This window comes from Capra hircus, chromosome 21 (genome assembly GCF_001704415.2).
Source record: "Capra hircus breed San Clemente chromosome 21, ASM170441v1, whole genome shotgun sequence".
Taxonomy (NCBI): domain Eukaryota; kingdom Metazoa; phylum Chordata; class Mammalia; order Artiodactyla; family Bovidae; genus Capra; species Capra hircus.
Genome location: NC_030828.1, coordinates 66,174,266 through 66,748,414, shown reverse-complemented (window position 1 = coordinate 66,748,414; position 574,149 = coordinate 66,174,266). Strand labels below are relative to the sequence as shown.

Sequence of the window (574,149 nt, the reverse complement as noted above, 5' to 3'; positions counted from 1 at the left end):
TGCTGGAACCCCGAGTGTGCTTGTTCTCCAGCTGCAGAGGTGGGGCCTCGCTCTCTAGACTCTGTCTGCAGCAGCGCCCCTGCTCGGGCCACTTGCTGAGAGGACACAGCTCCCTGAGTTCAACCAGGAGAACCCAAGATGGCTGTCGTCCCCCCAGCAACCATGTGGAGGTGGCGGGTCAGCCTCGGCCAGCCCTGCGCACAGACCGCTGGGCTCTGACTGGAACCGCGGTCACCAGAGGCGCTCCCCTCTCGGCGGCACGGGGTGCTTTCCCTTCTGCTCCCAAGCCTTGGGTGTCCTTTCCTGCCTGTCAGAAGCCTTAATGGCTGCCGCTGCTCCTCACACCAGGGCCCGGGCTCCAAGGCCTCTGTGCATCTGCTCATCTCCCAGGTCCCCCGGGCCGGCTCGGGCCGCACTCCCACCTCCTGCCTCAAGCTATGCTGGGGTCTTTTTAGGACTTTGCCAGAAATTCTCTAGGCTGGACCATTTTTTTTTTTTTTGGCTCTTTTAACACAAATAACAAGGTAGAAGTTTCAAAGACCCGTCAGAGGGGTTTTCTACAACTCGCCGTGCTCTCCACCAAAGCGGTGCCAAGCAGCAATGCAGGATGAAGACTCAGGTACGGCCGTGGCTGAGCCCCCTGCTGGGCAGTGAGGACCTGCTCCCTGTCTTCTCCCCGCTTCCTCCCCGCTTCTTTCTCTTCTCCAACCTTCTGAGCAGTTCTGGACCCCCTGCTTTGGGGAGTTGGAGGGCGCTGCAGCACAAAGTTTGCCCCGAAGCAGGAAACCGCTTTGGGGGGCGAGCGTTCCGTCCTCTGCAGTTACGGCCGCTGGGCAGCAGTGACGGACAGCGAGGCTGGCCAATCACAGCGCTCCTCACTGCATTTCAAAGGCTGAGCTCTCTGTTCCCTATGGCAACGTGGGACAACAAGCTGACACCATTTCTGGACAAAGAAATTTCTCGCAGGAATTTATGTAGCATTACATGTTCTGTTTGCTGCATTTCTGGGAGCAGTGCACACAGGATATTGGAGTGACTCACTTAAGTACAATGGCTCAGAAGCCATTCCTGTTTTTCTTCTGACAGAAGGGGAAAGTGCCCACTGGTTAGTGTTAGGGTTCTAAAGGGGTTTCCTCAGACCCTCCCGGACAATCAGACCCGCAAGGGACAGCTCCCCACTCAAAGGCCGGTGGCCGGTGGGTCTGATTGGACTGAAATGTGCTGGCAGCTTCTCCCACTCAAACGCCTGGGCACCTCGCAAAATAAAAAACCGTTAAACTAATTGTTCAGACAAGTGTCTTCCAAACTTTTGAATGCGATTCACTTTACAAACCGGTTGTGTGTAACGTGTGCATTTATATACACACACATATACACATATATGTAGCAGATGCTTCACCTCAAACATGTATTCCGATATTTTCTATTTCATTCATTTATTAATGCTGGTTTTGACTGTCCCAACTCATCGTGGGTTCATGGCCTGAAGCTTGAAAATACTACATTAGATTAAAAGAGCTGCTGAAGATGGTGAAGTGGCCTGGGGTTTGGGGTGGTCATCATGGGAAGGCACCCCTCTTCTTCCTGCTCTATCACACATTTGCTCTGCAGTGTGGGGCTGCAAAGCCAAGGACCCCCGTCCCCCTTCTCCCGCCCAGTCCTGTCCTTGAAGTAGGCCCTGGCTAACATCAGAGGTGCACCAGCAAAGAAGCAGGCTGCCAGTGCCCCTTCTCTGGACAAGGACTGCCAAAAACAAATGCAAAGGAAATGGGGCCTGGAGAGGCCCAGGAGGCCTAAGCGGGGTATGCAAACACCGCCATGGGTTTCGTGCAAGTGATGAGACAAAGGGAAGGCAAGGTGGGAGGTTTGGGTAACTGGCCACAGAAGGTTTTAATTTCCTCTCAATTCTGTGGGCCTCTTGGGGATGAAGTTGTCCTTATTTTAGGGAAACCTGTTTTGGGATTTGTGTGCACAACTGTACACACATCACCACCACCACCATCTCTGGCTCCTCCCCCCAGTCCTTCAGGAGAACATGAGTTCCAGGTAAGGCCAGCCTCCCACAGGAAGCCTTGATCAGAACCCCCTACTCAGACTTCGCTTCTGAAAAACAGACTCAACTCCACCAAGAAAAGGGGTTTTTGTTACTGCAGACCTCACAGGAGACAGGGAAGAGGGTTTGTATCAAGGTCACACAGCAAAGTCCCAAAACCCACAGAAGTACAGTGCCAGCCTTCAGTCCCACTCAGAGACTCCACCTGTCTTTGTGATCACCGTTCCTCTCCTCCATCCAGGGTTGGGGGGCTCCTCATAGCCTCTGTGTTACCCCACACACACACAACAACTCAGCTCTGGCCTTAGCTGGCAGACCTCGCTCAGCAAACAAAACTCAGTGGTTCCTGGAGCCGCCCCCTCTGGGCACTCAGCTCCACAGTGAGCGGTGCTCCCCACACACACATTAGAAATGAGGAGGGAGAAGATGACTGGGTCCAAATCCAGTGTTGGATTAATGAGATAAACGGTCTGAAGAGTACAAGGATTCTAAACCATCAGAAATGCAATATGCCATCTCCTTAGGAATAAAGGCATCTCTCAAGGCTGGTGACAGCAAGCCTGAAATGTCACATGCTGCTGGATCAAGACAGCTTGTTCCACCTTTGCCTGGTCCTTCCGTTCGTGTGGTCAAGACCTGCTTGCTGAGCGTGACCCCTGCTCGCCTCTCTTCTAGCATGAAACCAATTACGTGCTTGTCCTTTGGGAGTTTACCTTCTAGCAGGTGGAGACCAAGCAAACAAATCACAAGCAAATCTGTAACAGGAGGGAAAGAGGGAGGCCTGGAGCAGCTGGTCAGGGGTCCTGAGGGATCAGGGGCCATTTGAGTGCAGGCCCGAGGGCAGAGAGGAGGGTGCCCTGTGAGTATGGGTGGGGAGAGCATCCAGACAGAGGGAACAGCATAGGCAGACACCCTGAGGTCAGCAAGGCCTGGGGAGACCAGTGTGGCCTGAGCCAGTGAGAAGGAGAGTCACAGAGGATGTGGGGGTTCCAGTGAGGAGAGTCACAGAGGATGGGGGTGAGCGCAGGGGTGAGGAGGCAGGGCCATGTGGGGTCATCAACAGGACCTTGGTTTTGCTCCAAGATGGGGGCCACTGTGAAGTTTGATGGATAACGTGTTCTATCCAAACGAATCCTGTAGCTGATCTTATTTTATTGTCCTTCAGCACCCGGCAAATCCAAACAGCGGGGCATGACTTGGCTGTGGGGTGAACAAGGTCACAGCCGAGGATACTCGGCCCTGGCGATGGCGCACACTGGTGTGAGCCCGCAACTGGAGCGCTGGAGGGGGTGGGGAGCCCTGGGACCCAGTGGCCCACATCCGGGACTCTTCCAAAGAAATAAGACCACACACAGGAGACTGCTAGGCACCTCCCACCTTCAAAGCCAAAGAGAGGGAGTGGGCCCTTTTCCGCCAGCCAGCAGGGCGATGCGCAGAGCCCAGGCAAGGCTCCGAGTGCGTTTGCTACTGGATGGGGGCGAGGACCCACGGCCCATTGCCTGGAGCCGGGGTTCCAGCCACAGCCCCGCTGTCCCCACAGAGCAGCCTTTGCAGAGCGGCTCTCAGTGGCCGAGTCCCGTGGTTGTCACCTCGGGCCCCATGGCTGCCTGTGCTCACCTGCTCCCCCCGCACTGGCCTCCAGGGAACCTCGTGGACCCAGGCAGATTCAGCCCAGGGCCTCGGCCCACACCACTCCCTTGGCCCAGAATGCTCCCCTCAGCTAGCTACAGGATTTACTGTCTCTTCCTTTGGGTCAGAGCCAGCTGTGAGGATTCTAGATGAAAGATTTGTCTCCGGGGCTTACCACAGTGTACCTCCAAATGCCCCCTGGCCCGACACGGTGGAAAGAGGCCAGGGACCAGCTCCCCAGATATCCTAGTGATGAGTTCCCTTGGAAAGGTGAACGGGAGGAATTCATTCAAGCAGGAGAATTCAAGACCAGGAATCGAAAAAGCAGAACTCAACTCATGACTAACTGATGTTAGGAAAGCACTTTTTACCTCCCTGCCCCCGGGTTTCCCCTTTTGTAGAGCGGAAATGTGATGGCCTGCCCGACCCCAGGGGGCTTTGAGAAAGCGCCTGGTGCCAGTGGGGACCCTGTGGCCAGCGTGTCCCTGGGAGAGACCACGGTACCCCGAAGGGAGGCAGGGGCTGTATTTCCGATGCTGTTGCTTTTATTACAGGTAAAGGGTGCATCCGGCTTTCCCAGAGCCGGAGGGATTGTTCTAATCTCAGGTGTCCACGATCAGTTGCCAGGAATAAAGATGAAATGCTCCGTTGTTTTTCAGGGATGTTATTAATGCTTTCCCATCACACTTTGCCAGCCCTTTGTGTGATGTTAAACTGATGACAAACTTCCCTGTCAATTCCCTGAAAAGGATTTTCTGAGGGACTGGTCCTCAGACCCACAGAGTGGATACAACAAGCTGTCAAAATTGCGCTAACCCCTTTACGGGAGAGGTGGTGTTTCTCAAACTGCAGTTTGCAATCTATTAATTGGTTGAAAAATCAGTTGAGTGGGTGTGACCAGTATCTTTTTTAAAAAATGAGATAAAATAAAAATAGGAAATAGCAAAACGCTTCACGCTTACTAGGTGTGAGTGACTCGGATCAGTGTAGTTCTGTGAACTTTGGTTTTTTGTTCTGCATGGGTATACACAACTAAGCTGGGCTGTCTTGAGGTAAAACGTATTTCTTGCTGTGGGTTCTGGAGCAGACGTTTGAAAAGCCGCCATGCTAATGGAGTCACGGCTCGGGGGTCTTGTTTAAAAGTTATTTTCCTCGTTACCTGCTGACATCTGTTTTGTGTGTCCTGCCAATTGGAACTTCCACCTGCTCTGGGTGAAATACTCAAAATTAGTACAGTTTGAGTTAATGAGGTTTGTTATATTAAGCAAAATAAACAACGGTGCGGTTGAACTCGCATGCATCCTCCTGAAGATTCCTGAGTGGAGGATGCTGGGCCCACTTCTCCACAAGTGACTTCTCCATGTCACTGCCAGAGGCTTCGGTCCACTTGGCCAAAGTGGTTTCCTTGCTCTTTCCCTGGTGGAAAGCCCTGGGCAGCCCTTAAAACATGTGACTAAGGGAAGCGAAGCATGAATGGACGGATGAATGAATCATTGGCGCTGCCCCAGGCTGAATCATTCCTGTCCGCTCCATGTACGTCATTTCACTTCATCAGCGAGTCCCCAGGTAGGACTCTGGCCTGAGGATGGACGCAGGGCTGGGGCCAACTCCAGGTCTCCACACAGGAAAGGTTTATGGTGTGGTCAGCTGTCTAGAGGAGCGTCCGAGGGACTTGTCCTGAATCCTCACTGTTGGAACAAGCACGAGTCCTTTATTTACCATGTGGATTTGGGGTAGGCCTGGGGCTGTTGGAGACTGGGGCATCTTTGGCCCCCCTTTGGCCTCACCACTGAGTGTGGACTCAGAAGAAACCCGAGCCCTCTCCTCCCCGCTACCAGGCTCATAAGGAATCCACTCTAGAACCCTGTGGACTTCAGGTTCCGGGGAGCTGCCATGATGACCAGTTCTGACTTTGTTCTTTCTTCCCAGGTTGTGTCTGGGGCGGCCCAGTTTACTTGAGTCTTGTGATTCACTTGAAATCTGTGATTACAAAGTCAACAAAAACTAGAGTTCCCAAACTGAGGGGGTGTTTTCAGGCCAGAAGCATAAACTGAGGCCACTGGTGGGTGAGCCGGTGTGGAGGAATGTGTCCGGCCTGTCCTTCCACGATGGCAACTGGGATTTCTGGAGGCTGGAAGGATCTGCTTGGTCCTATAACTGTCACATCTCCTCCGAGCTGGGGAACAGGGACGAAAGGAGCAGCAGATTCATAAATTTAGGTTCCTCTTACACCTCTAGCTAATCAGTTGTTCTAAGATGCTAATTTCCATGAGTGATTTGCAACGTAGGTGATTTTTCATAACTACCAAGTGTGAATTTCCCTCTATTTTTCAACGTGGACCCAAATAAGCTCATTTCACAGGGGGAATCTAACTGTACTACGTGTGTACAGTCTCGGGGTTTAAGTAAAAATTCGTTTCTTTGTAATTAGCAGGCTTCCTAAATAACCCTGCTTTATCAGTATAACGAGAGTTTGCAGCGTGCCAGCTGGATTGTCCTCCTGAAGGTGGCGAGGAGAGGCAGAGCTGGCTTAAGGAGCCCTGAGGACATGACTGAAGGGACAGGACGGGCGTCCCCGGGCTCTCTCCTGACCCTGGGGCCCGTCCCTGCACCTCCCAGGTGGTGTTCTAGGGGATAATAATAGGCACCCGCCGGCTTAAGTCAGTGGGTTCACATGAGACCGGAGGCCCCGGTGGAAGCGAGGCCTGTGGGGGCGGGGGGCACTTGGGCACCGAAGCTGGGGCGGCTGCCCCGGTGGCTCTGTGACAGGAAACGGCCTTTCCTCCCTTGCTGTTTCTTTTTGAGTGTGAGGCAAACTACAAAATTCCCCCACAGATGGTTAAGGAACCAAAATCGGACACTCTCACTCGCCTGGGGGGATTTTACTCAAGGGACCACTTGACTCTGCAACTCCGAATGCAGAAGCTGGGACTCAGAGCACAGGCTGCTCTGGGCAGCCTCTTCCAGGCTCCCCAGAAAGGCCCCTTGGACCCGGGGCCTCGCTCTGACCCCGAGCTCTCGGGAAGTAATTTGAATAGGCAGGGGTCTGTGTGAAGTTGCTAGTTAGGTGATGGGACTCAGGCAGACGTAACATCTGTTGATTCCCCAAAGAAAATAAAAATTAGGAAAGGATTAAGGAAAACTCCCCAGTTTGTCCAGAGCCTTGATTCCACTTTTCACCACCATTTTTAAGGATAAAAGAGATTGATTTTGCCCCAGGATCAGAAAAAATAACCTCCATCTATGTATCTCTATAGCCATTACTTCATCCATTCAGACACTGTGGCATTCACTGGACAGTTGGGGTTTGCCCAAGCCCGGTCCACCTGTAAACCCCCAAAAGCTGCCCAGCCCGGGGCCCAGGGGCACTGCAGCTGCCCATCCTGTGAGCCCCACTAATGTGGCTGGTATCTGCCTTGGAAGGCATCTCCCCTACTCTCCTCTTTTTTAACCTCACTCTGCCTGAGCTTTGACTCCCTGGGATGGACCTGGACACGGGGCAGCCATGAACTCGCTGAATTTGTCTTCAGAATTGTGTGTTCTGAGGTTTTTTCCCCTGGTCAAGGACCCAGCTGTCACCATATTGTCAAAAGACCTGAAACCCCAATAATGCAATAGTATCTCTGACATTTGCCCAGAAAAACAAGACATTCTAAATTCACAACTCCTGATACCTTTTGTAATCAGGCAAAATCCAGTAACATCGTTTAGCTACACACGTAGAAGTCAGTTAGCATCCTTTCAAAAGCGCTGGAATTTTTTCCAAGCCATTCCCTGCCACTCACAACCCCTCATCATACCTTCCTATTGAATGCCCTGCCCTCACCATCTCCACCTCCCTCCCTCTTCCTCCTCTCCCCCACTCTGTCCCCCCCATGCCCACCTCTCTCCCCCGACCCTTCCTCCGTCCACCACTTTCCACCTCCTGGGTGGTGAAGGGTGTCATTCAGCCCCAGACCCAGCTGTTAAGCAAAGGCTGAAGAGAAGGCAGGCTCCGTGGGCTGGGAACAGAAGCCAACACCTCTAGATTGCATCGTAACCCCAAAAGCCGCAACCCCAGGATCCACGTCTTTCCTGGCCCTGCCGGCTCTCCTAGTCCTCGAAGACTCTAGGTCCTCCTGTCTTGCAGAGCTGCCCTCCCAGAGCTGCACATCTATTCTAACAGGATGGAAGGCGACCCGCAGGCGCAGAGCAAGTCCAAACAAATTCCAGTTCCTTTGGAAATGGCTGCTTGCAGAGTTCCCGATAGAGAAGATCTTTAACCAGCCCTTACCACCATCCCTTCTGCTGGGCAACCACAGAGGCACCTACTGTTCTGGAAGTTCCTCTCCTGCTTCGCCTAGTGGAAAGGAGGTTAGAGGGGCAGAAGGGCTTGCCGGAGACTAGGAGGATCCGTCTGACCAGAGGGCCCTGAGGTGTAGGAACTTGCACCAATATCCAGGTGCTTTGAGAGGCTCTGGGGACAGAAAGACAAATGAGATAAAAAAGCCACACACATGGCTTCCCAGGTGGTCCACTGGTTAAGACTATGTATTAATATTTCCAAGGCAGGGAGCATGCGTTTGATCCCTGTTTGTGGAACTAAGATCCCACATACCGCATGGTATGGAATGACAAATGGTGCTAGAAAACCTGAATATCTCTTTGCAAAAACAAGCAAAAAAAAACAAAATAGCAACACCACACACACACACACACACACACACACACACAAGTTTGGACACAACACCTCAAGTCCTGGGGACGCCCCTCCTTATCTGTGTTCTCCACTATCTAAGATAGGTGCATCAAAAATTAGATCAAAATGTAGGGGCTCAGCAACATTGTTAACCGACTATGCGTGTGTCAAATGTTAGTTGCTACAGTCATGTCCAACTTTTGTGACCTATGGACCGTAGCCCACCAGGCTCCTCTGTCCACAGAATTCTCTAGGCAAGAATATTGGAGTGGGTAGCCCATTCTCTTCTCCAGGGGATCTTCCTAACCCAGGGGTCGAACCTGAGTCTCCTGCATTGCAGACAGATTCTTCACCATCTGAGCCATCATAGTCCAATGCAAAACAAAGAGTTTAACTTTTAGAAGTAGGAGCTTAGACCACAACGATCATCTTATTATCTCTCAAGGTTCCTGTGGGTCAGGAATCCAGGAAAGGTTTAGCTGGGTAGGGTCTCTCTCAGGCACAGTCAGATAATAGCAGAGGTGAACAGGGTGGGGCTGGCGGGTTGGGCTTCCCCAGAACACAGCAGCCTGGGGGCAGCTGGGCGGGAGGAGAGCTTCAGCCAAGAGCAGTCAACAGGGCCTGCGTGGCCCCTGCTAGCCTTCCACTGGAAGTCACACACTGTCACTTCTGCTGTTCCCTGTGATTCCAGGCAAGTCGCCAGCCTGCCCAGTTTCAGGGGAGGGGACACAGACCCCACCTCTCAACAGGAAGAGCATCCAGGGCACACCGTGGAGACACATGTGGGACAGGAAGTGTCGCTGGACCAGCCTGGAAATGCCTTCAGCACAGCCGGGTTCCCTGGAAGCAGCGCTGGAGAGGGATTTGGGGGCGTGTGGTCTGCTGTGGTTCAGTCGCTCAGTCGTGTCCAACTCTCCGTGACCCCATGGCCTGCAGCACGCCAGGCTTCCCTGTCCTTCACCATCGCCCAGAGCTTGCTCAGACTCATGTCCATTGAGTCAGATGTCATCCAACCATCTCATCCTCTGTCTCTCCTTTCTTCTGCCCTCAATCTTTCCCAGCATCAGGGTTCTTCCAAGGTCAAAGTATTAGAGCTTCAGCTTCTGCATCAGTCCTTCCAATGAATATTCAGAGTTGATCTCCTTTAGGATTGACAGGTTTGATCTCCATGCTGTTCAAGGGACTCTCAAGTGTCTTCTCCAACACCACAGTTCAAAAGTATTTATTCTTTGGTGCTCAGCCTTCTTTACAGTCCAACTCTCACATCCATACATGACTACTGGAAAAACCATAGCTTTGACTAGACAGACCTTTGCTGGCAAAGTGATGTCTTTGCTTTTTAATACACTGTCTAGGTTTGTCATAGCTTTTCTTCCAAGGAAAAGCATCTTTTAATTTCATGGCTATAGTCACCATCCACAGTGATTTTGGAGTTCAAGAAAATGAAATCTGTCACTGCTTCGTTTTTCCCCATCCATTTGCCACGAAGTGATGGGACCAAATGGACAATGATCTTAGTTTTTTGAATGTTGAGTTTTAAGCCAGCTTTTTCATTCTACTCTTTCACCTTCATCAAGAGGCTCTTTAGCTCCTCTTCACTTTCTGCCATTAAAGTAATACCATCTGCATATCTGAGGTTGTTGATATTTCTCCCAGCAATCTTGATTCCAGCTTGTAATTCATCCAGTCTGGCATTTTTACTCTATATAGAAGTTAACTAAGCAGGGTGACAATATACAGCCTTGTAGTATTCCTTTCCCAATTTTGAATCAGCATCTGCTTTCAATAAAAACCTGAGAAGGGAGGGAGGGAAGGAAGGAGAGAGTGGGAGGGAAGGGGAAAGAGCCCAGCACGGGTGTGGGTCAGGTGCAGTCTGACTCCAGACTGGTGCCCGGTGGGCTTGGGAGCACAAATGACACCACAGCTACCTGCTCCCTGCAGAAAGGGGGCCAGCCTTTTGTACCCTCACCCAGGCAGAGAGGAGGGATATAAACTGGGGGTGTGATTCTCATGAGCTGAGAGGAGAAGGCAGCTGGATTCCGGGCCAGCACTCACAGCAGCTGGGGAATTGATGTGTCGGCCTGTGAAGCTGGTCTGGGGGCTCTGTGCTAGTCTGCAGAATGACTGCAAGTTCCGCCTATCCTTGCATTCATGCCCTTCTCTTTCGATCAACAAGAGTCTGTTTCCTCCTCCTTAAGTCTGGGTTTGGCCATGGGACTAGCTTTGGCCAATGAGACATTAGTAAACCTGATGCATGCAGAGGCTTGAAAAGTGCTTGTGCAGGGGCCTTCCTGGTGGTCTAGGGGTTAGGACTCTGCATTTCCAACCCAATGGGAGTGGGTTCAATTCCTGACCCCCCACGGGAACTAAGATCCCACATGCTAAGAAAATGTTTTTTTAAAAAATTAGAACATATTGTCTCCTTTTTTAAAAAGTGCTTGTGTATGTATTGGTTTATGCTCTCCTATGGCACTTGGAACCTTAAGACTATGGGAACAAATCCAAGCCAACTCCCAAGAAACCACATAGAAGGGAACCAAGGCATTCTAACCAATAGCTTTCATCTGCCTTCAGCTGCCAGAAATGTGTGTCAGGCCACCCTGAATCAGGCAGCCTCAGTGGGCCATATGAGTCAGCCCAGGCAAGACCAGTAGAACCGCTCAGCTGAGCCCAGCCCAAATTGCCAACTCGCAGAATCAAAGTGTTATAAATGCTTGTTATTTGAAGAGATTAAGTTTCTCAATTGTTTCCCACACATCAAAGCTGACTAATATAGGCACCAATGGTGTCCACTACAGAAATCTAGCTTCCCTAAAGGCTTGCTGACCCCCTATAATTGCAGGGAGGGAGAAAAAGAGGCACTTTCTCCTGGGTCTGGTCCTGGACCTCTAACTCTGGCACGCTACTCACACTGACCTGCAGAGTGAGTCAAAGACCAAGGCTATTCCCTGCATAGCCAGAGGCCACCGCCCCATAAATGAAACCTGGCCAAGCTGGAGGTGTGGGGGCACTAAGGATCCTGGAGGTATGTAGGAACAAGCCCTCAAGGAATTCCCAGAGTAATGATCTCCAAGCCCTTACTTTTTGCCCTTAGGTCTCTGACCTCTGAGGCCCCAAATTTGGGATCCAGGTAAAAGTCAGGGTCACTGGGTCATCTTTCCAGTTGCCACGGCTTCAAATTAGATCCAGGGAGCTTTGTCAGCAGGTTTGGGAAATGCCAAGCTGTCCCTTGCAAAAGATTTTTTGGGTCTCTTGGATAAGGATTTCAATATTAAACGTTAAGATTTTGCTATGATTAAATTCTCACTGGGCACAAGGAAAGAGCTATAACTACATTTCAATGTAGCATTTGAAGGGATTTAGTGATTTTCCATTAATTTTTTTTTAAATGTCAAGGGTATATATCTTTCTTCGAGGACTCAGCCTATGGCAAATTTCAGATTTAAAAAGACCCAGCGATGGACTTACAAGACCAAGAAGGGGAGGCGAAAATCTACAATTCAAAAATTATGAAGCCACTAAGTTTTCAGTTAATTCAAAAATCATCTCGGTGGAAAATTTTGTAAGCTTTCCATGCATAATCAAAGAGATCTGGTTTGGAATCGCAACGGAAATGAACCATTGTAAGAGCTTGCTTTCTGACTCAAATGATCAACCTCAGATCAAAGGCGCTGGTGAATGAGCAGATCTCATTACTGAGAACCCAAACGAAGGACCCCGGTGACGCTATAACAAGGAGACAGGTCAGGCCCTCTCCCTCCCCTTCCCGGCCTCTCCCTCCCCCAGCCCTGCCTCGCCACCAAGAACATATGCAGAAGGTTCAGTCTTCAATTTTATGGAGCAATGAGATCTGTAGTAAATATTTATTAGCTACTTAGTAAATACAATTAGAATTCTGGCAGCGCTTGGCAGGGCTATTTTATTAGAATTAGCTAAGGTTTACTTGCAAGTCTAAATGGATACCACAGAGCAAAGCGGTGAAGACATGAACGTGCAAATAAGAAATTGGTGCTGATCGCAGCAGGAGGGCAGGGTCTTCCTGTCTCTGGGAGGAAAGGGCCTGGTCAGGGAGCCCATGCCAGGGCAGAAGTCCACCTCTGCGGCCTTCTATACCCTCTGCGGGCGGGCACCTTCATCTCTCCCTAGCACAGTGTCCGGGGAGAAGTGGGCCTGCAGGTTACCCTCTCAGGGCAGGGCTGGGAGCATCTGCTCCAGAACACAGATGGCTGAGATCTGCCCAAGGTTCCAGAGCCCCCAGATGGCGCAGCCCAAACCACAACCTCCTAACTCCCACTCCAGTGCTCGGAACACTCTGAGCCCGCTCGCTAACCCTTAAATAACCATGTGCTTCCACCTCGGAAAAAGGACTCTCACCCATGACACCACTCCTGGGTGCCTACTCTAGAGGAATAAGAACTTCTGTTCTCAGCAGCATTCATCACAGTAGCCAAAAGCCAGAGACAGCCCCATGCCCGGCAGCTGATGACTGGTAAACGCAGCGTGCTGTGGCCACGCCACCGGCTACGGGTAAGAGGAACAAAGCACTGTCACCTGCTCTACATGCACAAGCTTGACATCACCACGTTAAGTGGAAGACGGCCAGACACAAAGACCTATGTGCTGTCGGAGTCCGGTATATAAATGTCCAGAATCGGCCAGTCTACAGAAAGTAACCCAGTGGTTGCCTGGGGCTGGAGGCAGGGAAACGGGCGACCACTGAGCCTGAGTGGTTTCTTCTGGGGGTAATGAACTTGTTCTAAAATTGAGTGTGGTGATGGCTGCACAACCTTGCAAATATACCAACAACCACTGAACTGCACACTTCAAAAGAGTGAATTGTATGGTATGCAAATTACATTCAATTTTTTAGAAAGGACTTTCGCTGGACGGGCATGGGTGACACTGTGAGCTCCCGGTCCAATCCCGGCTCCCCTACTGACCAGCTGTGGAGCTTTGGGTGATTTATCTCGGCCTCTGCCCTCCGGTCTCCCCGGCTCTGGAGCTGCCGAGGTGATCAAGTGAGCCACCTGGGGAGCTGGGCTTGGGACCAGCAGGGCTTTTAAACAAGGCGGCCTCAGGAAACACTCAATGGAGGTCCTTCCAGTTTCTAGAAGTTTCTAGAAAGAATTTTCTCCTCCCTCAGGGACCTCAGACTGACCTCAACCTTGGCAGAGCACAGCTCCATCTGAGAGTTTTGTCACAACAAGGTACAAGTGGCTTTGATGACAGCCTTCGGCAGAACAAGCCCAGGGATCTGTATTCCAGACCCCATGGGCCCACCTCCCTGACAGAGCCCACCTTTGCACTGTAGTCCAAGCCCTGCCCTGGGTGCCTCAGAAGTAACTGCTGATTGGCTAAGCCCATGATTATCCTAGCCAATGATTGGTGTAGCACAGAGCACATGACCCAATCCTAGCCAATGAGATGGGGGAGGCTGGCTTCTGAGGAATACTGAGAGAAGTTTCTTGGCTGATAAGCAACAGAGAGCAGAGATGACTTGTTTCCTTCTTCTGTTGGTTGGGGCTGCAGGTGACACAGTCATCTCAGCCACTTTGCAGCCACCTGAGTATGTCAGGGCAAAAGCTGGAGAATGGCCCTTCAAGATGCCACCGTGGGGGACTCCCTGTGTAGTCCAGTGGTTAAGAATCCGCCTTCCACTGCAGGGGACCTGGGTTCGATCCCTGGTCGGAGAGATAAGATGCCCCATGCAGGGTGTGGGTGTGGTGGGGGGCAACTAAGCCCTCGAGCCACTACTACTGAACCTGCATACCGCAGTAGAGAGGAGCCTGCACCCTGCAACGAAAGGTCCCGTGTGCTGCAACTACGTCCCAACACAGCAATAAGTAAATATTTTTTAAAATAAAATAAAGTGAAAAGCGAACTAAGTCCCAACACAGCAATAAATAAATAAATAAATAAATTTTTTATAAAATAAAAATAAAGTGAAAGGTGCAAGTCACTCAGTTGTGTCCCACTCTTTGTAACACATGGACTATATAGTCCATGGAATTCTCCAGGCCAGAATACTGGAGTGAGTAGCCTTTCCCTTCTCCAGGGGATCTTCCCAACCCAGGGATCAAACCCAGGACTCCCTCATTTGAGGCAAAGTCTTTACCAACTGAGCTATCAGGGAAGCCCGGATAAAAATAAAATGATATATTAAAAAAAAAAAAAACATGCCACTGTGGGGTGAATTGGTCAGCACAGAGCTGCTCTCCCTGGGAAAGGACACATGGCTCTCCTTGTTGTTTAATTCAGTTGGATCTGTAGCTGAAGTGTCCCAGCTGATAGTGTGTGAGGCGCAGAGGACCCCAGCCTGTAATGACGAGGGGTGATTTCGCTGGTACAGGGCGTCTCGTCTCACCAGAGTGACCGCCAGTAGGCATATTTTCCCAATAGATTTCTAACTAAGCCACCAGGTTGTTCTCTCCTGGAGTCACGTGCTTTTCTCTCCAGGGCATGGCTGCAGAGAGTGTATTTCTTCTTCTATGATGGATAGGTGTGCTGGGCTCTAGGACTAGTTGCTAGAAGAGAAAAATGACGCCTTGCTTATGTACGAACTTCGCCATTCACTTGAAGTTTTCTCTGTGTGTCTGATCCTTGACCCTAAAATAGAGAGGATATCAACCCCGCTGATGCTGTGACCTAGGACTCTTCTCAGAGGTACCCTGAGAGGCTGGAGCCGGCATCACATGCTTCTTCCTGGCTCAGGGAGGAGCTGCCAGGAGAAAGCTCCCATAAGGCCTTGGAGAGATGCTTGCTCCAGCCTGCAGCTTGGGGTCCCCTTTAGGAGACTGTGGTCTTGCAGACCCCGGTCTGTCCTGGAGGTCAGGAGGCTGGGGCCAGCTTCACCTCTACCTCAGTTTCTCCTGTTGACCAAAAGGCCTGGAGGATTTCCATCCCCCTCCTATCACAGGTGTGCTATGCTTCCACCGTGATGGTGGCAGGTGGCGGGAGCAACGAAGGGCCACTCTCGGAAGAGCCCATTCATTCGTTCGTTCATTCATCCTGTGACATGAGCTCGATTCCTCAGGCTCCACAAAGGCAGCAATGGTTCAACTGCTTCTCCAGACCAGCTGGGGCCGTCCAGACTCAGAAAGAGGGGAGAGGTCTTCAGGCAGTGAACCCAAGGCGGGCTGGGGCGGAAAGACACCAAAGTGCCGTGCACTCTGGACACGGAGGAGCGGCAGGGACACCCCTGGGGCGTCACCGGCTGTGCTGGGAAGGGTCAGAGCGGCTCTGAATCCTACCTGTGGGCTCCGGGCACAGGCCAATGAAAGAAAGAGGGGCAGGATGCTCGAATCTCTGGACAGAGTGTAGACTGAGGCGGCCCCGGGGCGGGCTGCTGTGACCAAGCAGGCCTGGGGCCTGCTGAGGGTCTGCCGCGAGCAGGCGGGAGGGCGGGGCTGATGTGAGGTGGGCTGAGGCTCTGTAGGCAACAGGACTTGGTGACCACCTGGCCATCGAGGGAGGAGTCGAGGTGGACGCTGAGGCTTCGAGGGCTCTGGCCTGGGGGCCTGGGGCGGGGGTGCAGGAAGAGTGGGTCTGGGGAGGGCGGGCGGCACGACCTTGCTCATGGGCAGTTTGAGGCTCCCGTCCCATGTCCTGGGGAGACCCGAGGGAGCTGTGGGGCAGCAGGGGTGCTGGAGCTCAGGGCTGGGGGCGGTGGACGTGCAGACGGGGCCCCGCAGTGGAGGAAATGCACCCACAGGGCCCCAGCCAGGCGGTCCTTCTCGGCAGGGAGCCTGGTGGACCAAGGCTGAGTCCTGGCCTCGCTTGGCTCTCGTGAGCTTGAACACCTCAGAGGACGAGGGGAGAGTCAGGAGAGCGAGAAGGCGGCCTCGGTGATAGACATCGCCCGTGGACACTCATCGTTTAATTTAGGGTGGTAAAAATCACTCAGACTGAATTTCTCCCCGAGGTGCTGGAACTCCCCACTTTTAGAACGGGGTTAGCTCCAGCAAGAGCGAGGCGAAGCCAGCTCTCTGGGAGACCGTCCAGGTCTCCTCCAGGCTGGCTGGCTCCATCCTGGCCTCCGTCTCCCCGTGACCCATCGCGATCGTCAGACCTGCTCCCTCCTGCGATGTTGCCCATGGAGCAGCCCTCACCCTTGAACCTGAGGCCCCAGGTGAGACAATGAGCCTCTGCCACTTTCAAGCCCCTGCTCCCCGCTTGCTCCTGCCTCCAAAACCGAGCTTCCTCTCCAAGCCTCCAGCAGAGATTTATAAAGATTTAATAGCCGAGGGCTGTAATGAGAGCTTAGATTATTAAGACCTCACTTCTCTTTGAAAATATCTCATGAAGTATTCTCTTAAATAATTAAAACTAAATTCCACCTATCAAAATAAATGAAAAGGCATGTTTGGCTCCAGGTGTCCTCGAGTGACTTCTCAGGCCACCAGCTCTCTTCTGTGGACTCTGTCCCCAGAGGAATTGGCTTAGAGTCCTGGCCTTTCTAAATCCATCCTCTCCTTCTCTCAGGCCTGGGTTGTCCACAAGGACAGTGGCCAAGTTACTGACCTTCCCAATATGCCGCCATTCTGAAGATAGTCAGGTCCAAAAAAATCATGCCAACATCAGATGTTGACGCCAATTGGCCAATCCTAAAATAAGGATTTATATATATATTCTGAGAATGCAGTTTTAGGAGGTGGAATTCAACCTCACTGGATGCCAGCGAGCACATCACCTCCAAAAGCCAAGAGCTTGGGCCACTCAGGCTCTCATGCCCAGGGCCAGCGATGCCCTGCAGAGCCCTGATCTGGAAAACCAGGCGCTGCCGCTTTATGCAGTCTGCCGGCTGGGCCCTCCCAGCATCCCCACAGCCCCGCAGCTCAGTCCTCCCGAAACCACCGCAGACACGTTACTCGGCTCATGAACTCACAGAGTGAGTCCAGACGCCGGAGTGGCTAATTAAAGAGCTCTGGGGGCTGTGTCTGTCTCTGAGGGGTGGACATATAAAAGCAAATAAGACACAGTCTTCCCTGGTGGCTCAGCCGTAAAGAATCCACCTGCCAATGCAGGAGCCGCAGGAGACTCGGGTTCGATCCTTGGGTCGGGAAGATCCCCTGGGGGAGGGCATGGCAACCTACTCCAGTATTCTTGCCTGGAGAATCCCATGGACAGAGGAGCCCGGCGTGCTATAGTTCGTGGGGTCGCAGACAGCCAGACACGACTGAAGCGACTTAGCACACATGCTTTACCTTGAAAGGGCTTTGCTTTAGCGAGGAAGGAGCCAACATGTGCACAGTGCGGTCAGTACAGGTGGGGGACCCAGGGCTCAGGGCCTGGGGTCATCGAGTGGGGCTCCCCAGTAGAGGGGAGGCCTGAGCAGAGTGAGCTGGCTGAGGGGTCCAGGCAGGGGGCCTGGCAGAAGCAAGAGCTGGAGGGGGCACAGGTGGGGGAGGCCCGGGTGCACCCCAGCAAGGAGGGGCCTGTTCGGACGTATGCTGATGGGCATCCTGGAGAGTCCCTTGGGGGCCCCATGGGGGCTGGACCAGAAGATCGGGGCAGATGGAATGGGGGAGCAGGTTCGGGGCAGCACAGGACCACGAGCAAAAGGTTCGGTTTAGGGAGGTGTCGGAGGCAGACGGGCTGGGGGCTGGCGAGCCAGGTGATGTTCCGGATGGCGGCTTGGATGGCTGGATTGATGGGGGTGCCACCCGCTGAAATGGGGGCCTGGGAGAAGTCACGGACCTTGCGAGAAGGGCTGGGCAGGGGCCGGTGATGGGAAACAGCAGAAAAGCGAGTTTCCAGGACAGCGTGGTTAGTCATCCAGAGGTGCCCCTCCCAGGACCCGCAGGGTTCAGGCTCCGTGCAGGCGGGGCCACGTGGCCCATTAGCACCCGCAGCCCTGCAGCACACAGACCGGAGACTTCCACCAGATGACCTCCCCGCCCCGAGCGGAGGTAAAATCACCTATCAGACAGAGTGAGACCCTCCAGGAATGCCCAGGGGCCCGGAGGCTTTTCGGAGGTGAAGCCTGGCTGAGCCTGGAGCGGGGAGATCCCTGGAGGAGGGGGAGGGCCTGTGGGGAGAAACCCAGAGGTTGTCCGTGGGCAATGCTCACATGAGCCAAACTGCCCTGTTAAATGAGCACCTGAGCCAGATGCTTCCCAGCAAGAACAGGACGAGGACGGCAGGAACATTTCCGTGGCGGCCCTGTGTGTGAACCACACAAGGTCAGAGGTCTGAGCAGGTACCTTTCTCAGTGCAGACATCTGAGACCCGTACACGGCAAAGGGACGTGCTCTAACTGATCAGTGTGGTCTGATGGCTTTCCTTTGGGTGCTCTGAAGGGCCCTGGGGAAGGGGTGTCCCCTTCCAAATCGTGCTTGGGGGTCATGAGGGACAGTCCGGCCACAGGTGCACTTGCCAAAGGGGAGGGTCCAGAAGACCTTGGATAAAACTACTGCTCCCGAGCGAGTGTGGGGACCGGAGCCCACCGGGCAGGCAGCCCTGGGAAGGGAGGAGGTGCGGCCGGGCTGGAGGAGCCAGGACTGTGCGGGGCCTCGGCAGGATGGAGGTTGTCTGCGCAGAGGCAGAGAGGGGGGCCTGGGCCTGGGCCCTGCATGGTAGGGGGGACAGGGAAGGGACGGTTCTGCTGAGAGCGAGGAGATCAAGGCGCGAGAACATCTGGCTGCTGACTCCAGAGGGTCCCCAGGTGGCTTTGACCTCCAGCCCACATGTGACCCAGGAAGCAGGCCAGGTACAGCTTAGGGCCCATCAATCTCTGAAGTTATGAGAACGTTCCACTGACAGAACATGCAGGCCAGTTTTTCTGTGAAATAATCTAGGGGTGTTTATTGTAAGAGTAGGGGCATGCTTATTCCTTGGAAGAAAAGTTATGACCAACCTAGACAGCATATTAAAAAGCAGAGACATTACTTTGCCAACAAAGGTCCATCTAGTCAAAGCTATGGTTTTTCCAGTAGTTACATACGGATGTGAGAGTTGGACTATAAGGGAAGCTGAGTGCCAAAGAATTGATGCTTTTGAACTGTGGTGTTGGAGAAGACTCTTGAGAGTCCCTTGGACTGCAAGGAGATCCAACCAATCCATCCTAAAGGAGATCAGTCCTGGGTGTTCATTGGAAGGACTGATGCTGAAGCTGAAACTCCAATACTTTGGCCAGCTGATGTGAAGAACTGACTCATTTGAAAAGATCCTGATGCTGGAAAAGATTGAAGGCAGGAGGAAAAGGGGGTGACAGAGGATGAGATGGTTGGATTGCATCACCGACTCAATGGACATGAGTTTGGGTGGACTCTGGGAGTTGGTGACGGGCAGGGAGGCCTGGCGGTCGCGGAGTCAGACATGACTTAGCGACTGAATTGGACTGAACTGAGGGGTGTGCCTCACTGACTGCACTTTGCAGATGCTGTAGTTTTACAAATGGGAGGTTTGTGGCCACTCTGCCTCAGGCAGGCCTGCTGGCACCATTCTGCCAACAGCGTTTGCTCACCTCGCGTGTCTGTGTCACAGTTTTGCTAATTCTTGAAATAGTTCAGGCTTCTCATTATCATTTGATTGGTGACCTGTGCCCAGTGGTCTTCACTGTGACTCCCCTTAGGCTCAGACGATGTGGTAGAACTTTTTAGCAATAAAGTGTTTTTTAATTGCGGCATGTACTTCTTTTAGACATAATGCTATTTATTGCTCCATATTAACAGATCACACCTAAGTGTGAACATGACTTCTATATGCACTTGGGAACCAGGGAATTCACGTGAGTCCCTTCATGATGGCATTTGCGTTACGGTTGTGGTCTGGGACGGAACCCGCAGTATCTCAGATCTCTCTGGATGATTTTTGTCTGTGGGTCTCAGTGAAGTTATTTTCATCTTGAGTTGGGAGAAAAGCCATGAGGCTCAATTTTCCTAACTTGTCCCTGGGTTAAAAGAAGCCTCCCGGGACCTCCCTGGGGGCCCAGTGCAGGGGGCCTCGGTCCCATCCCTGGTCAGGGAACTGGATTCCACGTGCTGCAGCCAGGACCTGGAGCGGCCATATAAACATTTAAAAAAAGAACTCTCCCCAAACCCTAGGTGTGCACTGGTTGCTCACCCTGGCTCCCAACCCCATCGACCCCTTGGGGCTCCCCAACTCCCCTCCCACCTCAGCCGGTACCCCACCCTCCAGCCCTGTCCCCAGTCTCTGGAGAAGGAAGATGCGGCCGTCGGTGGTGACCTCAGCCTTGGCCCAGCTGGCTCTTCCCGATTCAAACCCTTGTGGGGAAGGAGGAGCGTGGTGAGGGACCAGGAGGGGACATGGGAGCCCCTGAGCGTGGCTCCCAGAGAAGCCATAACGTGCATCTGAAAAGGAAGCGCCTCTGCCCCGTGGACACCATTAATAATGATAAAAAAGTAATAGGAGGCTGCCCTTCCCCTGCTGCTGGGCCCAGCTCTCTGAGCGCACCTCAGAGTCACCTCACTTGATCCTCACTGCCGCCCCACAGGAGCTTGCATCGTCTCTGTTTTAGAGAGGAGAACGATGAGGCCCAGAGTGGGGAGGTAACCCACCCAGGGTCACACAGCACCTGAACCCTGGAGCGGAGATCTGAGTGCAGCCGCGGAAGCCCGGGCCTCCCGCCTTCCACATCACCAGCGGCCCCAGCAATGAGCCGAGCTCAAGGGCAAGCTCACGGCTCAGCAGGCACACACAGCATCAAAGATGCTTTGAGATGGGCTTGGCCTGTCTCCCCAGCCCCTAACGGCCCCACAGCGGGCTCCTGGGGTCTCAGTGGCTGCACGTGGGAGCCCTCCATGAGTCCTGCCCTCCCAGCCCCCCGACTCCTCTCCCAGTCTGGGCGTGGGTGTAGCTGCACTGGGATGTCTGTCCTCCTCTGAGCGGGTCACCCCGTGACCTCTTCCTTGTTTCTGCTCATGGGAGACCAGGTTCCGGGGAGTCTCTGAGTCCTGGGCAGGCAGCTCCCCGCAGAGCCCGTTCTATGAGGTCCTGGTGCTGAAAAGCAAAGGGCTTTGCTGATCTTTAGCTCTCCGGGCGTTTGTAGAAGCAGACCTCCTTGTCAGCATCACGGTGTTCTTTTCCAGGGCCAGGCCCCAAGGCCCAGATCTGACGTGTTCTCTGGGTGTCCCTGTCCTGAACCCCAATTTCGTCACAGCCCTGGTGGACAGTGCTGGGTGAGGCCAGGTCCTATGTTAGGCCCGCCCCGGCTGGTCACAGATTTCTGGCCCCAGGGGTCATAGGTTTCTCAGAAGCCAGGGCGACCACCCTGCCCCTCCCAGTAGAAAGTGTTAACCCCCCCAGGGGTGACCCTCAACCAACTGGACCGGAAGCCACTGGATAAACACCAGCCTCCCCTCCTTCTGACCAGCCATCCCGAGGCGTGTGATACACACTTTCTGGGCGTCCACAGCAGCCTGAGCCTCGGGAGCCCCTGGGACAACAGGGCCTTCTCTCTGCCTGCAGGTTGCCCCCGCCTCCCGGGATCCCCTGGACAGAACTGCTTGCTCCCAAGCTCTTTTTCAACTTCTGCTTCCCAGGCACTCACTGCGCACTGGGACCTCTCTGAGCCCCAACCTCCTCACCCACAAGGGGGCATAAAAGATCGCAGGCCACCTCGGGAGGTCAGACAACTGATCCCAGTGTGGCCTGGGCTGTGACCACATGGCACCGGGCCCTGCAATCTCCAGGGCAAGACACAGAAGCTGAGAAATGTCCTAACGCGGAGTCTCGCCCTTGGTACTTGTGGATGCCTGGTGTATTCTTATTTGTTGATTGTTGGTGTAATTTTTGTAGATTTGCTGATTATCATTTGTTGATTCCAGGTCTGCACAGCCACAAATATTCACGTATCTCCAACCAAGTTCCCTGCTGTTTGCCAGCTCATTCAAGCAAACCCCAGAACATCCTAACTACACGCTCGCCCCCCGGAACGTGGACAGGAGAGGGCCCCTCCCCCGCTCGCTCTGGGAGAACACGCGCCGATTAGTGGGAAAGCTGTTGCCAGCGGGTAAGCAGCTCACAGAGAGGTCAGCTCCGGCCAGCTCCGCGCATTCAGAAAGCCGACCGAAGTGGAGGGGCCCCACTCAATGGGAGCCGCTGAGGCTTTGGGATGGGCTTCCCTGATAGCTCAGTTGGTAAAGAATCTACCTGCAATGCAGGAGACCCCAGTTTGATTCCTGGGTTGGAAAGATCCCCGGAGAAGGGAATAGCTACCCACTCTAGTATTCTGGCCTGGAGAAGTCCATGGACTACATAGTCCATGGGGTCACAGAGAGTCAGACACGACTGAACAACTTTCACTTTAACCCCGGGCAGCCACACACCTCACTGCTTCCCCTCCCCTGGGTCCAGCCCCTGGGACTGGCACCTACCAGTTGCCACCTGGGTTGTCGCGATAAATCGTGACACGCCAGCATGCCAAGGAGGGTGTGCAGAATGGGTGATAGCTAACGCCATCCCTATGGAGGCCCGACACAGCTGCTTACGGTGGGCAGGGTACACGGGTGTGGCGGTTAGCAGCGTGAAAAGCGGGCAGCTGGCGCACAGGGCCCTGAGTTGTTTTTTAATTAATTAATCGATTGATTAGTTTCGGCCGTGCTGGGTCTTGGTAGCTGTATGTGGATGTTTCTCGAGTTGCGTCCAGCAGGAGCTCCTCTCTGGTGCAGCATGAAGGCGTCTCACTGCGGTAGTTTCTCTAGTTGTGGAGCACGGGCTTCAGGAGTCGTGGCTCCAGGCTCTAGAGCACAGCATCTTAGTAGCCCCGTGGCATCCCGGATCACCCCAGACCAGGGACTGAGCCTGGGTCCCCTGGATTCTTTACCGCAGAGCCCCTAGGGAAGCCCTTCTGCTCTTTTTTTTAAGATTGTATTTTTTTATGGGTTTTAATTTTGTTATCTATTTTTAGCCACGTTTTGTGTGTGGCATGTGGAACTTCCCTGACCAGGCATAGAACCCATGCCCCTGGAGTGGAAACAGAGCTTTAACCACTGGTTCAGCAGGGAAGTCCCAGCCCTGCTTCTTTCACAGCGACTCTGCCACAGGTCCGGCTCTGTGGCACTTGCAGCCTTGCGGTGCAGCCTGGTCCAGACGCTGGCTGGGCCCTGATGCCCAGCTCTGCAGAAGAAATCGCTGACCTGGGAGCTGGGGGACGCAGGGCACATTGCTGCTGCGGGCAGAGAGGTCTCTGGGGCCCAGAGAGGCTGGGACAGTGTTTACAGCAGCCTCAGAGCCCAAGGTGCTAAAAATAGCTGGGGCCTTGCCCCTGAACCCACTCCTCCTGGCCGCCCGGCAGGTGGTAGGACAGGAATAGACCCCCAGCATGGTGGACACAGGCTGCTGGCACCTCACGGGGTGGGGGGTCACCCTCCAGTTGCGGCAGAGGAGAAGCCTAGCGGTGGTACCCCAGATCCGGGAGCTGAGCTGCAGCGGGGACGAGGGAGGGGGGATCGGGCCCTCGTCCTGCAGGGCCGCGGAGGCAGGCAGTTCCCACTAAGTGTTTTCCAAGGATGGGCGGAGGAAGGGCCCTCTCCCTGTCCACGATCTGGGGCGAGTGCGCAGGCAAAACATTCTGGGGTTTGCCTGAATGAGCCAGCAAACAGCAGGGAACGTGGTTTGCAATACGTGAACATTTGCGGCTGTGCGGACCTGGAATCAACAGACGATAATGACGGGACAGGCCCTGCAGCTTGAGGCCAAGCACAGCCCCAAAGCGGAGCCAGCGCTGGGGGTCCTGGCTGTGTGAGACGGGGGCATTTGCACCCTTGGGGTGCACCTCCTCACCTGCCCTCGGGGACCATGAGCCTGTCCTCACAGGGGGATGGGGATGGGAATGGGGGACTGCAGGGAGCGGGCAGCCCTGCCTGGCACCCGGCTCAGGGCTCAAGGGAGGACCCAGTCTCCTGCGGGCGACGTTTCTCTGGCCAGGGTGGGAAAGGTGGACATGAGCTGGGCATAAGCACTCTGTTCCCAGCGCAGAGGAGACGGACGCCGGGCCCCCACCCAGCCTGCCTGGGGTCCCCGCCCCGCTGATAAGAATAAGCTACCACTGGACAGCGTTCCCATCCAGAACTTCTGAAAAGTGACACGTTCTGGAGGTTAAAATGGTTTGATCACCAAAATACAGCAGCCAGGGCGCCAGACGTCCGGGCTGGAGGGCCAGCCTGCAGTCTTTGCCGTTCAGCTCATGTCTTCAAAATACCGCACCCTGGGACTATTCCCGGCGTGGCCAGAGGGCAGCCTGGCTCCCCAGCTTGGGTTTGGAGCGCTGCAGGGCCTGGCACCTGGGAGCTGGGACAGGTACGCGGCCAGGGCAGGGCGTGGGGTGGGGTGCTGACCCCTGGCCCATCACCAGGAAGTGCAGATTTGGGGTCAGGAGAATTCCACGTGCCCCCTGGAGAAGCTGATGACTCGCAAGGCTAATCTGGGCTTTGAGAGGGTGCCCATAGCACAGCCCTGTCCCCACGAGACCGCCGCCCTCCCTCCAGGTGGCAAATCCACCATCACACACCCGCGTCCCCGTGCAGCCGGTGGTCATGCGGGAAGCTCCCTGCACCGGGCAAGCTGCCTGCAGCAGGGGGCACAGGCCCGAGCTGCAGCCAGCAGGCATTGGCTCCCTTTCTGCAGCAGACCCTGGCCAGGACAGAGGGACAAACAGGCTGGAGGGGTGGGGACAAGTGGCGGCCCCCTGCCTCCGGGGCCTCCCAGAAGGGCCTGGCCCTCACAGAGGGCCTCCTGCCAGCAGGCACTTCAGGCGATGGAGCTGGTCCGTCTGGGCCCCAGGAAGACAGTCACCCCCGCAGTCCCGAGCGGACCAAGCAAACAGCCCTCCCCGCCTCCCCTGCCCTGGCCGAAGCCTCCTGAGCAGACAGACAGGGGCCAGCTCTGCCCCTGGGCACTGCGTGTACGCTTGGCCGCTGTCAGGAAGCATTTGTCTAGGCTCAGGGATCAGTGCTGGGCAGCACCCGTCTCTCACAGCCCACTCGAGACTGCTGTCACTGTCTGCCTCCTCGCCTGCGGCTTGGGACACCCCAACAGGCCGCTGCCCTGCTGGTGGGAGCCGGGTGGGCATCCCTGTGAGGCCCAGGCATTCCCCAGGACCCAGCCCTCAACCCCTCTCCTGCCCAGCTTGGCCCCTCGCCTTGAGTCCCTGCCAGCTCTCCCAGCCTGCTTCCCAGGGTGGAAGGAGGAGGAGAGGAGCGACCTCCCACCCCTGTGCACCGTCCACCCTCTTCCACTGAAGACCCCTCCCCCGGGGATCCCGCCTCACGCCTGAGCCACCACCTGCATGCCCAGGACCCAGGCTGCAAAGGCTGATGGTCCAGGCGGGACGGGGGGCCCTCAGGGGCACAGGGGCAGGGTCCAGGAGTACAGCAGCCCCCAGGAGGGGGCACAGGGAACAACGGGCACCTGGCTTTCACCAAAGGCCTCTCCCCTCAGCGTTTGGGGCTGCCGCCCGCAGCTGATGCCCCTCAAGTGTGGGCTGAGGGCAGGACAGGGATTCGCTCCAGACTTCTCCTGGGGTCCCTGTGCCTGCGCCCCCCGGAGAGCTGCCACAGTGGCTTCTGGGGGACTTCGCACCCCAATCCCGCTTGGGGGTCCTGGGGACAGCAAGGGCCCCAAAGGCACCGTGTGCCCCTCCCCATCCATCCCCTACACGGTGCCTCCAAGGGTGCTTCTGGAAGTTCCTGGAGCCCAAGGTTTCAGTGGGTTCATCCCGCAGCCAGGCAGCCCCCCCCGAGGCCTGTGTCCACCATGTGGGCCTCAGGCACCCTCCCCAAGGAGCCGGGTAGGGCAGTGTCTCTGCCGAAACCACGTCCAGCAGGCGCCACCCCTCCTACCTGCCGCCCCGGTGCTGAGCTGCTTCACCACCGCCCGAGGGCCCTTCCAGAACCAGCCTCCCCCCAGGTATGGAGGAGAAGCCCCCATCCTGGCAGCTCCTTCTCCCAGACCTGGGGTGAAGGGGCATGCCTGCCGCTACTGTCCAAACCCTTGCCCAGGCCGGCGCCCAGGGGCTCAGGCATGGGGCTGGGTTCCAGGCCAGGGGCCCTCAGCGGAAGAGGGTGGACAGCGCACGGGGGGCTCCTATGGACCCTCCCTCCGTCTTCCACCAGGACCTCTCCTGGGAAGCAGACGCCCTCCCTGGCCAGCCATGGAGACCCAGCGGGCTTCTGCCCATCCAGGCTGCATCTACCCGGCCCCAGAGCACTGATGGTCCCAGAGACTGGGGTCCTTAGAGGCCCAGAGAGGACCCCGTCCTGACAGGGGGCGGCAGGGAGGGAGGGCCCCAGCAGGGGCCCTGGAAGGACCCGGCCTGGGCTGAAATCCCGCCTCAGCACTTGCTGCTGCTGGGCTCTCCAAACTCCGGTCTCAGTAACAAGTGGGAGGAACAATGGCTGTTGGAGGACGAAGGCCTGGAGGGTGACTCACCGGGCACGGTGCAGGCTCCGGGGGGTGGGGGTGGGGGGGCATGCTCAGAGGATGGGCTGGGGCGGGTGGCAGGGAGAGCCAGGGCTGGGAGGCGGCAGGACCCAGGTGGCCATGGCTCCAAGCCCAGGGGCTGGTCTCAGTGGCCGGGGTGGGTGCAGCCTGCGGGGTTGCTGCCCAGGAGCCAAGGCAGCCAGGTCCCCGTGGAGGTGCTTAGGTCGCGATGTAGGTAGGGGCAGTTGCCAGCAGCAGGGCCTCCTGGCCGGGTTCTCAGCCCCTTGCAGGTTCTGTGGACTTCCCAATCCTCTTCCCGGAGTCCTCTGTCACTTCCATACCCAGCCGTTCTCAGGATGCTGAGACAGGGGTTCAAGTCTCCAGCTGCGATTACAGACCCGCCTCCGCCCTCTCATCAGATTTTGTGTCCCATGTTTGGAAGCTGCTTTCAGGTGCATAACCGCTTACAACTTTACGTCTTCCTGATGAACTGACCCTTTCATCAGTAAGAATTGTCCCTCTTTGCCTCTAATAATATGCTTTGCCTTAGAATCTATTTTGTGTGATATGAACACAATCTCTCTAGCTTTCCTAGGGTGCTTGCAAGGTACAGGCGTACCCACGTTATTGTGCTTTGCAGATATTGGAATTTTTACAAATTGAAGGTTTGTGGCAACATAGTATTGTCAGATGATGGTTAGCTTTTTTTGGGGGGGCAATAAGGCACTGTCAATTCAGGTATGTACACTGTATTTTAGATAATGCTATTGCACAGTTAATAGATTAGTGTAGTGTAAATACGACTTCTTTCCCCAAAACTTTAAACCATTTTATTTTGTATCGGGGTATATCTGATTACCAATGTTGTAGTAGTTTCAGGTGAACAGGTAGGGGACTCAGCCATACATATGCATGTATCCGTTCTTCCCCAAAACCCCCCTCCCATCCAAGCTGGCACCAAACATCGAGTAGCCCCACGTGCTATGCAATAGGCCCTTGTTGGTTGTGCTGTTCTTCGTTGCTCAGTAGTGTCCAACTCTTTGCGGCCTGTGGACTGCAGTTCACCAGGCTCCTCTGTCCATGGGGATTCTCTAGGCAAGAATACTGGAGTGGGTTGTCATTCCCTTCTCCAGGGGATCTTCCCAACTCAGGGATCAAACCCAGGTCTCCTGCATTGCAGGCAGATTCTTTACCATCTGAGCCACCAGGGGTAGCCCCCTTGTTGGTTATCTATTTTGAATGGATAACCACTCCCAAACTCCCTAACTAACCCTTCCCCCAGTAAAGACCACTTCCATCTGCCCAGGGAAATAAAAACTTCCCATGATTTGCTTTACTGGGATATTTGTTTCATTGCAGTTGATCTGGAATTGAACCCACAGTATCTCTGAGGTCAGTCTGTATCTCCTTTTCCACACTCTTACTTACTGCCCATCTGTGTTTTTGTGTATAAAGTGTGTCTCTTGTAGACAGCACAAAGTTGAAACTTGCTTTTTTATCTAGTTCAGTTCAGTCACTCAGTCGTGTCCAACTCTTTGTGACCCCACGAACCACAGCACACCAGGTCTCCCTATCTATCACCAACTGCCGGAGTCTACCCAAACCCATGTCCATTGAGTCGGTCATCCCCTTCTCCTCCTGCCCTCAATCTTTCCCAGCATCAGGGTCTTTTCAAATGAGTCAGCTCTTCACATCAGGTGGCCAAAGTATTGGAGTTTCAGCTTCAACATCAGTCCTTCCAATGAACACCCAGGGCTGATCTCCTTTAGGATGGATTGGTTGGATTTCCTTGCAGTCCAAGGGACTCTCAACAATCTTCTCCAACACCACAGTTCAAAAGCATCAATTCTTCAGCACTCAGCTTTCTTTATGGTCCAACCCTCACATCCATACATGACCAGTGGAAAAGCTATAGCCTTGACTAGACAGACCTTTGTTGACAAAGTAATGTCTCTGCTTTTGAATATGCTATCTAGGTTGGTCATAACTTTCCATCCAAGGAGTAAGCGTCTTTTAATTTCATGGCTGCAATCACCATCTGCAGTGATTTTGGAGCCCCAAAAAATAAAGTCTGACACTGTTTCCCCATCTATTTGCCATGAAGTGATGGGACCAGATCCCACAGTCTTCATTTTTTGAACGTTGAGTTTTCAGCCAGCTTTTTCACTCACCTCTTTCACTTTCATCAACAGGCTTTTTAGCTCCTCTTCACTTTCTGCCATAAGGGTGGTGTCATCTGCATATCTGAGGTTGATACTCCTCCCAGCAATCTTGATTCCAGCTTGTGCTTCTTCCAGCCCAGCGTTTCTCATGATGTACTCTGCATAGAAGTAAATAAGCAGGGTGACAATATACAGCTTTGACATACTCCTTTTCCTATTTGGAACCAGTCTGTTGCTCCATGTCCAGTTCTAACTGTTGCTTCCTGACCTGTATATAGGTTTCTCAAGAGGCAGGTCAGGTGGTCCGGTATCCCCATCTCCTTCAGAATTTTCCACAGTTTATTGTGATCCACACAGTCAAAGGCTTTGGCATAGTCAATAAAGCAGAAATAGATGTTTTTCCGGGATTCTCTTGCTTTTTCCATGATCCAGCGGATGTTGGCAATTTGATCTCTGGTTCCTCTGCCTTTTCTAAAACCAGCTTGAACATCTGGAAGTTCACGGTTCACGTATTGCTGAAGCCTGGCTTGGAGAATTTTGAACATCATTAGCGTGTGAAATGAGTGCAATTGTGTGGTAGTTTGAGCATTCTTTGGCATTGCGTTTCTTTGGGATTGGAATGAAAACTGACCTTTTCCAGTCCTGTGGCCACTGCTGAGTTTTCCAAACTTGCTGGCATATTGACTGCAGCACTTTCACAGCATTAGCTTTCAGGAATTGAAATAGCTCAAAGGAGGAGCCTGGTAGGCTGCAGTCCATGGGGTCGTGGAAGGTTGGACACGACTGAGTGACTTCACTTTCATGCATTGGAGAAGGAAATGGCAACCCACTCCAGTGTTCTTGCCTGGAGAATCCCAGGGATGGGGGAGCCTATGGGGTCACACAGAGTCGGACACAACTGAAGTGACTTAGCAGCAGCAGTAGCAGCAACTGGAATTCCATCACCTCCACTAGCTTTGTTCATAACGATGCTTCCGAAGGCCCACTTGACTTCACATTCCAGGATGTCTGGCTCTAGGTGAGTGTGAGTGATCACACCATCATAATTATCTGGGTCGTGAAGATCTTTTTTGTACAGTTCGTCTGTGTATTCTTGCCACCTTTTCTTAATATCTTCTGCTTCTGTTAGGTCCATACCATTTCTGTCCTTTATTGAGCCCATTTTTACATGAAATGTTCCCTTGGTATCTCTATTTTTCTTGAAGAGATCTGTAGTCTTTCCCATTCTATTGTTTTCCTCTATTTCTTTGCATTGATCTAGTGCAATAGTACATACATTGTAATTGGAGTTTTATTCCATCTCCAAAGAATTTCAGTTGCAGTTAGGTTAGGTTTAGGTCTGTTATCTTGCTACTTATCTCTTTTGGTTCCTCTTTCTAGTCCTTCTTTTGTGTTAATACAGTATTTCTTCGAATCCCATAATTTTCCTATTGGATTTCCAGCTGTCTTTGCATATGCAATCAGTGATTGCTCTAGAGATGGAGTACACATTTTAATGTGTCCCCGTCTGCATGGGATTGGTATTGGATTCCTTCAGGTAAAACACAACCACATGCCTCTCTATTCACGCCACCATCCATATCGCATTTATGTCATAACACAACAGTGCATATGAAAGAAGTGAAAGTTGTTCAGTTGTGTCCAACACTTTGCGACCCCATGGACAATACAGTCCCTGGAATTCTCCAGGCCAGGATACTGGAGTGGAAAAAAAAAGAATACTGGAGTGGGTAGCCTGTTCCCTTCTCCAGGGGATCTTCCCAAGCCAGGAATCAAACCCAGGTCTCCTGCATTGCAGGCGGATTCTTTAGCAGCTGAGCTATCAGGGAAGCCCAGACTGTGTATAATATCTCTAAAAGGAATTAAGAGGGATTTCCTTGGTAGTCCACGAGTTAAAACTCTGTGCTCCCAATGCAGGGGGCCCAGGTTCAAACCTTGGTCAGGGAACTAGATCCCACGTGTGACAACTAAGATTTCACACACCATAACTAGAAGATTCCACCTGCCGCAACTAAGACCGGTGCAACCAAAAAAATACATTTGTAAAGAAAGGAATTTAGAAAAGCGGACATCATACAGTGTGCCAGGGGCTTCCCTGGTGGATTAAGAATCCACCTGCCAGTGATGGGGACACAGGTTCACTCCCTGGTCCAGGAAGATTACACGTGTTGAGAGGCAACGAAGCCCGTGGGCCAAAACTGTTGAGCTCGTGCTGTAGAGCCTGCAAGTCACAACTAGAGAAAACCCACGTGTAGCAATGGAGACCCAGCACAGCCGAAAAAAAAAAGTGTGTGGGGGGGCGTGCCAGTTACCAGTTTGTTGGCTCTCAGCTCCACGTGTACCCACCTTTGCCCTGCTTTGTGGAACTGGCGCTGATCACAGGAAGCTCTCTTGCCTGCTGGACGATGCTAGGTTTTGTCAATAGAGGGCACAGGAGGGCCACCGCAGGGCCAGTCAGCCACAGCTCCTCCCCTCGGGCCCGGGGCTTTCATCCCCTGGTGGTGGAGCCGCCAGCAGCTGGCAGGAGGCCCACCGGGCTCCCTGGCCACTGTGGTCACTGCCTAGGACCCAGCTTCAGCCGGCATTGTTCTGCTTCTTCACCACTGCCGGCTGCACATGCCACAGAGGTCTGAAGCTCAGCCTTGTGGCAGTGGTGGTGGGGGGGCATCCCACCTTCTCAATTTATCCCCGAGCCGTTTTCCGCATTTGTATTCCTGTAATCCTTCAAGTTCTCTTTACCCATCTCTTTGTTGCCATTGTTTAGTTGCTAAGTCGTGTCTGACTCTTACGACCCCCATGGACTATAGCCCACCAAGCTCCTCTGTCCATGGGATTTCCCGGGCAAGAAGACTGCAGTGGGTTGCCATTCCCTTCTCCAGATCTTCCCGACCCAGGGATTGAACCCAAATCTCTTGTGTCTCCTGCATTGGCAGGTGGATTCTTTACCACTGAGCCACCTGGGAGGCCCGAACCATCTCTTACCAATCTGTAATTCTGTATTCAAAGCTCTCTGTTCAGATTGTGAGTGGTTTCTGTCTTCTGCCTGGATGCTGACTGGTAGATCTAGCCATTCACTCATATTTACCACTCCCAGCGCCGCCCATGCTGACCCGTAGCTCAGAGGTGTCATCTGAGGTCATTTCCGTTTACCCTGAACAACTTGCTTTAGCATTTCTCACGGTGGAGATCTGCTTTGTGACATATTTCCTCAATTTTTGTTTGCAGAAAAGTGTCCTCATTTTGCCTCCACTTTGATAGTTTGAAACTTCAGCACCTTGAATATGATATTCCAAAATTTTCGGGCTTGTTTTTTTCTGTTGAGAAGTCAGCTGTCAGCCGGAGAACTGTTCCATATAACCTGTTGTTTTTCTCTCACTGCATTTAAGATTTTCTCCTTTAGCTTTAGCTTTTGGCAGTTAGACTATGATGTTCCAAGGACTGTTTTTACCTGCTTTAGGTTCAGTAAGATTCTTGGGTCTTCAATGTTTTCCACAAAATTTTGGCTGGTTTCACCTTTATTTCTTTAAAAACATCACCTGTCCCTCTCCCCACTTCCTTTCCTTCTAAGACAATTACATGCATGTCAGCTCCTTCATATTGCCCCCACATCCGAGGCTCTGTTCATCTTTCTTCTTTTTTCTCTTCATTTTTAGGGTTAATTCTTATTGATCTGGAAGTCCACTCATTCTTCTGCCATCTCTAATCTGCCATTCAAACCATCCAAAAAACCCCACAAATTTCTAATTTCACTTTGCATACTGTTTGGCTCTTGAAATTCCATTTTTAATAGTTTTTAACTATTGAGTTTTCCTACCTGTTCACTAATTAAAATAACTAACTTTAATTATTGATACATATTTATAACAGGTGTTTTGAAGTCTTTGCTAAATTCAATATCCAAATCCACCTGGAGTCAATTTCTACTGTTTTTTTTTTTTTTCTCCTGACAGTGAATGATATCGTCCCAATTCTTTGCATGTCTAACTTTTGGTTGAAAATTAGACATTTTAGACAACATATTGTAGTGTCTCTAGATTTTGTCGTGTTCTAAGCATGATTGTTTCGCTACTGTTATTGTTCTAGAGGGAAGTTAATTTGCCTATATTCACACTGAAATCTGTCTCCCAAGGGAGGGTGCGGCAGCTGGTCTCTTGTAGGCACAGCTTTTCTTTCCCTGTTCCGCTGGGGATACTCCCCTCTGCCTGCATAGTCTGGCCATCAGTCAAGGATCTCAGTAAACTTGACACTCAGAAGCTTACCCTCTGTGGCTTCCTTCCTTCTGAGCATTCCCTCCGAAATTCTCCGCTTCCTCCCAGCACCCGGTTATATCCTCTGACATCTCAAGTGTACGGCTACAGCTTTCTACCACTTATGCTGTACATAGTTAGGGAATGCAGTCAGATAAAAAGCAGTAAACTCGCAAATATCATCTAGTGTAGCTGCCTTCTAAGAGTAGACAGATTCCTGCCTGTTTTTCACTGAGTCTGCAGCACACGCGTAGAACTGTGCTCAGCCAGGGATTTGAGCCGCAGGCTGACTCAGATTTTTGGTGTCATCCCTTCTGTGGTTCTCTCACATCCAGAGGCTTGCCCGGGTTTTCTTTTGGCTCTGAACTCTGTTCTCTGCTGCTTGAGGTTGACAGGCATGTGGCGTTCTGCGTGTTCTCCTCCGCTATGGCAAAGGGCACTGGGCAGCAGCATCAGGGGGAAAACACACTCTCGATTCTTAGCTCTTGTGGTTGTTAAATTTTCAGGAAGAATATGCCTCTCGTTTCTGTCTGCTTTGGGGTGCTTTGCAGTTCTTTTTAGTATGTATTTATTTATCGACTGTGCTGGGCCTTCGTGGCTGTGCAGGCTCTTTCTTTAGTCGCAGCGAGTGGGGGCTTCTCACTGCGGTGGCTTCTCTTGCTGTGGAGCGCGGGCTCTAGGGCGCGCAGGCTCAGTAGCTGTGGCTCCCGGGCTGTAGGGCGCGCAGGCTCAGCAGCTGCGGTCCCGGCTCTGGAGCGCAGGCTCAGTAGCTGTGGTGCACGTGCTCAGCTGCTCCACTGCATGTGGGCTCTTCCTGCATCAGGAATCGAACCTGTGTCTCCTGCATCGACAGGTGGATTCTTTACCACTGAGCCACCAGGGAAGCTCTCCAGTTCTTTTAAATAGTTGGCATGTATTTGTTTTAGTATTTTGCTCAAATTTTATCATAGTTATATGCAGGTCAGGCGGCCTGACCACTTCACTCCACCATCAGACTGGAAGTCTTTAATACTTGCAGTGGTAAAAAACGTGTAACATAAAATTTACCTTCTTAACCACTTAGATGTGTACAGTTCAGTGGTGTGAAGTACATTCACATTAACCATCACCAACCATCTCCAGAACTCTTTTCACCTTGCAAAATCCAAACAGTATACCCATGAAACAAATACCCTCTCCCCTCCAGCACCCGGAAGCCAGCATTTCACCGTCTGTCTCCGAATTTGCCTATTCTCCACACCTCATGTAAACGGAATCATATAGTATTTTTCTCTTTGTGGCTTATTTGACTTAGCATAAGGTCCTTGTAATAGACTGAATGTTTGTGTCCCCACAAAACCCTTATTTTGATACAAGGTGGTGGTATTTGGAGGTGGGGCCTTTGGCAGGTAGGTAATTAGGTTGTGAGGGTAGAGCCCTTATGAATGAGATTAGTGCTCTTACAAGACATTTCAGGAGGACATTTTTGAGGACACAGCAAAGATAGCTGTCTAGAAACCAGGAACAAGGTCTTCATCAAAAACCAAATCAGATGATGCCTGGATCTTGGATCTCCCAGCTTCCAGGGCTGTGAGAAATACATTTTTTTTATTAGCTCCCCAGTTCGTTATTTTGCTATTAGCAAGCCAAGTGGACTAAGACAGTCCTCAAGGTACTTCCACACTGTAGTGCATCTCAGATCCCCTTTGAGGCTGAACAGTATTCACTTGACACATTTGTGTATCCATTCGTCTGTCAAAGGACGCTGGGTTGCTCCCACTTTCTAGCTCTCGTGAATGGCGCTGTCATAAACACGGGTGTACAAATAGTTCTTCAAGACCTTCCTTTCAATTCTTTGGACATATTTCCGGAAGCGGAATTACTGGGTCAAATGATAATTCTATCTTTAACTTTCGAAGGAACCCAATTCTATCTTTAACTTTCTAAAGCCCTTCTAAGAACTCCCTTCTTTTGCTTAATTTGGCCAGTGTGTTCCCGTCACTAGCAAACATGAGTCCTGCAGATGCGCACCGTCGGGCCAGCCTGTGGCATGCTCACTAGGATGACAAGTCAGAAGACTGCAGACTGCCAGGCTCCCTGGAAACTAGAGCCAGAGGTAGAAGCTCTTTATCAGTAAGTGCAAGGCAAGGAAAGTGAGGAATAAAGAAAGCAGCAAGAGCAAATTTAAGAAGGTGCAGGGGTTTCCCTGGTGGCTCAGATGATAAAGAATCTGCCTGCAGTGCAGGAGATCCAGATTCATTCCCTGGCTTGGGAAGATCACTCACTCCCGTATTCTTGCCTGGAGAATTCCATGGACAGAAGAGCCTGGTGGGCTACAGTTCGCAGGGTCAGAAGCGACCAGCACTTTCACTTCCACTTCTGAACCAGCCATAGCTTCAGGACAAACTGATTTGTTCAACCTCATGATACATTGTCAGTGAGGCTGTATGAAGCTATACATCTCCGCAGAGTCCAGGGTGTGAGGGAGAAGAATTAATAGGCTGAGTCCAGCATCCTCTATGGCTGGAGTTCGGGGAGGGCATCAACGCCTGTCACAGTGCCGTGGCTACCGAGAAGATCCTACTGTGTTTGGTACTTCAGCAGCAGCAGGAAGTCTCTGGGCCGGAGGCAAGGGGTTCAGAGTCTGGCTATGAGGTGAAGCGTTACTGGAGTCTCTGCCGCTGCAGCACACCCGAGTCCGTGATCACGGTGGCAAACAAGCTGATACCAGAATTACAGAGCAGAGCGTGCAGGCAGGTCTAGGGTGACGTGTAAAGTGAATGTGGGATGGGGTGGAGGAAGGGCACACACAGTCAGTTATAAGGCGGATAAGTTCTGAGGATCCAACGCGCAGCATGGCGACGATCCTACAGTAGTACTGTATCGTGGGGCTTCCATGGTGGTCTAGTGGTCAGGAGCTCTCCTTGCAGTGCTGGGGACTCAGGTTTGATCCCTGGCCGGGGAACTAAAATCCCACCTGCTGCAGAGCAACGAGGCTCTCAAGCCACAGTGAAGATCTGACACAGCCAAAAATTGGTGAACAAATACTCTACTGTATACTTGAAATTTGTTAAAAGTAGATCTTAAATGTTCTCACCGTACATCTTGACAATATCGAGCCTTCCAATCCATGAACATGGGATGTCCTTTAATTTCTTGCAGCAACCTTCTGTAGTTGCCAGTGTACAAACCTATTCTTTCCTTGGTTAAATTTATTGCTCAGTATTTTATTGTTTTTTAAAGCCACTAGAAATGGAATTGTTTTCTTAATTTCCTTATCAGATTGTTCAGTTAGTGTATAAAAAGTATAGACCGATTTTCATGTGATTTTTTTATCCTGGCACTTTGCTGCATTTATTGGTTTTAAGTTCCTTTGTGGAATCTTTAGGATTTTTTACATATAAGATCATATCATTCATGAACAGAGATTATGTCACTTCTTCCTGTCCAATTTGGATGCCTCTTATTATACTTTTTCTCGCCTAATTGCTCTGGTGAGGACATCCAGTACTACACTGGTGAAAGCAGGCATCCTTGCCTTCTTCCTGATCTTAAAGGAGGCACTTTCACTCTTTCACCACTGAACATGACGTTCACTCACGTATGGCCTTTGTTATGCTCAACCCTTTGCCTTCTGGACTCTGGTGTTTCTCATGAGAAATCTGCTCATTATCTTACTGAGGATCCCACGTGTGTGCAGAGTTGCTTTTCTCTTCTCTTGCTGCTTTCCAGATTCTCTTGGCTTTTGACAGTCATTATAACATGTTTTTGTGTGGGTCTCTGACTTTATCTTACCTGGAGCTCATTGAGATTCTTGTATGTTTATATTTGTATCTTTCATAAAACTTGGGAAGTTCTTGGCCATTATTTTTTCAAATATCCTCTCTGCTCCTTTCTTTTTTGCCTGGGACTCTCAGTGTGTACAGAAGGTGGTTGCAAAGCTTCTCCATAGGGTGGCAGGATGTTCAACAACAAGAGAAAGCACAGGCTGATGCTCACGTTATGACTGCTAAGGTTCTGTGGGGTGAAGCAAGTCCATGAGTAAGAAGAGTTGGGGTGAGTGACAGTGTGTGGTGAGGATACTCGGAGATGTGACTCACTGGGGCCACTCCTCCAAGTCTTTCCTACCAGCGAAGTCAGGGAAAAGGGGTCATCAGGCTCACCTCTGTGGTCAGGGCCAGACAAGGGCAGAATTATGTCCCAGTGCTCCTGTGAAAAGGGCTGACGGAAGCCCGGGCCTCACGGTGCTGCTGGGCAGGATTCACCGGGCACCACCAGGCCCTGGGCCCAGAGCCCCAGGCTACAGAGGAGCCAAAGATCACCCCCCGGGAGACCTCCATGGCTGGGCGGCCTGAAATGGGACACGGTGGGGAAATTTCCAGAGTCCTCTCTGGACAGCCTGGTGCCATGGGAGGAGGTGGGGGTACCCAGGCCTTAGTTGAGGAGGTCAGCTGGACATCAGGTCCAGTCAGCTCTGGGCACTATGCAGGTTCAGGGGCAGGTGTGCGGTGACCAGCAGGGCATCCAAAACCAACTGCTGTGATGACGGCAGCGTGAAACCGGGATCCGTTCTAGAGACGAGCGGCCCTGGAGACATGAGTTCCCTTGCAGGAAGAGAGAGTGCCCATGGCCAGCATTGGCAAGGGCTAAAGGCGGGAAAGGACACTCTAGAACTGGCCCTGGGGCCTGGACTCAAGATGGGGAGCTGAACCGTGCTTGCTGGCAATGGGGGAGCTCAGAATGGGCCCGGCCTTGGGGGCAGCCAAACTGAAGAGAGCCCCCCTCACCTTTCGCACAGCAGTTCGGCCACCTGGCGGCCACAGCAGCAGGCCTGGCGAGGAGCGGTCTCAAGGCACGCCCACCAGCTGCCGGCTGAGTGACCCTGTGCCCGTGCTGCAGCGCTCTGGCCTCGGCTCCTGCAGACACAGGGGTGGGGGTCGGCGTGCACCTCCTTCACAGTACAGTGTTCCCGAGCCTCGGAGCAGGGACGGCCAGGGACCAGCAGTGCCAGCGAGCTGTCTAGGATAGAGGGTACACAAGAAAATGGCTCCAGGGATTTTTCTAATTCTGAACATACTAATTACAGGCACTGCCCGTACAAATGCTACAGGGGAATATGTGGGCACGGAGGTGCCTTGTCAGTAAGTTCCCGTCTGGTAAGAGAGCGCCACCAAAACCACTGGAGAGCCACTGGTCTAGGGGTAGGGCTGGAGGTGGGAATTTGGGAAGAGAAATGAGGGCTCCGTCTGAAGGCCCATGAACTGTGAAACACTTGGTTCATCCCCTGCTCGCAGGAGACGAGGCGACACACACTCCTGAGAAAACTGGTCTTTGTGGAAGGGAAGGGTGAACCTTCTGTGGGGCATCTCCTCTCTGCAGGCCCCTGAGCTGGACCAAGCCGTCTCTACGCACTGCCTCGGCTAAGTCAGACGGCTATCGTCCCTGCTTCACTGATGAGGCGGCTGAGGGGGCAACTGAGGCCATGTCCCAGGGCCTAAGGAGGAGGCCACACAGTAGAGCAGAGCCTCTGGTGTGTCCAGCCCCAACTCAGGCCCTTTCTGCTCATTTAACTTGGGAAGACATTCTTTTCCCAGTCTTGGTCTCCCATAAGACCAGGATGGTAGGCCCTTTGTGTGAGGCTGCCATGAGCGTTACATCAAGCAAAACATGTTTGGTCCCTGGAGGCCAAGGCCATCTTCAACAAATCAAGCAATTAATAGTAAAAACCACAAATAATTTCCCATTCATGATTATGCAGAATATAAGAGCTACTTGCTACTAGATTTACTTTTCAATCAGTTAAGTGTCACGAGCCACCATCCGCCAAATAACTTCATTCCATGAAGAGTCTTGGCAGGAGGACAAGGCGCCCCCTCTGGCAACGCCTGTCCTCAGGCAGGACATTGGCCTGAGGCCTGGGGTCACGAGCAGCTGCCCAATCCAGAGGCTGGGGAATCCCTGACAGAAACCATAGCTGGAGAGCCACGTGCCAGCGTTCAGCCCTACCCTGTCCTCTGACCCTGACAGCCAAGGGGCAGCCTTCAGGAGGGAATCTGTGTGCGGTGCCTGCAGGTAACTTGGCTGCTCCCCATCTCCAAGCAGCAGCGACATTCACCAGCCTCAGCGTTGAGTGGGGACCTAGACTGAGGACAGGGATCACCGTGGAGCCACAGGAAGTTCCAACACCCTCCAGTGGGTGGCGAGGAAACAGGCCCGTCTCACATAAACCACGGGGTCTGCAGGGACACCAGGCCAGCTGTCACGCCTTCAACTGTCACCTCCTCAGGGATGCCTTCCAAGAATGCCCCAGGTGGGACGATCTCTCCCCACGGCCCACTTGGATTTGAGAAGCACTGCCTGTGGCGTCTCGGCTGGAAGGTGTCTGTGGAGCGTCTCCGGTCAGGATTCTTGGTCAGCTGGCACGGTGCGTGTGGCACCTTACCGGGGCGGGGCGGCGATAGTGCACGGGGACGGAGGACCAGAAAACCAGGCTGCACAGAGCGCTCTCCAACCTCATTCCTAATGTATCAGCACCAGACCTTTAATTCCAGTTCATTTTTTCCTCAGTCCTTGGGCAATTAAAAAAAGGCAAACAGCTTGAGAAAGAAGCAAAGGGCCCAGAAAACCCCAAACCTCTCAGCTCATCCGTCTCTGGATGCCCAGGAACCAGCAGCCACCAAGTCCCCCTCCCCTCTGGGGGCGGCCATCACAGACCACAATGGGGCCTTTCATCCTGCACACAAGGGCCAGCAGGCGCTCATTCTTCTTCGTCAACGTGCTGACATCACAGCTCTTTATTCCACAAGCCTATTATCGCCAATTGTGGGCACAGAGATGACTATGACAGTCTTGGATCTCATGAAAAGCTTATGAAACACCTTGGATCAAAACGTTTAATTATCACAGAGTTAGGAAGGGCACAGGGCAACAGGTTGCCTCCTTCACGGCTGATGGAAAGAGAGACTGCTACAACCCCTCTGGGAGAAACACACCACCATGTGTCAAGTGTCAAAGTGAACCGATTTCTGGACTCAAATTCCAGTCTTAGATATTTATCCCCACAACTACACTTGCCTGTAGGCAAAATGACATAGGCTGGCTCCAGTCTTCTGATATCACGATTCTTCACTGACTATCAAATGACACAGTTTAAGTAAACAGTTACTGTCGTAACTGGATACCATGAAACCAGTGCAGAGAAATGAAGCAACTTCCTCTCCATGGGTTGGTGTAGCGGACTACGGTATCACTATGTGAGGTAAGAACAGTATACACACTACAGTCCGCCTCTGCATGCACCTGTGGACGGGGAGCCCATGGACAGGGAGGGCTGACTGCACCCTGCTACAGGGGCAGCTCGAGTATCCTTGGATCCTGGTGTCTGTGGTGTCCAAGAACCGATCCCCCACATACTGACAGAGAGACGACTGCACGTTATCTGCATGGAAATGTATGTGACACGTGCAAGTGAGCATGCATGCTTGTACACCTGCTGATACGCTCTCAGAGGAGGCGCGGAAGGGGCGGGTGGCTGGAGGCCACAGGCGGGGAGCTTACGTCCCACTGTCTGCCTTTTGTAACAAGCATGCTGGTTACCTATTCAAAAGAAGAGCAAACGTAAAGCCACTTCTTTGTGGTACAGTACGAAGAGGAAGTGCAGAGACATGTAAGTGGCAGAGGCCCTGAGACTGGTTCCTCTGCTGAAGGTGGAGCCCTGAGCTGTGGGTCAGGACTTCAGGGCCCTGTAGGGGGGTGTGGCGTTGTTTCTGAGAAAAGCAGAGATTGGCCCTGCAGTAGGCATGTGATGTGGCTTAAGACAGAATGAAGGGCTTTTCTGGAATGAACGAGCTTTTCTGGAAGGCAGAGGGAGTGTTTTAAGCAGGAAAGGGCCCTGATTATGGCTGGGAGATGCAGGGTGAGAGCGAGCAGGAAAAGAGGCATGTTAGGGTTAAGATGAATCCGGAGCGAGAGCATCAGCTCAGGACACTGGGAGGGGCCTCAGCTGTCACGGGACGTAGTAATGGAGGAAGGCCCTCAAGCTGGGGGTCAGAGGCAGGCGACACCATGTTTCTAGTTTGATGAGCTTGGACACAGCAGTGCCACACACGGAGGAGGAGAACTCAGAGAGCGCAGTGAGGAGGGGGAACCTCATCAGAAGCCCAAACAGCCCTCACCGGGCCCACCCCAGCTGCCAACGTGGCCTCCTCTGTCCCTGCCGCACACCCTCTCAGTCTCCTGGAGGAAAGCCCGGCCCTGGCCTTGGCACTGGCTCCCTCTGGGTCTGGACCGGAGTCACCTCCAGAGACATGTGCTGACGTCTCTGAGCCTCTGAGCTCCTTTCCCAGGGGCCACCCCTGGCAGCACCGCACACACGCTCCGCAGACACTCAGCACAGTGACTGCATCTGCCAGGCAAGGGCCTCTGGGAAGCGTCACGCAAAACCCATTCACTAAGGGAAGTCGCCACACAGAGCGAGCCCACCTGTGTGTTTTACATGTTGTGTGAGGCAAGGCTGATTTTTATACAAGTGTTATCTAGCCAAATCCTACATTCTGGCTAAAAAGGACCACAGAGATGGTCACTGGGCACTCACAGAGGTCCTCATGTGATTCAGAGAGGCACTGAGACCTGGGCCATGTCCACTGGGCTGACCAGACGCAACACAGGCAGTCATCTCGCCTCTTCTCTCCCACAGTCCCGTGTCTGTGCTAAGGCCGGCAGCCATGCGTCAAAGCCCACTGGAGCCGAAAAACCATTAACAGGAAAAAAATTCCTCTCATCAAACCTATACATTTAAGTCCTCAACTATCACAAACGTAACAAATTCATGTCCACTGATTTGATCCCAACTGTAGGATCATCATATATTATAAAATAAAAAATGTAGTTCAAGTAGATCTAAGGGTTAAAAACAAAAGCACCCCAGCCATGTGCTCCCACAGTGCACAGGGAATGGACGCTTTCAGAAACCCAGAGGCCCCAGGCAAGAGGCAGGGAAAACCCACTTGGTGTCAGTCAGGGTGGGCTGCTGCTTTGAGGGAGCCTGGAGGGTCAGAACAGTCTTTTGTTTCATATTTTATTACATCAATGGCTTGAAAATTTTTATTTAACTTCAGCAAATATTGGAAATAGAAAAATGAATTCTGCAGAATTTCACAAATAAATCTTTCAGTCTCTACTAACAAATGTTATCATTCGATGGCTAAGCAATTATAATGCTATGAACATTCACCACAATGAATGTGCTGAAATAGAAAACAGGCAAAAAGAGACATTAAAATATTACTTACAACGCATTATTACAACATATTTTCTTTAAAATTCCAACATGGATTTTTATCACTTCAAAAGATATACAGCATTTCCATTATATTTGCAAACTTAACCTTATACATCTTTTAAAATCTTGAAAAAATTTTTAAGCAATCTAAAAAGCACTTAGCAAAGTTGGTAAGTCTACGTAATGGAATACCATCTGCTCCAGTACAGACTCGAGTTCCGGAGAAGGGCTGTAAACACTCATTACCATACAACATGCGTAGGCTGTACTGACCTTCCTTCGCTGGACTGTGACGTTACTGCAGTTGTGCTTCACTCTAAGGAGGGAACGCTGCAGAGGTCCGGGGAGTGGCAGAGAGAGGGTTTGTTTTGAGCATTGCACAAGATCACTAGATTCAAATTAGCTAACCACCTCGAGTCAACTTGAGATAAAGTCTCACTTGATATCACAAGCTTGAATCCGGGGTCACTCAGTTTACATCAGGCTAGACAAGAAACGAGGCTCTCGGGTGAGCTGGCTTCATCCGACCTTTGCTCATATAAGCAGGGATCCAGTTAGTGTAATGCACTATTTGGCTTATTTTTGGTATGCAATTATACCAATAGTACAATCTGATAATCAGAAAGACAAAAATAGGGCATAGTTGAAATTAAAGTGACAACGAGCACACTTAGAGTGGCGTGTGGCAACAGTCAGCTTTCCAAATTCAACTACGTTTTCTTTTTCATTTTTTGATCGGAGGTTTACGACCATCAAAGGATCTGGCAGGTTAAAAACTATCCAAAGCCATCTTGAGGAACTGATGTTTGGTGGGCGTGGACGCACTGAGACGACGTGGGGAGGCGGGGTCTACACTAACCTCGGGGTCCGGCCGACTCCGGCGCTGCTGCCCCACGGCTCCCCACTTAGCAGGAGCAGGCAGGGCTGCTTCCTGCTTACAGAGCGATCCTACAGAATCCATCACTGTTTCAGACCAGTCAAAACAATATTCAAGTAACAAGGTGTTCAAATGAGTAAGTGAAAAAATGTTTACCTAACACTTTACACATCTACATAAAATTAAATAAAACAAACTTTTAATGCATATGCAATACAATTTATATCTTTCAGGATTTCTAAACTAAAAGGTAAACTATCATTTGCTTCAATGGTACTATATTTTGCACAATAACTTATACTTAGGAGAAATTTTCCACAAAAAATATATATAATTATGACATTCACATTGATAGTTTTTAAGAAGACAAACCTTAAGTGAACACTGCATCTGAAGCAGCAGTCACCATGGACCCTTACACACCCAAACACAACCTGCTGACGCACCCGAGTCTTGGTATGTTAAAAAGGGTCGTCCCATAAATAAGACCAAACCACTTCACTTCTAAAGGGAAGTGATTTCTTGCATTTACAACATCATTGCAAAGACAGTGTAATGAAACAGTTTAAAACACAGTGCTATCTTATGCATGAAACTACAACGAAGGCAGTCAGGCAAAGACAACTATCTTTTTTCCTTCTAGCAAATGAAAACCACACCCCCCTTTCCCTTGGCGAGAAAGCCAAAACCCAGTGGCCACAATGGCAAGTACACCAGCACCATGACTCTTCGGGACTGGAGACCACCTGTCACCAGGAGCCGGGTCAGGGGATGTCTGAGCACAGACGGGCCTGGCACTGCCGGTGTGCCCGCCGCGCAGCGCAGACCAGCACCAGCCCTGAAGCACTGCCAAGCGGGACAGACTCTTGAGGGAAGGAGCCTGGGGGTGAAGAGAGGAAGCACAACTGGCAGACAGACCGCTGCAGCGAGGTGCCCACTGCTTCTCTAACGAGCAAGGAGGTCTGGAGAAGAGGCCAGGTGCAGCGGGAGCCTCCAGGCCTACTGTACCCTTTCAGCAACGTGCAAAACTCCTGTCACCTCTTGCCCGTGTTTTCCTGCCATGTTCCAATTAGGCGGCAGGCTCACGACAAAAACAAAACAGGCCCTGCACAGTGACCACTGTTACTGTGCTGCCCGCCTTGGAGGCTCTTCCTCACCAGCCCTCACGTGACCAACAGACACTGTGTGCAGGGACAGGTAGGTGATGGGCGCCGGGAAAGTCCCGCCTCACTCCCTTTCTGATAACCTTTCTCCAGATTTCAAAAAAAGAAGTACAATTCCAAACATTCTAGGTGTCTTGCTGACCCTCTTCCTAAAGAGAAAATCAGCTGACTTAAAAAAAAAAAAAAAGCAAGGTGCATGGGAGTCAAAACAACAAATTTTAATTGCATATTTCAAATTCTTAAGAATTCTGTTTATGCCTTAAAGCATCCGGAATTTTTTTCTTTTTGGTATTGAAAGCACAAAAAATACTTCATTGATGCAAAAACCAACAAAAAAAAGCTCCTTCCACATATTTAGTGCAGACTGAACCGACCACGGGCCAGGGAATGGGGCACACCAGGAGGCACAGCGCAGTCTACCCTAAGCCCCTTCACAGGCCCACAGCCTGGCAAGAGAATAAAAGTGATTCTGGAAGTTTTAGAACATTTGTTAAATATCTGTACTTGTTCCCAGCCCAACCAAAAGGCATCACACACCCCTTTGCAGATGGTTTCTTCCCACCTGGACTCACTAGAACCAGTGACCGAACACGCCCCTGCCTGTTCTATAACATCGAGGGGGCGGTGCTTGCACGGCCAGCATGTGACAGAGAAGAGGCGACATGGAGAGAGGGGCAAGAGGCCAGGTGTCCCAAGAGGACAGCGCCCGAAGAGCACAGAGCCTTGACAGAGCCGCCGCCAGCCGGCCGCAGGCCCATATCACCGCCCCACGTGACATCGAGCATCCGCACTCTGTCAAGCACCTGCAGCAAGGCCTCCCCGTCTCCTCATCTCAGTGATGTCATCTTTGGCAAGCAATCAACTTTAAAGAAGAAATAAGACACTGAAACAGAAAAGAGGGTTGAAAACATGGTTGCCAAAAGGAGAAGGCACCAATTCCCAATGTACAAGCACCAGGTACAGTGTATGGACACTCTTGGAGCTCGGGGCGGGGAGGGGAAAGAGAAGACGGGGCGGCGCCCATCCTGGGGTGATGATGCTGAAGGCAGCGAGTGCTGGGGTCCACGATCCTCCAAGGACAGTGCAGAGAATGAGCTTTCTACCACACGGGCAGGGAGAAGGGAGAGATTTAAGCCAAGTGAATTTATAAACCATAATTATACCTACATTGAGGGAAAGGGGAGCTGTATCAAGCTGTTTGGCACTATAAAGGTTATGACGCAGTCTGCCAATATGCGGTGGTTTCTGAAGAAGCATGATATCACTTAGGTGGATGCCTCAGAAAAGAACAAAGGAAACTTCCCAGAAGGCCAACGGGTCACAGTTACTCTGAAAATTACATTATGCACAAAGTAGGGACTGCAGGCCATGCAGGAACAGAGTCGCACCTCCGAGTGACTCCTTGTTCCGAAGCCGCCAATGGGGAAGAGCTGCCGTAGGTGGGCCGGGGCTCCATGGGGGCGGCGGGCCCCAGCGTCGCAGAAGCGTGCAGGCCACAGGATCCCCGCACTGAGGCGGAGTGAGAGACACAGAGAGCTCTCGGGGAAGCGGCCCCGCACGAGGAACGAGCGAAGAATTAAGGCAGGTGTAGCCCAGGACTGCGAGTGTGTGCCTTTTTGGTAATAGCTGCTTGTCCACAGAGCTGTGATGCGGATGGCTGGGTGAAGTCTGGAGGTACCTGAATCCTGGAAAATGCAGGCGTCCACACCAAGCGCTCAAGCCACCAGAGTGTCTCAGGAGGCAGATGAGTATCTGACATCAAGAACAGAAGCAGCCTGAGCAAGGAGGAAACAGAGAAACACAGACAGGTCACCAGAACGCGCTGCTGACTCTGGTCTGGGGCAGCCCCCCTACCCTCTCCAGCCCCACAGCTCCCAGGCCAGGGTGCAGAGGTGGAGGCTGTGCCAGGCCACGTGGGCAGGCCTCCATGGCCACGTGCCCTATGAACTGTGCACCCGGGGTGAGTTAGCAGGGTCCTAGTCAGCAGCAGGTGCCCAACACCACGGTCCACCTCACAGGGTTAAGGGGCCCGCACAGGGCCTTCAGGTACCCTGCTGGGAGTCCCAGCACCCACGCTGGTTAGCAGACAGCTGCAACATAAAGGCTGTAGCTTCTTATAAACTTCACAGGCCTTTCTAATTCTCTACTCTCATTTTTAAAGACTGACTGCTGGACCTAGGCCTCAAGATCACTGAGGGTCTCAGAGCTTGCTGCTCCCCCATGGTGTCTTATTTCTAAGGAAACAGCCAAACTTAAGAGTCCAAAATCTGAAAACAGCTGTGCCTTCAGGTGAAACCCCAATTTATGAGAACTGTTACTAGTGAAATCAATTTCTCCTTAATAGTAATACACTCAATCGCTCTACACTTTTAAGTGAGAATGTTTACCTCCAAACCAGTCACCTCAGCGTCATTCCACGCCTTTCTGACACCTCCCCGGACTCCATCTGTGCCCGGCCCTCCCCGGAAAACCCTGAGTCTCACACGCTCAACCCTCGTGGGTTACTCTCCCTCCTCAGCTCCAAAGGAAGAAAGCCCACAGCTGACAGATGACCATGAACTTCTCAAATCTGCCTGCGCTGCATAAACAGGTAAGACCCGCGGGCAGGCTGGACACCAGCAGACATCTTTCTGAGCTGCTGGACTCCACAGGAATGGAGAAATTACAAGCACACTAAGTTCTGAGCACTGATCAGACAGACAATTAGCTAGTTCCCTTAGGCCCTTGGTGGACACAGAGAAGCAGCTGGTCCTTACAGATTAATTTCCTCCTTCTATGGGCTAACACAGAGACTGGAAAACCAGGGTGGCAAAGCAGGAGGCCTGGTGCCTTAAGAAGCATAAGAAGAAAGGGACTAAAGAAAAGGAAGGACAGACCTTCTGGGCTAGCAAGACAGGAGGAAACATCAGCTGACAGATTAAGCCAATCAACGGATCAGGTCTAGGAAAATGATGACTCTGCGTCCTCAACCTGTGAGCAAATTTTTCATGCTAATTCTCTGGGGCCGGCTATGATGAAATCTGAAGCGGAAAGAGATCTGAGTTTCCTCTCATTTCTGCTTCATGAGCCTTAAGTCAGAAAACAGACCTGGAAGAAAGCTTTCATTCTCCAAGTTCTAATGGCCCTTCCCCAGTAATCATCATGTTCTCAATGCTTCCTAAACTGAGTCCAGGACTTCAGGGAAGGTAATCTGATGTTGAAGGGGTAACTAGCTGTCAGATAAAGTCACTGCCCCAAGATAAAAACACCCCTTTTGCCTCTGTGCTGTCCCGTCCGTGGGCAGGCTGGGCTGGGTGGGTGTGAGTCAAGGACCACTGCACTGCCAGCACTAGAGACTGAACACGACTGCAGACATTTTCTGGGAGCAAAGTCTAAGCAGTCTAAGGAAATTGGTGTGCTTCTGAAACGGCCTCTTCTGACAGGTGTAGATGCCTCAAGGCCCTTTCTAAGCAGTCTAAGGAAATTGGTGTGCTTCTGAAACCGCCTCTTCTGACAGGTGTAGATGCCTCAAGGCCCTTTCTGAAACTGGCATATGGACGTGGAGGGGTGGGGGTGGCTGGCAGTGCCATGCTCTCAGGGCACCCTCCTCACAAGGCTCATGCACGCACAGGTTGGGGGCCTCAAAGTTCTGCAGCCAGGCTCTGGGAGCAAAGAGTCACAAGACAACACAGAAGAAGTAACTTCAAGTCTTTCCTGCCTCGTTTGGGAAAGATTTTGATGATAAAAGTAATGAGCAAATTAATCCTCACATTAGAATTCTCCAGGCCAGAATACTGGGGTGGGTAGACTTTCCCTTCTCTGGGGATCTTCCCAACCCAGGGATCGAACCCAGGTCTCCGCGGATTCTTTACCAGCTGAGCCACAAAGGAAGCCCAAGAATACTGGAGTGGGTAGCCTGTTCCCTTCTCCAGGGAAACTTCCTGATCCAGGAATCGAACCCAGGTCTCCTGCATTGCAGGTAGATTTTTTACCACCTGAGCTATCAGGGAAGCCCACCATATCAGTGAGCAAATGCAAAAATAAGTGGATGGTGTGCACTCCCACCCCCTAGCCCTACACACTGTCTGTGGGGAAGGGTGAGCATGCAGGGGGCAGCCCCCTGCCGCAGGAGGCAGGCAGGCAGCAGACAGACCCTGCAGCCTCAGCAATCTCCCCTCAATCTCTGCCGACTGGGCCAGTGGACTCAGTGCCACCACCCAGGAGGTCACAAGAATGTTAGTTCCACTCTGGAAATGCCAAGTAACCCAAGACCTAGGCTTGTCCCCATCAGTCCTTTACCCACTGGCCCCCCAACAGCAGCCAGGCTGGAGGTGTGGCCGCAGAGACGCACCAGGAACCTGCAGACACCCCTGTAAGCTCACACACCTCACAGGGGACGACACACAGCTCACATGACTGAACTCTCCCGATCCCCAAGGCACTTCTAACTTACCGTTTCAGGGCCAAGTGGTTACTGTATTTAAGGAAATACTGGTAATGTGAAATATTCTGTGGCTAGAGAAAGTAGGGTGGACTTAAGAATTTGTCCAGGAATTCAAACGTGAATACGTACACAGTGACCAAGAAGTGACTAAAGCCAACATATATTACAGCATTTACAGGTAAAAGTCATTACTGACACAGCTGAAGCCTAAATCTATTTCTACAGCTGGAAAAGGTCATCAGTGAAGAAAGTAACTGGAGGTCGAGCATGAATCCCGCAGAGACCAGCTGCTTCAGACTCACCTCGTCGTCCTCCTCAGGCATCTTGATGGAGCTGTCTGGGGACTTGACAGGTTTCTGGCTGCTGGGACCATTCTCTTCTTTCCCGTGCTCTGCCTCCCATTCTTGTAAAACTTCATCTATGTTGAAGCGGCGTCGATAATTTACAAAAAAGTTTTTCACTTGCACCACTGATTTGTTCCCAATCACATCTGAGATGGCCTGGAAATCTCGGCCGTATTTCCTGATGGCTAAGGATGGAAGAAAGCGTCTTTTTCAATACAAGAGAAAAATAATAAAACACACTCACACACACACTTGAGACTCACCCCTGACCCAGATAAGGTAGCACGGGGGCTCCTAACAGCAGACACCATGCTAGCGTAGAAGCCGACAGGAAGAGCGGCACGGCGGTCTGCGTGAGAGCCCGGCCGCAGCCTGCGTGGCCTGCCGTGCTCAGTCTGCGCCTTCTCACCGCACGCCGCAGGGCGTGACTGAGGCCGCCCAGCAGCCATCCTGCGCTGTGGGCATTCCACACAGGCCTTTCCAGGCTCCCAGGACTAGAACACCTCCAACCGTACAGCCCTAACCCTCACTCTGTCCTTTCTGACTATTCAGAACCCAACAAGCAGCTGCTAAAATGAAATATGCCTTGAGACACTGAGACTTCTAGATTAATTTTTACATCTTGTGAGACATGGGAAAGGAAAAAAGCAAAGCCCAAAGGGAATGCAGAAATTCAGCTAATATGATGCCTACCAGAAGGATGTCAGCTCACAGGAGTCTGTTAAAGGTGAGCAATGTGCTGAGAGCAGGCTGGGGCACAACTGCCTCCGGAGGCGACTGCTCTGCTTAAGCTCTCTGTTTATAAGCAGAGCTTCTAAGTTTATAAGTACAAGCTTCTTGTTTATAAGTACAAGCTTCCTACCTTGTACGGCGAGCAGCTGCTCTTCCGTGGTCCAGCGGGCGTTGCATTTCTGAATGACCTGGACATCCAAATGAGTCCTGTTAGCACACTACATTTAGGCACGGGCGTGTCCTTATGAGGATTAATCAATCTTATATCAGAATGTTAACATCAACTAGGGTTATAATAAATGATGTCTATATCTTTCCTTCTAGAAGATGTGTACTGAAGACACAGATAGTAAATTCTTAAACACATAAACTTGGGTGTGACTTCAAAGATGGTATTTACATAATCTTACCTCTGGAAGTCGGTATGGTTCTATTCCACCATCAAGTTTTTCTTTTAGAGCACTGTTCGTCTGTTTAATATTCTGAATCTAAGAGAAACAAGATTCTCATTTTAAAAATGAAAGACTTTTATAAAGGTATGAAAAGAAAACAAAACTATGAAAGTTAAAAGAAACAAAAAGCCAAGAGGAAAGCAGTTTCTGGTCTATATGACAGCCCCAAATACAAGGCCCCTATCACATCCTTTGAGAGCAGCTAACTATTAATAGATGTTTTAATTAACTTGCTGAGGGCAACAAACAAGGAACAAACAAGGAAGGGATGGTGGTAAGAAGGTTCCTGCACACACAATCCTAATCCAATAGCTCGTTAACAGGTGCCCATCTGGACAACAGAAGGTACAATCTGAGTCTGACACCGACCCAGCGCCTGTGCCTCCACCACAGAGTGGAGCTGAGGGAGCAGAGCAGGCAGAGTGAAGGCAGAAGCCCGCCCTTCAGACTTCTTTAATGGGGAGAGGAAAAAAGCTATTTTTCCACGAGCCTAATTTTGAGCAACTGTAACTTCCTAATTTTCTCACAAATTATCTTTTCCACATTCTTGCTTTGATTCGGTGGACCTAATCTTTCACTGAGCTTGCCTAATCAAAAGAAAGACACAACAGGACAAACCATTCCATCAATTCAGGCCTGCTCCTTAATTCTGCTTGGACTCCTGAGCAAGCTGGGTCACAGATGGGGCCCTTTTCACTCCGCTCTAGGCAGAGGGGAATTTCTGTGCCAAGCACCAGGGGAACTCTGGCCCCAGCACTTTCATTCTTGAGTATCACTTGAGCAAATAAGAAAGCAAGCAGAGGAACAGGTTCATTTTTCCAAGGGAAACACCAAAAACATTTTGTGAGCAGAAAGTGCCCTAGGCAAATGAAGAAAAGCAGCACTCTCAGAGCCAGGGAAGAGGTGGGAGATGAGTAGAGATACTGTCATATGGGCACTGCTAATACTTGTCTCTCTAAACCTTTTCATACTTATACAATTTTCAAAAATCCCACTTTCAACTACTTACATTTCACTGATTTCCAGTTTCACAGATCCTTTCCTCCTGTGTTTTACTTCTCAAAGGTTTAAAGGCATCGGGCAGGTGGGGGAGGAATACAGGAAAGACTTTTCGATGCTACGGGACCAGCAGGCAAGTAAATAAGACCAGCACTCCTAAGGACCAGAACCGACCCTGTATGCCTTTAGTAAGGGCCTCACAGTCTACCCGCCATGCAGCCCACTCCAAATCTTTTGATAACAATGCCACATCAGACCACAAAAACAACTGAAAAGAAAAATACTGGAAACACGCACAGAACTCACTCTACAGTAAAAGCCATAAACTAGGACCATGCTTTACTGAAATTTGCTTTAGTTTATTTTGAAAAGGTATATAAATCAGAAGAAAATACCCCAAACTTACTCAGAGTAAGTAATTCCAAGCTCTCAGACCAGCATTAGTTAATAGAACACTCTCTGATAATAAAGAGCAAAATATTAGATTCTTCTCAGACTTTGCAGTTACCAACAAACCACAAAATACTGCAAGGCACTCAGATTATGTTGCCTGAATTCTGAAAATGAAACCCAGAAACTTCCAACATGCAATGAGCAAATTCTCAAGTCAGGGGTCATAATACCCCATGTTTCCCCCTCTCCTCAGGCACTCCAGTTACTCTATTCATTCTAGCTATATGTTTATAATATATGATACAAAGCTGAGAGAGTACGTGAGATCTATTTATCTATCTATATTGCACTGAGATTAAGTGATATGTATCTTCCAAGGAGACCAATCTGTTTAGGAATCACATGCATCTTCTAAAATCAGTGGATAAAAAAGCATAGACATTAAATGGGTGGCTACAAGGTAAAATATCCACAAGTTCTGAACTAAAAGTTAGCTCAATATTCTCATTTACCTACAGGCCTTCTTCTAATCATTTGTGTTTACTTATAAGTGTAAGAATAGGGGTTGGTTGACAGAATTATGCCAACTGGAAAGGAAGCCAGAGTGGCAACCAGCTAGATAAGACAGAGGATAAGAAAGTAACCAGCATGAAAAAAAGAACCAAACAAAGCAGTCCACTTGGCTTGGGGTCTTACCGAGGGCTCCTGGCTGAACACAACTTTCTTTTTCCTGCTTTACTGCGTATTTAGAGATTCTTCTCTAACGTCAGACCTTTTCATTCCCTCCACCCAGCAAGTCCTGATGCAACAGGGAGTGTCTGTTGGCTAACCTGTCCCCAGTCCCCATCTCACTTGTATCTTTGACAGCAACTGAGGATCTCCTTGGAGCTAGGAGGAGCTGGGCTGCAGAGCCCTGGTGCATAAAACATCTAGGAGGTTCTGAGGAGGCAAGAGCTTTTCCTGCTGAAAGGGACAGAAGGATCAGCTCCGCTCCCCCTCCCTCTTCTTACTGCCCTGAACACAGGCACAAAGGTGATGAAATGGCTTCTGCAGTGCCCAGCATGAGGCCACAAGCAAGATGAAAACCCTAGAAGCTAAGGATGCAGGAAATTCTGAAAGAATCTGGGGACTCTGAGAGCAGCACTGAGCAGAGGAACTAACCAGCAACCACTGATGTTGGAATTTCTTGCTATTTTATAAGAATAAAAAAGAAACAAACAGCTCACTCTTTGAGACATTGTTAGTCACGTCTTCTGTTACCATCAGACGAATGTGTCCCAGACATAGGACCAGATGTGGGGGTGCCCAGAACACAAGGCCTACCACGTGACTGACCACCATGGAAGTCTGGGAGTGCAGCTGGCAGCAAAGCTAAAGGCTGCAGAAAGCAAACAACTGGCCTCATCTCCCAGTAACTGAAGACTCTGAGAATTCACTCTTTAGTAATGTCAACTCTGGGCAGCTACTTTCAAATAAAACATTCTTGCTCTTGATCCTGGCTCTGAAAACTGAAGGCTCTCTATCTACCAGTAACAGCTCTGTGGGAAAGGGTCTCATACCTTTTCCATGTTGATACTGCACAGCACACATCAGAAACTCACCTGGCCGTGGGACTGAAGCCCCGGGAGAGGGAGAGGAAATGCAGAGGGGAGCCCGGCCCTAACCAGACAGCCTGCCCCTCCGACACACAGTGTACAAGTCCTCATGCATCCTGTACCATCGGGCAGACAAGGATGAATTTCCTTGTTTGAGAAGAGGCCCAGAAAGATTAACTGATTCTCCTAAGATTAGAATACAGCTCTGCCAGCGGCTGGGACAGATAGCCAAGCCCGTGAGTCCGTGGGGCTGGCTCGGCCCTGGGTTGTGCACCTCCTGCACCAGAGGACAGACAGGCCACAGAGCAGGCCGCCCTGCTCTTCTCGTCTCGTCCAAGCGGCGAGAACTGCCAGTCCCTAGTTCACCTTGAAGTCAGGGTGGGGGTCGGGGGAGATGACTAAGGCAAGGACAACACTGGGCCACTCGGCTGATTTCTCAGTTTGACTTCTATGCAAAATCAGACCAAAAGGATGAGTCATTTCCCACACGAGGCACAAATAATCAGGAAAGGATTCATTTTAGAAGCACTATTCTTTACAAGAGCACCAAAAAAGTACCAAACATGTAGGAGTAACTCCAATAAAAGAAACAGAAGACTTGTTCCCATCAAGAACTACAAAATTTTGGAAGAAACAAGATCACAGAAGTGCGGGGACAAATCATGTTCATGGGTGAGAAGATGTTAACTCTCTATCTTGATCTATAGATTCAACAGCATCCCCTCTAGGAAAATTACTTTTCTGGAAATTGAGAAGGTGATTCTAAGTTTTATATGGAAACACAAGGGCAGGGATCCATGACACATTGGAAGACTCCCCTACCACGAAGCGCCATTTATAATCTGTGTATCATCAGGACCATGCGATGCCGGTGAAGAAAGGAGAAACCCAACTCCAGATCTGACCCATACACCCGATGGACACTAGATTTAAAACAAAGGTCCCACGGCCTTCTAACAGGAAGAGGGCAGTCTTTAATGAATAGTGCTTGGTAAACTAGATATTCATGTGGAAAAAAACAAACAAACAACCCCACACATAACAACAAAGAAAAACATTCCAGGTAAACTGAAGATCAAAACGCAAAACAAAGCTTTTAACACAGTGCCTCATGACCTCAGGAAGGGTTCCTAACAGAACTTGAGAGTACCCACCACACAAGACAAGAACAAGATTCTGGACCACCTCAAAACTAAGAGCATCAGTTCATCAAAGATACCACTGGGAGGGGCTGGGGGCAGTTCAGTGGCTAAGACTCCATACTCCCAATGAAGGGGGTACAGGTTCGACCCCTGGTCAGGGAACTAGATCCCACAGCCGCACCTAAGAATTTGCATGCCACAACCAAGACCTGGTGCAGCCAAATAAACAAATACTAGGGAAAAAAAAAGGTGCCACTAAGTGCGTAAAAAGGCAGGCCTCCAAATGGGAACGTGAGACAACCCCCTGCCAGCCCCGTAATTCCACAACGTGGGCACAACAGAGTGGTGGGGGGAGGCGCTGCTGGTGTCCAGTGGGTGGAAGCCAAAGCTGCTGCTAAATGTCCTACAAGACACACAACAACTCCCCACAAAAAGAGTTATCTGGCCCAAAAAGTCAGCTGTGCTTCAATTAGGAAATCCTGCCAGGGTGCAACCAACACTCACACAAAGTGACACAAGCAGCCTGGGAGACAGTTCTCTAGCGCTGGATGTGTGCACGCTCAACAACCTGGCAGCTGTACTCTGAGGGGTGTCTCCAACAAGCATACACACACAACGCACCAACAGGCACATAGACCACGTTCCTATCAGTACCCAGTGACAGGCAACAAGGGGAGACAGTCCAAACTCAAAGCAAAACAGGAGCAGGGACAAAGGGGAGATGAACAGGGTGCCCGAGACCACGTTCCAGGTCTTGACCAGAAAGAGGCTATGTGGGTGTGTTCATGTAATGAACATCACTGAGATCTGTACCTAGATCGATACGGATATGTAAAATTTCAATTTCATGATTAAGTTAGGAGAAAAAAAAAATCAACGGGCCCAAGATCCTCTGCCCAATTCCTTAGAAACAGAACACTCCTCTGAGATTTGTGAAGCAAGTGAGCAGCGAGAGCACAGCTGCAGCGCAGGGCACTCTTCACCAGGATGGGATGCACGGCACCTGTCGTTTGATCGACACCAGCTCCAGGTCCAGTTGTCTCAGCACCGTGGTAGCAGCAGTGGCATTGGCAGAAACAGCCTCCACGTCTTCTTGGGAAAGAAACATTCCTTTTGGAGGTTTCCTTTTTGCTCTATTTTTAGCTTGAGTACTATGTTTTTCCTTTTTGATCTGAGGAATCGTCTCAGTAGGGGGCACCTGCATGGTACACATATTTGATAAATGAGAAAGTGAAAAAATTAAAATGTCAAATGAACAGCAATAAGCGTATTTTAACATGGCTCCAAACAATCTAAGACAAATACCACGCCATATCAAAATAAGCATCCACAAATGCTAAAACACAGTTAACAGACAAAGAACACTCGCTAAACAAACAACTCAGAGTGGGCTCTACTTCCTTCCTTTATTCTATAAACCTCTGACTAGAAGCATTCCCAGCTTCTGGGAGAATACAGGGAAGAAAAATAACCCGTGCTCCCTCCTGGTGAGCTGTGTATATACGAATAGGGAATGATTTCATCCTAACAGTCCCCAGCAATGTAGACAGACATATGGCCACAGAAAGAAAAAAAAAATGGTTCAGCACATGTATAAGGATCCATTTAGATTCCTTAAATCTTGATAGTAGGTTATAAAAATAAACACTTCAATATGAAACTTGTTTATATACCCCTTTTTGAGATGACACACTTTCCATGGCATGTAACCTGCTTCAAAAACTATAAGCTGTCATTCAGAAATGTGTGACTGCTGCTTATTTTTTAAAATGCTCTTTCTAAAACCAAAACCTTTGGAAATGAAATGTACTCACATGTTGGCAAGGAAAGGACAACATCCTATTGGTAACCATTTTAACAAGAAGTTTAGGTTAACTGATCATAATACCTTGTTAGTCTATTAACACTGGCTGGTAAAGCTGAAAATACCTTCAAGCTTGTTGCTTCCCATTTTAAGACAGATAAAAAGACCATGCAGACTGTAACGGTAGCAGTAAGCTCTCAAACAAGCGGTAATACACAACACATAAGAGTCTGAATCAGCAATAACCTGTGTTCTATAATGGCACAGTGCCGGTCACCTACTAACCAAGTCTGTTTTCATACATTTTAGCACGTTAAGAAGCTAAGAAACTAAATAAGAAACTAACCATTTTTCTTTTCAAATCAGAGATTTTGCTATGTAAGTAAGAATTATAGAAATTAATATAAAACCAAGCCTCTTCTCTTTCATTTAAAATGTTCCACTGAAGAACCTAATAAATAACAATGCATCAAAAACAAAGCTTACTAAAAACTGCAAATTCAATTTGATTTCACAAACAATGTAATTTAACTAATCCTTAAAACGATCTGGGCACTCATAGATCACTGGTGAGAGTGCCATCCAGAAAGTATGACCAGTTTCCTATTTGATAATAATATACCATGCCAAAAGAAGTCTTAAGATCTAGAATATTTTGACTCAATAGTTCTACTTCCAGAAATTAATTCTAATGGAAAAAATTAAGTGCACAAATATGTAGTTATGTACCAGATTTCAGCATTAATTATAGGGAAAAAGACTGTTGAAAATTTGTATTTTCAATTATAAAAGATTTGTATGACAGAATAACAAACATACTGCTATGCATACAAATATATTCGATACAAAAATACATCCAGGATTAGCAGTAGCATTCCTCAAGAAACTGGAAACAGTGTTGCCATGTGGTCCAGTGACCCCTGGACCCCTGGTGGGCTACAGTCCGCTCCTGGGCATATATAAGGACAAATCTGTAATCCGAAAAATACATGCAGCCCTCTCTTCACAGCAGCACTGTTCACAACAGACGAGACATGGAGACAACCCAAGTGTCCACTGACAAGACGAAGGGATAAAAAAAGATGTGGTACGTATGTGCTGGAATCACTGCCTTGTCACAGTGACGGGCTTGTCTAACTCAGTGAAGCTACCAGCCAGGCTGTGCAGGGCCACCCAAGACGGACGGGTCACAGCAGAGTTCTGACAAAATGTGGAAGAGGGAACGGCAAACCACCACCACCCCAGTATACTAGCCACGAGAACCTCACGAACTGTATAAAAAGGCAAACAGACGTGACACCAAAAGATGAGCCCCCAGGTCGGAAGGTGTCCAATGTGCTACTGGGGAAGAGCGGAAGACAGCTCCTCAGCCATAAGAAGGAAACAACGCTATCTGCCACAACACGAATGCAACGAGAGAGGATCATACCAAGTGAAGCAATACAGAGAAGGACAAGCATCACATGATTTCTCTTATATGTGAAATCTAAAACAGAACACATACGACCTTATCTACGAAACAAACAGAATCACATACAGAACAGACTTGTGGTTGCTGGAGGGAGAGGGGGTTGGATTAGGAGTTTGGGACTAGCAGAGACAAGCTATTATATATTTAATGCAAAAACATGGTCCTATTATATATATAGCACAGGGAACTATATAACATGGCAACCCACTCCAGTATTCTTGCTTGGAGAACCCATGGACAGAGAAGCCTGGCGGGCTACAGCCCATGGGGTGGCAAAGGGTCAGGCGTGACTGAGATGACTGAGCATGCGCACATGCACGCTTTGCACAGAAGCCCCTCTGGGAAGAGTCACCAAAATGTTGATGGCGGGTGCGTGCGCAGTCACTTCAGTCGTGGCTGACTCTGCATCCCCGGACTCTTCGCATCCCCATGGGCTGTAGCCCACCAGGCTCCTGTGTCCATGGGATTCTCTATGAAAGAATACTGGATGGGTTGCCATTTTTCCCTCCAGGGAATCTCCCTGACCCAGGGATTAACGCCACGCCTCCGGCACTGGTAGGTTTCCCTGGTGACTCAGCTGGTAAAGATCTGCCTGCGGTGTAGGAGACCCTGGGTCAGATTCCTGGGTCGGAAAGATCCGCTGGAGAAGGGACAGGCTACCCACTCCAGTATTCTTGGGTGTCCCTTGTGGCTCAGTTGGTAAAGAATCCGCCTGCAATGCTAGAGACCTGGGTTTGATCCCTGGGTTGGGAAGATCCCCCGGAGAAGGGAAAGGCTGCCCACTCCAGTAATCTGGCCTGGAGAATTCTGTGGACTGTATAGTCCATGGGGTCACCTGAGCAACTTTCACTTTCACTCCTGCATTGGCAGGCGGCTTCTTTACCCAAGACCTGATAAAGGTTGATGATTATTACAAACCATTTTCATTTTTTCCCTTTTGTTTAGCTGTATTTCCTACATATCTATAAAAAAGCATTTATTTCTGGTATATTTTTAGTTTAGGTATGTCTAGACTCTTGTTTTTTTCATACTTCAGTACCTTCTGAGACAGAGAAACTTTTAGATTTTAATGAAACAACAGACACTTATTTGAATACATGTACAAGTAATACCAACGCTGGGATTCCACACTCCAGCCTGAATGGGACTCCAGGGGACGGACACCAGGGGGCTTGGGACCTCTGCCCAGGTGGTGGGGGCCGCACCAGGGACTGCCTGCAGGCACGTATATATTGTGGGGGTTTCCACTGGGCCACAGTGACAAGGCCTGATGTCCTCAGAGGGTCCTCACGGATCCTACATGTGCTTTGTTCAGTTATGAATCAGCGAAAGAATCCAAGTTTATCACCCTCATTTCAAAGGCTAAGATCACCCAGACACCCCATTATTCTCAGTGAACAGTTTATAATAAATAAATGCTATAAATATACCCCCCAAAGTCATATATAATTGTGGGGGTTTGTGGGCCTCTTGAATCCACAGACTAAAAACCTCTGGCATCATGGTTTTTAAAACGTGAGAGATTAAAGCTTCTCCATGACCCAGAGGGCATAGGCCCCGGGCGCCCACAGGAGGAAGGAGCCCCAAGGCCAAAAGGAGGGCAAGAGGCCCCTTTCTAACCTTCTGAGTGAGTGCCCAGCAAAGAGGACAGTGAGGACTGCTACCCTACAGAAAACCTCTCATTAATGCCATCTTCCCCTTTAAGGCTTCCTTTCTTATATTTCTTGGCAAACAAAACTCTTAAGTTCTATAAAGCAAGGTTCAGTTCAGTTCAGTCACTCAGTCATGTCTGACTCTTTGTGACCCCATGAATCGCAGCACGCCAGGCCTCCCTGTCCATCACCAACTCCCGGAGTTCACCCATACTCATGTCCATCGAGTCAGTGATGCCATCCAGCCATCTCATCCTCTGTCGTCCCCTTCTCCTCCTGTCCCCAATCCCTCCCAGCATCAGTCTTTTCCAATGAGTCAACTCTTTGCATGAGGTGACCACAGTATTAAGAGTTTCAGCTTTAGCATCAGTCCTTCCAAAGAAATCCCAGGGCTGATCTTCTTTAGAATGGACTGGTTGGATCTCCTTGCAGTCCAAGGGACTCTCAAGAGTCTTCTCCAACACCACAGTTCAAAAGCATCAATTCTTCGGAGCTCAGCTTTCTTCACAGTCCAACTCTCACATCCATACATGACCACTGGAAAAACCATAGCCTTGACTAGACGGACTTTTGTTGGAAAAGTAATGGCTCTGCTTTTGAATATGCTGTCTAGGCTGGTCATAACTTTCCTTCCAAGGAGTAAGTATCTTTTAATTTCATGGCTGCAGTCACCATCTGCAGTGATTTGGGAGCCCCAAAAATAAAGTCTGACACTTTCCACTGTTTCCCCATCTATTTCCCATGAAGTGATGGGACCAGATGCCATGATCTTAGTTTTCTGAATGTTGAGCTTTAAGCCAACTTTTTCACTCTCCTCTTTCACTTTCATCAAGAGGCTTTTTAGTTCCTCTTCACTTTCTGCCATAAGGGTGGTGTCATCTGCATATCTGAGGTTATTGATAATATTGTTTAAAAACTCATACATACCATGATATCTCTTGAAAGTGAAAGTGAAGTCGCTCAGTCATGTCCAACTCTTTGCGACCCCATGGACTGTAGCCTGCCAGGCTCCTCTGTCCATGGGATTTTCCAGGCAAGAATACTGGAGTGGGCTGCCATTTCCTTCTCCATGGCATCTTCCCAACCCAGGGATCGAACCTGGGTCTCCCGCATTGTAGGCAGACGCTTTTACCGTCTGAGCCACCAGGGAAGTCTCCTACATGGCACTTAATATATTAAGTAGACTAAGGAAAAAGAATGCTTTACTTTGAAACTAGTAAATGAAATTTATTTGCCTTAATAATACTAGGGGAAAAAATACCTCCTTTTTGCTTTCCTTGTTTTGATCAATCTCCATGTCAATGGGGTTATTTCCATTTGTTTCTTCCAGTTCATCCTCACTGGAAGACAAAAACAAGTTACTGAAAGATTATTTTGTGCTAATTCTATTTAATATACAAATATAAGCAAGAAATTGATTTAATATAAAATAGTATATGTTTTCAGAATGTTGAGAAAAATGTTTTTACAATTCAAATAAAATATCAACTCCATAGTTCTTTTAGTCTAAATGATTAAAAAAGCTATTGAAATAGGTTTCTATCTCCCAAACCAAGCCTAGAACACTGTCACTTTATATTTGTAAAGTGTTTTCTCTCAACTGAAAATATCAAATTTAAGACTTTAATTCTCCTTAATTATCTAGTAGAGGACCAGGACATGATCATTAGATATAACTGAGAAATTATTCAAGAACACAGGCTCATGATATTGGGAATAAATTCACCCACAAGTAAAATCTCATTTTCATGTCCCATCTGTGTTCCCACAGCTACACAATTCTGAGAACTGGAGGTTTCCGGTGGCCTGAAAAACTCAAAGTGAACTTCAAAAAGAATGCTCACACCGATACGGTGCTTCAAATGCTTTTGTTTATATTCTTCCATGAAGTATTGGCAAAAAAAAAAAAGCTCTGTCGGGGGTAGGAGCTTTACAAAAATTGAGCATGACAGCCCCCAGAGGCCAGACACCTGCCTTGTCTGCCCGCAGCTAAAGTCAGCTGAGCAGGGCTGGTGGCACCGCACTCAGGGCTTTGAGTGCCAACACCCCTTGTCTCAGGGGCCCACCCCGGTGGGATGTCCACCAGCACCCCGTCCTCTCTTGCCCAGGCCTGCACTGTAAGCAGTTCTGGCTGAGGAAGGCGCTGAGAGGAGAAAGGGCTGGGGGTGGAGGGGATTCTCCCCGGCCCTGCCATTCCCTTCACAGGCAGGTCCCGCCAGAAAGTCAGCCGTCTCCTGGGGTCTTCCAGGGCCTGTGTTCCTCCTCTGTCTGCTTCCTGATGGTGGTGCAGGCGCACAGGGCAGACGGGAGCAGCCTTAGGCGGACAGAAAGTGAGAACCTGGGCATGTTCGCCAAACCGTTATGGTTCCACCCTCAAGGATGACAAACCCCAATCTTTCTTTTTTAGATTTAATTCTGATTTCAACTTAGCAAACTGCACCTGTTTGTAGTAATAGATTTATTTCACAAATGGTGAATTAAACCTAAGGTATAATAAAAACAAAAAATGTTAATCAAAAGTTGCTAACACTAAAAACAAATTCAATAGTTTGCTGCTTTTCTTTGGCTACAGAGAGTACTGATCCATAAACAGACCCACTGGTTACACGTGATACAGACCAAACAATACGCAGACTGTCAAGGTCAGCAATTTCACAGAATCTTACAGCTGGAAAGAGCTCTGCAGATGCTCTTCACATTGCTCTCATTTTATACTTGTGCCCAGACCTTAGAATTCTCCAGAAGTGACACCCGATTATCAACTTGTCCCCACACGTCATTCCTTTCATTTGAAATCATAGAACACTCTCCTGAGACAGGGCCATGAAGGCCATAGAGTTTATTTTATTGCTTCATTTTATTTTTGCATTGTCAATTTATAAAAGTAATATATTATAGAAAACATAATTTTTAAAAGCCACCTATATTCCTAGCAACACAAAACTCATTCTGTGTCTTGCCTTCAGACCTGAGGAGACAGAGGCCTGGGAATGAGTGCATGGACCCCCCCAGCAGGCCTCTTACTGAGACCAGAACCCACTTCCGTGGGCAAGCACAGGCTGCCTCCACGCCTCTGCTGCACGAAAGGCTGAGGGCATGGTGTCTCAGGTGTGTCCTGCACACTGAGCTGTCCTTAAGACTAAGCTCCTTATAAAGAAGTCATAAAGGGAACCCCTTCCAGCGCTCTCGCTCACGTACACAGAACAGATGGTCGATAAAGGGAGGAAGGAAATCTAAACTGCAGATTTTTAACAAATCAGACATAAAAACATGTCAGCTGAATCTTGCAGAAGTACATGAGTGAATTTCAACCCCGGAAGTAAGAGATTCCTTTTTGCTAAAGGAGACACCCCTAAGGGGAAGAGAGGAATGTGTGGGCAAGTTCACTCACTGTGACTGCAGAATGCTGAGGAAAGATGCCTTCAGAACGTAACACCCTGAACGCAGCTCATCTGTTTAAATTTTGGGTCCACTCTGAAGGCCCTGGGGAAACTGGTCCCTCTCCCTTTCCTCTGTGTGTCCACCTGCTCCTAGAGACGCCGGGGCCGTCAGAGCTCCCCAGACGGCTGGGATACCACCCATGCCTACTGACCTCTCTTCCCGCTCACGCTTCTGTCTCCGAGCGTGGCGGTCCATCACGCTGGTTTTAGTCCTCGTCTTCTTCCAGGAGTAGTAGAACTTCACCAGACTTGCTATAGATTTATCAGGAAGCTGGACAGAAGAGATGAGCTGGTTCAGGTTTAATCTTTAAAGATCAAATGTGTGTACATATATTTCATAAGGATCACGCTCACATATTCAGAAATGTCATAAGTCACAGTCATTTTTCTCTGAATTCATAGAAGAACCCTCATCGACAGAGTTTCAAATGACTGAAGTTTTGACTCCAAGTGAAACTTGGCCCATGAAAGACTGCAGAGTCAGTTTAAGGTGAATCAGGGTTTTCAGACCGCTGAAGCTTCTAACATAATTTCTAGGTTGTTTTTGTGACCGTCAATTAGTGTTCATGGTAGGAGTCCACCAAATACCATTCTAAAATGTGAGAGATCAGCAGAACTCCTCAGGGAAACAGTGCCTCCAACGCCACGCCTCACCCACTCACCATCAGAGACCCTTTCTCTCAAGACAGAGAGAACTCTAGGCAGTCCTGACCCAAGAGCTGGGCTGGGGGGCTATCAAGCAGGGAGGTGCAGGGAAATGTTGCCCACCCAACAGCTCCCACTGCACCAAACACAGGACCTTTCACACTGGAGGAGGGCAGCCCTACTGGGGCACTGGAGGGGGACAGGGGGCTGGCGCGCACACACAGTGGTCTCACCTACTCACCATTTGTTGGATTCTATGAAAAGTTTTCCCGTGAAAACTAAAGGCTTGCTCAAACAAGACTTTATCTTCCACAGTCCACTCATCTGGGAAGGGGGTAAAGTTGGGCAAATCAGCCAATGATTTTTCAATATTATGCTTATGCCAAAAGAGCATCCCAAGAGCCTAGAAAAATAGTATCAGTGAAATTTTTAGACCAACAATGTGACTAAAACATCGTGGAAATGAGGCTGGCAAAGGGGAGCACATTGTACACCTTGACAAACACACATGGGAACTCACAGACAATGCCGCTGCGTGCCCCTCTGTGCACTAACTCGTTTATCTCAGGCCCTACAAGGTAAGTCCCCCTCTCCTCATGACTCAGACTGGAATACAGGGGCCTGTGAAACCCAGTCTGATGGTCACAGTGGACAATGGCAGAAGCAGTGGGCTCTGGAATCTGCTCTTATAAAAGGGTCACACTCTAGTGCCAGTGGACATGAAAAGAGGAAGTGACTCAAAGAGCACGCCACTGTTTTTCTTTGGCCAAAAAGTTCAAATATAAGAGTTTTGCTTTTCAGCTCAGAAAGGAAAAAAAATACAAATGAGTAAGGAACAAAGTAGAAACAAGAGAATTCAGGAATACTCTTCTACGAAAACTCCCTGTAATTCTACTTTAAAGTGGAAATAATCATACTTTGGGAGACCAAAATCCTTACAAATTTCATACAAGTGCACTTAGCAGTCACCCAATAATGGTTACACTTTCTAAACAAAATGAAAAATTCATAATTTCTAAGCAGCTTTGTGAGGTTCAAGAGCAGGTTTTGGAGAAAGAGACATACATTTCTTGCTTCAAAAGATTCTGTAACTCCCTTCTTATAACTGGCTTCCCTAACAGTTCTACCAGGTAAAATAACCAAAATTGAGGCCATGGCAAAAAGAAAGGGTCCACGTCTATGTAACCAAAATTAGTGGTATCCTTGGGCATTAGGGTAAATGAAAAAAAATTATTTACAGGCTGTAAAATCTATATCAATACAAAGGAAAGTATTAATCTAACAAGGTGATAATCTGAAATAACTGTCACTAAAAATAAGGCTGAAATAAGATATCACGCTTCTGGAGAAAAATTAATCTTGTGGATTTCTCATTAATTGGCTCCAAACAATTCTTAACACCTGAGTAAAATTTTACAACCTGAAAAATGATTCAAAACAATCAAAACAGGTCTGAGTAGATTTGAGTGTGACAACATGCATCAGGAAACCACAAGAACAAGAAACAAACCATACATTCCAGTAAGAAAGCACTGTGCCCAAGTACCCACTGAGAGCCGCTGCTGACCTGGGCAGCGAGGACCGGCGGAGCCCACAGACGCCCCTCCAGGCCAAGGGTCTCTACTGCTTGTCTCAGGCAGTAACAAGTGGATCAGAGCCCCTGTAGCACTGCCAGTAACCACCAGGCATGGCGATGAGGAAACCACGCTGCCTAACACACAGAGCACGAGACACCTGACAGGTGAGCTATGAAACCCATTTTGAACAACAACAAAATCCCACCGTTACCTGCTCCATGTTGTACCCATGCTTCTCTTTGGCAATGGCGATGTATTCATCCACTGAAAAACAAGACAGGAGGCCGTGAACAAGAGCAGGCGGGCACGGTCTATGGGCACCAGAACCGGTACTAATTACATACTTCAGGCTGCCACGCGTGAGGATGAAGACGAAGGCAAGACCGGAGTGAAGCAGAGCCACACAGTGTCACCTCGTTCCGGATCTTACACGCACAGTCTCACAGAGAAGTGGCGGAACGAATAAATACAGCACTTATTTCTGGATGCTGAGGTTATGAGACTGGTTTTCCCTTTTTTTAAAATAAGGTTCTACTTAAATTTTCTTTTCTTTTTTTTTTTTTACTTAAATTTTCTATGATAAGCAAACATTACTTTGGCACTTGAAAACATAATTATTTATAAATAAAAAGAAATATGAAATGGGGGTTTATTCTCAGACGCAAGAGCAAGCAACCTACTTTCATGATAAAGAAAATCTCGGCAATAAACCACAGGAACAGCACCGAGTACTTGCTCTCCAAGTCCGGCACAAGGTGGCTAGCGCCAGCGCGCACTCACGAAAGGAGCTCGAGGAGACTGCCGGGCTCACACTCCCTCAGCTGCCACCCAAGGAGGGCCCACATCCTCGCTACACCTCCCAGGCTTTCTCCCGGAACAGGAAGAGACCACTAACCAACAGCACCTCCTCATGCTCCTGTGTGACTCTCCTTACCAACTACAATAGCAAGACAAACTCAGAAAGGAAAACGCAGGTGGCACAGAATTGCAGGAAACAAACATGCACTCCTTCCAGCCCTAAGACCCTTCCCTCAGATCTCACTTTCCAGGGGCAATGACCAGACTCGCGCTGAGGGGACAGAGCGAGCAGAAGACGCCTGAGAGCCAGAGCGCCTGGTCTCAGCTGCGATCAGCCACACCGCACCAGCCTCCCTAACTGCAGTAAAGCTGACCACCCAGTAGGAAACAGAAATCAACTCTGAGAATGAATTCAAGCTCATTAGCATATATTCTAATACCAGGGGGGATTTTTTTTCTACTGACAAAAGACCCAATTTAATTCAGACAGTAACTACATATAGTGCATTTTAATAGTAAGGCACTAACTTTCTGTTTTTTTACATCTAATATACTCACAAACTGACTGGCTACTCCACTCAGAGTAGAGTAAAACTCCCATCTACCTGAGAGTCAGTAAATGATAAAAGCCCTTGTTTGTCCCCAAAGTTGAAACTGGTGATTTTTCAATTGGGGGCTGAAATGTTTCAAAGTATGTCCCTTGCTTATTACTTCACAACAGGGTAAATTATGCCAAATAACAGAAAAATGATGGAAAGTTCTTTAAAAAGAAAAAAAAAAAGGTCTTGAAAAGTAAGGTTGCTAAAGCAGGTGGCTGCATGCCTGCCTGAGAGAAGCCTAAATGCTGCCCGAGGCACCCTAGACCCCAGGGATGGACCTCAGGTCAGAGGACAAAAGCCAGGTAATGAGATGTGCTCAAGTCAAGAACACGTGAGAGGAAGAGAGAAAAACAAACTACAGTCAACTGAGGGTCAGCCCTGGAGGTCTGCTTTATGGGTTCCTTCTTTTTATAAATATCTGCTGAATGAACAATAAACGCACCTCAAGCTTCTGCTATATAGTCTCTGCAAGCATACAGGTTTCCAGAAGCTATTATTTACCTTAACAGAGTACGGAATGTGTGGTGTGTGCACACATTCGGGCATGTGATCCCCAGTCAGTCCTACGATCTTTAGACAAGTACACCCACAGGCCGGCTGTGATGCAGGAGCCCTAGGGAGCCTGCCCTGCCCACCCTCTCAGGGCAGAGCCACAGTCTGCTACAAAAGTAACAGAGTCCACTACAATGGTCCCCACCGTTTCTGATCAGATTTCCCTAAAAACATTACAAGGGAAACAAAAGCTTCCTTTAGATGCTTTTTCTATCTTTATCTGTTCTTTTGTTTTTATATAAAAAATTAACTGGTGGTAGGACCAGTAAAACAGACTAAAACAGTGGATCCCAGCTGCTGCTGCTAAATGTAGATATAACATTTGCCATGTTGTACACAGATTGCTGGGAGAAATACCAACAACCTCAGATATGCAGGTGATACCACTCTAATGGCAGAAAGTGAAGAGGAACTCAAGAGCCTCTTGATGAAGGTGAAAGAAGAGAATGAAAAAGATGGCTTGAAACTCAACAAGCAAAAAACTAAGATAATGGCAACCAGTTCTATCACTTCATGGCAAAAAGAAGGGGGAAAAGTGGAAATAGTAACAAGTTTTCTTTTCTTAGGTTCCAAAATCACTGCAGATGATGACTATAGCCATGAAATTAAAAGACACTTGCTCCTTGGAAGGAAAGTTATGATAAACCCAGACAGCGTATTAAAAAGCAGAGATATCACTTTGCCACCAAAGGTGTGCATAGTCAAAGCTATGGTTTTTCCAGTAGTCATGTATGGATGTGAGAGTTGGACCATAAACAAGGCTGAGCACCGAAGAATTGATGCTTTTAAACTGTGGTGCTGGAGAAGATTCTTGAGAGTCCCTTGGACTGCAAGAAGATCAAACCAGTCAATCCTAAAGGAAATTAACCCTGAATACTCATTGGAAGGACTGATGCTGAAGCTCCAATACTTTGGCCACCTGATACGAAAAGCCGACTCATTGAAAAAGATCCTGATGCTGGGAAAGACTAAAGGCAAAAGGAGAAGCAGGTGACAGAGGATGAGATGGTTGGATGGCATCACCGAGTCAGCGGACATGAGTTTGAGCCAGCTCCGGGAGACGGAGAAGGACTGAGAAGCCTGGCATGCCTCAGTTCATCAGGTCGCAGAGTCGGACATGACTTAGCAACTGAGCAACAACAACAAACAGCAAATGGTGGCTTTTTAAGTCATATCTTTTAGGTGTTCTTAGAGATCACCCTCAGGACTCAAACCTAAAGCAAAGGAAGAAAGACCTGTATCACAGCTACTGAAGTGACATCACCTGCCCTTGAAGGTTCGAAGAAATAAGTTAACATACGGGGGACCTTGCAGCTTAGAAAAGGATTACCGTCTAATATCTGCCAGTGAAAACCCAGTTTTTCATTCTTTTCATTGTCCCCCTGCCCAGTGTTCAATAAAGGTTAGACAAACATCTGCTGAATGAACGCTAGCGTACTGTGATATGTACTATGTTAACATTTTAGGTTCTTTTACTAGCAAGGTGAAAGGCAGCACCTATCATCAAAAAGGCTACAGATAACAAATGTTGGAGAGAGTGTGGAGCAAAGTGCACCCTCCTGCACTGCTGGTGGGATGGAAACTGGTGCAGCCGCTAGGGAGAACAGTGTGGAGGCTGTTACCACAGAACACGAGATCCCACTCCTGCACACACGTTGGAAAAGACAGAGGCCCCGACATTCACAGGAGCACTGTTCACAAAAGCCAAGACACGGGACCAACCCACGTGCTCACTAACAGGGGGCTTAAGGAGATGCGGTGCATCTGTACGAGGGACTGCTGCTCAGGCATGAAAAAGAATGGAATGCTGCCATCTGCAGCAACACGGATGAACCTAGAGATTATTACACCAAACGAAAGGCCAATATTATATATCATGTATATGCGGAATCTGAAAAATAGTACAAATCAATCTATACACAAAACAAACTGGCTCACAGACACAGAAAACAAACCTATGGTTACTGAAGGAGAGAGGGAAGGGGTAGATAAACTAGGAGCATGGGATTAACAGATACCAACCACCACACACAATAAGACAAGTAACGAGGATTTACTGTATAGCACAGAGGATTATATTTAGTATCTTGTAATAAGTTATAAAGGAAAATAATCTGAATATATATATATATAAACCTGAACCACTTTGCTCTTCACCTGAAATTAACACAATACTGTAAATTAACTATACCTTAACTAAAAGAAAGAAAGGGAAGTAAAGAGAGGCAGCACAGGTTAGGTATGGGGTCAGAAAGACTCAGGTCAAATCTTGGCTCTGCCTGTTGATAAAATGCGTTCGTATCCAGTGGTGCCTGACAAGCACTGTATTTAAGACTGTGCTACCCTCAGCAACTTGCTCACACCAGCAGAGCTAGGTTATCCCGTAACTGAAAACTACACCACGGAGGGAAGGCCTCCTTGTCCCCTGCTACTCAAAGAGCGCTCTGGACCAGCGTAAATTCAGCACAGCCACAGGCACAGACAGTGCTGTGACAGGCCTTGTCTCCCCTGCTTGCCCTCTCTGAGCCGTCCCCAGCCCTCGTTCCCTTTCATCAGCGGTGGACAGGGACCCCTACCTCAGCTTCTGCGCTCTCAAGGCCCTCCCCACCACCTGCCTGGCTGCTTTACACAGCCTGCCAGGAGCTGTTGGCAGTTCATGAAAAAAATGGAACATTTTTTAAAACCTCTCGCACGGCTTTCTTAAGTAAAAATGAGCTTTCAATCTCAGAAGACAAAATTGACTCCCACCTGCTCCTATGAAAAACAAAGGATGACTGGATATTTGAGGTGGGGGACAAAGATGAAACAAGGGAAACAAGAAAAGTACCAGCTGCCTGAGACAAAGAACACAGGGGGGGTGGGGGTGGGGACATTCCCAGCACTTTCTATTATCTGGCAACAATAATCTTGATTTTGTCTCTAGAAGATTAAAGGTTAACCAGAGTTCATCCCAATCTGGGGCAAACAGCCACTGCAGGCAGAGTGATTGACTGAGTGTGATCAGGTTGACGAGCAAGGTCCACGGGGCTTAGGGAAAGGCCCAGGCTCTGCCCCCACCAGTCTTCCCCAGTGCACTCGGGACAGGACCGGGGTCATGGGCGAGCTACAGGCAGACTTGCCTTGTGCAGCTTAGCTGACACTCTAATCTATCATCAGAAGTAGGAGACTCAAACACAGCGTTAAGTGTATTCTGCTTTAAAAACAATCCTATCATTGCATAATGCCGTGTTTTTAAAAACTTGAAAGCTCCTACAGAAACAGCCAGGAAGAATGGTCTAATCTCAAATCGTGATGGATGCATCACTCTAATTGTTTAAAGAACTACACAGACTACACAAACCGTGCCTTTTTCGACAACAACTTACCATTATGCATAGCACAACTGAATGAGTTGTTTGGGGGGTAACATCATTTAAAGGTAGAATGTGTGTGAGATTCAACAAGAAAATGTACAAAATTTAACCGAGCTTAGTCAAACATTTACTGAACTACCCTCACTACGTACAGAACACCGCATTAAACAGCAGGCCAAATACAAAAGAAAGACGATTTCCTGCAGTGCCGTGACCCAACACACAGGTGGCAGAGGAGAACACGAATGCGCGCGGCAGCAAGTGCAGTCGCAGGGCAGCCTGAGAAGGCAGTGCCGCTGCTGACGGCCACTCAAGAGAAACTTCCTGAAGACTCAACAGCGGTTCAGTTCAGTTTAGATGTTCAGTCGTGTCCGACTCTTTGCGACTCCATGGAGCTGTACTGATTAACAAAAGTCACTAACGTCTGAGAATCGGCTACATGCGGGCCACTGGTCTAAGCTCTTTACGAGGCTTCTCTTTTTAATCCTCTCCAATAATTCTACTATCACTCCCATCCACAAACGAAGACATTGAGGTGCAGAGAGGTTAGGTCACTTGGCCAGGGTCACACAGCTGGTAAAGGCAGAGACAGGACTCTTGTATCAATGCACCCCCAGTGTTTGGCCCCAGGACCCATCAAGTTAAACCTCGGTTAGCAATCCTCTCTCCTGAGTAAGGGAGACAGGAGAAGCTCACTTCAGATAAGGACAGCTCCATGGCAGAGAATGCTGAGCAAGGCAGCAACACAGTCTATTCCGTTTGAATGGAGTCAAGAAAACAAAACTGTGGTTGATGAAGGAAGTGACGGAGTCAGAAGCTAACAGACAGATGACTGCCTTGAGCAAAGCTTCATAGGTTTCTATATTCATGTTCTAACTTGATGATCTGAACGCTCCCAGTACCATTAGTAAGAATCTCAAATTCGACTGCAAAACTGGGAAGAATGCAGAAGAAAACTGCCACAGTAACCTTAACTCACCCTTCCCTCCCCAGATACTGCAGCGACTTGGAATACTTGTGATCCTGCACAGTCTATGCAGAGCAAGAGGCTGACACCTTTGCTGAGGACAAACCCATAGCCCTAGGACAGCTGTAAAGTTTTTATCATCATATTTTCTATAGCTTCAGGTGCTGCAAAGGAAATACGGTACCACTTTCTCTCTCGTAACTCAAAAACAGCATGCTAAAGTTTTCTTCAAGAATATGATAACAAATATTGTGGCATCTCCTTGAGCTATTAAAATAAGAAATGAATCATCACCATAACTCGCTGAGAATCAAAATGAGCTTGAATCGGTTAGGTAAAGCAATTGTGCCACCTGGTGGGCACAGACATCACTACAACATTTCAATGATCCCTGTGATATCTCGAGGTGGGAGTAGTGGGCTGAGACTCAGCCAGAGACTCAGTCAGGCTATGATGAAAGCACCAGTCCCTCCTTGTCAGGGATAAAATATGCTTCCTTTATGACAATGCCATTTCTTAATGTAGTTTTGTTAAAAGCCCACTTTAGAGAAAAAGTTCCCCCCACCCTCTGCACCCAAGTAAACACTACAAATCCAGCCCAATCTCACAGACAATCTCATCAAGCGAAATAAGAAACACGAGCACCTCACTAAGCCACACACAGTGGCATCCAACCTCGAGCATCTATTCCTACCTGGTCCACCCAGAATCAGCAGACATGACTCTGGACACATCCTCCCCCACCTCAGTGCCACAGGGCCCTCCTCTAAGAGTAGGCAGGCCATCACGCCTTCCAGGGCTAACCATTTAACTGTTAGATTTACACTTGCTTGTGTGTTGCATTAAATTTTTTTCCAATAAAAAGATAAGTGCACTCCTCCCCGTTTACTCTACTACTCACACACAAAGGCATATGCCTATTCTCTGTTGTAGAAACTGATCATCACTGGAATGAAGGACATTTAGTTGTGACTAATCAAAATAACCAGCCTTCTCCTTAAACATGGCCCAAGCCTGTGGCAAGGAGCAAGATGCACACAGTGGCAACTCGCCTGCTAGCCGCCTGCACCCCGTCACAGCACATCAGCACCTGACGGCCACAGCCCCAAGGCAGCTGTGCCCTCAAGCCTGTCCTGTCCACTCTCGGGAGCTGCTCTGCGCACACAAGCTGAGGAAGGAACCACGCTCACAAGGTCTGCATCTTCCTCAATTAAAGGCAACCTTTCCTGACATTAAAAGAGGGAGAAAAAGACTAACCCTTGACTCACCTATAATCTCACAATGAACTACAGTGCAAACAGCCCTGGATGATGAGTAAGAGCCCTTAAGTTTCTATCAGGAACTTGCAGCTAAGTCCATTTCATCATTTGTCAAATAAGAAGTATTTTTATAAATTCTCTGTACAATAATATACATATACATAAATACTCAGAGGCACCGACTCAGTCCCTGAACACCACCAGAGCCATGTTCTATTTCAGTAGTTTCCAATCCTGACTGATAAGAACTGTCTGACAAACATCTTTAGAATACTGACTCAGGTTCCACCCTGTTTTGTAATGTATGTGTATAAATATGTATGTGTGTTCATGTTTATGAACATATATGTGTGTGCATGGATGTATACGTATACTTTATGCATATATAGAGCTTCTAGTAAAGTATGATGTGTGTAGAGAAAAGCACATATGTAAGGATACAGCTAGGTTCATTTTCAGGAGATGAATACACTCAGATCAAAGAAAGAATCCAATATACTCTTGATGTTATGGGTTTGTTTTTATAATGATCCCAGGTGACTATGATCAATCAATGAATTAGAGAATAACACTGATGTGTAAAGAACAGTTCCCATTTTAATGTGACAGAAACCACCTCAATGAGCCCAAACATTTAAACAATTACACCAATATCAGAACTACAAAAATGAGGAGAAATGTGCTTTTTATGTTACTGTAAAATGAAGTTTCTAAATTTGTGAGTTGTGAATTTTAATCATGTGAAAGAATTTCCTCTCAAGCCTCCAGCTGAGGGGTTATGAACAGGGGAGAAAGGTGGAACAAGGGAAAGGAAGATCAGACAGTATGGTCTCTACAGTGTGGTCAAGAAGGGGCCCCCCCAGGGACACTTCAGCCATTCCCAGGAGGAGGGGAGGGGACAGCACCATGTAGAACTCAGCAAGAGAGATGCGGACAAGGGGAGCGGGCTCTGGTTGCGTCCAGAGGGCAGAGGTGGGCTCAGACCCCAGGGTACCTAGTGGCAACTGTCAGGTCTTCTGACTTCAATTTACAGTCATCTAGAAAGTTGTGAATAGAGACCCTGACACATTTACTATATATTTCTGTGAAAGTTTAGGCATTTACTACATACCTGTGAAACTTTCACTCATAATATAATTTTGAAAATGGGTACTGAAGTCAAATGACTTAATACAGAAATAACTTTTTATATGCAGGTCCAAGGACGGTTCTCATCCCCTAAAAGCTAAAACTTACTTTAAAATCCCTAATTTGACATGATTTTCAGTTCTATATGTCTACCTGTTGAAAGCGTTAATTTTTTTCTTTAAAGTTCGGACAGGTGATTTCCAGTTTCTCTCACTGTCCGACGTCCAGATTCCATTATGGGACCGAACCGTCATTTGTGCCTTTGCCCCCTAAATATCATGTCATCACTTAATCATGTAATTCGCTACAATAGTGTTTATAATAATGCCCACATGCCATTGTTCTCATCTATGCTACTTGGACTTACCCACATTTCCTCTACATGAAATGCGTCTCTGCACCTTTTCTAGGCATACTCCAGAGGTTGCATCCCTCCTTAAGGAAGTTTTACTTAGACACACCCAAAAGCAACTGTGTAATATCAGTAATACTTTAAACTTTTTGGTTTATTAAATCAGACAGCACACCAAGGGAGACCTGTGTGATAAGAGCTCAAACCAGAAATCTAGACCAACCTTGGCTACTAACTAGCTGAGGGACCCTAAACATTTGACCTAACTTCTCCAGATCCCAGGTTTTTGCAACTAAAAGGAAACAGTTGGACTAAAGGAAATACATATAAATGATCTGTTTACATTTCATGGCCCCCCTCTTTGTGCATCAGAATATAAACTTCCTGAATCCCTCCCTCCAGGTACCTACCAAGCATACAAGACCGCTCAATAAAAATGTGAAGGAAATCAATTCTCACTGAATAAACACAAATTCGATATAACTCTAACTGAGATCCTTTTGGAGGAAATGTGCTTTTTAAAAAATAAGAATAAAAATATAAAAAGAAAAGACTAAATTATGGTGCACCCATACTTGTTAGTTTCAGTTCAGTTCAGTTCAGTCGCTCAGTCATGTCCGACTCTTCATGACCCCATGAACTGCAGCATGCCAGGCCTCCCTGTCCATCACCAACTCCTGGAATTCACCCAAACTCATGTCCATCCAGTCAGTGATGCCATCCAGCCATCTCATCCTCTGTCGTCCCCTTCTCCTCCTGCCCCCAATCCATCCCAGCATCAGAGTCTTTTCCAATGAGTCAACTCTTCACATCAGGTGGCCAAAGTATTGGAGTTTCAGCTTCAGTATCAGTCCTTCCAATGAACACCCAGGACTGATCTCCTTTAGGATGGACTGGTTGGATCTCCTTGCAGTCCAAGGGACTCTCAAGAGTCTTCTCCAACACCACAGTTCAAAAGTATCAATTCTTCAGCAATCAGCTTTCTTCACAGTCCAACTCTCACATCCATACATGACCACTGGACAAACCATAGCCTTGACTAGACGGACCTTTGTTGGCAAAGTAATATCTGCTTTTCAATATACTATCTAGGTTGGTCATAACTTTCTCTCCAAGGAGTAAGCGTTTTTTAATTTCATGGCTGCAATCACGATCTGCAGTGATTTTGGAGCCCCAAAAAATAAAGTCCGACACTGTTTCCACTATTTCCCCATCTATTTCCCATAAAACTAAATAATTGTAAATATATTCAAACAGAACAAAGTCCCAGATAATATTGTTAACAGAAAACTGCTAAACAGCTCATATATGTGATTTAAAAATCATACACTTATTAATATGCATAAACATACTAGGAAAAGTATATAGATATATAGTAAATAGTAATTATAAGAGAGCTTAATTGTCTACATTATACATTCTATATTGTTCAAAATTTCTACAACAGCACTTATTTTTATAACCACAAAATAATTGTGTAAACTTGCAGTAACCCTAAGAGGAAGAACTCTAAGCAGTTACTTATGAAGAAAGAAACCAACACAGAGAAAGCCAGTGATCTACAGACATCCTTACACATGGGGACATCTCTGCACTTCTAGTAGATGTCCCCAGTCTCCTGCTTCTACATAAAATCAGAATCAACTGTTGGACAATCAAGATTTCCACTTTCCTTCAAAATAAATGAGAAAGACAAAAAGAGACTTCTTTTTTGTCTATATACTGGGAGGGAGAGAAGCTGAGGGGGAAATGACAGATGGTAAAGAGAACAAATTATGTATATTTGTCCCCATTGACACTATAGTTACATTTTAGTTATGATTAGATGACTACTCAAAGAGTGTGATCCCCAAAGCTCCACAAGTGGAACCTAACTGACACCATGGATTACACTCACATCCTCACACTTGGGCAGTTAAGCAAACTCTCATGGATCCACAATTCCACTCCTAAGGATGTATCTTCAGTTCAGTTCAGTTCAGTCGCTCAGTCGTGTCTGACTCTTTGCGACCCCCTGAATCGCAGCACGCCAGGCCTCCCTGTCCATCACCATCTCCCAGAGTTCACTCAGACTCACGTCCATCGAGTCAGTGATGCCATCCAGCCATCTCATCCTCTGTCGTCCCCTTCTCCTGCCCCCAATCCCTCCCAGCATCAGAGTCTTTTCCAATGAGTCAACTCTTCGCATGAGGTATCTTACAAAATACTAAAAACACAACAATGGCAACAAAAGAGAACAAAGCTCTATGATTCAGTTTTTCACCATCACCTTCTTTTACAATAGCAACAAATTAGAAACAATCTAAATTTTAAAGAGAATGGTTAAATACCCAATACATTCATATGATAAAATATTCAACATTATTTTAAATGTTCACCAGGGGTCCAACAAGGTGACAAAGGCAAGTCACTGTTTAGGAAGATAATATGCACTCACACACAGAGAAATCCATCACCTCACTTACAAAAACATGCACAGAGGGAAAAAGGGACTGGGAAAACATCCCAAAATGTTTACCAACAGTTATCTCTGGGTAATGAAGCGATAGGTGAGGTGAACTGTTTCTTCTTCATACTCTTCTGTGTCTTCTGAACTTTCAATAATATATAAATATTACTTTTAGATTAGTTTAAGAGTTAAAGTTTTAATCAACAGTATCAGGACTTACATTAAAGCTGCAAATTTATTTTAGGCAATACCACTGTTTAAAAATCCATTACTGTTCATATTCTGTTCTTTACGTCTAAGTCTAGGAAAAACAAGCTAATATTAAAATTAAATTCTGACTCCCAGGATTTTCAAAGGTAATACAATAACAGCAAGAGTTAGTACATAAAATCTTCAGTGCAATAACAGCAGGAAGCAACTGGAATGAAGAGGGGGCTGAGACCTGATGCCTGTGACCTGAGGGACACATTGGGAGCACCAGCTAGGGTGAAGATCAGCAACACAGACACTCCCGGCGCCACTACTGATGCTCTGTGTTCACAGCCTCTTTAAATTGTGGAATGCCATCTGTAACATGGGGACAAAAAAGTCCTCTTCCGTTACAGTAAAGACTGACTGATACAAGAATATGGAAAAACATTTTAGTCCAATGCTCAACAAATGCTCAACATTTTTAATGTTTAGTTCTGGACATCATAATTTAAGAGGGGCACTGTGACTAAATAGAATATACCCAGCTGTGCAACAGAGATGAAAAAAAACTCCAAAACTGAAGCAAGAGGAAACCCTGGAGGCCACCAGGCAGAGTTAGCTTGGACAGGGACAGCAAAGGTGGCACGAAAACTGAGCACCTAAGACCCAAAGGAAGCAAACTTACTCAGCAGAGATCAGAAAACAAAGCTTAAAAATTACATGGACACAGATTTTCAGCTCTGTTAGAAGCAACATATTTGAGCAAATGATCAAAGGGATAAAGCCAACAGGAAATACGAAAAAGGACTTCCTTCCCCAGCACAGCAGGGGCATCAGAAACACCAATACACTTCCTTCTGCTCTTCCTTTTTCCATGATAAACTCATCAAGCAGTAGCCTGATGGAGGCAAAACTAAGATACTCTAAAAATCAGATTAGATTTGAGATTACTTTATTCTTGCTAAATTTAGCATTACTAAGAGCAGTTGAATTTCCTGTGCTCCACAGAGGGTACTGTGTTTTTAAAAAAGATCCTTTTTGGTCAAAATTAAACGTTTCTTTACCATATGAGCTCTCTGCATCTTAAACGTGCAAACATGCGTGTCACTTGTGTAAGAGGGGTACATTCAATGTGCATCACCTCTAACTCTTACATGATGGAGGAAACCTGCTGACACCGACTGTAAAGCACAACCTGGGAAATTCCGGTCGAAGCCTGAGAGCACAGCCTTCATTCACAATTCAAGTTTCCTGACCAACACTTACCACTGATGTTTTCTAAGCCCTAACACATTTTAGAGCATTGATTCTTATCCGATTTCTTTCAAAGAGCCCTTGAAAACCCCAGTTTTCTCCAGGAAAACATATATAAACCCCACCCCCCAAAAAAGGCATGTGATTTCTGAGTTCACAAATCCCCATAAATTCCATCCATGGACAACCCCACACACACTGAATAATTCTCAAAGAGGGGAATTTAGAGTTTTTTCTGTCTTTAAAGCTACGACAAAAACAAAAACTTTGAAAACAGCAAAGACTTATGGCAATATATCAAATATAAAATTATTCTTGCCTGATCATCTGAGCAGAGGGGACAGAAAAAGTGAAAAGGCAAAGTTGGGAAATACAATTAATCTCACTCTAGGATCCCCATCCCTTAAAAGAAACCCCAAAGTAGCTCAGAATATTCATGCTCCCAAAATGTAAACACGAAAGAGCCAAGCTCTGCCTCTGACCAGGCCGAATCGTACATCATGAAATCTGTTTTCAATAAACGCATGTGCCTGCTGTAATCCTTCCACTAAGGAATCTGTTCAACTCTTCATCTTTACAGATCTATAAATTCCCAGCTGAAGGAGTTATACACTGAATTATCATTTTCTTTCCACTCTGAACCTTTCCTCCTAGTTACTTCAGAATATTAGCTACTTCCGCATTTTACATATAAAGTAAATCATGAAACCATACTTTAAGAATCTTTAAATCATTATGACAGGATACAACAAAGAACATATTTTCAGATTCTTCAAATTACTTACTTAAAAAATGTAAAATAAATGTACTATATCTAGAGACTTTTAGCTACAAAGGTAACTCTAAAAGTTTGGAGTAAATAAGAAAGATGGAAGATAAAAGTACTTTAAAACTTACATTTTGCTTCTGATAGATTTTGATTAGGTGACCAGACCAGCATTCCAAGATTGTCTCGTTCTTGACTGCGTTTTGCTAGTTTGGCTTGGGAGAAATAAAAAAAGAAAATTCTTATTAAAAATTTAGCAGACATACTACCACCACCACTCTGGTCTGTTTTAAAACCTCAGAAGATGATGACATCACCCAGTCTACTGAAATCTGCCCCAATGGAACCTGCGCATTTAACATGGGCAGGTGTAGGGGGAGTCCTGAAGTTTGCTGAAACATTTCTGCTTCCAAGTCTTTTTCTACCTAAACTTCTATTTATGTAACAAGCACATATGAGGTAGGTGTGACTGCTATTCTCATTTGTGAGGTGAGGAAACAAACAGGTCACTCAGCCGCTGGGAGGCAGACCTGGCTGAGCTCACGCTCAGCCGGGACGGCTACGGCGCCTAAGGGTTAGTCACCACCAACTGAGATGCTCCGCGCCCAGACGGGGACACAGAGAATGGAAGCTGATGCAGCATGGGAAGCTGCATGTGGCAAGCTGTTCAAGGATTCTTTTCAAACTATGAATTTTTCACGTGCGCTTTGAATAACCTTACCCTTTACTGTCATTAGCGTATTGGTTATTTTAGTGATTTGACAGCAGGAATTCAAAAATTCTTTTAACAACTTTAAGAAAGAACATTATGTATGTGTTTAGTTGCTCAGCGTCCAACTCTTAGCGAGCCCATGGACTGCAGCCCACCAGGCTCTTCTGTCCATGGGGATTCTTCAGGCAAGAATACTTGAGTGGGTTGCCATGCTCTCCTAAATGGGACCTTCCCAACCCAGGGATTAAAGTCACGTCTCCAGCACTGCAGGCAGGTTCTTTACCGACTGAGCCACCAGGGAAGCTTTTTAGAAAGAATAACCAACCATTTAAAAAGATTTAAATGGAAAGGAAATATGTGAAGTGCATTCAAATTCTTAAAAATCTGTGATACAAAACAGTAGGTCAAAAGGTATACAAATGACATGTACAACTGGACTGACCACAAACAACAGTCAAAAATTAAGATGTTATCTTCAGAAGGTACAAAAGACTCAAGAGACAAGAGGCTCACTAATCAGTCTTTAGACTGATTTAGATCCAAACTCATTCATTCTAAAGACATTCTCTTACTTTACCTTTTTTTCTTTAAATAAATTCCTCTGAAACATGATGAAAGTTTTGCAATCTACTTCCAGAAAAAAATTCAACTTAAACACACACACCAATATAAACATACTTTTATAAAATTTACCAAGCCCTGTTTAAGAATTCCTGCTTTTATGAAGTTGCCAGATCTTTTGATCTTATCTTTTATATAAATTTGTATAACAACGTATTCTAGATTTTAATGAATTTATGCACTTTTGCTAAAATCTGTGTGGCAGCTACTTTAAAGAAAACTGATGGAATGGTGGGAAGGCAAGACTATGATGAACAAGGCAAGATTAAAGGTGGAATTTACCTGCTGGGTAGGAACAGGGTGTAATGAACAGGGACACTGGAGTATGATAAAAGATGGGAGTGACTGCTTTTAAGTCACTTATTTATATGGTTTTTAAATATGGTTCTGACTTTTAGAACAATGTTAAGGCTACACAAAATCTAAAAGTAAACATAAAGTCAACAAATACTCGTGTGAGGATGGACCAGACATGGAATACAGGCTTTCGGTATTTCAAATAAAAATCCAAAGTCAAAACAGAAATAAAAGAATCCACATTGAGAAAGCAGAATTAAAACTGTTTTTATTCATAGATGACATGATCACCTGTGTAGAAAATCTACTGTACCTACAAAAAGTTGTTAGAATGAATGAGTTTCGGCAAAGTTGCAGGAAACAAGTTGTTTCAACTCAATTTCTATATATGTGTGTAATCAAAAATCAAAATCAAAGAATACCCCTATTTAGTTGATAGATGTGATAGACATGGGCTTCCCTGCCTGCAGTGCAGAAGACCGGGTTTTGATCCCTGGGTTGGGAAGATCCCCTGGAGAAGGAAACGGCAACGCACTCTAGTATTGCCTGGAAAATCCCCTGGAGAGAGGAGCCTGGCAGGTTACAGTCCATGGGGTTACAAGAGTCGGACACGACTGAGCGACTTCACTTTCACTTTGGGCTTTCCTTGTGACTCAGATGGTAAAGAATCTTCCTGCAATGCAGGAGACTCGGGTTTGATTTCTGGGTGGGGAAGATCCTCTGGAGAAGGGAATGGCAACACTTGCCTGGAGAAATCCATGGACAAAAAGAGCCTGAAGGGCTACAGTCCAGGGGGTCAAAAAGGTTTGGACACGAATGAGTGACTAACACGTCAGAGTGAAGACAAACACTGAAAACTGCTAAATATTTGAGAGAAACTAAAACTAAAGATCTAAGTAAATAAAAAGATATATCATGTATATGGATCAAAAAACTCAAATATTATTAAGATAGCACTCTCCCCAAAGTGCTCTATAGATTCAACACAATCCCATCAAAATCCCAGTATACCTTTTTGTAGAAATTGACAAACATTCTAAAATTCCTGCAGGAATGTAAAGAACCTAAAATAGCCACAACTACTTTAAAAAAACAGCAAAGCTGGAAAACATATACAGTCTGAACTGAACTAATTATGAAGACTCAGTAATCAAGACAGTGTGGTATTGGCACATAGAGAAAGAAATGGAATAGAATGGAGTCCAAAAACAGAACCCCTTATATAGGATCAATAGATTTTCCACAAAGGTGTAAAGGTAAAATTCAATGGAGAAAAATAATCTTTTAAACAAATAATGCCTGAACAAATGGATATTCATACTTAGAAAAATTAATAGATCTAATCTTACTCATATACAAAAATTTGTTCAAGACTAAATATAAACCCCCAATTATAAAACTTGTAAAAAATATTTTTGATTTTAGGTTTAGAGAGATCTTATTAGATAAACATCCAAAAGCACAATCCATAAAAGAAAAAAGTTTATAAACTGGATTCATCAAAGGTAACAACTTATTTTCAAATACTACTAAAGGGATAAAAGCCAAGCCAAAGACTAAGAGAAAATAATTATAAACCACATATCTGATAGAGACTTGTATCCAGAATATATAAAGAACTCTCTCAAGACTGAACAATAAGAAAAACCTCAACTGTCAAGAAATGGGCAAAACATCTGAATAAATACCAAAGAAATGGATGGCAAACACATGGAAAGGCATTAAACACCAACAGTCAGTAGAGAAAGACAAAACCACATGAGACGTCACAACATACCTACTACAAAGTATAAAGTTAAGAAGACTGACAATGCCCACAGTTGGGCCATAATGTAGAGAAATCAGAACTCTCCTAAGCTGCTGGCGGAAGTGTGAAATGGTACTATCCCTTTGGGGGAAAGCCCAGCAAACTTCCTAAAACTGCAGTATATCCATTTAAAGGAATAAGCCTCAGCAATAAAAAGGAATGAACTATTCAGGCACACGGTATGAACGAATCTCAGAAGAATCCTGCTGAGAGAAAGTGTTACAGACACAGAAGGGGAGGTGAGAAAGGATTCTGAGGTGCTCGACAGAAACTGGTGCTTACCAGTAAGAACCAACGGGTTTTAGTGTCCACAGACGTACATATGTGTGCATACATAAATACATTACTGATCCCGGTTTGTCCACCTCAAGACTAGACACAATGACAACCTAGTAAGAAAATGAGCACATCTAGCTGTCAAATCTTGGTCTCTAACTACCATTCTACAATAAAGGAAACTAGATCTCCATAGGATAATGGTTGACTCTAGGCCTAGGAGGGCTAGGACAGGAAAAGTGTAAGAGAACCTGGAATATTCTGTTATGCCAGGAGGTAGCATGCACGCTCAGTCACTTCAGTGTATGACTCTCGCAACCCCACGGATCTTAGCCCGCCAGGCTCCTCTGTCCACGGGATTTTCCTCACAAGAACACTGGAGTGTGTTGTCATTTCCTCCTCTTCCCCACCCAGGGATCCAGCCTGTGTCTCCTGCATCTCCCGCACTGCAGGAAAATTCTCTACTGCTGAGTCACTGGGGAATCCCAAGCGCTAGCAGAGTGCTCAAGAATGATGGAATCTATCTACCACGGATCGAATCTGCAATAATCTGAGCAAAATAAATGATCATAATAAAATAATAATCCATAAATCATGAAGTAATAATGATCTATGAGTTCATACTGACACAGACAAATGGACAGCATAAAGGCAAATGAGGCCACAACAGCCTGAAGCTGGATAACTTCCACCACTCTGCTTTAAGACTCACTATATAAAAGTACAGTATTCAAGGCAGTATGGTATTGGTAAACGAGGCACACAGATCAATGGAACAGATGGCAGACCAGAAATAAACCCATATAAATACGGTCAACTGATTTGAAACAAAGATGCAAAAGCAACTCAATGGAGAAAGGGTATCCTTTTCAACAAAGGGTACTTTAATAATCGGAAGGACTTCCTTGGTGGTCCAGTGGTCAAGACTGCGCTTCCACTGCAGAGGGCGCGGGTTTGATCCTAGATCAGGAACTAAGATCCCACATGGTGTGTGGTGTGACCAAGAAGTATTTTTTTTTAATGGATCTCTATATGCAAAAGAAGTGAAACTCGACCTATACCTCATACCTTACAGAAATTCAATTCAAAATGGATCTTAAATATAAACCGACTCTGTGCGACCCTGTGGACTGTTCCCCACCAGGCTCCTCCATCCATGGGATTCTCCAGGCAAGAGTACTGGAGTGGGTTGCCATTTCCTTCTCCAGGGGATCTTCCCGACTTAGGGATCGAACCCTGGTCTCCTGCACTGCAGGCAGACACTTTACCCTCTGAGCCACCAGGGAAGCCCTTTCAAATATAAAGGTAAAATCTAAAGCTACAAATCTTTTAGGAAAAAACATGAGAAAATCTTCATGAACTTGATTAAGGAAAGCATTCTTAGATATAACACCAAAAGCACAATCCATAAAAGTTAAAAACAATAAACTGAGCTTAATAAAAACTCAGACTGTGAGAGAACATCTGTGAAGCATGGCACCAGACAAGGACTTGTACCCAGATCATAGAAAAGACATTTAAAACACGATAGTAAGAAAATAACCCAACTTTAAAAATGGGCAAAAGATTTAACAACTGTTTCACCAAAGATGGCACATAAGCACATGAAAAGCAACATCATTAGCCATTAGGGAAATGCAAACTAAAGCCACGATGAGAAACCAGTGTATAACCATTAGCACTTCTAAAATAAAAGAGATAGATAATACCAAGTACCGATAAGAATAAGGAGCAACTGAAGCTTTCTGACAGTGCTGGGATTGGTGCAAAATGATAAAATCACTCAAGAAAAGTTCTGCAGCTTTAATCAGATACAACTGTATTTAACGAGTGACTCAACAATTCTATCTCCCTACAGAGTTAACATACATGCATGCATGTTAAGTTGCTTCAGTCGTGTCTGAATCTGTGTGATCCTATAGACTGTAGCCTGCCAGGCTCCTCTATCCATGGGATTCTCCAGGGAAGAATACTTAAGTGGGTTGCCATTCCCTTCTCCAGGGAGAGTTAATATATGTTCACAATAAAACCTGCACACAATGGCTTACAATTCACAACTGTCAAAGACTGGGGAAGAAACCCAAATGTCCTTCAAAAAGTAAAAGGTTAAACAAGCTGGAAAGGTTAAACACAGAGCAATACTACCTAGCATTCAAAATACATGAACTACTGATAGAGCAGCAACGCGGCCATACCTCAAAAGCTTACATACTGTGTAATTCCATCTATGTGACATTCTGGGATAGGTGAAAACTATAAAGGTAGGGAAGGAACAGAAGGAAGGCTAAGAGTTGTGTGAGGTAATGTTCTGAGGAGATGGAACTGTTCTGTATCCCAGCTGCAGGGGTGGCTACATGAAACTACACAGGCCCTGATACTCACAAATACGGACGCCAAATACCAGTCCATTACCAGTCCATTTCGCTGTATGCAATCTGAATACAGATACAGTGAAAAGAAAGCAGTGCCATTCATTTCTGGACAGACACTGATATCTGCTGAAGGTGTTAACAACTCTGCAGCTGCTCTCTTTTGTTCAGTAGAGCTTTTATTGAAGTGTCATTGATGTACAAGATTTTTATAAGTTACAGTTGTACAACACAGTGATTCACAACATTCTCCTCATTTAAAGTTGATTACCAAGTGTTAAAAACCTTCCCTACCTGGAGGGAAGCTGAAGAAAGACAAGGAAACTGAAATTATCAGTTGCCATCAAGGGAATTCGCACTGCCAGTGGGAATGTACATCGGTACAACTGCTTCAGGGAAAGCTGGCAATGTATGAAGCATACTCTGCAACCCAGCAACCCATTTCTAGATATAATACATGTATCAGTTGCAATGCTTTTCAAAGTGCAAGTTAGGCCAATTTACTGATTGGGTCCTAACCAGCATTTAACAAAAAAAAAGAAGAATAGAAAACACCAGCATATTTTTCAAAGCTTTTAAGTACCTGCCTAGAGATTTCTTAACACAGGTGTCAACTGGGCTGGTTGTAACACCAGGCATGGAATCCAGCGTTAATCTAGGCGCTATAGCTTTGGCCATATGAGCTGACATTAAGTAAGGAAGAAACCCTCCATCCTGTGGGTGTGTTTTGTCTAATCACTGAAAGGCCTTATGGGGAAAACTTGAGATTTCTCTGCCTCAACACTGAGCCTCAGCTTCCTCCTGCAAGACCTGCCCTACAAAGTTCACACGTGCTGGGCATCCACGATCACAGAAGTCAATACCATAAAATAATGTCTACACACTCACCCACACACCACTGCTTCTGTTTCTCTGGAGAATTCTAACATGGATGGTCATTACAACACTGTTTACAGTGCTATAATGTGGCAAAATCTTCAAAGTCCATCCACAGGAACTGGCTGAATCACAGTATAGATATCCAAAGGGACCAAGCACAGAAAAGAAAGGAGTCGAGTGGTTCTTCAAAAGCCTGAACAGAGTCACCGTAACTCAGCAATTCCATTCCTAGGTGTACAGCCCAGAGAAAGGAAAACGTGAAAGTGAAAAGTGGAAGTGTCAGTTGCTCAGTCATGTTCAACTCTTTGTGACACCATCCATGGACTGTAGCCCGCCAGGGTCGTCTGTCCATGGAACTCTCCAGGCCAGAATACTGGAGTGGGTAACCAGTGTGTAGCCACATAAAAACTTGTATACAAACTTTCACAGCACTATTCATAACAGCCATAAGGTGGAAACCATCCAAATGTACATCAACTGATGAATGAATAAGCAAAATTTAGTCTATGTATATGATGGACTACTATACTGCCATAAGCAAGAATGAAGTATTGATCCATGTTTAGTATAGATTCAACCTGAAATCATATTGAAAGTGAAAGCAGTCTGTCACAAAAAAAACATAGTATACAATTCCATCTATATGAATGTCCAGAGTAGGCAATTCTATAGACAGAAAGTGAGTGGTTGCTAGTGGGGGTGGGGTGGAGCGACTGTTACTGGGCAGAGCGTCTCTTCACAGGGCAGCAAGAAGGGTCTAAAACTGAGTAGAGAAGGTTGCACAATCCTGTGAACACCCTGAAAACCACAGATTTGTACATTTTAAACAACTAAATTGTACATTTTGTGAATATCTTAATAAAGCCATTATTTTAAAAGTGAGAAAACTTGTTTCTAGCCTAAGTATTTTTTTAATGAGTAAATGAATTAAAATGTAAAAATATCAAACCAGAGATAAGAAAAACCACCTCGTAAATTTAAACAGTGGATAAATCCCAGAAAAGAAGTGGGGGCACTGGAGTGAGAGGAAAAAATGAAATTTGTGCTTTTTGTTCCACATACTTTCTTATTGTTTGGATTCTCTTCATAAGAATGCATTCAAGTAATACATGATTAAATTCTCTTTTACAAAAGAAAAGAGAATTCATTTAAAACTTACAGAGAATTATTTCATGATTGCAATTTTATGTCTCTTATGTTGCTCATTTCCTAAAAACTGGAAAACCTGCACAGATTACTTAAAAAAGAAAACTAAGTATGTTTCCAAAATTAAAGAATTTAGACCTTTCATGGGGAAACCCACTGCAATGGAATAAAGGCAAGCAAAGCCTCACTAAGTTTCAGGAAACGCCGTCTCACTCAGTTTTCTCGTGTAATCACAGGGAGGCACATAGTGCCTAAAAATGTGGGCAACAAACAAACAACTTGAAAAACCTACAACCTATTTCTTGTTTACTCTCCTTGACCAGCAGGAGGAAAACAATTTTAAGCTAACTTTCCTTGAGGATTAGCCTCTCAGACTGCCACGATAAAAATAAACTCAAAGAGGACAAATACTCAACAAAACACTGTATGCAACAGTTTGCAGACACTGGACTTCAGATACTGCAATTAACAAACACAGAATTATAAACACATATGGAATGCTTAAAGAAACAGAAGTGGGAATCACAGAAATGAGTAAGCAACAAAAGAGCAAACACAAAGACATGTATAACAATGACAGCCCAAAACCAAAAGCACAAAAGTAAAAATAAATAAGTGGGACTACATCAAAATAAAAGCAAAGGCATTTATCAGCAAAATGAAAAGGCAACCTATTGAAAACCACTGAATCAAAAGAGAAAATACTTGCAAATTTTGGGAGAAAATACTTGCAAAGCATATATCTGATAAGTGACTAATATACAAAATAAAAAAGAACTCATACAACTTCACAGCAAAAAAAAAAAATTCAATTTAAAAATGAGCCGAAGATTCAATTAGACAGCTTTCCAAAGAAGATATATAGGTGGCCAACACGTACATTAAAAAAAAAAAAAGCTCAACATTATTAATCATCAGGGACATGCTATGAGGTGTTACCTGGCACCTGTTAGAATGGCTATTATGAAAAAAGACAAGAAACAACAAGCATTGGTAAGAAGGTGGAGAAAAGGCACACTGTCAGTGGCAATGTAAACTGGTATGGAGGTTCCTCAAAACTTAAAAATAAAGCTATCATATGATCCAGCAATCCCACTTGTCTGAAGAAAAGGAAAGCACTAGGTCAGAAAGATGCACGCACCTCAGCGCTCACAGCAGCACTGGATGCAGCAGCCAGTGCTGGCAACAACCTCAGTGGGCGTCCGTGGGTAAAAGAATGGACACAGGGATACTAGTCAACTATGAAAATGAAACGCTGCCATCTGGGACGGTCTGGGTGGGTCCCGAGGGCAGCACTTAAGGAAAGCATGGCAGAGACAAACACCACATGAGCTCACTGATGTGGAATCTGGAAAAGCTCAGACACAGAAAACAGCAGTGCTTACCAGGGGTGGAGGGCGGAACGGGGTGATATCATGCGGGGAAGATCAAAAGGTGCGAACTTTCAGTGCTAGAATGAATAAACCATGGGGATGTAATGAACAGCATAGTGACTATAATAACACTGTCCTACAAAAAATAAACTCAAAATGATTGAAAGACCTAAATATAAGACATGACACCATAAAACTCCTAGAACACAGGCAAAAAACTCTCTGACATAAATTCATGCCAATATTTTCTTATATCGGTCTCCTAAGGCAAAAGAAATAAAAGCAAAAATAAACAAATGAAACTTAATTAAACCTAAAAGCTTCTGCACAGCAAAGAACACCATCAGTGAAACAAAGAGACAACCTACGGAAAGGAAGAAAATATTTGTAAATGATATGATCAACAAAGAGTTAAGATCCAAAACACACAAACAGTTCACACAATTCAACATCAAATAAAGAACCCACTCAAAAAATGGGCAGAAGATCTAAACAGACATTTGTGCAAAGCAGACATACAGAAGGTCAAGAGGCACATGAAAAGATGCTTAGCATTGCTAATTATTAGAGAAATGCAAATCAAAAGTACAACAAGGTATCAACTCAAACCACTAAGAATGGCCATAATCAAAAAGTCTACAAATGATAAACACAGATGAGGGTGTGAAAACAGAGAACCTTCCTACACTTCCTGCAGCTGCTCTGAAAAACAGTATGGAGGCTCCTTAGAAAGCAAAAAATAGGACTTCCCTGGCATTCCACTGGTTAAAACTCCATGCTTCCAACGCAAGTCGCAAGGGTCAGGGAACTAGGATCCCGTATGCTATGTGGTACAATAAAAAAAAAAAAAAAAGAGAGCGCTACCAGATGATCCAGCAATGCCACTCCTGGACATAAATCCAGAAAAGATGAAAATTCAAAAAGATACATGCACCCCAATGTTCACAGCAGCACTATTTATAATAGCCAAGACATGAGAACAACCCAAGTGCCCATAGACAGATGACCGCCTTAAGAAGATGCAATGTGTATACAAATCAGTTCAGTTCAGTCACTCAGTTGTGTCTGACTCTTTGCAACCCCTAGACTGCAGCACACCAGGCTTCCCTCTTCATCACCAACTCCCGGAGCTTGTACAAACTCATGTCCATTGAGTTGGTGATGCCATCCAGCCATCTCATCCTCTGTCGTCCCCTTCTCCTCCCGCCTTCAATCTTTCCCAGTATCAGGGTCTTTTCAAATGAGTCAGTTCTTCACATCAGGTGGCCAAAGTACTGGAGCTTCAGCTTCAGCATTAGTCCTTCCAATGAATATTCAGGACTGATTTCCCTTAGGATTGACTGGTTGGATCTCCTTGCAGTCCAAGAGACTCTCAAGAGTCTTCTCCAATACCACAGTTCAAAAGCATCAACTCTTTGGCACTCAGGTTTATGTTCCAACTCTCACATCCATACATGACTGCTGGAAAAACCATAGCTTCGACTAGACAGACCTTTGTCGGCAAAGTAATGTCTCTGCCTGTTAATATGTTGTCTAGGTTGGCCATAGCTTTTCTTCCAAGGAGTCAAGTGTCTTTTAATTTCATGGCTGCCGTCACCATCTGCAGTGATTTTTGAAGCCCAAGAACACTGTTTCCACTGTTTCTCCATCTGTTTGCCATGAAGTGATGGGACCGGACGCCACGATCTTAGTTTCCTGAATGTTGAGCTTTAAGCCAACTTTTTCACTCTCCTCTTTCACTTTCATCAAGAGGCTTTTTAGTTCCTCTTCACTTTCTGCCGTAAGGGTGGTGTCATCTGCATATCTGAGGTTATTGATATTTCTCCGGGCAATCTTGATTCCAGCTTGTGCTTCATCCATTTCATATGTGTATACATATAAACACACACTATAGAATATTACTCACGCATAAAAAAAGAATCAAATATTGCCATTTGTGGCAACATGGACAGACCTAGAGAATGTTACACTTAGTGAAGTAATGCAGGAAAAAAACATTTTATGGTATTACTTAAATATGAAATTTAAAAAATAATAAAAATCAATCTATATACAAAGCAGAAACAGATTCACAAACATAGAAAACAAACATACTAAAAGGGAAAAGGGGAGACGATAAATTAGAAACATGGGGCTAACATAAAATCTACAATCTACTATACATAAAATAGGTAAGCAACAATGAGTTACTGTATAGCACAGGGAATTATGGGGTTTCCCTGGTGGCTCAGATGGTAAAGAATCTGCCTGCAATGCAGGAGACCTGGGTCGATCCCTGGATCGGGAAGATCCACTGGAGCAAAGAATGGCTACTCACTCCAGTATTCTTGCCTGGAGAATTCCATAGACAGAGGAGCCTGGGGGGTTCAGTCCATGGGGTCACAAAGAGTCAGACATGACTGAGTGACTAACACTTTCACTTTCATTTGGGGAATTATATTCACTATCTGGTAATAAACTACAAAGGAAAATAATCTGGAAAAAATAGATACAGGACTTTCCTGGTGGTCCAGTAGTTAACAATCCAGCTGACAATTCAGGGCTCACAGATTTGACCCCTGGTTGGGGAAGATCCCACATGCCAGAGAGCAACAAAACCCATACCCCCACAACTACTGAGCTCCCATGCCACAGCTACTGAAGCCAGGTTCCCCTAGACCCTATACTCCACAAAAAAAGAAAAGTCACCACAGTGGGCAGCTCACATACTGCAGCAAAGAGCAGCCCTCGTTTGCCCCAGCTAAGGGCTCTCCTGGTGGCTCAGTCAGTAAAGACTTCACTTGCAAAGCCAGAGACCCGGGTTTGATCCCTGGGTTGGGAAGATTCCCCTGGAGGAGGGCACGGCGATCTACTCCAGTATTCTTGCCTGGAGAACCCTCATGGAGAGAGGAGCCTGGGGGGCTACAGTCCCTGGGGTTGGTTGAAAAGAATTGGACATGACTGAGCGACTAAGCACAGCACAGCCCCAACTAGAGAAAGCCTGTATGCAGCACGAAGACCTAGGAAAGCCAAACATAAACATTACTGTTGTTCAGTTGCCCAGTCGTGTCCGATTCTTTGTGATCCATGGACTGCAGCATGCCAAGCCTCCCTGTCCCTCACTATCTCCCGAAGTCTGCCCAAGTTCATGTCCATTGCATCAGCGATGTCATCCAGCCATCTCATCCACTGACATCCTCTTTTCCTTCTGCCCTCAATCTTCCCCAGCATCAGGGACTTTCCCAGTGAGTCAGCTGTTTATCAGGTGATGAAAACACTGGAACTTCAGCTTCAGCATCACTCCTTCCAATGAGTATTCAGGGTTGGTTTCCCTTAAGATCGACTGGTTTGATCTCCTTGCTGTGCAAGGGACTTTCAGGAGCCTCCTCCAGCACCACAGTTCGAAGGCATCAACGCTTCGGTGCTCTGCCTTCTTTACAGTCCAGCTGGCAATACCATAGTCTTGACTATAAGGACCTTTGTTGGCAGAGTAATTTCTCTGCTTTTCAAGACACTGTTGAAAACTTTCCTGCCAAGATGCAAACATCTTCTGATTTCATGGCTGCAGTCACCATCCGCAGTGATTTTGGAGACCAAGAAGAGGAAATCTGTCACTACTTCCACCTTGTCCCCCTCTACTTGCCATGAAGTAAAGGGGCTGGATGACATGATCTTAGGTGTTTTGTTTTTTTTTTAAATTTAAGCCAACCCTTTCACTCTCCTTCACCCTCATCAAGAGGCTCTTTACTTCCTCTTCGCTTTCTGCCATTAGAGTGGTATCATCCACGTATCTGTAGTTGCTGATGTTTCTCCCACCTATCTTGATTCCACTTGTAACTAATCCAGCCCGGCATTTCTCATGATGACATCATATAGACTTAACAAACAGGGTGACAGCAGACAGCCCCGTCACACTCCTTTCCCAATCCTGAACCAATCAGTTGTTCCATACAGGGCTCTAACTGTTGTTTCTTGTCCCGCATACAGGTTTTTCAGGAGACAGGTAAGATGGTCTGGTACTCCCATCTCTTGAAGAGCTTTCCATAGTTTATTATGATCCACACAGTCAAAGGTTTTGAGGTAGTCGATGAAACAGAGGTAGATTTTTTTTCTGGAATTCCACTGCCTTCTCTATGATCCAGCCAATGTTTGCAATTTGGTCTCTGGTTTCTCTTCCTTTTCTAAACCCAGCTTGGACAGCTGTAAGTTCTTGGTTCACATAACGCTGAAGTGCAGCATGCAGGATTTTAAGCACGACCTTCCTAGCATGCGAGGTAAGTGCGACTGTCCGATGATGAGCACATCAGCACCACCCTTCTTGGGAACTGGGAGGAGGGTTGCTCTTTTCCAGTCCTGTAGCCACTGCTGCATCTTCCAGCTTTGCTGACATATTGAATGCAACACCTTGATGGCATCGTCCTTTAGTGTTTTGCAGAGTTCTACTAAAATTCCACTACCATCCTAAAAGCATCCACTAGCTTTATGAACAGCAGTGCTTCCCAAGGCCCACTTGACTTCACTCGCCAGAATGTCTGGCACTGGGTGACTGTTTGCACCATTGTAGTAATCCAGTTCATTAAGATCTTTTTTGAGCAGTTCTTCTGTGTAGAGTTTCCATATCTTCTTGATCTCTTCAGCATCTACTAGGTCTGTATCATTTCTGTCCTTTATTGTGCCCATCTTCGGGGCAAAACGCTCCCTTGATATCGTCAGTTTTCCTGCAGAGCTCTCTGGTCTTTCCCACTCTGTGTTCTCTTCGAGTTTTAGGCACTGTTCACTGAAGACCTTCTCTCTCTCCACGCTGTTCTTTGGGGTGTGCGCTTAGTCGTGTACACCTTCCCCTTTCCCCCTTGCTTTCTGCTTCTCTTCTTTAGCTATTTGTGATGCCTCCTCAGATAACCACTTTGCCTTTTTGCTATTTTTCTTTGGGATGGTTTTGTTCACTGCCTCCTATACAATATTACAGACCTCTGTCCATAGTTCTTCAGGAACACTATTTATAAGTTCTAATCCCTTGAATCTATCCGTTACCTCTAATGCATATTCATAGGGCATTTAAGTCGTACCTGGCTGGCCTAGTGGTTTCCCTGTTTTCTTTAGTTTAAGCCTGAATTTTGCTATGAAAAGCTGCTAATCTGAGCCACAGTCAGCTCCAGGTCTAGTTTTTGCTGACTATATAGAGCTTCTCCATCTTCAGCCACAAAGAATGTAATCAATTTGATTTTTGTATTGACCATTTGGTGATGTCCATGTGTAAAGTCATCTCTTGTGCTGTTGTAAAAGGGTATTTGCTATGACCAGTACATTCTCTTGGAAGAATTCAGTGAGCCTTTGCCCTGCTTCATTTGGTATTCCAAGGACAAACTTTACTCCAGGTATCTCTTGACTTCCTACTTTTGCATTCCAATCCCCAATGGTGAACAGAACATCTTTTTTTGGTGTAAGTTCTAGGAAGTCTTCATAAAACGGATCAACTTCGGCTTGTTCGGCATTAGTGGTTGGGGTATAGACTTGGATTACTGTGATACTGAATGGCTTGCCTTGGAAATGAACCAGTATCATTCTGTTGTTTTTGAGGTTGCACCCAAGTATTCCCTTTTGGACTCTTCTGTTGATTATAAGGGCTACTCCATTTCTTCTATAGGATTCCTGCTCATAGTAGTAGATTTAATGGTCATCTGAATTAAATTTGCCCATTCCCACCCATTTTTGTTCACTGATTCCTAAGATGCCGATATTTTTTTCTTACCATCTCCTGCTTGACCATGTCCAGTTTACCTAGAGTCATGGACCTAGCACTCCAGGTTCCTATGCAACACTGTTCTCAGCAGCATTAGATTTTACTTTCATCACCAGACATATCCACAACTGAGCACTGTTTCCACTTTGGTCCAGCCACTTCATTCTTTCTGGGGCTACTAGTAGTTCTTCTTTGCTCTTCCCCAGTAGCATATTGGACACCTTCAGACAGACCAGGGGGACTCATCTTTCAGTGTAATATCCCCTTCATGGATCACTGCCTTGTCATGGTGAAGGGGCTTGCATAATTCAATGAAGCTGTGAGCCATGCTATGTAGGGCCACCCAAGACTTATGGGTCATAGTGGAGAGTTGACAAAATCTGATCCACTGGAGGAGGGAACAGCAAAGCACCCCAATATACTTCCCTTGAGAACCTTATCAACTGTATAAAAGAACAAAGATCAATAAGTAAATTAAAAAAACACACACACAATAGAAAACATCAACTAAACTGACTGTTGACTCTGAAAAGATAAAATTGATAGGCCTTTAGATAGACTCATCAAGGAAAAAAAGAGAGCTCAAATCAATAAAATCAGAAATGAACAGAAAAGGTTACAACTGACACCACAGAAATACAAAGGATCACAAGAGACCACCACAAACAATTATATGCCAATAAGATGGACAACTTAGAGGAGACACAGACAAACTCCTAGAAATGTACAATCTCCCAAGACAGAACCAGGAAGAAATACAAAATATGAACACACCAATTACCAGTAATGAAACTGAACAAGTAATTTTAAAAACTCTCAACAAAGCCTAGGACCAGACAGCTTAACAGGTGAATTCTATGAAACATTTAGAGAGGAGTCAACACCTATCCTTCTCAATCTATTTCAAAAAATTGCAAGAGAAGGAACACTTAACTCAGTGAGGCCAGAATCATTCTGATGCCAAAACCAAACAAAGATATCACACACACACACAAAATAAAATTACAGGCCAATATCACTGTCACAAAAATCCTCAACACACTATTAGCAGAACAAGCTTAACAATAAACCAAAAGGATCATAAACTATGAGCAAGTGGGATTTATCCTAGGTGTACAAGGATGGTTCACTATCTGCAAATCAATCAATGCAGTACACTCCATTAACAAACTGAATAAAAAAATCAAATCATCATCTCAAAAGATACAGACAAAGCTATGGACAAAATTCAACATATATTTATGACAAAAACTCTCAACAAAGTGGGTACAGAGGATCCATACATCACCATAATAAAGGTCACATATGACAAGCACACAGCTAACATCATACTCAACAGTGAAAAGCTGAAATTATTTTCTCTAAGAAGAGGAACAAAACAAGAGGCCCACTCTTGCCACTTTTATTCAAGATAGTTTCAGAAGTCCTAGCCACAGCAATAAGACAAAAAGAAATAAAAGGAATCCACACTGAAAAGAAAGAAGTAAAACTATCACTTTTTGCAGATGACATGATACTATACATAGAAAACCCTGAAGATGCCACCAAAAAACTAAAAGAACTCTTCAATAAAGTTGGAAAAGTTGCAGGATACAAAATTAATATACTGAATCTGTCGCATTTTTATACACTATCAACCAACTATAAGTAAGAAAAATTAAGAAAACCCCAGTTACCATCACATCAAAAAGAATAAAATATCTAAGAATAAATCTAAGGAGGTAAAAGATCTGTATATGGAAAACTATAAGACAATGATGAAAAAACTAAATGATATAAACATAAGGAAAGATATGCCATGCTCATGGACTAGAAGAAATTAATACTGTTAAAAGGATCATACTACTCAAGCCAATGTTCAGACTCAATGCAACTCTACCAATGGTATAAAAAAATTCCAAAATTTCTATCAAAACATAGGACCCTGAATAGCCAAAACAATCTTCAGAAAGAACAGAACTGAAAGTGCATGCTCCTTTAGACTTATAGACTAAAGACTTATTCTAGACCTCAGACTGTAATACAAAGCTACAGTCACCAAAACAGCATGAGCCTGGCACAAAAACACACACACAGATCAATGGAATGGAATAGAGAGCCTAGAAATGAACTTGCACTTCTTTTTGACAATTAATCTACAACATAGATAATATATTTCATGGCAAACAAGGGGGAAAAAAGGAAGCACGGATAGATTTTACTTTCTTGGGCTTCAAAATTACTGCAGATGGTGACTGCAGTCATGAAATTAAAAGACGTCTGCTCCTTGGAAAGAAAGTTATGTCAACTCTAGACAGTGTATTAAAAAGCAGAGACATCCTGTGCTGACAAAGGTGCGTTCCATCAAAGCTATGGCTTTTCTAGTCACGTACGGATGTGAGAGCTGGACTATAAAGAAGGCTGAGCATCAGAGAATTAATGCCTTCAAATTGTGGTGCTGGAGAAGACTCCTGAGAGTCCCGTGGACCACAAAGAGATCAAACTAGTCAATCCTAAAGGAAATAAACCCTGAATATTCATTTGGAAGGACTGGTGCTGAAGCTCCAATTCTTTGGCCACCTAATGCGAAGGGCTGACTCACTGGAAAAGACCCTGATGCCGGCAAAGATTGAGGGCAGAAGGAGAAGGGAGCAGCAGAGGATGAGATGATTAAATAGCATCACTGACTCAATGGACATAAATGTGAACAAACTCCAGGAAACAGTCGAGGACAGGGAAGCCTGGCATGCTGCAGACCATGCAGTTGCAGAGTCGGACAAGACTCGGCAAATGAACAACAGCTACAACAAAGGAGGCAAGAAGCAGCAACAGGGAAAGACAGCCTCTTCAAAAACAGTGTTGGAAAAATTGGACAGCTATATGCAAAAGGATCAAACTGGACAACTCTCTCAAATCATCCACAAAAATAATTTCAAAATGGCTTAAAGACTTAAATGTAAGACCTGAAACCATAAAAATTCTAGAAGAAAACATAGGCAGTAAGCTCTGTGACATCAATTGATCTTGGTAATTATTTTTATATGTCTCCTCAGACAAGTGAAACAAAAGCAAAAATGAATAGGTCTCAAATCCAAAAAGCAAACAACCCAATCAAAATTGGGCAGAGGACCTGAAGAGACACTTTTCCAAGAAAAACATACAGACGGCCAACAGGCACATGAAAAGATGCTCAACTTCACTAGCCATAAGGGAAATGTAAATCAAAACCAGTGAGATTACCACTTCACATCTACTGGAATTGCTATTATCAAACTGAAAATCACGCAGTCGTGTCTGACTCTTTGCGACCCCATGGACTATACTACAGTCCATGGAATTCTCTAAGCCAGGATACTGAGTGGGTAGCCTATCTCTTCTCCAGGGGATCTTCCCAACCCAGGGATCAAACCTAGGTCTCCCGCATTGCAGGCAGATTCTTTGCCAGCTGAGCCACAAGGGAAGTCAAGAATACTGGAGTGGGTAGCCTATCCCTTCTCCAGTGGATCTTCCCGACCCAGGAGTCAAAGCAGGGTCTCCGGCATTGCAGGTGGATTCTTTGCCCACTGAGCTATCAGGGAAGCCCTACTGTTTGTGTGTGTGTGTGTATGTGCCTTTCCCTTCTCCAGGGGATCTTCCCAATCCAGCGACTGAACCCACATCTCCCACATTGCAGGTGGCTTCTTTACCAGCTGAGCTGCAAGGGAAGCCAAGAATACTGGAGTGGGCAGCCTATCCCTTCTCCAGAGGATCTTTCCGATAGCTCAGTTGGTAAAGAATCCACCAGCGAGGCTATTATCAAGAAGACAACAAATAATAATTCTTGGTGAGAACGTGGAGATAATAATTCTTGGTGAAAATGTGGAGAAAAGGAAACACTCACGCACTGTTGTTGGGAATGTAAACTGGTGCAGCTGCTATGGAACAATATGGAAATTCCTCAAAAAATTAAAAATAGAACTACTATATGACCCAGCAATTCCACTTCCAGGTACTTATCCAAAGCAAACAAAAAAACATTAATCAGAAAAGATATAAGCACCTCTACGTTCACTGCACTCAATATGTCAGCAAATTTGGAAAATTCAGCAGTGGCCACAGGACTTGAAAAGGTTTGTTTTCACGCAACGCCAAAGAAGGGCAATGCCAAAGAATGTTCAAACTACCACACAATTGTGCTCATTTCACATGATAGCAAGGTCATGCTCAAAATCCTTCAAGCTATGTTTCAAGTACATGAACTGAGAACTTCCATATGTATAAGCTGGATTTAGAAAAGGCATAAGACCCAAACTGTCAACATTCACCGGATCACAGAGTAAGCAAGAGGATTTCAGAAAAACATCTACTTCTGCTTCACTGACTACACTAAAGCCTCTGACAATGTGGATCACAGCAAACTGTGGAAAATTCTTAAAAGAGATGGGAAGATCAGACCACCTTATCTGCCTCCTGAGAAACCTGTGTGCAGGTCAAGAAGCAACAGTCAGAACTGGACATGGAATAACAGACTGGTTCCAAACTGGAAAAGGAGCACTGGTCAAGGCTGTATATTGTCACTCTGCTTATTTAACTTATATGCAGAGTACATCATGTGAAATGACCACCTGGATGACTCACAAGCTGGAATCAAGATTGCTAGGAGAAATATCACCACCTCAGATGATACCACCCTAATGGCAGAAAGCGAAGAGGAACTAAAGAGCCTCGTGGTAAGGGTGAAAAAAGAGTGGAAAAGCTGGCTTGAAATTCAACATTCAAAAAACTAAGATCATGGCATCCAGTCCCATCACTTCATGGCAAATACAAAGGGAAAAAGTGGTAACAGTGACAGTGACAGATTTTATTCATTTTCTTGGGCTCCAAAATCACTGTAGATGGGGACTGCAGCCATGAGATTAAAAGACACTTGCTCCTTGGAAGGAAAGCTATGACAAACCTAGATAGCGTATTAAAAAGCAGATATATTACTTTGCTGACAAAGGTGTATATGGACAAAGCTGTGGTTTTTCCAACAATCATGTTCAGATGTGAGAGTTGGACATTAAGAAGGTTGAGCACTGAAGAATTGACAATTTTTGAACCGTGGTGCTGGAGAAGACTGTTGAGAATCTCATGAACAGCAAGGAGATCAAACCATTTAATTCTAAAGGAAATCAACCCTGAATATTCATGGAAGGACTGATGCTGAAGCTCCAATACTTTGGCCACCTGATGCAAAGAGCTGACTCACTGGAAAAGACTCTGATGGTTGGAAAGATTGAAGGCAGGAGGAGAAGGAGGCAGAGGATGAGGATGGTTGGATGACATCACTGACTCAATGGACAGGAGTGTGAGCAAGCTCTGGGAGATAGTGAAGGACAGGGTAGCCTGGCGTGCTGCAGTCCATGGGGTCACAGAGCTGGACACAACTTAGTGACTGAACAACAACATGTTCATTTAACAGCCAATAATCAAGATACAGAAGTAACCTAAGTGCCCATCAATAGATGACCACATAAAGAAGATGTGGTATATATACGCAATGGAATACTAGTCAGCCATAAAAAAGAAACCTTGTTGGTTGCAAAAACATGGATGGACATACAGGGCATTATGTTAAATGAAATAAGTCAGGGATGGAAGGACAAATACTGTATGATTTCACTTATATATGGAATCTAAAACAAGAAACGAACAAACTATAGAGTTATAGATTCAGAGAACAAATAGGTGGTGCCAAGAGGTGGGGTGAGGAGGAAAGAAGTAGATGATAGAGAATAAGAGATACAAACTTCCAGTTGCAGAACGTGTCACAGGCATGAAATGTACAGTGGGGAAACAGACAGTAATTATGTAGTGTCTTTCTATGGTGACACAGACTTACTGTGGTGATCATTTTGAAATGTATAAGAATACTGAATCACTATGTTGTGTGAAGTAAAATGAAGTGAAAGTCGCTCAGTCATGTCTGACTCTTTGCAACTCCATGGACTGTATTGTCCAGGCCAGAATACTAGAGTGGGTAGCCTTTCCCTTCTCTAGGGGATCTCCCCAACCCAGGGACTGAACCCAGGTCTCTTGCATTGCAGGCAGATTCTTTACCAGCTGAGCCATAAGGGAAGCCCACTATGTTGTGTAACAGGAACTAACATAGAGCTGCAGGTCAATTTAAAAAAATTTTTTTTAATCACAGAAAAAGACATCAGATTTGGGATTACAAGGTTGGGGAGAGGGGAGGGATGGGATGAAGGCAGTCAGACGGTTCAGTTCAGTTCAGTTCAGTAGCTCAGTTGTGTCCGACTCTTTGAGACCCCATGAATCACAGCACGCCAGGCCTCCCTGTCCATCACCAACTCCCAGAGTCCACCCAAACTCATGTCCATCAAGTCAATGATGCCATCCAGCCATCTCATCCTCTCTTATCACCTTCTCCTCCTGCCCCCAATCCCTCCCAGCAGCAGGGTCTTTTCAAATGAGTCAGCTCTTCAAATCAGGTGGCCAAAGTATTGGAGTTTCAGCTTCAGCATCAGTCCTTCCAATGAACACCCAGGACTGATCTCCTTTAGGATGGACTGGTTGGATCTCCTTGCAGTCCAAGGGACTCCCAAGAGTCTTCTCCAACACCACAGTTCAAAAGCATCAATTCTTCGGTGCTCAGCTTTCTTTATGGTCCCACTCTCACATCCGTACATGACTACCAGAGAAACCATAGCTTTAACTAGAGTGACCTTTGTTGGCAAAGTAATGTCTCTGCTTTTCAATGTGCTCTCTAGGTTGGTCATAGCTTTTCTTCCAACGAGCAAGCATCTTTTAATTTCATGGCTGCAGTCACCATCTGCAGTGATTTTGAAGCCCAAGAAAATAAAGTCTGTCACTGTTTCCACTGTTTCCCCATCTATTTGCCATGAAGTGATGGGACCAGATGGCATGATCTTCATTTATTGAATGTTGAGCTTTAAGCCAGCTTTATCACTCTCCTCTTTCACTTTCATCAAGAGGCTCTTTACTTCCTTTTCGCTTTCTGCCATAAGGGTGTTGTCATCTGCATATCTGAGGTTATTGGTACTTCTCCCTGCAATCTTGATTCCAGCTTGTGCTTCATCCAGCCCAGCATTTCGCATGATGTACTCTGCCTGTATCAGGCTTCCCTGACAGCTCAGCTTGTAAAGAATCTGCCTGCAACGCGGGAGACCTAGGTTCGATCCCTGGGTTGGGAAGATACCCTGGAGAAGAGAAAGACTACCCACTCTAGTATTCTGGCCTGGAGAATTCCATGGACGGTATAGTCCATGGGGTCACAAAGAGTTGGACATGACTGACTTTCACTTCACTCAGACTGTAAGTTAATAAGCAGGGTGACAATATACAGCCTTGATGTACTACTTTCCCAGTCCACTGTTCCATATGTTCTAACTTGCTTCTTGACCTGAATACAGGTTTCTCAGGAGGCAGGTAAGGTAGTCTGGTATTCCCATCTCTTTAAGAATTTTCCAGTTTGTTGTGATCCACACAGTCAAAGGCTTTAGCGTAGTCAATGAAGCAGAAGCAGATGCTTCTCTTATTTTTTCTATGATCCAACGGATGTTGGCAATTTGACCTCTGGTTCCTTTGCCTTTTCTCCAGCTTTAACATCTGGAAGTTCTCGGTTCACATACTGTTGAAGCCGAGCTTGGAGAAGCCTATATACTCCAACAAAGTTTTTAAAAGATACCATCACAGACAAGAGGAATCTAAGGAGACATGGCAATTAGATGTAATGTGGTATGTCTGGACGGGATCTTAGAAGAGAAAAAGTGAAACTAAGGAAGTAAAAACAGGAAATAAATGGACTTCAAGTAATAACAATGTATTAACATTGGTTCATCAATTGTAAGAAATGTACCATACTAATTTAAGATAGCAGTAGGGGTGCTGGGTATGTGGGAACTCTCTGGATTGTCCTGGTAACTTCTGTAAACCTGAAATTATTCTAAAATAGAAAGTTTACTTTGAAAAACCTCCATTCACAGCTTCCCCACTGTCTTCAGGATAAATGTATGGCATTCCAATGCCTTGCACAGTCTGGCCAGCCTTTCTAACTCCACGCCCCACTCTGCCAACAATCATCCCCACGTGATAACTAGGTCACTAAGCCTTTCTGCTCTCTCACATATTTCCTCTTACACTTCCTTCTCACTGCAATGTCCCTCTCTATCTTTTCCCATAAGCTAACTGCTACTAGTCCTGTAAGACAGACCCAGGATCACCACCTTGGGAAAGCCTGCCCTGACTCTCCTAGAACAGCTCAGTAGTCCACCCCCTCACCACTCCTGTATCACCAGGGACAGCTTCTGTCACAGCTTAGACTTCGACAATGGTCTCCATAAAGACACAAGCTGCTGTGGAAAGAACAATGACTTTGTAAGTTAAACTCAATTATTACTGGTGGCAATTATTACCAGAGGCTTTGGGGTCAGTACGATCTAATTATTACCTATTAATACTATGTGCCAGTAACAGGGTTAAACTTTGTACATATCTATGTCATAAAACACACAAAACAGCCCTGTGAGATAAGAATTGGTTTACCTTATGAATCTTTCTATACAGTGGCCATTATCTGAGCTCCTGTCTGAGACTGCATTCCCACTTTGCCGCCCAATGAGGATGAACTCAGCTTCATGGATCCATGTGTATACTGAGAGCCTGGGCTTCATTCAGAAGGGTACATGCTAAGTACCCAATACACACTTATCACTCCCTTCAGTCTCCTCTGTTAGACTGGGGCCCTGGAGACTTCCGTGTCTTCACTGCCTGGACCGTGACCAGGGCTTCATAAAAGCCGAATAAACTGGAATGCATAAAGTGACAAGTTAAGCCGCCAGCTAGTGGAAAGTTTTAGGAGGGAGTGGTATGATGGACCCCTCCACCTCTAGAAGGCAGGTCTCACCTCCCCCCAACCCCCCAACACCTCTCCTCAAAGAGGACAAGAATCTAGCCTGACAAGAAGGCCATTTCAAACATACGATGTACAGTATTTCCAGCTGACAACACCGGGTGCAAACCTTCCTCAGTTCTGGTAACCTGAGTCCAACCAATCCTGATCTCTGTCCCTCTGATTCTTCAAGGAATTTAGGTTCCGATCAAATGCTACTGAAGTAAACGCTACGCTAGAAAATGCACCTGTATACTCGGATCCTTTCTAATTAAAAAATGTTGCATGAAGGGGGACCCCTTCCAAGGCTGGAAAGGGCACTCTTGTCTGACACTTGGAAATGAACTGTCCAAAGAGACACGCGTGCTGACAAAGCAAGAGACTTTATTGGGAAGGGGCGCCCGGGCGGAGAGCAGGCAGGTAAGGGAATCCAGAACTGCTCTGCTGCATGGCTTGCAGTCTTGGGTTTCATGGTGACATGAATAGTTTCCAGGTTGTCTCTGGACAATCATTCTGACTCAGGGTCCTTCCTGGTGGCACACATTGCTCAGCCGAGATGTATGTCAGCGAGAAGGATTCTGGGAGGTGGTTGGACACGTGGAATCTCTTTTTGACCTTTCCCAAACTCTTTCTGTTAGTGGTGGCTTGTTAGTTCCGTGTTTCTTACCAGGACCTGCTGTTGTAAAATAACTCACATTGAATGGTTACTATGGTGTCTGGCCAGGGTGGGCAGTTTCAGTGTGCTTCCCCTAACAAAAACATCATGTTTTCTCTCACTCTCCCTGACCTATCAGTTCAGTGCAGTTCAGTCGCTCAGTTGTCTCCGACTCTTTGTGACCCCATGGACTGCAGCACGCCAGGCCTCCCTGTCCATCCCCAACGGCTGGAGTTAACTCAAACTCATGTCCATTGAGACGGTGATGCCATCCAACCATCTCATCCTCGGTCGTCCCCTTCTCCTCCTGCCCTCAATCTTTCCCAGCATCGGGGTCTTTTTCAGTGAGTCAGCTCTTCGCATCAGGTGGCCAAAGCATTGGAGTTTCAGCTTCATCAGTCCTTCCAGTGAATATTCAGGACTGATCTCCCATAGGATTGACTGGTTTGATCTCCTTGCAGTCCAAGGGACTCTCAAGAGTCTTTTCCAACACCGCAGTTCAAAAGCATCAATTCTTCAGCACTCAGCTTTCTTTATAGTCCAACTCTCACATCTATACATGACTACTGGAAAAACCATAGCCTTGACTAGACGGACCTTTGCTGACAAAGTAATGTCTCTGCTTTTGAATATGCTATCTAGGTTGGTCATAACTTTTCTTTCAAGGAGTGTCTTTTTATTTCATGGCTGCAGTCACCATCTGCAGTGATTTTGGAGCCCCCCAAAATAAAGTCTGACACTGTTTCCACTATTTCTCCATCTATTTGCCATGAAGTGATGGGATCAGATGCCATGATCTTAGTTTTCTGAATGTTGGGCTTTAGGCCAACTTTTCCACTCTCCTCTTTTCACTTTCATCAAGAGGCTTTTTAGTTCCTCTTCACTTTCTGCCATAAGGGTGGTGTCAGCTGCATATCTGAGGTTATTGATATTTCTCCTGGCAATCTTGATTCCAGCTTGTGATTCATCCAGCCCAGTGTTTCCCATGATGTACTCTGCATAGAAGTTAAATAAGCAGGGTGACAATATACAGCCTTGATGTACTCCTTTTCCTATTTGGAACCAGTCTGCTGTTCCACGTCCAGTTCTAACTGTTGCTTCCTGACCTGCATACAGATTTCTCAAAGGCAGGTTAGGTGGTCTGGTATTCCCATCTCTCTCAGAATTTTCCACAGTTTATTGCCATCCACACAGTCAAAAGACTTTGGCATAGTCAATAAAGCAAAAATAGATGTTTTTCTGGAACTCTCTTGCTTTTTCCATGATCCAGCAGATGTTGGCAATTTGATCTCTGGTTCCTCTGCCTTTTCTAAAACCAGCTTGAACATCTGGAAGCTCACAGTTCACCTATTGTTGAAGTCTACAGGTGTCTTGAACTCAAAATCAGTCTTCTCTAGAGAAAACATAAACATTTTCCTTCCATTCTGTCAATCTAACAAACTCATTCCTTAATACCAATGCAATATCACTATGTATATAATCTAAACCAAAACAAGGAGGGACAAAACATTTCCAGCACCATTTAAATACACAGTGAAAAGTTTTGTGTTCTGGGTCTCCCTATTTCTCTTAACACTATTCTAACCAGCAATGTCACAAAAGTACACTGGGTCCCAATGGGCAGAACTACTGGTGTTTCACCACCAGGCACACCAAGAAGGGAAAACCCCTCTGGCCACCATCTGACTAATGGTGATACACCACCACCATGAGAAATACACAGGGCTGGTTTATCCTACACAATCATCCCCACGTCTGCATGGCCCAGGGAAAATTTCAGTCACTGAACTACCAGTTGAGGACACAGCTTTAATATTGTACCCATTTATTAATTAGAATCTACTTATAAAGAGTTGGGTTGGGGAAATGAGAACATGGAATCCTTTCCAAAAGTTTGGCAGCGCAAGATGTTAGAGAGGAATACAGAAAAACTGGCAAAAAGCATTGACAGAATACTGACAATTGACATAAATTAGTTTAGCTTTCAGAAGGGCAGTTTGGTAATGTTTACCAAAGCCTCTAGCAATTCATCCTAAAACAAAATCATCATAGAGTTACATAAAAATTCATCTACCAAGCTGCTCATCAAGTGCTGCCGAAAATGGCAATAAACTGGGAACAACTCAAACGTCCAAGAGACTTTAAAAGTTTGATATAACAATACAAGGGAAACTACGAACACTTTAAAAGAAGTTGCTTTTTTTAAATGTACATTTAATAACATGAGAAGACAATACACCAAGTAAAACAGAGCAGACTACAAGAAGCGCTGTATGTTACTGAATCATCCAGGGTAACAACTCATGTCCACTTACAATTACGTTTCTATTAACATAACTCCGTACCTAGGAAAACCCCAATATAGCCCACTCACCCGGCTGGGCTGCCTTGTAACAAGAGCACCTACTGTCCATGCAGATGCTCCCTCCCCAAGGCTTCTCTCACAGCTAAAGACTTAATAAATGATTAAATTGTTGACACTTAGTAAGAAATTATTTCCTTCCATCTGATGTCTTAGGAAGTTAGGAGATGCTTAGAGTATAAACCCAATGACATAGTTTAATCAAAGAAAAAGGAATGATTATCCAATCTATTGATGGAATTAAAAAACAGCACTACGGATCAAAATTTTTTAAATCTTCATAATTATTGCTGACTCTTCCATAACTAATCCAGATTTGTGAGGATTTTATTAGCTTCTTGCCTTCTTCATCTCTCTTTACAGTGCTTTATCCCTTTGAAAAAATTTTGGACATCCTTAGTCCCACATGGGTGCATGCTAACTCAGTTTAGTCGTGTCTGACTTTTTGCAGACCCATGGACTGTAGTCTGCCAGGCTCCTCTGTCCATGAGATTCTCCAGGCAAGAATACTGGAGTGGATTGCCATGTTCTCCTCCAGGGGATCTTCTCCACCCAGGGACTGAACCTGCGTCTGTGTCTCTTGCATTGTTGGCAGGTGGGTTCTTTACCACTGAGCCATGTAGGAAGCCCCCCACGGTCCCATAAATGGTCTTTAAAAAAAGCACTACGAGAAATCTAACATATGTAGAATAAGCATACTTTCTGTGACTACAATGCCATTAACCTAACTGAACCCAAGAATACTGTAAAACACTTTGCACCCAAAAGGTTAAATATCTATGCTTAAAACAGAACACATGAAACCAAATTTAAAATAAGACTTTTTGTTGTAGTTTTAAATAGAAATTAGGGAATTCCTCTCTTTTTGATATACAGTGATATACAAACAACTTAGTAACAGACTTTGGGGGGTGGGTACCACCTGTAAGCAATGGGTCTCACTCCTGTAAGCAATGAACTTAATTGGGCATATAGTCTGAAGCTAGGACTATTACTATTCTAATTCAAACAGTAACATATAAATACAAAAATCACATCATATCTCAGAAGAGTTTAGAAATACCACAATACACAATTTTACTGTTTTCTTTTCTTTTAAAAACAAATCTAAGCCAATTTATAAATCACACCATATTAACAAAACCTCTATCTTTAATATTACAGCTGAAATTGAAAACTGTCATACAATCTTTTCATTAACATACTAATCTGGTATGCAGATGACACCACCCTTATGGCAGAAAGTGAAGAGGAGCTAAAAAGCCTCTTGATGAAAGTAAAAGAGAAGAGTGAAAAAGTTGGCTTAAAACTCAACATTGAGAAAACGAAGATCATGGCATCCGGTCCCATCACTTCATGGCAAATAGATGGGGAAACAGTGGAAATAGTGTCAGACTTTCTTTTTTGGGGCTCCAAAATAACTGCAGATGGTGACTGCAGCCATGAAATTAAAAGACGCTTACTCCTTGGAAGAAAAGTTATGACCAACCTACATAGCATATTCAAAAGCAGAGACATTACTTTGCCGACTAAGGTCCGTCTAGTCAAGGCTATGGTTTTTCCTGTGGTCATGTATGGATGTGAGAGTTGGACTGTGAAGAAGGCTGAGCGCCGAAGAATTGATGCTTTTGAACTGTGGTGTTGGAGAAGACTCTTGAGAGTCCCTTGGACAGCAAGGACATCCAACCAGTCCATTCTGAAGGAGATCAACCCTGGGATTTCTTTGGAAGGAATGATGCTAAAGCTGAAACTCCAGTACTTTGGCCACCTCATGCGAACAGTTGACTCATTGGAGAAAACTTTGATGCTGGGAGGGATTGGGGGCAGGAGGAGAAGGGGATGACCAAGGATGAGATGGCTGGATGGCATCACTGACTCAATGGACACAACTCTTGAGTGAACTCCGGGAGTTGGTGATGGACAGGGAAGCCTGGCGTGCTGCGATTCATGGGGTCGCAAAGAGTCGGACACGACTGAGCGACTGAACTGAACTGAACTAATCTGGTAATATCACATTTTAAAAATGTTGGAAAACCAGATGCCTTCAATTTCTTAATACTAGTCTTAGAAAAGGAACATCTCGTTTTAATTCAGCACAAATGGAAAAGTTAACTTTATTATATAAGATTATTAAATTATAATAATTTTATTATAAACAAAACTTATTTTTGCCCCCTAAAATAACCTATGCAAAAATATCTGTTCAAATTTTTATACTTGTTAGGGAAATCACAACAAATACCACTTACACTGTACATCAAATTCATAGAACAATTTTATTAAAAAGCAGCAAAATGTTCACGTTCATCAGATCACATAAAGCACACAAACTCTGGTTCACATCCACAGAGAACCCATGATGATGAACCGGTTAAATAGATGGGTTCAAACTCAAACTACTGTAGGTCAGAGTTCTAGGTGTACTGCCTACAAAGTTTAAGACACTGAAAAAGTTCCTTGGAAAGAAGCCTTCATTTTCTCAAATGAAAAATTGACTACTCTTACTATGAAAGCCAGTGTTTGGAGTAATACAAGCAAAAAGTACCACCTGAGAAAAACTGAACATAACTTTCTAAGTGCTTCCCAGCTATGGCTCTCTTCTCCTACATTCCAAACCACTGACCCAGGCCCTCAGCGCCTTGTTCAGGTCGCAACATCTTTATCAAACTCTCTGCCTCCTCCCCTTGCCTCCAAATCCAAACTTGTTCCAAACAGATTCAGGAAACATCTGTCTTGCCTGTGTAATTCTATTTCACATTACCTCATGTAACTCTACTTCACATTTTCCTCCAAGAATTTCTCCGAAGTTCATGCCGGCTCCTAACCTGACTTATAATGTTACAGCTACAAAGAACTTCACAGTCTGCCTAATTTACAAGTGAGGAGACCATCCTCTAGAGACATGCAGTGTCTTGCCCAAGGTGATTCAATGCCAAGGCTAAGTCTTTAATACAGGCTCCCACTTTTATTTCAGTCCCCAGCTCTCAGCCACACTTGATCACATTTAGTCCAGACCTTTCACGCTCAGGAAAAAAGCATGGTTCCTTGTCATGGTGCTGTGGGACTTCACAGAAATTTCTGTTAAAACAAAGTAATTGTTCTTGTTACTATTATGTTACCTGCCACCAGAAGAGCCAAAATACCAACAGAAGGCTCATGAGCTGGAATGACTCTGCCACCTAGCCACTCATAACGCTGGTGAGAAGACATATTTGTTTTGATAGTAGAGATCTCATAACTTTCTATCAACCAAACCAACCAACTTATTTATATGCAAATAGCTAAGCTCAATAATTTATCCAAATATTTGTTAAGATACTATGTAAAACACTTCAACAGTTAAATTTTAAAAAGCCCAATAAGCCAACAGAAAAATGGGCAAAGAAGCTATTTCCTAGAAAAAAGTGGCTTCCCTGAAGAATTCCAAGTAATTTATGTAAATACTCCCTTTCTCCAGGAGGTGGAGCTTTACTTCCCACCACTCCCTTGTGAGCTGGACTTAGTAACTGGATTCCAAAGAAAAGAGCAGGAAAGAGGGCGGGGTAACTCTACGGGAGAGAGATCTGGTTACCATTACCTTGGCCAGGTAATCAAGGTTAACATGGCATGGCTCTGCTCTCTTCATGATTCCAGCACGTACGCCATCCCTGCTCCCCCCACCCCCGACGCACACACACTCTAATGTGATGAGAAGTGAAGGGAAGTCTGCCACTGTACAGTCTTCCCCAAACCCATTACACCAGCCTCACTGTAAGAAAAAGGACAGATAAATTCAGGAATATTCTACAAAACTCCTCAAAACTCTCAAGCTCATGAATAATAAGGAAAGACTGATTAACTGTCATAGCCCAGAGGAGACTGGGCAGGCAAGACAGTTCAATGCAACATGGAGACCTGGACTGGATTCTGGAACAGAAAAGGCACATCAACAGGAAAACCAGTGGAAGCTGAATAAGGCTGAGGCAACAGCGACGCAGCAGCGCTGGCCTCTTCCTTCGATGCTGCGATAGACGGGAATGGTAACGTAAGAGGCCAGCACCAAGGGGCCCTGGGAGAGGGGCCTGATGATCCACAGTGTACAGGAAGGGGAGAAGGGCAGTAGCCATCGGCTTCTGAGAAAGTAACACCCCCAAAACTTCTAGAATTAGAGCAATAAACATAAGAAAATGTCAAAACTACAATTTGCAGATCATTTTTAAAAAGATCACTCATCAGAAAGAAAAACCCTGTACTTGTTTCAGACAAACAATGCAATGGGAAACTGTCCAGTTAAAATTTTATCCTTAATAATCATACCTTAGGAGAAACATATGAAGTTTAAAATCTCACTAGATAAATAAATCAAATTATCTAATATCAAAAAGGATGGGTAAGATCTAAAGTTTTGCTTTATACTACAGATAGCTTTTCCAGGGTGATGACAGCCATTTTAATTATATGCCAATTATGAAAATTTTTTTCATCTTCAAAAGCCATTAATTAATCAATCCTCACAATACTTCTGTGTTATAGAAATCTTATTCAAAGCAAAGACAACCTGCCTAAAAAGGTTTAAGTCAGTCAGCTTCAAGCGGAAGTAAACCAGGTTTAGATCAAAATACTTGGGCTTTAAAGCACCTAACAAAAAGCCATTATGTCTCCATGCCTTAAACCTGAGGACATGAAGTCACTTGGGAAGATTCACCAAAAGAACAATACAGGCGGGAAATCCTAAATCCAGACACTGGGCACATACTAGTATCCGCCACTGTGATGAGGAACATCTTGAAAACAAAGAAACAAAATGCCTTTTGAAGGCTGGGTGTGTTAGTTGCTTAGCCGTGTCTGACTCTTTGAGATCCCATGGAATTCTCCAGGCAAGGAAACTGGAGTGGGTTGCCATTTCCTCCTCCAGACATCTTGCAAAGATATGTTCAAGAGCCTTTTTTACACATTCCTACCTTGCATGTGTTTGGGCTTACACAGTCAATCCAACAAAACTACTTCAGGGCAAAAACCAAAACTAGAAGAATTTTTTTTTTAACAGCTGAGGCAAAATGAATTAAAAGAATAAAAATAATTTATTTCTACTCGAATGAGTTCACCAAGAAACATTACTACTCACACAAGCTTAATCTTAATTTTGGAATTTACTGTATTGCCTGGTTCACAAATTTTTTTTCATCTTGTCTTTTGTTTTATACAAACCAAGTGGGAGGAAGAGATGGGGCAAGACAAAAGGAAATATTTATTAACCAACTATTATGTGCCAGGTACTTTCACAAACATTAACTTATAATCATCTCTAAAAAATATACCAAAGTCAGTTCTTAAAAATTGAAAGACCATAAAAACATAGGAAAACATCATGATAAAGTGGAAAAAAGTAAATTATGAGGCTTGCCATAGACAAGGTCCTAATGCCAATGAGCACCATAAAAGGAAAAAAGTAACGTCTGAATATGAGTTGTTCTAAAGGACGACAGATAGGACACTCTCTGGAAGCCAGTGCCAACACACACAGGAGAAACGAGTAAAATGGCTGTCTCCAGAGAGAAGAAAAAGAAGGCTAAGAATGCAGGAGAACTCTCCTTTTCATCATACAAACCCTTTTGCATCTTTTAATCGTGTACCACATGCCTGTAATACCTATCCAAATATTCAATAAATTTTTATTTGAGAAGGAAAAAAGTTAACTACGGGGAATGAGCTGTGTCCACGACCACCGATCCTCAGTTACTGAGACTGGCTGGATCACCGCCCTCTGGCTGGGAACACCGTGGTTCCCGCAAACGTCCAGGCCTTCCACATCACAGGAAGGGGGATGTTGTCAGAACCCACAGCCATTATAAGGCATTACTCAATGACAAGCTCAAATCAGAATTTAATCTTGTCTTTACTTCCTCTTCAGCTTTATGCAAGTGCCCAACTCAAAATGGAATCCACATTTTACCTGATGGCTACAAACATGTAACAGGAATCTTTTACAAATTACTAAGAAATAACACTAAACCTCGACAGCAGCTATATTCAAATGGACACACACACCCTTCTAATTTATTTTTACCTATACATTCTAAGAGTCAGGCACGACTGAGCGACTTCACTTTCACTTTTCACTTTCATGCACTGGAGAAGGAAATGGCAACCCACTCCAGTATTCTTGCCTGGAGATTCCCACGGACAGAGGAGCCTAGTGGGCTGCTGTCTATGGGATCGCACAGAGTCGGACACGACTGAAGCGACTTAGCAGCAGCAGCAGCAGCAGCAGCATACATTCTAAGCACATTCACTATTTATCAATAGTAATATTTTTGTCAACTGGAAGACAGAAAATGTTAACAGTAGGTGGCTGTTAAGCTTCTAAGCAAAAAAATCTCAGCTGGGAGGCTGGTTCTAGGTTGACAAAAACAGAATATGCTAGAGAGAAAGGTAGTTTTGAGAATTTTCACCCAAAGTAAGGCTTCAATGAAAGGACATAATAAAATACTTAAATACAAATGTAGGTAGATGGTACAACAATATGTGAAGGGAAATGTTCAGAAGGACAAGCAGATAGGCAAGCTTAATAAGAGGACAAAACAAATAACATCACACAAAACACTTAGTTTGAGGACACAAGAATCAGGTAAAGGTCTGAGAAATCTAAGCACTGCCCAGAGGAGACAGAGGGCAGGAAGGTACCCACCGGGCACTTCTCAGCACCCTTCTTCCATCCTGCCAGTCATCCTCTGATGCAGCCATTTACAGGGTTTAGTGAAACAGTTCTGGAATGCAACAAGACTCTGTCCAGATTGAAGTAGAGTTGCCTAATATTTTTAAGCCCCAGTTTTCTCTACTGTAAAGATGGAGAAAACAATTTCTTCCTCATAGAGATTAAATAAAATAGCATTTTAAAACAAGCAGCAAAGGTTATTTAGCACATATGAGGGGCTTAAAATAAATGATCCAGACATCAGGACTAGATTCAATCCTAAAGCTGCTTCTAAGAGACCTGGTTACCCTGCTCCCATCGAAAGGAAACCTAACAATTCTACTTATTCCAAGCATAAAGATCCTCTAGATCTAAAACTTAAAGAATAAGTTTTCTTTATTTAAAAGGCCTACTACTAATAATCAACTCAGGCAACTCTCAGCCACCAGAGATCAGATACATGCAAGTCTCTAAATAATAAGGGGACCCATTCACTCTATAAGTACGCTTACTCATATCAAGAATTTCTACTTCAGTCTGAAACTATTTTTAACTCTATATCCCTCATAAATGGCAATACTCAAAACTTACAAGTCAAATTATTTTCCCTAATCACAGTTGGTGATCTGTGATGCAACTGTGAGAGTTCTATTAGCTGCTGGTAAATTAGGAGTTCACTTTAAAAGTGAGAATGTTCTCATTAAAATACATGGATTCTACTATGAGTCCAAGTCCTAATACTTACACAGCAGTTAGGAGTGAGAAGACAGACTATTCAGTACATGGCAAGCCATCCAACACTGAATAATTCATAACTCTAAAAGGGGGCACCTTCCCTGGCCATCCAGTGGTTAAGAAGCCACCTTCCAATGCAGGGGATGCAGGTTCCATCCCTAGTCAGGGAAGTAAGGTCACACATGCCCACAGGGCAACTAAAGCCTGTGGGCTACAACTAAGATCCGATACAGCTGAATAAATTAGTTCATTTAATTTTTTAAAAGAGAGAGTTCCATGATGTTAAAATATCTCAGGGAAACCAGTTCCAAACTCAGCTGGAAAGAATATCCATGACAGCAATGAGACCAAATAGAGTTCAGTAACCCCAGAGTTCACTCCTTCATATATTAATACAACAACTGCAGAATAATCAAACTCCTGCAAAAATACAGAAATTTCAGAAAGTATCTGGGACTGTTTCCCCATCAATAAAACGAGAAAACTGGACCTGACCTCCAGATTCCACTAACAGGCAAGAGAGGACATCTCCCTACCTACTGCACTCTGAAGCCTGCCCCCTCTTCCCGCTCTCCCCGGGGAAATCCTGCTTGGTTTTATTTTGGTTTGTTTCACTGATGGGTGTGGTGAGGTCTGTGAGGTTTGTGTGCTTTTTTTCACTCACTTCCTCCTGAAGCTTTACTACACACTGATTCATGGTAACCTCGGTCGTTAGCACTGCTTGCTGGTCACTACACTGCTTCCAGCTCCCTCTGCCTCACTGCCCTCACACATCGCCAGGCTAGAGAACCAACCCATGGTGGATCATTAGACAGAATGCCCGTTTCCTCACTAGTCAGACTTTTTCACTGTAGAGCACAGACTGCATTCTAACCCAGCAACTCAGTTGCTCACACCATCTCTAAGAGGGTCAAAGACTCAGCTTTAGAAGTCATGGGGTCAGATGCCACAGAACTGCTTCTGAGGAGACCTTATAGCCACAGGTGCTCCTCACGATGGGGTCAGGGGCAGTGAACAACACTCCTAGAAACTGCTGCCTGAGGCTGGTCCCTTCAGCTCTTCTGGCTCCTTCCCATCCTCCATCTTGCCCTGGTTCATGGAGCAGAAGTCACATGCCTATGGCTAACTGCACAGAAGGGTGGGAAAGCACAGTAATGGCTTCCACTTTAGGACGAATAATGTGGGAAATTCCCTCCAAAGACAGTGTTCTAAAGGTGCTGGTGGCCAAAAAGATTAAAGGTATTACTGAATCTATGTTCCAATTTCCTGATTTTGATATGTGCTTATAAAGGAAAATGTCTGTCTTTATAGGAAAAACTGATACATTAAAGAATAATAATCTACAACTTGATAATAAAAAGACAACCAAATTAAAAGTGGAAAAAGGATCTAAAAAGATATTCATCCACATAAGAACATGAAAAGATGCTCAATATCATCAGTCAACAGGGAAACAAATTAAAAGCACCAAGGAAATTCCCTGGTGGTCCAGTGATGAGTGCAATGGCCCAGGTTTGATCCCTGGTCAGGCAATTAGATCCATAAGCCACCGGGCAAAGAAAGAAACAGAAACACACACACACAGTGAGATATCACTTCACACCACCAGGGTGGTTATAATTTAAATGACAGACAATAACAAGTATAGACAAAGATGTGGAAAAAATGCAACCCTCATACACTGCCAGTAGGAACATGAAGTGGAGCAGCCCCTCAAGAATGGAAAACAGCTTGGTGTGGAATCCAAGACTGGAAGCAATGCTCCCAGGACCCAAGGGTGCCAGTCCACTATCCCGGAGATTCCAGAGCCACACAGACCCCAGTCCACTGCTGAACTTCATCTGTTCCCTCTGCAAGACTGTGGGATCCTCTCCACCCTCAACGTCCTGAAATTCGTTCATTTATTTTTTTCTTTACTCACTGTGCTGGGCACTTGGTGGATCTGCTCAATCTGGGGATTTATGACCTTCAATTCCGGGAAAACTTTTAAGGACTAATTTAATCACTGTGCCCTTTCAATTTTCTGTTTTCCCCTCTCTCTAGTAATTCAGATGTAGGCTCCCCTTAATTGATCCATTAACTGTGATATACTCTTTCTGTTTTGCTTCTGCATTTATCACTAATTATTAACATAAAGTCGTAATTGCTTTAATCGTCTCTCTCCCGGCATGGCATCTCTCTTCCCTGTACATATATATATACACGCGAGGAAAGCAGACAGCATATGGTGCTGCTTCAGTACACTTCTGCTACAAAGCCTCAGCACCATTGCCACACTTGAAGAAAACCGACACTGAATACACAGTCCACATTCACATTGCCCCACGTAGTCCTCTTCCTCAAACAATATTCTCCAATGATCTAACCAAGGCTCGGGCACTCTACATTCTCTTTTTCATCGGTCTTTGCTTAACACATTCTGGAAGATTTTTTTTCAGTTCCCTATTGAAAATTTCCTCTGCTATTCTATTTTCCAAGAGCTCTTTCTTATTCTCTGAATGGGTCCCTATTTTGTATATACATATATATATATATATATATATTTTTTTTTTTTTTTGGGGGGCTGTGAAGCACACAGGATCTTAGCTCTCTGACCAGGGATCAAACCCATGCCCCTTGCAATGGAAGTGTGGTGTGTTAACCACTGGACTGCCAAGGAAGTCCCTTTAAAATACTATTTTTGTATCATGAATTTAACATTTTCTTTAAGTTCTTTGAGCCTTTTGTTTTTGAAGCTTGAACTTTCCTTCTGCGATTTCCATTTTCTCTCTTCATTCAATGTCTTTTTCACCTGCCTGCATTACTGTCAGAGGCTTTCTTCAGGTTTACAATGATCCTTGACTGCTGAGGCACAGTTAGGAAGGAAGTCTTAACTAAAAAGCAGGTTTTCCCTGCATGTGCACACAAGGCTTCCTAAGCAGCAAGGCTTGCAGAGTGACGGGACACGGATCCTTCTGTTTCCCTGAGAGCCATGATGGACTGTATTCTCTAAAGCTGACCACAGTACCTCCTACTTCATGTGACCTTCTAACACTGTGACCAACTGGAACTCTTGCCTCCAAGAGGTGAGGTTTATGTTCCCTCCCCCTTGAACTTGGGCAAATTTGTAACCAAAGCATGTGACATGCTTTGACTTTCAAGCATAGAGACAAAACAGATTCTACCTGTTTCTCCTGAGACATACACCTTTGCAAAGTGTGTGTCCGAGTACGTGATCTGAGTGCCTTGAAGCAGCGGCACAATCTAGTCCACACGCAGAGACCTCGTGGAGAGGCCCTGAGACTACATGCTGAGAAAGGAGCCTGCCGTGCCCCCACCACACACGCAGACCCGCCTCCCTGTGCCCACGGCTCTTCCAGCTCCACCGACTGAAGGCAGCCAAGACGTTACCTGAGCATCAGAATCGCCTAGCAAAGCTCCCCCAAATTCCTGACCCACAGAAACCATGCAAATAGCGTGGGGGGGTCATTTTTTAGGCACAAAAGTAAGAGAAATACTACTATACACTGGAAAAAAGGGGACCTTTGTTATGTGGTGTGCAGTCATGTGGAATCTTTTACCTAATCAATTCAAACGACCCATCGAAGGAGACTCCCAGGCATAACACTGAACATGTCACCAGTCTCTTCACAATGCCTATGATAAAATGAGAGGGGAGAGAGAGAAGGAGTAGCTAGGGAAAATGAATTGTTAAAAATAAAGGAAGTCAGCTGCGCCTGAGTGCCGTAAGTAGTAAAGCCTGTGAGCCTAATGCCCATGCTCCGCAACGAGAGAAGCCGCGGCAACTACCAGCCGCACACTGCAGCTAGAGAAAAGCCCAGGCAGCAACAAGGACCGAGCACAGTCTAAATAAATAAATAAAGGAATAGATCAAAATGAGAAGTGGCTATGGGGGAGAAATCAAATCCAGGCTACGGCTGAAAAACTTTTTTAAACACCTCAGAAAGATCCAAGAAGGTTCCAAATTGGCATTTCAAAACAAACCAAGGGTCTTCTAAAAACATTAAGGGCTGCTTCTAAAGAGCCTCTCCACTGAAGCAGTGGAGCTGCTCAGACTGTTAGGAGCAGCTGTCTCGCAGCAGATGCACAAGGAGCCAGAGGAAGTGAAGGACCCATCAGAAGTGTGGCTTTTGTCTAACTGGAATGGATTAATAAATTGACACACAGAAAACCTACACAAATTTTTAAGGAAGTGTACCAGTTTGGACTGAAAGAGACAAAAATAATACAGAACGAACGCCTTTTTTCTTCCCAAAATATTATGAGCATGAAGCAGGCTAAGAAAACTTCCCTCAGCTTTAAAACCCAGCCAGTCCTTTTTTCTTTAAACTTTATACTGGAGCACAGCTGATTAACAATGTTGTGATAGTTTCAGGTGCGCAGCAAAGGGATCCAGTTATACATATACATGTATCTGCTCTTTTTCAAATTTTTTTCTATTCAGGTTATTACAGAGTAATGAACAGAGTTCCCTGTGCTACACAGTAAGTCCTTGTTGGTTATGTATTTTAAATACAGTAGTCAATCCAGAATACATGTCAATTGCCAACTCCCAACCTATTCCACTCTAAAAACCAGCCATTTCTTGAAAAAAAATTTGCAAATCATAGATCTAATAAGAGATTAATAACCAGAATACATAGAGAACTTGCAAAACTCAACAGTATCAACAAGAGATTTTAAAAATGGGCAGAGTATTTCAACAGACATTTCTCCAAAGAATACACACCAATGGTTAAGAAGCACATTAAAAGATGTTCAGCATCACTAATCATTCAGTTCAGTTCAGTCGCTCAGTCGTGTCCGACTCTTTGCGACCCCATGAACCGCAGCACGCCAGGCCTCCCTGTTCATCACCATCTCCTGGAGTTCACTCAGACTCACGTCCATCGAGTCCGTGATGCCATCCAGCCATCTCATCCTCGGTCGTCCCCCTCTCCTCCTGCCCCCAATCCCTCCCAGCATCAGAGTTTTTTCCAATGAGTCAACTCTTCTCATGAGGTGGCCAAAGTACTGGAGTTTCAGCTTCAGCATCATTCCTTCCAAAGAAATCCCAGGGCTGATCTCCTTCAGAATGGACTGGTTGGATGTCCTTGCAGTCCAAGAGACTCTCAAGAGTCTTCTCCAACACCACAGTTCAAAAGCATCAATTCTTCGGCGCTCAGCCTTCTTCACAGTCCAACTCTCACATCCATACATGACCACAGGAAAAACCATAGCCTTGACTAGACGGACCTTAGTCGGCAAAGTAATGTCTCTGCTTTTGAATATGCTATCTAAGTTGGTCATAACTCTTCTTCCAAGGAGTAAGCGTCTTTTAATTTCATGGCTGCAATCACCATCTGCAGTGATTTTGGAGCCCAAAAAAATAAAGTCTGACACTGTTTCCACTGTTTCCCCATCTATTTCCCATGAAGTGATGGGACTGGATGCCATGATCTTCGTTTTCTGAATGTTGAGCTTTAGGCCAACTTTTTCGCTCTCCTCTTTCACTTTCATCAAGAGACTTTTTAGCTCCTCTTCACTTTCTGCCATAAGGGTGGGGTCATCTGCATATCCGAGGTTATTGATATTTCTCCCGGCAATCTTGATTCCAGCTTGTGTTTCTTCCAGTCCAGCGTTTCTCATGATGTACTCTGCATAGAAGTTAAATAAGCAGGGTGACAATATATAGCCTTGACGTACTCCTTTTCCTATTTGGAACCAGTCTGTTGTTCCATGTCCAGTTCTAACTGTTGCTTCCTGACCTGCATACAGATTTCTCAAAAGGCAGGTCAGGTGACTGGTATGCCCATCTCTTTCAGAATTTTCCACAGTTTATTGTGATCCACACAGTCAAAGGCTTTGGCATAGTCAATAAAGCAGAAATAGATGTTTTTCTGCAACTCTCTTGCTTTTTCCATGATCCAGCGGATGTTGGCAATTTGATCTCTGGTTCCTCTGCCTTTTCTAAAACCAGCTTGAACGTCAGGGAGTCCACGGTTCATGTATTGCTGGAGCCTGGCTTGGAGAATTTTGAGCATTACTTTATTAGCACGTGAGATGAGTGCAACTGTGCGGTAGTTTGAGCATTCTTTGGCATTGCCTTTCTTTGGAATTGGAATGAAAACTGACCTTTTCCAGTCGTGTGGCCACTGCTGAGTTTTCCAAATTTGCTGGCATGCTGAGTGCAGCACTTTCACAGCATCATCTTTCAGGATTTGAAACAGCTCAACTAGAATTCCATCACCTCCACTAGCTTTGTTTGTAGTGATGCTTTCTAAGGATCATTAGGTAAATACAAACAAAATTATACCCAGTAGAATGGCTACTACCAAAAAAAATGGAAAATAACAAGCATTAGTGAGGATGTGGAGAAATCTGAACTTTTACGTGGTGCTGGGAATGTAAAATGGTACAGTTGATGTGGAAAACAGCAAGGCAGTTTCTAAAAAAAAAATTAAATTACCATATGAGCCAGTAATTCCACTTCTGGGTATATATCCAAAAGAATTAAAAGCTGGGTCTCTGTGATATTTGCACACCTAAGTCATAGCAGCATTAGTCACAATAGCTAAAACATGGAAGCAACCCAAGTGTCCATCCACAAAAGAATACCCAAGCAAAATATGACACATCCATACAATGGAGTATTATTCAGCCTTGAAAATGGAAGGAAATGCTGGCACAGGACAGCATGCAGGAACCTTGAGGACATTATGCTAACAAAAACAGGCCAGTTACAAAATCACAAACACTGCATGAGTCCACTTATATGAGGTACTTAGAGTAGTTAAAAATTACAGAGACAGAAAGTAAAATAGTGATTGCCAGGAGCTGGGGGGAGGTGGATTATGGGAATGAGAGGTTAAGTGTTTAATGGATACAGAGCTTCAATTTACAAAATGAAACGCACTCTGGAGGTGGATTTTTGCTGACAGCTGTACACTATGAAGGTATTCAATATCACTGAACTGTTCACTTAAAAGTGGTTAAGATGAACAAGAAGGTCCTTGTGCAGAGCACAGGGACCTGCATCCAGTCTCCAGGGAGGGAGCACGGTGGACAAGACTGGGAAAGAAGGCGCATGTGTGAGACTGCGGCGCTGCGCAGCAGGGGCTGGCATGGCAGTATGACCTGTAAAGCAACTATACTTTGGTAAAAAATGGCTGAAGAGAACTGCAAGTTGCTCAGTTGTGTCTGACTCTTTGCAACCCCTGGACTATACAGTCTATGGAATTCTCCAGGCCAGAGTACTGGAGTGGGTAGCCTTTCCCTTCTCCAGGGCATCGTCCCAACCCAGGGATCGAACCCAGGTCTCCCACATTACAGGCAGATTCTTTACCAGCTGAGCCACAAGAAAAAATAATTAAGATGGAAAATTTTATCTTACATGTATTTTAACCCAATTATTAAAACCTAGACACTAATAATAGTAAAGGATAACTCAGAAGGCAAAACAAAATCTCAGAGTAGAGCCAAGAGCCTTGGAGAATCACTCCCAGGTGAGAGAATGGATTCCTGATGAAGGGCCGGCAGCTGTGCCCACCTGGATTTCAGAAACACCTTGGACCCGTGACTGCTGTGCCTGTTTTCTCCTTTTCTGAACAGGTGTGCCTGCAGCATCTATCCTAAGCCTTACCCACCATGTGGAGAAAACAGTAGATTACTTGGCTCTAAAGTTCACGTGTGTCCAGATCCAGAACTATACCTGAGGAAACGCATCTGGCTACAACTGGCCTGATTTAGGGGACAGGATCTGATGTCACAACTGGAAAAGGGTGCTGGGGGAGGGTATGAATATAATTTGCATGTAGTAGGAACATTTTTGACTATACAGATAAAGGTCCATATAGTCAAAGCTATGGTTTTTCCAGTAGTCACATACAGATGTGAAAGTTGGACCATAAACAGGGCCAAGAGCTGAAGAAGTGATGCTTTATAACTATGGTGCTGGAGAAGCCTCTTCAGAGTCCCTTGGGCTGCAGGGAAATCAAACCAGTCAATCCTAAAGGAAACCAGCCCTGAATATTCATTGGAAGGACTGATGCTGAAGGTGACGCTCCAATACACTGGCCACCTGATGCAAAGAACTGACTCACTGGAAAAGACCCTGATGCTGGGAAAGATTGAGGGCAGGAGGAGAAGTGGGTGACAAAGGATGAGATGGTTGGATAGCATCACCACTCAATGGAAATGAATCTGAGCAAACTCCAAGAGACAGTGAAGGACAGAGAAGCCCGGTGTGCTGCAGTCCATGGCGTTGCGACAACTTGAACACGACTTAGCGACTGAACATCAACAATGGGGAACATCTTACAATCAAAAGGTAAATTGTGGTAAATCATCTTTTCCAAAAGTGGCCACAACATCCTCCTACACATTCTCCTCAGAATCAGACTTTGATTCAAATTCTGCCAAGAGGTGGAGTCTACGTTGCCTCCCTCTGAGGCTGAACAGACATGAGACAAGGGCAGAACCGAGGCCATAAGGCTCCCGAGGCAGGTCACAAGGGCGATACGACTTTCACCTGGCTCTCCTGGCACGTGCCCATGCCGAGACCCAGGAAAGGAGTTGCCGGGCCAGTCCAAGCTGCTTCAGCGGCCCTGCTGACCTGTGTGCAGCCGCTACGTGACCACAACCTGGAGAGAAACACAAGCCAAACCAGCCCACGTGAGCCCTTCCTAAACCCTGACCACCAAAACCCATGTGAGATAGTAAAATAATAGCTGTCGTTTTCAGGCAATAGCCATGACAACAGCAATACAAACAGTGACTAGGATACAGGCTGACAGTTGTTGGAGGCTGTAGGCCTTTATATCTGGGCCAGTTTTCTCTCAAAGAAGAATCTTCTCATCTGCTGCCTGGAGGGTATAACCAGGCTGCAAGAATTCTGGGATGTCCTGAGGTTCTCACCATTCAACATGGAAACGTCACGCAATCTCTGCACCTAGCGCCCTCTCTGGTCTAGGCACCCCGACTCCAGCCCTCCCCTCCACGTCCCTGGGGCTCACACTCCACTGGCCCTCTGCTGGGAGAGGGAAGGGGTGGCTGCTGGGTGACCGGAGGAGCCAGACTTTCGGCCGGGCCAGCAGCTGAACCCTGCCCACCCCACACTAGGCCCTGCAGACAGCTGGCACGTCCACCTGCCTGCCACCCTGGCCTCTGGGAGGCGCTGCAGCAGCAACCTTCTTGCTTCCTAGAGCCTCACACCACCTCTCCCTCCCTCGGCTCAGCCTCCTCAGTTCTGCCAAGGTAGTTACTTTACATTAGCCTACTTTCAGTTTCCAAAACACTAGTGACATCTCCAGACTGCTCTACTCTTTCCAGTATCCCATTACTCAAGGCATCAAAACTCAGTCTTTTTACTTCCCTACCCGTCTGCCAGCTCTATATGCTTTGTTCACGTTCCCTCAAAGCTAATCTCTTAGTTCAGCTTTCACTCTCACTATAAAAATCTTTCAAATGGCCTTCCTAACTCTCTTCTACACTCTACCCAGGCCTTCCTATGATGTCTCAGAATACTTCTCTGCTCATATTATGCTAGCACATACAAAGTGTTCAGTGAGTTTAACGATTAGTATTATCATTAAATAATCAGCCCAAGACTTTCGTAAGGATTATCTCTTAATCCTCATACCAACCCTATGAGATAAATATTATCCTCACTTAATAAAGAAAGTAGTTCAACAATTACCTATGGAATTGAATCGTTTCTCATTTTCCTCTTGCCAAATAATCTCAATAGTGTTACCCAAGCTCTAAAATTTTATTTTCTACAGTTCAAAGGTAAAAAATTGGAGGCACTACACATAATTTACACTAAACACAGATTTTCAAAATCACAGACACTTGCTAATACTGGCATTTAACAAAACACTTTACTCCTTCTAGATGACTCCTAGTCCCACTTATTCCTTCTCTTACATCATGAAACTAAAAGGACATGGGCCAAGATACAGCTGCGGCAGGAGAAAAGGGGATAAAAACCAAACACACCCACAAGGAATGGAGTCATAATTATATCAATGCCTATGTTAATACCCTCATCCTCAAATACTGAACTTATCCAATCACAAGGGAGGTTCTCCCAAATGTCCCCAACATGAGATCCAGAAATATAAGATTCCTTTCATGAATATTCAGACGCAATGCTGCGCCAATCCTCAGTGTAACTTGTCTACAAAGAGAAGTGAGTCACAGCTACACAAGTTCAAAGCCAACAGATGAGGATATGACCACCTGTGTAAAACCAGCCTTCACACTACACTTTACACACTACCCCAATCCCACAGTCATTGCACTAGACACAGGAGGACAGAGCAGAAATAAAATATGGATTAATCCAGTGGGCAAGAAATATGAAACCTTGTGCAAGTTATTTAACTTTCTGAAGCCTTACGAGTAGGCTTCCCTATCTGTAAAACAGTGAGTAGAAACTACTTCCTAGGTTGTCCTGCGATGCACTGACCACAGTGGCTGGCATACAAAATGCATAAATGTCATCTACTATTTCTAAATAACTACTCAAACATATTCTTTAAATTATAATCAGACAAGAGGTTAGTAAGTATGGTGGTCTCTGGGTAACTGTGAGATTCAAGAGGAAAAAGGTAAGAAACCAATTATATTTCACTCTGTACCTTTTTCAAATTTAGCTGTTTTACACCAATGACACATTACCTATTAAAAGATTTTAATTAAAAAAATGAAATTTCAACCAAAATAGGAGAGGCATCTAATGCCCCACAAGGCCTCCTTCATGAGTCTGCCAAGTCTGGGAAGGATGACCTAGAGTATCTGTCGTCTTTCTGGAATTGAACGTGTGTTCTGAGATAGATTTAGGGGTCCACATCTAGTCCCTACACAGCTGAATACTAACCTTTTAAACCTAAAAGGCCAAGTTTGCAGCACAGAGTTATCTTATTCTCTTCAATTTCAAACATTCAACTAATTAAAAACACGACCAGTTCTTTCCACTATAAAAGGTTTATACAATTTCACAGTTTTAATTCCAAACTATTCTATTTAGTTACCTTCCCCCACAGAAGGTAAAACATCCAAACACTTTTTAATGAGGAAACTTTATTACAGTTCAAGCTAGATCTGCCTAGCAACAAGTTATAAACTTGTGTCACCCTACTTATGTTCCCATGGATACAGTCATGAACAGTACAGTGGCAGCTGTACAAAATCAGGAAAAGAACCCCAAGAGATTCATATTGAAAACTTGAACAGAAAACAATACTACAAAGGTAGGGATAATGTCTAGTACCCTTCCCATTAAAATTCACCTCTCCGTTACTTACAAGTCCAAACATCCTTCTGCTAGAATCTCCTTCCTTAAACTGACCCCCAATCAGTGTTTCTGAAAAAAACTGTTAATAAGAGTTCAGTAACAATGTCCACATCTGTATATTCCCAGGGTTGGTTCCCATAGTTCTTTCTGATGCAGCAAATTTGTCAAATTGGCTTGGACACAAGGTGGAAACCCATTCTATGTGTTAAATCTATAATCTGAGGAAAGTTGAATGTTTTTACTGGTTTCTTAAACTAATATTTTTTTAAGTACTGATATTTGAAGTAAAAGAAGTACTTAATACAAACTGTGAAGACAATTACTTTAAACTTGGATGTTTATTTCCAGTTTTTAAACACTATAAAAACTATAAAAAACTAAATTTAAATACACTACAACTAGAGAAAATAAAGAAATGTTCCCTCATAACAATGTACTTTTTCCCAAACTGTAAAACTTCTAATACAGAAAAGGCAAAGACTTTTCTTTAAACCATCTTTCTCCTAGCAATCTGACCAAAAACTAAAAATCCTATAAGTCGTAAATAAAATGACAAATTTGTATCCATAAAATCTAAAACTTAAAAAAATTTTTTTTAACTTTTTAAGAGCTAAACTCCTTAACATCATCAAAATAAAAGCATTTACCAAACTGGTATCAAGGGCTTCCCTGGCAGTCCAGCGGTTAAGAATTTGCCTCCTAATACAGAGGACATGACTTTGATCCCTGGTCTGGGAAGATCCCACACGCCGTGGAGCAGCTAAGCCGTGCATCACCACTACTAAGCCCAGGTGTCCAGAGCCTGTTCTCCACAAGCGAAGCCACCGCAGTGAGAAGCCCACACACTGTAACAAAGGGCGGCCCCTGCTCACCGCAACTAGAGAGAGCCTGGGCACAGCAATCAAGAGCCAGTGCATGAATATATATCAAAAGGCTAGCGCCTTTAATGTACAAACAGTCCTCATAAAGCAGTAAGAAAATAAAATGGGCAATGGTCACAAATAGTTCATAGAAAGAAAAAACAAATGATCCATAAATATATGTATACGTATACAAAAAGACTGAGACTCATTCTTACAATAAGGACACTTTCAAAATCCTCCTAGTTTTCTATCTAAATTTTGATCCAATTGTTTCATTTCTAGGAATCCACAGTTGTTGTGTTAGTCTCTCAGCCATGTCGGACTCTGCAACTCCATGAACTGTAGCCCACCAGGCTCTTCTGTCCATGGGATTTCCCAGGCAAGAATGCTGGAGTGGGTTGCCATTTCCTTCTCCAGGGGATCTTCCCAACCCAGGGATTGAACCTGCATCTCCTGTGAGGCAGGCAGATTCTTCACCACTGAGCCACCTGGGTACCTACTGTACAGAAAAGTGAACCTAAGTGAGCAGAGACTACATGTAGCAAGACAATCATGCAGAAGTTGTAACAGAAAATACTAGAAACAAGAATATGTTTATCAATAGGGTTAAATTATGACTGTAGTGAAGTGAAGTTGCTCAGTTGTATCTGACTCTTTGCGACTCCATGAACTGTAGCCTGGAAGGCTCCTCCATCCATGGGATTCTCCACGCAAGAATATTGGAGTGGGTTGCCATTTCATTCTCCAGGGGATCGTCTCGACCCAGGGATCGAACCCAAGTCTCCTGCACTGCAGGCAGACTCTTTACCATTTTAGCCACCAGGGAAGTCAAATTATGATTAAATCTAAACAAACACTACACAGTCATTATGAAGAAAAATAGCTGCCTTTATAGTTCATTTCTATATATGTGTATATATACAGTCTAATAAATATATATGGCTTCAGTATTTCTCTACATAGGAGATTTTAGAAATTTATATGGAGGAAAATTTTAAAGTTGGCATGAGAGAAACTGGATATATGGGACAGAGAAGGACTTAGAAATTAAAAACAATAGCAGTACGTGCAAAAAAAAAAGCCACAGATTTACTAAAAAAAAACACTGTATCTAAATGGCAAGCAATCTGAGACCATATATCTGCAACAGATAACTAATATATCACATTGATAAGAAAATCATAAAAAAAAGATTCAATGATAAAAGGATGTAGAGACAATTAAAAGAGTACAGAGAAAATGTTTTACCTCTGGAAGCTGCAAAAATTTTTATTAAACAAGGCACTCTTGTTTATTAATCTATTTGTCTAGTGCAAGCAAAAATATATACAGCAAAACAGACTGCAATTTACTGCTGCTACGCACTACTGTGTGCCTTCTGGAACGCAGCCTGGAAATATGTCTAAAGATCTTCAAAATGTTCATACATGGTGACCTAGTAATTTTGCTGTGGGGAATCCACAGAAAAAATCCAAAATACAGGGAACTGTTTTATATATATGGAGATTTATCTCAAATTGCTTATAAGAAAAAAAATTAAAACTGAATATTGAAATTAAACCTGAATATTACCAACAATAAAGAGAGGGTATGTCTGGTAATATTCTATTTCATGTACCGTTATCCAATTATTAAAAGTTTTGAAGACCATACACATAGAAAACTATTAATGTCATCACAACACTAATAATGAGCTTACTTCTTGTCAGGTACTGTTCTAAGCGCTTTATGTACTTTAATTCATTTAATAACAATGCTAGGGCAATACTAATGGCACAAAGCATTACTGTTGGGGGTTGGTATTTTTCCTTTTATTTGAGTCAGAAACCATTGAGAATTTAATGAAAGTTTTCAATGCTGACATTTTCCACAAAAAAGCACAACATTTTGCACACCACTTCAGAGGGTTCCTAGGTCCCAGGTAAAAAACCCTGTGTGATCGGTATGTTTACCACAGCGTAAGAAACAGGCGTATGGAAAACACAGGGCAATACAGCCAGGTGGAACTGCTCTACACTGGGCTGTGGGTCTCCATATTCAGTGGAAGAGAAAGCACAGACCGTCTCTAGTTGGGAAGGATTTTTGTGTAAATTACCAAGGTGGGGGGTGGGAGAGCGGAAGGGGTGATCCGTGAGAATTTTTAAGTCAAACAAACCTGAGCTCAATCCAAGCTTGACAGATGACTAACTATGTAACACTGGGTGAGTCAGTCTTAGTTCCCTCTGGGTAAAAGGCCAGAGTTCTTCACAAGACTGCTATAAATGTACATCTAAAGGGTGTTCTATAAAAGATAATCCTCTCCCTACATAATTACTTAACAATTTTAAAAATTAACATTACCTACCCCAAACTCAGGATCTCCCTGGTGGCTCAGTGGTAAAGAATCCACCTGCCAATGCAGGAGATGTGGATCCCTGGTCCCTGACCCAGGAGAATCCCCTGGAAAAGGAAATGGCAACAATCCGGGAAATGGCAACAATCCAGTATTCTTGCCCAGGAAATCCCACAGACAGAGGACCCTGGCGGGCTATAGCCCACGGGATCACAAAGAGTCCAACACGGCTGAGCAACCAAATGCCACCACCGCCAAACTCATCTGAAAAGCGAACAAACTAGCTACCATCCCCTGAACCTCAATACACACGAGTCTGCCAAGCGCATCCCAGCCCACTAGTCACCCCAGCCACCTTCTCTCCGTCCTGCAAGTGGAAAACAGACCAAAGGCAGTATGTAAACTGATCCTTGCCCCTTACTACAAACACAGCTCCTAGTGTCACAGCTGCCGCAGCATTAAAAACATAACTCAAAACACACTGCGGAAAAGAGTCATAAATACCGAAACATTTGTTGTATACTACATGAAACCCTCTGCCCCCAGTGGCAGAAAGCATAGCACTTCACTTGACCACAGTCCACTTCTCAACTTGTTGAGCAAAAAAGAGGTCTCCCAACTACTCAAATCTGCAGAAATCTGGTTTGGAGAGGTCGGTTTTGTTCTGGTTTTTACACTACAGTCAGGGCTAATAAAGAGGCTATTACACTGCATTCAAGCCTAGAATTTTCACTGACACTCCCCCTCACCAGCTGGGGCAAGATAGCACAGGGCATCAGGAAGCCCTCCTCAGGAAGTCCATCCCTCCCCAGTGAACTCAAGGAAGACAGAACGGCCCTCAGCCCACACTCTGCAAGCACAGCTACGTGTGGGTGCACAAGCATGTCAGTGCAAGACACTCTGGAGGTGCTTCACATCAAAATGGGATCTTAAAGGTCACACCTCAGAAGTCTACCTTCTATTATACAGAAAAACAAAGATTTTTAATTTTAGAATTTTCTTTTACAGATGAAATATTCTACGGAGCACAAGTTCCATTTTGGATTGCAAACTGACGTTCCTTCAAAGTACAGAGTAAAAAGAACTCCACCCACACAGCTCTCTGGATCCCACCTGGCCCCAGACCACATGGGAGCTGCGGATGCGCCCGCTGTCCTGTGAGCACCTGTAACAACTTCCTACCAGGTGAGAGGGAGTTTCTGAACAAACAGACCTTCTGAGATCCTCTGATTAACTGCAGAATGAAGCTCTATCTTAAGAAAGGATGAGGTTCCAAGTTATCATGTAATGTGAAAAAGGCACATAGTCAAAATCAGTCTTGAAAAATACCTCAGGAAAACTCCCCACTGGAGGCCAAAAAGCAAAGTCATCTCAGGAAACATAGGGCCTTCACTGTCAAAATAACTCCTATACTCACTTACTGAGCACCCAAAGTTGTTGGCTTGTTATTTAAAAGTCATGTTCCACTTAAAACATGAGACCCGAACTTCACATGGTCAAACTGCATCCTGAGTGAGAGAAACCCAAGACTGAGGGTAAGCCCAGCTCCTGCCTCCTCCAGGGCACACGCATAACTATGATGATCGCACGTGCAGGCGAGGCCTAGCCAGCTTCAGTTTATACCCACCAGCTCAACATAAGCTTTAACAGGCCCCGGTTCACTCTCAGAAGTAGTTTGGACTAGTCTACTATCAACGAACCTGCTCCATGCCTCGTGTAGTGAATTCACAACACATCTGGGCTGGTCTATGACCCGTGTTAACCAAGCACATGTGACAGGACTGACGATGTACCAATTTTGGACCTACAGGTTAAAAAGATTAGCAATTTCTGGGACTTCCCTGGTGGTCCAGTGGCTAAGGCTCCACACTCCCAATGCAGGGGGCCCAGGTTCGACGCTTGGTTGGGGAACTAGGTAGGATGCCACATGCCACACCGTGTGGCCAAAAAAACAAAATAAAGTAAAAGCTTATAAAGTTTTTTATAAAAAGAACAGGCAATTTCTGCTTCCTCCTTCTTGAAATGCTTGCTATGGGGAGCCCTGAGCCACTGCGTAAGAAATCTCACTGTCCCAAGTACAGGCCCTGCAACTGCACGGAGAAGCACAGAGTCCAGGTGTCCCAGCTGCTCAGTGAAGCCAGCAGACAATACCAGCCCCGGCGACTTCCAGACAGCGACCTCATGAGGCACCCCAAGCAAGCCCAACAGGACAGCTATCCAGGCTCTGCAAGAACCACAAAGTAAGCGTTGTTATCTACAGCTGAGAGGTTTGAGTGGTTTGTCACACTTTTCTGTAATTCCTTATGGAATACTCCAGTGGCAGGTGGAGCTGATTTGATAACCTGAGCCAGAAAGGGCAGGATCTTTGGTGATGGCAGTCACCACTTCCTATCTAATCTCCTAGACAAGGTATGAACCTCAGATCCAGAAACCTAACATAACAAGTAGACGGGCCCAAGAAGATCTGGGAAGGCTAAAGCTGAGAAAGGCTTGAGGTTCAGTTACTGCTCCACTGATGTTAGAGAGGATTCCTGACTTCCAGTGGAATCTCAAACACCTTGAATATTTATCACCATAATGGCTGAAATGCAACAAATAGCCTGTCCCAAGATTTCTAAATTCCTGCATGCCACAAAACAACATGACATCTCTATTAGTCGTCAAGAAGACAGGATCAAAATCAAGGTACTCCAAGTTGGGTTCTGCCACTCACCACTGAGACCTTTGGGCAAGCTGGTTAAGCTCTCTAAATCTCAGTTTCACCATCTGTACAAGGGGGATGATACAACTTATGTTGCAGGATTTTTTTAAGGATTAAATAATCGTGTCCGTAAAGCGCTTCAGCAATGTTGGTTCTTGCACACATACGCGTGCATGCACACGTGCGCGCGCGCGCACACACACACACACACAGAGCTAGAAACAAAGGTGAGAAAGCCGATTATGCGCCTTCAGAATGACATCAGCTCTTTCACAGTTAGACTACTAAAGATGTATCTTAAAAGGACATATACAAAAGGCACCTACAAGTCAATAAAGGTATTCACTGCTGAGAACTCAGGCTAGAAACCTGTATTTTATAAACTTCCTGGGAAGAGATTCTGTCCATATCTTTAAACAAAAAGAAAGTTGCTACTGAGAGACAGATTTGCACCAGGCACTATCCCAGAAGCTGGGGTATGAAAAGCAACTAGATTGAAAAGCTCTCACCTCAGAAAGCTGACCCTTCTAGTGGGTGTCTGAGGGAGTCAGACAATAAACAAAATAAATTAGGAAGTATGTCTGATTAATGAGAGTGAATAAGAAAAAAATAAAGCAAGGAAAGGGAACAGGAAGCAGCTGAAATGCTTAGACAGACTGACCCTGGAAAAACTTCGGTGAGAATGTGGTATCTCAGTGCAAAGGGAAAGAGATAAGGCCATGAGCCACATGGATTAAGGGTTGGGAGGCAGAGGAACAAGAATCAAAGTGAGTGCAGAGACCCTAAGGCAGGTGCGTCTCAGACAATGGTCAAGAAACAGCAAGCAGGCATCTGTGACCGGAGTGGAGCAAAGCTGGAGCTGAGGTCAGGGGTGACAGTGACCAGATCTCAGAGGGATGACCAGGCATCCTGCTCTAGATGTCAGGAGAAGATGGGCCAGGCCAGAGGGTGCCCAGATACTGGTCACACATGACTGTGGCTTGTCAGGGAGGGTGTGCTTCCAATGAAGTTAACACTTGAATCGGTAGGCTGAATAAAGCCTACCTATTATGAAGACTATGTTCATAATTTGGATGGCCTGCAACCCATCAGCTGAAGGCCTGAATTGAACAAAAACACTAAGAGGAAACCTCTCCAACCTGACGACTTGAGCTGGTTCTCAGGCCTCTGAACTCAGGCTAGAACTTATACCGTCCTCTCTCCTGGGTCTCCAGCATGCCAAGGGCATATCTTGGAACTTCTCAGCCACCAGAGTCACATGAGTCAATTCCTTGTAATAAGCCATATAGATATTGACACAGATGGTTCTCCTATTGATTCTGCGTCTTTGGCGAACCCTGCCTGACCAGACTTCAAAGAGGAGTAATCTACTGGGTCTCTTGGGGGTAGACAGGTCAAATAACATGAGGACTGCAAGCTGACCACTGGATCTAGCAACAAGGAAGTCACTAATGATGTTATGAGTGGTTTTGGAGTGGGGCCTAGATGGAATGTGTTCAAGAAAGAATAAAGGGATAGGAAAGAAGAGAATATAGACAATTAACTACAAGAGGAATTTAAAAAAAAAAAAAGGAAAAGTAACAGTGCTGTATAGGCTACTGAGAATGGTACAATAGAGAAGAAAAACCTAATAGCATTATATGAAGAAGAATAACTGGAGTGAGTCTTCGAGTAGGAAGAAGGTCAAGTGCACGTGAAGAGGTGCTGGTCTCAGCCAGGAGCATAAACACTCTCACAAGACAAGGCAGAGGGCCAGGCACACAAGTAGGAGGGGCACATATGCCTGTGGGAGCCTGTGGACATTTCCTTCCAATGGCTTCAGTTTCTTTTCCAGTGAAATAAAGGAAGGATGGGGAAGGAAGAATTGGAAGGTTTAAAGTGAGATATTTAAATAACGTTCAAGAGAGTAACTAGAGTAAAACAGAATGTGACCGAGAACTGGCCTGCTGAAGTTTGATGACCAGGATTCTGAAGTCAGACTAGTCACTAGGCTTTCTCAGCCACTCTTCAGCTGTGCAGACACAAGCAAAGGATAAGCAAGAGGCTGGATTAAACAGGCCACGACAGATGCAGCTGTGCCCCTCCCCCAGACCCCACCTCCCAGCTCCAGCTGCCCTACCAGGCTGCCAAGGCTCACAAGCTTCACACGCTCACAGAGCCCCGGCCCACACCCAACACCCCAGCTGTCCCCACCTCCCCCAGGGGTGAGGGTTGGGCTTTGGTGGGCTTTCTTCTGTCCACTCTAGCACAAGCCACACCAGCTCCAACACCCAAATTCAGCTGCTTTTCCAGCAGGTACTTAAGGAAGCCAAGAGACAAACCCGAATGCACAGAAAACTTTAGACCCTGGGAGGCAACTCTGACCATTAAGAGACAGGAAGGAGCCAAGGCATGTCTCCGTGGGCCTCCCCACACCCCGCCCCTGGGAGTGTTCTCAGAGGTGCAATGGTTCTCTGGGGACTTTCAGCACTGCTGAGCAACCAGCTAAGGTCCTTGTGAACCAGCGGCCAGCTTGGTAACATACCTTTTCCTATATGCTTTCTCTCCTTCTCTGCCTCACTTTCTTGTTCCCCTCTTACTCTAACTTCACATGAAGTATTTGCATATAAGCTTTGTCTTATGCTCTCTTTTCTCGCAAATCCAGGCTAAGACACAGGTTGTGGCTTAGCCAAGATTGTAGATGAAACCAGAACACAAGCGAACAGAAGTAGAGGATGTGATTGTATCAACCAACTATGGAACTTAAGTGAACAAAACCACGACAATGCTCAGAGGAAAAGTGGTAGGATCAATGAACTGAAAGTCACAATGGAGTTGAAGTCTGTAGGAAATGGATGTTGGAAAGATGTGAGCTAAAAAGATCAAGGAGGAACAGTCAGAGTGCTAAGTTTGATACTAAGATGACAGAGGAGTTTCAGATGATGGGAATCCAAGGGGACGGAAACACAGGGACGGGCAGAGAACAGGGGACCTGGAAAGGGGTCAAAGAACTAGGAAGCTGAGGTGCTTAAGGACCAGCGTCACTGTAGTGTAACCGTTGCCCAGCCACTCACAGCAGCTCTGAGATCAGTTATCTTCAGGGATACTGAAATCACAGAGGACTACAGACATTGGACTGTACTCAGCCACAGAAAGGTAGAATCTACTCCTGTTCTAGGGACAGTCTAGCAACTCAGACCCCACCCACTGAGGATACTTACAGAAACTGAGCAAAATATTTAAAACATGCACTTGAAGCAACAAGACAACTGACAAGGTAACATCAGAATGCAGGAGAGATAGGCTTGGGGAGGGAAGGCCAGCCACTGAGGTCACGTCTTCCCCCCAAGGTGGTTTGCCAATTTCACAGGGGACCACTGAGAGACTGAGCAATGCCTCTGACAGGCTTGCGAAGCTAGGGCAAAGACACTGGCCTGCAGCAGCACTACGCCAGAGCGAGGAGAGAAAGACAGGCGAGAGGGCGCCCATTTCCTGGTGGACACTCCAGCAGGCTAGCCTCCAGGAGTTAAAGATGAAACTGAGGAAAACAGACCTTCAAAGGGATTGCACCTTAGCTCTGAATCATTTCAACTGGCTCCTCTGAAACTGGATTAAGGTGATTCCAGGGTGCTAGTGTAAATAAGATATTATCCTGGACCTCAAATTTCTTCTATAATCAATTTTGCAAATTCCAAGTTTGATATAAAACATGTAATAAAAAATGACCAGGCATATGAGGAAAAAAATACAACATGAACAAAAGACAGAAGAAATACAAAATAGAAGCAGATCCCAAGCATTCCACATATTAAGAGATGCCAGATTTTAAAATAACTGCACTTACAATGTTCCAGGAGATAGAAAACAAAACATACTATCTTAGCAGAGAACTAGGAACTATTAAAAAAAAAAAAAAAAAAAGAACCAAATGGAAGGTCTAAAATTTTAAAAAAAGACTATACAACTGAAACCAAGAACTCAATGGATGGATTTAGAAGCAGACAGAGAAAGACAAGTTACACCAAAATATGTCAAATGAAGCCCAAAAATATTAAAATTTGAAAAACATGGACCAGAGGCTAAGAGACAGGGATACAGAACATATATGAAACTGAAATTCCAAAAAGGAAGAGGAGAATGGAACAGAAGCAATAATTGAACAATGACTGAGAAGTTTCTAAAATCAATGAAACACAGCAAGCCACAGAAGCCTAAGAATTCTGAGCAAATTAAAAAGAAATTCATATCTAGGAACATCATAATAAAACAGCTGAAACAAAGAGAAAAAAATTTAAGTCACCTAAAAAAAAAAAGGCAGGTTACAATTATACTACTTTACTAAAAAAGAAGACAAAACACAATGAAATACTTCTAAAGTGCTCAAAGAAACCCAATAAAAACAACCTTTCATAATAAACCTGAAATAAAAACATTTTCAGACAGATTCATCACCAGCAGGTGTCCCCTAAAAGAAATATCATAGGATATTCCGCAAGCAGAAGAAAAATAAACCCAGAAAGAAAATTATGAGAAGACACAAAGAAATAAAGGGCAACAAAAAGGGTAAATATGTTAATAAATCCAAATGAAATAACTGTGTAAGAAAACTGTTTCTTATAGGAATTAAAACATGTAAGACTTAAAATATAAAACAACCAAGGCACATAGGGAGCAGAAAGGTAACTGAAGGGGTCTATAGTCCTCGCACTGTCCTTCAAGAGGGTAAGAGCACTTAGTTTACCTCAGATTGATAAATCAAGCATGTAAAAACCGTAATCGCTAGGGGAGAAGATTCTGGGAAGATGGTGGAATAAGAAGCACAAGAAATCTGTCTCCCCAGCTAGACCACAACTACACTGGCAGAATCTGGTGATGTAGCTGCTGCAGAACTCTGGGGCTACTGAAGGCTTACAACTTCTAGAAAAAGACTTGGAAGGTACACCGTGTTAATTTCAACTTCAGCTTTTATACCTGCATCCCTGTGTTCATAGCAGCACTATTTGCAATAGCCAAGACATGGAAACACATGTCCATTGACAAACGAATGACTAAAGATATAGTATATATATAAATGGAATATTACTCAGCCATAAAGAAGAATGAAATAATGCCACGTGCAGCAACATGGATACAACTAGTATCATCTCACCAAGCAAAGTCCGAAGGAACAAGACAAATACCATATGACACCACTTACGCAGAATCTAAAATATGACACAAAATGAACATATCTACAAAACAAAAATAGACTCACAGACATAGAGAACAGACCTGTGGCTGCCAAGGGGGAGAGAGGTGGCGGCTGGATGGATAGGGAGTTTGGGGTTAGAAGATGCAAACCATTATAGATAGAATGGATGAACAACAAGGCTGTACTGTACAACAACCGGTTGTACTGTACAACACTATACTCAATATTCTGTGATAAATCATAAAGGAAAAGAATACGAAAAAAGTATACATAACTGAATTACTCTGCTATACAGCAGAAACAGTCAAACTTTTGAAAGTCAAAGACAAAGAGAGATTCTCAAGAGAGAGAAACGACACATCACATCCCAAGGATCCTCAGTAAGAGCACAGGCAGATTTCTCATCAGAGACTCTGGAGGCCAGAAGACAGCAAGTCAGTATACTCGAGAGTGCTAAAAGGAAAGACTCATCAACCACACACCCTGTATCTGGCAACACCGTTCTTTAAACAGCGTTAGAAAGGAAGGCGATTCTGACAGATACGACGACGTGAACGAATCTTGAGGACATGACGCCAAATGAAGAAATCAGTCTCTCTCGCACACACAAAACAACCAGAAACGGTATGATTCCACTTATATGAGGTCCCTAGAGTAGTCAAATTTCAGAGAGACAGAAAGTAGAGCGGTGGTTGCTAAGGGTTGCGGGGAGGAGGGAATGGAGTGTATTGAATGGGTTGAGTCTCAGTTTTACAAGATGAAAAGCATTCTGGAGATGGATGGTGGTGATGGTTGCACAATATCATGAATGTATTGAATACCCTGAACTGTGCACTTAAAATGATGAAAGATCATAAATTTTCTATTACATGTATTTTACCACAATAAAAATATTTAAAATCCAAAATTAAACCTCTCGGGTAACCATTAAGAGAATAGTATTCTGAAAAAGATCATATAACTACCAAGCTAGGGAGAGAGGGTAGAAAAATAATAAACACAAAATGCAAAAGAAGATCAAAGGAATAAGAAAGAGAACAAGTGGGTCAAATAAATAGAAAGCTTTGAATCAGCAGATTTAACTACAAATAAATGAGTGAATACTTAAAAGAAACTGTGAACAGTACTAAATGTCCAAGGTAAGATTCGGATGAAAATGTGTATAGACATACCTAAAACAGAAGAATAAAGAAAGACTGAGAGCACAAAGATAAAAAAAAGTCACTATGCAAACACTAACGAAAAGAAACTGGCCTAATTGTATTGACGAGGCAAGAAGCGTTAGGAGAGGCAAGGAGTGACACTCCGTCACTGGGGTTGGCTCTTCCACAGCAATCTTGGGAGAGGCAGCAAAAAGCAGTACTGAGTGGTATAAATCTTTGACATCACAGTCATTGTGGTGCTTTATGGAAGAGAAAAAAATGGTACAGAAGTGTTAACACAGAACAAGGAAGATATCCCACTTCTTGAGTGGGATGTGACAATGACTGGAGGAATGTAAGGGGAAAAGCAAGGGCCACTTGAGAGGGCTGCAGGGAAAACGGTGTCACCAGGAAACCACCAAGCTGCAGTAAGAACGAGAAGGTGAGGGACGTCACAAAAGAAACAGAGGATCAGAGGGATTCTGCTGCTGCACCCCGAGTTTAAGGCTGAATGAATATACAAGTGTCCAGAGAAGGTCAGGGGTGCGAGATGGGATCAAAAAGAACATACAGTCTTAGAGAGCCCATAGAACGAGGGAATGCCCTAGGAACCCTGGCCTTCCTGGTGACTGATTACTAAGGAAAAAAGCCCATAATGAGATCAATACCAAAGGCAAAGCGAGACAGAGATGCTAGGAGCGCTAAGGGAGGGGATGGTGGGGTGCGTATCCACCAGGAACACCTTTAGTTCTGGGGCTTCCTCTGAACTCTGTTGAAGCCTTGAGGTTGGCAGGGTAGCCATCTCATTCTGAGCACAGGAACGCTTTCTTGATCCCCTGAAAAAGGCTGGGACTCTGACCTGGGATTTTAAAGGGCCAATAAATCTCTGGTAGCTACCAAAAGGAAGGTTAGTCTCAGAGGAAGAAGCAGATCTGGTTACACAGCCCTCTCCCAAATCTACCTGGGGAGTTCCTAACTGCCCAAGACCCAGAAGAGTTTACACTGTCTCTAACAGGGTTGTTAAACACAATTATTCTCACGAAAGAAAATGTTACTTTTCTATCAAAGGAATCAGGCTAAGGACAGTTCACCAGTTCTACACCTTTTACTGCATTAATTTTTTTTTAATTCAAAAGATTTATATTCTGTGCCAACTAGATGCTCAACAATGTTCTAGACTCTGAGGATACAGCAGTAAACAAAGACCTGCACCTTTATGGAGTCTAAATTTTAGAACAGACATTAAACAAATGTACACATTTATGTTAGTAAGTGCTACAAAAATAAGAAACAGTATACCAGGATAAGAGCTTCCCAGGTGACTCAGTGGTAAAAAATCCATCTGCCAATGCAAGATACTAGGGTTCAGTTCCTGGGTCAGGAAGATCCCCCGGAGAAGGAAATGGCAACGCGTCACACTACTCTTGCCTGGAAAATCCCATGGACAGAAGAGTCTGACAGGCTACATACAGTCCAGGGGGCTGCAAAAGAATCGGACACGACTGAGCGTGCACACACACGTTACAGAAAGCACAAAGGAACATGTTTTTAAAAAAGCACAGGGATGTAATGAGAAAACCTAGAATGAGGGAAACTCAGCCAGACAATCTAGTGGTTTTCTATAATTAAATTATGAGAGAAATCAAAAAGAAAGGGTGAAATTTAGATATTAAAATTCACGTGTGTGCTTTCGGCCAACATGGGAGTAACAGAGACCAGAATTACCCTCCTCCTTGAAAAATCCAAACAAACATGAAACAACGGTATTCCAGACGACGCACATCAGTGATAGCTCAGAGATGGGAAACGAGAGAGGTGAGCCCTACTGCTGTCCCAGCTTCTTGTTCTGAGAGCTTCCACGCCATGGAGGCAGGAAAGTGAACTAAACTGTTACAGGTAGCTACAGAGATGGCAAATATACTTATTTTTAAATGCTCAATACCATCTGTCAGTAGGCAAATGTAAGGTAAAACCACAGTATGATACCACTACATACACATTAGAATGTCTAAAATTAAAATGACTGACCATCCCACATGTTAGCAAGGTTGTGGAACAACTGGAACTCTCATACACTGCTGGTAAGAATGCAAAATTATATTGGATAAACCCACTTTGGGGAAGTTTGCAGTTTCTTAAAAACTTAGGTATACAACTACAATATGATTTCATCCTGAACGTTTACCACAAGAGAAGGAAATACATGTTCACACACAGACTTGTACACGAGTATTATTCACGCGTGCTCAGTTGTGTCCGACTCTTTGTGACCCCATGAACTGTAGCCCGCCAGGCCCCTCTGTCCATGGGATTTTCCAGGCAAGAACACTGGAGTGGGTTGCCATTCCTACTCCAGGGGATCTTCCCGAACCACGGGTTGAACCTACATCTCCTACATTGGCAGGCAGATTCTTTGCCACTGTGCCACTTGGAAAGCCAAGGTCATTACCACCTACCTATAATTTCTTTTAATAAAATACATATAAGGGGGAAGGTATATTGTTAAGTATTACTCTATCATTCTGGAATTTCTAAATGACACATACTATTCATACTAATATTTGTCACAGCCCAACAATGGAAATAACTCAAATGTCCATCAAGAAGTGAGTGAATAAAAAAATTCTGGTGTATTCATACAAGGTAATATGACTAAGCAATAAAAATTAATCAAATGATACACACAACAAGGTGGATGAGTCTCAAAATAATTATGCTGAAAGAGGCCAGATGTCAAGATAGTACAGAAGTTAAGCTTTCATTTATATAAAACACAAGAAAATGCAAACTAACCTCCAGTAACAGGAAGCAGATGAGTGGCTGCTTGGGGGAGGAAGGGCAACTAGCAGGAATCACAAGGAGCAATGAGGAAACTTGGGTGTGGGATGATGAATATATTCAGTCTCTCTTTTTTTTTTTAATTTTTTTTAAATTCAGTCTCTTGACTGTGGTAATAATTTCACAGGTGTGTACATATGTCAAAACTAATCAAACTGTACACTTTAAATATGACAGTTTACTGAGTGTCAATTACACCTCAATAAAGCTACTTTTTTAAATGCAATATGTACATCATTTTGAATGCTGGTCTAAACAACTGTTTAAAAACAGCTGACTGGAGATTTAATCACACGAAGGAACAAACATTATTTTTACTTAACTGTGCTATCTGTGGTTATATATTTGCTGATGCTGTTGTTGTCTTTTACATTTAAAGACAATTATTTTAGAGCAGTTCCAGGTTGACAGCAAGACTGAGAGGAGGATACAGAGATTTCCCATATACTCTCTGCCCCCACCCATGACAGCTGCTCCCACCACCAGCACCCCAGCGGAGCGGGACATCTGTCACAGCTGACGGATGTGTCCTGACGCATCATAATCACACAAAGCCCAGCACACACCAGGGCTCACTTCTCGGCCGGACACTCTGAGTCTGCACGAACGTGTAACAGCAGGTATCCATTACTATGCATTCAACAGTGTTTTTTCTCTGCTCTAAAAAATCTGTTCTGCCTAATCATTCCTCCTCCTACTCTAACCTCTGGCAGCCACTCATCTTTTTACTGTCACAGGATATCATCAAGTTGAAAGAATACAGTATGAAGCTAGACTGTATTTTACAGACAGCATACTTATAGATGGATAGTAGGTAGGTCAAGATAGGCCTCATTGAGAAGGTAATATTTAAGCAAAGATTTGAAAGACACAAAGGAGATAAAAGTTAAAATAGTAACACAAGAACCAGACTAAACAGGTCTCGTAAGGCCACTGTGAGGTTCTGGGCAGTAGAGAAACATGCTGACTTACACTGCAGCATGTGGAAGCAGAACACTTACTGGAAGGCAAGCTCAGTAATTCACGTTACAGACGACGGTGCACAGGAGGACAGCCGCAGTAGAGGCCAAGAGGAGCTATCTGTTCTCCAGGCTGGCAGGGACGGCTTGCAGGCAGGGATGGGAAAATGATACAGGTAGTTCCCACCCTCAGTGGGCAGGGAGAAGACAACAAGAAAGTCAGTAATTACCTAAAGAGACAGAAGTGCTATAACAGATGTAAATCCAAGGTTCAATAGTAAGACAGATGAGGTAGACACTCTGAGGCTCAAAGTTCTCTAGTCTTTGAACTTCACTGATGGTCCAGTGGTTAAAAATCCACCTTCCAAGGTAGGGGACGTGGGTTCCATCCTTAGCTAGGGAACTAAGACTCCACATGCCTCAGGGCAACTAAGCCCACCAGCCCAGCACAACTACTAAGCCCCCATATCGCAACTAGACTGGCCCTAGCACCACAATGGAGAGCCTGCATGTGGCAGCTAAGACCCAACACGGCCATAAATAAATAAATATAACATTTTTTAGAAAAAGAAGTTATGAAATGAATTTTTAAAAACACACATGGTCAACACCTGTGACACAGTATTATTTCACAAAAATATTACACTACTGCCTCCACAACACAAACGTTAGGAAGGTTGTTTTTAAGAGAAATAAGTCTTAAATGATTATTAAAGCTCATTTAATTTTGCACAGCAAAAGGAACCACTGAAAAAACAAAAGGACAACCTATAGAACGGGAGAAAATACTTGCAAATGATGCAACCAACAAGGGGCTAATGTCCAAAATATACAAACAGCTCATAAAACTCAGTATCAGAAAAACCCCAAACCCAAACAACCCAATCAAAAAATGGGCAGAAGACCTGAAGAGACATTTTTCCAAAGAAGAAATACAGACGGCCAACAGACACACGAAAAGAGGCTTAACATCGCTAATTATTAAAGAAATGCAAATCAGAACCACAGTGAGGTAACTCCTCACACCAGTCACAATGACCATCATCAAAAAGTCTACAAATAACAAATGCTGGAGAAGATGAAGAGAAAAGGGAACCCTGGAACATTGCTGGTGGGAATGTAAACTGGTACAGCCACTATGGAGAACAGTATGCTGCTCCTGCTGCTAAGTCGCGTCAGTTGTGTCCGACTCTGTGCGACCCCATAGATGGCAGCCCACCATCTGGGATTCTCCAGGCAAGAACACTGGAGTGGGTTGCCATTTCCTTCTCCAATGCATGAAAGTGAAGTCGTTCAGTCATGTCCGACTCCTAGCGACCCCACGGACTGCAGCCCACCAGGCTCCGCCGTCCATGGGATTTTCCAGGCAAGAGTACTGGAGTGAGTTGCCAAACAGTATGGAGGATCCTTAAAAAACTAAAAATAAAACTATCATATGATCCAGCAATTCCACTTCTGAGTATATAAAAAAAAAAAAAAACAACCACCACAAAACACTAATTCAAAAAGATAAATGAAAAAAATAATGCACACCAATGGTCACAGCAGCACTATTTGGTAAAACAGCCAACACATGAAAGTAACTCAAGTGCCCGACAAAAGACAGTATGATTAACAAGATGTGATACACACACACACACACACAAGAACGTGAGTCATAAAAAAAGAACGAAATATTGCCATTTGTGGCAATGTGGACAGACCTAGAATAATATTATGCTGAGTGAAATAAATTAGACAAACTGTATTATACTGCTTACACGTGGAACCTGAAAAATAAAATAAATGAATGTATATGCAAAACAGAAACAGACTCACAGATACAGAAAACAAGCTCACGGTTACCAAAGGGAAGAGAGAAGAGGGGAAGGGAAAGTGAGGGGTATGGAATTAACGGATATAAAATACTATATATAAAATAGATAAACAACAAGAATTTACAGCACAGCTCAAGGAGCTATATCCATTATCTTATAATAACTTATAATGGAGTATAATGTGTAAAAACACTGAATCACTATGCTGTACATTCAAAACTAACACAATATTGTAAACCAACTCTAAGTAAAATAAAATAGGTAGTTTCCTGGTAGCTAGTGATTAGAACTCCACGCTTTCATTGTCATGGCCCAGGTTCAGCCTTTGGCTGGGGAACTGAGATCTTGCAAGCCACACAATGCAACCAAAAACAAATAAATAATAAAATACAATAAAAACATTTAAATGACATTTAAAATAAATTCCAAATGGGGAATGACTGCTAATAAGTACAGGATTTCTTTGGAGGTGATAAAAACAGAATCAGACAGTGGTAATGGTTGCACAACTCTGTAAACACACTGAAAATTGCCAAGCTGTACACTTTAAGAGAGTAAACTTTATGGATGTCAATTACATCTTAGTAAAGTTATTATTTAAAAATTAAATAAGCTCCTCAGCTTAGCACACACAGCCTCAGTGATCTGTCATATGCTGCCTCTACAGTCAGATCAAACTTCCTCAAAAACATCACATCTCTCAGTCCTGGAGAGCTCCCCTTCGTCTACCCTTCCAGACCGACCTCAGGGTCACCTGGGGAAAGCCTTCCCCTCCACACCGATTCCCTCCACCCCCCCAACCCCCCCACCTCCACCCCCGTCCGTAGAGCACAGGCCCGCCTGTCTCACACAGCGCTCACCGCACCCCAGGCGAGGTGCTTTATGACTGCTGGACCAGGAAGCATCCAAAAGTCTAACACACAACTTCACCTTCTATAATGTGGAAAGCGAATTTACTAAACTTTAGCCAAAAAAAAAAGTGTTTTTATTTATTTGGCTAAAGATGGCTGCCAGACAATACAGGACTCAATAATATTTCTATTGCTTTCTACATGTTCAAATTCTCCATAAGCAAAAAAGCAACTCATCAATGTTTAGGAAAACTATACAAGTGTAAAATCCTGTAACAGAGGGAAAAATTAGTGTTTTTAGACCACCAGAAGTAAAAGCAGTCCATCATTTTTTCACACGAGTTCCTTAAAATAGTACAAAAGTACTATGGGTAAAAAGCTAGACAATATATGTCAGAGCGGAATTATGTTCCTGAAAAGCTAAAACTAGAAAACACCTAATTACATCTCATCCTGCTTTTTCCAGAGCATAATTCCAATTTCATACATGTTCTTAAATTGTTTTTTTCCTTCACAGTTAAACACAGTCCACCAACGAATGTGTCCAACTGAGGTAAAAGCTGCATGTCTTTTAGACTGCCTAATGATCATTAGCCTGTCTCATCTGCACCAAACTTTCTAGAACTTACACTTCAAATCACTGGTATTAACACTTCACTGGTATTAACACTTTCACTTTGCTACTGCTACTTGATCACATAAGACAGAAAGTGTGATTTAAAACTTTTTTACAGCAATAGAGCTCTTGTTTTTAAAATTACCTAGAAACTTAAAATGCAAAACTAAATAAAAGCTCAGTTATTCCAGTCCCGACCCTGTTAGCAGGCGAGGGCCTGCATGCCCACCGCCAGCCTCTCTGCTCCACCAACCACTGTACAAAACGGCGATGCCATGGAAGCTGGCCCGCTGCCACGCAAGCAGAGCACCCGCAGGGCTCAGGATGCGAGCTCATCAGCCATACAGAGCCCTGATGCAGTTCAGGAGTGTCAATCCATGGCATATGAAAGTGGCAGATGTTCAAAATCTAGAAGACATCAAGCTGAAAATGACTAGGAAACAATGAAAATTCTATAAGAAGGGCTTCAAAAGGAAATACCAATTTTATTACAAATACTCGTTTTTTTCACATCCCAGCAAGATGGTTCCTCTGTCCATGGGATTTTTGTGGGCTACAGTCCATGGGGTCACAAAAGAGTCAGACACAATTGAGTGACTAAGCACAGCAAAATGGAGATCTTACACAGTCTAAGAAGGAGATATTTCCTAAATTACACTTTTCAAAGAGAAAAGTATACTTTTCTCTGAAAAAAAAAATTAGTTCCTAACTAGGGCTAATAACTTTTAAAGCTAATTTTTAATAGTTTTAATTTATACTAATAATTTATAAAGAATAGTGAACTAAAAAAAAAACTATTCTGCTTTGGAAAATTCTGGGCTAGAATCATCTGATTTCAATGAGTAAGCAGTTAGTCTGAGCACTTTGTCATGGGCACTAAAATGAATAGTGGCTATATAAAAACATGAAATTTTAATATCCTGGTTTCTAAAAGCATTTACAGAAGGCTTCCATGAACATAAGACTCAAAAGTTTAAAAGCTATAACACACCAAAGCAACCTTCAGAAAAAAACAACAAAACTGAGGGTATAATGTTCCCCGATTTCAAACCATATTACAAAGCGAAAGTCATCAAAACAGTATGCTACTGGACCCAAAAAAGACACACAGAAAAATGGAACAGAATATAGAGCCCAGAAATAAGCCTACATTTATTCAGTCAACTAATCTATGACAAAGGAGACAAGAATATCCAATAGGGAAAAGACAGCCTCTTCAATAAATGGTGCTGGAAAAATTGGACAGCAACATGCAAAAGAATCAAACTGGACTACTTTCTCACACCATATACAAAAATAAACTCAAAAAGGATTAAAGACTTTAAGACCTGAAACCATACAACTCCTAGAAGGAAACACAGGCAGTCCATCTGGTTACTAGAAGGGATGGGGTGGGAGTGGTTGTGAAACAGAGGACGGGGAAAAAGAGATACAAATCTTCAGTTTGTAAAAACAAGCCTCCAGTTATGGGGATGTAACAGACAGCCTAAGGTGTATGGTCAATAATACTGTGACAGCCCTGTATGGGGACAGATGGTTACCAGACTTACACTGGTGATCATTTCATAATACATGCAAAAGTCAAATCATTATGCAGTCTACCTGAAACTAACATAGCACTGTACATTAACTATACAACAATTTTTTTAAAAGCCCTAACAGCTTTAAGAAGAAATGAAATAGATTAAGAGTAACAGACAACATATAAATGTATACTAATATTTTCTTTAAAAAACGAAATGAAACCAATTCCTCTACTTTTTTTTAAAAAAAACCTAGACTTCTGTTTCCAGCCAAGGTGGGGTGAACCAGATTTATCCTATCATTATAAACAACTAAGGGCTTCCCTGATAGCTCAGTGGGTAAAGAATCTGCCTGCAATGCTGGAGACCCTGGTTTGATTCCTGGGTCGGGAAGATCCCCTGGAGTAGGGAAAGGCTACCCACTCCAGTATTCTGGCCTGGAGAATTCCATGGACTGTATAGTTCATGGGGTCGCAAAGAGTCAGACACGACTGAGCAACTTTCACTTTCACTTCACTTTCACTATAAACAACTAAAGACCAGTCAAATCTACAAAGCGACAGTCTTCAAGACAGTGGACATCAAGCAGCAGAGTACACTGAGCCCTGAGAGAGAGGACACAGACAGGGTCAATTCCACAACTGCCCAGCCACTGCCTAGTGAGCACTGCCAGCTGGCAGCACAGGGAGGGAGAGCCCAAGGAAGCCAAGCAGTTTCCCCAAGTTTAGGAAGCAAGCTGAGGCCACGGAAGCCAGGGCAGCTTGAGTTTGCAGGGCAGGGTTCCAAAAGGGGAGTGCCTCACCGAACTCCAGAGAGCTCCTTGAGGACTCAGCACAGTACTGAGCAGCACACGTCTGTAAAGAAAATACTTGAGGTTTCTGATTGGGTAGAGCACACAGAATGGAAAATAATTAGCCCTGGGCTACGTGGCTCTGATCCCACCTAACAAAGCAAGATGTGCAATGAACAAACCATTTGTAAGGAACTTCACCATGTTCTAGAACAAAGCTCAAGAATATTTATACAACTATAAAGATATCCAGCATCCATCAAAATAAAATTCATAATGTCTAGCATCTAAACAAAAATTACCAAACAAGCAAAGAAACGGGAAAAGACAACTCATAATGAGGGAAAGAAATCAATCAACTGATACCAACTCAGAAATGAGACAGATAAGAGAATTACTAAACAAGGGCATTAGAATAATTATAAAGTGTTTAAATGTGTTTGAGAAGTTGGAGCAAAGGCTGAGTATGCTCAGGAGAGATATGAAACCTAACGTTTTCAAACAAGGGTAACCCTTCACATTGCTGATGTTTTAAGTTCTGCATTTCTCTTCAATATAGTCACACATCTTGATCATCCTTTTGGTTTAACTAGGTGTTATACAACCATCCCCCTACCATCACATAAAAAGCTTTCAATTTCTACTTGCTTTCTTAAGAAGCCTTATTTTGAATACCTTAACAGCAATATTTTAACAAATACTCCACTAGAGGAATTCCATACGCAACCATCACATTCCAGTATCACATTTCACCATGCACCTTGATTAGAGGCAGAACCTCTGAACTAACTATAAAAATTAAAAAGAACAAGCTTTCACTCCTAAAATTCTCTGGCTTCGTGCTGTCCAACAGCATGGAAAATATCCCGCTCTGTGCAGTCTGACACAGCAGCCAGGAGCCACGTGCTTGAAATGATGTGGTTAGTGTGACAGAACTGCATTTTCAGTTTGATTTTATTTTAATAAATTTAAATAATTATAGATTACTAGTGGCTACATTACTGGACAGCACAGCTTAAAACAGTTTAAAAGAAAATCTGGATTGAAATTTTCAGAAAGATTAACATTTTCAAAATAACAGTTTTATAGTTTTAAACTTCATAGTTTAATATGAATTTTTAAATTAGTTAACATTATAAAATCATAAACACAGGAAAACCCCTATTTTCAAGACTTGGCTCAAAGAACCACTTCACCTACAGCTTCTTCCTGGTTTCTTCAATCACTGAGCCGCAAGTAAGGAGACCCCCCCACTATGCTGCCAGCGCCCCCGTGTCATCAGCAGTGTGCAGGGGGAGGGGCAGGGGGAGGGGGAAGGAACCACGTAATAGACTTGAGAGTCTCTCTTGGGGTGAGGGAAACATTCTGGGACTAGACGGTGTGGCAGGAGCGGCACAACAACGTAAGTGTCCTAAACGCCACTAAATTACTGACTTCACAGCGGTCAACCTGGGGATGCCTTGGCAACCCAACGCTTAGGACTCTGTGCTCTCACTGCTCAGGGCCCAGGACGAAGATCCCACAAGCAGTGCAGTGTGGCCAAATAAATAAACAAACAATTTTTTAAAGGGTTAATTTTATGTTATATGAAAGTGAAAGCGTTTTACTCACTCAGTTCAGTTCAGTCACTCAGTCCTGTCCGACTCTTTGTGACCCCATGAATCGCAGCACGCCAGGCCTCCTTGTCCATCACCAACTCCCGGAGTTCACTCAGACTCACGTCCATCGAATCCGTGATGCCACCCAGCCATCTCATCCTCTGTCGTCCCCTTCTCCTCCTGCCCCCAATCCCTCCCAGCATCAGAGTCTTTTCCAATGAGTCAACTCTTCGCATGAGGCGGCCTAAGTACTGAAGTTTCAGCTTTAGTCACTCAGTTATGTCCAACTCCTTGGGACCCCATGGCCTGTAGCCCACCAGGCTCCTCTGTCCATGGGGATGCTCCAGGCAAGAATACTGGAGTAGGTAGCTATTTCCTTCTCCAGGGGATCTTCCTGACCCAGGAATCAAACCCAGGTCTCCTACACAGCAGGCAGATTCCTTGCCATCTGAGTCACCAGCGAAGCCCCATGTTATATGAAATTCACCTTGGAAAAAAAATTTTAAGAATGTATCTAAGATGTATATCTCTAACTCATACAAATTCATTATTAAGAAAGCACCTAAAACAGGGAACACCAGGTTTTTAATGCAACTTTAAAGCTCACTTATTCCCTTAGGTTTCCATTTTTTAAGTAAACTTGGTTCTTAACTATCAACTGTCCACTACAAAATGCCTATTCGAGCAAAGTCAATCAATGCACACAAGTGCTCTTATTAAATGCAGAACCACATTCGACTATGTCAAGTGAGAAAGATAAACCTTTAGATATTTAAACAGAATTGGCGGCTCAGAACACTCAGAAAGCAGAAGTGCATGACACCACGAAGACTTCATGGGACCACCTAAGATCAGACTAGCCAAGTCTTACCCTACCCATCTTACCATCCTGCTCCCGCACGTGCACGCTAAGTCTGAAAGCAGACAAGTCCCAAGCCCAGAAGCTTCTGTGCCAGTAAAACAGGATGCGCAGCCTTCAGTAAGTGTGTGTGTATATGTGTGGAATAGCACAGAAATACCCTGAGTTCAAGTGAATGGAATGTTCAACCAATCCCAAAATTTTAATTAACCTTTTCAGACATAAAGAAGGCCATCAGGGAGTATTTCCTGGTCACTAGATGAAACTGCTGAAGAGGGACAAGCACAGCCAAGCTCCGGGGCAGAGGCTCACCAGGTCCCCTCGGTGAAAACACAAGGCAAGCCTTGGTTTCTGGGCAGACAGAAGCTAGTCCTCAGTTAACCTTATGATCAAACCAACCATGGCAAACCTCACATTTAAGTCAACCAGAATAGAACTTACAATTTTCTGTAAGTATACTCTGGTCTTTGAAAAACAGAACACAATTCACTAATAACACTAAGAAATACATACATCGGGGTTTTTTCAGGGGAAGAGAGGCAGAGTTAGTTTGGTTTTCATTATTTTGATGGTGAAGGAGATTGGGAATAATATACAAGGAAGGAGAATTAGTTGCTGAACAATACTAACCAGATAGTTGTACAGGTAAAACCAATGACTTTTAAAAATACTCTTAGATATTTTAATGTGTGTATCTTTTCACACTTGAACAAGACATGGTTCTTAAACTCATTCCACAGCTCAAGTTCAATGTGAACCTGCAGAAAAACATATGGGGAGGGGGGAAAATAGATATTTAAATGTTATACTCTCATCTGTTAAACTAAAAGGTAACCAACATAACACGGTCCTTTGTAACCTTAAGTCATCCAATCACAAAAAATCACTCCCCTCAAAAAACAACTCTATTTTACACTCTGAAAATGACTATTTCAACATACGTGCAAGAGTAAAGCAACTCATTCCAACTCGCCTCAGTCAACCAAGCCAGACACCTCCCATTTCATTTGTGCTTTCATTGAGAAGAAGAGGAAGAATGCAACTGGGCACGAATCAGGCTGTGGCCACCCTACACAAAAATCTCCACAATACCTGGGACCACATGCAAACAACAAAGCAATTGATCCAATAAAGCGCTGCTCTAAGTGGTTTTTCTTAAGAGAGGATTTCTGGCTAAGTCTCCCTGAAATACACTAGATTGCAGTCTGACTGCAACTTATCTTAGTAGTATCCTGGTGTTTTTCCTTCCTTAGCAATAAACAAAATAATGATGCTTCTGACAACAGATGGCATCTTAGAATGGGTTACCTTGGGCAAGTTACTAGGGTGAACCATAACAGTAAACCTCTCTGTGCCTCTGTTTCCTCACATGGAAAATGGTGATAACAACTTTATCTGATGTGATTGTTGTGACTGTTATGTTAAATTATTAATGAAGTATTCAAACCAGTCTGCATATAGCAAATACTACACTAACCTGGCACTGACATTATTCCTTCAAGGGTTTTCTGTTGTGATGACAAGTGGCACCACACCACTCATCCACTCCCTCAAAATCAGTGACAAAACCGTAAGACAGCTGAATTGGGTTTTAGTCCACAGCACGTTCACCTTTTACAGAAAAATAACTGACCATCATAGAAAGTAAAGTTATGACTTTAACCTCTAACTCAGTTCAGTTCAGTCACTCAGTCATGTCCGACTCTTTGCAACCCCATGAACCACAGCACGCCAGGACTCCCTGTACATCACCAACTCCCAGAGTTCACCCAAACTCATGTCCATTGAGTCGGTGATGCCATCCCTCCATCTCATCCTCGTCGTCCCCTTCTCCTCCTGTCCCCAATCTTTCCCAGCATCAGGGTCTTTTCAAACAAGTCAGCTCTTTGCATCAGGTGGCCAAAGTATTGGAATTTCATCTTCAACATCAGTCCTACCAATGAACATCCAGGACTGATCTCCTTTAGAATGGACTGGTTGGATCTCCTTGCAGTCCAAGGGACTCTCAACAGTCTTCAACACAGTTCAAAAGCATCAATTCTTCGGCGCTCAGCTTTCTTGGCAATGGCACCCCACTCCAGTACTCTTGCCTGGAAACTCCCATGGATAGAAGAGCCTGGTGGGCTGCAGTCCATGGGGTCGCTAAGAGTCGGACACGACTGAGCGACTTCACTTTCACTTTCATGCATTGGTGAAGGAAATGGCAACCCACTCCAGTGTTCTTGCCTGGGGAATCCCAGGGACGGGGGAGCCTGGTGGGCTGCCTTCTGTGGGGTCACACAGAGTCAGACACGACTGAAGCGATGCAGCAGCAGCAGCTTTCTTTATAGTCCAACTCTCACATCCATACATGACCACAGGAAAAACCATAGCCTTGACTAGACGGACCTTAGTCAGCAAAGTAATGTCTCTGCTTTTCAATATGCTGTCTAGGTTGGTCATAACTTTCCATCCAAGGAGTAAGCGTCTTTTAATTTCATGGCTGTAATCACCATCTGCAGTGATTTTGCAGCCCAAAAACATAAAGCCATCAACTGTTTCCACTGTTTCCCCATTTATTTGCCATGAAGTGATGGGACCAGATGCCATGATCTTAGTTTTCTGAACGTTGAGCTTTAAGCCAAATTTTTCACTCTCTTCTTTCACTTTCATCAAGAACCTCTTTAGTTCTTCACTTTTTGCCATAAGGGTGGTGTCATCTGCATATCTGAGGTTATTGATATTTCTCCCAGCAATCTTGAGTCCAGCTTGTGCTTCTTCCAGCCCAGCGTTTCTCATGATGTACTCTGCACAGAAGTTAAATAAGCAGGGTGACAATATACAGCCTTGACGTACTCCTTTTCCTATTTGGAACCAGTCTGCTGTTCCACGTCCAGTTCTAACTGTTGCTTCCTGACCTGCATATAGGTTTCTCAAGAGGCAAGTCAGGTGGTCTGGTATTCCTATCTCCTTCAAAATTTTCCACAGTTTATTGTGATCCACACAGTCAAAGGCTTTGGCATATTCAATAAAGCAGAAACAGATGTTTTTCTGCAACTCTCTTGCTTTTTCCAATGATCCAGTGGATGCTGGCAATTTGATCTCTGGTTCCTCTGCCTTTTCTAAAACCAGCTTGAACATCTGGAAGTTCATGGTTCACGTATTGCTGAAGCCTGGCTTGGAGAATTTTGAGCATTACTTTACTAGTGTGTGAGATGAGTGCAACTATGCGGTAATTTGAGCATTCTTTGGCATTGCCTTTCTTTGGAATTGGAATGAAAACTGACCTTTTTCAGTCCTGTGGCCACTGTTGAGTTTTCCAAATTTGCTGGCATATTGAGTGCAGCACTTTCACAGCATCATCTTTCAGGATTTGAAATAGCTCAACTGGAATTCCATCACCTCCACTAGCTTTGTTCGTAGTGATGCTGCTTAAGGCCCACTTGACTTCACAAGTCACTATGAACAAAGCTATTATGCTGTTAAAACTAGATGTTGAACAGAAATTAAATCAGAGCTTTTCAAGTCATCCAGCACTGCAATTTAGGTCAATTGGTTAGTAATTAGTACACCAAATTAACTGAAGAAAGTTGCAATGTAACAAAAAAAAGATGTATCAAATTCTCAGTGACAATCATCTTAGAAACCAGGAGTCCTAGTGACAACTGGTAAGGAGCTATGTACCAAGTCCAGTCTCTGAGCAGAACTATATCCAACCAGGGATATGTTTTTATTGCTTCCTGAAAAGAAATTCCATCAACTCCCATACTAGAGAGGAAAACTACAACAAAAACTTTACAACTCTACAACCCTAAGAAAGGATCGGTATCCAAATATACAAAGAGCACACACAAATCAGTAAGAAAAAGAACACCCTACAGAAAAACAGCAAAAGACGTATACACAGAAGGAAACCAAGTAGCTGCAAAAACACATAAAAGCACACTTGACCTCACCAGCCATTAGAAAGATGCCAACACAGACAACAGAAAGACAGCACTGCAAGAAGTCAACAAGCCCAACACCTGTGAAAACTGAATGAAGAAAAGGAATTTTCTGTGCCTGTTACAGGAATATGCACAAAGAATTCCATTTACCAAAATACTCTGACAATAACAAAACATACCGCTTTTCATACATAAGTATATACTCAAGGACAAAAACAGGCATAAGCATTTTGATGACCTTGAGAGCCTGCCACTCAGATTTCCCTTCAAGAGAGAAAGAGCTGGGAGGAGTGTAATTAGCTGACAGTCCCAGCTGCCCAGCACCTTCATGGTCCCCTGCAGCACGCTGCATGCTAACTCCAGGCCAATGACAGAAAACAGCCAGTTTTCTAGAGAAGGCCTGGTCCTGCCCAACACACGCTAACAAACCGCCTTCACTCCGGCTGCACTGCAGTCTCAGGCTCCTAGATCTCGCCATCCATCGCCCTTCCTTCTGTTTTCCTTCACAGGTATCACATCTGCATCCACCCTGAAGGCTCTGCTGCCTCGCCTTCTTCCCTCCTGTGGTCTCAGGCATTTACATCTATGAAACTCCTGCACAAGAGTTTCATGTCCATCGAATCGGTGATGCCAGCCAACCATCTCATCCTGTGTCATCCTCCTGCCCTCAATCTTTCCCAACATCAGGGTCTTTCTCCAGTAAGTTGGCTCTACGCATCAGCTGGTCAAAGTATTGGAGCTTCAGCATCAGTCTTTCCAAAGGATATTCAGGGATGATTTCCTTTAGGATTGACTGGTTTGATCTCCTTGCAGTCCAAGGGACTCTGAAGAGTCTTCTCTAGCACCACAGTTCACAAGCATCAATTCTTCCACATTCAGCCTTAAGATTCAACTCTCACATCTGTACATGATTACTGGAAAAACCATAGCTTTGACTATACGGACCTTTGTCAGCAAAGTGATGTCTCTGCTTTTTAATATGCTGTCTAGGAGAAGGAAATGGCAACCCACTCCAGCTGCCTGAAGAATCCCAGGGATGGTGGAGCCTGGTGGGCTGCCATCTGTGGGGTCGCACAGAGTCAGACATGACTGAAGCGACTTAGCAGCAGCAGGTTTGTCATAGCTTTTCTTCCAAGGAGTAAGATTTGGGCGCCCAAAAGAAAATCTGTCACTGCTTCCACTTTTTCCCCTTCCATTTGCCATTAAGTGGTGGGACCAGATGCCATGATCTTAGTTTTTTTTAACGTTGAATTTCAAACCAGCTTTTTCTCTCTGCTCTTTCACCCTCATCAAGAGGCTCCTTAGTTCCTCTTCACTTTCTGCCATTAGAGTTTTATCATCGGCATATCTGAGGTTGTTGATATTACTCCTGGCAGTCTTGATTCCAGCTCGTGAGTTATCCAGCCCAGTATTTCACATGATGCACTCTGCACATAAGTTAAATAAGCTGGGTGACAATATACAGCCCTTGTCATAATCCTGTTCCAGTTTTGAACCAGTCAGTCATTCCATGTCCAGTTCTAACTGTTGCTTCTTGACCTACATACACATTTCATAAGAGACAGGTAAAATGGTCTGGTATTTCCACCTATAAGAATTTTCCAATTTGTTGTGATCCACACAGTCAAAGGCTTTAGCATAGTCAATGAAGTAGAAAAATATGTTTTTCTGGAAATCCCTTGCTTTCTCCATGATCCAAAGAATGCTGGCAACTTGATCTCTGGTTCCTCTGCCTCTTTGAAAGCCAGCTTATACATCTGGAAGTTCTCAGACCATGTGCTGCAGAAGCCTAACTTGAAAGATTTTGAGCATTGCTTTGCTAGCATTGAGTACAACTGTACGGAAGTTTGAACATTCTTTGGCATTGCCCTTCTTTGGGATTGGAATGGAAATTGACCTTTTCCAATCCTAAGTTTTCCAAATTTGCTGACATATTAAGTGCAGCACTTTAACAGCATCATCTTTTAAGATTTTAAATAGTTCAGTTGGAATTCCGTCACCTCCACTACCTTTATCTAAAATTATGCACACATTATTGTACCCAGAAACAAGGCTTTAAAACGATAAAATTTGGTGTCACACACCTCAAACCTACCTGGAGATGCTTTTAATGACTGAAAGACAAATACAAGTCACTTTGTCTCTGCCGGCCTTACCTTCCTCATCTAGAACACAGGAAGGCTGCATTGAATGGACACTACAATTTTCTCTCTCATTGCTCTGAGGGAGAGAAAATCCAGAAACTTCACAGAATTATGTCTAGCGTGCAATTTTTACATGATCCTCATATTAAATAAAGAATATGACTAACAAAAAAAAAAAGAAACAACAAAATTTGACTAATTTGGAAAAAAGTAGGCGTTTTAGGGTTTACTATCAACATTTCACTTAAAGGACATTTTAATTTTACTTAAAAATATTTATCTCAAACATTTTATCAAAACACTTTTGGTCACATTAAACCATTCTATTTTATACTCTGTTTTTTAAAAAATCAACAATAAAAAATATAAAACTCAACCAGAAGATATGTGTATTAGTAAAATTTCCAGAACACAAAACAGAAACAGTTAAATTACAACCCTTATCCCTGATCAATCCTAGGTCACACGTATTTTCCATACTTGCTATTTGAGGCTGTAGAGGTGACTCAGCCCAGTCACTGAGCCAGCACTCAATCCCCATTCCTGCCTCAGTTGGGCCTTTACTGCTGCTCCAGAGACTCCCTCTATGGCAAGGTTTTTCCAGCTCTCTGTTTTAATGTAAATACCAACAGAACACATCCTCCTTAGCAAAGATCACTGTTTTCCATCAGAGTAAGGGGACAAACAGAAGCCTTATTTCTTACTTTAACATTATGCATGGAACCTCTAAAGAAAGGCTCAGAAGAAAATGAGGGCTAAATTATAAATTAAGTATAACAATCAACATAGCAGAGAGTAAAATATAAAAAGTAAAATAAACTGGGGAAGAATACAGTAATTTGGATAGACTTTGATGTTTCATTTCCAAAGACTAAGAAGATTTTTTTCAATTAAACTGCCCTATAGAACTTTATAACACTAAAGAAACTAGCTTTCCTAGAGTAAGCCTAGGGAAAAGAAAAGAAAAAGAAGAAGGAAAAGAAAAAAGAATAAGCCTAGGGCTTCCCTGGTGGCTCAGTGGTAAAGGATCCACCTGCCATTGCAGGAGACACAGGTTTGGTCTCTGATCTGGGAAGATCCCACATGCTGCAGAGCAACTAAGTCGGTGCACCACGACTACTGAGCCATGCATGCTCTGGAGCTAGGAGAAGCGACTACTGAACCCACATGCCTCAGCTACTGAAGCCCGCATGCCCTAGAGCCCATGCTGCTCGACAAAAGAGCAGCCTCCATTCACAGCAAGTAGAGAAAAGCCCAGGCAGCAATGAAGGCCCAGATAGCCTAAACAAATTAATTGTTTTTAAAAAAGAAAAGAGTAAGCTTACATTTCTTCAGTACCAATGACTTTCAACACTGCTTTTAAAACAACTCTGCTCTGATGAGCCTCTACCAACTAACCTTTGGATCACACCCAAGGAAGTACTCATCACCCAAGGAAGTACAGCAGCAGCAGAACCTCACTTTGACATTAACTCTCAAAGACAAGGACTTGAGAATTGAGAGTAAAAACTCCCTGACTCAGAATGTAATTAATGTGTGCTTCACTTTGGCCCAGGAATGGACTCAAGGTCCATACTACCCTGAAACTTGATCTGAACAGGGTTATCTATTCCCTCTGGATCTCAGTGTACTTTTCTGCTATAAAAATGTTTTGGACTAGTTCTCTCTCCCAGCAAAGGGTATTTACCTAAATTGCAGCAGGTCCATGTAACTTCAAAGCAATCAACTTCAATTATCTTTGAGTGCATAATTCGCATTTAAATCTACGGCTTTATTATAATCCAGCCTTACCTTTGCAGTAAAGCAGGCAACGCAAGGACCACTACTTGGCAACTTCAAAGTCCTTCAAATGATAACTTAAGTAAGACAGCAGAATATGTTTGCTTAGCATTTGCTGAGTGCCAGGCACTGCACTGGACATTTTACGTGTATTAACTCAGTTAATTTCTTTTCTTGAGGAAGAAGTTCCATTACCTCTACTTCACAGATGAAAGCAAAAATAAAGAAACCTGCCCAGGGCCGAAATATAATTGTCAAGAGGCATTGTCAAGATCTGAACTTGGGCTGATGGTTCTCACAACCCAAGCTCACAGTCTGCTCTATGTTGCTTCTGAAATTAAAAAGGTGACTGTAACTGACATAATCACAGGCCACAGTGATGAAAGAACCTGATTCACAATGCAGGAAACAGAGGCTCCTGAGATAAAATGACCAGCTTGACCCTTTTAAACCACCTTCTTAATCACAGAGACAAGGCACTAGACCTCCCGAGAGACAGCTTTAGGCACCTCCTACTGCACTGCATCACAAAGGGGATCACGCACAGGACTTCTCATTACCCCCACCTCTCATCTGGGTAAACACTGCCTCCAAGTGTGCCTCCACCATGACTTCACCATAACTTATGGATTTTTGGGTATCTATAAAATTTATTTTTACAATGAAACTAAAGCAAAGCAAATAATGTGTTCGAAGAGGAAGACAGAATCACCACCAAGAAGAAATGAAAAGCAGGTAAAGACACTCTGTTCAGGAAAATTATTCTACATTTTATTAATATAAGTTAACTCTGAAAGTGACAGTTGAACCAATGACAACCACAAATTTTCTAATCTGGTTAAATATATTGGATTCAATGTTCCAAATACAGGTTGCATGTTTAAAGAGCCATTACCTCAAAAAAATTTACCATTAACACTTCCTCTTCTGTAAGAGCCTTAATTTTACTATTAGTGAACTGTGATCACTAACTCCAACAGAAGTTGACAATAACAACACATGCTTCAGAAAACAAAGAACTTGAGTCAATCTTAAAATCCTGCCACTGTGTTCCTCTAGTTAGAAGACAACAAAGAGGAAGAGTACCAAACAAGGGATCAAAGAAACACAGAGGCTACTGCTTCTTCCTCTGCACATTTATCGGTAAGACCATGGAATTACTTACATTTTTGTATAAAAGAACACTACCAGTTTCAAAATAAATTATGTTTTGCAAATGCAAGAAATAACTGACCAGAGGTAGGCTAGCATAAGCACTCTTCCCTCTTACTTACTGTGTTTATTAAATTCTAAAAGAAACCAAAGCCAACTCAGCATACGATACGGCATAGAGTATGAAATAGAGTATGGACAGTCTGGACCCCACACAGGAACAAAGACAAAGTTAAATATATGAAACTGCATTCTGGTCTTTGTTTTTAAACCTACCTGATAAAACTTGTTCACCATTATAAACAAAGATGTTATTTTAACTACCAAGTTCTGATCCAGTGGTCCAGTTTAGGTCGTAATTAGGTAATAAGACATGAATCAGCATTTTAGGATGACTGCTCGGTCCACTTTGTTCACCATGTGTGAGGGATGACACAAACGTATCTTTCCTGGGCTATAAAGGGAATTTCAAGAGGATCTAGTTTCAACCATTTGTTTTTAAAGCTAAATAGGGTCAACTTGGGAGACTGTGGGTAAACAAAACCTGACCTTAAAAAAAAAAAATCAACATTCTTCCACTCATACATCTTTACAGAGATAGGTTTTTCTGTTTTTTTCTTTTTTTTTAAAGTGGCTTTCTGGTGAGTTTCACATTCACTAGTTTGTTCAAATGTTGGTAAAAATAAATAAATAAATAAATATGCATTCAAAACTCAGGAAGAGAAAAAGAAAAAGCAGTAACAAGCACAATCTCAATTCCATATTATTCCTAACTTGTACTCATGGAAAAAAACTAAGTCCAAAGACCTAAAAAAAAATTTACTTGACATGAAACAAAACTGGTGTGTCACTTCTGTTCCAAAATGGAAGTCTTCCCTTCCCTTAGATTTTAAGTTAAATGAGAACACATCTTTTAAATAGATAAATAAGTAGTAAAAAGTAAAGTCCTACAATTTCCAGCCATGCCTAGGAATCTGTCCCACTGCTCAGAACAGCAAAACAAGGCTTCAAATTATCTCACACCAGTTAGATTCCTTTCCAGATTAAAACAAACACAAAATAGGAAATGTTAATGCCAAGAGCCAATCAACTGACAGTAAGACTATACAGCAAAACATTTGCAGTGTTTCACTGTTTGGAATGGCAGGTCTCTGACAAATTTATGCTTGCCCTTAGTCCATCAAAACTGCAAGGACAGCTCAAAATATGATCCTACTACATGTGCTGTTTCAAAGATAACAACTCCAAAGAAGTCTGCCTCATTCCTAACAACGCAGAGCTAGGCATCAACATTTAGAACAATATCAGAAATCTAATTCTCGCTGTTGCCATCAAATATGCACTTATCTTTAGTCAAAGCCAACATATTTAAACAAAGCTTTCAAATGAATGTAACCAAAATGTACCCCAAAACTGACCAACTTATTCAAAGATGTGTACAAGTTGATATATTTTTTTAATATGTGGGGGAAACTTGGCGAAGAGCTTTGCTTTATGGTCTGTGTATTAAAACAAAGATGGACTTGACCTACAAAATGAAGATAGGGTCAACTGTAACCAAAAAACAGTATGCTTCCCCTGGTGGCCAACCGAGGAATGGAGAAGGCATGCACAGGGGAGAAGCCTGGCCTGGGAGTCCCAATCTGTCGCTCTTATAAATGAGAAGTGACGACCAAAAAAGGAAGACGTGGGGGAAGGAGAAACTATAGGAAGACTAACAGAAGTTTAAAAGGAATCAAACCTGGGCGTCAGACTACAGATACTTTAAGAGATTTAAATCATCAACAGACCAAAACTGTAGAAGGCAAATGCGGGAAAGGTCATTTATTTCCAGAGAACCCAACAGCTCACTCAGGGATGCCTACGTATTTTCACTTCAAAGAACACCCAGAATTTCATACCTTAATAACAGCTTAAGAGCAATCGCCTTTTTCAAGGGCTAGATCCTTGCAATTTTCTGCAGTCTTGTTTCCAAGGAAAAGCATTTATGCATTTATTCTCTCAAATAAACTCGTGGTGTAACCTACATAGAGAACCACCAGTTCTAAAGCCCTCCAACCAGGAGGACTGTTAACTCCAGTTCCACAAGGTTCTCTTTTGAATTTGATTTCTGAAATAAAACCCACGTCCTTTCAAACATTTTCCACGCCAACAATCTTTAAAGACAGTCTTATACGGAGACAAGCTAGAATCTCACTGACGAATTCCTTTGTCTGGTAGGATTTTTCTGGTACTTTGAATTTGCTTGCACACAGAAGCGCAGCAAGGGTAACAAATGTTCCAAGCAAGGGGGCTGGGATGCCTTGGAGGTGTTAGGCTAAAGCTTTCCGAGGGTTCTAACCTTTCACAACCTCTTCCTTTAAAACCAAACAAACAACAACGAAAAAAGGAAATAACACACATATTTACAAATAGGTCCTACAAATCAAACTGCCACCGGCATGCCTCTCTTCCCCGGGCAGGCGCCCTCTGGGAAGCACACTTCTCCGACTAACTGGTTTTGGGGGGAATCTCAGGACGGGAGGGGAGTCGGGGGCAGGCAGGAGGCCGGGGGCCGGCAGGAGAGGGCACGCGGGGCAACCTTCCGCAGGGGAGAGGCGGGTCCGAGGCCGTCCCGAGCCCTGGGGCGCTCGCAGGAAGCTAAGTCTCCGGCGCGCGGCCACCCCCGCCCGGCCCCGGCGCGGCTCGCGCGGACCGGGGACGCCGGAACCCCGGGCCAGGTGGCCAGGTGTGGCCGGCGCGCCGCCGCCTCGCGTCCGACCCGCCCGGGCGACCCTCGGGCCTCCCCGGGGTGGGGGGCGGGGGGCCCGGCCCGCCGGCAGGACACACTGGCGCGAGCGTCTCCCCGCGGACGGCAGGACCCACACCCACAGAAAGAAAAGTTGTCCGAGGCCGTCCGCCCCCTCGGGTCGCCGGCCGGCCCGGGGCGCTACTCACCGGGGTCGAAGTCGGGCACCACCGCCTGGTACTGGGGTCCGACCCGCATGCCGCCGCCACCTGCGGGAAAAGCAGAGGGGGGCGGTCAGCGCGCGGACGGGCAGGCGGGCGGGCGCGGGGGCGGCGCGGGCGGCTGCCACCTACCGTGCTCCTCGTCGCTGGACGAGCCGGAGCTGCCTTCCTCCCAGGAGTTGCTGCTGCTGTTGCCATTGGGCGCCGCCGCCGCCGCCAAACTTTTATTCTGCCCATTATTGGGGGCGGCGGCGGCCGAGGCGGCGGCTGAGGCGGCGGAGGCGGCGGCGGCTGAGGAGCCGGCGGCGGCTGAGGAGCCGGCGGCGGCCGAGGCGGCGGCCGAAGCGGCGGCGGCGGCCGAGGCGGCCGCGCTGGACGCGTTGTTCCTCCCTCTCCGCTTCCCTGAGACCTCGGGGCCCTTCTCCACCATGGCCGGCATCGGCGGGGGGCCCGGGCCGGCGAAAGTGACGGGGGACCCCGCGGCTCCCGAGGAGGCGGGGGTGGGGGTGGGGGTGCGCTGGGCCGGGGGAGGGGGTGCGGGCGGGCGCGGTCGGAGCCTGCGGGCGCGAGTTGGGGCTGAGGCGGCCCTGGCGGGCGGAGCGCGGAGCCGCTTCAGAGCCCCCGGCGCCGAGCCCAGCGCAACTTTCGCTCTCCTCGCCGCCCGCACTTCACTGGCTCTAACTACTCCGGGAGCAGAGAGCGGGAGGGGAGGGGGGCGGGGCCTGGGCCAGCAGTGAGGTGAGTGGGGAGGGGGGGAAGCCGCGCGCAGCCGAACCCGGCGCGGGGAGGGAGTGGCTCCGCCCCCCGCGCGCCCCATTGGGTCTCGTGCGATTTGGACGGCGAGCGGCAGCCCGATTGGCTGCGCGCAGCCGTCCGTCCGAGGGGCCGGGGCGGGAGAGCGGGGAGGGGGGTGGTGCCAGGCTTCCGTTGGTCAGGTTCGGTTGACGCGTATCGCCCGCTGTACGTGGTTTGAGGTTTGCCGTCTCTCTACGCCCCATGATCCATCTCTCTAGGCAATAGCGAGGAGTTAGCCGCCCTCCCCGCCCCCTCCTTCTGCCGGCACCCCCCCCCGCCCCGCTTCCCCTGAGCGCACCCCACCCCCACCCCGCGGCCCCGGCCCCTGCGTTCCCCGGAGGGCTCCGCCGAGAGCCCCACCGATTTCCTGAAGGGAAACATGCTCGACGCGAGAGAGGAGACCGAAGGCGAGGTCGGGACTACTTTCCCCCTCGCGCGGAGGACTACCTCTCGCAGTTTGAATGGGTTCTTATACAAAGAAGGGAAACTAATTGGAAGAAACTAATTGCGGCCCCGCGGTTCCCACGGGGTTTTGGGGGGGGGGGGGGCTGTCTCCGCGCCGGGGGCAGCACCGGTGCAGGGGGACAGAGTTCCCAGCTGGCGGTGTCTCCTGGAGTCGGAGGAGGCAGTGTGGGAGCTCGGGGTGCGGGGTGGGGTTTTGGTGGGGCTTTCTGCTAATTGGGGGGTAGGGGGGACGTTGGAAGTCGCCGCAATCGTCCGAGTTTCGGGGCTCCGCCGCGCCTGCGAGGCCGGAGGATAGGGTCCTGAGCGGGGGCCCTGCCCGGACGCAGAGTCGGGGCGCGGGGTGGGGTGGGGGGTCCCCCTGCCATCCTAGATGGCCGTTTGGAGAGCTGTGAAGGGGCAGGATTGTCCCCGGGCGGGGAGGGGAGCCCTTAGAAAACGGGGACGGGGGCTTACAGAAATGGGCTGGGGGTCCAAGATGGGTAAAGGGGGCAGAAACCGTTTTCATCCCAAGCCCTCGGTAGGGGGAGGAGGGTCAACTTCCTCCGAGGCAAGAGCCACTTTTCCGGATCTGCCGCCTGCACGGCCTCCGCCGCTCCACCCTGAGCCCCCCGGTGAGGAAACGCTCGACCCAGGCCGAAATACCCTCGCCCTGGACAGTGACCAGTGAGCCCAGGGGCTGCTTTTATAGCTGTGAGAGGGGGATGGTAGAGTGTGACCCCCTCCCCCCCCAGGTCTGTATCTGCCCCACCCCCACCGATTCCCCCAAACGACGCGCGCTCTTCACACATAATTGGGAGGCGAGAGCAGGTCTATAAATGAAAAAAAAATTTTTTTTTTATTTTAAATGCAGCGGATGGCTATTTTTCTTTTAAGTTACTTCGAACCTGCGCTTAATATGGGGACAGTTTACACCAGCTCTGGTTATAAATAGCTACAGGGAGAGATCTGGAGTTTGATGGTTTTAAAAGCCTGAATAAATAAGCAGGATGTTCTCCTCCACGTTTTCTGCAGCATGGACCGTTGTTATTACTTCAATGAAGTGACCACGTTCACTTCTGCCCGAAGGGCCTGTAAGAAAAGGCGCTGTGCCCTCGCAATAGAGGAGACTTGCCCTCACCGAGTTCAGGGTCTCAACTCCTGGATTCCCCTTAAAAGGACACCCGTCTCCTTGGAGAGCCCAGGTGGTGCAGGTTGTGTCCCCCCCCCCCCCCCAATAACTTCCCCACCAGCCGCAGTGAGAGGATAGAGGCAGCAAAGCCAAAGGTTGGACAGAAGTGGCCTTCACACCTGGCTGAGGGCTGTGACTCATCTCCGGGGGAACACTGCGTGAGAAATGAGGTTGAGAACACTGGCCTGCTCACTTGGTGTCTATGGAGCTTTACTACCAGACTCTGGAGAGATTAGCCTACAAGGGCACATGGCTGATATTGAGTCATCTATTAGGGCCACAGGGAAGACGCAGGATATGGGGTCACCAGTTCCACCTATACCAAACCCCAAGGTTGGAGCTACTTCCTAGCTGGGTAATGACAGTGGATACATCACTGGGCCTTCCAGCCAGTCACTTTTTTCAACAAATATGTAACAGCTAACATGTGCCAAGCCCAGTTCTAGTTTGACCCCGAAGTCATACAGAATTCCATACTGGCCTTGACCCTCTCAGCTTCCTGGTCTGTAAAACAAATAGTAGTACTTACCTCCTAGCCTGGTGGATTTTTACAAATTCCATCTCCCCATCCCCTCTCCTTCCACCTGAAGCAACCCTGCAACCTAAAGGAAAGCCCCTTTCCTGCCCCTGCCTATTGTTGGGGGGCAGGCAAGGAGGCCCACATACAGCCCTTCTGATTGGGAATTTGTGATGTCAGACTTCAAGCAGGCACTCCACAAAGTCAGCAGCCCTACCATGTTTTCTGGGGACACTCTCCCCACCCTCCAAGACTAAGATTTCACACTCTCTTCCCTCTCCTTACACACCTCCCACAGCCCTTCTGCCCTCAGTCCCAGCAAATGACCTCGCTTCATTTCTTCAGTGAGGAAAACTGAATCCGTCATATGGGATCTCATCTTCCAGTCCCCACACTGACACATCTCCCTACCTGGCATCCACCTCCCCTCAGGCTCTCCCACCGCTATCTTGGTCTCAAGCACCCACTTCCTGCTGCCCTCCCGTTGCTGCTGTCCTGTACCATCAGCCTCTCTCTCTTTTCCCTTGGGTACCATGTTCCAAAAAGGAGGTAGGAGGGGGGGCGGAGCTCACCATTGCTCCCAAGCCCCCTTCTGCCTGCTCTCCCCGCCCCCCCCCCGCCCCCGTAGAAAACTCAGAGGCTAGTCTAAACCTGCCTTCTCCACTCCCTCCCTTCCCAGTCTCTCCCCACCCCACCCCAGCAGGGATTTATCCCTACCCTTAACTATTGCTAAGGTCACCCACAAGCTCCCTCCTGCCCAATCCAGCGGTCACTTCCTGTTCTCAGTGCACTTCTCAGCAGCACCTGGGTCTGCCACTCCTCCCTAGGGAAATTCCCTCACTTCCCTGGACTTTGGTCCTCCTCCTCCTCCTTCACAGACCACTCCCCTCTCAGCCCCCTTTGCAGCTTCCACCCTCTCCTCCCGATTTGTAGGTGTTGGGGTTCCTCCTGGACCCCCTTCTCTGTGCCTGATGTATCGTAGGAACTCATTAAATATTTGTTGAGTGAAAAATGATAGGGAACACAGGCTGCCCATGCATGCACAGAGCAGGAGCCAACCCCAGTGAGGAGAGGGTTCCTGGCACAGGTGAGGTCTGACGGAGACAACGTGAAATACACCCTGGAGGAGGACCTTGGGTTTTGTCAGCCCAGCATCTCCCAAGAGGCAGCCCATGCTCACCACCCTCTCCCAGCTGTTGGCTTGGGGCTTCCCCATCTCTGACCAGGACGTGACCCAGGTCTGGCCAATCAGAGAGCCCCAGAACTCTGGCTGCAGTGATTGGCTCCACAAGGGCACATGACCTGGTTAGGCCAATCAAGGCTCTCGCCTGAACTTTTTCTTGGAGCTCTCAGAGAGGAAGGGATCTCACTCCCTGAAATCAAGACCCAGGGCTCTAAAGCCTAAAACTTCCAAGGCCAGGCCAGGGATGGCACAGGCGAGACGGGCTGCAGGGCCAGAAGCTGGAGGAGGCACTTGCCCTGCGAGGGCCGCTCTCCCATGCCAGTCCAGGCCCTGTTCCCTGGAGCTCTTCTTACACCCCCAGTCTATGCAGAAAGGCCAGTTGAGTCTGATACAATCTTCTGACCTGTCCCCACTGCTCATGCCCCGTAAGCCAGGCCTGAAACCCTGGCTTTTAAAATAGAGCCATTCAATGACGACCTTGTATGCAGGACTGAAGAAGAGACACAGATGTGTATAACGGACTTTGGGACTCTGAGGGAGAGGGAGAGGGTGGGATGATTTGGGAGAATAGCATTGTAACATGTATACTATCATGTAAGAATCGAATCGCCAGTCTATGTCTGACGCAGGATACAGCATGCTTGGGGCTGGTACATGATGATGACCCAGAGAGATGTTATGGGGAGGGAGGTGGGAGGGGGGTTCATGTTTGGGAACGCATATACACCCGTGCTGGATTCATGTCAATGTATGGCAAAACCTATACAGTATTGTAAAGTAAAATAAAGTAAAAATTAAAAATAAATAAATAAAATAAAATAAAATAGAGCCATTGGAGATCCTGAGATAGAGAGATTGGAGATTCTGCTACAACTCAAAGAATCCTGATGCTGCTGAGTCGCTTCAGTCGTGTCCGACTCTGTGCGACCCCATAGACGGCAGCCCACCAGGCTCCGCCATCCCTGGGATTCTTCAGGCAAGAACACTGGAGTGGGTTGCCATTTCCTTCTCCAATGTGTGAAAGTGACGTCACTCAGTCCTGTCCAACTCTTAGCAACCCCATGGACTGCAGCCCACCAGGCTCCTCCGTCCATGGGATTTTCCAGGCAAGAGTACTAGAGTGGGGTGCCATTGCCTTCTCCTGAATGATACAAATAAGTAAACACCCAGTGCAGAAGGAGAGAACGGATATGCTATGCTCTGCTTAGTCACTCAGTCATGTCCGACTCTTTGCAACCCTGGGGACGGTAGCCCACCAGGCTTCTCTGTCCCTGGGGATTATCCAGGCAAGAATACTGGAAGGGGTTGCTGTGCCCTCCTCCGGGGATCTTCCCAACCCAGGTCTCCCACATGCTGGCAGAGAAATAGCACGTTCTCTCCTGTGAAAGGTTTAAAGATAATAGCTAATGTCTTCAGGTATATAACTCTGCCTAGTTCTGCTCTCCGGGTAGAGATCTTGGGTTCTTTTAATTCACCTGGTAATCCCAGGGGCTCATCCATGCCTTGTAGGTAAAGAAACTGAGACACCTAGAGGTACAGGCACCTGAACCACGTGCCCCACAGCAGGTCTCAGCCACAGAGCCATGCAAGCCACATGCCTCACCGGAGACCTAGGAAGGCAGGGAGGACAAAGTTTGAGGATGTGGGTAAAAGACCTTGTTTGATTCTACACATACCGTGTGAGCATGCCTGCGTGCGTGCTCAGGCATGTCTGACTCTTTTGCAACCCACTGGTCTCCTCTGTCCATAAGATTTCCCAGGCAAGAATACTGGAGTGGGTAGCCGTTTCCTTCTCCAGGGGATCTTCCCAACTCAGGGATCTAACCCTCATCTCCTGCGTTAGCAAGGGGATTCTTTACCAACTGCGCCATCTGGGAAGCCCTCTGATTCTACACACAGTGTTTATAATTGTTTTTTAAATATTTATTTCATTTATTTGTATATCTGGCTGCCCCAGTCCTCAGTTGCAGCACACTGCATCTTCGATCTCATTTCAGGACCTTTTAGTAACAGCATGTGACCTCTTAGTTGTGGCACACGGGATCTAGTTCCTTGACCAGGGATCAAACCCCTGGCCCTGGTTTGATTGCAAGCATGTCTTCTTGGCCACTGGACCACTAGGGAAGTCCTGTGTTTATAATTCTTACTGCTACTCTTTTTTTTTTTTTTTTTTAGTTTTAGTATTATTGTTAGATGGCTTGTTAGAAATTTGCTAGGCAAGGAATAGCTTCTACAAAGCTGGAGCCAGGAAGAAGGATGTGTGCTGGGCTGTGGCAGAAAAACAGCCAGAAGCCAGTCCTGGGTGGGTTCATTCCCCCGGAAGACTCTTCAGAAACTGAGATTCCAGGCAGAAATTTTAGCTCTCTAGGAGTTCTTAACCTGTAACCCGTGGATAGAGCTCAGGGGTACCGTGAGCCCTGGAGGGTGGTTACAGATTTGTTTAAATGAACCTTTAACTGAAATCTATCATTTTCTTCATTTATGAATGTAGGCAGTATTAGCAATGGCTAGGGCTCTGTCTCCCCATAGAAATCATGATACTGTCTCATCACATTACGTGTTGGAGAGATCTCAGAACAGTGTGTACACTCAGCTCCAAAATCACAGCAGATATTAGACCTGCCTCCAGATCTTGTTACTTAAATGTGTTAATAACTGAAGAAAAACTCAAAATGGATCATATACCTAACTGTAAAAGCTAAAACTATAAAACTCTTAAGAGAAAATGCAGGAGTAAATCATCATTTCAGAAGGAGAGACTTTGAGTTAAGCACAGATTTTTTTTTTTTTAAAGTACAGACTTCTTAAACACAATTCCAAGAGCATAAGGAACAAAAAGGAAAAAATGGATAAATTGGACTCCATAGAAATTTAAATATTTTGCTTTTCTTTTACAAATGATACTATCAAGAAAGTTAAAGACAGTCCACACAATGGGAGAGGATATTTATAAATCATACCTGGTAAAGAGTTTGATCTAGAATACATAAAGAAATTTCACAACTCAATAATAAAAGATGAATAAGCCAATTTATTTGGAGAAGGTAATGGCACCCCACTCCAGTACTCTTGCCTAGAAAATCCCATGGATGGAGGAGCCTGGTGGGCTGCAGTCCATGGGGTCGCTAAGAGTCAGACACGACTGAGTGCCTTCACTTTCACTTTTCACTTTCATGCATTGGAGAAGGAAATGGCAACCCACTCCAGTGTTCTTGCCTGGAGAATCCCAGGGACGGTGGAGCCTGGTGGGCTGGTGTCTATGGGGTCGCACAGAGTCAGACTCGACTGAAGTGACTTAGCAGCAAGCCAATTTATTTATTTATTTATTTTTGACTGTGCTGAGTCTTCGTTGCTTTGCAGGCTTTTCTCTAGTTGTGACGAACAAGGGCTACTCTCTAGTTACGATGTGCAGGCTTCTCTTTGTGGTGGCTTCTCTTGCTGTGGAAAAGGGCTCTAGGGTGAGAGGGCTTCAGCAGTTGTGACACTGGCCTCTAGAGCACAGGCTCGGTGGCTGTGGTGCACGGGCTTGGTTGTCCTACAGCATGTGGAATCTTCCCAGATCAAGGATTGGGAAAACCCGTGTCTCCTGCATTGGCAGGTGGACGCCTTTCCATTGAGCCACCAGGGAAGCCCTAAACCAATTTTAAAATCGGTAAAAGTATCTAAACATTTCTGCAAAGAATATATGCAAATGATCAATCAGCACGTGAAAAGATGCTCAACAATAGCCACCAGGGAAATGAAAATCAAAACTGCAATGAGATAGCGCCAGGTATCCATCCCATAGGATGGCTGTCATAAAAAAAGAGTGGTGATAACAAGTATTTGGGAGGATGAGGAAACGTTGAAACCCTCATACACTGCTGGCGGAAATGTGAAATGATGCAGCTGCTTTGAAAAATAGTCTGGCAGTTCCTCAAAAAGTTAAACATAGAGTTACCATGCAACCCACCAATCCTACTTTTAGATATATAACCAAAAGAATGAAAACATATACCCACACAAAAACTTGTGCACAAATGCTCATAGTGGTATTATTCACAATAGTCAAAAAGTGGAAACAAGGCCTTCCCTGGTAGTCCAGTGGTTAAGAATCCACCTTCCAAATAAAACATCATGTCAAAAAAAGGCAAAAAGAATCCATCTTCCAACGCAGGGGACAAGGGTAGGATCCCCGGTTGGGGAACTAAGATCCCACAGGCCTCCAGGCAACCAAGTTCACATACCGAAGCTAGAGAAGTTCACAAGCCACAGTGAAGACCCAGCGCAGCCGAAATAAAAGGGGAGAAAAAATGGAAACAGAGTAATGTTCATCAGCTGATGAACGGTTAAACAAAATGTGGTCTAGTCATAAGATGGAATTTCTAAACTTTATTATATAATAAATTTTTTTGGCCTCGTCACAACATGTGGGATATTAGTTCCTCCATCAGGAACTGACCCCGTGCCCCCTGCAGTGGAAGCGCAGTCTTAACGACTGGACCACCATAAGATGGGATATTAGTCAACAATAAAAGGGAAAAATAGACACATGCTACAATATGGATGAGACTTGAAAACATTATGTTAGACGAAAGAAGCCAGTCACAAAAGAGCACGTACTATAGGATGTCATTTATAGAAAATGTCGAGTTGACAAATGAATAAAGACAGAAAGAAGAATGCAGGTAGCCAAGGGCTGGGAGAGGAGGGCACTCGGGAGTGAAACGCCGATGGGTATGGGGTTTCTGTCTGAGGTGATGGGATGTTCTCAAACTGCTGGTAGTGCTGGTCCCGGACTCTGACTATACTAAAAACCATTGAATTGTACAGGTTTCCCAGGTGGCGCAGTGGTAAAGAACCCGCCTGCCCATGCAGGAGACACAAGAGATGGAGGTTTGATCTCTGCTAATTGTGTCCGACTCTTTGCGGCCCCATGGACTGGAGCCCTCCAGGCTCCTCTGTCCATGGGATTCTCCAGGCAAGAATACTGGAGTGGGTTGCCAATACAGGAGGGTTGCCTCCTCCAGGGGATCTTCACCACCCAGGACTGAACCCGTGTCTCCTGCATGGGCAGGCAGACTCTTAACCACTGAGCCACCTAGGAAGTCCACGGGGTGGCAAAGAGTCGGCCACGACCGAGCAACTGAGCACACACACACACACTGAACTGTACGCTTGAAATGGGTACATTGTATAGTTCATGAATGGTTTCAGTAAAGCTGTTTTCAGTCAAGCCTCCCAGCTGGGCCTGGAGGTCTCGGGTCTGGTTCCCCGCATCGGCCTCCTCTGGCTGATGAAGTCCTAACTTCGCTGGGATGCCAGGGCCAGCGTAGTGACTACAGGAAGGGCCCCTCAGGTCCTGTCTTGCAGCTCCCTGCTCGGTCAGGTCCGCGCTATGCAGTCTGTCAGCCCCCAGGTGGAGTCTTGCAGCCTCGACCCTATGGAGGTCAGAGGCCCAGTTGGAGCCTGCCATCAGGGAAGGACTCAGGAACAGAAGTACCAGGGCCAGGTCCTTCTTGCCCTGTTCCTGCTGCCCTTCCTTCAAGTAGCCTCAGGAATATGTCCCTCTTTATCTAAGAAGCCTGCCCAAGAGGGTTGGGAGATGGCCACAGGCCCAGGGTAAGTGGCAGGGGGGAGCGCGGGCTACAGGCCTATGGAGGGTCAGCTGAGACAGACCCCAGCCCCAGGCCTGCAGGTGGCCATGGGGAGTCTTCTTGCTGGAGCTCAAAGGCCCTGCAGCCCCAGGTCTGTCTCGTTTCCTCACTTTGGGGGACCTCTGCCTTCCTGGGGTTGCTTGGGGCATGCCACTCCCACCAGGCCACATGGCCCACTGCGTCCTGTCTCAGCTCATGGGTCACCTCCTCCAGGGAGCCCTTCTGCCCTCCCTGACCACCTGAGGCCCCTGTCCCAGCCCGGGTCCCTGTGATCCTGCTTCCTGGCACCGGTCACAATGATAACCACCTTTTGCAGCTCTGTCTTTCTCTCCTTCTGGAAAGTAAGCTCCATGAGGCCACTCTGTGGTCTGAGGGCCTCATGCACAGCAGGGTTCATTAAAATACCCCTGCTAAGGGTCCTGGGGTCAGTCTGGGATGTTTTGACAAAACCTGAGTCAGAGTGTAAACGTGTTGCCGTGCAATAAACCCTGAGCATGTGTGGCTTCCCAGGTAGCCCCGCGCCTGGCAGATGCCAGCTTTCAGGCTGCCGCCAGCTGCACCCAGACATTTAGACACTCAGAGACAGGGTGTCTCTTGTCTAGAAACCGCCTTCCAGCGTGTGGTTTCCTGTCCGAGGACGCACCCCTTATCTATAGGAGGGACAGTGGGAGTTAGCTACTCCTCCCCAGCCCAACTCCATGGGATGCTGTGGCAGAAAAAGGCAAACCTGCTAAAGTCCCCCTGAGACAGACGGACACACAGACCAGGGAGACAGCTGGCCCTGGCAGGTGATTGTGGGAGCACTGGGTCCTGGAGACAGGTCACTGCCACAGGTGCCAGGCTCAAGGGAGCCTTGTGGGGTCTTCTCCTGGGCAGGGCAGCTCAGGACACCTGGGCAGTTCCTCCTCCCCCCCAGCTTGAATGTGTGTCAGACACCATCCCTTTGCCCCAGGACATCCAGACAGTGTGTATGCATGCTCAGTCGCTCAGTCCTATCCAACTCTTGGAGACCCGTGCACTGTAGCCCACCAGGCTCCTCTGTCCATAGGATTTCCCAAGCAAGAATACTGGAATGGGTTGCCATTTCCTCCTCCAGGGAATTTTCCCCACCCGGAGATTGAACCCGAGTCTCCTCTCTCTCCTGCATTGGCAGGCAGATGCTTTAGTACTGCGCCAGCTGTGAAGTCCCAGGACAGCCACAGATCATCTTTAAAACAGGACCTGGAACCTGCCTTCCCAATTCGCAACCCCCAGGTTTCCTGCTAAGGATACAATTCAAAGCCTCCTCCACAAGCTCCAGGCCCTGGGTGGGTATGGGTCTCCCTTCCCGCCCTCTGATCCCTGCCCACCCACTCACGTCCTCCGGGACTTTGCACAAGCTGTTCCTGGCCTGGAGTCCCTGCCCCCTCTCACTCTGCCGTCACCTCCTGGGAACTTTCCCACCTCCCACCTCCAGCAGCCAAGGCCTCCTCCTGCAGGCCCTCAGCTTTATCTCAGTGACAGTTGTGACTCTTTGTTCTTGTGTGTTATCACTCACTCACTGGACTCCACCTTGGCACCAGGACCTGTCTGTCTGTCCCGCTCACAGTGTGCTCCAGCCCTAGCCGGTGGCTGGCCTAGAGGAAAATATACCTCCGGGTCCTCCTCGTGGCCCCAGCGTGGGGTGGGGTGCTGTTGAGAGTGGTGTAGGTGAAGATAAGGCCTGAAGAAGACCCCCTCACCACTTGCAGGAAGGGCTACTGTGGCCCAAGGGTGGGGCTCAGCAGAAGCCTCTCCTTGGTCCTCCCACCCTTTCACCAGCCTTCCTCCCTCTGGCCCAAGCATCTGTTTTTTTTCCTTAATTAAAAAAATTTATTTTATTTTTTCTAATGGCAGAAAGAGAAGAGGAACTAAAGAGCCTCTTGATGAAGGTGAAAGAGGAGAGTGAAAAAGCTGGCTTAAAACTCAACATTCAGAAAACAAAGATCATGGCACCCGGTCCCATTACTTAACGGCAAATAATAGATGGGGGAAAAGTGGATGCAGTGATAGATTTTATTTTCTTGGGCTCCAAAATCACTGCAGATGGTGACTGCAGGCATGAAATTAAAAGACGTTTGCTCCCTGGAAGAAAAGCTATGACAAACCTAGACAGCATATTAAAATGCAGAGACACGACTCTGCCGACAAAGGTCCATCTAGTCAAAGCTATGGTTTTTCCAGTAGTCATGTACTAGATGTGAGGGGTGGACCATGAAGAAAGCTGAGCGCCAAAGAATTGATGCTTTCGAACCGTGGTGTTGGAGAAGACTCTTGAAAGTCTGTTGGAGAGCAAGATCAAACCAGTGAATCCTGAAGGAAATCAATGCTGAATATTCATTGGGAGTTGGAATATTCACTGATGGTGAATATTCACCAATGTTGAAGCTAAAGCTCCAATACTTTGGCCACCTGATTCGAAGAGCTAACTCATTGGCAAAGACTGATGCTGGGAAAGATAGGGCAGGAATTCAAGGGAGCAACAGAGGATGAGATGGTTGGACTGCATCATGGACTCAATGGACATGAGTCTGAGCAAACTCCGGGAGACAGTGGAGGACAGGGAAGCCGGGCGTGCTGCAGTTCATGGGGCTGCAAAGAGTCGAACACAACTGACCAACTGAACGAGGACAAGGATTTTTTTTCCAGCAGTATCACGCAACTTGTGGGATTTTAGTTCCCAGACCAGGGATCGAATCCAGCTCCTCAGCAGTGAGTGTAGAGTCCCAACCACTGGACTGCCAGGGAATCCCCCTGAACATCTGTCTTGCTGATATCTGTCTTCCCACTGGCCTAGAACATGTGGGCCTCAGTGAAAGTTAGGGGTTCTGATGGGTGGCCCCGGAAGAAGATGTCCTTTCAGGCAAGGGCACAACTCAATAGTGTCGGGCCAATTTACTAAACACCCAGCATTTTCAGATCCAAGGGAGGAATGGGGCAGCCCCGGGGCTGCCCCACTCCATCTCCAGGGTACGGCCTCCGCCTGGTCAGACTCCCCTCTGAGGAGCAGGTGAAGCCTGTCCCCGAGGGCTGCCTCGGAAATCTCAGGAAGCCTGCAAAGGAATGGAATGATGGTCGGTGGAGCCCATTCGCTCACCTTCAGTCTTGCCCCAGAAAAGAAAAGAAAGTGAAGTTGCTCAGTCGTGTCCGACTCTTTGTGACCCCATGGACTGTAGCCTACCAGGTTCCTCCATCCATGGGATTTTCCAGGCAAGAGTACTGGAGTGGGTTGCCATTTCCTTCTCCAGGGGATCTTCCCGACCCAGGGATCAAATCTGGGTCTCCAGCATTGCAGGCAGATGCTTGCAATGCTTCCCTCTGAGCCACCAGGGAAGCCCTCGGTCTTGCCCCAAGCCCCATCAAAATGGACAGAAAGAAGAGCGGCAAAATCTTGGAAGCCAAAAATCAGGTGGGTGAGTGGTCACTGACTTCACCCACAGCTAGAGCTGGTTCCAAGTCCCACTGTGGGGAAGCTGAGGGGTTGCCTCTGACTGTGCAGAGCCCCAAAGCCCTCCCATCCCCACCAGGCCCACCTCTCTTCCCCTACCCTGGCCCAGGAGGAGGAGGGGTCACTACCTTCTGGTGTACTGAAACCTCCTCATGTCAACCCAATGGACTAAGGTGTGTGACTCCAGGTGGCAGATCCGGCCAAGGATGGAGGGACCCGGCCAAAGAAAGGCATGAACCGTGGGCAGACGGCGACTGTGTGGATGAGCCTGAGAGCAACATGCTAAGGGAAGGAAACAGGCCCCACGGTGTCTGATTCCATTTCTGTGACATACGGATCAGGCAAGTCCACAGAGACAGAAAGCAGATCTGGGTTGTCCGGTGCTGGGGAAGAGGGAATAGGAGTGGCTGTTTATGGGGCCAGGGTTTCCTGCCGAGGCGAGGAGAAGGATCTGCAACTGATAATAGAGATATTGCACAACGCTGTGGATGGACCTAACTGCAGCCGAGCTGTAGGCAGGCGCCAAAATGGTAAAATGATACATCGCATGTGTATTTTCTCTCTCTCTCTCTCAAACACACAGACAGGAATTGAGGGGCCAGGGTTGGAGTCCAGCCTTCAAATTCAAGGCCAGGACCCCCTAACAGGGCCAGAGGGGATGGTGGGGCAGGTGGTAGACAGCCTTGCATCTGGACGCAGCTGTGTACCCTGCACTCTCCCTCAGCCTTCCGACCCCAGGTCTTTTTTTTATTATGATTTTTATGATTTTAATTTATTTTGGCTGTGCTGTTTCTTTGTTGCAGCAGCTTCTCTCTAGTCATGCTGAGAGGGCGCTGCCGTCTAGCTGCAGCGCGAGGGTTTCTCACTGCGGTGGCTTCTCGGGTTGTGGATCATGGGTCCTGGGGTCCGTGGGCCCGGTAGCTGTGGCTCCCGGGCTCCAGAGCACAGGCTCAGTAGTTGCAACGCACAGGCTTAGCTGCCACCCCAGCTCTTGCCTGGACGTGGTCTGTGATAGAGCGGCCTGGGTGTCAGGCACGACTGTCACAGTGAGAGAAGCACCCAGGCCTGAGCACCCGTCAGTGCTCCCTGAGTGGGAGACGCTGCTGGTACTATCCGCCCCCAGCCTCCTCTCTCGCTCACCCCTTGGTGATCTCAGGCTGGCTCGTGGCCTTAAAGAACACCTCTACCCGATGACTCCCAAGTGCATGTCTCCAGCAGAAACTCACCCCTCAAGCCCAGCCGCCCGCTCCAGGACTGTCTGGTGGCCCGTGGGCATCACGCCCAGCACCTCCCCCGCTCCCCAGCACCTCTTCTCTCATGCGCTCACTTCACAACTTTGGAGGCACCTTGCTTGGCTTCTCTCCTCCTCAAACTCCGCCATCTGCTCTGCCCGCAGGTGTGTGCAGAAGCCAGCCTCCGCTGGTTCCTCCAGGGTCCCTGCCCAGGAGGAGACCTGTCACCTCTCACCTGGACTGTTACGACTGGCTTCTCGGCCTCTGCCAGAGGAAGATGGCGAAAACAGAAACCAGATCGCTCATTCCCCTGCTCTAAACCATCTCCTGGCCGCCCTGGGGGCTCAGACAGTAAAGAATCTGCTTGCAGTGCAGGACATCTGGGATTGACCTCTGGGTCGGGAAGATCCCCTGGGGAGGGGAATGGCTACCCACTCCAGTATTCTTGCCTGGAGAACCCCATGGACTGAGGAGCCTCATGGGCTATCGTCCTCGGGTTCGCAGTCAGACGCCACAGCTGAGTGGCTAACACTTGCACTTTTCAGACCCTCCAGGGGCTCCCACCTTGTTCAGAATGGAAGCAAAGGCTTTCCAGTGGCTCAGAAGGCCCCACCCAAGCAGGCCCCTGGGGCCTCCTGGGCCCTGTCTCGTCACCTGGCCTCCTCTCTGTCACCACTCGGCTGTTGCCCCACTATCCTTCCTGCTGCTCCTCGAACAAACCGAGCTCGCCCAGCCCTCAGGGCCTTGGCGCCTGCTGTTCTGCGTGCCAGGAGTGCTCTTCCCCTAGAGACCCCCTCAGCTCACTCCTTACCTCTTTCCGATCTGACTGCCCTTTTGAAACGGGCCACCCTCCACCCAACACACTTTTTCATTTGCACACATCATCAGCTGAAAAAGGTCCATCTAGTCAAAGCCATGTTTTTTCCAGTAGTCATGTATGGATGTGAGAGGTGGACCGTCAAGAAGGCTGAATGCCAAAGAATTGATGCTTTCGAACTATGATGCTGGAGAATCCTCTTGAGAGTCCATTGGACAGCAGAGAGGTCAAATCAGTCAATCCTAAAGGAAATCAACACTGAATATTCATTGGAAGGACTGAGGCTGAAGCCGAAACTCCAATACTTTGGCCACCTGATGTGAAGAACAGGTTCATTGGAAAAGACCCTAATGCTGGGAAAGATTGAAGGCAGGAGGAGAAGGGAGCAACAGAGGATGAGATGGTTGTATAGCATTACCAACTCAATGGATGTGAGTTTGAGCAAGTTCCAGGAGCTGGTGATGGACAAGGAAGCCTGGCGTGCTGCAGTCCATGGGGTTGCAAGGAGTTGGACCGGACTGAGCGACTGGACCACAGATAACCCTGTCTGGCTCGCGCCTAGGAGGACAGCCTCTTGAGGGCAAGTACTCCTGTGTTCTTCGTTCACTCTGTTTCTCCAGAACCTAGAGCAGTGCATGGCACACAGTGGGCTTCCGTAAGTGTCTGATAAATGGAGGACACTGGGCCCAGAGGGGCAGAGCGGTGCAGCTGTGACCAGCAGCTCCAGGGCTTCCTTCAGGCCTCTCTCCCGGGCTCCCAGATCCCTCCAGCCCACGGCGCTTGTTATTTCTGTTAGTAGCCGCCCGTATGCAAGACGGAGTGTTCTCTGCGTCTTCTTGCTGAGAAGGCAAATATTCAAAAATACTTTGACAATGACGTTCTCCACTTCCCCGAGGCTGTGTGAGATGCCAAAAATGATGTGCCTAATTAGCGGCACCGACTCCCCGCACATCCTGGCATCTGTGTCTCCCGGGGAGAGGGCATAGTGGTGAGACTCTCTGGATGCTGCCAGGGGACCCCCAAGGCAGAGGGCAGTGGAGCTTGAACCTGGGCCAAGACTTGCTGCACTAGGGCTGCCCTGAGGGCCCCTGAGCCCGTCCCTGGGGCTCTCTGGCCTCAGTTTCCATCTGTAAAATAAGAGGCTTCTGCCTCAGCTTCAGGTCCAAACGGGACCTGATCTGCTGCAGGACTCTCTGACGCCATGTGCCAGCGCTGGTGAGGCTCGAGTGGTTTTATCTGAACCTCAGAGACTTGAGCCCCTTTCACTTAAGCCCATTCTCAGCCTCGTTCACTTTATTTACTTATTTTTAAAATTTTAGTTTTGGCTGCACTGAGTCTTCATCGCGCTGGGGGCTTTCTCCAGTTGCGCCAAGCGGGGGCTCTTCTCTAGTTGTGGGGCTCGGGCTTCTCACCGCGGCGACCTCTTTAGTTGCAGAACACAGGCTCTAGTCACGTGGGCTTCAGAAGTTGCGGCAAACGACCTCAGTTGCATGTGGGATCTTCCCGGACGAGGGATCAAACCCATGTCCCCTGCCTTCCTGCACCACCAGGGAAGTCCACAGCCTCCTTCACTCTTTAACTGTGCTGTGGGATCTTCGTTCCCTGACCAGGAACTGAACCCAGGCCCTGACAGGGAGAGGGGAGAGTCCTAACCACGAGTGAGTATGAGTGAAATTTGCCCAGTTGAGTCCGACTCTTTGGGACCCCATGGACTGTACAGTCTAAGGAATTCTCCAGGCCAGAATACTGGAGTGGGGTGGCCTTTCCCTTCTCCAGAGGATCTTCCCAACCCAGGGATCAAACCCAGGTCTCCCGCATTGCAGGCAGATTTCTTACCAGCTGAGCCACCAGGGACGCCGTAAACACTAGACCATCAGGGAATTCCCATCAGCCTCCGTCCCTCTTCACGAGAGCTCCACACCCTGAGAGCGCCCCGCTGAGCCAGGTGCCGGGGACACAGCGACAGGGTCCCCCACCAAGGTTAGCTCTCTCCTGGTCCCAGTCCCCTCGAGACCAGGCTTTATTTGACCCTCGCAGCACCACAGGAGGCCTCCAACACAGGAGTCAGTGCTCCCACTTGACAGATGTGCAAAATGAGGCCCTGCAAGAGGAAGGGACTTGTTTGTTCCAGACCACACAGGAAGCTGGGCAGGTGGAACCAGACCTTGAACCTGTACTTCTGAGTGCTGGTCCAGGACTTGCATCTGGACACCCCCGAGGAGCACCAAGATGGGGCCTTAAAAGCTGGGAAGGGGCCCCTGTTCTCAGTCAAAGACAGATGGACCCAAGCTCACAGACTCCACCAGGCTTGGGGCCGTGGAGAACAGCCAGAGGGGCTGGACCTGGCCAAGACCACAATGAGAGCTAGAGCACCCCAAAGATCAGTTTCGTCAAGACACTCCTCTGCTCAAGACTCTTCCGTGGCTCCTGCTCCTCAGCCACACAGGCCTCCTAGCCCCGTGTCCCTTGTCACCCCCCACCTGGCTGCAGCAGACGGTGTCTGGGTCCCTCCAGGTTCCAAACGTGTCCCCATCTTGGGACCTTGGCTGGGGCTGGGGTCCCCTGGGGAGCACCCCTCCACCCCCAACCTGGTCTCCTTTCCTTTCCTCCTTAGTGGCCCTTAGGCCATGCCAGCGCTCCCTCCCTTGGGCCCAGAGATCAGGAGGACAAGATCCCCACCCTCCAGAAGCTCAGATTTGCAGAAGCAAATACATCTATGAAAAATCAGAATGTCGTGGTGGTTTAGTCGCTTGGGACCCCACGGACTGCAGCCTGCCAGGCTCCTCTGTTCACGGGATTCTCCAGGCAAGAATACTGCAGTGGGTTGCCATATCCTTCATCCTGGGGATCTTCCTGACCCAGGGATCGAACCCAGGTCTCCAGTGCAGGCAGATTCTTTACCAACTGAGCTACGAGGGCAGAATACAAGGCAAAGGCACCTTGGGAGTGAAGGAGCCGACAGCCGTGGCAGCTTCTGATCCTCCCCCAGGGCCAAGGGAGGCTGCAGCATTCTCAAACTGAGAAGAGCTGGAAGGGCATTCCCGGAGGGAGGAACAGCCTGTGCAAAGGCCCGGGAGTGAAAGAATATGACCTCTTCCTGGAAAATCACCCACCACACCCCAAGCCCAGTTCTGTGTAGAGATGTGGCGGCAGAAGAAGCTGAGGAACCTGAGGACTTTGAATGCCAGGCAGAGGGTCGGGCTTCATCCCCCAGGACAGGAGTGAGCAGACCAACCCAAAGGCACTACATCTAGCCCATCACCGGTGTTCGTACAGCCTGTGAGCTGAGAATGGTTTCACTTTATTTTTTAAATTAACTAATTAATTAATTGATGTGGCTGCGTCAGGTCTCAGCTGCGTCACCTGCAGTCTTGGTGGCATCGTGCAGGCTCTTTCACTGCAGCACGTGGAGTCCCTCGTTGTGACTCATGGGCTCAGTAGTTGCACGGAGGCAAGTGGGGTCTTAGTTCCCTGAGTGGGGATGGAACCCGAGTCGCCTGCATTGCAAGGAGGATTCTTAACCACTGGACCACTGGGAAGTCTCTGTTTCCACTTTGGCTATTTACTTTTTTTAATGGTTGGAAAACTCAAAAGAGTCTGAAATTCAAGTTTCAGTTTCTATAAATAATATTTTATTGGAACGCAGTCACGCCCACTTGTTTGCATATTGCATGCAGCTGCTTTTCACGCAAAGATACAGTTGGTTCAGAGGCTCCCCCCACCCACTGCAAAGCCTGAACTACTTGCTATCCGATGCTTCCCAAAACGTCTGCCCATCCTTGTTCTAGGAATTGGCAGTGGTTCCCATAGGGGATTCTAGGAAACTCTCAGCCCATGAGATGCTCTGGGAGAAAAGGGTTTCCCAGGCAAGTAAATCTGGGCTCCTCTGCCTGCTGCACCCCACTCTCTCCAGAGAGGGACAGGGAACAACAGCACAGTAAAGGCACTGAGAAGCCCTGCAGGAAAGGATGCTATTCAACTGCTGAGTCATCAGAGATGTTCCAAGATATTGGAATCCTCTCCTTCCAGGCTCAGGGGAAGACTGCACATCTCCTTGGAGGGAGGCATGGCTGGGGAACTCGCTGTGCCACTGAGATGCAAAGCGATGTGTTCTGAGTGGAAACTTTAAGAGCCAGTGGGTGAGTGAACACTGCCCCCTCCACTTCCCCCTCACGCCCGCCTTGGCCACCAGTGTAGCGCCAACAGCCTGGGTCCTGGACTGAGGAGACTTGGAGCAGAGACCGTGCCAGCCCGTGATGGACGTGAAACAAGACCAGGAAAATGTCCCTTCCTGTTTTGCGCCTCTAATGAATGAACGGGGTGGAGGGGCGTATGGGAAAATTCACTGGGGGGTGAACCTAAAGAATAAAGTCTAATTTAAAAAAAAAAGGGGGTAGTGCATACGACCCAGAAATCCCAGTCCTTGGCATATGTCTAAGTTGAAAAGATATATGCACCCCAATATTCATAGCCATACTATTTACAATGGCCAAGAGCTCAGTCGGTAAAGAATCTGCCTGCAGGGCAGGAGACCTGGGTTTGATCCCTGGGTTGGGAAGATCCCCTGGAGAAGGAACTGGCAACCCACCCCAGTATTCTTGCCTGGAGAATCCCAAGGATAGAGGAGCCTGACAGGTTACAGTCCATGGGGTCACAAGAGTCAGACGCAACTTAGTGAGTAAACCACCACCACCACCAAGACATGGAAGCAACCTGAATGTTCACTGACAAAGGAGCAAAGCTGTGGCACGCACATCCAATGGAACATTACTAGCTGTAATAAAGAACGAGGTAATGCTGCTCACAGCAACATGAATGGACATAGAGGTTATCATACTAAATGAAGCAAGTCGGAGGAAAACAAATATCTCGTCGTATTACTTATACGTGAAAAGTGAAAGTGAAAGTCAGGCGTGTCTGACTCTTTGCGACCCCATAGACTATACAGTCCCTGGAATGCTCCAGGCCAGAATACTGGAGTGAGTAGCCTATCCTTTCTCCAGGGGATCTTCCTAGGGATTGAACCGAGGTCTCCTGCCTTGCAGGCGGATTCTTTACCAACTGAGCTATCAGGGAAGCCCTTTACTTATATGTGGCATCTAAAATATGATACAAATGAACTTATTTACAAAACAGAAACAGTCACAGACAGGGGGAACAAAACTAATACTTACCAAAGAGGAAAGAGGGAGAGAGATAAATTGGGAGATTAGGATTAGCAGATACAAACTATCATGTATAAAATAGATGGAACTTCCATGGTGGTTCAATGGCTAAGACTCTGAGATCCTAAAGCAGGGGGCCCAAGCTTGATACCTGGTCAGGGAATTAGGTTTCACATGCCACCAACAAAGATCGAAGACCCCATGTGCTACAACTAAGACCTGGCACGGCCAAATAAATAAATATTAAATTTAACAATAAAATAGACAAACACCAAGGTCCTAATGTATAGTACGAGGAATTATATTCAATATCATGTAATAAACCACAATGGAAAAACCTATGAAAAAGATATTATATACATATATGGACCATCTTGCAGTAAATCAGAAATTAATATTTTGTAAATCAACTACAATTAAAAATTTAAAAAATTGAAAATGGGCAGAGGATCTGAATAGATGTCCCTCCAAAGAAGTTATATAAATAGCCAATAAACACATCAAAACATGCTCATCAGTTAGTTAGGGGAATGCAAAACCACAGCGAGGTTCCACACCCAGAAGGATGGCTTTCACTAAAAAGACAGACAATACCAAGTGTTGGCAGGAAATGAAGAAACTACAACCCTCATACACTGTTGGTGGGAATGTGAAATAGTACAGTCACTTAGAAAAGCATTTGGGCAGTTTCTCAAAATGATAAACATAGAGTTACTGTAAGACCCAGAAATCCCATTTCTAGGTCTACACCCCAGATAAATGAAAACTTAGGTCTACGAAAATCTTGTACCCAAGTGGTCACAACTGTATTATTCATAACAGCTAAAACATAGAAAGAACTTCGGAGAAGGCAATGGCAAGCCACTCCAGTACTCTTGCCTAGAAAATCCCATGGACGGAGGAACCTGGTAGGCTGCAGTCCATGGGGTTGTGAAGAGTCAGACACGACTGAGAGTCTTCACTTTCACTTTTCACTTTCACGCATTGGAGAAGGAAATGGCAACCCACTCCAGTGTTCTTGCCTGGAGAATCCCAGGGATGGGGGAGCCTGGTGAGCTGCCGTCTATGGGGTCGCACAGTCGGACGCGACTGAAGTGACTTAGCAGCAGCAGCAGCAGCAGCAAAAAGAACTTAGTGTTTATCAGCTGATGAATGGATAAGCAAAATGTTTTCTACCCATATGATGGAATATTATTCAATCATTAAAAGGAACAAAGTATACCACGGGTTACCCTTCAAATTATGGTAAGAAATTAGCCAAAAAAGGCAACATACCATTTATATGAAATATTCAGAATAGATAAAGCTATCCAGGCAGAAAGATTAGTGGTTGCCAGGAGCTGGGAGTAGGGAGTGGGTTAATGGAGATAGATTACCAGTGCGTTTAAGGTTGCTTTTGGGGGTGATGAAAGCATTCTAAAATTGTTTATGGTGATGTTACACAGCTCTGCGAGTGCGTTAACTGAATGGTACGTTCCAGGTGGGAAGTTCTATGGTATCTCAAAAACCTTCTAGATTTTTTAAAATCTGTAGGCGAAAAGAAAAAAAAAAAAATCTGAGGTTGCTTATTAGTATCACATATCCTACCCTGTCCTGTATAATATAATTCAGAGAGAAGAAGGGACTTGCCCAGACCTCATGGCTGGTGGGCGGCAGGGCTGGCCACCCACCCCTTGCCGCATTCCCCTGGCGGTGGAACGGAGACTGTGACCCTGGTGGGTCCCGGACCTTGGGTCTTCTGGTGGTACCTGGGCAGCCCCCCTCTATTCTCCATGTCCCACCCTGGAGGACAGCTGTGGCTCCCTAGAGAGACTGCCTGGCAGCTGCTATGCAGGGGGCAGCTGGATCCCCAAATATAATCACAGCCAAGATGGAACCAGGTGATTTCCCATTTCTGCCGAGAACAGAGCCACTCTTCTCTTGACCTCCGTGTGGGGCTGAGGGAACCACAGCCCCCCTCCCCAGAGCCCTTCCCAGCGGTTTCACCAGGGCTGCAGTATTCACGGGACACATGGACCCATCTCTTAAGTGGCTCCCATCCCGAGTACAGCCTCAATCATTCGTTAATCAAGGGTCTGCACCATGCGGTCCTGAATTGGGTACTGGGGGCAGCGTTGCATCCCCTGGACACCCTCCTTGTCCTGGAGGCCACCCTACCAGTCACTGGGCCTCCACCAGACCCTCTGGTCCAGCCCCAGTTACACGACCGTGGCTGGTCCCAGCCCCGAACATCTGGTGACTCCCAGACACTTCCAGGCCAAAGCAAGCTCCTCAGCCTAGCATTCAAGGCCCTTTGAGGTCTGGTCCCTGCCTCTCCCATCACATGAATGCCCAGGGCTCCTGCAAAAGGAACCTGATCCCAAACTGTTCTTGGAATGGCCCCTAGCTGATCCCATCCCTCCGTTTTGTTCACTGCGTTCCCTCGCCTGGAATGCCCTTCCCCAGCCTGTCTCGTTGGTCCAAGTCTCTGCTGCTGGAGGCTAAGTAGGAGGGAAACGAGGAGCAGAGAGGCCCCTGGCCTTGTCTCTGGCTGGGGTAGGTGCAGGGATGCCAACGAGGTGGTTGCCAAGGCTCTACTCATCAGACTCAGCCCAGGTGAGCTCTTGCCAAGTGCTCCACGGGTTAACCCGCTGGCTCCCGTGAAGCCGTCATCTGTCATCGTCCCCCTTGTGCCCAGGAGTAATCAGAAGTCACCTGCTCAGTGCCACGTGCATGAGACAGCGGCAGAGCGGGGACTTGAACCCGAGCAGAGCTGGACTCTGGCGCTGCCCTCTGAACCGCAGTGCCCCTTCCCTGCCTGAAGGAGCCACCTGGCTGCGCTCCCAGCTCTGGCTCCACTTGCAGCCTTGGGCCACATCATTTCCTGTTGGAGGGCCTCAGTGTCCCCATCCTCACCGAGGGGAGGAGGATCCTGCCTCCCTACTCAGAGGACAGTCTCTATCAGATGGTCCCACAAATACACCAGGCCCAGAGGGGCGGAGACAGCGACCCCACAGAGAGCCGTAGCCTCTCCCTGGCTGCTGGGGGGACAGACCAGCAAAGGGACTGAGCCACCAGGATGGGTAATAGTGCTGTCTGGATATATACAGTGCTATGTATACAAGCGGTCACTAATGAGAACCCACGGTGGTTGGGGCGGGAGAGAAGGCACAAGCTGTTTATAGGGCACACGCTAACCTGCAGAATGTATTCCAGTATACATTAGGTGCCAGTGGGGAAGAACCCGCCTGCCAGTGTAGGAGACGCGGGAGACTTGAGTTCAGTCCTGATTTAGATCCCCTGGAATAGGAAATGGCTACCCCACTCCAGTATTCTTGCCTGGAAAATTCCATGGACAGAGGAGCCTGGTGGGTTACAGTTCACAGGGCTGCGAACAGTCAGACACAACTGAGCGACTGAGCACCATACATTAGATCCAGACAAATACTGTTTGATTCCTAGATCAGTCAAATTCATAGTCAGAAAGCACACTACTAGATGCCTGGGGCTGGGGGTGCGGAGGGGCAATGAGGAGTTGGTGTTTAACGAGCACGCAGTTTCAGCTTGAAAGAAGTGAAACTTGGCTGCTCAGCGGAGTCCGACTCTGTGACTCCACGGTCTGCAGCCCACCAGGCTCCAGGCTCATCTGAGCCACTAGGAAGCTTAGGGGAGAAAAATTCAGGAGATGGATGATGGTGAGAGCTGCACAACACTATGAATGTCCTTAGTGTCACCGAACTGTGCAGTGAAATATGGTTAAAATAGTATGTTTTGTATGATGTGACTTTTGCTGCTGTTATTTAGTCGCTAAGTCTTAGCTGACTCTTTTGCGACCCCACGACTTTTACCACACACACACACACACACACACACACACATTTTTAAAAGTGCTGTGCGGATCCACGAGGGGGTTGGAGGAGGGGAGATGTGAACTGAGGGGTGAGGGACAATCAAAGGTTTACCAGGCAGCCAAGGGTGCGAAGGACACCCCAGGCTTTGGGAGGCAGGAGAGGGTCAGTGTGAAGCCTCTGCCCTCGGGCACCCTGCAGCTGCAGAGGGCAGTCCCATGGTGGGAGCTGGGCTGAGGCTTGGGGCAGCATTCCTGCTGGCCTGCCTCTGGGGCCCTGAGCTCCCGAGACCCCAAGCAGCAGGGGTGGGTGGGCCTCTGTGATGACCCTCCACCCCGGGAGTGACCCCTCACTCTTCACTGTCCATTTAGGAAGAGCCTCTCCGCTCCAGCCCCTCCCCGCTGGTCACACACAAGGGGAGGAACCGGGGTCAGCCCACACTGTTAGGTGAGGAACAAGCTCAGGTCTCCTCCTGGCCCCCTCTGCTGGGTCCTGGGGCTGGGGGCTCCGGGAGGCAGGGCCCAGGCCCAGCCCTCACTGGGACCAGACCCTTGGCTTGGAGTCTAGCCCAAGGGGACTGGGCACAGAAGAAGACCACCTGTTCACTTGTTACCTGCAGCATCTCCTCGGGTGCCCGGGGTGGCACACACAGCCCAGAGGGGCCCAGGGCTCTGTCACCCCTCAGATCAGCCCACGCGGACCAGCAAAGGCCTGGGCAGAGTTTAGGGCTGCAAAAAGCTAGAGTCTAAACCTCTGCGTGCCCCCTTTTACAAATGGGGAAACTGAGGCCCAGCTTGGGGGTAAAGGAGAGGACCAGTGTCCACCAGCCTGTAGACTCTCTGGGCTCTCAAGAAGGAGGTGGAGAGCCAGGCTGGGCCTTGCCTCTCCACCGGAAGGGCACGCAGGGCCGGAAGTGGAGCTGGGACTGGGGCCTCTGCCACCTGGTCCTGGGGGCCCCTTAGGTTGTGGCCAGTGCCAAGGCGGAGCCAAGCCAAGAGGGGGACCATCTCGGTCCCTCAGGGCTCCTCACAGCCTGACCCCACGCTGGGAGGGGTGGCCCTGGGCCTCAGCAGGGGCCGGGGGACCCTCTGTCCCCATTCAGGACCTGTCTGCTTCTCCTGTGACGAGGGGGCTGCTCCCCGCCTGCCCCGCGCACTGCCTCCCCGGGGCCTCCTTAGGAGGACCCTCCAGACTGATTCATCTTTCCGAGGGAGGAGGCGGTGAAAGGAAGGGACAGCGTGGCCCAACCCAGCGAGAGGTCAGAGGAGCCAGTGTGTCCGGGCCCGCTGTCCAGACAAGGAAACTGAGGCCCCAAGCGCGAGAGGCTGGCCCGAGGCCACCCGGAGCCCCGGGCTGAGCGGCGGCGGGCGCTGGCCCCCGAGGGGGTCCCCGCAGGCCCACGCCGCCTCCGTCGCCGGGCGCCGCCGGTTCTTTGTCTCCCGCGGTCACCATGGCTACGCGTCCCAGCGCCGCCTCCGCCCGTGGCCGGCGGGATTTCTCTTCCGCGCGGGGCTGCAAGGACCCGGCCGCAGGCGGGGGCGGGAAGCGGCTGGCGGCGCGGGCGGGCGGGCCTCGGTCTCCTGACCCGGCAAATGGGCGGGCACGCCTCCAGGGAGGGGCCCCGGCGGAGCCCCTGACCCTCTCCTTAGGGGGTGCTGAGTGGCCTGGGGTCTCTGCGCCCCTTCCCGCCCGTGTCACGTGGATGAGATTGCAGGCGGTGGCGGGAAGGGCCCAGGAGCCGAGGGACACGGGCAGGTGCCCACTCCTTGGTAGCCAGTGTCATTATTCTGAATAAAACGTGGTGACTTGGGTCCAGGTGGCCGGGTCTGCAGGCCCGGCTGGTGCAGGGCGGCGGCCTCATTGAGCGGACCACATCTCCACCCCCAGCCAGTATTAGGAAGAGCTGAGCCTGGATCTGATGACAAAGGACACTGCAGGGAAGAGCACTTTATGCGGAGGGAACAACATGGACAAAGATCCAGACGTCAGAGGTCTGGGGCCCCTCCCTAAGCTGAAAGCAAGCCACGTCACAGGAGGACCCCACAGAGACCTGGGGGAAGGCCAGCCCTTCTGGCTCCTACCCAGAGGAGCCCGTGATTGGTCCTCAGCCCTGCTGTTGCCCAGTCTGGAATTCTTAATTTTTGAACAGAGTTCCTGCAGTCTCCTTTTACACTGGGGCCTGCAAATTATGCAGCTGGTCTTCACCGAGGCAGTGTGGAGCCAATGGAGGGTTTTGTGTTTAATTATTATTTTTTTATACATAGAATTTACCATTTTGAAGTGTGCAGTTCACAGGGAACTTATTCAATATCCTGAAATAAACCACAGTGGAAGGGTATGAAAAAGAAAACATGTATATGTGTGTGTGTGTGTGCGTGTGTGTGTGAGACCATCACCTTCCTGAACACCAGAAACTAACACAATCTTATAAATCAACTATACTTCAATTAAAATAATAACAATTTGGGGGGGTCTTCCCTGGTGTCCAGTGGCTAAGACTCAGAGCTCCCAATACAGAGGGGCCTGGGTTCAATCCCTGGTCAGGAAACTGGATCCCACATGCTGTGACTAAGACCTGGCACAGTCAAATAAATAAACACTTAAAAAAAATAATAATTTGGGGAAGGGTGGGAGGGAGGCTCAGGGGGAGGTGTATATATATACTTAGGGCTGATTCCACTTGTACAGCAGAAACTAACAAAATTGTAAGGCAATTATACTCCAATTAAAAAACACATTAAAAAAAAAAAAGCAAGATGATGCCGGTCAGACCCCCTGATGACCAATTTCAGGATGACTGTCAGAGCTGACTGCTGTTTCTACATGTAGCCCCCTCCCTCTGCATATAAAAACTCTTGCCCCTGACAGTCAGGGCAGGGAGTCAGCCTTTGGACAGGAGCCTGTCCTCCCCACCTGCCTACCCCCGACCCAAGCCCCATTCCCAGCATCTGAAATAAACTTTACTTTCCACCAAAATAATAATAATCGTAAAAGTGTGTACTTCAGAGGCATTAAATAACACACATTGTGAGCAGCCATCACCACCATCCATTCACAGAACTCTCTTCATCTTGCAAAGCTAAACCACTCCTCATCCCCCCAGCCCCTGGCAACCACCCTTCTGCTTTCTGTCTCTGAGCAAGGTTACACTAAGCACCTCCCATAAATGGGATCATGGAGACTTGCCCTTCCGTGGCTGGGTTATTTTACTCAGCATAACATTCTCAAGGTTCATTCATAATGTAGCTTCTGTCAGAATCTCCTTCCCTTTGAAGCCTTGAATATACGCTACTGGATGGATAAACCACATAATTTATCCAATCACCCTTCCATAGAGATAAAGCCAGAGGGTTCCCCGTGGCTTGCAGTCTCACCTGTCCAGCCCCAGCCTCACCCGACACTACCCACCCTTGCTCCCAGCATTCACTTTTCTGTTATCGGTATGTTTCTGTTAATGAAAACCTTCTACGTCTGACAAACCTAGACAGCATATTAGAAAACAAAGTCAGTACTTTGCTGACAAAGGCCCATATAGTCAAAGCTATAGGTTTTCCAGTAGTCATGTATGGATGTGAGAGTTAGACCATAAAGAAGACCGAGCACCAAAGAATTGATGCTTTTGAACTGTGGTGTTGGAGAAGACTCTTGAGAGTCCCTCGGACTGTGAGATCAAACCAGTCAGTCCTAAAGGAAATCAGTCCTGAATATTCATTGGAAGGACTAATGCTGAAACTGAAGCTCCAGTCCTTTGGCCACCTGATGCGAAGAGGCAACTCATTGGAAAAGACCCTGATGCTGGTAAAGATTAAAAACAGAAGGAGGTGACAGAGGATGAGATGGCTGGATGGCATCACTAATTCAATGGACATGAGTTTGAGCCAACTCCAGGAGATGGTGAAGGACAGGGAAGCTTGGCATGCTGCAGTCCATGGGGTTCCAAAGAGTGAGGACAGGACTGAATAACTGAACAATGACAACAGCAACAATGTATCAGGTGCTCGGGGGTACATCAGAGAACAAGAAGGACAAAGACCTGCCTCCAGAGAAGCACAGGCCTAGGGCTGCCAGTTCCGCCACCCCCACCCGGCCCTGGGACTTGGGGTCTTTAATCCTGCCACTCCTCCGCCTGTACGCACCCCTCCCCTCACTTCTTTTGCTTTAATTCTCTCATGCTCCCCTCCGACTTTCTTTCTCAAAGCAGTCTTTCCACCTTACCAGCGTGGTCCTTTGCACACATCTGTACTTCCCTGCCCCTCTTTGCAGCAGAGGTTAGCACAGCCGCTGTGGTGGGCTACTGATTTACAAGCGGATCATGAAATCAATTTATGAAACAAGCAGTGTTTTCTTTCTTTTATGCAAAATTTTCATACAGGGCAACGCGCCCATTTTAAGTAGCTAGTTCTTTAAGTTTTAGCCAGTGTATGTATCAGTCATGAAACAGCATTTCCATAACCCAAGATGTTCACCAGTGCCCCTCCCCATCAATCCTTGGGCCCCCAGCCACCACAGATCAACTTCTTGTCACCGTAGATTAACTTGGCCTGCTTTAGCACTTCACATAAATGGACCATACAGTAGGTAAGAATCCACCAGGATTCTTTCAACTTACTGTCATGTCTGTGAAATTCATGCGTGGTATTGTGGGTATTGTTTAGTCAATAAGTCGTGTCTGACTCTGTGACCCCATGGACTGTAGCGCATCAGGCTCCTCTGTCCATGGAATTTCCCAGGCAAGGATACAGGAGTGGGTTGCCATTTCCTTCTTCGGAAGATCTTCCCAACCCTGGGATCAAACCCACGTCTCCTGCATTGGCAGGTGGGTTCTTTAGCGCTGAGCCACCAGGGAAGCCCTGTGCACTAGTACTTTATTCTCACTGCAAAGCAGCGTTCCTCTGTTCAGATACACCACATTTGTTTATCCATCCACGGCTGATGGAAAGTTGGGCTGTTTCCATTTTTGGACAACTACAAATGAAGCACTTTTTTAAATGAAATAAGGGTAAGCTCTGTTCCATAAGCTTTTCCTTGCTGTAATTGAAGACGTATGTGCAGGGCATGGGGTAGAATAAAACGCTTCCTGCCGCCGCATGGAGCAACCAGCTTGGGAGCGCCCGTGTCCATGGTCGGGGGCAAGTGGAGTCCACATCAGAACTCAGCAGGCCTTGCTCTGGGCAAGCGTAGGAGTGGAGAGGGTGGTCTGTGTCTGAAAAGGGATCCACTGACCCAGAGGTCTGGGCTCAGGCAGTGGGACCCCCGACGGTCTCTGGGAGGGTGTGCCGTCGCTGTTCTCAGGCCCCACCCTCTGGCTGGTCCCCACCTCCTTCTAGAGCTAGGGAAGCCTGGGAGGCAGCCCGACTTCTACGGCTCAGCAGCCCTTCCTCTCAGACCTCATCCCCACCATCAGGATTTCCTCCCCTGCTACAACCTGAGCCCTGATTGTGGGAGAGCGGGGAGCTCCGGAAAGGAGCCTGACAACACCTCCCCGGGGGGCCTTGGACTTGGGCTGCAGGGGTCCCTGGGCAGGCACGTGTCTCTTATTAGCTCTAAGCTGTCCCTCCAGGACAGCCTGAGTCAACTGAGGCCAAGAGACTGGGGCCCAGCCACGAGAGGGGCTGGAGCACTGGGGTGGGGGGTGGGGGGGGAAGGCAGTTCAGACCCAAATTCTGACACACACTCCTTTCCGGTTCTACTCGGGAGGATCTTCTTGTTCTCATGGCCCAGTCCCATCCACGCTCCCCTTGGAGGGCCCCCGACTCCTCCCTCTGCCCTCCTCACCGTCTCCTGGCTCCCCTCCGAGGACAGCTGTGCTCTTGTCATCCCCATTTTGCAGATGAGAAAACTGAGGCCTGGAGAGGTTAAGCAAGTTGTCAAGGCCACTTTAAAGCAGGTATAGGGAGGAAGTGACGAAGCCAGAGTCGTCCTCCAACCACAATGTTCCAGGCACGGGGTGTCTCAGCCAGTCCCAGCTCTGCTTGGTAGGTGGGCAGCCCTGAGTGGCCCCGTGCCCTGCCCACAAAGGTGGGCAGACACCCACAGCGATCCCTTTCTGTCTCCACCTCTCACACCATTCCTCTCCTCCCAGCTCCTTTGCACCAGACCTTCCTCAACATTCAGGCCACAGTGCTGTGAGGTCCTAGGACTCAGGCCTGTGACAGGTGTTCCCAGACAGACTCGGGTTCCCAGGGCAGTGAGGGGGTGGGGGAGAAAGCCCGGCAGTCTGCCTGGAGGTGTCCAGCCACAGTTGAGTTGGTTCAGTTCAGTCACTCAGTCATGTCCAACTCTTTGGGACCCCATGAACTGCAGCATGCCAGGCTTCCCTGTCGATCACCAACTCCCAGAGTGTGCTCAAACTCACGTCCAGCAGCTGAGTTACGAAGAGCAAAATCTTACACTCAAGCTGAACACCCACCACTGGGCACTGGGCACACCAATGCAGGCTCCTGGCACAGGGGTCTGGAAAAAGGGTTGAGACGGCTCTCTCTGGGGGTCTTGGCATGAGAGAAGAGTGCCTGGCCAGGCGGCAAAGTGAATAAAGGGGGGTGCAGACCATGGGTGTGCAGAGAGAGACCCCTGCGTGCCTGGGAGAGAGAGACAGATGTCAGCAGGAACAGGAGGACCCCTGGGGACCTGCAAGGGGTTGGACACCCCTGCTGGGCCGCGCTTTTCCAAGGCATCCTGCTTCCCAGTGTTCTTACCAGGAACATTTACTACTTAGATTAAAAACAAATTATACAAAATCTACTGAACGAAAAACAAAGCCTCACGGGAACCTTCAGAGTTTTTCCAAGAAATGTCTACGGAGAGGGGGACTACGAGGGTGGGGGCATCTCGCCCGGGGCCTGAGTCCCCCCCCTCAATCCTGGGGTAGGGATCCCGGTTGCCCCTCCCTACTTCCTTCCCAAACCCTCCCAGTCCCCAGGCTGTTACCGTATTCTCCATGTGGAAGCTCCAGTTACCACATTCCCCCGAGTATGTGCCACTCAGGTTCTCCCCCGGGACTGCCATTCTTGCCCTGGATCCGCAGAACCCCTCCCCCGCAGGGTAAGGAGAAGCTCGGATGGCTCAGCATCCCTGGGGACTCCACTGTTCCCTCCAGGGGATGATGCTCCTCCCCCTTATCTCTTTCTCTATTAATTAATGTGTATTTTTATCGAAGCAATGTAATAGTTTAAAGCATATGCACTTGACACGCACAGAATTTTCCAAGATACACAGGCCTACAGTGACGAGCAGCAAGCCCTCCCCAACCACCCCACCCCCAACCCTCCCCGGAAACAACCACAGTCAACGCTTTGGCTTCTTCTGGGTTTTATCTCCATGTTTATAAATAACATGCTTGTGCTGCTGTTACTTGATTTACCAATTTGAGCCATTATCTGCTGACTTCCTCTTACAGAAGACAAGGGTTGAGCTCTCTCACACACAGTCCCCCTCGGCTACACACCCACACAGCACTCTCCCCCTCTGTCACTTCTTATTACCAATATGCAACAATTTTTAGTTCAAGGAATATTCAGTTGTTTAATGATTATGTAAACACTGTCTGCTACTGAGTCAAGTAATGTAAATGTGGTTGTATTTCCTTCCTGGTTTAACTTTTAGTTTTTCATGAAGTTAATAATTAGCTTTGTTTAGGCTACTTTAAAAGTGGGTCCTAAATTTTAAGAAAGTGGCTCCCAATATAAAAGAATGAAATTGGATCATTTGTAGAGGCGTGGATGGACCTAGAGAGAGTCATACAGAGTGTAAGTCAGAAAGAGAAAAGTAAATATTGTATATTAATGCATATATGTGGAATCTAGAAAAACGATATAGGTGACCTTACTTACAAAGCAGAAACAGAGACACAGATATAAATAACAAATGTATGGATAACAAGGGGGAGTGGGGTAGGAGGAGTTGGAGGGTTGGAATTGACACATATACACTATTGATACTGTGCATAAAATAGACAACTCATGGGAACACACTGCAGGACACAGGGAATTCTGCTTAATGCACTACAGTGTCCTAAATGGGAGGGACATCCAAAAAAAGGGGGGAAGTATGTATATGTATGGCTAATTCATTTTGCTATGCAGTAGAAGCTCACACAGCATTGTAAAGCAACTATACTCCAATAAAAATAACTTAATAGAAATAAGTGGCTCCCAAAGACCCCACCATCTGGTGTTCACACCCTTTTGCAGCCCCTGTCCTTGAGTGTGGGCGTGACCTTGACTCACTCTAACCGACTGACCATGGCAAAGGCAACGGGATAGACACGGTCTTGTAGTATAAGATCGCAAAGCCTGTCACGCAGATGGCTCTTGGACCCCCCTTGACTAGGAAGGAGCAAGCTGCCAAGTCGTGTGGTCACAGCAAGAAATTGTGTGTGGCCTCTAGAAGTCGAAGGCAGATGCTGGGCAATAGTCAGCAAGAAGCTGAAGCCCTCAGTCCTATACAGCAAGGAACTGAGTTCCAGCAACATCGTCAGTGAGCCTGGAAATGGATCCTTCCCCAGTCCAGCCTCAGATGAGTCTGCAGTACCATCAAGCACCCTGAGTGTAGCCTTGTGAAGCCCTCAGCCAATGACTCAGCTCAGTTATGCCTAGACTTGCCCAGAAGGTAAATTTGTGACAATTTGTTAGGCAATGATGGGTTACTAATAGCTTGCTTACTTATCCATTTCTAAGTATACCCGATGGTGGACAGTCTCTCAATATTATTTCCTAACTATCAAAGAAACTGTGCTCCGCTCGGTCCATACCTTCCCTGCCAGAACCACCCCACCATCATCACCGCCCCTCAACAATCCAGGCTGGCTGCTTCCGTTTCCCCGACCCAGTCTTTCTTGTTCTTGGTTTCCTTGCTTTGCTAGAGAACCTTCTCCAGGAACTTCCTGAGAAAAGGAGCATGGAAGATTGATTAGTATAACTCTTGCACATCTGAAGAGGTCTTCAGCCAACATCATGCTTGGTGATAGCTTTTTTAAACATTTTGGCCATGTCACATAGCATGTGGGATCTTAGTTCCCAATCCAGGGGTTGAACCTGCCCTGTCTACTCAGCAAGGTGAATTGTTAACCGCTGGACCACCAGGGAATCTCCTTCAGCAGCACTTTGAAGGCATTTCTCCATTGACTTCTTCGCTCCCAGGGCTGCTGCTGAGAAGCCCAGAGTGTCTCTGACTCTCAGTCCTTTCCATGAGGCAGACTTTTCATCTCTGGAACTGATTAGTGTCTTTGCTTTATTCCCGGTGCTCTGGAACCCCTCTGCCTTGAGAGGAGGGGAAGACGGGGATGGTCTTTGTGTAACTCTGTGCAGGGCAGGCCTCTGCATTCTGGGGACTCATACTCTGCAGGCCTCTCCTTCTGGGACTTCTGTACTTGGATTTAGCTCTTATCCTTTAATTCCCCCCCCCCCATTTCTTTGTCATTTAGGTCTACTCCTTAGCGATTTCCCTACCTTTTACTCCATCCTTATTTCAACTATTGTCTTTTAAACTTCTACAAGCTCTTGGCTCCATTAAAACAAATAATATTGTTCTCGCTTAATGTCCTCTCTGAGGAATTAGGATTAACTCTGACGTTTTCTTCTGCCCCCTGATTCCTCTCTTTTCATCTTACTTCCTTTCCTATCTTTGTTTTGCTCTCTCTTCTTCCACTGATGGGTCTCCTCTAATGTCTGATGACACTCAGCTGCCATGCACACCCCCAGAGGGCACAGATGGGCCAGTTGGAATCCCTGTGTGGAAGGACTCCCTGGATTTTCAGGCATCCAGGCAGCTTTCTTGGGTGTATCAGTCAGCTTTGCAAAGTTATGCTTCAGTAACAAACAATCCCCCCAAATCTCAGAGACACACAACGGCAAAGGTTTATTTGGTGCCTGCAGGTTGCTGCAGCTCTGCTCCACGTGTCCTTTTCATCCTGGGCCCTCGGCTGAAGGAGCTGCCTCCATGTAGGACAGTCTTCTGTGGCAGGGGAAAAGGACCACAGGACGACTTTTCACATTTTCAGAAAGTACATGTCACTTCCACTCTCTCTTCATTCACCAAAGCAGGTCACATGGCCTTTGCAGCACGGGGCAGTGAGTGATGGGGAATCTTCCTGTGCTGATGCTTCTGGGTGTCTACAGAAGACCCTCCATCTTCCGCCCAGGGACACACACGTGGTTGCCGGCATTCCAGAGGCAGGGCAGGGAAGGATTGGGAATCCGTGGTCACTTAAGCATCTTTTTCAGCTCCACACTCATTCCTGCCTCTGCCATGCCCAAGGTCCTGATTTTGGAATCTCTCTCCAAAGAGGATGCATTTTGTCTTCTGCAGGAGGGGCCGGTGCAAACAGGGAAGTGAATGGTGAGCAGCTGTGGGAGGGCCTGGGAGTCTGTGTTTTCTACGCTGAGAAACAGATGACCACAGACGGAACAACTGAAAACCACAGACATCTATTCTTTCACAGTTGCTAGGGGTTGGAGGTCTAGGTGGGCTGCTGCTCTGCTTGGGATCTCACGTGGCTGCAATCAAGGTGCCACTCACTGCATACCCACCTGGAGGGTCTACTGGGGAAAAGGTCCACTTCCAGGCTCATTTGGTTGGTTGCTGGCAAGATTTCTGTCCTTGTGGCTGTGTGACTGAGGGCTCCAGCTTCTTGCAGGCTGCTGGCTGGAGGCCACACACCGTGTCTTGCCTCATGGGCTTCCTCTTCAAGGACGCTTACCTTGTCCAGCCTGCCAGGAGGGTCTTCTTAGACAGGGGTGGGCCGTCCCATCACCTGTGCCATAGTCTATTGGTTAGAAGCGGGTCACAGCTCCTGCCAGGGGTTACACAGGGGTGTGAACATCAGGGGACAGGAAATCGCTGGGGTCACATTAGGGTCTGTCCACCACAAGGGCTGTCATCAGACCTGCCCCCACCTTCCACAGTGGGGCCCAGACCCAGCCCCACCACCAGTCCCTGCCGGTCTGTGGGTGCCAGTCTCTGGTACAGGCCACCCCAGGGAGGCACACAGGTCAGTTTCCATCTTCCTAAAATGTGCGGCCCCTCTCATCTGCAGAACTCTCCTGTCTCGTGTTTATACCTTTTTAAACTGTTTTGCCATCATTTTTATGAAGTTTCCAGAGGAAGCAGAGGTGAGCATGAGGTTTAGTCTCCAGGTTAAACCTCCCCCCTCTACCCACCAGCTAAGCCTCCCCCATCTGACAGCCTGGCTTTGATGTGGTCTTCCCTGCCCCCTCTGCCCATCCTCCACCCCGCACGTCCTGTAACCACAAGCCCACCCAATGCAGAGGCCTCTCGCTGCTCCTTGCCTGCACCTTCAGAGAGACACTGACACACGCGCAGACACACTCCAAGTCCTTCACACTCAAGTTCTCATGCAGGAGTGCCCTGAGCACCCTGCACTGTTTCCTGCCTCGGTGCCTTTGCACATGCTAGCCCCTCTCTGGGATTCCTCCCCTCCCCCACCTCTGGGCATATCTCCCAGTGATCCCCACTCAGCTGAAGGCTGGGGCCCCTGTCCTTGGAAGCCTTCTCCAAGTGGTCCAGGATCTCGTATCCACAAAGATCTGCAAAGTGGGGCTCCCATCCATGTCCCTCGACCCCCATGAAGCCGACCAGGGCGAGGAGGCATTGTGGCAGGGTTGCATGACAAGCAAGGAATTCTTTCCTTCACAAGCTGGCAGAGCCCTGGGAAGGCACCAAGGCCAGAGGGATCTATTAAAACCCTAACTGGCCGCACTAAACCCCTGCTTACAGCCCATCCATGTGTGGCTGGGCTAAGATCCAAAGGCCCACAATGCTCTGCGGGCGGTCTCCGCGCCCCGCCCCCACCTCGTCGTTCTTTCAAGGGAGACCAGGAATCCTCCCCAGCCTCGGGGTGGAAAACTTGGAGCTCTTTCTCTCCCTTCAACTCCAGACCCTCCCCCAGTCATTTCCTGAGGGCTCTCAGGGTCTCCCCCTCAGGCAGTCTCCAGCCCCGGTCCCCCTCACGTCCCCCTCCCCACAGTTCCGAGGCACAGACCCCCCTGAGCATCCCCAGGCTGTGAGCCCCGGGGCGCAGGGCTGTGTCTGCCTCACTCAGGACAGGTCCCGTCTCAGACAGCAGGTGCTGAGTGCAGGAACATGGGCAGCAGAACCCACTGTGCAGCTTCCAGTGGACAGATAACCAAGTCAGAGGATCCTCGGGGGTCAGGTGGTGAGGCGAAACCTGTAAACAGCCTGAAGCCATCAAGTCGAGCAGACAAGTGCAGCGACCCAGCCTCAGCCGCAGCTAGCCCGGGGCTGCGCTCTCTGCCCCTCACCCTCCCTCCGATGAGGTCTCCACCTGAGGTAGCCCAGGCGCCCCCAGGTCAACAGCCCCCTCCCCACCCGCAGGGCTGGGGGTCCTTCTCCAAACCAGTGGGGCAGAATGCTGCTTGCAGGCTTAGAACTAGGAGGGTAGGGCTCTGCTCCCTCACCGTATCCCTGGAAGGGGGCTGGGTAGGGTCCCCCTGGAGAACCAGGGTGCTCTTAGAAGAAGGAGGGATTAGACATCCCCCCCAGGGTGAGCCCAGAGGAGTGGGACCAGCCCTGGGGCCCCAGGAGACTCAGCACTGGAGAGCTGTCCTAGGCCACTGAGTCCAGCACCGTGAGCGCTGGTCCGGGGCCAGGCCGCACAGTGGTCCAGCCCGGAGCTGGAGTAATAAAGCAGGGGCCTGCGTGCCTTCCTTGCCCCGCAGCGCCCAGGTCGCTGAACAAAGGACCCACTCCCGGGCGGTGAGTCACCAAGTGGAGAGTAGGCTTCCGGGATAAGGTGGGCCTCTGGAGCTGGGATTCCAGCGGGCAGGGAGGCGTCCACACCCACAGTAAAGAGTCCCTGGGATCCCCGGCCCATTTGCCGCCCGTGAAATGGGTCAACAATCGCCCTTCACAAAGCTAGGGGGCGTCGCAGACCAGCCTGAGAGACGGGGCGGGCAGCCTAGGTGCGGGGCTGTTTTGCGAGGCCAGGGTTTGAAAACAATCGGGTTAATCTTCCCCATCAGGGTTTGGGGACAGGGTTCAAAGTTCACAAGTAATCTCCTCGCGTGAGAGGCAGAGGGGCGCATGCGCCCTGGGCCGGGGGAGTCACTCTCCCGTGGGTCCGCGATGTGGAGCCCCAAGTCCACAGGCTCGCGTCTGGACGCGACACTCGCATCCTCAAGCCCCGCTCGGTCCCCGTCCCGGTCCCCGGGCTGTGCTGTGTTGCTCCTGGGTTGAGCTGGGGCAGGTGCCTGACAGTAGCGAGTCCTTACCAGGGAAGAAGGGTGGCCCTTGATGGAGCGCGCAAGGCTGTGTGTGGAGGCGGGGGTGGGAGTTCGAATCGCGACGCCATCTCCCACTCCTGAAACCTTGGGGGCCACTGAGCTCCTCGGTATCTCCCTCTCCTCGCTCTTCACCTCTAAAACGTGGGATAATAATAATAAAACCTGCCTCGTGAGGACGCGCTCCGCTCCCCCGCCCCATAGCGGCAAGGGTACTTCTAGGGGTGGAGTTCGGGTCATAGACAGATTTGGTGGTATTTTTATGGGGGAGGAAATGACAACCCACTCCAGTATTCTTGCCTGGAAAATCCCCCGGATAGAGCCTGGTAGGCTACAGTCCATGGGGTCACAAAGAGTCGGACAAGACTGAGCGACTTCACTTCTTCACTTTATGGGGGAGGGGAGTTATTTACTGATTTCGGCCCCCCCCCCTCCGCCAGTGACTGTACATTACTGTCGGTCTTGGACAATTAACCTTCCCTCAAGAGACTCGCAGTTAGGGGTGAGGCTTGGAGGCGGTGCGATCGCCCCATTTCACAGAGGCGCACGGCTGGGGGCGGACCGAGTCTTCTGGAGCTCAGCCAGGCTGAGCGGGCAAAACATCACCACACACACACACACACACACACACACACACACACACACACACACACACAGACACACACACAGCCCCCTCCACCCCCAGCCCCGGGTCAGGTGGAGCCCCGGGCTCTCGGATTTCACCCCGCCACCTGTTCCCAGCGGGCGCACAGAGGGTCTCCCCGCGGGCTTCCCGCGCCGCCTTTTAGGGGCCCTTCGCTGGCTCTTGGGGGGTGGGGATGGGCCGCCAGTGGTGTCATCACCACCTGGCAAGGCTCGGCGAGCACCTGGCCGGGAAGAGAAGCACAGCGGGCTGGCAGACGGGCCCAGAAGGCCGCGAGGCTCAGGGCCCTCCCGTGCGCCAGGCGCCCCACAGGCCGCGCGCCCTTCGCTCCTCCCCGCTCCCCGACCAGAATTCGCTTCCTGTTGCAGCAGGGGAAACTGAGCCCCAGAGTGGTTAGGTCGCTGGTTCAAGCTCGACGGCGATCTGGGCATTTGGGGAGGGAGAGCTGCGTGTTAGGCAGGGGCCTCGCTTGGGCGAAGGCGGTGGGCCAGGATGCGGGGGGCTAAGCCCCGGGCGGGGCCGGCGGAGAACGGGGTCGGCCAGAGGGCGCGCTGGAGGGCATCCGCCCGCCGGAGGGCAGGAGGCTTAGCTGGGGAGCTGGGAGGTCAGATGCGATCGGGGGAACAGCCCGGAGGTTCCAGAGATGGTCCGTCTGGTCTGGAGGCGGGCGGGGAAAGAGGACCAGCCTGTGGCACCTGGTGAGCGCTGGGAAGCTGGTTCTGGGGAGAAAGCATGACGTGTCTGCCTTTGTTGGGGCGTGAGGGTGACTCCTGCAGCTCTCTCTGCACAGATGCCTCATCTGCCCCCTCGAAGGGTCTGGGAGTGGTCAGGAGGCCCAGCGGGCTCCCGGGAGGAGGAGGCACCTGGCAGTGCGACAGCCTGCTTGGAGGCGGTGGGTTGCTCCAAGGAATGCGGTGGGGGCCGCAGAGGCTGAGGGCAGAGCACAGCCAACCGGGCGCCCGGTCAACGGGTCGGACCGGCTGGGGAGGGGGCACAGCCCCTGGGCGCGGCACCCGTGACACATTCCTGCCTGGAGGCTGGTGACCAGGGAGGCCACATCCGGGGGTGTCACCCTGGGCGGAGTCTGGGGCTGTCCCGCCCCCTCAGAGAGCGCAGAGGGTGTGGCCATGGCCGGGATACGCCCCCCGCCCCTCCGCCCCCCTACCTCCGCGCCACCCCTAACAGAAATCTTAGGGCTTGTTCTAAGGTTTGTTCTAACACAGCCGGGCCGTTCTCTAGAGATGCACCCCTCACCTCCACCCCCGCCCCAACCCCGTGGCCTCTCTCACTCTCGGGTTGTCTCTGCCCCCTCCCACCACCGCTCCAAGGAGGCAGATTTGTGGCGGTCAAGGGAGGTGGTCTGTACCCATCTTCTGCCCGGTCTGTACCCACTCTTCCTGGGGGCGAGCCTGCCTCCCCAGGACTCATCACCCCACCCCTCCCGCAGCTAAAGGCGCCCATCGCGTGCCAGTTCCAACCTGCCTCTTCCTGAACTTCAGACCCAAACAACAGCTCCCCTGAGGGCGCTAGCAGGCTCCTCAGACACGCCATGCCCAACCCAGCTTCCTCCTTGGGCTCAAATCCGTGTGGGTTCGAATCCCAGCCTGATCCGGGCTTCGGGGTTTGAGGACAAGCTCCTTCCCTCTTTGTGTCCCCCCAAAATGGGGAGGATAATAGTGCTGAACTTATAGGGTGGTTGGAGAAGGGCACGACAACCCACTCAAGCATTCTTGCTTGGAGAATCCCATGCACAGAGGAGCCTGGCGGGGTACAGTCCATGGGGTCTCAAAGAGTTGGACATGACTGAAGCAACTTAGCAAGCACGTACAGAGTGGTAGATAGTGGTCCTGAATCAGCGTCCACAGTAAATGCTCTGTCCTGAGTGAATTAGATTCTAAGAAGACCCTTATCCCACCCAAAATGGACATTTTACCCTTGAGATCATGATGGGCAGCTTTCAAAAAGACCCCAAATGATCTTGGCAGTGGTATTCATACCTGGGCACAATGCCTGCCCCTTCAGGGTGGTTGGGAGGTAATGACCTGTGCTATGAAAAGAGCGGACTTGAGAGGATCGTCACTTCTGAGATTGTTGCTGTTCAGTCACTAAGTCATGCTGGACTCTTTGGGACCCCAGAAACTGGAGCACTCCAGGCTTCCCTGTCCTTCACCATCTCCCAGAGTTTGCTCAAACTCATGTCCATTGATTTGGTGATGCCATCCAATCATCTCGCCCTCTGCCACTCTCTTCTTCCCCTGCCCTCAATCTTACCCAGCATCAGGTCTTTTCCAGTGAGTCAGTGACAAGCTGACTCATGGCTGTGGTTTAACTACCCACATGGCTATGGTGTTTCCAGCCTCTGGGGCTTCTAAGAGCTTCAACTGAGGGAACATCCCTGCCCACCCCCACATTAAGCTCTGTGTCCCGTCTGTCACCGAGGCTCAGTGGTTATACCTCTCACATGTACCCTGGGGTCTCCTTTTCTCCCTCCCAGTAACCACACTGCCCCCTTCCTCCATTCAGCTCCTTCCAGAAGGCTGCCCTGGACTCTTCCTGTCCTCATAGGCAGCCGGAAGGTATCTGTCCCTCCCCTGCTGACACCTGCCCACCCCTCCCCTTCAGCCATCCCTCTGCCCCACCTGCCAACTCCTCCTTCCATGGCTCCCCCTTCTGCCCTTTAAATTCCAACCTTCCCACCTCACCCAGGTACATTTCCAAGGCCCCTCCTTGCCACCTGCTCACCCAGATTGAGGGCAGATAGAGGATGTGCAGAGCCCAGGGCTCTGGTCCTACCAGCCGGCACTGCTTACCTGTCCTCTGCGTCCTAGTTGGCCCAGCTCTAGGACAGAAGTAACGATGGCTCTCCATGCTCTTCCCAGGATTGTTGGGGGAATAAGACAATAGAGAAGAAAGGGCTTGGGAAGGGTCAAAGACTTTGTGAAGGAGTGATGATGAATAATAATGTGATGGTTAACAATAATAATCATTATTATTAATTAGGGGCTTCTGTGGTGGCTCAGATGGTAGAGAGACTGCCTGCAATGCGGGAGACCTGGGTTCGATCCCTGGGTCGGGAAGACCCCCTGGCAAAGGAAATGGCAACCCACTCCAGTATCCTTGCCTGGAAAATCCTATGGTCAGAGGAGCCTGGCAGTCTACAATCCATGAGGTTGCAAAGAGTCGGACATGACTGAGCAACTTCACTATCACTATCACTATTATTAATTATCAGTGTTGTTACAAGCACTCAGAAACAAGACAGTCCAAGCCATAGGGTGGCTAGTAAGAAACACCAAAAAGCAGCAAAAATCCACCAGGTCTTTCCCCAAAGTGGCAGACTTGGGGGGAGAAGAGGTTGGGGGTTCAGAAGACCTGGGTTCAAGTCCCCTTCCAAGGAGAGGAGACTGCCAGGCCAACCCCCCTTCCTCAGATACAGCAACTGGGTGCTGGAGCTGCAATATTTGTAGGGGCCATGAAATGGCTCAATTTTATTTAAAATCAGAATGGGGGGGAGGAACTTTTAGGATGAAGAAAATGTTCTAATATATTATTAATATATTCTTTACGGTAATGTAGTCATAAAATAGATTTGTGTGTGTGTGTGTGGAGGAAAAAGCCCAGGAAGACCAACTCTCAGGCCTCTGAGAGTAAGACAGGTGGCCCTGGGCTCTGGGCAAGGTTTTCACACTGTGAGCATCAGTTCCTGGCCTCCTGCATGGCTGTGGTTGCATGAGCCTCGTGGAAAGGAGTGAGCAGCGCAGCCTGGGTGCCTGGTGGGGGCTCTTCCCTCCATCCATCCCTCAGGGTCTCTGATCACTGCTCTGGCACTTGAGACACAGTTTAAGAGAGGCTGACAAGGTCTAGGCTTGAGGCCTCAGGAGGCTTAAAGGGATTAAGATGAAGAAAGTGAGAAAGGGAAGAAAGAAAGAAGGAGCAGAGTGAACCAGATACAAGGAAACCTTTGGGGAGGACGGACCCTGGCCCAGCCAGTGACACAGAGGCAGAGGGAGCTAGAGCACGGGGTACAGAGCTCCACCAGCCCTGCTGGGGTCCCCTCCCAAGGAAGGAGCAGAGCGGGGCGAGAGACAGGAGCCCCCCACAGTCCATCCAGTCTCAGCGTCCTAGGTAGGCCATCTGAGCGCCTCTCATGTGTCAGCGTGTGCCATGCCTGCGTCAAAACCCTGCTTGCCGGAGCAGGTAACTCAGCTGCCACGCAGCCCCGTCTGTTTTCCAGGTCTAGGCATGACCCCTCCATCTTAGGGAACATGTGCGCCACTCAGAAGATGCTCAGGGACAGCCCTGGTGGTCCAGTGGCTAAGATGCCTTGCTCCCAATGCAGGGGGCTGAGTTTGATTCCTGGTCAAGGAACTAGACCCCACGAGCCGCAATTAAAGTTCTCGAGTGCCGCAAGGAAAGCCCGTTGCAGCCAAAATAAAATAAATAAATAAATGTTTAAAAAAAAAACACAAAACACCAAGAAGATGCTCAGGAGGAACTCCAGACAAGCTGATGGAGGGGCGGAGGCATGTTTGGGACAGGAAGTCTGCCCTGGATGCCCCAATACCCAAGTGTGTGTGTGAGACAGGGAGCGATTTACCACCTCAATCACATCCTCACATACGTGCCCCCGTAAGACTGTCACCAACACACTCAACCCGAATGCACATACACACACACACACACACACACCACACCCCTGGGCCAGTCTATAGCCCTGGGTGAAGAAAAGTTTTGGCCTCTTTCTGAATTCAAACACCACTCTGCCAAACACCCCAGGACAAAGCTGCAAGGGAAACGCTTATTCTTCCTAAGAGGCCCTGTGTGACCAGCAGCCCAGGCCCTCCCGGATCCCATCAGGACCCTCCTCCCTGCAGCCTGGGGTGTGTGGTGCCTGGGGCCTCCCAGGGCAGCCCTCAGCCCCTCTGGGCCCCAGACCCCTCCGAGCCTGCCGGGCAGCCTGCTGGAGAATCTCGGGTATGGATGGGGGGCTGAGGAGTCGGGGGAGGCAGGCGTCAGGAGGGAGCACCAAGAGGGGCCCTGGCTTCTCCCCCCTGCCCGGCCTCCTGCCAAGACCCTTGCCAACTCCCCCTTCCACCCCAACCCTGGCTCCAAGCCCAGCAGCCTCCCCTTCAACGCTCTCACGGTTGAAAAGAGAGGGTGAAGAGACCCCACTAAAGCACAGCCTCCAAAACTCCTGCGGAGCCCGGGGGCCTAGAGGGTCCTGACTCCCCCCACCCCCCCCCCCGCCCCGGGCCTCAGTTTCCCCCAAGAAGACCGGCCTAGGGCCCCGAAGATCCGTGCGGATGGGCTAGGGTGGGGCCCGCGCATCCTCCCCCACCGGCCTGGCAGGCCGTGGGCGTTCTTGGCAGCAGGCGGCGAGTCCCGGCTCCGGAGGAGGAGACCAGGCGGGGGCGGAAGCTGCGGGCTCGGGAGAGCGAGCAGCCCGGCCTCCCCAGGAAGGGCCTCCATCCCCCGCACCTGGAGAGGCCGGGCCCCGAGGGCAGCGCCTCCAGCTGGTGGAGGAAAGAAAGGGAAGTCGCTCAGTCGTGTCTGACTCTTTGGGAGCCCTACCAGGCTCCTCTATCCATGGGATTTTCCAGGGAAGAGTACTGGAGTGGGTTGCCATTTCCTTCTCCAGGGGATTTTCCCGACCCAGGGATACGAACCTGGGTCTCCCGCATTGCAGGCAGATGCTTTACCTTCTGAGCCACCAGGGAAGCCCCAAGCTGGTGCAGGAGGGGAAGGGTCATCTCAGGCCCAGGGTCGCCTTCCCCGCCCCGCCTCCCACACACCAGATCCCTGCTCAGAAGTGCCCTGGGACAGATCCCCGCCGGCGCCAAAGGCCCAGGCCTCAGTCTCCACTTTTGTAAAACCAGTGGGCTGGGTGGGGCTGGGCTCCGCGCACTTGGATCTCCTGGACTTTGGGGGCTCCTTTCTTCACCCCACGCCCCTCACCTCCTTCCCAGGTCACTAGAGGGGTTGTGGACCCCAGGTGCTAGAACCCAGGATCTCAGAACCTAGCTCCTGGACTCTCAGACTCCAGAACCCCAGGACAGGGAAGCCTGGATCAAGGACGGCCTCCAGAGCTTGGGCTGCTAGGGGTCGTGTTAGGTCCTGTGAGGTCCCTGTCCTTCAGGCAGCTGAGCGCTTTTCGTTCAGTCCCCCAGGTCCAAGGCCTCGGAAGCAATGGCGGGCAGGATGGAGCTCTTCCTGCGGAACCTTGGGGCTCTATTTTCGGAGTTTCTTGGTCTCTGATCCTGGGTGAGTGAATCCCGCTTTGGGGGCTCAATCCCACCCTGAAGGCTCCTGTCCTTGCCCTGCAGGGTCACCAGGAGGGAGCAACGGCCCCTTATCCGGCTGAGGACACCAGGGCCGGCGGAGTCCACCCACTGACCCACCCATCCTCCTCAGTGCGGGACTGCAGTGACCTGGAGGCCAAACCAGCCCTGGCCCAAGCGGCAGCTCCAGGCAGGGCGGGGCCTCGGGAGACCCAGGGGGCGGGACGGGGCGGGGCCTTGGGAGACGGGGGGGGGGTGGGGTGGGGCGGGGCCTTGGGAGACGGGGGTGGGGCCTCCGGGAGACCCGGGGAGGGGCGGGGCCTCGAGAGACGCGGGGGGCGGGGCCTCCGGAGCCTCCCAAGTCTTAGTTCCCAGGGTGCTCTCCGCACCCACCCTTCACGCTGAGCGGCTGAGGGGGCTGATGTAACGAAACATCCCCACGCTCACCGCTTGCCAGGGACCCTGCACACCCTGCCTGGGCAGCTGGGAGCTGGCTCGTGCCCAGCCTCAGGAGTTCCGCGGTCACGGGCACAGAGGGCATGTCCAGAGCTCGCCCTAGGCGGGGGTGGGGCGCACCCCAGGGTCTCTGGGAGGAGCTTTCTTGACTCGAGCATCAAGTGATGTTCTAATCAGGCCATGGACCCCCGCAGAACCTCGAGGAGCCCCAAACTGTGGCTGGGGCCAGGCCTAGAGTCTGGGATCTGAGCCCCCAGGGGTCAGTAAAAGCCCAAGCGTTTCAGACTTGCCCGGCTTCAGTCTCCAGCCTGTGGAGTGGGAATAACCCACCTCAAGGGCTGCAGTGAGGACCAGAGAACATCCGGAAGTGCCAGCCTGGCCTGTGGCCTGCCCCTCTTCCCCATTAGCCTGGTGGCCTTAGGAATGGACTGCAAAGAACTTCAAAGCGGGTGAGGCTGGTGCCTGGCATTTAAACATCTGGAAACTTCTACAAGAGCCAGGTCTACTTTAGGGCCGAGATTTGGGGCCCAACCCTCCTACCCTCAGTCTTGGAAGGCCAGGCCAGCAGGGCAGGCCCTGGAAGACAGTGGCTGTTTCTCCATAGGAACACCAGGATGTGGGGGTGGACAGTGCAGGGCCCTGGGAGTCCCCAGCCCCTCCCAGAAGCTCAGCCCCACGGGTGCACCTTCTGGGCTGCCCAGGCTGCCCCCGCCTCCCCCACTGGCCCGCACGCTGCCGCTCTGAGATTCACACCTCAGGACTCTGCCCTTGCCAGGGCCCCTACCAGCAAGGCTCTGCCTTCCTCCCCATCTGTCCGTCCTCAGACGGCCCCTCCCATTCCTCCTCAGTTGGGATTAATTCATCAGCCAGAGCGGTGGGCCCTGATCACCTATGCCCCACTGAAGTGGACACCCCCGAGGGCAGGGTCCTTCATCGCCTGCTCTGGGAGCCAAGGACACAGCACCAAGAGCCGTTTCTGTCTGAAGGACGGAAACACAAATCAACGGACGCTGTTCGTAGCCTCACGAGAATCCCACGTTGTCCCCAGTTTACTGATGAAGTGGGCTCTGCAAGGTTAAGTGACTTGCTTGAAGCCACACTGCCTGGAAGTGGCAGAGCTGATTTAAAGGAAGGCCAGTGCGGGCTTCCCTGGTGGTGCAGAGGTTAAAGCGTCTGCCTGCAATGTGGGAGACCTGTGTTCGATCCCTGGGTTGGCAAGATCCCCTGGAGAAGGAAAAGGCAACCCACTCCAGTATTCTTGCCTGGAGAATCCCACGGACAGAGGAGCCTGGAGAGCTACAGTCCACGGGGCCACAGAGAGCCACATGACTGAGCATGCGCGCAGTGGGCCTCTTGGGCCCCTGACGAGATGCAGGTCAGTCAGGCTGGCAGGTGCAGAAATGGACTCCAGGTCTTGCCCTGGGAGGAGGGGGGAGCTGCTGGAGGAAGCTTCCTGCCTGGAGAAGGACATTGTCCAAAACAGGGACCCATGGAGAGAGGGGTTCAGATTTCAAGAGAGGGGCTCTGCCCCTGGCCCAGGGCTCTGAGAGCACAGAGCCCGCCCCCGGCCCCAGGGCGCTGTCGGGGCTTGGCCTGGCACAGGCCGGCCAGCTGGTGGCTGAGGAGCCCCGTTTACTCCGGCCCCCGTGGAGGTCACCTCTCCACAGCAGTGGCGGTCTGAGGAGTCGGGGGACCCCAGAAGCCCTCTGCCAGTCCCGCTGCCCTCAGAGTCCAGGTGGGGACACGGGCGGCAGTGGACTGGCGTCTGTCTGCCCTTCAAACAAGCCTCATCTCCACACGGTCTGCTGTCTCCGCCTTGGCAGGAGAGGCGGGCGGTGGCTGTGGTGTGGCCAGTGCCCTCGGCTTTCGCCAGGGCGGGTCGGGGGCCTTGTGTCTCCCGTCATTATCGCTGACGACCCTCAGCCATCCTATCAGCTTTCACTAATGCGGGAGACCCGGGTTCCATCCCTGGATCAGGAAGATTCCCCTGTCTGGGGGCATGGCAACCCACTCCAGTATTCTTGGCTGGAGAATCCCATGGACAGAGGAGCCTGGCGGGCCACAGTTCAGGGGTCGCAGAGCCGGACACGAGTGAACAGGAGCACACAGCAGGCACTTGGCCGCTCTGAGAGCTGCTCCGGAGGCTCTCACTGGACTCCTGATTCCGCAGATGGAAGAAGCAAGGCACAGAGGCTGTGTGGCTACTCTGGGGTTACGCAGCTGGTACGTGGAGGACCGGGGACTTGAAACCCTGCTGTTGCTTACCAGGGTCATGTGTCTTTTGTATCAAACAGCTTGAGCCCCCACCTTGAGACAGGGAGAATGTGCTTCTTCCCCTCCTAACCCCTCACCCCACCCCACAGGAAGTCCAGGCACCCCGGGCCTCACTCAGGCCTGGACGAGGACAAGGAAGTCTGCTGCATGGCGGCGCCGGGCTGCCTGGCTCCCTGACCGCCGGGGCCACCCCACGGGGGCGGGGGTCAAGGGACGGGAAGGGAGGGGGCGGGGTGGCTCCCAGGGCCTGGCTGCCCCGAATCACCCTTTGGTTACGCACCCCCAGGCCTGGCTCACGGCAGACCCCCTGCAGTTCCCCAGGGCCTTCCCCTTCCTGCCAGCCCCATAAGGGCCTGAGCACAGCAAGTGGGGTGTCCCGAAGCCTCGGCTCCCCGCTTCCAGCAGGTCAGGTGACGCTTCGGTTTTTTGAAGAGCTCCTTATTTATTTTTGGCTGCCCTGCGTGGCTTACAGGATCTTAGTTCCCTGACAAGGGATTGAACCCAGGCCCTGGGCAGTGAGAGTGTCGAGTCCGTCCTAACCACCGGACCACCAGGGACCTCTCTAGATCTCTTTAATATTTGTTATCACGGTCATACAAGGGATGACGTTAGGAGCAAAGGGAGCTCTAGGGGGACTTCCCTGGTGGTCTAGTGGCTAAGCACACTGAGCAGGGGCCTGGGGTTTGACCCCTGGCCAGGGAACTAGATCTCACACGCCATAACTAAGAAAAGATCCCCAGCGCTGGCAAACACATAAACAAATGCAAATAAATATTAAAGAGAAAAGAAACAGAAAGGCTTGAGAGGAAAACAACCCAAGATTTCTTTCCTCCCCGCCCCACCCCTAGAGAGCCATCCCAGCTCTGGGGGGTGACCTCCCCCTCCCCGCTGCCCCTCCTCACCAGCCCCCGAGTCCCTCCCCAAAGGCACCCAACCCAGCTTTGTTCCTCTCTTCCCCTGCCGCCTCCACAGCCCTAAGAGAGGACAGCCCAGCCGACTTCCGCCCCCTCAGATCCCTCCTGTCTCAGGAAGGTCATGGGGGCCTTCCTTGCCCCCCTCCCCTAAAGGGTCTCCCAGGCTGTGTTAATCAGTTGACAGTTTGAAAATCAATTGTCAGGTTTTAAGCTGCTGCAGATCTGCGCATCTTGGAACAGGCACTTTTTAAAAGGAGCTGTTGTACCCTTGGTCTCCGCCTCCCTGGGCTCCCTGCTGCAGGGTCATGAGATGTCAGAGCAGGGAGGGGCCTTGGAGACAGTCTTCCTACAGCCCTGGTTCACAGAGTCAGCCAGGAGCTCAGAGAGGTGAAGGGGCTTGCCCAAGGGCACACAGCTTGTCAGAGCTTGGGGCAGAGACTTCTCTCGGCCCCTCAGGTTCCTGTCCCACCTCCATTGTCCAAGGATATAAAACCTCTGAAGGTCTGTCTGGGTATTTGCTGCCTGGAACGAATTCCCAGCCCCTCTTACATCTAGGTGTGGTGTGGCCATTTAGTTTTGGCCTAGATGTGAACAATGTTTCATTTCAGAAAGAGTCTTTAAAGGACAAGGCACATCCTGTTCGCCTGTTTCTTTCCTGCTGCCTGTAATGCAGATATAATGGCAGGAGCTTCAGCAGCCATCTTGGACTACAATTTTTTCACATAAAAACTGCATGGCAGAGACATGTATAGAAGGAGCCCAGGTTCCTGATGCTGCCCTGACCACCTGTAACCATCTGCAGTATGAGAGAAAACTAAACTTCCATCTGGTGAAAGCCCCGGCTCAGCGAGTAAGGAACCAGCTTGCCAATCCCTGGGTTGGGAAGATCCCCTGGAGGAGGGCATGGCAACCCACTCCAGTGTTCTTGCCTGGAGAATCCCATGGACAGGGGAAGCTGGTGGCTGCAGCCCATGAGGTCACACAGAGTCAGACACGACTGAGCGACTGAACGCAGCACACACTGGCGTTTTGGGTTTCCCGCTGGGTCTGTCTGACTCAGGCCGGGGCTCTCCTTCCTCTCCCAGGGTGTCTTCTCTAAGGAGACTTCACAAGGAACCACCAGGTCTGGGTGCAGAGCAAGCCCTGGGCTTTGTGACTTGACACTGCATGGGAGTGCAGGGACCCCAAATGTTTTTGAAATAGCTTAAGCCCTGAGTGAGGAAATCTCACTCAGATCCCTAAAAGATCACAGTCCCTTCTTTCCAGTTGAAAGGAAGAGGGCAGGAGCCCCCCGCTCAGCCTTTGCTGACGTGTCCCAAAGCCCCTGAGCCCACCCAGCATCTGTTCTTAGCAGCACCTGCCTGCACCCCTGTCCCCCCATCCCAGGTCCCCAGGTGTCAGACAGACTGACTGATGGAAGGTTGCGGTGACTCAACCTAGTGGTATAAACAACCCCTACTCCCGGAGTGGTGGCTCTGACATCCCCAGAGCATCCCAGACCCCAGGGACTCTGGGTACAGCTGCATCCCTCCCTGAGCCCTCCTCATCCTGGGGGACGCGTGACAGAAGCCGCGCTCCCCCCCACCCCAAGATACGCAAGCTACTGCCTGGCAATGGCTAGGCAGCTGGAATCAAGATCCAACCCACAGGACCACGAGCGGCTGGCGCCACAGTCCTCCGGCGGGACCCTCAGCACCGTGCCGCCTCTCTTCCTGCCCCCGGGCTCTCCTGGCATCAGCGCTGCCTTCTGTCAAGTGGGCACATGGCTCCTTGCCCTGCCCGTCTCCCTCCCACGCTGCTCTGTGACTCAGGGAGAACAGATGAGAGCAGGGCTCTGGGGTGAGAGGCTGGTGTGCATGTTGCCAACCTGGGGGGCTTGGCAGGCAGCCGCAGATGCCACCCTTGCTGACCCCACAGTGGCAGATGGAACACCAGCTCGTCCGTCAGCAGCCCCTCAGTTGTGGAGGCCAGTGGGCTCAGACGGCGGCTGCTGGCACCGAATCCCTTGGTTCACGGAACCAAGTGCCTGTGGATGTTGTGCTCTGTCCCTTTAACATGGGGGCGCTTCAGCAACAAAACTTTCATGCATTTACTCAATTCTCCACCTCTCACCCTAAATGCCTGAGTAACGCAGATGCTCTGGAAGGTGACCTGTGTCTGTCCGGTGGCTACTCCCCCCTCCTCCGCCCTGCACTCCTAACTGAGAAGCAGACCCCCAGCCCAGCAGAGAAGCCTTTCTAATTGCCGCTTCACCTGTGCAGCTGGGCAGGGCCTCCCCTGGGGCTGGAGCTTGTTACCGGGAGGAAACTGATTTCCCCAGGTTAGAAAGATTCAGGCTTGGGGGGTGACGTCTGCTGGTTTGGAGCCTTGATCATTCACAGCAGGCCTCATTCGCTCATGGTGGGTTTTCTGTCAACAGCTTAGAAGGGATCCCTCATCATCTGGGCTCCTACCCCACTGGGGTTCCTGGCCTAAGGGGCAAGGGTGGCACCCAGGGTGCCACGACCCTGCACAGGCCCCCGAGGGTCTGGGATCTGTAACCGGAAAGGCCGGGGCCGACTCCAGCAGGCTGCGCCCTCAGCCGAGCCCCACCCACCCTGAAGGGCTGGCCCTGGTTTCTTTCTCCTTCTTCTAAGAGCTTTGTTGATGTATCACTTTTGTGCCGTGAAGCTTCCCGAATTGGAAGGGCACAACTCAGAGATCTCCAGCACATTTATAGAATTGTGCAGCCACCACTACAGTCTAGTTCTAGGTCATTCCATCCTCCTCCCCCCCCACGTTTCCAGCACCTCTTTTCAGTTAATCCCTGCTCCCACCTCAGCAAGCATTGGCCTATTACCTATATACTTGCTTTTTTTCTGTACACTCTGCCAAAATGGAACCACACAATATATACTCTTTTGTGTTTGGTTTCTTTCTGTGTGTGTGTGGTGAGCTTAGTCACTCAGTTGTGTCTGACTCTTTTCGACCTCATGGGCTATAACCCGCCAGGCGCCTCCATCCATGAGGATTCTCCAGGCAAGCATACTGGATTGGGTTCCCATGCCCTCCTCCAGGGGATCTTCCCAATCCAGGGATCAAACCCAGGTCTCCCACACTGCAGGTGGATTCTTTATCATCTAAGCCACCAGGGAAGCCCCAAGTTGTTTAGGAATTCCTTCTAAGATTTTTCTTTTTTTTAAGTTGTATTTTACTGTGATAAGATCTATCCTCCTAATGCAACTTGAAGTGTGCCACTGGAGTGTTTGATTTCTTTTACTTAGCATCGTATTTTTGAGGTTCCTGCTTGTTGTGGCATGTATCAGACTTTGTTCCTTTTTCAGTTTTTTAAAACTAAATAATTTTTTATCTTTGGCTATGCTGGGTCTTTGTTGCTGCAAGGCCCTTTTTCTCTGCTTGCGGAGAGCGGGCTTCTCCTTGCGGGAGCACTGGCTCTAGGGGTGCGGCGTTCAGTAGACGCTGCCTGTGGGCTCTGTAGTCGTGACTCCTGGGCTCTGGAGCGCAGGTGTAATAACTGAGGTGCACCCGATTAGCTACTCTGCAGCAGGTGGCATCTTCCTGGATCACGGATTGAAGTCCTGTCTCCTGCACTGGCGGGTGGATTCTTCACCACGGAGCCGCAGGAAAGCCCAGAGTTTGTTCCTTTTTATTGGTCAGTAATTTCCTGTTATGTGGACAGACCACAGTTTATTAATCTATTTGCCAGTTAATGGCATGTGGACATATGCTCCCATCTTTGGACTGTGATGAACAGTGCTGCTGTGAGTGTACAAGTCTTTGTGGGAACATATATTTTCATTTCTCTTGGTTATATACCTGGGAGTGAAATTACTGGGTCATCCAGAAACTGCCAAAGGTTTCCAAAGTGGCTGCACCCGACTCCCAGCATGTGAGAGCTCCAGCTACTCCACTTCCTTGTCAAGAGCTGACATGGTGCATCTTTTTCATTTTCTTGATTTTCAGCTGGAATGAAGATTTTCAGGAGGAACATCAACAACCTCAGATATGCAGACGATACCACTCTAATGGCAGAAGGGGAAGAGGAGCTAGAGAGGCTCTTGATGAGGGAGACAGGGGGATGAGTGATAGTGGCTCAGTTGTGTCTGACTCTTTGCGACCCCTTGGACTATATCTGCCAGGCTCCTCTGTCCATAGAATTCTCCAGGCAAGAATACTGGAATAGGTTGCCATGTCCTTCTCCAGGGAAGGGTGAAAGAGCAGAGTGAAAAAGTTGGCTTAAAGTTCAACATTCAAAAAACTAAGATCAAATGGCATCTGGTCCCATCACTCTATGGCAAATAGATGGGGGAAAAATGGAAGCAGGACAGATTTTATTTTCTTGGGCTCCAAAATCATTGTGGACAGTGACTACAGCCATGAAATTAAAAGATATTTGCTCCCTGGAAGAAAAGTTATGACAAACCTAGACAGCATATTAGAAAGCAAAGACATCACTTTCCCAACAGTATAGTCAAAGCTTGGTTTTCCAGTAGTCAGAGCTGGACCATAAAGAAGGCTGAGCACCAAAGAATTGATGCTTTCGAACTGTGGTGCCGAAAAAGATTCTTGAGAGTCCCTTGGACAGCAATCGTAAAGGAAATCGATCCTGAATATTCGCTAGAAGGACTGATGCTGAAGCTGAAGCTCCAATACTTGGGCCACCTGATGTGAAGAGCCTGGAAAAGACCCTGATGCTGGGAAAGATTGAGAGCAGGAGGAGAAGGGGATGACAGGATGAGATGGCTGGATGGCATCACTGACTCAATGGCCATGAGTTTGAGCAAGCTCCAGAAGATGGTGAAGGACAGGGAAGCCTGGCGTGCTGCAGTCCATGGGGTCGCAAAGAGTCGGACAAGACTGAGCGACTGGACAACAACAATGAACAACAGCCACCAATTTATCAAAATCTTTTTATTTGTTTTATAGGAAGAAAAGCTAAGATATTTTTGTCTAACCCAAGATCATGAAGATGATCTCCCAAGCTCATTCTTGAATTTATCTTCTTACCCTTCACCCCCTGCTTCCTAGATCTGACAGTTCCACCTCCTCAGTTTTTTCTTCTCACACTCAGCCACCTCCTTTTGTTCCATTTCAGTGGTGACTTTAATTTTTTTTTTTTATCTTTTGGCTGCACTTCATGGCTGGTGGGATCTTAATTCCCTGATCAGGTGTCAAACCCCTCTGCATTGGAAGCGTGGATCATAAGGACTGAATTGCTAGGGAAGTTCCAGCAGTGATTTTTTAAAAAATCCCAAATCAAATCACACTCCACAAGGGCAGGAATGGTTCTGTGTTTTGATCACCAGTCAGTCCCAAGTGCCTGGAACAGTGCCTGGCATACAGTAGCTGCTCAGTAGATAACCCTGAGCACCTACATGGAGACACTGAGCACCGAGTTGGGTTGGGTCATATTGTTCCTTGGGAGACACTGGGCTGCACTTGGAGAAAATGCAGCTTCAGTGTCCAGGCCTTCAAGACTCAACAGGGGCTTCCCAGGCGATTCGTGGTAAAGAATCTGCTTGCCAGAGCAAGAGAGGTAGGAGACGTGAGTTAGATCCCTGGGTCAAGCAGATCCCCTGGAGAAGGAAATGGAACCCACTCCACTGTTCTTGCCTGGAGAATCCCATGGACAGAGGAACCTGGCGGGCTACAGTCCAGGGTGTCGCAAAGAGTTGGATACAACTGAGCAGCTGAGCACAGCATAGCACACAGAAGACTCAACACGGTCCGACCCTACCCACCCTGCCCCCTTGCCCACCCCTCTCCTGCCACCCTGATCTGCCCGCTAACCCTCAAACGTGTCAAGCTCATTCCCATCTCAGGGCCAGTGCTTTAGCCTGTGATTCATTTCCCCTGCACTCCCCAGGCCTGGCTCCTTTTGTTGGTCTGAACTCAGGCCAAATGTCACCTCTTCTGAGAAGCCTTCCCTGACCACCTTATCTAAAGCAGCTGCCCCAAACCCACATCCGATAATTTTATTACATCAACCTATTTTCATTGTCCACAGAGCACACATCTCCCGATGTTTTCCCAGTTTGTATCTTTACTCTCTGGATGGTTATCCTCCAGCCTCCATGCGCCCCAGGATGGAGCGGGGTGGGGGTGGGATGGGGTTGAGGGTGGAGAACAGAGCTCCTAGCGCTCTTTAGCCAAGCCCTTCCTCCTTCAGGAGGCCTCCTCGGTTATTCTGACCCCCAAAGCCCTCCTGTCTCTTGTCTGTCTGCCTTCCTTTCCCACTTCAGTAAACTTACAGCTGGTGGCCCACAATGGCTCATGCTTCCTGGTATTCACATCCTGGGGAAGTCGCATTCCACACTGACTCCGGGTTGGTCATGTCGCTTATCCTGGCCAGTGAAATACTAGCAAATGTGATGGAAGTAGAGGTTTGGTGAGCTTTTGCATACTGAAGCTTGTCTTAGTGGAACACAGCTGCCATGGTGTGAAGAAGCCCAAGTTAGCCCTCTGCAGAGGCCAAGCAGAGGAGGATAAAGCACAGGGGCTGGTGCCAGGACCTCTGCAAATACCAATCTCCAAGGGTGCTCAAGTCCCTGGTACATGGTGGCATAGGGGGATTCCTGGCGGTCCTGTGGTTAGAACTCGGGGCTTCCATTGACTGAGCCCAGGTTCAGTCTCTGGTCAGGAAACTAAGATTCCACAGGCCATGTGCTGCAGCAAAAAATAAATAACAAGTGACACAGTATTTGCATATAACCTACGCAATATCCTTCTGTATACTTAATCATTTTAAAAATATTTATTAATTTGACTGCCAAGTTGACAGTTAACATCAACTGCAGCTGTGTGGGTAAAGCCACCTTGGACATCTATAACCCCCTTTGAGCCCTCAGCTAATTGCAGCTGTATAAATGATCTCAGCCAGCAAAATATGAAGAACTGTCCAGTCAACCCAGAGGATGGTGAGAAATAAGCAATCATTGTTTCAAGCCACCGATGTGGGGTTGTTTGTTACACAGCAGTAGACGCCCGATCCACCTGTGGAAGTCTCTCTGGTCTCTCAGGGCTTATCGGCAAACTAACTGCAGCTCACCCACCCGCCCACCACTCCTGCCCCCTTCCTGTTCTCTGCTCTTGGAGTTGGTCAGTTGGCCCAGTCCTCCCTGCCCTTGGACAGAAGTCCCTCCCAGGCCTTACTGACCTGTCTCCTCGAAGCCCAGTTCCATGCTCCCTGCACAGGGGTCATCGGGAAAGCTCAGGCCCTTAGTGCCACGTGGCAAGGCCCTCCCTGCCTCTGCAGAGCCTCAGCTCCCCATTGGAGAAGCGGTCCCAGGGGGATCCCTGAGCCTCCCACCCAGACGGCAGCAGACCATCAGTGGGCTCTGCCAGGCACATGCTGTCCATTGGCCCCTGGAGTGGGAGCAGAGAGACAGGCTTGGGACACGGTGCCATGGGGGTGGGTGGCACAGAAGTGGGTCACAACCAACCGTTGTTTCCTGCCAGCCCACCTCCCAGGCGGGCACCTTGTGGCCCGCTTCTGCGGACACTCTGGTCTCGGTGCCAGCATTCTGTAAAATGGGCCCGAGGTAGGATGAACTCTCCCCTGGTGAGGGCAGTTAGACCGCTTGCCCAGGCAGGCCCAGCTGGGTGGACCGCATTCCGGGCGAGGCAACAGCTGGCGGGAAGTTCTGTTCCCTGCGGGGGAGAGGAGGCTTTTGCGGAGGACTGGGGCTGGGCGGGGCACCGGGGCCTCCGTTGGGCCAGAAGCCCTGCTGCCCTCCCCACCCTAACCCCTGCTTGGGTCCGAGGCCTCCCCGGAGCGGGGCACCCCAGGAGGGGAGATGCCTGGACGGAGTAATGCAGGGAAGGGCCCCACTTCGGCCCCCGCCACGTCCCCGGATTTCGCAGTGGCCTCCCGGGGCAGTGGCCTCGCGCACGAGGAAAGGGGGTGCCGCTCACCCTGGGTGACCGCGCGCGGAAGGAAATCGGGGTTCGCGGGCCCCGAGGGGGCGGCCTAGTAGCCACAGGCGTAAGATGGGCACGACTGTCACGGCGGAGACAGACCCAGAATGGGAAGGGGTCGGTGGCGGCCGCACGGCGAGTAGAGGGCGGGGTGGGAATCTGTTCGTGGACCCCGGCGCGGTGCAAGGGCGCTCAGACGACCCCCGTCCTCCGGTGACCGAGGCGCCCGGCTCCCTCGCGGGGCCAGGTGACGGCCCGCGGGCTGCGCTAACGCGCGGGGCCGCCAGGTGGCGGTGTCGGCCCGCGCCGGGAGGTGGGACCGGACGCCGTGTCCCGGACTGAGCGGACGGGGAAACTGAGTCAGGGCGTCGCCCTCCGCCGCCGCCTCCCTGTGGCTGCACAGCGGCATCCGATAAGGGGACCCCCTCCCCAAGCCCTGGACCTGATGAGTCCTGTAAACCTAGTTGACGCTCATGCCCCCCTGCCCATTGGCTCTGCCGCCCCGCACCCGTTTCCCCTGGTGTCCCCGGAGAAAGTGATAGTGAGGGCGTGGGCATCCAGTTCCCGACCGTCTGGGGTCTTGAGAAGGCGGAAGCTCCTGTGCGCGGCTGGCTGAGCTGAATGGCCAGGGCCAGGCCTCAGTTTCCCCTGCTGACACACTGCACTGCAGGCCACAGCTGTTTACTCAAGGGAACGTGGAAAACAAAGCCGGAGGGCCACAAAGGGGAGCTGCTCACGGCGCGGCCCACCTGGAGTGCTGCCCTCTCCCCCCGAGTGGCTGAGGTCTGGTAGGAGCCCCTCCGGATGTTCACCTGGCCTGCCCAAAGGCATAGCCAGGCAGGAGTCCAGCCCCTCTGTGCTGGGAGGCTTCTGGAGACAGCAAACCCATCTTCCCTCTGCGTCCTGCTCTGCCAGCTGGCCTCCCCCAGGAAGAGCCAGGTCCGAGTTCTATGGGCTCCTGCCAGCCAGAACCTGGGGTGGGCCCGGCTGGGTCCCCTCGCCCCAGGGCTCCCTGGTGTCCCGGCCCCTGGTGCAGCAGGGGTGAATCAGCCCCTCCAGGGGCAGGCCTGCTCTTCCGCGGGGTGACTGGGCCTTACCGGGCTCCCACCCAGCCTGCTGCCTCACTTCCTAGCCTGCCCCAGCCCCACCCTGATAACTCCTTCTGCACTTAGTCACCTGCATTTATGCGGCACCTACTACCCTCCCCCGGGACGGGCAGGCCCCACGCTACGAGCCGACAGAGGAGAAACCCCCTAAGACCGCAGGACGCCGTGGGTGACACGGCCAGATGGGCGGGGCCTGCTCCTCTAGCCAGGTGACACCTGAAGTGAATCCCTTTGGACTTCTGGGGCCTGAAGGCCAAGGTTCTCCTGGAATGTGAAGGGGTTCGGCCTTGAGGACTGAGATGGTTGGATGGCATCATGGACTCAGTGGACATGAATCTGAGCAAACTCTGGGAGATGGTGAAGGACAGGGAAGCCTGGTGTGTTGCAGTCCATGGGGTCACGAAGAGTCAGACTCCACTGAGCAACTGAACAACTGGCCTTGAGGCAGAGCAGGGGTTTTCCACGCAGGTGGATGGCACCTTTGAGCAGGAAAGGCTCCCAGAAGAAGGGCTGAGTTGACAGGGTCACCTCGGCGGGAAGAAGGCTGAGGCTGAAGCTGCAGCCTGGAAGGTCTGGGGCAGCCTGGCCCTGGAGGGGGAATGGAGTGGTGAGGAGGGGGGCAAGGTGTTTGAACGCAGAGTCCTGGGGGTGATGTGACGGGTGCTGGTGACTCCTCTTCTTCTCAGGTGGCCTCCTCCAGGAAGCCTCTCCTGCCCACTCACCTCTGGTCCTCAAGAGCAGGCTCCAGGGGCTTGTCAGTTGAATTACCCAGTTAAGCTGCTCAGAAGGGCTGGCTGACCATCTGAGTTCCCTGACCAGGGATGAAGGGGCTCCCACCACCTCCACCTGCATCCAAGGCCCCCGCCATCCTGTGAGTGGCGGAGATTTCTAGCAGAACTTATGTCAGCCTTCACCAAGGCTTGGGAGTTCACGAAAGCAGAGCTTTCCCTTCCCAGACCAGGATGAGGCCTCTTTGCTCCCACCCTGTGGGCAGAGTCCTGTCTCTTCTCTGAGCTCGGTTCCCTACCTAAAGAGCAGGCTGACGGTGCAGCCTTCCTCACCGGGAGGATCCATGAGGCAGCATTTCGCCCACAGAACCTACCTCTTTAAAAACTTGCCTTAATTATACAAATAATATTTGCATATGTGAATGACTCAAACCACAGAGAAGGTGCAGGGAATCAAGAGTCCTTTCCTCCTCCTCCCTGACTTTCTCTCCAGGAGGCCCTGCAACCCACACATCATTGTGTGGCTTCCAGTATTTTTCAAACATCATGAGGGACTTTCCTGGGGGTCCAGTGGTTAAGACTCTATGTTCCCAGTGCCAGGGGCATTTGATCCCTGGTCAGGGAACGAAGATCCCGCTTGCCACAGAGTGTGACCAAAACCCAAAACATATGTATATGCTTTTCCTTTTAACATTTTTATGCTGAAATGTTGAAAATTAATCCTAAGAGCTCGGTTATTGAGGACAGCTCTGTGCCCAGCGCAGCGGAGTCCTGCAAGAACGCTGTAACTTCTCAAGGACAGCTCTCTGATCCCCACTGACAGATGGGGAGACTCAGGTTCTTTACTGGAAGCTGTGGCTGCTTGACATTAATACTTGGGATGAGCATGAGTCACAGGGCAGCTGTAGATTTCCGTCCTGAACTGGAGCCAGGCAGGAATCTCCCTGGCGGTCCAGTGGTTAGGACTCTGCCCTTCCACTCTAGGGGGCACAGGTTGAATCCCTGGTCAGGGAACTAGATCCTGCAAGCTGAGAAGGGAAAAAAAAAATTTAAACAAGGACCTGTTGAGAGTGTTGTTGTTCAGTGTGTCCAATTCTTTAGGACCCCATGGACTGTAGCACATCAGGCTTCCCTGTCCTTCACCATCTCTCGGAGTTCACTCAAACTCATGTCCGTTGAGTCGGTGATGCCATCCAACCATCTCATCCTCTGTCATCTCCTCCTCCTGCCTTCAATCTTTCCCAGCATCAGGGTCTTTTCCAATGAGCTGGCTCTTCACATCAGGTGGCCAAAGTATTAGAACTTCAGCTTTAGCATCAGTCCCTCCAATGAATATTCAGGACTGATCTCCTTTAGGATGGACTGGTTGGATCTCCTTGCAGTCCAAGGGACTCTCAAGAGTTCTCTAGCACCACAGTTCAAAAGCATCAGTTCTTCGGCACTCAGCTTTCTGTATAGTCCAACTCACATCTGTACATGACTACTGGAAAAACCATAGCTTTGACTATACGGACCTTTGTCAGCAAAGTGATGGCTCTGCTTTTTAATACAAGGGGGACACTGTTACAATTGCGCTGCCCTGTCTCCAATTGGCCTAATCCTAAAACTAGATGATTCACATATTAAATAAAATACTAAGAGATAGAGGAAAGCAACAGAATGGGAAAGACTAGAGATCTCTTCAAGAAAATTAGAGATACCAAGGGAACATTTCATGCAAAGATGGGCTCGATAAAGGACAGAAATGGTCTGGACCTAACAGAAGCAGAAGATATTAAAAAGAGGTGGCAAGAATACACAGAAGAACTATACAAAAAAGATCTTCATAACCCAGATAATCATGATGATGTGATCACTAATCTAGAGTCAGACATCTTGGAATCTGAAGTCAAGTGAGCCTTAGAAAGCATCACTACGAACCAAGCTAGTGGAGGTGATGGAATTCCAGTTGAGCTGTTTCAAATCCTGAAAGATGATGCTGTGAAAGTGCTGCACTCAATATGCCAGCAAGTTTGGAAAACTCAGCAGTGGCCACAGGACTGGAAAAGGTCCGTTTTCAATCCAATTCCAAAGTAAGGCAATGGAAAAGAATGTTCAAACTACTGCACAATTGCACTCATCTCACATGCTAGTAAAGTAATGCTCAAAATTCTCCAAGCCAGGCTTCAGCAATACGTGAACCGTGAACTCCCTGTTGTTCAAGCTGGTTTTAGAAAAGGCAGAGGAACCAGAGATCAAATTGCCAACATCTGCTGGATCATGGAAAAAGCAAGAGATTTCCAGAAAAACATCCATTTCTGCTTTATTGGCTATGTCAAAGCCGTTGACTGTGTGGATCACAATAAACTGTGGAAAATTCTGAAAGAGATGGGAATACCAGACCACCTAACCTGCCTCTTGAGAAATCTGTATGCAGGTCAGGAAGCAACAGTTAGAACTGGACATGGAACAACAGACTGGTTCCAAATAGGAAAAGGCATACGTCAAGGCTGTATATTGTCACCCTGCTTGTTTAACTTCTATGCAGAGTACATCATGAGAAACGCTGGACTGGAAGAAACACAAGCTGGAATCAAGATTGCCGGGAGAGATATCAATAACCTCAGATATGCAGATGACACCACCCTTATGGCAGAAAGTGAAGAGAAGCTAAAAAGCCTCTTGATGAAAGTGAAAGAGGAGAGCGAAAAAGTTGGCCTAAAGCTCAACATTCAGAAAACGAAGATCACGGCATCCGGTCCCATCACTTCGTGGGAAATAGATGGGGAAACAGTAGAAACAGTGTCAGACTTTCTTTTTTGGGGCTCCAGAATCACTGCAGATGGTGACTGCAGCCATAAAATTAAAAGACGCTTACTCCTTGGAAGAAAAGTTATGACCAACCTAGATAGCATATTCAAAAGCAGAGACATTACTTTTCCGACTAAGGTCCGTCTAGTCAAGGCTATGGTTTTTCCAGCAGTCATGTATGGATGTGAGAGTTGGACTGTGAAGAAGGCTGAGCACCGAAGAATTGATGCTTTTGAACTGTGGTGTTGGAGAAGACTCTTGAGAGTCCCTTGGACTGCAAGGAGATCCAACCAGTCCATTCTGAAGGAGATCAGCCCAGGGATTTCTTTGGAAGGATTGATGCTAAAGCTGAAGCTCCAGTACTTTGGCCACCTCATGCGAAGAGTTGACTCATTGGAAAAGACACTGATGCTGGGAGGCACTGGGGGCAGGAGGAGAAGGGGACGACTGAGGATGAGATGGCTGGATGGCATCACGGACTCGATGGACGTGAGTCTGAGTGAACTCCGGGAGATGGTGATGAACAGGGAGGCCTGGCGTGCTGTGATTCATGGGGTCGCAAAGTGTCGGACACAACTGAGTGACTGAGCTGAACTGAAGTAAGAGATTTATATTTTAATATAAATATTAGATAAAATATTCATGTAATTAAATAGTGCATTAAAAAATAAAAATTCAGCTGGCTCACTTAATGAGAGAGCCGGAGTCCTCAGGCATGGCTATCTCCAGGGATAGCACTCTTGAGAGATGCTATCAAGAGTGTCTCACCGCGGGTGGGGGCGTGCGGGGTGTGAGGGAGAGGTGCCCTAGGCTGCAGGCCTACACAAGGTCCTCTCTGCGAGCCAGCAGGGCCCCGGCGGTGGGGGAGGATGCAAGCCTTCCAGCTGGGAAAAGGCATCACTACCGTTTTGTGCGCCCCTTCAGACGGCCACCTAGGACATTTCCAATTTTTTATTAAAAACACAGCAGTATCATACTTTCATAATTTAAAAAAAATTCAGAGAAAAAACCCCATAGCAGTGATGGTCTATTTGGTGGTTGAGCCGCACTGTCTTCCAAGGCAGCCCTCCCTTTACTGCACTTCACTTCCCGGTGCCCCGCAGACTCTCCGGAAGGCTGGTGGCTATCCTCCGGCGAGCAAGTCTACGGGCGCCATTTTCCCAACTGCGTTTCCTCACTTCGTGTCTCTGTATCACATTCTGGTAATTCTCACAATATTTCCAACTTTCTCATTTATATTTTTCTGATTTCTGTCATCAGCTATGTTCCCACTACATCTCACTGAAGCCAAGATAATACTTGGCATTTTTAGCAATGAAGTAATGTTTTTAATAAGTTAATTTATTTCTTTGACGGTATCAGGTCTTAATTGCAGCACAAGGGGTCTTCAGCTGCGCCAAGCAAACTTTTAGTTGCAGCATGTGGGATCTAGCTCCCCCACCAGGGATCAAATCTCAGCCCCCTACCTCAGGAGCACGCAGTCTCACTCACTAGACCACCAGGGAAGCCCCACAAGAAAGTAGTTTTTAATTAAGGTATGTATGTACCGTGATTTTCTTAAAGAGATGGGGATACCAGGCCACCTTATTTGCCTCCTGAGAAATCTGTATGCAGGTCAAGAAGCAATAGGTCAAACCAGACATGGAACAATGGACTGGTTCCAAATAGGAAAAGGAGTACATCAAGGCTGTGTATTGTCACCCTGCTTATTTAACTTATATGCAGAGTACATCATGGGAAATGCCAGGCTGGCTGAAGCACAAGCTGGAATCAAGATTGCCAGGAGAAATATCAATAACCTCAGATATGCAGATGATACCACCTGTATGGCGAAAATTGAAGAGGAACTAAATAGCCTCTTGATGAAAGTGAAAGAGGAGAGTGAAAAAGCTGGCTTAAATCTCAACATTCAGAAAACTAAGATCATGGCATCTGATCCCATCACTTCATGGCAAATAGATGGGGAAACAGTGGAAACAGTGTCAGACTATTTTTTGTGGCTCCAAAATCACTGCAGATGGTGATTGCAGCCATAAAATTAAAAGATTCTTGCTCTTTGGAAGAAAAGCTATGATCAACCTAGACAGCATATTAAAAAGCAGAGACATTCTTTTACAGACAAAGGTCTATTTAGTCAAAGCTATGGTTTCTCCAATGCTCATGTATGGATGTGAGAGTTGGACTATAAAGAAAGCTGAGCACTGAAGAACTGAGACTTTTGAACTGTGGCATTGGAGAAGACTCTTGAGAGTCCCTTGGACTGCAAGGAGATCCAACCAGTCCATTCTGAAGGAGATCAGCCCTGGGATTTCTTTGGAAGGAATGATGCTAAAGCTGAAACTCCAGTAATTTGGCCACTGATGCGAAGAGCTGACTCATTGGAAAAGACTGATGCTGGGAAAGATTGAAGGCGGAAGGAGAAGGGGACGACAGAGATGAGATGGCTGAATGGCATCACTGACTCAATGGACATGAGTTTGAGCAAGCTCCAGGAGTTGGTGATGGACAGGGAAGCTTGGCGTGCTGCAGTCCATGGGGTCGCAAAGAGTCGGACACAAGCAACTGAACTGAAACAAACCTTGGTTGTTTAGACATATTACTCTTGCACGCCTAGTAAACTTTAGTGTAGTGTGAATGAAATGTTCACATGCCTGGGGAAGCCAAAATATTTTTGTGTCTCCTTTCATTGCGATACTTGCTTTATCATGGTGTCTGGAACGGAGCTTGCAGTATCTCTGAGGTCTGCCTATAAAATTAAGCTTGAATTCTCTCCTAAAATTGTAAAGAATCAAGCACGTGAACAAAAACCATAACAGTGAGCATCGTACATGGAACCTGGCACTTGGGCCAGTATTTATCTGGAGTAAGATACCCACAAAAGGTACTGCTGGACCCAACAGCCCAAGTGTTTTCCCCGCTGGTGGGCCTTACCCAGGTGCTTGCCCGCCCCTCATGTGAGAGTGAGGGCCTGACTCCTGACCTTGTCGGTACAGGCTGTTTTCCGTCTCCTTGGGTTTTGCCATTAGGAGAATTATTAGAGCTGAGTATCAGGCATTTACTGGCCAACCTGTGAACTGCCTATTCATACCCCTCCCCCATCTTCCCGGGTTAGTCCTTCTAATGGGCTGCTGCTGCTGCTTTAAGTCGCTTCAGTCGTGTCTGACTCTGTGCCACCCCATAGACGGCAGCCCACCAGGCTCCCCCGTCCCTGGGATTCTCCAGGCAAGAATACTGGAGTGGGTTGCCATTTCCCTCTCCACTGCATGAAAGTGAAAAGTCAAAGTGAAGTTGCTCAGTCGTGTCCGACTCTTAGCGACCCCATGGACTGCAGCCTACCAGGCTCCTCTGTCCATGGGATTTTCCAGGCAAGAGTACTGGAGTGGGGTGCCATTGCCTTCTCCACTAATTGGCTGCAGGAGCTCCTTATTCATTCTGAATACAGACCCTTGGAGGCCAGGTGGGCTTTGACCCGGTCCAGCCCAGTGGTGGAAGCGCAGGGCCCAGGTGAGGTGGGGGTAAGAGGGATGTTCCCAGCCTCTTGCCTGATCCTGGCCACTTCCCATACTGGCCATGGCCAAGCCTGCCCCCTGGAACACCTTCCTTTTGAGATCCAAAAATCTACCTGACTCATTTCACAGGTAAGTGACTGGCGCTCGGACAGGTGCAGTCACACACAGCTGGTGAGCAGTGACTAGCACCCAGCTCATTTGGCACCAGCCTCCCCCAGGAAGCTCTGTGCCCCCGACTCCCTGCGCAGTGCGCACCCCGAACTGTGCTCCCAGGCCCAGGCCACCTGCCACCTGCCCTCTGCTCTGATGCCACGGGCCAGGCTTGCTGGCGGCAGCTGGGACTCAGGTCAGGGAGGATCTCCGCGTGGTCAATGAACTCCTCTCCAGCCCCGCCCTGCACCCCTTGTCACGCTCAGCAGATGACCTTGGAAACAGAAGCCATCAAAGCAGACCTCTGACTCACCCGTGCTCTCATTGGCACCCATGCCCAACCCTACGCCGCCCAGGAAGAAGGGTCCATGCTGGAGGCTGGGGGCTCCCCTCCACGCCTGGTGGCCGTCCCCGAGGGCCTGAAGGTCCTGGCGCCACAGGTCTTTCCTGAATTGGTGTCCTGCTCACATGAGCACACATGCACACGCACGAGCAAGATGCAGCACACTGCACACGGACACGTGTACACACACGTGTACACAGCACAGCCAGCCGGGACCTAGTGCACACGTGTCTGCATGCGCACCACTTATGTATTCAGTGTTCACTCTTTCATTCATTTTGGCCCAGCCATGAGATTTGTGGGATCTCGGTTCCCCTACTAGGGATGGGAACCCGGCCCACTGAGTGAAAACGCCGAGTCCAAACCACCGGACTGCCAGGGAACCCCCATCTCTCGCATTCTTTAGCCCTGCTCACCTCCCGCCCCTTCTCCTCTGCTCCTACACACCTTTCCCAGCCCTTCCCCCAGTCCCCTCTCCACAGGCTTCTCCAGCCGCCCATGACCTTCTGGAAAGGGCACCATGACCTCTGTGTAGCCAAATCCTCCTGACCCTCTGGTGGCACTTGCCCCAGGTGGCCACTGGGCGCCTGTGCCCTCCGACCCCTGACCCCTGGCGGCCTCTCCCAGCTCCTGGCTCTGCCCACCTCCTCTCCCTACCCTGTGTGCTAGATGTCAAGCCTGGCCTCCCAACCTTCCCTCCCATGTCAGGCTTCCAGTACCTTCTCTCTATTGCTGGCCAGGGCTTCTCCCTCCACTTCCTGTTGCCATGAGACCCCCAGAGCGGCTGACAGGCGTCTTTGGGGGCGCCCTGCTCCTCCCCACGCTTCCACGTGCTCAGCCTGACTGGGAGGCATTCTGGACTGTGCTCTCGCCCTTGGACGCTGCCCAGTTGCCCCGAGCACACACAGGATTCCCTGCTTCTGCTTCTCCCCCGTGAGCTCCCTGCCGCTCACCCCAGCCACCCCTTCCCAGGCCGGTCGGCTACAGGGGCTTCCACCCTCTGCCCCTGGGGTTGGCTCCCTGCAGCCAGAGGGGCCTGAGAAAAGACCCCCCAGCCCCTGCCGGGCCCCTGCTCAGAGCCCTTGCTCCCCTAGTCCTCGCACTGACCCTTGGGTCCCTCTGGACCTGGGCACACGCAGACACCTGCCCGTGGGTGAGACAAGCTCTCCCAGGAGAGAGGGGAGTGTGTCTTGGGTCAGGTCCGATGCGAGCATGACAGGGTCAAAGGTCAAAGCCATATTTAGAAGGCTGACTGCCCACCCTCAGATCCCCTCTTAGTCTGTGGAAATTGAGCCCTCTGCCCCGGCTTGTGCCCGCTCCCCACCCCCAGCCCCTTCACTCCCCACCAAGCCCATCTGCCCTCCCGGGGAAGCTCTGTTCACAGCCCCGTCCACAGCCCGAGACGGCAGGATGCTGCTTCTCTGGGGGGCGGGGGGCACCTGCCCCCACGGCCACCCTGGACGGCTCGCAGCCGTCACAGCCCCACGGAGGCGCGGGGAAGGCGTTCACAGTAGCACCAGGGCCCCACACCCGCGCTGGGCACGGGCAGCTCTCGCCAGCAGAAGGTTCCTCTGCAGGGATGGCACGGGACCCAGAGCAACATGTACCCCAGAGGGCGAGTCTGAAAGTGACCTAGGAGAGAAAGGCAGCCTGTCGAGGCTGGTAGCTGATGGAGCTGACCAGAGGGTTGCAAGGTCCGCCACCCCTGTGGGGAGTGCCAGCGCAGGGCTGGGCCGCCGGACGGGCACATCGGCCTTCAGACGTCACCGCAGGTTTGTTCCTAACCGGGTTCATGGGTTCCCAGGTATTGAAAAGTTATCAATACTATTATTTATGCCTGAAATAATCCACCCCCCTCCACCTCCAGGTCCTCGGGACAAACCCCAGCTCCTCGTCCTGGCCTTCAAGGCCTTAGGCTCCCCTCCCGCTGCCCTCTGCAGCCGCCCTCGGTCACGGCCGACCTTTGCCCCGGTTGTGTCCTGACCAGGATCACCTTTCCTCTGCCTCATCTGGTCTTTCTGGCTAAGTTCATTTCTGAAGGCAGCTTCTAAGTAGCAACGGGGCCAGATTTTATATTGAGAGAGGCCTTCAAAAAGGCTCTTTCCCTTCAGGAAAGCCAGCAGCAAGCAGTGGGGAGGGCAAGTCGAAGCAGAGGGCCAAGAGGGCTGGGGGTGGAGAGACAGTTGCCCAGAGGCCAGCTGCACAGGAGACACCTATAGCCAATGCCCCTTCACCCTCAGCCCACTGGTGGCCGTGGAGACGGTGTGAGGTCTCACCTATAGCCCTTGAGGAGCAGCCTGGGCACGTGGGAGCCGTGTGGTTAGTGTCTTGAACCACAGGGAGTTCACTTGGGACACCACCTCCCTAGCTTGTTTCCCAGGGCCTGGGGGCTATGAAAGGCCAAATGTCAACCCCAGAATTTCTATCTGCTTTGCTCTTCCTAGTGGCTCAGAGGGTAAAGCGTCTGCCTGCAGTGCAGGAGACCTGGGTTCGATCCCTGGGTTGGGAAGATCTCCTGGAGAAGGAAATGGCAACCCACTCCAGTACTCTTGCCTGGAAAATCCCATGGACGGAGAAGTCTGGTAGGCTACAGTCCATGGGGTCGCAAAGAGTCGGACACGACTGTACGATTTCACTTCACTTTGTCCTCCGTCAGAAACATCAGCAACCTGACAGCTGAGAGAAAATGTAGGAGATTGAGGCCTGGAGAGGGGAGGACACAGTGAGAGGTGAGGCGGGGCAGAGGCGGAGCCTGGACTCCCAGCCCGGTGCTCCCCGGACCCCAACGGTGGTCCACGGCCATCTCTGTTCATCTGGTGCTGATCAGGGCTGCCCAGGTGGCACCAGTGGTAAAGAATCTGCCTGTCAGTGCAGGAGATGCAAAAGACATGGGTTCGATCCCTGGGTTGGGAAGATCCCATGGAGTAGGTAGGATATGGCACCCCACTGCAGTATTCTTGCCTGGAAAATTCAATGGACAGAAGAGCCTGTCAGGCTACAGTCCATGCGGCGGCAGAGAGTCGGACATGACTGAGCAGGCACCATCATGGATCCCCGCCCCCACCCCCCCTCAAGGTATGGTAAGGCCTGCAGGGCCTCCTTGCACTAAGGTAGGCAGCAGTTTGGGTGGCAGGGTCTGGTGGGATCTTGGGCATGTGTGTGCTACTTGTAGAAAGGCCAGGTGGGCAGGGCCCCTTCAATCATAAATGTCTGAGGAAAAGAAACACACGTGTCCCTTTTGTGTGTTCCTCACTTGAAGGACCGATGCTGAAGCTGAAGCTCCAATACTTTGGCCACCTGATGAGAAGGGCTGACTTATTAGAAAAGACCCTGATGCTGGGAAAGACTGAGGGCAGGAGGAGAAGGGGACGACAGAGGAAGAGATTGTTGGATGGCATCACCGACTCGATGGGCTTGAGTTTGAACAAGTTCCGGGAGATGGTGAAGGATAGGGAAGCCCAGAGTGTGGCAGTCCACAGGGTCGCAAAGTCGGACAAGACTGAGCGACTGGACAACAACAACGCATGAAGGTCACCTCCCTGTGAGACCCGATTTCATGGTTGGTGAATCAGGGGTAATAATTCCCACCGCCACTGGCTGTGGAAATGAAATCAAGCGTGTTTAGCACAGAGATTGGTGCAACTAGGCGCTGATAAGTGACTGTCTGCATCCGGTTCACCATCCATTCCCTGGGAAAGTCAGCCTGGAGCAGGGGCTCCAGATGCCCGGACCCTCTGGGGCAGAACGCGGCCGGGGACCCTTAGGGGTCACAACCCCTTCCCCCTCCACGTGCGGTCCCGGGAAAACAGTCCCGGAGGTCATCCCCAAGGTCACAGAGGGTCAGTGCAAAGGGGACGTGGAAGACGTCTCGTGGGGTGCCGAGGAGAGTCACGCTCGGCGGAGCCCGGGCGCCTGAGTGCGAGCACAGACTCGCTGAGCGGAGGCACCGCAGGCCGAGGGGCCCTCCCGGGGCGGGTGGCCAGCCGCCGGGAGCCGGGAGCCCTTCTCCACCAGCCACTCGGGTTTCCGGGAGCCCCGCCCCGCTCGCTCCCATCGCGGCCCCGCCCCCCGTGCGCCCGCAAGTTTCTCCCAACTTTTCCGCGGGTCCCCCCGGGTGCCCCGCCCGCCGGCCGGTGACGTAACAATGGTGCAGCGCGGTGGCCAATAGGCGCCGGCGGAGGCCGGCGGCGCGGACCAATGGCGGCGGCGGGCGGCCCAGCGGTCCTGCCCGGCCGGGGCCGCACTGCGCCGCCCGCCGCCCGCCCGCCCGCCGCCGGCGCCGGCACCGCCGCCCAGCGATCCGGCAGCGGCGGCTCAGAGCGCGGCTGAGGCGGGCGCGGGCGGCGGCGGCGGCCTCCCGTCCGTCTGTCCTGGGAGCTTCGCCTGCGCACCGACCCGCGGGGAGACGGCGCGCGCTCCCGCCCGCCGCGGGGGCGGGGACGCCAGGCTCGCGGCCCCTCCAGCCCCCAAGGTGAGTCCCCCTTCCTCGGCCCGCTCGGCGTGCGGCTCCCGCCCCGGGCGCGACTCCCTGGCCACCGCCCCCCCCATTCTCCTTGGACACACGCTCACGCAGGTGCAGCCCTCGCTGCGCCGGCCACCGGCCTGCAGATACTCTGGCCTCGCCCCCCCGCGACCCGGGGTCCGGCCGTGCGGCCGGTGGGGGCCGGGGCGGAGCTGGCGGGCGGCCCTGGGCGCGCGGCCTTGCCCTCGGTGGCCCAGCCCCCACCCCCCATTCACTGAGCCGCGACCATGACTCGCTGCCCAGTGACGTGAGGCCGGCCCAACTTTACGTAACCCGCCCGGCGCCCAGTGTCCACACAGGGTACACCCGGGGTGCGGAGGCCCCGGCGTGGGGCGCCGCTTTCCAGTCACGGTGCCCCCTTAAAGGGCGCTGTGGCTCCAGCTCCCCTCCGCCCCCTGCCCCGTGCCCGTCTCTGTAACTTAGTTACCGGGTGTGTGTGGACTCAGCCTACCCGCTGACCCAGGGCCCTTGTGACCCAAGGGCTTACCCTTGACAAAATGCGGTGGGGAGCTGGGGCCAGGGGCTGGAAGTCAGGGCTCAGGTTGGTTGGTGCAGGGGGCTTTGGGGACAAGGTTAGGGCTCAAGCTGGGTTTCCGGTGGGTTGGCGGGTCCCCCCACTTCTGGAATGAGCCCGAAATACGAGGTAGGAGATCTTGGGTCCAGGCCTGGCTCTGCCATGACTTGCCGGCTGACCTTGGACAAGTTTGTCCCTTGCTGTAAAGTGGGATGCCAAGCCCTGCTTCGTCCAGCCTCTGGGAAGACCAAGGGAGCTAGCAGACCTGGGGCGGGGTCTGCAGGCCCTGAAGAGTGTACACTCCGGTCTCTTGGTTGATTTCATCCCCCTGCCTCCTCGCGGGAGCTTGGGGCGGGGACGGCACGGAAACACCATGTTTGGGTGGAAGGCTGGAGGCCCCGCTCCCTGCTGTGGCTCCCAGCCTGCCTTCCCTCTTTCTTACAGATGAGGAAGCTGAGGCTCAGAGGACAGTGATACACCCACCTGCACAGAACTTGGTCATTGCGGTGCACTAACCAGGTAGGTCTGAGTCTGGAGCTCTGCCCCTGGGCAGGGTCTCCTAGCTGCAGGCAGGGGTCAGATGGCAGGGTCAAGGTTAGATGGAGTTGGGGAGAGGGAGTTTGGGCTACAGAAAGGGTTTGGTTCAGCTTGCGATGTGAGATGCAGCTCTCCTACACCCCCACCCCCGACCTGGCTTTTTCCTTGATTGGGGTTGGGTGCAGCTGCCACAGGTGGGAGCAGGAACTCCTCTGGCGGGTCCCTGGGCTGGAGGGGGTGTGAGGTTTCAGTGTGGTCTTGGCAACGGTAGGTGGCGGGCTATGAGGGCAGAGGCAGGGGAAGGGGGTCCTTAGTCGAGGTACCAGATAAGGAAACCATCTCAGGGAGGGCCACCGTCTGCCACTAGATCCAGGATGTGGGAGGTGGTTCAGGGCCTGGAAGAGAAGCGAGCTGTTGAGGAGTGACTGGGACAGCCCGTCGGAGGCTGGGGGTGGGCGGGGGAGGCCGGTACCAGACAGGCCCAGCCAGGTGGGGAGGCGTGGGGGGGCTTCAACAGGAGACCCCCCCCCCTCCCGCCTGGATCCTCGACCCTCACTGGACCTCTCTGCTCGCAGGTGGTCGGCCCCCGGGGGCCCATGCCGTGAGGTGAGGACGCCCAGCCAGCATGCCGTGGGACGCGCGACTGCCGGGGGGCGGCGCGGAAGGCGGGCCCGAGGGCGCGGGGGCGGCGCGCTCTAGGGCACAGAAGCAGTGCCGCAAGTCGTCGTTCGCCTTCTACCAGGCCGTGCGCGACCTGCTGCCCGTCTGGCTGCTGGAGGACATGCGCGCCAGCGAGGCCTTCCACTGGGACGAGCGCGGCCGCGCCGCCGCCTACTCGCCGTCCGAGGCGCTGCTCTACGCGCTCGTGCATGACCACCAGGGGTACGCGCACTACCTGCTGGCCACCTTCCCGCGGCGCGCGCTCGCGCCTCCGAGCGCCGGCTTCCGCTGCTGCGCGGCGCCGGGGCCGCACGTGGCGCTGGCCGTGCGCTACAACCGCGTGGGCATCCTGCGCCGCATCCTGCGCACCGTGCGCGACTTCCCGGCCGAGGAGCGCGCGCGCCTGCTCGACCGGCGCGGCTGCAGCCGCGTGGAGGGTGGTGGCACGGCGCTGCACGTGGCCTGCGAGCTGGTGCGCCCCGAATGCCTCTTCCTGCTGCTCGGCCACGGCGCCTCGCCCGGCCTGCGCGGACGGCGGCGGCCTAACGCCGCTCGAGCTGCTGCTGCGTCAGCTGGGCCGCGACGCCGGGGCTGCCGCCCCTGCGGCCTCCGGGGCGCCCGCGCCGCCGCTTGGGGAGCCGCGCCAGCGCCGCATGCTGCTGCTCGACCTGCTGGCGCTGTACACGCCCGCGGACGCCGCCGGCCCGGCCCGCCGTGAGCTGCTGGGCGACCGGCCACGCTGGCGGCGGCTGCTGGGCGAGGAGAAGTTCCAGTGGCTGGCGGGCCTCGCGCCGCCCTCGCTCTTCGCGCGCGCCATGCAGGTGCTGGTCACCGCCATCTCACCCGGCCGCTTCCCCGAGGCCCTGGACGAGCTGCCGCTGCCGCCCTTCCTGCAGCCGCTGGACCTCACGGGCAAGGGCTAGAGCGCGCTCCAGACCCTGGACTTTTGGAGCATACAGTTTTTAAGAGCGTTGTACCTGGCACTTTACATATATTGTTTCTGGACGGCAGAACCTCTGTTTTCGTCTGTTGGCGTGCTTCGGGGGGCCAGGCCAGGATGGGCAGGCGAGCCGTGAGCTGCGGCTTCCGGATGCGGCCGCGCTCAGCTCCACACCTCCCTGCGTGCGTGGAGCGGGGCTGCGAGGTCAGGCAACTTCCGAGAGCCGGGCCCTGTCCTCAGCTCCCTGCCCAGACCCGAGGACCGGAGCCCCGCCTTGATTTAGAGCCTCCGGAAGGTGTTCCAGAGGGAGAGACAGCTGAGCGGAGGAGGAGTTGGGCAGGTGCTGGGGGCCGGCTTGTGCACAGGCCTGGAGGCTGAGGGAACCGCCGTGGGGGCGCTGGCTGGAGAGCCTCTACCCCGGCAGCAAGAGGGGCCTCGCCAGCTGCCCTGTGGGCTCGGGCTTGGGCTCGGGTTCTGAGAGCTGAGGACGGAGAAGGGCCTGCGCGCCAGGTGGTGGGGCCAGGACCCAGGCCGTGCCTCCTGTTCCTCCCCACCCCACCCTGGCCACTGTCCCTCCTTGGGTATCGCTGGCGCTCTTCCCACCCACACAGGCCTAGGCCTGGACTAGCCCTCTTGTCCCCTTTTCTTTCCTCTGGCAGTTGGTGTCGGGGCCCCTGCTTCTCACCTCTGTTCTGGTGGATGCAGCTGCTTGGGGCCCCTGGCTCCAGCCTCCCCTCACCTGGGGTTAGATGTGCCTTCTTCCAGGCCTGCCGCTTGCCCTGGGCATGGGCTCCCAGGACCCAGCCCCCGATGCTCGATGGCACCTGTGGGTGCTGGCAACACCCTGTGGGCAAGCTCTCCTGCCTCAGCCAGTAGAGCTGGTTTCTGCTGGAAGGGTCTGAAGATGGAGACTTGTCAGCAGATGTTACCATAACCCTTAAGGACCAAGGGAAAGCAGCATCCATGCCTGGAGGAGTGTTGGGATCAGGGATGATGGCCAGGTTGTTGCGCCTGGGAGTTCTGCAGGGTGGTGAAATTCAACCCATGCCTGCTGGGCTGGAGAGCCACGGTGTGCTGCCAGGAGTCGAGGGCTCAGGAGCTGCCCGATGACCTCTGACTGCTCAGCCAGGGGTGCCCACTCCCCACCTTGCCCCTGGTGTCCCTGAGGGGAGCCTGGCTGGGGGTGGAAGAGGCTTGGGGGGTGGTGGCAGTGCCAGGGTGGTGGCCATGGGAGGAGAGGGGTGGGGTGGGAGCGCCCTGGTTCTGGTCTGTATCTGCCACTTCTTTGCAGGATGACTTTGGGTACATCCCTGCCTTGGGCCTCAGTGTCCCTGACTGCCCTCAGAGGGGTTTTGGAGCATCTCCAAGCTCCCTACCTAAAAGGAAGTTTCTGGGAAATGTAGGGTGGGCAGGAGCACAGCCCTATGGGGGAGGGGACAGTGGGGGTCAGTTCTGCCCAGTGCTGACCCTAGATTCTGGGTGGGGGTGAGGGCGCCTCCTTTCCCACTGTGTGTCCTGGCCCAGTTAAACAGACTTTCTGAACCTTGACACTTGGCGGGCAGTGGATACTAACATCTCTTCTACCTTAAAGCGTGGGGCATCAGGAGCCCCGGGGTATGAAGACAGGGAGTGTGTTGCTGGGGAGGCACGCTCCTTGGAGGGGATGGCGAATGCAGACCACCTGCTGTGGCTCCTAGGGGCCGGGCTTGGGAGGCGCTGGGGACTCGGGGCGCCCTTGTGCCCTGGAGCTTCTGCCTGCAGAGAGTCCGGGCACCTGCAGGGCGTGCAGACTTGCCCTCGTGTCTCCCTGCTCCCAGCTCTGGCCCCTGTGGGCTGAGCCCTCCTGGCCCGAGGCCCAGGGCTAGGCCCTCACTCGCTTCCCCACTAGACCTACAGCTGCCCCATTGGTGACAAACTCCTTTGAGCTCCCTGGGCTGAGGATGGGGTGATACAGGGTTGGGCGGGCTCCCTGGTGGGGACCCCACAGAATCCATTGTCCAGTGAGCAGGAGGTGGCCCTTGGGAGGCTCCTTGTGTGCAGGGCAGGATCCGGGCAGGAGTTGTGGGCACCAGAGCGGGGGTGGGGGGGGTCCAGCCAGAGCCTAGCTTCATAGCTTAGGGGGTGGAGGGCAATGGGGGTGTCCTCGCTGTGGCTGGGCGGGACAGGGAGCCGCCGGAAGGCCGAGGACACCCTGTGGAAGCAGAGTGGGGCCTGATTCCTGGCGCAGCTCCCGCGGAAACTGGGGCTACCTGGCTCAGGGCGCCCTGGTGTCAGTGAGTGCAAAGAACCAGAGCCCAGCACGGGGCTATCTGGCCTCGGGGTTATCTGGTCGCTGCCGCTGGCCAGCACGAGGGCGGCTGGGTTCCGGTGCTCGTCTTATCGCTCCCTGGGGCCCTCCAGCTCCTGCAGGGGCCCCTCCCCAGCCCCATCACCACCGCCCTGGCAATGAGCCTGGGGGCCTGGAGGGGGTCAGAGGCAGCCGGGAGATGCGGCTCTCGGCTGTTGGCAGGTGGCCTTGGTGGCTTCTCACAGGCAACGGCTCTGCCTGGAGCAAGGCCCATGTCTCTGGGCCAGAGTTCCTCTGTTCGCTTCCTTCATTCCACGGACCTTGTCTAAGGAAACCTGGCATTGGCCAGATTGCCTCCAGCATGCCCACCCCTGGGGCCTGGTGAACTCCCAACAGGAGAGCTCTGGGGCCAGAATCTGGGCACCCCAGATGCCTGTCGGGGAGGTGCTGTGACTTGTTCCTGGAGCCTGGAAGGGACACACGGCCCTGAACCGCGCCCCACTTCGGCGGTGGCGACACAGCCCCGCGCTGAGGCCTTGCTTCACCTCCTCGTGTGCTGACTTCTCCCATCACTACCTCGATTTCCCCACTGATCTCCTTTCCTCCTGATTTCTTCATCCTTCAAATATTGTCCTGAGAGCAGTTTTCCCCAGTCCTGTTCAGAACAAGGATGCCTCCTGAAAGGCGAATGTGGGGTTAGGGGAAGGCAGTGGAAAACCAGCTTCTGCTCCAGGAGACCGAGTGGATGTGGGGACTGGTTTTGTCCCACTCCGTTTTAAAACTGAGGCATGACTGACATGTAGTAAGTGCAGACTTCAGTTGTGTGGTTTGAGGAGTTAGCTCCGTCAGTACATGTGTAACCACCCCAATCAAGACAGAGGTGAAGAGATGTCTATCTTCAGTGTTCTTTTTAGGCCGTGCCTTGTGGCTTGGGGGCATCTTAGTCCCCACCCAGGGATGGAACCTGGGCCCTGGCAGCCAAAGCCTGGAGTCCTGCAGCCCTAACCACTGGACTGCCAGGGGATTCCTGTATCTTCAGTGACTTTTTAAAAGAATTTCTGCTTATAGATGCTGGCTCACGGTAGAACACTCAAACTGTGCTGGGAACCCCAGGGCAGGATGGATCAGAGCCCTGACCACGCAGCTCCCAAGTAAAGGGGCCGCCGGCCTGTGGGCCCCCCACCACCCAGGCGACTGCTGCTTGCATTTTAGTGTACTCTAGTTTTTTTCTATGCACTTATATACATGTGCTAAAATTTTTTTCTATGGTTATTTCTTATGTACAGATTGGACATCAGATAAAATTGAGTATTTAAAAACTTACTGTAGAATAAGCATTTCCATATGTTGTAAAACATTGTGTAAAACAGCCTCTGGTGTTTATTTTGTGATTATTTAATTCATCTAGTATTGGTATGATAAGGAGTTGACGTTAGAGAGGACTGAGTCTTTAAAATGTAAATTTTATTTTTGGAATAAATAATACATTTACATGGCTCAAATTCGAAAGATACAAAAAGGTACACACTACAGGTGACCACCAGCCACCAAGGCCAGCTGCGTGTGTAGTGTCTGCCCCTCCTGTGTGCCCTGGAACTACTATGAAAGGTTTCAAACCCACCAGAAGGCAGAAGACAGCAACGCGAACGTGTGTTATCTTCCTGTGTAGGAAGTCCTACAAAGCCACATTCTCCTTACCACGCCCCAGAGATTTAGCGATGATACAGTGAACGGCCTGAGAGGCTGCTCGGCACAGATTTCCTCCAGGGCACATGGTTTTAACAGCTGCATGCTGTTTCACAAGAGGAATGTTCCCAAAGGTCAGCTGCTGTTGGTCAGCTGTTTTTAGTGTTTCACAATTACTGCGGATGCTGCTGGGGTATGCCTGACTTAGGGTTTGTTCTTGAGGACAGGTTTCTAGAAGTAGGGATTTCAGGGTGTGAGGGCCGGAAGGCTGCTGCCAGCTCCACGTGCACCCTGGGGGGTCAGAAGGCGGTGCCCTTTCGCCTGTTTACAGGTGCGTCTCAGCTGTTCCTCTGTCTTGCTGCAATTGTTTCCCCTTTTAGTTTTATGGGTTTTTTAAAAGTATAAGATTGTTATAATTTGAAGAAATTAATTGAAATAATATACTATTTTCCTCTGACTTTCCCCACCACTTTGGGGTTTACAAAGCGCTTGCCATCCAGAAGTCAGCTACTGTCCTTTGTCCCCTGGTTTTAAGGTCTTTCGTCCACTTGGTATCTGCTTCACCGGAGCAGTCAGGCTGAGGTCCACGCCAGCTCGCAGTCTCCCCCCTCCATCTGGCTAACTCCCCATGGTCCTTGCTGGGCCGCCCGATGTCACTGCCCACCCACCCACGGCCCGTCATCACTCGGCACCGCTCACCTGTTTCTTCCCAGCACAGGCCTGGAGCCCCCGGAGCTGGGTCCAATCCCAGCACGCTGTGCTGCCTCGAGCAACTTACTTTCCCTGGCCGGGTCTCACCGGAGCTCCAGTGAGCTGGGAGACCCTCGGGGCAAGTCTGTGGGCACAAACGTTATTTTATGGAGTCTTCCCTGCCTCCCCCAACAGAAAGAATCCCAGTGGGGAGTCTGACAGAGGGAGAGAACGCCGTAAGTGCCTTGGAGAGGACTGGCATCTCTGCCTGCTGTCCGTGGCCTTCCCCGGAACGCTGGCCACGCGCTCTCGGAGTCTCACGCAAGGCCCAGCCAGCTCTTGCCCGAGTCTGGCGTGTCTCATTCAGGTCATTTGCTGGCACGCGGCTGGCCGTCCTGCTGTGTCATGAACATGATCTTTCTCCACCTGCTGGTTTCCACCAGGGCACTTCTGGTATCTGGTTTTGGATCGTGGGTGGAGATTCAGGCCCGTGGTCTTGCCCCCAGGGGCACCTCTGGAGTGACATTCCCCCAGGACCGCCCCCGGGCACACCCTCCTGGCGGGGAGCTGGGCCGGGAACACCAGCAGCAGAGTTCCGGTGGCACCGGTGGGGACAGCCTGCACGAGTGCCACTCAAGGCAGCTTCTCCCCTTCAGACGTCAGACTGGACTGGGCGGGGAGAGGTCGAGTTTATTGCACTGTCTCAAAGCACAACTGAAAAACCAGAAAGGAAATTCGTACAAAGCACTGAAGCGAAAGTACTAAACCAGACGGGGGCTCACTGCCCTGAAGTCCCGCGGGTTCAGCAGAGCCTAGCGGGAGAGGGGCCGGGCAAGGCACAGCGGGCGCGGGACAGGGGCCTCCGCTGTCGGCACGCGTGCAGCGCTGGCCGGGTGAGGTGCGAGGTGCAGGCGGGCATTGCGACTTCTCGTCCTCCTGGCTGGGTCCTGTCACAGAGTGCTACTTCCCGCGTTTCACCTGTGGCCCACGGGCTCTCGGACACAGTTGCCTAGTAGAAAACAGGCATCGAGTAACAGGGTCCCGCGCCAAGGGCAGGCTAAAAAAAGCAGCTCAGCGGAGTCCTGCCCGGGCGGCGCTGGCTGCGGCTCAGAGCCGGGCGACGCGAGTGGGCCCCGCGGGCCGAGGCCCCGGACTGAAGTCTGACGTGGCCACACGCAGCAACGGACCACACAGGCACCAGCTGCGGCCCTGTGAAGGCATCTACCCTCCCGAGGTGGAGGCCCGCTGACGGAGGCTGCCCTGCCCGGGGAGGACACGCAGCGGACAGCGCGGGCTCAGGACAGACCACGTAAAGAGGCGAGGCCTTCCACTGGGTCCAGAAAATACATTTCAAACGTGTAAGATCGGACTTCAGATGAGGTATCTCATGTAGGTTTGTAATACAACAAACAAAAGGCAATCACTAGGGGGTTCACCTCTGAGGGTGCCCGGGTTCTGCGATGCCCCAGCAGCGCGGGCTGTCACTGAGACGTTCCTGCGTCACAGCGGGGCTCAGGCCGCACTGCCGCCCCGCCGCCTGGGATTCACGCGCACACGGCAGTGTCAGTTCCGTTCGCCCACCGGCCTTTATTGTTCCGGCTGAGCTGTGTCTGCCAGGGAGGGCCAGGGCCCAAGGCGGGGTGTGTGTGTGTGTGTGTGTGCGCGTGCGTGTGTGCATGTGCCCCCATCCTGGCACAGCTGGCTTCCCATCCAGCGGGTCCGCAGGGAACGTGTGCCGGGACCCGCGTCTCAGAGGAGGGGAGGGCCCGTGATGGAGGCGGGGCCCCGGCGGGAGTGCGCTCGGGAGAGGGCAGCGCTGACCCGGGCTCGCGGCCGCTGTGCTGAGGCGGTGGCTGCGGCGCACGGCGGGGAACTAGCACACGCGACCGCAGCAGCTGCCGGCCCCACCGGGGAGCCCAGAGGCCCTGCTGCTGCGGCGATGGCTGGACTCTCGGCCGAGGCTGTGGGTTCCGGGACGAGACGCAGACGAACATGGATGAAAGCAAGAGTGGGCCGTCCGACCTGGCTAGACGTGTCTGACGGGGGCTGGCGAGGCGTGTCTGGGGCGGGTGACTCCGAAGCCGACTGTGTCCCCACTCGGGGCCTGGCGTCCGCCCTCCTGGGAGCCCCTTCAGATGACCTCCCACTCGTCCTCCAGGTCCTCGGGGTGGGGGGTGGCGGCGTGGCTGCCCTGGGCCCCGTGCGAGTGGCTGAACGTCCTCGTCAGCCGCTGGAGGAGGTAGCCGGGCGGGCCCACTGCCCACAGCTCGTCTGACGAGGTCACTGCGGGGCGAGAGCCGGCCATATACTGTTACCCCCCAGCCGGGGCTCCACGACTGCAGGCACTGCCTAGGGGGGCGCCGGGCACCCCTCAACCTGCGCCGTGGCCGCCTCGGCCTCCAGCGGGCGGGCCTGCGGCCCGTCCTCTTCCTGGGAGACGACCCTGGCAGAGTCCGGGTGCCGGGCGTCTGTCGGGCGTGCCGCTGGGATGGGTCTCGTTTGGGAGAGCCAGCCTAGTGGGAGCAGCCCCCCTGCACCACCCCCAGCACCCTGGCACCCAGCACCTGCCTGTGACACACGTCACGTTCCCAGGGATCTTCTTCCAGTAGTCCCCGGCAGGGTTCTTGTCGGTGATGCCATACCGGCGGGCGAGGTCCCCGTTGGGGCACCGGGCCCACACGGTCCTGGTGCTCAGGGCCAGCTGGCAGGCCTGCAGCCCTGCAGGCAAATGGGGCGTGTGTCTGTCCTCAGACCCGGGGTGCAGCAGGGATGGGCCGACCCTCCCCGAGAGCCTGCTCTCCCCTGGGCACAGGGTGGGAGACCCAGGAGAGGATTCCCTGTTGGCTGGGCAGGCATGGCCGCGAGCCTTGGACCAGAGGCCCCCGGGGTCCAGAAATGGCCGTCTCACGAGGAACCCCAGGGACCAAGAGCTGGCGCTCTGCTGGTGGGGACCCCACCCTGGGGCGACGGGGCAGAAGCCCGCTGTCGGTGGTCTGACGAGCCCCGTGTGTCCGCCGCCTCTACCTGGCACGTGCTCCCAGTCGGTCCCCACTGGCATCTCCTCGGTGATCCCAGCTCGGACATGCACGTTCCACCTGCTGTCCAGGGCCCACAGCATCTGGTCATCAGGGCTGCAGTGGACGCTGACCAAGGTGACCCCGGCAGGCTGGAAGTAGGGAAGGAGATGGGGGCATGTGATCGCAGGGGGCAGTCCTTCCCCAGCCCACGGCAGCCTGCCGCAGCGGGAGCAGCAGGCACAGGGGCAGCCCTGTGGGGACAGAGGCACCCAGCAGACCCAGACCGAGGGACACCCTCCCAAACACAAAGCCTGGCTCTCCAGTGGCCGCCTGTCCCGGGCCCAGTGGTGGGCTGGGTGATGCGAACGGAGGGGTGCGAGGAGAAGACGTGTTGGGTCCAGGGCTGGGGAGGGGGGTGTGCTGCGTGCAGGCGGGGACAGACGGCGGGGGCCCCCGGGGAGGGAGGTGGTGGGGGTCTGGCCTCTGAGGGCGCTCACAGCATCACGCCTGGGGAGCACACACATGGCGCCCTGCAGGCATGACTCTGGGTGAGCTGTCAGAGTTCACAGTACCTGCCCCCGAGTTTGCTTAATTTTTTTGGCTGCACTGTGCTGCATATGGAACTTCCCTGACCTGGGAGCGAACCCGCAGCCCCTACGGTGGAAGCACGGAGTCTTAACCACCGGGTCAGCAGGGAAGCCCACCGCCTCTACGTTTCCTGTTGGCTTAAAGACGTCAAAATGAAAGCTTAATCTTAGATACAAGTCACCGGAAAACGCACTTGCTGTCGAGTGTGTTGGGACAGAGGGCCCCTGGGCAGGGGTCAGGTGACCCTGTCCACGAGCTCGATCTAAGGGGGCGGTGGTCTGGGGAGGAGGCTGAGGCGGGGTCTGGGAGATGGACCTCCTCATTCGCACCCCAAGCCCCTCTCTTCTGCTGATTGTCAGGCCAGTGGGACCGGGCCAGCCGTGCGGAGCTGCCGAGAGCATCGCAGGACACGAGCTGGCAGGCGCGGTGGGCAGACACCGCGTCCCACAGAGGGCTCGGGGCGAGGACGCTCATGCTGCAGAGGCCTGAGCGGAGACAGCGGGGCTGCGTCCTCATGGCGCTCCGAGTACCAGGCCCGCTGACACCCCCGGGACCTGGAGCCGGCCGGTGTGGGCATGAGCCGACCACAGCCCGCAGCACCCTGTCCCTGAGGTGCGATCAGAGCTCCGGGGCTGGGAGCTGAGGCGCACCCTAAACCGGCTCAGTTGAGAATGTCACCAGTAAAAGGGCCTCTGCTTTCCCGTGTCAGGTGGGGCCGTGAGTTCCTCGGCCCCACTGAGACAGGGGTCTGTGCCCAGTCCTGGAACCCCCTGTCACTTCTTGGACCAAAAGAAGAATGTGACGTCAGTGTCGAGGAGGCAGGGCAGAGCCTGGTCTGGAGGGGCGTGAAGCCTGCGGTGTGGACATCCCGAGGAGGGAGAGAACGCTTGCCCCCGAAGCCCCACTGCGGTGAGGCAGGGAGGAGACGTCCACGCTGGACTCTGCCCACACCCCAGACCCAGACTCCCGAGAGGTAACAGCTGTCAACTGCGGTAGAAGCCGTGGACTTTCAGGGCCATGTGTTGTGGATGAGCGGAACATGGAGAGACAGACGGGAAGGCTGTGCTGGGGTGAGGGGACCAGGAAAGGGAGGCGGCAAGGGCTGGTGCAGACACAGGAGGAGGGCGGGGAGGAGGGAGGAGGGGGACCACCCCACCCCCCCAGCCCCTCTGCTCTCCGCCCTTGGGCTCCCCAACCCCCTGGACGGCTCTGACCTAACTCAGAACCTCTTGGCCCCTGCCCCGCTGCCTGTCAGCAGCCTTCCCAGGGCACTGTGGGCCCACAGCACAGGTGTGGGACCGGGCCCCTGCCACCTGGAGAGCCAGGCAGACAGTCCTCAGCAGCATGCCCCTGTCTCCTTCCCAGCCTGCCCCTCGCCCACAGGGTCAGCTGGAGCCCACCCTGCTCAAGTGCCTCCCCACCAAGCTCCCTTCCTGCCTCTTCATTCTCCTATTAAAGACAGCGTATTAAAAAGCAGAGACATCACTTTGCCGACAAACATCTGTCTAGTCAAAGCTATGGTTTTCCCAGGAGTCACGTATGGATGTGAGAGCTGGGCCATAAAGAAGGCTGAGTGCTGGAGGACTGGTGCTCTCGAACTGTGGTGCTGGAGAAGACTTTTTTCCTACTTAAATGAAAACCATTACTCCAGGTGTCGCAAGCCATTTACAACACTTGGGGAAAACCATTTACTCCATGTGTCTAAGGACGTAGTGGGGGTGGCGGCTGCTCCCTGCACCCCGGTCACCACCCAGGGGTCCCGTCCCAGAACATGCGGGTCCCCCACGGCTTCCCCCATGGCCTCTGGCCTCTGTCAGTTGGTCGATCACGGGGCCCAGCACGAGGAGGGCGGTGGGCCGGGTCTCGGGTGCCCGCGGGCCGAGAGGAGGAGCCCGGCAGCGCCCCCGCCATCGCTGCTGCCTGTTTCTCTTCCCGGCGCCTTCAATCCTCCTGCAGCACCCTGACCGTGACAGATGGTGATGGCATCCTGCATCCTGAGGCCGTAGGCCCGCCTCTCTCGGAGGTTCTGGATGGGCCTCTGCGTGCTCAGAGCAGACTCCCACGTGTCTCCTTCCAAGGCGCCCAGTCCTCCCCCATGGCTTCTGTGGACACTCGCGGGCTGGGCCTCTGCTTTCCCTATCAGAGAGGGGGGTCTGCAGGGTGAGGGGACGCGTCACCACGTGCTCCTCCGGGTCCCTGCTGTCCCGAGCGCCTCCGTGCAGCCCTCTACCTGGCACTGGGACATGCCCTGTGCTCAGCCAGGATCTGGAATGGCGGGTTGTACCACTCCAGGACGTGGGGGTCCGGCAGGTGACCAGAGGGGAAGGCCCGCCTGCAGAAGGAGCAGACGTGTCCATGCAGAGCGTGGTGGTGGTGCTCACAGTCTTCCAGGGCGCCAAGCACCTGGCAGCAGCTGGCCGCCTGACAGGTGAACTCAGCACGCGGGGCCTCTTGGGCTCCCCAGCCGCCCGCGTGAACACATCCTGGAAGCAGAGGGGCCTCTGCTCGAAGAGCGCGTGCTCCCGGCAGCGGTCCCACCGCACGGGCAATGGCTCGGCCATCCCAGGTGCCCCCGCCAGGCGGGCAGGCAGCACTTGTATCACCCTGCGTGCCACCGTCTGCACACTGGCCAGGGCAGGGCTGGAGAAAACTCCTGAGAGTCCCTTGGACAGCAAGGAGATCAAACCAGTCAATCCTAAAGGAAATCAACCCTGAATATTCACTGGAAGGACTGGTGCTGAAGCTGAAGCTCCGATACTTTGGTTGACTCATTGGAAAAGACCCTGATGCTGGGAAAGATTGAAGGCAGGAGGAGAAGGGGACGACAGATGGCTGGATGGCATCACCGACTCGATGGACATGGGTTTGAGCAAGCTCCAGGAGATGGTGATGGACAGGGAAGCCTGGTGTGCTGCAGTCCATGGGGTTGCTAAGAGTCGGACATGGCTTAACAACTGAACAACTAAAGTGTCTTCAACGAACACCCCCCACCCCACCTGCACACCACAGCCAGAATGCCCAGTGAGGCATCTCAAAGGCCGGCTCTCTGGGTGGCTGGTGTGAGCGGCCTGTTGAGAACCAGAACGTGGACAGCCTCTCCAGGGCTCTGAGATTGGAGGTGTTCAGACAGACAGGTTTGGAAACATATCCAAGGGCAGATGGCAAGAAACAAGACGCAGTGAATAAGACAGCCTCCCAGCTGAACTGAGGACTCAGCACAGGTCTGACGGGCACACCGCCCTGGCCTCCAGGAGAAGAGGGGTTAAGCTGGAGGCAGCAGTGGGAAGACAGACACCTGCCCAGGGAGAGCCCATGAAGCACACCTACCCTCTGCCACCTGCCCTGAAAGCTCCTGAACATGGCCCAGCAGAGGTTGCTTCACAAAAGTCACTGGAACAAGTTCCAATGACCTAACTCCCGCAGTTAAACAGGGCCAGAATGCCAAGAGGGGCTGAACAGGAGATGGCTGGGAAGACTGTTCTCGCAAGAGATGGCCATCTCAAACTGGGAGGCTCACTCCTGCTGAACCCCAGACCCTCCCGAGGAAGATGAGTAAGAACACAGTGGTTCTCAAAGCTCGGAAGTCCCCGGGACTCGTGTGAAACCGGCACCCTTGTGGGCCCGGGGTCAGACCTTCCACATCAGACTTTGGGGCTGGAGCCCAAAAGGGACCTTTCATACCAGCTCTCCAGGTGATGTGGGCTGTAGCCTTCTGTAAAACACCACTCTGCTCTATGGTGCAGAAGCAGGCAAGGCAATACTACTCAAAGCCATCTACACGTCTCAATGCTATCCCTATCAAAAACCCCAACTAGGGTTCTCAGAGAAAGGAAAAGCTGATCCTAAAATTCACATGGAATTGCAAGGAACCCTGAACAGCCAAAACAATCTCGGAGAAGAACACAGTTGGGGATTTCCCTGGTAGTCCAGGCAAGAATCTGCCTAGCACTGCAGGGGACAGAGATTCGATCCTGGTTGGGGAACTAGGATCCCACATGGTGTGGAGCAACTAAGCCCGTGTGCCAGAGCTACTGAGCCCGCAGGCAGCGCCTAGAGTCTGTGTGCCTCAATGCAAGATCCTGTGTGATGCAATGAAGACCCGATGCAGCCAAACAAATAAAATTAAACATTAAAAAAGAATACGCTTGGAATTTCAAAACTATTATAAAACCACGGTGATTAAACAGTGTGATACTGACATAAGAAAAGACATGTAAATCAATGGAACGGTATTGAGAATTCAGAAACAAATCCATTATAGTCAAGTTATTTTTGACAAGGTTGCCAAGATTACTCATTAAAAAGAGCAGTCTTCAACAAATGGTGCTGGGACAACTGGACAGCAAACACATAAAAGAACCAGGTTGGATCCTTACTTCATACCGTGTATAAAAATAACCTGAAATGGATCAAAAATAATTGTAAGGGCTAAATCTCATAATGGTTTCTTAGATAGGCACCAATAACAAAAAAGATAAACTGAACTTTATCCAACTTAAAAATTTTTGTACATCAAAGAACACCATAAAGAAAGTAAAAAAACCGGCAGGAGAAATTTCTCCTTATAAGGATCTAGTATCCAGAATAAAGAATTCTTAAAATTCAACAAGAAAAATAAAACCCAACAACAAAAAGGCAAATAGCTGAATTTTTAAAAGGGCAAAGGGCGTGAGTGGACTTTTCCTCAAAGATGTACAGACGGCCAACAGAGATGTGACAAGGGGCTGAAGGTCATCGGCCACGAGGGGCGTGTAAGTGAGACCCCACGAGGCTTCACGTCACACTCAGTAGGATGGCTAAAAAAGTGTTAGCAAGGATACGGGGAAACACAAACCCTCATATATGTCGCTGGGGAGGTAAAACGGCGCAGCCGCTGTGGAAGGCACTTTGGCAGTTCCTCCAAAGGTTAAACACAGAATTCCCACGGGACGCAGAAATCCCACTCCTAGACACACACCTCGAGAACTGGAGCAGATGTTCAGACAGAGCTACACCAGTGTTCAGGGCAACGTTCTTCACAATAGCGCCGAAGCGGAGACAACCCAAACGTCCGCCCACTGATAAGCAGGGGGCAGAGTCTGGCCTCAGCCACACGATGGAGGGCCTTGAGCAACAGAGACGAAGGAGGCGCTGACACCGATACGGCACGGATGAGTTGGTGCAAGAAGCCAATCGTGAAGGCCACGTGTTGCGTGACTCCTTTTACAGAAACATCCAGAAGAGGGAAATCCACACGGAGGGAGGCACATGCGTGCTTGTCAGGGGCTGGGGGGCAGGAGGACTTCACCGGGCACAGGGCATCCTTCTGGGACGACGAAGCTGTCCCGGTAACATGTAGTGACAGAGATTACACGATGCTGTGAACGGGCCAGATGTCACAGATGGTGAGTCTTACATACGTGTATTTTACCACAATTAAAAAATAAGAAGCAGAGAGGGCTCGGTTGCAACCATGTGCTGTCGTTATGCAGAGAGTCGCCAACTGGGGGAGACTGGGCCAAGGTGCGCAGGGCCTCTGGCTTCTTACAGAGCCTGTGAGTCTGCAGTCGCTGCAATGAACACGTCAATGAGGAAAAGCAACAGGCAGCCTTGAATTTTGGTTTATTCATATTCAAAACCACAAAAATGAAAAAAGAGAAAAGAAGGATGCTGTTTTATAAAATGGGGTAAATAAGGAATTTAAGATTTAAAAATCATTTGGAAATGCTAAAAAAAACCACACAAAAAACAACAACAAAAAACACATGTATCTTGGTGTGCTTCCAAAGACTGAGACAGACTGTGTGTGTGTTTGTGCGTGTGTGAGTGTGTGGGTGTGCGCCTGCTCCTTAGTTTTAAGTCCCCTTTAAAGAGCAGCTGCAGGGCGGGTGATGGGGAGGGGCCACACCCGCTTTCTGGAAGCACCCAGATTACAGCCACCAACATGCTCTGATTACAAATCAAAGGGGCTGCTCAGGCCCATCAACACCTCAAGCTGCTGTCCCATGTTCTCAAAAGATAAACACTCATCACTAATCATTACCAACAAGTAACACATTTTATTTGCTCCAAGTCATCAGTGTTACAGGACAAGCCATTACTCTTTCCTAGAATTTATTTTATACACTGAGATCCTGACTAGACACAATGTTAAGGGGTGTCTGAGGTTAAGGGGTGAAGTTCTCAGCGAAAGACTGTTCCCAAACCAGGACTCCAAAGGCCCTGCCGCCTTGGGCCCCGGCTTGGGGCCCGGGGTGACTGCTCTCAGCTGAGGGGATCCATAGTAATTCCCAAGTGCAGAGAAAGTACTTCTGAGCCTCGATAACATGTACTAGAAGCGTGATGGGTTCTGTGTTCCCTGGCATCCAGTTACATACAGTACTTGTCAACGTGACTCCGAGCTTCTCATTTAGTAGATGTCCCAAGAATTTGGACGACAGCTGCTAAGGTAGCTGTAAGACCACACATTCTGAAGATATACAGACAGCCAAAAAGCAAGTGAAAAGATACCCAACACCACTAATTATGAGAGAAATGCAAATCAAAACTACTGTGAGGTACCATGTCATACCTGTCAGAATGGCCATCATCAAAAAACCTACACACAATAAATGCTGGAAGAGTGTGGAGAGAAAGGAACCCTCCCACACTGTTAGTGGGAATGCAAATTGGTGTAGGCACCGTGGAGAACAGTGTGGAGGTTCCTTAAAAAAAAAACATTAAAATTGGAGCTACAATATGACCCAGCAATCCCACTCCTAGGCATATACCTGGAGAAAACCGTAATTCAAAAGGATGCGTGCACGCCCAAGTTCACTGAGGCGCTGTTTCCGACAGCCAGGACAGACGCAACCCAGGTGTCCACCGACGAAGGAACGGGTCAAGAAAATGCGCTCCATGCACACAGTGGGATATCACTCAGCATAAGGAAGAGCGAAATGATGCCTTTTGTGGCAATGTGAATGGACCTAGAGTGAGCGGAGGGAGTCAAACAGAGAAAGACAAGTTTCCTATTGTACTGCTGATGCGTGGGACCTAAAAAAGGGGGTACAGATGAACTTAGTTACAAAACAGAAGTACGGCCACAGATGCAGGAAACAAATTTACAGTTGCCAAGGGCGTAGGTAGGGAGGGATATATGGGAAACTGGGATTGACCCACACACACTACCATATATAAAATAGGTAACTAATAAGAATTTCCTGCTGTTGAGCACAAGAACTCGGCTCGATGCTCTGTAATGGCCTATTTGGGAAAAGAATCTAAAAAAAACCAAAAGTGCATATATGTGTAACTGATTCGCTTTGCTGTACACCTGAAGCTAACACAACGCTGTAATAAATCAGCTACACTCCAATGAGAGTTTAAAAACAAAAACAGACCACGCCCTCACAGGAGAAATGATTCTGGTGACTAAAGACAACGCAGAGGGCGCTGACGGCCCTGGTCGCCTGGCTCTCCGCTGGTGGCACCGAGGCAGAGAGAGGGCTCACCCACAGGTCCCCCACCCTTCGCTCTGCCTTCTTCATCAGCGCTGGCTTTATACCCCGTTTCACGAGACTGCCAGCTCGGGGCCTGGTGGTGCGGCCTGACAGCCTCGGGGACCTCCGAGCCGGCTGTGTGACTGGCTGGCACCACAGGCTGAGGCCCCTGCCATCTGCAGGTCACCCCTGCCCCTGTGCCCTCCTCGAGCAGCAGCACCTTCCGGCCCCATGGCTGGCCAGGCCCTGGGGCTCTGGTGCCCAGCAAACAGGCCGCATGAAGGAGCCGCTGCCCCCTCCACCAGCGCAAGGGGACCCGTCCAGGCCCACCCCACGCTCACTCCCGTCAAGGCTGGGTGGACTCAGAACCCATCATGCTTTTTCATTTTGACAGCCCTCAGAGCTCCACATACGGCTGGTGGCACAGAGCCTCTGCTCAAGAATCCCCCACGTCACTGGCGTCTGGGGCACAGAAGGCTCGGAACCCCCGGGAGGAGGGTGAGCCAGCACCACCTCTCTAGAACACTCTGGCTGGTCTGAGCCAAGGGCTCGCCAAAACCAGTTTGGGGCTGAAGGGCCCTAGGAGACCGGTTAAGCCCAACTCCCTCACGTACTGGGTGAGAAAATGGGCAAAGACTCAGGCTGAGAAGTGAGGGTCCTGCCCATGGCCAGAGCTGAGGCTAGAAATGAGGTGTCCAGGGCTCAGACCAGAGGGCTCCAAACTTCTGGCAGACTGGGCCTTTATCCCAAGGAATGCATACACACGCTTCCCTCAGCCAGAATGTGAGTGTGCATGCGTGCTTCGCCGCTTCAGTCGTATCCGACTCTTCACCACCCCATGGACTGTAGCACCAGCTCCTCCATCCATGGGATTCTCCAGGCAAGAATACTGGAGCGGGTGGCCATGCCCGCCTTCGGGGGGTCTTCCTGACCCAGGGAGCGACCCTGTGTCTCTTACATCTCCTGCACTGGCAGGTGGGTTCTTTACCACTAGCGCCACCTGGGAAGCCCAGGAATGTGAATAAATCCAAGCGTAAAGAAAAAAGTCAAAAATTCTGCAGCCAGAGTAAGTGCTTACCTAGACAAATCACTCCAGTAGGGGCTTCGTGTGACCTGGATAAAGTTCACACGAAGGAACATTTCGGGGACACCGAAGTGAACCGGGGAGCTTGCTGGGCACGCAGACCCCACTGAGAAAGACGCTTCTGAAGAGAAACCCGACCCCGCACGGCGGCCAGTCATGCTTTCCTTCCCCTGCACGCTCCCCCAACCTCAGTCCGAATGAACCTCGAGCCCACCTAACATCTGGGAGATGTGGTAAACCCTGCCTTTCCTGGAGGATGCGGGGTCTGGATTGAGCACCGCAAGGCAGCGGCAGGAAGCCCCAGGCCACCAAGCCTCCGGCACATTCAGCCCCTGGGCACGTGGCCCCAGGCTGCCGCGCTTCCTGAGTTCTGTCTGGTCACTTCAGTTCTTCCGTCACTTCCCTGGAGCGGATCCCGTGCCGCCTCTCGTCTACTCCTCATTTCACAGGAGCCTGAACAGTGGACACTGGGGTGAACAGCCCGTATCTACATACAGGGCCAGTGGGCTCTCAGCGTGCTGCCTGGGGCAGACCCGCCCTCCCCTCCTGGGCTCTGCATCCTCAGCTGGCAGAGGGCAGATGGCCCGCGGGGCTCCCCTGTTAGGTGCTCGTGCTCCGGGGTTGGGCATGGTGGTTCCGGCTGCCCTGGGGCCTGCGGGGCAGCCTGGGGGTGTCTTCCACCCGAGGCCCGCAGACCCTGCTCGGCACGCTGCCTTCGCCCCCAGGGCAGTTGTGTGGGAGCCACTCTGCTGTCAGTGTTAAAAGCGTCTGGCTGAAGTCCAGGATTTTCTCTGGAGGGTGAGCCGTGCTGCTGGAACTGCTGACCCAGTTGGGCGAGGCCACCAGACGTAGGCTCTGGACTGGAGCAAAGTTTCCGGCTTCTTTCTTCCTCTTGCTGCTGACGGCAAAGCCAGAGGGTGACGGGTGACTCCTGTCCCGGCACGACCTCGGAATCCAGTAAGACACAGCAGCTGCCAGCTGCTGGGGGATGTGCCAAGGAAAACACTCAGAAACAGGTTTCCTGGGCAGAGGTCACTTTCTGTGCCTCTTGAGCCGGGCTGGCGGGGGCGGCCGTGCTGGGGAGCGGACTGCAGGCCGCGTGCCAGGTCAGCGAGGGCGCCGGCGCTGCTGTGCTCGGAGTCCGTGGAGACTTGACCCCGGGGCGCTGGCCCAGGTGCTCCGAGGGCTTCTCACAGTCGGCAGCGGAGCTGAGTGCCCAGTGCTGGGGGCCTGCTCGCTGGGAGAAGGCCGGGAGAGCCCCCTGGGGGGCACTCGCACACACCTGTCGGCTGGGACAGGGCCCCTAGGCATTTGTTTCAGCCTCTGGGTCGACGAGTTGAGAGGTGGTGAGGGGACGGCTGGAAGGCCGGGGGGTCTGGCCGGGAGTCACAGGCCCCCAGTGAGAGGAGAGAGGGCAGGGCCAACCCCCGCCCCCCACCCAGGGAGGACGGGGTCTGAGGAGATGGAAGCTCAAAACAGCAGGTGTTCAAATGGAGCCATGGCGGGGTGGGGTGGGATATAAAGGCAGTTGTCAAAAAGTGTTTTTCCTCAAAATGGAGCTGTGCTGGCCAACGGCGTGAGCCTCCATTTGTGGAGGTCTTATCCCCGCCCTCGCAGGCAGCACCACCGAGGGCATCAGACGACCGCGTGTGTGACAGGGGCCCCTGACACCTCAACCCCGCCCAGGGGTGCTCAGGAGAGCCAGAGAAGGGGCGCAGGTGGGGCGCGTCCTCGGAAGGGCCCCGACTCGGCCAGTGGGGGGAGAGGCATGCGACGCCCTGGCGCTTAGTGCGGGGCGGGGGTGCCAGCTGCCGAAGAGCTGTGACGCCCAGCGCCTCCCGGGCAGTGACCCCCCCGTCCTCCCCTCTCACAGGAGTGTGGGGAGCCCAGGGGTGATGATGTGAGCAAAGCTTGGCCACACCACGCGCGGGGCTGGGAGGCAGTGGACAAGCACGACAGGGCTCAGGAGCTGAGCGAAGCCCCTCTCCTACCAGCAAACCACACGGCCTGACCACCACGGAGAGACCACCATCAGCAAGCCTCACGCACGCTCACCCCCCACCCACCCAGTGCACAAGACCACCAATGTCTAAGGAAAGCTCTGTGTGGAGAGGCCACAGGAAAGACAGGAAGCAGCACCTCGGGGACATGGGGTCTCAGCCCGGGAGGAAACTTCAAAACAGCCTTGGAGGGCCTCCCTGGTGGCACAGTGGATCAGAGTCCGCTTGTCAATGCAGGGGACACGGGTTCAATTCCTGGTCTTGGAAGATCCCACGTGCTGTGGAAACTAAGCCCGGGAGCCGCGAGTACGGAGCCCACACTCGAGGGCTCTGTACTCTGCAACAAGAGAAGCCCCCGAAATCAGAAGCCTGTGCGCCACGACTACAGGGCAGCCCCCACTCACCCCAAAGAGAGAAAGCCCTAGGACAGCAATAAAGGTCTGTGCTGTGCTCAGTCACTTCAGTCCTGTCTGACTCTGTGAGTCCCCACAGACTGTAGCCCGCCAAGCTCCTCTGTCCATGGGGTTCTCCAGGCAAGAATACTGGAGTGGGCTGCCATGTCCTCCTCCAGGGAATCTTATCTCTTATCTGCATTGGCAGGCGGGTTCTTTACCAGTGGCGCCACCTGGAAAGCCTCAACAAAGACCTGCTGCTGCTGCTGCTGCTGAGTCGCTTCAGTCGTGTCTGACTCTGTGCGACCCCACAGACTGCAGCCCACCAGGCTCCCCCGTCCCTGGGATTCTCCAGGCAAGAACACTGGAGTGGGTTGCCACTTCCTTCTCCAATGCATGAAAGTGAAAAGCAAAAGTGAAGTCGCTCAGTCGTGCCCGACTCTTAGCAACCCCATGGACTGCAGCCTACCAGGCTCCTCCATCCATTGGATTTTCCAGGCAAGAGTGCTGGAGTGGGGTGCCATTGCCTTCTCCGCAACAAAGACCCAGCAGAATCAACAAAATCAAAGAAAGGAAAAAACATCCTTGAGGGCAAGAGAAGACTCAACAACTGTGAAACAGCAACAGGAGTGTCCAGAAATTAAAATATAATCACGGAGGGAATTTTCCAGTGGCCCAGGGGTTAAGAGTCAGTGCTTTCACTGCCAAGGGCCTGGTTTAACCCCTCGTTGGGGAACTAAGATCCCACAAGTCACACAGAGTGTGGAGGAAAAAAGTATATACAAACATATTTTAACATTTACATACGTATATTATATACATACATATTTTAACAGGCATAATGCCTGGAGTCTGCCGCAAACTCCCCAGGCCGACAGGCGAGTTCCCTGGAGCCTGAGCCAGAGGCCCTCGCCAGGCTCCTCGGGCAGCTGATGTTCCTCCTGTGTCCTCCCCTATGGAGAGGCTCACGGGGCAAGGCTTGGGACTCAGCGCCGAGAAGAACAAGAAACTGATGTCTCAACAGGCTCAGACAGCACCCCGTAGCGGGACTGCAGGATGAAGAAGATGGGATAAAAGTGAAAGAGAAAGAAAACAGGAGAGAAAAGGCAAGAAAAGCAGCGCCCTGGCACAACAGCAAGAGGCCCAGGAAGAGCATCTGCGGGGTGGGGGAATGGGGCTGGGGGGGTTGGGCAGAGGCCCGGAGGAGATGCCAGCACGAGCCAGCACGAGCACAGGACATACCCCAGAACAAAGGCCATGAGCGCCAGGCTGGAAGGCTTCCTGGCACAAAGACTAAAACAGACTCCCCCAGGCACATACCACTCGCGGCTCCCAGGACACAGGGAACAAGGAGATCGTACAAACCTCCTGGGAGAAAACGCAGGTCAGATAGCAAGGATCAAGGATCAGAATGGCTTCAGACATCTCGACAGGAATACTGGACGCCAGGAGATGATGGAAGAAAACCTACAGATTCTGAAGGAAAATGATTTCCAACCTAGATTGCTCAACTCAAGACAAGGTCAAGGACAAACGTGAGCAAAGACTTTCAGACGTGCAATGTCTCCTAAAGTTACCTCCACAAACCCCTCTCAGGAACTGACCAGAGGAGAAACTCCACCACAGCAGCGACAGGCAGAGGAAGACACAGGATCCAGGAGAGAAGAGATCCCACACACCAGCAAGACAACGGGGGACCCCAGGAGGACAGAGCAGCAGGCCAGACTGCAGCTGGCCAGCGCGCCCAGGGAGAAGACTCCAAGAAGGGGATGGGACCGATGTGTCTGGGCGTCCAGGGAGAAGACTCCAAGAAGGGGATGGGACCGATGTGTCTGGGCGTATGGAGGGGAAATGGACTCAGCTGGCGGGGAGACGTGGAGGCTGAATACGTAAACCATATAGAAAACGTAAACCATATAGAAAACCAGATGGATAAACAAGACAATGCTCAAGCCCAAGAAAAACAGTCACGCAGATAAGACAGTGGGGCGCAGCTCTCTGCCAGCTCAGCTCTGAAGGGTGTGTGCCCCATCGCACCACCGCAGCGCTGGGAGGAGGTAGGTGGGAGGCAGGGTGGACGGCTACGGGGAGGGGCAGCTCCTGCTTCCAGCAGGAGTCAAATGAAGACCCCCAGAGCTAGAAGGATGGAGACACAGATTCCTACCAAGCTGCTTAGGGAGACGAAGCTAAGGGGCAGTTGTTCTCGAGTGGGGACCGTGGAGGGGACAGGAGGCGCCCGTGGCCCACTGGGTAGACCCAGCCGACTGGTGAGCTGTCCTTGCCGGTGCGCCCCCAGCACTGCCCCCTGCGGCCGAGGAGGAAAGGCCGCCCGCCACAGCCTCCCGCGCGCCTGTCCCAGGCACCTGCGTGCAGACAGCTGGGGTGGCGTCCCACAGTTTGTACACACACCACGCTGCCTGGGTGAGCCCTGGCAGTCAGCCACAGAGCTGGCAGGGGCACACGGGGGCAGCTGGCCTCGTCATCGGGAGAAGCCTGGGCCCCAGCACAGACGGGCTTCTGTGCCCAGACATTTGGGGTCCGGGTTGCCACCCCCCTCTCCCCAGTGCAGTGATCTCACAGATGTGCATTCCAGATCCAGGGGACCGGGCCGAAGAGTCTGGCCGCAGGACGTCCTCACCCAGAGCCATCGTACCGGCCACCCAGGATGCTGGCTGCCCCTGGAGTCCACTGAGGACTCTCCAGGCCAACAGTCAAGTTCCCTGGAACCTAGGCCCTGGCCAGGCTCCTTGGGAGCCCCATGTTTCTCCTGCGTCCTCCTCTGCAGAGCACCTCGCTGGGCAAGATTCAGGACTCAGCGCTGAGAAGAACAAAAAACTGATGTCTCATCAGGCTCGGACAGTGCCAGCTACAAACTGTCCCTAGCAACAAACCACCCTACCCAACACACCACGAAGCAGCGCCCTTCCCTGCTCAGAAACACTGGCAAGACCAATTTCTTGCTGCTGACCAGAATACACCCTGGCTCTGCGAGTTCAAGGCCGATTTCATCCACAGAAGCCACAGCTGGCAACCCTCAGTGACCTGGGTTTCCTTCCTGGCTGGGACCCTGGCCTATCCCCGCTCTGCCTGTGGTCTCTTATCACTTCCCTCCCTCAGAGGCAGCCTCCCTCTCACTGCCCCCAGCACAGCTCAGTACACCGTTCTGCATCCATTTAAACATTTTCACTGTTTGATACAAGTTTTTTTTTTTTTTGGCTGTGCCCCACTGGCAGGCGGATTCTTAACCACTGAGCCACAAGGGAAGCCCTTCTCTTTCTCTTTTTAAAAACCAGGGGCACTTCTCTGGCGGTCCATGGCTAAGACTTTGTACTCCCAATGCAAGGGGCCAGGGTTCCATCCCTGGTCAGGGAGCTAGATCCCACATGCAGCAACTAAGAGAGGGCCACAACTAAAGATCCCACATGCTGCAGTGGAGATCAGAGATCCCATGTGCTGCAGTGAAGACCCTGTGCAGACGAATAAACGAATAGATGAATGAATAAACAAAGAAATAAAATATTGAAAAACCAGGGACTGTCAGATTCGACTGTGTCCCAAGCCTGGCATGCGGAGCTCCCAGCTCCCCATCCCAGGACGCTGTGCGGTGTTCCTGTGTGATGTCGCTCACTGGGCTGTGTGGAGGGATTTAGCCCATGGTGCCACAGATGCAGTGAGAGGAATCTGGTTTAATTACCCCAAGGCCTTGTACTTTGATGTTAAGAGGGAACATGAGTCTTCAGAATACCCCAAGACTCTCGGAAGAAGCACTGCAGAGGTGCACGGTGAGCTTGTAGCTACAGAACTGGTTCCTGTGGGGAAAACCAGGACCTGGTTTTCCCAGGTCCTGGGAAAGCGTTGGACCTGCAGCGCTTGGCTTTGGGGTGTGGGTGCCACCTCCTTCTGCCATCTTGTCCCCGCCTGAGTGACCTTCGCCAGCCATGTGGGGGGCTGGTGGTGGTGGAGCTGCATCCAGGGATGCCCACGCACCCTGGCTGGTAGTAGAGAGGGTGAGGACCGCTTTCCCTGTGAGGTCCCAGCTGGGCAGGGTCCCCTCGCACTCTAACGCCTCTCTGAAGCCAGCCTTACTGCCCGGAGCTGTGAACTTCTCTGAGATCTGGTTGTGTAAAGTAGCATCAACTTACGTCCCCACCGGCACCACCTGTGAGCGTGACATTCTCATGGGATTACCTGTTACCACGCTTGTGTGTGTGTTTTTTTTAGTTGTTGTTCACTTAGCTAAAAATACCTACAGTAGTTGAATTTAAAATAAGTTTTCACCATTTGCCAGTCACACGAGTCTTGATTTTGCTGGTCTCTCTCTTTTCCAGATAAAGCTGTAATCCACGCCAAGTAAATGACCCCGGAGGCCGGATGGAGCCACCCACCTTGGGAGGCCTGGACACCAGGCATGTCGAGGAGGAGCAGGGACTGTCCAGAGGTGAGGCGGGGAGCACAGGAGGGCAGGGAAGCCCCTCTGAAGGCAGCGGTGGGCAGCGCAGGCGGCGGGGCTCACGGTGCCCACGGTGCTGTGAAGTCACGCCATCAGCTGTGCTGCTTTAGAGGCACCGCTAGTGCGGACAGAAAACGCTCCCACCAAAGCAGCAAGCTCCGAAGAAACGATGCGAAACACAACTATAAATATTTTTTCCAAATCCTTCCGAATGTTAGCAAGTCTGCAAACTGAGTCATTTGTTTTGAATACTTGGTTAAAACTTCACCCCAGAGCTACTGCAGGAGGGAGGTGCTCCCAGAGGAGAGCGCAGGACGCAGAGACGGGGAAACTGCTGCTGGTCCCGGAGGCGCCTGTGGCCTCGCCGCTCTGTGCCCTGCGAGGCCTGCTGTGGCCTCCACAGACTAGCTGCACACACATCCTACCTGGAGACCAGGACGCTCACGCCCAGCAGTAAATAAAACAGAGCAGAAAGAGGTCGATTATGACCAAAACGCGGAAACACCATCCACATTCTAATACCTGCATTCAACCAAACCATCCCGACTTTCTAAACCATTTCACAAGGCCTCGTACCACATCCCCACTCTGCCACTGGACTAGTCTTCTCAGGAACTTCTGCAACTCAAAGGTTAATCTGAAATTCAATTTAAAGGCAGGCTTTGTCCTAAAGGCCCGCCGGGGGGCCGCCGGCCGAGCCTGTGGCACGAGGCCTGGACTTGGCGCTCCACTGCGGCTCCTAAAGTCTGTAGGCGGCTCCTGAAGTCTGTAGGCGGCCCAGGCCTTGATCCTCAGCAGAGCGTGGAAGAGCGCAGCAAAAGGCCTGGGCAAGCGTTAAGCCTGGTTTTCCCCACAGGAACCAGTTCTGTAGCTACAAGCTCAACATGCACCTCTGCAGCACACTGGGAGCTACTGAATAAGAGAATGAGGCCCATTCAACAGAAGTGCCTGAAACAGTTACTGCTGGACAGCCCACTGAGCACTCACTGCTTTACTCAGAGCACAGCTTTGAGGCCCTTTCATTTGAATTTGTTCTATTTTGGCATTTTCTTGGGCAAAGCTTTGATCAACCCACAGTCTAAATTAGTTAAAGTGAAAGTCGCTAAGTTGTGTCTGACTCTCTGCGACCCCATGGACTATACAGTTCACGGAATTCTCTGGGCCAGAACACTGCAGTGGGTAGCCTTTCCTTTCTCCAGGGGATTTTCCCAACCCAGGGATCGAACCCAGGTCTCCCATGTTGCAGGCAGATTCTTTACCAACTGAGCCAAAAGGAAAGCCCAAGAATAGTGGAGTGGGTAGCCTATCCCTTCTCCAGCGGATTGTCCCAACCCAGGTATCGAACCGGGATCTCCTGCGTTGCAGGCAGATTCTTTACCCACTAAGCTACCACGGAAGCCCACAGTCAATATAGCACTCCAAGTAAAGCTTACATTCCCCCAATTTTAGCTTTGCTCCCTAGAGGTTCTTCCAGAATCTAGATGCTGAAAGAAGAGGAGCTTATAGTTTCATGTCATTCTCGATGACACCAAAAGTATGAGCAACTGAAGGAAAATGGAGGTAAGATGGCCTTCATCAAAATTAAACAATTCTGTGCACCTTAAAAGACACCGTAAAGAAAGTGAAGCAACAACCCAGAGGGTGGGAGAAAACCTTTGTAAATCATAATTCTCATAAGGGTCTGGGACACGACTGAGAAAGTGGGTATGCACACGTGAGATGCAGAATATATGAAAAAGCCTTACAGCTCAGTAGTAAAAAGACAAACAACCCAATCAAAAAATGATCAAAGTACCTGAATATGTTAGTTCCCCAAATAAGATACATAAATGATGAATAAGCACACAAGATGCTCACGGCCCTCCAGGAAACACAAATCAAAACCGCGAGGACATGGGACTGCAGTGGCCAGCACGGTGGCCACGGTAAACACTGCACTGCAGGCCTGTAAGGCCGAGAGGCCCGAAGCCCGCAGCGCAAGAGAGGACTGTGCATCGCGACAGGCGCACTAGACTTGCTGCGCGATCACTTTGCAATATATGCGTGACTATCAAGCCACACACTACCTGTGAAACTAATGCAATGCTGCACATCAGTTACATCTGAATTAAAAAGAAAAACTCAATGGAATTATAACAAAAACTGCCGATTTGAATCAGATCAGCTTTCCTTTCTGTATCAGTTCAGTTCAGTTGCTGAGTCGCGTTCGACTCTTGGCGACCCCATGAATCGCAGCACGCCAGGCCTCCCTCTCCATCACCAACTCCTGGAGTTCACTCAGACTCACGTCCATTGAGTCCATGATGCCATCCAGCCATCTCATCCTCTGTCGTCCCCTTCTCCTCCTGCTCCCAATCCCTCCCAGCATCAGAGTCTTTTCCAATGAGTCAACTCTTCGCATGAGGTGGCCAAGTACTGGAGTTTCAGCTTTAGCATCATTCCTTCCAAAGAAATCCCAGGGCTGATCTCCTTCAGAATGGACTGGTTGGATCTCCTTGCAGTCCAAGGGACTCTCAAGAGTCTTCTCCAACACCACAGTTCAAAAGCATCAATTCTTCGGCTCTCAGCCTTCTTCACAGTCCAACTCTCACATCCATACATGACTACTGGAAAAACCATAGCCTTGACTAGACGGACCTTAGTCAGCAAAGTAACATCTCTGCTTTTGAATATGCTATCTAGGTTGGTCAAAACTTTCCTTCTAAGGAGTAAGCGTCTTTTAATTTCATGGCTGGAGTCACCATCTGCAGTGATTTTGGAGCCCCCAAAAATAAAGTCTGACATGTTTCCACTGTTTCCCCATCTATTTCCCATGAAGTAATGGGACCGGATGCCATGATCTTCATTTTCTGAATGTTGAGCTTTAAGCCAGCTTTTTCACTCTTATAGGACTGTTCTAATACAAATCAGAACATTCAGTAACCCCCATAATATAAAAATTAGCTTTTCCTGTTTCAATGAACTTTTTACCCTGTTTTTTAAAGAAAACCACCATGAAATATTGTTTTACACCCACTAAGACAGGCTTTTTAAACTGGGCCAAAAAAAAAGTTTTTCATCAAGGGTAAAGAGAAATCAGAACCCTCATACATTGCTGGTAGAATGTAAAATGGTACAGCCAGTGTGGAAAACAGTCTGGCAGTTCCTGAGAAAATTAAACATACAATCACCATATGACCCCACAATTCCACGTAAAGTTATAGACCCAACAGAACTGAAAACACAAGTCCGTATAATTTTCTACAAGAATGTTCACAGCAGCATTATCCATAGCAGCCAGAAAGTGGGAACAACCCAAACATCCATCAGCTGACAAATGGGCAAACAAAACATGGCAAATCCACACAATGGAATCCTGAGTGAAAGTCGCTCAGTTGTGTCCGACATGAACTCTACAGTCCATGGAATTCTCCAGGCCGGAATACTGGAGTGGGTAGCCTTTCCCTTCTCCAGGGGATCTTCCCAACCCAGGGATTGAACCCAGGTCTCCCTCTCTGCAGGCAGTTTCTTTACCAGCTGAGCCACCAGGAAGCCCTGGTAGAAAGGAATGGAATGGAATACTATTCAGTCATTAAAGGAATGAAGTACTGACTCGTGCTACAGTGTGGATGAACCCTGAAAAGACGACACTAAGGGAAAGATGGCAGATAAAAACGCCACCAATGACAAGATCCCATTTACATGAAATAGGAAAATCCAGACCAGGCAAGTGCCTAGAAACGGAAAGGAGACGGGTGGCTGCCCAGGCTGCGGGGTGAGGGTTCTGAGAGGAAAGGGGAGTGGTTACCGGTGGGCCAGGGGTTTCTTTCCAGGTGAGAAAGTTCTAGATTGGCGAGCAGGGATGGTTGCAGAGCTTTGCAAATATACTAAAAAGCACTGAGTTGTATACCGCAAAGGGTGAATTATAACTTTACGACAAAGCTGGTAAGGCGGCAATGACTACCAAGGAGTCAGACAACAAGAGGGAGCCGGCTAGTCTAAGGAGAGTGTGAGGACAGCAGAGAAACCCTCGCCACCCATCAGCAGAGCGCCACGTGGCCGGCCGGCCACACCTCCTCCCGTGTGCTGTGTGGACTTCACAGGGCAGCTGTCAGCCAGCTCTGCGTGCAGAGGAGCGTGCGGCTGGTGTGCACACGGCGCCGTCAAGCTCAGACACGATTCCACTCACTCTTGCCATGACCCTGTGAGAGGAAGATCCGTGTGGAGCCTCCCTGCGGCCGTGGCCACTGGCCTGGAAGAACTTGGCATGGGCCTCTGACTGCAGAGGCTCCCAGCACGCGTTCCAGGCCTCCTGGGCAGGACAGGCGGTCCTCAGCCGTGCACCCTGACCTCTGTTGCCGCATCCCTAGGGGTTTAAGGTGCCCAAATGCAGACGGCCAGCAGCACCGGCTCCCGCCCGGCACTGGGCTCCTCACCTCTGTTGACGTGTCTGTTCAGCCAGCCACTCCCGCCGCCCCTGTGCATGAGGCTTCAGTTTTTTTTCCCAACAAAGTCACAAACGGGGACTGGAAAGCACTGGAGTAAATAACTCATTAAAGCACAACCTTCTGTGCAAAAGTTTTAATAGAAGTACACTTAGCATAGTCACCAGGGCCACTAGCTATTTAAGGGTAACTAAAGAGTGTACGAAAATCAGACTTCAGCTTTTGAGTTGAGTGGTAGAACAGTCAAACAAAAAACATTTAGGATACATGGTAAACTAAAATATGGCAGGCGCTGGGGATGGGATGGGATGCATAAGAAAACTATTTTCTGGGGACTCCCCTGGGCGTCCAGTGGCTAAGAATCCCCCTTGCAAAGCAGGGGACGTGTGTTCAATCCGTGGTTGGGGAACTAAGACCCCACATGCCTCAGAGCAACTAAGTATGTGCACCACAACTAGAGAGTCTGTGCCACAGAGACCTCACATGATGCGCAACTTAAGACCTGATGCAGCAAATAAAATATTTTTAAAAAGGAAAAACAATTTCTTCAACAAAATAGAAAAGGCACTCACAAAATAATAATAGGCTCTCTCATCACAAGATCTTTATGGGACTTTTACTCTCTTCCCTTCGGATATTACCTGCTTAAAAAAAAATGCTCATTTTTAAAAGGAAACAAAACATTTTTGAGAAAGAAAAAGCAGCCCTGGCTCAGATAATCATGAACCTGTTCAGCCCTAAACTCCACAAATACCAGACTCCGAGTTGGAACACCAGGGGAATGAGCGTGTGCAGACCCCGGGCACACTCAGCCCCCGGAGCCCGGATACGTGCCTCCGCCCTGTTTGCTGGGAGGCCCTCGCCGACAGGTGTGGCCTCTCCCCAGCTCAACACCTCACCGGCCAACTGGGGAGCTGGGATCAGGCAACCTCTGCTTACCTGGACAGGCGGCTCAATCGCTATCCAGGCCGGAAGCATCAGACTGGGGTTCAGTGGCTGGGTGCCAACGCGGAAGTAAACGCCACCCCTGGAGTCGCAGGCCCAGACGTGCTGGTTTCCACAGGCCAGGCTTGTCAGTTTCACGGCTCCTATGAACACAGAGAAGGCACACGTGCTAGCCACTTTCGTGCGATGACTTGCGGCTCACATAAGCTATGAGCTTTGATTTTGTTCTTCAAAGGAAGAAATGACACTGCGTGTGCAGCTGAACTCTATGGCTAGAGAATATCATCGCGCACAAGAGTCACCAAGGCCTCTGGGTGCCCGGCCACCCGCCTGGTGCCACACTGCAGCCCTGCCACGACAGAGACAGAGGAGTCAAGACGCCATCAGCACACGCCCTGGGCCACCAAGCACGGGTTAATACTTCAGCACGGGCCTCACAATGAGCTTCATCACATACACAACCGTTAGCAGCAAATTCTGGGTCTGGGGTGAGAGAATTCATTCTTTGCGTAACCTTGATCCTAATCAGAATTCAGTCCAGTTCAGTCGCTCAGTCGTGTCTGACTCTTTGTGACCCCATGGACTGCAGCACGCCAGGCTTCCCTGTCCATCACCAACACCCAGAGTTTACTCAAACTCATGTCCATCGAGTTGGTGATGCCATCCAACCATCTCATCCTCTGTCGTCCCCTTCTCCTCCTGCCCTCAATCTCTCCCAGCATCAGGGTCTTTTCAAATGAGTTAGTTCTTTGCATCAGGTGGCCTAAGTACTAGGAGTTTTAGCTTCAGCATTAATCCTTCCAATTACGATTGACTAATGAAGCCTCCTGGAATCTTCATTTTCCTTTTTACATTTCTCCTTGTTTATTAAACTAACTTTAAGAGGAAAAGAAGTGGGAGGAGCCTTTAAAGAGAAATTATATTTGATTAAGAGTTTATCTGGGAGAAGGAGCAACAGCCAACAGTCACTGAACCTCATAACAACCATACCCGGTTATTATTGCCCCAGCTCACACATGAGGCCATCAGGACATGGACATGAAGAGATCTGCCCAAGATCCCAGAGAGAAGGTGTCTAAGCCAGGAGGCAAAGGTGCACTGGGGTCTGAACCCAGGCCAGGCCAACTCCTCCCTGTCGGCTGCTCTGACCTTGGGCTCCACACTTGCTGAGTGCACAGATCTTACAAGGTCAGCCTCATCACTGCTGACAAGTGAATGTACCCGAGTAACCCGTGTCTTACCCCGTCACGGAACATTTTCATCCCCCAGAAAGTTCCCTCAGGCCTCTTCCGGCCAACACCCTCTGCCCTGAGGCAGCCACTGTTGTCAGTCTGGTCTAGATGTCCAGGGGAACAGGATCAAGGCCCGCACTCCCCCGGCCCAGCTTCCTGCACTCAGTGTAATGTTCTGGACGGGACACTCAGCCATTCACCCCTCCTCACTGCTGAGTAATAGTCCGTGCCTGTAACAGCCACAGTTAGTGTCTCCTACTGGCGGACACTTCGGTCACTTCCACACTGTGCTACGAGGAGCAAAGCTGCTATCGTCATTCCTGGAGAAGACTTTTTGGTGAACATGTGTTGTTTTTCCTGAATAACACCTAGGAGTGGGACTCTGGGCTATGACGTTTATATGTTTAACTTCCAAAGAGGCTGCCAGTACCCCATCTTACACACCCACCTGCAGCCCACACCTCACCAGCAACCACTCTGGGTACCTTTTCATGTCAGCCATCCTAGTAGAAGTAAAGTGGCGTCTTGTCATCGTTTTAATTTGCATGTTCCTGATAACAAGTGATGCTGAGAACCTTTTAATGTGCTTATGGGGGGCACTTCCTCTGTGTAGTATCCATCAAGCCTTTTGCCCGTTTTCCAGGCTGAACAGTTTGGCTTCTGGTGCCTAAGTTAGAGGATGCGTCACTCTGACGGTAAAGCAGGAAGAAGGTGGTGTAGCTAGGCTCTCTGGCGGGGGGCTCTCGGCCACCCCACACGGTTGTCACCTGTGTCAGAGGACAGCCCATGTCATCATCAGATCGTACAGGCACGGATCCTGCAATGGGAAAATCTCACCTCATGCATTTAGCTTAAAAATATTAGTCTATTACTACTGGAAAAATTTCCTAAAGATGATGATTTCTCTATACCAAAATGAACTGTATTTTAAAAATCTTTTACAGAGTTAAAATAGACATTCCATGGCTCCAACATTACATATTAAAAGATCTGTAGCAAACCAAATAAAGTATTTCCAGCAGTAAATTACAGAAATAGCTGAGAAACAAATTCTCACTTTAAAATGTTAATTTAAAATTATTCTATGTTGGGATTGTCAACCTGCCCTACTAGGAACTGCTCCTGTGAAGAAAGGTCCATGGTGACAGAAGCACCCTGGGTCAGCACCTCAAAGTGAGCAGCGAGCTCCACCCCTAGTGAGACACAGAGTTCACATGACAAGGTCAGCGTCTTCCAGAACAAGTGTAAAAGCCTGTGTATAAATGAACTTATTTTGAACGGGAGAGACAGGTCAAAAGAGAAAACATTTAGTTGAGGGCCTTTCTGTAGTGTCCTACCTCCCAGAGGGTCTCCCGGGCTGCCGGGATGCAGGCCTATGGGGTGCAGACAGGTGGCGCCAAACACAGCTCCCCAGCACCCCAGGGCTTGTCACAGCCCTTGGAGTTAAGAGCCCCGCCCCCCACAGGTTCTGGACAATGGGCTGTGAGCGGAAGTAGTCCGTCACTCCTGAGCTGAAGCATAAATGAGCTGGCGAGAGGGCCTTCCCTTCAGTGGTCCCTGCTGCGGTGGCCACAGTGCACAGCAGGGGCGCAGTCAGTCACCACCCGCAAGACGACGGGGCGAGAGCCAGCCTCGTGGGAGCAGAGAGCAGCAGGCATGTGTTAAGTCGCGGGTATCCGGGGCTTGCTGACTACAACACTAGTCCAGCTAACACAGACACACTGTAATTTTCCTGTTTCCTGTTTTGCTTTTCGCTTCCATGTAAAAAAATAGTTTTAATTACTTTATTCAACAGATCAGACATTTTCCCTTTAAGACTACTTTTTAAACATACATTTTAGAACAAAAGGTGGCATTTATTTGGTTTTCACTATTTATAAAATTGCTTTTCTGCATAAATTACAGTATAGTCCTACTTGTTACCTAAAGGCATGAACTGACGCTGAATACGTCTTCATTAAATGCTGTGACCAGATGAATTCAATTACAGATTGCGTTAGTTCGCTAAACATTCTAGTGCCTGACACAGGCATATTTACGTGTACTGGGGCATGAAATGTTATGAGCATCTTAAATATCTGCTAAACGATGCAACTTTCTTCTAAAAACTAGGCTTGTCATAAATCATAATATTTCATGTTCAGTCTCTGTAACTGAGCTCAACAGCTGAACATTTAGCTGAAGAAGTCTCTCAGTCTAAGAAACGCAAACTGAAACCACAATGAGGCACCACCTCACAGCAATCAGAATGGCTGTCACTAACAAGTCTGCAAAAAGTAAACACTTAAACATTGGAGATGGGTGTGCAGAAAGGGGCCCTCCTGCACTGTCGGTGGGAACGTCAGCTGGTGTAGCCACTGTGGAGAACAGTATGGAGGTTCCTTAAAAACTAAAAATAGAGGTAACATGATCTAGCGATCCCACTCCTGAGGATGTATCTGGACAAAACTATAATTCCAAAAGATACAGGCACCTGTATCTTCACAGCAGCACTATTCGTAACAGCCAAGACATGGAAGCAACCTAAATGTCCATCGATGATGAATGGATAAAGATCTGGGATAATGCCAGTAAGGCCACTTGCAGCAACATGGATGCAACTAGAAATTATTATATTAAATGAAGTCAGAAAGAGAAAGACAAATATATTTTTTGTCTATATATATAATTTATACATGTAATAATTATATACTATAATAATTTCACTTATACACGGAATCTAAAACTTGACACAAATGAACTTATCTATGAAACAGAATCAGGGACATAGAGAACTGACTGGTGGTTGCCAAGGGGTTGGGGTTAAGGGAGGGATGGATTCAGAGGTTCGGGTTAGTAGATGCTACGCTATTACATGTAGAATAATAACAAGGTTCTACTATATAGCACAGGGCACAACAGTCAATATTCTATGATGGAATTTTCTAATATTCATAGAATATTCAACATTCTATGATGGATAAACCATGATGGAAAATAATATATATGTGTGTGTGTATGTATGTATAACCGAATCACTTTGCTGTACAGCAGTAATTAATGCAACACTGTAATATGGGAACAGAATCTAAAAAAGGGTGGACAGATGGATAACTGATTTACTTTGCTATAGTTGTTTGCTAGACTTACTTTGCTAAATTTGTTAGTAGCAACTAACACAACACTGTGGATAAACTATACTCCAATAAAAACTAACTGAAAACCTCACAACACTGTAAATCAACTATACCTGAATTTAAAAAGAGAAAAATAATTCTCTTAATCAAATCCCAAAGCAGCGATTTAATAATGTGTACAAGGACAGAAAAGAGGGATGCTATATCTTGAAAAAGAAAGACAGAAAAGACAGAAAGCATGTTCGTGATTTGATACTTTGCTAAAGTCATTCTGAAAACTGAAATACCTGCTTACACTGTAAGAGGCGGTGACATTCCAGACTTTAAATGACCTGGTGCTGCCCATGGTCAAGGCCGCCACGAGGTAGCCTGGATCACACTGCTAGCGCTGGGAAGATGGGTTTCTGTTTTTTTGTTTTCAGGGTCAGAACATCCGTAGAGGCCAGGACTGAAAGGGAACCAGGTAATAAAGCACATCTCTGAACAGCTCTGACAAGCCAGCATCTCCTACCTCATGCCCTGGGCAGGCGGACAATAACGTGGAGCTGGACTAATGAATTATGGTGAAGACATCTTGTACCTGTTACTAGTTTTATTTGTGATGATCAGTAACAAGGAATCAAAACCCATGTTGCAGAATTACTTAGAAATGGAGTTGCAAAGTGATGACAGCTTGCCTGACAGTCTAATTTCTGCTGTGGGTGGATATGGCCATGCGCGGGGCCCTCCACCTCCAATGGAAGCTCCTCGAAGGTCTGAAAGGAGTGAGTGCTGGGGCAGCGTGGGAACAGGGTGCTGACTGAGGAAGGCAAGAGCAGGGTGGACGCTCTAGGCCACAGGGAGAAAGGGGAGACGGCACGGTAACAGCAATGGCCAGCACTGGGGACCCCACTGCACCAGGCCCTCAAAAGGCAGCCGGAGCTGGCCAGGCCGCCAGGGTGCGGGTGTCACCGCAAGACTGAAACTTGACTCCAGGGCCTGTGGAGCCGTTTAAGGTCAAGCACGGGTGGTGTCCTGAGCCAAGTTTTAGGAGCAGAGCTCAGGCAGCTGTGGCGGGAGTGGGGCACCCTGGAGCTGAGAGGCGGTGATGGCCATGCAGGAGTGTGCGCGGGAGTGTGTGCGGGAGTGTGTGAGTGTGTGCGGGAGTGTGTGCGGGAGTGTGTGAGTGTGCGGGAGTGTGTGCGGGAGTGTGTGCGGGAGTGTGTGCGGGAGGGGCCGAGCTCTGGCCCTGGCAGTGGTGGAGGGAAGCAGAGGATAAGACAGCCCAGGAGACCTTCTGGTGAAGACGGAGAGACACACTGTCGACCACACTGACCAGCAGAGAAGCAGAAACAGCCAGAGAAGTTAATGGAATAGAGAAGTGAAGTCAGGAAAGAGAGTACCTTTTGGACCATCAACAAAATGAAAAGGCAACAACATCCTGGAGTGTCAAGTCAAGCAGGCTTCAGGAAGCATTACTATGAACAAAGGGCTTCCCAGGTAGAGCTAGTGGTAAAGAACCCACTTGCCAATGCTGGAGGCCTGAGAGATGTGGGTTCAATTCCTGGCTCGGGACTATCCCTTAGAGAAGGGCATGGCAAGAATACCCACTCCAGTATTCTTGCTTGGAGAATTCCATGGACAGAGGAGCCTGGTGGGCTACAGATTATAGAGTCACAAAGGGTCGGAAACGACTAAAGTGGCTTAGCACTCACACGTGTGTGCACTATGAACAAAGCTGGTGGAGGTGATAGAATTCGAGTTGAACTATTTAAAATCCTAAAAAAGGATGCTGTTAAAAGTGCTGCACTCAAAATGTCAGCAAATCTGAAAAACTCAACAGTGGCCACAGGACTGGAAAAGGTCAGCTGCCATTCCAATTCCAAACAAGAGCAATGCCAAAGAATGTTCAAACTATCATACAATTGCACTCATATCACATACTACCAAGGTTATGCTCAAAATCCTTCAAGTTAGGCTTCAGTGACATGTGAACTGAGAACTTCCCGATGTACAAGCTGTGTTTAGAAAAGGGGAACCAGAGATCAAATTGTCAACACCCACTGGATCATGGAGAAAGCAAGGGAATTCCAGAAAAACATCTACTTCTGCTTCATTGACTACACTAAAGCCTTTGACTGTGTGGATCACAACAAACCGTGGAAAATTCTTAGAGATGGGAATACCAGACCACCTTACCTGCTTCTTGAGAAACCTGTATGCAAGACAAGAAGCAATGGTTAGAACAGGACATGGAACGATGGACTGGTGCAAAATAGGAAAAGGAGTACGTCAAGGCTGTATATTGTCACCCTGCTTATTTAACTTATACACAGAGTATATCATGAGAAATGCTGGGCTGGATGAAGCACAAGCTGGAATCAAGACTGCCGGGAGAAACATCAATAACCTCAGATATGCAGAATGACACCACCCTTATGGTAGAAAGCGAAGAGGAACTAAAGAGCCTCCTGATAAAGGTAAAAGAGGAGAGCGAAAAAGCTGGCTTAAAACTCAATATTCAAAAAACTAAGATCATGGCAACTGGTCCCATCACTTCATGGCAAATAGATGGGGAAACAATGGAAACAGTGACAAACTTTATTTTGAGGGGTTCCAATATCTGCAGATGGTGACTGCAGCCATGAAATTAAAAGACACTTGCTCCTTGGAAGAAAAGCTATGACCAACCTAGACAGCATATTAAAAAGCAGAGACATTACTTTGCCAACAAAGGTCTGTCTAGCCAAAGCTATGGTTTTTATAGTAGTCATGTATGGATATGAGAGTTGGACTATAAAGAAAGCTGAGCACCAAAGAACTGATGCTTTTGAACTGTGGTGTTGGAGAAGACGCTTGAGAGTCCCTTGGACTGCAAGGAGATCCAACCAGTCCTTCCTAAAGGAAATCAGTCCTGAATATTTATTGGAAGGACTGATGGTGAAGCTGAAACTCCAATACTTTGGCCAACTGATGTGAAGAACTCACTCACTGGAAAAGACCCTGATGCTGGGAAAGACTGAAAGGAGGAGCTGAAGGGGATGACAGAGGATGAGATGGTTGGATGGCACTGCCAACCTGATGGACATGAGTTTGAGCAAGGTCCTGGAGTTGGTGATGGATAGGGAAGCCTACGTGTTGCAGTCCATGGGGTTGCAAAGAGTCAGACACGACTGAGCGACTGAACTGACTGAAGGGGAGAAAGAGGAAGCAGCGACACACTTCACTTTCTCGGGCTCTAAAATCACCGCGGACGGTGGCTACAGCCATGAAATTAAAAGGCGCTTACTCCTGGGAAGGAGAGCAATCCGATCCTAGACGGCATAATCAACAGAAGAGAGATCACTCTGCCGACAAAGATTCGCATAGTCAGTTTTTCCAGTAGTCATGTATGGATGTGAGAGTTGGACCATAAAGAAAGCTGAGAGCTGAAGAATTAATGCTTTTGAACTGTGGTGTTGGAGAAGACTCTTGAGAGTCCCTTGGACTGCAAGGAGATCCAACCAGTCAATCCTAAAGGAAATCAAGCCTCAATGTTCACTGGAAGGACTGATGCAAAAGCTGAAGCTCCGATACTTTGGCCACCTAATGCAAAGAGCCGACTCATCAGTAAAGACCCTAATGCTGGGAAAGATTGAAGGTTAAAGGAGAAGGAGGCAGCAGAGGATGAGATGGTTAGATAGGATTGCTGACTCAATGGGTATGAATTCAAGCAAACTCTGGGAGATAGGGAAGGACAGGGTAGCCTGGTGTGCCGCAGTCTGTGGGGTCACAAAGAGTTGAACACAACTTAGTGACTGTACAACAATGATAACTAAATGGGAGATGTTTGTAAATGATGTTTGATGACGAGTTAATATCCAAACTATATAAATTATTCATGTAACTCAAAATCAGATAAACAATCCAATTTAAAAAAGGGGAGAGGGCCTGAATAGACATTTTTCCAAAGAAGACATACAGATGGCCAACAGGCACAAGAAAAGATACTCAACATCAGTAATGATTAGGAAAATGCAAATCAGAGCCACAATAAGGTATCACCCCTCACACCGATGAGAATGGCTACCATTAAAAAGACAACAGATAACAAATGTTGACAAGAATGTGGAGAAAAGGGGACTCTAGTACACTGTTGGTGGGAATGTAAACTGGTACAGTCACTGGAAAACAGTAATACTCCACAAAAAATTAGAAAGAGAACTATCATATGGTCCAGCAACTCCACTCCTGGGTATTCATCTGAAAAAAAGAAATGAAAACACTAATTTGGAAAGATATATGCACCTTATCAAGCTGTTCACAGCAGCACGATTCACAACAGCAAGACGTGGAAGCAACCTGAGTGTCCATCAGCACAGGATGGATGAAGATGCGGTGCATACACACGGCGGAGCATCAGCCGTGGGAGAACGGAGCCGCGCCAGCTGCAACAGCGCGGATGGGTCTGCAGAGCGCCGTACTCAGGGAAGCAGCCAAAGACAGACACCATGTGGTTCACTTACAAGTGAAAGTGAAAGTCACTCAGTCGTGTCCAACTCTTTGTGACCCCACAGACTAGACACAGACCATCGAATTCTCCAGGCTAGAATACTGGAGTGGGTAGCCTTTCCCTTCTCCAGGGGATCTTCCCAACCCAGGGATCAAACCCAGGTCTCCTGCAATGCAGGTGGATTCTTTACCAGCTGAGCTATCAGGGAAGCCCTTAAATGTGGAGTCTAAGTAAGAAAACAAATGTAACAACACAGAAATAGACTCACAGATTCAGAAGACAAACTAGTGGTTACCAGGTGGGGGTGGGGTCGGGGAGGAGGCAAAATAGGTGAAGAGGATTAAGAGGTACAAACTACCAGTTATAAAATAAACTGACTAAAGATGTGATGTGCAACATGGGGAACACAGTCGGTATTTTATAGTTGATAACAACTTTGTATGGTGTGTAACTGAAAAGACCCTGATGCTGGGAAAGATTGAGGGCAGGAGGAGAAGGGGACGACAGAGGATGAGATGGTTGGATGGCATCACTGACTCGATGGACATGGGTTTGGGTGGTGATGGACAGGGAGGTATGGCGTGCTGCGGTTCATGGGGTCGCAAAGAGTCAGACACAACTGAGAGACTGAACTGAAACTATTAAAAGATACTGAACCACTATGTTGTACATCTGAAGCTAATATAATACCATAGGATGATTACTAAAAAAAAAAAATAGTGCATTTGGGAAAGAGAAGCTGCTGCTGAACAGAATCCTCACAGGCAGAACCACAGGCTTGCAAAGCTGTGCTTCCTGTTCCTGCCGTTGAGCACCACCACAGCCAGCTTTTAGAACAACAGTGGAGCATCCCAGGCCAGCCCAGGTGTGCAAGCCAGGCAGCACCCACGGCCTCCGCATTACCACACGCCGTTCACTACTGTTCAGCAGAGTCGCCTGACGAGCGTCTGCCACAGACACACAGACAAGGGTCTGGGCAGGGAGCACACACCTGGTCTCAGAATCTGCATCTCCCACTCTAAATAATAATTCTGGAAACCCTGATTGAAACCTCACTGTCCCACAGGCTCCACAGCCCAGCCCTGCAGAGAGCCCAACGACAGAGGAGCCGGCAGCCCAAGCGGCCTTTGCCGCCCCCACCCTGGCCCAGCACCCCTCGCGGCTCCCTGTACACCCCCCTGCTTCCCAACTCTGAACATGCTGCTGCCTTCCTCCAAGATGTTCAGAAGACGGTGAAAGGGTCTTCATCTGTCATCTCAGTATCAGCCAGTAACTCAGGTAAATAAACTCAGAGCTCAGGCACAATAAAGACCAAAAAAGTAGAGCTTCCTGGAATCACGCCCCCGACCCCACATTCCCCAGCAGCCGTCGCCCCTGCCTGAGAGAGACAGCATTCACACAGGATGCTTCCTTGCAGCCTCCATCTGGGGGGGCACTGTTGTTACTATTACAAAGGTGGGAGCAGAGGCTTCAAGGTGACCCAGAAGCTCGCGCAGGGCCCAGCCCCGCGCACGACCAGCGCGGGCTCCTGCTGCTGTGAGCCCCTGCGTCTTGGCTTGCCCACCTGCATGTGCAGTCTGTGACCCATTCCAGCCCTGGCTGGATTCCAGACACTTCTGCTGACAAGAGGCCGGGCAGCTCCGTGAGCCCCTGCCCTCTACAGGCTGGGAAGGAAGTGCAGCCTGAACTCAGGATGGTCTTGGCAGTGGGCTCCCACTCTCTGAACTGAAACTCAACCCCCGCCACCAAGCTGAGTTTCTTCCCTCGAAGGAATGGCCACCATCTCCAGGGAAACCCAGATGGGCAGCTCCAAGACCTGTGACATGCCAGCCAGTGCGCCACCGTGGGAAGACTGGACGGAACTAGGTGGGAGGCCCAGCAGGGCTGGTTCCACAGTGGAGCCGGGCTTGACAACTGCTCATGCTGTGCTCACAGCAGCCTCTCTACAAAGACGAGCGCTGCTTCTGATTCAGACAGGGCGAGGGCGCAGCCTCCCACTGCTCTCAAGACTGTAGCAAGGACACAAACCTCGTGCTCACCTTTGTACCTCCAGAAACTCCCAAGCTGGCCTGGGGCTGATGGCAAAAGGCTCAGGCTAGCAGAGTCTGACCCAACCAAAGTGTCCCAGGGAAGGCAGGAGGGCGCCTCACAGCGCAGGCGGGAGCACAGCCAGCACGGCTGCTCCGGTTCTCCCTGGGGTGGCGGCGGGCGAGCGCTCTGCTGGCTCGACCGCGACCCGCCCTGGTGCGGGGCTTAGGTTCAAAACAAGGAGATGCCAAAAGCATAAATAATCTAAATGACCCTGGAGAATTCCTAGCTTTGGAACAAAGCTTGCTTCTTTCGTTGAGAACCAGCCTGCTTCCCCAGCTAAGCTGATTACACTTGGGGGCCTCGTGGACCAAAGAGCGACGGTGCTCCTGCGCATTGCGGGATGGCGAGAGGCCGCCAGCTGGAAGTGCGGTGAGGGCTGCCGCATGGCGAGGGCTGAAGCGGGGGGAGGCAGACAACGCCCCCTCCTCCTTTCTCACGTCCTCATCCTTCCTTTTTATTTGTTAAATGAGAACATGTGGTTGAATTCTCAAACATTAAATGGTTGTAAAATTCAATTCTATCCCCTAACAGAATACTGGTTGTCAGTTGACCGGGTGGGAACCCATCCAGCCGAGAAGTATTCCTAAGGCTCACACGGGCCCTAGAGTGGCTGGGGGAGCCTCGCTTCCTGACAGCCATGCCTGACTCTGTCCGGAGGATGACCTGAAGGTTCGGCTCACTCTCTTATTTCCCAGAATGGGAATGAATTACTTATAAGCAGCATCAGGCTGCTTAGCTGCCCTATAGCCCTGGCGGGGACACTCAGAGCATAAGGGGATCCGCACAACCCAGGCAGCGAGGGGAGGAGGGCTGTCCCGGCCGCGGGCCTGGCCCCAGCGCCCAGACCAGATGGGCACCGAGCAGCAGAGGCAGCCGCACCGCAGGATGGGCCGGAGCAGCTCTCCCGGCCCCTCTCTGGGACATGCTCCTCCTGGGTTCTGAACCCTGCAACCTGGGGAGGGGAGGCTCTTCACGAGACTCTTAGGAGGCCCGTTAACCCGCAAGAGCGGCTAATCAGCCTCCTGCAATCTAGTGAGCGGCCTCCAAGAAGTCACATGGTTGAACACAGGGACCCCGGGAGGCAGGTCAGGCCTCCCGTCTCCACGCGGCTGAGGGCGGGCGGGCGCGGCAGTGCAGGCGGCCTACCTAGCTGGGAGAGGTCCAGCCGGGCCCAGTGCATGCCCGTGGGGCAGCTGGCGGACAGAGTCCGGATGAACACCTGGCCGAGGCTGTCCAGCGCCCACAGGGCGTCTTGGCAGGCGGCGTAGGCCCTCATCTCAGCGTCGGGGGGCAGCTGCACGGTGGACGGGCGGCACTGGGCGTGCTGGGCACTCACACGGCACAGGTCCTTACTGCTCTGGCACAGCCACAGCGAGCTTCCTGCAGAGAGGTCACAGCATCACCATGAGGCCCCGGCTCGGCACGCACCCTTGCTCCCCACTGCGGGGCAGGAGCAGCCAGTAAACAGGAAACCAGCCCGACACACTCGGAAGAAACAAAAGAAGTCAGATCTTGGAAGCCCACATCACTGGCTTAGTGGCCTAGACCTTGGATGTTCTATAATGAACTGGGAAGCCTTCATCGTGGTGTGTTGGCCAGGGTCCTGAGGAAGCAAGCTCAGCGACTCCTTGGTAGTACGGCACTGAGGAGCCTCTGCCTGGGTGACAGGAGGGCGGCGGGGTGAGGGTGCTGGAGGAGGCCCAGAACGCCAGGAAGCCTCTTCTCCCTTTCCTCAGCCTCAAATTACAAGCTTTCATTCTCTCCATTTATTCAGAGTCCTTGAGGCTCAATTCACTTTAAAATGCAAACCACACTTGGAGAAGCTTTACAATCTCAGTCAGATTATCTAAAACCTGGGGCCAGATAACAGTTTAAAATTAAATTTTTGGGGGGATTTTGAAAACATAAGGCCATGGCCATGCCAGATATTTAAGTAACAGCCCTGAGGAGTCAGTTGGTAACCCTCCACCCCGCCACCCCCAACCCAGGCAGTGCAGTGATGCTTCTCTAATGCAGTGTGTCCAGTCATGACCTGCAGGATAGAGGAGGGCAGGAGGGGCCTCCTGTCAAGTCAGTTTTGAGGCCGCATTCAGGACACCTGTGGTGTTCAGAGCTCTCTCCCTCGGCACTGCGGTCAGACCGTCTGGCGAGGGAGGGTTCTGTTGCACTGACCGAATCCTCCACGTTCTGGCGGCTACAGGCTGGACCTCACCGGCCGCTCCCTCTGAACCACAGACTCGTGGCATCGTCTCGTTGGACTCGGCACCATCCTGGGTAGACGCTTTGGCCACCAGCAGGGCCACCTGACTGCCCTGAGCTGCAGGTGGGGCTCTGAGTTCTAAGTGGAGTTGGGAGGCGTGCCTGCCAGGGGGACAATGGGTCTGAGGCCAGCAAGGTCTGTAAACGAGGATCACAGGGGAAATGGCCCAGCGCCCAGACAAGCCTGGTGCCGACTGGCCTGTGTTATGGCCCCAAGATATGCTGCTGGAGTACTGGGAGTACTGGCTGCCAGCCTCAACAGCCACACTGGAAGCGCCCGGCCGTTAGGAGGAGCCTCGCCTCCAGACTCCCTCAGCAGCCCACACCAGGCCCTTCTCTCCTGTCCAGCTTCGGGGGCCCTCGCCCGTGACACCACCACGGCCAGGCTCCCACCCCAACTTGACCACGTCAGACCATGGATTTAACCGTTCAATGGCACCCCAACCCACCTTCCTTGGTGGGGGCAGTGGATGCCAACACGAAGGCCCACTTCGTGGCAGAGGCAGTTCCCCGGGGAACAACATGATTCCAGTAAGTGCCTGGAAAGAATAAGGGAAGACTGTGTTAAAAAAAGAAGAACTTCAGAACGCTTCAGAACTTCAGTTCTAGGCCTCAATTGGTCTTCAAAACCCCTCACAGAAGAGGGGTTCTAGAGGGCCCTTAACGTTGGAGACCCAAGCCAGCACTGCGAGAGCCAGCCCAACAGGCAGAGACGCAGTCCTGCCTAGGGTGGGGGGAGGCCACCCAGGGGAGACGAGCTGGAGGAGACCCACTGAGCAGGGCTCACTCACAGAAATGAAGGCTCAGCTGGCATGTGAGCACTTACGCCTGCGTTTACAGATCTCGCCCGAGCCTCGCGTCTCCCACAGGGCAGTAATTTTCCCTCTTGGAAACAGACTATTCTCTCATTAGACTCTAAGTATGGGAGGAGTTTTTCATGTAAATGGAAACTGCTGACATAAAAACAAGCTCCACGTGCTCTCCTTATATCCTACGACATTCCTAGTGGAAACTGACGACACACCAAGTAGACACTGGTGTCCAAGTTGTAGTAACGACAGACAAAAAAGAGGACACTGATCAAGAGCACAGAGAACGCCTCCATCACACACTTCATACCACTGGCACTAAACGATCTTTCCAAGCGGAGATCTTAGAGCCATACTTTAAAAGCCGACTCTAAGTGGAGCTGCCCACCAAGCTGACCGAAGTAATTCACCCACCGATGAGACTCCCTCGAGCGACATGGAATTCGTTCTTGCCCGAGGAGATCCAGACACCACTGTTGTTGACGCCCAGCAGGCTTGGCTGGCACTGCAGCTGCTGGGACCAGAACGCCGTGCGGAGCCTGTCCGCCACCTTCTCCACGGGTACCTGGGCCGCCGTGGCCACCGAGTGCGTGGCACGGATGACGGTCTGGAACAGGCTGCACTGGTCGAACACCACGTAGTCCGTGACGCTCACCTGGAGGGAGGCAGGCAGGCGCCCTGCTCTCAGTGCAGTCACAAGCGCCTTCTGTATGTGCACGGCCCGAGAGCTAAGGCCCCGCCCACCTGCACGCGCGCTAGTGTGAGGACTGGGGACAGGTGTGGGGACAGTCCCGCCGCTGAGTGCGATTACCCCTGAGGGGTCGATCGGGGGGATGCTAACGTCTGCCTTCAGTTTACATACTTTTCTACTGCACGCACCTCTCACGAGCATGCATTCCTAAATATCACCCTGCCACATCCCGGAAGTCTTTTATTCTAAATCAGTGAGAAAGGATTATTTTGTTTTGAAATTTAGGAATTTCCAAAGGACAACCGGTATAATACTTAGAATCATTACACGGTTTTTAAAAAGGTAGTGTAGGTAGAGTGATGGAACAATTCGTGACCTAACAGGAAAATAAACGTGTTAGTCGCTCAGCGGTGTGCGACTCTGCAACCCCATGGACTGTAGACCGCCAGGCTCCTCTGTCCACAGGATTCTTCAAGCAAGAACACTGGGGTGGGGGCTTCCCTGGGGGCTCAGTGGTAAAGAATCAGCCTCCCAATGCAGGAAGCCTGGTTTTGAGCCCTGATCCAGGAAGAACCTGCATGCCTCAGAGCCAGCTAGGCCCGTGCGCCACAGCTACTGAGCCCGTGCTCTGGAGCCTTGAAGCTGCGACCACTGAGGCCTGCGTGCCGAGAACCCGCGTTCCACGACAAGAGAAGCCAGTGCGCGGAGAAACCTGCTCTCTGCGGCGGGAGAAAAGCCAGCGCGGCACTGAAGACCCGGTACAACCAGGGGAATGCTGGCGTGGGTGCCGCACCTCTCGGGGCCTTCCCGGCCCAGGGGCTGAACCCCGTCTCCTGCTCTGCAGGCAGAGGCGCTCCCACCTGAGCCACCAGGAGGCCCTGACCTCACCGGCACTGCCAGTGACTACGCCGGAGCAGCAGCACAGACTGGACCTGTCCTGGACGTGCGGAGCACAGCCGGGCTCAGGTTCTAGACGCGCTTTTCTCACTTTCCCGAAAGAGGCCTTTCTCCAGGCTGTCTAAGGAGACCTCTCCTTGCTGGGCAGCTCTGGTTGCTGGAAAGCTCTCTGTCCACCCTGGTGGATTTAATTACAGAGAATGTCACGGCCCCACTCTTAGGACGGCCTCGTGCAGGCCACACTCCGAGGTCATGCACAACAAAATGCTGAGAGACGTGAACTCACTCCCGACAGGGAATCGCACGTGTAATAAACAGCACAGATGCAGCAGGAGCAATGGAGTCGGCACTGCACTCCGCGTGGGCGCACAGCCCCCCTCACGGCAACGGAGCCCGGGCTGACTGCGCGTTGCGGTTTGCACTGAGGTTCAAGCAAATGGCGTTTGTTAGCTGCAGAGCCTGTGGCCTCTTTCTCTCTTATGGGCAGAGCGCATGCCAGCTTGGCCAGGCAGACTCTACCAGAGTCCACAGGAGGCCGGCAGAGCCTGGGGACCACCGCCCTTCCTTGTGGGGTACGGCGCCAGGCCACACGGAAAGCCTGGGACACATTCAGTCCTAGCACCCAGGCCTGGCCGATAAGCAAGATGCAAGTTAAAAAAAAAAGAATGGTTTAACAGCCAAACATAATGCTGACTCGAGCACTAGAGAGAATCAGTCCTGCAGTGACTAACGCAGCTCTGCTTCCAAATGCCCCAGAGATGACTGTCAAATCCCTCTGAAGATGATGTTCTGAACACTACGATAAAATGGTATCTAGCTTTCTTTAGGCTACTTAAACACAGAATTTTGTACATATACGCATTTTGTGTGTGTGTGTAAAACCATATGATACAGTTACAAATACACAGACTATTTCTGAATCATTTGTGTAACTTTTCAAATAGCACCTGGCATATCAAATCAGAGTCATAGAGCAAACACGACTTCCTCTTCCACACGCTCATCTGAAAGGCCTAAGAGCGGCCGGTGGAAGACCTGCCCTCGACGAGGCAGGCCTGAGGGGCAGCGCCTGACCCAGTGGGGCCCGCAAAGGAAGAGCCACTGCGCGCCTCACGGCCCCACCGCCCTGCTGGGGACTGCGGGCGACTCGTTTACGCTGAATGTTGCCAGAGGGGTAAAGAGAGCTTAATTATACCATCCTATTTGTCAGTGTTTACTTTTCTGGGAACAATTCTCCTTTTCTTTGTTGAAATACCATTTATTTACAGGCCTTCTGTACAAGCAGGGATAGTGAGTTTTAATTGTGATTGGGTTTCTCACACCTATTATCTAATCTCTTTTCTTAGTACATTCTTTCAGAGTTAAATATTAGTATTACCTAGGTCTTCAAATGGATGTCACTAGGATTATTTAGCGTGTAATATCAAATTTCTAAATAACACCAAAATTTAAAATAAATAAACAAAGCCTGCATATTTAGGCAGAAAGAGCTGTCCAAGTCACTTCCTGTGAGAAAAGCCCTGACATTCCTAACGTGCTCAGATGGAGACTCAGGGGCGAAGACTCTGCCTGCAGTGCAGGAGATGTGGGTTCGATCCCTGGGTCAAGAGGGCCCCCTGGAGAAGGAGTGGAAACCCACTCCAGTATCCTGCGAAGAGTCAGACATGACTGAGCACACACAGCTCATCAAACAGCAAAAGTGAACACTGTTGGTCTAACCCAAGCTCCCCGAACTCCGCAAGAAAAGGGAGGGGCGCTGCGTGGGGGGCGCCCTGGCGCGGACCCTGGAGCTGAACACCTACTTGCCACCAGTGGTCGTCGTCTCCTTGGGGCTTCTTGGAAACGATGCCAGTCCGGAACCACAGGTTTCCTCGGATGTCCAGGGCCCACAGGCTCTGCTGGTCCCCGAGGGTTATACAGACGGGCTCCAAAGCCTGCCGCTCACTGGAAACAAGGACAACAGCGTGGTGTCAGCACCCAGGTTCTTGGCCCCCAGCGTGTCTGGGAAACTGACATCAAGTGTCTGGGGTGGGGGGCCTCGGTGTGGGACAAGAGATGAGCCCCACCCGCAAGTCCCAAGGAAGGAAGCTTGAGTTCAGAGTTCAACGGCTGTGCAGTCTGCACCGTTCAGACGTGTGGCGGGACCTGAAGGACACACTGCAGGCCCAGGACAGTGGGGAACACTCCTTAGAGAAAGCGACCCGGGAAGAAGCACAGGTGCCTGAGGGACACCAGGCCTGTGCGGTCCAGCGCCCAGCCCTGCCTCCACCAATTAAGTGAGCAGAACCTGCCAGTGCCAGGCTGTGCGGGGCAGCGGCAGCCTGGCAGACCTGCCCTCTCAGCGGGCAACACCCTCCCTCTGCCGTCCAGTCGTCCCCGCCAGTGTCAGGGATTAGCTGCGGTCCCCCAAGCACAGCGCCTCCCTGACCTCTGCAGGGGAGCCGGGGCACCCCCGTGAGGCGTGTCCCTGTCCAGCTCAGTACCATCTACATCAACGGGCGGTGGTTCCCCCAGACGGGAGCTCTGTGAGGCCAGGGCAGGTCACGTTCACACTCAGCCCAGCACCACCCCCGGCTCTCAACAGCAGCTCGCTCAAGTTTCCTGGGATGCTAAACTCAAACCAAGACTATCCTAACTTTTCTAAGGACTACTGATAATTTCATGCTAGAAAAATGACCTGACAGTAATTCTGCAAGGAAAATTTTGACTGGTAGAAAGCAACCAAATAAACTGTAATTCATGGATAATTTCAGCTGACAAGGAGGATAATAAATGAAAATATTTGGCTTAGTCATCTGAGACTCTAAACAGAAACTTTCTGATGCTGGGCAGTTCTGCAGAAAGACCACCACGAGAGAACTGTGAACATGTGGGGCTCAAGGTCAGACACAAATGCTGCTCAAGGGTAGAAGCATTTTTAAAACCGAACTCTGACCCAACGTCCAGCCTGCCAGTCAGAGGGAGGCACAGGGTGCCTTCAAGGCCAGGCTGCTGGCATTGACTCTGACAATCCCAGAGAACACCACGACCTTGGAAACCTTCAGGGAACCAGCTCTGCCTGGGAGAGGCTCACATGGGTCCCTTAAGGGGTGTCAAGCTGACAAAGACCAGACAGGGACAAGGAGGACACAGACAGTGTCTGCCCCTGCGCGCATACCTGACGATGTCGCACTTCCAGAGCTCCCCCTCGGGGCAGAAGCTGCTCACTCCCTCCCGGTACAGGAGGGCTCGCTGCTCCGTAAGCGCCCACACCACACTGTTGCGGGCAGTGACCTGGGACAGCGGGAACGGACAGTCGACCTTCACGGCTCTAGCGCAGGGGCGATCCACGCTGAGACCTGCCGGGGAGGGCGGAAAGACCCCAGAGACACACCTTCAGGATTTCACTCCCCATTCTCATCCTGTTGCTGGCTTATTTTTCTTTTCTGGTATTCTGTTATTATAGCCTTTCCTTTCATAGTAAGTGTTTTCTCTTTTTAAGGTTTAGTCAACCTAAGATGGTTAAATTGTACTTAAATATAACGTCCATCTGAAGTGTTTTTGGATGCTCTTTGGAAACTGGAATAACAACAATTCAGGACCTTCTAGTGTCCCCAAGTAGCTAAACAAGTTCTGAAAGAACACGAAAGCCCAACACAGGAGAGCAGCCAGACCCGAGCCAGGAGGGCCCCGGCCCAGAGCTGGAGCGCAGACACCCTCCGCCCTCAGTGGCCATGGCCCTCGGAGATTCTGCAAGTCCTGTCTCAGGAGCCCTGAGGCCACTCCTAAGGGAGCTGGCAGAGCAGCTGCTACCTGAAGCCCGTACCTGCAGCCTTGGCCTGTAGCCGGGCCTCTGCCCTCCCCAGCGTGTCCCTACTCATCACCCAGGCGCCCCTCGGTATCACAGTCCTTGGGCTGCACTCCTTCCTCGGACTCAACACGGTGGGAATCACCTACACGACTTCTTTTTTTTTTTTTCACGACTTCTTACCTTACTAATCCTCAGGCCAAACCCGGAGCCTCTAACCCGGTAGCTCTGGGTGGGTCAGAGTTGGGCTGAAATCACTGCCCAGGTGATTTCTAAGGCCCTCCTCATCCCCAGGCCAGAGTGCCCTCTTTCCCCAGCAGGAATGATATTCAGATGCCTCTGGAAGTTGGACGTGCCTGTCTTCCCAGCTATTTTTCACTTTCAAGGAAGCCATGGAAACAGGCTGGAGAGACTGGTGGGCACACGGGCCCGAAGCTGGCAGGGCTGCCCTCTGGGCTGAGGCAGGAGCTGCTGGTACGCTGGCGCCCCACACCCGAGAGCAAGCCAGGTATGGAGGGCTTCCAGTCCCAGAGCTGTCCCTGGCTGACTGTTTCCAACAGAGACAGAAACATCCTCTTGGAAGCAGCAGTATTAAATGGTCAAAAGACTGATCTTTACGTAAATCCAACAGGGCCTCTTGACAAGCGAAAAAGAGCTCCTGCCCTGTACTCATTTCCAGGTACTGCTAAACCATGTTGCTTTTGGAAACCCATATCCCATTTTGCTGACAGTACATAAACACTGACTCTCATTACAGTTTATTTTTAATAAACAAGTCCCACTGAGTCTCTTCCAACAGCTAAAGGTTTCCCTCAGGGCAGTTTCCTAGGACAAGATAAACTGCTATTTGGAGCAGATTATTTCTCGTTGTTTTTTCCTGACCCATGTGTAAATAAGGATACGGAAGCAGGGCTTTGACCGGGCTGAAAATACTTAATCATGAGTTAAAGGGAAAAATGATTCTAATGTCATTTCTCTGTTACTCTTTCCTCTTCAGATTTGATACCACAGGAAAAGGGACATGCAATAGTTACCCCTATAAGATTCAAAATAATTTTATTAATTCCTGCCGTAAATATGTCCTGGGCTGAATGTGAGTGAATAGCAGAAAGCTGGTAATAGATTTCAATGGCAAATACTCTTTCCGGAAATGTTTTAACTTAGATTCACATCCAGCCCCTCCGTCACCGCCTCCAAGCACATTGCCACCAAAGTGCAGTCACCCCGGGGGCAGCCACCTGTCTGCAGGTACAGGTCCCCGTTGGTCCTGATGATCCAGGCCGTGTCGTCGCTCAGGGCCACAAACACCGCCTGGGGCAGAGCTTCGTACCAGTGGCGTTTCCCCTTGATGGTCACTTTTCCGCACGCAAAGGCTCGGTTAGACTTCTGTTCAATCTTCCAGAGAAGGGCGCCTGCGGAAATAAAAATTCTATCCACGGGCCAATGGACACTGAGAACTCTTACCTGCTAAGCTCCCTTCTGGGCGCTGCGGGCAAACAATTTCTCCAACGCACCCTCTTTGCTGCTACGCCGGCCGGGGAAGGGCAGTGCTGAGGCGCGAGCCCCTGGGCCCCCTCAGCCGCCACCTCATGTGTGAAAGGGGATCAGTGGCAGCACGCAGGCCGTCAGGAAGGCAGGAGGGGAGATCGCCTCAAGGACACAGCACACAGGGCGGGCGTCAGGGGCCCACACCACGTGGGAGAGGGGCAGCGCTGCCAGGTGTGCTGGGAGAGGACCCGGATGGCCATCCTGAGGCATAGTGCGTGTCCCAGGAAAGAGAGCACCTGAAGGGACTCAGAGGGACAGGGTGAATTCTGGACCAGCCAAAAGGATACGGTGCAGGAAAAGGGTGCATCTGAGCTGGGCTGTCCCTTTTTCCACTTAGAAAAGGGTTCTATTAAACAGAAGACGGGGAGGTAAGGAGGAAAGGCAGACAGGAAGCCCGTCTATGGAGACGGAGGCAAGGTGTAACAAACCACCAGCATCACCAAGAGCGCACAGGCTGGACAGAGGGTCCGAACGAGGCGCAGACGGAGGAGAGGCAGCTGGCCCAGCCCGCAGCCCCGAGTGCCCACCCTGGTCGGGGCCCTGCAGGACGGCTCAGCCAGAGCACCAACCTGGTGGAGACAGAGCTCCCACTGGAGTGGTGAGGGTGTGAATGGTGTGTAGACACAAAGTAATTCACAGAATCAGGAAAGAACCAACGTTTATAACCGGCTGGGGAGATGAACCCAAAGGTAAATGAGAGGGAAAGGGTTAAAGTGCACAACTATATAAAGTCAGCTAATGGAAACAGATTATCTAGTCCCTAAGGAAAAATATTTTTCAAACAGGCCAAAGATGGAAGAAAACCCTGAACAAACTAGCAGTTTACATAGTGACAAAGGCCAGGGGAGTCGGAGGGAGTCTCTAACAGACGTCACAGGCTCAGTTTTGTCTGCCTTCCATTCTGATGCTCTAACCAACTAGCTGCTACTGCTGCTGCTAAGTCGCTTCAGTAGTGTCCGACTCTGTGCGACCCCATAGACAGCAGCCCACCAGGCTCCCCCGTCCCTGGGATTCTCCAGGCAAGAACACTGGAGTGGGTTGCCATTTCCTTCTCCAATGCATGAAAGCGAAAAGTGGAAGTGAAGTCGCTCAGTCGTGTCTGACTCTTCGCGACCCCATGCACTGCAGCCCACCAGGCTCCCCCGTCCCTGGGATTCTCCAGGCGAGAGCACTGGAGTGGCTGCCATCGCCTTCTCCAGACAAACCAGCTACAACCAGGGAAATACACGTACACACTTTTGTTCTATTCCCTCCCCAAACAGGTAAAGCAGCCAACAGTTTGACAGACACAAGATTCTGTACAGATGCGGGTGGGGGTAGACCCTCACCCAGGAAGTGTCTGTCCCAGCCCACTGACAACGGCCTGATCACGGCCTGAAGGACTGAATGCGTTTTCTTTTCACAGCCCAGGAGTAGCTTGTTCACCCAAAGATGTATGTAGCTCATTAAAAAATAATTTCTAAGAAAGAAACCAAATATTTCAAATTTATCCAACATATCCATGGGCCCATCTTCATTAGTTCAGTTGCTTTAAAGCAACACTAAGAAACGTGAACACATTTATTCTTATGAAAAATTTGTATGTTACTATTTCTTTAAAAAAAAAGCCCTCAAAATTCAAACTATTTGCATAACAAAAGTATATTCCTGTGTTAGCACTGCAATTAATTAAAAAACTAATAACTGAACGGCATTTGCACAATTTTTAGTTGATGTCAAATGAAGCAGTCCACGTCCCATGGCAAAAAGCCCTTAAACCTGCAGGAAAGGCCAAGGTCTGCTGAGTGGATGGTCCCGAGTGCCTGGGTGGCTGCGTGGGGTGGGGAGGGGGCTGGGCGCAGGGAACCAGGGGGCGAACCTGAGGGCGAGACTGCCACCTGCTGGACGGCATCTTCGAACTTCTGCCAGCGCAGCCCAGCGCCCGGCAATGCACTGCAGAACAGGCTGCCTTTGTAGTCCAGGCACCAGAGGTACTTCTCGGAGACTGCCAAGCTGAGGATGCCGTGGCCGGGCCCGGAGTAGCCCATCCAGCTTTCTGCAAACTGACAAGGACAGAGCCTGCTGAGTCGGCGATAGAAGACACAGCTGCACGTGGCACACCCAGCAATCCGAGAAGTGCACCAGCATTAAAGTCGCGGAGCTGAAAGGGCTGTGTACGTGCCAGTGTGTGTGTGTGTCTGCAAAAGGCCCTCTGAGCAGCCATGCGGAGACCGGCCCGGCTGTCTCTGGACCAGCTCTAACAGAAACACTGTGAGACGGGAGCTGCTGTCCCTGCAAGGACCCCACCACATCCCTGGATAAACACTTTCTCGTAGATACTGAAACCCCTTCCCTAACCCGGGGCTCACACCGACATTCTGCAGGTACACCTCACTTCCCACTTGAACGCAGCCTGGCCTCTGTGCGTCTAATCGTTACAGGAGAAACGGCACTGCCACTGCCTTTGTTTTCTCACGGTACGGTTTTGAGTTCTGCTCCAGTCACCACAGGTGGCCCACCCTGTGGTTGATGGACACCTGGCCAGGACACCGCCTGACTGGAGTTTGGAGACTAAGGTTTAGCTGCGAGGAGTCTTTCAAAAAGCAAAGCTGAATAAAGCGTGTGCTTTAAAAGTTTGCCAAGACTACAAAAGAAACCCATGTATTTGCACAATTAGCCACACGAGGACGTTCACTGCTCCATAGAGCATGATGCCTAATTCTTCTCAGCTGGCCCTGCTCCCAGGACATGCCTTAGCTGTGCCCTCGAAGCCCACCAAATGTGGCTTTCAGATGGCTGGGCTGGGTGAAGGCAGGTGAGGTCCTCACAGTGCTAGGGGCCCTCTCACCAGGGACTTTCTAAAACTCTGCCCAGAAGCCCAATCGTGCAGGCCAGAGCTGCCCGGCTAATGCCGGGGTGGGTGGGGGCCCTGTGACCACCCCCTCTCCGCCTTATGCTCATCACCAGCACCCAAGTCCTGCTCCACTGCGAGGCTCTGCAGACTGTCTGGCTCCTCCCTGACTCAGACTCTGGGACCCAGGACTGTCCGTCACAGGCACTGTAGCATCCCAGCGCCAGATGCAGACCTTGGCAGCCGAAGGCACTCAAGAAAGGACACACACACAGAAAACCGCGGGAAAAGGCCCGCTCTCTTAAAGCAAGTAAGAGCGACGTTTTGCTTTCAAGGCAGGACAGACAGCACTGAAGTCTGAGGGGACCCTGGGGCCACCCTGGCCCCACCTGCTACGTGACCCGGTGAAGCCAACAAAGTGTCTGAGTCTCCACTTCCTCCTATGAAATGGGAGCACCTAGCTTGTGGTTTTTGTTTCCAGAGAAGTAAACGAATTGAATTTGTGAAGTGCTGAGCGTGGCACCTGACCCCTGTGGGTGCTGCCGTGCCTCGGCGGGACAGAGGTTCCAGAGGCACCTGGGGACAGCGCGTGTGGCTATAGGTTCCCCCGCAGGCCACATCTCACAGCCACACCACAAGAAGAGTTGCAATATACACAGCTTTGAACCCAAACACATCTAACGATAATTACTTGCTGGGCTTCCCTGTAAAGAATCCACCTGCCAGCAAAGGAGACATGGGTTTGATCCCTGATCCGGGAAGATCCCACGCACCAAGGAACAACTAAGCCCAAGCGGCACAGCTACTGAGCCTGCGCTTTAGGGACCCAGACCACCGAGCCTGCACTCCAGAGCCCGGGGGGCCCAGACCACCGAGCCTGCGCTCCAGAGCCCGGGATGCACAGACCACTGAGCCTGCACTCTAGAGCCTGGGGACCCAGACTACTGCAGCTCTTGCGCCTGGAGCCCAGGGTCATCCGTGCCCCGCTGTCTCAGGTCCCACAGGGACCAGCTCCCTTCTATGCCCGTCACACCTTGGCACCGATGTTGAGTCAAAGAGATTCACATCTGAGGAGAGGGGGTCGGGGACTGTCGGCCTCCAGCCTGCTCCATGCCTTCTCCTCCACGAGGGGATGGGCCTCTGCCCACTGGGTTCCTGGAGTGGCCCCAGGCCAACCCAGCCACTCTCCAGGATGATGAACACTAAGTGCCCATGCTGGGCTGGCCCTCCCGGGTCAGAAGCAACGGTGAGAGGCCGCTCTTGTTGGTTACTGTTTGGGAAGGACAGGTCAGCAGGAGCCCAAGCCACTTCAGATCCCTGTGCTGGAGACCCCTCAAATCTGGGCCTCCAACATTTGGCTTACAGGGTTGACAGTGGGAGTGTAACTTCTTCCCAGTGTCAGTTTGCCAGTGACTTCCCTTAAGGAAGGAGCCCTCGTACCTGATCGGCCTTGAGCAGCCCAGGGTCGTCCGTGCCCAGCTGCCTCAGGTCCTGCAGGGAGCGGCCCCCTCCCAGCTCTGTCACGCTCGTCTCCGAGGACGAAGAGGGCAGCCCGTGGCCGTAGATGTCCTCCTCATCACTGGATGTCAGCACCTGGTCCCGTGGGGGCTGCTCCTGGGCGCTGGCGGCCGAGGCCGAGGCCAAGGGAGGTGGTCGTCCTCCTCCTCCCAGGTCATGCTCGGAAGCGACGACCGCTGTCTGGCCCGTGTCAGCGTCAGGAGCAGCGCACCGGGGACTCGGGCTGAGGTGGCGGGGGGCTCCCATGTGCATCAGGAAGCCCTGCTCTTCGGGGGGCTCCTCAGCCCTGCCTTCGTCAGCCGTGGCCCCCAGAAGGCGCTGCTCTGCACTGGGGGCCCAGCTGAGGCGGGAAGGCTCCGGCGCCAAGTCCAAGAGGCAGGCTTCTGAGAAAGCGCCTGGGGGGCCATCAGGCTGCACAGCCCCATCCCCCCGGGCCTCTGCCGCGCTGCCCAGCCCACTGTCCGCAGGACAAGGCTCCCCCTCAAGCTCCACGATGTCCTCAGTGTCCTCTGCGCGCTCTGTCGGACACCAGGAGGAGCTCCCCGCCCCACCGGGGGGCTCTGTCTCGCCCTCGCCGTCGCCCAGGGGACTTTCAGTTCTCCCCTCGGCTCCTCCATTCAGCAGGTCGGGGGCGGGCAGGGGCACCTCCAGGACACTGAAAGCCTCGGGGTCGCTATACTCCGGCAGCACACCGCCGGCCTCCCCGCTGAGACTGCTCTCCTGGTCAGGAGACCCTGTGCTGAACTGGTCCACGACGCTGCCCAAGCTGGAGGCTGCAGACGGCAGGTCCGTACTCACAGACTGGGGGCTGTCCCCAGGACACTCATGGCCGGGGGTCGACTCAAGTGAGCTGGGCCCCGCGGTGCTGCTCCCACCTTCTACTAGAAACAAGAATGGTTAAGATTAGGCAGGACGCCACACAAGCGGCAAGACGCGAGTTAAGAAACAAAAACTTGGCCTAAGGAAAAAAGCATCTTAAATGAAGGAGCTGTAATTGGTGAAGAATAAATCTCTCAAGTACAAAGTATCCCAATGCAGGGGTGTTTTAAATGGATGCAGATACTGTACACGTGACGGGCTCTGAGGCTTCCTTCAATAAATGTTAACTGAGCAAAAACAAAGGAACAAATGGATCCCAGAACAATTTTTTAAAGTTATCAAAATATTAAGGCATCTGATAACATTCTCCTTCAATACTGCAGCGATGTTTAGTAGAGAGGCTCAACAGGCATCAAGGAGTAAGTAATAAGTTAAAAAAATTTCCATGTTAAATCCCGTATCTGGGACTTCCCTGGTGGTAGGTTAAGAATCCACCTACCAAAGCAGGGGATGTGGGTTTGATCCCTGGTCCGGGAAGATCCCACGTGCTGCTGGGCAACTAAGCCCATGAGCCACGATTGAAGGCCGAGCTCTGGAGCCTGTGAGCCGTGATGACAAGCCTCTGCAAGAAGCGGCCCGTGTGACACAACCCCCACTCACTGCCACCAGAAAACCCTGGGTGTGGCACCAAAGACCCAGTGCAGCCAAAAGTAAGCAATTAAAAAAATATCCCATATCTGGGGACTTCCCTGGCAATTTAGTGGTTAGGACTCTGTGAGTTCACTGCCAAGGACATGGGTTCATACCTTGGTTGGGGAACTAAGATCTCACAAGCCCCACAGGATGGCCAAAAAAAAAAAAAAAATCCCGTATCTGATGACACACCCAACACTAAACATAAACTGATGCATCTGAAGATTTCCACAGCTTTCCTTCCAAGTCCACAGACTCTCTGGTCCGACAGATGATATACATGAATAAACCAAAATTTTAACTTAAGTATTGGAAGTATATCACTTTGTGTTAAATACTGGATAAAGCTTTCACAGTGAAACTCCTCCGAGGAGGACAGACGCTGCTGCCTGTGCTCTCGGCAAGCAGCCCCCGCCCGCCAGGCTGGTGAGAGGCCCCACGCGGCGGGAGGGGGCCCCAGGCGCTCTGCCGCGGAAGGTACCTGTCTTCCTCGTCCTTTTCTTCTTTTTCACTCTGAGAGGCTTCACCACGAGCTCCTGGTCGAAGTCCTCCGAGCTGATCACGCTGAACCTCTTTGAGGTGAGTGGGCCGCCCCTGCCCAGCTCGGGGGCTGCCTGTGGCCCAGAGCCACTGTCCGTGGAGTTGAGTGAGCTGCTCCTGCTCCTGGGCTGGCTGGCCATGGAGCTGGCCACCGAAGAGCCCCGCAGCCTCGTCTCGGAAGGCGTGGCCGCTGGCAGCTTCTCCGCATGTGGCCCGTGGACTTGCTCTGTGCATGCCGATGTCTCCAGACCGTCCCACACTGGTAAAGAAGCTGGTTTTACTGTGGTTATCGGAGGAAAAGATGATGTGCTCTTATTATTAAGGGTAAAACACGTGTCCCAGGTGACAGACTTCAATGTTCGAAAGTCTTATGCATCAATCCCACAGGCTGGGTCAGAGCATCAGACGGAGATTAGTCAGGCGGGTGCCGAGTTCCCCTTCCTATCCACTCAACCCCCAACCCTCCAGACCCACAGAAACGATTCCAGCAAATGTGAGACCCTGACTGAAAGTAGGTGATCTTCAAGAAAAGTATCATAAACTGTTTTTTAAGAATCAAAAGAAACCCTCTAAATAACTCGTTTAAAGCTACAATCACTTAATGAGTAAATAAAAGTGGTAAGTTTTCTACATTATAAACTTTAATTACATACATTTTATAACAAAGTTTTGTAACAAATACATTTTATAATAAATACAAACCGATTGATGCTAGTCCTTCAGGCCTGCTTGAAATTCGTATAATGTTCCTGTCTCCCTTTAAGAAAAATATTTCATTTTCTGTGCAGGAAACAGACACGATATCACCTGATCCTTCCAAACCAGCAATTGTAGCCTGTCCAGAAAAAGAAAATCACAAAACCAGGCAATGGTAATAGCTCAATCTGTACAGGCACGTGCTGGAGTCCAAAGAAGTCAAGTAACTGCTGTTTGCTGCCATGACTTTCTGAAACTTGGGAGTAATTCAACCCAAAGTGAGGGAGTACCCGACAGATGGTAACTGAGTACCCGTCAGTACCTTTCTGGGACCGAGCTTGCAGTCTCTCCCCGCCCCCAGCCACACTCTCCACTGGCCCCGGTTGTGCTATCGTGCCCACCCTGCAGCAGGTGCATCCACTGGCCCGTCCGGACCCTGGCCCTGACCCCATGACGCCACGCCCCCCACTCGGATTCTCTCCCTGGCCCTTGGTCACTGGGAGTTTCAACTTGATTCAGATGCCACCTCCTTGGGAAGAGTCCCTGACAAGCTGGCCTTCCTCAGCAATGCCCAGGACTCTCAGAGCTCACAGCCCTTTACACAAACCCCCTCCCGGCCCGTCTCTCCTGGGCTGGATGTGTGCTGGCCGGTCTAGGGCCCCTACCATGTGGATTCCCGCGGGAGAGGCCAGACGGGCACTGCGAGTTGCAGTTGTGAATGAATGAGGAGGGAGACAGGACTCCTCCAACGCCATCTGAAAGCCGTCAGCACCCAAAACACAGGACAACCCTGAGCCCTCACTGACCGAAAAACATTCTTGCTTCCCAGTCAACAGCAAATAGGAGACTAGCTCAATGCAGAGGAGAAAATGGGTCTAAGTCCTCTGTTAATTCTTAGGTAACCCTGACAGTGGTCTGAAAGCTTCCCACCGTGCTGCCACGTTCAGACTGTGCATGCCCCGCCTCTCTGGCTCCACTCCTCCACCCACAAAATGAAGCTAATTATACCTACTGGAGAAAGCTTTGGGTAAGTGTTCAGAAGAGAGGAACTGATGTATAATTATAGTATACCTTGACCCCACCAACTAATAAGCGCACATTAAGTTCAAAGAGGACCCAAAGAAAAAAGAAAAGCTGTGTTCTCTAGACCCGGGAAAGAATACAGAAGTGTCTTTCAAACGTTCTTTAAGAAGAGAAACTCAGGGCTAAAAGGCACCTTGGTGATTCCCTAGGCCAACTCACCCGTCCCTGCCCCATGTCGCAACAAAGACTTAGTGCAACTAAAAATAAATTTTTAAAACAAAGAATATATCGAAACTGAACAGTTTAAAAAAAAATCCTAAAGCAATCTCTATTGGCAATAATCTCATCACCTACTTTAAACAGAAATTGTTTCCAACCATGATTTAATAGTGCTGGAAAGATGTCCAAATACATCATCAAGTAAAGTGGGGGGAAAACAGCAAAACGAAGTAGCTCCACTCGGGAAAAGAAATAAGGGTAAAAGAAGAGGGTAGAAAGCAAGCTAGAGAAGGGGCCCCCTGCCTCGCTCAGCCTCACCCTGGGGAAACCCTGGGGAGTGGGCCCCTGTCTCACTCTTTCTGTTAATGTTTGAGTTTTGATCTCATTTCATTATGCTCACGGTAATTTGGTAGCCATAAAACACATGATCCAAAGAAATTATAAAGAACAAATTTACTTTTCTGCTTAAACAAAACACATACACACACACACACTTTCTTAGCAGGGGATAGGACTACAAATATCTAAAGCAAATATTTTTTCAAATCTACAAAACTAACCAAACCTTCACCTGGTTTCCGTTACCAGCTCAATGGAAAAGGCAACACACAGGACCCAGGCTGTTCCACCCTCTGAGAGGAAGCAGAAGGCCTGTACACACCCTCCTGCCTCTAGACACAAAGGTGCAGTACCATCCCTTTGCTCACCTGGTTGACGGTATCCAGGAGGTAAATACTATATTCATTCCAACTCAACACCCAGCCTTCCTGGAAGAAGCACGACACGAGCCCCAGGTGCTTCTCAGGTGAGCTGCACCCTCCGCGCTCGGCCGAGTCCAGGCGCGGGTAAAGCTCGAAAGGCTTGACTCCTCCGGCGAAGACATCTTTTAGGATAAACGTGGCCTGGACAGTCCCGTGGATGTCGGCCTTCCACAGCCGGAGCCCAGGCCGGGACGCGTACAAGGTTAGATCACTTTGCTTACAGAGTCCTGGTATAAAGCAGGCACCAAACTTCCCAGTGCTGAGATGACAAGGAAAAAAGGAGGGAAGAAAGAGAGAGACATGGACTGATTCACAGTGCTAGCTGTCAACCCCTCATTTTAAGTCCAAAAGGAATTTCTGGACTAAGCCAGAACGAGATTGATTCTTTTTCAAACCCTTTTCTACAGTGTGTGTTTTGGTTACGCGAACCGCTGGTCTACCCCGAGCCCACAAAGGACACGGCCTCTGCCTGCACCCCCTACAGCAGCCTCAGAAGTGTGCACCCCACGGAGCACGCGTCCCAGTTACACACACCGAGCCACAGCCCCGTGAGGCTGGAGTCAAGACTCCTGTACTAGAGAAGAGGACGCAGCGGCAGGAGGAGAGAGGCCCAGGGCCGAGCAGCTCCCCTGCTCTCAAAGTCTGCTCCTTCCGACGCCTGCTGCTGGGTTCACCCAGCACCCCAGGGAACGAGCTTCAGGCCCAGAACTGGGGCAGCCCTTTCAGAACTTCTCTTAAACCCACAATTTCCATTCTGACCCTCAGGCGTGGTGGGTTTTCTGGTTTTCCTATGCTTAGTACCATGAAATAGCTAAAACAAACAAATGAAATGTACACCCAGGAACCTGTCCCTCAACTTTGGAAGTAAAGCCAACAGCTGCATCGTTGATGTTCTCCTGCTCCAAAGGTCCCTGCCCCTCCAGGCCCCAGGTGTGAGTCCTACCCTGAATTCTGTGTTCATTACTCCGCTGCTTCTATCAACACTTTAACCACATGCCTATGCATTCCTAAACGCTACATACTTGGTACAGACACACTTTTGTCTGTCATTTGTACTACAAAGTACGATGCTATTTGTAGTCTCTTGCAACTTGCTTGGAGAAGGAAATGGCAACCTACTTCAGTATTCTTGCCTGGAGAATCCCATGGACGGAGGAGCCTGGTGGGCTACAGTCCATGGGGGTCACAGAGTCGGACACGACTGAGCGACTTAACTTTCACTTTAACCTAATAATTCTGAGATTTATCCTTGTTGAAAAAAGTGCTAAGGCTCATTCATTTTCACTGCTATACAGGACTCAGGTTGATGGGTGTTTGAATTATTCCCACTTTTTCATTTTGAATCGTGCTCACCATGAGCATGTCTGCACATAACCTCCCGGTACACAGGTCTGACAGTTCGTCACGGACATTTCAGAGTGGACTGCTGGACTGTCACGTGACTGCCGTGTGGCTGATTAAGAGCAGATTCAGGTCAGGAAGACAATTTCAACTTTTCCCTCTGTGTTTACACCAGCCTCACTCCCATCAGCAACCTGGGAGTTCTCACTGCTCCACACCTCTGCCGAACCCCCATGTCTCCCAGGGTTCAAACAGTAAGAGTTCAGTTTAACCCTAAGTCCTCTGATTCTCTGTCAGAAGTGCTTCCCCGATTCTGAACAGCAGAAGGCATTGTGGCTTGTTTTTAATACTTACTTGGCCGCACTAGGCTTCAGTGCAGCATGTGGGATCTCTGATCTTCATTCAGAGTCTCAGTCGTGTCACGCGGGATCTAGTTCCCTGACCAAGGGCTGAACCCAGGCCCCCTTCGTCGGGAGTGCAGAGTCTCAGCCCCGGGGCAACAGCGAGGTCCCACAGCCCTGCCACTCACTCCATGCCGTGGACCTCAGCTCCCTCATCTGTAAACCAGGAATAACAACTCCTACCTCAAAGGCTGATGTGAGGCTGAATGACAATCCGTGAAGATGACAAGCAATGCTGGTGACTCTGTAGGCCCCCCAGACGCTCACCTGCCTCTGCCGTCGCGCTCCTGTGGGTGCCGGGCCCCACCTCACCCTCAGCCTGCACAGCAGCACCTGGCTCCCAGGGCGGCGTCCCAGCGCCCACCAGGCAAACTCAGCTGGGTGCTTCTCTGCGGTCCAGCATCTCACTGCATCCCTCTGGAGAGGGTCCATGGAGGACACAATGTCAATTCGACTCTGAAGTGAAGACTGTCAGACTAATCCATTAGTGACACCGTGGGTCATTCCTGGACAACTCCACGGTCAGCACGGGGGTGATTACTGCCTCTGGTGATTTGTTCTGGTAAGGTTCTCAATAGAGACGCCCACAAGAGTTCCAGTAGGACAGCCCATAACCTCTTCTTCCTGCCTTTCCTGTCAATTTCTATTTCGTGATCCAATTTTCAAACCAAAGTATTTTCCTTCTACTAATAAGTTCTCTTAAAAATCTGTCACTTCAGGTGGGGTGACTAAAGCCTCCATCTTAGTCGACATTCAGTGAGCTCCCGCACCACGCGAGGAGCTGTGGTGCAAGCAACAGCAAAGAGGCAGGAGGAGGGTCTCAGCCCCGCGAGTAACACACGGTAGAGACAGACGCGTGTCAGAAACACGCCACCCCCGCAGCGCCGAGAGCTGCTTGCGGCCGCTAGACAGAGGGGACACACTGTGCCTGGGCCGAGGAAGGCTAGACCTTGGACACTGAGCGGACCATGACCCTTTGGGGAAGGACCAGCTGAGCAGGGCGGGCGGGGGCCCTGCTCCAAGGAGCTGCTGAACCATGTTGGCAGCAGGCTGGGAGAAGGTGGCCGAGCCAGGGGTAACTGGCTACATACTGCTCAGGGCAAACGGCCCTCCACCCCGACTCGTCCGCCACCCACACGCAGGGTGACTCCCTAGCGCCGGCTGAAGTCATTCTGAATCAGACACAAAAACTCTAACTTTTAAGGTCCAAGCTCTACAGGATTCTAAAATCACAAATCAACCGAGTTTCTCAACTTTGGTGGGGCTGTTTTCTAAAAATATCAACCATGACTTTAAAAAATGTCTTCATTTCCTTTATGAGACACACCAATGTTGAAAGTAGTGTTTCTAGTTATCAAATTCTAACCATAAATCAGATTTTCTAATTTATGTACAATAACGCTGAGCAAGACAGAGAGCGGGAAACGAGACAACAAGCCACAGCCTGGATGGCAGGCTCAACAACCAGAAGCCCAAGGGCACCAGAGGGCACGATAGTGACGCCGCCCCAGAGCCCACGATAGTGACGCCGCCCCAGAGCCCACGATAGTGACGCCACCCCAGAGCCCACGTGGCTGGACGGGGGCCCAGGCTCCACACCCACCCCAGCCCCGCAGGTGCTGCCGACCCAGACGGCCTGCCGCCGGACACGGAGGAGAAGCGGACAGCTGGGCGCTGCAAATGCCTGGGAGACACACACACACTGTTCTGTTCTATCTGAGGGGGTTCACGGGCTGATCACCTACCAGTCCCTGCAGCTGTCCCCAGGCCTGGCTGCCCCGCTGACAGGACAGCCTCCGCCCCCTTTGGGCCAAGCTGGCCCTCCTGGGCTCAGGGCTGTGACATGCACCATCACCCGGTCAACCTGCGTGCGGGCCCACATGCCCAGACATCCACACCACCAGACTCCCACACCCCCACACCCCTAGATACCCACACCCCCAGACACCCACACCCCCAGACTCCCATAACCCCACACCCCTAGACACCCACACCACCACACACCCCCACACATCCAGACTCCCACACCCCCACACCCACCCAGCGTGTGGCCCACCCCTCCTCCCTAAGCTTCCCCAGCCCCATGGCCTGTGCCCCACAGGTGTTTTTTTTGGCCAGGCCGCACGGCATGTGGAATCTCAGTTCTCTGGCCAGGGATTGAACTCATACCCCTTGCAGTGGCAGAGTGGAGTCCTAGGCCCCCAGGGAAGTCCCCACAAGGAGGTGTACCTGGCCACCACGCTGCCAGAGCCAAAGGCCCAGCTGGGTGCATCGCTCGGGGCCAGTCAGCAGCTGCAACACGGCTCTTTCTGACAGGTAAAGACGGAGTGCGTTGACACACAAGGCCTCCCTTTGCCAGTGACACTCACTCATCAGAGAGCTCCTAGGTCCCAGAGCTTTAAACACCGTCCAGAGGCCCTCGAGGGCACCACTGTGGCCACCCGCGGCCCGGAGCGCACGTCGCCCCCACCTGCCACCCCAGCCTGGCCCTGGAGGAAGACCACGCCCTGCCCGCAGTGATGCTCTACCCACTGCCCAGACTACCGCCTCCAATGGCTCTCCTCCTCCCACACCCCAGAGCCAGCCAACCCATCAGCTCTGCCTTCAAAGCATCCCTGCCACCCCGCTCTGGTGTGAGCCCGACTCTCACCTCGGTCACCCGGGACCCTGGTAGCCTCCGTGGTGGCCGCCTTCGCCCCCCCTCCAGAGTCAATGGCAGCTCATGACTCTCACGGCGCTGAAGTAACACAGCCCCGAGTGGGGCCGTGAAGCCTACAGGATAGGCTCCCAGCCCCTCCTCTGCGCCCCCACACCTGGCCTGTGCTCCTCTGAGGGGTCCTCATGGCTCCCTGGGCCCTCTCCCAGGAATCGGCTCAGACCCCACCACACAGAAGGGTGGGGACACGTCTGCCTAGGGAAAACACACCAGACAGCCATCCTCACAGCTCCACCCATCTATTATTATATTATTACCGCTGAACACTCTAGAACATGCTTATTTAAGGTTGGTCTCCCCCACAGGAACGTGAGCTCCTGAAGACCAGCGCTCTTGTCCCCCTCGCTCACAGCGTCTTCCCCAGATTGCGAAGGGCACTGGGCAGAGCAGACACCCAGGAAGGATCCTCCATGGTTGAATGGGAAACACGCCCCCAAGATGACCTCATCCAGGCCAGGGGGCTCAGTGGCACCTGCATCTGACGACCTCATCTTCATGTCTGGCCCAGCCCCCTCTCCTGAGCTGCCAACCTGCACACGTTACTCCCGATGGGGATTCCAGCTTAGCTACCTAACAGGCATCTTGAACACAACATGCCCGAGAAAGAATCCAGACGTCCAGACCTTAACCCAGGGCTTCCTGTCTGAGTTAAAGGGCTTCTCCCTCCATCCGGTTGCTTTAGCCAAGGGCACAGAAATCCTTCCTTACTTTGTTCTCCCCTTGCCCCCTGTATCGAATTCATCCCCAAATCACCCTTCCCTCCCCCTCCAGGTGGACTCCACGCCACCCTCCAGACTCCCGCAGCTGCCTCCTTGCTGTGCAGAACCAGGCGTGCTCAGGCCGCCCTCCTCCTGCCTAAAGCCCCCACTGGCTTCCCATCTGGCCTAGAGTAACTCAGGGCAAGGACTGGCTCGGGTCTTCCTTTCCAGCACCGGCCCACCCTCCACAGCTGCCCCAGTCCCCCTCTAGCTCCTTGAACATTCCAGGCCTGGGCTCAACACGGCCTTGGCACTTGCTGCTCCTGAGACCGGAAGGCTCTTCGCACACTGGAGGGTTCAGCCCAGGATCTCTTCCCCAGAGGCCTCTGCTGACTGCCTGCCTCCACCCGACCCTTCACCCGGATGCTGCCTCGGAGCACTGCCCACACTGAGACCGGCATTTCCGAGGGCAGAGCCTGGCTCCCCGCTGAGCACCGGGTGCCGGCTGGTGGGACACCAGGTGACCGAAGCTGCAGCTCCGGGAGGCAGCTGTCACTGGGGTCCTTTTCTAACCACGATCTAACACAGCACACAACAGAGGCGAGCTGTCAGGACACAGGCTGGAAGTGTTTCTGTTCACTCTGTTGCCCCCTACTTCTCTAACACGGCTCCCTAACAGAAAGGGGACTCAGCACCCTGAGTTTCGGCACCCTGAGATGGTGACTGGCAAGTGTGCACAAAGACCCGGCCACAGAGACCCACCAGCAGAGGGTCAGAAGAGGTGCTGAGGCTTCACACCGGAGCTGAGAAGGCCAGGTGTGAAGGCAAAGACTGCTGGGTACACGATTCACGTGGAGGTAACTGGTTTTTAAGTCTCTCTCTCTCTGCATGCTACCTTCCTTCCAAAAAGACACAACACAGCGAGACACCGACAGACAGGCCAGGACAAGACGTGACGGGGAGAGCAGGGTCCCGGCAGAGGGGGAGCCTGGCCAAGTCTGCAAGACCACCAAGCCCGAGTGGCGGGTCCTGCTGGGCTTCCCAGGAGCCAAAAGGGAGACGATCGTTATAAGACGACCAACTGTCGATGGAATTAAGGGGGCGTTCAACATGGAAAGGCGAAGCCGAAGGGGAGATGTGACTGTGTGAACAGCCATGGGCTGTTCTGCCAACAGAGAAAGGAATAAACTTGCACTGTGTTCCTGCAAAGCCCGGGACACAGCATAACAGACGTTGAGAGGACCAGAGGCTGGCACCACCAGCTGCACACTCGTCCACCCCCAGGCTTCTTGGCCGTCTGCTCCCCACCCTCCACCCCAACCCCTCCCAGCTCCCATGCCCCCCTGCCATCCCCCCACCCCTGGCCTCTGCAGACAGTGGTGTCCCTTCCCCTGGCACTCCTCCAACTCCAGCCACCGGCGATGGGGCTAGACCGACCCTGCTGCAGCTGTTCTTCCACCAGCAGCAGGTCACAGAAGGGGTCGTCTCTCAGCCAGGAGCTCTGACCCCTTCCAGGCCTGGCCCCCTTCTTCAGGACACCCCACCCTGGGTTACACCCTCACTAGGCTCCACAGCAGGAGACACAGCCAGCAGCGCTGAGGTCACCTGCATCCACAGTGGCATGGTTCAAGGAGGGAGTGAGGTGGGAATGCCCACCCGACCCTGACCTCTGAGCCGAGCTGTGCAGGAGGCGGCCTGCGAGGAGCAAATGCCGGCATGAGGCGGTGGGGGGCTGGGGACCCACGTGGAGCCCCGTCCCTCACGCCGTGACCCCGCACAGCTCACCTTTTCCTCGGCTGTGTCCCGACCTGCTGGACAGAGCGCTCCTCGGTGTAGAACAGCAGGCTCCTCTGCAGCGTGGAGACCAGCAACACCTTCTGGCTGTAGTCCAGCTGCACGATGGAGGCTGGCTCCTCCAGCACCAGGTGCGAGTGGCAGACGCCCTGCGGAGAGAGGCGCGTGAGGCCCACAGGGCAGGCTCCAGGGGGCCCCCAGCTCCCAGGACTGGCCCGCCGCCCTCCTGCGTCTGCATTCCGGCCAATGTCTACCTTAAATGAAGACTCTCATCCTCACTGCATTCAGTGCCAACCCACTACAGTGATACCACCCAGAGATCTGACCCACTGGTGAGAAAACTGTCAGGAGAAAATGCCTGACCTACCATCTAGGTCAGGCCACAGCAAGGTCACCAAGAAACGCTTAAAACTTCAGTATGATTTTTAAAAAGGCTTTCAGCACGTGTCACCCTGTCCCTCCCTGTTCACTGAACCCAGGGTAGGCAAGGCACGAGCGGGGAAGCCGGAAGATGTGAGGAGCTACAGGAACCGTGACATCCTGCGTTCACAGCAGCAAGGCAGACACGCCTCACCCTCTACTGGCTGACGCAACAGCAACGACAACGACGCAACCCAACACGCCTCCGCTCACCGCTCCTTGAGGGGCTCAGATGGGGCTTATACAGGTCACTGGGCATGCGCAGTGCTACAAACGATCTCAGCTGTTACAAAACCATGAATTTACAACTCGTGGGGTGAGAGCGGGAGGCCATGACCACCGCCATCCTGGCTAATTTGCTCTTTCCCTGCAACATGGTTCAGAGAAGGAAGACTCCATAAAGATCTAAGCAGAAATATGTTGCACCAGGTGTATTATTTATTCCAACAGAACACAATGGGACTTCCTAAAAAATTATTGTTCATATCACAACCTCCTCCACAAAGGGTTCAAAGTAATTCTGGGGACATTATATCCTGGCCTACGGAAAGGGTCAGAAGAGACAGGTTAGAAAGAACTGAAAATGGTATTAAGTATGTTAAAGAGCCAAGTCAAGCTTTGGGAGGCACTTTATCGCTGACACAAATGGTGTGTCTTTGGGCCAAGTATCTGTGCCTGTAAGTCCCTCTTCTCCTGAAGCCTGTTTCTTTAACTGTGTAGGAAATACTGATGCAATGTCGTAGACTTTTGCGGCAAAGGGAGCAGCCATCAGATTCGCTGGTAAGATTTACACACAGTAAAAGTCACCCTTTTTAGATGTATGATTATATCAATTTCGACAAATGCATACCGGCGTGTAACCACCAGCATGACTGAGACGGGGAAATTCCCCTCCACTATCATGGACACCTTTACTTACACAAACTGCAGTTTTTCAACTTTCAACTTAGCTTGTAATGGAATTAAATTCATTGTATTGTACTGTGCAAAGGGCTTCCCTGGTGGCTCAGCTGGTAAAGAATCCACCTGCAGTTCAGGAGACCTGGGTTCGCTCCCTGAGTTGGGAAGATCCCCTAGAGAAGGGAAAGGCTACCCACTCCAGTATTCTGGCCTGGAGAATTCCAGGGACTGTACAGTCCACGGAGTCGCAAAGACTCAGACAGGACTGAGCGACTCTCACTGTGCAAACCCATACATCTTCCCTGCAAATTTCATGAAACACCTGTGTCTTTAAAAATGGATCAGAACCTCAATAAAGCTGGGAACAAATGACCAGGATGCCAAGGTGTGGGGAAATTAACAAGATGGCACCGGTGAGGCTCTCTCGCTCCACGTTCTGTAAACAGTGGCTGTGCAGCTGTGTAACAGCCGCGACTGCTTAAGGCAGTGTGCGTGCGTCACAAGGTGCTCGCCTGGCCACAGGCCACTTCTGCTCTGGTTGAGCATAAACAAGCTTCACCTGGAAAAGCCCCGAAGGATTGTGTGCGGTTACGTTGTCTGCTGTGCCAGCTAGGAGAGAATAAACGTGTCTGCAGTTCCTACGGCTCCTCACATTTTCTTCCAGCCTCTTCGCCTGCACCTTGCCTACCACGGGTTCAGGGAACAGTGCTCACAGGGAGACACAGCGAGACAATCGGTGCTGTGAGCAGGGCCAGCAGTACACAAGGAGAGTGCTCTCCGCGTGACTTTTCCATTTCCTGACGTGCATGAGCAATGTTCCCATGACGCAACCCACGCTGTGGGAGCACAAACACGGGATCCCTGAAAATCTTAACAAAATGTTTTCCTGGAGAGCAGCAGTTCTCAAAGTGTGGCCCACAGTCCCTGAGGGTCCCCTAGGACCTCTCGAGGTCAAAGTCATTTTCATTATGAGGTTTTCTCTGCCTTCCTCATGGAGCAGTGGTTCATACTGCTGGTGGGTAGAACTCCTGAAAGACTGGGGTGGGGGGGACCCCAAGGCGAGAAGGGCACCAAACTCCAGGAGCTGTCACGGTGCCCCCGGCCACTGGGCATGTGCAGCAAAAACGCGAATTTCCCTTCAGAAGGTCTTTGATGCAGGAAAATAACAATCCCAACAACTCTTGACCTTGGGGACACCTGTCTTTGTATTCTGTGATGAACCCAGGCCTGCACACAGCTCCCCGGGTGAGGCTGAAGTCCTGTGGTTCTTTTGAGGAGGAGCACTTGGACGACTGTATGAGCTAGGAGCTTAACTTTTCTTCCCCCCAAAATATGTTCTTATTTGAAATACTAGTATTCAAACTTGGGTATTTGTCAGGCATTTTCTCAGAAGGAATAAAGCATATCTGTCACTTCAAGGAAAATAAGTGTCATTTCAAGGAAAATAATTATTATTTTTTGCTGATAATAAGACTTGATCTTCACAAATGAAGATCAGAATCTGAAAACCTGTATCCACTCTTGTGAACCTGATATTCCCAACAGCTTAAGACCTTTCTCATCAGAATGATGGAAATATTAACAATGGTGTTGTTTTTGCTTTCAGTTCAGTTGCTTAGTTGTGTCCGACTCTTTGCGACCCCATGAATCGCAGCACGCCAGGCCTCCCTGTCCATCACCAACTCCCGGAGTTCACCCAAACCCATGTCCATTGAGTCGGTGATGCCATCCAACCATCTCATCCTCTGTTGTCCCCTTCTCTTCCCGCCCTCAATCTTTCCCAGCATCAGGGTCTTTTCACATGAGTCAGCTCTTCGCATCAGGTGGGCCAAAGTATTGGAGTTTCAGCTTCAACATCAGTCCTTCCAATGAATACTCAGGACTGATCTCCTTTAGGATGGACTGGTTGGATCTCCTTGCAGTCCAAGGGACTCTCTCAAGAGTCTTCTCCAACACGACAGTTCAAAAGCATCAATTCTTCAGCGCTTAGCTTTCTTTATAGTCCAACTCTCACCTCCATACATGACCACTGGAAAAACCATAGCCTTGACTAGATGGACATTTGTTGACAAAGTAATGTCTCCGCTTTTTAATATGCTGTCTAGGTTGGTCATAACTTTCCTTCCAAGGAGTAAGCGTCTTTTAATTGCATGGCTGCAATCACCATCTGCAGTGATTTTGGAGTTTTTGCTTTATATTATATAATTAAATGTATCAACAATTGGGAGATCTGCATCACTTGGTACATCAATATTTTCCAACTGACCAACACAAAAAATTACAGAATTACAAAATCAAACCAAATGAGTCAAGGAGTCCTTCAAAGTGCAAGACAGACCAATGGATTTCATTGTAACAGAGCAACAAAAATTCATCCACATGCTTTCAGATTCCATGTTGTAACCAACCTTTAAAGAAACTAATTTGGGGATGTGATTAAAGAAGAACGTAACACAGTTCTCTGGAAGGGCTATTAAAACACTCCTATTTCCCACCACATATCTGTGTGAGGCCCAATCTTCTTGATACACCCCAACCGAAACAATGTATTACGACAGACTGAATGCAGAATCCGGCTGTCTTCCATTAAGGCAAATATAAAGAGATTTGCCAAAATGTGAAGCAATGCTACTCTTGAAAGCAGGAGTAGTTTTTTGTTTTGTTTTTTTCTGTCACACTGCAAGGTATGTGGGATCCCTGTTTCCCAGCCAGGGATCAAACCCAGGCATCCAGCCTGGAAGCGAGGAGTCTTAACCACTGGACCACCGGGCAAGTCCCATGTTCCATGTTTTGTTTTTGGCCTCGCCTTGCAATTTGTGGGATTTTCCAACCAGGGACTGAATCCGGCCCTCTGTATTGAGAGCTCGGAGTCCTAACCACTGGATCACCAGGGAATTCTCAGTACTATTTATTTTCACAAAAATATACAAAAACTTAACCCATACAAACAGAACCTCTCTGGATACCTCTTTTTAAGACGTATAGTGTAAAGGGGTCCTGGAACCAAAAAGTTTGAGAACTACTGCAACAGAATATTTGTGATAGGTCAGTCTCGGATCAGAGGGAATCAGAGTTACCCAGCTAGTAATCGCTGAATTTCTGGACGCACTTGGAATAATGGCTACAAAACAAAGAAGAAGATGAAAGGACCATACCACCAAGGAGAGAATTCCAACCGGGCAGACGTCTGACAAAACAAAGCACAGGCAGGCTTAAAGCCACCCACACAACAGAAGCAGACCCTCGGCCTGAAGTTGAGCTCTGCTGGGCGTCACCTGGTGCCTGGACCCCTGGGAGCCGGGGGTTCTTATCTACTGACTAAAGACCAGAATGTGAGGCTTAGGGCTCTGTCCAAAGGCTTAAAGAGCAAATACAGGGGTGGAGCTGGCTCCCTGCTGCCGCCAAACCTCCTCCTCCACCACTCTCCCACAGCCAAAGCTCGGCTGGGGTGAGCTCACCGTCCACTCCAACCACTGTCCACAGAGTGAACCAAGACTGCTGCCTGCCGCGTCAGTATTCAAGGGAGGTGGCAGCCATCAGCCACAGGGCTGTCCTCTCCCCAACCCCAGGGCGCACCCTCAGGGAGCTCAGGGTGGAGTACACAGGCCACCCTGCATCAAGCCAACAGCCACTGCAGGCCGCCCCCAACGTGTGGCTGAGGGGTTCAGGATGCGAACTGGCCCCAGCGTGAAGGTGCACATCAAAGGAATGTGATCTCAGGGAGCCCAGACTCTCGCATCTTCCCGCATAGAAAAGTGCTAAATTCGTTAACTTGAGAGACTTTTTTCTTCTTTAATTAGCACACTTCTTGATGTTTAACAAGCAGGTTTGTTTTTTCAAAGCTCCTGTAGATCCTGGTTCCTCCCCCACCTCTTTGGAAGGATCCCTCAGAGTTATCTGAGACTGTCTCCCAGGCTTAAGTCCTCAGTAAGTCCACCGAACAAAAATTCTCAACTTTTAGGTTGTGCTTTTTATTTTTCAGTTGACACCTGTCGTGACTTTGAAATGTTCCATGTCCTCCTCTACAAACTGCCAAGGAATAAGGCTTGGTAGTGGCTTCTTTTCTAAGTGGTAGCCAAAGACAACAGGAGAATGAGAAAAGTGTATGTTCGAGTAGAAACAAAGGCCAATTCTTAACACACAGTAGAAGCTTATAAAGCATGAGGAAAGCACTTGAAAGAAAATGTTACGAACAACAGCTGAGAATAGAAAGAGACAACAGGGAGTTTTCTGGGGGCCTACAGGTTAGGATTCCAGGCTTTCACTCACAAGACCTGGGTTCAATCCCTGGTTGGGGAACTGAGATCTCACCAGCTGACTGGCGCAGACAGAAAAAATGGGACAAGGATCAAGAATACAAATTAACCAGCTATAATTTCTCCAATTATCTGACCAACAATACTTCTGAAAATGATTTTACCTGATCTAGATCCAGAGAAGAATAGACGATTTTCCCTTTATCATCTCCGGAGAACAGTTTCATCCCATTGGGGCTCCAAGCCAGAGCTGTTATGCTATTTTTGTGAATGCCAGTGACGTCAAACCTCCGAAGCTGTGAATAAACGATAAAAATACACACAAGAAAAAGAAAAGGAGAGACACTGTGAGATGGAGCTGTGTGGACGAGGTGGTATGCAGTCCCTCCTATTTTGTGGAGTAACTGGTGTTCCCAAGCTGCTTTCCAGGCAAAACCCTGCACAAGGGCCCACCTGTCTATTTACCTTGAAAACTGACGGAGAGGAGCCAGAGACTATTGAGCAATTTAAATTACCCATATGTGCTTTTCACCAAGTGTCCTACCAGCAACAAAAATGTTATCTGACTATGAAGAGCACAGAGTCAGGCTTTTCTGAGCAAATATTTTCTCAGCAGATGAGGACTTCTTATTTTAAAGGATGAGAGGAATTTGCCAAGAAATTGAGAAATGCTAAAATGGCTGGCACTTACCTGCTTATTTCTCCCTGGCAAGGAGGACACAAGCTGGAAAACTGCAACCCTCCCAGAGGCTGTGCCTGCAGCCACCAGGTCATCGAAGCAGCTCAGCAGCTTCACCACCGTGATGGACTCTGTTTTCCCCTGAAAGAGCAAACATCTAAAATCAAACGGGCCTGTCACTGGGCCAGATTTCAAACTGTGAAACAGCACCTACAAGTGAAATGGAAAGCCTCACCACGCAGCAGCCTATACATATTTCTGATTGAAAATGTATATAGTTCAGAAAGATAATTGTATCTCTTTTTCTTTCCAGGTTTTTTATTTTTGAAATGACAAAGTGTGAACCACTGAGCTCTTCTCAAGAGAATTCTAAGGAGCTTGGACAAGAGAGATTGTTCCCCCCAAAACTGGAGTCTGGAACCAGGAGAGCTGTCCCACTCCCAAGCTCTGCTTCCTTCTCTCTCAACATGGACAAGTCCCCCACCAACTGTCACCCATGGTGTGTACCTGCCACACAGCTGTGCTGGAGGATCAACAAGTGCTTCATAAACTTATTCCTGTTTTGATTCTTAGATCAATAATCATATTAAATAACATTAACGCATGCTTAATATATTGGTTTAGTAAAAAAGCACATGTCAAGCATTGAACACAGACCTTTAGGCTTCCAGTGCACCTGAATAATCATTTTTTATTTTGAAACCACTCATTCAAAAAAATTACACAACCATTTCCACCTTGCTAAGACATATGGCAAGATCTTCAACAAGCTGTTTTGAACCCTGATGCAGTAATTTACATGGTAATCAATCTGTCAAACCCGAGCGCACCCCACGCATTCAGGATCCTGAGTCAGCTGCTGGGTTAACACACAGCAGGGCGAGGGCCTGGCCTCTCAAAGCGGAGCCACAGCAGCGAGACGTGCACACAGAGAGCCACCCCAGCGAGTGGAGGTGGTCACGCGGGAGCACTCTTCCAGGCCCTGTTCAGGCTATAAATATGCCTGGTGCCAGAGCGTGACACGGGGTAAGGGAGCTAGATCTTAAGCAACAGGAAGCAAAAGCGGACCCTTGAAGACGCCTGCTTTTGCAGGTGTACCAGTCTGAAGTCTTACTGGGACACCCTCTGGAACAGGCTGGAAGGAGGAGGGCATGGGCCCAGACAGGAAGACTGGCCAGGAGCTTTCTGCACTTATTCAGGTGGCACGAGTTCGCACCCAGTCAAGAGAACTGGCCAACTCCACAGGCGCCAGGGCAGAGAACCCTGGGGAGGAAAGATGAGCGGGAGGCCCAGTGAGGATGCCGACGGCAGCGAGGGACAGGGCACAGGCCTCTCAGCAGCACACGTCCTGCGCCAGGCCGCCTGGCTGACACTGCACAGGCGTTACCTCCTGGGATCCTCAGGCCACCGAGAGCATAGGAGCTGGAGCTATCCTCGTGACACTAGGGCTGTGAGACTGGTCTCAGGCCACACAGCCCAGGAGAACCGAGTCAGGACTCTGCCTGAGTGTGACTGCAGAGCCAAGCCCTGCTCTGCCTCAGGGCTCCAGCAGACCCGCGGCGTGGACATGGGAGGCGGGGTCGGCCAAGGAGGAGCAGGACGGTGAGGGGAGGGCAGGGACTGTGAGGGACAGCTCCACCTCCGCTCGCAGGCGAGGAAGGCGCACAACACGCCTTAGGTGTGTTTATCGTCTGACAGGCCAGCGGGGCCTCCCTGGTGGTCCGGTGGTTAAGACTCTGCAATTCCACTGCAGGGCATGCAGGTCTGATCCTTGTTTGAGGAACTAAGATCTTGCACGCTGCATGGCATGGCAAAAATAAAAAAGAATATTTTTCCTGGGAATTTGTAATTACAAAAACTGCTACTCCATCAGGAATCAAAGTCGCTTATTGGAGATCTTGCCATGTCGTAACACAAAATCAAAACAGCTGTGTAATTTTTCTGAATGAATGGCTTCAAAATAAAAATCATTGCACAGATGGGCTCGAAACTGCAATGCCTGTAAACATGCTTTTAATAAACCAATGTACTAAGCTTGACTTAACATTCTTTAATATTATTACTAACAAATGTCTTCATTCTTGACGTAAGAACCAAAACATTCAAAGAATCAGACTATGACACCCAACTATACTTCAGACAGAAACAAAATATGAAGTCTCAGCTTCTGACAGGGCAACACTCTGGCTGTTCTGAAAAACAACGCCCTCCAAACACCCAGAAATGCTGAATAAGATACACAAAGCACTTATTAAACGCTCAGCTGACCTCTATAAAGTAAAGAAAATCTATGAGAGCCGAAACCCAAGAGAGTCCTGTCAAACCAGACAGAAGCCAGCCCTGAAGCCACAGGCTGCCCAGTGACCGACCAACACCCAGACCCAGGATTTTCTCAGGTGAGCAGGGGCAGTGAGGACAAGGCTTTGGGCCAGATGAGGTGGGGAGCTGGATCTGACCTCCCCATAAAGCCAGAACCCGTGAAGACCTAACGCTCAGTGAAAGTGTAAACTAGGGAAAAATCAATCTGCTAGCAAACGGGGCCGACAAGGAACTCAGTCTTGTATCTTGGGCACTGAGTGGAGGGAATAAAAGCAACAGTTCCTAAGGACCTGTAATCAAAAACCTGCCCATCCAGCACCGGGGCTTGAGGGTACTCTCCCTCCCCACTCAAAAGCAGCTCCGTGCAGGCAGCTTAGCTGACACGCTTCCTTGTCGGTAACACTTCAAGGGGCCTGGCAGAGTGACCATAAACCCCACCTCTGGGGCTCAGTCTTGGCCCAGGCCCCTCAGGATTCACACGTGCCGGGATCAGCCACACAGTTCACAGTTAGAGGTGACCACAGGGAAACAGGCCCATGAAGAGGACTCAACCGAAAAAACACTAACAGAACTGGGCAGCCCCTCACCCCAACTCAAGCAGTTTCATGTAGACTAAGAAGAGCCAGAACCGTGATGGAAATATGCTTAAGGGGAAGGATAAATTGGAAATTTGGGATTAGCAGATATAAGCTACTACATATAAAATAAAAACTAAAGACCTACTGTATAGCACAGGGAACTATATTCAATACCTTGTAATAACCTACAGTGAAAAACAATCTGAGAAAGAGTATGTAACTGAATCACTTTGCTATACACATGAAACGCGATAAATCAACTATACTTCAATAACAAAAAAGGCTTTAAAATTTTCAAGGACTATAAAGGAAATTGAAACATAAGAGCAAACCACTGTCAGAAATAATTAAATATATATGAAAAAGAATCAAAAGAATTTAAAATCTCAGTGGCGGATTAAAAAGCAGATTGTTCACAGCTGAAAGAAAAATCACTGAATTAGGTGACAGATCTGTGCAGCAAAGATATAAAGTAAGAAAGAGAAGTTGAGAGTCACAGAGGATCGAATACAAAAGTCCAACCTACATCTAGTTGGGATCCCAGAAGAAAGGAAAATAGGATAAGAGAGGGCAGTGTCTTCAGAGATGAGGCTAACAGCTATCCAAAACTAGGGAAAGGCCTGTATCCTCAGGAGCACAAGCCTTGAACAAGATTCATGAAAAGAAATGCACACACACATATCTTTCAAACAATAAAACCTCAAAAGCAATGAGGAGATATTCATATGTCAGAGAAAAGAGGCAATAACTAAATATGAATAATTATTAATAAAAGATGTCTCAACAAAGGAGTCCTGGAGACCGTAGAGTATCATCCTCAAAGTGGTAAAAGACAGAACTGATAGCCTTGAACAGTATGTCTTTCTAAACAATTCAAAGACGGAGACACAGGAATTCTCCGGCGGTCCAGTGGTTAGGACTCAGCACTTTTACCGTGGCCTGGGTTCAATTCCTGGTCAAAGAACTAAGATCCTTGCCAGCCATGTAGCATGGCAACAAGCAAACAAAGGCAGGCAGACAGACAGACAGAGTGTCCAGAGCGCGTGATTTTGTGCTTTGAAGTACCACCGACTGCAGGACAAGAACTACCACAGGACGCACTCCATCAAGAAGGAAAACGGTGGCAAAGGAAACTGAAATGTAACAAGGACGGCAAGTGAAGACGCGGGTAAAACTGTGAGGAAATCTAAACAGTGATTATAAAATATAATAATAATAATGCCCAACTTGAGTAGCTAAATGTAGAATGAAAATACCAAATAGTCAGATGCATAATGAGAAAGGCCAGATAAAGACATCATAAGAAAGCTACAGACCAATATCCTTCCGTGAATACAGACACAAAAAAATCTCAACTAAAACACCACTAAAATACAGCGAGATTTTTAAAAAGGATATCATGACAAAATGCGGTTTAACGCCAGGGATGTTGCTAAACACTCTACAACACACAGGACCACACCCCTAGGCCAAAGCGCCATAACGTCAGGTTGAGAAACCCTGACTCAAAGCACTGCAGTCAGGACGGTAAAGACAAGTGGCCTAAATATGCCTATTAGAAGGCAGCGACTGTTAAACTGGATTAATTAAAAGACCCAAATTTATGCTACCAATATGGAATGCACTTTAGATTTAAAGGCACAGACAAGTTGAAATGAAGAGTGGAGAAATAAACCATGCACACTGTAAGTTTGGAGATTTCAACACTCTTCTCACAGAATTTGGCAGAACAAATCGGCTGCAGAAGTCTTGGGAGACGGAACGATACCACTGCATTAGTCTGTGTGGGCAGAGAGCAGGCCCTGAGGATGGAATCAGACATCCAAGGCACTTACTGCGGAAAAAAAATCTCTGAGGGAAAAAGGGATGCAGCTGGAGAAGGCAGGAAGAACTGTCAGACCACAATGCAGGCTGTGACCTTGAAGGAGGGACAGCCTGGGAGCAGCCAGGAGGAGGTGCGCCATGGAATGAGCATGGTGGTGGCTTCGGTGGCCTCGATACACCGCCCATCCCCGTGGCGGGGAAGAAGTCAGATTACCGCCAAGTGACACACAGAGTTCAAAGACATTAACAGACTTCCCTGGTGGCGCAGAGGATAGGAATCTGCTTGCCAAGGCAGGGGACACTGGGGTCTGGGAAAATTCCGCATGCCAACTAAGCTTGCGGGCCGCGGCTGCTGAGCCTGCGCTCTAGAGCCTGCGAGCGCGGCTGCTGAGCCTGTGAGCCACAGAGCAACTAAGCCCACGCGCCGTGACTGCTGAGCCTGCGCTCTAGAGCCTGCCAGCCGCGGCTGCTGAGCCCGCGGGCCGCGGCTGCTGAGCCTGTGCTCCGCCACAGGAGCAGCCACCGCAGTGAGAAGCTCACAGCCTGCAACGAAGAGCAGCTCTGGCTCACCGCGACTAGGGAAGCCCACACAGAACAGTGAAAATCCCAGCACGGCCAAGAGGACAAATTAAAACAAAAACTAATTTTAAAAAGTATTTATTGTGAGTCCCTCTTTAAAAACAAACACACTGCCAACAATTCTACTTTATTTAGAGAAATAATATACTTAAAGATTATTTTTCATGACTGCATGGATATACAAAACCTCTTTCAAGATACCCAAACACTTAAGGTTCAAATGCACTGTTAATATAATAATTTTTAGCAATACATTTACTTCATAAAATCAATCCTTCATTTACCACATTATTTAATAATGGGATTTTTACCACACTAAGAGCATTAAGATATCAATCTAGTACTGTTTCATACAAGTCTACAAATGAGATAGACTTTAATAATATCAAGTAGCCTATATAAAAGAATTGCTCGTTTAAAATGAGATGAACTAGGTTTAAGCAGTTAAATGTTTACTGATGGCCTCACTGTGCTCGTTGTGGGGACACAAGGTGCTGCTTTCAGGGGGTCTCATGGTCCAGGAAGGACGAGGTTAGCTCCGACATGCTCAGGAGAGGGGTGGGCTGGCAAGGTTGCTGCCTTCAGGGTGCAGTCAGCTGCACATCAAGTGTCTCGTGGCATGGCTATTTTCCATTTTCTAAAACAGTGAAACACGATCATAAATACAAGACCATATACTGACATACACATGACACCACCCTTTTGGCCGAAAGCGAAGAGGAACTAAAGAGCCTCTTGATCAAAGTGAAAAAGGAGAATAAAAAGGCTGGCTTAAAACTCAACATTCAAAAACCTAAGATCATGGCATTTGATCCCATCAGTCCAGTTCAGTTCAGTTGTTGCTCAGTCATGTCCAACTCTTTGCAACCCCAGGAACCTCAGCACGCCAGGCCTCCCTGTCCATCACCAACTCCTGGAGTCCACTCAGACTCATGTCTGCTGAGTCACTGATGGCATCCAACCATCTCATCCTCTGTCGTCCCCTTCTCCTGCCTTAAATCTTTCCCAGCATCAGGGTCGTTTCTGATTAGTCAGTTCTTCACATCAGGTGACCAAGATATCGGAGTTTCAGCTTCAGCGTCAATCCTTCCAGTGAATATTCAGGACTGGTTTCCTTAAGAATGGACTAGTTGAATCTACTTGCAGTCCAAGGGACTCTCAAGTCTTCTCCAACACCACAGTTCAAAAGCATCAATTCTTCAGCACTCAGCTTTCTTTCTAGTCCAACTCTCACATCCATACATGACTACTGGAAAAACCATAGCCTTGACTAGATGGACATTTGTTGGCAAAGTAATGTCTCTGCTTTTTAATATGCTGTCTAGGTTGGTCATAACTTTTCTTCCAAGGGGCAAGCATCTTTTAATTTCATGGCTGTAGTCACCATCTGCAGTGATTTTGGAGCCCCCCAAAATAAAGTCTGTCACTGTTTCCCCATCTATTTGCCATGAAGTGATGGGACCAGATGCCATTCTCTTAATTTTCTGAATGTTGAGTTTTAAGTCAACTTGTTCACTCTCCTCTTTCACTTTCAATAGGCTCTTTAGTTCTTGTTTACTTTCTGCCATAAGGGTGATGTCATCTGCATATCTGAAGTTATTGATATTTCTCCCGGCAATCTTGATTCCAGCTTGTGCTTTATCCAGCCCAGTGTTTCTCATGATGTACTCTGCATATAACTTAAATAAGCAGGGTGACAATATACAGCCTTGACATACTCCTTCCCCGATTTGGAACCAGTCTGTTGTTTCATGTCCGGTTCTAACTGTTGCTTCCTGACTTGCATACAGATTTCTTAAGAGGCAGGTCAGGTGGTCTGGTATTCCCCACTCTCTAAGAATTTTCCACAGTTTGCTGTGATCCACACAGTCAAAGGCTTTGGCATACTTAATAAAGCAGAAGTAGATGTTTCTCTGGGACTCTCCTGGTTTTTTGATGATCCAGCGGATGTTGGCAATTTGATCTCTGATTCTTCGGCCTTTGCTAAATCCAGCTTGAACATCTGGAAGTTCATGGTTCACATACTGTTGAAGCCTGGCTTGGAGAATTTTGAGCATTACTTTGCAAGCATGTGAGATGAGTGCAATTATGAGGTAGTTTTGAGTATTCTTTGGCATTGCCTTTCTTTGGAATTGGAATGAAAACTGACCTTTTCCAGACCTGTGGCCACTGCTGAGTTTTCCAAATTTGCTAGCATGTTGAGTGCATACTTTCACAGCATCATCTTTTAGGATTTGAAATAGCTCAACTGGAATTCCACCACCTCCACTAGCTTTGTTTGCAGTGATGCTTCCTAAGGCCCACTTGACTTTGCATTCCAGGATGTCTGGCTCTAGGTGAGTGATCATATCATTGTGATTATCTGGGTTGTGAAGATCTTTTTTATATAGTTCTTCTGTGTATTCTTGCCACCTCTTTTTAATATCTTCTGCTTCTGTTAGATCCATACCATTTCTGTCCTTTCTTGTGCCCATTTTTGCATGAAATTTTCCTTTGCTATCTCTAATTTTCTTGAAGAGGCCTCTAGTCTTTCCCATTCTATTGTTTTCCTCTATTTCTTTGCACTGATTACTGAGGAAGGCTTTCTTATCTCTCTTTGCTATTCTTTGGAACTCTGCATTCAAATGGGTGTGTCTTTTTTTTTCTCCTTTGCCTTTCACTTCTCTTCTTTTTATAGCTATTTGTAAGGCCTCCTCAGACAACCATTTTGCCTTTTTGCATTTCTTTTTATTGGGGGTGGTCTTGATTACCGCCTCCTGAACAATGTCATGAACCTCCGTCCATAGTTCTTCAGGTACTCTATCAGATCTAATCCCTTGAATCTATTTCTCAATTCCATTGTAAAATTTAAGGGATTTGATTTAGGTCATACCTGAATGGTCTAGTGGTTTTCCCTACTTTCTTCAATTTAAGTCTGAATTTGGCAACAAGAAGTTCATCATCTGAGCCATAGTCAGCTCCCGGTCTTGTTTTTGCTGACTGTATAGAGCTTCTCCATCTTCAGCTGCAAAGAACATAATCAATCTGATTTTGGTATTGACCATCTGGTGATGTCCATGTGTAGTCTTCTCTTGTGTTGTTGGAAGAGGGTGTTTGCTATGACCAGTGCATTCTCTTGGCAAAACTCTATGAGCCTTTGCCCTGCTTCATTCTGTACTCCACGGCCAACTTTGCCTGTTACTCCAGGTATTTCTTGACTTCCTACTTTTGCATTCCAGTCCCCTATAATGAAAAGGACATCTTTTGGGGGTATTAGTTCTATAAGGCCTTGTAGGTCTTCATAGAACTGTTCAACTTTTTCAGCATTACTGATTGGGGCATAGATTTGGATTACTGTGACACTGAATGGTTTGCCTTGGAAATGATCAGAGATCACTCTGTCATTTTTGAGATCACATCCAAGAACTGCATTTGACTATGATGGCTACTCCATTTCTTCTAAGGGATTCCTGCTCACAATAGTAGATGTAATGGTGATCTGAGTTAAATTCACGAATTCCAGTCCCTTTTAGTTTGCTGATTCCTAAAATGTCGATGTTCACTCTTGCTATCTCCTGTCTGACCACTTCCAATTTGCCTTGATTCATGGACTTAACATTCCAGGTTCCTATGCAATATTGCTCTTTACAGCATCAGACTTTACTTCCATCACCAGTCACACCCACAGCTGAGTGTTGTTTTTGCTTTGGCTCCGTCCCTTCATTCTTCCTGGAGTTAGTTCTCCACTGCTCTCCAGTAGCACACTGGCACCTACTGACCTGGAGAGCTCATCTTTCCGTGTCCTACCTCTTTGCCTTTTCGTACCGTTCACGGGGTTCTCAAGGCAAGAATACTGAAGTGGTTTGCCATTCCCTTCTCCAGTGGTCCCATCACTTCATGGCAAATAGGTAGGGAAGCAATGGAAACAGTGACAGATTTTATTTTCTTGGGCTCCAAAATCACTGCAGATGGTGACCATAGCCATGAAATTAAAAGACACTCTTTCCTTAGAAGAAAAGCTATGACCTACCTAGACAGCATATTAAAAAGCAGAGACATTACTTTGCCAATAAAGGTCCATCTAGTCAAAGCTATGGTTTTTCCAGTAGTCAAGTATGGATGTGAGAGTTGGACTATAAACAAAGCTGAGCACCAAAGAATTGATGCTTTTGAACTGGGGTGCTAGAGAAGACTCTTGAGAGTCCCTTGGACTGCAAGGAGATCAAACCAGTCAATCCTAAAGGAAATCAGTCCTGAATATTCACTGGAAGGACTGATGCTGAAGCTGAAGCTCCAATACCTTGGCCATCTGGTGCGAAGAACTGACTCATTTCCCTGATGCTGGGAAAGACTGAAGGCAGGAGACGGGGATGACAGAGGATGAGATGGCTGGATGGCATCACTGACTCGACGGACATGAGTTTAAGCAAGCTCCAGGAGCTGGCGATGGACAGGGAGGCCTGGCGTGCTGCAGTCCATGGGATTGCAGGGAGCTGGATGCGACTCAGCAACTGCACTGGACTGACACACATGATCACACAAACAGCTGGAAGAGCCATCACAGAGTGAGCGCCTGTGGAGCCCCCACCCGCCTGGGAAAGAGGACCCTAAGAGCACCTTTGAAGCCCTCTATGCCCTGCATCACCCCCCGCCCCGCAACCTGACTGCATTGCTGCATCAGACCACCACTGTGGAACTGGGATCCATCACTCCCACGCTCTTATTCAGAGCTTTCATGCTTGTGTGTTTACACAAAGAAGTGTAGAGAAGTTCCTAAGACACAGATTCACACTGGTGAATGGGCACCTGAAGGATCTGCCCTCAAGCTTCCTGATCCGGGTATTCAATTCGTTCCGTGTCCTGCTGTTCATCAGCCCAGGAGGGCTGTTTCGTGATCATCCAACTCACACGGAGCTGAACCCCAAAGCCAATGTATGACTATTTCACAGTGAATGAATGCTCGCACAAACCAGAAGGCTCACGTAGGACAACCGGCACTCTGCCCCCACTGGCCGATGTAGGTAGGCAGCAAGTTCTAGTTCAAAAGCTGCTCAGCAAGCATGGGGCAACTTCTGAGGAAACCTTAGTAAGCCTCAGGGCCAGCCACACCAAGGGCATCAGAGCCCTCAGGGAATCGCTACCCCCACCTCCTGCAAAGCCCAGTTCAGCCCAACGGTTAGTTTCCCAAGGTTACCCAGCAGCCTGCCAGCCTCCCCTCCGTCATACACTCTTCTTTTTGAAATGAAGACAGTTCTGTCCTCTTCTGGCCTGGGAGGCACTCTTCTGTCTCTTTAAGGAGACTCTGTCCTCCGAAGAGCTTATCTATTACGTGTTTAACGCTTCTATTTCCCTCCTTTCCAGCTTCCAGGGAGGGAAGTGGGGACACTTCTTGTTGCCTCTATGTGGCAACTTAACTTCCTCAAACAGAAATCTAGAAATTAGCTCAAGAGAAAAAGCTCTGATTTGCAAGAAGCCAGCAGTGGTTTTCTGGACAATCACTTCACCAATAGGTCTTAGCCAAGTTTCTTAGGCTCCTTGGCAGGCACTTTTCCCCTATACACAAAACAAAAAACATCAGGGAAAAAGTGTTCTTTGTGAGCAAGCTCAAAGAAGCTGTGAAGTCTGACAAGGTTTTCTTTATGAGCTGCTTTTGGTGTGTCAAAGCTGAACCTTCAGTAGAAACTCCTAGCACATCAAGTAACCAACAGATCTGAACTACTTAGAAATGTTTAAGAAGACTCAAATAAGATATAAACGCACTAAATTCATAAGAAATGTTTCACTATTCTTCTTTACTAGCAAAGAACCACAGTTTAATAAACCACCATTTAACTGAAACCAAAGTTTCAATATTTATACAACTTTTTAATGATCTCAAAGTTAAACCAAGGCATCTTCTGGAACAATTTCCCGAGGCAAATTGGAGTAGGAAAGGTCTACTAGGCTTGAAGGAAGTCGCAGGGGCCTGAGACTATCATTAGGACAGAGAGAAGGCAGATTACCTACAGAAAAACAATTAGACCTCCAGCAGAAGTCTCAGCAGTCAAAAGACAATGGTATAGTACCTTTGAAGTGCTAAGACAAAATAACCATACATAGTGAGGTAGGGATCAAATTTCACTTCCACCCCTATATTCATGTCCAACTGCTCACATCATTTACCAGAAAATCTTTGTATTATCACTTTGTGTTCACATACATGCGGATTTTCTGGCTTCTCTAGTCTGTTCCAATGACCTCTTTATCTATTTTTGTAGTAATACCACACTGTCTTAATCACCAAAGCTTTATAAGTCTTGTTACTCAGCAACAACTGTAGAGTTATTACTTCCATCAGGACACGGGAGGCATTAGATACACACACCTCTGGCTGACATGGTGATTCAAAAGCTCTCATTTCTGCATCACTTTAAGAAATACAACAGGCATCAGTCAATGAGCCGTTCACAACGTCCCCTCACACGCCCAGGGCTCCCCTCCCTTCCCCCGGGACCCTCCAGCGGGAAGCTCCTCCTGGGGAGCTGCTCACTCTCGAGGCCTGTGTTCACCTGTCACCTGCTCAGTCAGCAGCCACTCCTGCTGGCAACTCCCCTCTCCCCTCCCCTAGCGCTGCTCCCCACCCGACCAAGTGGGGCCTTCTTGCACTCATCTTTTGTTCTGCGCGTTAGAGCTGGTGTGCTCTCCACTGCATTTCCAAGTCCTAAAATGGGCCTGGCACAGGGTAAATACTCAATAAATACTTGCTGAATAAATTCACCATGAGACCAGCATGGAAAAGTTGCAGAAATGAGAACTCGCACAGTTACGCTTAACGCAGACAGTTTTGAAGGCAAATCTATGAAATTTCAACAACGTGCTAGGTGCTAAGGAGAGATCACACATTTAATTTCAAAGCAAAAAACCAGAAACTCCGGTCGGCTTATCTTTCTGACTTTCTGGTCTCTTCTTATGTGTGTTACACCCGTATATCTAACAACAGGTTTATAACACTTCTGTACTTTTAGCTCCTCACAGCATTTCCTCCATGCTTTTGCACTTAGCAAGGAAGCATTTCCTGTGTTTCCATCTGCCCTCTCCCACTAACTTGTGTAAGAAAAAAGGTTTCTAAAAGCATTATTCTTGAAAACACCTCAGACTTTATCATATAAAAGATCTGCTTTCTTCTTTTGGAAAATAGCTTCATTTAAAAACATAATCTTTCACCCATGCATGCCACACATGGATTTATTAGAGGGTAAGCTAATTTTTGTCCTTTTATACAGCTGTGAAGTTCTCACGGCAAGTACAGTGGGGTGGTTTGCCATTCTCTCTACCAGTGAGGCAGAAAGCGAAGAGGAACTAAGGAGCTTCTTGAAGAGGGTGCAGGAGGAGAGTGAACGAGCCGGCTTAAAACTAAGTATTAAGGACCTCAGATCATGGCATCCGGCCCCATCACTTCATGGCAAGCAGAGGGAGAACAGGTGAGAGCAGTGACAGATTTCCTCTTCTTGGGCTCTAAAATCACTTTGCGTGGTGACTGCAGCCATGAAATCAGAAGATGTTTGCCTCTTGGAAGGAAAGCTACGACAAACCTAGACAGTGTGCTGAGAAGCAGAGACGTTACCCTGCCGACAAAGGCCTACAGTCAAGGCTGTGGTCTTCCCAGTGGTCACACACAGTTGTGAGAGCTGGACCGTAAAGAAGGCAGAGTGCCCAAGAATTGATGCCTTTGAACTGTGATGCTGGAGAAGACTCGCGAGAGTCCCGGGGACTGCAAGGAGATCAAACCAGTCCATCTTAAGGCAAGTCAACCCTGAATACTCAACGGAAGGATTGACCCTGAAGTTGAAACTCCAGTAATTTGGTCATCTGATACCATCAGCCGATTCACTGGAAAATTCCCTGATGCTGGGAAAGATTGAGGGCAGAAGGAGAAGAGGGAGTCAGAGGATAAGATGGCTAGATGGCATCACTGATGCGATGGATATGAACTTGGGCAGACTTCTGGAGATGGTGAGGGATACAGAGGTCTGGTGTGTTGCAGTCTATGGGGTCACAAAGAGTCAGACACAACTGGGCAACTGAACGACAACAGCGAAACGAGTTTGTGTTTACCTTCCCATAACATCTCAGACATTCCCTAAACCAAACTGGTTGAGGGGCTTCCCTCATGGTCCAGTGGTTAAGGCTGTGCACTTCAACTGCAGGGGGGCATGGGTTGAACCCTGGTTGGGAAACTAAGATCCCATATGCCTCAGTGTGGCCAAAATTTTAAAAAACAAACAAACAAAACCTAGCTGATGCACCTCCCAACTGTCACTAGGAAATTCCAAAGAAACTCTTAATTGACCTGTTTCCACTGTCCTCTAGATCCAGGTTTTTGTGGAGGCCCTGCCTTCTCACTAGGAAGACAGCCAAATGGTTAGGCAGCCAGCTATGTGGCTTGGGGCAGGAATCTCACTGTTTCTTTATCTGTGAAATATAGTGATTGTGCCAAATGACTCTAAGACTCCCAGCTCTGAAACCGAAAATTACAGGAACAATGACATATTTAATTCATCCTCAGCTCACGCAACTAGTGACGGACAGTCAAAGCTCAAAGCAAGTCTTTGTTGTTGTGTTTATACAAGTAACAGATGAATATGTACTTACTGTCCAAATTCTAATAAGTCCACAATATTTAACATAAAAAATAATAAAGTAAAAAAAAAAAAGAAAGATACTTCCATTCTCCTTCCTGCCCCATGCTCAGTCCCCTCTATCCTCATAATGAAGAGCTGGGAGGTATTCCTCCAGATCCTTTCCTATGTGTTTACATACAGATATTTAACTTTGTTTAAAACCCTAATATTCTAAATCAAATTCTCTGTTCTCGCCAAAAGGAGAAGTTTTATTTTCTACTTCCTTTGTGATTCTCCACAATATGCTTATATTTTATACCCAAAGGGTATTCAAAAACACTTTTGATACTCAGAGTTGCTAAGTGTGGATTTGGGCCCAGTAAAATATGCTTTCTTATGGCCCTAGGCTTAGGACTTCCCAGGGTCCCCTTCCACCTTCCTGGGTCGGGTCATCTGCACCAGAGCCCCCCAGTCTTGCTCGTCCCTGCAGAGGCTGTCCGCACACGGCACACCCCTTCAGAGTTCATGGGGCTCATCTGATAAACAGAAGACTAGTTCCAGTAAAACTAGGAAACTGGCATCAGATGCAATTTGTACTTTCAGTTTGGGGAGGACTAAACTCTTGCTTAAGTTTTTTTTTCAGTTTGGAGGCAGAAACTTTAAAAATAGTTATAGGCACGCCTCGTTTTATTGTGCTTCACGGATACAGTGTTATTTTACAAATTGAAGGTCTGTGGTCTTTATGTAAAGTGCTCCAATTTAAATTTATTGAGGAGTGTTTTACGACCAAGAATACAGTCTGTCCTGGTGACTGTTCCATGTTCACTTGTAAAGAATGTGCTCTGAGCTGCTGTTGGGTGGAGTGCTCTGTAAACATCACTTAGATCACAAAGGTAGATGGGCCTGCTAGGGTCTGCTACACGCCTGCTGATTTTCTGTCTGCTGCTATTACTGACAGCGGGGTGTTGACATCTCCAGCTAGAACTGCAGATTTTCCTCCTTCTTCTTTCAGCTGTGTCAGCTGTTGCTTCATTTGTCGCGAAGCCCTGTCACTAAGGAGCACAACACACTATGGACCACGGTAGGGCCACTGGGCCGTCCCACTGAACCGCCGCTCTTGTCATTAAATACTGTCTCTCTGGTTATTTCCTTGCTCAGAGGGCTACTCTGATGTTAATACAGCCACTCGGCACTCTGTTTCTAATACTTTCATTTGCTCATGTTTGGCTGTGCTGGATCTTTCTTGCCGCGTGGGCTTTTCTCCAGTCTCAGCGAGTGGGGGCACTCTGCGGCTGCGGAGCAAGGGCTTTTTCTTACAGTGGTCCCCTTGTTGCGGAGCATGGGCTCTAGGGCACGGGGGCGTCAGGAGCCGCAGCGGCACTGAGGGCTCTGGGGCGCAGGCTCGGGAGCTGTCGCCCAGGCTTAGTTGCTCTGCGGCATGTGCCATCTTCCCGGGCCAGGGATTGACCCTGTGTCTCCTGCATTGACAGGTGGATTCTTTACTGCTTAGCCACCAGGGAAGCCCTCAACGTTCTTCTGATAAGCATTTACATGGTACATTTTTTCATCCTTTTACTTTTTATCTGTTGACATGTGATTATATTTGAATGGGTTTCTTATAAACAACAAATAGTTGTTTATGAGTTTTTTTCCATCCCAATAATTTTTTTAAATTGATGTGTATGGATCATTTTCATTTAATATAATTATTGGCATGTTTCGATTTAAGTCTATGATTTTGTTTTTTGTTTGTTACTCCTGTTTTTCCTTCTTCTGTTTAACCTTTAGTGTTTTCCTGAGAACTGTCTCAATATATTTAACATTCTATTTTGGTATGTCTATAGGAATTTTTTACTATACCATGCTGTACAGGGGTTTTAAGTGGCTGCTCTAAGGATTACCATATCAAATGTGGGAGATATACAAATACACACGTGCGCGTACATATACACACACAACTTTTCAACATCTATTTAGACTCAGCATTTAACCTCTTCAAGTAGAATGAAGAAACCCTACTACCCTATAGGTCCCTTACTCTCCCCTCTTACATTATAATTCTTTTATATATTGCTCCATGTGTATAAACTGAAAACTCAATCAGACAATGATATAATTTTTTTCTGTCAAATATATTTTTTAAAAACTCAAGAGGAAGAAAACAGCCTAGTATATTTACTATTATTCTTCCTTCTTTACTGATGTTCCAAGTTTCCTTCTGGTATCAGCTATCATTTGCCTAAAGAACTTCCTGAAGCAATTATTTAGAGACGGTGTGCTGGCAATGAATCCCCTTAGTTTTCCTCCATCCGAGAACATTTTTATTTCACCTTCTTTCCTAATATATTTTTGCTGGATAAAAATTCTGAGCTGACAGTTCTTTTCTTTCAACACTTTATACATGCTGTACCAACATCTTCTAGCCTCCATAGTTTCTGATGAGAGATTTCCCATCATTCAGGTAATTGTCCCCTACAAGCAATGTGTCATTTTCTCTGTCTGCTTTTAAGATTTCTGTCTTGAGTTTTTAGATGTTTGATTAGGATGCGTCTAGGCATGGATTTCTTTGGTCTATCGTGTGCAAGGGGCGGTCACTGCTGGAGTCATTAAGTTTTCCTTGTTCAGTGCTAAACTATTTGAGAGATTTCAGATTAATTCATAACCACTGCAGAGCAAGGAAATCAAACCAGTCAATCCTAAAGGAAATCAACCCTGAATATTCAGTGGAAGGACTGATGGTGAAGTTGAAGCTCCAATACTTTGGCCACCTGAAGAACCGACTCATTGGAAAAGACCCTGATGCTGGGAAAGACTGAGGGTAGGAGAAGGGGGTGACAGGATGAGCTGGTTGGATGGCATCACCAACTCGATGGACACGAGTTTGAGCAAGCTCCGGGAGACAGTGGAGGACAGGGAAGCCTGGCGTGCTGCAGTCCATGAGGTCACAGTCGGACATGACTGAGCAGCTGAACAAAAACAACAGTTCATAGCCACAGTTTTAAAAGATTAATTATGTAATGGTCTTAAATGTTTGGGGAATTAGATCAGTCAAACCCATGCCCTATTAATCAAGAAAAGAAACAGCAATACTTTAAATTTTCATACAAAAAATACAAATATAAACTCCAGAGCCAGTCTGCCCAAGTTCAGACCACGGTGTCACCCCTTCTGACTATCTCGCAAGTCACGCAGCCTCTCTGAGCTTCAGCTGTCTCCCTGATAGAACGGAGATGACGAAACAACATGGAGTTGTTCTGTCTACCTCACAGAGTTCTGTGGGGATAAAATGAGTGAATATGTGTAGAGGGTTTAGAATAATGCCTGGCACATAGTATGGATGCTAACCATTTGTGTTATTTCAATTGAGTACAGAGGCTTAAGAAAAACCAGCTTTATAAATTAAACTTTAATAAGTTGATACTGATTAAAATATAGATACTTGTAAATACTTCTCTTAAATACAAAAGCCTTGTCTTAGTCTGCAAAAGTCCACTAACCACAGCGCAGAGCCCCAAGTGGCAGGAGCCACACCTCAGTCACCCTTGAGTCTCTCACAAAACCCACGTTCTTACAGATCACAGATCCTGACGAGACAGGGGAGTGCGGTGATGGTGCATCCCCAACACCTACAACAGACGGAGCTGCCTGAGTCAGCAGCCCAGAAGAGACGTCGGTCAGGACCCCAGCAGGAGGGCGCTACAGAAGTGCCCTCATTTCAGATGTACGCGTTCTGGCACCTAGCCAACACTGATCCTGACCCGTTTTTCTTAATAATTTTGCCAGAATACCTAGAGATTACTTGAGTCAGTCAGTGAATGCACTCTTGAGAAAACACTCAGAAAACACTTTCAGACACTTCTCTGGTGGTCCAGGGGTTAAGACTCCACACTCCCACTGGTGGGGACCCAAGTCCTATCCTGCACGCCACATGGTATGGCCAAAAAATTTTTAAAAAAGCAGAAGAAGAAAAAAAAACCCATTTAGAAAACTGTGCCTATTTTCAAAGTTCAAAGTGTTAAACACTATAATGCCCTCTTTTAAAGTAATGCTGGATTTTTGGAGGCAAGAAAAACAAGTTAAAACATTGCATTTTTAGTTGCACTCCACCTGAAAGATGGCTCTAAGGTACTCTTTGGGTAGGACACTCAGGCCATACTTCAGCAACTCAGAAGTAACCCCCCATCCTGGGACTCGCAGGCGTGTTACACACCAGCCAGGGCCCACACGCTCAGTGGGAGACAAGCGGCACCCACCTCGAAGTTGTACTTCCTCATCTGGTCGTGCCGCCGGCAGTACAGGTAGAGCATGCCGATGCTGCTGCCCACGGCGATGTAGTCCCCGTTGGTGTCGAGGGCCGTGAGGTAGACCACCAGCGAGCGGAACCCCTTCTGGATCTTCGTGGGGATGGCATTGAGCAGGTAGTACAGAGGGCAGAACTCTCTGAAGGTAACAGGCTCCGACACAGACGCCATGGCCAAGGTCTCCACCGCTGATCATCAGGCAAGACGAGGGATTTTAGCCGGCATCTGGGGAAACCTGGGGCTGAAGAACAAGGCATGACAACGCTTTCAATGTCTGGTCATGCAAAGGCAAATCAGAGTGCACAGTGGGAACAAGGAAGTTTCAGGTGGATATAAACTCCAGTCAGAGCCTAATTACACAGGGAAAGTAAACTAAGTGCCATTAAGATTACTTTTGAGGACTTCCCTGGTGGGGCACTGGGTGAGAATCTGCTGCCAGTGCAGGGGACACGGGTTCGATCCCTTCTGGGAGATTCGGCCCACGCACCGCAAGTGCTGAGTCTGCACTTGGGAGCCCTCAAGCCGCAACGCCCGAGCCTGCCCTCTAGAGTCCGTGCTCCACAGCAGGAGAAACTTCAGTGATGAGAGGCCCGTGCACCACACTAGAGTGGAGTCACTGCTCACTGCAAGTAGAGGAAGCGTGCAAGGACAAAGACCCACACAGCCACAAATAAGCGAATGAGCAAAATCACAATCCAAAACTCACTGCCCTATTTTCTGCCCCCTGTAATTTATATCATGATAAATGGTGGGGAAGGGGTGGGAAGAATATTAAAGATAGCTCTGAATCTCAAGCAGGTATGATCTAGTCAGGGAGCCAAAGAACCTGAAAAGACACAAAACCAGATATGACTGGTGCTAACCTGTGGGTCTCAATGAGAAGGAGAGAGCTAGCATGGACTAGAGTGTGGAGAAAGCTTCTCTGAAAACATTCGAAACTCTGAAGCCCACCAGGAAGCACAGAACATGGAAAAGAGGAATTCCCTGGCAGCCCAATGGCTAGGACTCCGCTTCCACTGCCGGGGGCACAGGTTCGATCCCTGGTCGGCACACTAAGATCCCACGTGCCATGCTGCCAAAAAGACGATGACAGTGATGTGTACAGGGCGGTGGAGACGCTGCGCTGGGAGAGCAGTGGGCCAGCCCAGGCGGAGGATGCCGTCTGCAGGGGGAGAAGCGCCCACAGCCGCCTCAGCCACGCAGCGCCTCCCCGCGCCACCCTGCCGCCCACACCTCTCGGGAATGTGGATTCAAACCTCCCCTTGGACTTCTCCAGGGGCTCAGTGGGAAGAAATCTGCCTGTCAATGCAGGAGACATGGGTTCGATCCCTGATCTGGGAAGACCCCACCTGCCACGGAGCAACTAAGCCCGACCGCCACAACTACTGAGCCTGTGCTCTTGAGCCTGGGGTCCGCCACTGCTGAGCCCACGTGCCCTCCAGTCAGTGCTCTGGCAGCAAGAGAAGCCACGGTGGTGAGAAGCCTGCACACCAGAGAGAGAGAGCGGTCCCTGCTTGCTGCAACTAGAGAAAAGCCCACCCAGCAGCAAGACCCAGCACAGGCACAAATAGATAATTTTTCTTAAAAAAGCCTCCCTCAATAAAGATGCTCAATCATCACATAGTATGTTATAATTTATGAAGCGCTCACTCATCCATTAAATCCTTACCGTACAAACTTTTACATGAGCTACCAAGGGCCAGAGGACCACAGGACTTGTCCAAGGCCATGTGGACAAGACCTGAATCTATGCCTTTTCGCCCTTCAAGTCCTCCAAGTGAGAGTTGCTCAGTTGTGTCTGATTCTTTGCGACCCCGTGGACTACACAGTCCATGTAATACTCTAGCCAGAACACTAGAGTGGGTTGCCTTTCCTTTCTCCAGGGGATCTTCCCAACCCAGGAATCGAACCCAGGTCTCTTGCATTGCGAGTGGATTCTTTACCAGCTGAGCCACAAGGGAAGCCCAAGCACACTGGAGTGGGTCGCCTATCCCTTCTCCAGAGGATCTTCCCGACCCAGGAATCGAACTGGCCCTCCGGCACTGCAGGCAGATTCTTTGCCAGCTGAGCAGTCCTGAGCCGTTTCCAAAGGGCTCTCCATCACACCCCACCGCTGCTGCACTTTCTCCACACGCTCTCTTCCTCTCCTGTTGATGGCCTTCTCTGCCTAACCCCACTGGTGTAAGCCCCCCAAAAAGCAGAGCCCACACATCCACCTCACTCGCCCTTCTAGCCCCTGGCACCTAGAAAAGGTTCAGGCACATCAGAGGCAACAAGTATTTATTGAATCAATGAATGAGTTATGAAAAAGGAAAACTGGCAAGGGAGGAATGAGTGCAAGAATGGAAACAAAGCAAAAGCTCATTTTCCCTCCAGTATGGCCCCAGGGCAACGCTGGGATGAAAATCCTCTAGATCTGCAGGGCATCTTCAAATCCCTGTTTCATTTGACAGTCACAGTACACAAGACGTACAGCGAAGCAGGCAGGGTAACTTACAAGCCCTGTTCCTGTAAGTAAACAAGAACGTCCCTCTGTGATGATGGAGGGCTTCCCTGGTAGCTCAGCTGGTTAAGAATCTGCCTACCATGCAGGAGGCCCTGGTTCGATTCCTGGGTCGGGAAGTTTACCTAGAGAAGGGATCGGCTACCCATCCCAGTATTCTTCAGCTTCCCTGGTGGCTCAGACGGTAAAGAATCCACCTGCAGTGCAGGAGACCTGGGTTCGATCCCTGGGTTGGGAAGATCCGCTGGAGGAGGGCATGGCAACCCACTCCAGTACTCTTGCCTGGAGACCCCCCACGGACAGAGGAGCTTGGCAGGCTACAGTCCGTGGGTCAGAGTCGGAAGCGACTAGGCGACTAAGCAGAAGCACAAGTGATGGTTAAGAACACCAATCTGCCCTCTTTCAGCAGAAGCTGAAGGACTCTGGAGGTTCAGAAATGCGCCTAGGGTCATACAGGTTCAACAGCTTTGTTGTTGTTCAGGCAAGAGGCTACCACAGCAGAAACTTTGACAGTGAATGTTGATCCTGTCCATACAGCAGCGTAGTTCATAAACTGACAACTCTGTAAGGGCAATGCTGTCTTGGCTAAGCAGTGCACGTGCTCCCCAATCCTCGATTTGTGTAAGGACTCCAGAGGGTTGGGCAAGACCCACATGACCCCAAAGTCAAGTGAAAATGAAGTGGTTATCAGGCAAACTCTAGAGAGAACAGCCACAGTCAGTCACCTTGGGAAAGCACGCAGACCACTACACATGGACACGAAAGCCAAAGCAACGTTGCAAACAGCAAGAGTGTAAGAGCGGCGTAAGTGCTTAGTGGAGACTATTCCAGCACACGACTCACTGAGTCCTCACCAAAAGCCTCAGGAGGCAAGGCGTCACTGACCACTGTCACCTCCACAGCACCGGCAAGAAACGGTGGCCTCGTTTCCAGTCTCCTCTCCGTCTCCAAGGGCAGCGCAGCACGGGGGCAGGAAAAGCTGTGCTTCCCTCACGCGTGTACGCACGCGGACGCGCCCTACTTACATGGCACTTTTAAAATAAAAGTTTACTTTTTTTACAAGTTACAAATGTTCTCTATCGGGACTTCTCCAGTGGTTAAGATTCCGCCGCGCAATGCAGAGGACATGGGTTTGATCACTGACGGGGGAGCGAAGATCCCACAGGCCACAGGACAACTAAGCCCGCGCCACAATCGGAGAGGCCTCCACGCCGCAATGAAGACCCAGCACAGGCCCACCAAGAAATAAGTAAAAACTAAATGTTTACCCTCAAAAACTGTGGAAACACAGGAAAGTACAAAGAATGAAATAAATGCCACTCATAAGCCCATCAGAGAGATTCTACGTTATAAACGCTTAATAAATCACGAGCATTCGTCACGTCATTAGACACTCCCCTAGAATGAGATTTTTGATGACTACACTTAAAAAAAACTATGGAGAACACAGTAGACTCAAAAACTGACATTTTCCTGGTGTTTTAATTTCTGCTCCAGCCGATGAGGTCTCCAAGGAAGCAGGCAGAAGTACTGAGCACTTCTTGAATGTCAGCGAATATTATTTCCTCCCTTAAAGCCTTTTCCCACAAAGTAGCTCTGTCAAATTATGACATTTAGATTTCAAAAACTCATTCACTTGAATTGACACCATTCGCTGAGAGCTCCACAATCTCTGCACAGAAGGGGCTTGGAGACTGCAGTCTGGTTAGAAGGGGGCAGAGGGTTCACCTCAAAGCTGCACCTGCAGGGCAGGCACACTATTCAAACATACACAGCATGTTTGTCGCAGGTGGCTCAGATGTGAGAGGGCAATACAGAAGGTCAGGGTCCCTGGACCAGCTCCTTGGCACAATGAGTGATCATACAACCAAAGGCCACTTCAAGTGTGTGAGAAGGGACTACAGGACTCACCTGCCAAGCACCATTAAGAACGACCATAATCCTAAAGCAGGCGACAGGCAGCTGACTGAAATTATCTAAGCTGAAGTCCTAGCACCCGTTTGGTCTCTCTCCCTCCCTCCCCGCGACAGCAATCCCGCACCGTGTTCCACCAGCCCTGTCTCCCAGCTGCCTCCCGCTGGCCCCTTCTCAGCTCTGTGGCCATGCCTGAGCTGAAGCCAGCACCCCTCTCACCTGGACCCCCGTGCGGTCCTTGAACAGCTGCTCTCCTGCTTCCACAGCTGCCCCGGGAGTCGACGCTCACACAGAGCAGGCACAGCGAGCTCTCCGACTTCATCAAAATTAAAAACTTTTGTGCTCCAAAGACATCATCAAAAAAAAGTAACAAGATGGTGGTACAGTGGAGAAGAATCTACCTGCCAAGGCAGGGTACATGGGTTCCATCCCTGGTCTGGAAGATTCCACAAGCCAACTACTGAGCCTGCATGCTACAACTACTGAAGCTCACGTGCCTAGAGCCCATGCTCCGCAACAGGAGAAGCCACGGCAATGAGAGGCCCTGCAACAAAGAGCAGGCCCTGCTCACGACAACTGCAGGGAGACTGCGCGCAGCAACGAAGGGCCAGCGCAGCCAAAACTAGAGAAAGAAAAATGAAGAGAGGGGCTTCCCTGGTGGGCCAGCGGTTAAGACTCCGCACTCCCAATACAGGGGCACAAGTCTGATCCCTGGTTGGAGAACTAAGACCCTCTATGCTGCAAAGTGCAGCAAAAAAAAAAAAGAGAGAGAGAGAGAGAAAAGACAACCAACATACTGGGAAAAAATTATTTATCTGACAAAGTACTTAAATCCACAATACATGAAAAATTCTTAAAACTCAATAATCAAAAGATAATTTTCAAGCAAGCAACTGAATAGTGGGATCTGAATAGACATTTATCCACAGAAGACATACAAATGGCCAATAAGCACAAGAAAAGATGCTCAACATCATTAATCATCAGGGAAAATGCAAAACAAAACCACAGCGACATTATCACTTCACATCCACTAGGATGGCTATAATCAAGAGACAGATAAGTGTTAACAGAGGTGTGGAGAACTGGAACCCTCGTACACTGCTGTCTAGACGCTCAGTCGTGTCCGACTCTGCAGCCCCACAGCTTGCAGCCTGCCAAATTCCTCTGTCCATGGGATTTCCCAGGCAAGAATACTGGAGCAGGTTATCACTTCCTACTTCAGGGGACCCTCCTGACCCAGGAATCAAACCCACATCTCTTGTGTCTCCTGCATTGGCAGGTGGGTTCTTGACCACTAGCACTATCTGGGAAGCCCCATACATTGCTGGTAGAGAATAAAAGGAGGCAGTCACTGTGGAAAAGTCTGGCAGTTCCTCAAAAGGTTAAACACAGAGTTACCATATGACCCAGCAATTCTATTCCTAATTATACACCCAAGAGTAATGAAAACATATGTCTACACAAAAACTTAAATAATTTCAAAATATTACCATTCATAAAACCAAAGTAAAACAACCCAACTGTCCATCAACTGATGAATGGATATACAAAACACGGTGTATCCATACAACGGAATATACTGTTCAACAATAAAAAGAAATGAAGTACTGATACACACTGTAATACGAGAAGCCTCGAAAACATTATGCCTAGTGAAAGAAGCCAGACACGGAAGACCATGCACTGGATGATTCCACCAAGACGAAATATGCAAATGGCCCAAGTAAGCCCGTCTACAGACAGAAAGTAGACCAGTGACTGCCTAGAGCTGGGAGGGAAAAAGACTGAGGGTGGGGATGGCTGCTAAAGGGTTTGGAATGTCTTTTTAGGGTAAAATGTCTTAAAATTGATTGTAGTGGTGGTTGCATAACTCTATGAATATCCCAAAGAACACTGAATTGGACATTTTAAATGGGTAATACACATGGATGTGAATTCTCAATGGAGCTTTTACCAAAAACACAAGAAGTATCAGCTCTCCAACACTCACTCAAGACAAAAAGCTTCAGTAAACCAGAAATAGAGAGGAACTTCCTCAACCTGATAAGGAATAGCTACCAAAAAATCCAACAACTAACATCATACTTAACGGTGAGAAACGCAGTTTCCCCAACTAAGACCAGGTACAAAGCAAGGATGTCCCCCTCTCATCACTGCTTTTCCATATCATACTGGAAGTTCTAGCTAATACAATAAGACAAGGACATGTAAGACTGAAAAGGAAGAAATAAAATTATCTCTGCAGATGACATGTTCATTTGTGTAGAAAATCCAAAATAATAATGAAACTCCTGAAACTAATAGGCAATCATAGCAAGGTTGCAGAATACAAGAGTAACAAAAGTCGATCACTTTCCTCTCTAGGAGCTATGAACAAGTGGAATTTTTAATTAAAAACACAGCATCGTTTACATTTGCATCCCCCCAAATAACATACTTAAGTATAAATCTAACAAAATGTGTAAAGAGCTATACAAGGAAAACTACAAAAGTCACAAGAATGAAATCAAAGGCTAAATAAAAGGAGAAGTATCCCATGTTCATAGGTAAGTAAATTCAATATTGTCAAGATGTCAGTTCTTCCCAACTTGATTTACAGATTCAGTGTAATGCCAGTAAGTTATTTTGTGGCTATCAACAAAATAATTCTGAAGTTTTATAGAGTCAGAAGATCCAGAACAGCCAACACAATATTGATGGAAAAAAAATAATAAAGTTTGAGGACGGATATAATCTGACTGCAAAACTTACTACAAAGCACCAATTATCAAGATAGTGTGGTACCGGTGAAAGAACAAACGAATCTACAGAAGAGAGAGTGCAGACACAGACCCGCATAAACAAAGCCAACTGACCGCTGACAAAGGAGCAAAGGCAACACAATGGGGCGAAGACAGCCTCTTCAACAAATGGTGCTGGGAAACTGGGCACCCACAGGGAAAAGTGAGTCTAGACAAAGAATTCACACTCTTCACAGAAATCAGCTCAGAACGGATCACAGACCCAAATGTAAAACACAAAAACTATAAAAATTCCAGAAGGCAATATAAGCGAAAACCTAGATGACTCTGGGTATGGTGATGACATTTTAGATAACATTACCAAAGGCACGATCCATGAAAGAAGTAACTGATAAGCTAGACTTCATTAAAATTAAAAACTTCTGCTCTACAAAAGACTATGCAAATGAAGGAGAAGACAAGTCACAGATTGGGAGAAACATATTTGCAAAATACCTACCTGATTAAGGGCTGCTATCCAAAATATACAAAGAACTTTTAAAACTCAAGAACCCAATTAAAATATGGGCAAAAGATCTTAATAAAACATCTTACCAAAGAAGATACACAGATATCAAGTAAGTCTATGAAAAGACGCTCCACATCATATGTCATCGGGAGAATGCAAATTAAAACAAGATACCACTATAAACCTAGCAGAATGGCCAAATCTCTAACAGTGACAACACCAAATGCTGTTGAGAATATGGGGCAACAGGAACTCTCATTCATTGCTGGTGGGGACAAAAAATGGTACAGCCACTTAGGAAGACAACATGAAGGTTTCTTATAAAGCTAAACATAATCTTATCATATGATCCAGCAATGGAGTCCTTGGTACTTATCTAAAGGAGTTCAAAACTTACATCCACACAAAACCTTCACCAGGATATTTATAGCGCCTTCAATCAAAACTGTAAAAATTTGGATGCAATGAGGATGTCCTTTACTAAGTGAATGAATAAGCAAACTCTGGTACATCCAGACACTGGAACATTATTCAGCACTAAAAATAAATGGGTTATTGAATCATGAAAAGACAAGGAGAACTTGAAGTGCACATTACTAAATGAAAGAAGGCAATCTGAAAAGGTTTCATGCTGTATAATTCCAACCATGTAACCTCCTGGAAAAGGCAAACTATGAAGACAATAAAAAGATAGGGGTTGCCAAGGTTTGGGTGGGAGGGAAGGGATACATAGGCAGAGCACAGAGGATTTTTAGGGCAGTAAAAGCACTGACACCATAATGATGGATGCATGCCACCATACATTTGTCCAGACCTATGGAATGCACACCAAAGACCCTAAGGAAAACTATGGACTGTGGGTGATAATGCTGTACCAATGCCGGTTCACCGACTGTAACAAATGTCCCACTGTGGTGGGGGATGGTGCTAATAAGGGAGGCGATACATGTGCAGGGGAAGAGAGGCCTGGGTTCGATCCCTGGGTTGGGAAGATCCCCTGGAGAAAGGAAAGGCTACCCACTCCAGTATTCTGGCTTGAAGAATTCCACGGACTGTTTAGTCCATTGGGTCACAAAGAGTCGGACACAACTGAGCGACTTTCACCTTCACTTTCAGGGAGTATAAGGAAATATCTGCAGCTTCCCCTCAGTTTTGCTGTAAACCTAAAACAGCTCCGAAAAAGTGTTTTGTTTCGTTTTGTTTTTAAAGTTCTTTGAAAGAGAAATGGGTGGCTCTCATATCACTCACCCTATTCAAAATTCTTCAGCGGGGCTTCCTAGTGCTTTGAGTCAGCCAAACACCTTTCTGTGGCCAACAAGGCCCTGTGTGGCCTGACCCCTTCCCAGCTCCCCCATCACACGTCCACCTCTCCTCACTCATCCTCTAAGCTCTGTCTCTACCACCCACTTATTCCCTCCTTGGGCTTCAGAACTGACTATCCTCCCTGCTCCCCACCACCTTGCATCTCACTCCACACATCTGGCTTCAGAAAGACACCCCCTGACCAGATCACTGACAGTGTCCATCAGTCCCCGCATCCCTCAACTTTTCATCTTGTCCTTCATAATTCTCATCACACTTTTAATTACTTTATTTGATAAACAGTTTAATGATCATCTCACTGATGAGACTGTGAGCAACACAAATTCTCTCCTGTTTACCAGTGAAAAGCCTAGTGGCTAACAACACCTTTGGCATGGAGTAGATGTTCAATCTGTTGAATGAAAAAATTCAAAAAGTTAACTTCAGGTCTTACTGCAAAATATCCTCAATCCAATCTTTAAAATCAATAACGCTTCCCTGGTCATGGATATTTCCATTAAACATATAAAAATCACAACATTCTTCCTCAAGACAGGATAATTCCCTCCCCCATTATAACCACACCCCACACATCTGGAAGGTGGTAGCTGACTTCACACTGACTGATGGCACCCAAATACCTGATTGGTAGTTTTAAAAAATTATCCACTTAGTACAATGGTCTAAATTATCCACTGAGTACAATGGTTGGAAGTTGCCAAAGCACCCTGACAAATCTAATGGTTTAAGGATTCCCTCCAAAATCTCTATGAAGTGGTAATTAGTCTCCCTGTTGTACAGTCTATTATTAAACTCTGGCTACAACAGCCACTATTCTTTTAAGTATTAAAATCTTTTCAGTTCAGTTCAGTCACGTCACTCTTTGCAACCCCATGGACTGCAGCACGCCAGGCCTCCCTGTCCATCACCAACTCCCGGAGCTTACTCAAACTCATGTGCATATAGTCGGTGATGCCATCCAACCATCTCATCCTCTGTCATCCCCTCTCCTCCTGCCTTCAATCTTTCCCAGCATCAGGGTCTTTTCAAATGAGTCAGTTCTTCCCATCATGTGGCCAAAGTATTGGAGCTTCAGCATCAGTCCTTCCAATAAATATTCAGGACTGATTTCCTTTAGGATGGACTGGTTGGATCTCCTTGTGGTCCAAGGGACTCTCAAGAGTCTTCTCCAACACCCTAGTTCAAAGGCATCAATTCTTTGGTGTTCAGCTTCCTTTATGGTCCAACTCTCACATCCATACATGACTACCAGAAAAACCACAGCTTTGACTAGATGGACCTTCGTTGGCAAAGTAATGTCTCTGCTTTTTAGTATGCCATCTGGGTTAGTCACAGCTTTTCTTCCAAGGAGCAAGCGTCTTTTACTTTCATGGCTGCAGTCACCATCTGCAGTGATCTTGGAGACCCAAAAAATAAAGTCTCTCACTTGTTTCCATTTTTTCCCCATTTATTTGCCATGAAGTGATGGGACCAGATGCCATGATCTCAGTTTTCTGAATATTGAGTTTTAAGCCAGCTTTTTCACTCTCTTCTTTCTCTTTCATCAAGAGGCTCTTTAGTCCTTCTTTGCTTTCTGCTGTAAGGGTGGTGTCATCTGCATATCTGAGGTTATTGATATTTCTTCCAGCAATCTTGATTCCAGCTTGTGCTTCATCCAGTCCAGCATTTCGTATGATGTACTCCACATATAAGTTAAATAAGCAGGGTGACAATATACAGCCTTGAGGTACTCCTTTCCCGATTTGGAACCTGTCTGTTGTTCTGTGTCTGGTTCTACCTGTTGCTTCCTGACCTGCATACAGGAGGCAGATAAGGTGGTCTGGTAGTCCTATCTCTTGAAGAACTTTCCACAATTTGTTAAGATCCACACAGTCAAAGGCTTTGACGTAGTTAGTAAAAAGAAATAGATGTTTTTCTGGAACTCTCCTGTTTTTTCAATGATCCAACAGATGTTGACAATTTGATATCTGAATCCTCTGCCTTTTCTAAATCCAGATTGAACATCTGGAAGTTCATGGTTCACATACTGTTAAAGCCTGGCTTGGAGAATTTTGAGCATTGCTTTGCTAGCATGTGAGATGAATGTAATTGTGTGGTAGTCTGAACATTCTTTGGCATTGCCTTTCTTCGGGATTGGAATAAAAACTGACCTTTTCAGTCCCAGACTGGCTGAGTTTTCCAAATTTGTTGGCATATTGAGTGCAGCACTTTAACAGCATTATCTTTTAGGATTTGAAATAGCTCAGCTGGAATTCCATCACCTCCACTAGCTTTGTTCCTGGTGATACTTCCTATGGCCCACTTGACTTCGCATAAAATCTCATGGCTGAACATAATGAGATGGAGGCAGTCATTTATCTTTCAGCTGAAATTCGGTCACTTCCCTGATCCCAACCCTGCTGGTTAGCCAGTGCTCAGAGGCTGAAGTTCGATCAGAGCATGACGCTGAGTATTTCAACAAGGCAGCCTGTGTCTAGCTTCATCTCAGGCCACTCTTCCTTCCCCATCCCCCACACTGCAGCCACAGTAGCTTGCCACCACAGGCCTGAACACCCACGGTTTTCGCGAAGCCCCTTTCGTTCCTTCCCCATCCCCCACACATATCTTGCAAGAACACGCTGCCCACAGGAAGCCTTCAGACTCCCTCTGACACTTCGCTGGCGTCTCTCCGCCTTCACAGAACGCCGTGAGCGCAGTTACCACATGCTTTGCTCTCTATCCTCCTCGGCGGCTTCCTGCCAGTCTTCATCTACATCCTGCTCGTCTCCAAAAGACCACCAGGGAGTGTGGCACAATCGACATGCATCTGTTGAATTAATCTCTCTCTAAACACTGCCAGCACTCCTGAGGTATAGCAGAACAACATATAAAGCCACTCCACATCACTCACGTCCATCATTATGCAAAAATTCAATGGTCTCTTTATGTCTGGGTCCAAAGAATACATTCACTTAAAACTGACACACGCTTTGAACGACAGCTCACGTCTGCCTCAGCAGTTCAGAGCCATCAACAACTCCCTCGGAGTCTACCACGCTCGTAGGCTCTTCTGTATCTGGACATCTCTCAGGGCCTGACTCCAAATTTGTTACGAGTAACTGTTTTCCAAGCCATTCTCCACTTTTCTAAGTTCAGTCAGCTACTCTGCCTGATGCCTTTTTCCTTCCCTTTTCCCCACTAAGTTCCAGGAGCCATTTTGTCCAAACTACACAGAAGCTAAGATAAAATGAGGCCTGCCCCAAACTTAAAGTCTAATTTCTCTTAGAGAAAATGGAAAACGAATCCAACAGGAGCCAATCTCATGCTGAAAAAGACAATGAGACTACAAAGTAACTTAAACCTAACAAAAGCTCCTTACTAGTCACTCCTTCAGAAGAGGACCACCCTTATTCCACCACCAGCCTCCAAGCCAGTCCTGAAAACTCCAGCAGAGCATCCCCTGTACCTACACCTGCTGGTTCTCAAGCTGGAAAGTTCCCTGGGGACAGGGACTGGCTCTGTCTGGTCCACCACAGCGTCTCTAGAAGCTGGTACTGTGGCTGGCATACAACAGGCACCAAATAACTACCTGCTGAATGAACCAACGAGGGATGTTTAAAAAAAACAAAAACAAATTCAGAGCTTCACCAAGGTGCACTGTAGCTTCTAGGTGAGACAAAGTACAAAGTGGTTTGCAGCTCAGGGGACCAGAAGGACTGGTGAACATAAGGGCTACAATGACTTTATTCCCAGATTCTGTCCATCCTGGGATCTGGGTTTGGGGATTTCCAGAACTCCTTTCCTTAAAAGTTTTCAAGACCTTGGCTACTAGGAGGAAGTCAAGCCCAAGTGCAACTGATCACTCCAGCAGATAAGGCAGGGGTGCTGCCAAGCTGGTACCCCGCACTCTGCCAACAAATGTCAACAGAAGCAATAGGACGGAATAAAATTCCTGAATCTCAGCAAGAAAAGGGATGAAGAACAAAAGAGCAGAGAAGAGAAAAGTAAGTAGGGTGTGCGGGTAAGGACCGCAGGGGCTAGCTAGCCTTTATTGAAATGCACAGCGCCCGGCCACGGTGCTGAGCAATTCACAAGCACTGACCCATTTAATCCTCTCACCCAGCCAGGGCTGGAAACTATTATCAATCCCTACTTTACTGACGGTGAAACTCAAGTTTACGGAGACATCACTTGCCCTGAGCACATAGCCGAGGAAGGGGCTGTGCTATGGGCCAGGTCGCCGCACTCCTCAACCGGCACTTACTATCTTGCCTAGGGCCTTAAAGGACTGAGAGGCGAGTCGCTCACTTATCCATTTAACGAACACTTAGCATCGACTGGGTACGAGCCAAGGCCTGATGCCAGGCGCTGGTGGGCGGATGAAGGGACCGGGACTGAGAGGCTCGGGCGGGGGACAGGGCGCAGGGTCCCTCAGAAAGACCCTGGAGCTCGGCACCCGGGGCCGGCGGGGGTACGAGGGCGCGGCCCGGCAGAGGGAAGGCGCGGAACCTGAGGGGCGAGCGAGCCGCGCGCGCGGGGCGGCGGACCCGCGGCGCCCAGAGGCGTGGGCGACGACGGCTCCCTCAGCTGGCCGCCCGCTTCTGCCCGGAACGGGGCCCGACGCTTCGTGCGCCTCGGCAACGGCCTCGGCCACCTGGCGCGGGCGAGACGGGGGTCGGGAACGGGGGCGAGACGCGCAGTGAGACCCTGAGGCGCGGGAGCTCGGCTCGGGCGGGGGAGCGCGGGGCCGGGCGGCGTGGCGGGACTCACCTCCCGCGGCAGCCCCTCCGGACTCGTCGGCCCGGCAGGGCCGGAGGAGGTGGGGATGGACTCCGGGCCGCGGGGACTGCCGGGAGCCCGTTCCCTGGGCAACGGGACGGGCACCGCCGACGGACAGCCGGCTCCGCCCCCGGCTAGAGCGGCAGAGCCCGGTCTAGGGGCGGTGGGCGTGTCGGAAGTGACGCCAGCGGACTTCCTGTGCCATGGGCGGGGCTTCGGGTCTTTTTCCCGGGGTCCCTGCGGAAGGCATGGAAGGTGCGTGAGAAGGGCCGGTTTTCCCAAGCGGGAGGGTGCGAGTGGTGCCGTTTGGTCTTGGAGCTGGACCCGCGGCCGGAAGTTTTCCGAGTTGCGTGCCGATTCTTGCCTGGCCCCGGCCCAGCCCGCTGGCCCCGGCACAGGCTCCGCAGTCGGCCTGGAAGTCAGTTTTAGCAAAATGATACAAAGGAGCGTCAGCAGATCCTGAGACTCAAATTGTCGTTATAAATTAGCAACAGCAGAACGCTTTTTCTGAAATCCCGTCAGTCAGAGTTCCCGGCCACAGAGTTTTTTCTGCTTATAATAAAAGCTGTCATTCAGCGAGTGCTCACTGAGCCTCACCGCGATCCCTTGAAGTGTCATCAACAGGTGGGAAGTCGAGGCTTGGAGAGAATAAGTAAGATACCCGCTATGCTGCTGTCCTGCTCTGTGGCTGATACCTGATCTCGTTTGAGTTGAAGTCAGAGTGTTGTTTTTGGTTCCTAAATATGTGCTGTATTATGGGGCAGACAAATGGTGACTCTCAGGTGCTCCTCGCCCGCCAGGAGCCCCTATTCGGTAAGGGAACTCCTTAGAAGATCGTGGTACAGGCGGTAAGAGATTTTTTTTCTCCATTTAACACATTCTAGTCTGCACCTACGATGTGCTGAGGGCTTCGTTTGTGGCTCAGCTGATAAAGAATCCGCCTACAATGCGGGAGACCTGGGTTCAATCCCTGGGTTGGGAAAACCCTCTGGAGAAGGGAACAGGCTACCCACTCCAGTATTCTGGCCTGGAGGATCCCATGGACTGGGATGTTTGCCCATGGGGTTGCAAAGAGTCGTACATGACTGATCGACTTTCCTTCACTATGTGCTGAAGTTGTAAGAGGGAACAAGATAGCCTTAGTCACTACTGTGGTGGAACTTAGGCTGTCAAGGAATGTATTAGGCATTAAACAAGCAAATACACTGCGTTGGTGAGTGTCACGAATGAAGCTTAATGAAGTCGAGGGTGTTCAGGTATAGAGTGCAGTAAGTCCTAACCTAACCTTGGGATCCAAGAAGACTTCTTTGTGGAACTGACTTTCTAAAAACCTACATCAGGTCATGTAGCTACTCAAAGCTTCCTGCTTGCTTTTCATTGACTTGGAATAAACCCAAACGTCTTACCTTGGCCTATAAGTTTCTGGCTGTCTTGACTGCCTCCTCAGCTACTACTCCCTCTCTCTCCTTTTCATTGTAGCCACATGGGTCTTGTTTCACACTCAGCAAGCTCATTCTCACTTAGGGTCCTTGCTGTTGACTTCTCATCATTTAGGTTTCAGCCTAAATGACAATGGCTTCCCGGGGTTTACTCTTAACACAAGACCCTGTTTTATTCTCTGGCATTTATGATATAAGCTAATGATCATAGGGACTTCTCTGGCGGTCCAGTGGTTAAGTCTCAGTTCAGGGGACTTGGGTTCAGTCCTTGGTCTGGGAACTAAGATCCCACATGCCACATGGTGCAGCCAAAAAAGAAAAAAAAAAACACCTGATAATCACCTAATTGTTATCCACCTCGTCTTTGGAAAGTAAGTTCTATGGAAATGGTCCTGGTCTATGTAGATCACTCACTTCCTCCCCCCATGTCTGGTGTAATGTAGTTCAGTTCAGTTCAGTTCAGTCGCTCAGTCGTGTCTGACTCTTTGCAACCCCGTGAATCGCAGCACGCCAGACCTCCCTGTCCATCACCAACTCCCGGAGTTCACTCAAACTCATGTCCATCGAGTCGGTGATGCCATCCAGCCATCTCATCCTCTGTCGTCCCCTTCTGCTCCTGCCCCCAATCCCTCTCAGCATCAGAGTCTTTTGCAATGAGTCAACTCTTCGCGTGAGGTGGCCAAAGTATTGGAGTTTCAGCTTCAGCATCAGTCCTTCCATTGAACACTCAGGACTGATCTCCTTTAGGATGAACTGGTTGGATCTCATCTCCTTGCAGCCCAAGGGACTCTCAAGAGTCTTCTCCAACACCACAGTTCAAAAGTATCAATTCTTCAGCGCTCAGCTTTCTTCACAGTCCAACTGTCACATCCATACATGACCACTAGAAAAACCATAGCCCTGACTAGACGGATCTTTGTTGGCAAAGTAATGTCTCTGCTTTTCAATATGCTATCTAGGTTGGTCATAACTTTCCTTCCAAGGAGTAAGCGTCTTTTAATTTCATGGCTGGAGTCACCATCTGCAGTGATTTTGGAGCCCCAAAAAATAAAGTCTGACACTGTTTCCACTGTTTCCCCATCTATTTCCCATGAAGTGATGGGACCAGAAGCCATGATCTTCGTTTTTTGAATGTTGAGCTTTAAGCCAACTTTTTCACTCTCCTCATTCACTTTCATCAAGAGGGTCTTTAGTTTCTGTTCACTTTCTGCCATAAGGGTGATGTCATCTGCATATCTGAGGTTATTGATATTTCTCCCAGCAATCTTGATTCCAGCTTGTGCTTCTTCCAGCCCAGTGTGTCTCATGATGTACTCTGCACATAAGTTAAAGAAGCAGGGTGACAATATCCAGCCTTGACGTACTCCTTTTCCTATTGGGAACCAGTCTGTTGTTCCATGTCCAGTTCTAACTGTTGCCTCCTGACCTGCATTTAGGTTTCAGCAAATACTGGACAGTTGTCTAAAGAAAGAATGAATGAAAAAAAATCAATGATATTTAAAAGTGAAGCTCCTGGGTAGCTCCTGGTAGGCTGGTTGTCAAGGGGGAGCCACCCATGTGATTAGAATTGTAACTTTCAGTCCCACCCACCTCAACCACCAGGGGAGAGAGGCTGGAGTTAAATCAGCCCCATCGGTGACTCATTTAATCAGTTGTGCCCATGTAATGAAGCCTCCATAAAAAACCAAAAGTGAAGGGTTGTGAGAACTTTCAGGAGTGAAGGGTTGTAAGAATGTTCGGGTTGGTGAGCAGCTGGGATTGCAGGTAGAGCGCTCTGCTCCCCTGCCCACATGCTTCGGCCCATGCGTCTCTCCCATCTGGCTCTCCCTGGTAGCCTAGTAAGGAGGATGTTTTCCTGAGTTCTCTGTGAGCCACTCTAACAAGTTAATCAAACCTCAGGAGGGGGGACTGCAGGTCAGAGGCACAAGGGGCAACCTGGACTTGAAGCTGGGATCTGAAGTGGAGGGAGGGGAGAGGAGTCTTACAGGACTGAGCCGTTATCTTGTGGAATCTGATGCTGACTCCCAGTAGACAGTGTCAGGGTGGAGTGCACTGCTTGATGGTGGTGGAAAACACACTGGAGAGGCCCTTGAGGTAGCACATACTGTGTTGGATACTTGCCATGTGCCAGGCCCTCACAGCTTTGCATATATTATCTCATCTTCACATTAACTCAGAAGTAGATGTAGTTTATCCCCATTTTACGGATGGACACTTTGAGACCATGAGAGGTTGACTAACTTACCCAAGATTGCACAGGTGGCTGTAACAGAGCTGGGACTCAAACCCAGTCAGCCTGGTCTCTAGAATCTATATTCCAGACAATTGTGTTTCCTGGATTCCTAAGGACCTCTCTGAGAATTTGGACCTTATCCTGTGGCCCATGAGATGCCTTTGTAGGATTTTTTGGGGGGTTTTTTTGGGCTGTGTTCTGTCTTAGTTGCGGCACGAGGGATCTTCCATCTTCATTGCAGCGTGCAGGATCTTTATTTGTGGCATGTGGGATCTAGTTTCCTGACCAGGTATCGAACCTGGGCCCCCTGGGCCACCAGGGAAGTCCCTGAGGGATTCTAAGTAGAGAAGAATAGAGGGGTGGGAGGGCCAGGCAGCCTGAATGGTCTGGGTGTTGCTTCCCACAGGAGCTGGGGTCTGAGTGAGTCCCAGGATATGGGCAGCATTATTTTGAGGAAGGAAAGAACTTTCTAGCACAGAGAACTGCACATCCAGAGGACTTTTAAGAGTTGCCAGTAGTTGATTTTAGTTAGAAATCGAGGGGCTTCAAGGTGGGGGTTGCAGCGAGGCAGAGAGGGAGTCAGGTCCTGAAGGAGTTTGGACCTCCCCATGTATTGGCAGCATCGAGACCATCACTGCGTCTCTGGGGTCCAGCCTTGTCAGTGTTGGAGTGACTAGCACCACTTACCCACAGGGCTTGGAGCAAATGCCTGAGGCTAGAGAATGGGAGCGCCAAGGCAGGGGCATCAGAGCCTGGCAGCAGAGAGTTACAGCTCTGCTTCCATCCCAGCCTTTGCAAGTGGTCAGAGTGCTCACAATGTGGGAGACCTGGGGTCCATCCCTGGGTTGGGAAGATCCCCTGGAGAAGGAAGTGGCTACCCATTCCAGAATTCTTGCCTGGAGAATTCCATGGACGGAGGAGCCTGGCAGGCTACAGTCCATGGGGTCGCAAAGAGTCGGACACTACTGAGCAACTTTCATTTTGACATCACAGAGTGCTCGGGGTGAGTCTCGAGCCATTAGGCTTCAAGAGGACTCAGCTATATCTGCCGAGACTTTAAAGGTAGAAACAATTCTCTTTGTCTAGTCCCAGGAACTTTCACATTCATCCGCATGTCTTCGTTTCCACAACACGATCTGTCCAGTCAATGTAGTGTTTTAAATAGTCTTACTGTCGCAAATCATAAGGACCATTTTCCCCCCAACTGTGATCTTGAATTTCATAAAGTGATGTTTCTCTTCCTCCCTATTAGCAAAGACTCTTGGAACTGTAACACCAAGAAAACCTGTCTTATCTGTCAGTGCAAGAAAAATTAAGGACAATGCAGCCGACTGGCATAATTTAATCCTGAAATGGGAAACCCTCAACGATGGAGGTTTTGCTACTGCAAACAGTATTGCCAACATGAAAATCAGTTTGTTGTAAGTACCGGCAGAACATGTTCTGTGCGCTTCCGCCTTAGCGATTGGGCAGACATTTCATGGGCGTCTTTTAGAGTGGGCCACGTAGAGTGGGCCACGTAGCCTCCAGCAACATGGATAAATAAAGCGAACAAGCAACTGGTAAAACAGTGCATGCAGGTATGAAGTGTACGTGCATTTTAAAAACAAAATTATGCTACAAATCGTTTGTGGTTACATCTGCATGTCAAATTATCAAAATGGATTGGGAGGAGACAGACTCAGGCGCTGGTACCTTCTGGGAGGACTGAGTGGGACGGTGGGGCACGTACTACTTCATCTCCAGACTGCTGCGTTTTATTTCTGCGGTGTTCTGACTATCACTAGAAAATACATAGATTTGCCCTTTATCCCTGTTCTTGGCACATGGCTCTTAAAACCCTGATGATTTCCTTAGGGACTCGAGCTATGGAAGAATCTTTAGTTATAGTAATATTTGTTCTTTGGTCCTCCAGTTCCTGAATTAGCTCCAGAAGGATTAAGGAGTGCCCTGTGGTCATAGCAGGCCCCTTCCTAAGACATCCGAGCCTGTGCTAATAAGGGGGCTTTTTGGAAAACCCCTAAGGAGGGGATACCAGCCGTGCAATTGGAGTTGGCACTGTCAGCCCCGCCCCCTCACCTGCACTCTGGGGAACTTGAGTTAATCACCAATGGCCAATCATTTAATCAATTGTGACTTCATAAGGAAGCCTCCATAAAAACCCGGAAGGACAGGGGTTTGGGTAGCTTCTAGGTTGGGGAACCTGAACGCTTCCCTGGGCCCTGTGCTTTTACCCCAGATGCAACAGGGAGAGAAGCCCCTGGACTTGAGACCCTCCCAGACCTTGCCCTGGGTATCTCCCTATGGCGACCAGGAGTCAGACGTGGAGTGGGGTGTCTAGAGCAGAGGAGACATGCTGGAGGGTGTTCCCTCAGCAAGTTCTTTTAGAAAGACAAAAGAGTTATGACGAAACTTGGCAGTTGCAGTTCTGATGGAAAGATTCGCTTTATTGTTCTTTGCACTTTCCCCTATATATGTTTTTAGTTTTGGATTTTTGGTTTTTTTTTTAAATCAGCCTGGCTTATGCAAGGCCTCAAAAAATTTAATCAAGACTCAAGCTTGTTCCTACCCATGGAACTCTTTTAGTGAAAGGCGAAAGATTTAAATGACCTGAAGAGAAACATGAGTGCGGATCTGTATATAGTAGTTTTAATTTCTCGAAGCTGCACATCTTTGTCTACCGGCCGGAGTCTAGAGTCTTAACTCCTTGGGCTGGACCCCTGGCCCTCGCCAGCTCTTCCAAGCACATCAGACATGTCAGCCCTCTCGTCCCTTCTCCTGCTCAGCAAGTTCCACGAAGCAGTTCTTACCTGACTCCATAAGATGCTCTCTGAAGTTGGAGGCGAGGGGTGGGATACATTGGGAGTTTGGGATTGATACATACACACACACTACTGTAAATAAAATAGATAACTAATAAGGACCTACTGGATAGCTCAGGGGACTCTCCTTACTACTCTGTAGTGGCCTAGATGGGAAAAGAACCTAAAAAGGAGTGGCTGTATGTGTATGTATGGCTGATTCACTTGCTGTACAGCTGAAACTAACACAGCATTGTAAATCAAGTATGCTCCAAAAATCTTTTTTAAAACTTCTTGGACTACAAAATGAAGAACAACGAGAAGATCTTCTCTGATAATCTTCTAATGTTTCATTTTTTTCACTTAAATGTTGATTGCGGAGCCACTAGATTAATTTCAGGTGCCGTGGATCACAGCTTTCCAGTTACAAAACACATTCCTAGCTGGCGGGCTCTGAGGAAATGACTGTGTCTTGCCCACTGAAGATGCCACAGGACTCGATTGAACCGACTTTGTTCTAGGGCAGAATCGAGCAGCGAATGGACATATTCCTCGTATGCGTAAATAACACGCAAACGTGATGACGTGAAATGACACCGGCGGACACAGTCGATGTACACGGATATTGAGTTTTCTGGGGTTCATCCTAACGAAGGGAGGTGACCTCACGGAGTGTGTTCTGTTCCCGCTTTTCCATCTGGTCCAGGAGCAAAGACAAGATAGAATTAGTGAGCAGCGGCCTGGCTTCCGACGACTGTGCAGAAAAGGAGCACCCGGAATACAGCAGGGAGCTCGAGACGCTGTGCGAGCAGCTGCAGGCCACCCTGGAAGGTTTGGTAAGGTGCCGCCGCCCCGCGCCGAGTGTGCGCAGGCGCCCGGAGGGGCTCCACACTTCCCTCCGAGATTTTGTTTGTCCCTCCTCCGCCTCCTCTTTGGTCTCTTGCTCTGCCTGCCCTATAAATCTTGTTTCCGAGATGCTGTCCTGACCGTCCTGATCGGCGTGTCGCAGGGCAGTGTCCCTGCTCCAGGTCCCCACAGGGAGCAGATTAGGCTTGTGGGCCTCTCGCTTCTACTCAGCAGCCATCCGGAGGCGAGCAGGCGCCACCGCCTTCCAGCAGAGCTCTATTTATGGACGCTGAACTGTGAATTTTATACAACTTTCATGTGTCACATAAAATATTCTGCTTTTGATTTTTTTTTTCCAACCACTTAAAAATGTAAAACCCATTCTTAGCTCAAGGGACGCACAAAAATAGACCTAGCTGGATATGGCCTGAGAGCCCTGATCTCGCCCATAAGGGATGCTCTGAAGGGTTGTTTAACTCAAGGCTGGAAGTGGGTACCCACCACGCTGGCCACCACATGTGGACGAAACAGCTCATCTCAGCCAGACACAGGGATGGGGTTTACACACCTTAAACACAGATAACTAAAGCTTCTCCACATAGAGCGTCTACATATTCTAACATTTCTTGATATGTTTCTAATGCTTGACATGCTTCCTTATCTTTTTAAACAGCATATGTCAAGTATCATTGTATTTCTTCAAGATAGCACTTGTTCAAAGTCAGGATTCCACCTATTAAAAGGCAGACTGTACGTTTATAAGTTTTTCAGAAAAGAAGCACATCCTTTATAAGGTGTAATGGTTTCTGAAACATGAAAATGAGAAAAACAAATAGGGCACCAAGGACATCTTGGTGGTTTCACCTTTCCGTTGATCGAAATGCACCACTGTCTTCAGGATATTTTGCCGTGGGGGAGTGGCGGGGAAGCTATCTGTCTCCTCTAAGTAAATAATCAGGGTTTTGTGATTGTCCTGGTTTGTAACACTGCCTTTGGGTGGTGCTGTGATAAGAAACACTTGCCCACCTGCCCGACCCCTTGCACGCAGTGCTCAGGCAGAAACAGGACAGGCCTGTGCGGTCTTTCATTCTCAGCTCCACCCTAGGAAGGCTGGAGGGGAAGGCGTGTGGGTGTTTGTTCGGTGGCATCTCTGTGTTCACTGCTGCGTCTCCAGTAATTGGGTCATTGACCTCAGCTTCTGGACCTGGGCTTCCTGAATTAACACAGGCAGAGTAATCAATCAAGTTTCCAGAAAAAGCCAATTGAAAACTGGCCACGTGTATTTTTTTTCCCCCCAATATTAACCCATTTGATTTTGGCAAGTGGTTTTGTTTGGACAAAACACCAGTGCACACGTTGCTTGAAAGAGAAAAAACTGGATGGCTAAGTTCCTACATTGAAATATTTATTTCCTGGTCACACTCAGCTTTTAGTTGTTAGCTTTTGTTGTTCCGTTGAAGTCTAGTTGGGTTACAGCGTTGTGTTCCTCCCGTTACCCACATGTACACACTCTCTCATACCCTTTCCCGCTATGGGCTGTTACGGCATATAGAATATAGTTCCCTGCGTATATTGAATGCTTTCAACGTGGTTAAGCACAGGCAGCCGGGCTATCATCTGTTGGGTCGATGTGGCAACTCTCGCACCAGAACTTCCATCGTCCGCGGCCTCCCGCCTCCCTCTCTGCACAAAACATCTTACAGAACCCCCGGCTGGATCAGAACTGGAAACACTTCGGGCACATGCTAACATGACTTTTACGAAGCGCAAAAACCCTGGGAAGGATTTTGTTTCTAAATGCCATTTGGCTTTCTTTAGCACGTACTCCCCTCATTTATAACTCTGTACATATGCACACCACGGTGGGGAAGGAGGGCTTGGGCAGGAACAAGGGGAAGAGGCTGTTCGCCTCCCGTTTTAGGCGAGGCAGGAGGGACTGACTGGCTTTGCTTGCGCGGTCCCCACTCTCCCTGTTCTTGCAGGGCTGTCTGGTGCCACGGGAACCCCTTCCCCACCCTGCTGACCGTGCAGAGGAGGGGTGGCCTGGGAGGGCGTCAGACCTGAGTCAAGGGCCAGAAAGTCCAGCCTGATGGACTGAGCAGGTGACATGTCCTGTGCCCGGCCCCTCCACCCACAGCACGTGGCCTGGCAGGGCAGCTGAAAGTGGCCGCTGGGTTTGAGGTGGCCACATGCCCCACAGTGGCCCTAGCTCCCAAGGCCTTCCTTCAGACAAAGCCTGGGCTGGCCATGGGTGCTGGTGGTCAGGCCCCAGAGTTCTCTGCCCCAGTGGATTTTTTCTATTTCAGATGGAATAAGTGGTTCGAGGGACTTCCCTGGTGGTACAGTGGTTAGGACTGTTTTCACTGCTGTGGGCCCAGGTTCAGTCCCTGGTTCGGGAACTAGGATCCTGCGAGCTGCGTAGCATGGCCAAAAAAAATAAAGTAGTTTGAAAGTTAGTTCTCACTCAGTTTCAAAACCAAAGTTGATGTTATGAGGATGCTGATATCATTATTCCTATTTTCCTTGAGCCTTTAGAGAGAATGGTTTCCCAGGCTTGACTTGGCCTTGAATCTGGCCTGGATGAAGGTGTCCGTGTCCCTCAGCTGGACGAACATTTCACAGTGAGGGCTGTTGCCTTTAGGAGGGACGTGGAGCCACGAGCTTGTCACTTGTGTGACTTTGGTGTCATTATTGTTGAATGAGCCCCTGGATGGAGCTGGCCCCTCCGGCCCAGGCTCGAGCCTCCAGAGTTTCCTTTGCTGTCCTCGGGCTTGTCAGCTCTTCTTAGCATTAGGTGGCAGCGAGGAGCTGCCACAGGACACAGAGGGCAGGGCTGGGGATTGGGTGTCGAGGCCTGGCCTCGTCCTTCCCGAGCTCAGCAACCTTGAGAATTTTCCCAGCTGTCATCCGGAAATGATGAGTCCTATCTCCTGGGGTTGGGCCAAATGAAATATCAAACCTGGAAAGATTTGGGAAGAGAGTCTGGTTCTTTAAAAACTAATGTTAGCAAAATTTAGTTCAGCCGCTTCATGTAGTTAGAGAGTGCTTGAAGGACCAAGTGCAGGGAATTAAGGCCTGATGACTGATAGAGTTTTTCTTATACCCCGCTGTGTACATAAAGCTAACTTCATACTTAGGACCTAGAGTTGTGGTCTAGCAGACCTACGATGGGGCTTCCCAGGTGGCGCTAGTGGTAACCTGACTGCCAATGCAGGTACACATAAGAGACACGGGTTCGATCCCTGAGTTGGGAAGATCCCCTGGAGGGGTGCATGGCAACCCGCTCCTGTATTCTTGCCTGGAGAATCCCATGGACAGAGGAGCCTGGTGGGCTACACAGTCCATGGGGTCACACAGAACTGGACACGACTGGAGTGACTCAACACGCACACACACAGAGCTATGCTACTGAAATCCAAAAGCTTGGTCACTGCACGCGTTTGTCTTACTTCACAAACACTGACGTGGCTCCGACCAGGCGCTCCACAGGCACTCATCAGTCCCCCGGCCCTGTTAGCAGGCGCTCTGTTGGGCCGGTCCACACTGCAGCAAGCTCCTGACGAGCACCAGGCACCGTCAGCGTCACGTGGTCGCTGTTGCCTCCCTGTGTGCGGCGTGCTGGGCTGCCTTTCGTTATTGCAGTTTTATCAACAAGGAAACCAAGCCTCAGAGGTTTCAGTGAACTTGAAACCAAGCAGGTCACGGAAGCCTTTTTGTCCCACGTTTCTTGTTTGTAGGCAAGACCCCAGAGACCTGCCTGGTGGTCCAGTGGCTAAGACGTCACGCTCCCAGTGCAGGGGACCCGGGTTCAATCCCACGTGCTGCAGCAAAGATCAGAGATCCTGAGTGCCGCAGCTAAGACCTGGCATGGCCAGATAAATAAATACGGGGCTTCCCTGGAGGCTCCGTGGTAAAGAATTCGCCTGCCAGTGCAGGGGACATGGGTTCGATCCCTCATCTGGGAAGATCCCACATCCCGCCTAGCAGCTAAGCCCATGAGCCACAACTACCGAGCCTCTGCTAGAGCCCGTGCTTGGCAACAAGAGAAGACACTGCGGTGAGACGCCCGAGCACCACAGCTGGAGAGGGCCACCCCCACCTGCTCACTGCAGCAACAAAGGCCCAACACAGCCAAAAATCATTAGATAAAGTTGTGATGAATAAATAATTTAAAAAAAGACTCCAGCCTCCCTGATCTTCCCTGAGTTCCAAAGGATGGATTCCAGCAGTTGCTAATTTAGAGAGGAGCAGTTAAGAAACTACTTGAGGCAAGATTAAAGGGACCCGAGAAACTCATCAAGATTAGGAGCCCCGACCACCTGAGACCAGGCCCTCCACACACCCTAATCTTATTGGCAACCCCACCCCTTGAACTCCTCGTCAAATACCCCCCGGGCTGCAGACACGCAGTTTTTCCGAGCAAGAGGCTGCCATGTCCCCCTTTGCCTGGCAAAGCAATAAAGCTATTCTTTTCTACTTCACCCAAAACTCTGTCCAAGATTTGACTCAGCACTGGTGCACAGAGGCCGAGTTTTTGGCATCAAACTCAAAAGGCAGTTCATATCGAGTCAGAAGTGAGCTTGTTTAATGCCTCTTCTCCTGTCTTTCATTCCATAAAAGGCAGAGCCTACCTTGCCACCCCTCTAGGTCTTCAGTGCTAAAAAGTGAGTGATGTTCAGAGAGTTCAGTGAAGTGGGACTCAGCAAGCTTCCTCTTCTCCAGCAATGGAAATCCAGGGTTTATTACTGAAGTAATCCAAACTTGTGAAATCGAAGCAACCATTTACCTCCATCTCCCAGAAATTTGCTGCACATGAGTGAATGGTGTTGAGTTATTGGACTTACATCTCAACAGAACATTTCTTAGCTTTGAAATCTTAAGAGTTACTGAATCTAAGACTGAATTTCAAATAATATTCTCATAGTCTAATATCTTTTTCAGACCAAAATACAGATGAAGATGGAAAAGCTGTCTTCAACCACCAAGGGCGTTTGTGAACTAGAAGATTACCATCATGGGGAGGAGAGGAAGCGCCCCCCACTCTTCCACACGTGGCCCACGGCTCGTTTTTGTAAGTAGTCCTTTCTGCCTTCTTTTCAAGGGTAGATCCTAAGAGCATTTCATGCCATTTCGATCTGGCCCTCTAAAGCTGACAAGACTTTGAAATTCAATTCAGGAGGATCCTTTGGGAGGGAGGGAAATGGAGGCATCTTAGATGAGCATTTCTTCTTGGCTCTAATTACCTACTAACCAGCAAAGACTCACTGGAAAAGACCCTGATGCTGGGAAAGATTGAGGGCAGGAGGAGAAGGGGGCAACAGAGGATGAGATGGTTGGATGGCATCACCAACTCAATGGACATGCGTTTGAGCAAGCTCCGGGAGATGGTGAAGGACAGGGAAGCCTGGCATGCTGCAGCCCCTGGGGTCACAGAGTCGGACACGTCTTAGTGACCGAACAACAATCAGCAAAGAATATTAAACATCATTAGAGACCCATGAAGCAAGCTGCCATTAGTCCTTTAAAGCCAATGGGAAGAATGAACTTAGCCTCCTCAGCAGAGGTAGGATTTTTTTTTTTTTTTTTGTAGAAAGATAGGTTTTCACTTTTTGTTTTGCTTTGTTTAAAAAATAAATGGGGGTCACTTTAGCCTGCCCCATGAAGGCAGGCTTCTGGGAAAACAAACTCCATTACCTAAATAAATTGTGCAGTAAGGCCTCTTTTTAGCATTATTAGTTTAAAAGAAGGGCTAAACTATTTGCTGTCGCTTTGAGACCTCACTTCTAAATAAGGGAGAAGGATAAAATCACCTAATGTAACGTGTTCATTGAATATTGTCAGTTTGAGATGAATGTGCTCTGTATAGTGACTGTAGGCTCCTAAGAGCTGCGTAGAAAAGGTTACAGGTGCCTTTTAATTCCATGACACTCATTTCCCTTGTTATATGATCCTGATCTACACCGGCTAGAGTCCATCTTCCTCCCAGTTCTGCTGCTGACTCTGGCTTTTAAGGAGCAGCTTTTCAAAGTCCCTGGTGGTCAGGACTTGGTGCTTCCACTCCGGAGGGCATGGGTTCGATCCCTAGTCCAGGAACTAAGATCCCATAAGCAGTGCAGCAGGCCGGGAAAGAAACAAAGCAGTGGCGGGTCACCCCAGCCTCGGGCTCCCCCTCCAGCAAAGGCCGCTGTTCAAGGGGGCCCGCGTTGGTTGCAGACGAGGTCTCCCGCAAGCTCTCGGACATGTACAGCCAGGAGCTCCGCCTGAAGCGCACGGTGGTGGAGCAGCTGGCACACACGGCCGACCGCGACCTCGCCCTCAGCTACCTGTCCATGTGGCTGCACCAGCCCTACCTGGAGGGCGGCAGCAGGCTGCTTCTGGAGAGCATGCTGCTGGAAACGGGGCACCGCCCACTGTGACCTCCCCCCACACCTCGGGGCTCCAGACCCCCCGGTGGACAGACTTCCAGGTGGGTGCTGGGCAGTACCCCGGGATCCGCCCCCCCGGCTGCACCCGCGATCAGGCCCTGTGCTTGATCCTTTGACCAGCTCTCTGGGGCCTCTCCAGACACTGATTACTGCTGCCTGCCGTCTGCCACTCAGCCTTGTCTGCACCTGTTGTGAATGTGGCATCTATGAAGACTTCTGCATGAAATAAATGAGTTCCTCAACTGAATGACTGAGTGATCTGGTTTTTGTCAATTAGGTCTATTTTACATAGATTCCACTTGCGTAGAAAATCCCTGGTTTAATATTTGTTTTGTTAAAATTGCGGGACTGTATTAGCTTCGTAACTACAACTAAAATAGGTGGCACTAGCGGTAAAGAACCTGCCTGCCAGCGCAAGAAATGCAAGAGATGTGGGTTCAGTCCCTGGGCCGGGAAGATCCCCTGGAAAAGGGAACGGCAACCCACTCCTGTATTCCTGCCTGAAGCATTCCATGGACAAGAGGAGCCTGGTGGGCTGCAGTCCATGGGGTCGCAAAGAGCTGGACACGACCAAGTGCATGTTAGCTTTGTGATTGCAGCTAGTGTCTAGAATACGTTAGAGGGCGCTGAATGAAGATCAGCGTCATGCAGATGCAAACCAGCTGCCAAAAAACTGCCCGTCCTTGCACTTAGGCCATGACAGGCCAAGTGAAGAGTCTTCCATGTCCTTCTGGTTTAAATCCTAGTTTGGCAATATTTGCAACCAGATACTGGGGGTCAGTTCGGCTATTGCTCCCCCAGAAACAAGTCTAAGAAATGTCATGCTATATGATACGGGGTGTAGTCTCATGACACCCAAGTCCTAGCAGCTCAGGAACAAGTGCTTCCCAGGCAAAGAAAGAAAATATTCCAAAAATAAAGCACTATATATGATGGGGGTGTATTTGGAATGAATCACACTGTGTAAGTTGGCATGTGCAAAGCATTCCAAAGCAGAATTTCTTAGAACTTCTTGTTCCTCTCCTTTGCAGTATTTATGAAAACCCAACCATCATAATAGTAGCCCGTCAGATGTCCTGCAGCCTGGAAACCCCCTGGCTGGCATTCAGCAGAAGGGGCATCCCTCCCCCAGGGCTCCCTGCTGTGGTCCCAAGCCAGGTGGGCAGGACCAGCCCTCCTCAGAGGCATGGGGTCAGTTTTTAGGATTGGGATGGGGTCTTTAAAAGAGTAAATGCTCTTCAGGGGAGACACTGAAGAACTGCTCGGCCTCTCTAGGACATTTCCTGTCTTCTCGACACCTCATCCACGGACACCCAGGTTGCCCGAGAGAACTAATGGGAACGGACAACGCTGCTGATGCGGAAGCCCAGCCTCTGTGCACCGGGGCTGAACTGAATCTTGGAGACAGTTTGGGGTGAAGTAGAAAAGAATTGCTTTGTCAGGTGAAGGAAGGGGGCCACAATGGGCTAATGCCCTCAAAGCTGGGTCCTGGGCTTCCGTGGTGGCTCAGTGGTAAAGAATCCGCCTGCCACCGCAGGAGACGTGGGTTCGATACCTGAGCCAGGAAGATCCCACGTGGCAAAGGGCAATGGGAGCCCTGTGCTACAACTCCTGAATCCGTGCCCCGCAACACGGGAACTCGCGCAGCGAGAAGCCCGAGCGCTGTGATGAGAGGAGCCCCCGCCGGCAGCAGCTAGAGCAAAGCCTGCACAGCAGCAGGCCCCAGCATGGCCGAATATGAATAATAACAGACAGCTGTGTGTCCCACCCGGGCGCGGGTGAGGGGTTGTGTGGTGTCTTATAGTCAAGGGGGCGGGCTTTCTGATTAGGACCAGGGTGCCCACAGGGCCTGCATTCTTCAAAGCCAGAGGCCATCTGGAGTCACGGAGTGACCTTCTCTCTGGAGAATGTTTCATCAAGTAGTTAACATGTTCCATTTGTTGGGACACCTACCCAACAGAAGAGCTCAAAGATACTGTTGTGTGTATCCTGAATATTCACTGGAAGGACTGATGCTGAAGCTTCAATACTTTGGTCATCTGATGGGAAGAACTGACTCTTTAGAAAAGATTCTGATGCTGGGGAAGATTGAAGGCAGAAGGAGAAGGATGAGGCAGAGGATGAGATGGTTGGATGGCATCACCAACTCAGTGGACATGAGTTTGGGCAAGCTCAGGGGCTTGGTGATAGACAGGGAAGATTGGAGTGCTGCAGTCCATGGAGTCCAGAGTCGGACACAACTGAGCGACTGATCACTTGAGGAGGAACCATGACCCTGCCCCAAGGCTGCACTATTATTTCTCAACTGCTTCTCCCTTGTCACTCTGTACCCTCCCTTCCCTGATTCAGTTCAGTTCCGTCCCTCAGTCCAACTTCCCTGATTAGCAACTGTTTGAACCTGCCCTTTGGAACTCAGAGGCTTCCCGGGTGGTGCAGTGGTGAAGACTCTGCCTGCCAGTCTGGGAGACACAAGAGACACAGGTTTGATCCCTTGGTCGGGACGATCCCCTGGAGGCGGGCATGGCAACCCACTCCCTGAGAATAAAGCCCACTCCTCCCCAGCACAGGGAGGGCACAGCCCGCAGCCCCAGCCCCAGCATCCAGGGTCCCTCCTGATGGCGTCAGCTAGGGTAGGGAAAGGACAGCTGTGCCCTTCTGATGCTCTCATCTGAGTGTGGACAAATGGCCCTCTCTTTCTCCCCATGGTAGAGCCCAGGAAAACATTCCAAGAAGAGACAGAGAGACCTTGCTTGATAAGTGGCTTTACAAGCGGGACATGGAGGGGCTGCGGCTCCTGTCCTGTGCCTCACTCTCCCTATCCACCGAGTGTCAGGACAAACAACGTCCTTCCCTACTTCCCAATAAAACGCTGCCCAGATGTCAGGCTTGCACAGTGATTTATTGAACCCAGAAGCAGCTTCTCGTGTGGACCAAGTCTGCTATAAAGGAGCACATCGCTGAGGAGAAAGGGGACGTCGTTTTCTGTGCCTGGGGCCAGGGGAGGCAACCCAGAACCAGTGCAGCGGCACCCCCTGCAACAGCTGTCAGAGGCGCCCAGGGGCAGATGCGTCAGAGGGATCCATCCCCAGGTAACGCATCTGCCATCATTACAACAAGCAAGATGTAGAAAAAGGCAGACAGTGAGGTAGAAAGACGTTATTCTTTATAAATAAAATGTTCATTTGTGTCAATATTCACATTAGAAAAATACACGTTCCTTGAAACAGACCTTCTCTGGGTAAAATCCACACAGATCTAGGGCTGCGGCTCTGACCCCATCTCACTGAGAGGGCTGCGTCTCCAAGCCTCCAGAGGAGCCGTTCCGGGGGGCCCCCTTGCAGGGCAGGCCCCTCTGCGTCCGTCACTGTGACAGTACCCCCCTCCCCGGACACTACGGAACCCGGATGGAACAAGGGAAGCCAGTCAGAGTCTGAACTGCCGTCTGCTCCTATTCCTGAGACAAGACCGCAGGGCACCTGTTGCTAAGTTCAAAAGCACGGCCTCCCCGACGGCAGCGCCGCCTCCAGCCCCTGGTCTGTGTGCCTCTCAGGGCAGCTGGTCCCAGCCCCCGGCGGCCTACAGGGCCCCCTCAGGACTCGGCATCTGCCCCGGCTGGGCAGAGGCCCCGCTCAGACTCGGTGCTGTGCGCACAGTTGGCTGGCACGGCATCCATGGACCACGCTTTCCTGGGCAGAGGGGCAGGGGCCTCGCTGGTGCTGGACTTGGGGCTGCTCGGGTGGGAGCCACATGCCTCGCAGAAACTTCCTGCCTCTGAGTTTCCAGGCTGGAGACAGGTGCTGCAGAGAGCCGGGCTCCCCAGGCCAGCCCCAGCATCTGGATATTCTCCCCAGGGAGCGCTGCCAGCTGGTGCTGGGCCCCTGTCCCCAGTTCCCCTAAGGGACAGGGGAGCCCTGGCCTAGGGCACCCTGGCGCAGGGCAGTGGGGTCTACAGGCCCACCCTGAGCTGCCCAACCGGTCAGTGCTGCCAGCCGGTGGCCGGTGGCCTGCTTGGGAGCCGGCATCGCGGGGCTTTCCTCGGGGCCGGGAGAGGTGCCCCCATTCACTCCAGGGGCAAAACCTAAACAGTTCAGAAAAACAGAGTCAGTTGTGTACTGTTGCTGGTCACACATCCCTATCCAAACCAAGCTAGTCCAGAGAAACCTTCCTGCCCCTGAAACAAAAACACAAACCCTCCTTGTTACTTGGCGGCTTCCAGGAATGGATGAAGCTAAGAGGAAACTCAGACCTGTGAGGCGAGGGGAGCTGTGTTCCAAACAGGTGCCAGACAGCCCTCATTGTTCTCAGTGAATAAACCTGCCCTCCTGTCTGGAAGAATTAAGTCCAAAGTTCTGAAGGAGAGGAGGCCTCTTTATATTAGAGACCTACGGATCAAGGAAGGGTATCAGGCAGCCGTGACAACAGTTTGGGAAGTTACGCCTGCGATATAGTCCAGGAGCCTCATGGGTCCGTTCTGGCTAGCACCAAATTAAAAGCTAGAACATGTCTTGTTTTCCAATGTTGACTCTCAGCTGGCACTGAGAACCAAGTTTCACGAAAGCCAAGCCATGGACTCGTGTCCCGGGACCGGTCCCTGCTCTCAGGTCTCCCCGACTCCTCGGGGCCCTCCCAGGCACAACCCACTTAGCACCATGAGGCAGCTCTTCATTCCAATAACGGACTCAAGAAAACCCCAAAGACCCGAGACTCCTGGGAATGAACACTGGGAGGTTGGGTAAAACTCTTGAGAAACCAGAGCAGTCTCTGAAACGCGACAACAGGAGCGCCGTCCCCACCCCCGAGCAGCAGGTCTCTGAGCCCCAGGGTGCACACCGCGAGGGCTGTCTTACCCACACCGGCCGCTGGGGCACACAGGGCTGGCCTCTGCAGGCCCCCGTCTTCAGCAGGACACTCCGTGGGGTCCTGGGGCACAGCGTCTCTCCTGGTCCTTTTCACTGAGGCCAGCCCATCCTCTGCGATCTACGGAGAAAAGACTAAGTCAACCCGCTAAGACTAGGAAGAAACAGGCCAACCAGCACCTCTTCTTCCTGGAGAAGTGCTGGAGTCCCAGCGGTCCACCCCAACAATTCCCCACTGGCCGGACGGCGGCCTGGCACCCCTTGGGCCATGCCCACCTCATTCGCCCTCTTCTGCGGACCAACTCCCTCCAGCTCCGCTGGGGCCTCCTCCAGGCTGGTGCACTTGCCGGGAACGCAATCTGCATATCCTTCTCTTTTCCTTAGGAACTCCTCTGTGATTCCTAAGGACTCGGCAACCTGAGAAGAAAGGGGCCCATAGAGATGCTTCACTCAAAACACGAGATTCAGAAGCATGTCTGCACTTGAGAATAAAGGGCTGAGTGTAAACCTAAGGAGTCCCTTTGTTCAGCAAGGTGCCATGAAGACAATGGGAAGGATGAAGATGAACTGTCATCACAGCGGCATCGTGTTAGTCTGACACCACGGTAACTTTCTTGCCCACTGTTCCTCCTGGATGGCTTCCACGCCTGCTCAACTGGCAAGTTATGAACAGGTAAGTGACCACTGCCAACCAGGGCATCTATGTGAGGCTTAGCGAAAAGTCCATTACATTTTTAAAAAATATGTAACTTAAGGAGATGAAACACAGGGCCTCCCTGGTGGCTCAGGGGTAAAGAATTCGCCTGCTGATGCAGGAGACACAGGTTTGATCCCTGGTGCAGGAAGATCCCACATGCCTCGGGGCAACTAAGCCCCAGCACCACAGCTACTGAGCCTGTGCTCCAGAGCCCAGGAACCACAGCTACTGAAGCCTGAGCGCCCTGGAGCCCGTGCGCCACGAGAGCAGCCAGAGCAGCGAGAAGCCCAGCACCGCCCCAGAGCAGCCCCGCTCCCCGCAGCTAGTGAAGAGCCCCTGCAGAGCAACAAAGACGCAGCGCGGCGAAGAAGACACAGACGCCTATCGGTTTACTTTAAGCATTGAATTTGTATAGAACGGATGAGGACAACCCAAAAAACCCACATGGTATGTTTCAGTGTGGATCAAGATACTTCTTGCTATAGAAGTAATGACCCTGAAACACTATGCTTTCTAGGCAGGCAGCTCCACTGTCGGTATAATCAAACGTTAGGAGCCCTTAAGTCAACATGGCCTAAGTGTTATTCACTGTCGTAGGAGCATTTTTTTTTGTACATCTGACCCCACTCTGTTTACTTACTTGCTTGCTGTATTCACTGGTTTGCTGTCCTCGCTGAGATTCTAAATGAACGTGAGATGCTGTGGCATTCGCCTTCCTCTCTCTGACTTCTCTCACTCGGCATAATACCCTCCAAGCCCAGCCATGTTGTTAAAAGAGCGTGGCAAAACCAGACTATTGAAAAGCGCAGCATCGCGAAAGCCAGAAAAGACGACTGATGATTCAGGGCTGCCCTCTGCCGAGGCGGGAGGGTGTGGGGAGTTGGCGCAGCCACAGGCGGTTGGTGGGGTGAGGACCTGAGTCTCTGAGCTGGGCGCAGGGAGTCCCCCTGGATGACCTGCCCGCCCGCAGAAACATGCTCTGCCCAGCAGAAGGTTTTATCCAAAACAAGTAAAACCACGTCAGTTCACAGCCTATTTCTGTCAAGGACTCAAAATAGCTAAAGGCAAGGATACTGAAATGGGAGCTCTGTGAACACAGCCACAAACAGTAACTGCTGGCCCCTGTGTAATTCATCCCTTTGCAAAAACCTACATAATGAAGAAAAGACACCACTTATTCACTGTGATCATCGGTGAGTGGGAGGATGGTGGGTGTTTCCTTTTTTTTTTTTTTAGCTTATCAGCATTTCTGAGTTTTCTGAAAAAAGCATGTATCACTTTTGGAAGAAAGAGCTAAACAGAAGCTGACTATGAAGACGTCAAGATGTCATGACTGAGGTAAACATCCTCCTTCTTTACTGGGCAGCTCTCCCTTGGCTCTGGGCCAGACTTCCCACGGGAGCTTGTTACCTTATTGTTGTTTACTTCCAGAGGCTCCTGAGAACAGGGTCCAGAACTGCGGAGGTAATCTTGACACAGTTTCATAACCATTTTATGCAGCTCTTCAAACTCCTTGTATACAGCTGGGAAGAGAGGTTTTGCTAGATGACCTTTTTCAACCTCAGTGAAGATAAAGATGACAAAGGGGGGAAAAAAAAAAGATGTTTCAACCCAAGGCAAAGATGTGGAAAATACAGAGAGGACTCCGAAGGCGGGAAGGACACTCCTAAGCCCCCAGCCGTCAGCAGACTCGGCCTTCGCTCCCCAGCGAGAGCGCAGTGTGCCCTGCACTGTGCTCGGGGCAGCAGATGGCCGGGAGAAGCGGCCCAGGAAACCAGCCCCTGAGGGCTGCCGGAGAACGGTGGCTGGGGGAATGGCATGGACAGGCCCTGAGGGCCACACAGGCAGGTTCTGGGGCCCGCAGCTGGGGGAGGGCCGGGTCCCCACTCCTGGGGCGCTCCTGAAGTCCGGGTGCAGGCAGCAAGGCCGCATCTCGGCGCTGGCTCCTCGGGGGCGGGGCTGCCATGGAGGCGCGGGCAGGGCGGTGGGTGCGGGAGGAGAGGGGAGTCCACGCGGGCCTGCCTGAAGGCCTGTGCCGGCACCCGGGCCGGACGTGCCGGCGCCCAGGCCGGGCCAGCTGGCTCACTTCAGCCCTCTCTGGGGAAAGGAGATGATTCCCAAGGCCTGGCTCCATCTAAGAAAATATTACAAAGGATGCCTTTCTAAATAACTTCAGATCATCGCCTCAGTCGCTTAGCAACACTAAGGAGACCCACCTTCATCAGAAGAAATTCATACACGGTCACGACCTGAGCCAGCCGAGGCAGAGCCAACCCCACTAGATCGTCCCAGTCACACTGGTGGAGAAGCTACCGGAAGAAAGCATTTGACATCTTTGAAAGAATTTTCCAGCAGCCAGTAAGTTGGTGCAACAAAACCCACAGGAGACAGAAAGTTCCCTAACGTCTCAGTGACTAAGCGGCTCTCAACTGGGAATGCTGTGCCTGTTACACAGCTCACGTGCTCACGCATAACCAGTCCTGTGATCAACTCTGCATTCAGAGTCTGCCCCCAACAGGAGCACCGAGCGAGCAGTGGGTACCAGGCCCTGGATGAGGACACAGCCGCGGTGGGGAAACGGGTTTCTGCTCCCCAGGGCTCACTAACTGGTGCCCGAGCCAAAAACATAGCAAGTCCCGAGGCAGCCCGCAACCAGGAGACCACACCAAGATACAGGGACAGGCAGGAGACGAGGACCTGGGGAGGGGCTGGGCTGGGGGGCGTGGATGGCGCAGGAGGGCGCAGTCCTCGGACGGGACTGGAGTGAGTGACGGGAAAAGAGGCGTCGTGGGCACCGTGTCCCCCCACACCCTGGACAGGGCCTGATTCCGGACACCCCTAGTCGTGTGTAAACCAGTGCCCATCTCTGGGGAGCTTCTCTTGTGCGGGATCAAGAGAGGCACTCCTCGGAGGGTCCCTGATTCTCCACAGGACAGTACGGCACTTGGACAGTACGGCGCTGCTGGTCCTGGCCATGCGCTCCAGTGGCCTCACTGACCTGACCCAGCAGGGAGCATCTCTGAGGTTCCAGTTCCTCATCTAAGCGGAGCTACTGACATGCAGTGAACTGAGCGCAGCTGGAACCCAGCAGAAAGTGCTCCCAGGATGGAAGCCATTCCCTCGTTTCGAATGTTAGTGAGCAAATCACATCAGAAGCCTCCTGACCTCCTACTCCTAAAACTCACTCAGCCAGGACTTGGTAACAAGCCCATGGGGAGGAAAGTTAATTCACCCGGGTTTAAATTTCCCGCTGGACCCTGCAGCCTCCTAGGCTTTCTAGAAAGCCATTTCCTCTCTGAAAACCACTTTCCCCTCATGTGTAGTTTGGAGGCCCAGGGCCCAGAAAGCCACTCTCTCTGGGGCTGGTTGTCTCATGTACTCATCTGTGCTTTCCCTTTGCTATTTTTTTTACTTATTTTCTTCAAGATGCAGGCAAATAAATACATCCTCACCAAAGACAACGTAAGCTTGGGGTCCCACTCTTCTAAGCCAGCCCAACTAAATTCAACAAACCTACTTTCAAGGGCTAGAATGGAGATTCTAGAGTTTAAAACCCAAAACATGCTTTTATATCTTGAAACTTTTTACAAAACAAAAACACCATTTCTGTTCTTTTCTAAACTGCTTCCACGCAAACCCAAGTTATAATTATTCTACAAGCTATCAAGGCAAGCAGCTGGTACACCTAGGAATCATTCTGGGCAATGTTATCTTTGAATAGAGCGTTCATCCCATTACACATCAAGTGAACTGTGTGAGTCGATCTGGGCATTTTACTCTGAAATTCAGAAACCTAGAGTGAGTTGCCACATACCATGCCAGAGACACGGGTTTCAAGAACGGAGCTCTAAGAGTGACGCACCTCCTGGAGCCTGGCCCTGCTCCTCGCAGCCCCAGCACCCACCGGCGGGTGAGCCATGCCGCTCTGCTCCAGGACGGCTGTGCTGGGCTCTGTGGAGTAGCCGCTTCTTCTAGGTCCGGGATGTCTCTCTGATCCCAAAAGGGCTGAAAAACTTCCGTTTTTTGCTTCAGACACCAGCGCTTCTTCAACTTCCACAGACTGACCATTCTAGATTGGGGTGCGCACCCAAACCAAAATAAAATAATCATCCTTTATACACCGTAAAGAAAACCTTAGAGCAGAAAAAATATCATCAAAGCAAGGAACTTGTAAATTATTCTTCTTGGCATAATCAAGACACATTAATGATAATCAATGCATCTTAAACAAAGGTTCCCTTAAAGATACCAGATGAACACCAGCCTGCAAATCTGGGCTGACAAACCATGACCATGGAGTGGTGCCCAAAATGAAACGAAACACTCTTCTGAGGTCACTGGATATTAAAAATTGACCTGAGCTTTGTTAATTCATAATTCACCCACGACTTGTAAACTTTTTTTACTGGATACACGTCAAATACCATAAAAGTCATCCTTTGGAAATATACAGAGAGGGGGACTTTAGAAAATTAACCAGGCTGTGTAAGCTCAGGGTCCTAACCACTGGACTGCCAGAGAAACACCTCAACGCTGTTTTTTAAATAATGGACTAGTGCACATGGCACACAAATGCTCACCCCACACACACTGGGTTTCAGTGAATAAATGCTGACATGGTCATGCAAATCCATGGTGACTGGGTCTGCTTTGTCTGTGAGTTTCGAAAAGGGAAAAGTGGGGAGAGAAGCCGGTAGGGCGCGTTACTGCAGACGGTCCAGGAAGCAGACTTGTGGACCAGCGCCCCCACGCGAACCTTTCCCAAGGCCACGGTCATGTCGGTGTCAGCAAGAGCGCTGCGATTCGTTTCCCTGACCAGCCCTGAAGGACCTGCGCCTGCATTCCACGGCACGCAGTGAGCCATGCTGCCGAGACAGGAGACACACTGCTCTGTGCCAGCCGTGCGCACATATCGTCAACTCAAGGACAACGTGCAGGAACGAGGACACAACCACCAACAGCAAGGTTACCTGCAGGCCCCGCCACGCTGACGCAGCCCCTTCCTCAACTGGCAGAGCGGGCGTGGGCGGCCCCCGGGGCGCCAGGCTGCAGGTGTTGCCCTCTGTGGGGCCCGCGATCACGCTCCCATTGGCTTTCTCAGATGGTGACATCTCAGGCTCCAGGTGGCCGTGGCCTGGGTTAAGTTTAAAGTGCCGGGCCAGCCCCCCCTTTCCTATGTATGACTTTTCACATGTCTGACACTTGAAAGTTTTGGGCCTCAGGGAGCAGCTTGCCAAGTCAAAGAGCGCCTGCCTCCCTCTCTGATCTTCATCTTCTTCCACACTCAGTTCGGTGTAGTCGTCGGAGTCAGATGGGTGACCATCGGCCAAATCCTCTGTCTTGATGAATTTATAATCTTTAGCTTTATACTTGGGCGGTCGAGATATCCGTCCCGAACGTGTTTTGACTTTTAAAGACTTCTTTAGTTTCTCAGCGTGTTTTGTTTGCGAGCTGGAAATAAATAAATGTGCTGAACTGGATGAAACAGATGTGATTGCTGGCAGGTCAGAGGCTGACAGACGGACTGCTGCAGTGCTCCGGCCACTCGGAGGCTCGGCAGCCAAGACTGTCTTCACAGGGACTGGCTGGAGGGCAGGCAGCGGCCTCTGTATGAACACTCGAACAGGAGGCTGGGGGTCGTGACTCAGGACACATGGCGGCACCCCCAGCAGCTGAGAGCTGAGCCCCACCGCGCTGCAGTGCCCGCTGGGCGGCGGGCCCGGCCTGGCCGGCTTGGGCTGGATGGCGGCCAGCGCGGGCATCGGCTTTTCCTGACCTTTTGTCTCTCCAGATCTTACTTTGACACAAATGGCTTCCAATTGCTTAAACACAGAAAAAGAAAAGAAGCACTGTGCTTGTCAATATTTCCACAATTTTGTTCCCATCTTAAACCCACTGCTGAAATTTTTTTCTAACTTACACATCTTACATATAAAAAAACTCTGTATCTATTCTGTTTATACTGACGTTTATCAACATTTCTGCCCAGTCCATAGTCATCTATTTTACGTCACATTTCTTGTACTTGCATACATAAGAAGCATTTGCTTATATACACAAAATAAAAAGTTCATGTAACTACTCACCATTCCTACATAAATGCCTTCTGATAGCACTGGGTTGGCCAAAAAGTTTGTTCAGATTTTTCTGTACAATCTTAACGGAAAAAAACTGAATCAACTTTTTAGCTAGCCCAGTATCTACTATATCATTGTTTAAAAAAAATCCACTCAGTTGATCTCATGAACCATTAAAAAATATCCTTCTTTATAGTTTTACCACATGTGTACTTAAGAGTTCTTAGTACTCTAAATTGGACTCAGTTCAATACGTGGCCTTATTTTTTAAAGTTTTCAGTGAAATTCTGGAAACCAAAAAAGCCATCAAGAACTACGCACCTCGGGTCCCTGGCACCTGCGTTACGACGCGCGGCGTTACTGCACTGGGACGTCTTCTTGCCCCACCTCTGCTCGCCTTGTTTTTCACCCTACCCCGAATGTGCTGTTTGTCGTTTGCACGCATTCTTTATATCACACTTGTGCTTAATCGCTCATTCATGTCCAACTCTGCAACCCCATGGACTACAGCCCACCAGGCTCCTCTGACCATGGGGATTCTCCTGGCAAAAATACTGGAGTGGGTTGCCATGCCCTCCTCCAGGGGATCTTCCCAACCCAGGGATCGAACCCAGGTCTCCTGCATTACAGATGGATTCTTTACCAGCTGATCTACCAGGGAAGCCCATATTACACTTGTAGGTATCCCTAAAAATAAGTAGTTCTGTTTTGATGTGTTTTCAAACGTTATATAAGTGAATATCATCTCTGGCATCCTGGTGGGGTTTTTTCCTATCTTGCTTGTGAAATTCATCCAAGGGGCGGTGCATAGCCCTCGGGCACTCATTGCTCTGTAGCGCCCTCTGCAGGCCTCAGGCGCTCACTGCTCTGTAGCGCCCTCTGCAGCCCGCGGGCGCTCACTGCTCTGTAGCCCGAGGCAACAGGTGGCCTCCCGCCCTGCGGTCTCTGGTCTGCTCTGCAGTCACAGACCGCAGATGTGTGTGTACACACGTGTAAATTTCTCCAGGGCACACACCTAGGAGTTGGGCTGCATTTCTTCATCAGCTTTTTTTTTTTTTAACATCTAACAAAATTTTATCCTTTTGGCCCCATGGCTTGTGGGATCTTAGTTCCCCAACCAGGGATAGAATCTGAGCCCTTGGCAGTGAAAGAGCAGAGTCCTAACCACTGGATGGCCAGGGAAGTCCCTAAACACATTTTAAACGCATGGGCTTTTTGACCCAGCAATCTTGCTTCTTGGGTCCCAGAAGAAACACTGGCACACTGTCACAGGATGTATGTCTAGGGGGTTGGAGGCAGTGCCATAACAGAAAACACCGCCACAGGCGAGGGCTGCTGGCGACTAGGCTCCACAAGTACTTCTTAGAAGAAGAATATTTATTTATTTGGCCATGCTAGGTTTTAGTTTCGACACTGAGTATCTTTGATCTTCACTCTGGCACGGGGGATCTTTAGTGTCGTGTGCAAACTCTTAGTTGTGACATGCAAGATCTAGTCCCCTGACCAGGGATCGAACTGGGCCCCCTGCATTGGGAGTGTGGAGTCTTAGCCACCAGACTACCAGGGAAGTCCGCACCAAGTTACTGAGCAGTGACCTTGTGCCTGATACAATGGTGTAGGTGTTCCGGAGACAGCAGTCATGGTCTCAGGGGGGTGGGCGGGGCAGCAAAACTAGGTTCCTGCCCCCACTGAGCAGAAACAAAGAGAGGAAAGACAGATAAACCTCATCACCAGAGCCGACTTTTTCAGCTCGCCGCAGCTGACATCTTGGACCAGTCTGTCGTGCCAGCTGAGCTGGGCAGCGTTGAGCACAGCCCCACATCTACCCAGCAGAAGCCAGCAGCACTCCCCAAGCTGCCACAATCAAAAATGTTTCCGGTGACTTCCCTGGGGGCCCAGTGGTTGAGAGTCTGCCTTCCAGTGCAGGGGGTGTGGGCTCCACCCCTGGTTGGGGAGCTAACATCCCACGTGTGTCTGGCAACTAAGCCGGTGCCCCACACTCCAGAGCTCCACAGTGAAGACCCCGCCTGCCCCAACTAAGTTCCAATGCAGCCGAACAGATTGAAACCAAAACCGAAATATCACCAGACGTTGCCAAGTGCCCTCTGTGGGGCAAAACTGCCCCCACTGAGAACCACCAATTTGGGGTCACTAACAGGCCCTCCTCTTTGGACTCAACCCTCTACCAAGGAAAGGATCAATAAAAATATAACAGGACAGAATGAAAACCTGAAATCAAGTTGGAGGTTGGAGTATATCTGTCTGCACATCGTATACTTACTACAAACAGCAGACAATTCAATATATTGGTTTCTGAGGTGTGCAGAGCTGGCCCTGAGCCAATATGAATCAAATGACAACTAGCTCTACTTTGCTAGTTTTAAGAATCACATTTGTTTCCTTTTACTACCAATCACTTAGAATGTTTCTCTAAGCTCTTGAGGTATTATCAGATAATGCCATTAAAGAGAGACACACACACACACACACACACACACACACACACACACAAACACAGAGCAAATCCTATTGTTTCTGAATTACCACAGGGGCAAAGCTGGTCTGATTTTTCAATCTGCTCTGCAGACTAGTTTACCAAGCGGGTATTCTACCTGATACCTGGTATATGTCTATTTCATTCAACAAACTTTTCCTAAGTATCGCTGGGGGCCAATTCATAAACAAGTCAGGTCCCAGCCTCACACCTGGGGCGGCGGGGTTTCCCCTCCCAGGCCTGCCACCTGCAGGCCCGCTGACTCAGGTCTGCACTTTGCCTCAATGTCTGTACTTTCAAAAGCTCCACTGCTGCATCTGAAGGCAGACTGGGTTTATCGCGGAATGCTGATAGGAAAACACCACCACCACAGCGCAACAGGTGCAGTAAGAGAAGCAGGGGCAGCTCAAGGCTGGCAGGCTTCCTGGAAGAGGTGACCTCTGCAGGGGTCCTTGAAGGATGAGTAGAATTTTTGGAACAGATATTCTAGGTGTAAGGACAAACATGTGTGAATGGACGGATGCATGAAAAGGAGCTCTCTGTGTGGAGGAAACTGAAAATCTCTCTGTGGGGCAGGAACAAGGCTGGGAGGGGTAAGAGCTGACCTGAGGGAGTGTGTTCAGATTGTACCTTCCAATCCACACCACCCCCCAGAGACCCTCCCCTGCCTGGGTTCTCCAATCACACCCGGGTCCCCGCCCCCACCACCTCTCCTCTTCCGCATTTTGAACTCGGACCCACCCTCCCAGATCTAGCTCAGACCACCTCGTCTCACCCCCTTGGCCAGAAACAACCTCGTCCTTTCTCTCCGTGCATTTGGCTCTCTGTCCTATTTATTTATTATCTCTAGCTTTCTGGCCTTGACCAGAAGTTATCTGAGTGATGAGTTACCTCCTTGGTCACATAACCTCCATCTTGTGCGTCTCTATGGCCTTGGTGGCACAGCCAGGGGGCAAAGAGTATTACCAGAACTGAATGCAAAACCACAGTATCATGAATGCATTAAGTATTTATATCACCCCAATGAGAAGAGCTAGAGAACATGATCATGCTATCTAACTCCAATTAAGTTTGCTTTCATTTTGGGGAATACATCATTTTGGGGCTCTTTCCTAAGTTATCTAACTCAAACAGCTATAGCAACATTCAACAGGCCCTGGAGTGCAGCCACACCTGGGGGAGGCTCAGGGTAAGCACTCAGCCTCTCTCAGCTCCTTCCTCATCTATAAAATGCTGATAACACTTTTGTGTGGTTGCTGAGACCCAAGCAGTCCAGCACTGTGCTGGATACAGAGAGGAGATGGACAGACTCGGCCACCAGAACCCTTCAGACTCCACAGACCTGCTGTGCAGAACTTCAGTGGGAGGCGTTTATGTCCTCAGCACAGTAGGAGACAAACATCCTACAAATAAGGAAGCCAAAGTCCAAAGAGGTTGAATTACCCAAGGTCACACTTCTAAGAAGCTGGTGTTGGGGCAGTCATACTTGTCTCCCCAAACTTGGGTGAGACAACTTTCCAGTCTTGATGACCAACTGGGTACCAATCTTAACTGGCCAAATCCCTCAGAAGCAAAAACATAAGCTTAGTGAAGACTGCTGATTCTACTCTCTACCTACTTCTTCTAGAGGCAGGATCTCTGTGGCACTTTTGGAGTGAGAAGCACGGTGACATTTACAAGCCCAGTGCTGAAAGGGAATGTGACTTTACAGGTGACATGAACGACCTCAGGCTTGGATGCTACTCTGGACGCTCTGGGATGGCAAGACCCATGTTCGAGTTCCAGCTTCCTTAGCGGCCAAGAGCTGTGTGACCCGGAAATCAGGCCACTGAGAAAGGACGCTGGCTAGCACACGGAGTGCTTTCACGGGTTTCATTCATTAAGCCAATGTCAGGCACCTGCCGGGTCTGTAACAGGGGTTGCAAACGCAGACGCCGCCACTGCGAGCAGGTGCTGCATCAAGTCACTAGAATGTACTTCGTTCGGCCCCCGAGTCTCGGCCGGGCCCCTTGCAGCCCCTTCCACCGAAAGACTCTCTACCTTGGTTCCTTTTAATCCATTAAGGTCTCCGCTGCAGTGTCAGGCCTGGGGACCCCTCACTCGGGAGCAGCCCCCAGGTCCGGCCGCTCTTCATGGACTGGGTTCAAACGCTGCACCCGCCGCAGCGCCTGGACACCGTGACCGCTCAACGAAAACGGGAAGAAACGCCCGCGAGAGGAGCCAGGCGGCGCGGAGGAGCCGCGGGCAGGGGCCCGGCGGGGTGGAGGAGCCGACGGTGCCGGCGCTGACAGGGGCGGGGGGCCTGCCGTCCCCAGGGAGCCGAGTATGGGGACGCCCTGAACTGTAACGGCCGCTCTCTCGGGCAGGGCGGCTCTAAGGCCTAAGCGGAGAAGCCTTCCTTCCCCGCGCGAGGCCTCTCCCGGGCCTCAGTTGCCCCACGGCCCCGCCCGGCGCCTCACCTGCGGCGGCAGCAGGCGCGGCGGGCGCGGGGGCTCGGCGCCGAGGCCCCGCTGGAGGGCGGCCTGCTGGGCCGCGTCCCGCAGCCGCCGCGCCGCGTCCAGCACGCAGGGCGGCGGCGGCGGCTCCGCGGGCGGCTGCGCCTTCGTCACCTGCTCCAGGACGCGCCGCAGCTGCTCGGGGCCCAGCGGGGCCACGCGCGCCGCGCTCCCGCGCTGGGAAAAGGGAGCCCGGCCGCCGCTGCAGCCGTCCTCACTGCCACCCTCAGCTTCCGGCTCCGCGTCCGCCATGACAGCCGACGCGGAGACCCGAACCCGGGTCGCCGAGCGCCGGCGGCTCAAATGTGCGTCACCTGGGAAAGGAGGCAGCTACGAGTGCCCCGCAGGCCAAGACATCTCGGAAGGCGACCGCACCTGACAGACAGAGCCGGTCGGTGGGCGGGGCCTCAATTGGCCCCGCCCTGCCGCCCCTTCCCGCCCAGAATGCTACCGGCCACATTGCCTCATTGTCAGACCATATTCATCCTTCACCTGTCACCTCCTGCAAGAGGTGTCCAGCAAAAAGTCTTCGAGGTTCCAGAGCTCCTGGCCTAACATCACATTGTCCAAACGCTCTCAGCGTCACCTGAAAACCCTGTCTGGACCTGCGGAGGCATGGATCAGCAGTGGCCCGCTGCAGGGCCAGGGGCTCAGGGTGCAGCAGGCTTGGGTGTGGCAGACCCTGTTAGAGGAGGTCGCCGTTAACCCCACCATAGAGTTGCGGAGCAGACGACCCAAAAACTGCAGAACAATTATACCAAATAAATTCTCCCACTGTTAAGAAAGTTCTAGGACCTACAACAGATTACCCAACCTGGGGATCTGGCAATGGGACTGAGAACCCCCAGGGAATTTGACTTTGGAGGGCAGTGGGATTTGCTTACAGAACTTACACAGGACTGGGGGAATAGACTCTTGGAGGGCACAAACAAAATGTTCTGCACACCAGTACCCAGGAGAAAGGAGCAGTGACCCCACAGAGACTGACTCAGACTTTCCTGTGAGTGTCCATGAGTATCGGGCAGAGGCAGGCGCAGGGTCGAGGGCACTGAGTGCAGCTGTGCGCGCAGGAGACCTTTTGAAGGGGGTTGCCATTATCTTCGTCATGGCTTCCCTCGTAGCTCAGTGGGTAAAGAATCTGCCTGCAATGCAGGAGACCCGGGTTCAGTCCCTGGCTCTGGAAGATCCCCTGGAGAAGGAAATGGCAACCCACTCCAGTATTCTTGCCTGGAGAATCCCGTGGACAGAGGAGCTTTGTGGCTACAGTCCATGGGGTTTGTAAGAGTCGGACGCGACTTAGCAACTAAACCACCACCACCACCATTATCTTCATTACCTCCGCCATAGTTTGGTCTCAGTCAAACAACAGGGAGGGAACACAGCCCAGCCCATCAACAGAAAATTGGATTGAAGATTTACTGAGCATGGCCCCACCAATCAGAGCAAGACCCAGTTTCCCCCACAGTCAGTCTCTCCCATCAGGAAGCTTCTATAAGCCTCTTATCCTTATCCCTCAGAGGGCAGAGAGAATGAAAACCGCAATCACAGAAACTAATCAAAACCAGTCACATGGACCACAGTCTTGTCTAACTCAATGAAACTATGAACCACGCCTTATAGGACCACCCAAGACAGAGGGGTCATGGTGGAGAATTCGACAAAACGTGGTCCACTGGAGAAGGAATGGCAAACCACTTCAGTACTCTTGCCTAGAGAACTCCATAAACAGTATGAAAAAAACAAAAAGATAGGACACTGAAAGATGAACTCCCAGGACGGTAGGTGCCCAATATGCTACTGGAGAGCAGTGGAGAAATAACTCCAGAAAGAATGAAGAGACGGAGCCAAAGCAAAAATAACACCCAGTTGTGGATGTGACTGGTGATGGAAGTAAAGTCCGATGCTGTTAAAACAATATTGCATAGGAACCTGGAATGTTAGGTCCATGAATCAAGGCAAATTGGAAGTGGTCAAACAGGAGATGGCAAGAGTGAACATCAACATTCTAGGAATCAGAGAAAAAGAAATGCAAAAAGGCAGAATGGTTGAGGAGGCCTTACAAATAGCTGAGAAAAGAAGAGAAGCTAAAGGCAAAGGAGAAAAGGAAAGATATACCAATGTGAATGCAGAGTTCCAAAGAATAGAAAAGAGAGATAAGCAAGTCTTCCTCAGTGATCAAGGCAAAGAAATAGAGGAAAACGATAGAATGAGAAAGACTAGAGATCTCTTCAAGAAAATTAGAGATATCAGGGGAACATTTCATGCAAAGATAGGCACAATAAAGGACAGAAAGGGTATGGACCTAACAGAAGCAGAAGATATTAAGAAGAGGTGGCAAGAATACACAGAAGAACTATACAAAAAAGATCTTCATGACCCAGATAACCACAACGGTGTGATCACTCACCTAGAACCAGACATCCTGGAATTCGACATCAAGTGGGCCTTAGGAAGCATCACTACAAGCAAAGCTAGTGGAAGTGATGGAACTCCAGCTGAGCTATTTCAAATCCTAAACGATGATGCTGTGAAAGTGCTACACTCAATATGCTAGCAAATTTGGAAAACTCAGCAGTGGCCACAGGACTAGAAAAGGTCTGTTTTCATTATAATCCCAAAGAAAGACAATGCCAAAGAATGCTCAAACTACCGCACAATTGCACTCATCTCACACGCTAGTAAAATAATGCTCAAAATTCTTCAAGCCAGGCTTCAACAGTACATGAGCCATGAACTTTCAGATGTTCAAACGATTTACAAAAGGCAGAGGAACCAGAGATCAAATTGCCAACATCCATTGGATCATCGAAAAAGCAAGAGAGTTCCAGAAAAACATCTATTTCTGTTTTGTTGACTATACCAAAGCCTTTGACTGTGTGGATCACAATAAACTGAAAAATTTGTTCAAGAGATGGGAATACCAGACCACCTTACCTGCCTCCTGAGAAATCTGTATGCAGGTCAAGAAGCAACAGTTAGAACCGGACATGAAACATCAGACTGGTTCCAAATCGGGAAAGGAGCACCTCAAGGCTGTGTATTTTCACCCTGTTTATTTAACTTATATGCAGAGTACATCATGTGAAATGCTGGGCTGGATTAAGCACAAGCTGGAATCAAGATACCAATAACCTCAGATACACAGATGACACCACCCTTATGGCAGACTGCAGCCATGAAAGTAACAGACGCTTGCTCCTTGGAAGAAAAGCTATGACCAACCCAGACAACATATTAAAAAGCAGAGATGTTATTTTGCCAACAAAGGTCCATCTAGTCAAAGCTATGGTTTTTCCAGTAGTCATGTATGGATGTGAGAGTTGGACTGTAAAGAAAGCTGAGTGCTGAAGAATTGATGTTCTTGAACTGTGGTGTTGGAGAAGACTCTTGAGAGTCCCTTGGACTGCAAGGAGAAAGACCCAACCAATCCATCCTAAAGGAAACCAGTCCAGAATATTCATCGGAAGGACTGCTGCTGAAGCTGAAACTCCAATACTTTGGCCACCCAATGCGAAGAACTGACTCACTGGAAAAGACCCTGATGTTGGGAAAGATTGAAGGCAGGAGGAGAAAGGGATGACAGAGGATGAAATGGTTGGATGGCGTCACCGACTCAATGGATGAGTTTGCGCAAGCTCTGGGAGTTGGTGATGGAAGGGAAGCCTGGTGTGCTGCAGTCCATGGAGTTGAAAAGAGTTGGACACGACTGAGTGACTGAACTGAACTGAGAGGGAGTTCAAAGTGAGCATTTTATCAACCCCGAAATTGTTTCCCTGTCGGCCCACTCCTCCTGCCCGCTCAGCCAAAGGCACTCACTCATCAGTGCCCGTTGGTTCACGCTCAGGGAGTGAATGATAGGTGCATGAATATGAAGGAATGAATAAGCAGAGGAACCTCCCCCCTCTTCACACTTCAGTCGCAGCTCTGCCACCCCTCTTCTTCCTTTCCCAATCTGCCCTCCCCGCCTCTCCTGGTTCCCAGTGTCTTATAGCCATAAGCACTAAGGCGGCCGTAGGGCCATCAGTCAACAAACACTAACTAAGGGTTTGTCGGGTGAGTCATCATCCCTGCCCTCTACGTATAGTCTAGGCTGGAGGGGAGGAGCCTAGCATTTGCAGCATGATGTGGTGAATCCATGATGCTCATGGTTGGAGAAGCTGGGGGCCAGGCTTATTCATACCAGAGAAGTTTCCAGTAATCTTTCGGATAATTTTTCTCTCCACTGGACCACCACGATCGTCATCCCCCATCATCATCACCATTATTTCATCATCAGAGTCAATAATCTTGCCTTCACTATTCCCTGCAGTGTCTAACTTAATTCATTAGTAGCCTCACTAAGAATTGGCCAAAAGAGAGATCAGATTCGTGGGATTTGCTCCAATTTCTTAATCCTTTTCTTCTTTCATTAAAAAAAAAAAAAAACTTTCAAATGAAAGACTTTCTCATCCTTTCATCCTCAAACGTCAGTCAGGTCCTCTCTGACATCTAAGAAAGAACTGTCCCCTCATCTAGAACACAGTATCCCATTCATCTTTTTTTGAGCCTGTCAGGGAGGAAAAACTTTTCCCCTATCCGCCTATGTTCTGTCTCTGAGGGCTTGTGAATTAAGCTGACAAAAGACAGATTAACAAGAGAAAAGACAAATATTAGGGAGTTCCCTGGTGGCCTAGTGGCTAGGATCTGGTGTTTTCACTGTGGAGCTCTGGATTCAATCTCTAATCAGCAAACCATGCTACACGGCCAAAATACACACATAAACACACAAAAAAAGAACAGGCAAATTTTAATATAATGTATTTTTATTAATGTACCAATGGAATTCACAGAAAAATGTGGCAGTTAGAATGTGGGGCTTATACATTATCTTAACAGGGGAAGGGATGGAGGGAGAGGGCACTTATGGGAAAACAAACAACTTAGGCAAGATAAACAGGCGCTAACCTAGGGTAGATGGGAGATGGGATAGTCTCCTGACAATGCCTGCTCAAGGGTGATGGCAGCTTCCCCTGTCCAGTGGTGAAAGTCAGCCTTGCCTGGTTGTTCCCCGCAAAGAGGATTTAAGACAACCGAATTCTTTTGGAAGGCTCTACTTTAGGCAGGAAAGACTTTTCAGGAGCTAAAACGGCTTCTGTTCAAAATAATTTTTATGCCATAGAGGTGAATTCTGGACCCTTTCAAGTCCTTGTTAGAGGTGAATTCTGGACCCTTTCAAGTCCTTGTTTAGGGCAAGTTATGGGCTCAGAGGGCAGCAACTTAGGCTGGCTCCTCCCCTGCAAGGCCTCTGCATCTAACAAGGTGTCTGTCATACACAGCCCAGGTGTTGATGCCAAAAGCTCAGCCTCTCTACACTGGTGCTGAACTACATCTCGGAGACTGAGTTTTGGGTGAAATAGAAATGAATAGCTGTGTCGCTTTGCCAGGCAAAGGGGGCACAGCGGCCTTGTATCTCTCAATATAGTGTGTCCTCCCCTGGGAGGACTTGCTGAGGAGCTTTATAGCTGCAGCCCCAGGGTGGGGTTGCTGACGAGGCTAGAGCGTGCACAGGGCCCGCACTCCAGGACTCTCAAGTGCTCAGCCTCCTAATCACGGCGAGCTTCTCTGGGGCCTTCAGTCTTGCCTCAGGCCCTTTCTTAGCTGTTCCTCCCTTGGTTAGCAACTGTTGGAATCTGCGCTTGGGACTCACGGAAGGTCATGGAGGCTGGAGTCTCCCCTACAAACAAGAAATGGGGGACAGAAAGGCTTCCGGGGTCTTCCCTGGTGGCTCAGAGGTAAAGAAGCACCAGGCAATGCAGGAGATATGGGTTCGGTCACCGATGCAGGAAGATCCACGTGCTGCGGAGCAACTAAGCCCGGGCACCCCAACTCCTGAGCCTGTGCTCCAGAGCCCGGGAGCCGCGACTACCGAAGCCCGTGTGCCCTGGAGCCTGAGCTCCGCACCGAGAGACACCACTGCGGAGGGAGGCCCGCGCCCACAGAGTAGCCTCCACCCTTCCCGACCAGAGAAACGCCTGTGCAGCAGTGCAGACCCAGCGCAGCCAAAAATAAAATAAATGAATAAACAGAATAAAATAATAAAGGCTTCCATGCCTAGGAGCCCACAGGGTCCTGCTTGATTTCAGTGTGAGTAATCTGAGTACAGGTGCCTATTCTAGGGGTCAGGAGCCCCACGTTCTCCTTCTAACTAACTGTTCATAATAATAATGGTCCCATCGCACACTGTATCTATTTATTTATTTTATTTCTGGCTGCGCTGCGTCTGCATCGCTGTACGCAGGTTTCTCTGGTTGCAGAGAGCGGGGCGCGGGCTACTCTTTGGTTGCAGTGCACACGCTTCTCATTGCGATGGCTTCTCTTGTTGCCCAAGGGCCTCAGCAGCTTCGGTTCCCAGGCTCTAGAGCACAGGCCCAGCAGCTGTGGTGCACGGGCTTAGTTGCCCAGTGGCATGTGGAATCTTCCCGGATCAGAAACTGAATCCATGCGTCTGCATTGGCAGGCGGATACTTTACCACTGAGCCCCAGGAAAGCCCTCCATCACACTTTTAGTACACACGGAGCACTTGCCAAAGGCTTTAAGCCTGTAGTCTGTGGACTTGAGCTGTTACTCATTTCAGTCAGAGCTTAAGGCACATTTGAGAAAAGAATGAATGAATGGTCTAGCAGATGTTCTCACCTGAGACTTTTTCAAACATGATTGGACCTTGACGTAAGATGGCATCCACCCTTAAAAGCCTTTGCTAAACGAAAAACTCCTGGGAACTTCCCTGGCAGTCCAGCGGCTAAGACTCCACGCTCCTAAGGCAGCGGGCCCCAGTTCAGTCCCTGCTGGGGAATTAGATCCCACATGCTGCATCTCAGCTTTCACATGCCACAACTAAAGACCCTGCGACGGAGATGGAAGATTCTGGTGCCGCAACTGAGGCCCAGGGCAGGCAAATAAATAATAAACATTTTTTAAAGATCTAAAAATGCCTGACTTGGACTGTGAACGAGAGATTCATCCAGCTGCCCTCTCGCTACACACTGCAGAGCTGAGAGGAAGAAATGTGAAGTCTAACCAGCAGAATGGTCGTCAAAAGATCCACAAACAGTAAACGCTGGAGAGGGTATGGAGAGAAGGGGATTCTCCCACACTGTGGGGAGGCATATAAACTGGGACAGCCACTATGGAGAACAGTATTGTCTTTTAGTCGATAAGTCGTGTCTCTTTTGCGACCTCATGGACTCTAGCCTGCTAGGCTTCCCTGTCCATGGAATTTCCAGGGAATACTGGAGTGGGTTGCCTGCATTGACAGGGTGTCCCTTTTACCACTGAGCCACCAGATGGTAAACTGGAAAAAACAAAAAAAAAAAAACCTAAAAATAGATCTACCATGTGCTGTGCTCAGTTGTGTCTGACTCTTGGCAACCTTTGGACTGTGGCCCGCCAGTCCATGGGATTCTGTCCATGGGATTCTCCAGGCAAGGATACTGGAGTGGGGTGCCATGCCCTCCTCCAGGGGATCTTCCCGACCCAGGGATCGAACCCATATCTCCAGCAGGTCCTGCATCATAGTCAGGTTTTTTACCCACTGAGCCACCTGGGAAGCCCAGAGGTATCATATGACCCTTCAATCCCTCTCCTGGGCATATATGCAGAAAAAAACATGGTCTGGAAAGATACATGCACCCCAGTGTTCATTGCAGCATTTTTTACAATAGCTAAGACATGGAAGCAACCTAAATGTCCATCAACAGAGGAATGCATAAATAAAGCGTGGTACATATACACAATGGGATATTACTCAGCCCTTAAAAAGAATGAAATAATGCCCTTTGCAGCAACATGGACGGACCTAGAGTGTCATGCTGCGTGAAGTCAGACAGAGAAGGAGAAAGAGTCTATGGCATCTCTTATATGGGCAGTTTATAAAGAAATGATACAAATGAACTCAAAATAGAAAGAGACGCACAGACTTAGAACAAGAATTTGTTGCTGAGGAAAGCCTAGTTAGGGAGTTTGGACATGTACACACTGCTCTGTTTAAAATGGATAACCAACAAGCACCTATTGTACAGCACATGGAACGCTAGTCAGTATTAGGCGGCAGCCTGGATGGGAGGGGAGTTTGGGCGAGAAAGGATATACATATATGAAAGGTTGAGTCGCTTCCTTATTCACCTGAAACTATCACAACATTGTTAATTGGCCATATCCCAATACAAAATAAAAAGTTAACAAAAAATGTGAAGTCTAAGATCTCCCTGAAAAGCAAAAAACAAAATGTAGCAAAAGATTTCCAGATGCTTCTGCTACCCAAAAGTTGGATTCGCCTCTAGGTGAGTGTGGACCCAAAAGACAGCCAAGTCAAAAACTGAAGGAAGGGCGCATTCCTTGCAGGAAGTAAGGAGAACACCAGGGATCTTTCCTAAAGTGGTGTCAATTCAAACAGCAAAACTGGGGAAGGGGCTTGGGTGGTATATACATATTCATGAAGGGGATTGAGCAGAGGAGAATTCAGCATAGCAGTGGGGCAAAGATGCTGATTGAAATCAGGAGAGTCAGAAAACGTCAACATCACGAACCTTTAGGTTCCAGTAGATCTGGCGGAGGGAGTTTAAATTTTGCAAAATAGCTCAAGAAAGTGCTTCAGGCTAATCTTTACCTTTGAAACAGAACTGGGAGTCTTTACAACGGATTTATTATCTTTGGTACTGTCACTTCTCTTGCCACGTCACAGCTTGTTCTCTGTGCCCTTCAGGCTGTTATCACTGAGCTTTTCCGCCTGCTCACCCCCACCTTAGGCTGCACCGTGTTTGCTCTGAGCTCCAGCTTCCTACTAAGCTAGCGCCGCTGTGGTCTCCCTCCAGTCACCCTCATAATCATCTACAAGGACCTCATCAGCCATGATGAGATGTTCTCTGCCATCTGCCACATCCGGGAGGTTGCAGACACGCTGTCATGGACAGATCGTGTCTGGAGGTGGAAGGGAATATGGCCAGTAGGACAGAGGGCAACACTGATGACTCGCTCGTGGCGGAAATTTCTCTGCTGAAGACCCCCAAGGATGAAGGAACTGAAAACACAGCAATCGCTGACATTGATATTGTCATGAACCATCACTTGCAGGAAATCCACTTCACAAAAGAAGCCTACAAGTGAAACGGGAGAGAAAGGGGGTGGGGCACAACCTTGAAAAGGATGGCATAGCCCTAGGACACAACATAAATGGTTAGAGCCAACGGGGTCCAAGATGGTGACAAGACTTCCACTAGACCTTGAGCCTCAGTGTATGCTCACTGTAACGTGTCAGCAAGCTAATTGACACACTCACAGGCGCTTATTAGCATATGCAATTACCCACCCCAGTAAAAAGTGGCAACCCATACTCTGGAGCGGCTCTTGCCTTCCGAGATGGCCCACGTTCTGCCTGTGGAGTGTTTCTCTCTAAATAAATCCACTTCTCACCTATCACTTTGTCTCTCACAGAATTCTTTCTGCGATGAGACATCAAGAACCTGAGCTTCATTAAGTCCTGAGACCAGGTGTGTGATCTCAGTTAAAAGACCATGAGCTCAAGTCGCAGTGTGGGTTGCACGGTTTTACAAGAAATACGTGAAAGATTACATGAGGTCAATCAAAGGGAAACTTGAAGAGGAGACCAGAAAAACTAAAACCTTTTACGACAGGGGCTGCGGAACAAACCAAGCACATCCTTACTAGTTTCAAAAACGACTGGTTCTTTATTAGTGTACACATGGATTCAGATGGCATGGTTGATCTGCTGGACTACTGTGAGGACGGTGTGACCCCATACATGATTTTTCTTTAAGGATGGCTTAGAAATGGAAAAATGTGAACACACTTGGCTGTGAGTTTGAAACAACTATCCTCACAACTGGCTGCCTGCTGCTTTTCACCCACACAACACCAGGACTTAGACAACTGGGACTGATGTCATCCTGAGCTTTTCATTTATTTTCTCATTGATTTAGAGCTTCCCTGGTGGCTCCGAGTTGTTGTTGTGTTTTTTTTTTTTAATTTTAAAATTTTTATTAATTTCTTATTGGAGGAAAACGGCTTTGCAGTGTTGTGTTGGTTTCTGTCGTACATCAACATGAATCAGTCACAGGGATACATATGTCCCCTCCCTCTTGAACCTCCCTCCCGCCTCCCACCCAATCCCACTCCTCTAGGCTGTCACAGAGCACTGGGTTCAGCTCCCTCCCTCCCTCGGCATATTCCCACTGGCTCTCTGTTTTACATATGATAATACATCTGTTTCAGTGCTACCCTCTCCTTCCTTCCCTGTGGAGTGGAGGTATGATTTTTCAGGGGAAAAAACACATGTCATGTAGGTTGTCTAAAAATTGTTGTTGTTCAGTCGCTAAGTCATGTCCAACTCTTTGTGACCCCATGAACTGCAGCATGACAGAGTTTCCTGTCCTTCACCATCTTCCAGAGTTTGCCCAAGCTCACATCCATTGATGCCATCCAACCATTTCATCTTCTGTTGTCCCCTTCTCCTCTTGCCCTCAGTCTTTCCAGCATCAGGGTCTTTTCCAGTGAGTCAGCTCTTTGTATCCGGAGGCCAAAGTATTAGAGCTTCAGCTTCGGCATCAGTCCTTCCAGTGAATATTCAGGGTTGATTTCCTTTAGGATTGACTGATTTGATCTCCTTGCTGTCCAAGGGAATCTCAAGAGTCTTCTCTAGCACCACAATTCAAAAGCATTGATTCTTTGGTGCTCAGCCTTCTATAAAGGTCCAACTCACACATCCCTGTATGATTACTGGATAAACCATAGACTTGACTAGACAGGCCTTTGTCCGCAAAGTGATGTCTCTGCTTTTTAATATGCTGTCTGGGTTTGTCACAGCTTTTCTTCCAAGGAGCAAGCATCTTTAATGTCTAAAACTAACATGCATTTAAACTAAATAAGTCTCATTATTACTGAGACCTGTTCAAGGACAAGTATGGTGGCCAGGCTTAGAACACTAATTAGCTAGGTCTGAAAGGGCTTTTCTCATGTCCTGAAATCTATGCCTGGTTCTCTTTCTCCCCGGCCTGCTACCCTATTTGCTTTCTAACCCTAACTCCTCACTACAGACTGGGCTCATCTGGCCGGTTCTTGTCTCCACGCCTGCCGCCTGCCAGGATACATGTCTCTTTCCGGGTTCCCCAGCTGGACTAGGATGCGTGCAGTAGGCTCTCCATAAACACGTGGGGAATGGCCTTCGCTCTGGCAGCACATACACTAAAATCTGAAGGATACAGAGATAGGGCCCCTGAGCAACGATGACACGCAAATTCATGAAGCCTTCCATAAAAAAAAAAAAAAAAAAGAACCGCAACAGCAACAATTAAAAAAAACAAAAACGTGTGTAATGAATGAATTCCAAGGCTGGATTTCCAACCCTAAGAAACTCCAGAAAACTGAAAACTGAGGTCCCCCTGAGGGCTCTCAGAAGCTCTGCATTGGGGAGCAACCCGCAGTGACATCGGAGAGTATCCTAAAATATGCCCGAAGCGAGCAGCATGCCCCCAGCGCGCGGGGACTTGGGGTACCTTCCCCTCCCTCCGCACCCCGCCCCGACTTCCGACCCAAGTCCAGAGTGACTCCGCGACTCCTTCTGTTTGCACGCGACTCCTTCTGTTTGCACGCGGCCCACGGCACTCAAGAAGCCTATTTTTCAAGACAGTTGTGAAACAAATCCGTAAGCTGGGGGAAAAAAAAAGTTCATCTTCGTGGCCCGTACGGGGATCGAACCCGCGACCTTGGCGTTATTAGCACCACGCTCTAACCAACTGAGCTAACCGGCCAACTGAGCGCATTGTGCCGCCGGCTCACTTACCAGATATCCACGCCTGCGCCGCATGGAGCCGGCGAAGCCCCTCCGGGCGGAGTCCGCCGCGCCGACTTCCAGCCAGCGCCCGCCCGCCCGCGCTGCCGCGGTCCTCCTAGTCACCCCCGTGGGCCAGATAAAACAACTGAGGCCTTGAGGCCTTTAAGGGGAGGGGAGGAGACTTCTTAGAGCGAACTGGAGGCTTTCACTGGACAAATGCAAGCTGCCCCTGAAACTTCTTAACTGGGGAGTAGGATTCTCCAACTCAGTGCTATTTTTATTCATCACTGGCAATCTCACAGCGTGGAAACTTCGTGTATCAAGAGCATGGCTAAGTCACTTCAGTCGTGTTCGACTCTGTGCGACCCCATAGACGGCAGCCCACCAGGCTCCCCCGTCCCTGGGATTCTCCAGGCAAGAACACTGGAGTGGGTTGCCATTTCCTTCTCCAATGCATGAAAGTGAAAAGTGAAAGTGAAGTCGTTCGTCGTGTCCGACTCTTAGCAACCCCATGGACTGCAGCCCACCAAGCTCCTCTGCCCATGGGATTTTCCAGGCAAGAGTACTGGAGTGGGGTGCCATTGCCTTCTCCAATCAAGAGCATTGGGCACTGCTAAATGAAGTTTGGAAAATGCAGAAAACCAGATAAAGGACCAAAGAACCTCCGAATTCCCCACCGCCCGGAGAAACAATGGCTATTGGGGTCTTGGCATCCTTCCTGCCAATCTGTTTTCATTGGACGGTGTATTAAATATATGCAACCTTGTGAAAAAGAGAATAATTTTTATGTTGCTTTTTGTACTGAACATTCTATTACATGTATATCTCTAAGTGATTGAAAATGTCATTTTAAGTGGTTCCTCAATGTTTCTTAAGTAAGGCATAGTTTTTCCTCCTCCCTCCTTTTGGAAATGTCTGGAAATTGTCGTCATTTTGCCCTCTTTTGTTAACTAGCACATGAATAAATCATGAAATAGCTGTGGAATGGGCAATGTGATAGCCACTGCAAAGGCAAAAGGTCTGTATGCAAAAAAAAAAAAAAAAAACACAGCAGGAAAGTGCTGGGAAGACAAAACCCAAAGACGTCCATTCCTCCAGCCATGTGTCCTCGGGGTCTCTTGGTCCCTGAGAGGCCCTAGCTGCTTGCACTAATGAGCAGGTGCTCCAGAGCGCAGACATGGAGCTCCAGCTTCCACCTAGTCTGCGCCTCTGGTCTGATCACCCAAAAAAAGTGCTCCCGAGGGAGATGTGTCATCAAGGTTCCCTGTTGCAAGCAACAGAAGCCAAGCCTAGTTAATCTTAACTGAACAGATTTAATTGAAAAGATGTGAAGTAGGGAATTCCCCAGTGGTTAAAACGCTGAGCCGTCATTGGCAACGCTCCAGGTTCTATTCCTGGTGGGGGAAGTAAGAGCTCATAAGCCTCCAGGTGTGGCCAAAATATAAATAAAATAAATGTCATGAAAAGATGCACAGGGAACCCAAAGCCCCGGCTCTGTGACAACCTAGAGGGGTGGGCTGGGGAGGGAGGTTTCAGAGGGAAGGGACATATGTATATCGATGGCCGATTCATGTTGATGTATAGCAGACACCATCACAATATTGTAATCATCCTCCAATTAAATGGAAGTAAAAAATAAATATCATGAAAAGATGTGAAGTTCTTTATCTCACCACCAGGAGGGCTGGAGAACCAAGTGTGGACAAACAGCCACTCAGTCAAAACATCCTCATTCAGCCTGGCCATACCCTAAGCCCCGGAAATCGGCTGTGAGCAAAACAGACCTAATCTGGTCTTCACGGAGCTCAGACCTGTGTGGCATCAGCGCAGGCGGCTAGGGCCTCTCAGGGACCAAGACCCCGGGGACACACGGCTTGGGGAATGGACGTCTTTGGGTTTTGTCTTCCCAGCACTTTTCTGTTTGTTTGGGTTTTTTTTTTTTTTTTTTTGCATACAGACCTTAGCCTTTGCAGTGGCTGTCACAGTGCCCATTCCACAGCTATTTCATGATTTATTCATGTGCTAGTTAACAAAAAGGGCAAAATGACGACAATCTCCAGACATCTTCAAAAGGAGGGAGGAGGAAAAACTCTGCCTTACTTAAGGCATGGACAGGTTTGGCAAAGACACATTTTAGTGCTTAGACGGGCTTAGGTGCCATGCTGAGTGCATTAAACGGTGGTGCTAGTGGAGGGTTGATTGGACAAGTTCCTGGAGACTGGGACGCTTGACTGTGTTCTCAAGGACAAGGATAGATCGGTGTAAGCCAAGAGGGTAGAGTGAGCTGCCTACGATGAGTTGTAGGCAGGCATCCCGCCCATTTTGCTTACAGGTGAATGTCCAGAGCCTAGCACCCTGTCTGGAATAATACATGACTAATAAACAGGAGTCAGGTTGTTACTGAACCAAACTTGGGTCCTCTTGTGTGTTTACTGTAAAGCCCACCTACTGCCCCCAGGTTATGGCAAAGGAAAGGGTGACATCTATTGTAGGGAGCCAAGCAAGGAGCCCAGCAGAGCTGGTGCTCGGAACACCCCAACCCCCCAGTGGGTTTCAGCAAAGCATTTTTAAAGGCCAGGTGAGGGAGGCGGCATCATGGGGTGTGTGATGAGCTCATACACAGTTCTCTGATTGGGTGATAGTGGTAACGGGATGGTGTTACCTTTTCGCTCCTTAAGCATCAGTAGGCCTGGGGCTTTGCGCTCATGGTCATCAAGAAGTTAATTCCTTCCATTTGGTGGTGGTTGTTCGCACCTGTAAACAACTCAGGAGCTGTGCAACAGATACTGTTATCTAGGCGCTTCCAAGAGAAGCCAGACCAGAGGACATGGGGGAGGGCGTCTGTCCCGGGAAGGCCCCAGAGGGTTCTCAGTTACAAGATGGATAAACGAACTAATTTCAAAATTATCTAACACTTTAAAACAAAGTCAGATAAAGTTATTTCTCTGAGATCAAACTGTCCTTTTCTGGCCCAGCCCTGATAGGGTTGCCAGACTTAGCAAATACTTTAGCATAAGTCTGTCCTTGCACTATCTGGGGCATGCTTCTACTAAACCAGCGGCTTCCCAGGTGGCCCTTGCAGTAAAGAACCCACCCGGCCAATGCAGGGGACAGAAGAGAAGCAAGTTCCATCCTTGGGAGGGAAGATCTGGAGGAGGGTGTGGCAGCCCAGTCTAGTATTCTAACCTGGAGAATCCCACGGACAGAGGAGCCTGGCTAGCTACAGTCCACGGGGTCGCGAAGAGTCGGACATGACTGCAGAAGAGACTTAGCACGCAGACTAAACCAGTATGCGGTTGATCTGAAATTCGGTTTCAGCTGGGCATCCTGTACTGCATCGGGCAATCCCACAGCCGGAGTAACAACCGCTGGAAAGACCCCCCCTAACCTGCTCCTTTCCCGGCTTTCTTCTGCCACAGCCCCATCACCCTCTTTCGTGGTTGTTCCAGACACGTTTCCTGAGCAGACAAGGCCACCCAGGAGTCAAGGTCGGGAGACGCAGTGACTAAGAATAGACGGCAGGGGGCACCCTAGACCGCGTAGGGAGCTGCGCACTTGGGTGCCTGGGCTCCACGGAGTCCGGTGCTGGCGGAAGGCTGCAGCGCTCTTCTTCAAACCTGTCTGAACTTCTCCGGCCATTTCTCACCCCATCTTACAGGGCTTCCAGGACAAACAAGTCCTAATTTTCAATCTTTGAGTTAGAAAAAAACACATACATGATCAGAATTAAACCCGTATAGTTACATGGGTTCTTAAATATCCAAGGGGGTGCTCTGTTGCACGCAACTATCTCAGATTTTAGTTGTTTGCTTTAAAATCAACTTATAAAACGTGTCATTCTGTTTATAAATTGGAACCTTTGGTATGAAAATAAAGGCACCACTGTATTCGTCTCCTCTCAGAGCGTGTATTAGTCACCCGGTCGTATCTGACTCTTTGTGACCACCTGGACTGTAGCCTGCCAGCTTCCTCTGTCCATGGGATTCTCCAGGCAAGAATACTGGGGTGGGTTGCCATTCCCTTCTCCGACTCAGGGATTGAACTGGGGTCTCCTGCACTGCAGGCAGATTCTTTGCCATCTGAGCCACCAAGGGAAGTCCTTTCATTTCCTAGAGGTGCCATAATAAAATCCCACAAACCGGGTGATGAAAACGACACAATTATTCGCTCACAGTTTTGGAGGCCATGAGTCCAAGGTCAAAGTGTCTTCAAGGTTGGTTCCCTCTGCAGGTTCTGAGGAAGAACCTGTTCCGGGCCCGCGCCCACCCTCCTGGCGCTTTCCTGGCATTCTTGGATGCGCCCCAGCTGGCAGAAGCATCACTCATCTCTCCCTCCAACCTCACGCTCATGGACCCCAGGTTCCTAGCACAGCACCAGGCACAGCACACATTCAAGTAACCATTTGTTAAATGAATGTCAAATTCACTGTGCTGAGCATTTCACGGCCTTTCCGATCTGGAAACGTGTCCTTTTGTCCTGGAAATTTTTTTTTTCTGTTTTGGCCATGCAGCGAGGTTTGTGGGATCTTAGTTCCCCAACCAGAGACTGAACCCATGATCCTGCAGTGGAGTCTTAACTACTGGGCCACCGGGGAAGTCCGTTTTTATATTTTTCATTTTGACTCGGGGCCCTGGTGCGCAGAGACAAAGAGAGGGCAAAGCACTTTCAACACTGAAGCTGAATTCTTGCCAGCCGATTCTGGAAAAAAAAGAAAGAAGGGAAGGAAAAAGAGAAGCAAAATGCTTCATTGTACAATATGTACTATGTCAAAGCTGTTAGACAATACAAAAGAAAAATAGACAACAGAAGGGTTTTTCAGATGTTGCTTCTAATTTCCTACAACAAATAGGTTGATTCAAGGGACTTGGAAAATGTACTTCTTGAGAGTACGTGCGTGCACTGGAGAGCTTTTATAAAGGTCTCTTTTAGACACGACAGCTGGAGAAGCACAGGGAAGACCCGGGTCAGAGCCCAGGGGGCCGCCAGTGAGTGGGTGATTTTGGTAAAGACCTTCCCCTCTCTGGATCCCCAACAACGGGCCATATGACTTCCACAACCCGTCAGTCTGCCTGTTCAAGGATTAAGGTTTACCCTCGTTATTGTTGCTTAGTTGCTAAGTCGTGTCCAACTGTGTGACTCAAACTATAGCCCACCAGGTTCCTCTATTCATGGGATTTCCCCAGACAAGAATACTGGAGTGGGCTGCCGTTTCCTTCTCCAGGAGAACCTTCCTGACCTGGGGATCAGACCTGTGTCTGCTGCTTGGCACTTTATCACTGAGTCGCCTGGGAAGCCCAGGGTTTGCCCTAGATGCTCCACACTCGTCGGAAATCGGCTTGCCCCTCCTCACGGAGGAGCGGCAGCGCAGGTGACGGCTGACGGCGTTTCTTGATTAGTCAGCAACCTGTATCGAACATTTGCTCTCTGCCAGGCCTGCTTTAGACCTGATGCAGAATCCAGCCTCCATACACGGACACCAAATTAAATTTTGGAGACGGAGTTCTGGGTGAAGTAGAAAAGAAAGGGCTTCCCTGGTGGCTCAGCAGGAAAGAATCCACCTGCCAATGCAGGAGACAGGGTGCGATCCGTGGGTCGGGAAGATTCCCTGGAGGAGGGCACGGCAACCCACTCCAGTATTCTTGCTTGGAGAATCCCGCGGACAGAGGAGCCTGGCTGGCTGTCGTCCATAGGGTCACAAAGAATCAGACATGACTGAAGCAACTTAGTACGGACGCACTCATGCTATACAACAGAGTGACTCGTTATACGCACGCACACATACATGTGCAATCTATTTCATATTCTTTTCCGTCATGGCTTGTCACAGGATATTGAGCATAGTTTCCCGTGCTATCCAGCAGGACCTTGCTCATTCAGTCTACATGTGCCCATCTGCACCTGCGAGGTCCTCCATTCCCCCTTCGGCTTGCCTGCTCCTCCCCTGTCTCCACATCTCCTCCCTTCCCTAGCTGGCAACCGTGTGCACCTGCTCCTTGGGACTCAGGGGAGGTCATGGAGGCTGAATGACGTCTATTTCCTACAAACAAGACACTGAAAGGGGGACACAGAAAGGCTTTTGTGCCCAGGAGTCCTAGAGGGTCTCGCCTGGTTTCAGACTCTGGGCAAAAATCAAACAATATCCTCTAGAGAGACAGAGATATCACATCTACTCTTCACTCTTTGCATCACTCTTTGCAGAGGGTATTTTTATCCTCATTGTTCAGAAATGAGGAAACACTGGCCCTGAAACTTGGCTGGAGTCACCCACTTGATTCGCTGATTGGGGTCACTCACTTGGCTCACTCTCCTACCACTTTAAGAATTTTTCTATTCTCTTCTTAGGAAAAGTTTTTTCCCACTTAAAAATCTATTGTTCCACATGCCTTTCTGTTGGAAAAGTGCCTGGACTCCTCTTTAGCCTGACATTGACTTGCTTTGCATCCACACTTGACCACAACCTCATTTGTAACTGCTTTGGTTAACTGCCATTCTTCATGTTCATTTGAACGGCTGATGTTCTTGCTCTTGTTTCACATTCCCGCTCTTGCTAAGTTTCCTCTGAGATACATTTATTATTTGTTTTTATATTATTACTATTATTATTATTATTTTGGCCATGCCACATGGCTTGTGGGATCTCAGTTGCCCAACCAGGGGTTGAACCCAGGCCCCAGCAGCAAAAGCGCTGAGTCCCAACCACTAGGTTACCAGGGAACTCCATTATTTTCTTTTTCTTTTTCTTTTTTTCATTATTTTCTAAAGTCAATCTGATTTCTAATATCCATAGGTAGATTTGCATTTCATCCACCTCACCGAGGTTAACATGTGTGAAATTTCTGTCTTTCCTAATTTTTCTAACTTCTGCCCATTTCCTGCTTTGAACATTAATTAAGAAGCTCAGCAGAAACAGATTGTCTGCTAAACACAGCTTGAATCTCTTGAGACTGGAAATTAGGGAAAAGCTAATGTTGGGATACAGGATGAACTGTCTGAGGAAGTTTTGGAATGAGTCAAAAGGCGCAAGTGGCTATAATTAGGTGCTATTCATGCAGAGATTTAAAAGCAGAGCTCTAAAAGCAGAGCTCCAAGGATGCAGGCTGGTTTCACTCACAAGCATCTTGCGAGCGTGTGACATGTCCCTGGTGCCTGTATGTGCTGAGCGGGCAAGGGGCTCAGGGCGGGGCCCTCCCTGGAGGAGCTCGCAGCCCATTATTTCTCGTCTGTCCATTCTTCCTTTGTCATTTAGTGCAAGAGTGGTCTAAACAAGCAAGGGCCTAGGCCACACACCTGAAACCCAAGAAGGCTGAGCCTGCTGTCTATGAACTCTACAGAAAGACTTCCCAGGCTATTCTGAAGTAGCATTTCCTAGTCTTCCTAGAATTAAAGAAAGAATGAGCTAGTGGGTCTCAAAATATGGTCGTTAAGTGCAGCAGTGGAATCCCTGGGATTCTGTTGGAGATGCACATTTCCTTCCTTTTTAATATTTATCATACTTATTTATTTGGCTGCACTGGGTCTTCAAGTTGAGTCTGGTGGGATCTAGTTCTCTGACCAGGAATGGAACCTGTGTGCCTCCCACATTGGGAGCGCAGAGTTTTAGCCACTGGATCACCAGGGAAGTCCCAAGACGTGAATTTTCAAATGCCAGCCCAGAATGACAAACTCAGGCAGTCTGTGGTTGGGGCCCTGCAGAGTCCAGAATCACCTGAAGGCAGGTGAGTTCAGCGCAGGTTAAAGATTGAGAACCTCCGCTCTAGGCAAAATCTCACACAGTTCCCTTTCTGCCTTCCTGCTAAGGTCCCTGTTTGTTTCCTTTGATCTTCCACTCCGAAGGCCCTTCCACTCTCCTCTCCCAAGGCCTCCAAGTTCGAAGTGCAGGTTGCAGACCAGGGTGCTGGTGTTCGTGGCCTGGAGGGCTGAAGTCCAATAGGCCCTGCTCACCTGGGGAGGAGCACCAAGGCTGTGTCTGCCTACAGGGGACACCTTGCTGTGACCCTTCCTCAGGATCAGGACCCCCCTGGGCTTCCTCAGGATTTCGCTACTAATTGTCCACAGTGGTGAACAGAAGATCCAGATGATGACATAAAATGCATTCACCGGTTCACCTTTTAACAGGTATTCAGTGACTACCCAGAAAGTCCTTCCGCCTGCAGAAGAGATAAGACAGGTGGGTGGGCTAAGAAGCTTAGAACCTACCTTGGTAGAAGCAAGGAATATGAAAAAGACAATGTGAGAAAGAAAGAGAGATCAATGTGACTTAAGTACAAGTCCCCACGTAAGGGGAAAGACCACAAGGAGAAAGAAGAGAGAAATCAATTCCAGTGATCTGGAGAGATTAGATGTGGCTTTTCAGAGCCAACAAGGACAGGACCACCCACAGTAATACCCACACCTCATCCACTGCGAGAATGTACACCATTCTCGGCAATCGGACTGCCGGCGCTCCAGAAACGTCGACAGGACTCTGAGCTAGTAGCAGCAGCGCTCAGTGGCTAAGTCATGACTCTGTGCTTACTCGGAAGGGACGCACAGTGAAGGGCCCCAGAGGCTCAGTGGAGGGACTTCGATCACGTCAATGTAGCATTCAGTCTCCTCGGAAAGAAAAAGAAGAGGCTCCAAGTTGGCAAATGGTGGGGAAATAAAAAGGAACTGGTTACTGTTTGCACGATCTGTAGCCGTGTACAGAACATGATCAAAAGCGTCACGCTGGGCCTCTGTTACAAGATGAGGTCTGTGTGTGCTCACTTCCCCATCGATGTTGCTATTCAGGAGAATGGCTCTTTTGCTGAAATCTGAAAATTTCAGGGGTGGAAAATACATCCACAGGGTTCAGAAGAGGCCAGACATTGTTTATACAGCACCTCAAGCCCAGGAAGATGAGTCGAGTCTTGAAGGAAACCACATGGAACTTGCGTCAGATTCAGCAAGCCACAAGGATATCAGAAAATTTTTGGATGGTATCTACATTTCTGAAAAAGGAACAGTTCAGCAGGCTGATGAATAAGCTCTGGGTGGTCCGGCTATAGAAACCACAAGATGCCAGATGATTCTTTGGACTCATTTGTGATATTTTAAAGATGAAAGAAAAGCTCTTTTGATTTGAAAAAAAAAAAAATACCAGCAATAATCACCCTGTTTTTTTTTTTCAGTTCACTTGATAAAATTCACATAATGGACCATTCTAACCATTTAATACATACAATTCAGTGATTTTTACTAGACTTACAAAGTTGTGCAGCCATCACCAGTATCTAATTCCAGAATGCTGTCAACACCACAAAAAGAAATCCCTTACCTGTTAGCAGTCACTCTCATTCCCACAGTCCCTGGAAGCCTGTATCTACATTCTGTCTCTACGGATTTGTCCAGTCTGGAATTACTCTGTAAACGGAATCATACAACAGGTGGCCTTTCGTGTCTGGCTTATTTCACTTAGTATCATGTTTTTGAGACTGATTTACGGGTTTGGAGTTTCCTTCTGGGGCAATGAAAATGTTTTGGAGCTAGATAAAGGTGATGGTTCTACAACTTCATGAATGTACTGAATGTCACATTTTAAAATGATTGATTCTATGTTATGTGAATTTTGACTCAAATTTTTAAAGTGAAGTAAAACAAAACAAAACAAAGTAGATACCTTTTGATGCCTTCAGGTTGTGGTGCCGGCGAAGACTCTTGAGAGTCCCTTGGACTGCAAGGTTATCAAACCAATCAATCCTAAAGGAAATCAACCCTGAATATTTATCGAAAAGACATGCTGAAGCTGAAGCGCCAATACTTTGGCCTTCTGATTCGAAAAGGTGACTCACGGGAAAAGCTCCTGATGCTAGGAAAGATTGAAGGCAAAGGAGAAGAGGGAGGCAGAGGATGAGATGGTTAGATAGTATCACCAACTCAAGGGACATGAATTTGAGCAAACTCCAGGAGACAGTGAAGGACAGGGAAGCTTGGCATGCTGCAGTCCATGGGGTTGCAAAGGGTCGGACACTACCTAGCAACTGAACAACAACAGCAACAACCTTTTGACTCAGCAGCTCCACTTGAAGAATTTCTCCTATGGGTACACACGAACGTATGGAACATGATGTATGTTCAGGGCTGGTCACTGCAGCAGTGTGTGAAAGATCAGCTTATTAGAAACAACTGAGATGTCCAGCAGAGAACCAGTTAAATAAGAGACGGTGCAGCCATGAAGTCGAACTTCCCAGGTGGCTCAGGGGTTAAGAATCCGCTTGTCAATCGAGGAGTCGAAGGAGATGAGAGTTAGATCCCTGGGTCAGGAAGGTCCTCGAGAGGAAGAAACGGCAACCCATTTCAGTATTCTTGCCTGGAGAATCCCATGGACAGAAGAGCCTGGTGGGTTACAGTCCATGGGGTCGCAAAGAGTCGGGCACGACTGAGCGGGCACACAGACAACCATGAACTAGAAGAGCCATTAAATAAAATAATGAAGCTCTTTGGGTCCTGTTAGGGGAAAGCATCCAAGTTAAAGTATCAAGTAAAAAGTGCAAAATACAAAGCAGAGTCTATGCGAGACTACCACTGGTGTAAGAAAGAGGGAAAAAAAAAAAAAAAGATCTCTTGTGAGTTACCTACTTTATGCGGAGAGGAACTGGGGACAGAACAGTGGGAGGGAGGATTTCCACTCTGTTCTGTTTTTGATATTTTTGAATCTTGAATCACGGGACTATATTATCTACAGTCAATGGATATTCAATTGTAACATGCGACTGCACAGAAAAGGTATCAATTGACAATTATTTAGTGTGTCTCAGCCCAGTTAAAGCTCAAGGCTTTCGTCCAGGCATTAGGTCCCAAATCACTAAATTCTCAGGACGGCTGGGGAGAGCGATCCCAGAGAAAGCCGCCTACACTCAAAAACCCGGACCAGCTTAAGGCTGCGAGGAGGGTTGCTTAGCAACTAGAGTGAGGAGGCGGGCCATACTGCGCACGCGTACATGTAGGGCCAGAGGGCGCCGATAGGTCGTTTTGCGCACGCGCGGTCTCCGGCCTCGGAGTGGTCGGGACCTGACGGTTGCTAGGGTGACAGGGATACAACATGGCGGCCGGATCTTAACGCTCTCCGTTTAGGGACCACCACGGAGGTCCTAGTTCGGGACCCTGGCTCTAAGGAGTGGAAGCCAGGGCCCACACTTTCTATCCCTTTCTTCTCCGTCCAGTATCGGCAAGGGGTTGTCGCCGGCTTCCGCATCCAGGATGAAGAGTTGAGTGGAGCCCCGAGGGGCGGGACCAGAGGGCGAGTGGCGGCGGGTGGGGGCCGGCTTCGCCAGGCTCTCGGTGGGCGTGGGAGGTGGGCACTGTGGGGACCCCAAATCTCGGTGGGCTGTTGGGGACCCGCGTCCCCGGGGGCAGCCGGAGCGGGCAGCCCGAGGGGTTCAGGGCTGGTCGGGCTGTGAGGGGTCTCAGAACGTCGACCCGAGTCCAGCTGAGGTTTGTTTTGGTGCGAGGTTACATTAGAGTCTGGGGAGTTTTTCATTCTTTTAAATGGTGGGTTGAAAACATTTGGCAGTAATGTAGTGAGCGGTTACAGTGTGGCTTCCTACCTTTTATTGTCATTGGTTTAGTAGGCAGTTGAGAGGAAAGCTGGGCTGTGTATTTTACTTTATTATTATTTGGGGGTCAGGTAGTGCTGCTTTCGGAGAAGGCAATGGCATCCTACTCCAGTACTCTTGCCTGGCAAATCCCATGGATGGAGGAGCCTGGTGGGCTGCAGTCCATGGGGTCGCTAGGAGTCGGACACGACTGAGCGACTTCACTTTCACTTTCATGCGTTGGAGAAGGAAATGGCAACCCACTCCAGTGTTCTTGCCTGGAGAATCCCAGGGACGGCGGAGCCTGGTGGGCTGTCGTCTATGGAGTCGCACAGAGTCGGACACGACTGAAGCGACTCAGAAGCAGCGACAGTACTGCTTTTGTCAGAACTTCTTTACAGAAATTTTGGAAGAGCCTTTCAGTAACAGAGCGTTGCTGGGAAGTTATGAAATGAGATAGTCATCCTTGAAAATGTGAGGGGTACCATATTTATCTGTGCTTCAATTTGTGGATTATGAACAATCCAAGCGTAATCAACTAGAATGGGCTGCTTTTTTATTTTTGCATTACTGTACAGATATACTTGTCATTTATGCTGTGAACCTGAGGTCCAGAAAAATTCCAACCTGTTTTGCTGTGAAAAGATTAAATTATGTTGGGTGTAGTTATGATGTTAAACTTGCATTGTATCCTGATTGTCAATTGGTAGTTGGTATATGGCATAAATTGTGTAACAAAGATGTTTAAAACAATTAATTCATCTCATTCATCCTTTCCAAGACATTCTTATTTTCTTCATATAATTAATTTTTCCCTGCACTGGGTCTTCACTGCTTCAGGCAGGCTTTCTCTAGTTATATCCTGTGGGGCCCACTCTTTGTTGTGGTGCCTGGACTTATTGTGGTGGCTTCTCTTTTTTCTGAGCACAGGTTCTGGTGCACAAGCTTCAAGAGTTGGAGCACTCGGGCTCAGTAACTGCGGCTCACAGGCTTTAGTTGCTTCCAGGCAAGTGAAATATTCCCTGACCAGGGATTGAACCTGTGTCCTCTACATCGGCAGGAGGATTCTTACCCACTGTACCACCAGCGAAGTCCAAGAGGTTCTTATTTTCTTTTGTTAGATATTGTTTACGTGATTATCTTTTTCAGTAACGCACCCGAAGCAGTAGTTAGAATACAAGACCTACAGAAGGCTTTGCATTTTTATGCATAGTGTGGACTTATAGACACATTGTTTTTTACTGTATTCTTTTTTTTTCCTTCCCAGCTATTCATTTTGAAAAATTTTGAATCTACAGAAAAGTTGCAAGAAGAGTACACTGAATATCCGTGCACCCTTCACCTAGACGCTCCACTTGCCTTGTGTTTGTGTACTGTCTCACCGTGCTCTGGCATTTTCTGTCTCTCTCCGTTATGTATTTATTTTCACTAAACCTTTTGAGAGTTAGCTGTAGACATCATTACATGTCACCATTAGTAATTCAGCAAGTATCTGCTAAGAACAAGAACATTCTCCTACATAATCACAGTGAAGAGCACGCTGATACAGTACTGTCATGTAGTATGCCGTCTACAGCTCACATTTCCCCAGTTATCCCAGTAATATCCATGATAGGTGTTTTTATTTTTTCCAGGATCCCAGTCAAAAATCACAAATGTTAGCATACATGTACATATATATACACACACACAGTACATAGACACACGCATGATCTATATGTTAACATTTGCATTTTATGATTTGTATCTTTTAAACTTTTGTCTTTTAAAAACTATTTGTTTATTTATTTGCCTGCACCAGGTCTTAGCTGCAGCATGCAGGATCTTCAGTGTGGAGTCTTAGTTGTGGCACATGGGATCTGGTTCCCTGAGCAGGGATCGAACCAGGGTCCCTGCATTGGGAGCTCGGAGTCTTAGCGACTGGGCCACGAGGGAAGTCCCAAAGGGTGCACTTTAAATTTTAAAATTTTGTTTTTTTTTCAAGTATAATTGACCCACAACACTGCTAGTCCCAGCTGCATAGCATAGTTATAGTGTTTCTACACATTACAAAATGATCATTTTTATGAGTTTATGAATAATTTTACATATTTTTGTATTTTCATGATGTTTAGTAATTCAGGTCACCATTTTTCCCACAGTGCATGAACTAATTAATTTGGTACAGCCTTCTTTATTGAAGGATCTTGACCTTGTTTTTAGTGATTTGGCTTGAAGTACTTTCTCTCTCAAAGAGAGTAGAATTAGAAGCTGAATCCTCTTTTTAACTCTAGTTGAGAGTTACACTTAGTAATTAACTTGCCCCTTAGTTCTGACTGGAGAAGGATATGGCAACCCAGTCCAGAATTCTTGTTTGGAAGATCCTGTGGATGAGAACCCTGGTGGAGTATAGTCCATAGGGTCGCAAGAGTTGGCCACGACTGAACGACCAAGACAACGTAGTTCTGATGCTTATCACCTGCCTTGATTAAGATCTTTAGAAGCAGTGTTAATACAGATAGTTGGATTTGGGTGTGACAGTTAGAATTGCACAAAAAGTGAATTTGAACTCCAATTTCATGCTTTAAGGCTCAAATTCCACTTAAACAGGCCTTGGTTTGGTGGAAATGAATGGAATCTTAATGTGAACAACTTATTTATCTTCCGTGTTCTCTCTGCCTTTTTCATGTAGCTATGTGATTTAGACTTCTAAACACTTGTCTGTTTGTTTTGTCTGTGCTGGGTTTCCGTCGCTGTGCACTCGCAGTCTTTCTCTAGTCGGCGAGTGGTGGCTGCTCTCTAGGTGCAGTTCCGGGCTTCTCATTGCAGTATCTTCTCTTGCTGCTGAGCAGGGACTCTAGGGTCGTGGGCTTAGTCACTCCAAGGCAAGTGGGACCTTTCCAGACCAGGAATCAAACCTGTGTCTGCTGCACTGGGAGGCAGTTCCCAGCCACCGGCCACCAGGGAAGTCCTATCAATGTTTATACTCCTCAGCATATAAGCCTTCCACTTTCTTGGTAGGATTTGTTTTTATTATTTTTGACGTGATTTAAAAGGGGTTATTGTTTATATTCCTTTTCTGGTATTTCGTTGTTAGTGTAAAGAAATGCAGCCAATTTCTGTATGTTAATCTTGTATCCTGCTGCCTTGCTGAGCTTTTTTATTTTTACATCAAAACAATTTATTAACAGAAAGCAATAATTTGAGGAGTTCTGTTCACTGATGGGGACCACAGCGATCCCCCTTCCTGCAGGTGCTGTCGGAGGGGATGGGGGTGACATCCTCAATCTGCCCAGTCTTCATCCCTGAGCAGGCGAGGGCTCTGAGCGCTGACTGGGCCCCTGGTCCAGGAGTCTTGGTCCTGTTTCATCCTGTGGCCCAGATTTGATGTGGAGGGCAGTCAGGCCCAGCTCCTGCATCTCTGGGCTGCATCCTGGGCAGCCAACATGGAAGCATATGCAGAGGACTCATCTCAGCCAGCCTTCACCTGCGTCCCACCAGTTACACGGCAGATGGTTTCCTTGCCAGAAAGATCGGAGACACAGAAGTGTCGTTCACGGATGCAAAGATGCGGCACACACCAAATACATTTTCTCCTCCAGCCACCTGAGGGCTGAGGCTGATGACCTGTTCTTCCTTCTTTTCCTTCCCTTTGTGAGGTGCCATTTCTGTGCGTCTTCTCCAGACTCCGCCACCGGAAAGAGAGGGTGGATGCCTTGCTGAACTGAATCAGTTCCTGTAGTTTGTGTGTCCTTAGGGTTTTCTATATATAGTATCATGTCATCTGCATATAATGACAATTTTACCTCTTCCATTCCAGTTTGGCTGTCTGATTGCTGTGGCTAGATCTTCCAATACTATGTTACATAAAAGTGGTGAGAGTGGGCATCCTCATCTTGTTCCAGATTTTAGTGGAAAGGCTAAGAGCCTTTTCATTTTTATTCAGTTCAGTTCAGTTCAGTCGCTAAGTCGTGTCCAACTCTTTGCAACCGCATGGACTGCAGCATGCCTGGCTTCCCTGTCTATCACCAACTCCCAGAGTATACTCAAACTCATGTCCATTGAGTCAGTGATGCCATCCCGTCATCTCATCCTCTGTCGTCGCCTTCCCCTCCCGCCTTCAGTCTTTACCAGTATCAGGGCCTTTTCCGATGCTCAGTTCTTCCCATCAGGTGGCCAAAGTATCAGAGCTTCACCATCTGTCCTTCCAGTGAATATTCAGGACTGATTTCCTTTAGAACTGACCTGTTTGATCTCCCTGCTGTCCAAGGGACTCTCAAGAGTCTTCTCCAACACCACAGTTCAAAAGCATCAGTTCTTTGGCGCCCAGCTTTATTTATGGTCCAACTCTCACATCCATACATGACTACTGGAAAAACCTTAGCTTTGACTAGACGGACCTTTGTTGGCAAAGTAATGTCTCTGCTTTTTAACATGCTCTCTGGGTTGGTTATAGCATTTCTTCCAAGGAGCAAGCGTCTTTTAATTTCATGGCTTCAGTCACCATCTGCAGTGATTTGGGAGCCCAAAAAATAAAGTCTCTCACTGTTTGCATTGTTTCCCCATCTATTTGCCGTGAAGTGATGGGACTGGAGGCCATGATCTTAGTTTTTTGAACGTTGAGTTTTAAGCCAGTGTTTTCGCTCTCCTTTTTCACTTTCATCAAGAATATCTTTAGTTCCTCTTTGCTTCCTGCCGTAGGGTGGTGTCATCTGCATATGTGAGGTTATTGATATTTCTCCCGGCAGTCTGGATTCCTAATCGTACCTCATCGTTTTTACTGGCTACATAATATTTCAGCTTGTGGATTCAATCCCTGGTCAGGGAACGAAGCTCCAGGAAGCCATGTGGCCAAAACAGAAAGATGCAGAACTTTTCTGTCGCCCCTGAAAGTTGTCTTGTGCTCCTTTGCAGTCAGTGCCCTCCTCCGCCCCTGGCTCCCAAGATCATTGATATGCTTTCTATTACTAAAGTGTTGCCTTTTCTAGAATTTCATATAAATGTAGTAAATATAAATGTATGTGGTTTTCTGAATCTGTCTTCTTTGGTTAGCGTGTTTTTTTGGGTCTGTGCATGTAGTGGCATCTTAGTAGTTTGGTCCTTTTTATTGCTGTATTCTAGCCCATGAATCGGAGAAGGCAATGGCACCCCATTCCAGTACTCTTGCCTGGAAAATCCTATGGGTGGAGGAGCCTGGCAGGCTGCAGTCCATGGGGTTGCTAAGAGTCAGATACGACTGAACGACTTCACTTTCACTTTTCACTTTCATGCACTGGAGAAGGAAATGGCAACCCACTCCAGTGTTCTTGCCTGGAGAATCCCAGAGACGGGGGAGCCTGGTGGGCTACTGTCCACGGGGTCGCACAGAGTCGGACACAACTGAAGCGACTTAACAGCAGCCCATGAATATGCCACAGTTTGTTTATTCATTTTTCAGTTAGTGAACATTTGGATTGTTCCGTTTTGTGGCTTTTGTGAATAATGCTGCTATGAACATTCATGCACAAGTCTTTGTGTGGACATATGTTTTCACTTCTCTTGGTTCCTAGGAGTTGAATTGCTGGATTGGGTTGGAAGTGTGCATTTACTTTTATAAGAAACTTCCTGTTTTCTAAAGTGGCTATGCCATTTTAAATTTACCATCATCCATGTGTGAGAGATCCATTTATTCCACATCCTAGCCAACACTTGGTATTTTCAGCCTTTTAAATTGGAGCCATTCTAGTGAATGTGCTTCAACTTGGGTTTTAAGAGCTGCTGCTGCTGCTGCTGCTGCTGCTGCTAAGTCACTTTAGTCGTGTCTGACTCTGTGCGACCCCAGAGACAGCAGCCCACCAGGCTTCGCTGTCCCTGGGATTCTCCAGGCAAGAACACTGGAGTGGGTTGCCATTTCCTTCTCCAATGCATGAAAGTGAAAAGTGAAAGTGAAGTCGCTCAGTTGTGTCCGACTTTTAGCAACCCCATGGACTGCAGCCCACCAGGCTCCCCCGTCCCTGGGATTCTCTGGCAAGAGTACTGGAGTGGCTGCCGTCGCCGTCTCCGTTTAGGAGCTAGTTGTTGTCCTTTTATTTGTTCACCTACCATCTACGGCCTTCCCCAATGGCTCAGTCGGTAAACAGTCCCCCTGCAATCCAGGCGACGCAGGAGACCCAGGTTCAATCCCTGGGTCAGGAAGATCCCCTGGGGGAGGAAATGCCAGGAGAACCCCATGGACAGAGCAGCCTGGCAGGCTACCGGCCGGGGGTTGCAGAGAATCAGACACGACTGAGCACGCTAGCACACACAGCACTGTCATGAGAGGTGCAGGTTACGGCTCAGTGTAGACACGGGCACGGGATATTGTGACTGGAGTGCCTGGTGGACTGCCTGGAGCAGGAGGCCCGGGAGGACCCAATGAGGGAAGAGCAAGCACGACTGGGGTCGCCCCGTGTGAAGGTCGTGCTGCTCGCCACTGGAGTCTGTGCGGCGCTGTTCCTCGTACCAGAGAGGGGGTCTCTCTATCACGGGCCTCCCTGGTGGCTCAGACGGGAAAGAATCTGCCTGTGATGCGGGAGACCTGGGTTCAGTCCCTGAGTCAGGATCCCCTGGAGCAGGAAATGGCAACCCACTCCAGTATTCGTGCCCAGAGAATTCCATGGACCGAGGAGCCTGGCAGACTACAGTCGTGGGGTTGCAAAGAGTCGGACACGACTGGCACTTTGGCACATCCATACCATTGGCAGTGGGGCCCCCAGGCTCTGCCTTTCTCTTGGGCACTGTCAGTCGAGCCATCACTTTGGAAAGGGTCTTACGGTCACCGTCCTACGAGTACACTTGTGCGACCTCTGCGTCTCCTGGACAGCGTTCTGCTCACGGGAGACAGCAGTGGCGGTGTGGTTGGGAAGTTATTCTGGGGTCAGACTCCCTGCGTGTGTAGCCTGCTGCTTCATTGGTGTGCCCTGGGCAGGATACCTAAATTCTTGGTGCCATAGTTCCTCATTTGTAAGATGGGCCAGTGGGGTACCTGTTGCATGGGGTTGTTGAGATGGTTAAGTGAAAAGTGGTGCCTGATGCTTAGCGTTCAGATCTTGATGTTTGATAAATATCTTTCTCTGATAGAAGGAACCAGGACTCCTTGGCCAAGTGGCAATCCTGGGACTGAAACAGGAAATATACAAGATTTTGTAGTGCCAGAAAGTAAGAAGGTACTGAAAAAACAGATAATGTAAGCCTAGACAAACAAACCTTGTGGGTGGGGGCATGTCCAAGGGACCAAGGAGCCAACAGAAAGCGCTCCTAAAGGCCAGAGCGGGAACAGTTTGAAGCAACACACTAAAGTGGCATTAGATTATCCCGGAATATAAAATAAATATCCGTGGATTCCTACTAACACTAATGAAAAAACATTCTGAAAGAGAGTTTGATGGAGGACTGTGAAGGTAGTTTAAGGAGAATCTTTCCAGTCATTCATCCTCCCTGCCCGCCTGATCTCTCTGTTGTTTATATGGATGGTCTGACCTGGGAAAGGAAGTGACCTACGAGACAGGAGAGCGCTCATTGTGATCTGAAATACCCGGTATTTAAACACAGATGAATGAAAAAGGATTGGTTGGCAGTTGTCAGTAGTCGTAGTTTTGTGATTCAGCTGTTCTCCCTGCAGTGTGTGTCTGGAGGCCTGTAGGCGTATGGGATTGGGGGCACGCGACATGGCATTCTTCTTTGATTCATTTGTTGAGGAGGATGTACAGGGCGTGAAAGACGCTAGTGGACTTTGCCTTTAAGAGGCTTTCGGCCTTGTGGAGAGAGGTCCAGAGTGGACACGAACAGGTCTGTGGCAGAGGACAGGGTACCCACCGAAGGAGGAAAGGCGTCTGCTCTGAGGCCTGCCTACCAGGTTGGTCCTGGGAGATTAGAATCTACAGCATCACATGCTCAGTTTTGGACACTAAGCATCCATTAATTTGGCTTTTAATATTATCTAAACAGGGGTGTGCCTCTCTCCCGCTGCCTCCCTTTTAAAGTTAAGGACCTAAAGCTGGGGGCTCGGGAACACACTCTGTCCTCGAGCTGAGGGGTTGTGTCCTCCTGGCCTCTGTGTCCTCCACGCGTGGCCCAGCGCCTGCTGTGCAGCTGGTGCCCGTGGGCTGCAGTGATGTCCACAGTCCTGTAGTCACACCGCCAGGGGTGTTGAATTCATTTAGGCTGGAGTACAGTGCGCATTGGGCTTCCCAGGCGGCACTAGTGGCAAAAACAAAAAATCCGCCTGCCACAGCAGGAGATGCAAGAGACACGGGTTCGATCCCTGGGGCGGGCAGATCCCCCGGAGCGGGGCATGGCGACCTACTCCAGTGGTCTTGCTTGGAGACTCCCACGGACAGGTGGGCTACAGCCCGTAGGGTCATAGAGAGCTGGACACAACTGAATCGATTTAGCATGCACGCATAGCAGAAGTTGTGTTGGGTGGGGGGTGTGGGTCCCAAGACCACCCCTAGATTTGCTCAGAGAACTCACAGGATTCAGGTTACACTCTGGCTCACAGCTGTGATGTCCTCAGTGAAAGGAGCAGACCAGCGAAGGAGAAAGGGCCGCGGGGCAGAGCCTAGAGGAAACGAGGTGCAAGCCCCCGAGTCCTCTCCCAGCGGAGTCCCCCAGGCCGCGCGTCGCTCTTCCAGCAGCAAGCTGACAGCACGTGTGACCTCTTTCTGTCAGCACAGCTCGTGAGCCCCGCTGCCCCGGGGTCCTACGGGGGCTGAGAACTCAGGCGCCCTCTGCAGATTCAGCGCAGACCACGCTGCTCGCTTAAACAGTGTAGGCATCGGGAGGGGCTATTACTGCAGAGACTGGGGAGCCCTTCCCAAATCTGGGTTCCCAGACGGCAGCCAGGGCCAACCTTGCAAGCAGATGTCTCTATGGGGAGTGGCTTTAGGCCCGCCACGTGAGCTTTTTCTGCACAGTAATAGACTGTCTCTTTTCAGGGCAGTTTCTGGGCATTCCAGTCTAGTCCATCCAAGAGAAGGGAAAGGTCTGATGTTGTTTTAATGAGCAGCAGTTATTCCCTGGCTGTTCCTTGACGAGTAGGAGTGGGGTTAGGCAGGTCAGGTGGGTCTTCCTGAGGACCAGAGGATGTATTACTCAGTAGAAGCATCCATCTGGTTGAATTTCCCCACAAAGTTTCAAGTTTGGAGGCTCCCTAAGAAATTTGTCAAAGTTGTTTTATGATGCTCCAAACTGCACAAACTAGTGGTAAGCCACACACAGGGCCTGTAATTTGGTCAGTTTGTTTTGAAGACGCTTCTTGGGAGGATTCACCCAAGAATCTTACCAGTCTGGTTCCAGGACTTACTGGGCAGGTTACCTGTTTGAGGGAGGCTCTGGGGTTTACTTGAAGCTGTGGTTGTCAAGCGGGTTACAGCTTCTGGTTTTGGTCAGAAGGGCTCTGACGCTTATATCCTGAAGACCTCCCCAGGGCTGAGCCCTGCCTTATTCCACCCAGCCGCTCTCGGAGGGCGAGCGGGAAGAACTGTGGAAATGGCAGAACAGCTTCAAACTCCTGCCGTGCTGGGAGCTCAGTCAGTTACTTTCTACTCAGGGAAGACTTGGTGAAGAGGGATTGTAGGGCTTAAACATCGCAGTTTGGGGGTCCAGAGCAGCCCCAGGGGTCCTGAGAGACCTGTGTGCTCACACGCAGCGCAGCCCCCGTGTGCTCCAGGGATACACGGCTGATTCGGGGAAGGTCACTGAGGAATTCTGTAGTCAGGCCTGTTTCTCTTTAACCTAACCCACGTTCCCTAAGCTTGTTTGCTCGTGGAACCCCCTTTTGGGGAGTATCCGTTACTGTCTTAGGGGTACTAGTGTTTTGCAGAACTCAGTTTGGAAAATGCTCGCTGAGAGTTTATCAGCGCCCTCGGGTAGATTTCCTGCAGGTGATGCTTGGGAAGGCCCTTCCTGGTGTGATGGCCCAGCCTCTTCTCACACAAAGTACAGGCGGTCGCGAGGCTTGGCTTCCGTCATGCTGTTTGCTCAGGACTGTGGCTTTTAACATACAGATTTCCTTACATGTGAATTGTTCAGTCACTGAGTTGTGTCTGACTCTTTGCAACCCCATGAACTGCAGCATGTCAGGCTTCCTTGCCCTTTGCCATCTCCCTGAGTTTGCTCAAATTTACGTCCATCGAGTCAGTGATACTATCCAACCATCTCATCCTCTGTCGTCCCCTTCTCCTCCTGCCTTCAGCCTTTCCCAGCATCAGGGTCTTTTCCAGTGAGTCAGCTCTTTGCATCAGATGGCCAAAGTATTGGAGCTTCAGCTTCATTCAGCATCAGTCCTTCCAGTGAATATTCAGGGTTGATTTCCTTTAGGATGGACTGGTTTGATCTCCTTGCAGTCCAAGGGACTCTCAAGAGTCTTCTCCGGCACCACAGTTCAAAAGCATCAATTCTTCGGTGCTCAACCTTCTTTATGAATGGAATGGTCATAAGACTGAAACCGTATTTCACTGTCCCAGGCAACGACACCCCACTCCAGTATTCTTGCCTGGAAAATCCCATGGACGGAGGAGCCTGGTGGGCTGCAGTCCATGGGGTCGCTAGGAGTCGGACAGACTGAGCGACTTCCTTTTCGCTTTCCACTTTCATGCACTAGAGAAGGAAATGGCATCCCACTCCAGTACTCTTGCGTGGAGAATCCCAGGGACAGGGGAGCCTGATGGGCTGCCGTCTATGGGGTCGCACAGAGTCGGACACAACTGACGTGACTTTGCAGTAGCAAGCATCCTTTTTTTTTTTTTTGCTGTTGTTTTTTGTGTGTTTGTCTTGGTGTAATGTGGTTTTATGTCCAGCTCTTGTAAGTTGCCAGGACCAAGTACTGTTAGTGTTGGGGCTGGCAGTCCTGCCCAGAGAGTTTTCATTTGGGAAATAGGATGGAGACCTGTTTGAGGAGCCAGAAGAGGCTCTCTGGAGCTAACCACAGAAGAGGACATCTAGTCTCCCTGTTGGGGGTCTGTGGAGGAATGTCAGTGGTCCCTAAACTTTGCTTTCCTCATTCAAGAGGTGGTTTCAGTCTGCTTTAGTTGTGAGGACCAGTGAGTCTCACTACACTTCACAGTATGGAGCTGTCTTATAATTATAACCGTTAATTAAGGCTGAGCTTGAGAACAGGACACGTCTAGAGCAGGAAGACCCGGCCCTCCCGGGAGCTAGAGCCGTGGTGAGAGCCAGCTCGTGTTGGTCTGGGCAGTGGGACTTTGTGCGCGTGACTGTTCCGACAGTAGCCTGATCTGAGTCTGTTTTTCTTTCCGCCTTTCCCTGCATGTACTCTTTACTGTATATCTTTTCTGTTCCTCATATTTTCTGTTTATTCCTAACTTTGGCTTGCCTTTTTCTTCTTCTGATTTTTAAATATTGGAGTATAATGTCCGTCCAGAAAACTGCACACTCTAAAGGAGGGCCTCCTCTTTCAGACAGAGCACATTTTTAATACCTTGCGTGAATTCTGATTTGAACAAACTAACAGAAAAAAGGCCCGGTTTTTTAGAGTACTGTTTTTGAGAAATAGTGTGCTTAAAGACTTTAAAAGTGCTTATCCGTTAGCAAGAAGTTATGAGTGCAGGTTGGCGAGTTTTCAGAAAGTGTAACCTGCTGCACAGCTGGAGCAGAGCTCACTGTGTCCTGAAGTCGCCAGGCAACCACTGTTCTCACTCAAACACCACAGAGCTGTCTGTTTTCACAGCTTTACTGAGACGTAATCTACACACTATAAAGTTCACCCAGGTAAAGTGTGTGATTGGGTGATTGTTGGCGTTCTTACTGAGTGCTCCCGCCATCGCCACACTCTTGTAAAGCACCTTCACCGTCACCCCAAAAAGAAGCCGGCACCGACTTGCCTGTATGCCCCACCTCCTGCAGACCCCGCCCCCCCTTGGCAACCGCTAACCTACTCTCCCTGTCCATGGATTCGCCTTTTCTGGACGTTTCATGTAAGTAGCCTTTTGTGCTTGGCTTCCTTTACTTAGCATAATGTTTTCAAGGTTCTTCCATGTTGCAGCCTGTGTCTCTGGCTGAATACTGTCATCGTGTAGCTAGACCATACTGTGTTGATCTGTTTTATTTATTTGGCTGTGCCAGGTCTTATTTGTGGCACTCAGAATCTTCATTTATTTAGTTTGTATTGTGGCATATGGGATCTTTAGTTGCAGCATGTGGGATCTAGTTCCCTGATTAGGGCTCGAACCTGGGTCCCTATGTTGGGAATGCAGGGTCTTAGCCACTGGACCGCCAGGAGGTCCCTGTTGACCAATTCTTTAGTTGATGGACGTTTCTTTTCTTCCCACTTTTGGCTGTTGTGAAAATGTGTCCATGAACATATGTGTACCACCTATTGTTTAGACTTATGCTTTCGTTTCTCTTGAGTCTATACCCAAGAAATCTGAGTCATAGCTGTATTAGTTTATACTTCCGACGGAAGTGAATGGAAATGTATAGGATTTTAAAGAAAATCCAAACATTATGTCATTTTACCTGGAAAGACTTTAGTATCAACACTTCTTGCTAACGGATAAGCACTTTTAAAATCTTTAAGCGCACTGTTTCTCAAAAACAATACTCTAAAACACTGGGCCTTTTTTCTGTCAGTTTGTTCAAATCAGAATTCATGCAAGGTATTACAAATGTGCTCTGTCTGAAAGAGGAGGCCCTCCTTTGGAGCGGGATCATTTTAAAAGCCTGCTCTCTGTCGATGTGGGTCTGGGACCTGCAAGTGCTGGGCTCTGTTCGGTCCAGGCTTGTTTAGGAGGTTTCTGATCTTCCTGCTTCTGGTCAGTTGCACGCTCAGTGTTCGCTCCTAAACGTCCCTCTCAAGCCTTGTTTCTGCTGTGCCTTGCTGCCTCGGGCTACAGGAGTCTCCTTGCTCTCTAAGGCAAGTGCTTGGGTGGGGCGAGACTGGCTGCCTTCCTGTGGCTCTCCAGTGACCTTGGTGCAAGGCTGAGTAGCTTGTTCACCTGTCCAGTCTCACAACTGCTTTCTGTGACGTTTTTTTGGTCTTCTCCCCCTCTTACTTGGACCACAGAAGCTTTTCCAACCCAATGAAGCGTGTGGTTTCTGGGCTTCTCTCGCGCCTTCCGTTTCTGCCTGGAAAGTAACACGTTTCCCCTGCGCTCACTTCTGTCTGGAGAGCCCTCGTCGGGTCGTCATATTCACCACCCTCCGTCGCCCTGGCTTCCTGCTGTGTCCCTGGGCCGACAGGCTCCGTGGACACTTGGCCTGCGAAAGGCAGAGTCGCTGCAGGCAGTCTGCCGTGGCCGGCAGTCGCACCCTGACGAGCCGGGCCCTCCAGCGGCCGGCCTGCTCCCTGCCCCCTCGCTGCTCCACGGGCTGGTCTCTGTCTTTGTTCCCAGCGTGCTCCCGGACACTCCTTTCTGTGCCTGTCAAGGTTCAGTCAGGAAGACAGGAACTGCTCTGGTGTTTCAGGTGGCAAGGGATTTAACGTAGTGACTTGGAGGCTTATAGAGCCACCATCTGGGCCCAGGTGATGGTGGTGGTGGCCACAAAGCCAGGGAGACGTGCTGTCAGCTTCCAGAAACGCAGGGAACGATGCCCCAGGAGGCTGCCGCAGGTCCACCGGGCCTTGTGTGGGACCTCGGGGTGGTTTTCGGGAGCATGCTCCTCGCCGCTGGGGCATGGCCACGCCTGCCGGAGGCCAGGCCTGGGCTCTCTGCTCCCGCGAGGGCCACCCGTGCAGCCCGCCTCGGTGCCTCTGCTCTTGCGTCCCGTAGGGGTCCCCAGCCTTTCCTCGCCTCGCGTGACTCCCGCTGCACGAGGGGGACAGAGACTGTGCTGCCAACACACAGCCCAGCTTCTCTTAAAGTGAGGGGAGCACCGAACCTTGGAAAACATAAGCAAACCATTCTCGACATGTTGCTGTTGGATTATCTTACAGATGAAGACACCTGCTGTCTGGAAGCGAGCATGAAACAGATGCACAAATAAACTTTTATTTTTATAATTGTTTTTCTTTATAGACTATAAAGCAATTGGCAAAATAGGAGAGGGAACGTTTTCTGAAGTTATGAAGATGCAGAACCTGAGAGATGGCAACTACTACGCGTGTAAACAGATGAAACAGCACTTTGAGAGGTAGGCAGCCCGAGGCCTGTTGGAGACTAAATACAGGAATAGGTGTGAGCTGACAAGACCAACGTAATGGGAAAAGTGTGTTCATGCGATAGCATGTAACGTCAGATTTCTTTGGGCAGAGAGGATTAAAGGCTAATTTTATCTTTATCGTACTGGGATTTATTCATGTCCCAGTTTCAGTTCAGTTCAGTCGCTCAGTCATGTCCGACTCTTTGTGATCCCATGAATCGCAGCATGCCAGGCCTCCCTGTCCATCACCAACTCCTGGAGTTTACTCAAACTCATGTCCATCGAGTTGGTGATGCCATCCAGCCATCTCATTCTCTGTCATCCCCTTCACCTCCTGCCCTTAATCCCTCCCAGCATCAGTCTTTTCCAGAGTCAACTCCTCATGAGGTGGCCAAAGTACTGGAGTTTCAGCTTTAGCATCAGTCCTTCCAGTGAACACCCAGGACTGATCTCCTTTAGAATGGACTGGTTGGATCTCCTTGCAGTCTAAGGGACTCTTGAGAGTCTTCTCCAATACCGCAGTTCAAAAGCATCAATTCTTCAGCGCTCAGCTTTCTTCACAGTCCAACTCTCACATCCACACATGACTACTGGAAAAACCATAGCCTTGACTAGATGGACCTTTGTTGGCAAAGTAATGTCTCTGCTTTTCAATATGCTATCTAGGTTGGTCATAACTTTCTTTCCAAGGAGTAAGCATCTTTTAATTTCGTGGCTGCAGTCACCATCTGCAGTGATTTTAGAGCTCAAAAAAATAAAGTCTGACACTGTTTCCACTGTTTCCCCATCTATTTCCCACAAAGTGATGGGACCAGATGCCATGATCTTCATTTTCTGAATGTTGAGCTTTAAGCCAACTTTTTCACTCTCCTCTTTCACTTTCATCAAGAGGCTTTTTAGCTCCTCTTCACTTTCTGCCATAAGGGTGGTGTCATCTGCATATCTGAGGTTACTGATATTTCTCCCGGCAGTCTTGATTCCAGCTTGAGCTTCCTCCAGCCCAGCGTTTCTCATGATGTACTCTGCATATAAGTTAAATAAGCAGGGTGACAATATACAGCCTTGATGTACTCCTTTTCCTATTTGGAACCAGTCTGTTGTTTCATGTCCAGTTCTAACTGTTGCTTCCTGACCTGCATACAGATTTCTCAAGAGGCAGGTCAGGTGGTCTGGTATTCTCATCTCTTTCAGAATTTTCCACTGTTTATTGTGATCCACACAGTCAAAGGCTTTGGCATAGTCAATAAAGCAGAAATAGATGTTTTTCTGCAACTCTCTTGCTTTTTCCATGATCCAGCGGATGTTGGCAATTTGATCTCTGGTTCCTCTGCCTTTTCTAAAACCAGCTTGAACATCTGGAAGTTCACGGTTCACATATTGCTGAAGCCTGGCTTGGAGAATTTTGAGCATTACTTTACTAGTGTGTGAGATGAGTGCAATTGTGCGGTAGTTTGAGCATTCTTTGGCATTGCCTTTCTTTGGGATTGGAATGAAAACTGACCTTTTCCAGTCCTGTGGCCACTGCTGAGTTTACTATAATAGTAATAAATAATGGTCACAAAAATTTAAACTGGAGAAGTATACCTCACTTCAAACCGTTTGTATGTTCCTAAGAATTGTGTTTGTTGGATTTTTATAATTGAAACCTTGGATTAGAGATATAGAGGTCCTTGTGACTTAATTAGCTGTGAATCAGTTACTATGTTGAAAAATACCTTTCAGGTAGGATTAGAGAGATGTGTTCCCTGGGAGGGAGCGATGCGCGTCGTGGTGCGGGGAGTCCTCTGGTTCTCAGTCCTTCCCTTTCAGACCGCCGTGGCCTTTTCCACAGAGCAGCCTCTCGGAGCCCTCAGCACGGACCACCCTGAGTCAGAGGCCACGTGTGGTTAGGAAACTGTCAGGAAAGGAAATAAGCGATGGCACCACTGCAGCTGTCCTGCTACTGAGTAAAGAGGTGTGAAGCTCAGTCCTTTTTAAGATCAAAGGAGTTGAAGCCTCTGAATATCTAAGGCAACGTTTTAAAAAGCATAGTAATCCCTGTCCTGAAAATGTGGAGCCTTCTGAGTGTTTTGGGGTATAGGCCTTGATTTCAATCTCTTAGGATGCAAAGATAGTGTCTCAAATGGGAAAGCAGTTTAGGCCTTTTACCACATCAAGGACGTTGGGTAACAGTGATGTCAGCCTGGCGACGTCCCCACGGGGCAGGTGTCACTGTCCCTCCTTGGCACCTGAGGAGAGGTGGTTAGCGATGTGAAGTAGCTTGACCGTGCTCACCTCGGCCACTGGGTGGGCAGAGCCGGGCCAAGGCGCGCGGTGTTTGCCTGCCGCACCGACGCTGAGGTTGCGGGGGCTTCTGCTCCTCCTCCTTTCCATCACTTCTTCCTCCATTGTGTTCTGGATTCTCCGTATTTCTTTATCCACCCCCCACCTCTGTCTTTACCTTAACGCTACACCTGGTGGAGAATTTGCTGCCCAGTGTTCCGATTACCCCCATCGCCCAAGCAGACAACTGCACTCAGCCGCCATGGACAAACGCCCCACAAACCCAGCGGAGCAAGACGGGACTCTGAGCGGCGAGTGGGATGCATTCGCTCGGTCAGAGGCCCAGGCTCCCTGTCAGCTCACTCTCGGGTGCGGGGTAGACGTGCTTGCAGACGGCAGGACTTTCCAGCTGCAATTTTGGTGAAGACATAAACACGAAGTACGGGCCAGACAAAACACCTGTGGACCCCAGGACTCCCACGAGGGCTGCCGGGTCAGAACCATGCAGAGTCAGGGCTGCCCTGGGCACCCAGCCGGCCAGGAGAGGTCACGTGGCCACCGAGGGGACTTCAGGAGGCAGAGAGACCTGTAACGTGTGAGAAGCGCTCCTGGAGGAGGTTAGAGTGGTTAGAGGGCAGTCCTTTGGGGAGGCAGCACTCAGTTTATCTGGAAAAATGCCTTGGGCTGACCTCAGCCCCTGGGGAGAAGGTGGAGCCACCCGAGGGACACGGTTCCCACCAGGTCCCGACGCGGAAAGCACCTCGTCCACCCGGCCCTTGGCTTCCTTGTCGCGAGGCGCGGAGCGCGGACCCAGGCGGGAAGCGGAAGGAGCCGTCACGTGCGGCCCCTGGTGACCGCTCGGGAGACGCTGGCCGCGTTACCGATGTGTGATCGTTTGTCCTGTTTCAGAAGCACTTGTCCTAACTTTAGAAGTGATTGATTAGAACACTTACTTTTCTTTAAAAAAAACCCATAATAAGTAAAGATTTTCTAATAAAGTATCACTGAATCAGTTATACTTTCCCCTTTTTTTTCCAACGTGTGCGTGTGTGTGAGGGGGATTGTTGACAGCCAGTTTCACATACTGGCTTTACTTAAAAGGAAAGTCACTGTGAACTGGCGGTGTTTTGTGGCTCTTTGAAGTCCGGAATCACTGACGGCATCTCCAGCTTAGTTCTGACAGGTGTCTGCCGGCCTGTGTAATCCCAACCCACAGGGAATGGGTTTTGCCTTTGCCCTTGTGAGTTCTCGTTTGCTCTTAGACATATGTCGATCGAAACCCACAGGGAACAGGCTTTGCGTTTTCTCTTGTGAACTCTCATTTACGTTGAGGCATATGTTGAGAACCATAGGCGACTGTAGTCCAGCGCTCCCGTTGTTTATTTGACAGTTGTTCGAGCTAAAGCTGAGCCCGCCCTGGCTGTGGAGAGCACCTTCAGGGTGGCTCCTATGTTCTTGTGGCATCCCCCATCGTTTTCTTCTTTTTCAAACCTCTTTTTTTTTGCTACCGGAATGTCAGCACCTTTAGGTCCTCTCAGCATATATGTACACTAACCTCTGTCTCTTCATTCAAATAACCTTGAGCGCATACTGATGTAAATAAATGCCAAACGACTAAACAAATTGGGATGAGGGGGAAATTTTTTTCTAATTTGTGATTCATAGATACAGAGAGGAATGAGGGAAATGGAAAAATCATCATTAGAATAATCATTTCTGCAGGCAAGATAAATTTATGAATGCTAAAATTAGTAAGCTGAAACTTGAAGGAGAATGGGATTTCTGCACAGCCTCAAATGATATCCTGAATATTTATTAATTACCGTGGTGGTTTTAACTTACGTCCACAAATTGTTTTCTGTTTCTTCCTCCGGGAGGTGGGGCTTAATTTCCTTCCATTTGACTGAGGGCTGTACTTGATGACTTGCTTATAAAGAGTAGAAAATGAAAGGGAAAGATAGTTAACTTTACAGAGAAAAGCCTGGTAGATGCTACTTAAATAAATCATTAATATCAGCATCATCAGTAATAAGACATCCAAAATCACTGCAGATGGTGACTGCAGCCATGAAATTAAAAGACGCTTCCTCCTTGGAAGAAAAGTTATGACCAACCTAGATAGCATATTCAAAAGCAGAGACATTATTTTGCCAACAAAGGTCCATCTAGTCAAGGCTATGGTTTTTCCAGTGGTCATGTATGGATGCAAGAGTTGGATTGTGAAGAAAGCTGAGTGGTGAAGAATTGATGCTTTTGAATTGTGGTGTTGGAGAAGACTCTTGAGAGTCCCTTGGACTGCAAGGAGATCCAACCAGTCCATTCTGAAGATCAGCCGTGAGTGTTCTTTGGAAGGACTGATGCTAAAGCTGAAACTCCAATACTTTGGCCACCTCATGCGAAGAGCTGACTCATTGGGAAAGACTCTGATGCTGGGAGGGATTAAGGGCAGGAGGAGAAGGGGACAACAGAGGATGAGATGGCTGGATGGCATCACCAACTTGATGGGCATGAGTTTGAGTGAACTTCGGGAGATGGTGATGGACAGGGAGGCCTGGCGTGCTGTAATTCATGGGGTCGCAAAGAGTCAGACACGACTGAGCAACTGAACTGAGCTGATATCACATACCTTCTGATAAATGGCATGGGAAGACCATGTCCCCTCTGTGATATTCTCTTCCAAAGGTCTGTAACCTCAGCTGATTTATAAGACTACATCAGGAGAGCCCACACTGAGGGGCATTCTACAAAACACCGGCCCAGCCCTCCTCGAAACGGTGATGATAATGACAAGGACGGGCTGTGGTGCTGTCACAGAGTGGGGGACACGGCCACTTACTTGCAGGGTGGTCTGCTGGATCCCAGGAGAGAAAAAGGCATCAGTGGAAGAACTGGGCAAACCCAAATAAAGTGTCTAGCCTAGTGAGTAGAGTTGTACCAGGGTTCATTTTCGGTTTCGGTAAATGTTATGTGAGATGTTAACACTGGGGGAAGCCAGGTGAGAGGGGCGTTCTTTATTGTCGTTGCAAGTCTTCTGTTAGTCTAAAGTAACTTCACACTTAAGAAACAAATCAGAACAAACAGAAAATAACCAGAGACGATCCGGAATGAGTCATATTGTACGTGCCTTCTAAGGTTGAAAAAGGTATTGCTGTTATTTCTGTTTTACAGGAAGACATGACTGTAGTTTCTAGAGGAAAGTTCTAGAAGAAAGACAGCTGTGTTTGGTGTCGCTTCGAGGAGTTTTATTGCTGACCATTTACTGGATATTCCAGTGCCACTGATCCTTGATCCACAAGTTTTCTTCTGTTCTTTGGTTTTCTTTTTCTTTTTCAACCATGAAAATAGTATCTTCAGCTTTTAGAGCTCTGGAATATAATATCTGTCATCATTATAAATCAGTTTAACTTTATTCATTTGAAGAATAATTTTAGGTTCCTTTAAAAATCCATTTCTGCTCTGCTTGTGGTTGAGTGAAACCTCAGAGTCACCTTGTGCAGTTGTGTGGGTGGTGTGGGCAAGGAGAGTCAGTCAGTAACAGAGGCAAGTCACGCTGAGTCACGCAGCCAGAAGGAGCTTGGTTTCGGAGCCTGACCCAGCTCCTCCCAGTGTTACTTCCAGCCCTTCCTTTCTGCTCCTCTGAAATAGGAATCGATGGCTTTGGCAGTCACCTTTGCTGATAGGAAGTCAAGGTGAGGTATTATAATAGACCAGTCCATTGGTACTGTGTCGGGAGGGGCGTCTGCAGCTCCTGAGATTTGTCTTCCCTCCATGGCTCAAAGCCTTAGTTTGGGGACGATGAAGTTAGTTACTTGCATGAGGCCAGCAGCGTGACCCAGTCGCTTTGATCTTTGTTTGCTCTGTCTTCAGAGGGTTCTCCCGCCTATACTCACCAGAAATACACTGTTGATAAGATGCTCTTTTATTTGCTACGACTGTATTCTTCCTTTAGAAATGTTGTAACGAAACGGAATGCGTCATTAAAAAAGTCGTTAGTCCTGGTGTTTGTAGGATCTCTCTTTTTGTCCTGAAGCAATAGGAGAAGCCCGAGCAGATCCTCGCCAGCACAGGGTTACTAGGTGAGGGCAGAACCGACGGCTCTCCCACTTGTAGCTGTGTGGCCGGGGGCAGTTCATTAATCTCCCTGTGGTTCAGTTTATTTATGCAGTGGGAACAGCCACGGTGTCTACCTCGTAGGGTCATTGGGAGGGTTAAGTTAAAGATGCAGATGAAACGCTTAGCACAGTAATGGGTCAACTTGTCAAGCCTAACAGTTGGTGCAAGTTACTCAGCAAAAGAGTTTGAAGACTATTTGGAAAATTGGGGTACAATAATAAATACGAGTAGCAATACTAAAAATGAAGATTACACAAGCTTCCTTGGTGGCCCACTGGTTAAGACTCCATGTTTCCATGGCAGAGAGCACAGGTTCAGTTCCCAGTCGGGGAGCTAAGATCCTGCATGCCTCGTGGCACGGCCCCCCCCCCCCCAAAAAAAAGTGAAGCTTACAGCAGTTGTCCCGAGCATCTGGTGCCATGCCCAGTACCAGGGGAACTGTGTGCATATGTCGTTTAATCCTCCCAGTAGCCCTAGTGGAGAGTCTTCCCTCAAGTGAGGGACCCTCCGCTAGAGGGGCGAGCTCCCAGGGCTGCTGATCGCCCCTCAGCCACCCAGGGGCGGAGCGGGGGTGGGAGCCCCATCTGGGTGGGGCCGGGGGCTGTGTCCTTTCAGGGCTCTGCTGCGGGGGCAGTGCAGCGCCTGCTCTTGACTCAGAACACGGCTTTTTCCCAAGTCACATCTCTCAGTGGTCCTCACATTACTTCTACAAAAATAAGTCTTCTGTGTGGGATTCTAAATAAAAACAAAGGCAAGAAACTCATGAGTCACTTTAAAGACTCTTTTACTTAAATAGGATATAATTACAGAATTTTTCAAGTATATACAAAGTAAACAGTAGTATAATGAACCCCAGGTACCGCAGCCACCACCACCAAGCCTGTGATTTTTAATTAATCTGTATAACTCCATCTGGTCTCCCGCTCCGCTTGGTTGCTGTCGTGATTCAGTCACTCAGTCATGTCCGACTCTTTGCGTCTCCGTGAACTGCAGCACGCCAGGCTCCTCTGTCCTTCAGTATCTCCCAGAGTTTGCTAAAACTCAAGTCCATTGAGTCGGTGATGCCATCCAACCATCTCATTCTCTATCGTCCCTTCTCCTCCTGTCTTCAGTCTTTCCCAGCATCAGAGTCTTTTCCAGTGAGTCAGTTCTTCGCATCAGGGGACCAAAGTATTGGAGCTTTAGCATCATTCCTTATAACGAATATTCAGGACTGACTTCCTTTAAGATTGACTGGTTGGATCTCCTTGCTGTCCAAGGGACTCTCAAGAGTCTTCTCCAGCGCCACAGTTCAAAAGCATCAATTCATTGTCTAGGTTTGTCATAGCTTTTCTTCCAAGGAACAAGCGTCTTTTAATTTCGTGGCTGCAGTCACTGTCCACGTTGATGTTGGAGCCCAAGAGCATGAAATCTGACACTGCTTCCATGGTTTCCCCATCTATTTGCCATGAAATGATGGGACTAGAACCCATGATCTTTGTTTTTTGAATGCTGAGTTTCAGGCTTTTCGCTCTCCTCTTTTACCGTCATCACGAGGCTCTTTGGTGCCTCTGTTCTTTCTGCCATTAAAGTGGGGTCATTTGCATTATCTGCATAACGACATTTCTCCTGGCAGTCTGGATTCCAGCTTGTGAGTCATCCAACCCAGCATTTCATACGATGTACTCTGCATATAAGTTAAATAAGCAAGGTGACAATATACAGTCTTTATGTACTTCTTTCCCAATTTTGAACCAGTCTGTTGTTCTATGTCTGGTTCTAACTGTTGCTTCTTGTCCTGCATACAGGTTTCTCAGGAGGCAGATAATATGGTCTGATATTCCCATCTCTTTAGTAATATTCTGCAGTGTGTTGTGATCCAAAGGCTTTAACATAGTCCAGTGAAGCAGAAGTAGGTGTTTTTTGGAATTCCCTTGCTTTTTCTGTGATTCATCATTTGTTGGCAATTTAATCTCTGGTTCCTCTGCCTTTTCTAAATCCAGCTTGCACATCTGGAAGTTCTTGGTTCGTGTACTGTTGAAGCCTGGCTTGAAGGATTTTGAGATAATCTTGTCTGCATGTAAATGAGCGCAATTGTATGGTAATAGTAATTTGAGCATTCCTTGGCATTGCCTTTCTTTGGGACTGGAATGAAAACTGACCTTTTCCAGTCCTGTGGCCACTGCTAAGTTTTCCACATTTGCTGGCATGATGAGTGCAGCACTTTGACAGCATCATCTTTTAGAATTTGAAATCTCTCAGCTGGAATTCTATCACCTGCACTAGCTTTGTTTGTAATAATGCTTCCTAAGGCCCACTTGACTTCACTTTCCAGGATGTCTGGGTCTAGGTGAGTAATCCCACCATCCTGATTATCTGGGTCATGAAGATCTTTTTTGTACAGTTCTTCTGTGTATTCTTGCCATCTCTTCTTAATATCTTCTGCTTCTGTTAGGCCCATACCACTTCTGTCCTTTATCGAGCCCATCTTTGCATGAAACATTCCCTTGGTATCTCTAATTTTTTTGAAGAGATCTCTGGTCTTTCTCATTCTGTCGTTTTCCTCTTTTCTTTGCATTGTTCACTTAAGAAGACTTTCTTATCTCTCCTTGCTATTCTCTGGAACTCTGCATTCACTTGGGTATATCTTTCCCTTTTTCCTTTGCCTTTCGCTTCTCTTCTTTCCTCAGCTATTTGTAAGGCCTCCTCAGACAACCGCTTTGGCTTCTTGCATTTCTTTTTCTTGGGGATGGTTTTGGTCACCACCTCCTGTGCAGTGTTACAAACCTCTGTCCATAGTTCTTCAGGCACCTGTCTATCAGAGCTAGTCCCTTGAATCTATTCATCATCTCTACTGTATAATCGTAAGGGACTTGATTTAGGTCATGCCTAATGGCCTACTGGTTTTTCCTACTTTCTTCAATTTAAGTCTGAATTTTGCAATAAGGAGTTTGTGATCCGAGTCACAGTCAGATCCTACTCTTATTTTTGCTGACTGTGTAGAGCTTCTCTGTCTTCAGCTGCAAGGGATGTAGTCAGTCGGCTTTTGGCGCTAACCATTTGGTGGTGTCCATGCGTAGAGTCGTCTCTTGTGTTGCTGGAAGAGGGTGTTTGCTATGACCAGTGTTTTCTCTTGAGAAAGCTCCGTTAGCCTTTGCCCTGCTTCATTTTGTACTCCAAGGCCAAACAAGCCTGCTACTTCAGATATTTGACTTCCTACTTTTGCATTCCACTTGGTTATTATTGCACATTTCTTTTTTAAAGGCAAAATTTGCATTCATTGAAATGCACATTTTTGAACCGCATGATTTTTGCAAGTGGATATCTCAGTGCACTCACAGCACAGAGCGCTTCTTTCGCCCTCGAGTTCCTTCACGCCCCTTGCTTAGTCCTCCCTCCCCATCCCAGGTGGCCGCTCTTCTGGGTTTTGTTTTGTTTCTCTTTACCCTCTTCTAGAAATTCCTGTGAAATGGAATCTCTCCACTCCTTTAGCACAGCATACATGCAGTCTCTGAGGTTTATCCCTATTGTTGTATCGGCCGTTGATATCTTCTTACCGCCGAGTGGTGTTCATTCCAGTCTGTGACTGAAAAACGCCTTGTTTATCTCGTCTCTTGTTGAGGAACTTTTGGGCTGTTTCTGGTTTTGGACCACTATGAATAAAGCTTCTGTAAAATTTCATACAAAACTTTTTATGGTTATATATATATATATATATATATTTTTTTTTTTTTTAGGTCATTACCTGGAAATAGAATCTCTGGGTCACAGGGCAGATGTATGTTTAACTTTGTAAGAAACAGCCCAGCCTTTTTCTGAAATGATTATACCTTTTTCCACTTCCACCAGCAAAGAACCCGAGAGCTCTACTTGCTTCATGTCCTCTTCAGCCTTTGGTGTGGTTAGTCTTTTAAATTCTGGCCATTCCAGTGAGCGTGTCCTGTTGCTTCACTGCGTGTGTGTGCTTGAATGTTTATCTGGCTGCGTTTGGTCTTAGTCATGGAGCTCGGGGTCTTCACGTCGCGGGGGTTTTTCACCGTGGCGCAGCCTACACACAGGCCCTGTGGCTGTGGTGTGGGCTCAGCGCTTTCGGCACGCAGGCTTCGTTGCTCCGCAGCATGCTACTGCTGCTAAGTCGCTTCAGTCGTGTCCGACTCTGTGCGACCCCATAGACGGCAGCCCACCAGGCTCCCCCATCCCTGGGATTCTCTAGGCAAGAACACTGGCGTGGGTTGCCATTTCCTTCTCCAATGCATAAAAGTGAAAAGTCAAAGTGAAGTCACTCGGTCGTGTCCGACTCTTCGCGACCCCATGGACTGCAGCCTACCAGGCTCCTCCACCCATGGGATTTTCCAGGCAAGAGTACTGGAGTGGGGTGCCATTGCCTTCTCCAACTAATTCATAGTTTAGTATGCAATAAAATAGCAGAGGCTTTGAATAAGTTGAACTGGCCGGTAACAACTAATTAGTTTCCTCCAGTGATCACTGTTCTAGACCAGGGTTCGAACCTCACCTCCTGCATTGGCAGCGTGGAGGCTTAACGACCGCATGGCCAGGGGACCCCGCAGCCGGCTCTGCTGGAGGCAGGGGACCCCGCAGTCGGCTCTGCTGGAAGCAGGGGCCCGCCGGCCAGGGGTATTCTGCAGCTGGCTCTTCTGGAAGCAGAGCAGAGGCCCGCCAGCCAGGGGACCCCGCAGCCGGCTCCTCTGGAAGTAGAGGCCGGCCGGCCGGGGGATCCCGCAGCTGGCTCTTCTGGAAGCAGGGCCCAGCCGGCCGGGGGATCCCGCAGCTGGCTCTTCTGGAAGCAGGGGCCGGCCGGCCGGGGGATCCCGCAGCTGGCTCTTCTGGAAGCAGGGGCCGGCCGGCTGGGGGACCCCACAGCTGGCTCGGCTGGAAGCAGGGGATCCCGCAGCTGGCTCTTCTGGAAACAGAGGCCCACTGGCCAGGGGATCCCGCAGCCGGCTCTTCTGGAAGCAGGGGCTCACCGCATCCCTCTGTGTTCCACTCCATGATGTCTTCTGTTTCCAGCAGGGCAGTAAGAAGACAAACACACAGAAAAAACCTGAATGTCACTTGCCCACAAAATCCAGAGCAACTCCAAGGCAAATAAAAGTGGTCACTTTGCAGATTTTTAGGTTTTTTCCCCCAAGATCTTTAAAAGCAGGAGCAGAGTTGACTTACATTTGAGCGCACACTGTTGCTTGAACTGAGGCGCACAGAACCCAGTCAGCGTGCCCATCTAATGTTCGCGCTCTTTCCTTGGCTCTGAGCGAGTGCCTGGGGAGGCATAAAATGATTCTGTCTGCAATAAGAAAGCGTGTTTCAGGGTATCATAGCTGGTTTTCATCTTAAAGATGAAAAGAGTGAGTAAATGTCTAAACGACAAAGCTGTTTGACTAACTGGTCCTAAAAGACTGATAAAATTTTTTTTTTGTTTTTTTTTTTTTTAGATCGGGTGTATAGTTCAAAATTTAGAACTGTTGCTAGCTCCAGTTGGTTTCTGCTATTTCCACCTGAGGCTGGGCTTGTTGGTGCCGTCGGCGTTTGGGCCCAAGTTCATCTTTGCTCCAGGTCCTATCCTGTGCACTGTAGGGTATTTAGCATCGTCCTTGGCTGCTGCCATTGAATGGAGCAGTGACGACTTCAAGTGTCTCTAGTATCGTCCCGTGTCTCTTGGGGGGCAAGGTCCCTTCGGTTGATAACCACTGACTTGCAGCATGCCCTGGGCAGAGGCGTGGCAGGCACTGGTGGGGGGTCTTCAGTGGCCTGGCCCTGAGTCAGGGACTCTGCGGTGTGGGGCTGCGGGGTGAACCGTGGGTGCCCTTCCAGTGCGCACCCCAGGGAGGGAGGGAGAGATGCTTGGCAGCCGTCATGTAAGCGCCCCCCAAAGAATGCCCTGCTTGATCTTTTCTTCTTCCTCTTGCCTTGTTGGTGTGTGTGTTCCTCTCGTCTGCCCTAAGGAAAATAATCTGTATCTGCCATATCACTCAGAGGATGGTCTGACATGGTGTGTTCTCTAGAACCTTAGTTCTAAGGGACGGTGACTTAATATATGTAAGAGAGGGCCCTGTGCCCCCAGAAAGTCTGGAAAATGTTGGTTTAAATGAAGGTAAAGTGTTTTCCTTATTTGGTAGGATTTTGAAAGCTTCTAACATCAACTGTAAATTGTCACTGTCTGAAAGGAACTAGATTGGCCCTGTCTCACGTTTCCTCAACATGCAGTTTATCCACAAAGCGTTTTCCGGAGAAATAAAATTCTGTGGGACATGTTTTGGGAAGTACTGTTATAGAGTCACCTAGGGGAGGCCAGGTTATGGGCAGGAGCAGGTGGTGGGCTGGGCATTGAGCTGGTCGAGTGGACAGACAGGGTCATGGTATGGTCCCTGCACACCCCAGGATGGCCATCCGTAACAGTTATTAGGCAGTGAAAAACTCAGATTCTAGGCGGGAAGGAGCTACTATCCTGAGCCTCCGGGGTGCGGCCCCACCCCCCTACGCAGCATGCTTGGCCCCTTACCCAGCAGTCGTGGGATCCCCCACTCTCTCCAGCAACTAAAGGGTTACAGTCCTGGCTTCAGCAGGGACCCTCCTTAAGGCTGCTACACCAGCAAAGTGAGCTGTGTCTTTTCAGGTTGGCTGTGGACCATGGTGTGTAAGTTGCTAATATTTTGAGTATCATCCTGGGTATGAGGGGGGAAACGGGGTGACAGCTAAAAGGGCCTAAGGCTTTTTCTCAGGAGTACCCTTCTGCTCAGACTGCCCAGGCTCTTGTGTGTCAGGCCCCCATTTGTTGCCTAGCATGAGAGAGACTGGAAATATCCAGCCGTGTTGATTTACAACAGCAGTAATAATATACTATTGGGTATAACCACTCTTTGAATAACCAAACAAATTGCTGAGCTTTATTCTACATGTTGAAAGTTGGTTGGGAGTTCCCTGGCTGTCCAGTGGTTAGGACCCGGTTCAACCTTGGGGCCCAGGTTCAATCCTTGGTCTGAGAACAAGAAGCCCATGAGCCACGTGGCAAGGCCAGGAGGAAAAAAAAAGAAGTTGATGAAACAGGTTTGCCAGTTCAGAGAAAGAATATTTCCAGAATCAGTTTCTCTTGGAGCCGCTGAGATGGAGTCTCTGGTGGATGGAGTCACCCGGCTGGGCTGGCCCCGTGGGCCCAGCCCCAGAGAGAGCGCCCTGGCAAGGGTCAGTTGGGAGGCGGGCACAGCCAGCCCCAGGCCGTTGGCCTCTATTGTGTTGTTGTGATCTGTGATGTGAACACAGTGGCAGGCAGAGCAGTCCCATAAAGAAAAGCCTTAGGAAGACATGCCTGCTGAGAGAACGCCTCTCCCCAGATGAAGGACTGTGAAAACGTGTACAGCCTGCATTAAACATTAGCAGGAAGGCCGGTCTAAACTTGAGATGCTTATTTTCAGATGTTGCTTACATTGCTGTTAGTTCCTATAAACTGACTAATGGAAAATTTTAGTCTCTGTTTCTATATTTATTAATTGTAAGAGAAACTACCAAAGTATTCTTTCAGGAGTTTAGATGGGAAGAGTTTGAATGCATGTCCAAAGCTATAAGAGCCTCCATTTCCATAAGATAATGTAGAAATGAGATATGCTTATGTTCAGCTGCTGATGGGAGAAATAAAACCTGATAAACTTGCTTGGCGTTATTTGTGTTTGTAACTTGTGATCATGGATAATAAACAGTGATTTGATAACCCTGACTCTAAAGTTGACCTGAATAATAAACTCGTTTGTTTTTACCTGCACGATAGTATTGAGCAAGTGAACAACCTTCGTGAGATACAAGCACTGAGACGCCTGAATCCACACCCGAACATTCTCACGTTGCACGAAGTGGTTTTGTAAGTATATCGGGGCTTTAAAAATTATCTAACCTCGATGATAATTGTTAGATCTCTTTTTTAAGAAAGAAAACCATAGTAGACATTTTAAATACTGGCTCTGTAGCTCAGACATGTATTCGGGCCAGTGTCTGCATCCGAGCCCTAAAGGGGAAAGGCCTTCTTTGCAGTGACTCTGTGTCACAGCAGCGAACATCATTCGAACGGTCCCCCTCCCAGAAGCTCAGCTGGGCTTCTGTGGAGGCGGCGGCGGCCTGGGACAGCTGCGTGTGAGCCTGTGGCCCTCTTTCGGGGGCTGCACTTAGGTCATCCCTGCAGTTGCCATCTTGGTGCGGCTTCATACGGCCATTCTCACTGTATTCCACATAACTTCAGGGGATTTTTCATTTCTGTTCTAATCAAGAAGGCAGAGCGGAGCTCATCTGGAAGGGCTTGTCTCCCAGGGGCTAGGCTTGGGATCTGGCCTGAAGCTCCGAGAAAGCGCTCCTCAGCAGGAAGCCTGGCCTGTACCACCATCCGGGGAAACCACAGTCTCTGACCATTGAGCTGGGGGAGGTTTTCATCAGAGAGCTGACCAGTTCTAAACTTAAAATGCAGTGCCTTGTCTTGGCCGCATGGCCTCCTGGCCCGCGTGCCCTGAGGCACGTGTTCGGCCGGGTCCGGAGACTGCAGCCTGCACGGGGCCCTGCCTGTGCCAAGTGCTTCAGGGGCAAAGCGCTTCTGTGTGTGGCAGCCTGAGGGACAGTGCGCCCCATCCAGCCCCTCCACAGGTGCCCTGAGGGGCCCGGGGCGACCCTTCAGGGGCGTGGGCATTGCTCCTTTGTCCCTGGCTGGGTTTTGTATTTCACTCCCCACACTGTGATGTATCTCAGTGACATGGAAGTAATTTAGGTAAATTAAAGCTGAATTTGCAGCCACAGAGCTTGAATTAAGTCCTACTTTCTTTGTTTTGCTTCTCAAACTCCTCAACCTGTTTCTTCTGTCTGAAGATATAATAGTTACTTTCATAATCTCAAGATGCTTTTTTCCCAAAATTGTGGGAGGCCAGCTTTTAGCATTTTTGCCTAAAGTTGTTTTATTATTATTTAAAATTATTTTTACCTAAAATACTGATTGAAAATCAAAACTTGCGCTGTTTCGGTCATTACACTTTGGCCTTTGCCGTGGGAGTGTTTTATGTTTATCAAAAGTGTTTACAAATGAGTTAAATATTTGATGCTTTTTTTCTGATTAATACAAGGAAAAAACCATTTTAAAAACCTGCTTTCTTCTTCAGTGACAGAAAATCTGGTTCTCTCGCACTAATATGTGAACTTATGGACATGAATATTTATGAGCTAATACGAGGTATGTAGAATAATTGGAAAGAGTGTCTAAGATCTTTTAAAGCTTACAGTTCCCATATATTTGTCTTAATTCTCAAAATCATCAGTCACCACAGTTCAGTAGTTGTATATAAGTATGCAGTGCGTGTGTGCTAAGTCGCGTCAATCGTGTCCGACTCTCTGGGACCCAACGGACTGAAGCCCACCAGGCTCCTCTGTCCGTGGGATTCTCCAGGCAAGCATACTGGAGTGCGTTGCCCTTTCCTCCTCCAGGGGACCCTCCCGGCCCAGGGGCTGAACTCGTGTCTCTCGCGTCTCCTGCACTGGCAGGTGGGTTCTTTGCCGCTAGTGCCACCTGGGCGTGGGAGCTATCCGGGGGGCAGTCTTGTCTGCTCCGAGCATGGCTGCGGACGGGAAGGGATGCCACCCGGGGGGACGCGGGTGAGGGAGGCGCAGCGGGAGGCCCGGCTCAGGCCTCCCGCGGGCTCGTGCCCTTCGAGGGTCCGTTCCGGGCTCTGCCGTGGCTCGACATTCTACTCTAGGCTTCGGAATGAGGCAGGCTTCCCCCACAAATCATCGCCTGAGAGGGACTCTCCTTCCTCCTGGGGTTGGGGCCCCCACGCGGCTCCCTGAGCTGCTGAGTGCTCATGCGTCCCCGTCTTTTGAACAATACAGCTCTGTTTGGAGAAGCCACTGGCCTGAGCCGACCCCAGTCACGGCTGGTTTTGGAGGCCGGCAGAGGTCACCTGAGGGAAGCAGAGGGCAGGAGGCAGAAGATTGGCCCACGTTGGTCAAATAGCCCTGGGTCTGACCCCCTCCGTGGCGTTAGATGTCAGGACAAATGAGCTTTGTAAATATCCCACAGCAAGTGTTAGACTTTATGGATCATATTATTCTTACCGAAAAAATTAAAAAAATCACTGCCTTATGTTATATGAGGGACTCTATATCTAAAATTGAGTTTTAGCGACAGTATCATAGATGATTTAAAAACTGCTATATTACTTCAAGCAGTTTAGGCCAAAGGGCAGATGATGTGCTATGGAAAACTTTCAGATCAAGAAGCTGTTCTTGCAACAAAGGGGACCTTTAACATGATGTTAAAGGTGCATGCAAAGAGTTCAGATAAAATTATGTTTATGAAGTAGGAGCGTGGAAAGAAGTATGTCAAATGGAAATATTTTATATGTGATTTAAAATATGTGGCTTAGTAAGTTAATAAATAGCATGAGTAGACAAGTTTTACATCTGTGAAAGTTGATATAAAACTTTTGGATCCAGAAGCGTTTACATCTTTTGAGGAAAGTAGGAGATTGCCTTGTATCTGGAAATATATGGTGTTTCTTTTAAGTTATAAACCTTGTGTATTTTATTCATAGACAAACCTCTCATTTAGGTGTCTTGCTTTAAGTACAATTTAAAATAAACTTAGTTATCTGGTTTCCTGGTCTAAAACCTATTAAAAATAAGAGCTCTTAAAAGGAGCTTCTAGAACTTTACACACCAACAGAAAGTGACAGGTGACGATCCAGTAATGGGGGAGGAGACTGAAAGTATAAACCAAACCAAGAGCGTCCGGGAAGACAGCTGTAAGCCGCCAGGATCCCCAGGACAGGTTAGCGGGAGCACAGTCATGTACTGGACTGTGTTAACCATGTCACTGTAGGATATGCTGATGGGAACGTGGGTGAAATGTTTTTAAAAGATTCCCATGTAAAATACCGCCAAATAGAAGAGAGTTTTATATCTGAGGAGTAAACCTCACTTACCTGGAAATTTCACTTGAGGTTTTATTCCAGACAACTTGGATAAATAAGGTGTTACTCTGTGATTAACTTTCAAATACACTAACTGACTTAGATTCTTCACTTTGATAGTCTCTGTGTAATACATATTTTAACAGTGTATCAGGACAGGGTATCAATGCAACCAAGGGAAACAACCGCTAATTTTTACTGTAACTTGCAATCATCTTTTTACCAGTAAGCCAACATTTTGTTCTTAATGAATCTATAGAATCACTTCCTTTTAGTATAATAACAATTCTCTTGGTATAAGATACATATGTTATGTTAGAATTATGATTGTCAGAGTGTGATTTTTAAAACTCAAGGGGAGGGGATAATTTCTGGCAAGTTTCTATGTGTTTAGATTGGAGAAAACTTTGTTTAGAAATCGATATTTTAATTTCCAGTAGTAGGGGAGTTGTGTAATTGGAGGAAGTGAGTCTGTTTCTTTCAGTATCTGTCTACAGAGACTGCAGAAAGCAGACTGTTGTATTAAGGCTCAACGGCTGCTGGTTCATCCCGTGGATGCCGAGTGGCTTCACAGGCCAGGCGCTGTGCTCTGAGCGTGGGATCAGGTGCTGTAGGTGCTAAGGGGCCTCTAAGTGTCAGAGATGTTAAAACGTGGGGAAAACGGTTGACAGTGATTGTCAGACACTGACTGTGAACGTGAACCCTGATTTCAGAGCTGCCTTAGCATTGAGGAAATGCAGTCATCCCTTCGTGTCTGCAGGGCACCGGTTCCAGGAGCCGCGCAGGTACCAAAGTCCATGGATGCTCAAGCCCCTTGTGTGTGAAACGACTCAGGGGTTCAGCCAACCGCAGAAACCTCGGATGCGGGACCCGCGGACAGAGACCCGGGGGCTCGGGGGCACTGGCTGTGCGGCGAGGACAGTGACGGCCAACGGCCGTGAGTGCTGTCCGCAAGCCCAGCACTGCCCCTGGCTCTTGAGAGGAGTCAGCTTATTTCACCCTGAGAGCCTGTGAGGCGGATTCTGTCATGATGGCATGTTCGGGATGGTGAAAGGGAGGCGTGGAGAGACGAGGGACCTGTCCACGGCCGTGGGCCTCGGCCGTGATGGTCTGGGGTCGGGACTCGGGCAGCGCCTGCTCTTGCCCACCCTGCACGGCCCTCTGGACAGCCCTGAGTGGACCGGGAAGGCCCGGCGGCCAAGGCCACCACCGACCACTTTTGGGCCACGAAGTCTCCTGCTGCGGCTCCTCTGCCTATCCTTCTCGACGGACTCGGCCACCCAGACCCCGTGACTCTCCCCCGGCAGCACGTGGGCCACCTTCTGGAGCACAGGCTGTTCCAGGTCCAGGGGCTCGTCTTGTCACCTTAGGGTTACACCATTTAGAGCCTGTGAGTGGACCAGGCATCCTACAACAAACCCATGACTCTGAGCCAGGTAGGAAAAAGCAGACCAAGCTTTGTTTGACTGCGTTACAGTTTGTTTCCCTGAGGAGCTTAGGCAGTGTGTCTGAGCTGTGGAGGATTTTATACAAGGGGCTTGCGCATCCACGGATTGTGGTACCTGAGGGGCTCCTGGAACCAGTACCCTGCAGACACCCAGGGATGATTGTATTTCCTCAATGCTAAGGCAACTCTGAAATCAGGGTTCATGTTCCAGTCATTATGCAATGTAACGATTTTGCATGACAGATTAATTACTGTGTCAGATTAATTCAGTTGTATTTTTATATATGATCGAATCTGAGCCAGTGAACTGTAAGGTGCAGTATTTTTTATGTATCAACAAAAAGGAAGAAAAACATTGCCACTGCCGCTCTGACACATACCTTTCTTATCGCTTAGCAATTTTAGTCCTGTCCTTATTAACGGAACTGGTTCAGAACTATTGAGACAGTTTCCAGCCATGTCACTTCTGTGCATATATAAAAAGGAAGTAGACATGACATAAACCCGTTACGGGATTCCTAACTCTTCCTTGAAACTTTCTGATGTGGCACGGTCGCTGAGCGTCTCCTCACATTGTCCATCTCTGCCGTTCAGGGTGTGCGTGAGTAGCATTATTTTCGCTGGAATTTTCTGAAGCCGATGGCGCTATCCTGTTAGGTCAGTGCTGGTGCTTCTGGGAAGTGCCCTCCGGTTCTGTGTCGATGGAGCACGGGTGTCCCCGATCGCACTCCAGGCCAGAGCACGCACAGCGCCGTGCACACCTCGCAGGGTAATCATGGTGTCTGGCTCTCGGGGTGGCTGTGAGGAGTAAATGACAGGTGTGGGGTGTGTGGAGCAGCGCCCGGCTGGCGTGGTCTTTAATCAGCGTGGGCGCCTGTCATCACCACCACCACCATCAGCACGCTGCGCCCAGCCAAGTGTGCCGGCTCTGGCTGTCTGCACTGGCTCGTCCCCGTGCTGGGAGCTCAGCTCCACTCCAGAGATGAGGAAAAGAGCTTGCAAGAAGTTGGAGCACTTGCCTGAGATGAGCCGGCTTCAGAGAGCAGAGCTGGGGAACCGCCCTGGCTGTCCAATGGTTAAGACTGTGCTTCAATGCCAGGGGTGTGGGTTCCATCCCTGGCCAGGGAACTGAGATCCCACATACTGCATAGTATGGCCAGAAAATAAATAAGAAACAAAGCAGAAGGCAAAGAGCAGAGCTGGGAGGCCCTCCTTGAATGTGGTCTTGAGAGAGGGGTGCTGGTGATGGCTCCGGCTCCATGCTGAGTCTGACAGCCCGCCTGCTACGCGCTGCTGGTCGGGGCCTCCAGCTTCTCTGAGAACCACGTGCTGTCCTGCAGGGCTCTCTCTTGGAAAACACGGATGGCAGACACGTGCTCGCACGCTGCCTGGGAGCCTGGCCTCTGGGCCCAGGTGTAGACTGTGGCCCGGCAGGCACCTCGGAGGCTGACCAGGAGAGCCAGCCGCAGCCCGGGGACGGGGCCTCTCGTGGGAGGCGCGTGTGTGCTAGATTGCCTGGTTCAGCGCGGCTACACCGGAGGCCACAGCTAGTCGCTGTGTCCACTTCCGACCTTTAACATTGCTGGTGTTATGTGTGACATTCATTAAGTGCCTTCTTAATGAGAATGTTTGGTAAAAAATTATCTTGGAATAATTAATTTGGCTCAGTGAGCCAGGGAAATACTGTTTGCAGTCTGCTGGCTTCAGTAAAGGGTCATACAGAGAACCTCAGGGTGTTTTATTCACAGTATTTTGTCTGCTTCAAGGTGTTTGTAAGTAAGAATCTGGTGGGAACCAGATACCATCTCGCGCCCGGAAAGTTAGGATCTTTTTTGTGGGGAAATACTTTTGAAAGTCGACAGTCCATCCTCCTTGTCGAGGGTGTGGACTCTGATTGCTCAGACCAGTGGTGCCCGTGGCTCAGGCGGGCTCCTTGTTCCCCTGGGAGCCCCCGTGTGCAGACAGGGATTCCCACGGAGAGATGGGAAGGAGTCACAGCCTTGCCCCTACGGCTACGAATGGGTAGAGGGAGCTGGCCCGGGAGAAAGGGAGAGAGTCCTGCACTGGGGGCAGAGAGCAGTGAAAGGTCAGACTCCTGGCCCCCCGCCTGTTTGTGATTCACTCAGTCTAGGCCTGGGCCTTGGAATCTGCTTGATGAAAGATCCCTAGTGATTCCCTGAGTCTAGGCCTGGGCCTTGGAATCTGCTTGATGAAAGATCCCTAGTGATTCCCTGAGTCTAGGCCTGGGCCTTGGAATCTGCTTGTTGAAAGATCCCTAGTGATTCCCTGAGTCTAGGCCTGGGCCTTGGAATCTGCTTGATGAAAGATCCCTAGTGATTCCCTTGGTCTAGGCCTGGGCCTTGGAATCTGCTTGATGAAAGATCCCTAGTGATTTCCTGAGTCTAGGCCTGGGCCTTGGAATCTGCTTGATGGAAGATCCCTAGTGATTCCCTTGGTCTAGGCCTGGGCCTTGGAATCTGCTTGATGGAAGATCCCTAGTGATTCCCTGAGTCTAGGCCTGGGCCTTGGAATCTGCTTGATGGAAGATCCCTAGTGATTCCCTCAGTCTAGGCCTGGGCCTTGGAATCTGCTTGATGGAAGATCCCTAGTGATTCCCTCAGTCTAGGCCTGGGCCTTAGAATCTTCCTGATGGGAGATCCCTAGTGATTCCCTGAGTCTAGGCCTGGCCTTGGAATCTGCTTGATGGGAGATCCCTAGTGATTCCCTGAGTCTAGTCCTGGGCCTTGGAATCTGCCTGATGGGAGATCCCTAGTGATTCCCTGAGTCTAGGCCTGGGCCTTGGAATCTTCCTGATGGGAGATCCCTACTGATTCCCTGAGTCTAGGCCTGGGCCTTGGATTCTGCTTGATGAAAGATCCCTAGTGATTCCCTGAGTCTAGGCCTGGGCCTTGGAATCTTCCTGATGGGAGATCCCTAGTGATTCCCTTGGTCTAGGCCTGGGCCTTGGAATCTTCCTGATGGGAGATCCCTGGGTGATTATAAAGATTGGATGCACTAGACTTTTCCTAAAAGAGGCCACCTTCCCTGAGTTCAGGTTCTGATGAATGTGAGGACAGCTTTATGCTGTAACTAGGATGTGGCTGTGTGGCTGTGGCTGGGAAGGGTGCTTCTAGGAACAGAGCGGTGTGAGCACGACCGGAAGCGGGAGAAGGGGATGGGGCGGGGGCGTCCCGGCAGCGAGAGCAAGGCGTGGGACGTGGTTCCTGAGGCGCACAGCCAGGCCCCGCAGCTGGTTCTGGGCACTCGTTGGAAAGGCAGCTTTCAGGGCCCCACCGCAGACCTGTTGAACCGGACATGCCAGGCGGGGATGGGGAGCAGTCACTGTCTTCACCAGCCCTGAGGGACTGGGGGCCCTGAGCCGGGGGGGAGTCTGCCCCCGGGGTCTGGGGAGCCCGCCTCATCCGTGGCAGCGAGGACAGAGGGGACAGAGCCTGACAACGCTTCAGCCAGCCTCACGGGTGACAGAGAGCGGAAATTTTGCTTTCTTCTCACCTTTGTACAGATAATCGATAAAATTACAGAGTTCCTCAAGCTGTGGGAAGCCTGCAATCTTGGTTTTAATTCTTTTAAATTGTGGAAAACTGATGTGAAACAGAATAAAAAGATGACATGGAAAAATTCACTCCACTTAGACATTTTATAAATTGTTACTTTCTATGATTAACATAAACATTCTTGTTATGCAAGAAAAAGAACACATTAATTTTTCAACAGAAATTGCAAACTTAGGACCAAAAATGTCAAGTGGGCCATGTGCTCGTGTTGGCTCTCTGAATTGTTCGGTGAGAGTGTGTGTTTCTCATGTTTAAAGCCTAATGACCTAGAAACACAGGCCTCTGAGATTAAAATCAAATAAAACATGACATCTTCAAGAACGCGGGTGTCTGTGCTACTGGTTGTCATTCAGTTGCTAAGTCGAGTCCGACTCTTTGGGACCCCATGGCCCGCAGTACTCCGTGGGACTGGAGTGTGATGTGCGGGGTTCTAGAACGTCATGGACAGTGCAGGAGTGAGGAGGGTGTAGGTTGCAGGCTGTGTGGATGGGTGCCCGGTGTGCCGCAGGGCGTGGTCAGCGGTGGCAGGGACTGCTCCCTTTTGTGAAAGGAGTGTGTGGGCTGTGCAATTCGGTCATGGTCTTCTTCAATTAAGAGAACGTACTTCTGGGGCTTCCCTGGTGGCCAGCGGTTAAGACCTCACGCTTCCAGTGCGAGGGGCGCCGGTTCAGTCCCTGCCAGGAAACAAGATCCCATATGCCGGGAAGTGCAGCAGAAAAAAAAGAAAAGAAACTGTGATCTATTCCCTTAAAGACGGAAACCTCCACCTAGACAGGAAGCTGAGGAAAATGCTGGACTTGCAGCTGACTCCTGCCGTCTCGGGCTTCCCAGGTTGGCTCAGCGGTAAAGAGCCCGCCCCGCCTGCCAGTGCAGCAGACACAGGGGATACAGGTTCGATCCCTGGGTCGGGAAGATCTCCTGAAACAGGAAATGGCAACCCACTCCAGTGTTCGTGCTTGGTAAATTCCGGACAGAGGAGCTGGCGGGCTGCAGTCCATGGGGTGGCGAAGAGTGGGACGTGACTGAGGGCGCGTGCACGTGTGTGGCCTGCCAGCTCGCGTCACGGTGTGAAGGAGTGTGCCCCGCAGGCCTCCCGGAGCCTGTGCGGAGGCCCCCGGACCGAGTGCCCCTGGGTGACCGCCCAGCACCTTTCTCATTGCAAAGAAGGCCTGGGGCCGGGCGATTCTGGATGAAATCGTGTCTGTGTGTAGAATTCTCCATGGCATATTTTGTAAATGGACTGCATATTTCCTAGAACTATTCCATTCTGGTTTTCACTGAGAAAATTAGAAATTCTTGCACATTATTAAAAATGGATTGTGTTTTCTTTAAAAAACAGGGGTATTGGTGACCATATTTGGCTGTTTCCTTGATTGCACAGGGAGAAGACACCCGTTATCAGAGAAAAAGATCACGCTCTACATGTACCAGCTCTGCAAGTCCCTGGACCACATGCACAGGTTTGCGCGTGGAGACTTGAGGCTTCCGGGCTAACCAAGTGCGCTGCCGTTCATTAGGGGATGCCGTGTGGGAGAGTCTGAGTGAGGCGCAATTAATTCTGTCCTTCTTTTCACGTTGAATGCAGAAATGGAATATTTCACAGAGATGTAAAACCAGAAAATATATTAGTAAAGGTAAGAATTTTTATATGAAAAATTGATATCAGAATGAAGACAGAATATAAAAACTTTTCACTGGATATGCTTTCAATCCCAATGGATGTCATGTTTGTTATAGTTTTTTTTCCCTTCCAGTTTGGAAAAAAAAATCGTTAATAAATGCCATCAACATAACTGTACGTCTGGAAAAAGGCACCCTTCTTATATACTGTGTATAAAAATTAACTCCATTTATTGATAAATTATTCTAAACGCTGTAAATATAAAAGGGGAAGAGGCAGGATTTGAGCTCAGATCTGTCTCACTCAAAAGCCCTTACACTGTACATGCGTTAAGTGTACAAGTTGTTAGGTTTGGGCATCTGTAGATACCCATGAAACCATCCCAGTCGCCAAGCAAAGCCGCTGCCCCAAGAAGCTTCCTCTTGCCTTTGGTAGCCTTTGCCTTCCTGTTCCTTGTCCCCAGGAAAGACAAGCTGACTCTCTGTCATAACAGAATTAGTGTGTGTCTTCTAGAATGTTCTGTAAATGGAATTACATGGTACATACCCCTCTGTGATCCGACTTCTTTCACTCAGCCGCGTTTCTCTGAGATTGGTCCACGTTGTAGTGTGTGTGCCACGGCTTTTGAAGTTGTCTCGCAGCTCCTGGATGCTGGTTGTTTCTGATGTTCTTCGGTTGCTTTGCATTTCAGTTTGGGAAGTTTCCTGTTGGCATGTCTTCAAGCTCACTGACTCTTCCCTTGGCTGTTTAGTCTATTGATGAACCTATCAAAGTCATTTAAAATTTCTGTCCCAGTGTTTTTTATTTCTGATGTTTTATTTTGACTTTTTCCTTAGGGTTTCCATCTCTCTTCTTACGTTTCCCACCTGAACTTGCGTGCTGTCTTCTTTTTCCCCTGGAACCCTTAAATTAATCATAGTTTGTTTGTTTTTTAGTTTCCTGTCTGGTGATTCTAAAATTCTAAAACCTGTGCCATATCTGAGTCTGGTTTTGATGCATGCTCTGCCTCTTCAGACTGTTTTTTCTTGCCTTTTTATGTGCCTTAGTTTTTGTTGAATGTATCGGGAGTGGGGACAGAGGTACGAGGCTGTCAGTGTAGGTCTCTTCATCATGTGGCCGAGAGAAGTGCTGTTTAACGTGGGCTGTAGCTGCAGGTGCCCTCCAGAGACTTCATGTTTATTGACAGCATGCATTTTACGACTTGAGTATGAGAGATGAAGAGGGAGGAAATACCCTGAAACCTGTTTAAGGCATAATGGGGGATATGACCAGGGTATAGAATTCATCTGTAGACTTACTCTGTGACTTAAACACCTGCACAGCCCGTAGACGATCTGCAGACATTTTGAAATGTCTATAAAACACAGCCAGAATCTCTGTGAATGTGATCCGCTGGATAGAGACCCCACTTGCTCATGGGTTAGCGGCAGCTTCAGATGCTTACAGAGAGGCAGCTTCAGATGCTCACAGAGCCAGCGCTTTGGTCTACAAGCTCGTTTAGACGCCAGGCGCCCTTGTGTTAGCGCGCCAGCGCCGGGAATGGCCCACGTGACGGTCGCTGCTTGGTGAGACGTTCCCTGTCCCTGTGTCTCCCCGCTTGCAGCGGGATGTCCTGAAGCTCGGGGACTTCGGGTCGTGCCGGAGCGTCTACTCGAAGCAGCCGTACACCGAATACATCTCCACCCGCTGGTACCGGGCCCCTGAGTGCCTCCTCACCGACGGCGGCTACGGCTTCAAGATGGACCTGTGGAGCGCGGGCTGCGTGCTCTACGAGATGGCCAGGTACGCTGGGCCCCGGGGGGTGCAGCCAGTGGCTTCCTGCCAGGCCCCCCCTGCACCCTCTCCTGTGCCCCTGGAACAGTCCTTCTGGTGTCCTGGCTGCCCTGGAACCTGACAAGAAGCGGCCGGAACGCTCTCCTTGCTTGCCCAGCGTGGAGGGCGGAACACTGTCAATTACTTCTCTCCCACCGGCCGCTGGGCCCCGGGTGGCCGGGCCTCTCCGTGTGGCCTCATCAGCGGTAGAACCAGTGAAGCCTGCGGAGGAATGGAGCCAGGGCGTGCTTCCTGCCATGGGGAATGGGGGCCATGCCCCCTAGCCTGCCCTCGGAGTTCAGTCATTCCCGTGGGTGCTCAGGCCCCAGGGTGGGGAGGAGCTGGAGTCTAGAGCGCTCCAACCCTGAGCGTGCTGCCCCCACCCCAGCCTCGGCTCCACCGCTGGACGGAGCAAGGCCACAGCAGAGGCCGGGCAAGGAGGAGGGGGGCGCACCCTCCTGCTCCAGTGGGTCAGGAAGGACGGGGCCAGGGTGTGGGAGGGGTGATTTCCGTCAGAGTGATGCTGGTCAGAACAGTACCCAGCAAGGCAGGAGGACCCAGGGCGTCCACGGCCGCCTGCTCCACTGACCCCTTGGTACACGCACAGGCCCTTGAGGGTGCATCTTCTGGCTCTAGACCTTCCTGTTGATAAGTAACTGTTATTTTTGGAAAGGAGACTTGTGGTTTCACTGATGCTATAGTTACAACAGATGGTCTTTTCTCATGTACTTAAGTCCCTCGGCTTCCCTGGTGGCTCAGATGGTAAAGAGTCTGCCTGCCATGTGGGAGACCCGGGTTCAGTCCTCAGGTCAGGGCGTTCCCCTGGAGGAGGGCATGGCACCCCACTCCAGTACTCTTGCCTGGAGAATCCCCTGGACCGAGGAGCCTGGGGGCTACAGTCCACGGGGGTCGCAGAGAGTCGGGCACAGCACAAAGTCGCCTGAGCCAGTCCAGAGGGAGGTGAGAGGCGCCAGAGCCCTTTTAGCCACGAGTCCCAAGTCTGCGAAGGCTCTGAAACCGAAACGCTCCGTGGACCTCGTTTGTCCACGCAGTCTGGCCTGACCCAGCCTGAACTGCTGTTGACAGCGCTCCCCCGCGGCGAGAGGCGCTGGGGGTTTCCTCTCGCAGTTGGTGGAGACCCGTCTGTGCAGGTTCGGGAGTGGGCTCTGCGCCTTAGGACTCCGACGTGGGGACAGTGGAGGAGGAAGGCCCGGGGCGGGGGCGGGCGGGGTGCGTGCTGGAGGTCGTTCTGCCGCCAGGAGGGTCGGGGCCCTGATGGCAGCCTTGGTCCCGCCCAGCCTGCAGCCACTCTTCCCCGGAGCCAACGAGCTGGACCAGATCTCCAGGATCCACGACGTCATGGGCTCGCCTCCTGAGAAGACCCTCACCAAGTTCAAGCAGTGAGTGCAGGCCCCGGGCCCCCGCCCCAGGGCTCGCCCCGCTGCCGTTCCCCACGGCCTCAACACAGCCCGCTCGGCCCAGGCAGTGGAGAGGCGTCCCTGGGGGGTTCACTAGGACCTCGGAGTCTCGGGTGAGGATGGCTCCCAGCACAGGCCGCACGCCTGGCCTGGGGCAGCTCCGCCCGGCACCCTGCCACACTGACCCCTGGGCAGGGACCTGGGGGAGCCGGGCTCTTGAGGGTCCCCGGTGACGTGAGGGGTGGGCAGCACCCAGCAGCTCCCAGATGCTAGGAAGGTAGGGAGATGACAACTCTGTTGGAGTCTTGTTCTTTTTTTAAATTTTACTTCCTTCTTCTCTGGTGGGAATGTGCTATTAGTCTTTTCAAGGGAAAGTTTTCTTATCTCTAGAGTATGAGATTTCACACACACACACACACCCGTTTTAAAAACAGATTTAATGTCGTGGAGCAGTTTTCGGTTCACAGGAAAACCAGTGGCAGTGCAGAGACCGCCCCCCTCCTGGAGCCAGCGCTGCCCGGGGCACGCGGCGGCAACGGAGCCCAGGGCTGCGGCTCCCTGAGCGCCTCTCTGCGCGGGGGCTGGACGCCGCTGTGCCTCCCCACCCCACTGTTAGATCGTGAGCTGTTCCCTTCTGCGCAGGCCCCTGTGCAGTCTTGACGCTGGACCGGCCACGTGCTCTAAATGGCGGCGTGACCGTTTATTATCATTGGGCTTTTAATGCAGGTCGAGAGCTATGAGTTTTGATTTTCCTTTTAAAAAGGGATCAGGGATACCTCTACTGACCACCAGTCTGTCCCCGCAATGCCTCTCCCTCCTGCATGCCATGGTGGCCTATGACCCCGACGAGAGAGTCACTGCCCACCAGGCCCTGCAGCACCCCTACTTCCAGGAGCAGAGGTGGGCGCCCTGCTGCGGCCAAGGGGAACGCAGAGGGGCGGGGGGGGGGTGGCGGGGTGGCAAGCAGAGGGGCTGGGGGGCACGCGGAGGGGCCAGGGGGCACAGGGAGGGGGTGTGGAGGGGCCGGGGGGCATGCGGAGGGGCTGGGGAGGGGGTGCGGAGGGCCGGGGTGGGGTGCGGGTGCGGGGGGGGGGGCCGGGGAGGGGTTGTGGAGGGGCCGGGGGGGGGACGCGCGGAGGGGCCGGGGGGCGGGGCGTGGAGGGGCCGGGTGAGGGGGCGCGGGGGCCGGGGGGATGTGGAGGGGTAAGGTGGTCCCAGGAACAGTGCCCATACCTCTGGGAGCCCACCCCTCGCTCCTCTTTGGCACTTTTTTCCAAAAGGAGGCTAGTGGCATCAGGGAGGGTAGAAGGAGGGCCTGTGGCCGCCTTTCAGTCGAGGTCAAGGCTCCAATGTTTAGCCCAGGGAGTCAGAGCAGAAGGGGCTAGTGGGGTGAGCCTGCTCGCTGTGAGGCTCCAGAGTGAGCTGGGTGGTGCCCGACGTGGGCAGTGCCTGCACCGGGGCACCTGACCACCCCTTTGTGTGGAGCCCAGAGGCTGTCAGGCTGATGCAGAGAAGGGGTGAGCTCCCTGGCAGTCAGCAGGTGAGATGTGTGTGAGCGAGGCAGGGGAGCGGAGGCAGCAGACGCCACAGTGGGTTTTCAAGAGAGGTGCCCTTCTGTGTTCCCCACAGGGCGGCTGAGAAGCAGGCGCTGGCGAGGGCCAGGTGGAAGGCCCCTGCTCCCTTCCCCGAGTGCCCCACAGCCCTAGAGCTCAGCAGCACCTGGCAGACGGCGCAGGAGGGCCGGAAGCAGGTACTGTGTGACTGGGGGAGCCAGCGGCTGCAGGCACCCCCCCGTGTCTCCCAGACAGACGCCCTGGAGGGCCCCCCACCCCCCTGGAGGGGCCGTCATCAACCTGCCACCAAGCCAGACAGCGTCTGCACATACTGGGGGTGGGCACCGGCTCCCATGGCCCCTGCCCTTGCTGCCCACCAGCTCCTTCCACAGCCTTGCGGGGCGGGTCCTCCCACCCCCAGGGCCAGGCTGCACCCAGACCCAGCGCCGGTCACCTTGTCGTGTCCCTCAGACCACCCTAGCTGGGGGCGCAGGGAAGCCACCCCTGGCCAGGTGACCCCTTGGCTGCTGAGCCCTGCAGGAGCAGCGGGCCACCGGCGGTTGCTGCGCACGCTTTTAGCAGCTGTGGCTTCTCCTTGTGAGAGCCTCACCTTTCCCTTCAGGCCCCGAGCCCCCTTCACAGCTGTGGGCAGGCACCAAGCTCTGTGGTGACTGCCCGGCTGCCGTTTATTGAGGGTCCATCTGCCGGGGGCTGAGGACGCAGGTGTCCCTGCGGCCAGGCTGCCCTCCAGAGAGCGGGACCCCGGGTCCGGCCCGTGTGCTCCTCCAGGAGGCGACCGCGCCCACGCCTCATACAGTTTTTGTATGCCGTGAAATTTTCTTCAGCCATTAAAAGCTGTGAAACCCATTAGCTCACTGGCCACACAGAAGCAGGCTGCAGGCCACGCGGCCAACCCCAGGGGTCAGAGCAGGAAGCGAGACCGCACCCCGCACCCCACACCCCCACCGCCGTCCACGCAGGCCTGGCCTGGGAGCGGCCCCCTGAGTTTCTGCCTGGGACATGGTGTGTGTTGTCCAGTCACCGTGTGGTAACACCTCACGGCCCAGAATTGTGCGGGGCAGGAGCAGTAAGGGCGCCCCCGTTGCCCTGCCTAATTCCCGAAAGGGGCTTGGCATCCTGCGCTCATCTGGCCTTCTCCTGTTTCTAGAAACAGCCCCCGAGGCCAGAGGAGAACCACCCCCAGAGGCCGGGGCCGGCCTACCTGATGGAGCTGCCCAGGCTGAAGCTGTCCGGAGGGGCCAAGCTGGCCTCCTACTCCAGCCCGGCCCTGCCGTCAGTGTTCCTCCCGAAGGTGCCGCTGCTGAGACCCCTGAAGTGCGTCGGTGCAGCCCAGAAGGTGGGCGTCCCGCAGCCCCCCACCCTGTGCTCCCGCCCACCCTGGCCCCCACTGAGTGTCCCTCTCTCTGACAGACAGACACGCAGAAGGACATCAAGCCCAGCCTGAAACAGTACCGCCTGCCCACGATAGAGCGCAGAGGTGGGGGCTACTGAGCGCCGCGGCGCCCTGCTCGGGCTGGCTCCCCGCCACTGCACCCGCGAGTGGGCAGGGGCTCCCAGGGCCGGGCGTCCTGTCCCAGGAGCGCCGCCCCCAGACCCGCACCACGGCCTCGGCCTGGAGCCGCCGGCCAGGACAGCCGTGTCCAGAGAGTGGCTTGACTGTGTTCCAGTCTAATACATCTGCAAAACCGTCTCCTTCTAGGGTCTTACTTCATTTCCATAATGTAAGGGTTCGGGGCAGGGATATTTTGTAACTTTTGTATGAATCAGAAGAGAGAGATTATACTGTCAATATGTGTTGTTTAGGCTGGCTTCACCGCAGGCTCCGCGTGCCTGTAGTCCATCAGCGCTCGTGTTTAGCACAGTTCAGCTTCCGGATTATGCCACCGGAGACCCCTGATTTTATTAAAGAGTAAGCTGTCCTCATGGTGTCCTCCTGTTTGCCGCGTTGAACGCGTGTCCTGACCGTCCTTTATCCTGACTTCTGTGGGCGCGTCAGGGGCACTGGCTCTGCTGGGGAGACGGGCGCAGCGCCCGGCTCACCTGATCGCCTCCTGAGGGCAGCGCCCAGGCCAGCACGCGGCCCCAGGGCATAAGTGGGCGCAGAAGACACCTATTTCCCCTGGTGGGGGGGGGCAGGGCAGAGCAGCGGTGGCCGCGGAAAGTGGGGGGTGGGCAGGAGGGACGGACAGCGGGGCTGGGGCAAGGGGCTGGCGTTTCACGGGGCCCAGGGGAGGGGGGCAGGGGGCTGGTGTTTCATGGGGCCCGGGAGCAGGGGGAGGGGCTGGCTTCAGGGCCCTCCCGTGTGAGGGTGGCGTTGGGTGGAGAACGGCAGAGGGCCTGGGGTCCATGTCCAGGGTGGGGGCAGGTGCCGGGGGCTCCGAGGGCTCAGCAGATGAGGGAGCGGCTGGGGATGGGGCCTGCTCGGAGCGAGGGCAGCTCTAAGGGCAGTTCAGGGGCGTCGTGACCCACTTTAAATACAGAGACGTGAAGGGCTCCGTGCAGTGACTCTGCACCTGTCCCCCAGCGTGGCGCTGGGCTGGGCTCCCGGGCGGGGCTGTGCAGTCCCTGGGCCCCCGGGGGGCTCCCCTTTTGGTGTCAGCAGGTGGGCCTGCTCTCCCGGGTTTGAGGAGCACAGTCCTGCTGCCCCAGGGGCCCCCCACCTTCCAGGGCTCTGCGCCCCGTGGGCCGGCACTGGCCAGGCCTCCGGGGCACAGGCGGCCACCTGCCCTGCTGCCCGAGCGCCGGTGGTCTCTGTCCACATAGACCTGACCTGCTGTGCGGCGAGGCGGCGGTGGAGAGCTGGCTCCCCAACCTTCCTCCTCTCCTCTCGGGAAGGGAGCAAGACTGCGCTGATGAGTTTTCCCGCACCCAGCAGTGTGATCCTGTGGGGACGCTCATGCAGATGATGGCAGGGGAGTGAGTGGAGTATGTTCGCATCTTTTCTAGCTAACATCACTCGGACGTGCCCCTGGTTTACTGGGATCTCTGAGAAATGTGTTTTAGGCACCATGGTTTAGAGCCTGACTGAATAATGGCTTTCAGAAGAGGGCTCAACTGTGTATGATTTGACAAAAGGGTCTCGGCTTGGCAGCTACACACTGTTATTACTCTAGTCACCTGTAGAGTCTGCACGCAGGTGTGGGCCTGACCTATGCTCAGAGCTGCTCATCAGCTGGTTTCAACCAAATCAAAGTCCCAAGTCATCTCATTAGCCTTTTCACCACATGGGTAACAAAGCATTTTCACACACAACTGTAGAGAGAGTTGCGGGTGAGATCTCTCAGCGACAGAAGGTGGGTTCGTGGGCTTTAAGCTGTAAGGAGAAAATGGTTCGCTGAAACCAGAGTTGGCACCCACGTACCACGGCCCACCACGGCTGAAGATGGGGATGTGGCAAGAAGCAGCGATCTCCCCAGGTGAGCTGCGGGTTCAAGAGCTGCCTGAAATTGATCTCACTGGCTGGAGAGCCTTGAGGGACGTGGCCTGAGCACCTCAACAACAGAAACGCAGTGAAGCTAGAGCCAGTTTAACAGAAGACAGACAAGTGGTATATTCAAGATAGCTTTAATAGTAACTTTGTGTGAATTAGAAATATTACTCTTAAATGATGAAAATTACTTGCTAAAGTGACCCTTTCCCCAACTGCAGACTTACATTATTTTATATATAATACAGAGCTGACTGCATTGGAACGAGAGTATTAAAATAAATGTTAACAGATTAAAAAAGGGCATGTTTGTGCCACACCTTGGTGGTCCACTACACCCATATTCAAAATAACTTTTTGACAGCATTAAGCTATTTTAAGTGCAAACAATTTTTAAAAATCTGTGATTGCAGCATTTGTCTTCCTGAATTACAAGAAGTAACTTCAACAACTTTTATGAGTGCATTCCAGGTTGTCTCCTGACCACCTCAAGTATTAAAAATAGTGCAGAAGCAGGGAAGTACTATTTATAAACAGTTGGATTTAAGGGGATTTCTTGTCCAAGAAATATTTTTATTTTACACTATGTATATATGTATAATTTTATATATATATATATATAACATTTTAATTACATTGTATTTTAAGAGTAAAAAGCAAGAAAACCTCATTTCTCATTTTTTACTGCAACCCCAAAAGAACGGTTTAAAACCGGAAACAACTTGTTGGGGTGCGCAGCACCGCACCCCGCTGAGCTCCTCCTGGCGGCCTGCCCTCCACGCAGCGATGCTGAAGGTCCCGCGCGGCCGGCGCTGCGCTGTGGCTGCTCCCTCGAGACGTGGTCCGGGGCGAGGATGTCCGAGCAGGCGTGGGGTCGCTACACTACAGTTCCACCTGGAGAAGTGGCCTGGTTTGGGGCTGACAGTAAACCCTGCGAACAAAGCAGTTTCCATTAATCCAGCAAAACACAGGGCGGCAGAGACAGCCAGTCACTCAGCCCCTCCAGCAGCATCCCGGGGCCACGCCTGGCCTCCTGTTGGTTTGGGAGCCAGCGTTTCTCACAGGCCCCCTCCATGTCCGTGTACCTAGTCCCTAACTCGGGGGAAGCCGCTGAGCTGCTCGGCGGGCACGCTTTGGGCAGGGCTGGCCAGGGCGAGAGGGTGGTCTCTCAGGGCCTGGGTGCTTTGAGCATCGCTGCACAAAGGCGAGGGGCACCTCCTGGGGGCAGGGGCTGTCCACTGCCCTCCCCAGGGGCTGCAGCTTGGGGCCGCCGAGGGGTTCCCCAGCCCCCAGGCCAGCTTGCCAAGCGCGGCCCAGAGCCTGCGCCCTGTCCCCCAGAGCCAGCGTTCCCCAGAAACAGAGCCTAGTGGCATTTCTTAAAAGGTGTTTGCTCTGCTCTCTGAGGGTGGTGATGGCGGCGCCCCTCTTGCTGGGGGCAGGAGGCCCTCCGAGCTCAAGATGAACCTGAGAGGGCTGAGCCTCATGCAACCACCAGCACTCACATTTCCTCCCTCACTGGGATGCGCGTCACAGTCTGGCATTCATTTATTAATAAGGTTACACATACTGCAACACTGAAGCTACAAATTCCCAGGTCTGTGAACACTATTCCAAAGAAGATGTGGAAAGTCACCTTATTTCTGTAAGCCTGTGCTTTAGTCTAGAAGCTAGTTACTGGGTGACAGTGAGAAAAAGGGAAAACACACTGGTGGGCCTCCATCAGAGACTCCAGACCACTCCCGAGGGGAGGCCAGCTGGACCTGTGAGCTGAGAGCATGGTGCGGAGGGCCCGCTCCCCTGCTGCCTCGGGCCGCTCGTGAGGGTGGCCTGTCCTGCCTGCCTCCTCCCTGAGGATTTTCTCAGGAGGACAGAGCATCAGGCCTCAGAGACCCTGCTGGTGTCCAGCTGTCCAGACAGCCAGGTAGCTGCCAGTCTGTCCCCCGGACACTGGACAGCTGGCAAGGAAGGGCTTTACAAACACCCCGAAGCACAAGCTCTCTCCAGCCTGGAATTCACGAGCCATCCTACCAGCCCCCAGGAAGGAAGCCAGCTTCAGGAGCATTGGCAACTCTTGAGTCTAACATGCCGATCTGGTCTCACCAGAGTTGCCGCTTTAGTCCTGCTAGCGATTTCGTATGAGAATTGATGAGAATACCCCAGCTCTTAGTTTAAGTAAGTGAAGTCGCTCAGTCGTGTCTGACTCTTTAGGACCCCATGGGCTGTAGCCCACCAGGCTCCTCCATTCATGTAATTTTCTAGGCAAGAGTACTGGAGTGGGTTGCCATTTCCTTCTCCAGGGGATCTTCCTGACTCGAGGATCGAAACCAGGTCTTCCGCATTGCAGGCAGATGCTTTACCGTCCAAGCCACCAGGGAATCCTGTTGAGATTCCCAGAATCCAATTCAATGAGAATTGATCAGAATACCCCAGCTCTTAGTTTGGGTTTGATTATAATACTAAACTGATAGAATTAAACCTTGTTTCATAAGAATATATAGAAATAGTAACATTTCAGCTAAAAAACGATTTACAACCATGGAACACATCTTTGTTTGGGGTGATGCTGAGATTGGAGGCCCCGAGAGCAAGAAGGGAGCATGAGGGTCTCGGAGGCCCAGGTGAGAGCCAGCCCTTGTCCTGAAGCCTCCCCAGGTCCCAGCAGGGCTCTCCTCCGCCCCACGGCTACCTTGGCCTCGCCCCTCAGGCCCTTGAGGGGATGGTCGGCGGACGGGCCGGTGGCACTGGTCCAGGCTTGGTCAGTCAACTCTCCGAGTCACCCTCCCCGCCCAGACCATGACATGCACACTGGCCCCAGGTCCTGCTGCAGACAGACGCGCAGCCTCCTGAGCCCCAAAGGAAAGGGGCGCGGGCGGAGCTCCGGTGCTGGGTCAGCCTCACCTGCGGGGCGGGCCTGCACCCGCCCTGGAAGGCCGACCCCTGGGGCTCTGGTCCGAGGCAGCCTGCCGGGAGCTCCCCTGAACTGCCCTACCGGCTCGAGACGGGGTTGAGTCTCCATAAAGTGAGGCCCTTTCAGAGATGGTACAAAAGTGATGAGAGCTAGCACCCAGCTGCCTTCCCCCGGGGCTGCTTTGAGCTATGGATACGTTTTCCCTAATTCAGCCACAAGAATCCCACCACTCCCGCTGCCAGACGGTTGCATGAGAACCAAAGAAAAGCTGGACAGAGCGGCTGCGCGTGAGGCTCGGGTCCTGCACTCAACAAGCCAGATTTAGGACGCGGGTGCGGGGCGGCGAGGGGCTCTCTCCGCCAGCACCTCCTCTGGGCCATTCCCTGGCATCTGGACCCGCCCTGCCCCAGACCCAGCGCTCACCAAGGCCTGCGACCGTGACTTCAGGGGGTAACTCCCCTTGGGCAGCCCTGACCTGCCCGCTGACAGGTCACACGGATGGTGACACGCTTCCTCCAAAGAGGCCACTCAACCTGGGAAAAGTCACCCAGAGAAAACGACCATGCTGTTTACAGACATCTGGGGAAAGGGGACTATTCTGAGGGAATACCCAGTTACGGGCTCCAGTGGGAGCTGTGCCGGGGGAAGGGAGGCCCTCCCACGGCCCGCAGGCTCCCGCCGGTGACCCACTGCGCCTCTGAAACTCCCTCTGGTCTGCGGACCTCCGCGTCTTCCAGGAGCCTCCGAGCGCGAGTGGAGTCATGCGGCCTCCACCCAAAGGCTGCAGAGGCTGCCGACCAGACGGGGTGGGGCCCCGAGGTTTCCTGTCCCTTTTCAGAAAGAGGCCCGCTGGTCCAGAATCTGGTCCAGAGTCGCCTGTTTCAATAGGCAGCCACACACGGGAGGAAAAAATGGGACTTATTTTTTCAAGGTAAAAACTAGTGGTTTTAAAAAGATCAAAATGTTGCACCTGTGTCTTTGTGAACTTCCGTGAACCTACTAGAATTCAGGACCTAAAACCTACTCCAGGGCCGAGGAGATGGCGTCTGGCTTCTGCAGGTCACACCGAGGGCGGAGAACCTGATGTCTCTCCCGCTCCGGCAGCTCCGAGTCAATGGCGGGCGAGGGCCCCACTCTCAGGAGGCCACACTGTCTGGTGGGTTCTGGAGTCCGGGGGGCCGGCCGCCCACCCCGAGGAGAGGCGGCCGGGAGGGAGCGGCCTGAGGCTTCGCCCGCCCCGTGTTTCAGGCCCAGATGTTTCAAGAGACGGCAGGGATCACCAGCTGAGTGGGGATTCCCAGGGCCCGACGAGGGCGAGCCCTGGGCGGGACGTGCAGGTCCAGGCCCGGAATTCTTGCTGAGAAGCTTCCAGAGACGGAGGTACCCGTGCCCAGGGTGAGGGGCTGGCCCCTCCTCCCTGCCCACTCACAGTGCTCCCTCTGCACCGGGGGCCTCCAGGGTCCCAACGGCGCTGACAGAGCGCCTGCGAACAGTTCGATACTCGGAGGAGGAAGCCAACAAGTCCGCCGGGGCAGAGCCGCTGCAGAAGCATGCCTGCCGCCACCTGGAGCTCTGGCTTGGCGGGGGGCCTCCCAGCGTCCGCACAGACCGGCCACCAGCTCGCAGCAAAGTCAGACCACGTCCTTCCCCACGGGGCACTCGGCCGAGAGAAAGGTCACAGAAAACAATGAATACCTCCGATGGTCAGAACAAACATTTCATTTAGTAAGCTTTGAATTAGGAAAAACTCAATCCAGTAATAAGAGGTAGAAATTCCTGGGGCTATTTGTTCTCTAAACATGAACAGAGCCCTAAAGTTACAGCATTTAAAAGCTTTTCATTTTTTGGTTCACCGAGTTTTTTTTTTTTTAAAGCTTAGATGTGAAAACGATTATTAAAAATTATCTATATTTACAATTCATTCACACGTTTATTTAATGTCATTATACAGAGGACAACCCCAAAGTTCTTCAGAATATCAAGAACGGCGTCTCTAGCTGTCACAGTGACAAGGGACAGCTGAAAACCAGGGCAATGAAACAAAAGCATGATTTTCTTAAAATTACAAAGTAACAATGCTGATATTAGAGCTTCATTAATTATTGCAACAGTTAATTTACCAACATTTCCTGTTAGGAAGGCTCTTTATGAAATTTATTCAAGTTTTCAAGAAATCAGATGAAAATGTAAAAACAAGGAAATACATATTTTTTTGTTAAAGGTAAAATATTCATACAATGTTATACAGTGTTAACCTAACACAGTAACCTTTAATAAGCTTAGGGATACAGAAACCAAAGATGCAGAAACACTTTCTTTTACATATTTACGTTGAGAGACAGCGACGTTAACCGTGACACAAAGTGCATGTAACAGATGCAGCAGAGAAGGAAAGCTCAGCACCAGCGGGGCCGCTGCCCTCTTGGAGGGAACCCGTGAGCCTGGCTCTGAGCTTCAGTGGGAACAGCTGGTACCAGTGCTTCTGCAGGTGAGCCCGGACCCCCCGCCCCCATCCCTGTCCTTCTCACTGGCCAGCACTGGGGGTGTGGGGCTGAGTCCCCTGACGACCCAAACAGGGGACAGTCCCAAGCAGCCTAGCATGACAGGTGCACGCACTGGGCGAGGAGAGGGCCTGGGCGACAGCACCCTGCTTGCGGGCCCCGAGGTAGACCTCTCCGGTCACTCGTGAGCCCTACACGTGAACGTGGCAGAAGGCAAGCCCCGGAGTGGACACCCCGGCACAGCGGGACCACCTGTGCAGGCCAACCGCCTCACCTCAGACCCCAGGCATAGGGGCCAGCGGCTGGGCCCCCCACCAATGATCTATCCAGGGCCCAGGGCCGGGCCCCCCCACAAGATCTATCCAGGGGACCCCTGGGCCGGGCCCTCCACACAGGATGGGACCCCACATGCATCCCTTCCTGGGAAATCCAGCCGACCCCTCCCGCCAGTTTCTCCTCGGACACTTGGATCCACTCACGTAGCCTTTGGGTGTTCACAAGACTCCTTCCCCGGAGCCCCCCGCCAGCCCCTTGGTGTCCCCTTACCCTTTGAGCTTCTGCACCAAGAAATCAAAGGCCTCCCTCTGACAGGAGGTGACGAGAACCTCGTCCACCAGTGCAGACATCGATAAACAGTTTCACCAACTCCAGTGCAAACACGATACTCAACAGCTTCTTTCCCTCAGGAAGTGGAGAAATGGCTGCGGGCCCGAGGGGCCAGGACGCTGAGGATGCACGCAAGCCCGAGAACTGAGGCGGCTTCGCGGCACCCTGTTCCTCCCTGCTTCTGGGTGTCTGGGACAGCGTAACTGTGGTGACTTGTTCCCATATTTCCACTCCTCAGTGTTCTTCCGTTAAGGTTTATCCTCAACCCCAAGTCAAGGGCTCACAGGAGAACCCTTCCAAAGTGCTAGAAGGTCCGGCACAGAGACGAAATTTAAGATTCTTCACTACAATGCGAGTCAATTTAGGACCCAAAGCTCCTGATTATTTTTAAAGAGTCTGCCTACTCCCTCTTACACATTTGTTTTTAAAAGAAGGCAAGGTTTTCCCAAGGCTTTCTTCTCCAGTCCTCCAGGGGAGGAGAAACGCAGAGAAGGGCAGGGGCTGGGGCGGCCTGGGGGTTCAGAAGCCAGAATCACCCAAGCGACCCTAGGTCCTGGGTTTCCTAGAAGGTTGAAAAGAGGGAGCCCGAGCAGGGCAGGCAGAGAGGAGCCCCCGACACTCGGGGGTCTTGGCTTACGGGCCTCCCTGAGCGCTTTATTTCTGTGCTTTTCCATCAACGCATCTCAATGCGTGATGGAAAATCGTGCCAACTGAGCTGTCTCAGATTCTGTCTAAAGCTGTTTTATTCCAGAGGTGAGGTTAGAAAAGATGTTTTTGCTCAGGATAATGTTTAAGCTGAAAAATGGAACAGTTTCAGTGAGGAAGCTCAAAGTTTGGAGAGAAAAGTTGCAAAGGCCACTCCCCAGAACCCCCTCAGCAGGCCACTACTCCTTATACTCCCACAGCTGGGACCCCTCAAAGTTGAAGCAAACCCTCCTGACCCCAGGCCACTGAAGCTGGGACCCTGAAAACGAACCCAGGGGCAGTGGGGAGGCGCTGCGTGCCCCTGGCCTCTCCTGAAGCGCCAGCAACTTTCGTCCTGGTCTCGGAGAGCCCCCGGCACCGTCCTCCTGACAGCAGCAGGGCTCTGCCGGCTGTCTAGGCGCAGGGCGGGCCTCGGGGGGCCCTGCTCCGTCCAGAGCCAGCCTGGGCCTTCCAGCCCCTCCCCAGCTCCTGACACCCAGCTGGGGCCCCGGACGGGGTACAGACAAGACATCAAGGGCACACTCACCCGCAGACACTGCAAGAGTGAGTCTGTGACCAAGTTCCAAACCCCAAACCGTGCAGGGACGACCTTTTTTAAGTTTGGGGTGGAGGAGATGGGCACAGGCTTCCGGCAGCACGTTTCACAGCTTGTTTATTAAGAAACCGACAACATCCTCCTCTTGCCCCTGCTAACCCGCTCCCATCCACAGGCCCACCCTGGGTGAGCGCCCGGCAGATACTGACGGGCGGGAGGAGCCAGAAAATGCCCCAGAGCAACATGGCCCGCCTGTCCCTTCCCCCACCCTCTCAAGGCCACTTACCTGCATCTGCCACTCTTCACTTGGGCCCAATATCAAGTCCTGAATTCTCAAACTGCATACTCAGTGCCTCAGAAGCCTCTGGCACTGAACTAATACTATATCAGGCACACAGAACTGCACACGGGTGTGGTCTCCTCTCCCCATCTGACAGCCTCAAAGCTGAAATGCTCCGCAAGGATGGCTGCCTTTGCTACCTGACTTCAGTTAACATTTAGGAACAAAGGGCCATCTCTTAAAGGCAGACAAGACGTTAGCATTCCCATGGACTGTGGTTCTCATGCAGAAGAACACCGCCTCCGCTGTCGCGGGTCACAGACACTGCCGCATGAGGGAGCGCCAGCCAAACAGTGACCCCTGACCGAGGGCAGCGGGGGCCGGCGGGGCCCTGGGGGGGCCCAGAGCTGCTGCTGCGCCAGAGTCTCGAGCCGCAGAGAAACCAAGCCTGCACTTTGCTGCATCGCATTCACTACTCAAACCAGTGTAAACGATCAGGGTCTCTGTATTTAATCACAAAGGTGTACACAACAGAAATACAAACCCAAGTGACCAAAATAAGCTACTAAGACCATCATCATCTCGACATGGAACACACAGCTCCAAGAGCCACCTCGTCCACAGTGAACCGAAAAGCAACTGCGCCCACAGCTCATCCTTGTGCTAAGGAATCAAGTCAAACAGAGCGTCTTCCCCTGGAAGTGGGCGCAGCCAAGTCGGGGGGGTACTGGGGAAGCCGCTGACACAGATATGGGGCACCTTCCAAGAACGATCCAGAAGACTGACACGCTACACCTGCCTTTTGCCTCTTGTGGGAACCTGAAACCCAAACAGGGGAGAGGCGGGAAGCTCTCTGAACCCTGGGGCCTGTACAAAATAGAGCTGAGGAGGCTCACGAGGGCCTGCGGTCATATGCCTCACTGAACAAAAAGCTAACCAAAAAACCCAACCAAAACCCCCACAAAAAAACAAAAGAAAGAAAAGAAAAGCTCCTTTCCCTTGCTGGAAAAAACATAAGCAAGTCATATCCACCACGCAAGACCCTGGCTGTGTGGCAAGAGGCACTTCTGGCGCCCTTGGCCTGCAGTCCATGGCAACCGTCCAGGCTCTGAGAATCGTGGGTACTTCATTCAATGCACAGAATCTCAATCAAAGTGCTACAAACTGCTTCTTTGAAAAAAGATGTTTATTAAACAATTTTAATTGTCATAAAATGACTAAAATGGGTTTTAAAAATTAAGGCTCTTCTCTTTCTGTGGATTGCCAGAACAATGTAAAAATAATATCAATCAACCCTGCTGAACACTTTGTTCCTAAAGTTAAATTTCATAGATTCCTAAACAGTTTATGATTAAGATAAAAAATTGGACTATAAATGACAATTAATGGCCGTCTGTATTGAACATACACTCTGATCAGGTGTACAATATTCTAATTGAGTAGTTAAGCAAAAATATTCCAGTTAAAGCAGAAATTTTAATTTTAGCATTTTAGAGTCATTGTTTCCCCACACTGGCATGATTTTCCTAAAATCGAAATAGTCTAATACAGGAAGGCTAACCGTGGGACTCTATACTCGCAGGAGGGTGACTGACTTGGCTGGCAATTAGTTTGATTATATTTTTTAAACGTTCTACGGTGAATTATCAAATGATTCGGAATTATATGGCATGCAGTATCCAAAATTATGGCTCTGATGCATTTAGATTTACATTAAGAATAAGAAGTGTCATTCACATTCGTTGTACACCCCACCCCTCCCGCAAGAAAAAAATCACTACCTATTCAAGTTCTAGATCTGTGCAGCATTAAGGATTAAAACTTACCACTTTACCAGGCCTTCCCCATGTGCAAATAAATCCCTCCTGACAAGCAGTGACTATACAGTCTTCAAGAAAGATTAGCACGGTCAGTCTCTCGTGTGCTATCTTTTTACAGATGAGCGGCTCTAACAAGGGAACGTCTTCCATGCGAGGACACAGGGGCGTCCCCAGAGTTTTGGCCGGGTCCGTTTTGGTCTTAGAGACTAGGTTCAGTTTGTCGCTGCTCTTGCTAGAGATGTGCCCCATGCTGTGGTTCCGCTTGTGGTCTTTCTCGTGGTGCCTGTCCTTCCGGTCGTGCAGCGAGAGCGTGGCGAACTTGCTGACCCCGGCGGCGATGGCGCCGTCCGCCACGCTGCCCTTGCTGCCCGCGCTGGAGACGGCGGCGTGCGGGAGGCTGTTGGACCGCGGCAGCGGGGGCGGTGCGGCGCTGCCGGGCGTGGGGACGCTGTTCCCGGCACTGCCCGCAGGGGGGCTGGTGGCGTTCATGACGTTCGTGTGTGTCCGCGCGCGCGAGAGGGGCTGGTGGGGGAAGAGGATGTCTTCCGTGAGGTCCCACAGGCACAGCTGCGTGTCCTGGCCCACAGAGCCGAACCGATACGTGACGCTGACGGGCCGGCTCTCGGTCGAATTCCGCTTGGACAGCCGGGACTGGGTGCTGTTCGCTCGGTCTCTCCCGAAGTGAAGAAGGTCCTGGAAGTCCTCATCACTGCCGCTGAACTCCATAGGGTCGCTCTCCTCCACGCTGGTGGTGTAGGGGTCAAAGGCCACCACGCTGACCCAGGACTTGTGCCCGTGGCCCCGTGCGATCACGCGGCAGTCCCCAAAGGACCAGACGGTCACCAGGTCGTCCTCTCCACCCGCCACGATGTACTTGCCGTCGGGGCTCCAGCACACGCACAGCAAGCCTCCAAAGTAGCTTTTCATGGTGCCGTGCAGCTCCACCGAGTCAAAGTTGAACACCCGCAGGAAGCCGTCCTGGCTCACACACGCCAAGAACTTGCCATCTGGGGAGAAAGCAAACTCGTTGAGGGCCCCCTCGCCCACCGTCCATTTGAGGAGAGGGTTCCTCGTGGATTTGCTCTTGCAAGTGTGCACGGCAAAGCTCTCCCCCTGCTTCAGGAGCTGGTAGTGGGGGGCTGTGGTGCCACAAGTGTGCTCCACATTATACAAGTACATGCTCCCACTCGAGTGGGCTACTAGGAAAAGGCTTTCCGAACCAGGAACCCATTTGACACAGGTTACTCGTGACTTGTCTATTAGTCTCTGTGAAGACAAAGGAGAACAAGTTATCACAATGGAGAAGTTTTCAAGGGCTACTTTTCCAGCAAGAAACCTTGTCTGCTTCTCGGTGAGAAGGACACATCCGTCCAGGCGTTCCACGCCCCAACCTGAGGGTAGGGCAGCGAAGGGCATTTGGCCCCTCGTGGAATCGCTTTCTAGGACTGCACTGAGGTGTCGGGACACTGGCTTGCACTGAGGGTGTCAGTCATTCAGCAAACCCTGCTGGGAGCCCAGTCTGCCGGCACGATGCTGTGCCGGGCTCAGGACGCACCAGGTTGTGGGGGGAGCAGCCCTTGGCGCGTCACACGTCCAACTCTAGGAGCCCGGGGTCTGGGACTCCAGCACCTGCACAGCATCCATGATACGCAGCCCCCGGGCAAGCCTCGCAGGCCCCACAGCCGAGCGCTGGGCCACCCCAGGCTCTCCGCTCTGCTGTTTTGCACCCTCACAGCCCCTTGGCCCGTCCCCACTGCACCCGCCCCTTCAGACTCCCAGGGGTCGGGGGATGGTCCACATGCAGCCAGCAACACCCAGGACAGGAACACACACCTCCCTGGGCTCTGACCTCAGCCCTGATTCACTGACTGCCTCACTCACCATCCTTGTCTTGCGTGTATTCTTACAGGCCATCCCCCCCACCTTCTTTGGAACAAGGTGGTGTTTAAGAACACTAACAGATGATTAACACCTAATCACTGCCACTCTACCCCTTGCTTACTTTTGACCCACTGACCAATTTTAACGGGCACAGATTGGGAGTTTTGCCTTTAAAACCAAAAGCATAAAAGGCAAAAGCAGAAACTCCCCAAAGGATGATCCCCACGTACGTGCCCCTGCTTGCAGACCTTGCATGGGGCTCACCGGCCCCCAAATCACGGCACCAGAAACCACTGGGAGTTCCCAGGACCCCCAAGCTCCCAGCAAGCCCTGCTGCCACCCCCATAACTGGTGCCTTGGGGGCCCTCGGGCTTGGGAGGCGATACACGCTTCCACTTCCCCTGTGCCGTTGGGATTCCCTGACTCGAGCCTCAGGGGGCCACGGGCTACAGGGACGGGAAGCTAGCTCACCAAGACACAGGGCCTCGTGCCCAGGCGGCTTTGCGCCGTGCGTCTGCTGCACCTCTGCAGAAAGTCACAGAAAATGAGGCCCCAGAAGGGAGGTGGCCAACCTGTCCCCAGCTAGGGAGGAGCGGGGAGGCCTGCGCCCATGAGGCGCAGGGCCAGGGGCTGGGGCCAGCGGGCCAGGCGAGGGCTCCGAGCAGCAGGAGGCCTCACTGCCACTGCAGTTTCACAGCCGCACAGTCCCCCTCGCGCCCTTCCTCTCCTGCCCGGGACCCACTGGCCCAGCAGCTGACCTGCACCAAGGCCAACAACCTGCCAGCCCAGGCTGCTCTGCCAGGGTTTCCACAGGAGGTCGGGGGCACCTCACAAGCCCCCAGGCCTTGCTGTATCCAGCGGGCCAAGCTGCCTCTCTGAATGTGACCCGCCTGGGGACCGAGGGTCCCGGGGCCGTGTGGCTCACCTCCTGGCCAGGGCCTCTCGAGGCAGCTGCAGAAGCGACCTTTCCCCCGCCCAGCTGTGCGTGGCCTGAACTCCTGCACCTCGTATCTCACCGCAACCAAACCTCATCTCAATCTTTCCAACATCTCTCCATTTAAAGATGAACACAAAAATATCTAGCACTATGGTTAGGAGAAAGTTTTATTTATGGCTTAAAAAGACACAGCAAAAATGACTCCATTAGAACTCAAAATTGTAATACTATCAAATAAAAATGGCACTTCTCTGCAACTGTGAGGTATGGAGATAAAGAATCACGGCACCATTATTAAAATACACGTTACTAGGTTGCCAAAACACATTTCAAGAGTATTCCATGCTTAAAAGTGCACTGAGCCTGCTGTAAGCACACACGCAGATACAACTTAGGGACTAAAACCGCAGCCCACCTCCGCACCCTGCTGGGGCACCAGACACGCCACACCTCCCCACCTGCACACCACCCAGATCAACGGCCCACAGCTCCAACTCCAGCATGGAAAGGGCTTCTCCAGTGCTCTGCACTGTCAGCCTGCCACCAGCCTGCGCCGAGCGCAGGGAAAAGTGCCTCTTCGTCTCGGGGCGCATGGGTCTGGGCACGTGGTGGGCACACCAAGACGGCAGTGCTGACCTCCGACCCGAGGATCTGCTCTGTGGCCAGGCCCTGAGCACGAGGTTGTGCATACACAGACCCCGCGACATAACCTTTTGTTTTTTAAATAGGTGACACAGTCATAATTCACATATAAAAGCGTCCAGTCGAAAGCCTCACTCACACCCCTCTCCCCACCCCAGAATCACTGTTGCTGGCTTCCTGTCTCCCAGGGTCTTCCTGTGGGGACAAGGCCAGCACAGGCACATGTGGGCCCAGCTTCCTCTTTTGCACTGTCTGCACCTCTGCTTTCTCACCCAGTCACGCATCACGCGCATCGGTCGGTACTCGTCCAAACAGCCTCTCCGCGCCTTCCTACAGTGCAGAGGGCTCAACAAGGATGTGCTGAGCTGCCTCTGAAAAGCCCCTGCCGATGGACACCGACACGGCAAAGACTAACCGGAGCGTGCTGCAGCTCTCGCTGGCAGACACAGCTGCAGGGCGTGGCCCTAGTGGGACAGCTGGTCAGAAGGCACACGCACCGGTAACTGTTCGCAGGGGTCACCGTTACCACCCACGGAGGACGCAGCAACATCTGCTCCCACTGGCAGGGGGCGGGTGTCCCTGCCGCCCGCCCCCGGGGGGCAGGCTCTGCGGGGCTCCCTGCAGGCCCTCCTGCTCACCACCCACGCCCATCCGTTCACTCCTGCACTGAGCGCAGACGACAAGCCGTCCCTTCCTGCAGGGAACTTGCGTTCACGAGGGATGAAAAGGAGGGAAATGGACAGGGTCTGCTGTGCGCGAACACTGAGCAGGCACAGGGACCGGGGGCGGGGAGGAGGGACTCAGCCTCACAGGAGTGCCTGGGAGGTCTCTGCCCGGGCGTGCGGGCTCGCCAAGCCGAGAAGGAAAGGGAGCTGACAGCGGCTAGAGGCAGTGGCAGGGCGCCCACACAGGAGGGCAGCGAGGGCGCAGACGGGCAGTGAACCACCCGCTGTCGTCCTGGCGACACGCCAGGTGACTCCCGGCACAGGCCTCTCAGCCCCAGGTGAGGTGCGGGACACATGTCCCGGGCTGGCTAGGAGTCACTGAACTAAGTTGCTCTGGGCTATTATTTCATACTATTCTTGGTTTGGGTTTGACAAAAAGAGAACAGAAATCAAGAAACAAATACCTAGAACATCCTGTTCAATAACTGTACCAAATGCAGCCCAGTCCCGGGACCATAAGGGTATACTTCTGTTCTAGAAAATGTCTAGTAAACAGGGTAAGGCATCTTAGTTCTCGAAGTTAAGGAACGGGATTTCCCTTCTGTGCTTCAATTCTCCAGTTTCAGTGAGGCCTTGAGCTGGACGAGCACATGTTTATGTTGGAAAAACACTCTTGGCAAAACCCAAGGTCCCCTGTGAGGAGCTCCTAGGCAGAGGAGGGGCGAGGCAGCCAGGGAAAGGCAGGCGCCCAGGCTGGGGGCAAGCAGCTTGGGGACGTGCTTGGCATCCCCTCCATTGGAGCACCTGAGCAAAGGCTGGAAATCAGATGTGGAATCGTGAGCTAGGACTCAAGGACACGGAGTCCCAGGCTAAGGGCTCTGGGCTGTGACCTTGAAGCCCAGTGCTAACCAACCCCACAGCCCCGAGCCCTGGAGAATGACTGGCCCAGAGTGAGACATGCTGCAAGGGCACAGCTCACCCTGAACTCTGAAGACCTAGAAAACTATGGAGGCCACCTCATTCATAATTTTATATTGATTACATGCTAAAATAATACTTGGGTATATTAGATAAAATATCAACTTCACCTATTTTTTAAATGGTTTACTGTGGCTAATAGAGAATTTTACATTGAATTTGTGGCTCACACCCAAGATTCCTGGAAAGGGAAGTCACAGAACCAAGCAGAACCTCCCATCGGGAGGCACAGAACGGTGCAGGTGGAGAGAGACTGCTTCGGAGCCTGTGACAACTGTCCCCCGACAAGAAGCTCTTAAACTCAACCAGAGGTGGGGGGCAGGATGGACGGTTTCCCAGGGGGTGAGGCTGGGCGGAGTGGGGGAGGCGTGTGAGCAGACTCCGAGGAGCTGAGGGGCAGCGCCCGGGAAGGGTGTGGCAGGAAGAAGCGGGCGGTGGCCGTGCTGGGGAGACACCCACGTGTGCCCACTGGGTAAGGCGCTGAGGAAAGCGACCAGGGAGGACAGGGAGATCGGCTGTGGACAGCGACCGCCAGACACGGACACTTAGGCAGCCAAGGCAGAAGGCGCCCAAGAGGAGCAGGGTGTGAACTCGGGGGACAAGCTCCTTACGGCGAGTGGGACCAAATCCAGGCAAGCAGGGAAAGCAAGCCGGAAATCCCATGAGGAAAGGAAGGAACTGCCGCTGAGTGAGCATGGGGCCAGGCCAGGGGCCCTGCTCCCCGCCCCCCACGTTCCCCTCTTGGCACAGGGTCGGTGGGGGGGCCAGGAGAAGCAAGCCCCCAGGGCTGCAGAGGAGAGGCTGAGGGGGGCCACCCCAGCGGGAAGGACAGACACAGCAGGTCTCAGGGTGAGAAAGGCTCTCAGGTCGCCTAGCATCGCCGCCGGGCTCTCCATTAAACAGGAAAACACCAAAATGCTCCGAGGCCTACTGCCAGGATCACTCCCATAAGATCCCATAATGTCCATAACCTGGGCATTAGTATGCCAGGTCTGCACGCCAAGACATCTGCCCAGGAAGTGGGCTCCCTCACCCACTCTCCCCCTGGCAATCACCATTCTGGATGCAGAAGAAACCATCTCATTTCTAAAATTAATCCAGTGAAGAAACGCAACAAGCATCAAAACTACCATCATCAATGTCATTCACAAACAAGATCTTCTAACTATATGAAACTAGTATAAAGGAAACAATGAAAATAAACCTGTAACCATATTAAAGCCACCACTGCAAAAATGAAGCTTTCTCAAGCACACACACTTTATGTTTCACTGCTATCAACATGATAAGCAGGAAAAAAATTACTGGGGAGGGACGGGCATGCATTTTACAATGCAGATATTAATTTATAACAAAAACACTAAAAACAAACAATTCAAAAGCCACAGCAGCTACTGGAAAAGCCACAATGTAGCCACAAGCAAAAACAGTGACCAAGAGCTTCGATTCTATAAAGGCACTTGCAGACTGCTCCCTCAGAAAGTGCTACTATCAGGAGAGGGAATTTCAAAGCCTGGGAAAGAGGATCAAATATCACTTTTCTCAATGTCAAAACTTTAAGGAGATCATTACATGCCCATTTCCTTCCTTTGATTAAAGAAAGCAACAGAAACAAAACTAACCAAGTGCCCAGAGCCACTCTTCGCAGGGTAACTAGACAGAATGTTGGAAACTGGGCCCCTTTCCTCCCTGCCCCGGGGGCCTGGGCTGAGGAGAAGGCCCAGCGTGGGCAGCGGCCGGCCGGGTGCCCACCAAGGAGACCGCAGCCTGTGCCCTGCAGCCCTGGCCACAACCTGCAAGAGAGGAGACAGGCGACAGGGACGCTCATCACACGCCAGGGATGCCAGCAGCTGAGATGACCAGGTCTTTCGAGATTTTCCATCTAACCCAGCAATCAGACACACTTGAAAACACTCTCAAGTTACTCATTCTGTGGACACAGTCCCAATATAACCAGGACTTTTACAAAGACGAACAGCCCTGAGTTCATCACCACACAAGAACTGCCACTTTACGTCTCTCCTTCCCCAGTACACTGTAATCATTAGTGAAGAACAAGTGGATCCACACCCCTCTGGGGCGCTTCACACCAGGCTGAACGCTGACCCGGGCGACCCCCTCCCACCAGCAGCTCTTACTAGGAAGGAGGTAGCACAGTCTGGGAGCTCATCAGAAGTGCCAAGACACTCGACAGAGCCCATTAGACACTCCAAACCCCGTCAGAGACAGGGTGACACTACGAGGAGAGCCACGAAGCCCGCCTGAAGGCTGCAGAAAGCAGTCTCGGGCTAGCACTCCTGAGGGGAGGCCAGAGGGCAGCGTCCTGCCTTCTTCCTCAGCTGGGCTCCACTGGCATAGCAGCCGGGGCGGCCCGGAGGGCAGGGCTCACCTCCGATGCCCGGAGAGAGCCCGGGTGGACTGAGGGCCAGACTGGGAGGTGAAGGCTGCCAGCATCTCTAATGGAAGGTTTGAGTCTAACAAGCTCACCTCTTAGGAACAAAAAACTACAAACGTGATAAAGAGACCAGTGAGCACTGGGATTCACACGTCATGTGTCCCTATCTTTTTTGTACTTCTCTCTGTCCCAATTTTTTGTATAAACAAGTATTTAAAACTTTTTATTCAATGGGCGGAAAAATCACCTTTTAAGATACACTCTATTCCCAGACAGAAAATTTCATCCATCTTTGGTCTGATGTGGATTTCTAGAACTTCATTTCCACTCACCCCCACCTATCTTATCCGTCCCCCCAAATATCTGCGCTACTCTCATGCAGCAGACACCCTCAGAAAGGAGGTCAAGGTCAGAGTCGCCAGTACTGCAGCGAGTGCACACGTGTGTGCCTGTGTATCACGGGAGGCTGAGCAGCCCTCAGACGAGTAAGACAGACAGACGCCGCAGTCCGGATAAACAGGCCCCATCACCTGTCTGCCGAGTGTTCATTCTGTGTCGCCCTGCTCTTACCCTCTTGTTCTGGAAAATTATCGTGCTTCTCCTTCAAAACTGCTGCTACCTTACCTCCCAAGCAGCTTTTCCTGCAAGCCCCGGTGAAAGGAGCCTCCGGTTTCCCCCAGTGCGCAACCTTCCCGAGCTCTCCCCAGGGCTGGCGCTCCAGGCCCTCTGCTGGCCTCCCATCCTCCCCACCCCTCCAGCTGGGAAGCGCATCTATCCACCTTCCGGCTGAGGACAGACGATGGAACAAACCCACACCCTGCGGGCAGGAAGGGGCAGGGCTGCCGTCTGTGCTCTGGGCACTCAGGTTCAAGAGGCTAAGTTCTTAGCCACTCACTCTGCGTCTGTAAAGTTCGTGGTAATAAACTGTTGTAAATGCCCCTTTGCAGGCAATGAACAGATGGCCGGAGCCTTGGAGAATAAACAGGGCTCAGTCCTAGACACGTCCAGGACGCAGCAGACCTCTCTGCTCCTACTGTGCTTTCTCCACAGACCTGCCATTTACTCTCAGGGACGCGATTACTATCTACATGCTGATCACTCCCAGAATTCACCTCTAGTCTGAACCTCCAGATCCACAGACCCAACTACCCCGGCCTCACAAGCTTGACAAGCAGGAAAACGAACTCTGACCTTTCGCTCTGCTCCAGCACCTGCTCCTTCCCCTCTCACCCAGTGCGCCTAGTGAGCCAGAAACCCAGCATCTGGTCATCTCTCTCTCCAACTCCGTCTCCAAGATGGAGCCAGAGTAATTTTCAAAAACACCACGCAGGCCACCTCTGGCTCCCCTGCGCAAGATTCCCTGCACGGAGGCCAGGCAGCAGCCGCAGCCGGGCCCTCACCCCACACCCCTCTCCCAGGGCTCCTGGCCCCGGGCGCATTCCCACAGGGGCTGCCCCTGCTCTCCCTCCTGCAGGGACACTCCAGCCCAGCTCCGTACCTGGGGGGCCTTCTCACGCGAGGCGAGGCTCAAAGCATACCACCTCCTCCGAGACATGCCCCACGCCCCTGTCCATCAGGCGCTGTGTCTGTCTCTCTCCCTCAGGCCCACCGTCTCCTCTGACATCACAAGTCACCACCACGTGCCGTGTGCGTGCATGTATGTGAGTGTGTGTGGCACTGATCACACTTCTCCCCCCTCTGGAGGGGAAACACAGGGCAGGTGTTCTCTGCACACGGTCAGCCACCAAGGTCTGCAGAATGAATGAGGAAATGGTCCCAACCCCAGGTCAAGTCCTCAGCTCTCTCCTGGACAGTCACTAGAGCCTCCTCACTCATCTTGCTATCTTCATTCCAATCCGCCTTCCCCAAGTGCTGACAAGAGTTCGAAAAAAACACACTTGATCCTATCACTTCCTTCATGAAGTAAAACCCCAAAGGTTGCCCCACAGCCTCCAGTGTCAGATCCAAATTTCTCAGCATGTCACGAAAGGCTTTTGCAATCTGGTTCCGGTTCACCTGTCCAGCTTCACCTCCAGCCACTCCAAGGCCCATGCACTGAGGTCTGGACTCCTTTGTTGGCCTCATGTTCCTCCACATGCTAAGGTGTTTTCTCCAGCTTCGAAGGCCCTTGTCATCCTCCTCCAACTCCTCTGCATCTTTCAAACCCAGGTCAAATGTCACCTTCTGCAAGCTTTCTCAAACTTCCCTCGCTGAATTTTTGTTTTTATTTTATGGTATCTGGTACATCCTGAAGAGTACAATTAACACCCACCTCTCTTGCTACTTTGTTCATAACACACACTCCACATCCTCCCTGTCTATCTCACAGAAGAATGAGCTCCGGAGGTGACAAGGCCCATATGGCAACCAGCTATGATGGGGCTTCCTATCTAGGGCCAGTAAGGATGTGTGGAATTAATTTCTGGATCTAAGCATATCATCAAATTGCTGCCAGGTCTGGACGACTCGCTTGCCCTCTCTCTAATTCCTTGTCTGCACAGTGGAGACAACAGCTCGCCCTCTCGTGCAGAGAAAGCAGGTAAAATACTCGGAAACCTCCAAGTCTCACAGGAATGCAAAGCACGGCCAACGACTGCTTCGACCACCATCCCTGGCACCCTCTGAGAAACAAACCTCCAATGACCCTGTCTCTAAGACATTCTGACCAAAATCTGATGAGAATGCTATCCGTACGACAAAGAACACCCTCACCGTGAAGGGCAATCAATTTCAGCCTCGAGCTGTAAATGCCAAGTTGGCATTAAGCCACACACAATCCTCTCCCTTTGAACAGCCACTTTCCAAATAAAATGTACAAAGAGTAGGAGGTAACTCCGCTTTACTCCCTGAGGGTGGGGAGCTGCAGCCTGTGGCTCCTGGCTATCCTGAGTGAGGAATGGGGCGAGCTGAGGCGATCGAGTGCTCTCGGGGCCCTGGGGCCTCTGCTGCACGCCACCCCCCTCCAGCGATGGCACACAAATCCTTCTTGTTCTCCAAGAGGCATGCTGTGCCATCCACAGCCGGGCGGCCTCCCGACCTTGTTTACCAACCACCCTTTACATGGCTCCAGTCCCTCCCCGCCGAAAGCACGTCCCCACCTAAATAAAGACCCTGTAGGATGCCAAGTTCGCGTTTCTACTGACAGTGCAGGCAAGGGTAGTTTTGTGTCCCCACTCTCCCCACCACCAACCTCCCCCCAAATCATCCAGCCACTTAGAAATCACTCCCTCAGATGCTGTTAATAAAATGTTTAGGTAAACAGAATAATTTTCTGCTTAAGATCTTTTTTTTTAAACAGAAAATGGGATTAAATACTTTTCCTCTCTAGTTTGTCAATCCAGATGGCAAGTTTTGTTCCAGTCAACCCAGATGAAACTAGAAGAGGAGATGGCATGGTTCAAAAGATTTCACCAAATCCACTGGCAAAGTCCAACAGGAGCACTGTGGATGGATACTGGATATACATGGACAGCATATACCATAGGGACTGCAAAAGAATCAGAATTTTAACTGCAATTTGTCAAGTGGAGTATTCTTTCCCAAACAAAATTATTCTCTTAAAAACCAGAATCTATAACTTACTTCTGTTTCAAGTTAATAACTTTTAGACCATGCAACAATGCAAAACCTCCTGCCCTTCCCGACAGGGGCTCAGGTGACCTGACCTCGTCACCCCAGGGCTGAGGTTACAAGGAGACTGCAGCTAGGGCCTCTAACTCAGCAAGCCGACCTCGTCCGCTCCATTTACTAGGAAAGTCACACTGAAACAGCAGAGGAAGTGCATCAAATATGTAACGGCAAGACTTCGGACTAAAAAGCCACTCCAAAAGCTTTTAAAGATGTAATCTGTCAGGCAACTTCCATCTGCCCAGGTTTAAAGGTTCTGACATGTTTCTGAACAAACAGCTCAGATCTCTCGGGCTCCTTCAAGAATGAGACTGGAGACACCAGGAATCCCAGGACACAGCACAACACAGGCAGGAGCTTGTGCCATGCCAGCCAGTTTCAAGGGCCAGGACTTCTAACCACATCAGAGGTGATTTTAGAGCAAACGCTTTCAAGAGCAAGAGAGCAAATTCTCAGATGTCTGCCTGTCAAACACACACATCAACACTTTATCTACCGTTTGCGAAAACTAAGGAAATATTAGCAAGTTCTTTGATCTGCTTGAAATTTTCTGGCGATGTGAACACAGTTTAGAATTCTTTATCTTCTTATTTAAATTATAAAGATCAAGCTATTAGTCTCATCCTTATCTCCATTATAAAAACAATTTTTCTTAAAACACCTGCTATAGACACAAAAATGCACAAAATAACAGTTAGCCCAATAAAGAACAGGTAAAAGTCACCAAGTTAACGCACCACATTTAAACTTGGGTCATACTAGGTAGGACAGCTGAGGATGGAAAATGGGCTTCACTCAAAGAGTAAAATTATAAGGCCCATACCCTCGGTAAGAACGTATACATTCTTATAGGGGTTCTTAACAGCTAAGACAGGGTGCTACTTACTTCCTCATTAAATAGTTTGCTAGTTTCTTTTTTGATTGGGTCTATAAGCTGGACTTGGCCTGCGGAAAAGCCCACTAGGAGAGAGACACTTTCTGCTGTGGCTGTTAGGTGGTTGAAGTCATGACAAGTAGGCTGTGTTCCTTTGTATATCCTTTTATCTATTGGTTTACTCAAGTCAGCAGCCTGGAGGAGAGAGAGAAAAATACACACGGTAAACAGCACATTGAGATGAGAGCTCTAAGTCACACTATTTTATACTCCATTATGATGCTCAATCTTAAAAATTAAAATACTTTAATTTTTATAAATTTTTTTTGCAGTTTTCAGTATTTTATAAAAGCACGTTCACACACCTCGGCCAATCTGAAATCGTTAGACTACCCATAATATCTGATATCGTTAGACTATCCATAACATGTCTACAGCTGTTACTCTTGCAACTTATTCTTCTTCACATATATTTAATGAAGACTCCTGGACTTCAGGAGGTGAAAATCCTTGAGATACTGAATTCAGTGTTTGTAAAACGTATTTCAAGCATTTTCTAACCACATAAAAGCTCGGCTTTCAAATACAGCTCCAGCACCTACAAGCTCATTGGTGAGTTTACCTGCAGCCCAGTTGTTCTCAAAGTGTGGTCCCCAGACCAGCGGAGGCAGCAGCAGAGTCACCTGGAAACTCAGAGACGCACCTTCTCCCGCCCCGCCCCACCCCACCCCAGACGAACTGAACCACCAGGCTGGGCGGGTGGGCCCAGCAAGCCGTAGGTGCAACAGTGCTCCAGGTGATCCCGACGCCTGCTCAGGCTGCGAGCCAGGACTGCGGCCAGTTACGCAGAGGCAGCGGCTCCTGCACTGGGTCACAGTCTCTCGTGCGTTAGCTTTCAAGTGACTTTCACTCATCGAACCCACACTCCAAGTCTGGTACAGGCATCATCTTAATCCTTATCATAACGCTTCAAAAGAGACCATGTTCCCCCCATTTTACAGACGAGAAAACAAGTTCAGGGAAGGAAGTAACCCAGCCGAGGTCCCGGTACCTACCGAAGAAGCAGAAGGGTATGGAGCCCAAGCCTGTTTTACCATAAAGGGGGCGGGGAGAAAACAGAGGGCACTCCAAAGTCTGACTTCTGGCGTGGGCTACATGTGAGTTTCAAAGTGCCTCCCCTCTTTAAAAGCAGGACCATTTTCTTCACGAGAAACCTTCTGTGCAATCTAGTACGCTGTTGAAATGAAGGTGAGCCGCCCCTTCCCCTGCTATCGGAGAATCACCGGTGGAGACAACCGAACGTCTCCTTGAAACACCCACTTCAGCCCTGGGTGCGGTTCTGGGGCTCACTGCTCTGGTTCCTATGGACCACCCCGAGTGTGGGGTCTGAAGATCTCATTCTTCCGAAGAGGCCTGGGACAGTGACTGAGTATTCTAGGTCTGTCAGATTACAAACAGTGAGTGAAAAAGAGGACCTCACGATGAGGCTCAGAACCTGAGCACTGGGCCGTCTGGAGCTGAGTGACCCTGGGAGCCCAGGGCAAAGGAGTGAAGGCATGCATGCAGGGCCCTCCCTGCCTCACCGCAGCTGCAGTGGGGAGAGCACCTCTCTTCCTAACCGCAGGGCGCTGTCCAGAGGGTGAGCTAAGCAGACTGTGGTCACGGAAGGAAGCCCCGACTCTGGAGCAAGCAGAAGCGGGGCCGTGCGCGGGGCCTGAGCGTCCTGTGACGTGCGAGGTGGGTGCATGGCAGAGGTAAGGGGGTCCGGACAGGAGCCCCTTCACCGCAGACAGGCGAGGCCAGCTGGGGGTAAGCAGCTCCTGGGCTCAGCCCGAAGGAGGGAAAGAGAAGTCGAGGCTAAGGGAATAACTCAGCAAATGACCTCAGGGCAAGGAAACAGCAGCAGAAGTAAAGACAGCTCAAAATACAAGATACACTGATGGCGAGAGTCAAAAATCAAATCTGAAATTAGAACCGCTAAATTATTACATCATCTCTATATTAGCATATGCAACCACTGAGACTTTTTTTCAGTTTGTTTAAGAAACTACTACCCCATGAAAGAATATACATAAAATTATGCACCAAAACATAAAAAACAATTCCGAAACAAGCCAAATGGTAACAGAGAAAACAAACTAATTCAAATTAAATGAGCAAAAGAAATAGTGATTCTCAGAAGAACAGAGGAAGTTTAAAGCACCACTGTTTCCAAATATTGCTACTAGTTTTAAACTCATGGATTCCTCACAATGTCAGCCTCAGTTCTTGGAATAGCTCTTTTGCCTTCCTGCCCCTAATAGGGGACCTTACTGAAAGATGCTGTCATCAGAGCACACACACACAGGTCTACAGTATTTCAAACGCCAGCTGATGGACAATTTTTACTCTCCGATGATGTAAATATTCCAAAAGCATCCTGTTTACTAATTTGCTTAACAAAGTTGCTTCCTAGATTACTGCTCTCAAGTGTACCAGCCCATGAGTAGTCTGCTAGTCTGCAGTCAAAACTGAGTAGAGACTGAGAATAAGCATTTAGAAGGGCAATGTGACAGAGTGATTTTATACCCACTGAATCTAATAACAAAAAATCCAAACTTGCTTCCTAAATGTCTTTTTCAGTTTCTTTTCCTAGGAATCCTTATTTTATTTTACAAAAGTATCAGTCCAAGGCTTTCCTGGTAGTCTAGTGGTTAAGAATCTGTCTGCTGATACCGGGAACACAAGTTCAACCTCTGATTCGGGAAGATCCCACACGCCACGGAGCAAAGAAGCCTGCGCACAACTCCCGAGCCTGCGCTCTAGTCCTGAGCCCACCTGCGGCAGCTACTGGACCCTGCGCCCCTGGAGCCCCTGCTCCCCAACAATCAGCCTCTGTGACGAGAAGCCTGCGCAGCGCGATGGAAAACAAAGAGAAGCCCCTACTCGCTGCAATTTTTAAAACTGGTCTTTCAACACTGGTGGGGGCGGCACTGTCCCAGAAGGCACAAACACAGACCGAGGCCCGAGGAACACAAGCAAGCACCTCTCTTCCCTAAGGTCACTCCCTCTCAAGCCCCAAAGGCAACGACGGCACCAGAGCAGCAGACACTAGCCAGGCAACATGTCACGCACACCAGCAAGACTCCTGTGAGCCCCGAAGTGACAACAAGGTGCCCAACTACAGGAAAGTATCCTTCCGAGAAACCTGGGGACTCCAGCCGTGGTGCCTGAGCTTTCTGAAGCCTGAACCCAGGTGAGGGGAACGTTGGGACCACCAGTTCCTGCCTTTATTTCCAGCTGCACCATCACCTCCAACTCACCTCTTTCTCTTCCCTCTGACAGCCAGTCACCGAGTTCTGTCTCTTTTTCCACTGCTGGGTTACTATCTTCTTTCCTCTTCTTCCCCCTCCTTTTTTCTGGCGAGTAGGGTCAGAACCCACCCACCTTTCAGTAACAGTGCCAATGACCTGAGCTGGCTACCGCTTGCTTCCCCATGGGGTCATCAGCCCAACAGATGGTTTCCCAGGTCAAGACAGTTTAACAGAAGGATAAAGAGCCTACACTTTGGAACCAGGCAGGCCTGGGTTCAATCCTTGCCTTCCCAAGAGGTGGCCGGGTGGCTCTGGGGAGGTGCTGTCACTTCTCTCACAGCCGCAGAGAACAAAGCTCCCCACAGGGCCAAGGAAAGGCCCACGGATAACGGAGATAAAGCAGCCAGCACACATGAGCACCCAAATGGTCGCTACCATTCTTGGTTTATCCCGGTGACGGCCTACCTGGGGGCAGTGCTCCAAGGGCTTCCTATTTCCCGTCACATCATAACATGACGACTACCCAGCAGTCTTGCCCTTCCACCCTCCCTAACAGCCACAGCAACTTCGGTCCACTGAACACTTCTGTGCACCAGGAGCTTGACTCTTAGCATCGAATTCTGTCTCACAGTCGCCCCCCAGAGTCTGCGCTTATACCAACCGCATTTTACTGCTGAGGAACCTGGGAAGGAAGGGAGGGGTCGAGGGCTGTGTCCCACCACTCAGCTCATCCTGCCATCCACCCACGTGGAGTCTGGGGAGGGCAGATGTCCCCTCTTTCCTGGCTTGAATTGCCCTCTTGGTAGGGATAGTCTCGTTTACCCCTGTTCGCAGGAATCTTATCCATCTGTACAAGTCCCACCGCCTCCAGCAAGTATTTTCCCAACTACCACTTCCCAAGTTGGCTCCTTTATCTCAACTCTCAAGTACTTTAGTTTGTTACACAAACTTTAGTATTTAATCACTTATATGATCACAGTGTTCAGTTCAGTTGCTCAGTCGTGTCCGACTCTTTGCGACCCCATGAATCGCAGCACACCAGGCCTCCCTGTCCATCACCAACTCCCGGAGTTCACTCAGACTCACGTCCATCGAGTCGGTGATGCCATCCAGCTATCTCATCCTCTGTCCTCCCCTTCTCCTCCTGCTCCCAATCCCTCCCAGCATCAGAGTCTTTTCCAATGAGTCAGCTCTTCTCATGAGGTGGCCAAAGTATTGGAGCTTCAGCATCAGTCCTTCCAATGAACACCCAGGACTGATCTCCTTTAGGATGGACTGGTTGGATCTCCGTACAGTCCAAGGGACTCTCAAGAGTCTTCTCCAACACCACAGTTCAAAAGCATCAATTCTTCGGTGCTCAGCTTTCTTCACAGTCCAACTCTCACATCCAAACATGACCACAGGAAAAACCATAGCCTTGACTAGACGGACCTTAGTCAGCAAAGTAATGTCTCTGCTTTTGAATATGCTATCTAGGTTGGTCGTAACTTTCCTTCCAAGGATTACAATTACGAATTCTAATAAAAACTCCCTTAAAAAGCAGAACTACTTTATTAAACAGTTGCCACTGTATCATTCCACAAAATCACTTCTGCTCTTCAGCTTTCTGGTGAATCCTTCACAGACAGGGCACAGATGCTTTTTTTTTTTTTTTTAGTGCTTCTGCATCCTAATTATTATCCATTATCTAAATTTTTAAATGTCAATTTATAGCAGAGCCAATTTATTTAAAAGTCTTACCCATTTTAAGAACTGGCAAGAATTCTAAGAACTGATAAGAATATTTGGTTATTTAGCTCCAATAGAGTATATTATCTGTCACAAAAGGTGAATGGAACCATGATTTTTCAATAGTAAGATTAAATTTCATCATTATGCTCATTAGTTTCTGCGTAAGGAGCTACTGACTACATTTATCAGTGTCTCATTCTCAACAGAAGAAATTTACATGATGCTTTAAACAATTCCTACTACAGAAACAGAGCTGGTTAACTGAAATCCTCGGTTAGGAAGTACAAACTTTAAAACGTTTTGTTTCTTTTTTCCTTGGACTTTTGATCCTTTAAAAATCCCTGGAATTCTTTTCATGATGAATACTGTCAAAATATGAAGTCAGCTGGGTCAGTTCAGCAAGGCACTAACAACCTCCAGAACCACAGAGGTCTGCAAAAGAAACAGTTTCAACTCACACCTTCCCCCAGACCCCTCCCTGGTCCACAGGAAGGCTGCGGGGCCAAGAGGAATGCGGAGGAGGAAGAGAACCAGCAAGGGGCGGGCGGGCGGACAAGCCATTCCAGGAGCTCAGGGAAGGCGTGTGCCCGGCCACGCCCTCCTCACGGGAGCCTGCTACTTCCTACTCCTCAGCGCCCAGAAGCACTTGATGTGGTGTGGAAAAAAATCTCAGCAAGACCTCTTCTGAAAGAGGCATGCCAGATGATGGCACATGGGAGGCGTATAGGTGATAAAGGTGAAAAATGTCCCATTTTCCTTCCCCTTTTGAGAACCACCTCAGAGAGAACTAGCCTCACAGAACTTGCCAAAAGAGAGTCCAGTTACTGGCATATCTGCTGCTGCTGCTGCTAAGTCGCTTCAGTCGTGTCCGATTCTGCGCGACCCCAGAGATGGCAGCCCACCAGGCTCCCCCACCCACGGGATTCTCCAGGCAAGAACACTGGAGTGGGTTGCCATTTCCTTCTCCAATGCATGGAAGTGAGAAGTGAAAGTGAAGTCGCTCCGTCGTGTCCGACCCTCAGCAACCCCATGGACAGCAGCCCACCAGGCTCCCCCGCCCCTGGGATTCTCCAGGCACGAGCACTGGAGTGGCATATCTAAACACTGTCTAACACCCCGAGACCAGACGCTCACCCTGTCTACACTATACGGCTCCCCTCCACCTGAGGCCCCTCTCCTGAGCTTCAGGCCCGCTGCCTCCAAGGTGCCCCCCGCCCAGCACCCCGCCCTCCGCCAGACCGCCTAAGCCCAGGGACAGCTCCCATGGCTCGGCACCGGGCTCCTCCCCGCCTGTCCCCACACCTCCAGGTTGTCCTCCACGCTTGCCAGATTAACCCTTGCGAAGACTCACGTCACTCTCCCACTCAGAACCTCTGAAGCCCTGCTCGGCGCATCAGTGGCTAAACTCCTTAGCTGGCATCCACAGGCCAGGCAGGGGCCATCCACGATGGGCCTCGACACACACACCTGCAGAGGCGCGTGCTCACACACCGTCTGGGCTCTCCACACCCTCCAGCCTCCCTGGTCTTCCTCTTTTCCCTCAGAACACTCCCCGCCCCTCCCATCACACAAATGCTGCCCACCGTGGGCCCAGTGCCATTTCCCCCCGAGCCCACCCTGCGAGGCATTCTTTTGCTGGGCCGCCACTGCGTGCCTATCCCTCTGTGCCACAGTTATTAGCGCTAACATGGGAACTGTGTTCCTTACACGGTGACAGTCCTTTTAAAAACAACAAAAAAGTCAGGAGGCTGCTGACTCACTGACAGCCTGAATGGATTAATCCAAAATAGCTGGAGCCGCCCCAGTGACATCAAAGGGCTCCATTATGCCCTCTGAAAAGCGAAGAAGGGCCGTGGTGCTGTCACCACTCCTCCTGACCACCTCTCAGACAACCGAAACAGGAGCCGGAAGTGGACAGGGGCTTTCTTCCTGGGGCCACAGAGGATCACCGACGTCAAGAGTCCTATCTCCAGACTGGGGACTGAAAATAAACCTCAGTACAGACCGTTCCCCAGTTTTTCCTGCGGGAGACTTTGAACCTAGGTAGGCCTGGGGTCTCGTGCCTGCGCGGGCCTAGTCCGCTGTCTGGGGCGAGACCACACCCCGCTGGTCATCCTGAGGAAGCGCCTCCCGGGCCCAGGCCTGAAGACAGCAGACGCAGAGCACGCCGAGCTGAGGGCCCCTTGCTCCGTGAACAAACAGCAATGCACTATTTAATACAAATCTTCTCCACCAGAGTGGAAAATAACCTGGGGCCCTAGTGACAGAAGTACCGACCAGGGATTTTTCAAACACGTCGCCACCCACTCAGGGAACAGTCAGCCGCCAGGCGCCGCCAGAGGCCGAGCCGCCACCCGGCAAAGAGACAGAAACCAGGCTCCTGCTGTGGACAGCCGCGCACTCCATCCTCCTCACGTTTCTTCAGACCAACAGGTACATTCAAAACAGCTGCACAAGTGGCATGAATGGTATTCTGGGTCTCACATTTAAAACAAAAGACGCCAGGGGTATTAAGAAGTCAGGTTCGGGATAACTTACACCAACAGGCCAACTGTACAGTTGGAGTGTTTCAAAAAGGACAAAACCTTATCTGTCTTATTCACCACTCATCTCCAACACCTAATAAAGGGCTGGCACACAGAAGGCATCCGTAAGTTTCTGTTGCAGGAACGATACGTTTTTGAAAATGGAGGGAAAGAAAAGTAAAGGAACGGCAGGAACCAGAAGTCCAGAGCCAGACACACACATACATACGTAATTCTTCTGCTGACCAAAAGCCCAGCCAACAACTAATGCTTTCTTGGGCGCCCATCTGTGAAGGAAAACCACCCTCGTTGGCACATACCAGGTCACTTGACGGCTTACAGAGCACCCTCAAGCATCAGTTCCTCTGGCGGTCGTTACAGACCTGTGCCCCGAAGAACTACGGCCGCTCCCATGTTCTAAACAGAGGAACAGAAACAGCTGTCAAGGAGAAGCAAGTGGTGGGCTGCTGAATTCCAGGCCCGCTGCTCCCTCCGCTGCTCTGACGGGAAGCTGATGAGACACCATCGGAGGCAGCACCTACCCTAAAACTCTGTCCCTGTGTGACGGCAGGCTCCTGGGCTTGCTGAAGTGGGACTCAGACACTTGGGCCTCACTCAGGCTGGCCCAGACCCCAGACCCCCCCTCTCAAAAAGCATGTGCCTTGCGGGGCTGTTTTACTAAATCAGAGACCATCTGAAGAGTAACACCTGACCCTTAGAAGGCACTTTAGAAAGTCAGTTCCTCTCGCTGAAACTCCTATTTCTCCTTTTAATACAGAAGGACTTGATGCTTGTCAGAGAGGCTTTGAAATGTCTCATCATTCATTACTACTTTCAAAGAAATATAAATAAGGAAAACAGGGATATTTCTTTCTACTCTAAATTTCGTGGAGAAAAACAGCAGAAGCCAAGTTTAGGGGCATGTTTTCCTTCCAATATAATTTCCTGCAAGACAGTGCCTCCCCTTTCTTAGTTCCCGTCCTCCTCTACTGTCAGACAGACGTGCACACGCCCACTCTTGCACTGGCACCCCAGACCCACTCCCTCCACCGAGAACAGCTGGCATGTCGCCCTTGCAGGCTCCTGCCCTTCCTGACCCTGAAACAGGCACCCGGCACTCACGCCCCAGAGGTCCTCCCCTGGGCCAGAGCAGTGAGTGGGGCAGGGAGCTCCAGGGAGGGAGGGAGACAGAAGGTCAGTGCCACCCGCCATCGCCATCGGGAGATGGAGAACGTGAGGGCGCCACCCTCAGATCCTTCCAACACGGGGAGAGATGCAGAGTCACAAGAGGCATACGTTTGGTGCAGTTTCACAGGACAACCTGGGGAACTGCTCAGTGGTCCCCAGAGAGAGACGTCCCTGGGAGCCAGGTGGGATCCTGCTCCAGGCGGGTGGGAGCTGCCCCAGGAGGGCAGGGCTCCTCCCGGGCCAGCACTGTCCGTCACGTGTCTGATGAGAAAACAAGCTTCTGCTGTCATCCCATGCCATGTTCCCCGAGGCTCCTGTCACTTAAAAACAGCTATGTAAGCCCGACTCCTCCTCCCCCAGAGTGGTCTTTCAAAAATGAACTCAGGAAGCCGCTGAGCCACGACACCTCCGCCACCTCTTCCTCTGCTCACGCTGCTCTCCACGTTCAGGTTGTCTCTTCTCACAATGTGAACCACTACAACTGGTTGTCCTGGTGCTTCATTTAAGCTAATAAAATACTGATTTCTTCATTAAAGAAAACTATGAACAAACATTAGGTAAAATCAATCTGTACACATTCTAACACCAGATGTCATCACATTAAAATGCTGACATTTTCAAATGCCCTATTTTTATTAAACCCTTCTGTTAAACATGCATAGAAATATGCATATCTAGTCCCAAGAGAATACCAACATCTCAAATGGAAGAGAAGGGAAGATGTTTTCATTTCTGCAAAAGATACTCATTTCAAATACTTGGAAAATAAGTATTTTTAAAGTTTCTCCTAACAGGGGTGGGGGTGGGGGGAAATTCTGTGGCCGTCTGAAAGGGCAGTGGCGACACTGGTAAACTGAAAGCCCACCCCAAGGCAGTGAGTGGCTCCTATACGCTGCTTGACTGCCATACTGCTGCCTTCCCGACACTCACACAGTTCACAAGCGCACGCCTGGCGGAGCAGCCAATGATTTTCCAATTTTCTGATTCAAGATGCTGAGTAACACAAGCAGCGCTCTGCAGAGGGGCTCCTATTCTAACCGAGAAACACCCCAGATCTCCAACTGTGTAGAGGCCCTGCCAATTTTCTGACCCCCATTTCCTCATCCTACATTGAAACTGAGCCCAGGGAAAGGTGGTGATCTGCTCAAGGTTTCACAGAGCTTAGAACTGCGATTTCAATCACACCAAGCTACCATCTTTTCAATCACCCAACCTCAGTCGGAACAATGAGCTACTCAATCTGCAACATATGAAATTTCAAAAAATGGCAATGATGTGTACCACTAATTTTACACCAAATGACAGTATTCTGGATTTCATATATTGCTGGGTTTTCAAACAGGAAGCGAGAGAGCTAGAGAGAACATTAAACTTATCTTACACAAAAGGTGATCAGCCACTGAGATCAATGGGCAGAACACTGGATTTGGCCTCTGTAACTCAAATAGTTATTCTCTAGTCCAGCCAGGCCTCAGGTGAAGAAAGCAGCCTCAGATCCACAGCAGTGAGAGCGCTGAGCCATTCTAGATACGACCACGAAGAAAAGTGCTGCTCTCTACTTCCTCTGAAGTTTCACAGTATCACTGGAACTACTGTTCACTTGGCACTTCTACTGTCTATCCCTTGTCACATGACTTATCTCCCCAACTAAGCCAATTCTTTTTAAGACGTAACTGCCTTATAGGCGACCTCAATAACAGCCACTCAGACGTTTCTAATGTTTCTTCCCTACGCCTCTTTAGGCGCCTGAAGTGTATTCCGCACTGGCACAGCGGTGGTAATGCAATGCCACCCCATTTCAAAATGGACCAGTAGGACCAGCACGCGCAGGAACGCGGGGGGACAGGCCTCGCCCGACCGTGACGGGAACGTAAACTGGCACAGACTTTACACAGGGCAATTTGGCAACACGGAGCAAAAGCCTCCTACCCTTTAAACACAAATTCGACTCCCAGGAATTTATCCTTAGAAAATATTTTCCAAGTGGGTAAACAATCTGCAGCAGCCCAGGGCTGGCCCAAGCACAAAGGAGCATCCATACTAGGCTACCCACACAATACTACCCATGCAAGACCACACACTGAGAAAAAACATGGAGAAACACCACAAAATAATCTTGAATTAAAGGAGCCCGATACAAAACCAGCAAAAATTCAAAAGTAAGTAAAACTAGTCTGCGATGCTGGCCGTGAAGATGGTGATCGCCCCTTGCGGAGTGTGGGGAGGTCTCGGGGAGGCCAGGAATGAAGTTTCTTAATCTGGGGTGGACCTATTTTGTGAAAAATTAATAGAACTTTACATTTATACACATTTCTGTTTGGATGCTAATCATAAATTTAAAAATAATTTTAATAATCAAACACGTGTACAAAGATAGTCTCCTCAGCTTTCTAACAAAACATTATTAACATCCTATGTTCTAAAAATGAAATGGGTAAATATATCATGTAGCCATTTAAAATGAAGACATTTACTTACCAGCCAAGAAGGATATTACATGCTATATCATTAAGTGAAAAATGCAATTAAAAAATAGGATTCTAAAGACAAAAAGAAGTGTGAAGTCTTAAAATGGTAGTCATACTGTAATCATACTATTAGTAGTAACAGGATATTGTTATTCTTAATGTCTTGTAAAATAAAACAAACAATCATGTGAATGTCATTAGGAATTCAGATTCTCCACACGGAAGGCAGAAACGTACAGAAGCAGTGCCCAAATGGCAACAGGAAGTCCCGGTGCCCAGACTGGGCAAAAGCGACCTGTCACAAATGCTGTCACTTAAAGTCACCAAGGCGCCTATATACTTGACACCAGGTACGGAGCAAGAAACGGACAAGATGAACCTGGAACACCTTTCTGTACCGCTGAGCAAGAAAACTATGAAAGAGCTCTGAGGCTGGGTCCAAAAGACTCTGGGGACAAAGCAGAGAAACTACTATTGGTCAGAGATGGGACAATTTAAACATTAAAAACAACACTCCAGAATTTTCATGGAATGAAATAAGAATCTGAGTTCATGTTAATATCAAAAACTGGGCAGGGGAAAAAGGGCTTTCCCTTACAGTAGACTAACACACAATCAATGCAGAAGCAGAGAAAAATGGAGTTTGAAAATCACCATTTTATAACTATCACAGGTCACTTCAGTCGCTCAGTCGTGTCCGACTCTTTGCGACCCCATGAATCGCAGCACGCCAGGCCTCCCTGTCCATCACCAACTCCCGGAGTTCACTCAGACTCACGTCCATTGAGTCCGTGATGCCATCCAGCCATCTCATCCTCTGTCGTCCCCTTCTCCTCCTGCCCAGCATCAGAGTCTTTTCCAACGAGTCAACTCTTCGCATGAGGTGGCCAAAGTACTGGAGCTTCAGCTTTAGCATCATTCCTTCCAAAGAAATCCCAGGGCTGATCTCCTTTAGAATGGACTGGTTGGATCTCCTTGCAGTCCAAGGGACTGTCAAGAGTCTTCTCCAACACCACAGTTCAAAAGCATCAATTCTTCGGTGCTCAGCCTTCTTCACAGTCCAACTCTCACATCCATACATGACCACTGGAAAAACCATAGCCTTAACTAGACGGACCTTAGTCAGCAAAGAAATGTCTCTGCTTTTGAATATACTATCTAGGTTGGTCATAACTTTCCTTCCAAGGAGTAAGCGTCTTTTAGTTTCATGGCTACAATCACCATCTGCAGTGATTTGGGAGCCCAAAAAAATAAAGTCTGACACTGTTTCCCCATCTATTTCCCATGAAGTGATGGGACCAGATGCCATGATCTTCGTTTTCTGAATGTCGAGCTTTAAGCCAACTTTTTCACTCTCCTCTTTCACTTTCATCAAGAGGCTTTTCAGTTCTTCTTCACTTTCTGCCATAAGGGTGGTGTCATCTGCATATCTGAGGTTATTGATATTTCTCCTGGCAGTCTTGATTCCAGCTTGTGTTTCTTTCAGTCCAGCATTTCTCATGATGTACTCTGCATAGAAGTTAAATAAGCAGGGTGACAATATACAGCCTTGACGTACTCCTTTTCCTATTGGGAACCAGTCTGTTGTTCCATGTCCAGTTCTAACTGTTGCTTCCTCACCTGCATACAGATTTCTCAAGAAGCAGGTCAGGTGGTCTGGTATGCCCATCTCTTTCAGAATTTTCCACAGTTTATTGTGATCCACACAGTCAAAGGCTTTAGCATAGTCCATAAAGCGGAAATAGATGTTTTTCTGGAACTCACAGTAATAACCGATTCAGCCAAAACCCATCAATGGATGCCAAAACAGTGGATGAAGGTCTGATGGGTAAAAGGATATTTATGTAGCCCCAAAGTATCCCTTCACAAATTATGTATCGATTACAAAGAGAAAAGCAGAACCTGACAATGGATGAATGTAGCAAACACAACCTTAATCAGCAAGGCAGGCTCCTCTTTCTGCTCTCCTGCTGCCCTGAGAAAAACACAGCAGCAGTTCTGTGGTGCCCCAACTGTGATCTAGAACTGTGAACTAGACTGTGAATCTAATCACAAAAATACCAGACAAAGCCAAAGTGAGAGATCCTACAAAACAACCGGTCTGAACTCTTCAAGATGTCAAAGCCATGGAAACAAAGAAAAAACTAAGGAATCAGTCCAGACTGAATAGGACTGGAGAGCCTGCAACTAACTGTAGTCTGTGTAGCTGGACTGGCTCCCAAACCAGGGGCAAAAGGCTCTTAAACGACAACATGCAGGCAACCACTGAGATTTTAATGTGAGCTTCAGATGAGATCAATGGTATAGTTTAATTTTGATAAATGTACTGTGGTAATATATGAGGAAATCCTGCTCTTGGGAAATAGAAACTGAGGTTTACATGGATAAATGGGCATGATGTCTACAAATTACTCCCAAATGATCCATGCTACACGTGCACCTGTATACACATGGGAAGAAGGGAGGGAGAATGAGCAGAGGCGGAGGGAAAACACGAGGAAGCAAACAGGCGGGGCCTTCGGCAGTCACCCGGGGGTCTTCGTGCTGTCGCTGTCATTTTCTCTAAGTGTAAAATTACAACAAAATAGGTTTTTTATTAGAAAGAGACTTAAAAGGCATGCACACTACACACAATGTGTGCTCTGGGTTTGGAAGTAAGTTTAAGTAAACCCACTACAAAATGAATTTGAACAAACCGACTATAAAACACTTATTGTGGCAGTGGTTACGTGAATCTACAAGCAAGATAACACTGCAGAGAATACACAGACACAGACACACACCCGTGTGAGACGCCCAGTGAAATCCAGACGTCCACCAACGTCGCCTTCCTGGCCTCCTGCTACATACCCCACAGTGAGGCAAGACACCACCACTGGGGAGACGAGGTGAAGTGTGCGGGGGGCCTCCTTGCACGTTTTTTGCAACATCTCATGAATCTGTAACTATTTCAAGATAAAAAGTAAAAAATAAATAAGAAAAAGATCCTTATATATCAACAGACCAACTATAAAAATCTTTATGAGTCTGTCAAAGAACAGACGTTGATCAAATGTAAACTTTTTACATGTAAAAATATGGTTTTATTTCCCCAAACAGTATACGTATTGTAGAAAATATATGATGCTTGGGGTTTGTTTTAAAATAATACAGTATGGGTGAGACAGTAGATGAAATGAGACTAGCCACATGTTGACAAATGGTGAAGCTGGAAGACATTCTCTCTGCTATTGTGTAAGTCAGAAATTTTCCATAATTAAAAAAGTTTCGTTCTGAGATATATGTTTGCAAAGAGAACAAGTTGAAAAGATACTTAGCAAAATATTAGAAATGTGAAAAGCAGGGGTAGCATTTAAATGACCTTTTTTTCCCTATCTTAATTTCTAACTTTTCCTCAATAATTATTATACTACTTGTATAATTTTTTAATAGAAAAAGAAGGAAACACAGGCCAAAAAACTGAAACTATATGAAAATTATTCTAGCAGTTTAAAAGCATGTCATGGTCTAGCACAGGATCACAGGCAAATACATGTCTGAACAAACAAGGAAAATTCACCATAAAAGGAAGCCTGCAGCTACATCAGGTAAACGCGTGAGCAGAGGTGACATGTCACCAACAGGTGATGGGACTATTCGGAACTGGCCAAATCACAAGTTTCACACCCATCAGGACTGCCGTTGTCTGTTATGAATGTTTCTGTGGCACCACTGATGTTCCTCGATGAGGTAAGACAGGAAAACTCTTTCCAGCAGCCAGCCATTCCGGGCACAGATAAGGAGGCCGCAGCTGGCTCTGTTGTTTCCCTCTTCCAACAGTGCTACAGTGTGAGAAGCAATCGCTGGGCCTCCTAATTTGCTAGAGTGGCCAACAGAGATAACGTCCCCCAGAGTCCCCTTTGGAGAATTCAATCTGTTCCACATTTACCTTCCAATTTTTCTTCTAATGTGGATCTAAGATCGAAACCCCGTCTTTCTCACAAGAACTGAACTACAAATTTATCATCAATCCCATGCTTTTCTAGAGATTCGAGGCTCTGGATTATCCTCAATCTGGAAGAAATAGCTGAAAGGTTACACGATGGCATCTGTCCTCTGCTACTCAGCAGCATTTTAACACGGAAAATCTGGAGGCTGAAGTAAAAATATTAGGCTCAAGAGAGACAGTATTGTATTTGTAGCCTCCACGGGGACAATACTGCATTTTAAATGTAGGTTAGCAGGCCAACCAACCGAATAAGCAGTTTCAAACTCAAGGCTGAAATCAACCATAATCCAAAAGTTAGCACTTGGCAACAACTGCACATTTGCTTCACTCTAAGTACTTTTCACTATCTCACATAATAAAACAAACAATTAAAAACTTGCAAGTACTAGCTTAAAAAGTTAAATATAAAGCTATTCACAAAGATATGGACTGAAGCAGCAACTGGTTTCCCAGCATGAATAATTCTGTAACATATCTCTACCTACACTGGTCTTATCTGAACAGAGGTAATCGAGGCCTCACATTCACAGAATCAGAAGCTAGAGGGGACCTTTTAAAAAGTCACATTTGCTCTCAAGATCCTGCAACTTAAGACAAAGGAAGTAAATTGTCTACAATCACAAAATCAATTCATACCGCAGCTAAACTTGGAGCTCTACACCCAGTAAACGCAGGAAAAGCACCAAAGGAGAGGAAACCAAAGCCTTCATTTCTGTATCCTTCCTTCACCTGTGGTCTTCTGGCTTCTACATCAGACAATAACAACTAGTTGTCAGAACTTGAAATTATATCATGTATAACACAGTGAAGAAATATAGAAGACTCTGTAAAACTCGTTAAGCTTAGCATAAACCAAGTGACACTCATTTAGCTGGTGCCAAGTCCCAACTGCTGTAAGCCTTCTCCAGGCTGAGCCGTGAGGAGGGTGGACAGAGGAGGCAGAAGGGCGCTGCTCACCTCCTGACAAGTCCGAGTTCTGGAGCTGCGGGTCCTGAGCAACGAACGCCCACGCCCATGCCCACAGCGCTCTCCAGAGCTCCTGACAGCCTTTCAGAAAATCTTCCCTCTGTAGCCGAGGCTAATGTCCACTAATAAAATTCTGGCCAGCAGGGATGTATTGAAATTTTGTATGCAAATCCAAGAAGGATGGCAGAAATAGGCAGCAATTTTAAGTGAGGCTGCATAGCTACTGAAAGCTGAGAAACGCAGGCGAGCAGCTCAGCTTGGTGGTAGTACATACGGTTCTGACAAAGGCTGAGGCTCCAAATACCAGCAGATCCCATCAGCAGCAGCATTTTTAAGTAAGTGGCCATAACTGGAGCTGAAGCTCCAACAGTTTGGCCACCTGATGCTAAGAACTGACTTATCAGAAAAGACCCTGATGCTGGGAAAGACTGAAGGCAGGAGGAGAAAGGGACGAAAGAGGATGAGATGGCTGGATGGCATCACAGGCTCGATGGACTTCAGTTTGAGCAAGCTCTAGGAGTTGGGGATGGACAGAGAAGCCTGGGGTGCTGCAGTCCATGGGGTCGCAAAGAGTCAGACACCACTGAGAGACTGAACTGAACTGGCCATAAACTAGACGGCAGTCTTCAGGGAGGTATGCGAAGGTCTCCTCTCCTCCATGTAGAGTACTGCTGCTAGATTTGTCTTTAAACTAGAAGAGACACGATAACAACGTCCCCAAATTTTCTTGTTGTCCACAGCAAACCTGAGTGTTTGTGCTCAAATCCCAAAGTTCTCGGACCTCAAGCACAAATACGCATGCTGAGTGGTCAGAAAGCATGGCACACTCAGAACCCCAGAGAAGGACAAGCCCGGCCCAAGCACAGAGCCGGCCAGGGCCTGTCCTATGTGGGATGAGGCTGAGCCAGGTGGCCCGAGCCTGTGTTCAAGCCTGGGACGTTCTGTTCCAGACGCCACCTGCCTTCATCACAGGGCTTTGGCCTGTGTCCCCAGCACACTCCTTGATTACTTGATGTTTTTAAAAGCCTAGACAGCATATTAAAAAGCAGAGACATTACTTTGTCAACAAAGGTCCATCTAGTCAAGTCTATGGCTTTTCCAGCGGTCATGTATGGATGTGAAAGTTGGACTATAAAGAAAGCTGAGCACCGAAGAATTGATGCTTTTCAACTGCGGTGTTTGGAGAAGTCTCTTGTGAGTCCTTGGATTGCAAGGAGATCCAACCAGTCCATCCTAAAGGAGATCAGTCCTGGGTGTTCATTGGTAGGACTAATTTTGAAGCTGAAACTCCAATACTTTGGCCACCTGATGCAAAGAGCTGACTCATTTGAAAAGACCCTGATGCTGGGAAAGATTGAGGGCAGGAGGAGAAGGGGACGACAGAGGATGAGATGGTTGGATGGCATCACCGACTCAATGGACATGGGTTTGGGTAGACTCTGGGAGTTGGTGACAGACAGGGAGGCCTGGCGTGCTGCGGTTCCTGAGGTAGCAGAGTTGGACATGACTGAGCGACTGAAACTGAACTGAATCTATTTGTCTATGGAAATACACACATCAATTCCATCCTCCACACAGGTCCTAACAGGAAAAAACACAAACGCTAAATAGGGTACCATTTCAAAAATGCAAAGTGAACACAGTGTCAGAGGATTAAGGAGTTAAAATACATAAAGTGACTGGAGGTAGTGCCCACAGAAATAGCTACCTAAGTATTATTAGCTATTATCATTATTAAATAAATTACAATTTATTTGTTATTTACATTTCACATAATCAATTCACATCTGTTAATGCATTCAAACCAAGAACTATAGTGAGAGTAAGCACTTACATAGTTAGGGTAAGAAATAAGCACTTAATTCTGTGTAAAAATTTTAAAAATAAACGGATTTTCCTATTTAACTGCCTGTCCCAAAACGTGAGTGGAGGAGCAGGGGTCTGAGAGGGAGAGGGACCTGCGGTCTAAGAGGGAAGGGGGAGCGAAGAAGACCTAAACAACACGCCCTCCGCCGAGACAGCAGCTGTCCCCCCGGTCACGGCAGTGTGCAATCTAACACTTGTTCACGTCACTTTCCTAGCACAGCTGGACTGAGGCAAAGCCAGCAAAAATACTTTTTCTGACCAATTAAAATTTTTCTAAATTCGATGTAGCATGATTTTTTAAAGTTGTAAAAATAACATAAGTGCAGGGGCCAGAGTTGTGGCATATACCAGTTTATACTGCAACAAAAATACATGTTGATTTTTGAGAGAAAAACAGCACACATAATGTAACGGCTAGATATGCAAACGTGTAGAGGCTGGACTATGATCTCGGTCTCCTTTACCTCCCAATTTTCTGATATACTCTAAGTAAATGAGTATTAAGAAAACAGTCTGTTTCTACCTTAAAAAAAAAAAAAGCTGGAAGGTTGTCGCTTAGCAGATGGGGTTAAGAATATGAGGGGGAGGTCCAGAAAGGTGGGCACTCCAGCCACTTGCTCCATGACCGCAGGACAGCCACAGGCTCGCAGGCACTCTCTGGGAACAAGGTGCATCCGAAAGGCAGTGTCACGCGCCAGGAAGGACCCTGGAATCGGCGCAGCATCTGATGGGCCCACTGAGGCCTCCCGCTGCCTCTCAAAGCCATGCGCCACCCTGGCAAGTTACTGATTCCTCCGAGCCTCCCCATCCTCATCTATACACCAAGTGGGAAACACCACTCCCTACTGTGCGAAGTGTTGTGAGAATGAGACAATGTGTATGAAAGCACCTCGTTTAGTGCCCAGCACTGAGTAGATGTTCATTAACTGTGATGACAAACACATTAATCAATGGCTATTAATATAATCCACAAATTAAATGGCCAGTGAGCTTTTAGGGACTGCTTACTATGAGGAGAGCTCTGAATTAGATCCCGTAAAGCAGTGGTTCTCAAACTTCAGCACATGAGTATCAGGGGCTTCCCTGGTGGCTCAGATGGTCAAGAATCTGCCTGCCACGCAGCAGACCTAGGTTGGGAAGATCCCCTGGAGGAGGGAATGGCTACCCACTTCAGCATCCTGGCCTGGAGAACTCCTGGACAGAAGAGCAGGCAGATAAAACCCAGTGAGCTAAACATCATGCTGGGCCACACCCCTGGAGTTCCTGTTTCAGCTGGTCAAGATGCGGGCTTGGAAACCTACATTTTCACTAGTTCTGAGGAGCTGCTGCTGCTGCTTGAGGACCAAATCCAGGAGAACCTCTATATAAGGGAGGAGGGAGGGAGCAGGAACCCAACAGTTTTGGAGAATGTGAGAAGTCAAACATTTAGGCAATGGCATGGCTGAGCAGAAAGGTGTGGGAGGGCACCTGAGCAAAGATGGAGACGGCGACAGATCAAGCAAGGGTGCAGGGCGACAAGGGGCCAGCTTGGCCAGCTACGTATCTCATTGTGAGAACCAACAGAAAGAGTTTGAAGAGGCCGCGGGCGGGCTAACTTTTTTACTAGGCCTAGCTTGGATTTTTTGACAGTTTAGTAAAGCGAGCCATTACAAACTTTGAGAAAGCTAACTACATGGTGAAAATGCCACCTGCCCGCAGAGATTCAACAACAGTCCAGGCTAAGCAGCATGCAAATAGAAGAGAGCGAAAGTGTGAAGACAATCACTGAGCCCGTGCAGGTAATCCCAAAGCCTCCTCTGGCACTACAGCCAGGATCTTCAGGACTGTCATTCTGCACGATGACGGTCCATAATGGAAGTCTATGAGATACAAGAATCAAGCCCCAGTAAACTCTTATTTATTAACTTGGCAGAGCCAGGCATTAATCAAGGCAGTGAAGAGATCTCAAACATGATTCACTCAAATGAGGGGATAAAATCTCTTATTTCTTTAGTTTTAAGTCATTTACTAAACATGTTCCTTAGGTGTAGTACATAATATTAATTAGCTATCATTACATCTATTATTACTAATCATAATCTTTACTTACCAATTGAAAATTCTACAAAATTTATCTCAAAACAATGCTCACCAACAGACTGAATCTCAATCATTATTTTAGGTCCACACTGGTAAGACAAAGATAACTACAACCTGGAAATTCCCTGGAGGTCCAGCAGTTAGGACTCCGCGCTTTCACGACTGAGGGCCCGAGTTCAATCCCTGGTAAGGGAACCAAGTTGCATGGTATGGCCAAAAAAAATAATAATAATAATAATAATGATAACTACAGTTTATAACGAAAAATTACACAGGTCAACATGATCCATTCAGAGTTCAGCAGAAAACTGCTGACAGATAATTTCTCAAGTAAGATGTTAAGAAATTCTAAAAATTCTAAGATTTTAAAATAAATAAAAGGGGTTGAAACTCTGTCTCACATCTTATTCCAGAAAAAACTTAAGCAGTACCAAAGAGATAGCAAACATAAATAATGAAACCTCAGAAGTATAAGAAGACATCATGATGCTTTTAAAGATTAAAATTATAAGGGCTAGGTATGACCCCAAACCCATACCAGAAAAGAAAAGATGAGTATGTTTTCCTATAAAAGATAAAATTTCTACCTAGGAAAAACCACCATGATCAAAATCAGAAAACAACTGGCCAATGGAACCAAATGTTTGCAACTGAGATCACAAATTAAAGGCCAATTTTACATAAAAGAAAGCTTCTACAAGTCAATTTTTAACAAAAGAAAGACCAAAATCCTAGTAGAAAAATGGGCACAGGACATGGACAACTCACAGAAAATACAAACGACTTAAACATATGCTGACACTTACATCACCTTTCACCTGCCAAACTGGCAACGAGCAAGTAACAGCACACTATGCCAGAGGCAGAAATTGGTATAACCTGTGGAAGATAAGCTGTGTCCGTAAAAAGCACACACACTCATTCTTTGATCCAGCAATTCCACTCACAGGAATTTATTCCTCAAATACTAGCAACATGGCAAATGATATATATACAAGGTTATCGATATTTACTGCAGCATAGTTGGCAACAGCTAAAGGCTGGAGACAACTTCAGTGTTCATCAAAGAAGGAGCTACAATACAGCCATACAGCGCGATGCTGCGCAGCTGTTCACAAATAAAGAGCTTTACATGCTGCCAAGGAAAAATCTCCAAAATACATTGTATAAAGCAAACAAACCAGAAAGAAGGTACCAAACAGCACAGATGCTAAAAGTCACATCTTTCTTTTAAGGAGGCAGGAATATGCCTGTGATTTTACATGTAGAACCACAGGCTGTCTCTGGAAATATACACATGAACTTAACACTGGTTACTTTTGAGACTGGGGACAAGGTGGCTAGGGGACAGGGTATGAGAGACCTTTCACTGCGTGCCACGTGTGCTTTGAGTCATGTGCACGCATTACCTATTTAAAAGATAAAACATGCCTATGAGATGTCATAATGTCCATGGCTTTTATTTTTACTTTATACTGGAGTATAATTGATCTACAATACGTTAATTTCAGGGGTAGAGCAAAATGATTCCGTTTACACTCCCCCCCCCCCACTCTTTCTCAGGCTCTTCTCCATCTGGACTACTTACTATGAAACAGCAGAGCTCCCTGTGCGGCACAGGCCCCTGCGGATTATTTCACACACAGTGGTCTTCCCTGGTGGCTCAGATGGTAAAGAATCCGCTTGCAATGCAGGAGACCCGGCTTTGATCCCGGGGTCAGGAAGACCCCCTGCAGAAGAGAATGGCAACCCACTCTAGTGTTCTTGCCTGGGAAATTCCACGGGCAGAGGGCCTGGCAGGCTACAGTCCATGGGGCCACAGAGTCAGCCAGGCCTGAGTGACTAAGCACACGGTGTGTGTATGTTAATCCCACACTCCTGATTTATCACCCACCGCACCTCTACCCTTTGGCAACCACAACTGTGTTTCCTAAGTCTGTGAGTATGTTTCTGTTTTGTAAATAAATCAGCGATATCACATGATATCTTTTTCTTTTTGACTTACTTCACTTAGTATGACAATTTCTAGGTACTTCCATGTTGCTGCAAATGGCATTACTTCATTCTTTTTTTATGGCTGGGTACTGTTCCATTGTTTATGCGTATGAATATATACATCACATCTCTATCCACTCATCTGTCGATGAACATTTAGGTTGCTTCCATGTCCTGGCAACTGTAAATAGCACTGGGGTGATGTTCTAAATGTTCCTATTCCTAAATGAAGTACCTATGTTCTCAATGAAGATTTTCTCACTAAGTCACCTGAGAAAATAAACTCCTTTCACTATGCAGTTACTGCTGAGTTCCACATGCGCCAAGCACTGCTTTAGGCACCGAGTCTCAGCAAAGAGAGAATAAAGCCCTCCTCCCGTGGACTCAGGAGGGACACCGCCAGTAAGCAACTACTCAAAACAAGTATCACAGAGTGGAAAAGGCTATGAAGAAAGCCTAGTAGGGAAAGGGGAGAGGTGGGACTGAGAGGAAGGGTGATTACAGAGCCCGTCTGGGGAGAGGTAACAGAAAGCTTCTCTGACAGGAAGACACGTGGGCAGAGACGTGAAGAAGTCAGGGAGCCAGCCCGGTGGCTGCCTGAGGCGGGCAGAAGGAACTCAAAGGATTCCTCTCAGGAGGAACAGCACGCACAATGGCTCGGAGGGTGGAGGGTGGAAAGGGTCCTATTCAAGGCGCAGAATGGAGGGGGGTGATAGAGAGAGTGGCGGAAAACCTCATGGGAATGGGGGGAGGGAGGAGGTGCCAGATCGCAATGAAGAATGAAGGTCTTGTTCTAAGTGATATGGAAAAGCATTAGACATTTTAAACAGAGGAGAAATGTGTTCTGACCGATACTGTTTAAAAGCCTGCTCTACTGCCACTGGGAGAAGAGACTGTTAAGGGCAAGCGTAGACGCAGGGAGCCCACTGGAACGATCCAAATGAGAGACGTTGTTTCCTGAAGTTAGGAATGTAGTCGTGGAGATGGGGAGTGATCAGGTTCTGGATATTAATTTAAGGCAGAGCCAACAGACTACTGAAGAGCTGGAAGTAGACTAAGAGAAAGAAGTCACAGGTGACTCCAAAGTATTAGCCCAAGCAACTGTTCACCATGATCTTAATAGGATCGTTTTTTTAAAAAGTCTCACACTCACACAAAGCTCAACACTCTAAAATGGGTTATAAATACCATCAACAAGAAGCAATTCGTAGCCACATACCAAACAGAACACACACCTGGGTACATTCTCTAAATACTTACTGGGCATTTACACTGCGCCAGGCACAATATTAGGTACTAGGGACCTCAATTATGCTTAAAATATATAACTGAGCACCTAAAAAAGGACTGGGAGTAAAAACACCAAAATATGAACAGGTGGGATAAGGGCTTTTTTTCTTCCTTGATATTTTCAAATTTTCTACCAATAACATATCTTACTTTTAACTTTAAAGGGAGAAAAAAATCTTTCCTTTTTACTGCTGCCAATGAAGGAAAAACTCCTACAGCACAAACTCATTAGTAATTTGAATGATCAGCAGACTTTCCTTCCAAGAAAACCTTCTGGGGATTTCCCTGTGGTCCAGTGGTCCGCCATGCCAGTGCAGGGAACAGGGGCTCAACCCCTGGTCCGGGAAGGTCCCACACGCCACGGAGCAACCAAGGCCACGCGCCACAGCTACTGAGGCCACGCGCCTGGAGCCCACGCTCCACGAGAGACGCCCGGAGGGAGGACTCCACTCACCGCAGCCAGAGGAGAGCCTGCAGGCGACGAAGAACCAGCACAGCCAAAATAAGGAAAGAAAATAAATCTAAAACAAAACCCTTTACCCTGAACAGGATTCTCAATTGTCTTCCTGCCTTTACCCGTTGCCAGTGGTCAGGTAAGGTGCGTGTGGACGAAGGGGGAAGAGACAGTACTAAGTTAGAGTGAGATGGGTACAGCTTGCTGTTCTTTAAATACATCTCACAAAACATGATGAGAAAGAGCAGAGTATTTAACCAAGTGCCAACTACATCCAAGACAACACACTTACCATAATCTACCCACTGTCAATACACACAACAGTCATTTACACATTTATCCAATCATTCAAGTATTTGTAGACTGCCTTTACTGCATCAAAGGCACTGAGACATGGGGGTTTAAGAATGAATTAGATGAAGTCAGCCCTGCTGAGTTCACAATCTAGTTTACGTGGCGGGAAGAAGAGGCTCATTAAATTTCAAAATCAGTTTTCCTTTGAATGATCGTGACGTGCTAGAAAGATGAAAGGCCTGGTAGGGGATAACAGGAGGCCTGGCCTCGTCAGCTGTGAGCGTAAGAGGCCTGGAAGAAAAGGACATGTGAGCTAAGGTTCGAGGAGGAGGAAGTAAACAGGTGACGGGGCAGGGAGTGAAAGCATTCAGTGCAAAGGGAGCTGGCATACAGGAAGAATCTGTGGCAAGAAGGTAAAGCTGGTCCAAAGAATCGAAAGGCATGCCAGTGAGTCAGACAGATACAGCCAAGGGGACAGAGAGTGATGAGGTAAGCTAGAGCTGGCTCACGCAGGGCCCAGGGGGCCATGTTAATAATTCTGTTCTTCATGCTAAAAGCAACAAGAACCAGTGGACACATTTTAACACTGAAATATTTTAAGCCTGGGAGCTTAAAATCAGATTTACATTTTTAAAGATCACTCAGGCTACTGCACAGAGAATAAATGAGGGGAGCAAGAGCAAAGCAAAAGCCCAGCCAGCGGCCGCCCAGGGCCGGTGGTTAGGACACCTCGCATGCACTGCGGGGTGCAGGTCAGAACTATGACCCCGCGAGCCCTGGCGAGGCAGCCCCGCCACAGAAAAGACCCGTCAGAAGGCTGCACGTGCCCGGGTGAGATGAGCGAAGGCGGTGAAAACAAGAGCAGATGTACTCAAGACCTGTTTTGGAGATAAAACCAACAGAAATTCCTGACAAAGTAGGTGGAGAGAGGAAGAGAGAAAGAGAAGAAAGCGTCACAGATAACGATGAAACAAGAAAGATTTCAAAGGACCAAAACATCAAAAACAAATCTACATAAAAAAGATGAAAATAAGGGACAGGAAAGCATTCCGTGCCAATATTAACAAAAATAGCTGATTTCCCAACCCTCAAAACAGAATTTTGGAAACAGAATTTCCAATCCTGGAAACAGAATATCACAGTGAGATGTTTAACGCACATCTATCAAAAATTGATAAATAAAGCAGTCATAATAACTGTAAAGATATGGGCAATGTGAACAGCATTAAAACCTTTATCAAACACACATACAGAGATATGTCACCCTGAGCCTAACAAATAGAGGATACACATTCTTTTAAAAATACATGAAACATTTTAACTAGGTTACAAGGAAAAAAGATCATTACCTTTCAAGTAACTGATATTAAAAAATATATATATATATTCTATGACGATATCATGAGAATAAGTTAATTAACAGCAAAACTAAACACCATGAATAGAAACTTTAAAATGCCTGTTTAGAAATTCAGGGTTAAAGAGGAAATAAAAATGGAAATAACAAAATACTTAGATCTTAATGACAGTGATGAAGAGGGCACGGCAACCACTCCAGGATCCTTGCCTGGAGAATCCCATGAACAGAGGAGCCTGGCGGGCTGCAGTCTGTGGGTGGCAGGGATGGCGATGGTGTCACCACATACGTAACGCACGGGCGACAAAGTAACGCTTAGGAGGGAATTCTACAGTTTGAGCACATCACTAAAAAGCAAGGCTAATAGCCTATGTTTTCAAGCCAGAAATCTCGAGAAAGTACAAAGAAAACAAAGGAGATAAAGATAGATCTTATTAATGAAAAACAGAGAACAAACAAACAAAAAAACAGAAAGCAAAGAAATACCCGATTCTGTGAAACAAAACTTGACAAACTCTTACAAGTCTGTTCAAGAAAAAAGGTAAGATATGAACGGGGGTGTGCTCCAGCTGGTGACTGCGGCCAGGGACTGCCCACGAATGGCGGGAGCACAGGTAGCCCAGCAGCTCCAGGGCAGCCCCCGCTCTGCAGAGGGGCCACAGTCCACCCACAGTCCACCACGACGGCTGACAGACGGCCTGGGAAGCGGACGGCAGCAGAGCAGGAGGAGCAACTGGCAGAAGCCACCACCACGGAGGCTCCAGAGGGGACAGGGACAGAGACCCGGCTTTGCTGCAGCGCAGGCCACACCAAGGAAAGCCCCCATCTGTTTAACTGCCTTAACAAACAGATTCTGCTCCCTGGGGAATACCCACTGGATTAACTTGTTGCAATAAATACTTTTTCCTTTGGCAGGTGGTGAGAAAAGGCAGAAACAATTTTAGGAACAAAAGATACAGGGAAGTATCTGTAGTCCACATCATGGGAGTAAGAGAAGGAAAAGAGCAGGACGGAGCCAGAGGGCAGCCCAGTTAGAGACTAGGAAGAACAGAAGGGGCAGACAAAGGTGAAGCAGCGTGGCCAGACAGACACGGCCCAGAGAAAGAGAAAGAGTCGCGGTTAGCAGTGCCACGCAAGACAAGGAGGGCTTCAATCAAGAGAAGACAATCAACCGTGTCCACTGCTGTTGAGAGGTCAACAAAGTTTTGGGCTGCATGGCGTGCACCGGTTTTGGCAGTGTGCTGCTGAGTAACCTATACGCTGGAGAAAGCAAAGAAGTGGGAGCCAAGGTCACACTGGGGCAGAAGGACAGCTGTTTCCATCTGGATTAGTGCTTCTGGAGCTAAAGCTGTTTCAGCTGATGACAAGACTCAGAGTGTCACTTTGGAAGGGAGTGCCAGAGGTGGACACGTAAGGCAAGACACCGAGGCACCACGGTGCCTGATAGGTGACAGGAAACCGCCCGGGATAGTGGCCAGAACTGGAGTGGAAATGGAGGCTGCGAGGCAGGCACCAAGGCGTTCATTGAGCAGACAGCAAGGCAGGCAGCTCGTGGCCACGAGGAAGACAGAGAAGGGTGGCCTGAGTCCAAGGGCAGAGACTCCAGAGGGACGCCAGGAGGGATGGCAACTGGACGGAGGCCTAATCCAGAGCCTGCTGTGCAGGGACTTGACGGAGCCTTTCCAGCTCAACCTGCGCCGCACCCTCTGAGATCTCCTGGATTGCAAACTGCAGCCACACCAAGGAAAGCCCCAAGAACAACCCCCATTATTTTTTAATAGCTGAGCTAATATTACCCTCAGTTTTGCTAGCTACGTGTACACCTACCTATTCCAAAATCCAGAAGGGGAAAAAAAAAAAATGTAAGGAGTTGTGTAATTCCTAGAATTAAATGGGGCATAAGGGACTGGAAGGGAGAGTGTGAGCACTTCTCCAAGACACCAGGACAAGGAAGTGGTTGCTTCTGAACAAAACAAGCTCCAGGCAATCAAGACACCAGACAACTGCCTCCTGGGTTAGCCTGGAAGAACTCTAGCAGCACAAGATCCGAGGCTGTGACTGATTTCTAAGAGCCTCTCAACCAATGCAAATGGGGTTGGCAGGCCTACCTCTGTGAGCTCTGGCAGCAAACACGGCCCAGGCCTGTCTTGTGACAGGGATTTTGAGAGATTACTGAATTTACTCCAGTAAGTCCTTAGCAGAGGGCAATTTCAACCAACTCATTCATTTAAAATTGAACACAATGTGCCTACCATGTATAGGCTTCCAGAAAAACATCTACTTAATTGACTATGCTAAAGCCTTTGTGTGGATCACAACAAACCATGGAAAATTCTTAAAGAGATGGGACTACCAGATCACCTTATCTGCCTCCTGAGAAAGCTATAGGTAGGACAAGAAGCAACAGTTAGAACCACACATGGAACAACTGACTGGTCCAAAATTGGGAAAGGAGTACGTCAAGGCTGTATATTGTCACCCTGCTTATTTAACTTATATGCAGAATACATCATGAGAAATGCCAAGCTGGATAAAGCACAAGCTGGAACGAGATTTCCAGGAGAAATACCAATGACCTCAGATATGCAGATGACACCACCCTAATGGCAGAAAGTGAGAGGAACTAAACACAAGCGACTGGCTGAACAACAGTTATAGGCACTGCAACGGATATGAGATGAAGAAGATGGTTTTTGCCCTCAAGATTCACCATTTGGTGGAAGAGACAAAGATTCATACAAAAATCTCCAACACTGTGAAAAGGGAGAGCAAGGGAAACAGAGGTTTCTAGAGCGCGCAGAAATACGGCGCAGCCCAGGCCGCGCTTAGCGCGCAGCTGCAGTGTGCTGTGCTCCTTGCTTTACTGACTCATCCCACTGTGGGCTCTTCTCCAGAGCGAAGAGCTGTGTCTACTACGTCTGGGTCACCTGACTTCAGTGTGGCCTGCATCTCTTGGTTGCCCACCCTTTATCTATCTATAGACCTATTCTCCTGTCTGGGATCTACTCATACTGCAGCTCCAGAGCAATCAAGGTACCATATAATCCAATCCCCTTAAGAAAGTCGTGAGTCAGTCAGGACTCCCAATTGAACACCGCTTATTTTCTTGGCCTCAAGAATGAGCTAGTAACCCAGTTTGGGGCAAGGAGTCAAAGGAGGTTTGCTGGGGGCTTCTATGAAACAATTATCCTTATTCTGAGAAAGTGCTTAAAATTGTTTATTCTCATCCTGGATCCTGGCTCTCACTGTGGGCCACGCGGGACAGAAATCTGAAGCCTAGAACCCCTATCACTATTCTGCCACCAAAGCCAGGATGACACACAGTAGAGAGCAACATACACAGACGCTCAGCACAACGGAGCCGGTGCCCCAATCGAGCCACACCTGAAGTCCACCTTATCTCTGGAATTTTCAGTATCATAAGCCGATACATCCCCCTTTAAAGTTTAAACATGAGTTTGGCTTCCTGTTACTTGCAAAACAAAACATACCTAACATTACAATATATCCAAGGTATGCTAAACCCTAAAATCACTGGTGAATCATTATCTATAGATAATCAGTTTCTTGTACAACACACTCTGATGTTCATCTCTTGCTTCCAGCATAGTCTTATTAAACCTAAATTTTAAAATGTAAACTTTCCCTCTTATTTAAACTTTGGAGAATAGCAACTGGTTAACACCTAAATAATAAAACTGCAGCTTAAAATTATGAAAGGAAGTTTACAGATTCATAAACTTAACTGCAAAAACACAAAAATTCTTTATTGCAAAAACAAATAATCACATCCTTAAGCAAAGTTACAAGACAGATGACAAACTGAAAAGAAAAAAAAAAAAACCTGTTAATTTATTATCATAGAAAAAGGACTAACCTCCTTAATGTATAAGGAACTCCCCTTTTAGAAAAAACAAGATGTTCAAAAACCCCAAAGAGAAATGGGTAAGGGATATGAAACAGTTCACAGAACAGGAAATCTATTTCACTCTAAATATATAGAAAGATGTTCAACCTCACTTGCTCCAAGGAGAGAGAAAACATACTAATTTCTCACCTATCATATCAAATGCAGAAGTCTGGGGACACACTGCTGGTGAGGCTGTGCTACAGTATAAATCAGTACAGGCCCTCCCTATAGAGGCTTGATGACACCTATGGAAAACATGCACATTCATTAAAAACATGTCCAGGTTTACCCTCTGACTCAGAAGCATCTCTTCTGGAAATACTACAAACACACCTGCCTCCCTGCAAATTAATGCACATGCAAAGTTGTTCACTGCATCCTTACCTGTAACTTAAAATCATGAAGAGTCGAGAGTCATCTGGTTAAATAAATCAGGGTACACCCACAGTATGGAGTATAAAGCAATGACGAGAAAGAGCGAAGCTCTCGATTTACTAATACGGAAAGATCTCCAGTATGTATCGTTAAGCAAAAAACAAAGATGCAAAATACCATACACAGTAGGTTCCCTCAATTCCTTCAGACCTCTGCTTGAATGTCATCTTATTCTTATTATAACAGAAGGATAGGTCAGAAACGAATAAAATGATTATAGGGAGAGGAAGGGAATGGAGTAAGGGGTCAGAAAGAATTGGAAGCTAGAGTTCTCTGAACATAATCATATTTTATAGTTTTTATATTAGAGGCAGTAAATGCTTTACTAATAATAATTAAAATGTAAAAATAAATGTACTTCTGACAGCTTTATAAAGGTATAATTGACATACAAAGAACTGCACGTGTTATACATTTACAGTTTGATGAGCTTGGGTAGCCTTCTCCAGGGGATTTTCCCAACCCAGGGATCGAACCCAGGCCTCCTGCATGGCAGGCAGACTCTTTACCAGCGGAGCCACCAGGGAAGCCCAAGAATGTCCTCCCATGGATCCATCTTCCTGACCCAGGAACTGAACCAGGGATTCCTGCATGGACGCAGGCAGGAACCCATACCACCACGCCATAATCAAGGTAACGGACACACCTAACACATCTCAACACTTCCTTGCGTCACTTCATTTTTGTTTTTTTCGGTAAGAACACTTAATATGAGATCTACCCTCTTAACAAATTCTGACGCACACAATACTGTACTGCTAACTACAGTCACTGCACTGTGCAGCAGGCCTCAGAATTTACTCACCTAGCATAACTGAGGGAGAAGGCCATGGCACCCCACTCCAGTACTCTTGCCTGGAAAATCCCACGGACGGAGGAGCCTGGTGGGCTGCAGTCTATGGGGTCGCACAGGGTCGGACATGACTGAAGCGACTCAGCAGCAGCAGCAGCAGCAGAACTGGAACTCTGCGACTATGTGTGCGCTCAGTCGTGCCCAACTCTTTGCAACCCCATTTGAACTGCGCCCGCCAGGCTCCTCCGTCCATGGAATGTTCCAGGCAAGAACACTGGAATGGGTTGCCATTTCTTACTCCAGGGGACCCTCCTGATCCAGGGATCAAACCTGAGTCTCCTGCATCAGCAGGCAGATTCTTTGCCACTGCACCACCTGGGAAGCTCCAACTGAAACTTACACAAAATTAAAATTTAAAACAATCTCTGAGGTACTGAAAGTGGAGTATAGTAATAGTTGTACAACATAGTAAATTAACTAAAAAAAAAAACAAAAAATCCCAGTGAATTGGACACTTACAACAGAGGGCGGGAAGATACAATAATTTGACTGGATTAAGTGTGAAGAGATAGTGGAAGACTTGGAGAAAGCTGTGCCAACCACCACCTCTCCACCTTTAGCGAGCACACGAATCACCCGGTGGTTCAGTTGCTCAGTCGTGTCCGACTCTTGTGACCCCATGGACTGTAGCCCGTCAGACGCTGGTGTCCATGGAATTTTCCAGGCAAGAATACTGGAGTGGGTTGCCATTTCCTTCTCCAGGGGATTTTCCTGACCCAGGGATCGAACTTGCATCTCTTGCACTGAAGGTGAATTCTCTACCAACTGAGTCAGGAGGAAAGCCCTTGAGTCACCTAGGGACTCTTGTGAAAGGCAGAGTTTGACTCGGTTAAGTCTAGAGTGGGACACAATTCTGAAGCCCAACAAGCTCCCAGGTGACAACACTGATGGTGCTGGTCTGCGAACCACACTTTGAAGGGTCCAGACGACTAGAGGAGCCTTCCAGTAAGCCGGGCTTAGTCGCTCAGTCTCTATGTGACCCCATGGACTGTAGCCCATCAGGCTCCTCTGTCCACCGGGATTCTCCAGGCAAGAATACTGGAGTGGGTTGCCATGCCCTCCTTCCAAAGGATCTTCCCAACCCACGGACTGAACTCAGGTCTCCCACATTGCAGGCAGATTCTTTACCATCTGAGCCACCAGGGAAGCCCAAGAAGTAGCTGAGAAATTGGGCTGAGATCTTGTCAAGAAAATCAGAGACACCAAGGGAACGTTTCATGCAAAGATGGGCTCGATAAAGGGCAGAAACGGTATGGACCTAACAGAAGCAGAAGATATTAAGAAGAGGTGGCAAGAATACACAGAAGAACTATAAAACATGATCTTAATGACCCAGATAACCACGATGCTGTGATCACTCACCTAGAGCCAGATATCCTGGAGAGCGATGTTAAGTGGACCTTAGGAAGCATCACTGCGAACAAAGATAGTGGAGGTGATGGAATTCCAGCTGAGCTATTTCAAATCCTAAAAGATGATGCTGTGAAAGTGTTACACTCAATATGTCAGGAAATTTGGAAAACTCAGCAGTAGCCGTCGGACTAGAAAAGGTCAGTTTTCATTCCAATCCCAAAGAAGGCAATGCCAAAGAATGTTCAAACTACCATACAATTGCATTCATCTCACATGCTAGCAAAGTAATGTTCAAAATTCTCCAAGCTAGGCTTCAACAGTACCTGAACCGAGAATGTCTAGATATTCAAGCTGGATTTAGAAAAGGGAGAAGAACCAGAGATCAAATTGCCAACATCCATTGACTCATAGAAGAAGCAAGAGTTACAGAAAAACATCTACTTCTGGTTCATTGACTACGCTACAGCCTTTGACAGTATGGATCACAACAAACTCTAGAAAATTCTTAAAAGAGATAGGAATATCAGACACCTTATCTCTGCCACCTGAGAAACCTGCAGACAGGTCAAGAAGCAACAGTTAGAATAGGACATGGAACAAGACTGGTTCAAAACTGAGAAAGGAGTATGTCAAGGCTGCATATTGTCACCTTGCTTATTTAACTTCTATGCGGAGTACATCATGCGAAATGCTGGGGGGGATGAAGCACAAGCTGGAATCAAGATTGCCAGAAGAAATACCAATAACCTCAGATATGACGACACCACCCTTATTGCAGAGACTGAAAAGGAACTAAAGAGCCTCTTGATGAAGATGAAAGAGGAGACTGAAAAAGCTGGCTTAAAGCTCAACATTCAAAAAACTAAAATCATGGTATCCGATCCCACCACTTCATGGCAAATAGATGGGAAAACAATGGAAACAGTGACAGACTTTATTTTCTTGGGCTCCAAAACTACTGCAGCCATGAAATTAAAAGACGCTTGCTCCTTGGAAGAAAAGCTATGACAAACCTAGACAGTGTATTAAAAGCAGAGACACTACTTTGTCGACAAAGGTCAGTATAGTCCAAGCCATGGTTTACCAGTAGTCATGTACAGATGTGAGAGCTGGACCGTAGCGAACGCTGAGTGCTGAAGAACTGATGCTTTTTAACTGTGGTGTTGGAGAAGACTCTTGAGTCCCTTGGACTGCTAGGAGATCAAACCAGTCAATCCTAAAGGAAATCAAGCCTGAATATTCACCAGAAGGACTGATGCTGAAGCTGAAGCTTCAATTCTCTGGCCACCTGACATGAAGAGCTGAGTCACTGGAAAAGACCCTGATGCTGGGAAAGACTGAAGGCAGGAGGGGAAGGGGACAACAGATGATAAAGTGGTTGGATGCCACCACTGACTCAATGGACATGCGTCTGAGCAAACTCTGGGAGATACTGAAGGACAGGGAAGCCTGGCATGCTGCCATCCATGGGGTCACAAAGAGTTGGACAGGACTGAGCGACTGAACAACAACAAGCTGCCCCAAACAAAGAACCTGCAGGAGTGGGTGGGGCACAGAAAGGGTTCTCCCTTCCTTTTTCAGGATGGCGGGAATAACAACACAACTGCTGCAGAACTGGATTCACTCAGGGCTAGGACAGAGTGTGTGGGCAAAGGGGGTCAGAACTATCAGTCACAGCTTTTAAGAAAGGAGTGTGCTGGAGAGGGCAGCAGGGCAGCAGGAGTTAGAACCACTGAGAACTGAAGCAAAGTGGGGGAGTCCAACGAGGGCTGCATGACGCAATCTGATGGCTTGAGTCCTGGAAGAGGACAACACTCCAGGAACTGTAAGGACTAATCCATTCCTGCAGAAGCAGTATCAAAAGAATGAAAATACAGTAAAATTAAAAAAAAAACAACTTTCAAAAAATCATACTGAAAGTTCTAGAAGCTAGGATATATCCAACATTTAAACTGTCACTCACTAAGGAAGATAATCCTGTCCTCCCAAGACCTGCACAAGTTTCAAACCTCAGGAGCTGCTCAGCACTTTCAGGAGGAGCCATCAAATGCCACATCCTTAGGCACTGGGCTCCCAGGTCCCTCGTTCAGAATCCTCTCCGTCTTCTGCCCGCCCACCCATCAGAATTCAGTTCAAATGTAACCTGTTAAGACCTAAGTTCCCACTGCACTTGAGACAAGGAAATATCACAGTGTAACCATCTGCTCCAGGATCCAACAGAAACGCAGCCCACCTCGTGGGGCAGTGCTGCGCCTCTCCCTCCATCTAGGGCAGCGAGGGCCGAGAACCACGAGGACGAGGAAACGCAGCACACAGACCCGCCGACGCAGGCTCCTGGACTCAGCAGCTGAGCAAACACCACCCGCCAGAGGCGCCACACAGACCGCTTCACGGAGCGAGGTGTCACCCGAGAGAAGACACCAGCTACCTCCTCACATTTAATCACACACAATACTCTCAAGGCAAGCCAAGATTATCTGATCAGGATGCTTAAAACTTTCTGTACCATGGACTCCTCATAATAACGTTTTTAATACAGAAGAGTATAAAGGAGGGACTTCCCTGGTGGTCCAGGGGTTAAGAATCTGCCTGTGACACAGGCGACATGGATTCGACCCTTGATCTGGGAACTAAGATCCCAGACGCCCCATGGCAACTAAGCCCGTGAGCCACAACTCCCAAGCCCACGAGCTCTAAACCCCACGCTCCACAAGAGAAGCCACTGCAACGAGGAGCCCACACGCCACCACCAGGGCGAAGTCCACGCGCGGCAGCAAAGAGCCTGCGCAGCGCAAGGAAGACTCAAAAACAGGCAGATCGGTTATATTAACACAGTAACACTATGGTAAACAAATTTAGGATTTTTAAGGTTTATTTCACACTGAATAACGGGTTCTAGTAGCAGGTCCACTAACTGCTGTGATTGCCAAGAAGTGATGAGTATAAATGATACTTGATATGTCTGTAACAACCATAATGCGATATGCAAACACCTGTGATGTTCACTGGCGATAAAGTCACAGGTCTGTCACTGTGTGATCTGTTGCCCGTGTCCATAACTGAAGAACACAGTAAAACTCAGTTACAAGTTCAGTTAGAAGTAAAGATGTAAAACATTTCTTCCCATCTAGGTTGACACACCTGCTAAATTCTAAGCAGATTAAGAAGCCCCAGGGAGTTCCCCGGCAGCCCAGTCGTTAGGACTCTGTGTCCTCAGTGCCAAGGGCCTGGGGTTCAATCCCTGGCCAGGGAACTAAGACCCTGCAGGCCTCACACTGTAGCTGTGAAAAAGAAAAGCGCCAGTAAGTGAACACTGTCTAAAACAGCAGACACCATACATCTCACCACTATCCGTTCAGCAATCTCATCACCTGGTTACGGCCATGCTGGGCCAGGGACCATGTCTTATTTGTCTTTGGGCTTACAGGTCCGATACATGTTAGATGAATGAACAAGCCATGTATCCATGTATCATCCTACTGGACTGTGAGCTCCCTGACCACAGAGGTTCAGTCTCAACAACAATGGAGAGCAGGCACTGGAATCTTGAAAGAGTGTGAATATCTTGTCTCCTTGGTTGGATGATAATCCTCCTGGGTTCAGGGATCAACTCACACATCTTTGAGTTCCGAGAGCCAAGTATACTGCTTCTCACATAAAACTACTCAAAAAAAAAATTTTTTTGACAGCACCATGCAGCATCTGGAATCTTTGTTTCCCAACCAGCGATCAAACCCACATCCTCTGCAGTGCAAACTCAGAGTCTTAACCACTGGACCCACCAAGAAAGCCCCCAAAACCACTCAAACATTTATTAAATGAAACATTAAGACAAGACAGAGCCTCTGAAACAAAAATTAAAGTAGAGAATGAGCACCTGGACCAGTTTTGTTGTAGCAGGAACACACATACACATACACACACACCCCACTCTACCCCACCCCACCCCCTGCAATGGTGAGCCTGGCTATGAACCAACTGACGGAAAAACAGCTTAATGTCACAGGGATAAACTACAATGTGGCTACTTGAAAATATGTGAAAAATATTCCCATTCTTAATTTAAAAATATAAGAACCTTAAAAATTCCTTCCTCATGAAAGGTTCTTGCTTCTTTCTCATAAAAACCTACAGTTTCAAGTACATTCTCCTACTGCTACAAAACAAGATTAAATGTGGCACAAGACTTCTCTGGTGGCCCAGTGGACAAGAACCCACCCGCCAACGCCAAGGACACTGGTTGGCTCCCTGATCCCGGAAGATTCCACATGCTGCGGAGCAACTACACCAGTGCACCACAGCTGAGCCTGAGCTCTGCAAGAAGACAAGCCGCTGCAACCAGAAGCCTGAGCACTGCACAGAAGAACAGCCCCTGCTCACGGCAGGAAGAGAGAGCAGCAGAGGCCCAGCACAGGCAAAGAATTAATATGGGAAGCAAAGAGACTGACTACATTGCAAAGCAACTATACTACATAAAAGACAAAGCAGAACAACATGATTTTTTTAATGTAGCACAGGCTGATTTAACTTGTTTTTAGTATTAATACAATCTACCCTACTGTTTAAAATTCCATACCACAAAATAGAACCGACATTAGTCAGTTTACAAACTACCAATTGTCAGAGAAGCAGTGAAGTTGGTAAAAATGCTGAAAGGTAAGACTGGGGGGCAGGATAAACTGGGAGATTGCGATTGACATATACACACTACCAAATATAACACAGCTAATTAGAGACCTCTTATATAGCACAGGGAACTCTACTCAATACTCTGTGGTGGCCTATCTGGGAAAAGAATCTAAAAAACAGTGGATACATGCGTAACACATCCATTTTGCTGAATACCTGAAACAAAGTACTGTAAGTCAACTATGGTGATGGTGAAGTCGCTCAGTCGTGTCCGACTCTTTGCGACCCCATGGACTGTAGCCTACCAGGCTCCTCAGTCCATGGGATTTTCCAGGCAAGAACACTGGAGTGGATTGCCATTTCCTTCTCCAGGGGATCTTCCTGACCCAGGGATCAAACCTGGGTCTTTGGCATTGTAGGCAGACACTTTACCGTCTGAGCATAATCAGTGAGTGGAAAGGGATAGAAAAAGTAAGAGTAACTGCCAGCTAAGGGTCAATCAGAAATGAAGACATAGCATTTCTGAAATTAGAAATATAAGGCTAAAAACTTTTTTTATTTTTTGGAATTTACAAAAATGTGATCTGTACACAACATTTCAGGACAAATCATCTATTTGAAATTCAACTCAGAATTCTTCCACTAGGCTAAGAAACACTCCTCCACTTCACCCTCGCCCCAAATTCCACTGGATTCGTGTACTGCTCACGCCGTGTGCCGAGCAATCATCAAGACAAAAATACCAGCTCCGTACAGATAGCAAGTTTCTTAATTTACCTTCACGTCACCCACAACAGATAGTAATAACTTGTATATAGCAATTCAGCAAAAAACGCTTGATGAATGAGGATTATTTTTTTCAAAACAAGACATATCTTGAACTCTATTATGAAAAACAGATGGTAAATGTTCAGAGGATAATCTGTCATTGATACTCTCAATTTTAAATGCACTGAAAATTAAAATTGAGAATGTCTGCCAAATAAAGTTATTTCTATTTTTGATGCCTACTCCTAAATAACAAATAGGACCACATCTCATATTTCTGCACAAACTAACCTAGCTGAGATATAAATTAAAATGGTCTCTCAGACAATACCAGACTATGAAAATCTTTACATTTACTTTGGTTCTTTAGACCTATAGCCAAGCCAGTCAGCGACAAAATCCACTACGTTTTGATTCTTGCTCAAGTTTTTACCAGAGTACAATAAACACTTAAAGTTATTAGATGATTAACTCAATGATAATACACATAGGTGATATAAGTTTCTTGAGGGCATAGACTTTGTCTACACCCAGCACTGACTCAATGGACATGTGTTTGAACAAACTCTTGGAGAGAGTGGAGGACAGGGGAGCCTGGCGTGCTGCAGTCCATGGGGTCTCAAAGAGCTGACGTGACCTAGCAACCGAACGACAACAGAAACAGACCTAGCACCACATATCTGGGAGGTGCGCCCACAAATACCTGCTGAAAGGATGACACTCACCCTAGCTCCCGGCTCTCACTGACATGCTCTGGGAGCGTCACCCCATGGCTCACATCCACCCATGAGCCTCTCCAAGTACCAGCACCATCCTCCTCTTCAAGGCCAAGGGAACCAAGGTATCACGTGCAAGTTTCTCAAGCCTGCTTTAGGCGATAAACTAACACGCTTCCCCCTCAGTATAGATGATTCTACAATCAAATAAATTAATCTTTATATGAATACTTCAGAAGTCATTAAGTGGCCTTAATGGGGAAAAAAAAAGATTTCCATCCAATTCCATACGTGCCCTACTAAACGAAGTATAACATTTCTCAAAGTGAATTTGATATAAAAAAATTCTGAATTTCTAAGCCTCTTCTAAATAATAAATGGGGAGCAGAATGGTGTGAAAATACAAATGGGGAGAAAGGTGTGAACATAACCTTCTTTAGAGCAATCTAGTATCTAAAACCCAGGAATTGAACCTGTCTCCCCCACATTGCAGGCAGCCACTTTACCGTCTGAGCCATCAGGGAAGCCACAGTATCTAACCCTAGTCTGTGGATAAAAAGCTGTGACAGGCATGTAGTCCACCCTCCCACACTAAAGCCCTGGTCACCAGCAGGCGGTCCTGCAGTCTTTGACAAAGAGACTTTGCTATTTCCTATACGGAACACTCACTGTCTCTCAAGTCAACCCATAACTCTCCTGGATAACTCCATCTCAAAAAACATTTTGGCTATTATTATTAACTGACCTTCTGACCCCAGCTTCATCTCAGCATGGTGAGTACCCAAGCTTTTTCCAGCAATAAAGACCTAGGATCACTGTATGTTCAACCTGCTTTCACTACACATCCCACTCCTCCCAATTCTCATTCAAAAAGTAGGCAATGAATCCAAGTCAGGAAGACATTTCCCTAATACACAGACAAATTTTCATTCAAAACTCATTGAGCACAGAATCATACAATCTTAAGAACTGAAAAGGCCTTGTATGTGTGTTAGTCGCTTAGTCCGACTCTTTGTGACCCCATGGACTGCAGCCCGCCAGGCTCCTCTGTCCACAGACTCCTCCAGGCAAGAATACTGGAGTGGGTTGCCATTTCCTTCTCCAGGGGATCTTCCCGAACCAAGGATCGAACCCTGGCCTCCTGAACTGCAGGCAGATTCTTTACTGAAAAGGCCTTGGACACCATCTAATTCTACTTTTCATCTCTTGTAGGAATTGTTTCAATCTCTGTACAGTACATCTATGGCTCAGAATCTTAAGATGGTGGGCAAAATGTAAAGGCTCTTTGCTTTGAATATTAAGTAGTTCTGTGTGTAGCTTTAAAAACTTATTTGATTCCATTTAAAAAGGAGGAGGACTTCCTTGGTGGCCCAGTGGTTAAGAATCTGCCTGCCAATGCAAGGCAGAGATGTGGGTTCATCCCTGGTCTGGGAAGATTCCCCCCACGCTGTAAGCCTCCAAGCCGCAAGTACTAAAGCCCGCGCTCTGCGAAAAGAGGAGGAGAAGAAGCCAGAGGACCACAGCTAGAAAGCAGCCTTGCTTAAAGCAATTAGAGAAAGTCCGTGCACAGCAACAGAGGCCCAGAGCAACCATAAACAAACCAATATTTTACAGAGGGGGTTGGGAAGGCATAAATTAGGATAAACAAGGTCCTCCACAGAGAACTAGATTCAATAGCCTATAATAAGCCATAATGGAAAAGGATATGAAAAAGTATATAGACATAAATGTGTAACTGAATCACCTTGCTGTATACCAGAAACTAATGCTGCTAAGTCACTTCAGTCATGTCCGACCCTGTGCGACCCCACAGACGGCAGCCCACCAGGCTCCCCTGTCCCTGGGATTCTCCAGGCAAGAACACTGGAGTGGGTTGCCATTTCCTCCTCTAATGAATGAAAGGGAAAAGTGAAAGTGAAGTCGCTCAGTCGTGTCCGACTCTTAGTGATTCCATGGACTGCAGCCCACCAGGCTCCTCTGTCCATGGGATTTTCCAGGCAAGAGTACTAGAGTAGGGTGCCGTTACCTTCTCCGACCAGAAACTAATACAACACTGCAAATCAATTATGCTTCAATAAAATATTTTTTAAAAATTTGAAAAGTTGTCTGACAGCACATAGGTCTGGTAGATAACATGGTTTGACAGAAGCAGATCAAAAGTAACCTACACCATTTGGCCGCTTTCCACCACTTTACTCTTGCTACATAATTTCCCAGTTAGAGATAAATTTGTTACCAACTAACAATAATTTACATTTACATCTTTTGAGGGGACTTCCTTGGTGGCCCAGTGGCTAAGACTGGTAGCTCTCAATGTAGGGGGCCGAGATGTAATCCCTCATTAGGGAACTAGATCCCACGTGCTGCAACTGAGAGCTCACAGGTTGCGACACGCCACGGTGAAGATGGAAGACCCAGTCTGTTGCAACTAAAACCGGTGCAGCCAAATAAACAATAAATAAAAAGAAATATGAAAAAGTACTTTCAGGTTTTAATAAAATAAAATGTCTTTTGGGAATCCCTGGGCAGTCCAGTGGTTAGGACTCGGCTCTTTCACTGCCGGAAACCTGAGTTCAATCCCTGATCAGGGAACTAAGAATCTGTAAGCTGTGTAGTCCAGCAAAAAAAAAAAAAAAAGTTTTTTGTTTTTTTTTTAATTAAAAAAAATAAAAATGTCTTTTAAAAGATATGAGCTACTACAGATACCTGGTAATTTGGGGCCTGAAACTGAATACATCTTCCAGCACCTAAAGATCTTTCTTTAAACTAATGTATGTGGCTGCATCAGGTCTTAGCTGCCACACGCAGGATCCTCTGTTGCTGTGCACAGGCTTCTCTCTAGTTGTGGCACGAAGGCTAAGTTGCTCCAGTTCACGTGGGATCTTAGTTCCTGGACCAGGGATTGAACCCAGGGCCCCTGCATTGCCAGGCATATTCTTAACCACTTGACTGCTAGGGAAGTCACTGAAGATCTTTTTAAAGTAGGACATAGATGGACATGGACACTTTTCCCAGTCATTCACTCAACAAATTTAACTGTAGGGGTCTACTTCATGTAGGAAGACAGAGAAAACAGAAAGACATCCTATTCTAAGAGAGCTTTGTTTCTAGAAGAGAGAATTACAAATTGAGAAAAGTTCTAGAAAGACAAAGTATAGGATGCTATAAAAACATATGATGGGGAAAACTGATCTAGACTGGGAATTCAAAGAAGGATATGCTGAGAAGTGACGCTTAAGCAGGGATCTGAGTGGTGGCATTCTCATTTATGCTAAAACAGATCTCCATAAAATCAAAGAGTTGGTACAACAAGCCCAGTACCTTGGCATCTGTATCCTAAAACCTCTTTTTAAAAAAAAGAAACCAAAGAATGCCATAAAGAAAGCTAGTAGCTGAAAATTCTTGGGGAGAATGGTAGGGTCTCACTTGTCTTTGGGTATCCCACGTTACCGTGCCGAGTAGAATTATTATCATAGTAGTCACTTAAATCTTTGCTGAAACAATGAGTTTACCCTCAATATTAAATCAGTGTCCATATTATTTTTAGTTCAGCAAAATAAATTTATAAAACTAGATGTTTTCACACAAGAAACCCTACTCGGAACTTTGGTTCCAAAAAGAAATGATGTTCATCTACCTAACAGGATTGCAAGATTCAATAAGCTTACACAGGGCAAAATGCTGGGGTAAATTCTGAAAAGCCTGAAGTATACGGTTATCTGTGCAACCAAAAAGCTAGATTGGTCTCTTCTCACTGAGACAGCTGCTTAGATTCAGTTGTGCTTCTTTGTCATGAATTCTTTACCTCGAGAAAAAAACTGATTCACAGTTTGCACATCCTCTCTAGCCTTGGCTTTCTCCAAAGGGGTGAGACTCCATAAACTGAAGGTCCCTTTCAGCTCTAGCAACTGACCTGTGTTTTCAAGGGGCCAAGATCACACTCCTCAGCTAGGTCTTTCACTATCTCCTCATCTACTCTCTCTCTCCAGGACTCCACCCCTACTTTCAGGAATGACAGTACAGAGTTCACAATTTAAGGTTTTTAAAAGACCCAGTTTTGCAGCAGTGTGCATGGACCTAGGGAATATTACACTTGTTGACGTAAGTCAGAAAGAGACAAATATTGTAAGACATCACATATTATATGTGGAATCTAAAAAATAATACAAACAAACATCTATGTAAAACATAAACAGACTCACAGATAAAACAAACTAGCAGTTACCAAAGGGAAGAGGGAAGGTGGAAGGGGCGAGTTACGGGTACAGGATGAGAGATACAAACGATGCATAAAATAAACAGGAAACAAGAATATACTGTATGGCACAGGGAATTACAGCCATTATCTTATACTTTTAATGGAGCATCATCTGTAAAAATACTGAATCACTATGCCTTACACCTGAAACTAATATTATACTATAAACCAACTATACTTTAATAACATAAAAGATCCAGTCAGATTTAAGTTGAATGTATTCATCCAATTTAAATCTTCTAAATTATGTAAATGATGATTAATTGTTGTAAAACTTTATATGCCCCAAAGGAAAAATTTTTTAAGTCAAAACAACAAAATGTCAAAAACAGATAACTCCTAACCCCAAAAAGTAAAATTTGAAGTTTTTAAATTAAGGTTTAATCCACCTTTAATTAAGGTTTTTAATTAAGGAAAAATATCTGCTATATTTTAAAATCAGAAACAGTCATAAAAACAATCACTTATACTCAGAAATAAAAATAAATGCAAACTCATTCATGGACATGCTTTTCAAAAAAAATTACAGTGGCTAGAAAAGAGCTTAAATGTCCAACATATAATGCAAATGTATCTACAAGATATCACCACATGAAAATGAAATTTTACAGAAAAGTTAATACGCTCAAGTAAATTACACAGCTGAAGGCAAATTTACATGTTTAAGATTTGTCTTGTTTAAAATAATTTTTTGTGTAGTTTTGAAAAGATCTCCTAATTCATCCTTCATTGAGTAGGACTAAAAGTAGGCACCATTATGATACTTCCAGCCAAGAGACCTATTTTTATGATGCAACCAGAGCTACCAGGTACAGATACAGCTTGCCACTAGAATGCTTCAGAAACAGTATACTTTAAAAGAAAAAAAAATTTTTTAAGGTAATGTCTACACTAGTAACTTAATATATTTAGCTTTTAGGCACTTAAAAAATTTTTTGTAAATCAATTTAATAACTTAAAATTCTAAACTTATTTTCAGAGAAAAAGCTGATCCTTTCAGTCACTGCATCAATGTTAAGATAAACGCTCCTGTTTGACAGATGCTCTTAACACTTATTCGAACTGTATTTTACATCTACTGAATGCTTCGCGCCTTTAAAGTTCATTATAGTCATAATACTAAAAATCACAACAGCTGTACTGAAATACTCTCTTTTAAAGAGCTGCAGATGGAAGTTGAGTAACTCGTCAAAGGTCACCCAACAAGTCAGTGACAAAGTTGAGGGCAGGACTAAAAACTTCAACTCCTAGACTACTAACTACTTCAGACTTCTCCAATTCTACAAGAGAGCAAAGTCAAGCGCTTTACCTCCGGTAATTTATAACAGGATACCTCAAACACAGAAGCACACTTAGGGCAGACACCAACAGGCAGGCTCACCTGGAACAAAGGAGACAACCTGCTCCACCGAGGTACCACTGCCACATTCCTAGACCGTGCAGCCGAGCAAAAACCCACCGCTTCTGGATACAGCATATCCGGGGAAACGTTCACCCTTCAATGCATACAATTTATTTTCACACTAACCGACCATTTATAAATTAATCTGTTAACACCTTTTCCCACGCCCAGGTGCTGGCGGGGACGGCAGGGGCATTAATTTCCTCATTTTTCCAGGAGTCAACTCCCAGACGGCGTATCTCAAAAGTAAGCAGTTCTCAATGAGAACACAGTTATGTAGCCAATGAAAGAAAAGTTCTAATAAGTTGCTTCTTTCAAAGAGATACTTTAAGAGGATGATTACATGCTTGCGAGAATTACTGTTAAAATCGCCCGCCCAGAATACTGGTTCTTGTGAAGCAGCTTTTAAGGCATACCCTCCCTTGCTGGGCACATACAGTCTGACTTGTTGGACGAGGATGGATCTGGGCACGCTCATACAGCATCCCTAGGAACCAGCTCAGTTCACTGAAAACATCTCCTCCACTCCCAAGTGTGGTCCTCAGCCCTTTCCATACTGTAAGGGACAAGATGAGCCCTACCTTAACAATCTCTCAGGAGGAAGGTTCCCTCCGCGGAGACAAGTGACAGCCGGCCTCCCTCGGATGATTTTTCTTTTTTTTGGAAACGGCCAAGTGTTAACAGCCGAAGAGGCTCCTAGTGAGTGGCGGTGCGGCAGCAGGTGAGGCGGCCCTTGGTGCCGAGCCGGTCCATTTCTGACCGAGTCCTCCGCCTCCCGGCCGGGTTCCGCCTTACAGATCTGCGTCCAGCCGCCCCTGGTCTCTCACTCAGAGCCGGACTCGCAACCCTCCCCGGGAGGCGAGGCGGCCCGAGCCGCGACCAGACGGCCACCCCACCTCTTCCGGGGACTCGCAGGCCCGGCTCCCCGGCCGTGTCAAAACCTGACAAACCCTGCCGGAGGGGCGGCAGCCGGCCCCACACGTTCCCGGGGGCCTCCCGGGCCGAGCCCCGCACCCCGCGGCCCCTCGCCACCGCCCCCGCCGCCGCCGCCCTCCTCCTCCCGAATCCCCCCTTCCTCAGGAGCACTCCGGTGGAGTTACCGGCCCACTCCAAAGTGAGAGCGGCGGCCACCCCGGCGGCCAGCCCGGCCCCCCGCTGTCACCGCCCTGCCCCCGGCCTCTGCCCACGCCGGGGCCAAGTCCCGCTGGCGCCCCGGTCGGTACCTTGCGGACCCCCTTGTAGATATAGAAGTAGAGCTCCCGGCCCACATTGAAGCAGAGGCGGTCGCCGTTGCCAGACTGGTCGTTGAGGTTTACGAAGGAGACGCGGACAGGGTTAGAGCCCTGCGAGTTGAAGGGCACCCGGTTGGGCCGGCTGTACTCCGAGTGCGGCAGCAGCTTGTACAGACCTTCCCGGGTGGTGAATTGGGTCTTAATCTCGTTCATCTCCTTCCCTCCTCCCTCCGTCGCCATCTTGGAAAGCAGCGTTCATCCTGCCCTAAGTGCCCGGATCACGCCCACTGCGCAGGCGCCGTCCCGGGGCTCTCGCTCTTCCTTCCCACCCCCCCACGCCCCCGCCCCTTCCTTCTGGCCCCTCCCACCCGCGAGCCGGCCCCGCGGAGGCCGGCGAGGAGAAGGGGCGGGCTTGTTTACGGCCCGACTGCGCAGGCGTGCTCACCTGGCGCGCTCCACGCGACGGGGCGTCCGCAGGCTCCTCCCCCCGCCTCCGCGCGACCTCAGAGCCGCGCAGGTGTTCTGGTCCCGGGTGTGCGGGGGTCGACGAGCGGGTGGAGGGGCGGACGGGCTGACTGGACTGAGCCGGCTAGCGGAAGCCGCGCCCGGGCTGCGGTCGGCGGCGCTGAGGGAAACTCGGGACGGCCTCCTCAGTTGCCTCGGGCCCTGCCCCGAGAGGTCCCGAGACCTTTAGGGGCTGAGGAGGGAGCCTCTTCGGCAGCCCGCAAGTCGGGGTCGGCGCGTGGGGCGCCGCGAACAAGCGCGGAAGCCTCAGTGTTCTGACCCAGGGGAGGGCGCGGGGGAGCCCCGAGGCTGGCAGGGGGCGGGCCCCCTGTCCTGAGCCTCCGCTAGGCTGCCCCGCGCGACCGTCTGGATGCGCGAGTCGCGAAGCCCCTCTGCGCTTCCCAGAGTCCGTTTCCGACAAGGTACTGAAGGACCTCAGCTTGCCGCTTCATCTTTTTTTTTTTTCCCCCTTTTTTAAAACGGATTGGCGGGGAGCGGACGTACAGATACGTAGCATCTGTGTTTGCTAGTCAAATATCTGCATACCTATCTGTGGTGAGCATTGGCTAATTTCAGGAAAGCAGGTTGTGTTGGTGCTTGTTTCTTAAGTGTATCTCCAACAGGTGTTTAGAGAAAAGGGGAGGGGTCGGGTCGGGTCGGGGAAATGACTTGTGGAACCAGATACTGAATCGAAGCAAGATTCCCTTCTCTTGCGCCACAGTTAAGAGCTCTCCAGAAAATGGGAGACTGTTGATTTTTTTATCAGGCTCAAGTGGAATCTGCAGAATGGTTTACTCCAGGATGTGCTGTAATAGGTCTCAATTGTAAAGCAGGCACGCGGATTAAACCGTCACCCTTTTATCCTTGGGTTTCTTGGCATATTGCATTAGAGTAAGAGAGTTTCTCAAGTGATAAACATTCTAATAGACTTTGCGGAGTTGGAGTGCGAGGCCAACATTTGTTACACCAGCAATGTTCTGTTCCCTCAGTACAAATCATAGATGGAGGGTCACAAAAGAAGTAGAGGGAGGTAAGTTGTAAAGAGGAGTTTAAATCATAAACATTTTATGTATCACAAAGCAAGCAGATGCCAGTGCAGACGGTGTCACTGATGTAATAATGCGTTTGACGCTGACATCCCGTATCCGATGTACATGTTGGCAGAAAAGCTCTAGAATAAAACCCTACTTAAAGAATAGATTCCTAAAACACCTAAAATTTTGTGTTACAATTGTTTTGATATTATGTTTTCTGCTAAAAGTCGAATAGGCATCAGAACCCTTGATAAATGCCACAATGTATTCTGCATCCCATGTATTTATCCCAATTTCCTGTAACCATGTTATTTTACATTGAAAATGTGTATAATCTCCTTGAAGGATAGTGACATCCTGAATCGTCTAAAAATGATTCAACTGTGTTCCTTAGTTACCAAGGGGCGAAAGCATAATAATACTTCTTGGAGGAAAAAAAAAAAAAACCTAAGCTAGCAGAAATTAACCCTCAAATTAACAGCAAGTTACAATTACCAATAATACCTATAATCTTAGGCTTCTATTAAGGTTTTATTCTATATAAATTTAACATTTGATTGTGATCACAGTAATAATAGGTTGTTCACTTTGTCCCATCCAAATCCTTTGAAAATTTTAATAGTTTTCTTCTTTTCATTTACCCTGCTACACACTGAATTCAATAAATAACACCAAATTTATATAACTGGGCCTGACTGATTTTTGGTTTCAAACCAGGCATTTTTACATGGATTTGTGTCTCAGATTCATTAGCCTCTAAATCTTACCCACATCTTCAAAGTTGAGTCATTATAGCTTCTTGAATATAGCTTTCCTTAGCAATATACCTTTCCTTCATTTCACTTTTTTTCTCTCAACTTTCCTTGAAGAGACAACTACTAAGTTAATTTTCTTAAAACGGTGCTTTAGATATTACATTATTTTGCCCCCAAAACTCTCAATGACTTTGATTATCCATACTATTCTGTTCTGCATGACTCCTCCATTCCAATCAAACTCTTCTGCCATCACCCTTAGCTCTTTGCTCTACCATGGGAAGATCTAGGTAGAGCTGACCAAGCAGAGGGAAAAGCCCCCACAGGGTACCCAAGGCAGGAGTGTGCATAGCATGTGCAAGGAGTAGCAAGACAGTGTGGCCAGAGCAGGGTGAGTGAGGAAGCCATTGCAGGCTTTAAGAATCCACTTGAGAAACATCCTTCATGGTTCAGTGGTTAGGACTCGGTACTCCCAATGGAGGGGACCTAGGTTCAATCCCTGGTTGAAGAACTAAGATCCCATGTGCCTTGGCCAAAAAAAAATTTTTTTAATTAATATCAAAAGAATCCATTTGCTTGCTGGTTTGAGAGTAGTCTCAGGGAGACATGAGTGGACGGGGAGGCCACTTCAGAGGCTAGCAGTAGTAATCCAGGCCATGGAGGCTTGAATGAGGAGTGGTGGCAGTTGAGGTTAAGAAAGACTAGAGAATCCTAGTTACATTCTGAAGGTAAAGTCAATGGGATTTCCCAGCAGATAAGAGGTGACTTGTGGGAGAAATGAGTCAAGAATGACCCCATGATAGGTAGCTGGAAAATGGAGGTACCATGAACTGAGATGAAAAGGCTGGTGAAGAGCAGGTTTTGAAAGGAGGATTAGTGTTTCCCTAGTGAGTCAGTGGGAAAGAATTCACTTGCTGGCGCAGGAGACACAGGTTCAATCCCTGATCCAGGAAGATCCCACATGCTGCAGGACAGCTAAGCCCATGAGCCGCAATTATCAAGCCTGTGCTCTAGAGTCCACAAGCCGCAACTACTGCCTGAGCACCAAAGCTTCTAAAGCCCGCACGCCTAGAGCCTGAGCTCTGCAACAGGAGAAGCTGCTGCAGTAAGAAGCCTGAGCACAGCAGCTAGACAGTGTCCTCTGCGGACTGCAACTGAGGGAAAGCCCGAGCAGCAGTGAAGACCCAGGCCAACGGGAAATAAACAGAATTCTTAAAAAAAATAAAGGAGGACCAGGAGCTCAGTTTTGAGCATGTTGGGTGTGGGATGTCTGTGAGGCATTAATAGGAAATGTCCAGGAGGCAGCTGAATAATCGGGTCTGGATAGAAGTCTAGCCCACTGGCATGTGCATGTATTCAGCAGTCCTCAGCTGATAGAAGGCCTCCAAAGCCTGGATCCTGTCACCAAGGGAGTGAATGGGGACAGCGGGACAATCTAGGAGGTGAGAGAGAAGAAGAGGGATATTTGTTGATGAAAAAGAGCATACTATTTTTTTTCAACTTAATACATAGAAGTATTCACTTTAGACCAAACTTACTGTTTTTTCCAGTTCTGAGATTGGTTCGTTAAGATACTGAAAAGCGGTGTTTTTTTTTTTAGCTTTGAAGAGAAGCAGTGTTTGCCACAGTGACCTTGGGCTTCCCAGATTGCCCAGGTAAAGAACCTGCTTGCCAGTGCAGGAGTCCCGAGAGATGCGGGTTCAATCCCTGGATCAGGAAGATTCCCTGGAGGAGGAAATGGCAACCCACACCAGTATTTTTGCCTAGAAAATTCCATGGACAGAGGAGCCTGGCAGGCTACGACTAGTACATGGGGTTGCAAAGAGTCAGACATGACTGAGCACGCACGCACAGTGACCTTATAAAGAAAAATGGGCCCAGACAAGTGTCTTTGCAAACTACACTGGAGTTCTTTACTGACTCATTATATACAGTAACCAATCTCAAATTTATCTTGTTGATGAGGTTATTTTATTATGAATTACATCATGACTTGGTACTTCTTTATAACACTATTATGGGACTGGAAAACAAATTTGGAAAACATCACGTAACATGTGTCCCTAATACACCACACCGACTTTGTATTTCAGATGTGCAAACTGGTTAAACCAACATACCACTGGAACTGTTCAATTATGATATGTACAAATTGATCTTGTGTAAGCATCTTCTTCTCTAACCATTATCAAGTGGAGGCAGTGCTTCATATTTCACACATGCTTTGCAGTAAAAGTTCTTTTTAAAGAGCTCTGGTGGGGTTTTCTAATAGAGTTAAGGGGCTTCCCTCATGGCTCAGATGTTAAAGAATCTGCCTACAATGCAGGAGACTCAGATTCAGTCCCTAGGTCGGGAAGATCCCCTGGAGAAGGTGCTGAAGAAGACTCTTGAGAGTCCCTTGGACTGCAAAGCGATCAAACCAGTCAATCCTAAAGGAAATCAACCCTGAATACTCACTAGAAGGACGTGCTGAAACTCCAATACTTTGACCTCTTGAGCTGACTCATTAGAAAAGACCCTGATGCTGGAAAAGGCTGAGGGCAGAAGGAAAAGGGGGTGATAGAGGATGAGATGGTTAGTGGGCATCACTGACTCAATGGACTTAAATCTGAGCAAACTTCACAGATAGTGAAGGACAGGGAATGCTGCAGTCCATGGGATGGCAAAGAGGTGAGCACGACTTAGTGACTGAACAACAACGGTGCGGCCTAAAGGAAGTGCCTACTCTGTGGGCATTTTGCCAAGTGCTCACACACACCCTGGTCTTCATGTACCACCTGGTGATGGAGGTACCCTCATCTCCTGTCTACACGTGACAAGAGAGAGCAGTGAAGTGACTTGTCCAAATTACTGCTCTGCAATTAGGTATTAACAGAAACAAAACTTGAATTTAGATCTTAAAAGAGAAACATCTCGGAGTAAAGTAACAAAATATACTCATCTGTAAACCATACATTACTGAAGGGGGAAGAATAGCAGTTCCGATGAAGCAAACATGTATTTTTAAATTAAAAAAAAAATTGAAGTATGGCTGATTTACAATGTTGTGTTAATTTCCACTGTATAACAAAGTGATTCAGTTATAGATGTATATGTATACATATACACATTCTTTTTATACTCCTCTCCACTATGGTTTATCACAGGATATTGAATAGAGTTCCCTGTGCTATACAGTAAGACCTTGTTGTTTATCCATTCTATGTATGATAGTTTACATATGCTAATCCCAAGCTCTCACTCCATCTCTCCCACGTTGCCCTCCCCGTTAACAACCAGAAGTCCGTTCTCTAGCAAACACGTGTGTTTTTTTAATTCAAACGTTTTTTTTAAAAAACTCAAAACTAGAAAACACAACCCAGAGAATGGGAGAAAATATTTGCAAATCAGATACCTGATAAGATAATTGTATGTATAATATATTGACAACCCCTACACCTTAAAAAACAACCTAGTTTTTAAATGGGCGAAGGACTGAATAGACATTTCTCCAAGAAGATATACAAAACAGCCAGTAAGCACATGAGAAGATGCTCAGCATCACTGTCATCAGACAAATGCAAATCAAAGCCACAGTGATATCTCACTTCACACCCTCTAGGATGGCTATGATCAGTAAGACAGGTAATTCCAGGTGATGAGTATGTGGAGAAATCCAAACCCTCATGTCCTGCTGGTAGGAATGGGAAACAGCGCAGCCACTTTGGAAAATAGTCTAGTGTTTGTTCCTCAAGTTTAAACAGTTACCAATGACCCAGCAATTCCTCTCTCAGGTGCACGAGACCCAAGAGAAGTGAAAACATGTCCACACAAAAGCTTGTACATGAACGTACATAGCAGCATTAGTCATAATGGCCAAAAATTAGAAACAATCCAGATGTCTGCTAACCGATAAATGGATAAACAAAATGTGGTGTATCCATGCAGTCAGATTTTATTCAGCCACAAAAGGAAATGAGGTACCAATGTGTGCCACGGCATGGACAGACCTTGAGAACGTGCCGAGCGAAGAGGCTGACACAGAAGGCCACATGTCTTAGGATTCCATTTATAGGAAATGTCAGGAAGAGGCAATTCTATAGAGACAGAAAATAGGTTAGTAGCTGCCTAAAGCTGGAAGTGGGAGAGGGAAGGACTGGCTGCTAGTGGGTTTGGAGTGTTTTGTTTTGTTTTGTTTTGTTTTTGAGAGTCTTTTTGAGGTGACAAAACTATTCTAGCATTGATTGCATAGTTGCCTAGTTCTGAGTATGCTAAACCCACTGAACTGTGTACCATTTACATGGGTAAGTTGTACGTGCTATTGAGTCAAAACTAGAGCAAGCTACACAGGGTCCAGTTTATTTTTCAAACAGCTGCTAAATTATTAGGAATAAGTACCTGTTAGGCTGTTGGACTTAACCTAATAAACAGAGCTGTTAGGTGTTTTGTTCTAAGCAGTGACGGGTGACGTAAAGAAATTGCTGATACGCTCAGACTGAGAACCAAGCAAGTTTGGGAATCTCTGCCATAAGGCATGAGCCTCCCCCAGTTTCCAAGTTGTACCTTCATTTTCTCTCTGTGTGCCTCTCCTTTTCAAAACAAATTTCTCCCCTTGGCTCTTGTAGGGAGTCCCTTTTGTGTGCTCGGGACAGCATGCTTAATTTCCCTGGCTCCCGGGCACACTGCTGCCTCCACTGCCTCCTTCCCGGCAGTGTGAACTTGCTGAGCAAGGAATAGTAGTCAACAGAGGTGCTCTTTTTCTCTGCTTAAAAACAAAACACTCTATCTAATGCCCAGTCTCTCAGCTCCCAGCCTTGAAAGACTCACAGCTGTCTCCCCTGCGTTATATATATATTCAATTCCACACATGCTATTTAAAATGTCTTAGACTCTTGGGATAAGAGAGAAATGTGGATTTCAAACCATAGTAATGAAGGAAAAAATACAGGAAGAGGATGAGAGAGTCATTTGTTACAAGGCTGTGACATTCTCTCTGTCGCTCACAGACCCAGAACCAGTGGAATGATTTAAGGCATTCTTAGAACTGCACCCAAATTCGAACATCAATTTTTTGCGGTTGGAGCTTGTGCCGGCTTTGTTTTTCATTATGAAGCTCCTCTGGTTGCAGGTTCAATGACAGCCTGTCCAAGCAGCCCAACAAACATGTTTTATCTCTTAAAGGTTAGAGCAAGGACATTCAAGCTTAATAGCCTCAATAACAATTTCTGATGTTTTCTGAGAACCTTAAACAGGAAAGAGAAAAGGAGATCGAAAAAAGAGTTGGTATTGCTATCTGTAAATAAAAAATTAACATGCTGCTAACTCATGATTAGAAGAACTTGACTCTTTGGAGAGCCTTGTCAACATTTTATTAGGCTCCTGAGAAGCAGCCAGCAAAGCTGAGTGATTTCTAGCCATCGGCTGCTGTAAAGTAGTGGTTGGGAGCCTGTGGTAGGAAGTAAGATTCATTTGTTAATTTAAAAATCCATGGGACTTCCCTAGTGGTCCAGTGGATAAGACTCCAAGTTCCCAATGCGGGGGACACGGGTTTGATCCTTGGTCAAGGAACTAAGATCCCGTATGCCTCACAGTGTGGCCTGGGGGGGGGGGGGAAATCCATTTGGGGGAATTCCCTGGTGGTCCAGTGGTCAGGACTGCACTTTCACTGCAATGACCCAGGTTCAAGCCATGGTTGGGAAGCTAAGATCCCACAAGCCTCGCAGCGTGAGCCTAAATAAAATTAAAATCCACTTGAGGAGTTACCGTTGGGTAAAGCAAAAATGCAATTTATATTAAAAAGATCTAGTCTCAGACAGGGTAGAGAGTATTCTCTGAAAGATCATTGTTAAGGACGGATATTCCTGTTATCCATTCAGTTAGACTCCAAGTTGACTGAGAAGACAAGCCATTCTTTTTCCTCTTTGGAATGAGGAGGATCCCCTCCCCCTCATATGGCATAACGCACATACTCAGTGAATTTCCGGCTTTCTCCGTGCGTGCATGCTCAGTCACTAAGTCGTGTGCAACTCTTTGTGACTCTGTGGACCATAGCCTACCAGGCTCCTCTGTCCATAGAAATCTCCGGGCAAGAATACTGGGTTGCCATTTCCTTTTCCAGGAGATCTTCCCACCCCAGGGATTGCCTCTCATTTCCTGCATTGGCAGGCGAGTTCTTTACCACTGAGCAGCCTGGGGAGCCTTCTCCTTTTCCACCTCCCTCATATTTTTGTCTTTATTTTTTCTTTCTCTTCCTGGTGTTTCCACTTACCTTCCCTCCCTGAGCTGTGATACTTGTAGTTCCTCATACCTGTCACACCTGAGCTTTCGTGCCTTTGCACAAGCTGGAGTCCCTTCCTCCTCTGCTGCTCGGAGGGGACGGAAGGCCGTCTCATCCTGTGAACCTTGGCTGGGAAGCCACCCCTGCCTGGCGTGCTCTCAGGTTTCAACTTAGAGGCTGCTTTCTCAGGGAGGCTTCCTAGATGTCCCAAATTTAAATTATGGCACCCGATTCTTTTCTGAAGGACTTTCCAGGTGGCTCAGATAGTTAAGAATCTGCCTGCAATGCAGGAGATGTAGGTTTGATCACTGGGTAGGGACGATCCCCTGGAGAAGGGAATAGCAACCCACTCCAGTGTTCTTGCCTGGAAAATTCCATGGACAGAGGAGCCTGGTGGGCTACTGTCCATGGGTCGCAAAGAGTTGGACATGACTGAATGACTAACACACAAACATTGCTTTCTGCACATCGTTACATCCTTCAGAGGCAGGGGTCCCCAGCCTCCGGGATCTAATGCCTGATGGTCTGAGATGGAGCTGATGTAATGATAATAGAAATGAAGTGCAAAGTAAACGTGACGCGCTTGAATCATCCTCATGCCATCCGCCCCATCCCTGGTGTGTGGAAAAACTATCTTCCATGAAGCCAGTCCCTGGTGCCAGAAAGGCTGGGGACCACTGCTTTAGAGCACCTATCCCAATTTCTAATAATACATCCACACATACTTATGTGTTTACTCCCGGATAGACTGCAGGCCCTTTGAGGACAGGGATGCTGTCTTCTTCATCCAGCATTTTGTGTCCAGGTTGGGTCCTGCCACACAGGAGGCAGCCCGTGTAGATTTGCCAAGTGAATGACTCACCCGCTTTGAAAAACAGCCTCTAACTTTTAGCACCTGATGGTAATACTTAACTTGATGATGGCATTTGTTACACTGCAGTCTCATCCCACCAGATAGTTAGCTGCACGTGACTGCAGCTCATGTGCTGAGAACATGCTCATTCCTGCTGTCTTTACCCCAAGGTTAAACCCTGCCTCAGGGCCTTATTGCATGTGCTGTCTGTTACCTCTGCTTCCAGCGTCTCAGGGGGGATTCGGTCCTGTGTTTCCTTTCTGTGTATGGCTTTCAGGTAAATATCGATCATGCCCTTTGGGCCACTTCCCTCTCCTCAAAAAACGAAAGCAAAACTGTGTCCTGTTTTTGGAGAAGAGTATTTCTTTAGGGTTACATTTCTATTTAGTAGGATAGAATACTGAATTTGTCAGAGAGGTTTTTAACAGCGTAAGAATTATCAACTGAATATTTACTTAGATCTCTCTATTGGGATAAAAGATTAATGAACTAGAGCACTGAACAGTTTATTTTTATTTTTACCGTATCTTTCTTGTATAGGATGATGCTTTTTATGTAACTGGGGCTCAGCAACCATTTAATGAATTGAATATGTACCTGAAAATGAGCGTCGGGACTTAAGGTCAAAAGACCTGATGTGAGTTCTGCACTTTATCCCATCACTTAATATTGTATTGGAAGTGTTCACCAGCACAGAACATAAAAGTCCAAGGTGAAATTATCGTTAGTTATCATGATTACATGTTGAAAACCTGAGGATCAACTGAAAAAGTGAAGAAACAACAAGCGTAGCAGGTTATAAAGTGAATATTCGAACATCAGTAACTTTCTCGTGTCAAAATAGTGTCTAATTGAAATATAGCAGAAGAGAATATCACATAGTAAGAAAGTAAGGTATAGAAAGAACTCATGACACAGTGAATAGGGACCTCAACCATTGACGTCAGTGTGAATGTCGCCCCCTTGGGTTGAACTGTGCAAAGTCTCTGAATATATTCAGAAAGTTTTCAGAAGTACTTGAAGAATACTATAAAACTGTATGAAGAAACCGAATAAAATAATTCAGTGAAAACACCTTGTTCCTCGGTAAGAAGACTCACCAATGTAAAAATGCCAGTTCTTTCTGAATCAGTATATGTACTGAATACAACCTAAATCAACAGAATTTTCTTTAGAACTTGTCAGAATTAGGGACTTCCGTGGTGGTCCATCCGGTTCGATTCCTGGGTCCGGAAGATCCCCTGGAGAAGGGATAGACTACCCACTCCAGTATTCTTGGGCTTCCCTAGTGGCTCAGCTGGTAAAGAATCTGCCTGCAGTGTAGGAAACCTGGGTTCGATCCCTTGGTTGGGAAGATCCCCTGGAGAAGGGAATGGCTACCCACTCCAGTATTATGGCCTGGAGAATTCCATGGACTTCGTAGTCCATGAAGTCGAAAAGAGTCGGACACGACTGTGCGACGTTCACTCACTCCCTTCCCATGGTCCGTTGGTTAAGAAGCCACCTTGCAGTAGCTCAGGGGATGCAGGTTTGTTCCCTGCGTGGGGAGCTAAGATCTGCATGCTGAGGGGCAACTAAGCGTGTACACTCCAGAGCCCTCGGGCCACAACTAGAGATTCGGTGCTCAAGAAAAGATCCCCAGAGGTGCTGCGAAGATCCCATGTGCCTCAACTAAGACCTGACACAGCCAAATAAATAATTTTTTTAAAAAGGGACTTGTCAAAATTGTTCTAAATTTTGCTTAGAAGAATATATAAGAATCACTATGGAAAATTCTGAAAAAGAAGAGTAATGTTGGAGAATGACTTGCGTTGCACTAACGTGCATATTAGTACATATTTTGAAACCTCTTTGATTAAAACATCAGTGGACCTTCCCTGGTGGCTCAGTGGTAAAGAATCCGCCTGCCGATGAAGGAGACGTGGATTCGATCCCTAATGAGGGAAGAGCCCACATGCTGTGAGCAGCTAAGCCCGTGTGCCGCAGCTACTGAACCTGTGCCCTAGAGCCTGGGAACTGCAACTGCTGAAGCCCACATGCTCCAGAGCCAGTACTCTGCAATGCAAGAAGCCACCTCCGTAAGAAGCTCTTGAGCCGCAACTGGAAAGTAGCCCCCATTCGCTGCAACTCGTTTTCACAGCAAAACGACCCAGCATAGCCAGAAATAAATTATTTTAAAAATTAATGTAGTACAATAGAGCATAGAATTAGACCCCAATAAAAATAGACATACAATAAAGACAGGGTTAATAAAAGGGATTGGAATAATCAACTAGCCAATTAAAGTAAATATGGATTCCTAATTCCTTTCTCAATCCAAAATAAGCTCCAGATGGATCAAAGACTTAAATATAAAAATTAACCTGAGTCCAAAAAGAAAGTACTTCAGTAAATATTTATATTGGTAATCTTGAAATAGGGAAGGCTTTTCTAAATATAGCCCCAAACTCAGAAGCCTTTGGCTATTTTTATTTTATATTTTGCTTGGCACAAAACACCATTTAAAAGGATAACAAACTTGGAAAAAATATTTGTAAACATATGGCAAGGGGATATTATCCCTAAAAATAAAAATGCTTCTTTAAATCAATAAGAAAGGAAAAATAATCATTTTTTAATATGTAGGCAAAAGACATAAATAAGCAATTCACAAAATTGCATTTGTTAGACTTTTTATGACTTCTGAGTTTCTTGTCATACCTAGAAAAAACTTCTCCACTCTAAGATGCTCAGCTTTTCTCATAATAAAAGAAATGCAAATTAAAACAAAGTGGGGTCTTTTTTTAATGTCTCATTGGAGAATATAAGTTACAATAAAAACTTGATAAAAGGGCTTTCCTGGTGGCTTCCCTGGTGGTTAAGAATTGGGTGCCGATGCAATCAGGGTTTGATCCCTGATCCAGGAAGGTCACACATGCCTCAGAGCAACTAAGCGAGCTCGTGCCCTGGAGCCCAGGACCCACAACCGCTGAGTCCATGCGCTGCAACTGTGGAAGCCTGTGTGTCTGGGGCCCGCACTCAGCAACAGGAGGGGCCGCCGCAATGGGCAGCCCACGCACCACGACTAGACAGGAGCCCCACTGGACGCAGCTAGAGAAACACCTGTGCAGCAGAGAAGACCCAGCACAGCCAGAAATGAAAACAGCAGCGACAAACCCCAACAGCTTGATGATAGTGTTGCCGCAGACTTTTCATTGGCAAAAGTACAAAACTGGCACTTTTAGTCTCCACTGATGGGTGTGAAGTGCTATTATTTGGAGGGAAATTTGATAATCAGTGTCAAAACACCTGATGGAGTGACGCAATTTGACTCAACAAATCTTCGGTTCCTGCACAAATGTACAAAGTGTAGGTATATCAGGATTTTCACTGAAGCATTGTTCCTGATAGTGGAAAATTGAAAATTACCTAAATAGCCATGAATAAGGAATTAGATAAATTATGGAAATGCCATACATTGCAAGTGTTAAAAAATAGACATATAAACCCATATGTAGCGATGTGGAAAAATGTCCAGAATATACTGCTTGAAAAACAAGAAGTTGTCGATAAGTGTATACAGTATGATTTCATATTTGAAAAGCTAAAACACATGTATACATATATGTATATTTTTAAAGACCTGAGTTTAAGAACTGACTTGTTATTTACTTTTTCATTTGATAGTAACCTCTCTGAATCTACTTTCTTCTGCCTAAAACTAGAGTATTATATACATACCTCTTACATACGTGAAGAGGTTCAAAAGACAAATTGTATGTAAAAGCTACCTGTAAATGACCACACACTATACAAGTACATGCTAGTCAAATGTCATTAAACATAGATGACTTCCGTAATCTACAGTATAATAGAAGTTTAATTTTTTGAACTTGATTTAATAACATAATGCTTATTGCCTTTTTGGTCTGCATGAGTAAGTCTTAAGTTTTTAGGGGGTGAAAGACCCCCCTGGAAATCCCATGGCCGTCTTAAACCCCCTTCCCCAATCCAAATGCATACCTGTACCTGATTTCACATACAACTTTAAGCGTTTCATAGACACATCTTCAGAATGAAAAACTAATTCCATTGATCTCTGCTATGAACCCTACTCTTGAAGGTGCCTCAAGAAGAGGAAAACAGGGACTTCCCTGGTGGTCCAATGGCTAAGACACCTTGCTCCTGATGCAGGGGCCCGGGGTTCCATCCCTGGCCAGGGAACTAGATCCCACGTGCTGCACCTGAGACCTGGTACAGCCAAGTAAGTTTTTTAAAAAGAGGAAATCATTTCAATGCTGTTAGAGGTTGACTCGTGTCCCCACTAAAGAGATGCTACAGTTCTGGCCCTCGGTGCTTGTGAATGCAATCTTTCTGGAAATACAACCTTTGCAAATGTGCTTATTAATAAATTATGATGACACCATTAGGATGGGCCCTGATCCAAAATGGCTGGTGTCCTTGTGAGAAGAAGAGAGGCATAGATACACAGAGGCAGTGAGCAAAGTGCTGCGGCTGCAACTGGAGGACCCCCAGGATTGCCAGCGAACCCCCCAAAGTAGGAAGAGGCAGGAAGAACCCTTCCCTACTAGTTTCAGAAAGAGCAGACCCTGTCTGTACCTCAGTTTCAGACATTGAACTTCCACATCTATGAGACAGCTAAATGTTCTAAGTCACCCGGTTTGTGGTACTTTGCCATATTAGCCCTAAGAAATGAATACGGATGCTGTGGGTAATCAGAATATCTAAAAACAAGTGAATTTTAGATCTGAGAAACATTCTAATTGGAGAAAAAAAAAGGTTAAGTTATCATTATGTACACATGATATCTGTTTGGGAAATGCAAGAAAATAAATGAAAAGTCCCTGGTGGTCCAGTGGCTAAGACTCCAGGCTACCAATGCAGGAGGCCCAGGTTTGATCCCTGCTCAGGAAACTAGGGCTTTCCCAGCAGCTCAGACGGTAAATCTGCCTGCAGTGCAGAAAAGGCATTAAACCCAGATTTGATCCCTGGTTCGGGAAGATCCCCTGGAGAAGGAAATGGCAACCCACTCCAGTATTCTTGCCTGGGAAATTCCGTGGGCAGAGGAGCCTGGCGGGCTACAGTCTACAGGATTGCAAAAGTGTCGGACACGACTGAGCAACTGAAAATCAACAACTTGTTGCAAGGTACACGCCGAGGTTCGGTTCAGTTCATTGCTCAGTCGTGTCCAACTCTTTGCAACCCCATGGACTGCAGCCCTCCAGGCTTCCCTGTGCTTCACCAACTCCCAGAGCTTACTCAAACTCATGTCCATCGAGTCAGCAATGGCATCCAACCACCTTATCATCTGTCGTCCCCCTCTCCTCCTGCATTCAATCTTTCCCAGCGTCAGGGTCTTTTCCAGTGACTCAGTTCTTCACATCAGGTGGCCAAAGTATTGGAGCTTCAGCTTTACCATCAGTCCTTCCAATGAAGATTCAGGACTGATTTCCTTTAGGATTGATTGGTTTGATCTTCTCACAGTCCAAGGAACTCTTAAGAGTCTTCTCCAACACCACAGTTCAAAACCATCAGTTCTTCAACACTCAGCTTTCTTTGTGGTCCAACTCTCACATCCATACATGACTACTGGAAAAATCATAGTTTTGACCTTTGTCAGCAAAGTAATGTCTCTGCTTTTTAATGTGCTGTCTGGGTTGGTCATAGCTTTTCTTCTAAGGAGCAAGTGTCTTCTAATTTCATGGCTGCAGTCACCATCTGCAGTGATTTTGGAGCCCCCTCAAAACAGTCTGTCATTGTTTCCCTATCTATTTGCCATGAAGTGATGGGACTAGAAGCCATGATTTTAAAACCACAAAACCCAGACCCTTCTCCCATGATCACAGAAGACACCAGGGACACGGCTGCCCAGATGGACTGCATTTCTGGGGTGTTAAGTATTGACTATGGTCTTGTTTACGGAGCCTAGTAGAAGTCATGTGCTGCTTCCGGGTCTGGATCTAAGACTTTTGAGTGCCGCTTCCATCATTTTTTTTTCCCCATTCCTGCCAGCTGTCACGTAGATGCATCAATGACACAGCTTCAACCAAAGAGATGGTGAAATGCCCTGGTGCTGGCAGAGGACAAAAATATAAGGAATCAAGTCTCTCGAATGACCACGTAGACAAGAGCTGTCCCACCAACCTGAACTGTTCGCCTCGGACTGGCATGGGAATGGCTTATTTCTTAATGCAGTGTTGAATATCTTTATTTCAACACTTTATTCTCTCCATACCCCAACTAACACAAAATGATAACACAGAAGACAAGGTGGTATCTACCTCAAGTAGAGGCACATAGGGAGCTTATGAGATCCAATAATACTATTTCTTAACCTGAGTGATGGATATACTGGTGTTGATTGGTTTTATTCCTTTAAAAATTTTTATTTTTTTGTTTATTCATCTGGCTGCACCAGGTCTTAGTTGCAGTGTGTGGGATCTAGTTCCCCGACCAGGGATCAAACCCAAGCCCCCTGCACTGGGATCACAGTGGGGTCCTCGCCACTGAGCTACCAGGGAAGTCCCTGATTTCATTCTTATTCTTTTAAATACACACGCTTTTATATGTATACATGTTTGCATGAATCAACCTCAAGTTCTAAAAAGTTAAAAATAGAGTAATAATTAAATACCTTTTGATGTTTGCCGTATTGGCAAACATTAAAAAGTCTGATCACTCACCTAGAGCCAGACTTCCGGGAATGTGAAGTCAAGTGGACCTTAGGAAGCATCACTATGAACAAAGCTAGTGGAGGTGATGGGATTTCAGTTGAGCTATTTCAAATCCTAAAAGATGATGCTGTGAAAGTGCTGCACTCAATATGCCAACAAATTTGGAAAACTCAGCAGTGGCCACAGGACTGGAAAAGATCAGTTTTCATTCCAATCCCAAAGAAAGTCAATGCCAAAGAATGCTCAAACTACCACACAATTGCATTGATCTCACATGCTAGCAAAGTAGTGCTCAAAATTCTCCAAGTGAGACTTCAACGGTACATGAACTGAGAACTTCCAGATGTTCAAGCTGGATTTAGAAAAGGAAGAGGAACCAGAGATCACATTGCCAACATCTGTTGGATCATCAAAAAGGCAAGAGAGTTCCAGAAAAACATCTACTTCAGCTTTATTGACTACTCCAAAGCCCCTGACTGTGTGGATCACAACAAACTGTAGAAAATTCTTAAAGAGTTGGGAATGCCAGACCACCTTACCTGCCTTCTGAGAAATCTGTATGCAGGTCAGGAAGCAACAATTAAAACCGGACACAGAACAACCGACTGGTTCCAAATTGTGAAAGGAGTAAGTCAAGGCTGTATATTGTCACCCTGCTTATTTAACTTATATGCAGAGTACATCATGCAAAATGCTGGCCAGATGAAGCACAAACGGGAACTGAGGTTGCCAGGAGAAATATCAATAACCTCAGATACGCAGATGACACCACCCTTATGGCAGAAAGTGAAGAGAAACTAAAGAGCCTCTTGATGAAGATGAAAGAGGAGAGTGAAAAAGCTGGCTTAAAACTCAACATTCAGAAAACGAAGATCATGGCATCTGGTCCTATCACTTCATGCAAATAGATGGGGAAACAATGGAAAGTGACAGATTTTATTTCCTTGGGCTCCCAAATCTCTGCCGATGGTGACTGCAGACATGAAATTAAAAGACGCTTGCTCCGTGGGAAAAAAGCTATGGCTGGACTAGACAACATATTAAAAAGCAGAGATATTACTTTGCCGACAAAGCTCCATCTAAGCTCCATCTAGTCAAAGCTATGGTTTTTCCAGTAGTCGTGTATGGATGTGCGAGTTGGACCACAAAGAAAGCTGAGCAGTGAAGAATTGATGCTTTTGAACTGTGGTGTTGGAGAAGACTCTTGAGAGTCCCTTAGGCTGTAAGAAGATCAAACCAATCAATCCTAAAGGAAATCAGTCCTGATATTCATTGGAAGGGGTGATGCTGAAGCTGAAACTTCAATACTCTGGCCACCTGATTCAAAGAACTGACTCACTGGAAAAGACCCTGATGCTGGGAAAGATTGAAGGTGGCAGAAGGGGATGACAGAGGATGAGTTGGTTGGATGACATCACCGACTCAATGGGCATGAATTTGAGTAAGCTCCCGGAGTTGGTAATGGACAGGGAAGCCTGGCGTGCTGCAGTCCTTGGGGCTGCAAAGAGTCGGACATGACTGAGCGACTGAACTGAACAGAAAGAGTCTGATAATATTCAGCATTGGAGTGTGTATGGCAAAACTAGCATCTTCCTAAATTTCAATAGAAAGGCAAATTGACCCAAACTTTTTTTAGTATAATGTTACATAATGTATGAAAATTTTAAATATGTAGAGAAAGTCAGCAACAAGAAGACAGCCCAAGTTTTTAAATGAGCAAAAGACTTGAATAGACACTTTACAAAAGGTAACATTCCAGTGGCCAATCAGGGAAATACAGAATAAAGCCACGGTAATACTCTTGCACTCGCAACAGAGTGGCTAAAATTAAAAGGACTGACTGCAAAGCCAAGTGTCCTGAGGAAATGGAAGGAAATGGAACAACTGAAAGTGTGTATCGGTTGCAACCACTTTGGAAGACGGTTCTGCAGTGTGTGCGAAATTGAGCACATTGTATGTGCTAAAACCCTGTGAAGGAAATAGCAACCCACTCCAGTCTTCTTGCCTGGAAAATTCCAGGGACAGAGGAAGCCCATGGGCTACAGTCTATGGGTTGCAAAGGGTTGGACACGACTGAGCGAGTAACACACACATGAGCTGAAACACATGCCCTGTGACCTAGCAATTCCACTCCTGGATACAGACCTAATTAAGATGCATACACACGTTTTTACAGTAACTTTATTTATAATAGCCAAGACTGGAAATAACCCAACATCGATCAGCATGGAATGGTTAAATGGGTGGTGGTATATTCATATATTCCTGTGGAATTCCACATAGCAATGAAAAATAACCAGCGCTACATACATAACATGGGTGATTTCACAGACACGATATTGAGCGGGAGGACTGACCGTAGAGTACGGATCGTACAATTCCATTTCTATGAAGTTCAAAAACAAACAAAGCTAGTGAATGGTATCAGAAAAGTGGTTATCTTTGAGGGAGATAATGATTAACAGCAGAGGCATGGACCCTTCCAGAGTGCTGGAAATCCTTTTTTTTTTTTTTTTTAATTTTAGCTTCACTGGATCTTGGTTGCAACATCCAGGCTTTCTCTAGTTGTGGTATGCGGAGGCTTCCCTACTTGCCCCGAAGCACGTGAGATCTTAGTTCCCTGACAGGGGATCAAACTCTCTTCCCCTGCATTGGAAGGTGGATTCTTAACCCTTGGGCCACCAGGGACGTGCCATGGAAATTCCGTGTTTTGACCTGGATCTGTACATTTGTAAAACTTCATCAAGCTCTGCACTTAGGATCTGAGCACTGTACATTTACTTTAATAAAAAAAAGTAAAAAAAAAAAATCCAGTGGTCTCATTAAAATAAAACATAACGTTCATAACCTTACTAAAGTCAGGATAAGAAAGGACGCGGACTCCCCTGGTGGTACAGTGGATAAGAATTTGCCAATGCAGGGGACGTGGGTTCGAACTCTGATCCGGACAGATTCCATAGCCTCAGAGCAACTGAAGCCTGTCCGCAAGCACCGAAGCCCATGCCCCTAGAGCCCGTGGTCCGATGAGCAGCCACCGCAGCGAGAAGCCTGCACCTCGGCGAGGCAGAGCCACTGGCAGCCCCATGGCCACAGAGACTCAGCGAAACCAGAACTTAACCAACTAATTGATGTTTTGAAATAAGACAGGGATGGCCATCGACTCTACTACCGGTTACCATGGTGCCGGAAGTATTGACCAGAGCAATCAGAAAGGAGGAAGAAATAATTAGAAAAGAGGACGAAGCGCTTTTACTATTTGTTGATAATATAATCAAATACTTTAAAACCCCAAGAGAATCAACTAAGAAGCTGCTGTTCAGTGAAGTGATAGGGTATAAATTATCTACAGAGGTCAGAAAACTTCCTGCACACAAATACACCAGGGCTTCACCGTGAACATCTCTTGTGTGTATCCTCTTGAGTGAGTGCCCAGGAGCAGGATCCCAGGGTCAGAGGCTTCCTGTGTTCTTCATTTGATTGACACAGCCAGATGGCCATCTGGGACAGCTGCACCAGCTGACACACCCACCAGCGTCCTCACGAGTGTTTGCCACGTCCCTAGAGAACATGCTTCTGCAACGTAGGGGCTGAACCAAGGGAGAGGATGACACGGGATCTAGGAAGCAAGGGTTCTAACCCAGGAACGTGGGGAAGGGAATTCCCAGGATATGTGGCAGGTTGGAGCAAGACGATGGGAGGCTGTGGGAAGGAGGCTTCCAGGAAATTAATAGTTGAGCCACTGCGTTTAAGTGGTTTGAAAATATTATATCGATAGGTATTTGAAGAACCTGTTGGAGACTTTAGGAAAAAAAAAATGGGGAGAAAAAAAAAGGCAGTGCAAATGTAAATACAAGGCAGTCATTAGTGGAATAAGTTGAAGTTATCAACAACGGAAAGGAGGCAGGAACTGCCCTGGTGGCCAGTGGTGAAGACTCCGGGCCCCCACTGCAGGGGGTGCTGGTTCAATCCCTGGCCGGGGAACTAAGACCCCACATGCCTAGTGGCTTCAACCAAAGGGGAAAAAAAGGACACTTGCTGAAAGTGAAAGTGTTAATCACTCAGTCGTGTCTGACTCTTTGCGACCCTATGGACTGTAGCCCACCAGGCTCCTCTGTCCATGGGATTCTCCAAGCAAGATGCTGGAGTGGGTCGCCATTTCCTCCTCGAGGGGGGTCTTCCCGACCTTGAGGCTTCCCAGGTGGCGCTAGTGGTAAAGAACCGCCTGCCCATGCAGGAGATGCAAGAGACATGGTTCAGTCCTTGGATTGGGAAGATCCCCAAGAGGAGGGCGTGGCACCCCACTCCAGTACTCTCGCCTGGAAAATCCCATGGACAGAGGCGCCCGGTGGGCCACTGTCCATGGGGTCACGAAGAGTCGGACACGACTGAGCACTTAGCACGCAGGGACAGAACCAGGGTCGCCTGCATAGCGGGCAGATTGTTTACCTTCAGAGCCACCAGGGAAGCCCTGTCGCTGACCTTCCCTCAAATGGTTTCTTTACTATCTTCTTTCTGCCTTTTTTGTTTTCTGTCTGGGAATGTCCTGATTCTCACAATCTTCCTTGTCTCCACTGCTTTAAGGTTCATTATCTGGTTTTCTTGGCTGTCAAGATTCTTCTCTTTATCTTCATGACTTTGACCATAAGAATGTTTAGTATTGTGGTAAAATGATACCTTGTAGTGTTCCAAACTTTCTGTGCCTAAAGAAAGGCATTTCACTTTCTTTCGTTTTAGGTATTTCACGTCCACTAGGTTATCTCCTTACCATATCTGAATTTTGATGTGATCAACAATTCAGAAAGAATCTATAAAAGTAATCTGGAATGAAGATATACAAATGGCAACGCAAATGTGTTTCAGCTGCTGTGATATATTGCATCCCGTTATTATAATCAAGCTGTTTGTGTACTTCATACATTGGTGTATACGTCCATACTCATCGACGGAAATGTGCGAGAGCCTTGTCTCAGAAACACTTGTTTCTGTGGCTGTTTTGCTGCCTCGGGGACAGTTTTGCCGACTGGACTTCCTCAGGATAAGGTGCATCAGATATGCAAATTTGCACCCCTACAGACTGGGATGTGGGCTTCCCAGGTGGCGCCCGTGGTAAAGCATCCATCTCCCAATGCAGGAGACATCAGAGAGGCAGGTTCGATCCCTGGTTTGGGAAGATCCCCTGGAGAAGGAAATGGCAACCCACTCCAGTCTTCTTACCTGGAGAATCCCATGGACAGAGGAGCCTGGCGGGCTACAGTCCATGGGGTCGAAAAGAGTCAGACAGGACTGGAGCAACTTAGCAGGGAAGAGCACAGTGGGATGTAGAAAACACACGACGTTACCAGTCCGCATGGGTGGACTCCGCTATCTGTCATATTGCTGCTGGTATTGGAGAGGACACAGGAATTCTGATCAAGTATATCTCATGTATTTCTTATCAAAACGGAAAAAAAAAATGTGTGATGTGTTTGTAATTGTTTTCACTGCTTGCCAGAGTATATCCCTGCCAGAGGAGGCCTCTGTTTTGACCAAGTATTGATGAGAACTGAATCCTCCTTTGACATCTGGTAACTGGAAGAATTTTCACCAGCAAACTCCTGGCTTCGTGTATTTCCGACATGTCGTGTTTCTCCCCATGTCACACGTGCTTCCGTTGCCAGGCACAGTAGGACCCGTGGGAACTGTTGGTCCTGAACCCTTGACTCACTGGGCCAGCTAGTGACCCCAGAGTGACCCCAGACTGCACAGAGAAGTGACCCAACCGCATGCGCACCACCCAGGAACCCAAACCAAGGGTGATGCTCAGACACGGGGCGGAGGGCGACAGTGGAAATGGAACAGAAAGGAGCTGGGACCGTTAGTGTTGATGTGGTTTGAATGTTCAAAACCTACGAAAATGTGAGCACATCACTAGGCCCATCCAAGGGGGCCCTTGCCAGCGAGGGACCTGCGTGGTGGGCCCACCTCTGCTTAACTTCTGCCCCGTGAATTGTAGCTGTTCTTGAAAACCTGCCAGACCCCATCGACCCCCAATCAGGAACTCACTCCCACATCTAGACCAGGAGACTCCTCTTCCTACCGCCTCCCTTCTCTCCGCTCTGCTCCGCCTCCTTTCCCACAGGCGCCACCCGCTCCTTCCGCAAGCACCCCCGCTTCCCCAGGATGGAGCCTCTGCGTCGCCCTGATTGGGCCTCCCGGATCCGAACCAACCACGCAGCAGCAGCAAAGGCTCTGAACATTTTGCCTTAATAATTCCATTGTTTTGAGTCAAATGTTGCTTCTCTGTAACTTTGACTCATTGTCCTGTCCTCCTGGTTCAGATGAGAGCCCTTCAAATAGTTCCCACCTGTCTCATCCATCAGTCTGGGTTTTTCAGCCGGTGGTTACATCGGTGCTGGCCAAGGTGCCGGTCTACGGGAAGAGCTTGCAAACCATCTTCACTCCTGCACACTCGGTTGAGTTCAGCTGACTTTCTTTTGTAGCAAGCTCTATCTTTCTTTTGTAGCAAGGGGCTTCCCCGGTGGTTCAGGCGGTAAAGAATCCGCCTGCAGTGCAGGAGACCTGGGTTCCATCCCTGGGTCAGGAAGATCCCCTGGAGGAGAGACAGCTACCCACTCGAGTATTCTTGCCTGGAGAATCCCATGGATAGAGGAGCCTGGTGGGCTACGGTCCATGGTGTCGAAAAGAGCTGGACACGACTGAGTGACTAGCACTTGTGAAAGAAGCAGGGCGTTGAGTCTGTCCTGTGGCAAGCAGTCAGGTAAGAGTGTGTGAACGGGCAGCCGGTCCACAGGTCATACTTTGAGCAGCACCATCTTTGAGGAGATGATTTACAGTCTCAGGAGGTTTGTAAATAACCTCTGTCTTCCCTGCCTGAGCTCAGAATTACTTGAGAGACACAGGACTTCTTGGACAGGTGCAGATTAAGCTATTAGCTTTATTACTGAAAAGCTGATTAGAAAGATGAGTTATACATCTGTGGCCCAAGGCACTTCACTGTGAGTTCAAATTCCCTTTGAATTCATTTCACCCACCATGTCCCAGTCTGGTGGGACCATAAGTGACCTCTCCCCAGGGCAGAGAGCCAACCAGGAAGCATGCAGCCTGCAGGTAGGTGATCACAACAGAATTGGTTTGAAGGCGTTCAGTTCTCCTCCCAAACATCACCCATCATTTATTTCCTCTGAGAGCTGCGGAAAAGGTACAAGGTGGGATGAGAGGGCCTAAACCAGCATCCATGACTTCTGAGTATTTGTGAAGTCCCTGAAATGGAGCTGTGTGTGTGATATTTTTCCAGATAGTCTATAGTAGGTATTGTGGGCACCTTGACCAGATCCCTTTAGCCCCTGGGCTGCAATGAGTGTCGTCTGTTAATCACAGCTGCCCCCTTCCCTATGATAACAGCCAACACACACCGCAGCCCTGGGGCTAAAGGGGTCACAGGTGCCCTCCTCTGGGCTTCCCAGGTGGCACTAGTAGTTAAGAACCCGCCTGCTAATACAGGTAGATGTACGTAGACACAGGTTCAGTCCCGGGTCAGGAAGATCCCCTGGAGGAGGAAATGGCAACCCACTCCAGTATTCTTGCCTGGAGAATCCCATGGACAGAGGAGCCTGGTGGGGTACAGTCCATAGGGTTGCAAAGAGTCAGACCTGGCTGAAGTGACTTAGCAGGCATGCAGGCCTCATTCTCTGATGAATTTTCTTTGGCCATAGGGAGCCCCGAGCCACAGAGGCTATACTTGCCCCCAGGAGGGGCAACCGACTGCATCAAAGGCTGCCCCCTGGCCTCAAGGTGGGAACAGCCGTGTAGCAAAGCTCCAGGGCCTCTCCCGAGGGTAGGCTGAGCCTACCTGCCTCTGAGACCACCGTCCAGCTTAGCCCTTCTCCCCTGCCTGAGTCTGCCTCTCTCAGTCTCTTGCTCCTTGGAGCCCTCCCTCCAGAAATCACTCGTACAAGAACCCCTGTCTCAGGCTCTGCTTCCAAGAGCTTGACCCAGTTCAAGGCTCATTAGCTCTCATCAGATTCTGAAAGTGGTTTAAGGTCCTGAAGCGACTTAGCAGCAGCAGCAGCAGCGTGTTGTGTGTGTCGTGCGTGAGTGCTAAGTCACTTCAGTTGTGTCCAACTCTTTGCGACTCCATGGACTGTAGCCCGCCAGGCTCTTCTGTCCACGGGATTCTCCAGGCAAGAACACTGGAGTGGATTGCTGTGGCCTCCTCCAGGGGATCTTCCCGACCCAGGGATGGAACACACATCTCTTCCTTCTCCTGCATTGGCAGGCGAGTTCTTTACCGCCAGGTACCACCTGGGAACCCCAGTGGGTGGTATAGTGACCCCCCCCAAAGATATACATCCATGTCCTGAACCCTGAAACCTGTGAATGTCACCTCCTTGGAAAAAAGGTCTCTGGAGACTAATTAAGTGAAGGATTTTAAGATGAGATCATCCTGGATTATCCTAAATCCAATGACGAGTATCCTTAAAGAGACATACAGAGGAGAAGCCAGGTGAAGATGGAGACAGAGACGAGCAATGTGGCCGCAAGTCAAGAGCACCCAGAGCATCAGAAGCAGGGCGAGGCAGGGGCAGGGAGTGAGGTCCTGCCCAGCCTCGATGTCAGGCTCCTGGCCTCCGGAAGCGTCTCGTTTATGCCCCCCAGTCGTGATAATTTGTTACAGCAGCCACACATACCCCGCAAAAGTTCAAAACTGCGTATAGTTATTGACGCTGAAGTCCTTCCCCACGAAACTATGAGAGTGCTGTGACCAACCATTCCCCACCAGCAGCGTTGGGGTTTCCAGAGTCCTCCTTCCCAGGCTTTTCAAAGTGTTCTGTGTTCGTTTTGTTTTTAGACTGCTGTACAGCAAGCAGGATCTTAGTTCCCCAACCAGGGATTGAACCCATGCCCCCTGCATGGGGAGCGTGGAGTCTCAACCACTGGACCGCCAGCCGATTCCATCAGGGGAAATGGCCTATACTTTGCCGAAATTACTGCATAAGACAGCAGCTTTTCTGTCCCTGGAGGTCAGCATCTCTGCCTTCTCTCAGCATCACTCCACTTGGAACTGTCCCCTCATCATCCCTTCTTTGTTCTTCTTGCTCTAAGAATAACTTTGACGACCTTTTCGTCTTCCTCAGGGTTTCTGGCAAGCCGCAGCACTTCCCGACAGTGTTTTTCGGGCATGGTGTCATTTCCCAGGACCCATCTCTGTATTTCCTTCATCTGTATCTTGTCCATCTTCTCATATGAGGCGGCTCAGGCTGGCAGGCTGATCTCTACTACAGCGTCCCTCTTCTCATCTTTATCGTTATTATTATTCATATGATCATCATATGATTATTCATGATTGCATAATCAGGATGGCTTTTTAAAGAAGCTCCCTACTTGCTATTAACTGACAGAATTAAAAGTTCTCCATTAAAGGGTGGCTCCTTTCTGCTCCCTGAAAGGCAAAAGCTAATGAAATACTTTGACCAAAATGAAAAAACAGCAGAAAACTTCAGGAGCAGTTGAGCAGTTGTTTCGGGTGGATGCTTTCAGAGGTCAGGAATAATTGATCCGAGGGCTGTAATTGAGTGAGTAAGGGAGAAGGCAGACTCGGCTCACACCCGGGCACAGATGTGACGTGAACGCCTGGCCTGCCACGCGCCGAGTTCACAGGACTCTCGCTTCTCTGCCTGGACCCTGGGAACAGCTTCCTGATTGTCTCTGTGCGTCTAACCCGTGCAGGAATCATGCCCGCCCTGGTCGCCAACATCTGTGCCCTCTCCTGATTCCGATAAGCCCTGGTCGCCAACATCTGTGCCCTCGCCTGATTCCAATGAGTGAAGTGCCTTGTTACCATACAACTTGGCCCCTAAGTCACATTAACCACCCCATCCAGTGCTTAAAGAAGAACCAGCACCAGTTCCAGGCTGGAGCAAAACCCATAGCACACATCTACAAACAGACACCCTCCCGGGGGGCGTTTCAAGAGGGATTGCCCCCCAGCTCACCAACGGTGCAGCCCAACCAACCTTCAGACGCTCCAGTTCAGCTCACCTGCACCGTCCACACAGCGCTGCTCAGAGCCTGGGGAAAAGAAGCCCCAGGTTCCAATTTTCCCTCGGGCCCGCTAGCCCAGGCCACGACCACCGGTCGACATGCCGCCTTCCTGGGAAATGGGAGCTGGGGATGCGCTGACAACCTTTGAGGTCACCCAGCTCCCTGTCCTCTGACTGTCCGTCTTTCGGATCCCTACGGTGGCTTTCCAAGCAGGACGAGAACACGCCACGTATTTTAATCCCTTAGACAGTGGCAGGGCTTCTAAGGAAGCCCAGCGTGTCCTACCTGGCAGGTCCAAGTTCATCCTGTGCCCGCCACAGGTCCTGGCAGGAAGCAGGTGCTTGGCACGTGTGTGCTCCATGTGTTTCTACGTCATTCAGGGGGTTCCCTCCCACGAAGCCTCTCTCGCCTGATGCTTTCTCCCCCAAGCCTATGTCTGGGTGACTTGCTGGCTGATCCCCGGGTCAGCTTCCAGGTGTTCATGTTGCTCCTGCCGCTCTCCTGTTGGCTCAGACAGCTTCCCTCCTGAACCTGGAGAATCCCTGGCTCGGCTCTCCCGTGGGCTCTGCCTTTACCGAAAGCTGACTATGCAGGTTTGGCCTGGAAGTCAGGAAGATGGCGTTTGTGTCGTCAGCGGGGTGCTTGGTCACTTGAACCTAGGAAAGGTCCAGGAACTTGCCTGGTGGTCCAGTGGCTGAGACTCCACACCCCTAATGCAAGGGGCCCGGGTTCAAACCCTGGTCAGGGAACTAGATCTCACATGTCGCAACTGAGACGGATATAACCAGATAAATATTAAGAGGAAAAAAAAAGGCCCAAGTGTCCCCGGGTGTGAGGCATGTACGTCTGGATCCATAACCATCTGTCTCTGGGAATAGCCCCCCTCCCCAGTTCTCTGGGCTCCCTCAGGAGAGACCCCCTCGCAATGAGGCGGCCACCACGTGTACAGTTATATAGTTAAGGGTGAGGGGACTAAGGTTTACAGTTCCTATCCCAAGCATTTCTAGTCAGCTCCCCAGCCCTCCACGCCACCCTCAGTGAGGGGCGAGGGTCCCAGAATGCAAACCTGTGTTCCCTTGCCTGCCCATTCTTCCTTCACTGCACCAGCGTCTCCTTGGGGGCCACTAGGGCCCAAGCAGTGCCCAAGAGGTGCCAGGTCCCTGCCTGAATGCGGCTGGCTATTGGCCACAATAAAGGACTAAAGAGTGCTGGGGCAAAGGGGAAAGGCACGCAGCCCCTGGGCTCCCAGAAGAGGCAGCTCTGGTGGCCCCTTGAGCACCTGCTCACTAGGGACAGCGCAGGTGGCCAGCGGGGCGGGGGGCAGCAGAGGGGAGGTTGGAGTGACCGAATCTTGGGAGGAGAGTGGTGCTGGCAGGAGGGAAATGGGGGCGGGGAGGGCAGGGAAGGCCGGGCCTGGTAGATGTGCTGAGGAGTGTGGACTTGATCCCAAGGTCAACAGGAACCCTGGAGCAGGGATTCAAATCCACGACCAATAAAGACATGAAAAGACACGAACACTGGGGCTTCCCTGGCAGTCCGGTGGCTAAGACTCCAGGCTCCCAACGCAGGGGGCACAGGCTTGATCCCTGGTTGCGGAACTAAGATCCTACAATGCCATGCGGTGTGGCCCCAAAATTAAAAGGATAGAATTACTAAACTAGGAGATGCAAATTAAGATCGCAATGAGAAACTATCACACACCCAATAGACTGGAAAAAATGTTTACTATGTTGCAGCAAGAGTTACTGATAATGCAGAGCAACAGGGACTCTGCTGGGCGTGTAGACTGGTATAAACCATTGCGGAAACAATTTGGCTGTGTCAGCTAGAACCGAGGAGGCCAGCACCCAGTGAGACGTGGGAACACAATTGGAGCGTCCACAGCAGCACCGTGGTAGAATGTTACACAACCGGAAAAAGGAATGAACTAGTTATTCAAGCCAATGTGAATAAATTTCACCATGTTGAGCAAAAACAAAAATGTCACAGACTACATATGATAACCCTTAATTTACATTCAAACACAGCCACCATTTAAGGACACACATACGTATATGGCAAAACAGAACACTTCAGCACGATTGGTGGGGAATTCCCTGGTGGATCAGCGGTTAGGACTCAGCCAGGGGCGCAGGTTTAATCCCTGGCCAGGGAACTAAGATTCCCACAGGCTGCATGGCTCAGCCCAAATAAATAAATTTATTAATAAAATAATTTTATTATAGCATTAATTTATCGATAAGTTAATGGATTTGCTATGAAATTTATTTAATAAATGTGTCATTAACAAATCAACAACAAATGTATTTATTAATAGTAAACGTACTTATTGACAATAAATAATTAAAACTTCATTTTTAAAAGACCATAAATTGATGATGTTGAATGACCTTCAGCAGGGGGGCCCTGCATGACTCTATTTCTTTGTTGAGAGTCTTCCCATCACTCTCTCCAGCTGGTGTATATACATGATAGGTCAGCATCCTAAGAGAATTCATGGATCCAATGCCCCCTCACTGCTACCATCCCTAAAAAAGGAAATGCGCTCGGAGGCTTGCCAACCTTTCTGTTTAAAACGGGGGGGGGGGCGAGTTTAATAATGACTTCAGTTATAGATTTTTTTTTTAAAAGAGATGCAAAGAGATAGCGTTAATGACAGGAACACCTAGGCCTCTGAGAACAGGGGCAGGCTGCTAACCCGTGGCAGGGTGGTCGGTGCAGCAGTGATTGTGACCGCCTGGCCTCCTGCCCCTGTGAACAGCCCGGGGTCTCTAGGACAGGTCATTCTTCACCAGACCCTTCGTACACTTGTCAGGTTTAATTCCCTAGTTGTTTTATTTTGGATAGTGAGACTGAATGCTGATTGAAATGTGTTCGGTGGATTTACTTATCCAGTAGTTTTAAATGAAATGCCAAGTTGTTGAAAGGGCTTCAGATTGACAGGGCAGCATGCTGTTGGTGTGCTGCTCAGGACACTGCATTGGGAAGTAGCTTAGAAACTAGAGGCTTCTGGGGCTTCCCTGGCGGTCCAGTGTTAGGATGCCTCGTTCCCACTGCAGGGGCCACGGTTCAATCCCTGGTGAGGGAACTAAGATCCTCTATGCTATGTGGCTCGGCCAAAAAAAAAAAAAAAAAGGAAAAAGAAAAGAATCTTATTATACATCCCTCTGAGGCTTTCCTGGTGGCCCAGATGGTAAGAATTCGTTTGTAATGCAGGAGACCTGGGTTCGATCCCTGAGTTGGGAAGATCCCGTGGAGAAGGGAATGGCTACCCACTCCAGTATTCTTGCCTGGAGAATTCCATGGACAGGGGAGCCTAGTAGGCTTCGGTCGATGGGGTCACAAAGGGTCGGACACCACTGAGCCACTAGTGCACCTTCATTCATCCGTTAGCAACTTAAACTGCAAACTCAGCTTTATGATCTGTCCGACATATTCACTGGGACACGGCTGTTAATTAACACACTTACACACGCTTGTCTACCTAACTTCGGATAAGGTAGAGGGTGTTTGCAAAGTGTGGAAGCTTCCATTAGCTCATTCACTGCTTGATTCTAGGTAATAACACGTGTGCCCCAGCTGATTTGTCCTTGAGTGAAAGAATTTAGAACCATATGAAGACAGATTGGGGCAGCGGGCTTCCCAAGTGGTTCTCGTGGTAAGGATCCTCCCTGCCACTGCAGGAAATGTAAGAGACTCAGGTTCGATCCCCAGGTCAGGAAGATCCCCTGGAGGAAGACATGGCAACCCACTCCAGTATTCTTGTCTGGAGAACCCCATGGACAGAGGAGCCTGGTGGACAGTTCATAGGGTCGCAAAGAGTTGGACAAGATTGAAGCGACTTAGCACACACGCACCCATGCAGGAAGACAGAAGGAACCTATTCCAATTGTCCTGTCCCTGCCCCTGTTTTCCAGGTAAGGAAACTGAAGCTTCAAGAGGCTTGGCCCCAAAGTCAGCAGAGGAGGCGCAAAAGAGGGACAGAGAAGCAGACAGCACCTCACTGGGCAGGGAAGGGGTTGATCTGGCTCTTGAAGGGGTGGGCGTTTTCCAGGCTGGATGGGAGGAGAAGGCAGGAGCAGAGGTGTGAACAGGCGGGAGGCCGGGGCACGGAGGCAGAGCCCCTTATTCAGGGTGTTGAGGTGGGGAGCAGGAGGAGAAGCAACAGGACCGTGGCCTTCCAGAGGGCCTGGTCAGGACCCCTTTATGGGTAGTCAGTGCCCAAAATGATGACCCTATTCGTGGCAAACTGGCCAGACCTAGATGCCCTCCCCTGGGCCACCTGGGCAGAGTCCTGACAGCCTGGTGACCCCTGGCTCAGTGCAGATGTAAAGAACTGTCACCTCCCAGGCCTGCCAAGAAGGTCACACCCGCTTGTCCCCCTCCGGTTTCAGCTTCTGACCCACCTCACCTCACCTCGGGGCGTCTGAAGATCAGCAGCAGCTGGCCTATTCTTCCACTGGCTGAACACGAGGCTGCCCCTGGGGGGAGTCTCAGCCTAAAGGCCTCTGCCCTCGTGTTGGCCAAGACAAAGAAGTGAGCAGGGAGGGCAGAGCTGCCCTCAACCCACCCCCGACCCTCCAGCTTTAGGGCCACAACCCTGGGATGCCAGGGAGGCCGAGCGACCCAGGGAGGGCTGGACGCACACCTGACTCCATCCTAAGACTCAGATGATTTGAGGTTGGCATCTTTTAACCCTCTGGTCTGTCTTTATGTATACGGGGTTTTAGTGGTGAAATACACACACACACACACACACACACACGTTGCTGTTGTTCAGTCTCCAAGTGGGCTGGACACACACCTGACTCCATCCTAAGACTCAGATGATTTGAGGTTGGTATCTTTTAACCCTCTTGTCTGTCTGTATGTATACAGGGTTTTAGTGGCGAAATACACACACACACACACACACACACACGTACGTTGCTGTTGTTCAGTCTCCAAGTCGTGTCCGACTCTTTGTGACCCCATGGACTGCAACACGCCAGGCCTCCCTGTTCCCCACCATCTCCTGGAGTTTGCCCAAGTTCATGGCCATTGAATCGGTGATGCCATACAACACACATATATACAAATTATATTTAACTTAACACATGTATATATATATAATATTTTTAATTCATAAAAGTTGCCTCCAGTTCTCTCACAGTTTCATTCCAACTCAGTGACAGGTTGACAGCTTTGTCACGAACTCTCAAGAGTGAGACATTAATGAGAGTGACCTAGGGAATTCCCTGGTGGTCCAGTGGTTAGGACTCAGCTTTCACTGCCTAGGGCCCAGGTTCAATTCCTAGTCCGGGAAGAATCTGCAATCTGAGTGGCACAGCCAAAAAAAAATGATGGTGATTTAGACTGCATCTCACATAATTCTCTCCTCTCTTTCCTAACTCTCCAGCTGGCAAGAATAAAGAAAAATGAAATTCCTAAACTTCAATGCCACTTCCAGTTGGAGGCCCCAAACGCAGCCAATCACCTACCTGGTCCTTAGATGGCGCCAAAGGTTAATCTGCCTTCGAAGGGGAGGGGCCCCACCTGGCCTCTTCCAACACTTACTCTTGGTGTGTGGAGATGCCCTGCTCTTGAGCTGGGTTTAGGGGATCAAGAGACAAGACAAAACCTAGTTTCAGCTCCTCCCTGCAGATTAGAGTGTGGAGGAGGCATGCACAGGAAACCGGTCAGGCATCTCTGGGCTGAGCTGAGGTCCATGCAAGTGTCACCTGGAGGAGGAGAGGGTGTCCAGGGGGATCCCCTGCCCTGGGGTCCCTCCTGCTGTGCCTTCCCCCGACCCCTGAGGGTGGCTCTGGGAGGGGCTGGACAACGGAGGTGGGAGGCTGGAACAAAACCAGAAACCACCTCCACACTTTCGGTCTGTCCTTCCTCCCTTTGGACCTGTTTCTCGGCCATACTCTTCTTACAGGTCACCTGGACGGGTTGATGATGGTGGCGCCCCAGCCTCCGACAATCAGCGGGGCTGGGGGCTGGGGGCTGGGGGCTGGGGCAGGAGTCTGCAGCCAGCTTTCTGGGTCTGAGAGCACCAAGGTCAGGGGTGGGGATGGGGGAGGGTGTGGGCTGAGGTCAGAGCCAGAGGTGGGCGGGGTGGGCGGGGTGAACGGCCGGAGGCATGAGCGGGGCCTGGGGTGTAAACACCCAGACAGGGCTGCTGGCTGGGGGTCCCGCAAGCCCCGGACATTTCTGCACAGGGAGGTGGGCAGGTGAAGGCAGGAACGCAGAGCAGGTGAGTCCAGGGAGAGCCAGGTGACCATGGCATAGAGTCTGGATCCAAGTGGGACCCTGAGCTTGGAGAGAGACGACATCTTAGATGCTCCCGCGGACTTGGCAGCTTCAGAATGTGGGGGCTGAAGGGTGAGTCAAAGATGGCTCGGAAGGCCTGAAGGTGAGTTCAAGGGAAGATGGCAGAGCTTCCGGAAGTTGTCTGCGTGCCCGTCCAGGACAGCCGGTTCCTGTAGGAGCCAGGGATGGGCCTGAACTCGGTCCGTTCCTCCCCCAGGAAAGTTCTGAAGGCTAGGTCTGGGAGTCTCCAGCTGAGCCTTGCCCGGGCACAGCGCACAGCTGCACACCTGTCCTCTGCCTGACTTGGGCGCAGAACAGAGACCAGGGAGGGCTGGATGGGGGACGAGGAGCCTTCCAGGAGGGTGTGCCCCCCCACCCCCGCCACAGCTGGCACCGGGCCCTGCCTCCCCCAGCAGGCATCGCCCCTCACCCCAGGCCCTCTGCCTCCCGGTGCCAAGGCCGCACCAAGGCTGCGGTTCTCAGGAAGTCCTGCTCCTGCCCTCACTGTCCAGCTCCCTTCCTGCCCGGCCAGCCCTTCCCTTCCCTGCCTTCTTGCCCACATCTCAGCAGCCCCTCTACTGGATGCCTGTCCTCTTGGATACCTCATAGACGTTTGTGCCCAACACGGGTCACACTGAGCCGGTCACCTGCTGCCCCAGGGTGACGGCACCCCCCCCCCACAGGACTGTTTGCGTCACCGGGCCTGTCCCTCACTCTCCGGGTCTTGCCTGTGCCTGCCCCTTCTCCACCCACTGGCTCTGCAGGTGCAGCCCTCCGTGGGTCTCACTGGCCCCCACCTTCATCCACACCTTGGCCAGAGCAGACATGGGCCCCCGGGACGGCCTCCGACACCTCCCATGGTCCCCTGGCCCGGCGCACTCACCCCCTGCCTCACGCGGCTGTGTCCCCCAAACCCCCGGGCTCGGAAGGGCTCTTCCTGCCTCCACTTCCTTTGCCGTTGCCCTCCCCTTCTCCTCCACTGACTCCTTTTAGATTTCGCTTTCGCTAACGCCGTTTCTTCGCCTCCTCCTGGGTGCCTCTCCTCTCAGCTCTCAGAGGAGCCTCCGGCGTGCCCACACCCTGCCATCTCATGAATCCACGGGTCGGCCTGGTGCTGGCTCCACACCTGCCCCACCGTGAGGGCAGCGACCCAATTTCCCGCCCAGTGCGCCCTAGGCCTGCACACGGCCTCAGTCAACAGGCACTGAATGTGCTCATTACACAAGACACCGTTTCCTCCAGCAGGACGGCCACCGCACTCGCAGCAGTAGCACAGCAGGGAGAGAGTGCATCCCTGCGATGAACTGAGGAGGAAGTAGCCAACCCCTTCCAGACCTCCAGGGATCCGCCAGAAGATCTGCCAGAAGAACAACACATTTGGCACCAAAGCATCCCCAGTCTCGCAGTCAAATGGAAAACTGGTTTGCTCTGTGGCAATGTACCATACAGCGGACGCACACACACACGCCTAGAAACGGAGGGCTGGCCCCCTCCCCGCTTGCAGCATTCATCCCCACTTTGGGGCTCTCCTGCCAGCCCTCCCGCCCCTCTCAAGTTAGAGCTCAAACCGTGCAGGAGAGATTCCTGGTGTTCCAGGGCTGCCAGCGAGGTCACCCTGTCTCCCTGCTCTCCATCAAGGGAACAACAGGGTGCCCATCCACAGCGCACCGACCGCGTGCCAGGGGCCAAGGCTTCCCGGGGATTAGCTCAGGGCATCCTTCCATGTCCTTGTTGTAGATGAGACAGTAACGAAGCACAGAGAGGCTGCATAATCTGCTCAGAGTCACACAGCCAGCAGCTGACTGTGGCACAACAGACAACCTGCTCCACGTCAACTGTACCAATTTCCAAAGCATGCATTTTCCAACACAGTTATAACTTGATTGTGAACGTTTCTCCAAGGTCATCGCTACCCATCAGTTTTTTAAAAACAGCTTTATGAGATATACCTGATATGGAATAAAATGCATGTGTAAAGTACAGTTGATACCTTCTGACGTCGGCATGCACCTGTGGAATCACTCTTACCACAGAGATGAGACAGTGAACAGACCCACCACCTCAAGTTTCCTCCTTCCTACTCCTGTCAGCACCACCCCCAGGCAAGCACGGATCCTGAGGGGTTTCAGCTCACATTCCCTAAACCTTTATATAAATGACTGGTATCTTTCCCTTGGCATAATTACTTTAAGTATAAAACATTTACCAAGATAGGCCACAACCTGGGCATTAAAACAATAAATCTGAAAGAATTCAAATCCTGCCATGTACATTGTGACCGTCGTGGAATTAAATATTAGATATCAATAATAAATATCTGGAAAAGCTAGTGGAGGTGATGGAATTCCAATTGAGCTATTTCAAATCCTGAAAGATGATGCTGTGAAAGTGCTGCACTCAATATGCCAGCAAGTTTGGAAAACTCAGCAGTGGCCACAGGACTGGAAAAGGTCAGTTTTCATTCCAATCCCAAAGAAAGTCAATGCCAAAGAATGCTCAAACTACTGCACAATTGCATACATCTCACACGCTAGTAAAGTAATGCTCAAAATTCTCCAAGCCAGGCTTCAGCAATACGTGAACCATGAACTTCTGATGTTCAAGCTGGTTTTAGAAAAGGCAGAGGAACCAGAGATCAAATTGCCAACATCCGCTGGATCATGGAAAAAGCAAGAGAGTTCCAGAAAAACATCTATTTCTGCTTTATTGACTATGCCAAAGCCTTTGACTGTGTGGATCACAATAAACTGTGGAAAATTCTGAAAGAGATGGGCATACCAGACCACCTGACCTGCCTCTTGAGAAATCTGTATGCAGGTCAGGAAGCAACAGTTAGAACTGGACATGGAACAACAGACTGGTTCCCAATGGGAAAAGGAGTACGTCAAGGCTGGATATTGTCACCCTACTTATTTAACTTCTATGCAAAGTACATCATGAGAAACGCTGGACTGGAAGAAACACAAGCTGGAATCAAGATTGCCGGGAGAAATATCAATAACCTCAGATATGCAGCTGACACCACCCTTATGGCAGAAAGTGAAGAGGAACTAAAAAGCCTCTTGATGAAAGTGAAAGAGAAGAGTGAAAACGTTGGCTTAAAGCTCAACATTCAGAAAACGAAGATCATGGCATCTGGTCCCATCACTTCATGGGAAATAGATGGGGAAACAGTGGAAATAGTGTCAGACTTTATTTTTCTGGGCTCCAAAATCACTGCAGATGGTGATTGTAGCCATGAAATTAAAAGACGCTCACTCCTTGGAAGGAAAGTTATGACCAACCTAGATAGTATATTCAAAAGCAGAGACATTACTTTGCCGACTAAGGTCCATCTAGTCAAGGCTATGGTTTTTCCAGTGGTCATATATGGATGTAAGAGTTGGACTGTGAAGAAGGCTGAGCGCCGAAGAATTGATGCTTTTGAACTGTGGTGTTGGAGAAGACTCTTGAGAGTCCTTTGGACTGCAAGGAGATCCAACCAGTCCATTCTGAAGGAGATCAGCCCTGGATTTCTTTGGAAGGAATGATGCTAAAGCTGAAGCTCCAGTACTTTGGCCACCTCATGTGAAGAGTTGACTCATTGGAAAAGACTCTGATGCTGGGAGGGATTGGGGGCAGGAGGAGAAGGGGACGACCGAGGGTGAGATGGCTGGATGGCATCACTGACTTGATGGACGTGAGTCTGGGTGAACTCCAGGAATTGGTGGTGTACAGGGAGGCCTGGTGTGCTGCAATTCATGGGGTCGCAAAGAGTCGGACACGACTGAGCAACTGAACTGAACTGAACTGAAACCTCCAAGTATTTAGAAACTAGCACATTTATAAATTACCCATGGGTCAAAGAAGAAATCAAAGGGGGAATTAGAAAGTTATTGATTTACGTTAATAAACATGTGTACAGCAGTTACTGTGTGGCAGGTGCTGTCGGGCCCTTTCCCAAAACAGAATGAGCTAACATTAGGACTTACAACAGCTCTGTGAGGAAGACACATACCCATTCTGCAGACACTGAACCCCGAGGCCCAGAGGGAGTAACGAGCTGCCCCAGCGCACAGGGAGGCAGTGGTAGAGCTGGGATTTGAATCCAGGACACCTGCCCCCAGGGTCCAGGCCTGGTGTCCCAGCTTCCTAATGGAGGGACACGGCAAGGTTTCAAACAGAGAAAGATGGTCAAATTGCCCTGACAGCATCACTTGGGGATGAACTCAACAAACATTCAGCAGCTAAGTCTGCAGGACTTGAAGATATATTAGACATAGCCTGGTGGAGGAAGCGGGAGAAGGCTGGGAGCGAAAGGAAGAAGTGAGTGGAGACCACGGGGGTAGGGCTCCATGGGGCTCAGGCCAGGAGGGAAGGTGCCCACACGCTGAGAACCCATCTCTATCAGGGGACAGGCTGGGCCTGGCAGGAAAGCACAGGCAGGAAGGGGCCCCTAAGGAAAAGCCTGTGCTGAAGCTCCCCTGGAACTCTGATAGGAAAGGCACCGGTGCTTCAGGTCGAGGGGAGCCCATGTCCCAGCCCTGCGCGGGCCGGCCGCTGGGGCAGCGAGGGTTAGAGAAGAGCGTGGCAGGGTGTGCAGCGGGAACCGAGGACCAGGGGTTCGGTGGGGCCGCCCTGCAGGCCTGGCTTGCCTCCCAGGAGGGATGTGGTGTCCCACAGGGTCTGGGGCGTGTGTGCGGGAGCGGGAGACACGGCCAGATCTGGCTCTCACAGCTCACCCCAGCCACGGGGTGGGGGACACACACTGGGCACGCCCGGGCAGAAAGAGGAGCGAGGTGGCCGCGAGGCGGCCACGCGGCTCTGGAGGTCTTGCAGGTGAGCAGCGGCGTGAGGGGGCTGGGGCGGGCTGGGGCGGGCTGGGGACGGACTCCAGGTGCCCGGGGGCGCAGGCGGGGCGGGGGGGGGGGGGTGAGCGCGGCACCCAGGCCTGGAGGCTGGAAGCGCCCTGGCGCCCAAGAGGGGACGGGGTAGGAGCGGCAGGGGAGAGGGGACCACTGCCGGCCCGGGCCATTGGTTTGGAGCCGGCGCCGGGAGGGACGGGGCCGAACCGTCCTGTCCCCGGCGACCGCGGTCAGTAGGCGGGCGGGCGGCAGGAGTTTGGAAGAAGGGGGTTAAGGCTTGGGGCTTGCGGGGAACGCCGGGTCCACTGTGGCCGCTGGAGGAGACGAAGGTCCAGACACCGGGGATCTCACCGCCGGGGCTCTGAACGGCTCGTCTACGCCAACTCTTAAACTTCCCCGGCCACGGCAGCCGGGCAGAAAGAAGGAAGCGGGCCGGGCCGCCGGAGGGGCGCCCGCCGACGGTGGCGACCGGGAAAGTTCGGCGCCATCGCCCCGGCCGCTCGCCTTGTCCTCCCCTCCCTCCTCCCCCCGCCCCGCCCCCAGCCCAGGCCGCAGGGAAAACCCGGGCCGCCTGCCGGGAGCTGCCACCCCATCTGAGCTCAGAAACACGTTTTACTCCTCTCCGGCGGACGGACGCTAACCACCCCCACCCACCCTCACCACGTGGCTGCTGGTTTCCAGTCTGTTCTCGCGGTTTTAACGGGGCTCAGGACACCCCGCGCTGATGTCACAGCCTCCCAAAGGGGCTCAAGCCCCAGTGTGAGAACCCTGTTCCTGGAAAAGCTGGGTTTCTCTGGAGACTAGGAAGTGAAGGGAGTCGTCAGTCAAGTTTGTTTACATCGTAAGGAGCTTCCAGATTGTTCCCAAGAAGGGCGGGGGGGGGGGGGGCAGTGGTAGAAGGCACTGGAGACAAAGGAGCCCCGAAGAAGGGGATGGCTAACCGGGAGAGGCCTGGGCAGGGCAGGGCTGCCTGCTCGGGAAGCCTCGGCTTCCTGGATCGCCGACGCCCCCACACCCCGCCCGCTATTGACCGGGTTGAAGACCCAAGATCCTCCCCCAACCCCCCCGCAACCATCTGACACTGTTCTAAACACTTTTAGGATTCCCACTTATAAATTATCTTTTAAAGCAAGTTAATTACCCATACCGTGAATTATATACTTCACGTGTGCAAGGTATGTACTCAGTCGCTCAGTCGTGTTCGACTCTGCAACCCCGTAGGCTATGTAGCCCGCCAGGCTCCTCCGTCCATGGGATTCTCTAAAGAACCCTGGAGTGGGTTGCCATGCCCTCCTCCAGGGAATCTTCCCAACCCAGGGATGGAACCCAGGTCTCCTGCATTGCAGGCAGATTCTCTGCCGCAGAGCCTCCATCATAGGATATCTCAAATTACACAGAAGAATAAGTAAAAAGAGATGGGCCTTTTAACAACATCATGATGCGTGCGTGGGCTGGGTCAGCATGTATGATCACCAAGTCCCAGAATTCCAGACTAGGGCCTGCAGTGCCTCGAAAGATGCAGCTTTAAAACAAACCCAAAGCAGGTAACAGGGACGCCACCGGCGCAGACGGTGAAGAATCCTCTCGCGATGCAGGAGGCCTGGGTTCGATCCCTGGGTTCGGGAAGATCCCCTGGAGGAGGGCATGGCAACCTACTCCAGTATTCTTCCCTGGAGAATCCCCCTGGACAGAGGAGCCTGGCGGGCTACCGTCGCAGAGTCGGACACGACTGAGCGACTAAGCACAGCACAAAGTAGGTACAAATGCTCAAAAACTAAGCAAAGGCCGGGAGAATTCGGGACTGTGTCCCCTTTTAACATTCCCCGCGCCACCGCCCCCGCTGCCTCGGGCGCAATCGGGCCTAAGGACAGGACGAGTCCCCATACTGGAGTGGCGTCCCCATACTGGAGTGGCGGGGGAATGGTGGTTTGTTCCAGGGCCCACCTCTGGTTCAGAACCAGCCGAACAGACCCACGAGGCTCTGGAGTTCCCCTCTGCTCCCCCTGCACACACGCTGGTCACCCCTCGCTCACAGACCACTGCACCCCACAACCAGGCTGGGGCTCTGAGCCTCCGCGTTAACGAGGCTCTGGCAGGCACTTGTTGCCCGAATTCCTAGGGCCCTGAACCTATAACCGCTGCCCCTAGCAAAGAGATGCGCCCTGGACCCCCTAATCGCTGCCCGGACCCCCCCAAACCCCTAACCATGGACCTGAGCCTGCGATCAATGCCCCAAGCATATACCTGTGACACGGGACTGGACCTCTCACCCCGGCTTTGATCCCCTAAGCGCGGCCTCAAGGCTCGAAACCTAGCCCCAAGCCCGTAGTCGGGGGGTCCCGATGCTGGGGGGATCCGGAGCGCACACTATCTGGGGACACGCTTTAACCACCGAGAGTTTACTTTTCTGGACTTCCCAGAGCCGCTGGCACGGGCGATCAGCCCCCGGGGCCTGGACAGAGGTTTGGGGCGGGGGAGCGTTAGGCCGACGCGCGCCAAGCGGGGTTGGCGGGCCAGCGGTGTGAGGCCGGCGGGGCGCAGAACGCCGCGCGCCGGGGCGGGTAAGGCCGGGAACGGCGGCACCCGAAGGCGCGAGACCCGCCGGAACGCGCCGGAGAGCGCAGGCGCACTGCAGCGGGCGCGGGCACGCTTGGCACGCAGGCGCCGTGAGGCGTGGGAGCGCGCGGCGCGGCCCCGAGGAGGGGGCGGGCGGCCTCCAGTGCGCAGGCGCAGGCGCGCGGCCGCTCCGGCGGTTGGGGAGGGTTCTTCCGGAAGGTTCGGGAGGCTTCTGGAAAAGGCGCCGCGCGCTGGGCGGGCCCGCCTCTATATAAGGACGGCGCGGGGGCGGCGCGCCAGTTGCCTCTGCGTCCCGGTGCTGCGTCGCTGCGGAGCCCGTGCTAGTCCTTCAGCCAAGGTGAGGGGAGGCGGTTGTAGGGGGACGCGGGGATGCAGGGGCGGGTGGGCGGCGGCGAGGGCAGCCCCCGGAGCCCCCTGAGGCCGGCGGGCCCGGGGCGGCCGTGATTAACCCGGCAGGCCTCGGGCCTGCGGCGGTCTCCCGTCCCCTCCCCCCTACCCACCCCCGCCGTCGGGAGCGAGTGGGCCCCGGGGCTCCGGGGTCGTGCGGGATGGTGGGGGCCGGGGTCTGCGGCCCCGGAGGGGGGGGGTCCCCGTGCCGCGGGTGGGGGCGCCTGGGCCGAGCGGCGGCCGTGCGGCCGGCGTGGGCGGCGGCGGTGGCGGCGGCGCCCGGCCCCCGGAATGAGGTCATCCTTTGTCAGCCGGCGCCTCCCGCGCGCCCCGGGCTCGGGAGCGGGAGCGAGACCGCGGCGGGGAGGGGTCCGGCCGGTGGCCTCACGGGCTCCGCGTTCCCCGGCAGATGCCCGAGGAGACCCAGGCCCAGGACCAGCCGATGGAGGAGGAGGAGGTGGAGACGTTCGCCTTCCAGGCGGAAATTGCCCAGTTGATGTCACTGATCATCAACACTTTTTACTCGAATAAAGAGATTTTCCTGAGGGAGCTGATTTCAAACTCGTCAGACGTAAGTCTCATTGCGGAGTGGGGTGTTTGTGTGAAAGGGCACTGTTTTAGGGGGGAAGTTGCGTGTCATCACGTGTCTTTTTTTACATAGGCCCTGGACAAGATCAGGTATGAGAGCTTGACCGATCCCAGTAAATTAGACTCGGGGAAAGAGCTGCACATTAATCTCATACCGAACAAGCAAGATCGAACCCTCACCATCGTGGACACCGGCATTGGGATGACCAAGGCCGATTTGATTAATAATCTGGGCACCATCGCCAAGTCCGGGACCAAAGCGTTCATGGAGGCTTTGCAGGCTGGCGCTGATATCTCCATGATTGGCCAGTTTGGTGTCGGCTTTTATTCAGCCTATTTGGTGGCTGAGAAAGTGACCGTCATCACCAAACATAATGATGATGAGCAGTATGCCTGGGAGTCTTCTGCAGGAGGGTCCTTCACAGTGAGGACTGACACAGGTAGGCACCCGAGAACAGGGTGGGGTGCTGTAGGCACTGGAGCCCCAAAGAAGGGGTGAAGTTTGTGTGTAGCGTTTAAAAACCTGTTTGCCTGGAGGGTGATAGCATGCACATGCACTTGTGGTTGGTTATCTTGGGCAAGGCCGTTAACTGCCCTCAGACTCTGCCCAGTTGTAGTAACCACAAGCTTCTGCTTCATAGACTTTTCGGATAACTGCCCTAGAGAGTGAAATAGTATTTTTTTTTTGCCTTGATCAGGCCATTGTGATTGAAATTGGCCTCAATCTCTGGACTTGCTTTTCAGGAGAACCGATGGGGCGTGGAACAAAGGTTATTCTGCATCTGAAAGAAGACCAGACTGAGTACCTGGAGGAGCGGAGAATAAAGGAGATTGTGAAGAAGCATTCTCAGTTCATTGGCTATCCCATCACTCTTTTTGTGAGTTTCCATGTATCCTGTATATGTAGGTTACTAAAGTGATTGAACTGAAATCCTGTTAGTCCTTAGTGCTTTTTATAAGAGATCCAAACTTGCACTGATTTTCTGGGCTGGTGGGTCGACTCCTGTCAAGGTTCCCAGGGCTGTTAATAGATCCTTCAGAAATTGGTGAGTAGCTTCCTGGCTACTAGTGTTTCTCAGGTGGTATTGGTGTAAGTGCTGCAGTCTCCTTTAGCTTTTTTTCCCCAGTTTTGTGATGGAGAGGTGACATGATTTGTCCTCCTTTGAAGGTGGAAAAGGAACGTGATAAAGAAGTTAGCGATGATGAAGCAGAAGAGAAGGAAGACAAAGAGGAAGAGAAGGAGAAAGAAGAGAAGGAGTCTGATGACAAGCCCGAGATAGAAGACGTTGGCTCAGATGAAGAGGAGGAAGAGAAGAAGGATGGGGACAAGAAGAAGAAGAAGAAGATCAAGGAGAAGTACATCGATCAAGAAGAGCTGAACAAGACGAAGCCTATCTGGACCAGAAACCCTGATGACATCACTAACGAGGAGTATGGAGAGTTCTACAAGAGCCTGACCAACGACTGGGAGGACCACTTGGCGGTCAAGGTGAGTGACTGCTAAGTGCTTGCTTCTCTGCAGATGTTGGAGGCTGCATTCTGTTCTCGATGCCCCATGCTTTGCCCAGAGTCATTGTTAGGTAACGCTATACGTGAAATTTTTTATTGCTTCAAGTTGTTTGCCCTGTGTTAATCTTGATTGTTTTATTATAGCATTTTTCAGTTGAAGGACAGTTGGAATTCAGAGCCCTTCTTTTTGTCCCAAGACGAGCTCCTTTTGACCTGTTTGAAAACAGAAAGAAGAAGAACAACATTAAGTTGTATGTTCGCAGAGTTTTCATCATGGATAACTGTGAGGAGCTAATCCCTGAATACCTGAGTAAGTATAGTCTGATATGAAGAACGGTCACTGTTACTAGTCTAAGAGATTAATCCTGTCAGCTCGTGGTTTTTAAACTAAACATGGGGAAAACCATTCATCTTTGATTTTTTGGGTTTACAGATTTGTCAGTTTTTGTCTTTGGAGTGACTGGCTGCATTTGGTCTGTTTCAGATTTCATTAGAGGTGTGGTGGATTCTGAGGATCTCCCTCTGAACATTTCCCGTGAGATGTTGCAACAAAGCAAAATTTTGAAAGTTATCAGGAAGAATTTGGTCAAAAAGTGCTTGGAACTCTTCACTGAACTGGCAGAAGATAAGGAGAACTACAAGAAGTTTTATGAGCAGTTCTCTAAAAATATTAAGGTTGGTTAGAAACACATTTAACTATTAAGAGTAGTAATCAAACTGATTTTCCTTTTGAAATAATTGAACACAGAGAAAGTCTTTCTAAAGCTAACATTGTCTTTCAGCTTGGAATACATGAAGATTCCCAAAATCGGAAGAAGCTTTCAGAGCTGTTGAGGTACTATACTTCTGCTTCTGGTGATGAGATGGTTTCTCTCAAGGACTATTGCACAAGAATGAAGGAAAACCAGAAACACATCTATTACATCACAGGTAACTTACAGGCAATAACTGTGACAGTCGATCTTTTTGTGGTCCCATAGGAACAGTTGCACGTGTTTTCTACCCGTGTGGTGGTACACATAATTTAGTAGGAGTTAATCTAACCAAAATAAATGAGACTGCTGTTAAAAGATATAAAACTTCTGTTTCTTAGGTGAGACAAAGGACCAGGTAGCCAACTCGGCCTTTGTGGAGCGTCTCCGGAAGCATGGCTTGGAAGTGATCTACATGATTGAGCCTATTGATGAGTACTGTGTGCAACAGCTGAAGGAGTTTGAGGGGAAGACCTTAGTGTCAGTCACCAAAGAGGGCCTGGAACTTCCAGAAGATGAGGAAGAGAAAAAGAAACAAGAAGAGAAAAAGACAAAGTTTGAAAACCTCTGCAAAATCATGAAGGACATTTTGGAGAAGAAAGTTGAAAAGGTGTGTAAATACTGTCTTTTTTCTTATATTTTCTGGTTACTAACCCTTCTTAGGGGTGTTAGGTGTCTTTTGAACAAGTCACATATACATAGTCCTTAACATCTTTAAAGACATTAGAACTTAAAAGGAACTCAAAGCTTCGGATTTGCAATAGTAGTTGCAAATAGTATTTCTGATTCATTAATACTCAAGTTCCTTAAATATTCAAGTAACCGTGGTGACAAGCACTGAGAATGGAACACCTCTGTGCCCAGTTATCGCTGCATACTTTTTTTTTTATGAAAGGTGGTCGTGTCCAACCGGCTGGTGACCTCCCCGTGCTGCATTGTCACAAGCACATATGGCTGGACAGCAAACATGGAGCGGATCATGAAGGCGCAAGCCCTGAGAGACAACTCGACAATGGGTTACATGGCAGCCAAGAAGCACCTGGAGATCAACCCCGACCATTCCATCATCGAGACCTTGAGGCAGAAGGCAGAGGCTGACAAGAATGACAAGTCTGTGAAGGATCTGGTCATCCTGTTGTACGAAACAGCTCTCCTGTCTTCTGGCTTCAGTCTGGAGGATCCCCAGACACACGCCAACAGGATCTACAGGATGATCAAACTTGGTCTTGGTAAGCCTTATGCAAGTACCATGTGTAATACCATTGGGGAAAAACCTAAACAGATGACTGTTGAAAAGGGTGAACTTTCAGCAATTTCAACAAAGTTGGGCGCTCTTGTTTTTCCATTTGCAAAACACTGAAGTCACATGAGTTAAAAGGGGGTAAATAAGCCCTTTTCTTCATGTCCCTTCTAATTCGCTCAGCCTTGAGAAGTGGGTATGATGAACCTGTAGTGTTGGACTAATTATGCGGCTTGAAGAAACTTAATCCATGTTTTTTATTTCCTTAAAGGTATTGACGAGGATGACCCCACTGCTGACGATAGCAGCGCTGCAGTCACTGAGGAAATGCCGCCCCTGGAAGGAGACGACGACACGTCCCGCATGGAGGAAGTAGACTGAGCGCTGCCGAGGCTCGCCTGGCGGTGTGTTCAACGCGCTGTCTCCGTTCCCTCCAATATGTTTTCGAGTATTTCTTTATTTTTGTTAACATTTAAAATCTGTATGGCATGACAACTGCATAAGGGGAGGATAAGATTTCTTTATACTAAGTGTGATACTGTGATACTTTTAGCACTAAAGCAGAGCTCGTTGTTTTTTCCTAGTTTCATGTTGGCTTATTTTAACAGATGGAAATAGTTAACCTTTGTTGTAAGGTGTGTGTAACCTCTGTTAACTTTGTGGTCTGAAGTGTTTAGCTATCAAGCGGATTCTTTAGTAGACCAAAATTTTCTGTCACTGAAGTGTTCTGAAGTATATACCTTGGTGTTTAAAAGAAACACTTATTACAGCAAGTTTTCATCTTCTGGGATATACTTTTTAAAACTTCCATCCCCTGTAGTTATGACTGCATGTGCCAGGCCTCTAGAAGTTAGTGTGTTAAGCTGAACCAACTTGATTGGAGTCACTGTCCATACATAGGGCTTGTTTTCCAAAGAAAAATATTGTTTAGAGTAGCAAAATTATAAGCCTGCCCAGGCATGTTGTAAAGCCGCTGGAAAGGTAACTTGGAGCAAGTTTTGTGAATGGAAATGTAGTGCTCAAGTCACATTCTGCTTCAAAAAGTTGTAACAAATACAGATGAATTAAAAGAAATAATGTGTGATGTCTTACTTGTGGGGGTGGTCCCAGAATGTAAAACATGAGGGGTGCGCCTCTTCCCTAGAGGAGAGTCAAGGGAGCAGGTGGTTGGTGTGGCCTCCCTAGAGCCTACTGCTGTGACCTTAGGGTGCTCAAGCCACATGTTTGGGGGTGAGCCTCTATACTTAAAAGACAGGAGAATGGAGCTTGCTGCTTTTGTGTCCATGTGTTAGACTTTATGATAACATCATTGTGCTTTAGGATTTCAGTGTCTGAGCTGCACTCTGATGGCATTGGTGAAACGGGGGATGTGTAATAACCGCCCTTTTACTGCCTTCCCCGTACGAACCACAGCTGCTGAACGCCTTCCCACCTGAAACCGTCCCTGCTGCTGGTTCTCTGGTTCTTCATTGAGCCTCGGGAAAGGCGTGTCCGGGAGGCTGCTGACAGCCATAAGCACACAGCAGTTGGAGAGGGCAGGGGTGAGCATTAGAGTACTTGGTGGGAGGTCTACCCAGGATTTGGACCTAGAGCCTGAGAGGGGCCTGGAGAGTCCACAGACTGGAAGGTCTGTCATGGATAGTAAGTGCTGGTGGGTAGTAAGTGCCTGGGTGGGTAAGCAATAATCTTTGATCCTTACCAATCTAATGCAGCAGCAGTTTTTAACTCCCCGGAGGGCTTCCCTGATAGTAAAGAATCTGCAACACGGGAGATCCTGGTTCAATTCCTGGGTCGGGAAGATCCGCTGGAGAAGGGACAGGCTACCCACTCCAGTATTCTTGGGCTTCCCTTGTGGCTCAGCTGGTCTGGTGCCAGTGGTCCTGCTGTTCAGGAATTAATAATTGAAGGACAAAAAGCAAGTTTTCTTATTTCCCACCTCTAGTAAGGAAACTAAGAATTCCATTCAAATTAAAAGTATCAGTCCTCTATAAAGTGTCTCCAGTGGAAAAAAAATGCCCACAGAGCATTTCCCCCCTGAATTATGGAAAGGCGTGTTTATGGCAGGCGTGTAATTGGAACTGCCCCCCAGCAAGCCCTGTGCTGGAGATGGACCACGGAGACCACAGGTGCCCACCCCTGGGGGTGAGAAGATGAGGTAAAGGACACAAACACCAGGCTGGTGCTGACCTTCAGTTGTCGGGGGGTCCCCAGCCTACTGCGGCCAAGTCCAGTGTTTCACACTAACGTAACTAGTCCCACGCTGACGAGTGTGCAGAGCGCTGGGAAGCAGAGGTGGGTATGGTGCAAGATGGGAATGTGCTCAGTTGCTAACTTGTGACTGATGGTGACCCCCACGGACTCTAGCCTGCTGGGCTCCTCTGTCCATGGGCAAGAGGACTGGAGTGGGGTGCCATTTCCTTCTCCGGGGGATCTTTCCTAACCAGGCATTGCTGCTCCTGCACTGACAGGCAGATAGTGTACCACTGACCACCAGAGTGGAAAAAGACTCAGGGATTATGTGGTTGTGAGAAATCTACAAAACCGGCACAAGGATTCATCAGCAGAGCGAAGTCCTAAGACAGGAGATCAATACATGAAACAACTTAAATTTTGTTAGCAGGAAAAAAAGTCATCAGTGTTTTAAAATGCCTGGAAAACAAAAACAACAAATTGTAATGGCATACTAAACAGGAATACATTTTACAAGAAGTTATGCAAGACCCTGCATCTGAGAGCTGGAAAGCAGAAATTAGAGACCAAGGTAAATGGAGAAAAGTGAGAGAAGCCAGACAAAAAAGAAACACTACCTCCTGTGAGATTTCATAGAATTTTAGGTAAGGCACAGCTATGGAGGCTCAGAGGTTAAAGTGCCTGCCTCCAATGCGGGAGACCTGAGTTCGATCCCTGGGTCGGGAAGATCCCCTGGAGAAGGAAATGGTAACCCACTCCAGTATTCTTGCCTGGAAAATCCCATGGATGGAGAAGCCTGGTAGGCTACAGTCCATGGGGTTGCAAAGAGTCAGACACGACTGAGCGACTTCACTTCACAGCTATGGAAAGCAGGGACCCTAGTGGGGACTGGACTGCAGGGGGTCCAGGAGGGAACTTGGGCCCTGAAACGTCACAGCTGCACAGCTGTGTGTGTTTATTAAAATTCCAGCTCAAAATACACAAAATGGGTGAATTTGAACCATGTTTTGTACATAAACAGCAAATGAAAACAAAGCAAAGCTATAGAAAGCAGAATATAGGGATTCAGAAGCGGGTCTGAGCAAGTCCTGCGCCTCGTTACTTCACTTGTAAATCAGCTAATAGAAATACTCAGGAGCCTGTTCTGGCGTTTTCTAGGTAGTGTGCTTAGCAGGTGCCTGGTGTTTAACTGGGGCTCACCACTCAGCCAGTCACCGTGCTTGGGCTCAGGTCCCCCCATACTTTCTGCAGTGTAACCTCCTGCAAGCCCCAACCCAGGCCTCACCCTTCTAGAATTTTACCTAGACTGCCGTGGCCTTGCTGTCTCCCGGTCCTCTGAACTCACTAGTTGCTATCAAGCACAGATTCCTCATGCTTTCATTGAACACCAGCGAAGGACCAGACCAACACACGAAAGATGCATCACCAGGGGGTTTCCCTGGTGGTCCAGCGGTAAAAAAATCCCCCTGCCAGTGCAGGGGACACGGGTTCAAATCCTGATCTGGGAAGATGCCGCGGAGCAGCTAAGCCCGTGTGCCAGAACTATTGAAGAGCCTGCGCCCTAGAGGCCCTGCTCTGCAACAAAAGGCGGCCCCGCAATGAGAACGCGCACGCACTGCAATGAAGAGCAGCCCCAGCTCACCGCAACTAGAGACAAACCTGCACAGCAGTGGAGACCCAGCATGGCCCCAAGTAAGTAATTTCAGAGAATAAAAAACTACAGAGAAACACTCATCACTGGGGAAGGCAGCCATGGCAGAGGTCACGGAGCCCCCGTTGTGGTTGGAAGTACAGGGGCTCAGCTGGGAGGGCAGGGAGGCAGGGGTGTGGGGAGGCTCCAAGGGGGTGGTGTGGGGGGGGTGTGCTCCAGGAAGAGGGTGACGGCTGGTAGAGGTGGGGGGCTTCCCAGTGTAACCAAGTCTGGAGAGCCTGGACGTGTTAGGTCTTGAGAAGGGACCCCTGAGCGTCTGAGTGATGAGAGAAAGCTAGAAGGTGAAACCTGCTCAGTGTGCCTTGAACAATCAGCCTTGGGCGTGGATTGGAGACTGTCCAGCCACTTAGATGATGGAAAGAGGGTCACCGTGGTCTGCCCTGGGGCTGCGTTTTCAGAATAGGGGGGCCCACCCCTTGGGAAACGTCCTCAATACCAGGAATACTTGAGTGGATTTGGTGTGACAAGTCAGCTGCGCCATCTCCGTGAAGTTGCCTTATCTTCGTACCCTACACATGGGAAAAACAGCACTGAGAAATCCAGGGCACTACCCCAGTGGCAATCCCACACTTCAGTCTGACGATCCTACCCTCTGTGATGGGGCTGAGGAAGAGCCACTAGGACCAGTCCTGGCTCTCCAACATAGATGTGTTTGGTAAGTATCTGTATCCAAAGTACTTCAGTGTTTGGCACATGGTACTCATATCTCTGTACAAATTCGTCTCAGACCTTCACAGTTTACAAACACTTTCACTTACAGTTTCTAGTTTCTTTGTTAACTTTTCTTTTGTAGACTTCTAAAGTGCACGCAGAAGTGGAGAGAGATGAGTAAGTGTTGACAAGGACACACAGTAACCGGAGCCCTCACACACCAATGATGGGGGTGTAAAGTCGTGCCATTTTGGAAAACCACCTGGCAGTTCCTGGAAAACTTAAACATAGAATTACCATGTGATCCAGCAATTCCACTCCTGGGTATGTACCCAGGAGAAATGAAAACATACGTCCACAAAAATACATACAGTCCTCCCAGGGTGTCTATTCCTCAGGGGCTTTGTTCCAGGACCTCCAAGGACACCAAAATCTGAGGATGCCCAAGTCTCTTATATGAAGAGAAGGGTGAAGTCAGCCCTCTGTGTCCTCAGGATATGTGTGCACACATTTTCATAGCAGCATTATCGATCCTAAAGGAAATCAACCATGAATATTCATTGGAAGGACTGCTGCTGAAGCTGAAGCTCCAGTACTTTGGCCACTTGATGCAAAGAGTGGACTCATGGGAAAAGACCTTGATGCTAGGGAAGACTGAAGGCAAAAGGAGAAGGGGGCGGCAAAGGATGAGATGGTTTGACAGCATCACCGGCTCAGTGGACATGAATCTAAGCAAACTGCAGGAGATGGTGAAGGTCAGGAGAGCCTGCAGTCCACGGAGTCGCAAAGAGACACAACTTAGCGACTGAACAACAACAATTATTCATAAAAGCCAAAAGGTGGAGACAAACCAAATGTCCATCAACTGATGAATGGAAAATAAATATTCCATGGCAGTGGAATATTATTGCCATAGAAAGGGATGAATACTGATTCGCACTATAATACGAGTGTACCTTGAAAACTATGCCAAGTGAGAGAAATCAGTCACAAAGGACCACAGTTTTATCCCATGATCTCACTCATACGAAATGTCCAGAGTAGCCAAATCCAGAGAGACAGGACATAGCTGCGTGGCTGGCCAGGGACCTTGGGGAAGAGACACAGAGAGTCGCCACTTAATGTCTATAGAGTTTCTTTTTGGGGTGTTTATAATGTTGAACCAGAGAAGGCAATGGCACCCCACTCCAGTGCTCTTGCCTGGAGAATCCCAGGGACGGGGGAGCCTCGTGGGCTGCCATCTACGGGGTCGCAGAGTCGGACACGACTGAAGCGCCTCAGCAGCAGCAGAGGAGCACAGTGTTGAACATAGACTGTGGCGGCTTTTCAGCACTGTGGAAGTAGTAAAAGTCGGTGAGCTGTGCACGTTCGAGAATTTTTGGCTGTGCAGGCTTTCCGTTGCGGTGCAGGGGCCTCGCTAGTCGGTGTGCAGGCTTAATTGCTCCCTGGCTCATGGGATCTTAGTTCTGCCACCAGGGGTCACACCTGCACCCCCTGCATTGGAAGGCAGATTCTTAACCCCTGGACCACCAGGGAAGCCCCAAACTGTACCCTTTAAATGAATGAATTGTATAGTATATATATGACTCTCTCAAGCTGTTACTGAAAAAATGTAGAAGGAGTTTGGTCCCTCAAAAAATTAAACAGTATATGGCCCAGCAATTCCACCTCTGGGTATATACTCAGAAATCAGTGTTCACAGCACTGTCATGATATTGGTCAGAAGGTACAAACAACCCAAACCCTCATCAGTGAACTGATGGATAAACACAGTGTGGCATATACACACAGTGAAATATTATTTGGCCTTAAAAGGAAGGATATTCCAGTACATGTTATGTCATGAATGAACCTTGAGGACAGTATGCTATGTGAAATGAACTAGACACAGAAGGACAAATTACTATATGATTCCACTTATTTTTAAAAATTTTTTGCCTGTGTTGCACAGTTCCCAGGATATCAGTTTCCTGACCAAATTGAACCCCAGGCCGCAACAGCCAAAGAGCGGAGTTGTAATCGCTGGATTAGCAGGGAATTGCCAAGTATGATTCCACATAATATGAGGTATCAAGAGGAGTCCAAGTCATCGACACACAGTACAAAGGTGGTTGCCAGGGGCTGGGGGAGGGGGAGTTGGTATTTAATGTGGACAGTTTCAGCTGGGGATGATGAAAAGTTCTGGCGATGGATGGTAGTGATTGGGTCACAGTGATGTAATTGTACTTGATTCCACTGACCTGTACACTTAAAAATGATTGTTGTTGTTGTTCAGTTGCTGAGTTGTGTCCGACTCTTTGTGACCCCATGGACTGTAGCACACCAGGCCTCTTTGTCCTTCACCATCTCTTGGTTTGCTCAAACTCATGTCTATTGAGTCGGTGATACCATCCAACCATCTCATCCTCTGTCGTCCCCTTCTCCTCCCGCCTTCAATCTTTCCCAGCATCAGGGTCTTTTCCAATGAGTCAGTTCTTGGAATCAAGTGGCCAAAGTATTGGAGTTTCAGCTTTAGCATCAGTCCTTCCAATGAATATTCAGGACTGATCTCCCTTAGGATGGACTGGTTGGATCTCCTTGCAGTCCAAGGGACTCTCAAGAGTCTTCTCCAACACCACAGTTCAAAAAGCATCAATTCTTCAGCGCCCAACCTTCTTTATGGTCCAACTCCCACATCCATTTAAAAATGATTAAAACAGTAACTTTCATGTCACGTCTATTTGCACACACAAAGCAGGGGGAACTGTTCTGTGAGCCGCTACAGTCCCATCAGCCAGCTTCAACAGTTACCGTCATGGATCTCACTTGAGTTCGAGATCTTCTTGTTTATCTATAATTTTACTGATTTATGACTGCTCTGGGTCTTCACTAGGCTTTTCTCTAGTTGCGGCGACTGGGGCTACTGTTCAGTGGCGTGGCAGTGGCTTCTGGTTTCAGAACACGGCTCCAGCGCACGCGGGCTTCGGTAGTTGTGGTGCGTGCGTTTAGTTGCTCCTCAGCATGTGGGACCCTCCCAGATCAGGGATCAGACCCGGGCCTCCTGTGCTGGCAGGTGGATTCTTTACCACTGAACCACCAGGGAAGCCCTGGAATCTTCTAAGGATCATTGTTCATCCCTTTGATAGATGAGGCCACTGCAGCTCCGAGTGGTCCTGGGTATGAGGGGGTGCCATGAAGGGACCGTGTCTGCCACTACTCACTCCTTAGTGGGTTGTCCACAGACCCTTGACTTTTTTCCCACACCAGCTTTCCATTCAATGACCCCATTCAAAGTGTGTGAGTGATGGCGCCTGATCTTCTCCCCTTGTCTGGCCTCAGTTTGCCCTGCATCCTCCCCCTTCTTTGACGTATTTCTCACAACTGTCCTGCAATGAAAAGTCTGCAGTCCATCTTCCTGCCTCTCCAGTGCCTGTTGGCCGTGAAGGTTAAGCGTGTATCCGGTTTGTCCACTGCCAGCCCAATGCACCGGATATTTATTTGTGGGCTGAATGAAGAACTGGGGCACACAACTGATCCTCCCCCCCTTCCTGTGGGGATGGCAAATTGTTAAAACAATTGTATAATCTGGGAAGATGTTCGTCCCTTTTCTAAGCCTTCAAGATCTTCTCGAACCTTTGAAAGTGTGATAACAGATTACTCTTCTATAGGAAGGAACATTCCAGGAAGCAGGGCTCTTTGTGAGTCATGGTGTATTAATAGCACCATCAAAGTCTGAACAAAGATCCTGTGACACTGTTTCGGCTCCGAGGAGCAGAGCGTATTTTCTCCCAAGTGTATGTGTCTGCTCAGAACATAATCACCTCCTTATGAAAGTACTTTAAAGCCTCGACACTTGGTCAGTGAAAGTTCTAGAACTTAAAATGTGGCCCCTAATGCACTGTTGTGTTTCTTCAATTCCAAGGTAAAAAATTAAAAAAGCTAACAAACCAGAGTGAAAAAATTGATGTCAGCTCTCCACCTTTTAAAAAGTTGCATGGATAGGGAATTCCCTGGCTGTCCAGTGTTAGGACGCTGTGCTCTCACAGCTGAGGGTGCCGGTTCAATCCCTGTTTGGAGAACTAAAAGATCCCACATCCCACAAGCAGCTAGGTGTGGCCAAAAAAAGGCTGGACGGTGAAGCCAATAAAACTTTTCCCCTTTGAACTCTATTCGTTGTGCATGGAACCCCATGAGCCCATGACTGTTCCCATCCGGCCAAATGGTCGACGCCAGTCAGTCCCCTCCACACTCCGTACAACCCGCTTCTGTCCCCTAGGCTTTCTGAAGCAGTTCCTGAATTTCACTGAATCATTTCATCTGTAAGTATTTCATCTTTTCCTTAACATTTCTTTGTAATTCAAACAGACTCAAGGTACTTGGCACTTGGTACTTGGTACCTGGCAATGAAAAATGCACAATTAAAAACCAGAGAGGATGGGACGCCCCTGGTATTGCGGTGGGTAAGAATCCACCTGCCAATGCAGGGGATATGGGCTTGCTCCCTGGTCGGGGAAGACTCCACATGCCATGGGGCAACTCAGCCCCGGGCTCCGTAACCGCTGAGCCCGTGCCCCACACCGAGAGACGCTGCGCAGTGAGCGCCGGCGCTCCGAGCGGGGTGGCAGCCCTGCTCGCCCCGGCTAGAGAAAAGCCTGCGCAGATGAGGACCCAGTGCCACCAGAAATAAAATAATAGTAAATAAAAATGAAAAATAAGACAGGATGATCATTTTTACCACCTGAATTTAACACCATCCTGGAGGTTTCAGCTAGGGCAGTTAGGCAAGATAAAAAGTACCCTGACTGACAGAAAAGAGAAAAAGTGGTCTCTCTCTGTTCATGACATGGTCTTCCACATGGAAACCTGTAAGGAACACACACACACAGACTGGACTATTACTCAGCTATAGAAAGAGCGAACACTGCCATTTGTGGCAATGCGGAATAGTATGCTTAATGAAATAGGTCAGAAAAACAGAGACAAATATCAATTATATGTGAAATCTAAAAAAATAATACTAATGAATGTATATACGAAACAAACAGATTCACAGGCATAGAAACCAAATTAGCAGTTACCAAAGGGCAGAGGGAAGGGGGAAGGATGAATGAGCAGTATGGGATTAACATATACAAACCACTATGTATAAAAGAGATAACCAAGAAGCATTTACTGTATAGCATGGGTAACTAAACCAGTTACCTTGTAAATAACCTACAATGGTATATAATCTGTAAAAATACTGAATCACTGTCACCAGAAATTAAAGACAACATTGTAAATCAACTATATTTTAATTTTGAATAATTAGTGACTGTGCAGCTAATATTATTTGTGGCATATTAATTTGGTAATTCCTTTCATCATTCATTGAAAAAATATACTTCTGAGCAGTTTTGCTGTGCATATAACCACCATCCCCAATAAAAAGAAATGCAAGAAGGCAAAGTGGTCGTTTGAGGAGGCTTTACACATAGCTGAGGAAAGAAGAGAAGTCAAAGGCAAGGGAGAAATTAAAAGTAAACCCAACTGAATGCAGAGTTCCAGAGAATAGCAAGGAGAGATAAGAAAGATTTCTTAAATGAACAATGCAAAGAAATAGAGAAAAACAATAGAATCGAGAAGACTACAGATCTCTTCCAGAAAATTGGAGATATCAAGGGAACATTTCATCCAAGGATGGACACTATAAAAGACAGAAATGGTGAGGATTAACAGAAGCAGAAGAGATTAAGAGGTGGCAATTATACACAGAATTATACCAAGAAACAAAATAAAAATCTTAATGATCCGGATAACCATGATGGTGTAGTCACTCACCTAGAGCTAGACATCCTGGAGTGTGAAGTCAGGTGGGCCTAAGAAGCATCTCTATGAACAAAGCTAGTGGAGGTGATGGAATTCCAGCTGAGCTATTTCAACTCCTAAAAGATAATGCTGTTAAAGTGCTGCACTCAATATGTCAGCAACTCTGGAAAACTCAGCAGTGGCCACAGGACTGGAAAAGGTCAGTTTTCACTCCAATCCCAAAGAAGGGCAATGCCAAAGAATGTTCAATCTACCGCACAACTGCACTCATTTCACATGCTAGCAAGGTGATGCTCAAAATCCTTCAAGTCAGGCTTCAGCAGTACATGAAGCGAGAACTTCCAGACGTACAACCTGGATTTAGAAAAGGCAGAGGAACCAGAGATCAAATTGCCAAGATCCGTTGGATTATCAAAAAAGCAAAGGAATTCCAGAAAAACTCTATTTCTGCTTCATTGACTGCACTAAAGCCTTTGGCTGTGTGGATCACAACAAACTGAAAAATTCTTAAAGAGATGTGGACACCAGACCACCTTACCTGTCTCCTGAGAAATCTGTATGCAGGTCAAAAAGCAACAGGTAGAACCAGACACGGAACAACGGGCTGGTTCAAAATTGGGAAAGGAGTACGTCAAGGCTGTATATTGTCATCCTGCTTACTTAACTTATACGCAGAGTACATCATGTGAAATGCCAGGCTGGATGAATCACAAGCTGGAATCAAAATTTCCAGGAGAAATATCAACAACTTCAGATATGCAGATGATACCACTCTTAACAGCAGATAGTGAAGGCCAGGGAAAGCTGGTGTGTGCTGCACTCCACGCGGTCCGAGTCAGACAGGACCTAGCGACTGAACGACGAGCCGGTGGGGGAGCTTAGGGCTGAAAGTTCCTTGGCTCACAGAGTGACAGTCTAGTGAACCGGGTAGAAATCAATAGGCAGCTTCTATACAGGCTGGTCTGGCCTGCTGTAGGTGGGAGTGCAGAGAACAGGCTCCTAACCAAGACTTTCAGGTCAAGGAAGGCTTCCTGGAGGAGGTGCCAAACTAAGAGGAAGAGGATAAAAAGTCAGGGGTGGGGGCAAGGAGAGGGAAGCCTTTCCTGCAGAAGTCAGAGCCCTGGGTACTTGGGAGGGAGGGGTCTCGGTAACTTTCCGCATCCAGAAGGAGAGGTGGGGGCAGGCGCGGTGTTTAGGTCTGGATGCCGCCGGCAGGGAATGTTGGGTTACGTCACTCAACATTGGGTCAATGTTGGGTTTTGCGGCAACAGTGTGTCCGCGAGTGGAGCCGGGATGGGGGAGCCTAGCGCAGCGGGTTCACAGGAGCTTCTCAAAGGGGCCCCGAGGTCGAACCGCCGGAGCTCTGGGGGCGCGGGCGGGTGGAGAGCCGCAGGATGCGTTGTCATGGAGATGCCTGTGACGTCACACCGGTCGGGCCGCAAGACCTTCCTTCTCGACCCAGTGGATGGTCACACTGGGAACAAAATGGACATGCCATTCAGAAGGTAGGCCTTCAGTGACAGTGCTGTGCCCTGCGACCCCAGCTGCTCTGTATAAACAGCACCCCGGCGCCAACCTCCCCTGAGCAAGGGTCTCCCCGGCCCCCACTTGAGTAAACAACGCGCCGCCTCGGAGTCACCCTTGGGAGCCAGTTCCTCGCTGCTCCTGGAGGCCGCACGGGGCGCTGCGGGTCTCGGGCAGGTGGGCGCAGGTGTGCGGCCACGGGCGCCTCCAGGCGCTCCCGCCCCGCTCGGGGCGCCTTTCCCCGCACCTGCCGCCTGCGCACGGGGGCCATTAAAGCCATTAAAGCCATTAAAGCCGCGCCGGGCGCGTTAGGTCGCCGGGGGGCCTCAAGAGGCCCCAGCGGCCAGGAGGGACCGAGACGGCAGAGCCCAGACCCTGCGGGGGCTCCCTTCCCCGTGGGGGGAGGACCGCCAGCCCCGGGGAGGGCATGGGCCCTGCCTTGTGGGAGTGAAGAGACCTTCCCCTCGTGGTGGGGGCCCTGACTCCCCGGCATGAAGAAGCCCCCCAGCGAGAGTGGGCAGCTTCTCATCCTGCCCAGCCAGCACTTTGGGGGCATCTCGGGTATAAGGTGGTTCCTCCTCCCCGGGACTGGGGTCCCTGCCTGGGAGACAGCCCCCTTTTTTTCCCCCTTAAGGAGAAATATCTGTTGAAGCAACGTGAAAGTCGCTCGTGTCCCACTCTTTTTGATCCCATGGACTATACAGTCCACAGAATTCTCCAGGCCAGAACACTGGAGTGGGTAGCCTTTCCCTTCTCCAGGGGATCTTCTTGACCCAGGGATCGGACCCAGATCTCCCGCATTGTAGATGGATTCTTTACCAGCTGAGCCACAAGGGAAGCCCAAGAATACTGGAGTGGGTAGCCTTTCCCTTCTCCAGCAGATCTTCCCGACCCAGGAATCCAACCCGGGTCTCCTGCCTTGCAGGGAGATCCTTTTCCAACTGAGCTATGCTGTCCTCCCCCCAAGCCCGCTGCCCAGGGCTGGTGAGGGGTGAGGCACCGCCATCTCCTCAGGCGTGGAGTGAGGGGTCGCGAAGGGGCACCTGCAGCTCCCCGCCAAGGTGGGGCGGCCTGGGCCAGCCCTGAGCAGGTGCAAGTGAGAGGGTGAACTTGGGCTGACCCCGCTCCCTCCTGGGACCTCTAGCAGCCTGGAGGTTCCCCTGCCCCAAACTCACAGGAGAAGTCTAAGACACCTAGGAATTTACCTGAAGCCGGAGATCTGGGTTCATCCCGGGGTTGGGAAGGTCTGATGGAGGAAGAAATGGCAACCCACTGTAGTGCTCTTGCCTGGGAAGTCCCATGAATAGAGGAGCCTGGCGGGCGACAATCCCTGGGGTTCGCCAAGACTGACTATACAACAACATGACTTAGTGACTAAACAGCAACAAAAGTAATGTCTGCATGTAAAACTGCACAGCATTCTTTTCAAAATAAAATATTATTCTAACCTGTAGTTTCCCCGAGACAAACTGATTTATAAGAAGGAAACCTCAGATGGTCTCTGGCTTCTCTGTGGGTTCCTTCAGCCTGAACGGGAATTCTTTTATTTTGGGTGCAGAACTGGGTGACCTTGATGGATTCTGAGAGGAGCCTGGGAGCTCTGGAGAGGCCGACCTACACACACAAGTTACCATGAGATGTGGCTGCCTCTGAGACCGCTTCTCCCTTTGCAGCTTGCTCAACATTGTCTTGAAGTGGAGTTGTAAGTTTTGATCTGTTTTTTCAGACAGGAGATTGCAAAATGAAAGAAAAAAAAACTTAGAATAATTGTACCCAAAATTGTCTGGTCAACATAATACCAAGTATGGTATGAAGGGGTTCATCTTAAAAGTTAACGCTGGAGGGCTTCCCTGGTGGCCCAGCGGTAAAGAACGCGCCTGTCAGTGCAGGAGACGCAGGTTCAATCCCTGCTCTGGGAAGATTCCCACATGCTGCTAAACACCTGAGCCCCTGAGCCACAACTACTGAGCCTTTGCTCTAGAGCCCGGAAGCTGCAACTACCGAAGCCCGGACACCCTAGAACCCGCTTCCCAGGAGAAGCCAGCTCAATGCGAGGCCCGTGTACCGCAGCTAGAGAGCAGCCTCTGCTCGCTGCAGCTAGAGAGCAGCCTGAGCAGCAACGAAGACCCAGCACACCTGTAAATAATAAATAAATATGTATTTAAACAGTTAACACTAGAGGAAAAAAACAGAAACTTCCCTGTAGTTTGTGCATGAAAATACAGGTCTTACTGTCCCCTGCCTCTTCCCAAGAACCTGACCGGATATACTAGGCAGAACGTGATTCTCTGGGGTGTGCATTCTTCCTTTTTTTTTTTTTTCTTCCTTTCTTTTATTTTAAGCCAGGGATCAAACCCACGCCTCCTGTAGTGGAAGCGAGGAGTCCGAACCGCTGGACTGCCAGGGAAGTCCCAGAGGGTTCCAGGAGGTGCAGGGGGTAATGTTCAGCCTTCTGGCCTCCCGTTAGCTTATTACACTTCAGTAGTATTTCCTGAGCACCTGCTCTGGTGCAGTGGATGGGAGTTGAGCTTGTGAAGGTGTCCTTGGAAGAGGTATACAACCAGGATTGTTTCTTGTCAGTGTGTGTGTGTGTGTGTGTGTGTGTGCAGGAGTTTATCTTTAGAAATTTGACCTTCAAAGACTTCTTGCTCTCTCTCAGACCAGGAAAGGTGCTCAGCTATTCGAAGCTTGACCCAGATCTTGGTTTCACGTGGGCAGAGACATAAAGACCCAGCACCCTGTGGAACGACAGACCATTTCCGTGCTGCCTTAGAAACCGCTTTTAGGGGAAGAGGAGTTGGGAAATCTTTCAGGGCAAATTTTATTGCAAGGAAAAGATGCTTGCTTTGAACTGCTGGTTAGTTTTTCAATATTGTTAAGGGAGAGTTTTGAGTGTGTTTTTCCTTTAAAGCAGAAATGCAAAACTGAGTAAAGCACAGAGGCCAAGTTCTTAGAGATGCCCCGTTCTGCATCCCAGACCCCTTCATCCCCCAGCGTGCCTCGTCCATGGGGCCCTGTGGAGGCTGGGGGCGAGGAGGGTCACGATGTCTTCTCCCCTTCTTGGCGGATCTTGAGAGTAGACTTGCTGAGCTCCTCTTTGGCCAAGAACCACTTTGCCTGTCTGTTCTCTCCTTCAGACCAGCGTTGCTCCCTCCCAACTCCTCTGCTCTCAGAAGCCGGCCCTCTGGACTTCGCCTCCGCCTTCTCTCTGCAGCCTCTGCTCCTGGTTGCTCCCGGACTCCAGGTAGGAACCTTCACAGGGGGCTCCAGTTCGGAGGCTGGCCTGTTCCCCAGGGCGCTCCTCCCGGTGTAGGGGGCTGGGGCAGGTCCAGGCAGGGAGGAGAAGGGAGCCAGCTAACCTGGGCTGCAGAGAGGAGGCCACTCCAGTCTCTTTGGACTGTTTGGGAAGGCCCCCTTTCCCCTCTGTCTGTCTAGTTAACAGGCATTTAAAAAATTACGTCTGTGCTGGGGCTTCATTGCTGCACATGGGTTTTCTCTGGTTTTGCTGAGCAGGGGCCTCCCTTGAGCTGTGGCCTGTGGGCGCTCGTTGCAGTGGGTGTCTCATGGGGCACGGGCTCTGGTCGTCATGGCGTGACAGCTTAGTTGCTCCGAGGCATGTGGGTTCGTATTCCCACGTGTCCCCCGCGTTGGGATTCAGATTCTTTACCACTGGGCCACGAGGGACATATCAGCAGGTATTTTCTTTAAAACTGAAGTATAGTTGATTTATGGGCTTTGCAGGTGGTGCTAGTGGTAAAGAACCCACCTGCCAATGCAGGAGACATAAGAAACCTGGGTTCGATCCCTGGGTCGGGAAGAGCTGCTGGAGGAGGGCGTGGCAACCCACTCCAGTATTCTTGCCTGGAGAATCCCCACGGACAGAGGAGTCTGGCGGGCTACAGTCCCTGAGGTCGCAAAGAGTCGGACATGACTGAAGCTACTGAGCACGAAGGCATATCTTATATTTCTTGGGGGTTCTCAGTCCCTTTGCTGGATCTCCAGGTTCGGAAACCTGTTGTCGGCCCTAGAACTTGCAAAAGTGCGAGAACTTCTTTGGCATAATTGTTCTCCAATTTGTGGGTGGTCTGCTCGGCGGCTCTACGGTGGGGCCAATGGCGACCTCCTCCGAGAGGACTCATGCGCCACGCCATGCGTCCCAGGGCTGCTTCAGCCAGAGCCCCTGTCCCCACGGCAGACCACTGCCCACCTGTACTTCCACTGGAGCCCCCAGACACTCACAGGCAGGTCTGGCTCAGTCTCTTGTGGGGTCACTGCTCCTGTGCCTGGGTCCAGTGCACACAAGGGTTTTGCTTTCGGCCTCCAAGCCTCTCTGGCGGCTCTGAAGTTTGATTCTAAACACGATTTTGCCCCTCCTACCATCTTGAAAAACATCTACTTCTGCTTCGTTGACTATGTCAAAGCCTTTGTGTGGATCACAGCAAACTGTGGAAAATTCTTCAAGAGATGGGAATACCAGACCACCTTACCTGCCTCCTAAGAAACCTGTGTGCAGGTCAAGAAGAAACAGAACTGGACATGGAACAACAGACTGGTTCCAAATTGGGAGAGGAGTACATCAAGGCTGTATGTTGTCACCCTGCTTATTTAACTTATATGCAGAGTACATCATGCGAAATGCCAGGCTGGATGACTCACAAACTGGGAAGACGATTTCCAGGAGAAATATCCACAAGCTTAGATATGCGGATGATACCACTCTAATGACAGAAAGTGAAGAAGAACTAAAGAGCCTCTTTATGAGGGTGAAAGAGGAGAGTGAAAAAGCCAGCTTGAAACTCAACGTTCAGAAAACTAAGATCATGGCATCCAGTCCCATCACTCCATGGCAAATAGAAGGGGGAAAAGTGGAAGCAGTGACAAATTTTAGTTTCTTGGGCTCCCAAATCACTGCAGATGGTGATTGCAGCCATGAAATGAAAAGACGCTTACTCCTTGGAAGGAAAGTTATGACCAACCTAGATAGCATATTCAAAAGCAGAGACATTACTTTGCCAACAAAGGTCCGTCTAGTCAAAACTATGGTTTTTCCAGTGGTCATGTATGGATGTGAGTTGGACTATAGAGAAAGCTGAGCACCGAAGAATTGATGCTTTTGAACTGTGGTGTTGGAGAGGACACTGGAGAGTCCCTTGGACTGCAAGGAGATCCAACCAGTCCATCCTTAAGGAAATCAGTCCTGAATATTCATTGGAAGGATGGATACTGAAGCTGAAACTCCAATACTTTGGCCACCTGATTCCAAAAACTGACTCATTGGAAAAGACCCTGATGCTGGGAAAGATTGAAGGCAGGAGAAGGGGACAGCAGAGGGTGAGATGGTTGGATGGCATCACTGACGTGATGGACATGACTTTGCACAAGCTCCTGGGAGAGAGTAATGGACAGGGAGGCCTGGGGTGCTGCAGTCTATGGGGTCGCAAAGGGGACACGACTGAACAACAACATTTGTTACATTCAAAACTCCTCATTTATCCCTCCCTCTTCCCCTTTGGTAACCACAGTTTGTTTTCTGTGTCTTCTGAGTCTGTGGGTCTGTTTCTGTTTTGCATATGAGTCGGGAGAAGCCACTTTATTTTTTTATTGGCCTGCTGTTTGGCTTGTGCAATCTTGGTTCCCCAACCAAGGATCGAACCTGGGCCCCGGCAGTGCTGGTGCCAAGTCCTAACCACTGGACTGCCAGGGATTCCAAGGAGCAGTTCCTTTAGACGTCTGAAGTCCTGCAGCCAGGTTGGTAGCAGACCTGGGTTTGGGGCCCAGGAAGTCTGGTCCCAGGCCCAGCCGCTCTTCAGCTTCCAGGAGAATCTTTTTGGTTCCTGGCGTAGGGGTCCGGGAAGATGGTGGAGCCCCTTTAGGTTCAGTGGAGACGGGAAAGGAGGGGCATGTCTTGAGGGGAGAACCTTTGGTTTGGGACACCCTAGGTGAGAGGCCTCTGCAGAGCATACGGGTGTGGTTCATCCCGGGAACACTCACTGAGCACTGGCCAGGCTTGGGAGACACAGCAGCAAAAAGCCAGGGTGAGTGTGAGCTGGTGGGAGGGACTGCAGAGCCTGGAGACAGACAAGGAGGGTACAGAGAAGGTTAGAGATGAGGGCCAGGGAGAGACGCGCAGCCTGTGTGTGAGCCAGAGAACCGGTCCTGAAGGCAGGGAAGATGAACACACAGGAGGTGAGGTGTCTCTACCAAGAACGGATGCTTTCGAACTGTGGTGCAGGAGACTCTCGAGAGCCCCTTGGAAGCAAGGAGATCCAACCAGTCCATCCTAAAGGAAATCAACTCTGAATGTTCACTGGAAGGACTGATACTGAAGCTGAAGCTCCAGTACTTTGGCCCCCTGATGAGAAGAGCTGACCCACTGGGAAAAACCTTCATGCTGGGAAAGATTGAGGGCAGAAAGAGAAGGGGGCAACAGAGGATAAGACGGTTAGATAGCATCACCAACTCAATGGACATGAGTCTGAGCAAAGTCTGGGGAATAGTGGTGGAGAGGAGCCTGGTGTGCTGCTATCCAAGGGGTCGGACAGGACTTAGCACCTGAATAACACGGGAGATGGTGAAGGACAGGGAAGTTTGGCGTACTGCAGCTGCAAAGAGTCGGACATGACCGAGTGACTGAACAAGAAGACAAGATGGAAGGGAGGGACCTGCCAGGTGCAGGTGGAGGGAGGCTGAGCTTTGGGGGTGGGAGGGGCCCGGCGGGCGCTACAGGAGAGCTGGGGGAGGCCTGGGTGCAGGGGCAGGCCTTGGACTTCCTCTGAAGCAGGGCATTGCTCTGGGCTGAGGACTGGGCAGGGCTAGGTGAGGGCTGAGGTGGGGTGGTGGTGAGGAGGCCGGAGGGGCTTGGGGGGTGGGTAGGCCAGTGAGGAGATGCAGAGAATGACTGGGTCAGGGAAGTGGGGGCAGTGGCTGAATTCTGGCCTCATGGGAAGCACAATCCATGTGGTTGGTCACTGAATGTGGGGGTTGGGAGAAAGGTTGGGAAGGTTGTTGTAGCTTCACCAAGCTGGGAGGACCCCAGTGGGGCCATTCTGGGGAAAGATCAGCTATTTGATCTTGGCTGAGTCAATTTGGAAGAACCTATTAGGGACCCTAGAGCAGGCTGGGCGGTGGGGCTGGAGATGGACGGTGTGGGGAGTGGCCTGTGGGTGTGGCCTGTGTGTGTGAGCACAGGTGTGTGTGTGTGTGCATGTATGCACGTGCAGGCATAGGTGTGTGTAGCGGGCTGATGCCGGGTGGGCAGGGACACTCACAGGACTTGCAGGTGACGATTGTGTGGCTGGGTCTCAGGACAGAGGGTCACTTCTAACTCTTCCTCAGGAAGTGTCTGGAGAGAAAGCCCTCGAACATCTCCTGGAGAGGGGACACCCCGAGTTGTCAGCTGGGTTAGGTTGTGGTCTCTCGGCAGAAGCCCCGAACTGTTGGGGCGGGAAGAGGGGAGGGTGGCTGCAGAGAGGCCCCGGGAGAGCTGCTCAGCAGCTGCGATGGGCCTGGGGTCCTGAGGCAGAGCCCCCTTCTGGGCGGAGCAGGGAGGGCCAGGGCCTGCCTGTGGCCTTCTTTGACCTTGACTCAGAAGGGTCCAGAAGGAGTGGCCAGGAAGGACTGCAGGGTTTGTGTAACCCGGTGGCTTCAATAATAATAGGTTTGGTTTCAAAGAATTCTCCGGTAGATCTGCATGATAAGGGCTTTTTAGTGATGCTGTGAGGGCGTGCGGGGAGGGGGATGGGGAGGGGAGAGGCCTTCGGCGTTAGGAATTTGTGTCTTTGCTCTGCTGGAGAAGCTGCTGGGCCACGGAGTGGGGCTCTGGCCCTGAGACCCCGGGGACCTGGACATGCCCTCAGGATATCCCCCTGGTGACATATAGTGTGTGTGTGTGTGTGTCGGTGTGTGTGTAGGGGAACAGAGCCCAGCCAGTAGGAGCAGCTGGTATCCAAGGCTGAGGAGTGGGAGGATCATTCCAACCATTCTGGGGAGGGGGCAGAGATTTCCAGGAATTGGGCCACCACCCACTTTTTGGCCTCTGAGGGTCAGCCTTGGAACAGCCCTGGCATCTCTGGGTGTGTCATCTAGCTGAGGATCAGGTCTGGTGGAAGTTGATTCCTCAGCAGACTTGACTCTCTTTGACTCTAATCAGCTTCTGTTATGCCCTCAGGCAATGTCACTCTTCCAGAGGTTGTACTCTGCCCCTCCCTCCTGTTTCACCTTGGCCTAGAGAGCGCGTCCGACTCTTTCTGACCCCTGGACTGTAGCCCGCCAGGCTCCTGTCCATGAGATTCTCCGGACAAGGACACTGGAGTGGTTTTCCATGTCCTCTCCAGGGGATCTTCCTGACCCAGGGATCACACATCTCTCAGGTCTCCTTCATTGGCAGGCGGGTTCTTTAGCCCCAGTGCCACCTGGGAAGCCCATGGAGAGTCCTGACTAACTCACAGGGTGTATTCTTTTGGAAATCAAAATTAATTTGGGTTGGTCCTGTTAGAGGGACACGGGAGCCAACTGAAGTTCCAGCCAAAGTCAGAATAAAATAAATGATGTTGTCTTTATTACAACCCAAGTATAGATGCTGGGAAAGATTGAAGGGGATGACAGGATGAGATGGTTGGACGGTATCACCATCCAACAAAGAGTCTCAGTACTCTTGAGAGTCCCTTGGATAGCTAGGAGATGAAACCACTTAATCCTAAAGGAAATCAACCGTGAATATTCACTGGAAGGATTGATGCTGAAGCTGAGGCTCCAATACTTTAGCCACCTGATGCGAATAGCTAACTCACTGGAAAAGACCCTGATGCTGGGAAAGATTGAGGGCAGGTGGAGAAGGGGATGACAGAGGACGAGATGGTTGGATGGCATCACCGACTTGATAGACATGAGTTGGAGCAAACTCTGGGAGATGGTGAAGCATGGAGAAGCTGGGCCTGATGAGGTCCATGGGGTTGCGAAGAGCTGGACGCAGCTGAACAACAAGTATAGAATTAAATGAGAGCATGCTGATGTGAGTCAATGATTGAACAAATCAGTCGTTCAGTCCCTCAGTCGTGTCCGACTCTTTGCGACCCCATGGACGGTAGCGTGCAGAACTTCCCTGTCCTTCACCATCTCCTGCAGTTTGCTCAGACTCATGTCCATGGATGCCTAACAATGAACAAATCAACAGGTGGGAGAAAAACCACCCCAGCCGAGAAATTTAGGTAGCTCCTTCCCTCCCAGGGCGCCGGCCTAACCCTCTACAAGTGAGCCGGGTGCTGCACAGAGGGACGTCTCTCCAAAGAGGGAAGGTGGAGGGGGAGGTGAGACCAGGTCCCGGTCTTGGGGGGAAGCCTGCGGGGCATGACCTCAGCCCAGCGATGGGACACGCCAGGGTGAGGCGCCTCCGTGACGCCCTCGACAGGAGAGGGCGCCTCGCCTCTGGTGGTCCTCCTACTCCCAGGACCCCGCGTGTGCACGGGAGAGCAGGGCCAGATCCCAGCTGAGGGACAGTCCACCAGGGACGGTCAGGGTCATCAATGGCAAGGGCGTCCGAGACACTCACGGCCAAGAGGAGCCTCGAGAGAGATGGACTAAATGTGATGGGGCGTCCTGGGTGGGATCCTGGGACAGAAAAATGGCTTTGGGGGGAAATTAATGATATCCGAATGTATGGAATTTATGGACTTACTATGAAAAAGAAAAAAGGGATTTTTGGATTTTACCAGGAGCTTTTCTAGCCTTTAAAATGCAAATGGAGGGACTTCTTTCCTGGTAGCACAGAGGTTAGGAATCCGCCTGCCAGGGCGGGGGACACGGGTTCCTTCCCTGGTCTGGGAGGATTCCACGTGCCGAGGGGGCGGCTGAGCCCGTGTGTCACAGCTACTGAAGCGTGTGTGCCTTAGAGCCCGAGCTCCGCCAGGAGAACCCGCCGCGAGAAGCCCGCACGTGACAGGGAGTAGCCCCTGCTTGTCACAACTAGAGAAAGCCCTCGTGTAGCAACAAAGACGAACAAGCACAGCCAAAAAAAAAAAAGTAATTAAAAAAACAAACAAACAAACGAGGGGCTTCCCTGTCTGTACTTCTGTTGCAGGGGGCCCCAGTCTGATCCCTGGTTGGGGAACCAAGATCCCGCAAGCTATGGGGCATGGCCAAAAAATAAACTAACGAAAATAAATTTAAGTAAGCATCTTAAAAATAAATAAATGAAATGCTAAGGCATATGGTGCTTTAGGGTCTGATTTGTAGCTTTTCCTGTTTCTGCCTCAGAACTGATATTGCAGGGAGTCCAGTGTGGGGACCCCTGAGTCGACCACACATGGCACATGGGTGGCAGGTGGTGCGTGTTGGTAACAGAGGTGTTTCCTGCAGGGCCTAGGGCGCCGACCCCCGGGATTCTGGAGGGAAGCAGGTGACATGAAACAGCACGGAGGTGTGTAGTCTCTGATCTCAGTAAGCCGCGCCGTGATCTGCCTCGTTTTCAGTGGATGTTTTCTCTGCTCTTCTTGGGCTGCATGGTTTTAAAAAATTGCCAGATGTTTTTGACGACCTAGTGCTTCTCGGGGAGGGGGCGGGGGGGAGTACTCTCTGGGTTTGTCACCTTGGGTGAGTCCATCCACAATCTGGGCTTATTTTTCTCATCTGTTAAAAACAAACCAAAGCGGGGGGTGGGGGGGGGGGACACAGGAGCTGGATGCGTGACCCCCTCCCTGATCCAACCTAGGACTTTCAGTGTCGAGGACGTGTGACTTCGCCCGTGAGCTTCTACCCGACTGGGTGTCCGGGTGTGAAGGGGCTTTCCCTGCACCAAGGCGCTGCTCACGCACGGCCCTCCCAGGCCACCAGCTGCCTGTGGGTTTCCTTTTAGTTAAAAAACTTTTTGAAAACTCGCTAGGCTTGTTCTGCTGAGCTATCACTCACAGTCACCCCTTTGGGCAAAGAGTTCTGACTTGTGACAACTGCATCAGCCCGGTGGAGACCAACAGCTCGGGGGCTCCAGAAAGTTCTCTCCACACCCCTGTGGTCAGCCCGCCCCCACCCCTCGCAGCCACTGACCTGTGCCTTGTCCCCGATGCTCTGCAGTCAAGTGAAAGGTCCACCCCCGGTCCCCGAGCCATGGCTGGTCTGCGGAACGGCCATCGCAGCTGCATCCGGGCCGCGTTCACAGCCAGCACCAGGGCCGGCTTCCAGAAGAGGCAGAGAAACAGGCTCCATCGCCTCAAGGTACCCCTCCCCTCTTGGCGGGGCAGGGACACGGTGGGGAGGGCAGAGGGGGCTGGGGGCCAGGGCAGACTCGGACCCACCCCGGAGAGAGCAGGGGCCCTTGCAGGACCCCACCCCCTTCTTGGAATTAGTTTTCTCTGCAGCTCTTGGTGTCACCTTCTCAGCTTTTTTCTCTTTCCCTGCCAACTAGCAATGTTCAAATTCCTGTCCTTTGAGAGTCTGTCTTTTGATGAAGAACAAGAGTTGCTTTTCCTGGTAGCCTGGTGCTAAGAGGGGAAGGTTCTGGAATATGGGATGCCAACCCTGGGTTCTTCCCAGGGACCCTGAGCAAGGCCTGGCCCCTGTGTGGGCCTCAGCTTCTGCATCTGCAAAGGGAGGGTTTGGGGTGGATGACCTAGAACCTTCCACCATCTTCTGGCTTTGGGTCCAGCACAGGTGCCCAGCGCTGTGTAGCCGGGAGGTCCTTCCCGGGCGATGGTGGGCTGCTGAGCCCATATCCTGGCCACATTCCTGGCTCTGCTCTCTCCTCTTGAGTGGCCCAGGTTTGCATTTTAAGTCCTACAAACACACTCTTGAAGAGGGGGTCCCTGCCTGTGCTCAGCTTCCTGGGAGTGGGCTCTCCTTGTCACCACCCACCGTGGTCCACCGTCCACGAGTGTGGGCAGGGCAGGACTGCTGGCCGGGGCAGTGAGCCCCTGGATCCTTGCCCTTGAACTCGAATCTGCTGTCCGCCCTCCCTCTTAGAGAGGATGACCCAAACCCCTTGTTTTTCCAGGCCAGTCACAGGAAGAATCATCTGGACTTTGTTGAAGGCATCTGGAGAGAGGTACGTCCCTGAACAAGGCAGCCAGCAGCTGCTCCTGTCTCTGAGGACGGTTGGGGCCCCAAGCCCAAGTTCCCAGAGGCCAGGCCGAGGGCAGCCTTGTAGGCAGGCCTGCTCTAGGGGGCCTCTGCCTGGCCCAGTGGCGTGGCTACGTTTTAGAAAAAGCTTCATTGTGACATTTACGTTGATCGCTCCTCTTTCAGGTTTTTTAAGTAAGAACAAAAGGCTTCATGTAGTTTGCCTGGAAGATAGATAGATGAGGCCATGGGTTTGCAATTAGTCAATCTCAGAATGAATCTCAGGCAAATTAAATTCACTCTCAGGGATCACGCAGGTGTAGGTAACCCTGGCCTCCTGGTGGTTTAAGACGCCAGGTGCCCCTGGAGAGCAGGGCCTGCTGCTGGGTCCTTCTACTCAAAACCAGTGACTGGAGGGCCTGGCCGGACGTTTCTTGGTTTGCCAGGAAGATTCTGTGGGCTTATTGCAACGTGAGGCCCTCACCTGCACCCCCGACCCCACACCCGGCCGGGGGTCTGGGCTGGGGCCTCTGGGGACACTCACTGCTCTGCTGGAGGTGGGGTCACAAGAGCGAGTGTGCCTGCTTTGTGAATTCCAGCAATTCTGACCAGTTTCTGGCTCTGCAATGGTTACGGTTACCGGTAGATTACGGTGTTTACGTTAATTTCTCCTTCTGGAATAAATGAATGTCAGCTGTCCAAAGACGAAGTGAGCTTTCTCAGGGGTTGTCACCACCCAAGGGAAAGGGCCCCAGGGGGGTCCCCTGCTGACTTGGGCCTGGGGTCCCTCTGTGCAGAGGCCGAGGGTCAGCGGCGAGGGAGGTGCTCACAGGTCGAGTCGTGTGGTTGCGGGTCCTCACGGCTGGAGCCTGTCTGGAAGGATCTCTGTGCAGCACGGGGTCGTCCCTGGTCTTGGGCACCTGGGCTTTCTCTAGAGACCTTTCCCGCCAGAGCCCCAGGGCAGGAGTAAAAGAAAGAATAAGAAACAGGAACTTTTGGTTCCTGGGTGGTGTGAGGAGGGTCCAGAAAGCTCTGCAGCCCCCGTTGGCAGTGGTGGTAGAGGTCGAGGGAGGCGTTTGGCTGCCCTGGGGTGTCGTCTGCCCCTGATGGGCCCATGGCCGGCTTTCAAGAACCACCCGGGGCACCTTGGAACCAGTGAATGTTCTAGAGACTCATTTCCACGTCCTTCGGCGCCCTGTGTGTTGAAGGGCTGTTGAGTCTCCACGGCCTGCTTGTGCAGGCCGGTCAGGGGCCCGGGGCGGCCCGAGCGAGGCTCTCACCGGGGTCAGAGCAGGAAAATGAGCTCAGACTGAGGTGGTGGGCAGGGGCTGCCAGCGCTGGAAGGGGGGCTTTAAACGATGGGGCTCGGTCTGAGACACCCCCACAGTGGGGCACCCTCAGGCTTTTAGGAGGCTCTGGGATATTTATCAAATGCACTAAAAATATTTATTTATGTGGCTGCCCTGGGTCTTAGCTGCGGCATGCGGGATCTTTATGGGGGTGTGTGAGAGCTTATGGGGCACACGGGATCTAGGTCCCCGACCAGGGATTGAACCTGGGCCCCCCTGCATTGGGAGCACGGAGTCTTAGCCACTGGACCACCCGGGAAGTCCTTATCAAATGCGTTTAAAAAATAATTTAAAACGTTTGGGCCTGTGCTGGGTCTTGGCTGCCGCACGCATGCCCTCTCCAGGTGTGGCACGCATGCCCTCTCCAGGTGTGGAGAGCGGGGCCGATGCTGGCAGCGGTGCATGGGTTTCCCACCGCAGCGGTTTCTCCTGTTGCGGAGCCTGGGCCGCAGGGCCCAGGGGCTTCTGCACTAGTGTTGCTGCTCCTCGACATGTGGATCTTCCAGGGCCAGGGATCAAACCCACGTCTCTTGCCTTGGCAATTGGATTCTTGACCAACTGAGCCCCTAGGGAAGCCCTTATCAAAGGCATTTTTGAAGATTTATTTGCAGGGCAGATCGTGCAAAATTTGCCAAGGTCCGTGACGGAAGAAATTACTTATGCGTGTAAGGTGTGTGTTCTCCCTGATTCCCTTGCTCGCCGGCTCAGAAACTCTTCTGTCATCAGCTTTTAGATCCGTACGACGCTGACTGGGAAGACGCCCGTGGCCACGCCTCCTGTCATCTCAGCGGCTGTTCCTTGGGTGCTGCGAGCTGTGACGAGCCTCTGCACATGCTCAAGTCCAGGGGTCCAGGGGATGTGAGCTTAGAGGACCCTCTCTCGGTGAACCTTCCGGTCTTGGTCCTGACGGCCACCGGCTGGGCCTCTGCAGCCCCGGAGGTCAGCGACGTGGACATGCAACCTGTGGAGGCCGGCCGCCTGGAGGCGCGGGGGCGGATGGCCCGGCTGCCTGGACCCCCAGAGGACTCGGGGATGATGGAGGAAGACCGGGGGTCCCCCGAGGCTGGCAGACCCCAGGGCAGGGCCAGAAGGTCACGGCCGCCCCCCAGACTCGGGACCGAGAGGGACAGGGGGCCCAAGCTCCCCCTCTCCAAGAGGAAACTGGAACTTTTACTTGCAGAGCCGGAGAAGAGTAAGCGAAAGAAGCAGTACGTGGTCTAGATCAGGTGAGCGGGGCGACAGCTGACGGTGGGCCAGGGCCTAGGAGGTGAGGACAACGCTGACGAGCATAAAAAAAGAGCTTCCATGAAACCCATGGCTCCTTTTGTGTCTTCTTGTTCAAACAACAGAAATGTATCGTCAGGTTTCGGGAGCTGATGGTCTGCGGATGATGCGGCTGTTAAGTCCTTTATGTTGTAAATAGTGCCTCTGGGCCCCACCACTGCGCGAAGATGGTTTCCAGCTCAGGAAAGGCCCCACCTCCCGGGTCTGAGTTGCAGAGAATTCCTTTACTTTCAGTAAATATGTATGTATTTTTAAACCTTGACTCAGAGGCTGGGGCCCACGTCCCTCTAGCCCACGTCCATCCTGGCTGTGACTCTTTCCCCCAGAGCTCCTCACACGCGGCTGC

The 574,149-nt window shown here is 49.4% G+C and overlaps 9 protein-coding genes, 1 non-coding gene and 3 pseudogenes across 26 annotated transcripts; 7 read left to right on the top strand and 6 right to left on the bottom strand.

The window, feature by feature from the left end:
• Positions 42,192-161,241, bottom strand: RCOR1 (REST corepressor 1). Its single transcript, XM_018066315.1, has 12 exons — positions 160,703-161,241; positions 160,559-160,618; positions 78,919-79,002; positions 65,330-65,382; positions 63,783-63,944; positions 63,049-63,167; positions 60,718-60,796; positions 55,533-55,727; positions 50,359-50,436; positions 50,079-50,136; positions 49,175-49,401; positions 42,192-46,224 (listed from the first exon to the last, which is right to left on the bottom strand). The coding sequence occupies exons 1-12, from the start codon at positions 161,007-161,009 to the stop codon at positions 46,183-46,185; spliced, it is 1,464 nt and encodes a 487-aa protein (XP_017921804.1). The 5' UTR covers positions 161,010-161,241; the 3' UTR covers positions 42,192-46,182.
• On the top strand, positions 229,922-232,451 carry ANKRD9 (ankyrin repeat domain 9). The gene is given in 4 exon segments (XM_018066032.1): positions 229,922-230,268; positions 230,686-230,760; positions 231,354-231,967; positions 231,969-232,451. Coding segments are annotated over 2 exon segments (957 nt in total). The 5' UTR covers positions 229,922-230,268; positions 230,686-230,760; positions 231,354-231,403; the 3' UTR covers positions 232,362-232,451.
• Positions 235,995-336,689, bottom strand: TECPR2 (tectonin beta-propeller repeat containing 2). Of its 7 annotated transcripts, none has more exons than XM_018066024.1 (20): positions 336,528-336,689; positions 322,739-323,027; positions 304,619-304,747; positions 304,092-304,223; positions 298,343-298,500; positions 291,348-291,660; positions 289,405-289,537; positions 288,644-288,982; positions 286,573-287,531; positions 284,161-284,344; positions 281,993-282,166; positions 280,125-280,305; positions 278,770-278,911; positions 275,794-276,034; positions 275,020-275,109; positions 273,458-273,691; positions 261,396-261,544; positions 240,066-240,207; positions 239,610-239,759; positions 235,995-239,324 (listed from the first exon to the last, which is right to left on the bottom strand). In XM_018066024.1, the coding sequence occupies exons 2-20, from the start codon at positions 322,955-322,957 to the stop codon at positions 239,173-239,175; spliced, it is 4,221 nt and encodes a 1,406-aa protein (XP_017921513.1). In that variant the 5' UTR covers positions 322,958-323,027; positions 336,528-336,689; the 3' UTR covers positions 235,995-239,172. The 7 variants fall into 7 exon arrangements, with proteins under 7 accessions (XP_017921513.1, XP_017921520.1, XP_017921517.1 ...); XM_018066031.1 differs by lacking the exon at positions 336,528-336,689 and adding an exon at positions 310,375-310,543 and having other exon boundaries at positions 322,739-322,850; XM_018066028.1 differs by having other exon boundaries at positions 237,712-239,324; positions 286,573-287,528.
• Positions 336,731-350,527, top strand: CINP (cyclin dependent kinase 2 interacting protein). 3 transcript variants are annotated; one of them, XM_005695419.3, is made up of 5 exons: positions 336,731-336,791; positions 341,461-341,629; positions 343,716-343,845; positions 348,797-348,926; positions 350,069-350,527. In XM_005695419.3, the coding sequence occupies exons 1-5, from the start codon at positions 336,740-336,742 to the stop codon at positions 350,269-350,271; spliced, it is 684 nt and encodes a 227-aa protein (XP_005695476.2). In that variant the 5' UTR covers positions 336,731-336,739; the 3' UTR covers positions 350,272-350,527. The 3 variants fall into 3 exon arrangements, with proteins under 3 accessions (XP_005695476.2, XP_017921512.1, XP_017921511.1); XM_018066023.1 differs by having other exon boundaries at positions 350,049-350,527; XM_018066022.1 differs by having other exon boundaries at positions 350,031-350,527.
• ZNF839 (zinc finger protein 839) lies at positions 353,161-367,209 on the bottom strand. Of its 2 annotated transcripts, none has more exons than XM_018066386.1 (8): positions 366,864-367,209; positions 360,804-361,655; positions 359,696-359,902; positions 358,050-358,142; positions 357,244-357,393; positions 355,413-355,553; positions 355,128-355,257; positions 353,161-354,358 (listed from the first exon to the last, which is right to left on the bottom strand). In XM_018066386.1, exons 1-8 carry the CDS (start codon positions 367,149-367,151, stop codon positions 354,174-354,176), a joined length of 2,046 nt encoding a protein of 681 aa, XP_017921875.1. In that variant the 5' UTR covers positions 367,152-367,209; the 3' UTR covers positions 353,161-354,173. The 2 variants fall into 2 exon arrangements, with proteins under 2 accessions (XP_017921875.1, XP_017921876.1); XM_018066387.1 differs by lacking the exon at positions 366,864-367,209 and adding an exon at positions 366,445-366,790.
• Positions 367,150-378,881, top strand: LOC102182072 (annotated as a pseudogene).
• On the bottom strand, positions 378,628-378,701 carry TRNAI-AAU. The gene has a single exon. It is a non-coding gene; the product is annotated as a tRNA-Ile (tRNA).
• Positions 386,366-387,728, top strand: LOC106503382 (annotated as a pseudogene).
• Positions 389,745-435,042, top strand: MOK (MOK protein kinase). The gene is made up of 12 exons (XM_018066526.1): positions 389,745-389,948; positions 404,250-404,364; positions 418,505-418,594; positions 419,871-419,941; positions 428,080-428,158; positions 428,284-428,332; positions 429,923-430,101; positions 431,430-431,531; positions 432,276-432,449; positions 433,179-433,299; positions 434,271-434,459; positions 434,534-435,042. The coding sequence occupies exons 1-12, from the start codon at positions 389,942-389,944 to the stop codon at positions 434,612-434,614; spliced, it is 1,257 nt and encodes a 418-aa protein (XP_017922015.1). The 5' UTR covers positions 389,745-389,941; the 3' UTR covers positions 434,615-435,042.
• LOC102181817 lies at positions 393,425-393,951 on the bottom strand (annotated as a pseudogene).
• WDR20 (WD repeat domain 20) lies at positions 436,672-503,262 on the bottom strand. Of its 7 annotated transcripts, XM_018066266.1 has the most exons (5): positions 502,946-503,262; positions 457,913-458,099; positions 455,204-455,307; positions 445,912-447,171; positions 436,672-437,481 (listed from the first exon to the last, which is right to left on the bottom strand). In XM_018066266.1, the coding sequence occupies exons 1-5, from the start codon at positions 503,192-503,194 to the stop codon at positions 437,428-437,430; spliced, it is 1,854 nt and encodes a 617-aa protein (XP_017921755.1). In that variant the 5' UTR covers positions 503,195-503,262; the 3' UTR covers positions 436,672-437,427. The 7 variants fall into 7 exon arrangements, with proteins under 7 accessions (XP_017921755.1, XP_017921749.1, XP_017921750.1 ...); XM_018066260.1 differs by lacking the exon at positions 455,204-455,307 and having other exon boundaries at positions 457,917-458,099; XM_018066261.1 differs by lacking the exons at positions 455,204-455,307; positions 457,913-458,099.
• Positions 542,980-548,336, top strand: HSP90AA1 (heat shock protein 90 alpha family class A member 1). Its single transcript, XM_018066239.1, has 11 exons — positions 542,980-543,123; positions 543,583-543,744; positions 543,835-544,201; positions 544,506-544,639; positions 544,930-545,250; positions 545,415-545,580; positions 545,755-545,945; positions 546,053-546,200; positions 546,364-546,632; positions 546,918-547,251; positions 547,534-548,336. The coding sequence occupies exons 2-11, from the start codon at positions 543,583-543,585 to the stop codon at positions 547,641-547,643; spliced, it is 2,202 nt and encodes a 733-aa protein (XP_017921728.1). The 5' UTR covers positions 542,980-543,123; the 3' UTR covers positions 547,644-548,336.
• On the top strand, positions 559,038-573,885 carry LOC102170558. Of its 2 annotated transcripts, XM_013973256.2 has the most exons (7): positions 559,038-559,106; positions 560,684-560,827; positions 562,263-562,369; positions 569,479-569,539; positions 570,190-570,330; positions 571,106-571,156; positions 573,246-573,885. In XM_013973256.2, the coding sequence occupies exons 5-7, from the start codon at positions 570,223-570,225 to the stop codon at positions 573,738-573,740; spliced, it is 654 nt and encodes a 217-aa protein (XP_013828710.2). In that variant the 5' UTR covers positions 559,038-559,106; positions 560,684-560,827; positions 562,263-562,369; positions 569,479-569,539; positions 570,190-570,222; the 3' UTR covers positions 573,741-573,885. The 2 variants fall into 2 exon arrangements, with proteins under 2 accessions (XP_013828710.2, XP_017921725.1); XM_018066236.1 differs by lacking the exons at positions 559,038-559,106; positions 560,684-560,827; positions 562,263-562,369; positions 569,479-569,539 and having other exon boundaries at positions 570,029-570,330.

What these genes read in the sequence shown, in the direction of transcription:
- CINP (XM_005695419.3), top strand. Translation starts at nt 336,740, where the DNA reads ATGGGCGGGGCTTCGGGTCTTTTTCCCGGGGTCCCTGCGGAAGGCATG. An exon ending in CCCTGCGGAAGGCATGGAAG is followed by an intron (nt 336,792 to 341,460) that starts GTGCGTGAGAAG and finishes CCTCCCTATTAG; the next exon opens with CAAAGACTCTTGGAACTGTA. An exon ending in GTGGCCCACGGCTCGTTTTT is followed by an intron (nt 348,927 to 350,068) that starts GTAAGTAGTCCT and finishes CGTTGGTTGCAG; the next exon opens with ACGAGGTCTCCCGCAAGCTC.
- TECPR2 (XM_018066024.1), bottom strand. Translation starts at nt 322,957, where the DNA reads ATGGCGTCTGTGTCGGAGCCTGTTACCTTCAGAGAGTTCTGCCCTCTG. An exon ending in GGGACACAGCCGAGGAAAAG is followed by an intron (nt 291,661 to 298,342) that starts GTGAGCTGTGCG and finishes TTGTCATCTCAG; the next exon opens with CACTGGGAAGTTTGGTGCCT. An exon ending in TGAAGGACTAGCATCAATCG is followed by an intron (nt 288,983 to 289,404) that starts GTTTGTATTTAT and finishes CGATAACCACAG; the next exon opens with TAAAACCAGCTTCTTTACCA.
- HSP90AA1 (XM_018066239.1), top strand. Translation starts at nt 543,583, where the DNA reads ATGCCCGAGGAGACCCAGGCCCAGGACCAGCCGATGGAGGAGGAGGAG. An exon ending in GCTATCCCATCACTCTTTTT is followed by an intron (nt 544,640 to 544,929) that starts GTGAGTTTCCAT and finishes CCTCCTTTGAAG; the next exon opens with GTGGAAAAGGAACGTGATAA. An exon ending in TGGAGAAGAAAGTTGAAAAG is followed by an intron (nt 546,633 to 546,917) that starts GTGTGTAAATAC and finishes TTTTTATGAAAG; the next exon opens with GTGGTCGTGTCCAACCGGCT.
- MOK (XM_018066526.1), top strand. An exon ending in ACGTTGCACGAAGTGGTTTT is followed by an intron (nt 418,595 to 419,870) that starts GTAAGTATATCG and finishes TTTCTTCTTCAG; the next exon opens with TGACAGAAAATCTGGTTCTC. An exon ending in TATTTATGAGCTAATACGAG is followed by an intron (nt 419,942 to 428,079) that starts GTATGTAGAATA and finishes TTGATTGCACAG; the next exon opens with GGAGAAGACACCCGTTATCA.
- RCOR1 (XM_018066315.1), bottom strand. Translation starts at nt 161,009, where the DNA reads ATGCCGGCCATGGTGGAGAAGGGCCCCGAGGTCTCAGGGAAGCGGAGA. An exon ending in GTCCAGCGACGAGGAGCACG is followed by an intron (nt 160,619 to 160,702) that starts GTAGGTGGCAGC and finishes CTTTTCCCGCAG; the next exon opens with GTGGCGGCGGCATGCGGGTC. An exon ending in AAGCGTGAGCGGGAAGAGAG is followed by an intron (nt 60,797 to 63,048) that starts GTCAGTAGGCAT and finishes TTTGTCTTCCAG; the next exon opens with TGAGGATGAACTGGAAGAAA.
- WDR20 (XM_018066266.1), bottom strand. Translation starts at nt 503,194, where the DNA reads ATGGCGACGGAGGGAGGAGGGAAGGAGATGAACGAGATTAAGACCCAA. An exon ending in TCTACAAGGGGGTCCGCAAG is followed by an intron (nt 458,100 to 502,945) that starts GTACCGACCGGG and finishes TCTCTCCTCCAG; the next exon opens with GCTGCTGACTTGAGTAAACC. An exon ending in ACTATTTAATGAGGAAGTAA is followed by an intron (nt 455,308 to 457,912) that starts GTAGCACCCTGT and finishes AGGAAGTGATAG; the next exon opens with GATCAAGTGTGTTTTTTTCG.
- LOC102170558 (XM_013973256.2), top strand. Translation starts at nt 570,223, where the DNA reads ATGGCTGGTCTGCGGAACGGCCATCGCAGCTGCATCCGGGCCGCGTTC. An exon ending in ACAGGCTCCATCGCCTCAAG is followed by an intron (nt 570,331 to 571,105) that starts GTACCCCTCCCC and finishes TTGTTTTTCCAG; the next exon opens with GCCAGTCACAGGAAGAATCA. An exon ending in TTGAAGGCATCTGGAGAGAG is followed by an intron (nt 571,157 to 573,245) that starts GTACGTCCCTGA and finishes TTCTGTCATCAG; the next exon opens with CTTTTAGATCCGTACGACGC.
- ZNF839 (XM_018066386.1), bottom strand. Translation starts at nt 367,151, where the DNA reads ATGGCGGACGCGGAGCCGGAAGCTGAGGGTGGCAGTGAGGACGGCTGC. An exon ending in ATGAATTTCTTCTGATGAAG is followed by an intron (nt 357,394 to 358,049) that starts GTGGGTCTCCTT and finishes ATCTTCACTGAG; the next exon opens with GTTGAAAAAGGTCATCTAGC. An exon ending in TGGAAGTAAACAACAATAAG is followed by an intron (nt 355,554 to 357,243) that starts GTAACAAGCTCC and finishes CTTTCTTCTCAG; the next exon opens with GTTGCCGAGTCCTTAGGAAT.